At 39.2% G+C, this 550120-nt stretch overlaps 2 protein-coding genes across 11 annotated transcripts; both read left to right on the forward strand.

The window, feature by feature from the left end:
* The first annotated feature begins 1113 nt into the window (after positions 1-1113).
* SKIDA1 (SKI/DACH domain containing 1) lies at positions 1114-12981 on the forward strand. Its single transcript, XM_074834237.1, has 2 exons — positions 1114-7983; positions 8038-12981. Exons 1-2 carry the CDS (start codon positions 6679-6681, stop codon positions 9262-9264), a joined length of 2532 nt encoding a protein of 843 aa, XP_074690338.1. The 5' UTR covers positions 1114-6678; the 3' UTR covers positions 9265-12981.
* Positions 12982-98915: 85934 nt separating this feature from the next.
* Positions 98916-368940, forward strand: NEBL (nebulette). 10 transcript variants are annotated; one of them, XM_074834260.1, is made up of 29 exons: positions 226861-227010; positions 272071-272158; positions 272872-272944; positions 273040-273111; positions 279621-279725; positions 281613-281723; positions 288148-288258; positions 295940-296041; positions 297608-297709; positions 304569-304676; positions 306245-306349; positions 309161-309265; positions 310321-310428; positions 311363-311473; positions 314348-314458; positions 316699-316809; positions 317465-317575; positions 317822-317932; positions 318416-318520; positions 321667-321759; positions 326627-326719; positions 327100-327191; positions 329115-329208; positions 330962-331066; positions 332179-332350; positions 336963-337055; positions 338041-338169; positions 358312-358427; positions 364009-368940. In XM_074834260.1, exons 3-29 carry the CDS (start codon positions 272879-272881, stop codon positions 364183-364185), a joined length of 2919 nt encoding a protein of 972 aa, XP_074690361.1. In that variant the 5' UTR covers positions 226861-227010; positions 272071-272158; positions 272872-272878; the 3' UTR covers positions 364186-368940. The 10 variants fall into 10 exon arrangements, with proteins under 10 accessions (XP_074690426.1, XP_074690433.1, XP_074690361.1 ...); XM_074834269.1 differs by having other exon boundaries at positions 226862-227010; positions 272900-272944; XM_074834279.1 differs by lacking the exon at positions 272872-272944 and having other exon boundaries at positions 226862-227010.
* The last annotated feature ends 181180 nt before the right edge of the window (positions 368941-550120 follow it).

Genomic DNA, 550120 nt, shown 5'->3' on the forward strand with positions numbered 1-550120 from the left:
CTAAACTTTCAAAAGGAAAAGGGCCTGCGTCTATCTAGCAGACCTGAAAACGCACTCGGTTCCTCACTCATTTCAACAAAATGGATATAAACATTTCACCCCAGACAACTCAATGCAATACACATTTTAAAGCCTGAATGTAGAAAAGCTGTTCCCTCAGCTGAGATAAGCTAAAAGTAAACTGGCATGGAGAAAATCTACCTCAGTGTATTCCGCAGTGGGAATCGTTTCTGTCTGGAGTTTAAAACAAACAAACAAGAGCATCATATAGAAATATTAAGCGTAAAGTTTAAAAGGAAACAACCTCCCAGAGGAACGTGCTACCCAGAGTGAAATGGAGAATCACAGCTTTTTCAAGTGGCCCTTTCTGGCAAAAATTACTGCTTTTCATTTTTTCCCCCGTGTGACCAAGGCAGAGGAGAGGAACCCGTTTTCCGCTTGCTTTGTAGTCCAGTCGGTGTTTCGCACCCAGCCACACAAGCAATTCCCCCCCAAACCTTGCTTTAATCTGATTACGATGAGATTTGCTGATACAATGAATATTTGAAATGATCCTTGTGTCTTAGTGAGCGGGATGCATTTTCAGGCTCCCGTTTCCAAGGCTCCCCGCCGCAGAGGGAAGAGGAGCGGTGGGGAGACCCCGGGGCCCCGGCGGGGTGCCAGCTGCGGGGGGAGGGGGGGGGGGGGGCAGCCCCCTCCTCCGGCGCCCAAGGGCGCCAGATTCATCCAGCCCAACTCCCTCGACCGGTGGTTGGAGCGGGATCCTTAAGTGCCTTCCCTCCCCCCGCATCATCACGCCTTTGCCAATTGAAAAATAAACAAATAAATAATTTTTTTAAAAAGAAAAAAAAAAAAAAGGAGGATGCAGGCGATCCAAGTAATTGTGGGACCGGGAGTGCGTGTTGTGTCACACCCCCCCCCCCTCCTCCCCCTCCCCCCTATGTGGCCTTAATAGCAAACTGGAAGGCCGGTTTATTTCATAGGGCCATATTACAACCAACAAGGTAAATAGGGAGTCGTGGGGGGAGAGGGAGGGAGGGAGGGAGGGAAGGAGGGAAGGGGGGGGAAGAGAGGGAGGGGGGGAGAGGGAGAGAGAGAGAGAGAGGCTTTTCTTTGATAGCGTTTAATTGGAATTGAAACATTCTGGGGCTGTAAACATTCTTTATTTATTCAGCACACATAAGCGGGCATTGTTTTATCACCATCATAATTACGGTGTCCTTTAAACTGACTGATAGCAGAGGAGATAAGGGAATGCGCCTGTAGCTCCAGATCAAATCGCTGGCTCTCCCCGGGTCACCAGGATCCACACGGTCCTTGGAGATGAGGAGCGCCGGAAGATTGTGGCCTGGCCATCCCTTACGTCATGAAAGTGATTTGTACCACATTGCTAATTTGGTGCAATTCATAACCTCCCGATCTCCTACGTTTGCAACTGCTTTCCAGTTTGCAGGGTGTGTTTTTTAAAATGTAGTTCCCCAGTGTAGAAATTAAGAGCGATCACCTATGTGCAAGAGAGGATCTTATTTCCCAATGTTTGTTGCTTTACCTTTGTCTAATTAAAAATGCAAACTTTTAGGATCCTTTCAGAACAAAGCCTCACCAAATCCCCTTTACGTCCAAGGATTTGCAAATTTATAAAGGCTGCATTGAATTCAGCATGGGTCAAGGGGCAAAAAAAGGGTAGAAGGTCACTGCATTTTGATTATGGGTCAGTAAACAACATGGCATGTAGTATGTGTCCAGAAACTCCTGCTAAAAAGTATTTTAAAACTACCAGGAGTACCAAACTCAAGAAATAGTCTTAGCCCATGGTGATTATAAATGGCACAAAATTCTAGTGTGCAAGTGACACCCCAGCCCCCACGGCAAAAAACACAACTTAAAAAGCACTTAGCAGAACTCTGCATTGCTGCTTTGTTTACAAAAAAAAAAAAAAAAAAAAAAAAAAAAAGACAAGAAAAAGAAAAAAAAAAAAGAAGAAAAAGGAAGAAAAAAACCAACCCTGAAACTCCTAGGCATAAGAGTGTTAGCCAGATTATGATGATTTTTTTTTTTTTTTTTTTTTGTTCAGACTGTTGGTTGGCATTTCTTTGTCCTACACATTTAGGAGATTTAGTTATACATTCTGATTTGTTGTCATACTAGAATTCACGGCAAATTTTAGGTACTACAGTCACATTTGGCTGACTTTAAAATAGCAGAAGGATCCTATTATACTGTTCTTTGACCCTATTATATTTACGTTACTGGACTCTTTGTGATAGCCTCTAGCTGCTTTCTATCTGTGTCCTCCTTGAGCAAACTATGCCCAGCAATACCTAAAAGCAGAGTGTAGGGTCAGAAAACAAGTTCTCATTTGAAATATATATTTCTGCCCGGCGTCACGAAAGCAAAAGGTTTATTTAATGCTTGTCAATACCTGAGGACATGGTCCAGCACTTAACAAATAATAATAAATAATAATAATACTCTAATAATGTGGCAATCCTAGTGTGAAAATGCACATGACCTCTTAGGTTTTCCCGAAGATTTTCAAAAGAACTCTCCCCATTAGTACAACGGCCGGTGGACATCGCTGTTGCATTTCCCAACGAAACGTTTAAAAGACTGTAAATGGTGTGTGCATTACTTCATTGCAGAAGGAAGAGGTCAGGCTGAATTGCACTGGTATTTAAACATAATCATACTATGAAAATAAATCAAAACGTAACGTAAAGGGAGTATTTTAAATGTTGCACACGTTTTCTTTCTGGAGCGACGTGGTTAAGCACTTCCCCGCGAGCATATATATTTTAGCGCAAATTTACAAAAATGAAAGTATACGATTTCCAATAAATGGGAATAGGTCTACAGCGAGGTATGATGAATATTATTTTGCTCTTTCTTTTCTAATGAGGTTTATCCCTCGGCCAGACAGCTTCAAGACCGAAACACTACTGGCTATAGAGTGCAGATTGCAGATTGCACGCTACTCAACGTGAAAAGGAGCACGGTTGATTGATAGTCTCTGTGTGTGTGTGCGCCTATACACACAACTCTCTGTAGTTGCATGTATATGTATTTGGCAAAACCGGGCATCTCGGGGCGTCCTTATCTTAAGAAATGTGAGACAAACATCCATCCCTTTAATCATGTTCATCTTTGATCACCAGCGAGGGTGACACAGTCCACAAAATTAACAAAGAAACTCCCTCGCTTTTGAGAGAGAGCTACACACACATCTGGGGCTGCACACACACGCGCGACGTACACACGGACACACGAACACGCAGGCATACACCCCGGCTCCCCGTAAGTAAATTATTGCATAACTTTTCACGTCATTGATGCCAGACACCTCTAATTTTGCATTTTCATTCTTTTGGCCAGCTTTCACGTTAACAGTCTAAGCCATAAATGTTGGTGGCTATTGATCGCAATCCCCTGTGTGCGTGCAAATCCATTTTCAAGTCCCCTGCCTTTAATGTGCGTGTGCGTGTGCAAGGGGCCTCCGCCGGCTCTTTAGCAGGATCTGCCCCCCCAGCCTGCTCGAAGACGACCCCGGATACACAACGTGTGCCGATGGCCAAGGGAAAGCACACGCACACGCACAAAATCAAACCCACCAAGCAAACGACGGAGAAGTAGAGCGACAGAGGTCTCCGTGTGAGATGCGGAGAAAGATTTGCAACCGAAAGTGTGTGGAAGGACACGGTGGGGGTGTGCAGGCTGGGCGTCTGACATTTCCCAAGACTTCTGGTGGGTTTCTCCCTGCCGACATTTGGCTCTGCCTCGCCCCCAGGGCTCATGGCCGCACCTTTCGGGAAATCGAGGTTCGCCGGAGAGCCGCCACCAGTGTCAAACGTTTGGCAGCGCCGGAATTAAAGCAACAAAAATGATGCATTTTTCACACAGTTGCCGAATCCCGCTGCCAGCCTGTCACCGGCAGTACGTGGGTGCGGGTGCCCGTAGCGCCCTGCGTGCGAACGCACGCGTGGATTTACACGGGAATCCAAGCCAGCTGAACTACCTGGCAAATAAAGGACTTTTCAGCCCATCGGGGGTTTTGGTAGCGTCTTCGGAGCAGCTTTCTCGGAGTTTACTGTTCCTTTAGTGTTGACTCCATAGCCTTAACCTTAAAGCAGGGGGAGGAGAGCAGCGGGGAGGGGGTGGGGGTGTTGGCAGCATATAAGTACATCAGGAGGAATTTTTAAACGACCTTATTGTCTCTAGCTCTAGAAAGACTACGATGATTTCTGGTTAGCGCCAGCAGCTGTTTTCTCTCGAAACTTTGCTTGCAGCCTCAGCGTAGACCAGGGTGCCTCTCCCAGGAGCGAGGCAGAGAAAGGCGAGGCTAGGGGATCCAGATGCAAGGCGAGGGGAGGCGAACTCCGCGGATGGTCTGAGCTGTGCCGAGGCATTGTTCACTGCTGCCTCTCGGTTACGTTTAAAGGCTGAAATATCACGAGATCCACTCAATGATCCTTTTCTAATTCGAGGGACAAAATGTAATTTGCCGTAGCTCTGCTTCCTCGGATGGGAACGCTACCCCCGGGTTCCAAAGGGGAGAACTAGGCATCGCGGTTCGCACACACATGGATTAAGTTGAACAGCGGCGATTGCATCTGCGCTGGGAGAGCAACAGTAGTCCAGGGCTGACTTTTCAAACCTCAGCCCTCCGAGTTAGAGGCTCCCTTGAATAGACTTCCTCCATTCCCGGATGCACTGCTCCAAATTCCCACTCCTCTCTAGAATTCCTGCGAAATTGGGGGCTCGCCGGCATTTCGCCTTGGCACGCAAAGCTGCGCCTTCGCAGAGCGATTATGCGCTTTATTTTAGCTCTACCTGACGGGGTAACACGAACTCCACGCACCATATTGCCAATACGCGGAGTGGATATGGACGTTTGGGACTGAAGATTTTTTTGATTTTTTTTTTTCCTCTGCCGATTTTTTGCCAAGTCCCAGAAATATGAGATGTCTCATTAATCTCGCGGATATGTCTAATTCGGGCTGCGCAGTGATACAGAAAAGTGCTCGTGTTTGTATCCAGCGGAACACTGGATGCACGGCAGAGATTGGTGATTTTTTTTTTTGCAGCGCCTAACGTGCAAACCGCAAGCATCACTTTAACGTGACAAGGGAGAGGCATGCAGCTATCGCAACATTTGCGAGATCCTCGTTCCTGACGCTCGAATAATTGAACGTTCCTAAGAAGAGGTTAAACCTTCGTGCTGCTTCTTCAAATTGATTTTAAGGGGCTGCTATAAATGGAACATCAAAAAGCTGCGGCAGGGCTACTGCGAGCGGAATATGCAAACTGCGAGCCAGAAGCATCCTAGCCCGTTGCAATACCGTACGTTGTGTGTGCCAGCACTTTTTTGTTATTACGTAAAGGCTCTTGGAAGCACCTTGGATATTTTACATTCTCCTTTCTCTGCTGGAAGCAATCAGCACGCAGGAATCCTGACGTGGGCTCTGGGACTATAGGACATTCCAGCTTGTGATCCAGCACGGTTAATCGTGAAAAGTGTATACATTTCTGGCTTATCTATGCTTTGTTATGGGTCTGACGTGAGCCCACGTCCTCCTCCCCCCTCCCGCAATATTACAGGCAGAATTTCAGTTAAAAGTCTTACAGTATCACGGTGCGGGAACCCGTGGTATTCAGAAAGCAAAATAACCTTAGTCCCCGGCTGTAAAAAGCTAATTAAGCAGAAGAGGAAAATCAAGAGAAACTCGAAAATGTAAGTATTCCCTCTCGTTAACAACCGAGCATTTAACTTTGGAGCCTCAGAAAGGGAAATACCAGGCTGTTCTGCACGTTTTCGCTAAGCTTCATTTTCCACACAATGCAGAATGCCAGTTTAAAGCGGCTACGTTACCGAAGGATTTTCCATCGCTACGATCAGACTTATGTCCTTTAAATTCACAGCATGCACAAAAGAGCAACGTTTGTCCAAAACAGGCTAAAAATATACGGAACGATAGGGGAAAAAAGCATACAAATCCTTCCTCGGAAGCTAGCGACGAGGAAGTCTGAGAGGTCTGAGTGTGTTTGAGCTCGGATTGTTTAATAGAAAGATTTATATACTAACTGTATTATTTACTTTGGGAGGGGAGGTGGCAGTATAAGGGTATGCTAATTAGTGGGAGATTTTTTGGGGGAAGGGGTGGAATATCAATTTTTATTGCATCACCTGTCAGGAGTGTCCAATCAGCGTTGGCTTTAGGGGAATTAATTGATGAAGGTGTCTCCGGACGAGCTCACTTCACTCTGTCATTTTATTTGTAGCTAAAGCAGCGGCGGGAATAGCAGCTGCATTTCTTTTCTCTTCCTCCCTTCACATTCCATTATCATAGTTTCCAATGGAAAAGCAGGGAATGAAAGGGAACAGGTACTGATCTTCAGCAGCAACTTAGAGAAACACTTTGGCAAACCTGATTTTTAAGATTATATATTGATTGTAGCCTCACGGTATTTTTTTAATTTATTTTTTTAATTTTGTCTAAAGTTTGGCACTTCATTCACCAGGAATAACAGCCTTTGTTATATTTTATTAGCAGGATGCCTTGAGACAAATACAGCATCTGGCTGAGGATTGTGTGTGTGTGGCTTTTTATTTTTTTTCTTTTTTTTTTTTTTTTCATCTCTCTCTCTCTCTCTGCAAATGCTGGGAATAATTTAATTCACGAAATGGGAGACCTGAAGTCGGGTTTTGAAGAGGTGGATGGCGTGAGGCTCGGCTACCTCATCATTAAAGGAAAGCAAATGTTTGCACTCTCCCAGGTTTTTACAGACCTGCTTAAAAACATCCCGCGAACTACCGTGCACAAGCGAATGGATCATTTAAAAGTAAAAAAGCATCACTGCGACCTGGAGGAGTTGAGGAAACTCAAAGCCATCAACTCCATCGCTTTCCACGCCGCCAAATGCACCCTGATCTCCAGAGAGGACGTGGAAGCCCTTTACACATCCTGCAAAACCGAACGGGTCCTTAAGACGAAACGGAGGAAAATAAGCCGGGCGCTGTCAGCCACCGACCTCCGGCCGGAGCTCGCACCCACCGACCCCTTCTCCGGCTTCTGGAAGGAGAACAAACTTTGGCTGGGCTTGAATGACTCTCCCCGGCCCCTGCTGCCCATCAGGAGGAAAGCTCTGCGTCCGGGGGACACAGCCTTGCTACCGGCCTCTCATCTACCTCACATTTTTAGTAAATACACTGGCCACAGCTACCCAGAAATCGCTCGGGCGCCTTGCAAACCCCCCGTAAACTATGAAACGGCGCCGGCGGCGGGCGGCTGCGCGCCCCTCCGCGCCCGCCGCCCGCCCGCCGCCCGCCCCCTGCCCGCCGCCGCGGCGGCGCGGCCGCGGCTCCCGGCCGCCGGCCCCCCACCCCTGCCCGCCCGCTGCCGCCGCCGCCGCCACGGGTCGGCCGCCGCCGCCGCCGCTGCCGCCGCCGCCGGCGCGCTGGGCCCCCCCGGCGGCGCCCGCCGGCCCCTGGCCGTGCCGCGGCCCTGCCGGCCCCGCGGCGCCCCGCGGCTGCCGCTGCCGCTGCCCCGCGGCTTCGGGCCGCCGCCGCCCGCCTTCCCCGAGAGCGGCAGCAGCGACTCGGAGTCCAGCTGCTGCTCCGGCCGCGCCGCCCACGACTCGGACTGCGGCTCCAGCCTCTCCAGCTCCAGCGAGGGCAGCTCGGAGGAGGAGGAGGAGGACGAGGAGGAGGAGGAGGAGGAGGAGGACAGCGGCGCCTCGGACTCCAGCGAGGGCAGCTCGGAGGAGGAGGAGGAGGAGGAGGAGGAGGAGGAGGAAGAGGAGGAGGAGGAGGAGGAGGACAGCACCTCGGACTCCGACTCCAGCTCCGTCTCCAGCCAGGTCTCGGTGCAGAGCATCCGCTTCAGGCGCACCAGCTTCTGCAGCCCGCCCGGCGTGGTCCACGCCAACTTCTTGTACCATCTGGCGGCCGCCGCCGCTCCCCGGCCCCCGGCCCCGGCTCCAGCCCCGGCCCCGGCCCCGGCCCCCGCCCCCGCCCCGGCCCCGGCCCCGGCCCCGGCGGAGCCCGGCGGGCCGCCCGCCCTCCGCGGCCCTCCCGGCGGAGTCAAGCCGGAGCTGCCGGAGGAGTGGGGCCGCCCCGGCTGGGCTCCCGCCGCCCCGGCGCTGCGCTGCTCCGGCGGCCTGGGGAGCTGCTTCGCGGAGATAAGAGAGGATAGGGTATCCGAGATCACATTCCCACACTCTGAATTTTCCAATAATGCCAAGAGTACTGACCTAACAATTAACTGTGTTGCAAAGGGGGCCTCTTCACCTAGCCCAAAGACAAACAATGCATTTCCACAACAAAGAATACTCAGAGAGGCAAGGAAATGCCTTCAAGCAACTACTACACACCGTGCAGATAACAATACAATAGCTGCTAGGTTCTTAAATAATGATTCTTCATCAGCGGCAGCAAATTCAGAGAAAGATTCCAAAATCCCTCATTGTATTGAATTTGCCACGGATTTGCCCTCTTTACAAACTGATCCTGAGGAGGATGCTGCTTCTCCAGGGGCAGCAGCAGCAGCTGAGCTCCAGTGCACTGATACAGGCAATAAGGCATTGCCATTCCTGCACAGCATTAAAATCAAAATAGAGGACAGCAGTGCGAACGACGAGTATGAGCCCGATCTTACAACACATAAGCTAAAGTGTGAGTGCAATGATACTAAGGATGAGTTTTACGGTGTGACTGAGAGTAATAACCAGGACGCTTTATTAACAGCCAAGGAAGATTCTGCATGCACTGAGAAAGAAACCACTTCCTTAAACCCGCTGACTCAGAGTCAGGTCCTCTCATGCACTTTAGGTACTCCAAAACCTGAGGATGGGGAGTATAAATTTGGAGCAAGGGTGAGAAAAAATTACAGGACACTGGTTTTGGGAAAGCGACCTGTACTGCAGACTCCTCCAGTCAAACCAAATTTGAAATCAGCTCGAAGCCCACGTCCTACAGGTAAAATCGAGACACATGAAGGAACACTGGATGATTTTACAGTTAACAATAGACGCAAAAGGGTAGCCAGCAATGTAGCATCAGCAGTGAAAAGGCCATTTAATTTCATGGCAAATTTTCCCTGTCCACCATCACTAATTATTGGCAATGATGGGGATTTGTTGCCAGCTTATTCCTTAAACACCACTAAGGATTCCCAACCACCTCACAAGGCCCATCCTGTATGGAAATGGCAGCTGGGCGGTTCTGCAATACCTCTTCCACCTAGCCACAAATTCAGGAAATTTAATTAATAAAATAGTTTGGAAAATATTTTCTTGAACCACCTTTAACTTTCTTACGTTTTTTAAACTCTGCAGGATGGTTTGTACAAGCCCATTAATGCTATACACACTTTTGGAATCCTGTTTTATCACGTTGTGAAGACAGAAACCGGATTACTATTTTCTTTACAACAGTGGTTTTTTTGTTTGTTTTGGGTTTTTTTTGTTGTTGTTGGTTTTTTTGTGTTTTTTTTTTTTTAATTTTTTTGGTTCTGTTGCATTTGGGGTTTTTTTTGTTACATTCCACAGAGTACTTCAGGCTAAAGACTCAAGTTAAACTCAGTTATTATGGTAGAGCTGGAACACTTTACTGTTTAAATGCTAATAATGCACCAGTACCTCAATTCAACTGCTGCAAATAAATGTCAAAAGGTTGAATAATAAATATTAGAATGAGCCATTAAATTTATGCACTAGATTTCGAAAATGGAAGTCTAACTGTTAATTCAGTTAAAGTTTGTTAAGTTACATGGTTGCACAGTAAGGGTTCACTATAATTCAATGTGGCAGCAGCCTACTTTTCGGGAGCTTTGTTTTTGGGTGCAGGGGTGTCTTTTTCGAAGAGCAGTTGCACTTACTCCTTTTTCTCTGGTTTGGAAAGGCTGGGGTCCGCCTGCGACCCCAGCGCTGGGAAAAGCTGCCTCATCTGAAACCAGTAAATAAATGTGGAATTCTATTTTTGGTAAAAGGGTGTCTTTTTACTTGTACAGCCACTCTTTGCAATTGGGAAGCCTTTTTGTTTCACCCAGAGGTCTTAAATAAGGTTACTGTTACCCACTAATGTCATACTTAAGTTGTGGTCTGAACATGCCCCTTACAAACTTGCAAAGCAACTAAAATATTTGCCCGGCTAGCAGTACAATTTATGGTCCAGCCCCTCACGCTGGCTGGAGGAAATAGCAAAGCAGTAAATACAACACAGAAAGTGAAACGAGAGGCCGTAAGTGGAAAGAATACACAAAATGAGAAGACCATGTTATTCATAGCTTTTTGGCACCAAAACTCAGGCGTTTTGACCGTGTTATGCTTCCCGGTTCTACCCTCATCTCTTGAAATTTGTTGTCGTGGGGTTTTTTTTACCATGCCATCCTCTCTATGTAGCAGAAACATTTCTACTGCACGTGACAATCAGAGGCAATTATCTATATTTGCACTTAATATCGAAATAGTCGAACAGGCAGACTTCTAGAGTCTAGCCCTCGGTAAGACATGCTGGTATAATATATTGTGATGATGGAAGCAGTAAATCAAAATTATGGAAATTTGCACTGTTGAAAAGCATGCTTTAGCTTTATTTTCAATTAAAAACACTGTTAAAAAAAAAAATCCTGATTCCATACACTTTGAATTATTGCAGAGTTATCCATGGTTTCCTCTCCGTTTGTAAGTTCACTGTTTTTATTTGGAGGAAATACGCTTCAAGAGGTTAACTGTTTCCCTCCCTCCCCCCCAACCCCTCGAAAAGAAAGGGAAGGGGAAAAAAAAAAAAAAAAAAAAAAAAACAGAGAAAGGCTGGAGGCCGAGGTGGAGGCAGAGCTGAGGACGGGGGAAGGTCTCTCTTGTGGGGGGAGGACGGATATAGCAACTCGGAAAACAGCCTGAAAAGTTTGCAGCTTGAGAAAGGCGGTTATAATTGAGTTGCTGAATCAGCAGAGTTTAGGATGAATAATTGCTGGTTTCTTTCTTTGGATTAGCATTTTATTTATACTAGATCATTCCCAAATTAAATTTTAAGGATTCCACTCATCGATCAATCCCGGGAGAATAATTTATCGTAAATCAAAAAAGGAAAACAAAGCAACAATGTAATGTTTACTGTGTGACTCAAAGTCAACATTTCTGCTGGCAATCCACTGCCTGGGTTTCAATTTTTTAATTCCTGCCTTTTGTGATGCCCTCTCCCAACCCCTCGTGTCTCTAAATATTCCAAGCAGTTGCTAACTGATTTCAGCTCTGTTTACTATATCCACGCCGTAGTTTTCCTCTCATTGTAAAAGGCCTAGTCTAAGAATACCTGCAGCCAAATATATTTAGAAAGAGTAAACAATTGCCTTTCAGTGGAGTTACCCTTCCCCCCGCATGCACACGCACACACACACACACACGCACACACATCACTTTAAACTGCCAATTGCAAAAGGTGCATTGCATACTTAACCGCTCTGCTGAAATTACGATGGTCATGAAAAATCTGCTTACTGAAGTTGTTCTGAGATGAATGTTTACATTCGTATGTTTAGAGCTGCACAGATTGCAGTCTTATTTCAGAGAACTGTAAATACGTACAAAATGTACTGCTCAGGAAAGCCCCCCGCTCTGTTAGAAAGCCGTGTCTGCTTGACAAAGGTCTTTCCTTGACCAAAAAAAAAAAAAAAAGAAAAATGCAAAAAGAAAAAGAAAGAAAAAAAGAGAACCAAACCCAAATGCTAAAAGGTGCAATATGCAAACTTGAAGCCTAAAATTTCGCCTTGTCAATTAACAACATATCACTTTCAAAGTAACTCCGTCCCCTTACCCTGTTTACTTCCAATTAGAGGTATACTGATTTGGCCGGGAATTGTAAATTACAGAGGTGCCTTTTCAGGTCCCCAAAATAATCCTGGGAGGGGGGGAGGGGGAGGAATAAGCATAAATTTATACCAAATAGGCTCTGCAGAGTTGAGGATGTGAAATATGGTGCCCAGGCCTGCCAGCAGCCAGGGAGCTGCAGGCCTGGGAGTGGGAGCAGGGCAGGGAGCGCCCCAGGCCCAGCACCCACCGGGCATCCCCAGCAGGCTGCTCCGCCAGGCTCCCTGCCACGCAGGCAACATCAAAAGGCAAGAAGTTAAACAGCCAAATAATTTTCACACGTGTACACCTCAGTTTAGTGCAAGCCCCTAACAAGGACATTCGTGTTTTTACTACCGTTGGAGAAATTAGCCAGGTACAATAACTCACTGGGGACAAAAAAAAAAAAAAGGTAAAAAAAAAGGGTATTCTTTCCAATTCTGGTAGTTTGGTAACTGTTTCTGATAGCATTGTAATTATTACTGCGAGCAGAGTTCATTATCATTTCAGCCTTAATCATATAAAGTCATATCATTGAGTTATGTAAAAATAACCAATTTTCTCCCATAAAGGTAAGTTCTAGTAACGAGGAAAAACAAAGCCAGGTTACCATTTTGTTGCAATGTTTACAGGAGAGAAAATGTATTAGAATGAATCGCCACCATTTTCCAATTCCTGGTGTAGACAAAAATCAACAGAATTTTCTAGAGGAAAAAGCAATCGAGGGAAGAGCCTGTACTTTGTGGACTATACTCCATAGGTATTTGTCACAAGTCGAGTTCACTGGTAAATTTAGTGGGAAGATTTCTGCTGCCAGATGGAAGACAAAAGAAAGTTTTGGACTATTTTTAATTCTCTAGAGCATTAAAAAGGGAACACGTGTAATGCCTTCAGCAACGAGGTATACTGCCTTAAAAGATGTAACTTGCTGTTTACAATAATTTACTTTAAGAAGTGATTGTTCTATAACCTACACTTACTTGACTACAGTGGGATAATCTCTTTACCGGTTGTTTATTTAAAAAGCCACTACTAGCAATAATGCAAAATAGTGGTAGATGTTGTATGAAGATTGCTGTTCAATCAGTTCACTTGGTGATTTTTTTACATGGTCTCTGATCCTTTTTTCTCTAACAGATTTAGTTGCCAATAAATTAAAGTTTCTGCAGAATGAGAGCAATGCTATCATGTTTGTGTTTGTCACTGTTCACACGTGTGAGTGGTTGAGACAGAGAGGGGTAAAATGGCATTTTCCACACGCGGCGGTAATCTGCAGGAAAATATTCTACATATGCATTATGTTAGAGAACATGAAACATGGATAACGTTGTTAATTGTGTTTTTTATGGTTAAAAGGATTGCTGGAAAAAATACGTAATTGCTCATCCTGGGATCTATTTGGTCAGCTTGGAGGTACAAAAGGAGGGCAAGCGCATGAAAATTTAAAGCCCTGGCTAGCAAAATAAGGAGGGAGGCATTGAGATCTACCTTGCTAAAGTCATGCATGTAGACATTACCCATTCCCCTGGTATTTAGCCCTGCAACTACGCTTAAAGAAAGCGTGGTCTAACAGTGCCTGGGCCGAGCGTAGGGCTTCTGGCTGTGGGGCTGCCGGGGCTCAGGGTGAGTGCTGCAGCCTGCCCGAAAACCTTTCGGGAAGGGACTGCTAACCGGTTTTAGGCCTTCCACGTTGCATTTTTTCACTGCGCCGATATAATTATTTGCCGTGCCCTAGGCCCCTCTCTCTCCCCCTCTCCCTTTCACTCCGAGGCGGCCTCACAAGCCCCCGCTTTAAAAGGCCCGAGATGTTTTGCATGAAGCGCTCACAATAGGGGTTGAGAGAATTGACAGTTTCAAAAACAAGGCGCCCTGTCCTTTCCAGATGCCGAGGACCCCTCTCCCGGACCATCTCTCGTTTGCTCCTCGCTGCTGGTGGCTTTATCCTTAGCATTGCAAATATACGGCAACAGCTGTGTTTGTAAACAGGGGGGAGGCCGGCGGGAGCCCCACCGCCACCGCCGGCCCTGCTCCGCGCGGCGCGCTGCCTCCGCTGGCCGCCGCCGCTTCGCTGCCTCACCAGCCACCGCCTGGAAATTTAAAAAAAAAAAAAAAAAAAAAAAAAAGGAGGGGGAGAGAGAGATTAAAAAACTGAAGGGAGCGGGCCCGGGGCGCGGAGGCCTTCGACCGGCGGGCCTGCTCGGCAGTGGGGTGGCCCCTGCGCGGCGGGCCCGGGGCACAGCGCGCCTCGGGCCGCCATCTTGCCCGGCGCCACACAGCCTCCCCCTGGCACCCTGGCCCCGCTTCGCCGCTCCGGGAGCGGCTCCCCGCGGCCGGGCGGGGGCGGCGCGGCAGCCTGCGGGGCCCCCGGGGGCTCCCGCACTTCAAAGCGGCCTCTCGGCCGGGCCGCGGCTCCCACCCCGCTCCCCCCTTCGGCTCCTCCGCTGGGGCGTCCATCTTCCCCGGCTCTCCTGTGGCGCGGCCCCGGCCCTGCCGCCTCCCGCCCTGCCCTCTTCCTGCGCGGGGGGCCGCGGCCGGTGAAAAGCCGCGGGGGGAAGCCCGCGGTGGTTCCGCGGGGCCCTCGGGGCAGCTGCCGGGCGAGGGGCGGCGCGGGCGGCCCCGGGCCGCGGCGGGGAGGCGGCCAGCGAGCCGCCGGTGGGGACCGGCGCTGGGGGAGGCCTCGGGGAGCCGGGGGAGGCCTTGGAGGCTCCGGGAGAGGCCTTGGAGGCTCGGCGGAGGCCGTGTGCTCTCCGCCCCCGCGGAGCCGGCCCCGGGAGGGGACGGGGAGCGGGGTCAGCGCGGAAAGTGCAACAGGGCTGTTTGCTCTTGCGTCTAAAATGCAGTCGGGGCTGTAAAGCGTGTGAAATTACGCACTGGTCTCTTAAAGAGTGGCTAATTTATAGTAAATAGCGAGGGCTTTGTAAATGGCTTTATTATGTTGTTTCTTGTTAATTGTTGAGAAAATCCCCATTGTTGAGTGTGAATGGCTTTATGGGCTAACCCGGTCTCCGGTGCAATCCAGGGGCAGTAAATGGCCGCTCCGCTAATGTGGCCCGTAGCGAAAAGCCGGCACCAGCCGCGGTGACCTTTGGGCGGCGGTGCCGGGCTGCGCGGAGGGGCCGGGCCGGGCCGGGAGTGCGAGGCCGGGGCGGGCGGCGCGGGGGCCGGGGCCGGGGCGAGCAGCGGCCGCGCTAAAATGGACGCGCCACGGGCAGCCCCTGCGCCGGGCGCGGCGGCCTCGGTGCCCCCTCGGAGCGGGGAAGCGCCGGGACCCCGGCGCGGGGGTGACCCCCCTTCTCTCCCGGCCTGGCAGCGCGGGCAGCAGCGTTGCGGCGCGGCCCCGCGGCGGGCCGGGCCGGCTCTCCCGGCGCAGGGCCGAGCCCGCCGGGGCAGCGCACACGTGCAAGGGCCCGCTCCCGGCCTTTGTTAGCGGCCGCGCTGCCCGCCTGCCACGCAGCGTCCCGGCCGGCTGCCCGGGGTGCCCCCCGCCCCGCCGAGGGGCACGTCAGCCCGGCGAGGGGGGGCGGGGGGCGCCCCGGCAGCGCCGCGCTCCGAGGCGGCCAGCGGCCTCCCTCACCGCCGTCCCCCCTCTGGCAGATAAACAGGAGCCGGCCCCGCCAGGCCCTGCTGCCCCTGTCCCCGAGGGGCGGGGGGCCAGGGGTGTGCCGCAGGGAACTTCCCCCGGCTCCACATGGCAGGCACGCCGCTGCTCCCGGCCGTCAGAGGAACCGGGGCGCGGGGAGCCCCCCGCCGCTGGGAACATAAACGCCGTTTCGCCGGAACGCCTCCCGGGTGCACGTGCCTGCGTATTATAAAATACAAATCGCGATGAAATGTAAATTCCACTCTAGAAACTTATATTGGGCTATTCTCTTTCCCGAAATCTCTCCCCCTCTGATTCCGCTATTAGGAGAAATCCCCCTGGGTTTAGAGCACTTGTTTCACGGATTTCTGCACAGCCCACATCTGTTGGCTTCCCCGCCGCGGCTCGCCCTGCTGCAGGCAGAGGACGTCGCGGGTCTCCCGGCGGGGCCGAGCCGCGGAGGGGCCGCGGCAGCCCCCGCCCTGCCCCTCGCAGCGCCAGCGATTTTCCAAACCGCCTTTCAGGATCGGGATTGAATTGCAAACGTGTGAGACGCCCGGCTCCCTCTTCCCCGGGGCTTGCGCTCGCGGTGCTTTGCCAGGCTGATTAGTAGTGTCGGAGCAGCCAGATCGGGCTGTACAGTCCATTTCCCTCAAAACAGGATGTTTCCATCAACCCGCATTTGGTTTTCCCCAAAGACCGGCGGAGAGTTTAGCTGGGAAAGACGTCCGGGCTAAACCCTCGCCGAGCTGCCACTCGGGTCACTTCACATCTTTGTATTATATTTCATCCTGTCATTCCCCTTTCTCTACCTTCCCGGGCAAAATAAATAAATAAATAAATAAATAAATAAAGTCAATCAATCAATCAATACATCAATAAACTAACAAACTGAGCCTTGGAAGAGCCGTTGCTGATGTCGAAGTGCGGGGCTGCCGCACCGTCAGCGCCCGGCGGGGCCGGCGAGCCGCCCCTCGGCGGCCGGGGCACGGCTCGGCCCGGGAACACCCTCCCGGCCTCCCGGGTTAGCTGCTCCTTGCTGTTCCCCGAGCAAAGTCCCCCTGCTCCCCGGGACCACCGAGCCGCGCCTGCCGCCCCGGGAAGCAGTGCGTTTGCCGGGATTTCCAGAGGCTTTTGTGCGATCGTGGAGATGCGGGTGAATGGGGCTGCGAGTGTTAAAACTGCCACATAACCTGTGCGAACATATGTTTTATATTTACCCGCGATGCTTTTGTATTCCCGGGATTCGGGGGTAAACTGCCCGAGACAACAGCAAACCGGGAAATATTATCTAGTAAACTGCATGAAAAGGAACGACAACAACAAAAAAACAACAAAAAAAACCCGTGGGGGTTGCTCGCTTTATGAAATGATCATTGCCATTTTCGTGGACATGACAGTTTGCGTAAGGGTAAATAGCGACAACGTGCTATTCCGTGTACAGTTTTCCAGACCATTTGAAAAACTTTACTGTATCTGCCGCGGATGTTTGAAGTAGCACATTATAAGCAGAAGAAGGATTTTCAAGTTGTTTCCCGCTATGACATAATCGTCCCCGTCAAAATCTGGCGAAGTTCGCCGGAGGGAAAAAGATGTTCATGCTAAATGATGTGGGAGAAGAAAAGAGAGAACGGCGTTTAATACGCGCTATAAAATAATGTCAGATCTCCCCGGCTGTGATCTCGCAGTCTCTCTTGCATTTTAGGGGAAGTTTATAAATGGTTACCTGGGGTTTACAAATTTTGCTAGTAAAATCTCATTAATTCCATTATGATTTCTGTATCCTTCTCCCGTAAAGGGGCCTGTAAAGTGTATTAATTCTACACAAGCCCTGCCATTCATCAAGTCCCTGAACATTTGTATTGCCCTATCTAACTGCGTAGAGGCCGATAAATAGAAAGGCTCTCCAGATAATCGCTGATATCTCTTGTCCTCCACGCAGAGCACTTGGTGGTATTTGTTCCGTCCCGGAAAAGCGAGCTTCTTGGAGAGGCTTGAAAGTAGGTGAACTTTTTAAAACACACCTGAAAGTGGGGATCTTTTTATAAGTGTTTGCGTTGCTGGTGGGGCAATAAGTCTGCGTTGCTGCTGGGGCAAGAAGGAGGATACCCGACAGCAATTTCCTCGTCAGCGGACTTAAAAGAGGCTCCTGCCTTTCCCGAGGCCTCCCTGCCTGCCTCCCTGCCTGCCCTTAGCCCCCCGCGCACAGACGCGGCCAGGCTCCCCGGGAAAGCCCCAGCCCGGAGCCCGGCTCCTCGGCCGGCGCCTGCGGGGCTGCGTTTGTTCCTCCCGTTTTCCGCAGGAGATGGGTGACATCGGGTTTAGGAAAAACCTCCGGAGGGTAACTGGGAGTTCGGCGGCCCCAACGCCGGCACAAACGGCAAGATCGTTTTGCTGCGGCTTCGTGCGAGCTGCTCTGGCTTCACAAAACCTGCAAACCCAAGCCGCCTTCCAGACAAAATTTATTGCTTGGGTTTAGTTTAGCAACGTCGACGGCGTCTGATCATTTAGAAAGACGAACTACATAAACATCTGATAGTTTGCATTAGAATCAAGCACAGTGACAATTGCACAGAGCTGGTTTTAATTTTATTCCGAAGTGTTTACACATCGACATATGGTAAATTTGTCTTCGCTGAGAAAGTTAAGAATCAATAGCGTTAATAGCTTTGCATAGACATGATAGCGATTAACATTTCTGCATCTCTACCATCCCAAGGTTCCTGAAGATAAATGCCTGGGTCCTGAAAGAAAAAGGGTTTTCCACTGCAGATAAACTGTCTCTGCCCGCAAAGGTGCTTAGAGGTTCCTCGTAGGCACCGCCGAGTTCAGCAGGACTCGCTCTCTCTCTGCTGACGGGTATGAAGAAGTAGCAGCGCCCTTGCTCCGTTTTCATCTTTATTTTCCATGCCTTTGCTCACCGGTACCTGCAAAGCTCACGACTGTGAAAAACAACCGGCTTCTTCCCGGCGGGGAGAGCTGGTCTACGATCAAAGGCTGGAGCCTGGTTCCCCCTCACTCCGACTGGAATTGACAGCGCTTTCCAGGAGCCTCTCTCGCTCCCAGGGAAGGGGGAAAAGCAAAGCTCCCGAGCCCTCTCCCTAACTCCCACTTTCTGCCAAGGTGCCGCAGATCCTTTAGCGTACTCCCCGGTTTTCCCAGGGGATGTCCAGCGACCCCCAGTCGTAGGAAGATGGGGTGGCAAAAACTCTCTTGTGCCGGGACACTTTCTAGAATCGAGGATGTGCTCTAGAAGAGATCATGAACTTATATATATATTTATGTATATTAAAAAAAACCATCCTCATACATCGAGGATACATACAGGAGTCATCGACATTTGAAAACGCTGCTAATGCAGCAATTTTCCCCAACATTGAAGGGCTATTATTTTTAATTTTCAGGTGTTGCTTTAGGAAGATCATGAAATCACATAGACACTCTAAGCCTAACCCAATCCACAGATGTCTATGCACGTCTCTAAGTCAAACAGGTCAAATATTTTTTAAACACGCATTTACCAAGAGAAAAAAAAAAAAAAAAAGGCATCTAAGCTGGAAACCTGTGGGGGCATAACAAAAGGAAAGAGGCCAGAAAGAAATATCCCACAGTGGATTACAAGGTTATGGGACAGGTCACTATAGGAAAGTTAAACAAAAAATGAAGGGTACATTATATAAACCTCACATAATTAAAAAATAGTTAGTTCCAATGTTGTAGTTATACCCTTAGATATTTGTTGAGTTTGTTGATCAAGTGTCTGTGAATTTATTGGGAGTTTATTCTGCTAATATACCTTTATTTACCCGGCGTTTGATTTTTCACATAATTAGAAAACTGACCGCAGCCTTTAATGACTGTGTATTTAATGAAGACTATCATTATTTTACACCGCAGACAAATGTACAGAATGAGCTATTATAGGAGGGGACGTAGGCAGACAAGAAATAAACCCAGTCTTACAGAGAGAAGACTCTAAGACAGTAATATATTGAATATTGCAGCGATCGATTTCAATACCCTGAGTGGACACGGGAATAAAAATTCACCCCCAAGATGAAATGGTTAGGAATTCTTTGTTGGGAGGGAAAAAAAAAAAAAAAAAGCGGTGTCGTGTCCCCCCCCCGCCCCCCGATCCTTTTTGTTCAGGTTAGAAGAGGGCCGGGCAAGCATCTTTCAAGCTCGCGGGGTCCCGGCTTGGGATATAACCCTAAAGGTTAGCCGCATCTCAATGGCGTTTCTCCTGGTAAAAAGATGGGTCTTTGTCCGAAGGGAGCCGGATTAAATATCAAGCCCGGCTCCGGTGCGCGGGACGGGGCAGCCCCCCCGGCCGCGGCCCCGCGGAGCGGCTGCCCCCCGCGGCAGGGCTGCGCACCGGGGCGCCTGGCGGGGGGCAGCGGGGGGTTCCCGCAGCCGGGACCCCGGGCCGGGCGGCGAGGGCCGGCCCTCGCCTCGGCCGCCGCGGCGGGGGGAGGGACGGGGGACACGGGGAGGCCGTCCCCGGTGCCGGCGCTGAAGGGGAGCGGGGGCGCCCCCCGGCAGCCCCCCCGTAGCCAGGACAATTACAACGGCACACAAAGCTGCGCCCCGCCACCCTCCGCTCCCACCGCTGCCCACAGCCCTCTTTTCCCCGCACCGCCCCCCGCCCCCCCCTACCGCCCCGGCCCTTCTCGGCTTTAATTAATAATTAAAAGGCGGAATGAAAATTAAAGAGGGGGTAGAGGAGGAGCGAGGCGTTTCCGCGCCCCGCGGGAGCCCGCCTGGGCGCTGGGGATGGGGGCGAAGGTGGCCGGGCGTTTTGCGGGGCTGCCGGTCTGGGGTCCCCCCGCATCCTCCGGGCCATCTCCCTCGTCCTCCTCGTCCTCGTCCTCCTCCTCCTGCCCCTGCCCCTGCCCGGGGGTGCCGGGGCGGCCGCCCTGCCCAAAGCTGTTGCCGGTAGCCGGGGCTGAGGTTCAGCGGGGCAGTGGCCGGGGGCTCGGGTTTGCTCCACTCCCGCTCGGCTGCAGGGGAGAGGAATTACAGCCCGGCAAATGTGAACCTGTTGACTGCCACATCCCGAGTGAAAGGGCCGGTAGTCTTTTACATTCTCAAACCTATGAAGTTGGGATGCCATCGCTGGGCCCCTGGATTCACCTGTCACTGCAATCATTGCCCCCGAGCACTGACAAATATTCACAATAAAAGAGTGAAAGGGTCTCTTAAGGTTCACTGATTTGTGTGTAGAACTTTGGAAAACTGCAAACAAGCGAGAAAAATTGTCCATTCTTGTGAAGGGAAATACAAGTTTGCACTTAACCGTTCAGCGACAAAACCCACGGACTGGCCAAAGAGCCGGTGACATACACTGTAATCTCCATAACAATTTCATTTCCTCTCTTCCCTCGCTCCCTCTTTACTGGTTAGCAAAGGGGAAAATCTGAGGGTTTAATCCCGAGGAAGGCTTTCCATTTATTCCCACTGCAGGGAGAAGGGGATATAGAGAAAAGCCAACAGATCCCCAACAAAATGGAGAGGGAAGTCCTCGGGCTCCGCGCTGGGAGAGGCGGCTTGGGAGCATCCAGCCAGAAGACACATGCGAGTCAGAGTGAAATAGAAACTGGCGCTATTAAATTTCCTTTTAAGTGTGCCTTTGGATTAGTTGTACACGGAATCTAGTAATTAAGGCCCTTCTCTTTAGAGAAAACCTTTTCGGTTTCGTGTTCCAGCGTCGGGCGTGATTGCTGCGTGCTTGAGAGAAAAAAATAAAGGACCAGTTTTTCCTTTGAGCGCAAAAAGTTGCTGCCGCATAAGTGGTTTTTACTAAAGAGGACATTAAATTGTAGGGTATTAGCAATAATCACCGAGGGATCTGTTTTATACCGTCTCAGGCCTCAGAATCTGCTGTTTCCATCTTGCTGGGACCAGGGAAAAGCGCTTCCCGATTAAATTCTGCATTAATAGAACTTGGCAACCGGCAACAAAAACCTTGCTTAAGTGAAATGAAGAGACAAAAGGCACTTTAAATGCTGAGGCCGGGGGCTGGGGAGCTTATGCCACTTAATTTTAAAGGAAGACGACGTTCATGCCTCGCAAGCAGTGGAGAGCCCGTGCTCGGGCTGGCCGAGGGGTAGCACTGAGCCTCCTCCCTCGCCTCCCGGGGACGCACCGTTTGCATCCGAGACCTGGATGATCCGCGGAGAGAAACCGCTCGGCTCCCGGGAGGAGCTGCCTCTGCCTCATCTGGCCCGGCCACGAAGAGGAAGGGACCTGGGCTCTGCCGGCCGCCGGGAGCCCCCGGCGCCGGCGGGAGGTGGTGGTGGGGGGTGTCCCCACGCAACCGCCCAGGAGAGGCGTCCGAAACGGGGCACCTCCACCACCTGCTCCGGGGAAGGTTGCTTCACCCCCCTTTGAGACGCGGGTGTCGTTTCCCACGGGGACACGCGACCTCAGAAGCCCCTTCCCGATACCCATGTGATGCTCGGGGGCGGGGGAGCTCCCACGCGTGTCCGCGGGCCGGCGCAGCGGGACGCCCGGCACCGCGGCGGTGGGACGGAGCCCCCTCCGGCGGGGTCTGCGCGGAGCGGCGCTGCGCGGGGTCTGCGCGGGGTCTGCGCGGAGCGGGGTGGCAGCCCGTGCCGGGGCCGGCTCTGGACGCGGCAATAGAAATGTAACATCTCTCCAGACAAATTAATTTTTGACGGATTTATGGCACGGTTTGCTTTCAAGATATTCATTGGCTCCTCCGAGCTGTAATAAAGTCCAGGGTGCAGAAGTATAAACACGCACCGTCTGCTCGGCGGAAACCCTCGAACAGTATCTGCCAGCGAAAGATCAAGACACTTTGTGCATTTTCCACAGATAATGCCCATATTCCGAATGAGTGATCAGAGAACTCCGGTATTGTTAAGTAAAATGAGAGGAAGGCGAGTGACGTGGGAGTCGAACAATGGCATTTCTGAATCAGTTTGGTTGATTGACATTTGGGGGCTTCATGACCCGAGGGAATAGGACTCATTACCGTGAATACACCAAAACATCAACCGAGATTAGAACTCTGGATCTTTTAAAAATCCTATTTCATTCTAAATTATAGTGGGAAAATACCAATTCTAAGAAAAAAGAGAGAGAGAGGGAAGAAATTACTCCTTTATGCTCCTTTAATTGCTCAAAGCCCCCAAATAGAGTAAGAAATAGCGTTAAGGTTTTAGGCAGCATTTAAGAGGAGAAAATTAACTTTACAAACTAAAAATCTTGTCGCTGACAGAACACTGAATACGAGGAAAGATATATTTCTGCAGATCTTACGCCGAGCTGAGATGGGAATAGGCGCACGATGCAGGAATAACTTAATAAGAAGGATATCTGACAGATTGATATGAATAACTAATTAGATATTATTCCATTTTCCTTTGCTACGTATTTTACATCTCGGATCCTCGGGAAAAGGACAAGTAAGCGTGAGGGGGGAATAAATAGAAGGGAAAATAAAAGGGTGAGGAAAAATGTGTCCAAACCAGCCTGGAGAGTCAGGAGAGGCAACGCGAGGGGTGCCATGGGATTCTTTTTGGAAGACCGGCTGGCTCTGAACAAAGTCTGTTTCTCACAAAATTGAGAGGAAAAAAAATAGTAAGGTGTGTGGCAGAGGAGGGCAAAATCTCTGAGGTTTGACCGTCCTTCCCGGTCAGAGCAGCCCCAGCCGGAGTCAATGGCCGTCAGGATTTGCCCATCTTCAAAACTATCTCCGGGTCCTGAAACCGAAAACACAGTCCCTGGGTCCAGCACAGGGCCAACGTGTTTTAAATACAGTCGTATTTGCTCCCTCCTATCTTGAGGGAATTAAATGCTCACGGGGTTCCTGACACAGGATGAAGCGTTTAACCAACGACATTACGAATGGGGCTGTAAGAGAAGGTTGCCCTGTTATCAGATTTTCGATCAGTTATCAAAGCCGAGGATTGCTTAGGAGCCATTGCTTTGCACAATAGAAACAAGGACGGTTTTATTTATTCGGCGGCCAGAAATACAAATAATTAGGACCCTGGCAATCCTGCCAAATAAATTCAGTGCTTTCAGGTTAAAACACAGGCGCACGAATAAACCCGATGATTATCTAAATGTTCAATTACGCATTTACTAATACGGCCAGTGAGTCAAAGCCTCCGCACGTCTAGATATCATCTTCATACGGAGACATCTTGGTTTTAATTAATGACTGCTTTATTCTCATTATTCTCAAGGAAAATAGGGGTCGCGTCACCTCAAAATTAAGATTATTTTAATTTATTTAGGCTCTTAAGCAAAAATCAGTCTAATTACGTTTCGAATTGCGAGGGAGAGGCGATGGAACTCGCTGCAGAGTTCGAACAAAGGCACGCCGCCGGTAACGCACCGCGCGGGGCTCGGCGGGGAAGGAGCGACCCGGCCGGTCCCCGCCAGCCCTCTCGGTGCCATCTGCAGGGGGGAGCGGGACAACGCGGTCGGGCGGCACCGCGCCGGTCACCCGCGGACCCCGCACGCCCCAGCCCCAGCCCCGGCCGAGCCCCGCTCGTTGCCGGAGACCGGCCGGCACCGCCACTCGGGCCGTAGAAGTTAAACCCGCGGCGCTCCCGCCCGCCTGCCCATCCCCGGGCACGGCGGGGAGACGCCGCCCGTCGCTCCCGGGAGCGTGCCCGGAGTGGGGGGGCACTGCGGGGCGCGGCGGGGCACACTCCGCTCCACCGGGAGGCGGTGGCGGCGGCCCCGGCCCCACACCTGCGCGGGGGCTCCGCGGGGAGCTCTCGGGGGAGGGCAGCGCCCCCCTGGCCGCCGGGGGAACAAAGACAGCGGCGCGGGGGGCGCCCGCTCGGCCGCGGCGGCGGGTGCCGGGCGAGGCGAGGCGAGGCCGCCGGCGGAGGGGCCGCCCCGCCCCGCCCCGGTGCCGCCGCCACCGCCGCCGAGGCCGCGGCCCCCGCCCGCTGGCGGCGGCGCCAAACGCGGGCCGGCAGCGCCCCCTGCGGGGCGGCGGCGGCGCGGCGGCGGCCCCGCCCCTTAAAGGGGCAGGCGCTCTTAAGGTGGAACGGGCGGGGAGCGGCGGCGGCCCCTCCGCGCCGCGGCTGGGCGCGGGGAGGCCGCGTCCCCCCCCGACGGCAGCACTGCCGCGGACCGAGGTCCTGCAATACCGTCGATGCTGCCGCCGTCTCCGCCCTCGGCCCCCGCTTTCCCTTGAAGGCGTCGGCGGTTTTGCGGAGCATGTCAGCGAAGCGCGGAGTGCTCCCACGGGCGTGATTTTCCACGCGGGAGCCACGGGCCGTACCGCGCCGGCTGGATGAGTCGGGGGCAGCGAAACCCCCGCCGCCAGCTCCAGGGAGGTGCCCGGGCCGAACCGGCCCCTCCGGCGGCCGCGGCGTCGCTAACGGGCTCCGACCTTCGGCGCTTGGCGCTTCGCTTCATGGCGGGGACCACCCCGCTCGCTCTCGGGGTACGGGCAGCCCCCCTCGCCCACGCACCGTTCCCCGGGACCGGCGGCCGCATCGGGTTCCCCGCCCGCCTGGGAGCACTGGCCCCGGGTGGGGGATGGAAGAGAAAAAGAGGGGAAAGGGGAGTAAAAGAAGTGACGCCCCTTCAAGCGGCCCTGCCCCAGGGGCGAGGCGCGCCGTGCCGGCCGCTCCGCTCCGTGCCGCTCCCCACCGCGCAGAGCTCCTGCCAGCCCCGGGCAGCTTCAGCCCGGGGTCCGGCCGGCTGCGCGGGCAGACGCTCTCCCACGTCCCCGTGTTCCCCCCGCTCACACGAGCACGGAGGCAGCTCCGTTTCGGGGGCCGCGCGGGGCGCCGGGGCCGCGGGCCGAGCCTCCGCAGCTGCGGGCCGGGTCGTTCTCAGGCAGACTCCTGCCGCGGAGCATCCTCCCCCTGCCCGGCGCCACTGGCCCCTAGAGCAAACCAAATAAAGTGCATTAAGAAAAAATGAAAAGGGCGAGGGGACAATCCCCCCTACACGGGTCTTTGCAGCTGCCCGAGAAGGGCCGTGCCGCCCCCTCCCGCCCTCCCCGGGGCAGCTGGGGTCGGAGCCGCCGCCGTGCGCGCTCCTCCGTGGTCCCCTCCCCACCCGTCAGTCCCGCCGAGGAAAGATTTTATTCTGGCTCTCGGGGTTAGCGGGAAGGCGCTAGTTAGTGTGACAGCACAGAGGGTCCCCCACTGAAAAGCGCCGGCGCTGAGCCCCCGGGAGGCTGCAGCGCGCAGGGAGCCGGTGTCCGCGGCCGCGCAGCTCCCCGCACCGGCTCCCCGGCCGCGGCGGCGGGACGGGCGGACACCGGCCAACCTCGCCAAGGACACCCGTGGCTGCACCGCTTTCACCCTCAAAAACGAAGCCGAGAAGGCTGAGGATGTCTCTCGGTTGCGCAAGGGTGCTACCGTTGCCCTGAAAATTCAGGGCCGAATTTCTCATGTTTCTAGACTGGGGACAGGGTTTGCTTTTGTTTTTGTTTTTTTTTGGGGGGGGCGGATTCGTAATTAATGAAGACAAATATGCATTACAGCTACTCCACACAGGCCATTAAGCACGACGAGGTTTCCCTCTCGTGTTTTTAAGTGGTGATTTGTGGGCGCCGTGTATGGGGGTAGCCGCGGGGGGGTCCTACCGCGCAGTGCCGCGCAGCGCCCGCGCCCTCGCGGTGGCTGGCGAGCTCCGAGCCCCCACCGAGCTGGCCGAAACAACAGCGAAATATTTTCAAAATCAAACCCGTTTTCTGCGCCCCCCCCCCCCCCCCGCGCAGCAGAGAAGAATGATGACGAGTGGCATGGCGCTGCGCGGCTCTGAGCGGCGCTGCGCGGAGCGGTCCCCCACCGGCTCCGCCGGCTGATTTAAGTGAAATAGCTCAGTGAAGCTCTGAAACACGGCGAGGAAGGAAGGGCCGTGTCCTCCGCGCATCGCCGCCTCATTTTTTGTTTTCCGCTTGAAGTTTCTGCGAAGTAGCCAAGAAATTAGCGCTGGGTTTCTCTCGGCCAGAGAAGGTCCCCGAAATTTGGCATTTATGTATTTCGCTTGCTAGTAGGCTTTCACGGGCAGTAAAGCTGGAAGCTTAGAAAAGTAGACAAAAATCTGAACCCTGCCAGATTACCCAGGAGACACAAATGCTGGAGGGGGGAACCGATGATTCACCCCGGGCTTCATACACGAGAGAATTAAAAGTAGTATGCAGTGATTTGTTGATGAATCTAATGTTTGAGGGGAAGGCTCTAAAATCTTGAAGGGGCAAGCTGTGCCATGAGAAAGCAACAATCCCATAGACTTCAGCAGACCGTGTCACAACAAACCATAGTCGCGATTAAAGCAGCAGCAGCAAATCAGGTACCTTATCTCCTCTTTTTATGTAAAGCATCAGAATATTCTGTCTTCCCTTGACAAAGGAGCCCTCATCCAAAGCATTTTGTTCCTCTTGCCAGAATGAAACACATTTTCCTCCCCAAAGTAAACATAATGCATGTAACTAAAACACTGGCAGGGCCAACAGCAGGGAATTTAACTTTTAAAGAAACCGATCTCTGTCCGTGATTGATGCTGTGTCGCTCTGACAACAGAGAGTGTGTAGCTAATTGCCTCTATAAACGAAAAAGATATTGCCCTCATTTTATCAAACACATTCTTTGTCCGGGGCTAAAACAAGTGTCACAGTAAATGAACATGACTGTAGAGATTAATAGTTCCCCAGCAGTGAAATCTGAGTAAGAACCCCACGTTGGCAACCAGTGTCTGGTTTAAACTGGGAAGGAGGTTTGTATTAATTTTCCAGGAGCAGTTCCCCTTCCAAGGATCCACCTATGCAGCCATGATCACCTGGGTGCTGCTGGTTGGGATAACCCACAGCTCCTGTCACCAGGACCTCGAGGACCTCCCGGAGGCCCTTGGGACCCCCCCAGCCTTGGGGGCCTCTCGGGCCCTTGGAACTTCTCCGGGCAGAGCTTTGGCCAGCGTTTGGCTTCCCAGGCAGGCTGGTCTGCAGGGTGCAGCTCTCCCACCCCCCCTCCACAAGGCATCATGGAGAAGGAACTGCAAGGAACTGCAAGAGGTTTCCTTTGGGTCTCTCTAAAAGACAGGGTGATCCTGACTTTTTCTTCCAGAGGAGCTTCAGATGTTTTCTCTGTTCTTTAAGAATGATGTTTTCTTTGTATCTTGAATGTCAACAGCCAGTATTAGGAAGAAAAAGAGAAAGCTTTACAGCAATATTTATTCAAACAGGTAACAGCAAATTCTGTGTGACCACCTAACAGAGGAAAATTCATCTTCAGCCAACACCAAAATGTGGCTTCTGGGATCTCTCACAACTGCTCAGTTTATACTTTTACTTCCATCCTTCCCCTCACAAGGCATTCCCTCAGCTTTCTATCCAGGCAGGGTAACAACGCCCTGTCGTACTCTCAGTTTGTTTCGAAGGGATACTGAAATTTTGAAGAGCGTGGAGAAGAGACCCTCCCCTCCCACACTTCTGTTTTGAAACCCACAAGTGTAGTACAAGGTGCTCTCGGAGTGTATCCTGTCTTAAGGGACTGGATTACAACACGAAATACCCTCAAGAGACGGATATGTGAGGTGTAAAAGGTCTCTTTAACCTAGTGGGGAAAGGAATAGCTTGAACAAATAGCTGGAAACTATAGCCGGACAAATTCGCGTGTGAAGGAAAGCACTCATTTGTAGGACACTGCCCAGGGAAGTGGCTAATTCACTGTTATTTGCTGGTTTTAAGCCTTCCTAGAAATTATGCTTTTGTCAGACACAATACTGGGTGGGGTGGATAAGATCTAATGGCCGATGTTAAACAAAATGTGATATTGTTGTAGATTCATAGAATTTAACACTGAGGGTCACAGTTTCTTCTTCTGCTTAGTCCAAACGCAGTGACACTGGTCCAGAAGCACGGGAAGAACCTGAAGCGCAGGTACCTTCCCCTGAAACTGCCGTTGGGTAGTTTTTCATTTTCCTTCAGTTTATCTAGAGTTGCTATTGACAAAGTACCTCCGGAGTAAAGCATCTTTGCATAATTATTTACGCTTTGGGTTTAAACTCTCAATCCATTCCCTTGTCTTTTTTTTTTTTTTTTTTTTTTTTTCCCCCCCTCTAGGATTTTGCCCCTTACTCCATGGAATAACAAGCACATTCTTGGTGCTGATATTTTCCCTGCTGAACCTGCCTTACAGATAGCATGAGCAGTGCAGTTATGCCTATTAGTCACAGTGCTCGGCCCTGGTGTTAGACTAATTTGGAAAGACTTCCTGCATAGCAAGAAACAGCAGGATTTGATCACAGTCAGAGATCCATTACAACGTGCAGCAAGGCTCTTTAAGGAGCCCTTATCACCTGGGACATTTAAACACTGCGCTCCATGAGGCATCGGCAAAAAAACCCATGAAGAAACATTGCAGTCAAAGGAAGACGGGTCGCTCGAGCTGCTAGATCTTTTCCATCGCTGAATTCTAGGACAGTGATTTAATTAAATAGTAATAGTAAAAAAATCTGACAAAAGAGGGAGAGAATGGGCAGCGAATATTGACTCTTTAACCGCACTATTTTGTGGAATATTAATGTTCCCACATTATGTCCAGGCATCAATCCTGATCTCCCTGGAGTCAATGGTGACATTCGATTGCCTCCCGTGGAAGAGGGTTATTTATCTGTGGGCATCTTGATCAAAATAAACACAAGGAAATAGATTGTACTTGAAAATATTTTGAACTTCCTTTTGCTTGATTTGAACAATTGCTTTGGTCCTAGGTTATTAAATCTTGACTTTACCCCAAGAGAGGTTGCTGTTGTATTGCTATCCTCTTTCCTTTGCTGCAGGGATAATCAAACATTTCAATAGCTTTCTGTTGACTGTGAGAGTATAGTTACTTTTAACCCTTTTTCAGCCTAGTCAAACAAAAATGTTAATGAAAACATCTCCAGGCAGCGCTTGGTCAATCTAAATATCAATTAGACTTTGAAAAAAAACCCCAAAACCGAGTGCCCTATCAACTGTTAAAAAGCAGGTAGTTTACAGAGAGGGAAATATATTGATGCACTTTGTACTGAAAAGGAAATCACCTTGTGAAATTTGAGGGCCGGTGCTAGGCAAATATATGGATTTTGATGACATCTTCTGTTTTAAAACACTACCCTAGAGCTCACAGCTCACATCTTGGGCTCACAGCAACTGGCATATTCTCCTCTTTTAACAAAGTAAAACATGCTGATCTGTGAAGGAGTGCTACACGGAAAAAAAAATGCACCTCTTCTGGTTTACATTAGACAGCCTTTCTGCTGCCTTCTTGTAACCCCCCCCCTTTTTTTTTTCCCCATGAAAACATCCCCACAATAAGATTCACAGCTGTTTACATGAATGTCTAACTCTATTAGCTGCAAAGGGGGAGAGCTATAAACTTAGCCAGTTATTCTTTGGTTTTAACTAATGTAGCTGTCACTGAATTTTTCCCTTGGTTCCCAGGACAAAAATAAGTAGTACTGGGAATACGTGGTTGGTTTTCCAAATGTCTTTTCGTAGGATCCTCTTAAATAATAGTGCTCAGAAGCATGCAAGGTATGAGCCCCGTTATATTATGTGACCTCTTAGGTATTAACAACGTGGATTTCTATTGTCTTATTTAAGCAGCCAAGATACAAATAAATACAGACCAACACCACAAACTCAGAGCAAGAATTTACCATCAGTAAGAAATTACCTCAGCACGAAAACCTTGCCCAATGAGCGGATAATTTACTTGCCTCATTGCGCAATATAACTCAGCCGGACAATTAGAGGCCCTGGTATTTTAATAAAGTTGGGGGGGGGGCCGGAGGAGGCAGGGAAGGGTTAAGCGGCGCGGCCTCGCCTGCCTCCCAGCCCCAGGGCGGTGGGGGGGTGCGGGAAGGAGCGCGGCCTTCATCTAAGGACAGAGAGGTGCGAAGGGAAAGCCCACCGGCTGGGTCGGCTGGTTGGGCAGGGGAAAAAGCTTTGTTTGGTGTTACTTTGTGTATTAATGAACCATGCCTTAAGGAAAGGGCCTACAAGAGATTTGGGAGTCTCCCGGGCGGGATGCAGAGCAGGCGGGGACACGATCCTGTAGCCGTCGTTCGGCAGCACGAGTTGTCCCGTCAGGACTCCCCTCACGCGTTTCCTTCGCCAGCCCAGGCTCCTTGCGAGCCGGTCCAGCGGCGGCTCCATCCCAGCCCCCCGGCCCCCGCTCAGCCCCCCGCGGGGCGGCTGGGGAGGGGAGGGGAGTGTGTGTGTGTGTGTGTGTGTGTGCGCGCACCGCCTCCCCCCCCCCCCCCCCCCCCGGGGCAGCCCACCCGGCTCGGGCAGGAACTTCGTGTCTTTACGGTGGCGGGTCCCGTTTCGGCAGGACGGAGCGGCCCACGCGTGGGAGCGAGGCGGGCGGCGCGGCTGCGCGTGTATTCTCGTTTCCTGCGGAAAACCGGGCTGGAAAGGCAACCGCCGGCTTCAGAGGCCGCTCGGGAGCATCTTCTGCTGCTTCTGCGGGGGCCACGCCGCCGGTTTCACCCACGGGCTTAAAAACAGACAAGCGGGGACTTTCCGCCCCATCCCCCGCCTGTCCCGGAGCAGCCGGGGTTTCCTAAATGGCTGCTTGGGCGCCGTTGTTTGGCCTTCCCGCGGGAGCTGGTGCAGGTCGAACCCGTCACCCCCACACCCCCCAGCCGCCCCCCACCCGCGGGTGGGTGCCTCTCCCTCCGCCTTGCTCTTTTCTGTAATATGCGGACCCTGCCCGAACTCCCCCCCCCCCGCCCTTCTGTGCCTCTTGTGCTGTGATTGCAGTAAATGAATCAGTACGACCTGGGCTCTGGTACTGCCCAGGAGTTCAAAAAACTCCTTTTGGGAAGCTAAGGATGATAGAAAACTGGGAGTTACCTATCCACAACCAAATTCTCCTCCAGAGTTAAAGATGCTGAAACATATTTCATGCTGAGTCTCAATGACATAAATATTTCCCTAAAAATAACCTCATTCATTACACAAACCTGCTTAATGCTTTATGTCTGTAGCTGTTTATTGACTACTGAATCAAGCCTTGTGGAAAAAAACCCTAACCAACAACTCCTAATAATATATGATTGTGTAATTAAAGACTGTCTTATAATGTGTGCACAAAAGGGACTAAATTAAAACCACACAAGCAGCCATATGCCAGCATCCTAACTCTTTGGTACCTTTGTAGGCCGGGTTTTCTAAAGGTGAAAGCAATCTCTCTTCCCCTGCCCCCCGCGCCCCCTCCAATGTGGAATTCCCAGCAAGGGCAGCAGCATTCCTCGTTAGCAGGGTCTGAAACCTGAACCTTCAGCCGGGCACCACAGCTTGAGTTACAGGGTAACTGCGCTGGTCCCATCCAGGATAATAGCATTATTTTGGGTGTGGAAAATGGGTTCCTGGGGTCACGGCAGGAGTGGCGGAGTGGGCAGTGGGCTGTGCACCCCTCTGCTCCCCCCTTTCACCGCCACTGCTTGCCTTCAGCCTCCCGTGCAGGGGGTGCTACAGCTGCTCCCATAGTAGTATCTTGGCCTGGCCTTTGGTTGAAATGTGCATGCTCGGTTATTTTTGGTGCGTCGCCACCATTTTTGTTGAGAATGTAACTGAAAGGAATGTTTGTAGCTTTATATCTTGGCCAAATCGTAAGACAAAGTCATGGGACAGAGAAAAGGCTCTTTTCTGGTACTGGGTCTTTCCTCTTGCTAAAATTCCAAAATCTCCTGAAAGCAAGTTGAAGGTATTATAAATTCCCTAGTATGTTCCAAAAGTTTTTTATAAAGGAAAGTGTTTTGTAGCATAAATACCAGGGTAACCCCTTACTTTACCAATATTTTAATTCAGTTATGCAAATTCCAAGGCATGATTGACAAGGTGTTAGTTGCTTGTGGGCTTCATCCTCATTTTAAAATTGTTAACACTTCTGTCATGACAAAGGGCTGATTTTATTATTGTTGTCTGTGTCTACATGGGAAAATTTATCACTAGATGGATTATTTTTTAGAGTAGTACATAGGGAAGACTGTTTCTATGCTCTCTTTGCAAGAGGTCTACTTATTCCTGTCAGATTTCTGCAGGCCACTGCTGATTTTACTAAAACTGAAATGCTTACTTTGACTTTGCATTGTGCATTATTTTAACAGCAGAAGATGGCAGATAAACACCTTTTATCTACTTTCCCTCCTACTGGGCTTTTAACATCAAAGATCATCCCATTCATCTTTGTTTCAAGGCGGGCTGTAAGTTTTCACATGACAGGATTGTTGAAAATCAAACTGACTATACTTGATCACAGTGGGATCTGCATGAAAATCCATCTACAAGTTGAGCTGTAATACTTACCTGTCTAGGTCAATTTGAGAACAACAAGAATGATAAGCACATAAAGCTGAAATAGTGTTGTTTCACAGTAGGGCTGTTGCACTGCCAGTATAGCGGAAAAGGCTGATTTAAGTAAATGTGGAGCGGCATGCAAAGCTGCATGATTTTATCACAGAGGTTATTAGATGCAAGTCTTTGTGATAATTTGTCTTTCTACTTGCCCTGACTTCATATGCCATATTGCCTGGGGATTATCCCAGCCGAAGAAGGAGGATTAAGGTATGTGAAGGAATGTAGTGGAAGTGTCAATAGAGGTTTCCTGTTGAACAGGGGAAGAGCAAAAAAATCCATGCATATGCTTTGGTGTCGTGGAAGAAAAAATGCTGGTTTCCAGTGGGGCTCAAGTTGTCACTGGAAAGCTTATGGCGTGCAGGGCACAGCCACAGCCGGCATGAGCTGGAGGTTCAGCTGCAGCCTATTGCGGGGGAGCCCTGTGTGTCCATGGCTTATTGTCGGTGTAGTTTCAGCATTGCTAACGAAAACAGATCCAGCAGCAGATCATATATTTATTTATACCCTGTCATTCTATCAATTATACAATTTATATATACAGAAAAAGTGGAAAAATGAGAAAAACCCTCTCCTCTTTCAAAATCAGATGACAGTATGCTATGATGTTCTGGCACTTTTGTGCAGTCTCATATATCAAATAATCTAACTATATTAATCAAAAAAGTAGACAAAACACTATTTTTTTTTCCTGAGCGTTAGCCTTGCTTAAAAAAAAATGGTTTTTTTGACTTAGATATACTGGCTCTGCATGGACATGTGTAACGTTAAAGAAGCTACGCCCATAAGTGAGTCTTGGACATCATGTATTTATTTGGAAATTCAGTCATTAGCTGTGTATCTTCCCGTAATTTGAGCAAGTTCACCAGATATATGAGTGTTTATATGTGTATTAATGGTTGAGCTAGCCATATTGCCTATAACTAAAGCTTTCTGACTCTTTCCATTATCATTTCCATTATAACGCAGCCAAACTTTAACTACTGAGACTGAAACTTTGCAAAGAAATATTGAGCCTGAGGCAGAACTTGCAATGGAAAATTTCAACTAAAAGACTTCAGGTTTCACTAAAAACAAGAGCAAGAAAATTGCTTTGTTTGGCTCATGTTAACAAAATAAAAAAATAAAATCCCAAACCTTACAGAAAAGCTGTAGTGTTTTCTGTAACGGTGTCATGATCCAGTATTTGGGGGAGCAACAGTATTTGGAAAGACACTTCTAGCTGCTCCTGGGAAAATGTGTGGGAGTTTGGTTGAGCCATGATCCTCAGGGCAGTTACGGTTTGAGCATGTTTGGGTTTTTGTGCTCAAGTCGACCAAGGATTTGACCTGACTTGGACCCCTTGTTTCTCCCGGCCTTGAAGACTGCCATGGGGCTGAGCTCTCTGGAGGGGCTGGGGCAGCACCCCAGAGCATCCCATGCTTTTAGGCCAGGCGGGCTGTGGGGAGAGGGACTGTGGGGTGCTGCCTATCCTTTCCACAAAGGAAATTTCCAGTAGGAAAATATTTACAAAAATAAGCGGAGGTTGTGAAGTCAAGTGCTCAGGAATTAGGAAATGCCAGAGTGACGTTTCCTGTGCTGTCTTCCCTCTTTGTCCCCCTTCTGTGTAGCCGTTATGATGCAACCTTTGAGTGCTCAAACTGTTTTTACAGCTTTCTCCTTAAAGGAATTTATTTTCTTGTGATAACAAATAATTATTTTTTTTAATTGCTTAGCAGGAATAGCTGGATAGCCGTGCATATTACAGAGCAAAAATGGATTTTTCTTCATGAGCCAAGTGTTTTTTTAATCAAATTTTGATGCTATTGAAGCTGAGTGTTCTGTGACCCTAATGGAGATAGACGTCCGCAAATGAATTGGATCTGTCAGAGCTGTTGTCTCTCTTCCTTGTCTTCTGCTTGTCGCTGTCTTGTAATTTTTGACTGTTCTCAGTCCTTATCTTAACACTGTAACAAGGAGATCGGTATTCAGCCAAGCAAAAACGCTCTGGCTAAACCAGAGCAGTTCATGTTGCCCTAAAGAGGAAGGAAGGATGCCTCTTCCTGCCTAACCGACGGCGTGTTCTGCAAGGCGTTACTTATTGCTCTGCTTTCCCCTGCCTGTTTCCTGGAGGAGGTGGAAAGCAAAATAATAAACGTCTTTGGCTGAAGCTTGCACAAATTAGGTTACAGAGACAAATTACTTCCCAGATCTTCTTATTGTACATCCCTGGCAGGTTTTGTCTAAAATTAAAAATAAGTATTCTGTGTATTCCTGCTCCATTATTGCCTGCAAATACATACATTAAACATATCACAGGAGGATAGACTCTAATAGTGTCAGATAGAAGTTGTACTTTTTTCCAGAAAGAAAGAAGTCTAAGGAAGATATAACAGCAGTGGTGAAGTTCTTACTTTCATACTGACTCAAATCTGATATTTGTCTTCTAGCATTTAAACAAATTTTTACATCTGTCCATAGAAAGCAGTGAGCTTTTGGTAACATAATATATAAAAACTTCATCAGTTAATATAAAACCAGAGATCAGCTGAACGCCATAGAAGATGGGGTTCTAGATTTCTACTCTTGGTAGAAAACCTAAATGTATTATGCCCCCCCTGAAGTTTAATAAGCAATTGCAGAAATTACATTGCAATTGTGACTTGCAGGGGTGTGGGCAGCCTTCCCCCCTGTTGCTGATGCCAGCCTACCTGCCCAGCCCTGCAGGGAGGGGTTGCTGCTCTGCTCGGGGGGGTGGCTGGGCGCAGGCAGGGCTCATGGATCCCCTCCAGCCCCCTAGCCCCCTGGCTGGCCACATGGGCCCTTTGCCACACACCACCATCTCAGGGATGGGGGCATGCCAGCTGCTCCTTGGGTGCTATGAGTCCTCTCCTGTCAGGAGAAATAAGATGCTTCTGGAATTTTATCAAATTCCCTTTAACACCTGTCTGGAAGAGATGCCGTGGTTGTTTTTTTTAGTATTTGATTTTTCCAGTCTTTCACTGAATCTGCATATGTTTTGTTAACATATTGCAAGGTGTAATGTACTGGCTTTTTGTATCAGCAGGCACAGGTTGTTTAGTTCCCCAGTTAGTAAAATTCCCTTTGAAGAAATGTGCACCTGGGCTTTTTCCCCCCAGATTTTTTCCTGTTGCTCAGACCCACTGCCCCCCCTGCAAGATGAGCATCTATCCCTGCTCTCACTGCTCATCTCTGTTCTGGCACCTTCACTCCTGCTTCAAGCTCTCTTCCACCTCCTGGCACAATGTTGACCTGGAGTCACTGAAACAGGTCTCTTCCCTCCCACACACCTGTAGAGAGGTGAGATGCCGTGTCTGAAAATCGAGCTGTTTTTTGTGAGTTAAAAATAGTTCCATTGGGAGACAGACAGATAGCTGAGCCCTGACTCACTAATTGTAATTAGCTAAAGGTATCTTCCTAGCACAGTCCTGTTGTTCTTGGATGAGAACTGTGAGCATGAAGCCAGTAGGATGATCACTTTTCATTCCTTTCACAAACGACCTTATAACATCCTTAGTTTATATTATACTATATATAATGTGATCATATGATTACCTTAAGCTTTTGGCACGTGTACATCAGGTTGCCTCTCTGTATCACCATAGATGTGGCCCCGTGGGCTGAGGCACAGCATTACAGATTTCATCAACTGTCTGTAACAGTCTCAAGCTCCTTTTCATGCTTCAGCAGCTCTGCTGTTACATATTTTCAGAAGTGTCATACACAACCAGAAAGTGGTGATTTCCAGATGGTATTTTTCAGTCCCTGAAATTAATCCGTATGAACTCCAAGCAATTATTCTGTTGATACTATATTTGAACTAGGATCTCCTTTGATAGACATTTTTGTGCATTTTTGTGCATAAGAAGTAACCAGCATCCTCATGTCAGTCTTTTCCACTTTAGGGGGACCTGAAGAAACCTGTGCACACTTGTGCCCTGCAAACAGCAGTTGCATTTTCCTTTTGTTTTCTGTTGAGCTGTGAATGTTTATTTGTCTGGTTTGTGAATCCATCTCCATGGATGTCTTGGTAGGCTGTGCTTGATAAGGAGTTGCTACAGGCTGTTGTGAGCCTGTGTACACTGAATTCCTTATTGAGTAAATGTAAATGAGAGGATTTGAGGACTTCCACAACAATTGAACTCTCCAGTTCTGTAGCAACCCTCATTTAATCTGTGGGAAACTCATCAAAGACACCTACCAGCCTCACCAGTTTTGGATCTCACCAGGAGATTTTGGTGGGCAAAGTCCCACAGATTGAGGGGTGGATCTGAAATCCTGAACAAAACATGGCTCAGAAACGGTTCCTTTGTTTTACTCATCAGCTTTTCTTCTTCCATTGACTAGATAATTTGTTTCTTAAATGACGAGATAATGCTGTCGGTTCTGATAATGTGCTCAAAGCTTTTGTAGATGTGGTGTCTTCTGTGCAGCTAGCCTGTGGTTTTGCCAGTATCTTTTTGTTTTGTATGCTTTCTGGTGGTGGTCTGAAACTCTTAGCCTGTCCTCACTGACTGTATGCTCACGATGGAGCTCTTTACAGGCTGCTATTTGTTTTTTGAGGTTTAAGCCTTTAAAATTGTTGCCACTCTTCATGTGTCTTATGAAATATGCAAAGACTTCTTCAGTTCTCAGAAACAACATTTTGAACTGAACTAAAATCTCTTTAGTTCTTTAATTTAAAAAACTCTCTAGATCCTTCAGTACCTCTAAATTGTGCCTAAAGGCACTCTGAAAGACTGAAGAAATCCAAATATGCAGGTTTTTTTTTTTTTTGGTCCTTTGCTCCCATCATTACCCGAGATTATCCAAATTAAAACTGCCGAAATGTCTTGCTCCTAATATTTTATCCATGTGTTTGACCTGCCTGTGCATTACGTCTCATGCAGGCAATGCATGTTTATACATCTCTTTTGGGCTTTTGAGGGTGTGCAGGTGGGGATGGCCAGGGGTTAGGCATGTTGTCCAGTCAGGCTAACCTTCAGAATATCACTTAGCTTCACTGTTACCTGATATTCCAGGAATTCAAGCTGGGAACTGCCTGCCATGAACACTCCTTAGTTTAAGCGTGATCTGATGTTGCACTTGATCATATCTTGACAAGCTCCCCTTTATTCCTGGAGGATGCACTGGTGCAGCGTTACCGCAGCTGTGCTAATTGCTTCCTTTCGCTGCCTTCCACCAAGGCTTCTGTTAAGTCAATCCCTAACTTGTACTGGCCAGACTTCCTCACCACTTTTCATCTCTGTTGCTGTCAAGAGGTTTTGAGATCCTGTTTCCACTGTCTGATTTTTCACTAGCTGTACCTCCTGCTCAGCCTTAGCGATGGCTCCTGTGCACACCTTGTTCCTCAGTTCAACCTGTCGCATACTTCTGCTGAACAGCAGTCTTGTTCTTGCATGAGAACATGGATCTTGCCAGGTTCAGAAAGAGCTGGATTTCCACTGTTGTCTGCAGTAGGTGCTCAGCAATAGCCATTATTTTAATTTCTGTAGTCTACACTTGCTTTCCTTCCAGCATATTGGTTTGTTCAAGAACCGGAGTCACTTCAGATCTCTGAGCCATCACTGCAGTGTACTGATGTCCTCAAGCCCAAAGGTGCTTGTGCAGCTCTTTGCATGGATCATAATAGCAGGTGCTGGCAGCATCACTTGTCTGCCAGCACCTTTATTCTCTTGCATATGGTTTCCCTCTGGACAGCCTGTGCTTAGTGCTGTTGCCTGCCTAAGCGCAGCCCGTGGGCATCACCTGGCCTGGGACTCAGTGGCAAAGTTTATCTACTGTAGGTAGGAGCTTCTGGCCCATTGCCCTCTCTAATGGGATAATTGCTACACTGGCCACTATTTCTTCAAGTGCATAAAGGTTTGACAAAGGAACCTTCCTCTGGCAGAGAATTAACAGCCAATGCCCCTAAAGAAACTGCATTTCTATTTTTACACTTCTAATTCTCCAGCAGTAACCTGGACCAGGACCTGTGGCTGTAGAAAGCAGGCAGTTGCCAGGGGCTGGATACTTGCAGAACGGTCATGGATTTGCCGCCTGCTTTGCTTATGCCAAGACACAGGAAGACCAGGCTGGTTTGTCTTTCTGAGGGAAAGCACACGGGCTTGGCTTGGCAGAGGGCGGCAGCCCCTGGCAGCAGCTGTGCTGCTCACCACTCCTCTGGTTGGTACTGCTGTACTGCTGGGTATCAGTGGCAGCAGCAAGCACAGACCTGGGCTCTTCTCCTGGCTGGTCTGGTCAGCTCTGCCCCTTTCCAGTAGCCTCCTGTTGCAGCAGGATCCTTGCTCAGCTGAGCTGGGCACCTCATTCCTGGAGGGCAGACTGAGTTGTCACCTCCCTCCTGCCCAGCACTGAGCTGGCTGTGACCTTTTCCACACACTGCCCCGGCCCCCTGCCCTCCTCTGGCAGGCATGATGCAGACCCCTTGGCATGCCAGGCTCTCCTCCACGAGGGTCTCCTGCCACCCTGGGGGTGCATGGGGGGCAAGCCCCCTCCTCCTGGCCTCTCTCTGCTCCCTCGTACAGCCCAGGGATGCTGCTTGTTGCTGCCTATCAGCCGTCCTTCATCATCTGACAGGGACCAACCCCCCATTTGTCGCTGGCTATCTCAGAAGGACGCTGGTGGGTGCTAAATTGTCTGAAGCTGATAAAAAGCAGCTGGGTGGATATTTTAAACAGAACATTCGTTGCATCTGTAAATCTGTAAAAACAATTGCCAAGACAAACCTTCAGTGAGTTTATAGCCCTGTTTTGTGTTTCCAGCCCTTCAGCTTCAGCCCTTCTGGATCTGAAGAGGGGATGCTAGCAGCACAGGCATTTGTGCCCTCAGACACAGTCTTCAGCCAGTGGTCTAAAAACATGAAACATATCTTTAAAATTCCATTTCCTTTTCAGTTTGGGTGACTCTTCTTCTTCCTTGTGATTAAGAGAATATGTTTATTGTCTTTTCTCGGTGAGAAGAAATGCAACCTGTGCATCAGTGGACAACTTTGTGCCACTCCATCCACTACTGACCTTCCTGGATATATTGGGAGCACATCTATTTTGAGAGCCTGCATTACTCCAGGCCACGTCACAGTGTTGGAATGATGAGATCCCTGATGAATAACAGGGAAAAGGAAGGTTTGTCCTCATCCAGGTCATAAAATCTTTGCAACATTTTCCTCACAGCTTAGGGCTCCCAAAATACTCTTCTTCCCTTTACCCACTTTTCTTCAGCTTTCCAAAACTCTTTGCCTTAACTATGACTTCAAGTCTATTCAACATGATTTATTTTCTGCTGTCAAATGGTGTTAATTCGTAGAGGGGAATTGTTTCTTTGTTTCATGCCTAATAAACATGTTATGCTGTATTTTTGCCCAGTGAAGAAATGACAAATGTGGTCAGAGCCTTGGTTAACTGCTGGGTGGTGAACAGCTTGCAGAAGGCGCAGGGAGGGCAGTGAGCACAGGACAGGACAGAAAAAGGGTTTCTTCTCCTTTCCTTTTTCTGTTGGCTTTTTCTCCCACTGGCTGGGCCAGGAGATGGTAGGACCTTGCTCTCCCTCTTCATTGACATGGTTAATGTCTGTGTAGGGGATGGACGCAAATGCCAGGAAGGAAGAAGAGCTATTTAAGCTAACAGGCAGTGTTGGGTCAAGTGAGGTATAGACTGCCAATGAATAGATTTTGGGCAGAAACTAGTAGGTTTCCCAACATTAGAAGGGCACGGTTTGGGAGGCTTGATAGTGCTTCCTGAGGTTATGTGACATGGTATATGCTGTAATTGGGAACTCTGATTAATTTAAACAGTACCTTCAGTCTTTACTTGTAGCTATAAACTAGGACCTGTGTTTTCAGGAATTTGCAGGTTCAACAGGCTCCCTGTTTTGATGTCAGAATAACATTTTTCCTATTAGGATAAAACTGAGGAAGGATGGGTATTTTTTATGTCTTATTGGTCTGTTTTTCCACTCATACATCATTATGGCAATAAATCTGGCATAGGACACGGGTATAAATATTAAGTACATTTTATACCTTTGTAATATTTAGTGTAGTAATTACTTCGAAACTTGAAGCTGGTATCCGGCATGGATAGGAGGTTGAAGTATGATCTCTCAGATGTGAAGAGCTGGGGTTTTGATGGTAGACTGCTGAAAAAGGAGACCCAGAACCTCTGCAGGTTGAGAGCCCCCCTCTGTGCTCCTCTCTTTCACTTTAAGGTGAGAAGATGTCAGATGTCTGAAGTTGGTTTCTGTAGGTAGGCTGAGGACAGTCGACCATGAATTACAAATTGTATGGTGGGAGTCCTATAACTTCTACACTGGATCCACTTAAATACTTGGATATGTTAAGCTAATAAAGTTGCAGGCTGCCACTGAAATCCATCCCAGAGTCTGTCTTCAATAGCCTCCTTGTAGTGATTAATGACAGCAAGCCCGTTGCTGTTTGCAATGAAGACTTTGCTTGTATCTGTCTGCATTTGCAGATAGCAAAGTTTCAAATAACGGATTATAGTTCCTGTGGTTCTTTGTTGCCTAGAACATGGCACAGAAATTTTACACCCCTGTAAATTGTTGTCAAATGCTGCTATTCTGGTTTAGTAATCCACGTGTTCATTTTGCACAGTTGTAACTGAGTAGTTACAGTATAACGTTGGGAGGAGAATTTGGACCCTTGATTCCAGCAGTGTTGCCATATCAGTAGTTCAAACAGCTTTCCCCTTCCAGTTCTGGGTAGATGTATACTGGAATATTTTTATTGATGCTGGCAGCCCAGGAAAGAATAATTAGCGTGATGATGACTAGTAATTTGCCATCAATGTCTTGTTTTATTTACAAAACATCTATTCTTCTTAAGTCCTCCTCTTCTTTCCCTTTTTCATTGTGCTTATGCCCGTGACATTAAAAAAATTCTTATTTTTTTTCTCTTAAAAAACCAATTACACGAAAGTTGCTCAAGTATAACTAAAATAAACTCTAGGAATCATTAAGCTATCAAATGTTTTCTGTGTAAGTACCAATAACCATTCTCTAATTGTATTTCAGTAACAGTTGTTTAAATATTCTGCAGTTCTTGGTGGGATGAAGAGACAGAAAAGCAAAAAGAAATTCAAGTGATCAGAAGACCTGATTTCCCAAGACCATGTCTCAGCTATTGCCAAGGCTCCTGATGTCTTGAGGATGTCTTGTTTCTCATGGTCAAACCTCTGACAAAGAAATGGACTTGATGGAGTTCCTTTCTCCTGTCTTCCTGCTAGAGCTCAAAATGTTTTTTAGATTTCTTCAGTGCTTTGTGCAATAGCCTCAGGCATTAGTTAGATCTCTCACTTAGAAGCATAGCATAATGCTAAATGTTTTGACTGTCAAAAGCATCCCTGTCATTTATAATCTGGCTGTGAGGTCCAACATACATGTATATATACTTGCAAATCTGAAGTATCTTTCCATTTGGCTTGGTACCAGTCACAGTGAATATAAGTACTGCAGGTTTGATGTGTGCAGCCACAGGGCTTTTTGTTTACTTTGTTAAAGAAAATACCTCCCATTGGACTCAGGTGAGTGATTAAAAAGGAAAAATTATGCAGATTTCTGCAAACAGATGTCGTCCACTTGACTTCGAGTGTTCAAAACCCACTTACATTATGGAGATTTTCTTCATTCTATTTCTAATTTTGTGTTAGATTTATAGGTATTTTTTGCATTGTAGCCTTCACTTTAGATGCTTCTAGCATCCTTCCCATCAAAATGAATCTGAACATTTCCTTACTGGGGAAGGCAGAGAGAGACAGGAAAGCAATGGGGAAATTCCCATTCATTGGTTCAGCTGCGTTGATGGAGCTGAATGAAATCTTTCCACTCATTCAGTTTCTATGGCCTAATATTCACCACCTTGTGACTCCTTGGCTTGTGCCCATGGCACACTGAATTCCCAGATGGTCTCCGCATTGAAATGCTGGCCAGGCCTGGGACTGTTCAGCTTCCAAGACTAGGCAAAACCGGGTGTATTGAGTCTAGCATGGCGAAAGGCCAACCTGCACCTAACCATGTAATAATTTACAGATACATATGAATCCTTCATATTCTGGAAGATATTTTTCATTCAGTGTACATATATATGTCCCATTAAACTGAGTAACAGTTACGTGTGTTCTCGGAGAAGAGAATAACTTCTGTGTTTTCCTTCTTACAAGGCATATGCTGTTACGATATATATTTTTAATTGATTAAGAGGTGGGAACAGTAACAGTGTATCTGATCCAAGTTTTTAGCAAAAGACTCTTTATTGGCCTCCATACTGTAAAACATTATTCTAGGCATGATCCCAAAGGCATTTTTAATCATCAGGCTAGATGAAAAGAATATACATTTCTAAGTATCCTGGAAGTACTAGTAATTTAAATTACAAGTTTATCTTGTTAACATTTTGTTTGGTGGGCAATAAGCCACAATTCAGAACTGTAAAACAAAATTCTGTCTTTTTTATAAAAATACGTTTCAGGGCTTTGGAAGCTTCTCCCTTCTCAGTCCTTTGCTCTTTGCACGGTAACATCTCAAACACTTCTCAGAAATATTCTCTTGTTACTCCTTGCACGCCGAATTTGGGGTGGCTGCAGCACCCCAGGTTATCATCCGGCATGGGCCCATGTTTTTCCGTACCATGAGGATCCTGAGACCTATCTACCTGTCCTAGGTATTATATGATCAAAAATCTTGCCTCATGTCAAAAGTACATGGAAGGTGACTTTTCTGGTATTTTCAAGGCAAATAAGTGTCTGTGGCTGGAATTGCAGCTTTAGCTCATGATCACAGCTAGCTGTGGGGTTGCACTGTGCACGTGTAATTTATCTGCTTGGGACTGTAGCCCTCACTTAGCACTTATCCTGCCCTCTGCAGCCGGAGCGTGCCCTTGGCAGTGTTTTCTTGAAAGGTGCTCTCTTGAATTTCCTTCATTGTTGTATTTTTACATTTTAAATAATGCTCAAACAGTGTAAACATTTATATATACTTAAATAACCTAAATGAGTGTGTACAGTTTATAGACTCTTTTCTAAAAAAAAAAAAAAATCACCTTCCTTTCTTTTGTAAATGATTTATAGTATGAGATTCTATCATTATTTTCGTAAGCTCATACCATATGAAAGTGTAGCATGGACTATCTCAGAGCTATTGAAATAGGTGATGAAAACCATAAGGTTAGGAAAGTACACAATTGTGTGATAACTATTCATACGTCCGCTTTGAAATAAGAATATACCACGTAAAAGTTAAGTTTTATGAGCAGACATGTTAGCACGACCTCTTATTGAGGTCTCCTGTTAGTTTCTGCTAAAAGACTCAGTTCTCGGTTGTTTATAACTCTGCCATCTGTTATCTGCTTAGACTGAAATTTCCCTTAGCGTGAACCTGGGTTGTGCTGTATTGGTTTGGAAAACTTCAACCAGTATGGTTCATCCGGTAGGGGGAAGTGGCTTTAGCTGTGTTAAAACTCCTTTTTTAATGGTATATTAGCTTCTTGCCTTGGAAAAGGCTTCTTGATAAGGGAATGGGGAAGAAGGGTCTTGGAGTAGGATTTTTGTCTTATTCTGAAAGTGAAAACCTGGTCAATTGTGGTTTATAAAACAAAGCCATTGTGTGCAGATGCCCTGTAGAGATACTGTAGACTATAGTCTCTACTTCTGTCATGGTTTGAGCTCAGAGGGCAACTAAACACCATGCAGCCATTCATTCACTTCCTCCCCAGCACTGGGAAGGAGAAAAATGAATCGAAAGGCTCAGAAATTGAGATAAGGATAGGGAGGGGTTGCTTACCCATTAACGGTCACAGGCAAAAGACAGGCTCATTAGGGGAAGAAAAAGGATGTCACTTTAATTCAAAATGCTAATGATAATGACACTTAACAGACAGAATGGGACAGTGAGAAGGGTTACCATATCTTAAAAAGCACCCCACCTCCCCCCATCCCTCCCTTCTTCCCGGGCTCAGTTTTATCCCAGATATTTCTACCTCCTCCTCCAGCAGCACAGGAGCAGGGGATGGTGGTGCAGTCAGTCCACTACTTCTTCCTTCAAGGAGGAGGAAGCACTCTTCTGCATTCTTCCCCCTGCTCTATGTGGCGTCCCTCTCACAGGAGACAGTCCTCCACAAACTCTCTCCGCTGTGAGTCCTCCCCATGGGATGCATTCTTCTCAAGATGCTCTGGCGTGGGTCACGTCCACATGTTGCAGTCCTCCCAGTGTCAAACTACAACAGTGGGGGCTGCTTCTTCCCACAGAGTCCCGGGGGTCCTCCACAAGCTACAGGAGAATCTCTGTTCCTCTGGTGACCTCCATGGGTGGCAGGGGGGTGGCCCTGTTGCCTCATCACGGGATACACGGGGTGTCTCTGCTCTTGTGCACCTCCCCCCCTTCCTCCTCCTTCCTTCCACAGACCTCAGTGTTCACATAGGTGTCCTTTTCGTAACTCGTCCTCAAAGTCCCAACCTTCTTTTAGGTTTCCATTCTTAAATGCGTTATCACAGAGGCACAGCTAATTGGCCCGACCTTGGCCAGAGGCAGGTGTAACTCAGAGCCAGGGAAGCTTTCGAGAAGCTTCTCACAGGGGCCACCACTGTAGCTCCCTCCCCTGCTACCAAAAACCCCACCACACAAAGCCAGCACAACTTCTAATCAGAAATCCCATGCGTGTAGAGCATCTCAAGCCCCTGATAGCTCTTATGTGTGATTAGAAACCATGTTTCTGATAGCAGGAGGGTGACAGTGAGCCCCAGCTTCAGAGCATGTGTGCCTAGGGGTAGCCTTGCATGGCGGTGTTATTGCCAAGCAGGGTGGAGTTTGATGAGACAAGCACAGTCCTGCCTGGGCAACTATTTTGTGAAGGACAATGGCAGGCAATGCTGAGCATTTCAGAGAGATCACCTTATCACATTCAGTAGCAGCATTGCGACCCTGAAGTCTGTCACTGTGCTTTAACATGCTAAGACTCACAAGAGCTTCCCATCACGCCCTTCAGTGGCCACACTCCTGATGTCTTCCCAGAGCATCCAGGGAGCACAAACGGGACATCATTGCTCTGTTATGAGCCTCTTTTAGGGGACAAGCCTAAAATTTTAGCTTCCTCCCATCTCTCTCCATTAGCTGCATTTGTGTGTGTGCCAGTGTGTGTGTTTCTATTTACCAAGAATCAAGAGCTGTTGTGTGAGACATATCTGCCTCTGTAATTCTTGCTCTGCCCGGAGCGGTGAGCTAAAAGAGATGCCTGGGCAGTCCAGATGTAGCAAAGATAGGCCACGTTGCTAACAAAGGTCTGCAGTTTTCAATAAGCTGAACTGTGAGTATTAAAGTTTCCTATCTTTTGTCATTTTTTCTCCCTTCTTCTTTTATTTATCTTGACCCTAAAAATCAAAGGAATTAGTCTTTAACCATTTACACATGAATGCTGAGAGCTATTGTTTAAATATTTTTACCAACAAGGGACATTTGATACTCTTTGAGAGATTCCCAAATGAAGAAAAATGTTATAAATGGAGAAGAAGAAGGAGATTGTATAAAATTCGGCATAGCAAGTATTTGATTTGTTTTTCCCTTTTCTTTCTGTGTGTGTTCAATCAATTATCTTGGTGGGTGAAATATTACAAGTGAAACCAACTTTTTGGCAACAAAATCTCACTGCGAAACTGAATTTGCTTGGGCTGGGTAGGCAACGCAGGCTGAGCCTGTTATCCTCTGCTTAGCTTTGGTTTTCGGTTTATCTGTTCTGGCTGGGGGCTTGAACTAGATGGTGATTCCAGCTTTTGAGGGAAATATCTTTATGAAACAATCTACAGCGCTGACTGGAGATTTTCTATGCCATACCTAAAGCTTCGTGCATGACTTCAAAATAAATATTATGTTGAGCTTTTTGATGTGCAACAAAATTATTGAAGTGAGTAACGTATCGACTGAGATGAATAGTTTCAGCTAGGGTTCAGTGAAATTAACCCAAGCACTCCTTACTAGGGGACAGTAAACAGAGACACCCCCAAACAAAAGCCTAAAATATCCCTGGGAATGGATGTGACATTGGTCAAAACCCTTCTCCCTGCTGAGGAACAGAGATGCAAATGAGAAGCTTTTCTTAATGTTTGGGTGGGGAAATGAATACAGGCTACCTGAGGTTCTCCAGCCAGGGATGGTGAGAACCTGGCCTGGATGTCTGTGCCCCAACCCCAGTGGTGTGATGTTTGCTAAGAGGAAAGAATCCAATTCTGAGAATTGATATGAGGCACCAGGAGTGAAGATCTGTCCAAAAAGCTCTTCCTTTTTGGATAAAAACAGAAATAGGCATCCATGAAAGGAGGGACTTCTGGATGGCAGCTCAGACTGTGACTCGGTCTGGGCTGAAGACTTGGAGAGCTGCAGAGAAGCTAATAACCATTTGTCTGATGTGAACTTTGAATTATGCAGACACATAGAAATAAATCCAAGGAATGATGCAGCCTCAGAAAGGCAGAAGATAGTCTCTAGCTGAAAATATCTATAAGGTATTTACTGAAAGTATAGCTATAAAACAGAGCTTGTAGAGTTCTGTTAATCTGTACAGCTTGGTAAGGAGGGGTATTTCACACAGTCTAATAATTGGGCAGCAAGTCTTTAGACAGAAATGGTGAAGAAGGCTATGGTTAATGTGATTAAAATAAAAACCATCAATGGAAGCTTTCTTGCACATTAGTAAGTAAAAAAAATAATATTTAAAGATAATTACTGTAAATAGGGAATTTGTTGAATTTGAAAAATGATGTTGCACAAGAATTATTCTTTTATGAAGATTATTAAGATGCAGTTATTTCATTTATGCATCATGTTACCTTAGGTTAATTAGTATTTATTTAAAAAGAAGAATTCACTGAGATGATATTATAATCATGCAGTCAATTGTACTGATTATGCTAGGAATGATTGTATCGAATATTGATACAAGAATCATGAGAAGAATGACTATCAAATTTAAAGAAAAAAAGAAATGTATAAGAAATTAATTACTGGCGTAAAAAATGTAGCGTTATCTTTCTTGAAGCTCATCTATAAAATTTAGAATTTTCAGTCCAGCACTGGACTTCATCAAGGAAAAATGTTGTTTTCATTATATTATTTAAAATCTTATATAAAGCAGCAGTTCTTAGTGACATAAAGATTTTTTTAAAATAACTTTCTGTTACTTTGTTCTTTTAAGAGACTTCTAAATTTTTTGTGTTTATTTTGTTTATATATGTGCTATGCATTGGAAAGAAATTAAATCTCACTATAAGATTTTCTTCAGCTATTAGCCCCCAAAACCAGTCTCAAATTCTGTTTTTTGCCAATTTTGCAGTAGGGGAGTATCTAGATTTTGTGTATTTTTTTAGTGGTGGAGTAGAAGAACATCTAAGAACAAAGCTTCTCTTTTATCTGCCTTTTGCTTCTTATCCACAACATTTGATTCATGTCACAGTGAATCGAATCTGCTCCTAGCCAAGAGGTACACAATCAGTTAGCGGGGATGAAATGGAGTGATATTCCTGAAATGTCCCTTTACTTCTGCCTGAAAAACTTATCCCACGTGCTCTCATTGTGTTTCTAAATAAGTTTGAACCTGGAGCTTGTTTCCTTGTAACCTGGCTATTAGACTCTTTTTCCATTGGCACGAGACAGACAACTTGGTGTGTTTGCCCAGCTCAGGGCCCCATTTATACAGACAAATTTACTGTGCCAGAAGTTACATTAAAGCGTCATACTGCCCTAGTTGTTTTAGAACAGGATTCTGTAACATGGTAAACTTTCCTACATAAACATTTACCTATGCAGAATTTATGCCTGCACATTTTTACTTCTTTAAAAAATAAAAATCACATTTTTTATTCTTGAAGTGGTGAAGACAACTTGTACATATGTACATATTGCCTTGTCCTGTTTCCAGAGAAAAAAATATTCTCTACTATGAAGGCTAAACCTTTCCTTTAGATTTACAGCATTATCTGAACACCTACTCAGCTGCAAAGGATGAATAGGCAGGAGTCAAACAAATGGACACCGTTGGGCTTACCAGCCCAGAAGAAAAATGATGAAGGAAAGCAGCCTCAACATATTTTATTTCCCGCTAAATGATGATAAACATAACATAAATTAGCTCTCCTAATGACCCTATCTATACTAACTGTCATATGTGGGTATCTGGTACTTCAGCATGATTGCAACACAGTCTGCTAGCAATCTTTGCAGCTTCACGGCATTTTGGATATAGATGGAGAGCAATGTACATGTTGACTTAAAATATCCCAGTTTAGGGCAGGACTTTAGAAAGCTATTTAGAAAGCTTGATATGTCTACAAGTAACTGGCTATGTGCACTGAGGAAGTGGAGCAGTTCAAGCATTATTATTAGGTATAGCTAGCAAAATTTACTGAAATTAAGAATTGAATATCTAAAAGAATTTTATTCTGATTCATAGATGTGTTTGATTGCGTGATAACTTGGAAGTTATTACCTGAAAAAGTTGTGGAAACACTGTTGTTGAGAGGTTTATAATGAAAATGGATATGTTCCATATAGATTAAAACAGAATTGGTGCTGGACACACTAAGTCATTGGGAGGCCTTTCTACCTTTCACTTACTTTGCCTGCAAGTCATCACCCAAGCTATGAGAACTGCAACTTTGTTGATATTAATACGTGCTAACATCCTTTAATTGATGGAATTGTATAATGATAGTACTGTTTCTCCTTTATGGTGTTTTGACTGTATTTAATGTTGGGAAAAACCCTGGGGAATGCCTCTAGTGCCCAGATGGGTTCAGCGTGGTGGTCCTCAGGCTGCCACTGGTCCAGCACTGTGGTCCGGAGCAGCGCTGTGCAGGTTTTGGCAGGAGTCCTGGCCACAGCGTGACTGCATTAGAACAACGATGGCTGCCTCTTCCCAGGCAAATGGCTGTCCTGGTTACAGCGCTCAGAAGATGTGACTCTGCCGCTTCAGCGCCTGCAGCTAGCTTGGTTGGAGAGAGTTTAAATCTCTCTGCACCAGGCTCCACCGTGAGGCACAGAGTGGCCTTGAAAAGCCTTGGGATAATTAAGTTTTACTTTAGAAGTCTTGCCCCACTGAACTCCACGGCAAAACTGCAGTTGATTTCACAGGGATAAAACCTGTCTCTTATTCTTGCTAGATTTGGACTAGAAATCTCAGCTTCCACTAAAGCTAATGGAAGTCACATGCACGTTCCAGGAGGAGAGCAGATTTCTTTCATCTCTTGAGTACCATGCTCCTCTGTGGCACTTCCAAGGCTGCATCAGTTATCGTAGGTCCGTTTATTTTAATGATGCAGCAGGAGTGTCCTAACTTCCTATGAAGGTACTTTGTTGTAATTATCTTGTATGTCTAGGGGCACCACAAGGGGTTACATTTATTTTACTGCCAAAGAACTGTTGTTTCAGCTGCAGTTCTATGAAGAAACAATCACATCTCCAGCAGTTTGTTAGATTAATCACAGGTGTGTAATCCCAGCGCATACCCTAGAGGGTATATCCTTTGACCTGTTTCCTTTTTTAAAGGGGAAACTCTGAATTAATATCACTTGCATTACTTATCACTGTTCACATTGGGTTTCTGCAGGACGCTGCGAAAAATAAACTAAAAGCTTCTACGACCTTTATTTTACTTATGTATAAGTGAGTATTGTAATTTAACAAACCTGAATTGCTCATTGGAGCAATTCCCTGGAAATTTGGGAAATTCCTTGGAAAACTGAAAAGTTAATGATAAAAGCTTGAATGAAGAACCGGTTTGGGAACTAAGTAAAGCCCGTAGAAGGACAGAATTTGTCTACTCAACACCTAGCCATGCTTCAGTATTTTATCCCAATGGCATTAAAATAATTAGTTCATCAACTCATTATTTATTACTTTGCAGTAGGCAATAGGTAAAGGTGTCTGATCTTCTGCGATGTATGTGGCCATTGCACAGGTTTAAAATGGATTACCTTTGATTTTAGCATAGTAGTTGCTCCTTCAGGTTAACAGTACCACAAGGATGCACCATTTTCCAGCTTCATTCAATGCCTTGTGCTACACACCATCATCAAGTGAAGGTTAAGAGTCTTTAGAGACAAACCAGAAGGTTTTCTGGACTTTTACATTTCAATCATGTAACCATCTAATGTAGACACAAATAAATATCTAAGAACTAGACCTTTTGTAAACTACAGCATGTTTAAAAGCCTCATCTGGGGAAAATTCAATGAGTATATGAGAAAAGATCTGCATTTACCTCTACTATAAGTTGAATTCTTACAATAAAACAGCCTTAGGAATAAAATCTCTGTAGGGGAATGGATTTTGGTACATTAAAAAGAAATATATCTAATGATTCATAAAAATATATGAACTGTTTTACCCAGGAGTATATTTTTTAGCTAATTTTGGATGCTTAGTCCTCTGTTTTTTTTGGAAATGAGATTTTTGTTTTACCTGAAGCAGTGAACATGGTGGGTTAGTATCAGTGCTGTCTACCACAGCACACCAGAGACACGTGTGCACTGTGAGAAAGTGGAATGAAATATTAGGGCTTCAGAATAACTGTATCTGTATTTCTGAACTTCCATGCTGAGCCCTATCCTGAAACAAATTCAGACCCAAGAAAAATTGCTGAAAGATTGTTCCATACCAAGACTCAGCTCTGCATCAAAATGTAGCACTATGTGAATCAGAGAATGTGCCCCCAAATAGGTATTTAATTAAGCTGATGAATGAAAATGATGAATGACTGCTGGCATGGATTTTGCAAGAGCTTGTGCAGGAATGCAGTTCTTCCCAAGCACAGACCCCTGTGGACTGCTAGTCCATGACAGTGCAGATGTGCAGAGTTTGTAAAGCAGTGAAGAAGCCTGGTAGAAACACCATTCTGGAAGGGGTTAAACCCAAATTTTCTTGCTGTCTGTATTCTTCACTCATGCTGTCCTGGAAATCTAGAGTGAATCTTGGATATTTAGGAGCTGACATTAATATAAGTCTTTTGTATGCCCTAAGGATCTGTTACTATGCACAGTATGTCCTTAGTTTCCTGATTTATCACTAAGCACAGAAAAGCAAGCTTGCTATTGTTTTAGCAGAAGTCTCTCTAGGAAAGGAGTGGTCTGGTTGGTCTTGCAAAACAAGGCATAGCTGCAGGTCTTCAAGATATTTATATGAAATTCATCCAATGGGAATTCAGATTCTTCTGAGATTTCTTTCTTGGACAGGGTATTGCAAGTAATAACCTTTAACTGCTATTAACAATCTATTAACTCCTTTGATGGCTCTAGTGAACACAGCTGTGTGACAGGAAATCTTGTTTTGGGAGAATGGATGTACAGAGTCCACCCTGAAAAAGATATTTGTGGGAAGAAGAAAAGGGATTAAAAAAAGGAAAAAGTGCCTTGCCTCAGCCGAGTATTTGTTTCTTATATTATTGTGCTTTATAATAGCATCAACTGCAAAGCCCAATTAACACAGTATCACTGGTGAAATTGTTCACATGTCTTTTGCTAAAGACAAGGTTGTTTTCCACTAGGGCAAATTCATACGAAGGCTTTCTCAAAACAGACACGACTTGAAACTTAATTGAAAATTACAACTTATAATTCTGCAGAAAACTGCAAAAATGAACATTAATTTTTATGCTATAAGGTTTTCTTTAACGTCACTGTGATGGAGCTTCAATGCCTGCTCTGCTTCATACATGAGGCTGTTATGTTGCAGTTATAGAAGATCACAGGATCATCAAGGTTGGAAAAGACCTTGAAGATCATCTAGTTCAACCATTAACCTAACATTGACAGTTTCCAACTACACCATATCCCTCAGTGCTATGTCAACACGACTCTTAAACACCTCCAGGGATGGGGACTCCACCACCTCCCTGGGCAGCCCATTCCAACGCCTAACAACCCGTTCTGTAAAGAAATGCTTCCTAATATCTAGTCTAAACCTTCCCTGGTGCAACTTGAGGCCATTCCCTCTTGTCCTGTTGCTTGTTACTTGGTTAAAGAGACTCATCCCCATCTCTCTGCAACCTCCTTTCAGGTAGTTGTAGAGGGCAATGAGGTCTCCCCTCAGCTTCCTCTTCTCCAGACTAAACAACCCCAGTTCCCTCAGCCGCTCCTCGTACGACATGTGCTCCAGACCCTTCACCAGCTTCGTTGCCCTTCTCTGGACACGCTCGAGTAATTCAATGTCCTTTTTGTAGTGAGGGACCCAAAACTGAACACAGGAATCGAGGTGCGGCCTCACCAGTGCCGAGTACAGGGGTAAGATCACTTCCCTGTCCCTGCTGGCCACGCTATTTCTGATACAAGCCAGGATGCCATTGGCCTTCTTGGCCACCTGGGCACACTGCTGGCTCATGTTCAGCCGGCTGTCAATCAACACCCCCAGGTCCCTCTCTGACTGGCAGCTCTCCAGCCACTCCTCCCCAAGCCTGTAGCGCTGCTGGGGGTTGTTGTGGCCCAAGTGCAGCACCCGGCATTTGGCCTTATTGAAACTCCTACAGTTGGCCTTAGCCCATCGCTCCAGCCTGTCCAGGTCTCTCTGCAGAGCCTCCCTACCCTCGAGCAGATCAACACTCCCACCCAACTTGGTGTCATCTGCAAACTTACTGAGGGTGCACTCGATCAATCAAAGAAAATTACTAATACCAGAAATATAATACTTAATATTTCAGGCACTGCTAATTTGTTAAATTTGGCCTGCAATGATCCAAACTATTAACAACCATTGTGTTGCAAGTGGCGCAAGAAACCCTGTTCATTCCTATTGAATCATTTCATATGCTGGTATCTTTGCTTTAAGACTTGTTGAAATAGTACTACAGTAAGAAGGAATCGTATTAACTTTATAAAAAAAGAACAAGCCTCCCACTTTGATTGATTCCATTGAATGTTTAGCGATATAAGTTTTACCAAAGGACCACATAAGAACTGAATAAAGCCTTCAGAATTTCTCTGCGCAGTGATAACCTGGACTTGCACCAGATGTTTCTTTTGTAAAATCCTGGGAGTACTTTCACTCTGTGTAAGTCTTGGCAGGAGAAAGTCATAGCAATTGCCACCAGCAGGCTGTGGAATAAGTTTATTAGTATTTACAGAGAGAAGAAACTGAATGATCATATATCCTAGTCCAGTGGGGCATTTTATATTATTGTTGTTATTGGAATTTTAAATTGGGAAATGATAACATATGAAAACCTGATTTTACTGAAATCAAAGGGGGAAACCTGAGTGATTTTACTTAAGCAGAATTTAATCCAAGATCCTTATTTAAAGTGGGTTTTTTAAATGAGAATAGTAGATATAGTATACTTTGTAGGGGTATGGTACTGAGAAAGCCCCTCTCCCCCAGTTTCATATATGTTTCAATTAAGACTCCCAGGTCCTCTGAATGGGGAGGTAGAGCCACTCCACTTAGAAGGAATTAGATTTCTTAAACCAGGATAGAATGATGGGAAATGCATGCAAAGACTGGGCCAGATATGCCTTATTTATATATATACTTATGTATACTTTACATAAAGCTGTATACTACTTCCTGACAATCTCACTTGACTCCAGCGAATGACTTGTGGACTACTTACTGTGCGCCAACATTACTATGACTGGTAGACCATGGCTGTCTGTAGCAAAGCTATCATTAAAAGCTGGATCTCAGGGGTTAAACCCAGTGCACTATCCATAGGCAACCCTTTCTCTCATTTTCAAGGACAGCCCAATACTAGAACATATTAATGTAATAAATCTCTTCCCCCCCCCCCCCCAAATTTTAAACCCACCAGGTGTAAGGAATACTATTAAGATTTAAAGTTTTGAAATTCCATGAAACCACCTTCTGACACCCCACACCCCCGCATTTTGCAGATAACACCCCCTTGCTCAGCACACAGCTGTCACGCTGCCAGAAATGGCCAGGAGCAGGGTGAGGGAGAGGCGGCTTGGTTGGGGCATGGAGTCTGCGAAGCTGCACACGTCTGTCTCCCCGTGGGCAGCCTGCCCAGCAGGTCCCACTCGGCGCTGCTGGGAGCAGCGGGACTCAGGAGGATGGGGCTGGAGACCCCTTGGCTGATTGATGCTGGCTGGAGGCTGGCCTGGCCAGGCGCCAGCACCTCTGCCACTTTGAAAGACTTCTTTGAACCACATCTGTTTTTTTCCAGCAACTGAGGACGAGTCAGTGCTAATCCAAGGACTAGTCCTGCAAACTCTGAAGAAGTCCAAATTTGTTGTTCGCTGACAGGGTTCTGTTTTTTTTTTTATTTTAGAAGATTTCTTCATCTTAGCTGTATGCTCCAGCATGTAATGCATATCTATTTGAGAACTGACTGTGATTGTTGTATATTTGAGTGAGTACTGCTGAGTTTTTGTAGGTGCTTCTCTAAGCAGTGGAGTGTGGAAATGGAAATGATACATTTTATTCTTGCAATTAAACATAGATATGTAATGGAATGCAGTGGAAAAGGAAAGGAAAGGAAAGGAAAGGAAAGGAAAGGAAAGGAAAGGAAAGGAAAGGAAAGGAAAGGAAAGGAAAGGAAAGGAAAGGAAAGGAAAGGAAAGGAAAGGAAAGGAAAGGAAAGGAAAGGAAAGGAAAGGAAAGGAAAGGAAAGGAAAGGAAAGGAAAGGAAAGGAAAGGAAAGGAAAGGAAAGGAAAGGTTCTGTGAATATAAGATAAATTTTATCTTAAAATTAACTTTAGTATCCCAGATATGTCTGATGTTCATTTATAGTATTTGACATGCATGTGCTTATTTAATGTAACCAATGGCAATCTCTCTGAAATTAACTGTATACTAGTAACACCTGTTTGTCAGTTTTACTTTCAATTGCTCTGGGATTTAATGCTGCATAACCCTTCCTGGAAAAACAGAAATCTGCCTTCTGCTTCACCAAAGACGTAAAGTGAGAAGAAGATGTAACAGAATCGCAGAGGACATTGATTCAGTGCTCCTGTTCTGTGACATCAGGTTTCTAAAAATCCTAATCTTTTTTCCAGAGAAAGGAGAGCTTTAACTTAGAGAATGAAGACTTAATCTGTACTTTAATTCCTCATCACTCACTGAATAAAAAAAAAGTGTCCAAGTCTTTGCTGAGACACTCTATCACAAGGTCAGCACTTTATGAAAATGGTTTGTCTTCACACCACACAAATGTGTGATTTTATTATTATTATTTATACCTCAGTGTTGGAGAGATGCAGCTCAGGAACGCTGTGATAAAAACTAAGGGAACCTTTTGGAAATTCTGTGACCTGATCTTTCAGAGCATTCAGAGAACAGATAAATTTTTATGTTCAGCAGCTGACTCGGATTGACTTTGGCTGAGGGTGGGAGACTTCGGGATCCCTAAGAGTTCCCCAACCTTGGGGCATGGGCTCGGCTTGTCAGAAAAGAGGAACTTACCGTTAGTGACTGTGTGTGAACTCTTTGCGTTAGACAAGCTCTCGAAGAAGTCTGCAGCAGAAGCAGGGCTAGAATTGAAAGGCAACACTCAACTGTCTTAACCACAGCGCCGATTCTCTCCTTGCAAGTCACCAGTGGTGTCAAAACCTGTAGATTTACCACCCAGATCACTGCTGCTGCATGTAATGAAATAAATGGTTGTCACAGCAGGTTCTTGCCCTCCTTGCCCCAAGGACACTGTGCTGTGGCGGTGGGGGGTTTCCAGAGCTGTGGGAGTAGCAGCCTGGGGCACCTCACTCTGCCCTGGAGTCTTTTACTTGGGCTTTGCTTTCTTCAGCCTGTTTCACATCTATTTCACCACTCTGAATCCCCATTTCAGTGCCAGGCTTCCTGTCCCATTCTGAAGCTCCTCTCTAGGGCTCCTTATCCTGGGTGTCTCGCTCAGCCAAGGAACATAATTTTGAGGAACTTAATTTGAGTGGTTTCCTCACTTCTGCCCCTTCCCAGAATAGCAGGAGACAAAGCCTGGACACTTAGATAACTGCCTTCACAAGTTTCAAGTTCCTTACCCAGAAATACAAAGACTCTCCTGAAGCAGTTCCAGATTTTTGGATCAGTTTTCTCCTTCACTTTTCTCTTTGGATATTGCTGAGCTGTTTTCCCTGAAGTTTTCAAGTAAGTCAGGCAGAAGCAGACCCTCTGCATGAAAATTTTAGCCTGGAAGTTCAAATGAAAACAGAGTCTTGTAGTAGAAAGTGCCAGGACCACCTTCAGTTCAGCTTGAGGAATGAGTTCCAGGAAAAAAAAATCCCTAAGTATTCCAAATAACTGATTTTGAGAGAACTTTACCAGGAGAATTAATGATAGAATACAGCAAATAAGACAAATTAATTTTAAAAAAATATCATGTGGAAGATATACAATCTTATAGCAGAAAGAGAATAATCTTAATACAGGAGTTCTTACAAGTTTTTAAGAAAACTTGCAGAAGTTAAGTGGTAAGAAACACTAACAGGGAACAGGTAAATAGCCAGTTAGGGCTAAGCCTCATCCAAGTGTGGGGGTGTCCAGCCCAAGGGGCATCATTTTACCTGCGGGCAGAGGGCATTGCTTGAGCAGCATCTCAGAGGTGGAGGAATCAGCTCCAGGGCAGAGCTGGCCTTTTACTATCTAATTGTTAATATAAAGCTGCATCATTGTAAGTATGGAAAGTGGATGCACTCAGTGTATCACCTTGTTTTTGGAGAGGCTAGATCTAATGCTTAGACTGATTTTTTTTTTGTAGTTTGTTTACTCAGACCAGTCTGGTCTTGTTCTGGTAATTCCTGTGACTGTTTTTCTTACTGCTGCTGCTTCTTTTGCCTTCTCTTTTGAGCTTAGGCTAAAAGCTTAACTGACAGAAAGATAGTGAAGCTCTCACTTTTTAGGGGACCTGTGTCCCTGCTGCATTTTCTTCAATATTTCCTGCTTGTCCTTTACCTTAGAAGTGGGCTCTGAATGCTGCTTGTACCCTGCCGCATCTGGCAGAGCTGTGGTGTGGGAGCCGGGCTCCCGGGTGCTGCTCAGGGTCTGCACATGATACTGGGGACATTGCAAGTACATCTGTTTTGTCCCAGATATGCTGAAATGTTAGAGCATGCAGTAGTAACAGCTGGATAAGTACAACTGTAAAAGCTTATCACTTGTCAAAAAGATGCTGTATCATCCTCTGGACTGGGTTTTTATGAGGGGAAATGCTGCTGGCTCTTTTGAGTTGCTGAAGATTTTTTAAAATTCTTTGCTGCTTTCTTACTTGCCAGGAAGAGGAATCATGTAAATGAAAAGAGAGAAGTAAGGTTTTGGCAGTATTTCAGTTAGAGGAGGTAAAGGAGCCAGTGCTCAGTTAAGGACTGCAAGGCTTCAGGAAAACCAATTTCTCTTTACAGCTAGCTGGAAAACTGCTGCAGGCATGTTAAAACTGAAGACTGAGCTGGAATCAGATTGTGACTGTTAATTCCCAAGTGGATTTCACGGAAGTTTGGGCAGTGTTTACCTGTGGCTGATGCGGTGTTTCTGCTTTAGGCAATCTCATTCTTGTTGAAAATGGTGTTAAATAATACCTATGTCAAAAATCACTTCTGGTGACACCATACAAAAAAAGACTGAGGTATATTCTGAGATAATGACTGTTAATCACTGCTCAAATATAGTACCTAAGCTTCAATGTGTTTTTGAAACAAAATAATCAGTAATATTTACATTTGTTTTTCCACACTTAAAAAGTAGATCCATTGCCTATGTCTGTAGCCAGAATCTCTCTTGAGAAATAATTTCAGCCAGAGAGCAGCATTATGAATGCTGAATTTGAGTCCCAAACTTGCGTGTCCCAAGATTTAACTGTCATTTACTAGTTAAATAAAACTTGCTATTTGTAGTAATACCTTATAGCCATTTACAGTCATATTGCTTCTTTCAGTTACTATTTGATGTCTTGTACCTCATATTGTGATTGACTTGTGGCTGAAGAGTGAAATAAGTGGAGGTAAAAGTTTTTCTAGGGCTGATGGTTGATCAGAAGAGAGAGAAAAAAAACCCCAGGACTTTTAAGATACTAAGTAACTCTTTGGAAATAGAGCAGTTAAAATTGTGATTAAATATATTTTGATAGCTAAGTGTTGATTCAATAGTGGTTCAGCTTCAATAAATGGTTGATTACCCTCCTTGGTTTGCTCTCACTGGAAGTTACTGATCTGAGTAGTTTCATTAAGTACTTGCCTATCACTTCAAGTCACTCACAATCTGATTTTTAGCAATTAAATGTAGTCAAAGTCTGTCAGCAGGTAGTTGCCTTACCCGTTTTAGTCACTGTCAAAACATATAACAACAGGTCAGAACTTATCCTTTTCTGGACTTTGATTTTCTTTAAGAAAATAAAATGAAAACACAAAATCCACTCGCAGTCATCTCTCCAGGGCTGGCTGCTTTCCAAGGTTCGCTCAGCTCACGCCCTTGGTGCTTTTGTAATAAACAGTAATGAACATAAGAGTTCTAACATGGAGAGCCACTACTCCTTTCTTTAATGTGGCTGGGAAAGTGCTACCTGCTTTGTTGCTTTTCAAGATTTCTTTTCCCCCAGGCAAACACAGCAGCCTGAAGCCCCTTGAGTCCAGCTGGGATGAGTCATGTAGGACCATGTTTGTGGAGGGCCCCATGTGGAAGTGGTGTCTGGTCCCTTGTTTGGAGATGGATAGCGGCTGACACACACCAGCAGCTCCTTTGGGTGCAAGGAGGTGAAACCTGAGGCACTCTGTACCCTCCCCAGCAGGCGGGACCGAGGCTGTGGGTCAAGGACAGGTGTCTTCAGCCTCCTACCAAGAAAAACCTTTCTAGGTAAGGCTTTGGTAGTCAGATCAGCTTGTACCTTGTAACAGGGTAGATGGAATTGGTTTTCAGTGAATCCAGCTGAATCCAGCAGGGTTTTTCATACAAACGAAAACCATTCATATACCTGATTAAAGACAAATCTTTGCTTTTGCTGTAGTGTTAAGACATTTCAGTTTTGCTCCATTGTCATTGTTCGCCTTTGGTGATGTTCAGACAGAAGTTTACGCTCTTTTTAATTCAGACCCTTGGAGCTCTCACTTCACCTCAGGACTACTCACAAACACAAAATGAAACACAGGCAAAAGCATCTGTAGGACTGAAGCAGATGAAATATGTGTAAAATGTTGGTAGGGTTTCAGCCCAATATCACTTCAATATGATGAGCTGAAATCACAGAATGAATATGTGTCACTGTAGCCACTTAACTAGTAAAATTTCAGTGTTGCAAAGTCAGATCAAGAAGAGCTTGCTGATAGGAGATTGCATCTACAACTTCTTGCCATAATTATTAAAAAATTAAAAAGAAAAAAATATTTTTGCCATGTAACCTCTTAATTTTCAAGTTTGCTTTGGTGCAGAAACCCAACTTTCTGTCAGAGCTTTGAATCAGGATATAGTCACCCACCTTTGTTTCCAATTCTAACGCAAATTTGAGAAGATAAAAGAAGAAATTAGACAAGTGCTTTCCTTCCCCCTGGAGGCTGAAGGTGACACTTCTGAGCTATAGCTGGTCTCCTCTCAATCCTGGCCTTTGCAGCTCAAGTCTTTCAAAGAGCAAGGGTGTGTCACTGCAGCTGCTGCGTCAAACAAAGTCAAAGAGATTTGATTAATATAAACTTCAAAATCAGTGCCATCTTTCCTTCACAAAATACTTCAAACACAGCAAGAAATGTCATCTCCCAGATGACGGAGGTTAATCTACTTAATCTCCTCTTTCCCTTGCATCTGAATGCAAACTACTGGAATATACCCAATTACCTCTTGCCAGTCAGAATAAATTCCTCATTCCAACAACTTCAATCAGATTTTAAGAGGAGACTTATAGTTCTTTTGTAATATCAATCTGGCTTCTGAACCCATAAAGCAGAGTAAAGCAGGACGGACGAAACAGCAACTACAAACTCCCACTTGTCACACTGTCAGAGTGGGCGATTAAAAGATCCTGGGCTAAAATTTGGTCTTTGATTTGAAATCTCTGAGTTCAACGGATGTGGCAGGGGCTGGAGTCAGCAGGATTTGGCCAACTATCCATAGTGACAGTGTGACTCTATTATTTCAGACAGGAAATCTTCATAACACCATCAGGTTTATCATCTAGAAACTCCTAAATTTACACACAAAAGGCTTGTTTCTAGTGTTGTCACTAGTTGCTTACAGGAGTTTTCTTCAGTCAATGATTTTTAAGACTGAAGTAAATGTGTATGTCCATACCAAGCTCAAATCTTTTTCTTCACACAGTTATACTATCTACTGTTTAAAATTGCTGATACAATAGAAAGCTAAATTTAGTGCCATCCTAAGAAATTTCCTACTGTCAGTCCAAGACCACATTGCTCAGTGAGTAATACCTCGTTATGGACTAGCCAGGTTTTTTGTTTCATGTTTTCTAATGTTATTTTACACCCTTGTTTTCCTTCTGTTCATTGTTTTGAATCAGACATTCAAAATGTTTGAGTATTCAGTGAAACTGCACATATTTTTCTTAGTAGTCTGAAAATGCAGAAGTGTTAACTCTGTCCCCCAGTCCCTGTGAAACATTAAACAACCAAACACGAGAGCAGGATTCTATGTGTGTTCCAGTTCTTAATGTAATACAAGACTATAAATGAAATGTTCAATTTTAAGATTGCAAAAAAGAACAATTAAAAACCCCTTCTATGAGGTTACATAGCAAAGCAATTTAAATGAAATTGGAATGAAACAAACATTTTTTCCCCTCCTTGTACTTGCATCATGCCTGGAGAGCAGTACAGTCCGTATTCAGGGGTACACAAAAAATTCAAGTGTCACAGTGTAATATACTCACATCTTAAAATTCAGTTGATGCCATTTAAAAACTCATTGCAAGCTGATAGTCATACTAAGATAATGACTGAAAGTTTTACCTCTTGCAGAATTAATTAACTTGATGTACGTATTGGAAAAATAGAAACCAACAAATATAATTATTTAATGTTTTAGCTGGCATTTTTTTTAACTTGATGATTCATACGTTTTTTGAAACTAAACTATTTACCTCAACTTTTCTGACTATAGAAGATTTTTATGAGTCTGTCTTAAGTGGCTATTTTAGAGGAGAAAATCTAGGCTGTAATTTTCCTTAGTACTTTCCTGTATTTAAATAGCCCCTTGGAACCAGTCACAGTGAGATCACTGCCAAATTTCCAATTGCTAGTGAATAAAAACCAAATACAACAAATAGTTGACAGACAGGGCAATATTCTGATGCTTTTGGCAATAATAAATATGCATATGAAGTTTTGGTATTGGGTTAGTCAACTGTGGTGATTGGAAATGGAATTGGAGACATTTCAACCTCAGCAGTAAGCTCCCTGCTGTCCCTGCAGGCACCTCCTGGTGAGACATGATGGGAAACAATGAACTCAGAAACAAAAGGACAACTACTGAAAGAAACTACTAAGAGAAATTTTTAACTCCTGCCCATAATCCCGGGGTTTGGGATTGCCCATTTTGGCTGAAAGTTAAGAGAGGTCAGGGCAGAAGCAAACTTGGTCTCATCATACTGTCCTTTTTCAAGAAGGAAGCCAAGTGGGGGTGAAGGTTGGGCTGGCAGCAATGCTGTAGCTCTGTCCACCATGGTCCAAGCAACTGCACTGAGGGACAACGAAGAGGAACATCGATAGCAGTCCTGGCGCGGCTGGGGAACCAGCAGGTCCTGCTTCCCTGGCTCCGGGGAGCAAGGAAAGAGCTGGATGCAGACAAAGCCAGCTCTGCTCCTTACCTACTTTTCTGAACCTTACCTGTGTGATTGGATGGCACCAAGGAGGGCTCACTAAGTCCAGCGGTGACTGAAGTGGAAATACAAATGTTCGGAGTCCATACTGTGGCATGATTAGCTTACTTTGGTGAACTTTTTTACATTAGGATTTCCTGTATTTCATAACACATCCAACAGTTAATATTGACCAGTTGACAACAACCAAGGAGTGCAATGAAAAATCAACTCCCAGCATGGCAAAATTAACAGCAGAATGCTTTGAGATGCCATGCAAAACTGTCTGCTGTTTCATGTATTTGTAATCTGGAAAGAAGAGAGACAAAGGGAGAAAGAGGAATTTGAAGACAAAGCTACTATGTAGGTTAACCACTATGAAATAAAACTGTGAGGAAGTTGATTGAGGTTTAAACCAGCTAAAGAAACAAGCAAAGAGATGGTGAATTAACTTCAGTGTTGGTAAATGCAAAGAAGCATACACTGGATGGAAAAATATAGAATTTTTCTATTCCTTTGAAAGACCCTTGACTATAGCAGCATTATGGTGTTAGATTGCATATGCACAGAAAAGTGGTCAATATTGTAATACCTTTACAGAAATGAGGGTGAGCTGCCCCTTGGGAGAACAAGTACCTTCTGCTCCAAAAGGATGTTCCAGAATTAGAGCACTCAGAGGTGGGCAGGACTGAATTATCCACATCTAATCACATACATAATCTATGCTGAGGACAAGGTTCAGTTACTTAAACACAGACACTGGTTTCATTTTAGATGTAGTAGGAAATCTTCCCTGGTGTCCAGCTGCAGCCCAGAAGCACACAAATCTCATACAAGTCCTTTGCCATATATTACAGCTTCATGTACCAGTCTTGGCAATACAAAGCAATTCAAATGGCACTGTGTTTGCGTAGATTAATTTACTTTTAAACTATCTTCCTTGCTTTTTTGGGTGCTGTTTAGCTGTCAGAAATCCCACTCATGCCTAGACAAATCGCACAGTTGAAGAAAATACTTAGGATGCTATTTACTGTTCTTAATGGGGAGATGTGAAAACCAGCTTTCAGCTAATCACTCTAGTAACTCTTTACCCAGTGTTTGTATGGCCTCTGTTTGCTGGAAGACTATTAAGAGAGTTCATGATCTTGTCCTTATGGCATGTTTGAACTGTCTGTTTCATTTGACATCCCTGGCAAATAGAACATCCTTGCAGTGTAATGTCATGTGTCTGCCCAGCTGGCAACTGTGCAATGACAAAGGGTGTGGAAATTTATATAGGAAAATTATAGAAACAAGCAAGAGGCTCAGGGTTTTTTTGTTTCTTTGCATTTTTTTATTGCTAGCTGACAGTGGAATTAAGCAGGTCATTCATATAACTACAGTAGTTCACATTCAGGGAGCAATTTTCACAACTGTGAGGGCTGGATTTTCCTTTTTATCCTTAAAAGAGAGCTTAAGTTCTGATTAAATTGCTTGGGGTCACCTGTGGTGCACACGATGTTGCATTAGTTAGTAAGCATTTGTATGTTAAATATAAGCACCGTCAGCTTTGTCTGGTCCTACATTCAATCACTTGTTGAGGAACTGCACTGACCAACTTCTTCCTAATCCTTTGTATGGTTATAGTGAATTAATCCTCTCCCTTCAATGCCATTAGTGGTCTTTTCCATATTTACCTCCGGGATTTCATACTATTTATAGCACAGTAATACCCAAAATATATTAGGCAGTTTCCAGACATGTAGCCAACTATGCTCAATTAGCTGGAGAACAAACACCCTAACCATAGGTATGAGCTGACTGAGACAGTGCGAGATGATGAATTAATGAGAGACAAAGAAGTCTAACGATTGTTGTTGTACTGATTTCCCAACCTTCCCAAAATCCTTTCTGAAGTAAAGTGCCTCCTTAAATAACGTCAGTCTTCACTTGCATAGCCTCACATACACATGCTGTCTGTCCTCTCTTCTTATTCTGGTCTCCTTCACCAGCCACCAGTTTAACTGTCCCCTATGCTGGTGCCCTGCCTCACCACCCAGCCGCTTTGCACTGACAGGGATGGACACAGCCCATCTGCGAGCAGACAGCCTCCTTCCTCAGCATGACTCCTCTCCTCTTTTATGGCTCCGCTGTCAGATGTTTCCAGGCCTGCTTTTCCCATTCCCAATGGCTTTCACAGCCCAAATTGCATGAGCAGACCTCAGTCCAGGGAGCGTTCCCACGTGCCCTGGCAGGGGTACTTGCTCCCTGTATGACTGGGGAAGGACTGCTGGGATTGAGGACCCCATGGATTACTCAGTTACTGACTCTTGTTCCCTATGTTGCATACTCTCTCTGAAGGTCATGAGTTAGGAAGAGCCAACAGCTCTGGCTAGTTTGATCTCATTATCTGGCTGGCACAAACCCCACCACTACTGGCACAGTTTCTACCTTCTAGACCTTGAAAATCCAAAACTTTTCTCTTATCACCCAGTGTTTATATTTTGTAGTCTTGCAGGGTATGAAATTTTTCTTTGATGAAGCAGATGGCTCACTCTGTACTCCCCTTTGTTTATTATATCTTGACACCTGGTTATTTCATTTGTATTTATGGTGAGATGCTTTTCTTCCCTGTGAGTGTTCAGAATCCAGATTCCTTTTTTAAAATCTCAATTTATCCACTTAGAAACATGTCTGGGGAAGTTTTTTCCTTTAATTTTCTTGTTTAATGGTGAGATTTCCCCATACAGAAAAGCTGCATTATTTTCTTACATTGTGAGCTGCTACAAGACTGGAACAAGGGACTAGTTGAGCCATGGGAAAAGGTGGCAGTGTTTTTTTGTACACATACATTGACTACAAATGGTTTTAAGTGTGCTTGAATATGTCTTGGTATTTTTCAAAACTGACTATTCCTCGTATATTTCTGTGAAGCAGCAAATCACAGTAAGACTCTCATTTTAGTGGTCCAATGACACATTGACCAGTGCAACACTGAATTTAATTTGTCATCAGTTTTATTATTTGTTTTTCTTTACAGTTTATAATTTATTTATCTTCTTGTATTTTGTCTGTTTATGCTTACTTTTCTCTGCTTCCATTTCCTTTACCCAAGGTAAATAAGTTCCAAATATTTAGTTCCTGCCTGTGGCAGCCACATTAAAGGTTCATCTGGTTCAATTTAATGTCATACATCGAGGCCAGCTTCAGAGAAAGAATTAGAGGCTGCACAATTACCTTTCAGTTCCCTATAGAACCTAATCAGTCTCATTCCCTGAAGAACAAAGGTTTATAACCTCATTTTTTAAAATGAATTTTTTTCCTTCTAATTTGTGCATGATTCCTAACGAATACATGCAATACTCCTAAGCATTTTTTCAGTTCTTCTGAGTACTTTTCCTGCTCTTGTGAATGAATTCTGCAAACTAGTAATACATATTTTTCTGAGTAAAGAAGTGTTTTCTTTCATCAGATCTACATTTGTTGCTGTCACTGGCTGACTCCTTGCTCTTGTACTAAAAAATTATGCTTGTTTCCTCTGTACATTTTTCATTTCTCTCCTGTTTCCCCTCTCAATTAAACAGTCCCAACCTCTGAAAGTTTTCCCTATGCTTCTGTTCCTTTGCCATCTATCTCTAAAGCCATTCTGCAGCTCCTGTGTCTTTCCTGAGATAAGCTGACCAGAGGACATCAGTTCGAGTGCAAGTGTTGATTCATACAACGCTATTTCTACTTCTTTCTATCCATTTCTGGAGGCGCTCACACTTTGTTTGCTTGCTTGTCCACCACTGTAAGTCAAACACAGCCACAAGTACACATCAGATATCCTCAGGGACAGTAAAAAGGGATCTTTATTCTGTAGCCCAGTGGTCAGAGCACTTGTTAGGCAGTAAGTCCATTTTCTTATGCAAGAAATCTGAATCTGCACAGAAAGTGCACAAGTTGCCCAGGACCAGAATCCACATCCACTCCCTCTTGGGTGGATTTCCAAACACCAGGCTACTGACCAGTCTTGTGTGGTCTCCCGACACATGTCCATATCCATGACCCATTCCTAGATGTGCAGTAGCCCATTGATAACCGATGATGGAGGCCAAGAGCAGGCACACATCCTTTTTCCTTGCTGCCTGTTCCTGGGTGTACCCTTTCCTGGTCAGGCTGCTCTTTTGCTAGGGGGAAGGATTGGGTTTAAATCCCTTTGGCAGTGCTTGCAATCTGGTTTTCATGTATTGAGCCAGTGCTGTTACTCTGAGATGACAATAAATATGTGGGCAGCAGTATTTCTGACCAGAACTCAGAGCTGTGGTGTGTTATGCACGTCCAAACATGGGGAGAAAGCAAATAAATTCTCTTTATATATGTCTTGGGTGGCATTAATCTGACCACAGGTGGATATGTACGTCTGAGCTGGTTGTTAGGACTGCCTTCACTCTGAGTGGCAAGTGACGTGAAATGTCTCCTGTCTCCTGTGCTTGAGTGCACGTGACCTTGTGGGAAGGAAAGGGGTTGGCAGAGGCAGCCAGGTGAGCAAAGACAGCAGTGCTCTGGCCACACAAGGTAGTGCAGCTATGGAGTCCCACTGCTTTCCAAAAAACCTTCTTTGTGTGCCTGTGGTATCTCAGGTACCCCTGTTCTTACTTCAGGTCAGCAGAGTTTTTGGATAGATGTTTAGGAAGTGCCTGACTTGCATCCAAATTGCATTGTAAGTGCCTGTGTTTGCCTTTGAGACTCACTGTAGGGGCATGTCTATTCCAACCTGGGACTGCAAGCAGATCTGTCCAGGCTGGCAAAGACCAAGTGAGCTCCAGTCTGAGAAGAAGGATGATCACATCAGCACATGCGGTGCCTTGGTGAAAGAGGCAGGCTTGCTAGCATGGCTGCATGGCTGTGGTTACATCACATCTGAGAGAGTGGTGTACCACCTGCAGTGTGCATGGATGCCCTGGGAGGGAGTATGATCATCTCTATAGAAATGGCTGGGAAACAAATGCCAGCAAAGGAGAAGAGATACTTAAATTGATGGAGAATGCTGGTGTAAGAACAAATGGACATGTGTTTATGTTAGAAATGATGCAAACATGTTTAATGCTTAGAAGAATCAGTTTTTGGAACAGCCTTCCAGAATCAATGGGGACAGATATTGTTAAAATGAAACTTGATACACTTAGAAGCAGGCACTATAGACTCCTGTAATAACACAGGCCTGGACTGATGAACCCACATGGTCACTTTGAGTCCTGTGCTTTTTATTCTTAATAATTCAGGAAGTTTTCCAATACTTATAACTATCCAGTCCTGTCAGAATTTCATAATGCTCTGCCTTCATTAACCATCTGTAGCAGTAAGTTACGAAGTTTAATTATACACATTGTTTAATAGGAACGTATTTTACTGCTTTGCAGTATCCCATCATCCCAACAAATGTTCCTTTATTGTTGTATTCGATGGATAGACCAGAAATCCCATCTCTGTGCTACTCCTCAGAACCTACATCTTTTTATATTCTCTCTTTTTCATTCTCTTTGTAGGATATTTCCAAAGAAAAATTATTTGGAAATTTTTGCCCTATTTTCATGTAAGAGTTCCCTGTACCCTTGATCATTCCTGTTTCAAAAAGCAACATCAAAAGCAGCATTACTGAGAAGTGAGTACTCTTGCTGTATTTAAATGAATGAAAGGACAATTTCTTAAGTAAATATATATAAGGTATGGCTTATCCTCCTTCTGAATTACAGAAATATCAGTTGTAGAATGAAAGCTATAATCTGTTGTAAATGTGTTTCACAAAACAGTGAAAGTCAGTATTCTTTAGCAAAATGACTAAGCTACACAAATTCAAAATAAATTAAAATACAAGAGTTCCTGCCTGTTGATTTAAATTGCTTTGATTTTATTCATCCTGCTAGCAGCCTTGCTGTCCAAGAGGGAACAAAGCTCTGCAGCACTCAATGACAACTATAGTGATGGGGTGGGCTGTCAGGTGCCCAAAGTGGCAGCTCTGCTGTGCAACTCAGGACCTGTCTCCATTGGTAGGTGAACATAAGCCCAATCCAGTGTCAGATCTATGTAGCTGTCTTAGTGTGCAAAGATGCAGGAGTTGTGGCAGGACCAAGCAAGTGATGGTTATTAACATATCCCTATCCTACCTAGATGGCTTCTGGCTCCTGGCTTGTATTTGAAGAAGTAGCTGTGTGCAGCTTTTTGTCCACCCATGCAGACCTATCTTGTATAAACTGGCTATAAATACAAGATTTTCCTTGTGAGGTTAACTAAGCACTGGAGCAGCTTCCCCAGACTCCACTGCACAAATCCCTGAGCAACCTGGCCTTTTGGGCTTGTGTCTGCTTTGAGCAGGTAGTTGGACTAGAGGCAGCCCAAGGTCTCTTCCGGCCTGAATTATCCCACGATCCCATCACCTCAGTGTCTGGGGGACTCCTACAATTGCTTACCTATAGCCTCCTCCAGGAGCGCTTGCAAGGTGGAGAAGGCAGTAGCGTCATGCCTTTTCTGTGTTTCCCTGTACTTCCCTCTGGTCTCCTCCTCTTTGGAAGATGCCATGTTGAAAAAGTGATTATACTTCAGGTGAAAACAATGAGAAAAAAAGAAAGTATGACCATAAATTCTGTGTTGAAATACTTTTACATATGTCATAACTTCATACATTTGAATTTTAAGTGTTTCTTTCCTTGCATGGTGTTCTTGAAGGGATGACAGAGGTAGACAGCTACTCATGATCTGAGATATCAGCTGTGGCCAGGATATATAAGGAGTGCATGTGGCTTAGGAATCATCCAAATATATCCCCCATAGTAACATGGCTTAGGCATGAACTGAATGTGCAATGCTAATGACTAGAATACGATTATACACTTAGTGTCTGAATAAAGTAATTAACCAGTTGAGAAATGTATGATGGGCATACAATAAAAGGTAATAACTAACACGTGACACAGCATAATGGGCATAATCAAATACTTGTAAGGGGAAACCAGGGTCACAATTGAAGCCAGTTCATCATTTGGAGTGATTCAAGCCTTTGGATGGATGGGATCCTGCAAGGCATAGTTGGGGCACCAGTCCCTATGCTGTCTTCTCTACTGCTCCAGAAAGGAAGCCTGAGAGTTAAGTGTTCAGCTGAGTCTTGTGGCTGGCCAGAAGTTAGTTGAGCCTAGTGTCTGGAAAAGGTGGGTAAAAAACAAACTCTGGGGCAGCCTGGGCCCTGGACAGCCAGCAGTCCCTGAAGAGATGGACAGCCACCAAAGGGAGAAGCGGGCAAGCTACATATTTGATTTTAGATAAGAGCATGCAAGCTTTCTCAGTGTATGGCTCTGAAACTGGGAAGGCAGGTGGTGACTTCCACCTCTCTTATGTTCTGCAGGAGGACAGTGAAGTGCTGGTTCAATTTGTTTATTCTACAGTGACATTTGGAAGATTTTGCTCTTTTATTTCATCCTTAGGTGTCTTTCATCAAACTGATCTGGAGTTCACTTTCAGTACTGATTCATGTTCTACTGTAGTACATAAGTGTTGTCCTTACATTAACTTTGGGGGTTGATGGAGAACAATATGGCAAACGTGTTTAATGAACCATTGTGTTTCAGTGTTGACTAGAAGTTATCTTACATGAGGCAGAAGCATGTGCACAGGATAGGCTTAGCACACAGGCTAAAAGACTGTATAAAACTTTCCTAAGACTGAGACCTAAAAGTCTCCTCTAAAATTGCCTCTAGCCCATACAGTGTAAGGTATCCTGCATACGCTATCTTTTTAATAAATTTAATGAAATATATTCAAAGCATAAAACCATCAAGGCAGCATATACTTTTCATTTAGGCCTGGGATTGATTTCCACACCAATATGAGGAAAGAGCTAAGTGAAAGGCATGTGACTGCATGAGCAAAATGGCATCAGCACTGATATCTTAACTCATAAGGTCGTTCATCTAAAATCTTCAAACAGTTGGCTCAAAGACTAAAGAGAATATAAGTTTAGGTATAGATGAGTTGTCTGGAAATCTTTGTTGCCTCTAGCACAGATTGTGTAGATAGGGGAAAAAAAAAAAAAAAAGACGGAGTCCAGTGATATTGCTCTTTTGGACAGTGATAATTTGTATTTTCCTCCTTTGGACTGAATCCCTATAGCCAGATCTTCTTCACAACTCTCTAGCCTTTTTCTTTTGACTTTAATAGTTTTCCATGTGATTAGAAGCATTATTATGAAGTTTAAGGATAGATGGTATTTTTCAGAAATGCAAAATTCCTGTAATCAAATGATTTGTGAGAATCTCAGCTTTTTATGTCTGAAGTTTTCTGATATAATGACTGAGGAGAAAAGCTTGTGACTATAAAAGGAGAAAAAAGAGGCATAAAACCTGAACATTAACAAAAAAGAGTTTCAAATAGTAGAATTATTCTACTTTAGATTTTTCCCCCTCTCCTTGTTAGCCTACTTTGTTAACATGTACTGTAATATCCGTAATAATAATCTACCTTCAATTTAGTATCCTGTAATTCTGCAGCTCTACAGAGAGATTCCATTGAGACACATATAGAACATCACCCTCTAATTAAATATTTTAACAACATAAATCCGTATTTTGAACAACTTTAAACTATTTAACTCTCAGACTTGTAAACTGATGTAAAACATACATGGTAGCACTTGCATGAACGTAAGAGTGAAGCGGAAAGGGGCCAGAGGAATGCTTTGACATTATTTTCCCTTATTCCTGTAACAATATAGGAAGAAGTTCAGCGGCAGAAGGTCCTGCTTATGGTTACACTGGGACACTTGTGTACAAAGGCAAATCCGTCGGAGCGAGCGTAGCGGCTCCCCCGTGGGGAGCAGGGGGGGCTTTCCACGGGCGGCTCCTACTGGCTGCATCCACCAGATGGTGCCACTCTTCAGCAGAAGCCCGGCCTCCCTTTTTGGCGGGAGCCTGCATGTCTCAAGCTGGCAGAAGGAAAGGTTTTTTCCCTCTCTTTTCCTAAGACCAGAGTTCAGGTTCTCAGATGCATCTTTTAGTCTGTGACATGCCTTATTTGTGTGGCAATCTACAAATGGTTTTTGGTTTTAAACTCTTTTGGTATTTTGCCTGATTTACCCAAATCAATTGTTCTTCTGCTGTATGGAAACTGAAGGGAACAAGAGCCTTAAAAAAAAAATCACAAAGAAGCTCTGTTACACAAGCCGGCTTTGTAAGTGCTGTCTCCATCAAGCAGTTGATGCTTTATTCCACTTTCCACCTACATTTACCACCGATACAGTTTTTCACTTTAAAAATAATATGCACAACACTGGATATGCAAATGCATTCAATGCTTTTATAAAGTGCAGAAAAACTCTTCTCTTCAGTTATATGCAACACCAAGAAGTCAGGGCTGGGAGGAGGATGGCCTGTTGTAATGAACTGATACTTCCATTGTCTGTGTCAAAGAGAAAGGAACTGCTAAGACCCCAAAGAACTGAACATGGTCAATTTTTCTGGTTATTAAAACCCTATTTTTTTAATTATCTGTCTTGGCACTATAAATTTGTTGAGTACTCCAGTGCAATGTGGCTATTTGGTAAGGCACTGACAGCACAGCTCGCTGTTGTGAGTCAAGGGAAGACATTTCATTGCAAGGATGATCTTGCAGAGAGGCCCTGTGCCCCTCACACTCTGTGAGCCAGCTTATGTGACTCCCTTCCCACAGTGTTCATCCAAGGCAGGGGAGGAGAGGCTGTGTTACAGGAAAACCTATGGCTGGAGCCCCCATTGCTCTCCATCCTTCAGTGCACAGCAGTGCCTGGGACTTGTACCGCTCCGCAACCTATAGCAGGCCACAGCGCGCTCTGCAATAGCTTCAGAGCAAACTTCTGATAGCTTACATTGACTAGTGGCAGGATTAAAGCATGTTAAAGAAAAACTTTCTTCCTGACCTCTACTTCTACAAGACATTGAGTGGAACAAAATGAAACAGAACTATTTGTTTCACTTAAAAGAGAATATCATAGTTAAATATATGTGTGAACAAACACCAGATCTTTTAACTTTAATGATGTTGCAGTTTCTCTCCCCCAATAGCTCGAGGCCTGTATTACTCATACTTGCTGCAAGTAGTCAGTAAGAGAAGATTTGCTTTTGACAGTAAATAAAGTGGCATAAAAAAGCCTGCACAGGCTCTCTATGCCATGCGCCCTATTTACCAAAAGACTGAGAGAACCACAGCTGTACCTACCAGTGCTCACTGAGCTAGCTCTTTTTTATTCACAAAAAATGTCTGCCAACTAGTCTGTCTATCATCTTAATTACCTCTCTGATTAAATCTCTTTTTAAAATTCACATATAATTCCCTCCAAGTCATTTTACTGGATACCAAAGAATTTATAAGCCTTTCAAAGCTGCAGTCTGTGAATTTCCCCAAGCTGCCCATCATTGACAAGAAAATGTCGCCAGTGATTATTTCTGCGTGTTGTGACCCATCACAGTGATTCCAAGAGCCAAATATTCAGAACCAGTTACAGGTCTCCTGCAGGTGACTTCCAGCCAAACCCATCTTAAATAAGTAGTAAATGTGGATGACTTTGGAGCACATTTGTATTACCAATTATTATTAAAAGGGCAAAATTGAGAAGTAGCTATCAGTAGTGTTCAATGTAATTATATTTTATCTTATTTTTTTAGTCTTAATAAAATAATGTTGACTTTGATCAGACTCAGCCGCTGACTATACTTCTGTTCTCTTCCAAAATTTGCTGGATGTTCTGCTTTAAACACCACTGCTGTGATCTGAGGAGTAGTAGGTCATAGTTGCCTGAAGGTGCTGCTTGATCAAAGTCAGGAGACTACATGCTTACCTTTCTGTTCTACCTCCGAGTCTGGATAAGAGTGTTGACTGACTTCCGCAGAAACTCTGGGTTTGGTTTTTCTTCAAAAGGCTTACTGTTTATAATGCAGCACAATGTCATAACAAAGTACAGTATGGCATGGGATATATTTGAATATAGACATATGCCCTGGATTAATAGAAGCTATGAATTTTTCTATTTGCTTTTGAATAGCTATAATTTCCTCCTTATACATTATTTTACAAATCACTAAACGTGAGGTGTGCACACATAGTTCCTTACGCTACCTGCAGAAAAGATATAATGATGGTGGTGTTTGCTTTAGAGAAGTGGCTGAGATATTCTGCAAAAAAAAGTAACGTAACTTTTGTACTTATTTGAAATAAAACATATTTTTGGCTTCCAGTCTTACAAGCTTAGCATGTTCAAAACATTTAATTCTGATTTGTATTTGAGTTGCCACTTTCCCCAGCTATTTATCCTGATCCTCATGAGCTGTCAGGGATGAACCACTCTGCCAAGAAGCCATCCTCCTGGAGGATATAAGCAAGGTTTTTCTCTGAGCCAAGAGCTCCGGGGAATGAAGCAGGCTCTGTTCTCCCTTCGCAGACACACAATGCTCCTGGATGCTGCTGACCCGGTGAGAAAAAGTCATGAACTTGCTCCAGAGCACTGAGACACCTGGCCAGCTTCTTCAACCTTTTCAGCGAGGCCCTTTAAACTAAAGAATTTGTTTATACTAATACTTATCCCTCGCAGACATTTTCCTGGGGCGGTCTCTCTCATACTTCTGCTCATTTGATTAGTTTCCATAGTGACACTTATTTGTAGAGTTTAGAGTTGCTCATAGCAGGTTTCTGCAAATGCCAGCCTCATGCATGCCATGTTAATAAGGCAAAGTCAGTCCTATTTCTTTCCTTTTGGTGCTCTGATTTTGTTCTACAGTTGGGGGCATCCTTGGGAAAAAAAAGAAAGGGGGGGGCTCCTTTGGATTCAAGATCCAGGGGCTGTTAACTTATCATTCTGGATGGTGTTTTTGACTGGACTAGTTCTGTCTGAATTGCAGTGGCAGACTCTGAAGGACTGTCTGCGTGAGCTATTATGTAAGCCGGGGAAACCTTCCATTACAGCAAGGCCTTTAGACTGCTGCTTTATTTAAAATGCAGAATTACATGAAAAAGCAATTCACTTGAGTGGTGCCTTGTAGGTTGCCTTTTATCCCAGGTTGAAGTAAGAATTTGCTTTTCTTCTAGGGAAGTTACTGCTATTTTAAAAATAGGAAAATGCTATAATCAGATACAAACTCGTGTATGCACACACAGACACATGCATCTTACCAGCATGCTTGTCTGTGTAAGGGATAAACAAATATCTGCAGTAAGTGAATAAAAGGAGATTTCTATACTTACAAGAGCAATTTCAAGGGCATGGTTATTTACAAAAATGCTGATTCTTTGTAGCAATCACAACAAATTCATTGTATACTGTAAGAGAGTTAGGAAAAAAAGGAGTTACTATGTATGACGCACGGACATGTGTCCCCACCAGAGAGGCATCTTCACAGGAGAGCTTCTGGAATTTAGATAATAGGTCATTGCACATATTTTCTTCCACTTTTAGGAAAGAATAAGAAATAGAGGGAAAACTAGATTTGACAAGGGCTTTGTCACACTGAGATTTCTTGCAAAGACTTTGAGGCCTCTCATATTAGTTTGACATATTTCTTTCTCCAAGACACTGGAAGATTGAGCCACTGACATTTATGCATAAAAATAAATCAACAAACAATTGCAGGAGTTCCTAATAGCATCTGGCCAGAGGAAAGACAAGGAACAGCACTCCCAGGAGACCAGAAGTATGATTCTGCTTTTGTATAGTAGACAAAACAAAGAATAGACTCTGAAGCCACAGAAATTAAATTGGGGTAAATGTGATGCGAGTCCAGCTGGACTCTGGCCCTGGAGTTCATAAGCAATCTTGAATGTACTACTGAGGTGGAGCCAGAGGAAATCGGGTATGACGTGGAAGGACTGACCTACACAAGGATAAGTGCTAACCTCTGTATTTTATCCAGAAGCCTTTAACTCTCAGTAATGTAAAAGATTTTTTAATTTTATTAAGATAATCCAATAAAAGAATAATAAAAATCAATGTAAAAAACCTGTTGAATATTTAAAGAAAAGTGAAAATAAGAGACAAAACCTGTTTTCTTCAGTAGCATTTCAAGGAAAAAATGATAATTGTAGAATAATCTAAAATTTTAAAGTCTGTGTTTTCTCCCCCCCTCCATCTTTACAAAAAGTAAGTATTCAGTAGAGGGAGAGAAGAAATCAGATTTATAAAATAGTAAACCTCCTTGACTCCAGTATGGGATAATTTTTAACAGCTGGCTACTGTTTGGAAGGGTGACATCAAACTGTGAATTCCATGTGATGCAATCAGCCTTCAGGAACATTGCAAAGAGGAGAAGAAAGACCTCAAAAGCATCCCAAGCTACTGAATAGGATTAATGGGATCTACTGGGGAAGCTCTTCAGCTCTGTCTCAGTGAGCCAGATGGTGGCTGCAGGTGAAATCTTTCCAAGAAATCAAATTAAATCTCCTGTGGATATTATTATAGGTCTAAGAACAGTGCTCTCTCTATTTAGGTTGCCTAATTTCTCAATTTAAAAAGAATTCATGAATGGTTTTGTTTTGTGGAAGCCCCTAGAAATTTTGGAGGGAGAAAGTCCTGTGACTAGAGAAGTGCATTGGTTTTGCCCTGTGAAATTCCATTCACGTTTGATTGAGAGATTAAGTCTGACAGGAAGGAAATGATGATTTTTTAGTTGCATAGTCAATAAAATAATGGCAGCATGTCAAAAACAACAGGTAAAGATGTAAAACCTCATCTAAGACCGATTCTGTGCAAGCATGAAGTGGCACTGAGAAGAACAGATGGCCTCTCTGGAAGCAGGGAGGGAGAGTGAGGCCAAGCTCCTTGGACACATCCACCCTCCAGATAAGGTGTGTGTGTCCAGGTTTGTGTCAGGACCTAGTGGTAGTGGCTGTGGTGGGGCAGCAGTTGCTGTGTGGTAGCTTTGGCAGATAGGTAATGTGCTGTAGAGGAAAACACTCATTGAAATCCCAGCCCCAGCTCCAAAACAGGTTGTGTCTACAGACATTTAGCATATTTTACCCATTTGTCCTATGAAAACAGTAATGTTCTTATCCTGGGATGAAATTATACATTTGTGAGGCAGAAAGAAATGGGAGTAGTGTAAGAAAGGCCTCGAGGAAGCAAGTAACTCTGCATTAATTGCTGGTATTGGGTGGATCACTGGAAAGAAATATGCTATACTAATTAAAAGATAAAGGATAAAAATATCAAATGCCTTCCTCATTATATAAGCATCAGTCAGAGAGATAAGCGGAGGCAGCGAATAGTAATGATACACATTAGGCTGACAGTGCCTATAACCCTAGGTTATGAATCTGTCCCTGTTTACCTTGGTTTCCCAAGGAAATGAGACTTATGAGAGTGCACTGTCAGTCTGTCCATCCATCAATCTTGCTATCATTTCCCCCCAGTAACTTTTGAACTTGGCTAAATTCAATCAAATCTGACAGGAAAGCACAAGTCTCAAAGCTATGAAAATTGGTGTCTAGGCAAAAGATAGAGTCTTGATGACTGTCCTGGCTTTGGTAAGGACTGAAATGGGAACTCCAGAGCTACTTTTTCAGTGTAGTTTTCCATCTAGTCCATCAGCACATGCACTGGCTGGCCAGTCAGCATGGATGTGTCTGACACCACACATGCTGCCTCTTGGCTAGCAGGTATTTTACAGACATGAGAAAAAGATGAAATTAATGTACATGGGACATTACAGAGTATGAAGGAGAACTGGAAGAACTGCAGAGAGATCACAGTTATTTTAATGGGATCTACCGAGGCAGGACACACATCTCTGGGAGACCAGACATCATTAGATCTGGGACTGTTCACTGATTTCCAGTCAGGAGGTGCATCTATATAAAGAATACAGATTTAGGAGAAGATTTTATTGTCATTCAAAACTGAAAAGACAACATTATTCTTTTTCAAAGTATTTTGGCATGACTGATTCATGCCTATTGACTGATTCCATGGGCTAAGCCTGCATTCGCTCTACTGCAGTGGAGAGATGATTCAAATTGCTCAAATCTATCATGCTCAAATCTATCTATCAATAGCTTGTTCTTGTACGGAAACATTTACAAGTTGAAAATCTGATTCTATCTATAGATATGTAAAAATATTCCTTTATAAGTCTGATCTCATCCAGACTGAAGACAAAAGAAAGGCTTCTACTGACTTCAGGGACAGGTATCTACGTTGCTTTAGAGTAAATATACTAAATATAATAAAATATCTGACAGTAACAGAAAAAGATTTGTAAAGTCAAACTTGGAGTAGAACTCCCGTGGTTGCAGAAGAAATCACAGCCTTAATAATCTTGGCAGTAAATCTCCAGGAGCAGTAGACAGGCCACAGCTATTGGGTCTACAGGTAATGCTCTTGGTTAGGAACACTGGTGAGAAAGGCATTTTTTCCACCCTCTTTTTTTTATAGAAAAGTGTTAATGGACAAACAGAAACTCATACAATAATTATGATAGCATTCATTTATTGTGTGTTACTGATCTTACAAACATCCCTTAAAACCAGCCCGCTACCTGATATTTTTAAAATACAAATTAAATTCTGCACTGGCGCTTAGGAATGAGTCAAAACTCTTATGTTTGCAGGTCAGCTTCTGTAAGAAATATTTTAGAAACCCATCTCAGGAACCACTGTCTATTTGGGATTCTGTAAATATTCCGTATTTGTAAGGTAAGTACTGGCTTAACATTTTTGTAACATAATTGGTTTAGATAATACATTTATGTTTGAGTTATCACATTGTTTCCCTTGAAAGCAATTGGCCACTGCAGAAATGGAAAATGACTTATCTTCACATGTTCAGGCCACAGGCAGGTTGTTTACCACAAGATGAATTGGTATCCAAAAAACCAGAGTTGATTCTCACATAATTTAATTGCACCTCTCATAACAGGTCTGGAAATACCAAGGAGGTTGCAGAAGGTTTTGTCTTTGTAGTCATATCTTACCTCTTCGCATCTACCCTATACCAGTTGACTCATCTCTTGTGAGTTCTGGTTGCTTCTTATCTGCTCCTTGTGTTACAAGCATTTATACAATGATATCCTATAATGAAGTTCATCTTCCTTAATAATTAAATAGGAATTTACTTGATCACTGTGACCTGGATAAAAAATGCATTCTAATGTATTTTGGCATTCAAAATGCCATTTTGAAAGAGGAGTGAGCTGAACAGTATATTAAAACCAAACTTAGTGTTTGGCAGTGCTGCTAAGGACAGATATTGAAGGTGCTTTATAGACACTAGATAGGTCCCCAAAAAGTTTTCATCCCATGGGTTTGGACCACCAAGCCTACTGCCTCCCTCATTACCCCCAGCTGGTTTATGACCCTCTAGAGCAGAAAACAGACCGCACTGTCTCTTTTTTGAGCTTGAACTCATCAGCTGATGCAGTGCCTAATGATTTAAGTGCGGTGTAGATGTCAATACCATGCAGAGATATAAGAGCTGCCTTTGAACCAAACCTGCTGGGGTAGCAAAACTAACTATATTAAATCATCCCCCTCAGAGTGCTTTGCAGCTTTGCTTTTCCTGTCTGAATGAGCTCGCTCAGGTAAAACTGCTCTATGTTGTGATGAGTACACTGGTTACTTATCCCTCTCCACTGTCCTAGTTCATTTTGCATCTCCTGTATAGAGTCTATGCAGTTCCTTCTCTGCAGAGTATCTAAAAATCATGCACTTATTGCCATCATGGTTTCTGTGTATCTTCTGCATCTTTAGATCTCATGCCATGATTGACAACGCTGGGCCTTTTGTTTAGCATGCATTAAAATTTCAGTGTAACATTGTATAACATTTAAGAATTTTAGCTTATTTTTAATAATTTTCTTTTGTATAGGACACACAGTAATTTTCTAGGCTGCTGCTACCCTACAAAGAAAAAGAAATATCAGCATTCAAAGTATTTATTTTCCTTCTCAAAAACGTAAATTATACTTCCAGTTGTAGAATCTTCAAATCTAGATTAAGTTTTCTCCTCAGGCATTTAAATAGCGCAAACATTTTCTTCAAGGGTAAATAGCTGTTAAGCTACTTTTGGCTTATCTAGCAATTACAAAATCTGTAGTAAACCAGCCAGAGTTACAAAACAAAGGTCAGCATCTTAGAAGAGTATTGAAACAATACCAGAAACATCACCAGAAGGAAGCCCATAAGAAATGGATGTATCTGGAAAACCTTGTTATAAAGCACAGTGAGTTTTGAATATTTCTTTCTTGATTCTTCTTGAACGAAGTAATTTCTTCTCATAGTAAGCTGTTTCAGAAAAAAGCTTTATACTGATACACACAGTCCACTTATGTAATATTCATGGTGTCTGTCTGAAGTGCCCATGTCCTCTCACCTGGGCTTTAGCACACTTTGCAGTGTTTGTGCCTACAAATTTAGGCATAGGTGATAAAACCTGATGTCCAATAAAAAAGATGGCCAGGAATGACTGAAGTTGTTAATGACTCTAGATTTCATAACAATTAGAGAAAGGATTAAGGGATTAATATGTGCTAATCTTGTTATTTATGAGGTCCTGAAGCTGGAAAATTTGATATTGAGGCTAAACTGGGACAATGTGCGAGGTTGAACTCACACTTTATAATAAACTCTAGGTAATGGTAGCATAGCACTTAGTTTGTTGCCTTTATTTTAATGTTTAATTACAAATCCTTTAAATAAAAAATATACCATGCAGTGTATAACCTGAGGTATGGGTTCCTAGATCTTTATGCTGTACTGTGTATGTCTGCAGTTATTGGCTGCCATCAAGGATAGCCATATCAGAATCTGAAAACATAAATGTTAGTAAATAAGTGGATTCTCTGGAAATACGAACACTTAGAACTAAAGTTTATTTTAAATAATTCCAGAATAAGAAAGATTTATCAATACTCGATTCCAATCTTTTCTATTGCATTTATGCAATTCATATAGATGTTACCCTGTATTGCTGAATTCTTAGTATTCCAAAGTCATGAATCAGAGCATGAGATGAAGAAATACACAGGAAATATAAAAAATTGCTTATTTTTACTTTCTATATTTTTGATATCTGTAAAACACAAATATTCAACTTAGAGGACTAGAAATTAATTACAAAATTAAAAATAAATCAAACTGAAATTTGCAGTCTTACAATCTCTGGATTGCAGTGTCTGGAGTTTTAATAAAGAAGACACTAGCATGTTACTTCAAAAAATATTTTCTTGTTAAGAATAAAAGCATTACCTTTAATTTCAGCTACTTTATAGGTATTTCCCAGATGTGGACTATCCATAAGCAATTGTCTCATGTTGCAGAGGTGCTGTCGTTTCTCATGAATTTGATCTCAATTATCCTGTGAGGGAAAAACAAATGGCTGCAACCTGATCAAATGCCTAGTAAGCAGAGGCGGCATATGCAGTATTCTCAGTCCTGTTGTGAGGGCCTGCCATTGGCATGGGATGGGAAGGGGACTTTACTGAGATGAGGACAGGGACAGCAGGCATTTGAGGAGCCCTGTGAAGAATACAGTCCTCTGGCTGCAGTGGTGGCCAACGCTGGCTTTCCCATGCGTCCCAGTTCTGGGTAGGTCATGGGGGAGGAATATGGAAGTAGGGCTGCTGATTTGGAATTGGATTACCACTTTCTGCTATATTGTGTTTCTCTGTATGGACACCTGCTTTAAATTCTAAAGGTACACATTGTCCTTAGCATTTTTAAAGTATACTACACAGTGATTTGCTTGCTTCAGGGAAACTTCACCACTTACAGCTATTTTGCACAGTCAGAGCAATTCAGAGTGAACACTGATTAAAAAAGAAATCTCTTAGGTATGCTTTTTTTTCCCTCATTAGATGCATTATTTGTTATGGCAGAAATTATTAAATTTTGGAATAAATCTTTAAAATTCTTAATCTCATTTTCTGTTGATTTGACTTTAAACTAGTTTCTTTTATAAGTATATTTCACAGAAATGTCTCCTTATTCCTTTCTGGACTTTTATATCATCATGAGCTCCTGCTTCTGTTGGTCATGGTAATGTTACCAACATTTGCGAGTGAAATATGGATCCTGCATCTCATCATGTAGGAAAAAGATACATATGCTTGTTCAAATGTGATTTTTAAGTGCACTTACTTGTAAATGTTAAAGCTCACAGACAAATTTCACTGGGATGCTAAATGGTGACTGACCTCATCAGATGAAAGACGTTGATGGCTGTGGGAGCAGAGGGAACTCCCCCTACAAAACTGTGAAGCAACTCTGTGGAGAGACTATTGCAGCAATTTCTAAAGGCTACCACACTTCTGGAGGGTTTCTCTGGCTTGGTGAGAATTCCCCAGCCCTGAACCTCCCATGCCCTCTGCCTGCTGCTGGGAAAAGAGACCTGCACAGCTGGGTGATGACCTAATGATTCCCAAGATTCAGAGAACTGGAGATTCCATCTGAAACCTAACAAGGCAGGTGAAACATCTTTACAAAATCTTCTGCATTTGCCTTAAAACAAAAAATTGGAACCTTAGATTCCTGTTGAGAACTCTAATAAAAAAAAAATAATTAGTTGCACTTGGAGCCAGTTGTTAGAATTAGGTAATGGGCTCTGCTGGATCAACGGGTTACTGGTCTTTCAGCAGATCAGACCTGAAGTAACAAAGCAATGCTCTTAAAGGAATTCTAATGAATTTATTAGCATTTTCTTCAGAAAACTTCTAGATGGAGGTCTCTCAGACACGGGCCAGTGAATCATTACAAGAAGAAGCAGCTCATTCTTTAGAGAATGTGCTCCAGTTACGTAGTTTGCAGGATCTGGGACAGCTTTTCACTGCTGGAATGCAGGTTAGTTCTTCAGCCACACTGAAATATTTGAAAAGAGGCATCAGTGATAAATCTTTGTGGTTGGTTAGTGAGCTACATAACAAGCTACATGTCTTTGCTCTCCAGGGTCTTCATAGTCTACTCTTACACTACCATTTCTACCAGACTGCATATGTACCTCTGATCAATCTACTGCCTTTGTGGACCACTTGTTAATTTTTTGAAGGAAGTTTCTTTGTTCTTTATCTCTTGCTGGAATGAAGCTCACATAGATATTCACAAGGTCAACTTTTCTTTTCAAAACTTTCCTTTCCAGCAGTGTCTAAGAACTTAAGTTTGTCTGTGTGTGTGTAAATTATCACAGTTACCAACATCACCTCATTCTGTTTTTTTCTCTTATTTCTTTATCTACTTATTGTCCTTTGCCTTAGACTGCCAAGTATCTATGAAATTGAATGTCTTCTGATTTTGTATTTGTCTGTAAACTCATAAAACAGAATGTGGAAGTAAATAGCACAAATATGTACTGCAGTAACAAATGCAAGCATTTGGGGAGGTAGTCCTCTTGTGATGTGCCGCATTTTGTGAATGTGCATTTTCTGAAATTTGCTGATCTGAAGATCAGCTCAGAATTAAACCACAGTGTTTTGTTGACTTGTTTTTATTCAAACTTTCCTAATACTTATTTTAACCATAATTCTCAAGATTCTTTGTCCGTTAAAAAAATTTGCAGGCTGCCTGCAGCAGACATTTAGATCTTTCCTCAAAGGCAGAGAAATCCACTTAGACCCAATGCTTCTTCAAAATGGGGAACTAATGACCACCCACAATCCTGGATTTAATATAAACAGCTCTATCCTTGCTGAGAGATGTGTTCCCTACCTACAGCTTTCCAGACCCAAATACCTGTGCCTGCAGAGGCTCTGCCTCTGTTTTAATGGTTTTCATATTAGTATTCATATTTGTCTCCAAGTCATCTGGCTTTCTAAATTCCTCAGCCAAGTTGAGTGGCCCATGCAGAGCACTCCCTATGCCCCTGCCACCTCTGGAGGAGAATTGGGATCTATTCAAGGTCTTCATTTGAAGCAGGTGATTCAGCAATGCCCAAGCAGCTGAGTACAGCCACGAGCCCTGAATGTCTGTGATCAGCAATGGGCTGGCTACTGAGCTCAAGAACAGACTTGTGCTCTTCATATTCATGATTGTCTTGCACAATTTCTGAGAGCAGAGTAAGATAAACTTCTGGCTTTCAGTCTAGGAATAAGATTTTTTTTTTTTTCCCAGCAAAACTTTCTTTAAAAACCACTTAATAACTTGCTGTGGTAGTGTTTATGCTCAGCACAATATCTTATCAAGTCTTGATGAATACACCTGCTTCTCCACATGTTGACTACTGAGAATGCTTTACTCAATCATTGAGTGCACATATTCCGGATTTGTTAGGACTGGGCAGGATTTAGGCACTGTACCACCAGCTGGGTGTCTGTAGTTACATGTTTTTTGGAGGAGTGTCTGACATAGGAGCTCTCCCAGCATTATCAGTGACATTCTGAAAGACTGCAGCTGCTACCAAAAATGAAGCGTTTGCATTAGTTTCAGTCCAATTACTCCGAAACTAGCACTAATCCTCTCAGTCCCTCTACTTGCTGAGCACTCACCAGAGTCCTAGTGAAATGATGTGCCCTTTTGTTCAGGGGCAAATGCAACCCTGAATGGGTGATCTGAGCCCCTGTTTTGAGGCACTGCATTCATATTAGCTCACATGAAAGAGATGCTAGCAGTCAGGAGAGGAAAGAAAACACAAACATGCACATTCATCCTGCTGCAACACAACAGTGTAGCTTCCCTTCGGCCGTGTAAAAGACAGGGAGAAGCTGCAGCACTGTTCAGCACTATGGGAACCACCAGTGTTGCAGTGGGGTAGGTAAAATGGAGCCAAAGCCAGGTGCTAAGGTCTTTCCAGCCTCCCCCTGGAAATCTGTGCTTATATTTCATTCTTCAGAAAATGTACAATAGCACAAGTTATTAGGATGCAGATTAGCACAGGCACTATTATGTAAGCATGCACTGTCTTCCCTCTAACCTAAATGTCACCTACAGAGAAAATACAGAAGACTTGCAGATCCACATGAAAATAACATCCAAGTGTCTTCAGCCATCTAAGCCCCACCAGGTTTTTGTCAAACCTGTTAATGTATGAAGACCCTTGATTCCATCTTCCTTTCCCTTCTTTGGTCATTCTTTTTCTGTCCTGGTTGCTGAGACAGATCTACTCAGAAGAGATCTTATTCTGTTACAACTTCCTAGTCCTTTTCCATCAACCTTAAAGCTTCCCCTCGGGATTATTGAGATCTAAGAAATTTTTCAAATTTACCATCAACTTGACATGCAGACTCAAAAATGTGATTCTTGCTGCTCAGTCACCCCTTGTAGTCAACTTCAACTCACTGTGTAAGTAAGATAGTCCTATTCACAGTTATAAGACTTGATAATTCTGTAACATGGCTTCTGCGTGGTATGTGACAGTTCCTCTCAGCAGATCCCTGAGTCAGTCTACATGGAAACATTCAGTGATACAGAGCTTTTATAAAATCAATCAGAGTTTGCAGGCTTACATAGACAGATTTCCTGGTGTCAAAAAAATATTAAGAAAAGGATAATAATTTTTCTTATAGATCTACTCAGAGGATAATGATTTTTAACAATTGTTTCTATGAGGCAACCATTTAAATTTTATTATTTTTTCAAAGACTTCCAATAAGTATGAGAGACCATGGCAGTGGAAACCGATCACTATGAGTCTGTCTTTGAGCAGTCAATTCAGCATTCCGTTTGGAGCATGTAACACGGCAGTTTTGCACCCCTGGAGAAATGTGTTCACTAGATCACAAATAACAGGCCGGTCAATTCAAATTCTTGGATTTATTAGTTTTTTTCTATGAAAAAGCCCTTTCCCAAATTTTGTACTGTTATTTTCTTAGAACTAACCTAATTCAATAGAAGGATAGGGTCAGCTTTTTTCTTGTTTTAATTTATCAAGGAAAAGAGCTTTAAGTATCACTGTACAATCAAACAGTAAGTGAAATACAATGGCCACATATGTTCTACTAAGCAAATATTTAGCATACTTAAACATATGTATCTTTCTCAAGTTATTCAGGATATCTTATGCAGACAGCACTCATCATTTTGGGGAGAGGTAAATAAATTCATTCATGCTCCTTTATGGACCTTCTATGCAGAATAGCACTATTACTACTATTTCTACTTATATAGAGAGGATACTCAATGAATGTTCTCTTCTATCAGCATTTCCTTTGGATAAATGCTTTCTGTTTTCTGTCAAAGAGCAATCCAAAATATTAACCATCCCTGAGATGTTAAATAATAATGTTCCAATCTGTCACAAAAGTGGCAATGCTGGGCAGTAGTAAACCTGCAATTTTCAAAGTTGGATGGTGCATAGAAAAAATCCTGTGAAATCCTTAATTATAAGCAGTCATTCATTATCTTCAGTGAACCTTGGAAGCTGCTGGAGTACCATAAACATGAACCATTACAGTTAAAATGGAAAAAACAACATTTAAAGTATTTTTTTTCTGATTAAAATATTTTCATCTTTTCCTAGAAGATGTGCACTTAAAAAAGTCTCTTTATATTTAATAAAGCTTCCAGAAATGTAAATACACATTTAAAATCACCTAAGTAACTTTGCCACTGCTTCATTACAGCTAGAAAAATAGAATTAAAAAAAATACTGGATTGGAAAAAAAAGCCAGCAGCCAGTTACTCCTCTCTTCAAACAACTGATATCTTCACTGCTTCAGTGACTTGGAAAATTGTGAAGCTATCTAGCTGAACCTCTGTACGAGTTGTTTACACACCAGCTGGATTTTAGGCTCTTCTAGTATTTAGATTGAATTTCACTTGCCTTTATATCAATAGAGCCAAATACTGATGTCTTCTTAAATACTTAGATGAAGTCTTTTGAAGAGAAGACAATATTATTGTAAATTACTTTCCCATTCATTAGATAAGAGATACTTATAATCTTCATTCCAGCTTAGACCTTTTTTTGCCTGAGAAATTCCTTTTTCCAGTGTCAGAATTGCTCATTGTTAAAGGCCACGGTAAATTTTGCAAGGTAGGATCCTGATTTTGCCCAGTTTTTCTTTCCTGTGCCCTCAGACTCTTGTCCTGATGATGAGGCTCCTTGCTCTCCTCTGGTATGGTCTAGGCCCTCTGCTACCTGATTCGCAGCAGAAAGGCACATGAAATGCAAAGGAAAATCCCTCCCACATAAAGCTGGGTGGATGTTCACACACGGTTAACATGGAGAAACCACCTAATCAAATCATTGGGCTGAAAGGTACTTCAGAAGATTGACTAGCCCTAAGTTCTTGTCTCAAGGCAGGATCAGTATTATCTGTATCGTTTTCAATACTAATTTAAAACCGTAGAACAATTTAGGTTGGAATAGACCTCAAGGATCACCTCATTCAGCCTTTCACCTGACATGGGCCAATGTCAGCACTGGCTAATCTATTTTTAACACCCAGCAAAGATGGAGACTCTATCACCCACCCCCCAACAGTTTATTCCAGTGCTTTACTGTCCCCATTGTTTTAAATATTTCTTAACATCTAATCTGGATTTAATGAATTAATAAAAAAATAAAAAGTTTATGACCTTTTCTGTCTTGGTCTGAGAAAAACCTATTGACAGAAGAAGAAAAAAAATCTGTTTTCAGTGATATAAGAACAGTCAGCATCACACAACATAGCTCAAAGCTTGCCAGGCTTAGACCTTTCTTGATCTGCTGTAGTCGTGAGGGCGGGATATCAGCTGAGTTCTTGTTATCATTAGTTCTCATTATTTTGTAACAAATATGTTTGAATTTCACATATACTTTTGTGCTGGAACTTTCCATTACTCTTTATTAACAATATCGCTGTATATTTTAGCTCTGTAAGTAGTTGTTGTTGTTGTTATTATTATTATTATTATGATTATTTTGGAGATTAAGTTACCTTAAAGAAATGTGTGGTTTGTGTTTCAGGCAGTTTGGTAGGTTAGCAGAAGGTCTTGACTTACATGTGGAACAGTTTGCAGGTTAGTTGATAAGAATGGCAAAAAAGAATAAAGAGAAATTTCACATGACAGTTATTACATGTAATTATGAGGATATACTTGACAAATTTTGGTATAATTTGAAAACCTGACAGCTTGTGGGTTTTCTGATCTATCATTAGTTGAGTGGATTAATTTTACAACCATAACTCACATTGCACCTGAGTTCTTTCCATAATGATTTTTCATATTTTCTTCCTTTCCAGGATCATAAAGAACTCTCAGAGTGTTGTGTGTTAGAAAAATCATACCTAGTAAGAGAAGCATATTTGAGTTGAAAACAAATTAAATGCAACAAACTTTTGAGTACAGATCTCCTTTTTTTCCTTGTCATTATGCTTGCAGTTGAATTGGGATTTTATTTTTTCTTCTAAAAATAGGGTTATGATCTCTTACTGAGTAGGACTGCAGAATATTAAGTAATATGCTGGATCCGTCATATCAGTCACCCTCCCACTGCAGAGGCACTCAGAAGTTACAAGGGGGAGCATGAAGGCATGAGTTAAAAATACCTTATGGACTAAGTGACTGAGTTGGTACTAAGACGATCTTGATGTTAAAGCTGGCTGTACTATCTACACCAGTTTAGATATGCACAAGAACAATTTCAGTTTTACTGATGAGGAAAGTTTTCTGATAGGATATAACGTTTGATCTGCAGTGCAATCCTGCCTTATTTAACTGGATTTATGGAGAGTAGATGTACTGTAGTTATACAGAGCAGTTATCCAGAATGATACTTATACATTGACCTCAATATTTACCCCAGCTGGAATACAGGCTGAGCAAAGGAAATCAGCCAAATGCCAATCCAGAAAAGTCTACAAAATATGGCAGTCTTTTCTTTCACTTCACTTCTGAAGAGCTGGGCACAGTACACGCCGTGGTCCTAAGTATGTGGACTGAGGCACCATTTCTGAATGATAACTGGTGAGGCGTGTATTTACTATACCAAAGAAGTGTAAATGTCATGTTGACATTTTCCTCTTTAAGTAATTTGATAACATCCAAGTGGAAAAGTTTACTACTATCTGTGTTTTGTTTGAAAGTTTTCCCATAGTGCAATTTCCAGGGTGTTGCACTATTTAATAAGCTTTCTGCGAGCATGAAGCATTTGTTTTTACTAAGAACCTCTTTGAATGCTGACTTGGAGTGGATAACACGTATTTATCAGGATTTTATGGATAAACAGTTCTGAAGTTTAATTCAGTATAATAGTATCTAAAATGGCCCCCAGTAATCCAGCCTCTCTTTCATCAAAGAGTTAACTATGATGAAGAGAAAGATAAGAGCTATGCATAACATTGTCTCAGTAGCTTCCTGTTCACTTGCACCAAACAGTGCTGTGAAAGGAGCTTACGACATTTAAAATCGGTGTGTGGTGCCAGCACGTAACCAACTATACTGTTTTCTGTTTATGCTGAAACTTCTCCTTAGTGCAAATTAAATAGTCTATTGTATTTAAACTCTAATCTAGCACACAGGGATGTTAGTGGGAGTCGTTCAGTTGGTTTCAACATTTGTTGGATCAAGCCCAAACAGACTCGCAAATTACGTCAATATTTCTTTGGTCTGAAGACTTTCCTCTGGAAGGAGTCTTGGGCTGGTGTCCCCAGATATATTCAAGCTCTACATCTACATTCCTGGGCACAATAGCTATCCTACAAGCCCTCGCAGAACAGAAGGCAAGGCCCTTATAGCTCTCACCTCACTGGTTCTGATTTGTGATTTTCCATAAAGAAAGACTGAGAAAGTCCTATCTGGTATTTGTCATTATTTATTGCTATCCCTTAACAGAGGGACTGAAGGCAGAAAATCAGGTTCAGCCTGGATTAGGTGTCTGCAAGGCTCTCATCCTTCTCTAGCTCAAATTAGGAGCACACATGGGCCTGTGGTAGAGATGCGGAGGTAAATATGCCAGATGGGAACATGTGTTTAAATCAGGTTGCGGTAGGAGGAAGGAACGCTAAAAGGATTCCCTCCTGCTTGCCTCAGATGATGCCATCCTGGAAAACCTGGTGGCTCTGAACTGTGTTTCTTTGTACCACCCAGCAGACAGGAGCTTCCAAGGAAAAAATGGGATCAGGCGCACCAGCCTGTGTAGTCAGTGGAAGCAGGGCATGCCACCATGCTGTCATCCCAGGCAGACGCAGCGAGTTGTGAGGCAGATGCAAGTTGATGGCCACTGGTGGGTTTGTACCCAATTCATATTGTCAGAGCAAGGCCCTGGCTTGGGGCAGCTGGAAAACTGGGGGAGATCAGGTGCTGTAGCCATGCTGGTTAATTTGGGAAGCTCTCTTAGAAAGACTGGGGTGGTTATTTCAAGCCATGGTGCTAGACTTTCATAAGAGAGTTCTCTGCTCTGTGGCAGAGATGGGGATGCTGCTGGCTGTGACGTGCTGCCTCATACAATTGCTGCTGCTGGCACGGGTAGCTCCGGCTGCCTGATGAGTCACGCTGGCCGGGACTCTGAAAACCAAAGCCTCTGGAGTTTTCTCTCCTTCCTTTGATGGACCAAGTAGGTCACTCTCATCATAATGTGAAACGTATTCTGCTGCCAAGCCAACACGGACAGTCAGACTCTTTGGTCTGCAGAATACAGCAGGGAAGGGGCAGACACAGCAAAATCATTAAGGCTTTTATAATGCGAATTAAATAAATGTAACATTCCGTATAATGTAACTTAATAATAATTCCCTCTGTGGCACATTCCAAAACTGTATCCTTCACACTGCAACACAATCACTGCTTGCCCCGATGTAACTTTAGAACCCTTTAACAATGCTGTTTTCCTTTATTTATGGTTCAGTAGACAAAGGAAAATTAACTGGTATCTCTGCAGTGTACCAATATTTGTTCTCTGCTTAATGCTCCACATAATAATTGCCTTTTCTAAGATAACATTTAAGATAATTCACAGAAAGCTGTCAGGGAAAAATGAGAACTTCACACTGAAAATCCTCAATTACATGTTAGAATACTTAATTTATGTGAAATGTTGCTCTCCATTTACTTCTTGAGACTAATGTTAATGTTCTAGCTGTAATTCTAAAGTTAGAAGGAAAAGAAGTAGTCCCTTTTTGATGTTCCTGTTTCGTGTATGCCTTTGTACCATACCTAAAAAAATACTCCTCCAAAATGCAACATTACTGAGAATCTTACTCAAGGTCTGCAGTATTCAGACAAATTTTTAGCTGAACAATGACTATGGTTTTGTTTCTTCTCTTCTAATTTTTATTAATGAGCAAGCGTTGAGATTTGATGAAAAGAAAGGCAATTGTATCTTTTTCATGACAGTGGCATTGGGTTTGCTATTCCCTATGTTGCCTACTGCAGAGATGAAACAGAGAAAAACAATAGGTTCAGACTAAAAAGATGACACAGATTATTATAAAGTGCCTGTATGTACAACACAATTTCTATTCATTGCATAACCATAACAGTTAAAATAGTAAAGATATTTAAAAACTTGCAATGGATTTGTTAATTTTCTAATGCAGTTATATTTAAAATAAACAAATAGAAGATTAAATTGTGTATTTCACCATCCAAGATTCATGTAACCCCATATGATAGTTCTGTATTTAGGAAGATAGTTCAAATTAGACTTTGTTTGGACCCAGTAAAGAAGCCTATGAAAATACACACCAAAAGATGTTGGAGAGAGGATACTTTACTTCCAAGTTGTTATCCCTGACCTTCCAATGAAAGCAGCAGTGCACCAGGCCACATATGGTGTCCCTGAGGTCACCAGAGATCCATACAGTGGTGAGGAGGAGGGCTGGGTCTCTGCCTTGGCCTTTTGTTCCCAACCTTTCAATCCTCTGAAGCTCTATTAGTAAAACTTCTACCCAATCCAGAAGGCAGAACTCACAGTCACAGACACATCCTTAAAGTGTCTGAGCTGAGCTCAAAGTGAGATGGGCTTTGCTAAACTTACTGTTTTGCTTTTAGCAGTTTATCTCCAGGTATGTTGAGGAAGGTGAATTTTCCTCAATCCTGTCTTTTCGTGTTAACATTCTGTCAACAAGCTTCTGCAAGCTTGGGACCAGGAACGGTGCTGCAGAAGCCAATGTTGTTGTTGCTGCTGGGAGAAGACTATCACTAGTCATTGTCTTGCTGACCTAAGCCTGTAACGTATCTGAACTGTGGTTTTTTCATTTGTTTATTTGCAGATTATAATTTTAAATTTGTAAGATTTTATTTAATAGCCTTGGAGCTCATAGTCTCTATGCTCAAAACAGAAAATTTAAGTAGTAACCTAAATTAGAAAAAAGCCAACATCGAACTATGGAGAGATTTTACTTTTTACTTTCCAGAAAGGGATTTTGCTCTTATTTCCAGGAATTCCCCTGGAATCCATCCTTCTTTTCAGCAATGCAGCCACGCTGCCCTGCGGATCCTCCTCTTCCTCTCTTGCTCCCTGATGCCCCATGGTAGCTACCGCTGTTTGGCAGGCTGCGGGCTGGGCCATCCGGCTGTGCCTAGCTCGTGGGGTCAGATGGGAGAGGAGCCATGGCACAGTGTTGCAAACGAGCGTGATATGGGTCGAGCTGAAGCAGAGGTAGGCTGGGAGCTAAATGTGTGAGACTCCCTCTTGATGCATGAGATTTGACAGGTCTGTACTGCAAAGGCTACAATTTTAAAATCTTGCTAGGAGGGCTAGAAATATAGTTTCCTCTGAAGCCCAGAGTCAGGCTTGTTAATGATTCTCTATCTTTATTAAAAGAGGCTATTTCTTCTGGCAATGGAGGGAGCGTAACCCTACAATATTTCCAGGACATCTACAGAGTAAGTGTATTTAGTTACCCTGAACTGGTCACGTAACCTTTTAAAACATTAAATTCAAGAATCTGGTCCAATCACAGCCCAACCCTTCCTGTATTTCACTATGTTGTTCAGTTTAAAAAAAGAAACCTTGTTTTAAAAAGCTTTATGGACCAAGTTCCATCTACGTGAACTGTTTATTTAGGCAGGAAGTTACTCAACCACTATTTCTGGAAATAATGGGAAAGTAGTTGCATAGACAAGAGTACGAATAATGCCATTGTTGTCCTTTTATTCAAAGCTACCAGAAACCTCTCATTAGGTTTTAAAATTCAGTTTAGAACCCCAATTCTATCTCTAAATTCCTGTTTTGTTCTCAGGCTAAACATAGGGCAGTAAACAATATCCACAATTAACAAAGAATCTTTTAGTTCCATTTCATCTTCATAAGCAAAATCAAGTAGCTTTATACTTTCACTCAACACAGCAAACAAAAAGTGATAGCTGTTAAAACAGAATGAACAATTAACATTCTGTCCTTCCATAGCTGACAGTCCAGCATAGAGCCTTTTGCCTGGACTGAGTTGGATTGGTTGTCTGTGATGGTAAAGTTTTTGAAAATCTCTTTGAATTGGGATTAAGCAACTAGTTTTAATTCTTGACGCAGGGTAGTAGAGTTGACTGAAGTCAATCTTCTTCAGCTTCTCCAAGAGCTCCGATGATGGCTTTTCATTCCTGCATCAATTACTTGTTCATGAAAATTACTTATCAACTAAAATATCTAGACCTTTTTTCTCCCCTAATCCTTATTTCTTCTTGTTTTTATTCCTGCAAAACATGGTAGGAATCTCTAATTCTGACTAGAAAGGGAGGAAAAACAGAGCTGGTAAAAAAATTCCCAACACATTCAATGCAATATACATAAAATAAAAAGGTTTGCTCCATTTATGTGGCTGGAACATCCTCTGAGCTGTAACTGGATTGAAAAATTACAGACTGTAACAGAGAGAAGGGAATAAAAAAAGGTACTAATACTGTATATTTATTCTAAGCACTGTTGCTGAATATGGAAATCTGATTTGAAGGCTTCCAGATTTCAGACTACTTTCTATGCGAACACTGTTTTGGGTTCTGCCAGTTCCTCACCTTGGTCTGCAAATGACATGATAGACTGAATGGCTGAACTGAGGCACTGAGAGCAGTGTAGCTCTGGCAGCGAGGAACATGGCTCTCGCTGTGCTCTGCCTGCACCTGCTTACATTGCTCATTCCTCACCAACTGTACACATGTAAGTTTAATGTGAAGGGTGCACAGGCACCTCTGATGTTAGAATATGATACTGAACCATAAATCAGGTTGACTGTTTCTGTGTTCCCAAATCACTGAAGACACAATTTATGAAATATTGGATGTACGGTTACAGCTTCCTAGTTGCGCTCATTTGCCTCCATCTCTGGATATGCCTGCTAAAAAAGTTAACACTCAAGCATGCACTGCCAAATTCTCAAAACACCCTGTGTACTGCTATCCACAGAACTCTACCTGTTTGAGCACCTGAATTATAGAGTGTGTATGCTTCACTGATGCCAGCTGCTTTTTCTGAAACACATAGATATGCACACAGGTAGTAAGATTTGCACCCAAATGAAATTTTCAATCTGCTTTTTGCTCAAAAATCAGTTATCCTAGGTTCAAATAAAACCAAATGAGATAGGTAACAAACCTTCTGTTCAGCATAATCCAAGTGACTGGCCCATATTTACTAAGCTTTATTACAGTTACCTTTTGCCTTCAGTAAAACATAAAGACAAAGTATTTTTTTTTTAATAATTTGAAGAGAAATTATCATCCAGGTATCCCGGAAGACCAATTAATAAGGGAAAATACTGACCCCAAGCATAAAGTAACAGAAATCTCCACTGCAGCATTAATACTAAGAGAATAAAAGCCCCTTCTTCTAGACAATTCCATAGTCATGCTCTTCATTATTACTTTTCTCATATTTGTTACGCATATAGCTATTATGGGATGCAGTATTCAGTCTGCATGCTTTTCCAGTGAAGAAAGGAGATCCTAAGAACAGAAAACACTGCTGCTGATTGACTAACCATTTTTGTTCTAGTATTTCCTTACTCTATTAGATTAATCTAAGCAGCTAAAGATTGAGTAATTCTGAAAACACATATTGGGATTCCACTGCAGAGTGTTGTTTGGATTGTATTACAGAAAACAATAAAGTCTAACCATTTTTGTTTGTTTGTTTTGGTAGGAAAACATTAACTTTTGGTTTTAGCTTTTCTGTAGCTGAAGTTGAAAACATACTACCAAGGACACTTGCATACAGAGAGTAGACATTACTCTTTCACAGTAGAGAATTTAAAAGCACAGTTCTCTAACAACACCCCAGGTAGCTCTAAACAAGGTCACATTAAAGTTGCATGGTTCCTATTTGAAATGTAACTATGAAGTTTTTTCTTTTATGTGGTTAAATCTAAGTGCAGATGGTAAGGGTCAAAAATTGACTGGCAACTCATGTGCCAACCAAATACAGGTTTGATGTTTTCCCTTCCTACATAATTTAGGACAGCCAGAGAATTTCACAAAACCCTTTTCAGTATTATTTATCTGTACTGCAGTACCACTCAGAGGCTTCATCTGCAGTTCTCCACGCAGTGCCTTAACCACGAGATCATCCTTCCACGATACAATACCTATTATCTGCTGGAGCTTACACACAAACGTTATGAGCTGGTTAGAGCAATAAGATAGTATTTTATGTACATTACCTTAACTTGTCAGTTATCCCACCTTTTATACGTGTATAAAGATCAGGTATGAAAAAATCAGTGAAATATACCGAGCATTATTTTTACCACAGTCAGAGTACAAGAGCATATTGTCATATTTATTCCAGAAAAAATGACTGACTGATGAAACTGTAAGTGGGGCATCAGCTGTTAATTGGGGCATATTACATTCAGCATTTTTTTTTCACAAAATGTAGTTAAATGAACATATATCTGAATGAAAGAAAACCACATTCTTTGCTGGGAAAAAGATCACTATGCTTACATGAACTCCTGTTTTGTCCATTAGGGCTCTATACATCCATAACATTGTGAGCAGACTCCACTTGTAGAAATTTGGGTGAAAAGACAATGCCTTCATGTGATCACAGAAGGCAGTAAACACTTTCTCTGAGCTTTATGTATGGCCTGGGAAATGCATGGTGACCTGCAAGACAGAAGCCTTTTGCTTTCTTGCTATGCTTAGAAGTTCACTTGATGGCTCCAACAGGTCTTAACACCAGCCATGGGAGATGGGTTGTAAGGAGCCTATTTTGTGGGAAAGCAAGCTGAGGAAGTTCACAAGAAACATTTTAGAAGAACTAGATTTAAAACAGAGATCTCTATGACCATAGAAACAAGCCTCTATGGGTCATCTCTTCCAAGATGTTAAGTCACTTTCAGTAACATAACGTAACTTTCTAGTTTAACAGTTTTTTGAAACTTTTCTGTCTCAGGTAAAATTCATCAATGTGCGAAATCACGTATCATCATAATTTTTTTTTCCGCAGCACATACTTACATGTTCATCACCCAAACGAACTGAAAGGAGCACTGAAAACTTTCCTCTTGAATAAACAGATATAAAATGCAATTGGTGATGGCATTACCCCATAGAAACAGGAAATGTAGTAATCACCATTTTACCTAGTCATAATATTTCTAATGCTGTAACACTGCTGCCCCAGAAGGTCTTTCTTACTTGGACCACTGCAGCTATGCTGAAAAAAACATCTATTTGCAAGTGTTGCTGATTTGTATTGCTCAGTTAAACACACTTTGCAATCATCTAGCCTAGGTAAACAGCTCTGAAATGCACCAGGTAATAGCCTAAAATCTTGGGATGTCACTTTTAACTTGCCAATGCATACCAGCTGGGAATCAATGCTGCACCCTACCCAGAGGTCCACCACCTACTACAGTCTCCATGCTTGTGGCAATAGCTCTTTAGCTAAAGCGCAAGGTCTTTGCCCTTTTGTGCTTCATAGTCTTTGGTTCACATCCTCTTAGTCAGTGACATAGTGGGGTTGTTGTATTTTGCTTTGCTGGACTTTACCATTGCATCATTATCTACTCAGAAAAAGGAAAGACTAATGATGAGTAGCATTTCACTGCTTTCTCACAAACAATCATGGGTGAAGTAGGTTTTTCTCTCCCACTGGTTTGTAAAGAGCAAAAGAACCTGCTTTTCATTACAGTAGCATTACACAAAGTTGTGACTGATGACGAAAGAGCTCTGCGCTGTGGAAATGAAGACCGTGATTCAGACACTATTTTTCCTCCCTTGTGGAGAAAACTAATATAAATTAAGAAAAGGATCCTGAAATAATGATAAAGATTGGAATGCTTTCATACTGCCAAAACACCCAATTCAGATACAACTGCAGGTATTCCTATTTAGTATTCCATTTTTAGTGTTGATGTTTTGGTTAATAGACGTTTTCCCTTCCAGAATAAGGCAGAAGATTTCAATGTAGCGTTGAGACTAAGAGTAATATCCAAATTATTTTTGGCTGCATGCTGAGGAGAAGGCTCTGAATGTGATTTTAATAAACTGGAACTTCGAGGAACGAAGCCTCTACCTCAAAGATTTCATATTAGCAGTTTAGGGCCTTTAGTTATTTCTCATGAGCTACAGAGCCATTTCACCCATTAACCATTAGGCTGAATTGAAGCTAAGAAAGAATTAAACTTATTTTACATGTAAGTAACATCCACCACCCTCTATCTGAGATTAATTTAGCTGGGTCTCCATCCCAGTTCCTACTACGGACTTGCCACTCCATTGTGTAGCCTTTGCAGAACGGAGATTGCTTACCTATGTGTTGGGCCTAATTCAGCTCGGATGTGATCTTAGATGGATCCACAAATGACAGTGTCTGCAGAAAACACCGAGCTACCATGTATTCAAGTTTCCTTTACCAAATTACTCAGATGCCTAGCATTCAGAGTTCCCTCAATAAAAGCCATTGTTCACCTCCAGTCAGACCATCCAACAGAAAGTGTAAGGTGATCTGTAGAGCGCAGAAGTAGCAGATGAGACGCTGCATCAGCACTGCAGGGTGCGTATGCACCTATTTCTATCTGTGAAATCCTAGACAAAGGTAAGCTGAGGCCAAACTGGTCTTCAGGCACTTGTGAAAAATTACCGTGTTATTGTTAATGATGAACAGCAAGAAGACAAACCTTAAATTTCAAAACTAATTAACAGTAAAAAAATCTGATTCATGATTTTTGAAAACTGCAAATTGCTAGCACTGGCCCCAAAATGGACCAGCCTGCAGAATGCAGGAATGGATATCGAGCTGATCAGCAGTTTGTCTATTTGCTACTGCACTGAGACAGCCAAAGCAGAGAATAAGCATTTAGAAGACTGCGTGCAAATTTGCTTTCTTGCAGCACAGCCAGCATCTCAACATTATGAGTTTCACTGGGTGCCAGATGTTTATAATCTAGATGAGGCAGAAGAAGCTCAACAACTTCTGTCATGTAATATTTAAAGCCTGATTAGGTATTTCTCATTTAATCACATATATTATTAATTTAAATGAAATTACTGTTTCTCCTCACGCCTTTAACGAGCCAGTGCATAAAAGTTGGGTTGCTAAGGCAGAATGATAGCCAAGTATTCCAGTTTAGCTGACTGCATTCTGATTACTTAATAACGCCCAAGTATGTGCAGAATTTGTCCTTGCTGTGCGCCACACACAGTGCTGCACTACCGAAAAAAACTCAGAAAAGGCTGCACTGCGTTGGCTTAAGCGCCTTCCTCAGCGTGGCTTGTATTCCAGGTAGTCAAACAAGTCCACAGCTAAGGAAAAACGCCTGACTTTCTGCTCTACGGCTCCCACGGCACTAATGAGGGAGTCAAAAATGAACGGCAAAAGCCTGCTCTGAGGGGCTGACCGTACCGCCCTGGCTGAGCTCCGGCTGCCCCGTGGGACCGCGGCGTGCCCCGGAGAGACTCAGCCTCGGGAAGGGCAGCAACACCAAGCCTGGAAACGAACCGGGATACAAAGCCGGAGGAACGGCTACCGGGCACCGCGGGGCTGCCGGTGCGACACCGGCGTGAAGCTGAGGCCCCGCACCGCCGGGTCCCCGGCCCCCCCGCCCCACACCGGCTCCTCCCGGCGCGGCCCGGCAGGTGCCCGCCGGCGCACGGCCAGGCCTCGGGCCTAACTTCGGGGAACGGCCGAGCTCCCCCGCGGCCGCGCCGCCGTTCCCTCGCTCTCTCTCCCCCTCCCGCCGGGGGGCAAGGGGCCGGCGCCGCCTTATCGAGCCCCAGGCAGGTGCGCCCGGCAGGCGGCCGCAGCCCGGCGGCCCCCCCTCCTCTCTCCTCAGGGTGTCGGCGCGGAGCCCGCCATCTCGCCCCGCTCGGGGCTGCCCTCCCCTCCCCTCCCCTCCCTCCCGCCCCTCGGTGCGGGCCGGGCCGGGCCGGGCCGGGCCGGGCCTCGCCGCGGCGGTGGGCTTGGCTTGGCTTGCGGCTGCAGCGCGGGGCTCGGCGTGAGTCACCCAGCCGGCGGCGCGGGGAGCCGAGCGCGCAGGCACACGGAGGAGGAGGAGGCGGCGGGGGCGGGCGAGCGGGCGGCGGCGAGCGGGCGGGGGCGAGCGGCACCGGCTCCCCGCCCGCCCACTCACACATGCTGCCGAGCCGCAGTCAGCTGGAGCGCCGCTTCCTCCCCAGCCGCCGCCGATGACCTCCGCGCCCGCCGGCAGCCGCTGAGGACCCCCGGCGTCCCCGCCAGGGCAGGGGATGGTCGATCGGCCGCCCGGAGCCCCGTCCAGCCCAGCCCGCCGCACAGCAGCCCCGGCCGCCGCCGCCCGCGGGAGCCGCCGCCCGAGAGGAGCCGCAAAATGAACCCCCAGTGCGCCCGCTGTGGCAAAGTGGTCTATCCCACCGAGAAAGTCAACTGCCTGGACAAGGTGCTGGGGCGCGGGCGGGCGGGGACGGCGCCTCCCGGGCGTGCCCGCCCGGCGCCCCGCTCCCCTCGGCTCCGGCGGGGCGGGCAGGGCCGGGCCGGGCCGGGGCGGGAGCCGGCAGGTGGCAAATGCAGCGCCTCGGGGGCTGCCGCTGCGCCGGCATCCGCGCCGCCGGGCGACAACCGCCGTGTCACCGCGCTGGCGCAGGGCGGGGGGCGAGTGGGGGCCGCGGGGGGCCCGGTCCTCGCCGCCCCCCGCGGCTGCCCAGGGGATGAAGTTGTAGGCGGCCCCTGCCCGGCTGTAGTTGCCGGCGCCTCCCCGAGCTGGGGCGGCTCCGGCTGCCCCGTACGCCATGGCCGCCTCGGCGGGGCCGGTGCCCGCGGCACCGGGGTGGCGGCAGCCCCGTCCCCCGGGGGTGTCCCCCGGCGATGCCACCGAGCGCGGTCGCTCCGTAAATAACAGCAACGAGGCTGTGGCAGATGCGCCAAATTAACGTCCCCAGAAAGGCAAGGCGGTAGGAGCTACCGGAGGAAAAAACCGTATTGCGTGCTAAATTTAGTGCCTGTTCAGTGTACCAAAAAGCCAGCCGTCACATTAGTTGGCGATTTTATTCGCACAGCGTTGCGTTCGTAGCAAGCGGTCTCGTTTTTTCTTTAACGGGGCAGAATGTCAAACTCCTGCTTCAGTTATCTTTAAAATAATCTTGGCAAGGTCAGCGTCCGGAGGTCTCGGCATTCACCTTATCAGAGAATTTACATTTCCGAGAGTGTTTCAGAAGCACCTTTGCTTTCGTGTGAAAGTAATTATTTCGATTTAGTTTACAGAGATCTATAGTGCGTGGCCAAAATATTGACGTGTAATTGTGTTTTTACATTTACTGTACCCTAACATAGCTTTCAAAGCATCAGTATCGTAAGTAATTCTACTTTACGTTTCTTTACAGTACTGGCATAAAGGATGTTTCCACTGTGAAGTTTGCAAAATGGCTCTGAACATGAATAACTACAAAGGATATGAAAAGAAACCTTATTGCAATGCGTAAGTATTGTAAATGTCAAGTCTTGCAGAAATGCACATGAAAAGAAAACCTGGCTGTGGATATTGTCAAATAGATATTGTCATGCTGTAAAAACTTAATCTAGAGATGTGGCAGTGCAGTCGAGAGCAGTTTAGTATTTTTTCAGATGGCGTATTCTACATGCATTGGCGTGGTAAAGAGGAAACTATTTGATTGTGATGTGTTTAGGCAGTGTTTTAATATCAGATCTCAGAATGCAGATCTTTCCCTCCCAGAAAGTGTCGGATCTGGTGCTGACTCCTGTTAGATTCATTATTGTCCTGCTGGATTACAGTTGGCCATTATGCAGCGCTCTGTTCAGGGTTATGGACTTGATCAGCATTTTGTAATAAGAAAACAAACAAAGTGCTTCTCGGTTGTGTAGTTTACTAGAGACAATATCCTGTTATAGATTGTGACAGCCTATTTTTAAAACTGTTATGTTGTTTACATTTCTCAGATTACTGAACTAGATATTTACAAAATCCCTGCTTCTAGTGCTTCATGCTATTTTGTATTTTGCATGTCTCTTAGATTTTGATAAAACAGATTAATTTTCATTGTAGACTATAATCACATTGTATTCCAGTTTTAGATTTTGTTGTTCTGTAGATTTTGAAGAGTGCTTTGATGTTTGGCTTGCGAATGTTGCAGAAGAGCGTTTTGATACATGTAGAAAAAAAGTGCTTACTGTTCTTTGTGCCAGGCTCCTAAGATTTGCTAAGTATGTTTCAGTATGTTTTAATCTTTAGAAGCAGCTACAATGTGCTTTGTTAGAAGGATCTCTGTAAAGAATTTGGTATAAAATTTGATTTTATGTTCTACGTTATTCATGCATTGTTATTATTTTCACCTTTACCTACTTGAAACATATGTTTTAAGAGACAGAATTTGAAACTATAGGCACGTTATATTTTTTCCGGAAATATTCTGCTATACTTACCTTAAAATATTTGTTTCATGTTGAGGTAGACAGTCTATGGCTGGCCGTAACAGAATAGTTCAACAGCATATGCTCATTTTGTTCCAGGCTAAAATTGAAGCCAGTCAGTGCCTGTCTGTCTGAAATACGAGTTTTGTTATAAAAACTGCTGTGCTGCCAAAACTTGAAACACCTGTTTCAGTGTGCACAGTTGTACTTAGATTGCTTTAGGAACATATGGATTTACACATACACATTTCTAGCTTTCCTTGAAGTGCTTTACAGTGTGTGGGGGTGACATTAGACCTCTTGTAATAAGGTGTGGTTGGTTGCCAGTCTTAGTACTGTAGAGAAAGCTCTGTAGGAAGAGAGATACATGCTTCAACAGGTGGCACACTACAAGTTGAGACTAACCTAGAGGTTACTGACACTAGATGGGACTCTGCTTGTGGTACTATTTGAGTTGAAGTGTAAAAGTGCAGGCTTACATCCTTTACAGTGGTTAAAACTCTGATAACACTTTCCTGCCTTTTACCTAAATTTTTGTGGTTAAATTTCAGTGATGATACTTTGGTTGCTTGATCTTTCCTACGTAATCAGATACTTACTCGTACTTAATAATACTGTTTGTTTACAAAATCTCTTCTGTGATATATATTGGTGTTTCCATGCTGTGCATATTTAAACTCTGTTCTGGGAGAGTTTTTCATCTATGTAGTTGTGCTAAATGGTGCGTCCTTCTGTTTATGGATGAGGGGGAATAAGGGTGATGGATATGTTACGTACCATTCAGGTGCTATTCTTCCTGCTAGTTGCTTTAATGAGCTTTGTAGTAGTGATCCTTGAAAAAATAATCTCTATCTTTGAAATGTCCCTCAAACCTGATGGATGAAACGGGAAGAAACCATGTAAAACCATGAAAGAATGTTTTTTTTCTATTAAAGAAGAGACGAAATGTAATGTATAATATCAACAACGTGTATTTTGTTCTAAAGTTTCGGTAGACTTAAATAGTTGGTGGGGTTTATTTTTATTTTTTAGAGAAACTTTGATCAAATTATTAAATAATTTCAAGTGTTCTGTGGAACCACGAAGGGAAGACCAAGGTGTGCTTTGTGGTTTCAACAAACTTTAATATCCTTCAAAGGAAGGATAAGATGTTTATGCAAAACGGTGTTATGACTTAAATTATCGTATTTTGACACAGTACTTTTGCATCTCAAGGTTACTTATTTGCAAAGCAGACACCATTATAGTATTTCAAATTCTGATGTGGCTTTTCCAGTGTTCATTAGTAAGAGGCAAATCCATTTTTGTGTTAAATACTGCTTGATCAGAAAATCTGTGAAGAAAAGAATGCAAATTTACTCATACAAACACCTACAAGTACTTGACAAAGAGCAATTACTGTTAGACTGTTTATTGAGGCCATCCATCAATGAGAGTGTGATTTGAAGATAAAAGTGAAGCAGTATGCACTGATTTGAATGGGAGACTAATACCATGAAGTTGTTTAATAGATTTGAAAGCCGTAGTTAGCTTTGTGTAAGGACGAGTTGTAAAGCATGTATCTTCAGTAATTTCTGTATCTGTTTGTTGATTAACAGGTTAGATAATGCACTTGATTATATTTTGACCTTTGAACTTAAGTTATTGCACTTTTTCAGGTGCTGAAATTAATCATTTTTTCTACGTTATTGGCAGAGATCAGAAGTTACTTTAACTGTAAAATGTAATTGTGTTTCTGTTAATATCAGAAAAAGATACTGATTTGTGAACATTCAAATTACAGTTTGGTGGAGGAGAGTAAAGTCAGATGGATTAACAGGAGCTAGTGAACCAAGAAAGAATATATTGTGAAATACTTTAATCCAGTGACCATTAGAAAAGAGCAGAAATATTTGTAAATGCAGGATTCTGCTTTTTTTAAGGGCAAGTTTTTTGCTGGGCAGCTTGTCAGATTTCCAGCTAAACGGTTGTATATGTTCCTTGTGGTAAAGGTACGTTGATAGCATAAGTAATAACTGGGCTACTGACATAGTAAAACTGGTACAGGTCAAGAACCTGAGTTGCCTAGTATTGCACTTCTGTACTGCTTTTGTAAGTTGTAGATTTATGAAAGATTTTGCAATTAGGCTAGAGAGAAAACTTTGCCTACATGTCCTCGTGTATAATATGGCTTTCAAAAGAATGATCTTTAACACAGTTTTCATGAAGTTCCTTGATCTGTCTCCTTTAAACCTTTCAGTTCTCTTACTTGTAAAGATTATACAACTTTGTTCCCTCTTTTTTTATTATTTACATAATTTTTGAGCTGTTTGAGTCAGTGATAGTTGATCTCTGCTTGTTTGTGTAGTGCTTAGAATATTGCGCTTTCACCTCAGCTGGGACTTGCAAAGTAGTACAGTACTTTCATGACTTACCATATTGTGTTTCTCACTTTACTTTCATTCATGTTTCATCTGAAAGGCCTCATACACAACATTTTGAAGCTTGTAGATGCTTAGCACGTGAACACTGCTAGGTTTGCCTTAACAACTTTAGTCTTGCCTCTTATTTGCTGTCTGACTTTAGATATGTAACGTTGCCAAAGAGCTGCCTGATTTGTGAAATAATGTTGACAAGACTAAGGGCTCAGACTTGTAGTCCGATTTTGCAGTTCAGCCAGGTGCTATACATTGCCTGAAGCTGGTGAATGAGCCATTCTTTGTCTCTCTGAATGTGCATATAGGTAGTAAAAGAAAGGTTAAGACAATTAAAATGGCGTGGGTAATCCGATGATTTGTTAAATCAAGGTGGCTTTAATGCAAATCTGATCCCTAATTCCACTTTAATATCTGCAGATAGAGATTATTAAATACTTGTTTAATATAAATGGAAATGATAAGAAAAGTTGTTGTTATTATTATTATTTGCAAACTCAGAGTTGATTCTTCCCAGCTGCAAACAACCAAGATGATGCAAGGAAATGAATGGCATTTTGGCAACTAACCATCTGTGTACTAGTTCTCAAGCTTGTTAAATGATTGAATCGTGTAGGATGATTTTATGGTAACTTATTCTTACGAATATTCATATAAATACTTTTTTGACAGATTCACTAGACCAAAACATGACTACTTTTTATGCAAAACGTAGAAGCTGAAATGCGTATTTTTGGAATGTTCTCTCCGCATTAGCTATACCTGCTGATGCAAATAGACTTCCTGCATGTGTGAACACATCCGACAGAGATGTATTTTTTTAATTTCTGCAAAACCTAATAGCTTAAGCTTCTGCAGACCTGATATACCCTCTTGCCAAAGGCAAAAAACCTAACTGTTGGAATAAATTCTTCTGAAATATTTAGTATCTAAAATTTTGCTAATTGCCTGCACACAGGGTAGCTTCATTCAAGTTTTTATTTATGACAGTCACCATATGGAATGATTACGTAACTTTAAAATTTAAATCTACTGTCATCAGTCTTAGTGTGGATTATTGACATGAAGAAAAACTCATCATCACTTTATTTTTTCTAGATTTAATTTCTCTTTAACTCATGCCAGTAGGAAATAGGCATGCAAATACATTTGAAATATTGTGATGTTGTTAGAAGAATTGTACTACAGTTTCAATCTGCAAGTGCAGTCAAACTTTATATTTTAAGATACTATAGGGGAGGGATGAAAAATGTCAAAGTTATTTTATAACAGCTTGGAAATGGTAAGAACATGGTACAACTTTCTGGACAGTCGGATGGGCTGGAAAGTGGAAGCAGTTGCTTGTAATCAGTGGATGAATGTGGCCATTAAATGGAATCCATTGTCCTGAAAGTTGAACTCGTGTATAGAAGTTTGGTTTTAGCTGTGAAACATGAGTGGGTTTTCTTTCTACTGGTCAGAAAACTTCTAGAAGGTGACTAGGAGTGTGATTATATTATCCTTACTAAAAATAGTTAGCATTATCTTATTTTTCAGTATTGATTTCAGCAGGTGACTATTTCTCAGTTTAAATATGGCAGGGAGAAAGAAAATGAGTAGGTAAGGAACAGCAAGAATAATCCTTCTGAAATATGATGGAGCCACTTCTAAGAGCTGTAGTAAAGAGAGCGCACAGAGTAAACAGTTTTTTTTTTTCTAATTCTCCATCTTCAACTGTAACTTTTTTAGCGTAAGAGGATAACACTGAGATTGGGTTGGGGGGGAAGATTTTTTTTATGTCATGGTTAACCTTACAGCCAATTACGTGTTTGGTTTTTTTTCTTGTTTTGGGCTTTTCAGCTGCTTCTGATCATTAGATTTGATCAAAAGTAAGCTATTATATGGGTCAACCCAAAATGGTCATTCTTATAAAAAGAAACAACCCAGAAACTCCCATGCAAACTTTAGAAGGCAAGGATTTGCACTTTATCACTTTATTAACTTTGTGTATTGAAGACTTTCCTCTTAGGATGTAATATAAAATGAGTAATGCAAATAAATGAACCACTAGAAAAACAGCTGGTAAGGGTCTCAAGTCAGAGTCAAACACACCCCTTCATTGAAGTCCATTATTTCTTGTTCAGCATCCTGTAAGTGTGGACTCCAGTATTTGAAACCAGTTATCATGTCTCCCCTCAGCGATCTTTTCTTTAAACAAAACAGCTCTAACTCTTTCCTCGTAGATCATATTTTCTGGTAATTCTTGTTTCTCTACCTTCAGTTATCTCCAAAGGTTTTTTTTTATTTATTTATATGTATATACATATATATACACACACATACATATTTTCTTTCAGTTGCAGTGCCCACTGGAGCATTATTAGACCTGGTAGAATGGCAAGTGTGCTTGTGCAAGTCATATAATTTCTCTCCTAAATCCCACTGCAGTCTTTGCTGGTTTTTTTTGGTTGCAAAACTGAAACTATTGTTAAGTTATATTCAGATTGTTGTGGGCTACAGTTTTATCTTTCTATGCAGAATTGCAACCTCAGCAGTTGTTATTATCCATTATCTGAGCAGTTAATTGTTCTTGGCTAAGCACAGAATCTTCCACTGGGTTCTCATTGAACTAAATCTCTATTTTTCCCCAGGCTGTTTCTCCAATTTGTCAAGTTCATTTTATATTCTAATTTTGTTCTCTAATGTGCTTACAGCCCCCTTCTATCACCTATCAACCTTCCCACCAGAGAGCCTGTAAGCACATCGCAAATCTAGTATGTGTAATCTTCATTTCATCACCCAGGTTGCTTGCTGAAGGCCTGGAAGGGTATTTGGGCAGTGTGTACCTCCATGGTCTGATGCAGCCTTCCCTTCTGTAGTGAGCAGTGATGAATGAGTGAAGTACTTTATCGTCTCAACCTATTCATGGAGTGCTAGATCAAGTGTCAAGTTCTGTGTAAGAAAGAAAATAAAATTGTGAAGGAATGTAATTGTTGTGGATATTTATGCAACTTCTGCTTAAACATGAGGGACAGCTACAAGTAGAGGAAACATACATTCCTGCTGCTCGGTGCTGTGGTATCTTACTTGGTTAATTGAGTATTAAGACCAAAGCAGTATTGGTGGTATTCAGTAATGAAAAGGAAAGTAGGACAAGAAGCCGAACCTATTTGCTAGAACAATTGAAGGATCTTCTTGGGCAAAATATGTTTGTGTCCCTAAAAGGTATTTGATGCATATCTTTAAACTCTTTGAAGAAGGCACATGAAAACACGTGGTGGGTTGACTCTGACTGGATGCCGGGTGCCCATCAAAGCCACTCTGTCGTTTTCTGCCTCAGCTGGACAGGGGAGAGAAAGTATAGTGAAAGTCTTGTGGATTGAGATAAGGAGAGGGAGAGATCATTCACCAATTACTGTCACAGGCAAAACAGACTCTACTTGGGAAAATTAACTTAATTTATTGCCAATCAAATCAGAGTAGGGTAATAGGAAATAAAACAAACCTTAAAACACCTTCCACCTCACCCCTCCCTTCTTCCTGGGCTCAACTTTACTCCTGATATCTCTACTTCCTCCCCACCGGCAGTGCAGGGGGATGGGGAATGGGGGTTGTGGTCAGTTCATCACATGTTGTTTCTGCTGCTCCTTCCTCCTCAGGAGGAGGACTCCTCACACTCTTCCCCTGCTCCAGTGTGGGGTCCCACCCATGGGAGACAGTCCTCCATGAACTTCTTCAACTTGAGTCCTTCCCACAGGCTGCAGTCATTCACAAACTGCCCCAGCGTGGGTCCCTTCCAAGGGGTACAGTCCTTCAGGAACAGACTGCTCCAGCGTGGGGCCCCCATGGGGTTACAAGTCCTGCCAGCAAACCTGCTCCAGTGTGGGCTTCTCTCTCTCCGTGGGTCCACTGGTTCTGCCAGGAGCCTGCTCCAGCCTGGGCTTCTCACGGGGTCACAGCCTCCTTCAGGCACATCCCTCTGTTCTGGTGTGGGGTCCTCCAGGGGCTGTAGGTGGAGAACTGCTCCCCCGTTAACCTCCATGGGCTGCGGGGCACAGCCTGCCTCACCATGGGCTGCACCACGGGCTGCAGGGGAATCTCTGCTCTGGTGCCTGGAGCACCTCCTCCTCCCTTTCCTTCTTCACTGACCTTGGTGTCTGCAGAGTTGCTTCTCTCATATATCCTCACTCCTCTCTCCTGCTGAAGTTTCCTGTTGCGCGGTTTTTTTTCCCCTTCTTAAATATGTTATCCCAGATCTTGGAGCCGGTTGGCATTGGCTTCATCAGATATAGGGGAATCTTCTAGCAGCTTCTTACAGAAACCACCCCTGTAGCCCCCTTGCTGCCAAAACCTTGCCATGCAAACCCAGTACAGAACACTTTGTCAGAGTTGCTGAATACTGTGCATGACGAGGATGGTGGTTAGCTGCAAAGGAATTACTGAAGAATAATCATCACTGACACTTGGACCTTGGGAAGAGTTGGGCTGTGGGCTGTCTTTTGATTGCTGTGACTGTGTCGGACTAATGGGATGCAAAAACGTTTCTCAGGTTCCATTTGAACATGTTCAGTTGGCTGTGTCCTGATATGATGTTTGATCAAGACGTGCTTATGACACCTTACCTGCATGTGCTGGTGGGTGTGCAGGCAGAGGACTCTGAGCTCCAACAGGTCCCTTGGTTTGCACTGTTGCAAGTTGTGGGCAACACCATGGAGTGCTATGGCTTAGCTGCAGCCAGCCTGCTTCCCTGCTGGTGCAGAGTAGAAAACTGCCCGGAGGGAGAGGAGTTACCTTTTTTCTCTCAGAGCAGGTGAATTCTCAGACTGCGCTGAGTCAGTACTGTCACGCGTAGTACCTGATGTGTGAGTATAGGGTTTGTGTTTGGAATTCACAGGTTTTAATATTCTGCCCATTGGTGTAATTGCTCCAAAGGGACAATTACAATTTAGTGTTATTTAGGATGTTGCTGGGGCAAATACATAGGAAATATGCAAATGAATATTATACATTTTATTCTTATTTTTATTCAAGACTGCACTAAACATGACTTTCAGAGCTATTTGCAAGAAGTGGTTCTAGAAATCCGTGTGTGGAATCCTGGTCTGTTGCCAGTTTATATCTTGGCTCAAGTAAATACATGTTTTTAATTTGTATGATCATTGGTCGTTGTAGACTGCAGATAATTTTTTCAAGGAAGAACATGTGCATCTCTTCAGCACCTATAGTCATAAAATATATTGAACATATATTCTTAGGGGACTGTAGTTGCTGACACACAATTTCATCAGTAAGTGGGATTTTCTTTGCTTGCTATTATCCTAGCCACTGTTAACACTCAACATAATCTTGATTTTTCTTAATAGCTATTACTTTTCATACTCATTCCTAAAGATTGATGAAGTTTGTTTCATCATATTTACAAAAATATTTAGGCAACAAAACAATAGATGAAATTCTGTGATTCCAAATCATTTACTTATTTGCATTTCATAGTCTGAGCTTTGGAAGATGTAATAACCAGTTGTAGCAAGCCTGTGAAATCTTGATGGTGTGTTTTGTTAACAACTTTGTGATTTAACTGTTTGGCGTTTTAAATGTTCTAAGCCACAGAATTTCCTATCATATTTGCCGAAGAACTTAAGAAAAGTATTTTCACTTGGCCGAATTTTAAGTTCTGTGTAGCTCTGCTAATGTTGATGGTTGCAAGTAAACCTGCTGTCCTGATATACTCTATATACTTTATAAAGCTCTAAGAAAAATAAGTGTATGTTCCAATCTTTCATGTCACTTTGAATTTTCAGAGTCAGCGATGTCAATAGAGAATGACAACATCATGTCAGCTCAGTGTCAAGAAGCATGTTTTGCTGTTTACATATTATGTCAGTGGAAGCTTATAATAATTATCCAGACAACATACAATCTTGGATGAGTGGTCGATTAATGTTATTTTCATAATTTTGAATATTGTGGGGTGCTTACAGAAACCTTGCTAAATTTAGAGACTGTAGAAGTTACACTGAGGGCAGAGTTTGGCTGTGTGGTGTTGAGGTTCCCTGAAAAGGAGGCAGTAGGCAGGACTTGCAAGGGAAAAGTTTGCTGTAAGAAGAGGCGGGTGAAGTACTTGTTGAATAATGGGTCTGCCTGAATATAAACCAATTAATGCCACTCCTATTTATGTCATTTCACACAGCAACTTTTTGAAAAACCAAAAACCTGCAGTTAATTCTCCTTCTTGATTTACAGATCAGGCCATTTCTTCTCTCTGTGCCTCCCTCCATCTTCTGATGTTGGAGTTGATGTTGCATCAGTGTTGGCCAAGCTATTTTCCTTTTCTTTCTGTTTGTGTTGCCTGTGTAACTTCTATTTGTACCAGGTGGAAAAGTCTGGATGATGAGCAGTGCAAGATTTTTAATCTCTCACATTTCCTCTTCCACCTGTCTCTTCTGCTCCCTTCCTCTAAATCCTCCTGTTCTCGGTTGCGGTGGAATTATGTGATGGTAGCTTATCTCGTAATATCTTAATACGAGGAGGGCACAAAAATGTGTGATCAGTGTCACACTTGAGAGAAGACTACAGCAGCTTAGTTTTAAAAATGAAAGACTAATTGTAATTTGGCCAGTAATTATTTAAGCATATATTGCAAAGGCTTTTCTGGGAAGCGCGTAGTTACTCTTCAAAGAGGATTTCTTAAAATGTAGAACTATATGGAAACTGTGTAAGTTTCTTCCTTGCTTCACAGTTTCAAAAATTCACACTATTTTTTTTTTTTTTTTCCCCTTTAGGAGAGCAAATGTTTGGAGGTAGTCCATCATGTTCTGCCTCTCTAAATGGCAGCATTTTTCACACAGGTGTATTGGTGTAATGCCAGTTTCACAAATTTAAAAAGAAATTTTTGCTGCATTTTAATTTCATTATACCTCAGGTATTTTTTTGAACTTGGCAAACTAAATGGTAATGGCTGTTTTTTTTTCGTTTTGTTCCAGTTTTACGCTGGAAGAATTCAATAACTGTAATACGATTCCTCCTGACATCACAAAATATATTTCTATAACTAGAAATACTTAGGGAAAGATTTAAAAAAAAAAGATGCTGATTTTGGACTTAATTAAAATGCAAGTGGCTAAATTTGTGGAGGGGAAAAGTGGTAAGATGAAATAAATTGCCGAAATAAAAAAGCATGGACTGTTCCCGCTGAACAGTGTAGAGTGGGATACATTCAACATAGTAGGGTGTTCACATGTTGCATAGCATTGGTTGTGTGCATCTGCAAATGCAAGAGGGAAGAAATTTCTGACTGGATTGCCAGGTCATACAAAAAGAAAAGGGGCCAATATGAGGATTTCTAGCAGCAGAAGTACTCAATAGCTGGTTGATCAGGAGATGATTACCACTGGTAGAACTGGCAGCATGCTTGGTATGTTGCTGTAAGGGAGGTTGCAGTCCATGTTTTAGAGAACCTGCCTGAAAATACATATGTAGGAAAGCAAAGCTTCCTAAAGGACTCAAATTTATTTTTTTGGAACTGCTGTTTGTGTTTGATACAGTGATGCTAGTGCCTTTGTTGATGTTAGTATTTGATGGGTAGTAGAGAAGTGATACCAACGGGGGGATGAGTAAAGAGAAGGAATGCCTGTTGGAAGAAGCTTTGTTCAAAAAATAGTTGCTGAATGGCCCATCATGTAGGCACATTTGATATAAATTTTACTGTTACATAGGGAGGTCTGAAAGTTTTATTTTGAAGTAGTTGATAGGAATTTGTCAGGCTATCAGAAAACAGAGATGAAGTTTGTTAAAACAGTTATTAGCATAACTTGTTGAGACACTGTGGCATTAGCACAAAATTGTTAGGAGGAATGGGGAAAGGGAAAACCAGGCTGGAGGAAAAAATATCAAAAGATATATTTCGAAGAACAATATTTTTTGAAATAGTGAAAGGAATTGACACCTCTAGTAAATGAGACTGAGAGATAAGTATTATGGGAAACGTAACAGTGATGATGTGTCTACTTACACAAGGGAAAAAAAAGAGTATGCGTGCAAAGAAGCAAGGATAGATGGAAAAGAGAAATAATTTATAAAAATGTTGAGCTTTTCAATTTAGCAACAGCAAGCTAAATTTCTGAAATGGTCACATTTTTGGGTCTTTGATTAGGAATGGGGTACTGTCATGGTGAGTGGTCAGTAGGGATATGTCATGAGCTTTTGGCTTATTTCGATCTGAAGATCAAAAGAGAGACTAAACAGTCATTCTGAGATAACTCAGTATTTAAACTGGTATGTGGCTTACATTGTAGTTGTGTTGGAAATCTGTATTAACAAGAATGGAAGAAGCTAGAAGAAGATAAAGGAAGAGCAAATAGATGAGCTTTGGTTGAGTTAATGGTCAGTCTGCTCCATCTCGTGCTTCTCCATGCAGGCAGATCTCATGGCTGCATGGGCCGACCCAGAGTATTTTGTCAGTCTGAGTTCTGTTAATTCTGTCATTCTTTTAATAATAAATTGATATTCAGAATAGAATAAGAGATACTGTTATTATATGAAATATGATTTGGTTTATTGGCGCTGCAGGTACTGAATATTTTGTCCTGCTTTGAGGAACTTGCCGTGAGGTTTTAAAATTGTTACGAAGTTAGTCATAAGAAATATCAGGACAACTGGAAAAAAATACAATTCCTCACTTAATTTTATGCCCCCTGAAAAATATTTCTGTACACTGAAACAATAGGCTGCCAAATAGTGTCTCCAGGAAGATGAAAAGCATGAGGGGAAACTAAGAAGTATGGTGAGAATTGTGTGAAAATGAGAACAGCATATGTGATAAGTGATTTTTCTGATAGTCTAATGCAAGCAAGGGTGTATTGCAAACTTCCTTTTTTTCCAGTGAGGTGAAGATGGATATTCTTCTGAGCAGTAGTAACTTAGGTTGGTGCTGTTAATATTTTGGATTTATCAGTTATGAACAAGTCATCATAGAGAGTTATTTTTGCAGTTTGTCTTGAAATGTAAGAGATCATCTGGTTCTGTAGGCTACTAAGCTGCTTCAGTACTATGAATATTTTTGTAAAACTTGGAAAACTGGGCTTTTTTTACTTATTACTTCAGGAATTTTGGAAAGACATTCTGAAGTCTGAACACAAGCTGGTTAAGCCTTGTATTAATTCATCCCTGTGCTAAATAAAGACCTTCTTTCAGGATGACTCTTGTCTTTGTGGAGGAGAGACTTGAAAGAGTAGCATCCAATTTCTTGTACTGATTAAATGCTTAACTTTCATGACCATGCTACTGCTGTTTCAAGCCTCATTTGGGTCAGCAGCAGGACTCTCTCTTACTGCCCAAAAGGCAATGACAGATAATGTCTCCTATGCAGAATAATACTGTATATAGAATATATTAACAAAAGGAAAATTTAAGCTTGTCAAGTTGGGTGTGAATGTGAAGGAGACTGTAATGTGCTTTTAGAAGTTGAAGGAAATAAGTTAAACATGATTATTTTTCTCTAATTACCTATTTCACCCTGAGGAGAATGGCAGTTCCCCCTTTTTATAGCTTTCTCCATTCTGTCACTTCTGCTGTGCTGGAGATGTAGGCTCTGGTGGACTTAGTTTGGTGAGCAAACAGGCCCTTTTGTTTTTTTCTGCCATTTTTTGTGCTTTGGCAAAGTCACCTGGCTGTTCAGTGTCAGAATGCTCCAGTGGGTGTCTCATCTCCATCAGATGCCTCAGGTGTGACAGTAATTCAGCATCTGCTGTGACCACTGTCCGTGGTGTGAGAGGCAGGTGTGTTTCCCTTGTATTTTCCATCTGCACTGTTTGTATATGTTTTGGGTCTCGTGTAAATGTTTCAGTGTCTCTTTTTGATGTATATCTTCAAAAAGACTGCTACAGTAACGCACTACTTCACAACTGGGATAACAGATATTAATACATGCAGTTAATAGTGACTATACATCTTACACGAAGGAGATCGGAACTGGACGATCAGGAGCAGACTTACAATGGATCTTTGAAGTTGATAGTGTAGTAGATTAACAGTTCATAGTAATAATTAATACTAAGTAATTTTATTCCTGTTCTAATTTTTTTTCAGTGGAAAAATTGTCAGATGTTTTGCATGAATCTGCCAGTTTCAGTGGGTTTTTTTTCCTGTAGGAATCTGTATTTTAACTGTGTTGGTTTTATAGTAGCAGAATGCTTAATTTCAGGGACAAAATATTTAGCTTTGTCAGTTGGACTTATTTTGCTTACCTGTATTTTACCAAAACAGCTTTTATCAAAACATTAAAATATTATGTGTATTGATTATATATGTCAGTTTTATTATAGTTGTATATTACATGTAGTGTTATGATGACAATTTACAAATAAGAACCTATGAACGTGGAAGGAGATAAAATACATTATTTTCAAGAGCATGGAGTTGTAATATAGCTGGTATTCTTTACTATAGCTTGTGAAGAATAGCCATTTTAAGATAAAATGTTTTTGGAAGAAAATTTTGAATATTAAAAAAAAATTCCAGATCATAAGTCTTCTCAAGAAAATACCTGTTTTTCCCAGTCACATATAATGTTAAGAATGCTTTGCATATTCATGCAACTGGATCTGAGAAGCTCTGCTACTCCCTGAAGTGTGGGAGGAAGTTTAAAGGAAGTTTGTAGTAGTGATGGCCTTGTGGAGCACTTTAACACACAGACTTTATAGCTGTTGCAGTCTCCAGCTTTTCTTTTCTTCTTATTAGACATATGTTCTTTTAATTTTATTAGGGCTTTATTAACAACTGTGTTGTTTCTTTTTTTATATAGGCTTCAATTAACATTTCTGGTCATCCACTCCCTAGTACTTTAATATATGAAGCAGTGCATTGGAAAGACTATCCACGACAAGTATGTTGAATGTTCCCTGGAAGAGGAGTCATGAGCTCGAGTGTAGTGAACTCCAAACAATCCCAAGACTGTTAAAATGCTTACAAAGACAGTATTTCAATATAGTCCTATTTGATTTTCTTCCAAACACATAGATCTAACTTATTTCGAATTGGGTTCCGTACCTTCTATGGTTTGTGTTCCCTGTATGATCATTCTGGAAGGTTTTGGCTCAAGGTCTAAAACTGATAGTGTATCTGCTGAAGTTTCTGGTCTTGCAATGAAGTTATAGAATAAAACCTAGTCTTATAAACCAAGCAACATTTGGAACTTGATGTCTACTGCTAACATATTGCTAGAATGGAGACTATACCTTTAAACATAAAATAATTTAAAATTTGCTAATAAACATGTTTTATTCCCATGAATGATGGTTCTTTTGCTATATGTGTATCTTATTTGAGAGGAACCTTTAAGAGAAGACACACTTTCTTATTTGCACAGTTGGCTTTTCTTACCAGATACAGACTAATGTAAATTTGTATTATGTTACCAGGAACAACTATGTCCCATATATACAATGAAAAAGAAAGATACTGCTCTGAATAGTATTTTAACAGTTTTAGTTTAGACTATTAAAGTTAGGGAGACCTTACATTTCACTCCTTGTTGCTTTGTTGTTTTTCACCGTAAAACGACCTGTTGTGGTTTTGTACATTTTCCTTTGCAACATAACTGCTTAGTAATCATGAGCAAATTAAAGTTAAATTAAAGATAAAAATGATTCCTCTACTTTTCCTCAGAGCTGTATGCACACCTACTTTCACAAAAACCAATTTTTTTAAATTTTAGACTTGAAAAAATACACCTATAAGTGCTATACAAAAATATATTAATGGTATTGTTTTCCCATCCTTATTATAGTGAAGAAGCATACTGAACTATAAAATATATTACTATTTGAAAAATGTTTATTCTGGAAAGACCTATATTGGTCATTTCAGAACATATGTTGCTTGCAATTTTTATTTTGGGCAGTTATGGTCAGTAAAATGTAAAAAACCAGATTTTCTTTATGTCTTGGTGTAATTTGTGAGAATGCTTATGTTAATTTTCAAAAGTTCTTTGTCTAAAGCAAAATAAGGGAAAAGAAGTAATCTGGCACTTCCTTTAAAGAAATAAACAGGACTGGAAGCCTTCATGGCACCATTTTCATATCTGCTATATAAAGCAACTATGCTTAAAAAGTCATCTGTTTTGGTCATAGTAAATTAAGGAGTAAATGGGCAAGAGCTGGAAAAACATCAGCATCCAGAGCTCTACCAATAGTCAAGCAACTATCAATTTCCCCAAAGAAGTGATGGGATTATTTTTGACTAGGGGAAGCTTAATCACACCTTTAGTATGTGGAAGACGCTGGATATGAAACCAGTGGGTAATGTTAGAAATAGACATCTGAGCTGGAAAGATTTTCCATATGCCACAACCTTCATGAAGGCTGTGCTAAGTAGACCTTCATAAACAATTTTGTTGATGCATAGGAATTCATCTCAGCTGTGTTAGCCTTGCAACATAGACGGGTGAAAAGCAGAAAATACTTGCTGTGCCCATAAAAAAATCAGACCTTAAAATAGGAATGCACTGAACACATGAAAGGAAAAGATCCTGCAGAGTAGAATGTCATTTGTACCGTCATTTTTAAAGTGAAACACTTGAAGAGTACTACTGTCAATTATTTCATTTGTTTGCGGAGTGCCTATTATTGCCATAGTTGAATACCTTTTACCCAGGGGATGTTAGTTATAGGAAGCTGATGAGTCAATATATTATAAAACAGTACATGTCTCTGAGGTGGGGCTGGAATTCTTCATGTTCTGGAACATTATTTTGAGGACTGACTGGTAAAAGTGAGGACAATTGACTGAAACAGCCTTGTCATAAATGTAGAGTATTAAAGGAAGATCAAGAGAATTAAATACTCAAAAATACCCATGAACTGTAGTATGATGGTAGTTTTTTTTCAGACACTGCTTTGAAGAGGGTCTTTTAAAGTTAAAGGCACTTTTTGAGTGTGGTTGCAAAGTCAACTTAGAACTGTTGCTCATATCTCTTAAGCTTCTCCCATCACAGGAAAACAGTAGTGTAGATGGTGTCTCTGAGAAGTAATTGGAAAAAAATAGTTGAAGTAGGCCACTACCTACTCTACATTCTGTTTTCTCAATGGAAGGAATTAAGAAATACAGCCTTGTACTTTCTTGAGCGTTCAATTCTGTCACTCTTTTCCCAGCAGGAGGGACATGTGCTCAGTGGAATATTTTGTTATGGTTTGATTTCATTCTCGCTGTAAGCAGAGCAGCTTTTATTGGCCTTACAAGATGTACACATTATGATAGTGGAGAATGTGGTTAATTTATATTTTGACTGACATAAAATATTAAGACTTGTAACCATTTCTGTAAGGCGAGAAATATGCAAAGCAGTGGGGAAAGAAGTACGTACTGCGTGATACCACTGGCACAAAGTGGTAGTATATTAAAAGTACACTCTGGGTGAAAGAGAAGGGGAGGGGGGTACAGAAATGTTTTCCAGGAAGGCTGGGGTATGGACCAAGTTGTCACTGCAGGAGAATTCAGAATAGAAAGGGTTCTTACGTTTTTTAAATGCTTAAAACAGGCAGAAGAACTTAAAAATCATGAGTGAATAAAGCTGGCAAGTTTCCTGTTCTGCTCCATCCACACAGGTTGTTAAATGATTCTCCTTGCTGTGGTAGCAGAGAGCCTGCCAGGAGTGCATTAAGCATCGTGATTAATGTCTGTCACATGTTTATTCTCTCATCTTCTCCCCAGCAGGTGGTGTGTATATGCAGTGCGGGTTTTTTTTTTTTTTGTAGGTTTAAAGAAAACAAGACTGTTTGCAAAGATGCATGTATGTGTGAAAGGAGACAATGTCGAAGAAGTGGAATGTGTGCTTGGAGCAGCAAGGGCTTGTGGTGGCCCTGAGTTCCTGGAAACTGGGCTGAACAAGGAAGAAATTTGCCTTCAGGAAGGTTCTGTCTCCATTGCAGATGATTTCTGCTCTTGTCATAGAGACTTCTTGTGAGTCAGAAGTAGTAAAATCACAGTCTTTCTCCCTTAAATTTATGTTGCTTTTTAAAATGTTTAGTCACGTTCAGGATGAGGTCAGGTAACTCGAACTTTGAAACTCCGTGGGAAGGCAGTACTGATAGTGGCAGAAAGGTTTCATGTGCTTATGACAACCTTTTTTGCTTAGAGGGTGTTCTGGTCTACTCTGTCTGAACTGGAGTTTCCTCACATTACTTGGTAAGCCCACTAAACGTCTGAGCGCTGGAATGATGGGGACATGCATACCGAGTGCAGCGAGTTGCTGGAAAGGTGCTTATGCTTAAGTGTATTTTCAACTGGGGAAAAAGGCTTTTTTATATTGTAAGTGCAGAAAAAAAAAAAACCTGCTATATTACAGTATTATTCTTTCACACTTTATGTGAGTCTAATATTTTTTAAACAGTTTTAATGATAACTAATAATACATTATTTAAAGTAGTATTGGTTTTTGTATAGTTTGGATACCATTAAGTGGAAGAATGAAATGCATGTGATGAATAATGCAACTCATTTGAAGAGGTTTCCAGTTTTTTTATCTGAACAATATACCAGGATTGTTAGATCTTTGCATGGTTCATTGTACAGTGGAAATGCCTACAACTGATATGCACAGATTTACATTTTCTCTGTATCTAAACTATTTCAACAACCATGAAACTAAACAGACATTATCCTTTAATATGAACATGTTCAACTCTCTTTGGCTATTAATGTGAGGTTGTATTTGAGTATCGTTACCTTGGAATTTTAATCTCATTTACACAAAGTCTTGGTTACAGTTGCTTAGTAACACGCTGCGGAAACAGATTTGTTGATTTATGATAATATATCTACAATATCCTTATAATTAAAGATGTTGTAAGGAAAGCAAGTACACAGTGTGGGTGTGTATTTCAGCAGAATCTTTCTAATAACCTCCATCTTCACAGCGTGTCTTACAGTGAATGCCTTTGTATGAGCTGGTGTTTTATGTAACTCACCTGACATCTGACTCATACAGTTGTATGTGCTTTGGTGGTTGTTGTGGATAATGCTGATTTGCAATTTGTAGGTGAATTTGAAATCCTGAGGTTTAGCAGTCTATGTCCATGGGACTGCAATTCTGGTGTGGCAGTTATTTTGTAAGACTTGCGTTGATATCAGGAACAAGCTGTAAGAGAGAGAGAGAGGCTCATGGTTCATTTTTACATGGTGTTACACTTTCATTCCCAGGAGAGAGAAGTGTGTTAGAGATTAAGCATCAAGAGACTTGTAAAACATCTTTTTTTTGACAGCTAAAGGAAGTATCTAGAGAAGTGTTGGCTGTTGCGTGTTGCATGTCTTCAAGTACTTGCAATTACTGTATTTTAAGGTTTCCTGAAATCTTTAAGGTCTTTCATTTCTTTGCAAACAGGGCTCAAGATTTCTGTTTACCTCCTCTGCAATATATATATAATAATTCAGAAACAGAAATTTCCAACACCAGCATGCTTATTGTCTAAAATGTCTATGAAAGCAAAAGTTAAGCAAGCACATCTGAGACAGATGGAGTGTTATTAAAATCCTGGAGCCTGCTTTAAACACAGACCCAACCCCAGGAAAAAAATGCAAATAAATGTAACAAATTTATAAATAAAACAAACCTAAACATCCTGTATGATGAGGCCTGAATTTAGTGTGCTGTTCTATATGTATTTCAGAGCATAAAAGGCTTGTGTTCTTTAACTCAGATCATTGAAATAACTCTTAGGCCAGATACCTGGATGTTTTGTGCAGGGCCAAACATATTAGTGTTATATAATGAAATAATAGTTTTGCCTCTCTGCCTAGTATATTTACCTCAGTTTCCTTGTGAAATTAAGTTATTCAGGTTCCTATCAAATTTCCAAAGACCCACACAAATTGGTATGTCTAATTTCTTCAGATATTTTTCTGTTATGTAGTGCAAGAATGCAGAGAAAATTATTATTATTTTAAAAGTGCCATTCACATGGCTCTGTTCAGTTGAATGTTTTGCTTTCTGCTTTCAAACGCTTGTAAGCTGTTATGGTTGTTCCACTATTGTCATATCCCTTGACTGAAAAACTGTGGGTGGCATTCATCTCACCTACCTTTGACATATCCCATGCTGATGTATGAAGCTGAAATCATTGCTCTAGTCCTGTTTTTGTAGTCGCTGGAGAAATAAATGCTTTCAGATTTCAGTTCATCTGACTCATTTTATGATAGGTGAAACAGACTTTATTAATCGTTAATTATATTAACTTAATCTTCAGGGACTGACTCAGATACAGAGGTTTACCTTTCATGAAGTGGATCTTCTCCTGTGGGAGAGAGCCAGTTTATGATGGCTGTACCAGAACAGCTGTCAGAACCAAGTATCTTCATTTTCTAGAGTTCCTACCAACTCATGTTTCCAGTCCTTTGGTGTTTCATAGGCACTTGAGCAAGTTTGTGGGAGAGGAAAGTTTTCAGTTGTTCCATTACATTTTTAAGCCTACTTCTGCACTCTGGTTGGCACCTTGCTGCACACTGAGCCCTAGAAGACCGTGTCCTTGCACCACTGCTCTATGAGGAAAGACTGAAGGTCTTTTCTCCCTGGAGAAGGCTTAAGGAGGATGTCATCACAGTATTCCAGTACTTAAAGGGTGGCTTCAAAGAGGAAGGAGGCTCTCTCCTCACAAGAAGCCACATGGAGAAGACAAGGGGCAGTGGGTACAAGTTGCATCGGGAGAACATTTATCTTGACACAGGAAAGAAATTTTCTACAGTAAGAACAACCTCCTCAGGGATGTGGTAGAGTCTCTATTGCTGGAGGTTTTCAAAATGCAATTGAACAAGGTGCTAGATAATTTCACCTAGGCTCCTTATGATCTCTTGAGGTCCTTTCCAACCCGGGCTGTTCTATGATTCTATGATTGATCTGAAATTCATGGCAGTATTGTCTTACGTCTAATAACCAAGGGCAGGTGTGAATTCCTCAAGCATACCTATGAGGAAAATTAGTTGAGTTCAAACATAATTTATTTTGTATTGATGAGTTAATGGAGATTGGATTTCTTATGAGCCCTGTTAAAACTGACAATGGAGGACTTGTTAAGCTGAGATATTATTGAATTTTGAGTTACACATTGGATTGACATTTTAAAAAATGTCATTTATCCTGAGGAAGACAACGTATTTCACAGCCAATTAAAAATATTACAGAAAGTCTGAATTTAGTCATATGCCTTTCTAAAATCTTAATGGAAAATTTAGAGTAACAGCAATAAGCATCTCAGCTATTTCAAAAAATATTTTTCTAAATGAACTTTTAAAAAGAAGAATACACAGAATTGGATTGGTCTCTGAAACTACATGCAGGGGACAATGAAGTAAAAGCATTTGTGACATCCAGAAATATGCAGTGACACTGTATGGTAGGATTGCAATGAGCAGACACTTTTTCTTCCAAGACACAGGACCTCAGTCACTTGAGGCAACCCTGAAGACAAACAGCAAAGAAAGGCTATACTCTTTTAGTGTAAGATCTGGTGGGCTACTGTTCTTTTATTTTTTCTTTTTTTCCCCAGTTTACTTTTGCCCCTTCAGAATGAGTTGATTATTTTGTGTTCAATGCATGGAAACCCTTTCTATGGTATTTCATTAAAAAAAAAATCAATTTGCTAAATCCAAGTCAGCCATTTATCTCCTCTCTCCAAGCTCTCTATTTATTTTATAATCTCCTGTGTGTTTTGTCTGTCTTTTATTAAATCTTTATTTACATATAAAGGAAGGGACATAAATTCTTGGACAAGAGATCTATGCTCTGTATACCTAGTAAATCTTAAATGTATGTAATAAAGATCTGTCCTTGACTTTTTTGGATAGGAACTAGAAAAAACTGAATACTATTAAAATTTAACTTTTTCTGTTTAAAAGCTCAAGGAAACATTTTGCTTATGTTGGTGATAATTCTGTAGGCAATGAAAGCAGTATTTTTGGAATACTCTGCTAGTTAGTCATGATACTTTTTTATTTACCAGGCTCTATGGAGGTGGTAGTTGGCATTAACCATGCTTTTTAGTCAGCATTGCAACACCAGCATATTCTTTTGACCACACGTCTCATAGTGTAAAGTTGTGACTCTAGCCTTAGACTGGATTTACTTTAGAAAGAAAAGGCAAACCATGTTGTGACACCCTGCCTATAAAAGGGCCAGAATTCTCCTTTTTTTATTCAGTGGACTTTCTCTCCACAGCAGAGCACCGCACTGCCTTTCACACCATGAAATCACTCAGCTGATAATGCAGTTTCCATCAAACAAGTATCCACTTTGTTCTGCTTTTTGAAGTGTTTGCTTCCCAGTTGTGTCGAAACATGGAGGCTGCTTTCTGCCTGCTGCTTTTAGGCTTTAGCCTGGGTCTGCTGGGTGACATTCCCTTAGAACTTTTGAAGAAAAGAAGAACTGAATAGCTATTAACTATATGATATTGTTTTTTTCTGTTTTATTAGAAAAGGTGAACGATGACTGTTTTGAGGTTGAAAAAAACTTTATTAATATTACAGAAGGGCAACTCTATATGAAGGTCCTTCTTCATTCCCTTTAGATTTCCCCCTACATCTGTACAATTCATATGTGGTGTGAATAAAGTATCTTACTAAGAAACACTATTACAGAATGTTCCTTATGTTTCAGTTTGGCAGTTGATGTTAATGAACTGTCCAACTAATAACATGGATTGAGATTTAACAGAGAAGTTAACAGTTGGCCCATGTATGACTGTTGTCTGTGACTGTTTTTGTTGTCACTCACTGAGTGATTAACAAACTCTGGAAAAACCTTGAGGTGGGAGAGCACAGTGACCTATAATCTGTCACAGTGAGAGAACCCACAGAAGTGTTTTGTTTGAAAGAGGATAAAATTCTTTATTGAGAAACCTTGTTTCTTAAGAATTTAATACTTAAACTATTACATAGATATTTTAACTAATGGAAAAAAATTCCATTTGATTTATTGTTGCTTACTCTTTTTTGAGAGACCCTTCGCCTGCTCATTTACTTGTGGACTTAAATTTTCCATAAGATAGACATTTAATATTAAATTTCTGGCCTAGTTATAAATGTACCCATAATCTCATAAATATTATTCTGACATTATCTGTGAAGTGAAAGGGAAGTTATGAGTACACTTCTTGTTCTGCTTTTATAATATTTTATGTAAGAGGTATACTTCAGATTATACATAATCAGGATTTTCTTTTTTCATAGAACAGTTCCTGTATAATCAAAATTTATAGTTTTTTGACATTTAAGTTTAGTTTACTTTGAATATTGATTAGATCTTTGACAAGCAGGGATGGCTGGTGGAAATATATTAGGCCCATATTAATATTCTTTGTAAATAAAATACATGCAAAAAAATGTGAATCTGGTTAGATACTGAATGTCACATTGGTCTGACTAGGCATTAGTATAGTAAAATGTAAAACTAGAAGACAGCACCTCCCTAACCCCAAGCTTCCTTGTTGCTGATAAGACCCTATCTATCTAAAAGTATATGCTGTCTTCCATGTTTGGGTGTTCCCTTAGGTAACGACGAGAGTGAGCAAACCACGTAACTGGGGTGTTAAGTCCTTTTCTAATGCACTGCTGGAGGGGCTCTAAACTGCAGTGAGAGAAAAGAAAAATAGGGTGTGAAAGTTGGAAGGTGATGGGTGTGCTGGGTAAGGGAAATTCTGTGGAAATAGGGCTTACTGTTTTTCAAGTGTCTTTATGTTACTTAAAAAGAAAAAGAGGCCAAAGACTTGTCCTTGCTTTAGTTGGCTTATAGGAGTAGTCTAGGTAAGACACAAATTTTTGTAGCAAGCAGCATACAAGGAAGTGATGTACCTAGCATTGTGTCTGAGACTATTTCAGCTCTCCGGCATGAGTGACCAAGTATGTACCCAGTGCAGGACTGTGATAGGAAATTGTACTGAGCACATGCTGATAAGGTAATAATATCTAGAGGTAGAGAATATTATATGGTAATAATATTATATGGTAATAATATCTAGAGGTAGAGAATATTATATGGTAATAATATTATATGGTAATAATATCTAGAGGTAGAGAAGTGTCATTTTGTCTACCCTAAGTGGAAATAAATTGATATTGATGAAGACACTCATAAAAATTAAATGAGAAATCAATATAGTTATTCTAATTGTTCTGTGTGCCTTTTTGTAAATACAGAGCTAATGCATGCATTTGTCTTCGTGTAGCGCATGGAAGAGCTGAAGACCGGAAACCAACTTTAGACCATTTTAGCCCATCTTGCACTGCAGTAGGACTATGTTTACCTAAATTATTCTGAATATATGTTTGCCTAATCTGTTCTTAAAATTCAGTTTTCGTAGAGTCCTTGCTCTATTATGTCTGTAGTTTTCCTGAAATTAATCTTATTTTCTGCAGTTTTATCTTAATTCTTTTTTTTCTTTCCTAGTGGATGTGAAGAACAATTGCTAGCTCTGCTTTTTTGTAACATGTTACAAAAACTTTGTCTTTTTAAGATTGAAAAAAACTTAATTCCTTTTTCATACATTATACTTTCAGAAACTCTTACAATTCCTCCTGCTTTCTACAGGTCCTCCTAGTTTGTCTTTTCTAGAGTGACATTTACATTTTAACAACAGTGTTATAGTGCTGACTTGTATTTAGCCGGTCTTCTCTATCACTTCCAGAGGCTCTCTTCCCAATTGCTGCATAGGCAAAAATGAGCTAATTGCAAATGTGGCTCTTATGAAAATTTCTGAGACAGTAGCTAAAAGGTGGAATACACTTAAGGTGGCTGAAATAGCCATCTCCAAAGAAGAACAAGTTGCTTACTGTCTGTAGTGAGCAGATTATGTGAATGCTTCTTGTTGCATTACTGAATCCAATTAATATAACTGATGTCAGGAGAAGTTACAATCATCACTAACTGGTGATGCCACTAGGGTAGCAGGCTGTGATCGTGGTAGTGTCAGAGTGCATTAGGAAGAACCATAGCTGCTCAGGGTGGTGGTCCTGTCCAGTGGCTAGATAGTTGTCAGGGTCTGAGGAGACCTAGGGTCTGGGCAGTTCTTGGTTCTGCTGGTTCATGGGACAATGACTTTGTTTCTCTACACCTAAGTGATTTTTTAATCTGTTAAATGGGGAGACTGATATTTGCCACACTCATGAGAAGCATCGTGTAAGAACTAATTTGTATTCTGTTTGTTCTTACAAACATGTTTTGAATTTATACGGTAGGATATTGCATGTAAAAGCAAGTAAATAAAGGGCATACTCTTGAATGCATTTGCAAACTTACACAAATTTAAATATAGCTTTATTTCAAGATGGTGTGAAATGTTCTTTCTGTTATTAGGCACCTGCATCTTCTGTTTAAAATATAAATTTATTGGAGAATGATTGGAACATTGTAAGGACAGTTTTATTGCACAACTGCATAATTTGAAAAAGATGCAGTGGAAGCACCTGAAATTAAAGGATGGATTTGGGACTGTATCTGCTTCCTGTTTAGTACTGGAAAATGTTAATTTCCCCAAACATCAGAGAGAAACAGCTCAAAATGCTGGGAGGATTAAATGTTTCAGCAGCAGTCTTCTGATGAGAATTATAATTTACTTCATTTACCGAGTAATTAGGGATCAGACTGTCCGGAAGAGGTGGAATGTCAAGATGCTTTCAGTGGAGTCTGCTTCTAAGGAAGAGAAGAGAAATCTGCTGGTATTCCTGGATACCCACATTCTGGAAAGTATGCTTGAGAACTGAAGTGAGAAAATATTTTTTAATTCTTTAAACTTTCATAGCTGCAAATATAACAGCAGTTATTACCTTCAGTGTGCAGTTCACATCTATTCCAGTCATGTAACTTGCCCAGCTTGTTTCTGTTGTGTGCTGACTGGTATAGGTTGACCAGCAAAGCGTACAAGACTGCTCTTAGATTTAATTTTGATGTCATTCAAGCAGCTTTTGGATTCACTGTATCTATCAGTTTGTATACATATATAGGTATTAAATATTAATGTGCTGACATATAATGCATATGTATTAAGCATCTTTTTCTCTTTACTCTCTTTTGCCTAATACACAGAACAAATGTGCACATACTATTTGATGATTTTCCTTATGCGATAGACAAGATAGATCCCATATCTTGCTGACTACTGTGCATAAAAGTCAAGCAAAGATTATTTATCCTCAACAAGACTTCTCTCGGTAAATCTTCTAAACTAAACTAAATCCAGTAAACTCCTGCTACTGTTATGAAAACTTTCTCATCTTAATATTCTTATATGGAAATATCTTAGGTGTATTTTAAAATGTTACTTCCTCTTCTGTTAAACATAGCATCTCTTTCCATTTAATTTAGTGACAAAATAAGAGATGTTGTCAAGGTTTTTCCATGTCTGTGGTCTGCCATCAGCGTACTGGTTAGCTAGTCTTAGGGCAAAACAGAAACATGGGTATCAGGCCTTCATTTCTGGCTTCCCCTCTGGTCTTTTACTGTAGATTTGGACTTGAAAGAGACCCTGGCATTAGGGACTTTGCCTGGCTCTTTTATTCATGTATTAGAGAACTAAGTGAAGTGGTTCTCTGTGGTTGGTGTTTTGGTGACTTGGTGTGCAGAGGGTGCCAGAATGAAGGTGCGTGCTCCATCCACACTCGTCATCTAGTCTTAGGGGCTGAGCTGCTTGAAATCCTGAGGTGTGCGCCCTGACTGCCGTGATCACTCCCCAGTCCAGTAGTTTCTGCTTGTACACCTCAGGGCTTGAACATCCCCATCTCACCCACCTGCACCCAAAGGAAAAAAATGATGCCTGAGGCAGTGAATACAGTCTGAACCAGGAAGACAAAGTGAGGGAGTAATATGTGCTGTTCAGTGAGAAGACACTGCCATCTCTATGTTCATCCTCCTATCTCTTTTCCAAAATGAAGGCCTGCTGTCCTGGGGTCAGTACCTGGTATTTGTGGTTTTTAATAAGACAAGCCATCTACAGTCGGTCAAAACAGGTACAGGATCTGGGGTATGGCTCTTATACCATATATGTCTTAATATCGAGGTTGCCAGTTATACTTGAGATTTGCAAAGAACTCAGAGAGGACCTGGATGAGATCATCATAGTAGTCCCACCTAGTGCTACCACAGTGCAGATCCTGCAGCTGTAACATGCCCTGCTGTTTACCTGTCCATGTGCAGCAGTTTTGACCAGACTTAGGTTGGCTGTGATTATGTTGCTTTGCACGAAAAGGTTTACCCAGCAGGACTGTATCAGCACTGCACCCAGTGTCCAAAATACACAGGGCCTCCCCATGCTGTAGGCTTAAATCGACCTAGGAGAATATTAGATGCAGTTCGAAAGCAGCAGAGGGGCTGCCTGATTTGGTGAGCCAGTTACGAATGGTTGTTGGTTTTGGTTTTAAAGATATTTCTCTGTGACCTTGGCCAAAAAAAATTCCCTGAAAGTTCTTTAGCTGCAAAATATCACTTGTCTTCTGGATGTAGGAATACCGTAGAGGGGGCACATTAGGAAAGCTTATTCACATTTTTATTTTAAAAAAGACAATATACTCTTGCCTCTGTCCTCCTACGCACCTCCAAAAATGAACAAGACTTTGATCTTCCCGCGACTGAGTTATGCAGGCCCCTTCTTCTCTGCAAACCAGGGCATCGCATCAGCAGTGCGGAGCAGAGCTGAGTCCCGGTCCCTCGAACAGGGTGCTAAAGTGCTGCTTAGCAACACGCGCCTGCCAGTGCCAGCGGCCGCCCCAGCCCAGTGAGGCTGCCAGGGGAGACGAGTTTTCAAAGTGAGATCTTCTATTTCAATATTTCTTACAGTGTACAGATAGCTGGAAAAGAGGGCAGCAGGCAGAATGAAAGCAAAGAAACTGCGGAGGAGGAATGAGAAATAAAGGAAGGGTGTCAAGGCTCTGAGTGAGTGAGGATCCAAGGAAAGAGGACAAGAGAGTAAAATTGGAGAAGGAAAACTGCAGGATGTAAGAGGAGTTGTGATTAGAGAAATCAGCAGATATTGAGAACTAGAACTGCTAGAAGAGTGATGTCTTCATCTTCAGGATGAATGTTTGGGGACAAAATCCTACCAAAGTGAAATGAAGCTGAAATAGGATGGTACAACAGTGATGATGGGATTTCTCTATTGTTTTTCTTTCATTCACCTCTCTTTCAGAATGTATTAAGAAACAGTTAAATACAATTATACAGTAATTATACAGAATACTCTTCACAGTAAAAAGGCATAGTAGCCCTTATTAGGAGAGAATTAGAAAAAACAAATTCTGTGCAAGTTTTTATGTTCTGAAACTCACAGGGTTATTTCTCTTTGTTTAAGACAACATTGGATTAGTCTGGATCACTAGAAGTGCTTTCTGTCATTTTCTGTATAGACACAGACAAGTTAGAGTTCCATTTATTATCAGAATTTTGTGGGTATGATAAAACATAGAGTTGGCAACATTGCCCTTTTCTTTCCAGTTTCCTTAGCAGCTACAATTACCCTTTCCTCCCTTATGCTTCTGTGCTGCTTGAAAATGCTGTCTACTCTCTTATCCTTGACGTTATTGCTAATTCTCTGATAGTCTCTTCTGTGGTCTCCTTTACTCCCTGGAGATTGCACTTTAGATTTGATGACAACAGTTTTTACCTGGCCGCATCATAAGAGACCGTTTTACATTTGTAGTAGCTGGGTGTTTCTGACAACATCAGAGTCATTAATCACTCACATGGAAAATGCTTTTCTCCTTCAGGCTTCACAATGTTGGGTTTTTTCTTTCTTGCCTTTTTTTTTTTTTTTTTTTAATTTTTTCCCCCCCAAGTTTGGGCATGGGTTTTTCCAGCATTTGTGGTATCTTTTAGTGCCTTATGTGCTGTTTTATTTATGGTGTGAGGAAAGAGAACTTTCATCAGGCCACTCCTTGTCTAACTTGGTAACTCATCCGTGGGTAACCTCATCTCATTTTGGGACTTTATATGTTGGGTGTGCATAAGGGTTTAACAGATGATCTTTCCCTCCTTACCTTTCCACATGGCGTTCTGCTAATAAAATGTAAACGTGGCAAAACCTGTCCGACTCTTTTCCCCAGGCTCTTGTACTTCTGCACTTCCTTGAGGGCTACAGGCTTCACCTTCCTGTTCTGCATAAGCAAAACTGTGTTATGTAACTGTCACACCTCTTCCTTCTCCCTCAGCTTGATACCATTTCCTACTGCATTTCACTTACTGCATCTTGAATACTGTCTTCCTTGTCTCCACTGTTTTGAAACTGTTGGCTTTGATGCTTTGTTTGTCACCTTTTTGTTGTTTGAATGTTGAGATCCCCACCTCTTGCCTCTCTCCAACCTTTCTGAATGTGACCAGGAGCTGCCCCATTTTGTATCTGATTTTGACTGTACTTACTGGAGGATATGTAACTATTAATTCCTTTTTCATTCCTTTCACTTCCACCCTTGTCTTTCAGGTCTTGATTCCATTCTCATTCAAATCCCTCCTTTGTCAACAAGCATTCAAAGGGGCCTTTAAATCCGGGCTTTTCTGTTGCATCTTCACTAAGACTTACTTTAAGAAGTAAAATGACTCAGAAAATAAAGTAAGCAGGAGCTAACCCATCCTAACCTTGTATGAATACAACATCCCTGCTTTATTCTTCCAGCTGCTTTGACCTTCATTACTGCTGCTTCTTGTGTTGTCTATATAGATTATAAACAACTGTATCAAGGACTGAATTCTACCTGCAAAGTACTGGTACACTGTGGGTGTTCTATAAAGAGAAGATGGTGACAACAATTTAGCAAGTTTAGTACATTTTGAAATTTTATTTTGGTCTTTGACGGATTATTATTTTTTTAGCATTCATCTAATAGAATGACTCTTGTATTATGCACCTTGCAGTGAAACTATATGGATTTTAAGCTCTTTTTATTGTTTACAATTTTTTTTAGAAATCGTATTTTCCATTCAACTTGCTGCTAATAGCATGTTAATACGTTCTCATCCAGTCGCCTCTGTCTCCTCAGTTGTTAAACCTCACAAGCTGAATTTTCCGAAATCACATAAAGTGCAATACCTTTATTACTGAACTCTGAGATGTTCTTGGGTGCTATATAAAATAATACTTATCTTCCAGACTGTATCAAGAAAGGAAGAACTTCACAGTTAAGTTCTGCTCAGTTTGAATAGCTCTCACTAGATGTGGACAAGAGATTATAAGCAGTGTACTATGGCTGAATACTTGTGTGTGTTTCAGATGGTAATTCCTGCTGAAAAATAAGAGTGTCTGATGGTTGTGTGGAGATAGATACTGGGGAAAGGCTACTTCTACAGGAAGGACAGCAAGAAAGACTAGAATAAAGCCTGAGGAGGACCACAAAATTCAACTGGTTCATGAAGCATATGGAAGCTAATGGAGCTGATGAGAATGGGAAGGTTGATACACACATTCTCTGTAGGCATTAAAATGTGTAGAAGCAACATGTGTGTATCTGAGGTCAAGACAGCTGAAGCTAGAGATGGCTTTAAAAGAGTAGCATAGGGAAAAAACAGTTGAAAAATCAGGCAGAAATGGAGTCAGGCTGCAACGTGTGAGAATAGTTGTTTTGATCTGCAGTAAGTTGCATTGAACATACACATTTTTGTTGAATGCATGTGAAACACGTATTTTTACCTAGCCAGTAATCTGTGTGTGCGTGTTGTGACTGTGAGATGTGTACGCTTGAGAGTTATGAAGGGTTTCACTCATTCCAAAGGCAAAATCAAGATGTTGATTTAACTTTTGCTTCTATTGGTATAGGTATACCAACTCAATTTCTTTTCCAGTTTTGAATACTTTTCATGTATAAGATCCAAGTTCACCTTTAAAGTATGCAAAGAATGGAAATTTCCACTGTCAGATTCTCCTTGCAGTGAAGTATTTTGCCTCCTACACACTGTAGTAGTATTATATTCACAGTCCTACGCAGGGTATGCCTGATCTGTTTCTTCATCTTGTCATGCTCAAACAGAAGCTGAGGTGTAGTTTTAGATGTCACTGTACAAGTACATGTAGATTTGCATAATTTCTGTGGCTCTTTCAGCTGTCCACCTCAGAATAATAATGGAAATACTGTTCCAGTATCTCTATCAGAACATAACTGTGGAATGGTGGAAGACAGGTGTAGTAAGATAAAGTCCTGCAGAATTCATTCTGTGTGTAAGACTGTAAAATGTAGGGCCTACTTATTTATCTTTATAATAAATGGAAAAAAGTTCACACCCAGAGGGAAATTGCTAGTAGGTAATCAGAATCATCAGCAGTGACTCAAATAAGCCAAGACATTCAAAGTCTTGTGTTTTGCAGTTTTGTATTGTACTCCAAGGTAACATCAGCTGTTTTAAAGGTGGTAGAGAAAGCAGTTATTTCCATGACAACTACAGCAACAAGCACAGGTCTATCTGCAGTGTCTTGGGAACTTCTACGTTTGATTTTTAGTGTTCTCATTCTGAAAGTGATTTTGAGTTGACTTTGAACCTGGAATAGTATTTTCTTTTTTTCCCCAAAGTATCCTGGATTAAAGTTACCGCAGCTTGGGGAGAAGACAAAGCAAAGAAGTGCAGCCTAGTGAGGGGTTAACTCCATTTTCGAATAGGATGTTTGCATTGTAAGGTTAGATACCTTAAGAATAGATAGCCTATGTGCAGTGGAAGTTCTTGGAAAGCCTTGGCAATTGCTGAGCTGCCTTGAATGGTAAAGGTTTAGAAAATATGTCTATGTCTATAGCCAACCTGCTACGAGAAAAGCTGAAAAGCTGCTGCTCCTGCTGGGTGTCACTTACTGCTGGGTGCTCAGCAGTTGGGACAATAGGTTGTATTATTTCAGTAGGGGCAGAGCATTTGTAAAAGTTTCTAAGCCAGTCTTATTGAAATGAAAACTGAGTTCCTTTTGTTTCACTTTTGTTCTTGTAAAAATAGATGAAGACTTTTTTTTTTTTTAATAAAAAACCGCTCACTTTGAATGCTTATGACTTCAAACTCTCCCAACTTTTTGTCTGCCACACTCAGAACTTATTTCTGTGAATCTTTAGAAACTATTCTGTCTGTAATTGTAATCAGATGTATTGTTGGAAAACTTGTGTTAAACACTGCTTGCTGCATGGCTGTGATTTATGGTGACTGCTACGATTCATGGCTTGATACTGGCAGGGGGTATCAATAAGAAATTGCAAGGGTGTTATTTCACTGAGCTGCATTTGACCATCTTCCAGCTACTCTCGTTTTCAACTGATGTCAGAGCAGTACAAGGTTTCGCAGGCATGAGATAATGTTACAGCCTTGGTATAGTGACTAGACGCATGGGCCAGACTGGCTGCTGCATTTTGCCTGGGAAAAAGACGCAAAATTCTGCCATTACACATTTAACAAAAATTATGTACAAAACTGATGAAAACTGTGCATTCCTTTTTAGGGCAAATTCTGATCAGTGTAACTATTCAGTGATAGTGGTGATGAGATAGCATGATTGTTAGTGTAAAAGGAATGTGCCATCACAGTATTAAATTTAATAGGTGCAGTTTAAATGCTTGACTTGTCTCTGTATGTTTGGCACAGTTTTAATATTACAATTTCCAGCTGTTTAGAATTGAGCATCTAATTTTTGAGATTGTTAGATGCTGTAAATTAGAATGCTGTCTTTCTTATTTGAATCAGTTACAAAGGAAATTAAGTATCTCTACTGAAATGCTTATTCAGTAAGTTAATGTAATTTAACAATACATTATGCAAAAGAAGCCAAAAATCAAACTAGAGGATTATTTAACAATTAGCAAATCTTTCATGAATAGACACTGGGAGAGAGTGGAGAAAGATTAAGTGTTGTTTCCCTCTTGGATTTCTAGTAGAATGATTTTATGATGATTTAAAATACAAGATCAAATCACTTCTTAACATTAATTTTGATGAGTTTGAAAGAATGAAAAATCCAAGAAAGTTATAAAACAGTTGATGACATCCAGAAAAAGCTATGCACAAAAGGTCAGAGAAATTTTGCATGATTCAGTGGATGAATAATACATTATTTTTCAGAGAATATTTTATGAAGTGATTGTCCTTTGTTATGTTTATGTGTGAGAATTGGGTTTTGTCACCAGCAAGAAGAATTCATTTTCCTGTAGCTTTTTCTTAAATGCTAATTTATTGCTATGAAAGATGCCAAAGTGACAGATCTGAAGAATGAAGCCCTCTATTTATCTTCTGAATGGATGGAGCATGAGTAGCAGCGAAGCCTTTCTCATGCTCTTTTGCCAGTGCGCCACAATCTTTTTACCATGTCCTGAGCATATTTTTACCAGTGAGAGGTGCTTATTCATTCCATAGTTTCCCTAATGGACTACCAAGGGTATCAATTAGTGACAAGTGAACAGTAGTTTTACAGCTTGGATACCTGCCCAGTAGGAACAGAAACTACCAACTCTTTCACATAGGCCATAGGACAACCATCAGAGTAGTGAATTAGTGTCACTGCAGATAGGAACTGTTTGCAGTTGAGCAAAGGAAGGACAGAAAGATCCTGTTTTTACCACTAAATGTCTTAACGTGTAGAAAAGGCTTCCAGTTTAGCTCACTGTGCAATAATTTTTTACCTGTGACGCTAAAGTTGCAGTACTACAGATGCTGCAGTAGAGGAATAAGTAAATAATAGATGAAATATTTTTTGTGCGTTATGTTCTCTCAGTGCCCTTTTGTCTAGTCTATGTGAGCTTGGTATGAGTGGTACCAGTGCTTTTAAAAACCTAGGACTAGAAAATAGGATTATTGTGGTTTAGAACTAGCTTTTAGATTCCAATTTTATTTGCAGTGTTGTGCTTTGTTTGGTTATGGGTACTGAATTTAATTCCTTGGTCCTGCAAACATACAAATGGAAACAAGAAAAAAAAAGTATCAGAAAAGAGCATGATAAATTGGAATCTTGTGTAAAACATGCATAAGATAAAAGCAATACTTGTTTAGATTAGTCTTCTTGAGCATTCAGGTAATATAGCTTTCTTAACAGTTGTTCCTGTGCCTAACACTGTATCACGTTATTCTACAGCAGATTTGTTCCAGTGAGTCTTGTCCAGGCTTGTCCAGACTTGTACATTGCATTTGAAACTCTCCTAATTCCCTCCTGCTTCCAGCTCCCCCATTGTCAGGCTTGTGCTCTAAATGCAGGCACAATTCTGTCCCCTTGCACTGGTCCTGGTTTACAGAAAACCTGGGAGAGAAGCTTGTAGGGCCTGTGTTTCACAGCCCTGTGTAGAGTGACTGTATGGGCATGCTCAGGAAAGTGAAGTTTAATTAACAAAGGGGTGAATTTGTAACATATTAATTAAATCAGATTAAACTAGGCCACTTTACTTACAAATGAAAATGTCCACATGGGGGTTTAATATGTTTTAACCAATGTGTTTTAAACTCACACTTGAAGTCAATTTGGCTCAGTGTTCACAATTTTCCCTGTGCAGATATGGTCATAGAATTTTAAATAAGAAAAAGATTTGATGCAATTTCTAATAAAGATTCCCCCCCCCCCCCCCCCCCGAAATAGATCAGCAAGCTCTATCTATCAGTGAATGAGAATAGTAGAAGGGGTGGAGGCTAGATGCTGAACAGAGTTGGTGTGGTGCTCCTTTCTCATGCTCCTCGCAGCTTCCATTACTGACAAGAAGGATTTTGGGAACCAGGTTTCTGTTCCAAAGCAGGCTGAACTCCCATATTTCACTGCTCATGCACTCTAGATATCGGTAAGCGAGCATTTGGGATGGCATGCTCTGAGGCTTAAGCACTGTGTTTTTTCTTTTTTTGTCCTACCTCCCAAGCAAGAGTCTGAAACATCCCACTATAGACTCATTCTAACCGTTGACCTCTGGCTCAATAAATATTTAAACACTTCACAAAAAGTTAGATATCTCTGAGAAAAAAAAGATTAAAGGACAGCACTCCAGAGTATTTAGTGATGCAGCAATCAGTACAAGATGGTGTCTAATAATGCTTTGTGTCAAAGACAATTACAGATGTGAGAAGGTGAGGTAGTGTTTCTTAAAATAAAAATATTTACATTCAATTTTCTCAGAAATTATATTTAAAAAAATTGGCTCTGTAATTGAAGTGACAAAGTTTTTGCAGTCTTCAGTTTTGTTGAAGAAAGTTAATCAAATGGAAATGAAAATAACATTGCTCATAGACACAAACTGCAATCCTAACAATTATTTTTTTTTCTGTTTTAAAAATGAGACACACACACAATTTACCTATTTTATTGATTTTTTTTTTTTTTTTTTTTACTTGTAAGCATGTAAATCTGGAATAATTGTTAAATCATTATACAGTATCTGAATGAGGGTGACCTGGGGGATCTTGACTAACACTGATTTCTTATTTAATAGAAATAACTAATAAAACACTTTCATATGGTTTGTCTGTAGCGAGTATGCTTATAATAATTTTTAAAAAATCATAAAAGATGGATAAATTGTGTGAAGCTCTTAGATATGTTTTTCTAAATGTTCTTTTTCTAGTTATGAAATTACACCTTTTTTCATAGCCGCAAGTGGCCATTTTTCTCTCTTCTACAGTGTCAGAAATTTTGAAATTCCCATTCTGCTGTCTTCACCAACTCTTCCTTGATTTCACTGTTCTCAGACAAAGAAAAATGTTTTGGGGACTGATTTTCCCATTACTTCCATTTGAGTGAAGGACAATTCCATTTTAGCAAACTGGTCTAGCAACCTTGTGATTCACCTTACCTCTTGTTTAAAAGGGAAACAACTAAATCTCTTGTTGTTTAATTGTGTAGCATCTGGTTTTCCTCTTATAATTGCAAGAAAGTTGAGTTATAATAATGGGCTATCCAGACAACATCAGCTTTTGTGTATATCAGACACCACAGACCATAAGCATCTGTTCATAGTAGTTCCCAGCCAGTATCTTTATCTTTAGACTATTTAGGGGGAAGCTGTCTTGTTTTTCACAAATCTCTTCTAGATGCAAAGATTAAAATTTATAAAAATTGCTACGCGCCACATATTTTACGTTGTTTGTTCTGAAGTCATTGAGCAAATTGTTTGTAGTCTTGGCATTAGTTTGGATGTTGCTTTGTGGTCAGTTTAAGTTGAGCTCAGACTGGACTGCCATTGAAAGACTCAGTTCTGCCCTCCCTTCTGCTGCCTCCGTCACTCTCACCTTTTTGGGATCAGTACTGGTGCTCCTGGGGCTACGTGATTGGCAGTGCTGAAACTAGAGAGACATCAGATTTACATAGCAGGGTGGTGGGGGAGAGGTGGTGACGGATCCTACCTTTTGACGGTAACAGGTGTTAGGTTCTTACATTGACCTAAGCTGATTAAGAAGCTGTCCTTTTGGCCTATTTAAATTATTTGTAATTTCAGCTGAGGTGAGTGTGTGGCTTTTAGTTCCTTCCTCAAATTCAAGTGGGATAGTGGTCCATATAACTTCAGTCAAAGCGGTAGCAAATAAAAGTTCATCTGATCACTCTGTGATCTTTTTGAACCTCCTGCTATTCATTTCAATGTGCCTCTCAATGATTTCCTGCTCACAGAAAGCATGTGCTGTGTTAGCAGTGAGTAACTTTTTTTTTTTAACGTGTGTGTTTGGACACCCCACCACCTGGTGACCAGGTTTTGAATTACCATATTGCTTCTGGTTCTTTCTGAATTGTTTCCACATTAGGAGATACTGTGTGGAGTGAGCAGATGGACAGGATTTTCCGGACAACCTCAAAAGCAGCTATGGTGAAGTACACACTCTGACCATAAAGGACTATCATTTAGCCAGATCATGGGCTCTAACTACCCTGCATTCTGTAACTGATGATTCTGTGGCTTGGCTTGACCAGATGTGCATATCATAATAGCAGTAATTACAGTGGAAAACACTGAGATGATGGCACTGCTTTGAGCTGTCAAGTTAGACAGAGTCCTCCTTTCTCTTCCTCCAAATCCAATTAATTCCATCTGCATTTTCTTCTAATTCCCAGTGGTATTTATGAAATAAAATCTTAAGTTTCTAATCTAAGAACTAATTGTAAATTAATAGCACTGGTATGTAACAAAGAGAAGGATTAATGCAGGCCCACACATTCACTTTTTCTTTTTGATTACATTTCTGTATTGGATGGATCTCTCAGGAATGCTACCAAGCTGTAACATAGTCAGAAAAGTGTTTATATGGTGATGAGAGAGGTGTGGGGTTTTTTTTCATTCTCATAGCTTGGCTAGGTTTCTGATTTTTTTAAAAAATTCTGTGTTATAGTCCTGCGAACAGTCTTTTAATGGTTTTAATGAATTGCTGTATTTATTCTTGGGGGCAGGGGAATGATTTAGAGTAACTATAGATGGTTTTGCAAGAAAAATCAATGAGGTTTGTGTTTCCTGTTGTTGGTTTGTTTTTGTGTTTAAGTGCTGCCAGAATTACTTGTGGAATGGAAGGCTTAAAATTTACTGCCCTTTTACTGTTGGAACGATATTCCTGAGCTGTATTTTGAATGTCCTGAATTTGTTACCTACTATCATTTCTTGTGTCCTTTATGTTTGTATAGCTGAAGACATTTCTCTTACTAGCTTTCTAAATGTTAAAGTGCATTTGCTTGCAATGCATGAATTTGCATTCGCCTTGGAAAGGTAATGTTTTCGACTTGGAAGATGATGATTAGTGTCTCTTCTCATTAATCAGACTGTGCTGCTTTTTTCTTTGTGTATCTCTGCTTTTCATTAGTGTAAATGTTTAGTACTCTATGCAAGCTCTGTATGATGCTGGAGGAAATATCTGCAGCTCTTGTTTCCCCTTAAATCTTTTGCTCTGCTATTACTTTGGTCTTGTAGGGACTGTCCTTTATCATTTCCTGTATCATCCATATGTGTTCGACCAGCTTTGATATTAATAACAGATTAGACCTTCGCTGTCTGCCATGAGATCCACTGGGCTTAACATCCTACCAAAGAAGAAGAACAACTTCTGGGAGAGGGAGAAGGCTATTTAGAGAGCTGAAGAGTCAACAAACCAGGAAAGTGTCTCATTCAGTATCTCCACACAACAGACTTTTCAAGATAGGACTGTTTTATCTTTCAGAATCAAGTGTTTTGTTGGTATGCAACAGAATAATGCAGATGCTAAAGAACCACCTTGTATGAAATGATTTAGGCTTAAGAAAAGTAAACGCTTCCTTGAACTGGGGTGTTTAGGATTCAGTTAACTTTCTAACCTTTCTGTGTCATTGTGCTAGTTTGAGAGCCGTGCAAATAATTTTTTGACAGGAGACCTGTTAAGCCTAATAACAAAAGTTGTTAAATTTTCTCAGTGTCTATATTGTGTGTTTTCTCAAGGGAGTTGTAAAAGTGGATGTAAACACTGAAACACGTTCAGTTATCCAGTGGCTTGATTCTGACTCAGTTTATTTTTCATCGCTCCTCTGGAGCAAAGAGGTCTCAGCCTGCCTGAACTGGTGTCTGGTGGGTTTCGCTGCTGTGAAGTGGAGCTCCTGAGCGCTGGAGCATGGAGTTGTCTGCGTTGCCTCTTCCAGGCTTGGGTGGCTGAGCTATGCCCAGAGGGAGGAAGGATGGGACTTTGAATTTATTCTTTCCAATTCATTTCCAGCTACCAGACTGGCCTTTGGAGTCTCTGTGCCCTGGATTTTTAAATAGTAAGATCATGAAGGCCTGTTGGGATAGCTAGGAGGAGCCAGACAGCATTCTTTGAGGCTTCTTAAGCTGGAAGTGAACAGTCTGTCTTTATAAAATAAACTGCCTTGTTCAGTCGGAGATGCTGACTGTTCTGGAAGAGACTCATGGAAAGGGTTATGAATCAGCCTTTCCTGGGTGGAGGGAGTGCACCTTTGTCTGCAACTAGTGACTCAGCCAGATATCAAACCAGATTGATTTCCAGCTGATTAGCAGACCTTTCCTTTCTGAGTATGGTGATAGACAAGTCAGTCAATGACTGTCTTCAGACCCATCAAATTTAAGCCAGTAGCCTTGGTCCTGCCCAATTTTAGTTCAGACCCCGACTTGAGATAAAAAGACATTAGTACCATTGAACAATGCTGCTAATGAATAGTGGCCAAATGTGCAACTACCTTTCTCTGACTTGTTTAATGAATTTGATAGTTTATTTGAGATACTGATGACTCTCCTTAATGGCAGTAGCAAGGGCTTTATTTTTCTTGCAGTAGGAAAGGAGAGACTGTTCATTAATGGTTAATTTTTACTGCTAAATAACCAGACCAACAACTACTGCAGCTGTTAGGATTCAGATCATCCCTCTCTCTGGTAAGAGTTTTTGCATGATGTTGTGGCTAGGAGAGCAAGCAATTAAAATCAAATTTTTGAGAAAGGAAAAAGATATGTTGCTGTTGCTGATTTTTAAGTGCATAACAGACAAATGCTGCCTAAAAAAAAGGATAAGAAGCCCTGACATTGAATTGGTATTCAGTCCTTCAGCCCATTTAATGTGTAGTAGATGGAAGGAATGTTGCATCTTATTTATAACAAGCTTGGCACAGCAGCAGTGTGCATTAGAAGTGAACACTTTTGCTGAAATACACTAAACCATGTTAGCTATTTGAACTGAGTTGTGTTGTACCTGATAAAATTCTTAAGTATATCTAGCTGGGATTTTTTCTGTAGTACAAAGCAATCAATAAATGCCTTTGTTTATAAAGATGACACATTAACACCGCTAACAGTATAGTTGATAGTACTAAACATATATACCAGGCAGTTATCAGAATTTTTCATTTACTTTGCTGTGTTAAGTGAATATACAAAGCATTCATCTAATTTAAGGTGCAGATAACTTTCAATCTGCTGTGTCAAATTCTATTTCACTACAGGTCAGTGTCTTCTATTATTTGTGTCTTTGTATTTTGACTCCAGTTGTCAATATCTTATGCTGGATTATTGTTAGTGACTTGCACATGTAGGTGTAAATCTCTGGCATGTGCCCCAGCATGCTATTAATTGGAGATTATCAAAACATTACACAAAATGTCTTTAAAACAGAAAGTGTAATACAATTTCCAAAGGAGAAATTCCATTTCTTGACCAGCTATGCTGTTAATATTGATGCTTGGATCTTGGTATGTTTTCCTTCTGTGATTAACAGATCCTTATGATTCTCATTCAGAATGACACCCAAAATGACCATCTTAACATGGAAATTAGCCTGTCACCTCTTCTGCTTGCTGTTCCTTTGTCAGGACACAGGGCTTTTGGAACTGAGTTTATTAGAGTTGGAGTTGTGTGGTTTTGTTTGTGGCTGTTTTAAGCTTTTCAGCCCTCTTTTCTAACAGAAGCTGCTGTGCGATTCAGGGTCTTTTCGATCCATTTCCTCTCCTTCCTACATCTTGCTGATAAGGAGGCTGGAATTCCAGCCCTGTCATTTGGCCTGTTATTGCAGTTGGCATCTTCCAGGAGTGAGCTCTACGACAGCTGTTGAGAGATTTTATTTTGCTATAATAATGATATTTTATTCCCAGACTTTTTTCCTGCTTGTAGGAATTAGATATGCTCCCATTACAAAAAGACATGCCGATTTTAGAGACTGTTGTTTTGAGCAGCTATACATCTCACTTCATCAGTTAATAAAAAGGAAGAGTTTCATTTTCCTACTTAAAAGAGGCTGAGCTGCTGATTGAAGTTGCCATTCCCTTAAGAGCTCTGTTCACATGCTTCAGCTTTAGAAGGCATAATTCTAGTGGTGTACACTGTTTGTAGGGAGTAGGAAGGAAATTACGTCATTCAGGAGAGACATAATTGTGCAAAAATGTGAATTATAGCTGGCTTTAGAGCTGCAAATAATTGCTTTGATTTGTTCACTGGAAGCTCTCGGTGGCATGTTGTGTGTGTGTAAATTGACACTGTTCCGCTGCTGTTACTGTAAACAAGCAAACTCAAACCAGCTGAGGCTCTGCCCCTATATGTTTTGTGTACAATATTACTTTGTCTCATACTAAGAAAACAACTGTTTTTCTACTTGGATTTGCACAACAGTGAAAGATTTATGCTTCATTCTGTCTGAATGAAGATTTCCTCTTGTGCTCTTTCCAGAAAGGAACCTGAACAGAGTTCAAATTGCTGTGTGCCAAAGGAGTTAGATGAGTGAGCTACACTCAAAATCAAGAACATCTGTGGGAAACAGTTTGTGAAAATATCAATTATACATATTTGAATAATTTATGGCAACTGAAGGCTATATTGAAACAGCAGCCAGTATCCAGGGCTAAGGTATTAAGTCACACCAGTGCTCTTAGCTGTCCATTAGTAAAATAGAGGCTGTGTGTAGGTCCTAGCTGTATTCATTTTCTTTTGTTCACCTGTCACCTTATGCAGACTATTCATACTGTGTATCCTTTCAACACGAGTATATTTATAAATGAGAAGAATTTCTTCAAACCCTGTTTCTCAGCTCCTGTATTTCACCAAGCTCTGTTTTAAGAGTTGAGGATTATAGTCTTGCAGGGAGTAGAGAAGGGGTTGTGTTGTTACCCGGGATTCCTCTTTCCTTGGTAGCCAGTACTAAAATGTTGAGTAAAGATCATAGAAACAGCCATACGGGGTCAACCAAAGCTCCATGTAGTGTGTATCCTATTTGTAACAGTGGACTGTGACAGATGCTTGAGGAAAGAATGTCTGAATATGTCAAGAACTCGGGAGATTTCTGTCATATATTCCTAGTTTCCAGCACTCTGTGACATGGTACTTTCTTGGTTTAAGTTCTGTTTTTGTGTTGAACTGTTCTGGATGGATTTTTTTTTTTCTCGTTTGTTCAGTAATTTTTTGAACCCAACATCTGGCTTCCAATAAGAACACCTAGTGAAGATTTTGTTGTTTCTTTCCCAAGGCTTTCCAGCACTGACCCTGCATTATTAATGTGGAGTTAGCGGTCTGTATGAAATTTTTGAAAATTTGCTTCCAGGCTGTCTTTATATTTGCTTCTGGGATTCAGGGGTTGTGTGTTAGGCCTGCTCTTTTCTCTGGGCATATCCTCACTCTAATTCCTCATCTGCTTTTTAAGGATTTTGCACCCTACTGAAGCAAGAACCATTATAATAATTATTATTTTGGATAAAAAAAAAGCTGAGACTAGGTGTCTTAAAAGTGCCTAGAGGATGGATGTAGGCATCCAGCTCTCATTTAGGGAGCTGGTGCACAACTTCAAGGTGCTTATAAGAATGCAGCTCTTGGGATATGTCCCTGAGGCACAGTGCAGTGCTATGCAGAGATGCACTCAAGAGTCTCTAAACAAGGTTGTTCAAGTACTAAAAGCAATACTGCTGTGTTAGCACAAAGATCTGCCCAAGGTAATTAACCCTGCAGAGGAACTAGGTAAAATAAGTGTGGTAGAGAGCTATACTTACACTGCAGAGCAGGGTTAATAGAAAAGAACACGCTATTTGATCATTCTTGTAGAATTACATTAATGTATGCCATACAGTTATGCAGTAATAATGTAAAAATAAAATCACATAGCTAGGAATTTTATGAAATGAAGTCACGGGTAATGTCTGGTCAAGGACTGTAAGTTGCCCATCTTTCATCTAGACCCACCAGTCATGGTTTCACTCATGAAGGGAGGTTGTTGGTAAAGCAATTTTAGCCTTTCCCCGAGCATTGGACCGTGCTGTGTGTGAAGATTCCAGTCATATGACATTATTGGTATAGTTTTGCTGCACCTCTTCTGTCCCTTTCTTCTTTTCCACACTGTTCTTGTAACTAGACCCGGACATACTCTTAACTGTTTACTTTAAGGCATATTTGCTCTGTATGCAAGCAGAGTGACTCATGGTTGATAACCAGTGGCTTAACACCTACTGTATCTCTTCAGCTCTGCTGTCAGGTAAGAGTTAAATAGTGATGGGAGAAGTTTTGGGTCTGTATCTGCCAGCGGCCAAATCATGCTCACAGAAAACTGCTGAAGTGTGATTGAAGTAATTGACAATTGTTGGTCTTTTTGTCTATTCCTTGCAGAGATGCAAATAGAATTGCACAGTCCAGGCATTGAAATATGGGAAGCAGCAGATGCAAAAAATCACGGTGTTTGAAATCAATGGCACTGTACTTGCAATTAAGTGCTGCCTTGAAGTAGACCCTCAGAGTTGCATTTCATGGCTTTTGCAGCAGCTCTTCTCCACTGTGTTCTGTTCAGAGTGCCAGCGATCCTCCAGCAGGAAGGGATGGAGCCGGAGGGTGGCTGGGCAGGAGTGAGGGGGTGCAGGACAGCTTGCCATCAGCTGACTCACAGCTGCGCTGGGAAGCCAGGGGACATCTCTTTGTGGAGGGTATGAAAGCTGTGGGGAGAAGGCAGAAGGGAAAGGCTCTAATAGGAAAAAAGGAGCAGCAGAACAAAATAAAAAGTCTGTTTCATTACTGAAATATTTCAGGATCCTGAAATGGCTGAATTCTTTGATATTGCTGGCAACTGTCAGCATGTCACTGAAGTAATAAGTCTAGATAGAAGGGTCAAAACCAGAACTAGAGATAGAACAGAGTTGTATAATCTGCCTTTCAGTGAATAGAAAAAGGATAACGATCATAAAAATAAATTCTAAATTTTTTTCCTAGGGTTTACAAGCAGAGTACAGTGCATTCAAATTAGTAAGTCTTTAAAAATAAATTACTGCTGCATTGGGTTGATGCCATTATAGTGACAGATGACCTGGATTGTTTTGCTGGGAAGGAAGTACCCTTCCCTTGAGAAAAAGTCACAGCTGCTTATCTTGGCTGTGCAAAAACAAAACCTTAAATATTTATTTTTTTATGCATTTTACATGGAGAGTTCAGAGGGGAAACATAATTCTTTTTATTTACAATAACAGTGAAATAATTCAGATTTTTTTTTTTGCTTTGAGGATGTGTTATGGATACTAAAAATACCTGTGGTAACTTTGCAGTGATCATTGACAGGCCTCCTCTTTTCATAACAGAAGGTGCAGTTGATAACTTTCTGCAAATCACTAATATCAAAATAAAAATAACAAAGTGATTATAATTTCTGAGCTTTCCCTCAAAGTGCATGGTCGTTTTTCCAAACCTAGGTAATGGAAAACTGGTCATGTCTGGCTAATTTCTGTAGTGGCTAATTTTAAATTCTTTGTTCCTCTGCTTTAATCAATGACATTCAGAAAGACTGGTGTGGAAAAATGTCATTTGTTTTGAGAGCATAGGAGGCAGACAGAGAGAGCGCCTACATCTCCCTGTTCTTGGTTGCTTCTGCATGTGTGCTGGGCAGGGCTGCCATCCATGAATGCTAGAAAGTGTTTTCCTTCTTACACACCAAAGAACAATTGAGGAAATTGCTACAGAAGTGGGATTTACAATTCCCCCCCTTCAATTTAAATTTAGATACATAAAATTGTGTCTTTTGAGAAATGACTTGATTTTTTTTTTTTGTTACTAGAAGTATATCTTGTATAGGCTTGAGAAATTTTATTTTCAGTTGTGAAAGTTTGTAATATTAAACACAGAACTGCGTATCTTTAAATCTCGAAGTCCTGTCACTTTAATGTAACTTTTTGATGACATGTAATCAAGCATGTATTAATCAAAGCAGAACTGGAACATGTCAGCAACCTAAAACAAAAGCAAAATATTTTTGACTGCACACATGCAGTGATGCCATGAGAAATACAACAGTTTGCTGAAAGCACGCAAGTTGTCATGTTGGCATGGTTTTAAACAAGCAAGGCTAAATGAGGCACAATATGACATTTTGGAGTTCATGTTGGGAGTAAACATGCCACAACAATCAACTGTCTTGTCAAAGAGCTACAAAAATAATTTATTTCCCCTCCAGAGCAACTCCTAGAGAAAGAATAGTGTATTAGCTGTCTGGGAAGAAATTAATATGCAGATATGAAAGGGGAGAATGGGTCATGCGAAAAAGAAACATCAAAAGGAGATGTAGTTTGCTGAATCTATTTTTTTTGAGCACCAAAGTGAACAGCTTACCATAATTTCCATTTAAGCCTGTTCCATAATCAAGTATATCCCAGCAGCAGGATGTATGGATGAAACCACCAATTGAATATCAAATACATTCTTGACTATTTGACGAATTCTTCCAGTATTTACTTTGCCCTGTTTGATTCTAAAACATAGTAAATATGCATAAGTGTATATAAAATATTGCTATATATAACAGCAGATTTTTTTTAAATGGTAGTTTTCTATGTAGTTGTTGAAAGATCTTTAAAATAGGAACTTATATTTCTCTGTATTTTGCATTGGCATCACAGTAAATACAGTGACTTTTAATTTCCTCCTTGAATTACCGTCTGAAATCAGCAACAAGACCTACTTAGGGAAACTTCCCCATCAGAAGTGTTTGAGCAGGAAGCAGAATGCTATCAGAGCTGTAAAGGACTTTTCTGTAAATTGCAGTGATTTTGGCAGGCAGAAGTTTGGGAAGACTGCCTTTCTTGGCCAGTGATATGCTGAGGGTCTGAGTCCTTCCTTGTAGCACTCCACCATCATATTATTTTGTTCAAGGCTTTATTGTGAATCATAAAAAAGGCTTCTGTTTCATACAAAAACAGCTCTTGAATTTAAGGAATTAAAGAGAATCTGAAAATAAATCTGTAAACCTCATTCAGAGAAGTTTTTAGCAAAACTTTAGATTATGACAGTAAAGACTACGATGCTGGACATTGACATGGAGACTTCTTTTTTTACAAAGCTTTTGGGGGTCACTTAGGAAATAGACCATCTAATTTAAGGACCGACTTTGAGATGAATCTGGACTGCAAATATATGCCATACTCATGACATGTGAAGACACTGTGTTTGGTAAGAAGACTTTGCTGTTTTTTTAGCTTTTTAGCTTTAGCATTGCTCTCCCTTTGTCCAGACAAATGTGATGGCAGTCTGCTTTCCTCATTAGGCTGAGCACATGCCATGCGTCTGGTCATTTCTCAGCAACTGTTAAGCCTTTTTCCTTGGTTTCAACCAAATTTGACGGAAGGTCAAGTTAAGCTGATGGTTTTTGTGAGTTTCCCAGAAAGGCACCCAAAGAGAAGAGAGAGAGAACAGGTAAAAGCTTACCCAGATAAAAGTGGGTGATAAAGTAAGGTCATGAATTCAGTGCTTCTGGGCTATCAGGGTGTCTGCGTGCAATATTGTCTTCCAAAGTTGTATTTACAGAACCCTGAATTTCAGCTCTTCTGTACTTGTTTTCTGACACATTTCACTGTTGCTTTTCTGTTGAACTCTGGTTGTTGCCAGCTTTTCCTTTGGTTTCTTTGAAACTGAAAAACTTCATCTCAAGACTGTCGTCTAAAATACCTGCATGTTCTTCTCCTTAATTGCTGACAAAGGCCTTGGAAAAATTCAGGCTATAATAAGAGATGCTGTGGCCTTGTTTCTGAGATTTCAAGAGTTTTTTTGGCTAATTTATTCTCTTTTTGGGGAGGGTGGTGGTGTATCTTTTGTAACAGATGTTACCAAGGGGCAACGCAGATTGGTATGTATGTGGTATTGTTTGTCTTGGGGGAAGGGAGACGCATATTAACATGATTACTTGCAGGGTGAAAGATGGTGAGGTATTTAAACTGGTTCTGGCTTTAGACCAAAGTGAAAAATTAATGGGCTGTAATGTTGTTGGCTTTGTTTGATGAAGTGCTTAGTGAATGTTATTCAACTGAAGAATAAATATTCTTGATATAGTTGTTGAGAGAAAAGAAAAAACATTGCAGCACATTGTAACTTTGTGGTGTTAAGCATTCATTTAATCAGCATGTTAATCATTAGCTTTGGTTTTGGCTTTTAAGTTCTGGAGTGAGGCAGAGCTGTTCACAAAAGTACGTTTAAGAATGTGAGGTGGCCAAATCAGAGAGTCTTAATTACTGACCAGGCTTTGTTTCAGTAACTATGTGGTATATTGCAAAGGGCTAGAAACCATGAAGCTTTGCCTGACTTTTCTAAATTTAGATCTAGGTACCGTATTTCATTGCAATGCCTGCAACTTTCTGTTGCCTCTACATCAACAGGATCCCTCTGCACCCTAAGGTCATTATGGTCATTATGGTCATTAAGGGCATTTTACCATCACACAACATATGAGGGACAACGAGATGATCAGGCCCAGTCAGCATGGGTTTATGAAAGGCAGGTCCTGCTTGACAAACCTGATCTCCTTCTACGACAGGGTGACCTGCTTATTGGATGAGGGAAAGGCTGTGGATGTAGTTTACCTTGACTTCAGTAAGGCCTTTGACACCGTTTTCCACAGCATTCTCCTGGTGAAACTGGCTGCTCGAGGCTTGGATGATCGCACGCTTTACTGGGTAAAAAACTGTCTGGATGGCCGGGCCCAGAGAGTTGTGGTGAACGGAGTTAAATCCAGATGGCGGCCGGTCATGAGTGGTGTCCCCCAGGGCTCGGTTTTGGGGCCACTCCTGTTTAACATCTTTATTGATGATCTAGACGAGGGGATCGAGTGCACCCTCAGTAAGTTTGCAGACAACACCAAGTTGGGTGGGAGTGTTGATCTGCTCGAGGGTAGGAAGGCTCTGCAGAGAGACCTGGACAGGCTGGAGAGATGGGCTAAGGCCAACTGTAGGAGTTTCAATAAGGCCAAATGCCGGGTGCTGCACTTCGGCCACAACAACCCCCAGCAGCGCTACAGGCTTGGGGAGGAGTGGCTGGAGAGCTGCCAGTCAGAGAGGGGACCTGGGGGTGTTGATCGACAGCCGACTGGACATGAGCCAGCAGTGTGCCCAGGTGGCCAAGAAGGCCAATGGCATCCTGGCTTACATCAGAAATAGCGTGGCCAGCAGGGACAGGGAAGTGATCTTACCCCTGTACTCGGCACTGGTGAGGCCGCACCTCGATTCCTGTGTTCAGTTTTGGGTCCCTCACTACAAAAAGGACATTGAATTACTCGAGCGTGTCCAGAGAAGGGCAACGAAGCTGGTGAAGGGTCTGGAGCACATGTCGTACGAGGAGCGGCTGAGGGAACTGGGGTTGTTTAGTCTGGAGAAGAGGAGGCTGAGGGGAGACCTCATTGCCCTCTACAACTACCTGAAAGGAGGTTGCAGAGAGCTGGGGATGAGTCTCTTTAATGAAGTAACAAGCGATAGGACAAGAGGGAATGGCCTCAAGTTGCACCAGGGAAGGTTTAGACTGGATATTAGGAAGCATTTCTTTCCAGAACGGGTTGTTAGGTGTTGGAATGGGCTGCCCAGGGAGGAGGTGGAGTCCCCATCCCTGGAGGTGTTTAAGAGTCGGGTCGACATAGCGCTGAGGGATATGGTATAGTTGGAAACTGTCAGTGCTAGGTTAACGGTTGGACTGGATGATCTTCAAGGTCCTTTCCAACCTAGATGATTCTGTGATTCTGTGATATGGGCAGTTGTTATGGCCAGTAAGTGCAAGATAAGTGGATATGTGACTAAAGAGACATAATGAGATTAGGTACATTGAGAATATCAATAGATTAATAAATAGTTGAATAAACCTTTTATGAAGAAGTTTGTGCTGAACGCAAAGCATATAGTACAAGTAAATATATTTTTAAGCTATTGCTACAGTACTCTTCTGGGTATATTAGCAGTAATCATCCTGAGTAGCACTTTGCATGGAAGGGTATGATGGTGTGGGAGGCGTTTGTTTGCGCTTTGACATACTATTCTTGTATGCATGTAATGCAAATTTTTTGTGAGTGAGAAATATAAATTGTGATTGAAATCTGTGATAAAATATCTGGTGGATGCTTAAGGAAAAGGCATTTTAACTGTAGAATGAGGCGAAGAAACTTTGAAGAAGTGGCACATTTTTTATCTAAATGTGCGATGGTGTCTTGGATAAAATATTGAATCATAAATGCTGTTGACTTTTCTTGGTAGTTTGAAGCTTCAGCTATTGAACAATGTGTAATTCATATTTAGGGAGGTTCACTAAATTATTTTTCTGTTCTTTGTTATGTCTTGTAGGAGAGTAGTGTTGTTGGAGTTTGTAGACATCTTTCAACTACAGTGCCCTATATTATCTTTCCAATACTGAATTACTTTTATTAGGTTTTGTTATTATTTCCTTAAGGTAACACAAAATTGTTAATTAAATTTGATTATTCTGGTATGTACATACTGCATTCATTTATCTTATTTTGTGAATCAAACTTAAGAAAAAGAGACGTTAATTTGCAGTGTAAAGTGACTTGGTTACTGCAGATACGCTAGAATACTACTGATAATGTGTAACTTAAAACAGTTACAAAATAGGATAACGATGTACAGACTTTTCTCTTGATAAATATATCATTTTTTGTGGGTAATGAAAGTTAATTTTTGGTATTTTACGAAAAGGGTACCCAGTTAACATTGGCAATTAAATTTGAAAAAGGACCAGAACTGACCAATTCAATAACGGCTGGAAATGAACATCAAATCTCCTACACACGGCACAAAGTTTTTGAAGTATCTGTGTGAAGTGTTGGCAAAGATGCACTGCGTGTGCAACATGGAGCTCTTAAGGTTTTTAAGGTGAAAGCTACCTGTTAGGTTAACGTCAAAGTATTTTTATATAGAAACTGTTTAAAACACTACCTGGGATATAGATAGATATTTTAAAAGAACAGGACCAATAAAAGCCATTTGGGTGGTAGGTTTCATGATCATGAAATATTTTGTGTTGGGTAAGGAGAGTTCCCTTGTGCTGCACAACTGCACTGTTGTGCTGCAGATTTTAGACACAGTGAAGCCACAATTCCTGCAAGGGCAAAAGTCTCCTAGAAATGTGGCATGGAGAGTCACATCATTGGTATGAGAAACCCCAGTAATGCTTGGATCTTTTGGAACAGCAGTAATCTTGGAGATGATTTTTTTTAACATAAATTCTCAGAGTACTGCTGTTCTAGATATATGAAACATAAGTCCTAAAAACCTGAAAGCATAAATGAAAAGCCTGAAAACCTGAAAGCCTCACCCCGTCCCTGGTATCAGAATTGGTCCTTGTTGTATTACACTACAGTGAGCTTTAAGAACTGGAGTCCTGAGGCCAGGATGCTGTCAGCTACCCAGGCACCGTTGATTCCTATATGTTATAACCAGATAATAATAATAGAACTGAATAAAAGCCCAGCTAGCCTTTTCTTTGTTTAAAAACCTAAACAATTTATGCATAATACTTGCCTTTGATGGCAAAGTATGGATTTTTTTTTTGTGAAGCAGGAAGACTGATATGAGATTCGTTAAGATGACTGAGAGGGGCAATAGGCACACAACTGTCAAACCAAAATATTGAAATCTTTAATTAAAATTTTTTTAATTTTGCACGTCTAGATCCCATGTGAAATTCTGAGTAACTTGAGTGCATGGAAAGTTTAAAATGGTAATGACGAGCTTGTTTTAAAAACTAATGTTAATTAAAAAATTTACTGGATAATGACATTTTCATGAAAGGTCATTGTAAAATGGACACAGAGGAGAGCAGGTTCTATTAAAAATACTTCAGTTTTGTTTAGGCTAATTATCCCCATACTGAAGTGTATATACCACTGGTGGTAAGTGAATTACTTTAAATTGATATGGTGTGGCGCCAGCTGGAGCAAGGTTCCCTCCCGTGCCGCAGGGTAGTGCCACGGCAGCTCCTATGAGCAGCCCAGTGGTCCTGGCTTTCCGCCCATTCCTCTAACACCCAGAAGACAGTGGGCATGAGGCTAGAAGGGGTCAGCTGTGGAGCCCAAGGTTGGTGGCAGCAGATGTGCAGAATTTGGCATGGATGAAGGGGTCTGGTTTTGACTGGGGAGTGCTAGGGAGGAGGGTGGAGGTGGGCACCTGTCATATCCCCTATATACTGGCTGAGATAAGGGAGGACGTGGGGATAGGGTCCCAACTCAGGCGTTGAAGTACTGATACTGTGGTTGATGCCAACTGTGCTTAGGCCTGCTGATTTTGAGTTGACTTTTTTCTGTTCCAGTAGTTCATTTGTGTAATATACATTCACTGAGTAATATACAAGATACAACTCTTAACCTTTTTTTTAACCTGCGTGGCTATTCATTGTGAGTGACGCAAAACAGGATAGCATGATAATGTGAAAATGTGAACAATTTACCCAGTGTGTATGAAAGCAAGTATGTGTATGACACCAAAACACCAAGGAATGCTGAAGTAAAGGAAATTGGCCTTATCTCACGGCTTGTATTTGCGTCAGTTACCTCAGCAGCAGAGGGACTTCTGTGAAAAATAAGTTAGAAATCTCTTGTGTGCGTTATAGGTACTAGTTGCTGTTTCAGGGTTATACAAAACTGTACTGATTTTAAAGGAGAATCCTAAGGTTTTTCCCCACATGGGAAACAGATCCAGTGTGTGTTGGAAGTGATAGGAATCAAGCGCAGGCAATGTTGCTCTGAGAGTTTGCTCCCTGGAAGAATCCCTTTCCATGAGTGCGCTTCTGTTGACTCTCACTTAGTCATGGTTTCTTTTTAATCTGTGTTGTGCTGCTTGTGGAGACATGAATTTGTGGCTCTAAGAGTGGTGTTACCTTCAGGGCTTTGGATTTTTCAATCATGGGTTGGTATACAGGGCAGCAGACCTTTTGGCATTAGATGGAATGCACCTGTCCCAGAGGGGGAAGAGGATCTTGGGGCAGGAGTTAGCTGGGCTCATTGGCAGAGCTTTAAACTAGATTTGAAGGGGGAAGCGGGGGAAACATCAGCCCATCTGAAGTGCATGTATGCCAATGCACACAGCATGGGTAACAAACAGGAGGAGCTTGAAGCCATGATGAAACAGGAAAATTATGATGTTGTGGCTATTACAGAAACATGGTGGGATGTCTCCCATGACTGGAGTGCACCTGTTGAGGGCTACAAGCTCTTTAGAAGGGACAGACAAGGAAGGAGAGGTGGTGCTGTATGTTAGGGACTGTTAGGATTGCCTTGAGCACAAGTGTAGTGAAGACAGGGTAGAGTGTCTTTGCGTTAGAATCAGGGGGAAGGCCAACAGGGCAGATGTTGTAGTAAGAGTCTACTATAAGCCACCCAACCAGGACAGAGAGGTGGATGAAATATTCTATAGGTATTTAGGAGAAATCTCACGATCGCTTGCACTTGTTCTTGTGGGAGACTTTAACTTCCCAGACATCTGCTGGAAATACAACACAGCAGAGCGGGACCAGTCACGGAGATTCCTGGAACATGTGGGAAATAACTTCCTGATGCGACTGGTGAGAGAACCAACCAGAGAAGGTGCCCTGCTGGATCTCCTCTTTGTGAACAGAGAAGGACTGGTGGACGATGTGGCGGTCAGAGGATGACTATGGCACAGCGATCATGAAATTAAATAGAGTTCTCTATTCTTAGAGAGGCCAGGAGAGGGCTAAGCAGAACTGACATCCTGGACTTCCAAAGGGCTGACTTTGTCTTGTTTAGGCACCTGCTTGAAACAAGAGTCACAAGAGTCTGCCAGGCTGTGACTGTGGGCTGGACAACACCAGTGGAAAAGAAATAAGGGTACAGCCCTCCTGCTAGCTTGTTGGCAGGTTTACCCTTCTAAATGGATTCACTTTGGGTTCTGACTGTGATGGGTTTTAGGCCAATTTCTTGGACACTCAACCTGCACCTAAATACTTGTGTCCATCAGCATGGGCATTTAAAAAGAGTAATTTAGGGATAGTATTAACAGTAACAGCAGTCAAGGACAGGGTGTACAGATTGTCACTGACATCTCAGGGTTGTTGCCTTGATAAAGACACATATGGTTTTGCATGAATTTTGAAAATAAAAGGGTGTAATATACATTCTTGAAGATGAAGGCTTGGCTCATTGAGGAACAACTTTTTTTTTCTGGTAAAGAAAATGCTGATCTCTGTGTTATCTTGGAAGCTGTTAAAGAAAAACTGCAAAAAAAGTCTTGCCTTCAGTATCTGTTCATAGTCATTTCCACAAACTCTCCTGTTGAGAATTATAGCTGGAGGAAGAGCCTTTTCTCATTCATGTGGGGTGGTTACATCACTGAAGTTCACAAGAGCTTTGAGCACCATTAACTGGGATGTATCTTCATCTTGTGCTTTGGAAAGCCTCTGCAGAGATTTCTGGAAATGCTGACAAAGCAAAGGTGTTTTGGAGCCTGTGGTTTGGTTAGGAAGAAACTCAGGGAGCAAGTAAGCTGGTGCCCAGTTCAAAAGTCAAACTCTCTGGGGCTGTGTGATTTCTACCTTTTGCTCTTCTAAGGGATTGCTGTCATGTCAGTTCTGAAAGGAAGCCACTGAATAGTTTCTAATTCCTTCCATAGTTGTATTTAGTAGATGATCTTCTCCACAAATGTTAGTTTAATGTTTGTCTAGCACTTTGAGTAGGGGAGCAGTAAAATAAATGTTATCATGAAGTTCTTGGAAGCGATGGACAGCAGGCTATTTCCAAAGAGGTGTTAGAGAAATAGAGTTTAGACAGTAAACTTTGAACTTTTACATTGTAGGTATCAGTGTCATCTGAAATCTGTTTGTAGTCAATGAAGAGGAATAGTCCCTTCTAAGACGTGACTCCTCTGATCTATATTAAATATCTAGAAGTGCCTCTCTATTAATTTTTAATGAAGTCTAGATGGCTAGCCTCAGATGTAGACACATACACTGTAGATGTCTGTGTTTGATTAGGTGAATCTAATGAGATGAACCCCCTGCCTGAGGGGATAGATCCTGACAGCAAAGTCACAGCTGGAAGTTCTGAGCAGAATGGAAATTTGCTTGCAAATGCAAGTTGTGAAGAGGGAGGGAGGAAAAAGGTCCAAAGATGGAGCATTGTTGAATTGCCACAAGAAAGTGGAAGCTGCCTGCGGAGAAACTCCTGGATAGAGCCTCAGTAGTGTGGTTAGAGGGTGAGGAGGGAAAAAACTCCCAACAGCTTAGGAGATGGTTCCAAAACTGAAATCAGACAAAGTCTTAGGGATTGTAGGATGGTGCAATCAAGGGTGTTTTGATTGCTTGTTGTTGATTATGACTGAAAATCTTTGGGAAAATGTCCTCCCATTTTAGGCCGCACTCTCGTTAGATCTTCTCCTAAACAGATTAGAAAAAATACTCCCACAATTTCTTCCACACCTAGAACACATAATGGACAGTTTCAGTCACAACATCTGATTCTTTGGTTTTTGATGGAGGGTGTGAAAAATAGAAGGAAGTAGAGATATAATCACGTATTTCCAACTGGAGAAACCAGTTAAAAAATTCTATACTTCAGCCATAAAAATGAAATTGAAACTGTAGTGACCATCAAACAATCTGGTGCTAAACCAGAAGTTTTGCCAGTTTGAAAAATTTGTGATAAAGCGTGTGATGTTTGTAGAGGTACTGTGAACCTACAGACAGATGAATGTCAGTTAGTTTTAAATTTCAAGCATGTTGCACTATTGCAGGGCAGCATGGTAGGGCTTTTGAATATCCTAGGAGCTGAGACTTCATGGCTATTCTGCATACTGGAATAAGAATAAAATAATGAAGAAAAAATGGATTCACTTCTCTGTGATCTGACTCTAGGAATGTGAGAGCAATTGTCATAATTTGATGGTGCCTGTTCCTCTTTTTATCAGACTTGCAGTCAACAGAAAATGAGTTTATCAGAAAAAAAATATGGAAATAACTGAAGTGCTTCAAAAGGTGTAAGATACATGATAAGGCTTCTGTAGTTCTCTGTGTAGGAAGCAATTGTTCTGAAAAGTTTCTTTGTAATTTTTTTTTTAAAAAGAATAGCTTTATAGTTGCTTATATTTGGCATAAAAAAAAAAAGTCTTTGGAAAACTTTTGCCAGAAGTATGACAAAAGATAAAACACTGATTAGTCTTTTGATTTATTAAAAATGTCTGTATAAATAGAGATTTTTTGATTTTTTTTTTTTGAACCTGAATCCTTTGATACAAGAAAAGAAACATAAATATATTGTTACATGTACCGTAGTCCTTTGCTTTCTTGCTGATGGAGACTGTTATTTTCCCATATATGGAAAGTGGTATAGATTTTTCCAAATTAGGCAACATATGCTGTATTATGTTCTTCAGGTTTACTTTGCAACCAAAATAATATTGTGCAGCAGCATTCCTTGGTAAAAAGCAAGGATAGGTGGTAAGATCCAATGATTATTGCTTACGAAGGAGTGTCAGGGCTGATTAGTATCTCATTCAGGTTCAGTAACTGATGGGCTTCCCAGAGCTGCTTGTGTTAGATTGCTATCGACTTGAACTCCTTCCCCTGTTATTGGGGAAGGTCAGTAATAGTTTGTTGCAGCAAGTACCTTGCTTGTTTTTTCTCCTTGATGTAGAAACCTGTGCAGGGAATCTCAGTTTTATACCACCTTGCAAGTATTTGTATTATTTACGCATGTTTGTTGCACCAAAAACCGTTAATCGAAACCCAGTGCCTTTCCCTAGTTACCTAATAGTTGTTTCTAGGAAGGTATACTTGATTTAGTGCCTTTCTGGGCCTTTTTGATTTGATGTATCTTTGTCTGTTGTGAGAAGTTTTTAGAACACACTAGCATTTTATATAATCAAGATTAGTCAATTTTAAAGCATCACCCTTCCTAACAACAGTAATATTTACACTTTGTGTGTAATAGCTCTGCAGCTAGACTGTCAACAGCTATAAAAAAAATTTTTCGCTTTTAATTTTTTAAAAAATATTTCCATTTACAGCAATGCTCCAGAGTTCACTGTCACACGTGAACAAAAATTACAAAGTGAACTGGAGACATAAATATTTTTTAGCATTTACTATATTTTTCACATGTGAAATATAAATATCATTAGTGCCTAGGAATAGAGGACTCTCAAGTAGTATGAGGTTGGGGGAACTCCTCCATCTTGCTGCACTTTAATAATCTATATGCATGTGGAAATGCTGAAAATACTAAAGGATGTTTGGGTCTACTCTTTCTCAACTATATTTTTCTGTGTCTTCAACCAAGTAGTGAAAACCTGGGTGAGAGTAGTTTCAGGTTTCTTTTAGCGGTATAGTTAGTTACTCTGCTCTCAATGGTTATGAAGATTATCTCATTAACTAAATGTCCATTTCTGTCCACAAAGTAATAGTTTTCCAAGGACTCATAGTATCTTTCAGCATCTTCAATGCTCTTAATTCCTGGTTTCAAAGAGGGAAGAGGTATGCGCAGAGAGATTGGGTGAGATAAATGATGGCCCTATGACAGTGGAAGAGGAAACTGAATGGTCCTTGCAGGTTGTGGCATTACATAGGATTCCCAGGGAGTACTGCTGCTCTGCTGGGAAGTTCTCAACAAGCTGAGTGGTATCCATTGGCTGGTGTGAGCCACCCCCTTCCAAGGGATCCCATGGAGAGGTGGTGGGTTGTGGCTTTACTTCACCTTGTCTTGTATAGGCTGTTTCCAAAGGTCATTGATGAATCTTTTTTTTATATATGATGTCTTAGCTCTTACTGAATGTGATGGGTCACCATTTGGAGTTGCTTGTCATTCTCCACTGATGTTTAGTGGCAGCCTTGATGGTTATTGAAATGAGATCTCTGCTCTGAATTCCACCCCAACTGTGAGAAATTGATTGTAGTCTGTTAGTTCCTTTTTGGAGGAAAGCCTGATCTGTGTCACCTTACAACTAACTTATCCATTCCTGTTTTAGTCCACTGATATAACTTATTGTACCACTAGTGATGTTCAGGTTTTAGGTCTTGAAAACTCTTGGAAGAGGGGTATATAGCCCAAGTAAAACTGTTACCAGAAAACTGTTCAGCTGAAACTTTACCCAGTGTCAGATTTTTGGTTAGAGATTACAAAGAGAGAAACAAAACGTAAAAAAACCCAAATCTCACATACCCGTGTACTTTAGAGGTGAGGAACTTCTCTGGATGAAGAGAATTCAGTGTTAAGTTTAATTTTCTCAGCACTTGTATGTTGCCAAATTTGATAGTGAAATCCATGTGATGTTTTTGGGTGGAGCACAGCTACATTCTTGAGGCTGTATTGCAGACCAAGGGGGGAACTGTCTTCCAAACCAAAAACATGTATTGGTTGCATTTTACTAACTCAGAGAGATCCGTACATTTTTACTGAGATGTTTGTGTGATTTGTTCAGGTTTGTTCCTTTCAGCTAATGCCCTGTTGGTAATTTCACTGTGGTTCACATAGCAGGAGGCAGAATGCCAACTTCCAGGCTGGCCAGGACACTGTCTTTTTGACTGCAGACTGTGGGATCATCCCTTGAGTGGCTCAATTTGTCACAGGTGCCATCAGCAAAAGCCGTTAAGTTTTTGCTGAAGAAAGTGTAAGCAATACATATGGTTTAAGGTGGTCCTTACTCAAACATGCAGCTATTGGTGATTGTTTTAGATACCAACATGGGGGATCTGTCAGCAAAATGTTGCTTTATATAGCTGTTGGCTGTAGGCTATAGTGGTGTAAATTGTTGTTTCTTTTCATTGACTTTAAAAAGTGTTAGTGATTTATTCCATATAGTGATGTCTGGGCAGTAAACTAAGAACCCATCATGCGATGCCTCCTCTTGAGAGGAGAGATCCCATGCTTCGGCTCAGCAACAAACTGACAGTTACTATTTAATGAAGGGGCAGAACATCACTGTATTTGCAATTGGCTTCACACCTTTTAAAGAGAATAATAGGTTATCACCAGAGTAACAGCCTAAAAGTAAAAAAACACCCCCCCCACCCAAAACAAAAAAGCTCTGTATATTAATCTACTCTTTCTGTGTAGCCTCTATCCAGTGAATTATTAGTCAATAACAATTCAGACTCCTATTATGTGATCATCTGAAGATCAGCTTTTGACTTTTTTTTTTATTACCGTTTTCTCTCTTTTTTGTGCTCAGCCAACAGTCATGTGCTGACAATGACACACTTTCTTCTAGCTACTGCTTCAGCACTGGTGTTTATAATAAAGATGATGATCGTGCCCTCCTCCGTGTTTCCTTCCCAGCAAATCTTTCTGATTGCAGTCGTGAGGGAGTAATTTTCCCTGCTATGCAGTTGCTGTAGTTGTGGTTTCTATCCTAATCGATATCTCGAGAGATTTTTAAAGTTTAGCAGGCTTTGGATGGTAGGCCCACAGAATGCTGAGTCATTTTCCCTGAACTGCAATAAAATGTCACTTTTTGTTGCTTCTGCCTTCTTTTTTCCCTCACTAATTTGCGCTTTTCTATATTTTTTCCTTTGTCACTTCATATTTGTGAAACTCTGTGTATGTGTGTATGCGTATGTGTATATATATTTTATTTTCTTGGCCTGGCTGCCTCTGCCTTCTTTATTTTCTTTCCCACTTTATTTTTCTTTTTTGTTACTGAGTTCTACGGTGACACTATTTGTGTGCTGCTGGTAATGTTGTCTCTCCCTGCTGCTGGCTTTTGTGGGTTTGCTATTGCCCACCTGCAGAAGTCAGGCTCTTTATTCAGAGCTGTGAACTGTGATTAAAAAAAAACAATTAAAAATGGTAATGAAGCCTTTACGGAGCAGTGAATGGTCACCTTGTTTAGGATATTTGTCACTAAAAAATCCAGATAGAGCAAGTTTGCAATTCGACACAGGATTTTTCTGAGAATCTTTGAATAAAATGCATCTTGTTTCTATGTTATCTTCTAAATGGGAAGTTCTTTAGATCTGATTTAATGCATTTGATTTATAAAGGGCACTCTACATTCCTGAGACTCAGTTAAGGAGGAGTCTGTGGGGAACCCTCCAATTGCATAGGAACACATTGGGTCTGGTTTTGTTTGGTTTAAATATCTTTTAGCTAAATCAAACACAAAATGTAACACTTGGACACCATATGGTTTCATGATGTTTATGAGAAGAATTACAAGGGATATGAGATCCATAAATCAGGGAGTGGCTCCCATTGATCTGTAAGTGTATTCTCTTTCCCGGTGATAAAGATAAATAGTCATGTTCAGATTTTCTGACATTTCAGGGCAGATTGTATGATAGGAAGCACAAGAGACTTGCTTGTACTTTGCTTGCACTTCATGTTATGTGTTTCTAAAAGACCGTCCTGTCCTCTTTTCTTCTGGACAGAGATAGCAATGTGAAATTTCTGTTCTTCTAGCATTGTTAACCCATTTTACATCTATTTCTGTCACTGTGTCAGTTCATAGTGCATTGGCAGGAAAGAAAATAGCCTATGCCCTGTTCTCCAGCCACTCTCCTCCACTTCCCTCAGTTATGTAACACTATTTTTTTGAGACCCTTCTTTTCCTCAGCCTCTCCCTATTTTTTTTCCTGATATACAACTGTAGACTTTATCATAGTGCTAGCTTTTTTCCCCATCCAGCTTTCCTTGCATGCTGTTGATTCAGAAGGTTCTGCCTCCAAGTGAAAGGTCAGTTTTCTAGTCTATGTGAAATCTGCCTTTTAAAAACAGACCAAGCTCAAATTGAACTGATCAACTTAAATGAAACAGAAAACACAAAACTGCTTTAACTCAAAACCTGTAGCTAAGGCTAATATGGATTAGGTCACATTTGGCAAGAGTGTGAATCTCTGAGTTGCATCCATTAACTGGGTCCATGGTCTCAGACTCATTGGAAGAAATAAATAGAAAAGTAATTGGTAGAACTTAAAAGTTACAACATTGACCAAAGACAGGAGATAATTTTGTATTTGCTCTTCTGGTTGCATATACCGGTTTTACATTTGAAAGTGATGCTTTGTTTTAATTTTTAGTGCATCACTTTTTTCGGTCTGAGGAGAGGTCAATGAATACAAAGTTATGAAAATTTCCTCTTTTAATTATAAGAGGTTTGTGATCCACATTCAAAACAGAGTCTAACTGAAGAAGTTTTCCAATTAAACAGTTAATTGTTTTAACAGGTCACCATCTTAGTCTTTGCATGATTGCTTATTTCTAATATTTTGCCCTTTGCTGGCACCTTGGGTGTGTGTCACAGGGAATAAATAAGATGCTGTGCAGATATCCAGTGTTTTAGGCTGTCGGACTTTGGTACCGTGAGGTCTTTCCTCAAGCAGTAATCTACAAGGGGGACTGCAATGAGAAGTCTTAACAGGCCTTCCCTTCCTTAAGCTGAGTTTGTTAGTGGGATGCAAAGCTGTGGGAGACCATACTGTATTCCCACTGAAGTGTTTCTTGGGGCTGTTCGGGACTGCACTGTGGTCACATACAGCAGACGGTCCACTTTCATCTGCTGACCCAGTTGTTCACTTTTTTTCTGTTCCAGTGACAGCCCCTGCTGCTCTTGGGCATCAGGACCAGCTGCCTCTTAGCCTGGGTCATCTTTGCTTCCTTCAAAGGCAGTTGCAGCTCGAGTGCTTTTGGACCGGTGGGGATCTTGGTGGAGTATTTTGTAATAGATGTTTGTGCATGTGTATAACACAGCAGCGGTGTAAGAAAGGAATGTGCTATGAACAAGAACAGTATAGTTATTCAGTATTAGGGTAATAGTGACACATGAGAATACTTAGTTGCTGTAGCCTGGAAAAAATGGCCATCACTTTGTAAAGGACCTTGTAAATTTTTTCCTGTATGCCTAATTCTGTGCTCAGTCCAAGTTTTTGCCAGCCCATATGTGTGCCCTCACAAGATTCCTGCTGAGAACTACTGAGCTGGCACATGAATGCATGAGGACTCTGTAGCGCATTTACTGAACTTGTTTTTAATTACACAAAATCTATTTTGTTCAACCTCACTCTAGCAGGGAGGGTTGAAGGACATGCTTGTACACATGCTTCATGTATAAATACATACATGTATAAATTCTCACTGCTCACCTCACAAATTAAATCACAAGAAAACTGGGGTGTTGCCACCTCCTAACTTCTGCACCCTGTTCTTTGAGCTCAGAGTTGTTGTGTGCTCATCTTTTACTTTGATGAAACTCAGCGAAGACCCTGCTGAGGGCTACTGCACAGGCACGGTACATCTCCTATTCTGATATAAATTTCCTTTTCCAGTGTGCTGGGGTACTGTGCATTTTCTCCTCTTAGTTCAAGAGGAAAGACTCAGATTTTACCAAGGGTCTAAATTTCTGCTGGGTATGGACCCTGCTATCCACAATGTAAGAGCCACCCCAGTTCAGAGGTATCTGTACAGAGTCTTACAAATGTGAATGGAAGCTATCATAGGGTCATATGATAATTCAGACTGAAGGGATCTCAGGAGGTCCTGCTCAAAGTAGTCAGCTGTGACCAGTCAAGTCTTGAAAACATTCAAGGATGGAGCCTGTGTAACCTCTTTGGGTAATCTTTTCCACTACTTGACTGTTTTGATGGTGAAAGAGTTTCTTCATATATCCAGTCTGAACCTCTCTTGTTTCAATTTATGACTGTTGTCTATTGTGTTCCCACAAGGCACCACTGTGAAGAGCCTGGCTCTCTCTTCTCAATACTTCTTGCAGGAGTTCTTCAACTTGCTGCAAGTGTTGGAAGGCTGCTGTTAGGTTTTTTCAAAACCATCTCTTCCCCAGGCTGAACAAGCCCTGTTCCCTTTGTCTGTTCTCACAGGGCAAGTGCTCAAGCCACCTGACCGTCTTGGTAGCTGTTGTTGATCTCACTCCAGTTTATTGAAATTTCTGGTATTGGAAGCCCAGTGCTGGATGCAGTATTGTAGATGTGGTCTAATAAGTGCTAGGCGGAGGGGGATAATTGCTTCCCTCAGTCTTCTTGCTGTTTTCGTGTTAATACAGACCAAGGCATCTTCCTGTGTAAGGAGAAGCCATGTTGCCTCACGCAGTATGTGAGCAGAGGGCTATCTAACAAAACAAGGATGTTTTAAACCGCAACTTACATTGTCATGCAAGTAGCAGGAGGCAGATGGTTGAGCCTTCTTCTCTAGTAGTGATCAGTATGCCACCGTGGTATGTCTCTTTCTGCCTCCATCTGTTGTCAGGCTGGTGGTGGAGTAACCTATGGTGGGACATATGCAAGGCTATCGTATGCAGCACCACATAGAGAGAATTGTACACATGCTTAGCTGTACTGCTGGCCCTTTTTGCAAGAATTATTGTTGGAAACAGAACTCTCTTCTGGCGTGTCAAAGTCCTTGTTCATTTGTTGCTTCCTTCCCAACACTTTCAGCCAAGAAGCAATAGGCAGAATTTTAAGGGTAGAGATTTGAGAAGAGGCCAGTAACAGAAGAAAAGGATAAGAGGGGAAAGGCACTGAGAGTTTTAAATGTGTTTCCCTGGCCGGGTGCAGTGTTGGCCACTGGAAAGATTTCACCTTCATCCTACTACTGGTTTTACTTTGATTCTGAGCATTTGTGGCTGTGTTTTCCTCATGTACCTTACTTGGCAATTGTTGGCTTTGGGGAGAAAAAAGCTACATGATTTTGAGAGTTCTCAGTAGCAGGAAATTTACCGTTAAAGCATAGTAGTGACAAGAAACCACCAACCTTAACAAAATTTGACTTTAAATATTAAATTTATGTGGTTTTTTTTCTTTCTCATTTAAACCACTAATAGAAAGATAGGGTTTTGAAGCCTATTTTCAATTCTTATCCTGGCATCAGAGAACAAAGGTGACAGCATTTCAGAAAGTCGTGGAGCTGTGAATAGGAGGGTAGGTACCTATAGCTGTCTCTGAAAAGCACATCATTATTATGGTAATCTCTGCCATTTTATCTGTTGTTTATATGAGCAAATTGTATAGTCTCATAGCTTTTAAGTGCTTTCTTAACCTTAAGTTAAGAACAAAGAGGAATTTGTCTACCATTCCAGTCAATAGTATTGACATAAGAGATTCCAGTCAATGAGGGTGAAAAAAGAAAAACATTACCTTCTTTGGTTCTTGGAAAAGCTAGCCTCTAAGGAAAAAAAAAATTTAAAAATTTGGAAATCTTGGTATAAAGTATTTCAATGTTAATGGTTTTCATTCTGCAAGGAAGATTAGTTTTATATAGAAATTTGTAATCCGAGTTTGTGGCTGTGTAGCTCGGACTCCTTTGCTTCATCTGTACTAGCAAATTAAAAGATTGGTATGAAGCTCAGTTGACTACATGGTTAAATTGCTAAAATGGTGCCAGGCACAATACCTTTTGCCTGTGCTAGCTACTCTCTCCCAGGCAGTTCCTAGGTAAGCCTCTGTCCACGGCCTGGCTAACTTCTGCTCTTCCCAGGCAGTTTGGGTGTGATGACCCTGTTTTGGGCAGTAAGAGAGTTGAACAGTATTGATGTGGCCTGCTCCATGCCAGTTAGCCTCAGTACCAGCGACTGTTGCTAGATGTTTTTTAATTTACTAGCACAGATGTAGCCTTAAAGTCTAGGTGCCTGGATCCATAGCTGGCAACGTGAAGAAATGCATCTCTTGCCAAAGCTCTAGCTCCCATGCTTTTAGGTTCATAAGTCAACTGTATTTTCAGGGCAGGACCTCATCAATCTTTTATAACTGATAGGGAACCGGGAGACTGTGTCTGAGTCAGAAGCCCCTGGAGATTGAGCTCCTAGTATAAACTTCATTTATAAAAAATTAAAGAATCTTAAAAGACGTGAGAAGACATTAAAAGACATATTAAAAGACTTGGGGGGAAAAAAAAAGAACTTAAAAGACATAAAAATATGTCCTTTAAGTATGTCATGGGAAATACAAATGTATATATTTTAAATTCTGAACAGCAATAGTAGCTATGCTTTGTTGTTCCATTTTATTTCTTATTAGAGGAGAAATTCTGTTCTTTAAACAGCTCTGCTGACAGTATTCCCTATACCTATTCTTAGTAATATATCCAACTTCCCATCAAACCAGAACATTTAGTCTTTCACTGGTGAGCAATGCCAACCTGTATGTTTTAACAACTTTGACAAAGCGAAACTAATTCAGTATGTCCTCAAGTTAGTTTTGTTTTTTTTTTTTCCCAAAGATATCTTTTTATTACACAAAAGTTATGGCTTGTGAAAATAGGGGTTTTTTTTCAGGTACTTGTTTTGGGTTCCACCATAGCCTTTCACCATTTGGATTTCAGTGAAACTATGGATGTTCATCAGGTATGGAGTGTGGGCAACTGTCATCCAGATATTTTAGTTTTCACTTGGATAACATGCTTGGCAAACTTGGGCTGTGGTGTGCAGAGGTTTTCCCTTTGCTTTTCTTGATTGCTGCTCTGCTCTACAGATGCCTCAACTTTCTCAAGTGAGGTCTTCCTCATCTTGACTTGAGTAGAAGTGATGATGCTAAACACCTTGGAAACCTTTGTCTCTGGGTTTTGATGAAAATGCAAACAGAGCTCCATCAGCCAAAGGCTCATATTCTGATGCAGGAGGACAGACAAATGAAGGAGCATGGCACAACTGAGCTCTTCTGCAGACTTGGGCAATGTGTCCTGAGTTTTAAATGTGTTTTGAATTCTTGCAGTTTTAAGCAGATGCTCAAGAGATGCTTTAAGCACTTGGAAATGCTCTAGTTTGAATGTTGAAACTGTTTTTATTTTGAGCATTTGTTCTTGTGTTAAAAGCTATTTGTGGAAGGAACTCTATGCTCCTGTCTGGTAGTAGACTTCTATCAGCGTGTAAATATCCATATGAAGCCCCCAGGAGTAATCTCAATACAAGTAAGGAAATATAATTATATATCCAAGAGACATTTGCAGTGCAGTTCAGTTTTGGCAGAGGCTTATGGCTTGTTAGGCTTTAAAATACTATTTTTGTTTCTGAAATATACAGAAAATACAATTTTTGGAATCTAAAAGATCTTTTAGTGTAAATTACAACAGGCCTATGGAGGAAGCCATGTGCTTTACCAGTGATTTGATGCAAGTTGGCTGGCACTCAGGTGATTTTAGTCACTGAACTGCTTCAGAGGCTTCAGGCTTCTTCCTCATGAAGTTGCAAGAAATTGGTGGAAACATACTTCTCATTTCTATGAACAGACAGGGTTGGCTGGCTCATTGTGTGCATAGATCATCAGTAAATCTGTAGGAAACAAAAATAATCCAACTCCCAGTAGAAAAGTTAGTGATTCTGTGGAAATCGAGTTGAAGTTGCTTATAGATAATTAAATTATTTCCTGATTGCTTTTTCCTTCATTTCTTTAAAATAAGTATTTTATTTTTGCTTTTTCAAATGATTTTGTTAGTAATAATTTGTGTGTGATTGGAACAGTTTGGCAAGAAAGTCATTAGCACTGTAGTGAAATAGCAGAATGACAAAAAACATTTTTGTCAAAAGATAATTTACCAGCTGAAATAAACTCCATCAGTTTAAAGGAATCTCTGTGGTCTTGCAACCTTAATTTATTAACTTAAGTTGATCATTTAATGGCTTAACTTTCTTTTATGCTAGCAGGGTACTACTGATCATGTGCTTACAGTACAAATAATAGTTTTTCAACCATGAGACTAGTTTTAGGTGTTCATGTGCAAGCTTCAGCTGTTACATAGCAAGTCATTGTGAACTTTAGTATAGCAGCTACAAATAGTCTGCTTTGCATTATCTATCATCTCTCTCTTTATCTCTTACTCAAGGACACGTATTGAGTTTTATTCCCAATGTATTTAGTTGCCCTCCAAGGGCTCTGGCCATGAAGGATCTAGCTGATGTGTTTGTGGGAATGTAGTAATAGGTGTAGAAGGGGCTCAGACAGTGACATCTGAGATATTTGTGGCCTGCAGCTTTTAGGAATAAGGAGGAGAGTCAGGAGATATTTCACTTTCTTTTTTTCATGTTTATGAATACCCTCCCAGGTTTTCTGTGTTCCTGTGGTGTAAATGCTATTTAATGGTTAAGCTGTGTGATTTGAATCTTTGCACGATTAGTTCAGTGACTTCCTTTCTTCTCCATCTATCCCATAATTCAACTCTTTGCACTTGATCTAACAGTGCATCTGCTCTTACAGGCTGAATTTTTATGTAGCTCATGGAAATTACTTTTTCTTCTGCATTTTGTTGTAGTTAAAATATTTGGTTTATGCTTTAGGAAGGCTGTCTTTGTAAATTAGCTTAGGAATAGTTTGCACTCATTTTATATGTTATTCAACTAATATGGCTTTGTTTGTGAACTATTTTGCATCTTAAAGGATTTGTTAGGATATGGGCAGCTATTCATCAGTTGCTCTCCTCTGTCCAAGCCGCGAGATGGAAAACATTTCTTTGCCTTTTGATCTCAAGCTGTTGAGAGAGGTAGATGGGCAGTGAGGTCTTCAGGCTAAAGCAGTGAAAAGCTCAGGAGATGTTATCAAGGTCTGCTTGTTTGAGTAGCGTTCTCTGTGGAAACTTGTGGAAGTCACCTCAGATGACATCTGGTGCAGTTGTTTCAGTCTCTGAAACAATACTTGGGTGGAATTTAGGGTCTGTGGAATTTAGGGTCCGTGTCCGAGAAAGTGACGAGAAAGCCCGTGCTCTGTCAGTTACCTAAAGGTCATTCATTCGCCTAAGTCTTTATTGAAAATACTAAGAGCTGTGACACCAACCCCTGTACTTTAATGGGAAGATACATGGTGGTAGAATTTCAAGCAGGGAGAAAAGAGAGAAGGCGGAGAGCACAGTCTTTGTAACAATACTGATGGAGCATTTAATTAGCGATGGCAACTGCACCTGATTCTACTCAAAATAATTAACAGTCCATGAGGAGCAGAGAGCATAATGTATGCAGAAATTCTGGGGGTGTTTGCAGGGTATTAGTGAAAAAGTAACCTGGTTGTTGCTTTTTCATGGTAAATAAAAAAAAATAGATCTGTGGTTTGGTCTGATTACCATAGGCTTTAGAATTTGGTACTTACAGACCAGATCTTCTGTGAAGCATGACATCCTGCGCCACAACTGTCAGTCGTTGTGAGGGGCCTTTGAAGTGTTACATAGAACTGTATAAAATTAATAATACATTGTCTTTTGCCAAGGATTTACATTAAAAATTGCGGTGTTTGCTTTTATATTCTCTTACCCATTCAACAGCATATGCCAAAGCAGGCTTTACTGAGAGTATTCTCCATTTGCAAGCAAAAGCTGGACGTATCATCCAATAATTTTGTTTAGATAAATGTGCTGTAATATGAAATCTTATACTCTATACTAGCATAAACTATCTTTTATAAAATGCTTGCATGGTATAACATTTTTTTCTTGTTCTACTAATACTAATTTTATATGAATGGATACATTAAAGGAGAGATAGAACTGTCTTTACAGCAGCTTTAGAGATAACATAGCTGCTTAAAATTTACAATATGTGAATGAGCAACTAGAAAAATTTTGAAATTATTAGAAGTATTGTATTTAATATAAAAATACAAATCCATGCTTTCTCAAGGTATTTCTTTGTAGTATTAACTGATTTGAAACTTGTACCATACTAAAAAAAACCTGGAAACCATTCCAAAGAGGAAACAAGTTCTAAATAAAGAAAATATAAAAATGCTACTAATAACAGGTCAAATTCTTTATTTTTGAGGCTGAAAAAAGGAAATACTGAATACTTTTTACCAACTGTGAGTTTGTATACACTATTATTTGCCAATCCTGTTAGAAATGTAAAAGCAGAACTAATTCTGTCATTTTCCACTTGGCAAAAAACCAGCTTTTCCTTCTTTTTCCTCTAGCACACATGTAAACATAACTGTGTTTAATGTATTTTTTTTGCTGCTAGCTTGTAGTTGCTGATGTTGGCACAGTTTTAGAGTACAAATGCTTAACTCACTGCAATTACAGTTAAAGGGGTAGCAATATCAAGACATTGGAGATGAGTTGTTTCCATCTCCCTTCTGGTCTCCTCCCTCAATTTTTTAATAGTGTCCAAAACTTAAGTTACAATATCTGAGGTCTGCTTCTACAGTTAGTTGCAGAAACAGTCCCTCTGAAGTGATGTAGATGGCTAAACTCTTCAGGATGACACCCGTAGCTCCCGAGGAGGTCAGCCAGTCATGACTCAAGCTCAGTAGACTGATGACTTGGCAGATGCCTTTTGGCTTTTTGGGGCATTAGATTTCCCACCCTCTTGATAGCCATCTAAATAGTAGTGTTTGCGAGGTCAAGAAAACCTATGATGTCTTTCTAGCACTTATTTCTCTTTGGTCTTCCAGATGGCTTTTTAGCATCCCCTTGGTCCTATTTGCCATGTCTTTGAATGATAAGTTTGGAATTCAGAAGCACCAATGAATTGTCTAATATAGCTTGGCTTTATAGCTTTGCAAAAGAAACAAAGACAAGCATAAAGATTAAAAGCCAGTAAGCTTACAGAGAAGAGTTAAGTAGAAAACATGGAAGCTGGGAGCTAGAAGAAAATCTAGTCCATATTCAGTTTTCCAGGTTTTGGGCTGATAACTAGTTTTCTTCCTTCAGTTTTAGGAGAGTGCAGCAGCTGCACTCCAATTTCATTACAGCTGTGATCTACCAATAATGGCCTAACAGTTTTTCAAAGAGTGCCTGAGAATTTAAGTTTTTAGTAGCAAATATTCTTTCAGTCAAAACTTTCTTGGAAGACAAAGGCTTAATGCAAGCAGTAAGCAGTAGATAATCACTCTTTCTTGATCTCTGAGTAAGCAGTAGATAATCACTCTTTCTTGATCTCTGATGTTACTGTCATAGATTTTTGGCATTAAAAATTTTAGAATGAAACTTCTATTGTATTTCTTGAATTTGAAAAGCTGGCAGAGAAAAAGGTGTTACTAGGATAGATTCAAGTTTTACTTCTCTTCTGCGTGTGGATGGACTTAGTATCAGAAAGCCTTACATTTTGATGTCTGTTTAGATGTTGTGTTTAAATCCCCATACTGAGTGCTTCTGATTGCCTAGGAGCTTTTGAAGCTGCCGGATCTGGTCTTAAGTGTGTGTTTATAAGATGTGGTTACTGGCAAGATTTCCTCACCATGGCAAGATAAACAGGTGAAATTGGAGTGTTTCTTGAGTACAGTGTTGACTGTCTTGAATACCAGCCATTGGTGTGCTGCAGGGAACATTAATGCATAGAAAAAAAAAATAATTCATGAGTGAAACCATTTTCTTTATGTTCATTAGTTGAGTGGGACTCTTAATTTCAGGCAGGAATGCAAAGACTTTTGGATATTCACAAAGTAGCTTTAATTTCTGCTAATAGAAGGAGTTTAGATAGTGTTACCTGACTGGATAGATGTTTTGGCCAGAGAAGACAAGAGTTAGATGTAGAGCCCATAGCTGAGCTTGATTTACAATCTGCTTGTCAGGATTTGCAGTCACATCAGGCTGTACAAAATCCTAGACCAGGTGGGTTGTGGTGTTTACTGTACCTACAATTTTCCTTTGTAAAGACACGTATCACATTACTGAAACAGTATTTTTCCAATGTTCATATGATGAATGTAGTTTTCATCTTATGCAATTTCTTTGTTGCGCCATGATAGTTAATGTGAATAAATCTTTCAAAATCCTCCTTGATTAACATTTAAGGGAGGTCACTTTTGCATTCCTTAAAGTTCTGCTCGGGGTGGGGTCTTTAGTGTCTTCATCACTCATGAGAAAGCTTGACCTGCTGTACAAGCACAGAAGGAGTTGTTTAAGTGTGGCAGACTGAGGTATAACACTGCTCTGATGTAATGATGACTTCCTATTAAAAGTACCTTACTGTGTATGAAGGATAGGAGTAGGCTAGGTGCTCTAGGAACATCAGGGAAATAATGTTTAAGCTACACTCCTTGTAAAGATGCAGTTTAATGTGGTGTTCCTTTTGGTAAGGAAATGATTAGATAAATTATCTGTATAGTCTTCATATATAGTCTATATTTCACTGAATATAAATATATTTTATTACCTGAGGAAGACTTACAGAAATTATTTAAGTATACATACCAATGAGCAGAAATCAGGCAATGGAATTACAGTATTTGGAAGAAAGGAAACAAAACTTTCACCTGTAAACCCATCAAGATTTGATAGTCTTGAAATGTAAGATGGGAATCCCTGGAGTAATTTTTTTTGCATGTAAGTTCTTATTACTTGAAAATATTCCAGAAGGGGGGGGGGAGAAGAGGACATTTATCATATTATAAGTAAGAGCAGAATTTAGAAACTGCTTGCATAATGCAGTGTCGTGCTGCTTGAGATACTGATCCGTTGCAGGTAGAATAATTAATAGGAAATTTTAGGAAATTTGTGAGAAAATTTGCCACTGCTGTACACCCCAGTCAAACCTAGAACTTGAACAAACCTGCACTGTAGAGGTTTGATAAATATCTATACGTATATCTGTATGTAGCATGTCAGGACTATGCTGAAGTATGCAGACCAAGCATTTAGACCTGTGCACAGCATACTGTTTTTATGGTGTATCTGCGTACTCTTACTGACATCCTTAAAAGAAGACAGTAAGATGTTGAAGGCATAAAAAATATGGGCCATAGCAACTATGGGTCACACTATGGTTTTTTTTACTCTGCTAGATCTTCTGCTGTAAATCAGCAAGTGAAGATAGTGAGAAACTCAGCGTCAGTCTATTTTTTGCTGCTCATATTCATGGACTTTTGTCTTCTGGATCTTTTGAAAGAAATAATAATAATCACATCATCTGGAAGAAAACAATTTGGAAATATTGAAGCATCAGCCTTTTGTTGTGCCACTGGTGATCACTTTAAAATGTTTAAAAGCAGATTTTTCTTAAACATCTATGGGGTTTTCTGTGTCTAGGTAATGTGTAAATCCAGGTGAGCTCTGGGTAAACTCACTGGGTGATATCCTGGGAGCAGTCTAGCACTGGCAAATGGTAAGATATGTCTTCTCCCTTCTTGACTGATTTCTTGTGCTATTCAACAGATTTTGCTATTGCAGTCAGATTTTTGTTTATTGTTTTGTTTTGCCACAGTTACCTTCACCTTCCATGTCTCCCTGAACTTCCTGTGCATTTTTTGTGGATCGTCCTCCAGCAATGGCTCTCACTTTTTGATCTGTTGTCAATGCCAATTAGTGTGCTGCTGCTGGGTCACTGCACAGCTCCGGGCTACCCTGTACTTCTCAGTGTACTACCGATTCATTTTCTTTCCCCAATCATTTGCATCCCATAGCTGAGGAGTAGGTAAATTATTGAAAGCATGTGTACCTGGCTCCACTGAAAATTCTGGCAGTTCTGCTTTTGACATCCGTAGCACTTGGATTTTACTCTTTTTGATCTTTTTGCTAAATCTGGATGCCACTTGGCTGAGATCTGTATTATAAAAATTCCTTTTATTATATAAATTTCTTAAATATGAACTGTGTCCCCCTATTTTTTCAAATCTTTAAAATGAAAAGGTTTTGACCTGAATTTCTCAAGAAGCAAGACTCACCTGTCTCCTTAACAATGTATCTTTCTATGTGTAATAAACATGAAATTGCAAAAGAGAGTTAAAAGAAAAACGGAAGAAATCAGAAAATATGAGTATCACGTAAGAGATGAAGGATTTTTTCATTCTGAAACAATCTTAGGAAGGAAGTGGGAAGACAGCAATCCTTGACAATTAGAGCATGCGCCCGGCTGCCTGCATGATGCAGTGCTGGTGGTGACCTGGTGGCATTTGTCCCTCTGCCTTCAACAACCCTGCTCAGAGCAGTTTTCAGGGGAGCTGGTTGAAATCAAAATCTTAGTATGGGAGCACTGCAAATTCAGACAACCCTTTTATTTGCTGACCAATATCTGAAGATGTATTTGGAGTAGGTTTCTTGGTTATCTTGGTATTTAAGTACAAAGTAATTTAATGTTGTTGCCTCTACGCTTTTTCCCTAAAACTTATCCAATACTGGCACTTGAGGAATGTTAATGCTTTTGGATATAGGCTGTGAAAACATTGGAAATTTACAAGATTTTACTTCCTTTTCAAAATAAACTGTCTTTTAAATTCTAAAATAAATTACTGCAGGTTCCAGATCTTCTATCTAGACCTTTTTTCATAGCTGCCCCTTCTGCCAGTGATTAAAAGATTACTATGTAGTCTACTTTTCTGTGAGTTCAGGTTTTCTTCATCATATTACATACATTTGCAGAGCTAACCACTCCACTGTTTTGATACAGTAGAATTTCTGTATAGAATTTCAAATGTGAAGAGTCATGAAATTTGATATTAGCATTGGCTACTCAATTTTTACACTGTTCTCTCTAAAATGTAAACATATTTTTCTGCCTTGCTATTTTTCATTAAATGGTTCATTTTTCAGCCTCTAGCAGAGGACATTAAAGCACTAACCTGTGTCTTGGGGCCAGATACAGTCAGAATATTTAATGTGGTCCCTAACTTTAGCTTTTGAAGGGAGCCCCAGATATGGGTCTCTGCAGACAGGTATCAAGTGCAAGTCTGGTAGCACAATGATGTGCAACGTATGTCTGGTTGTATGATAGTGTGGTATGTGGCCTTTCACTTGCTCCAGGAGTGGGGATGTTATGGCTTACTCCAACAAACAAGTGGAATATCCTTGCTTGTAACATTTTTCTTCATGGATCTTACTGTTTGCAAAATCTTCTCCAAACGAATACAAATTCATCTCTCTAAGGGAATTTTCTCATAAATGGGAACTTGTGTTTAACTAGCACACGGGAGCAACTTTCTCTTTTACTTCAAGTAACAAGTACAGATGCACAAATTAAGTATCTGAAAAAGTAAGTCCCTTGAACAATAGAAGACAAAGACAGAAGAGTATTTTCCAAAGCAAACTAATTGCAGCCAGAGCATCTGTTCTTCATACAGTGAGGTAGATACCCATAGACAAAGAGAATGCTATCTTCAGACTAGTTTGTGGAGAATTGTGAAATCTTCCTTGTCCACTTCACTGCCTGAGTACTGCCATGCTGAAGCTGCATTATCCACTAGTTACATTATTCCCCCTCCAAAAGCCTTTATCATCGCATGCAAACAAGTGGTCTTACACAGAAAGTTCAAGACAAAACAGAAAACAGAGAAATCTCCTCACGGAGTTTCAGAACAGAAAGTATAATCAAGCAAGAATTTCAAAGCGAGAAGTCAGCTGTGGGCAAGATTTCCTTCCTGCTGCTGCTTTCTCTGCTGTTGCACCTCTTGCATTTCTTTCTGTGAATGTCATGGTTTCAAGGTAAGGAGTGGAAATCAGTCCCATGCCTCTTAAAACCTGGTGGTAAGCCTCCAGTTTAAACACTCACTGGCTGAGCACAACTTAATATCTTGTCACCTTTTTCCTGGGTAAATTATTTAATCTCATGTCTTTTATATGAGATTTAATTGGAGATCTCCTGTGTTTCTCCTCTGTGTTTTTGTGCTGCTTGTGGATGTGGGCTGAGGTCACGATTAACAGATTGGGCCCTTGCAAGTCCGAGATGGAGCTTTCCTACCTGTCCATCAGTTGTTGTGAGCTTGCATTGATCCAAACTGCTACATCATTATCCACTATTGTAATGGTTTAGCCCCTGCCGGGGTCTGAGACCACGCGGCCGCTGCCCCTCCCCCACAAAGGGAGTGAAATGCAAAGCCCCAAGACTGAAATAAGGAAAGGTTTAATACAACAGTGCAATAGCAACACAACAAACCACAACAATAACAATAACAGTAATAGTGATAGCAATGAACAGAGCAAAATAGCTACCAAATACAGCAGTGAGAGGAGCAGATGTACAAAACCACGAGTGCACCGTGCTCCCGCGCCAGGAAATGTGACCTGCCAGGATGTGACCTCGGCATGGTATCTGAATAACCCGGCTAGAGCTCCCCCCCTCTGCTGGGGAAACTTAACCCTATCCTGGTTAAACCAGGACAACTATTTAATTTCAGTTTGAAACTTTTGCATACACTACATTGAAGAGCTAGTTATAAAAGCATAACTAGCTTTTATAGTTTTTCATAATTCTTGTAAGATTGGTTTAACTAAATTTTGTTGTTTTTCAGGGGTTTTTTTTTGTTCCACTCTGTATTACTGCAACTGAAAATAAGTATCGTTTCTTTTTTTTTTTTTTAGCCTCCTTATCTTTTAGAGTTTGCTTTAATTAGAAGAACAGTTATTATAAACAAAAATTAGGAGAGGACAGATGTAGCCTAATGTGACAGCCACTGATGGTAATTGGTATTATGAAAAGATGTGATGGAGTTGATCCTCTGCTTAGGAGCCTAATTTTGCTTTGTGTATTTTGTGGCTGTTGTCTGATTAAAAGATACCACAAATTTTACGTTGCAGGCAGTTTACTGAATAGGTAAAGGGGAGAGATAACCCAACAGAAATCTAGTAATTCTGATAAGGGTTATAATTCTTTAACTGTGAACATTTACAGTTGGAAGATACATGCACAAAAATCTCTTAGTCGTATCTTAAATGTTGAATAAGTCAGAATGAGGTATGAGCAAGTTAATTTCAGTACATGCTTGAATTTATCTCAGGCTTTGAAGAGAGGAAGCTGAATCTTCATCTCATTATCTCTCAGAATATGGTTTTTATTCCTTCTGTTGGTTTGAAAGTGTGGAAAAGCTGATGAAAACCTTGCAGCTAAACACGTATTTGGGAAAATTTCTATGCTTAGTCATTGGAAAAGCTAGGAAACTTTCAGGTACTTTCATGAATTCTTGGAGGTTTTACTGTTACTGTTTCCAAATATGGAAAGGAAGGACTTTCCTCATATGGAGCTGGAGATTGAGTTGTGGTTTGATTTATTAATCAAGCTGTGCAGCTGAAGCAGGCAATACAGTAACCCACAGCAGAGACACCATACTGTGCATCCCAATTTGTTCTGGAACTTCTTGTATAGATCTTTATACAGGATTAATCCTAATAGCATTAGTGTGGTAAGACATATTGCTAAGTAGACTTAGACTACTAACAAAGACTGAAACAAACAAAAAATCCCTTGGATGTTGCTATTAAATAGCTATTAAATGGCATCAACCTCTTTAACCAATTCCCAGCTTTTTCTCAGACATCATCTTGGACAAAAGGGAAACCGAGCAACGGATTACCAGGAACCATGATAGCACTGTCAGTTTTGAATTAAAGGCTGTTGCCATCCAGTTACTCATCCTTACTCAGAACATTGTAATGAAACATGGTGTAGGCTTAAACTGATAGTTAAAGTCAGATTTGATCATTTTAACACTTGTGTTTCAGCCTTCTATTTCAGTCAAAAGTATCCAGTGGTACAAAGCATTTTAGATAGTTTTCAGATAATTTAATATCTTAAATACTGATGTTTTTAATGATCCTGAAGACATAACTATCAGTAAGCTTAAAACAAATGTGAATGCTGAAAATAGGACTTAAATTTAACACTAGTCTTTTTACTGTATTTGAGGCAAGAATTTCCATAAATTAGGAGGGATGTATCTAAAACTGTGTCTTTCTGGTTTGATATACCGTGTGGGTGGTTTCATAAATCAGCTGCAGTTAAAATGACAGCCCATAGTAGAATGCTCTGCTAATTTAGTTTTGCTAAATGATTCTTTTCTTAATCACCGTAATACATTGTGATTAATGGTTAATATGATCAGTTTAAAGACTGATTTAAATTTCAGCATGTTTTTTCACTTGTCGTGTACTGTTTATTCCATGGTCAAGTGGAAATACTTTTCATTGATACAATCAGTTTACACAGTAATTTCAAGCATAATAAGGCGCTGCTTGTTCAAGGCTAAACATACCTTTTTTATGTGAAGTATGAAGCTACTGCTTCTAAAATAACGATCTGAGATACATTGGTTCTTAAGTGGATTGCTCTGACCGTTGAAATACTGGTGAACTTCTGAATACTAATTGTGGAAGAAACCATTTGTTTTTCAGATGATCAGAAGTAAAAGCTAGTGTATGGTAGGGACAAGGTATATGTTCCTATGCTTCAGAATAGAGAGGAGGTTTAATATGAAAGGCCAGGTTTGCAGAGACACGTTCTCTGCTGCTTTTGCTAACAGGATCCCCAGGGGCTGTGACTGTGACACCTGCCTCAGTGCTGTCCACACGTTTCACAAGAAGACTAGGCCAAAAAATCCGTCTGAGCTGACTCCCACTCTGTGCTCTCCATGTTGAAAAGGATGAGTACAGGTGATTGCAGTGATCATAGTACCAGGGTCATGGTATGTAACCATGGTGAAAAGCAGTGCTGTGAAAGTTTATGGGAATGCTTTTGGCATAACATCATTTTTGAACTGTATGTGTGGCAGTTGATTTTTTTTTTTTTTTTTTTTTTTTTAAGGGCAGGGATTCTGTCATCTACATGAGTTATCCATGGATATCTCATGGCTGCTATCTGAAAGGCTGCTATTCTTTAAGGTGTGTATTATGCATCATTCATTACAACAATCTTCCTTCGATACCAGCAAGCCCTGGCTGTGAGGTGGTTTGTTTCCTTCCCCATTTGTCCATTGCTGCTTTCCAAACAGGGCTTATGATCTTCCTTGTGGCCAGTCTGGCGTTTGTCTTTCTCCTCTATATAGAAGAAGAAAGGGTGAGATAGAAGAGGTGAAATAAAGAAAAAAAAAAAAAAAAAAAAAAAAAAAAGCAGCAAAAAAGAGAAGCCCTTCTGGAAGTTATCTGCCTGTCCCAAGGTATTACATTGTGCTAATGCCATCTACTTCATGCAGGAGCTGGTTCCAGTTGACGTCCTCTAACCAAAGCCTAGTTCTGTCTCCCTATGCATTGCTAGAGCTGTGGCTAAGCTGTTCAGCTGCCAGGCATTGTCTGGCGGTAAGGGGGGTGGTGGTGGGGGAGCCCCAAGTTTAAAAAGGAAGACAGGCAGAAATCGCCTTAGACGTATGCAACACTCCCAGTGGTTTCAGTGGCCAAAGCTACTGCTTAGGTTGACTTGGGAGGACTTGGCTGTTATTACAAAAGAATAGGCTAGAGAGTATCATGTCTAGAAATTATTTTTTCAGTGACATGAGCTATCCTAGACAAGTAGCTAACATAATAGGTGGAAATGTATTTCACTGTAATTTTTTTAAACTTACAGCATTATTCCTCTGTCTGCCAGTATCCAACCTGGGATGGCTCTTACATTGCTGTCAGGAAAAACTTCCCTCCAGTGAGGTGCTGCATGTTTGCTCTTTTTGTGCAATTATTAGTAAGGTCTTGGGAACCTGAAATTCCCAGGTTGTCCCATATTTCTCATCTGTTTTCCCTGTGTAGTGATGCCATAAATGAGGGGTTGTTCCACAGCCTCTTGATGCGTCAGTCTACTCCATTGTGCTGCTGTGTAGATGTCTGGCAATGCAAGATCATAGAATCATAGAATGGTTTGGGTTGAAAGGGACCTTATAGATTACCCAGTTCCAACTCCCCTGCCATGGGCAGGGACACCTTCCACTAGACCAGCCCCATCCAGCCTGGCCTTGAACACTTCCAGGGAGGGGGCAGCCACAACTTCTCTGGGCAACCTGTTTCAGTGTCTCACCAACCTCACAGTAAAGAATTTCTTCCTAATATCTAATCTAAATCTACCCTCTTTCAGTTTAGAACTATTACCCCTTGTCCTATCACTACCCTCCCGGATAAGGAGGCCCTCCCCATCTTTCCTGTAGGCCCCCTTTAAGTACTGGAAGGCTAATATAAGGTCTTCCCGGAGCTTTCTCTTGACCAAACAACCCCAACTCTCTCAGCCTGTCCTCACAGGGAGGTGCTCCAGCCCCCTGGCCATCTTTGTGGCCTCCTCTGGACCCGCGTGAGCAGGTCCATGTCCTTATGTTGGGAGCCTCAGAGCTGGACACAGAACTCCAGGTGGGGTCTCACAAGAGCGGAGTAGAGGGGGAGAATCACCTCCCTTGACCTGCTGGCCACACTTCTCTTGAGGGCAGCCCAGGATACAGTTGGCGTTCTGGTCTGCGAGTGCACATTGCTGGCTCGTAGTCAGTTTTCTATCCACTACTACTCCAAAGTCCTTCTCCACAGGGCTGCTCTCAATCCACTCATTTCCCAGCCTGTATTTGTGCTTGGGATTGCCCCAACCCATGTGCAGGACCTTGCACTTGGCCTTGTTGAACTTCGTGAGGTTTGCACAGGCCCACCTCTCAAGTCTGTTAAGGTCCCTCTGGATGGCATCCCTTCCCTCAAGCGCGTTGACAGCACCAGACAGCTTGGTGTCGATGGCAAACTCGTTGAAGGTGCACTCAATCCCACTGTCCATGTCGCCAACAAAGATGTTAAACAGCGCCGGTCCCAATGCCGACCCCTGAGGAATGCTGTTTGTCACTGGTCTCCACTTGGACATTGAGCCATTGACCGCAGCTCTCTGAGTGCGACCGTTCAGCCAATTCCTTATTCACTGAGTGGTTCATCTGTCAAATCCATGTCTCTCCAATGTGAAGACAAGGATGTCGTGTGGGGCAGTGTCAAATGCTTTGCAGATGTTGTCTGATGGGGAGGGATCAGGCACATAGCAGAGAGTGGACTGTATGAAATCCAGGCAGCATTTCTCATCAAGTATTACTTTTGCATTTCTGAACAGGAAACAGTCAGCTTTTGGCTAAAAATGGAAAACTTCCTTAATTTTTATGGGTGCTTTTATTTTTTTTTTTTGATAAAAATGAACTATTTTTTACTGAAAACATACACTTCATGGAAATAAAGCTTGTAAACAGAAAATAAAACCTAAGAAAATACAGTTTTGAATGAGAATATATGTAATCTTTACAAAGCACAGAAATTTTATGAGGAGCTATATTAACTCAACCGGTTGTTGAAAGAACACATTAGAGATAGCCTGAAGTTTGAACATAGAAATGTTTAATACTGTGTATCCTTGGTCTTAAGATGCTTACTTAGTGCTTAGTCACTCTGTAGAAATTGGGCTGCAAATGTTATTGTGTCTAAAATGCTATGCCTGTTGTCTTGTACCTCTGAAATGTTAGAGGCACAAATGGGGTAGCTGGCAGACATGGGAAGCTGTGAGTGGTAACTGAAAGTGTGAGTGCCTCACATGGTCGTAAGGTGAATATTTTGGTTTGAGACTGAAGATGCTAGAAAGTAGTTAATAAGAATAATTTTCCTGATAGTGTTGCTGGCTCCTAATAATATACCTTTTTTGGAATAACCTGTTTAGTTTTGTTATTTCCCTTTTTTTTTGTGGTCTTTCCTCTAATTGAGTTTTTTGTTTGTCTGTAAAGTTGGAAGATAAATCTATGAAAATGAATAAATCATGGTTCTGAAGATGAGTAGGCTTTGGCTATTAAGGTTGTCTATAAAATGCCAAAGCAAACAGTAGGAGCATATCGTAAAGGTGTAAAATTTCAAATGAAAATGGAGATGCCTGATAGATTGCAGTTCTGAGCCGCTACAGCCTTTGGTACTAGATATTACAGCACTATATTTACACATTTACCATTAAACCACTTGACCTTTCTGTACCTGGAATATAACTGCCTTGATCCTTCTGGTTTCTGCACTAAGGGATTGATGACAGCATGGTACTCCAGCTGTACTCATTGATGCAATTTTTCAGTTTTTGTAAAGCACTTCTATTTTAAGGCCTTTTAGTTTGGTCTTTTCAGCACATGACTATACAAAGACAATGCAGTTAAACGTAGTTTTGCTCACTCTGTTGAAAACAAATCTTGGTCGGTTGGTCTCTGCAGTCAGTGGCCAGGATGAATAGGTGGGATTTAGACTCATTACAGGAACCTCTTCACGTTGCTTCTACAAGGCATGACTGACACAGTATTTTTAGAGTAAATACTTCCAACACAAATCCAGTAAACCATGAAAGAGTTCTGTACACTGTAGAAAATAGTGTTGGGATGCATTTGACTTTCTAGCATGTGTAAATATTTACCATTTGGCTTTGTGCTTCTTCTAGACATTACCCAAAGCAGTCCTTCACTACAGTGGCTGATACACCAGAAAATCTTCGCCTGAAGCAACAAAGTGAATTGCAAAGTCAGGTAAATCAAGTAATTCTTTTGTCTCATTATATTAGACTGTCAGTCCACTTCTCTGTAGTTTTTCTAAGTAGTATTAGTATTTCTTTGTACTGATATATAGTAGCACTCTAATTTATTTTTAAAAAATATTTGTACATTGGTATAACACTGCAAAACTCAGGATTTTATTTCTGATCTCACTTACACTAGTTACCATGCTATTGTAAGTCCACTGACATCACTGAAGGTATCTAAGTAGTTTTTAATGTTTGAAATGTTACAGCTCAACCCAGAGGGTTCATTTGCCTCAGACAAACTGTCATTGTTAGATTGCATCAAAATTAAATCACAAAATAGCAGTGTGATTAGCAAACAATTAATTTGTCATTAGCAAACATTTAGAAGCCTTTTAATACTTGTCGGCACCGAACTGACTGGATGATCAGTTTATGGACCTGTTACATCCTCTGTGAACTCATATATGGTGCAGTCTGTAAGCCAGTTGTGATAAATGTTACCGATCAAAATTTATGTAAATTAATAAGAAGTACCTTCAAATTAAAATGTAGAAAGAAAAGGGGAAAAAAAAAAAGAAGAAAATGGCAATGAAGACTTATGTGACCCAAACATGATGTTTGTATTCTGTTGTTACTTGGTAGTCCATAACATACAGGTCTTATTAATATTAATCCCTTAAAACCCAGACAACTCCCCACTCCCCCCAGAATCACTTTTCTATTGTTTGATTTTATGCAACACTAGAAGTTGGCCTGGCTCTGTGAGACAATTGATAATATTTGATAGCATTTTATTTTGTGAAAGGTTTTTTTGTTTTGTTTTTTTTTACTATTGAGGTTTTAGTCTTGATTTAGTTGCAATCTCTTATTATAAATTGATAATTATCATTGTCAATTAATGTAATAAAAACCTGTAGCAGAAAACAGACAATAGGCAACAAGAGCTTTCTTGTTTGGGAACCTCTCTGTAGGTTAATGGGGGAAGTCAAAGGAGTGTTAAAGAGAAATGCTAGCACAGATATTTACCATGATATAAATTTTAAAAAATCCTTTACCTTTTGACATTACAGTTACAAAACTTAGAGAAATTCTTCTATGCCAGGATTCTGCCATCTGTAAAGAGGAGAGTTTGTGAAATGTGAAATGTTTGTGAAATGTACATCTCCTCTTGACTTCAGTGGATTTTAGAGTGGATTGCTTCATTTTCTTCTAGTTCAGTGGTCCTGTGTACTATAGTTACCACTCTCTCACAGAGATAAGAGGAACTTGTAAACTATACTTTTTACAGGTCTGTTTAAAAGAATATAAACTTCAAGCCCACTATTTTTTTAGTGGTTTGATAGAAAATGTTGGGATTCGGGAGAAAAATTTTGCTCCTCTCTCTTGTCAGTTTTTCACTGGATTGTCTTGTGTATCTGCACATGCACCCACACGCGTATGGAATTAAACAAATCTCAGGCCGAAACTTACAGCCATATCAGATACATGCTTTGCCCGTGGCTATCTCTGTCTGCTTATCCTCAGGATATCCGTTACACCATGGGTGAGTTTGCCTGCTGGAACTTTATAAGGATTCAGCTACACGAATCTAATTTGGTGACAACTCTCTGGTGATGGGCAGAGTGGAAGAGAAGCCGGCTGACTTCCTCACGGCTATGTCACCTGCCTCAGGAGCGTGGGGTGAAAAAAGCTGAGACAAAGATTTCAAACCTTGGGCTCACAATTCTGTACCTTAACTCTAATGTAGATCGTAAGCCTTAATATAAAAGGCCCTCAGGGAAGCCTCCAAAGCCATATTTTTGAAAGTACTGGCAAAAACCAGATTTTCATGGGACTGATTTTTGTAAGTAGGCTTTAACTGGAGAGCTTGTTTGAAATTGGTTAAGAAAAGTATGGATGGGAGGAATCCTGTTTGGGTGTTCAGAGAGGACAGCTCTCCTGTATGAAGTTCAGGCAGATCAGAATCTCATTTAGGAAACATACCTTGTCTTGAAGCAATCTATTTTCTCTGTGGTTATTGTGATAATACCTCGTAGAGACTAGGGGCTATTGGGAATTGTCAGGGAGGTTTAGAGGTCAACTGATAGGTATCAGTTTGAGTTAAGACTGACATAGGACTGAACTAATTTCTGGTTTATGACTGTGTGCTATTCCAATACATGATGGGCTTGGTACATCTTCAGTTTAGCTAACACATTCCAAACTTGCCTGTATCAGTTGTCTGTCTTGGCTAAATGTTGACTAACCTAAGGAGTGTGATCTACTTCTAGAGCCTATAAGAGAAATGGCTTTCCCTAACCTATTTGAAACATGTTGATATGGCACTTTGGAGGTGTAAGGAAACTTGTTCTGATATTGTTCTCTATGTGGAAACAGAGGACTTGCTATTCTAGGACTGAATAAGCAATATCCACGAGAAACTTGGAGTTTGCTTGTGTATAAACTTGCTGCAACTGTTTGCAATACACTGGCATAAAACTTGGAAATGGAGAGAAACCCTTACTTTGTACAATGGGCCTTTTTTTCAAGGCAGTAAAAGATTCACAGTCGATGCAAATATAGTTCTAAATTGTAAGGGCATAAATTTACCTACTTGGAAGAAAGGCTATAATGTTTCTGATCATCATTTGTTTCCTTAGTGTTGATTCACATCAAGACTGTGTAAAGTAGCCTAGCCTGTAAATTGTTTCAGTGCTGAAATAAAGATTTCAGGGACCTTTCATAATCCAATTTAAATGTTGTCATGAAGTAAAACTGTATATTCTGATTAATTTCTGTAGTACTTTGAAGAGTACAAGAACAGAGAAATCGCCATCCTGAATCAACCTTATTGGTTGTCTAGTCCATTGTCCTGTCTTTTCAGAGAAAGTTGCAAGACTCCCAACTTGAGTTGTCGGGAGTCTCGTTTGAGGAAGAAGTACCTGAAATCTAATTTGCCATTGTTCAGGTCTCATCCTATTTCAGTGCGGTGCAGCAGAAAAAAAGTGTGTACATGACTCAGGAAAAGCCTTTCACAGGAAACCAAACTTGGCTGGATAGAACCACGTTACTACTTTGCAGTATTCATCAGAGCTGCTTGAGTCTTCTGCCAGTGCAGTCACAATTTGGGATTGATCAAATTCTGTGTTAGGTAATGTAAAAAATTATATTAACTTCTGAGTAAGGAGAAATGCTTTTCTACAGTAATAGCTGCTTTCTAGTTTCTAAGTAAACATCTTTAATGCTTTTAGTCTGAAGAGGCACAACCCTGTGCTTAACTGCAGGACTCCAAGCGTCTTTTCAAAATCTGTAGCTTTAGAGCTATTGTTTATCTTACTCAGCAAAGCGGGAGGAATTAGTAAAGGAAACACCATTAAATATCGTATAAGCTAAAAGACACTTGTTTTTGTAAATTTGTTGTTTTGATTTCCATTTAAGCAGTAGTTGACAGTGTTTTAAGTTGAAGTACTGGGTCTTTTATCAAGAATCCATTAAGGTCAGCATCAGGTGCCAGGCTGTCATGTTGTCATAACATGAGGAGCAAAACAAACAAAACCAAAATACTGTTTTCTGGAGGAGTCAATAGAAAATGAATTGCTCTTTAGAACATGTGAAAAATGATGTTGTTAAGAAGTCAAATGGCAACATTTAAAAGCTTTCCAAGGAACGCTCTCCTTCTACACAATATAATTTCAGATCTGTTCCTTCCTTTAGCCTTTTGCTTCCATGGGCTTTCATTCAACTCAGTAGTTTGAAGGAGGCACAAGCGCATTTTAGGAGAGGGTCTAAGTTTGATTTCCCATTCTGGAAAGCTCCCCATTTCAGTGTGCCTCCTGACCGAAGGAAAAAGAGTTTTAAGGGCTTTCATCCTCTAAATAAAGAGTATAGACAGGGATCCAGTGTCTTGAGCAAGATTTTTCTTTATGCCTCTCTGATGGAAAATCCCTGTCTTTGTTGGCAGTTAGCGCATTCTCTTACTCCATAACATACAATGGATACCTTCCACGTGCACTTGCCTCTCCTAGATGAACTCAACTACAGAAGTTACTGATATGCTCCTCTCAGCTGTGTTTACTTGGGAATTGCCTTCATGTACCTTAGCTACTGATCTCTCTAACTTTATATCAGTGCAAATTGCTCCATGTCCTTTAGTTCTTGTCTGTGGCAATGCTGTGTAGATCAAAAGCAGCAACTCCAGTTGAACTTGCAGAAACAAAGAGAGATGTTCTGCAGAAGTTCTTGGCAGGAAGGATATTGAAGTGTTGGATCAAAGGGAGGGCTGATGTGTAAGGTGGGTTCTCGTGCTCCAACACTTTCTGAGGAAATCTACTTTCCGGTAAGTCTTGGGGAACTTGATACAAAATCACGGGTATCATCCTACTGCCTTCTTGTCCTAATCTCTGGTGACACAGCCTGAGACTGCTGTACTTGGAAACTTCCAGTGCTCTTTTTCATATGGGAGAAAATACTTTCCTCGTACTTCTCTTACAGCGGTTTGGATAACTGAAAGTGTATGGGGTGTTTATCTGTAGGAAGAAACACACTTGCAGTTTTTCTTGTTAAATAGAGTTCATAAAATGTTGATTTTTAGAAGTACCATCTTTCCTTAGGAGACATACCCAACTGAATCAGACTATTATCCTAATAGTCTAATGTTTTAAGAGTCCTTACTTTCTCAGGAATTGCTTGTCTTTGTATCTTTATCTGCCAGCTCTCACCAGGATAATCATGGTAATATTGAGCATTTGGAAGAGAGTGAACCTCAGAAAAGGGAATAAAAAAATCCTTATAGTCAGGTGTTTGTCTCTAGAATGGCCGCATTCCTCTCTGTTCAGGTTGAAGAAGAGACAGACAGCGGTTTCCTGTGAAAGCACGAGAGATGATGGGTGTGAACTGAAATACAGAAAATTCCGTTTATACATAGGGAAAAACTGTTCCAGTGTGTGGGTGGCTGAACACTGTCACAGGTTGCCCAGAGTGGTTGTGGAGTGTCCATCCTTGGAGATTTTCAGAAGAGGACTGGACACAGACCCGAGCAGTCTGCTGTAGCTGACTGTGCTTTGAGTAGTGTGATGGACTAGATGATCTCCAGAGTTCCCTTCCAGCTTCAGCTGTTCTCAGATTCTGTGATTCCTTTCTGTCCTTTCTCAGGTTCCTCTTGACCATTTCTGTCGTCTTCTTTCTTGCTGCCTTCTCTGTGCCTCTCTGTTCCAAGAATATGCGTTAGCAAACTTCCAGGCAGATTCTTTTTATTAGCTGCTTTTCTTGATTTATTAAAAAGCTTTTTTCAGTTTATATGCTCTGCTTTTATGAAGTCTTTGGAATGAACTGCCATAGTGAATGCTATAGGGAAATGAAATGCTGGATGGATTACTAAAGCAGACATTTAATGGATTTCCTAGGGTACCCTGTGTGAACTCATTGGAAAAGTCATGGAGAAAACAGTCCTTGGAGCTAGAGGCAAAGATAAAAATATCCTCCTTCAGCTGAGGAAAAGAGGAAGAAATATGGGATAGCAAGCAGAGAGGCCTGATTATAGCTTTATGGGTGATTTTGTAAGTTGTGCCAGAGGTCCCTGGAAAAGAATTCAAAGATGGAATTTTTCCAGATAGCCATCAGATACTGATTGTTTATTGGCTCCTCTCTCCAGTTGTCCAAGGATCTGAACCCAATCTACTGTATGTGTATGAAGAGAGGGGTGGGAGAATGGAAAGAGTACAGGCTTCTCAGTCATCTTCTTGCTATTACTTGTGACTGAGAAGTCCTGGAGTAGTTGATTGGGTTTGTGCATTAAAATAAGCCCACGCTGCCTGCAGGAAGTTCTCCTTTGCTCCCCTGTGAGCCCCTGCACAGTAGCATTTTGTAAATCATGCCCACCTACTAAATGTGACTTCTTTTCAACTTGTGATTTGTTCCTTCTTCCCCTCTGAAGACTATTTAAATGACTTGTTTTATCTGTGTGAGTCAAAGGCATAAAAGTCATTCTTGATGTGATAATACAAAGCTTGAGAGGAGTGCAGGAGGCAGAATGGATTTCACTCTTCTGGGAAAATGATTGTCACCTCTCCTGATTGTTACCTTGCTGAGTACGTGTGGGACACTACATCCTGTCTGCACTGGACTGGCTCCTGTTACTGTGCTACCATGTATCTACACTGTTTCTGTTTTTTTTTGTTTTTTGTTTTTTGTTTTTCTTCTTCTTCCTGCAGTTACTAGACAGTCTGTAAGATTGAGGCTGTGACAGTAGTGCTTCCTCTCCTTTCCTGTCTGCTACTCCTCATTGTCACAGAGGCTGGACCAGCACGTGGAGATAAAAAAGTTGTAACCCTGTGGTCAGGAGACACCAGAACATGAAGCAAAGATACTAAACAGTGTGTAGTACTGTAATAATTAATAAACGGATTGCGAGGCGGAGAGGGAGTTTCTCTGTGGAATACACTGACTTATTTTTGTGTTACTGACACATTTGTAGCATCCTGAAATTCTTTGATTTTGCAGGTGGAAATAAAAATCTTCTGTTGGCACATAAGATACAATTATAGACTACTTTTTGAAATAGAAAAGAAGAATGGTTTGCTTTAGCTTTGAGTTGTTAAGACTTAAGTCTTAAATCTGATTCCTGGTACTGGCTGTGTATCCTACATTTTTTTAAAATTCTTTTTTTCATCTACTGCCACTGGCCTCTATAATTACACAGAATTTTACACTAACTTCCAATGGTAACGTGCTGGTCAGTGTAACAAAAGTTACTTGTATAAAGTGGGGAATAGTATTTTTTTGTTTGTTGGTTTTTACTTGTTTATAAAAATAACTTTTTTCTTGTAATGTTGACTGTTCTTTCCCTTATTTTCTTTTTGGGCCAGAAAACACCTTGAAAATCAGTAAGTTAAGCCGTGTCGATAAAAGCAGTACATTCTCTTCCTTTTTTCTGAACCTGTGTATCTGCATTTATAACTAAGGGCACAACTACAGGTTTCAGTGCCTGAGCAAAACAACTGCTTCAGACCATTTTTTTTCATATTATTTCTTCATTTCTCTGTAGAAAAATCTGCAAAGATGATGATGGAAGGAGCACATTGCAAAGCAAAGATGAAAGATGAATACTTGCCCAACATTCAGAGGAAACTTTAGACAGACTTGCACATGAGCATCTATGGAAAATGTCTATCTATCTAACTTTTCAGCTTTTCACTGTTGATTTGATGATACGAAAGTAAAAGTGCCAGCATTTTTTTTTGCATTAGTGCTTGTTCTGTTGTTAATATCCATAGTGATTTGAAAACCTGATGTAATTTGCTAGGGGAAAATCAGAACTGAACTACATTAAGGAAGCACAATAGCGTCTGCAGAGACTCAGAAGCAAGCAGTGCAAACTGTTCCTGCTGGTCGAAAAATTATGAAGTCTATAAAATACACAGTCTCAGGAGAAAAATCACCTCTCCCAGTGCCAAGACTCAGAAGTAGGATGCAAAATGTATGAATATAATGAGATCCATTTTTCTAGCATATGTTGATGAGAAAAAAAAATTGTACGTTTTCTCTTTCACATGTCTATTTCAGATGCACATAATGTTTAATTGTAAAAAGTGAAGGGGTAATACATTTATGTGAAATATAGGTAATTTTTGTAGTAGGATGAGGGCAGAGCAGTCATGACTATTAAATAGAGTACTTATTGAGCAAAACTATTTTTATAGACTTTCTTATGACATCGAATCAATGTACAGCAAGTAGGACATCCTTAATAGAAAATCTAGGATCAATAAAATTAAAAGTGGTTCAGACCAACTTTATCTGTACAACCACCAGTAATAGAAAGGGGACAAGAGAGCCACAGAATTCACAGCTGTTATTTGTAAGATGAGTTGTGGAATTCTTAACTGCTTACTAACTTAAAAATTAAGATGTTATCAGAATTTCTATGATTTAAAAAAATTATTAATCTCTTACATTCTAATCTTTAAAATTTTTTTTTTTTTTTTTCCTAGGCGGGGAAGGAATGGGGAACATTCACTGAGTTTGGGCCATACTAACATGTATGGTATTTTTCATGTCTTGTCAAGTTTCTCTTCTGATTGTCTTGAGCTTCTTTCTGCTGTTTATTTTTGGACTTAGATTTCTTTTAAATGGTTGCTCTGTGCAACTCTGTTGCAGGAAATTGGATGCTGTGATTCTTGTTAGTTATGTTTTTGTTGCATTACTGCACGGTGCTTAAACCCACATGAAGGAAAAATGCGTTCCGTTGTAGAGAATTGAAGAATGGGAACAGAACAATAGTCATAAGAAGTGTGGCATTCAGGGACTGCAAATCAGATGCCAAATACATATCTGTACTGCTAAGTACAAGAGGGCCAGGAAGAAATTCCTGATCCCGAAGACAAGTACTGTGTACTGGCTTATGTCCACACTGTGTATGGCTGCTCCCCTTATAATGGATATATATATTTTTCCAGTTTGCAGTGTTTGAGATAGGGTGAGGGCTGCATACCAGCCCGTCAGAGTTGCACTTGTGAAGCATGGAACTGAGAGTCCATGAAACCTGATGTCACGTGGGGAGTTTGTGAGGTCAGTGTCCTCTTGGTTGTGTGGAGTGGCTGGTCAGGTCAAAGGGAGCAGAACTGGTGCAGGCATGTCCATGCTGCTTGTCCGGAGTGCTCCCTTGACTGGAGTAGACACTGAGCTGTGCTTGGTCTTGCCTTGGGGATGGCAGTACAGCACAGCTGGGGAACATGCTCAGCCGTGTGGGCTATCGAGGTGCCAGTACTGAGTTTGTTCCCTTGCCCTCTCCTATTTAGCAGAGTATTTGTACCAAGGAAGTCTGTCAAAGCCAGAAAATGAGATCACATCACTCTTTCTTCCCTTTCTGGGCTTCAGATCTGCATCTTTCAGAGATTGACAGATTTAGTCAAACTGGGTTCATGTAGTCTCGCTTCCTATTGCTGACACTGCTGTTTTTTTCCCAAAACACTTTGTAGTTATTGTGATCAGCAAGAGGAAACTTGACTCAATGGATGACTGGTCCGATCCAGTGTGGATTATTGGTAATGTCAGCATTAAAAGGAAGGACAGTTAAGGAGCAGGCTTTTACTTATTCACCCTGGGATGTAAAAAAGGAATTTTCGGGAATGTGTTTTTAGCCAATGCACTGTATTAGCTGTTTTAGAATTTGTTTTCTTTTCTTGATGTTACCAGTGTCTTCCTCCAGGAAGTTCTTAGTCTTTGCCCTAGACTTCCATTTGTGTCATGATGGGGATAAATGATCTCTTTTTTTTCCCAGCAAATCGTAGTGGCTGGCATATTTAATAATTTGAAAGTGGCATATGAGTATTTTTGTTAATATCCTTTCATCCAAAGTAAAAGCTCAATATTTTCTTTTCCAGTGTGAGATTATAACAATGAATTCTTCCTACATCAAAGCATTGGATTAACCCATTTGGCATTTCACATTGTGACAATTAATGGCTTCCATTTAGTTCCTCATTTTAAGCTCATATCTTTTCAGAAGTACTGACCTGTGTCTTACCAAGGAACGAAGGTAGTCATCCATCTTGTTATAATGAAACCAATTTTTATGTTCATCTGTGGTAATTTCTTAACAAACTTCAGACGTTCTGGACTGAGAATTTCTAGAGGCAAGGTTAATTTTTCTCTTCATTTTTTCTTGTCCTTATTCTCATGGCCTTACATTAATGTGTTGAAAGAATATGATAAATGACTATATTTCTCCTAATTGTATTGGTTCTTTGAAAATGTTTTGAATTTGATCCTTATCCCTTTGTAAAGTTTTATTCCACAAGGATGAGCCATCTTTACTCTTTAGACATTACTTTTCTTTCCTGCTGATGCTACAAGCTAAACCTGTCAATTTTTCTAGTTCAAGGGATTCCAGAGAGTGATCATTGCTCTCAGTGTTGTGTTGATTTGCAGATATTCATGGCTCTCTTTCAAAGGAGAATGCAAATGGAAAGTTTTAACATATATTTGAGTTTACCGATAGATTGAGAGATCAAATCCTACTTTAACATCTTCTGGAGATTGCCTCAAATCCATGGTTAGTTTGTCCCATAGTTGAATATTTTTTTCCTGGCATGCAATAAACTTATTGCATATTTCTACTGTGATGGGAATGTAGAATTAGAGAACAGAATTTCTATGAGCATGATTATATTTATTTTTATTTGATGCATTAATTTTTTCATAGAATGCATGCACTATTTAGATCTATATTGAAAAAAAGGAAAATATTGATTCACCTACAGACTTCTCCCATGTGATTACCTGTGATGTAAGTCTGCTTCTGAAGAGCCTTTCTAAGTATGCATTTTGTTTAGCAGTTACTTGTATCTGCTAAAGTATTTTAAATTGTTAAAGATTTCTGTATAACAGTTGAGTGGCTGGATTTCTTTACCTTTTGGCTTTTTTTTGAGTGTAACAAAAAAAAGTCTATACAGATACATGTGTGTAAAACAGCTGTCACCACTGTGTGCATTGGCAACTGAATAGTACCCTTTAAACACGTTATTAATTCTGTTTCCAGTCAGCATTTGTTCTGGAGGTGGCCTTAACAAAATGACCAGCAAAGCTGCTTAATAGGAGAAATCCAAACCTGGTGAGAGTGTCACATTCTCTTAATTGGAAGTCTTATAAAATAGAAGCTTTAAGCAAATGAAATAGCAAAAAGAGAGCTTTAGCCTTAGTGGAGAAATTAAAAACTGAATAAACAAAATCTCTCTCATTCCCAATGTTCCCCAACAAAATGCGGTAGGCTGGCTTCTGGATTTTGAATAGCTGCAGAACAGCTTTGTCTGCTCCAGCCAGAGACACTTTTTGCACTTTGAAGTTTTGTGGATCTTTCTCTCTGCCTGTCTCTCTCTTTGACATTGTTTTTCAGTTCTTGGTAATTTCTGCCTGTCTGTGGTCTGTCCGCTTATGGTGCAAAGAGCACTTGTAATATGCTGTGTGTGACTGCGAGAAGGAAGAAGGAGAGACTGGCCTTGGCTTGCCTGGTGGTGCAAGGCCAAAACAACACATGAATCAGAAATCGCATGGTATTAGGCCTTTCAGAGTATTTGGAAGAAGAAGAAAGGCAGTAGGGTTCCTGGGCAGTCCTACCCCTTGACCCCAATAAAAGGCCATGAGTGTTCGTCAGCATTTTAGTTGGTCATTTTCCTGATGCTTAGGTTACTTATTGATGGGGCTGTTTTAGATCCAAGAAATATATTGTCCTCCTGATTTATTCTCAGATGGTGCAGGGACCATTCAGAGTTCAATGATTTCTTGTAACTGCTGCCTTGCAGGATGGATTGAGGTCTATTCAGGGTGGTAGTTTGTCAGGTAGTGCTATGCTTGCAGGAGATTATGTTGATGGGCTTTCAAGTGAAAGGGTCAGGAAAGAAAGAGAAAGGAAAAAGAGTAGGATTAGTATAATGTTTAACCTTGCCTAAAACAAAGTGGGTGGAAGAAAATACTAAATGCTTTCATTGCACCAAATGTTAGAGCTTTGAAGATAGTTGGTGGAAACTTTTTTTTTTTAACCAAAGATTTAATGTTAGAATCTGCCTGGAGCACAGTTGTGTTTTTTTCCAGTAGCTTACTAGACTGTAAATTTTGAAGGGCAAAATACATAAGCTGTTTTAATTAAGAAAGGGGAAAAAAAAAAAGACAGAGAAAAAAGCTGTTGCCTACTGTCTCTTCTGGTCCTTTGGCACTGAACAATCAAATCAGAAATTAAAAATACTAATTTGATATCAGTGACCAAAATTTAAATATTTTGTATTTATATAAACTTAAGTTCAGTTCAGTTATGTTTAAAATGTAAACATTTCTATATAAATAAATCTACATTTAGTTTATACATTTTTAATCTCTTGTGAATTAAAAATAGTTGAATTTCACTTGAAATAAAACAATTTTACTGGGGAAAATTAAGCATAAATTTCTTGTTTTAAAAATTTTTCAGGAACTATAGATAAATTGCTTTAAAGCTGTAGAAGAAAATATGCAAATGTGAAGGAAGGTACCACATATATCAAGAGCAGTGCTCATTTTTGCAATATAAGATAACTTTTTAATAGCATAATATAATTATCAGTAAATGGTTTGTTGATATAAACTTAAATGTGGAAACAAGGTCAAAAGAATGGTCCAAGTTGTTCAGCCCTGTCAAGATGGGAGTAAGAGAGATAAGTATGTTGAGGATGGGATGCTCCAGTGCCTGGGTGATAAGGCTGGAATGTGAGGACCCGTTGTAGAGGCAGGTCAAGCATGTGGTACAGAACTGTGAGAAGTGGGGAACATGGCTTGTTTTGATCAACAGAAAATGTTTGGATTACTGTATAAGAGGAGAATCAAAAAAATCAAATGATGGTATATTTGACTTCAGTAGTGGTTTTCTGCTACACTGTTGACATGTATACCCTTACGTTGTTAGTACTATGCCTTGTGAACATGGTGGCCTTTGCCACCAGCTTGAGCCCATGGTTACTCCTTACGGAATGAAATGAGCACTGGAGTCTCATGATACTGCTGCTGCTGGCTCCATCAGCTACTGCAACAGAAGCTACGCTTCCTTTTCCATCCTTTTAAATTTAACTCACTCCTTCAGTTAAATTCCATTCTTTTCCAATCTCTCATTCCATTTTACAGCCTTAAGCCCAGCTCTTGCTTTTGGCATTTGCTTTTACTTTGTCTTAGCTCTACTTTGCAGTCTGGCCTGCCAGATTCTTGTGGTAATATGTAAATTGAGTGTGCAGGAATTGGAATATTTTTAAATGAGTTACACCAATGAAAAATGGAGCTGCTGCCTTGGAAAGCTGTCAGCAGGGCACAGCGCCAGAGATGGCAGAACTCAGTGGGTCAGCAGCCACTGAGTAAAGAAGTGGAGGGGATGTGGAGAGCAGGCAAAAATGGAGGACCAATGGTAAAATACTGTGCCTAAGGCAGAGCCTCAGTTCCGGTAGAGTCCGATGTAAGGGAAGCACACGGAGAGCTGTGCTAAGCAGAGCACCTGCTGTGCTGACAGCTGTCTCTCTAGACTGCTTGTCATCTTATTTTATAGCACCCTATGGAATGTTCTAGTTCCTGGAAACATGGTGAGAGGGCTCACCAAAAACTATTGGTTCATGTTTTACCTGTGCTGCTTCCTTCTGTTCAGAAAGGAGGGGAAGAAACTTCCTGGTGACCATAAGTATTGCAGGTGTTTATTTTAAATAGAAGCATGGGATGTGCAGAAATATGCAATCTGGACACTCCCTCTTTCTGAGGGAAGTCCCACCTGCTTGTGGTGAGTTGAGGAATGGATGTTTATGTGTTCTTACCAGGATTCTCTAATTTTTTTGTTAGACTTTGTTTAATGGCAAGTGATTTGACATAAGCATCAATTCCTGCAGCATTTAAGTGTTTCTGATTCATTACTTCTGTCTGCTTTCAAGAAAATTGTGTTTTACTAGTTAAGAGTTTATGTACATTGGGGACTTCTTCATTAATTTTGTTACTATTTGTTACTGAGCTCTCTGGAACCATTCGGGTTTTATATCTCCCTGATGGAAGAAGAATCTCTAGATCTGATGTACAAAGAATACAGGAATATGATTTTTTTGTTTCGTTGATAGTGAACAAGTCTAGTGGTTAAAATTTTTATTCTATTACTCTTCTGAGAAACCAGTTTGTTTAATTTTCTGATTATGACTCTGAATGGATTTTTGTCTGTTCTTGTAAGCTTTAAATGGGTAAAAGTATGTAAGATCTACTGCAGAAGTGTTATAGAACCTAATATTAACAAAGCACAGTGTTGATTTTAAAGGTGACTACCCAGATAATCAGGAAGATGTAGGCTAAGATAAAGAAAAGATTAGGTATATCTTCAGACATATTGAGAGACTGGCAACTAATCACTGGATTTATACTTATTCAAGATCTATCTGATTGGTTGAAAGGCTGATTTGTGAATGATTAATTTTTTTGATACACCAGAAATGACAAATTCAAAATATTGTTTTGAGTGGAATTTTTTTTTTCCAAAATGTTGGCCCAGAAGTTAAAAACAGTGGAAGTTCAAAAGTTGAAAAAATGCTTTTAGAATTTGAGTACTTAATTAAAAAAAAAAAAAAAGAGGAAAAAATTTCAAGTGAAAAAATATTAAGAATTAATGTTGATGCATAAAATGTTTCTGAGTTTTAAGTTACCCTCACCCCCTTTTTAAAAAAAAAATTGTTAGCAAAAATTTATGGAAACCTTTCATTCAACTCTGTTCAAGAGACCAGGAAGGCTTACCTATTTGCCACTCACTTTGTATACGTATGACTTGAAGCCACCTTCTCTTCTCTCACTTCTTATGTCCAATAGAAATAGAGGAAAATATATATTTCAGACAGTTAAGTTCTCTCTTTTGGTGAACAAACCTCAAAGCAACAGCATTAAGAGTCCCTCCTTGAACACACTGAACCAGGTCCTCAAGTTGTGCAAAATGATTTTATCTCAAGGATTTCTCTTGTGTCCCAATTTAGGTAAAACTGATTTTTAGTATTGGAGAATGACAGCTTTTGCTGTCAGTGGGAACTGCAGTGTTTTCAGCATGGAAATTAAAATTCTTTAATAAACATATGTATTTAATTTTAAGGTCATCCATATGCTTTGTTACGGAAAATTTAGTTTTGTTCAGCAATGGGAGGAATAATAGTCTGGCAAATAGAACTTGTAGGATGCAGTCAAGCGTATAAATGAAAGTTAGTTTTCTCCACTTTTAATAATTACAGTAAAAAATAAATAAGATCATTTAGCTCATTCTTAGCAAATGTTTCTTTGACTCCATAAATCATGTAAGCCTGAAAGATGTTAGTCCATTGAGTTATTTTTAGTATCTATAAATCTTGCCTCTGATGCAGTTAAAACAGAGAAGTTTTTTGGCTAGAATGGAATGTTTCGGTAATAGATTTGTTTCTAACATATGCTGAAGGAAGCTCATACTTTATTTAAAAATAATATGGTTTTAATTTTTCATTCATTTCCCTCTGCTTCAAAACTTTGGGTGCATCACTGATGATGGAAATTAGAACTTGGAATTCTACTGAAATCAAAGGAAAATATTCCTTTGCTGAAACGAGCTGACAGTGTAAAGTCACAGCAGGAACTTCCTGTGTGTGGTGCAGTCATCTCTAGCTGCTTGGGAGCTGGATGCAGTATATCTGCTACTATAGCATGGGTCCTCAGCTAAGCGAATTTGTTCAGCTGAGTAGTTTGTATTGCAAAGACAGTTAAACAGCGGTGTTTCAGTATCTTGCATATCTTTTTATGAGGCTGTATGGAGCAATGCAGACTGGGTCTGTAAATAAATTGACTGCAAAGCCTTCACTTGGAGTCATAGTTAAGTGGCCAAAATCAAATTATCAAATAGGAACTTCTTCATATTATTGGATATTTAGTTTACTAGAGGTTTGTGGGTTTTTTTGTTTTATTTCATTTTCAGTTTTATGCTGATGTTATTACAAGTCTCTCTGAAATATGGTACCAAAGAAGTCAAGTAAATAGTCTTTGTTGTGCTAGTTGGCTATTAAATGGTAAATTAATATTGTAGTATTAGTATTGTAAGGAAAAAAAAAAGGTAGCTCTACACTGGAATAATACTTTGAGGGGAGAAAAGTTAGCAAATACAATCCCAGGGTTAAACCGGACATTTATCAATAATGTTGCTTTACAAATAAATAGACCATTTCCTTTTTGTAATCGTTGGGATGACAGCAGTAAATTATTCATCTGCAAACTGTTTCTGTACTGAATTGATGGCAGAGGTTCATTGTGCTTACCGGGCTGATTCATGTTCGCTATGTAAATGGTAGAATAGCTTGCTGCTGTTACTACCTTGGTAATGAGCTACAGCAGCGGTGGGGAGATGTTATCTGTCTAAGGGAAAAGACAGATATTTCACCTAGGAAAGGAAGGGTTGGGAAAATGTATTTCCTGTCTGGTATTTTATTTGAAAGAGCAGAACAGAAGGAAACATTGGTTTATATCAATACTATCTTCCTTTACTTACCAGTTTTTTTTTGTTTGTTTTTGTTTTTTTTTTTTGTTTTTTTTTTGTTTTTTTGAGGCATGTATTCTTTGCAGCAGCAATGAGACAAATATTAACAACTGTCCTGACCCTGATTTGGAAATAAATTACTGAAGCATATTATGTCTTAAGGGTGTTTGCTTTGTGTATATTTCAATTATTGTAAGAATGTATGCTGTTGAAAAACAGAGGTTATTGCCCTAGTTCTTTCTTACCTCACTTTCAATTAAATCTGATTTCTGTTACCATAGCATTCCTTGCTCATATGTCGTTCAGTCCAGTGCTGGTCATTTGTGCATATTTTCTATTTGACTCTGTGGCTGTTCTTACTCTTTCTGAACTAACAGTGCTTGTCCAGCATTTTTGGTCTGTGTGTGGGGTGATCAGGCAGCTGTTTTTCACAACTGATGCAATTGCTAATATGTTTCCTATGCATGAAGGCAGACTTCTATTCAGTACCCCTAGGGACTGTAAACATCATTTTTATCATGTTGAAACTACAGGCTCTGTCAGCCCAGTGAAGTTGTTCTCAATTAGTATGAGGTAGTCCAATTCAGAAGGGAATAGCTGCTCCTGTTTGAGCCCATTTTTCTTTGAGTGTTGCCTACACTGATTTCCAGCTGTTACTCTGCAGCTTTGGGGAGCTAATGGGGTTCATTGGGAACATCTATCTCAAAGGAAATGCCCGAGTCAGTGTCTAGTTGAATAATTGGGTATTTTCACACACAAAATAACAGTTAATACCCACTTAGCTAATTGTCTCTCAATGTACATGATCATCCTTTCCAGTCCAGTAATTAAAGAAAATTAAGTGGAACCTTGCTAATTTGCACTAATGTTGGGAACAACCTATTGCCAATTACTGAATTTTGTGAATTAGTGCAAATGAAAACAAGAACTTTTTACAAACTAGGGAGTAACGTGCTGAACCTTATCCAATAATGCCACATTATTATTACACTGCCAATAACTCACCTGTACGTGCAGGGGAAGTTAATAAATTGAGGACAGAATCTTTTTATGCTGGAGTTTGCCCTGTGTTAACTGTGTAAAGGTTACTATACTGAGGTCTAAAGTCATATAATGCTTCTTGAATACCATTGCCCTGTTTTCTAATAGAGTTCAATGAGATCTTTAGAGATCTCCTTACATTCTAACATCCCTTAAGTTTCTTCTCTTTTGAAGCAGCTGCAATTGTCCACATGGCTGCTGGAGCCATCACAGCATCTTGCTTTGATCCTTTTGAGCTGTTGCAAGGGGCAGAGAAGCCAGAAAAAACAGCCCTTCTGAAAATCCAGTGCAAGTGAAAGATCACTAACTGCTGTTTTTTCAAAATGTCTCTGTTACCTTTTCTCCTTGAAAGTAGTTTTGTTGACAATTCCCATGTGTTGCTGCATTACAAGCCCAGTCCTAATCTTTCTTTCAGAAGGCTCCCCCTCCAAACCTGTTTATTGTGTCAGAGCTAACCCTGTGTTTCCTGGACATCCAGTTTTATCTTAGACTTGTTTGGATAGCCCCTAGAAAGCAGGCTGCCTTTTTGCCCACATCCTTTATACTAGCTCTACCCATTGCTTTTGGCATGATCACTGTCCACATTACAATAAAATCCTAAAGGCCCTAATAACGAAATACTAAATAATTCCTGGCTAAAAAGTTAGGTGTCACTTGCAGACTTAATGATTAAGAGGCAGAAGGCTATTTTGGTACGTTTTGAGATTTCTGTACCATCCCTGTCTCACCAAATAATGGCAATCTTTTCATGTTCAGCTATAATTTATCCTAATGTTTTTGTACCTGATCTGAGACTTAGTGAGAAACAGTTGAGAGCGTGTTTCACCAGAGTTTATTAGACTTCTGTTCCCTAGTTTCAGACACCATCTTTTAATTGTTTTCTATTACTTTTCAAGATAACAACAGCAAATTGGAAGCAGGAGCACTTCTTCCTATTCATGTTCTCACCCTCTGCCTCTCTTTAGGAAGCTTCCACTTCTGAAATGAGTTAAATTTATCTCCAAAGCCAAAATGATTCCTTTGCAACTTTAGCTTTGCAGTGATCCTCTTTAATAGCTGTGCATCTTTCTACGGCCTCTCTCCATCCAGCCTGAGGTGGTATCTGGATTTCTTTTACTGGAATCTCTCCAGTCACAGTAACACAAACTGATTAAAGCCTGTATGCCTGTAACTTTCCAGAGCTCCAGCTTACAGATAGGAAGGTGAAACGCTGTATGTAGAGCAGCTGAATATGCAGTCTATGACCTAATGGCAAGACTATGACACTCTATTCAGATGACCTGCTTTTCAGCTTAGGCTACCTTTTATTTTTCTGTTGAGACACTTAGTTATAGGAAACTGCCCGTAAGCTGCAGGATCCAAATGCCTTAAGGTATTCATTTTATGTGATGTAAATGCAGGAAAATGGAAAGTGGGAAACTAATAAAGATTATGTTTCTTTGCTTGGATTCTATGAGCTGTCCTTTTTGGTAGTGGAAGAACTTCTACTGGAATAAAAATGATACTTGGTAGCCTTAAAGTTGTAAGGAATGAAACATAAGATAAGGTTTTCTTTTATCCCTTCTCTTTTACATTCTGACTTCCAAATCAGAGTCAATTCCCCCAAGTGACTAAGCCCAATTTATTTCTATTACAACTGGAACACCTGAATATTTAAATCAGTCCTAGGGACTCAAATTATTAAGTTGCTTTTTGAGTCTTCTAAGTCATGTAATAGCTTTTTGAAAAGCATATTCTGCCCTAAGGTAATAATTCAAAAATCAAAAAATCCAAGCCAATTCCATTAAGAACTGTTTTAATGGTCTCATTCCATAATTTTGATACAAGTTGGCCCCTGGATTTGGTTAATTAGAAGTAAAAAACAGTACTAAGATAACATAAAAGCCAGTGTCACTTTCTTCATAAAATCAGCTATTATGCTTGAGACAGGTGATATCTTAAAACAAATACTCTGTCCTCACTACTCTTGCTCTCTGCAATCTTCCCAGCCATATCTCTATAGAATAATGAGCTATACCAAATATTTTTTTTTTTTGACAGAAAAGCAAAGAATTGAAGCTAAAGAAGAATTCTACTGAATATGGCTATTTTTTTCTGATGTGGAAAATGTGAAGCCCACATAGTCAGTTCAGGATAAGCAAGGTTGAGAATAAACATTGGTTATTTAACAATTAAAATTTGCTTTGGTTGAACACCTAGAACAAATCCGTTAAACTTAGCCACACTTCTGAGCTATAATAGAAGCTGAAAATGGCTTATGAAAAATTATGTGATGGATCTTACGACATGACTAGTATGTTCTCTGCAGAGAGTTTTGTAACTGTTTATATACTGGTCAACATTTTTTTAGAAGGCCTGTGTTGTGCTCGGGAAAGTTGATGGCTGTATCCAAATGCTGTTCATGTACTTGGGAAGAAATATTATGAACAAGTTTCCTTATGCAAGCATTCCAGCTATATAGCCTGGGATGCAAATTTAGCTGCCGGGCTGTGTTGATTCTGGGCCTGACAATATGGATCAGATTATATGGTTTATTAAGAAAAATTGGCCCATAATGTGCTAATACACTATATGGCAAACTGTTGTTACAGTAGCAGCCTAGAAAGTAAAGATAATTGCTTTAATACGACATTATATGCGATTGTCTTGTGTGTGTTTGCGTAGTTTTATAATACCAGAGTTAATGCAGAAGCCTTTTGGTTTGTGCAGAGGTAGTGAAGTGGTATAAAGCGTTCCCTGCAAATTTTGAGCTTATTGGTGAGTGCTGAAAGATAGTTGGACTATTTCTTAGAGAGGGTTCAGTGGAAGGCCACTGTTGTGGGTTAACTCTGCTAGGCAGCTAAGCAGCACACAGTCTCAGTCCCCCGCCCCCTGGTGCCAGTGGGATAGGAAAAGAGAAGAGGAAGACTTAAAGCGAGAAAACTTGTTGGTTGAGATAAAAATAGTTTAGTAAGTGAAGGAGAAGGCAAAGAAGAAAGAAAGAAAGGAAAATAAAACAAGTAATACAGAAGCAATCTGCTCACCACCTTCCATGGGTAGACGATGCTGACAGTTCCCCCCCCAAAAGATGGCTAACCTATCTAAACACTCCTCTTGATTTTATTGCTGAGTGTGACATTAAATGGCATGGAGTATCTCTTTGGTTAGCTCAGGTCACCTGCCTGGCTGTGTCGCCTCCCAAGATCTTGCGCATCCTCAATCTATTCACTGGTGTTGCAGAATGAGAAACAGAGAAGACCTTGACGCTGTGCAAACGCTGTTCAGCAACAGTTAAGACATTAATGTCTTATCAGCATTGTTTTGGCCACAAATCTAAAACACAGCACCATACCAGCTACTGTGAAGAAAATAACTTCATCCCGGCCAGATCCCAGTTGTGGTGGTTTAGCCCCTGCCGGGGTCTGAGACCACGCGGCCGCTGCCCCTCCCCCACAAAGGGAGTGAAATACAAAGCCCCGGGGCTGAGATAAGGAAAGGTTTAATACAACAATGCAATAGCAACACAACCAACAACAACAATAACAATAACAGTAATAGTGATAGCAATGAACAGAGCAAAATAGCTACCAAATACAGCAGTTTGAAGCACGATGTACAAAACCACGAGTGCACCGCGCTCCGGGCTAAACCACCACACCAGTACAGCCACAAAGATGATAAAAGTGCTGGAGAACTTGACATCTGAAGTAGGATTGAGAGAACTGGGTTTTCTCAGCCGAAAAAAGAGAAGGCTAAGCGGAAATCTAATCACAGTCTTTGAATAACCAAAAAGATAGTTACAGACAAGGTCAAGGTTCTCTCTTTACAATGTTGCATGGTGGTAGGAGAAAAGGCAATGGGAATAGTTGCTTCAGGAGAAATTCTCTCTTGGATATAAGAAAAGCCATCTTCACCATGTGAACAATTAACCATCGGAATAAGTTTCCCAGTGAAGTGGTGAAATCTCCCTTGCTGGAAAAATTCAAGATTTGGCTTGACAGGACCCTGGATAACCTGGTCCAAGGCCATGCTTTCAACAGAAGGTTGGACCAGATGATCTGCAACCTGCTTTGCAGTGATTCTTCACGGAAACAAGGACTGTTGGTTTGGATGTATTTTAAAAATAATTTTCTGAACACAGCTGAAGAGTAATCTGTAAAATACCATTACACAGATTCAAGGGAATTTTGAAACAAATGACATTCCCACAACTGAAAAGGAAATATAATTCAGTAAACAGTTCACTTAATATGAATCAGTGTCTTTTAAGGTCTGCTCCTCATTGCTCTGGTAACTGGGTACTTAGTTTCTCCTCATGTGTTAGTTCTGTGATCTCTAAAATGAGGACAATTGTCTTATTTTAACACACTAGAAGAAAAATATCCAATAAGCACTATCTAACAATGAAAGTGGTGTTTGTGGTACTGTTTAGTCACTTTTAGCCAAGCGTTTCTGTAATTTAGCAGATATTCCTCAGGGACAGGGCCATTTTGGGATGAAATATATTGGTGTTTAAACAGTAGTGAGATTTCTTTCTGCCTTGTAAAATAGTCTAATTTTAAAGCTTAAATACGATACAAGCCCTCCTAGCACATACTGTAGGTATACATTTTTTTCTATTACTGTCTATGTAAAATTTTTGGAGCTGTTTGTAGGGAGATTGCTCAAATTATGCTTTAAAAATGGTTATTTTTGAAAGAGGCAATAAAATTATATTCCTGATATTGATAGATATTGATTTTTGTACTGCAGTTCCTCATAGCACTGTTCAAGGGACACAGATTGTGAATGCAACAAAAACCATCAGACAAATACTGTCAGGACTGGGAGGAGGAGTTCACTGGAGTTCACTGAGAGTGTCATGTGAAAAAATTCCCTTGTGTTGATCTTTTCCTTCGAAAATGATGAGCATTATTGTAGCACATATGTAAAAGTGTGGTTTTACATGCCTTAATAGGAGAAACTAAAAGCAAAAGTGTGGCACAATGGGTAGATGACAATCACATATTTGCATAAGCAATATATGCTATAAACATTTGTCATTTTGAAATATAAACTGAAGCAGGACAATAGCTCAGATTCTGTCCATCAAAAGAAGAGTGGATTAAAGCATCTGAATTAATGTGGATGCAGCACAGTAATTTTACATGGACCCTTAAAAACTAAGGGTCACAGATGTAATGTTTCAAAAAGGAAGAAAAGGAAAAAAATCCTCCAGATTAAAACAACTTCTTTTTTTTTAAAAATAGTTTTAGTGATAAAATAGAAATAAAGAACAAGGAAGAGGGGTAACTGTGCCTTCTTCCCTCCTGGAAAATATATTAGACTATATGTTTGAAAATAAGAAAACTTTCTTTCAATTCCATGGCAGCTGATGTTAGAAAACTCTTAAGATAGTGCAGTACTGACCTCCTGTGTTTCAGGATATAACAAAATAAATGTGTGAGAAAATGTCTTGCAGTTATGAAATAACACACTGATGGCTTTTTGCTGACGTATAGAAGAGAAGAGAAACCAGTAATGCTGTCTTGTAGTTCAGCATTATAAACATGCTCATTTGTGGCTTCAGATTTATCCTGCTGGTATCAGGCAGTATATGAATAGTAACTTTTGCCAGGAAACTATGTATTAGCACTTGTATTTTGATAAGGAGAGGTGAATGCATAGGTTTTAGATCTTACTTTCTTGTTTAAAACATTTACCATCTTAGTATTGCCCCTATCTTTCTTCTAGTCGGCAGGAGTGGGGTAAAAATCAAGCTGAATCACCAAATAAAAGCCCAAGTTGTGAATTAGATAAGGAAAAAGGTACTTGTAAATGAGGCTGATGCTGTGAAGGTCCTGAATGTAGTACATCTGTTATTTATTTTCTATTAAAATTTTTTGTCTTGCCACTCTGTTAATTTTTTTTCAGTTAGTTTCCTCTTGTTTGTAGTCTTCTATTAATAATCTGACCTTCATTTTTCACATTTCCCCTTTATCACGCTTTTCGGTCTCTTGACTTTTTCTCTGATCTCTTCTAAAAAGAATTTTCCACGTACTCAAATGACATAGTTGTCTGTCAAACTCATAGCTATTTCATCCCTAAAATTTTGTTCAAAAGTTCATGTTTCCTTTGTAAAACAAATAAGGAAGGCTTTATGTTGGACTCTTTTGCTCTGGAGACCCTTGGTTATGGAAAGTAATTGATTGTTATGTCAAGATGCAGTGGGATCCAGCTTGGGAAGGATTGATTATGAGCATAAAGAAAAAGGCTCCATCTCTGCTGATGGGTTAGGGGGGGAAGTGAGATGAAAAAGAGAAGAAAAATCAGGGGAGTGCGGGAGAAAGAAGAGGTTAAGAAGAAAAAACTTTAAACATTTAGACCTCTCGAAAATGGGCTTTGAAGGATTGTGGCTAACAGACCTTTTCAGAACATGTTCTGTGTTCTTGCTAATTATTGTGTGACACTTGTACACTAATGTGATAGGGGCCGGGGAAATAGCTACAATGGAGGTAAATCCACCTTGTGTTATTCACTCAGTTTCTCGCGAGTCCATGGCATAATGTTTATTAAAAATGGTCAGTAGTGTTTCTGGCTTATTGTGGAGGTTTTTGCACCCTTTGGAGTGTTACAACATTGGGTTTTGAGTGGTGAATATTTTTTATAGTTGTAATTAGTTAATGCTATAATCAGTGTTATCTGCTACGTGATAAGGGAAGACTGAGCATTATATGTGCATTTCTAACCTGTACATTTAGGACTTAGAAATGGATAAGTAAATGACAAGAAACGTTATCATTCTTAAATGTGGATTTTACACTATGTCTGTTGTTTTCGGCAAAGAAGAAAGAGTAAATAGATGGTATATCAGAATGCGTTGCAAAAGGCATCCAGGAGCAAACTCTACTCCTGCCTTCTGCTTTCTCCACATTGAGGGTCAGCTGATAATGTGAGTGATGGCTCAGCAGGGGCTTGAGAAGCCTTTCTCAACTTCATCTAGAGTCCCTGTGCATCCCAGTATGGATGGAGATAGCACATCTGGCAGTATTTGCTTTTAAGCAGGAAGTGTGAGTTTGGGATTGTGGCACCATCTCCGTTGCATTGGCTGGCAGAGCAATTTAAGCACGTGAAAAGCATACACTGCATCCATTCACAATGTGGTTGAGCATCTGTAGCCGTGTATATTCCCTTGAATTCCTGGCATAAGTTGCAGCTGAATCAGCTAGAATTGCACCTGGCATTTCCACTGTGCTATGGTAAAAGGAATGGGTTGACCTAAACTCCAGATTTATGTGGATTTAGTTATGGAACTCTCAATAAAATCAGTGCTAACTTTAAGGACTGATATCACTTTGGAGTTGATAATATATACTGCTCTCAGATATTTTTTTCATTTTTCTTGAGGCAAAAGAATAGTGTTCTGCTTACTGAGTCTTTCTTGGTTGTGAGATATGTATGTAATTACTGGAGTCATGGAAATGCTTTACTGTAAGCTGAAGGAATCATAAAAAGGTTCATGGGAAAGATGGTGTTTCTCTGGGCTCTGCTGAAGCTTTTTTGACGTTTAAAGAAGCAAGATGTGGTGTGGAGTTCACAGAGGATTTCGGCTGTAGTTAAAAGTAAGTTGGAATTTGTTTGACCTTTTTCCCTGTACATTCTTTCCAGAGCATTAGGTGGCTGAGGTCAAACTGAAATGTGTCACTGGTCAGTGTCTGAATTAAATTAGTAGGCAAGGACTTGGAGAACTCTAAAGTACAAGATGCTTGATCACCACCTACCCATTTCAAATAAAAACAGAACATGATCTATTTGTGTTTTTCTTCCACCAGCTGGTATAGTTTTCTTGAATTTGTTTGTTTCTAAATTCAAGGTTTAAATGTCAGAAACGTTACAAAAAACTGTTGTGCTACCAGGCTGGTTACTCAGCCTGGTTTGTGACATCTGCAATGGTTTATGTGGACAGTCACGACTATATATTACATTTAATAACAGAAATTATGAACATTTACTATATTTGCTGAACTGAATTCCTTACTTCCTAGTCAAAATTGGAAGCTTTGTGTTGATTTATAGATAAATCTAAGAAAAATTAAATTCACACATTTTACTCTTAAAGAGACAGAGACTGTCGTAGGTGATTATGATGAACTGTGATATAAATACCCACTGACACTTAAGCAACAATTTCAGGTATTCAAGGATGGTTTTCTTAAGTCAAAACACAGTAGTAACACTGCATCTTGGTAACAAATATGTTAGCAGTAACTCAAACATTTTTTTTCCTGCAACTTAGCCTGCCTGATTTCTTTGCATATGACCCTCAGCATTTAAAATAATGGCAGGCTTGAATAGCTCTGAGAGAATGATGTCCCCTCAGTTTGAGAACACTGTGCAAAGACTTGAATTTTTTTTACACGTAGTCTTTAATAGTTACTACATCAAAGAGAACAGAAGCAAGAAATTCTAGGAGATTAAGTGTGCATGATAGGAAGTTTTAGTAAAATAATCCAGCTTTGATATGTACTGATTATTTCCATGTTACCAAAATGACTCTCTATAAATCCTTGCCAAAATACATTTTAGATATGGCCTTTAATTCTAAGTCCTCAAATATTTACTAACAGTCATGCAGCACAGATATATGTCTAATTTTTTCCTGTAAAACTGGAAAATCTTTTATATTGACTATTAAAGAGTAATAGAAATGAAAATGAAATTTAATAGATGAGCTTGAAGTGTAGGATTATACCAATAATGTTTTCTCAGGTCATTTTCAGTTGTTTCTCTGAAGAGCTCTCTGTATCGTCACTTAGTCACATATTTTCTGTGCTTTAAATTTTAAACTCTGGACTCACTTTGCAAAGTGATGGGTAACTGAGAAAAGACAGGGTCATTAGTCTCCTGTTAACTGGTGTTTCCACAGTGTAGTTATTTTTGTCATGATATCAATAGAGTAGATAGGGTATTGAGGCTGTGGTGTTCCAATTAACACTACATTATGCATTTGGTAAAAAATGTCAGTGCAGAGTCCTCAATACCAGGTTCGAACTGGATTCCCCTCAAACACCACAGGGATGCAGCCCTGTGGCAGCACTGCTGTATTTTCAGGTTTCCTGATACTTATTGGAGGTGCTTTCTCACTCTGTGCCTGGTATGTCGTTCAGTCTCTGTTCAGCAGAGTTCTTAACAGCTTGAACTAATAACAGCCTCAGTTGTCATTTACCAGTAATTAGTAATTTCAGAGGATAAATTATTTGTCAGAAATTTAGCTGACAGGTGGAAATGGGCAAAGCAAGTTTGTCCAATACAGTGCTGGTGAAAATAAGAAGTTAATCAAAAGAAATACAAAAAAAATCATGTTACCAGTCGAGTTATCTCACAGCAGAGTCGTGTTTAATCTTCTTAGTACACGGTATGATTGCGATGGCAAGTTTCTGCACATACACCATGATAAATGGAAGCTCTTCTTTGATGGCAATGATTTCATTATACATGTTGGCATTTATGGGACATAGTTGCATTTTTTTAGAATATTCAATCTTCTCGCCATGTTTTCATCTGTTGTTTTCTCTAATGGAATAAGACCATGAAGTCAAGTGGCAGAGGCTATAAGGGTCTCTGGTTGCTGAACTGCTTCTCTGCTTCAATTTTCAAGTTAGATTTCTTTGTTATTGTTGTTATTTTTCTGTTTCTACTTGGTGGTTTATTTAATCTCTAAAATAAAAATAACAAACACTTTGCACCAAAATCTTTAAACTCGGCCTGCAAAATTGTAATTAGGTATGTTGTGGGTGTAGATTAATAATGTGCAAAAAGTAACATGTCATGTAATTGCCTACTGCATATGTGGAAATGAGGTTTTTCATGGAGGCAAATGAACCTGCAGGTTGTCTTTGCTCTCCCCCCATCTGAAAAATTAGCCTTGCATAGGCTTCATATTTTAAAGTAATGACTGATCTTAGTTTGGGATGGTAATAACCATCTTGAAGCAATGAGACTTCAGAGAATTCTTAAGTGCTTTGTGCAGTTACCACTATCTTTGACAAAAAATTCCATGTGAAATTCAAATATGGTTTCTTTTTAATTTAATTTTGAATGACAGATCAATAAATGTGGGTCTTTGGTTTGGTCCTTTGTACTCACCTACAGCTCTGGCCCCACTGCTGTTTCCCTCCTTCCTCTAGTTTTTCTCTTCTGTGTTGAGTTGCCTTTGTAATCTGAACATTTCTGGCTGTTTCTGCAGCTCTTTTACTATATAGCATGTGGAGGAGCTGGAGGGGAGGACAATGATAAACCATTAGCAAAAATAGCATAATTCATGTATAATATTACAAGCATTAAATTAACTGCTAGCTAGTTATAATTCAGGATGGCCTTGCCTTCTTTTTAAATGAGTTGCTATGTGTTTAACACTGCTGTTCATTTACTGGATCCCTTTGCTTTATGGTAGCCTTTATTTGTCTAATTATGTATGTTTTAATAGTTAACATTTCCTATTTCTGTCTCATTTGATGCTGGTGCTATTAACAAAGAGAAAACTGAGACCAGATGGTTGCCAAACAGTGAAGCCACCTGGTATTCTAGCAATGCCAAATATATTTTCCCCTCCATTTTTTTTAGACTGAGACAGGTCCAGGATTTTTTGAGGATCCCGGGAATGTTTGCATGCAACCAGACAAATATCCCAAACCCTCTTAAGTTTACCCTGTAGTTCTCTTCTGTGCTCTTCCTCTCTCTCTCTCTCGGGTAACTCCAGCTCACTGTCTCTTTCCATTGTCCCACTCCCATCTCCCATCTGAGCTCTGTGCTGCTGGCTCTCAGGCACACGGTTTGCAGACCTTGCTCCACTGAGCTGCCTCTGAGGCTGCAGGTGAAGGCCTGACCCTGACCACTGCTTTCTTCATCACCTCTGCAGCCACCAGCACTGCTGGGGTGGGATGAGATTGCAAGCAGAGTCCAACAGGGTGAACCTGCCAGGAGTCCTCCAGGAGCTTCTCCCCACCTCTTGGGCTATTACTAATGTTTAGCAAACAAGCAAAAAACCAACTCGAAGAACAGGGCGTTTGGGATGCAGCAGCCTGCGGCTTGCCATCTGATGCCTTGTTGATTGGAGGGACAATCTGAACTAAAGCTGTTGTCAGGGGTGTGACAGTGTGAGTTGGGACTGAGGATACAATAGTGCACACACAGCATACAGCTTGCTCTGAGTGGCAGGAGTTAAGATGAAGCTAACCAAAAATATTTTTTTCTCCGGTATGAACTGCATCTACGCTCTGCTCCTCATGCCAGAGCCGTATGCTGATAGGAGCTGCACCATGTGCATGGTGACAGACGAGCTGTTTAAATGTGTGCCTCTCACACATTTCAAAAGTCTGGTATAGGCAGTGCCTGTGTCAGTATTGATACATCTTTGAGACAAGCAGCGTTAACACACCATATTGACACAGGTCTGGGTCAGGGAATGAAGTATAATTCCTCACTTAGCCACTGCCAGTCCTCCTCTGCCTCTTTTCCTTCCTTCCTCTGCCTTTGTAGCTGATTTCCTGGACCCTGCTGGTCTGTAGACCCCGAATACCTTGAATGACACTGATGAGAACCCCTGGGTGCTGTGTCTCAGTGAGTGTAGGTGTTCATCTGAACACCCTGGTTGAATTCTGGCAGAGAGAATGGCTGCCACTATGTAGGCTCTTGGCAAGTGCAGTATCTAGTGGCTCTAGTCCTAGCATGCTGTGCTAGGAGCTGTACAAATTCAACACAAAAAACCAGCATCTGCCTGAAAAGAGCACTTGTAAGAGCCAAAAGAAGAGTGTAAACAGATGAGGAAATAAAAGAAATAATAAGTTTGGTATTCAACAGTGTAACAGATAGCTGTGTCTAGTGCTGTGTGTACGATACACCTGTATCTACTCATTTCTTATGATTCCTTTCCTGTGCTGTGGTGTGACAGGGGTTGTGGCAGCACTGAACTTTCTTCTTGGAGCCTTCTGTCTTGTGCTGGGCATATGGTGCCTTTATTACTTTGCTCACCATCCTCTACCTGTTTTCAGCATGTTTTGAGTGTTAAACAGCAGTCATCCATTATGTGGCAGTTGTTGAAATTCACTATTGCTCTAACAATGACTGCCTCACCGCTAATAGTGTTTCCATCCTGCAAGCCATCATGCAGTATGGTCCCCTTCAAACACTGACTCTAGCTGAAGCTGGTTCCATGTTGCTGCTGGTTACAGTAGGTTGAACACAGTCCCATTACAGCGCACAGACCAGTTCAGCAACAGGGGATCTTTTCGGGAAAGGATGTCAGAATGGCCTCTCTTCAAAACTTCCTATCTTTTTGGAAAATGTTCATGTTTAAAATATTCCCTCATATATTTCCAGTAGGTAACACTTACAATATGTGTTTAAGCTTTGTGATAGGAAAATAACATAAAAACAATGTCTTAGTGGAAATACTGCCCTTAAAGTGCCTGCCCAGAGTTACTCCTGTTTGGCCTGTTTAAGCAAAAAGGCATAATGATTCAAATGTGCTTTACAGGGACAGTTGCATGGAGTGACAAGGATGTTGCTTTTTGGGGCTTTCCATTGCTGAAGAGACAGTGTTTGTCTTCAGACTTCTTTTCTGTATTATGTTAGAACTAATTTTGCAATATTTACCATTTCTCAAAATAACGTGAATGTGTATCAAACCTGACAGGAGATCCAAGGATCAAACTTACTGCTGTGAGTAATTGCATTTCCCCGCAGCAGAAAATACTAAAAATTATTGAGGAAAAGAACAATCATTGTTTGGAATCTGGGAAGTTTGTATCTGCTATCTGTAATTCAAATAAGTATGTTAGAAAGCACATTGTGCAGTTGCCAGAAATTGTGCCTTTTCCTGTTATGCCAGTGCATGAGAGTACTGTGGGCTTTGGATGAAGTTCTCTGCAATTATTGAACATTTCGGTGCATTTAAATGGGTCTTTCTTTCAGCCTATTTGATTTGTGCAGGCTAGCTGTATTACTTGCAGAAGCCATATTTGCCTTCTGTGGAATATACCTCCCTGCAGAGGTGAATTGAACAGGGCAGACCAAAACCCCTGTTGCATCTTGTCTGTAGGATATGATGTTTCCTGAGGTATTAAAAAGGGGATAGCATGCTGGCTGAATATAGGCTGAGCCTTCTCCCTTCCAGATAAACAAATCTCCAAAAAATATGCAAACCATTTAATATCTAAGAAAATTAGCATCTTTCAGAGTTTTTTTTAACATTGTGTGCCAGTCCTCCTATTTCCTTGCATACAAATGGCACATACAATTTTATATGATTACTGTCAGACTATCCCACTACTCTCCCTCCCCTAAAATAAAAAGGTTAGGTTGTCTTGAGAGGGATAAGTTCCTGTTTATTAGAGGTGAGAAGAAAAAATACACAGTATTGAAAGTTATGACAAAGTTATTTTCATCAGCCTACTTTGTTTCACAAGTAGAAGGCTTTACAGTAATGATAAAGCTTTACAGTAATGATCTGTGTAGGTGTTTTCAAAATCTAAAAGCAGTCAGAAGGTAGGATGTATACAGATTTAGGAATGTCATTCCTCTCTTTTATATGAGGCAATGACCTCTCTCCTAGTTTTCCCTGGTCAGTAAAGAAAAAAAAAACCCAACCCAGAGCCCAAGCCTGTGGCCTTTAGTGCTTGGAACTAAAAAGTAGTTGGTTTTATTATAGATTTCTAAGGAAGTTTTGAAAAAAACAGCACAGGATAGCATTTAAATAACAAAGATCCTTCTTTAAATTCCCACCTTCTCTCCACTAACGGCCATTTAACAAAGGGAGCATTTTTACAATTGGGGTGATTTGTAACTGTTCTCCAATTTCTCTTCCCTCCCTCCACTCCTGCTCATTGTTATTAGCTAACACCTCTGATAAAAAATGCAACGTACAGCCCCTATCTGCTCCTTTGGGAGGCCTGGTCTTCCTTTTCTGAAACAGTGTATTTGGTTTTTGTGTGTGGGTTGGTTTTTTTTTTTTTTTTTTGTTTTCAGTACATTTCTGGAATAATTTCTCAAATTTGTGGACGCTTCCTTTTCTTTCTGCTTTTTTTCTGTGTGTAAACAGGCCCTGCTGCTACACCCCACTTTTTGCTCTGATCCTAGCCCAGCCAACTGTCACTTTTTAGCCTGCAGGGAACCTTCTGGTACTAACATTCCTGCCTTGTTTTTATTAGAAGGGCATCTCTCACAACATATCCCTCACTGTTTGAAGGAGAAGTCATGCGTATTCAGTAGGAATGAATAATGGATATATTTAAAGGGTACCTTGCCCTTCTTGTTCCTTTGCACATCATAAATAACTGCTCCTTTAGTTTGGTTTTACATACTGCTCTATAGGCACAGTTTGAAAAAATCTGGTGATTCAGCTCTCAATTTAAAAAACACTGTGTTGTATGCAGCTGATAGTTTCTGTGTCTGAAAACTGGTCCCACACGAAACTCAGTACTGACATCCATGTGCAGGTCTAGAATTCTGAAGATTTAGGAGACTGGTCACAAACTTACTTTGAAGCAGCTCAGAAAAATACAGCATGATGGGAGATGTATAGACAACATGATGGGGAGTGTTAGAGCTCTGGATAGAGTTCATTTCACCTGGCTTTAGATGTCTTTTTAAGATACCTAAAGATATTTTAGGTATTTTTAAGACGTATTTTTACATTTTAAGGTATTTTAAAGTTTTTAAAATATAGGTATTTTTAAGATGTTTTAAATACCTTCTTCAGGATGAGCTGAGTTGTTCTCTGAAAATGCCTGTTTCTATCCACTCACTGTAAAAGCGGGTTGGTTGGTGAGGTTGTGTGTAGGTGTCTACATTAGAGACATCTGCTTTTTGTCTGATGAGCCCATTGTTCCTGGCCAGTTATCACCATCTGAGGAGTCCTCTGGGTAATGGCTATATCAAAGGATAAACTGAAATTACTTGGAATTTTCCTATTAACTGTAACAAGCTTTAGCTGAGGCTCGCAAAGTAGATCCTGAAATCGAAGGCCAGTCTTGGAGGATGATTTAATTATCTGATCTCAGTTTAAGGATGTTAAAGTGACAGTTTGAACAGCAAATGTTTTTGATGGGGGGTGGAATGAGGAGAATGATGTATTTTTATTGCCCATTTTACTTAGATAACTGACAAATGGAATGGCCTAATTTCCCTGTTACCATCAACACTGCAAAACTTCCCCAAGGTTACCATGTTCTCACTGTAGTTCCTTCCCTTGAGCATGTGTCTAAGCTTTTTTGGTATGTATCCCTTGGGTCTGGTAGCTTCATGAGTCTAGGCCAACCTATGTCTCTCTTCCCGTGAGTTGTGGCAGGACTGGGGTACAATTCCCAATGTGCTTGAGAAAGTGTGAGCTCGAGCCAGGGCCTCTGGGGTGATGAGCCTGCATCCTCTTTGTGAATAAGGTAGATTACCTGTGTAAGCATTTTCTAGGTGTAGAGGCAAACAATTTGGAGGTATTGGAAATCATATACTCAGATGATTCAAGCATCAGAGTGGATGAAGAAAATACAGTAGAACCAGGTTGCAATGGTGAATTTATTGGTCGCCTTTGGCATCTTCTGATCTCAGTTCATGTGGCTGTAATTTTGGAATTGTATGACTTTACTGTGTTTCTATCAGTTTCACTCTGTTGTTATCATGATATTTGAGATGTTGATAATGTAAATATTAGATTTGCATTTATAGGAGGCTGCCTACATAATGAATTCTATAAGAAATTATTCCCCCTAAGTGATTCAGCAAACGGACTACTCCAAAGATTAACATCTGCAGTGATTCAGTTCTCTTCACAAACACCTGTCTTTTGATGGTTTTGGAATATTAGTTGGGACAAAACAGTATTTTCTGTGTTTTTGCCCTTTGTAGCTAAAATTTCTTAAGAATATCTGATATTCAGAGTTGAAAATAAATGAAAACTTAAACATGCAAGGCTTAACTGTCTGCTATGTATTTTCTAGTATCAAACTGCCTTTCTTAAATGTATCATTCTCCATTCACCTTCCTTTCCTTCCTGCTTGAAAATGAAGAACAAACTGGAGAATTTACAAACTCAAAACAATGGAGTTTACTATCATGTTGTAGCTGGAGTTTAGCTAAAACTAATCTGTGGGTGCCAAGCTGCAGGCATTAACCTGAAGTTGATTTTATGGACTTTCATATTTATTTTCCTTTTTACTTCCAACGTTTAGAAAAGAAGTTCCTTGTAAACCACTAGGGTACCTTCTTGGTGCCTTCAGTAACTTGGGGTTTTATCTTCATTACTGAGTGGCAGAAAGATAACTTGGAGAGCAGAAGAATTTTAAGGATTTCAGAATCTGCTTACAGTTAAATGGAAAAAATAAGTGGTCCTTCTCCCCTGTCCTTGGTTGTACAGAGACAGAGGAACTGACTGCATGAAACATCTATAACTAATTGTGGTGGTGTGCTTCCCCCTGCTCACTTTTCTGCTTAAGCAGTAACCACCAGTGGCAGTCATGGTGGCTGCATCCAGCTTAAGTTGGACTCTGGGGAGACAGATAACAACACAATAGCTCAAGGCTATAAATCTTGCTCAACAGCTGAGGGCTTGTTGAGCATGTGCCAACCAAAATATGGCTGGTATGTAAATATGGCTGTAAGTCAATCATCTTACTCCATAAGTAGTGGACAGCCCAGGGCCCATTGAGCTCTCCTATGGCAGTGGACTGCAAGCCAGGATCTCCCCTTGAGTATGGATGCCTCTCAAGGTTATTCCTTGAGGTTGAGAGAATCCTTATTGCATCAGATACTTGATAAGTGAATTGGGAATGCTGAAACTTTGTAATCTTAGTGAAGTGATATAAAGGATTGATTGTGCATATATAATTCTTTAGACATAAGCTGGTGACCAAGTCTGGGACTAAGTCTGGGTCCAGCCACACCTAGACTTCCCTCTGAGAAGGTGTTTAGAATGCAATGGGGTCCTCTCTGAACCTCGGTACTCAATGGGAGGGTCTCCCTAACAGTTTTGTCTGACCCTGTCCTCTATGCAGTAAATAATCAAGTGTACCTTGCCATGGAATCTTGTTAAAACTACTGTTGCATTTACGATTGAACTTTGTTAACTCACTATTTTATATCAATAAATTATATTGTTGCTACTCTCTTACAAGTGAAGTGCATCCTTCTCTTTCCGTGACACTAATGTGGCAAAGGGGGCACAGGGTGTGTACAACGGGCACGGATTTTGCAACCAGGGTTGCACTGCAAGCTTCCACTAGCAGTGTCCAAGAAATAACCAATAAATAACAGAATAAACAGTTGTAAGGTGATTCCATAAAAGCACCTAAAGGCAAATGATCCATTAACTCTGGAGTAAGAGATGGCATGTCCTGACCAAGGAAGTAGACAGGAAGAGCTGTAGAATAATGAGACAGAGGATAGTTACAAATGTGAGTGGTATGTAGGGTGCCCGCTACATGACATCTGAGTGACAGACATGAGAGACCCGAAGTTTGATAAGTTGTTAGCAGAGGCCAGAGGATATAATTGCACTGTGTCTCGTTATTTTCTGCAATACTTGTGTGCCTGCATGTCTGCGTTGCTCAAATCTAGATTTTTCAGATCCTTTTCCCCTGCGCTTTATTCTGGGCTGCATTCTGGTTGCTCTCAGTTGTACTAATTTCAGCCTCTTTCTTCTGCTACTGCAGTGAATGTTCCCTGATTTTTTGGCAGTTGTTCATGAAAGTTTTACAGATTCCCTGCCCCCCCCCCCCCCCCCCCCCCCCCCATCGTCCATGTCATGTGCTGGCTTCTGCTGCCTGTTAATGTTTGTTTTGGTTACCTTTTGTAATATATGACTACAACTTGCATCCTTGGTCTGTATTGCAGTTTTCTGAGGTCAGTCATCTTTATATCCCTTTAGGGGTCAATCTTCTTTACATTCCATACTGTATTTTTTAGTTCAGTTTTTGGCTTGATTCTTTGTGTGAATTTGCTATAGTCTTTGGACCAACATGGCCCTTGTGTTATTTGGAAGATTTATTAGGTAGGCTTTTTGAGGTTTTTATTTGGTGGGTTTTTGCAGGGAGGTGAATGTTTGTGGTTTCTTTTTTCCCCCCAAGAATTGCTCTTGTGGCTGCCTGTCATTTCTGTGGATGTGCATTTTTAGGTTGTATCTTTCTGGTACCCGGTGGGCAGATGCCTCTGCTAATATTACGAGCCAGCTAAAGGCTGCATGACCACAATTTGCATGGCACTGAGCCCAAGCTAACATATCCTGCCTCTCAGCAGGACTTACTAGCTCAGTCTTGATGCCCTAGTGAACCAGCAGTTACGCATTTTCTGTCCACCTTGGAGAGTAGGCAGAGCAAGCCTACATGTGCTTGTGATTTACTGTGTACTTTCTTCAGAGCACAGAACTCATGAGTTCGTAATTTTCTTGGTGGTTGCCTGACCATTCTCCTTTGCAATGGAGAGAACAGCAATACAGTGATTGTATGTTTAGTTTAGACCCTGGAGTTAAAACCATATTTCAGGGTTTAGCAAATATATACATGAGGCACTTGAATGTTGTGGTTTGTTTTTTTTTCCTTACCCCCTTTATGTCTGATAATTATCTTTCTTTTTGGAGGAGTTTTCTGTCACTAGTTTCATTATTGAGGGTATCATTAAAATTTATGGTAATTTATCAGGTTGCATTGAAATTATGTATGTCAATCTTTCATATTCTTCCTGGACATGAGATATGGTAAAGGCAGATGTATTTTTGTTGTGGCTGAGTAAGAAATCCTTCACCTCCTCAGACTTCTGTTCCTCAGAGCTAGACTAGTTCAAACACAGAATATAAGTGATAGGGAGTGCAGGAAGATCTGACAGTATTTCTCTGACATGAAGGTTGCAACTTCATCTCTTGTCAGCTGCAGTTCTGCACGGAATTTGTTTACTGCTTCTAAAATGTTGATGTAAAGTTTGTTTCACAAATGGAATGGATGATGACTGCTGGTGGAAGTGGGGGAAAACCAGCTTGATCTGCCACTGGTTTGTTCTTTATGTAGCCTTCTCTGTGTGTGCAGACTTTGGAGAACATTAGTGCTATATTTTAATGGAAAAGGGTGTGATTGACTTCCACGTTGCTCAATAGCAAAACAAGGTGCAAGGCACTTGAGCAGCATACTTAGTGGCATAAAAATAATTTCATGGGCAGAGGTACCTAAGTAGTTTCAGTGGAAATAACTTTTGATGGAGTGGAGCCCAGGTGACTTGTTTGGATGTAAGCCTGTTGGAACAGTCTCAGATAACCCACTCTTCAATTGTAATTTTACTTGGATTCCAGCTAGTTTTCACATGCTGTTGTGATACATCCAAACTGAGGACTCCATCTTTTTCTCATTCTGAAATTGTTGATCTCTCACTGCCTCCAATTTCCTGTCTCTGCACATCCCCGAGTCTGGAATGCTTTTGCCTGTGTTTTTGCTGTGAGCCACTCTCACCATCCTTAGTATAAAGAGACCACATTATAGAGACATTATCTTCAGAGTTACTATTTATACATTTTAATTTTCACCCATCCAACTTTTTAACTGTTCTGATGTGGATTCCAAGATTTTCGTTGGTTAGAAGTAGTTCCCTGGCAAAACTGTGGAGGTCCTCAGGGAATTACAGTGCAGAGATTTGCAGATGGTTGGAGACTTGCTCAGGCGTACTTTACAGGATAGCAGACTCACCCAATGTTTTGTGTAGAAAGACAGTATATTTAGTGTTAGTGATGGCACTTGAACCTTTTTACTATATATAGTTGCAAATGTTTTTCATAGTGATGGAGTGCTGGCCTTTTCAGAGTTAAAACATGTTTGAATGAGAAACTTTCTTCTCTTGGAAAGTTTCAACTATTATGATGAATGCTTCAGAGCCATGAATTGTGAAAATAACTTTTTTACTATATTAAAAGGAAAAATTTCTGTAATATGACTGTGTGCATTCTAAAGACTGTTTGGAAAAATTGCAAAATGCAGTCAAAGGGGATTTTTGCTTTGTTTTATTTTTATTTTTTATTTTCTTTTAACAGAGATTCCTTTAGCTGACTAAGAACAGTAAAACTAAGGGGATGCAATCTTTAACCTTGCAGTCCCTTGTTCCAGCAAAGCTCATTCGTCAGTGGCCTTTTAGGAGTCCATAGCTCCTTGACTTCCCTAAGGAATGCCCAACCTATAGCTTCCAGTTCATATAAAAATCCAGAGCACAGTTTAGTCTGCCCTGTGGGCCATTCCCAGTTCCTGCATTCCAGATGCGTGTTTAGATTTACCATGGAAAATAGTTCTAAGTGACAGTGAGAGGGCCATGTTTTATTGCCATTAGGAAGAGCAACGCTTGGGCAGATTGCATACCAACTGTTGTTGAGTCTTAGATGGGACTTAAATGTACCTCTAATATGAGCAGGGGATGAATGGGATTTCGAGCTATGGGCAGTGTTAGACTATGCCATGAAGACTGAAACCTAGCTTTGTCAGATAGGATAATGTTAGGGATCCTTCATAGGAGGAATTAGTCAACTGAAAGGAAGTCTTACTGAGTTTAGTCTGGAGTTGTTCTTTATGTTTGGCTTACCTCTAAACATTTTTTTTTTAGTCATGTTCATAAAAACCTAATTTACAGAGTAAATTCTTTCTCTGTCTTGCCATTAAGTTTGTAAGAAGCAAGATAAACCAAGGCAAAATCAACAGACGTAGGTGTTCTATGGAAGCAGCAGATCCAAACAAAAGCATCTTTGCCAAGATGTGCCTCTAGGACCTGTGCTGTGGAAGAGGGTTTATTGCCAGTCTGTGAAAACCAGTGTTTTAGCAGATGGTGACCTTTGGGAAGTAGTTGTGTGTGCTGGGCACAGAAGGAACAGATGGCCCAGGGCAAACCTCAAACACAACATACTGAAACAGATTCATAGATACTCAGGGTGTGGTAAAGACTGTAGGTCTATGAACATTCCTCTTGGGGCAAATGTGATGTGAGAGGTCCCATCCTCTCATTCTACCCTGCTTACTCCTTCCTTGCTGGACATCAGGCATGATCATGCCACAGTCTGTGGGGCTGTGCAGTGGATCAGAGTAAGGAAAGGGGATATTTTGGAAAGAGATTATTGGCGTAGCTACCAGTCTGTACAGGGAAGTGGAGAAGGGACTGTACAGGAAACCAGCTTTGACATTGCCTTAGCTTTTGGGGATTTAATATTTGCTTTGTAGTGGCTGAGTAGCTTTTTGAGGCAGAGGTGGAGTGAAGAGTGTTTCTGAGGTTGACATTATTCACAGTTCTCAAGTGATCATAAGAGTGTGAGGATCCACCATGTTGAATGCTTGCTCTGCTTTATTTTGTTTGGTGTTTTTGGACTCCTGTGTTGTTTGTACAACTGATATGTGCTTCTGCTATTGCAAATGAGTCTGGACTAAGGGCAGGTGCCAAAAACCCCAAGAGAATAATCAATCTTTTAGGCTTCATTTATATTTTCAGTGTATTTTTCCCAGGAAAAATTAATCTTGTTTTGCTAATAGGTGGCTTTGCTGCCAAGTACCAAGTATACCTGCAAAAAAAATGAGCAGCATTTTCTCCAGCATAAGATTTTATGTACAGACTAAGATGGATTCTGTCATTGACTGCTTCATGCTGACCTCATGAATGGGTTTACACAATCCTGTCTTTGCGCCTCTCAAAGATATCTTGCTAATGTCATGAATCTGAGAAGTTTGATTTGTTAAAGATCTGCTGGATCACTTAGTCCTTTCACTGTGGGTCTGTGCAGAATTACTTCTTATGAAGTATTTTCACTTAAAACTTTTTCATTTATGGTGATTTATTACTGTTTTATTTTTAATGTTTATGCCACACATTGTTTCTCAACGGATCAATTTTTCAGGGCAGTCACCACTGAGGGTGCTCTGCATTTGTGAGACCGCACTGAATTTTGGAGCCAAGAGGGAGGCATTATGAACAACTGGCTGGGATTTTGGTGATGAGTTGCTAAAAAGCATCTTTGTAGGAAATGACTGCATTTATGATTCAATCATTAGGGGTTATAGACATTTCCACTTCAAAACTAAATTTCAAGGTTCCAGTTTGTCACGAGTTGACCTTGGCTGGTTTCCAGGTGCCCACCAAGCTGCTCTCTCACTCCCCCTCCTCAGCAGGACAGAGGGAGAAAATACGATAAAAAAACCCTCGTGGGTCAAGTTTAATGGGAAAAAAGCAAAGGCAGCACATGGAAGCAAAGAGAAAAAAAGAAGATTTATTCTCTGCTTCCCATCAGCAGGAGATGTCCAGCCACTTCCTGGGAAGTAGGGCCTCAGTACGCATAGCGGTTGCTTCAAAAGACAAATATGTTAATAATGAATGGCCCCCTCCCTGTTAGCTTTTGTTGCTGAGTAGGGTGTTTTATGATACAGAATATCCCTTTGGCCAGTTTGGGTCAGCTGTCCTGGCTGTGTGACCTCCTAACCTCTCACCCATGCCCAGCCTACTGACCTTTGGGTGGGGTTGGGGAGACATCCTTGATGCTGTGCAAGCAGTGTTCAGCAGCAGCCAAAACACTGGTGAGTTATCAAGACTGTTGTAGCTACAAAGCACAGCACTATATGGGCTGCTATGAGGAAAGTTAACTCCATCCCAGCCAGACCCAGTATGCAGTTAAGTCATTCATTATAGTGATATTTACAGTTCCTATACAGAATATTTTTTTTCTACTATAAACTGGTTTGAAGCAATTAAATTGAATTTTAATGCCAGATTTTGTAGTAACTAAAATTTTTCTGGGTAAGAAAAACTTGAATTTTTAAATTATCTAAAATTGGAGGTCTGTCAGCCGTTGTTTTCTCCCATCTTCATTCATATGCATTCTTGATACTGAATAAGATTTTTTTTGGATCCAAGTTCTGAATGACTGATGGCATCATTATTACTTGACATTTTCTGGAAACTGAGGGCTTTTGTTCTTTTGAACTTACAGTAACTAGTGGTTTTAGTGGGCCACATTTCACTGAGCTGTAGTCTTCATGAAACATTACATTTCTTTGTGATTTTTATAACTGAAAACTACTTTTTGAAGTTAGCAAAATCCAATAATGCATATATTAACTCATACTAACTATGCATATATTAACTCATATTAATTAATATTTGAAATAATTATTTTATGGTTTCAGAGTAGTTGTTCTGAAGGATTTAGTTAACCTTACTCCTGTGAAGTGATCTATTAATAGAGAGTAGGAACCCTTTTTATCTGACTGAAAGATTAAAATAATGCAAAGTTAAAACTATGTAGTTCCCTCCTTCTCTTCTTCTTCTGTTCCTTAGTAAGATGAATAAAGGTCATTTGAAGTTAATGGCTGGTACATTTTGAACTAATAACAGGAAATGCTCATTCTAACAATAGGTAATCTCTTTTACAGGCAGGGCTGAGCCCATTTCTTATTATGTGTTCACTTGCTCATGATTCTGGTAAACTTTAAGCAGTAAGGCTGAACATTTCCATGTCAGCTGTCTGCCTCAGGCCAAATTTGGAATCTTTATGCAAAATACTCAGCTGTTTCCAAGGCTGAGACTAGGACAAACTTTTATTCCCTTATTTGAAATTCTTGATGCTTTTTTTTTGTTGTTGTTGAACAGCTCTCTTAACATTCAATGCTGAGGAGTTGAAGCTTGCTGAGATGGAAGAAAGTCTTTTGTGTTAGCACGTGTCCTTAGCCATGGAAGTCTGTCCAAATTTGGTAAAGTTTTGTACAACTTCAAATAAAGAAAGTTCACATATAAGACTTCTTCGCTCCAGACAGTCCTGGAATATTATGCCCACCCAGTGTGTTCAAGGAAGCCTCTGGGAGTCAGTGGGAAGATGGAGAGCCATTTGGTAGAAGTAGAGGGAGATAATAGGCAATGGAAAACGCATATTTGAAGTGCCGTGAATAAAGGGATTTAGCAAGAAGCCATCGAGAGATGGACCAGACTAGTTTAGAAGCTCAGAGGGAGACAAAGTGATACCTGATAATGGTGGTCAAATGGAAGGAAAGGTGCAGAGGGGTTGAATGTGGGGGAGATGAACAGAAAGGCATGGGCCACCAGCTCATGCTTTCTTCAAAAGCCTGAGAGGGAGCGCTGTTTCCTTAGTCTTGGGGTGAAGTAAAAATAATACACTTGTGTGAAGTCTACAGTCATTTGTGTATGAATTGCAGCTAGCTCTAAAGGTAGAACACAGGAAAAACGGTGGTTTGTTGCAGTGGTCATTTACTGCAGCATCTCAAGGATTTGTGTAACGGGCCTATGTGTGAACTATATACAGCAATAACTATATACGCTAAAACTGCATTTAAAGAAAAAGCAAATCTATGAATGTGCACATTGAGGATTAGGACGGGCAGGACAAACTGTATTCTGTAGCCTTGTGGAGCTTTACTTTTGTGATCTAGGGCTATTTTTTCCTGTGTATCACCATCATAACATTAAGTGCTTGCTGGTGAAATAAGACTAAGCCAACCTTAAACTAAAAGTTTGATGCATAAACTGGATGTTTTCTGGTTATCAGTTGTGTAAAGGAGAATACTGCTTTTTGTACTACTGCTCCCCCACGTGTTGCAAAATCTGGATGTGTGTAGTGAATAAAGCAGGGGACATAGGAAGTAAAAGGAAGTTGTTATGGATAAGGTAGCTGAATCCATCTGTCCCATGGGTCCCAACTCTGTTGTTGGTACAGAGTTTTGTCTGTTGCTCAACAGTGACTTAAGATTTTGCAGATTTCAACTTGTTTCTTTATGTTGAAACTGAGATCCCCAAGACTGATTTGCAGAAGTACTGGGTATTTGTACAAGTAACTTAAGTGCATAATTTGAACGTATTCAAGTGTTGGGGATATGAGGGTGAACACCCCAAAACCCCTGTATGTTTTTGGAGATTAAGGTTTTTTCACCTCAGTTTGCAGGTTGCCCTAGAAACACGGATAACGCCATTCCTATTTCCAGGGTGCATTATGAAGATTAATGACTGTGATGAGAACTATAAAAAGGCCCTGAGTAAACCAATATCTCTGCTTTGATGGTAGGATTTGAATAGTCTGGTCCAAAACCAGATACAACCATGTATGAAACCATCTCTGCTGTGTATAGAATAAAGCAGGGGGCTTTGTCAAAGGGTAATATTGAGTACCTGACAATGTCCTAATAGGTGTGTGCAAGAGGGACAAATTAAGCTTGTACAGGCAGCTATTTCCTAATTTATGAATGTTTGACTTTGCAATCTTCTAAATACTCTTCTCATGCAGCATTTTTTAGCATGTAATTTATGTTTCAACTAGGCAAAAGACTGGTAGAGTCATCATGAAGAGAGGCTGAAATGTGAAGCTGTGTTTTAGAAGACCTCCAGATTTAGTTATAGCTATTTTTTGTGTGAAAATAAGTGCTTACTTGATGCTGTGTTGGCATCTGTAGTTCTGTGGTTAGTGCTCTGAGAAAGAAGTGACCACGGAGAGCAATCCTTCCACAGTTGCAGTACTCGTGGAGGTGAGCCCATGGCACCGTTGGAGGAGGCAGTTGCTTGGGTGCTGGGGAATTTTGTCCAGTTGCTGCCTATCTCTGTTCGTGGATGAAGGCAGGCTTCTCCTTTCAGGGCTGAAAACCTTTCACAAGTGCTTTATTTACAGTAAAAAAGAATTGCTACATTGCTAGGGGCACCTTGTGGAAACTGAAAACAACCCTGTTCTGTATTTTCTATTCTGTAGGTAAAATACAAAAGAGACTTTGAAGAAAGCAAAGGAAGAGGGTTCAGTATTGTGACCGATACGCCCGAGTTACAAAGACTGAAAAGGACTCAGGAACAAATCAGTAATGTATGTGACTGCCACCTAAAGTGATTGTAGATGGAGAAATAGTGTGTCTAAGAAAAGGCGTGCTTGTTGGTGTTTCTGATGAAGTCTGTGAGAGTGAAGAATCTGATTTTGTTGACCGATTTGTGTATGTCAGATTTTGAAGTGTGTGTAACTTTATACCATGGACTTGTACAGCACATTGGCAATGTGTGTTCACCTCTCCAGCTTTCAGCAAGTATGCTCAAAGTATTTTCTATACTAAAATGATTTGACATTTTTGCTTTTTTAATAGATTTTCCAACAAGTAAGAATACTTCTGTAATTTTTTTACTTACATGTTAACTATATATAAACTATAAAGTTCTGGGTTTTTTTTAGCAGGGGCTGTCAAAATTAGCATGGAGATGGAGTTTTCTAGATGCAGATAAAATTTTGATACTTTAAAGAAAATACATGCAAGACAATGTTCAGCAATATGAGAAAGGAATGGCAAATAGCAAAACTTAACCATGTGTTTCATTAACTTAGAATGCAGAATGTTTTCAGGAGTAGGATTTTTAAAAATGGGGCTTTCCTGACGTGTTTTCACTAGGGAAGTTATTTATTTATATTGTATTCCCTTGTAGCATGTTTAACTCACTGCATGGTGGAATATTTGGGGGTATGTAGTGCAAGCTATTGTATGTGTGAAATAGGTAAGAACTAGAGGGAGCTAGAAATGATACAGAATCAATACCATTAGCTTTTCCTGGCTTCCTTCTTGATTGTCCTTCTGCTGCAAGAATTTGTCTCCATAGATTATTTTGTGAAATATTTTTTTGAATCATTTCTTGTAGTAGTAAAATAACAGCATGGCATCAGAGGCACCCAGTGTAAGTACAATGAGAAGAAAACAATGGAGTTTATTTATTTGAAAGAAAAACGTTTTTTCACGTTGGGATGTTATCGGAAAGAAAAGAGTCACTGGAAAATACTAGTTTATCACAGCAATGGAGATGTACCATTCTTGCTGAAGCATTCAGTAGTTAAGATTTTGATGTTCAGAACTGGTTTTTGAGGTGTAAAATTTGAGCTCATTTCCTGGAGCCTTGGCCAGTGGGGAGGACAGTTAATTTGAGCCATGCAAATGCTCCTATGCATAGATAATATGAGGACAAAAGCTCATATGTTATGTTAATGCTGGGGCTAACTGAAATTTCTGGTTTGTGAGAGAGAAGGGTGTATTCTTCAGAGTGGCAAAAAGCATGGCCATTAAAACTTCCATTTGGCATCTGGGAAACTTCAGCAATTCCCTGGTTTTAATCAGCTGTATTTTTTATTCAGACCAGGAACTTAAATTAGGTCCTCTCATGACCTACATAGCTTCCTTGAGCAAGAGTGATTCTTTTGTGTGTGGTAGTTCTGGAATGCATCAAGGAGATGAAACAAGCAATGCTCTGATGAATACTTAATCCCTTGCATGGGTCTGCTCTGGTAGGAGAGGTTGGGAGGAGTACCCTATAGCAGGGCTACAGTACTCAGTTTTGGCTATTGGCATGCCAAGAAATTTAATTGGATCTCCCAAGCCCAGTACTCTCAGCGTCAGAATACAGAGGTCACTTGCATACGATTTCTGTCTCTCTTGTTCAAAGCATATGGGATTTACTGTGGTGGGAAAGGGGGAAAATAAAACCAAATAGTTTTGTGAAATGGGAAAGAGTTTTCTTCCCATGTCTATTTATGAGTGGGACAAGGAAATTTTTCTTCTAGCAGAATACCTTGTTGCACAATTTATGATACTGTTTGGCTCCTGACCCAAAGGTATCTACCTGCCTTTTGAGACCCAGAAATATCTTTTCAAATGTGAAAAACGTTTTTCTGTTTTTTTCAGTTTTTTTTCTTGATGGTTGGATGTACTGTCCCTGTCTCTTCATTCCTAACCACCCAATCTTAACAATATAGATTTGTTCCATCCAGTCTTAACAATACAGAGTTGTTTTCTTTTCTTGATGTATGTAGCTGACAGAGATTCCAAGTCATGGACTCTATTAGAAATAATAAATCTTAAAGGGTAAAATGGAATTTTAAAAAGTGCACGATAAAAGAAGTTGCATCTCATTTCCACTTACACTAAAATAATAATTTGATTTATAACATTATGTTCTAGAAAGATAATTCCGCATAGGCCACAACTTGAATCTAATTAGAAAACACCTGTATTATAGAAATGCATTCCACATAGGGTAGTTTCTGTATTTATCAGATAAACAGTATACGTCATGGACTAAGGATCTAATTAAGGTTTCAAGACACTGAAAGGTAAGCACTTTAATAATTCTAAAATAATTTTACTTTTCATATATAGCACAATGGAAGAATACTAATATATATATTTAATTTTCAGTTTTGTTTTGATTTCACCTTGAAGTATTAGAAACTTCTCAAAGAGCCTATTTGAAACAAAATTGTAACAACTGCATTGAAGGGGTAAGTGAGCACAGTTAAGTGATGAAGATAAATAACAAAACAAAACTAATGACAGTAGATGTTATTTAGCAGAAATATTTGCAAAATATTGTCTTTCTGTCCTGATATTAAGTTTTGCAGCATACATGAATATTAGCACAGTGCTCTGACTTTTTAAAGAATCTCTTATGCTATCAATATAAACCTTGTGAGGAAAAAAGATAGTGGGGGAGTGGGAGGAGGGTGTGTTGACAGAGGGATTTAGATTTTGGTTGCTATTTTGCCACCAGCAATCCGGCCTCTGAAGACTTAGACCAAACTCCTGGAATTTATTTTGTGGCTTAATGGATGTATCAGGACCAGAATGGAGTTTCTTAGAAAGGAATTAAATTTACCCCAGTGTCTCATGTTTGTTAGCATTAAAAGCCTAATTCTGCAGATGTACAACATGCTCGTTAGAAAGAATCACAAAGTCTTTCTGGGACATTTAGGTTCAGCTGCCCCAACCTATGACTGTTATAGCTTCTTAGCACTGAGTTAGCTTGAAAGGTGTAAACCACACATACTAGCATGCTAGTCTAGATTGATGTAGGGAAGGCTGCGTAAACTAAGCAGCTTTTTTTACTGATTAGTTTGCAGGATTTTTAGCACCCTTTGCATGGCTGAGCAGGCATTTTAAAATTTAAAAAAAATTTACGAATTATTATGTGTGAAACTGATTATAAGTATTATAAAAGTTTATTAATATTTGTTCAATTATTCCAAATATAAAATTTCCATCACTTCTACTGCATATGCCACTGTTTCTTGACATTGAATATGTAGTTAATACCCACAAAATTTATACTGTTCACACAAATGTGTTAACTCTGTTAAAAGACCTTGGAGTGTTTTTTGTCCATCTTGAACTTTGACAGGATTTTCAATATGAATGCAAATATTCTCAAAGTGAAAAAAATACCACGTATTTTTATAAATGATTGTGCCAATAAGCTAACTGTAAACTGATTTCACAAGGAAAAAGTTAAGGTGGCAAAAGGAACAGAATAATTAAAGAAGATGGCAAAAGTCTGTTTATTGATCTATCATGACACGCGACTAAATGAAGAAGTGGGAACACAATCTAATAACATTTTCTTTGGGGAAATGGAACACTTTCAGCAGTTTGCAGCAATGAGCTGCAACTTACTGGCACTACACTTTTATGTCTAGATATGTGGTTTGAAGCATGTTTTATCCTATGTGCAATAAGTTGCTCTTTCTTAAATCTGTTCCTGGTAAATGTCTGCAAAGTATAAAGCAAAACAGGTGTCCGTACAAATTGATGGAGTGAGAAGCTTTCATTAAGATAAATGCCAGTGCTTGGATAGTGGAGGTTGCTGGCCTGGTTGTATGACTGGAAGAGGGTGCATGGGAGCTTTCACAGTGGTTGCCCTCATTACACTGAGAGCCTGTGTAAGCATTTCTGACTTCCATGTTCATGCTGTTGCAAACTTAAGTCATGTGGGAGCTAGAAGCAGTGCACATCTGTGCCCTTCTTCCCCTTGAGAGCTAGCAAAATGGAGTCATGCAGTTCATTTATATGTATGTGAGTCATTTTCCAGGAGGTTTGGATTGTGTATGAAATGAAAACTATACTTCAAGGTAAAAAAAGAAAATAAGAAAACAGATTGAATCTGGTTTACAAAGCACATTTCCAGGGTATTGTATTTGGGTGAAGACCTTAAGTTAGGAAGGACAGTAGAGTTAGTAAACAGAAGGTCACTGGATCACCCCTGGGGGATGGGGGTGTCTCCCCCTTATAGCAGGAGTTGAACTCATCACTGAAGTTGGTGAAGCCTGTATAGGATGCAGAGAAAGAGCATGACAATCTTGCAACATTCTCAAAAGCAGTATATGTGGATTTGAATGAGAAAGGCTACGTATTCATTGTCTTTCATGGAATATGGTGCACATTTCTTTTTAAGCGTCAAGGGTCCCATTCTACCTCCAGTTAAATTTATACAGTTTCAGGGGAAGCAGCAGAGGACAGGATTTCCCCCATAATTTGAAACAACTGAACACCTGTTTTCTGGAGGAAGACACTAATGATAAGGAGTTGGGTACTACCTCAGATGTGACATATAAATATGTGTTCATGTAGTAACTAAAGGAGGAAACAAATGACATTGCTACTGTACTTGTGCACATCTGCACATATGAAATTAGAAACTGTCCCTAAGAGACATTGAGCCATGGCTCTGTATTTGGAAACTGTTGGCACAGTTGTCCAACCTGTTTACTTGCTCAAACATAAAATGGTCTCTTAAATTGCCAAAACAGATTGTAGAGAAAATTGGCAGGAGAAGATGTTAACAACAAGGCCTGGAGCTCCATTTGTAGGATTCACAGCGTAAAGCCTGCAGATATTCATCTCTAAGGGCTTTTTTCCCTCCATTGAATTCAAGTGAAGAAGAGTAGCATGAAAGGAAGCAAGAAAAATTGACAGCAACATCAATGTCTACATTTCACAAAACCAACCATGGCACATCAACGAAGAGACTAGGTAAGCATGTTAAATCACATACAAAAAGAGTTTATATTGTTCTAGGCAGCTCTGGGATTTTTACTGCTTCTGAAGTGATTCTCACTTTATGTGGCTGTCTTTATATTCCTAAGCATGATTTTTTTGTTGTTGTTGTTTCGTTTGGAAAATAAGCATTTAATCATATATGACAACTGTGTCTACTAACACAGAGTAGCACTTGCTGACCATTGTATGAAGTGCTGCATGCCCACAGCAGGCATGGAAGTCTTGGTGCACCACAGTACCGACTCCCCTCTGCTCCGTTTGTTCCTCTGACAGTCTAACACGAACATAAAAAAACATTCATTATTTGGTATGCTGTAGGCTTAATTTAACAGAATTGCATTTCAAATATGCTGCATGTAACTCATGTGATTAAGCATCTGCCAGTTGTGTTCAATAGCATTTTTTTCTGGCTGGAACTAGGAGGTTGAATATGTCATTCCTATTGCTAATACAAGTATCTCTGCAAGAAGGTGGAGTTCCTATTGTGCTCCTGTGCAGTGTATGTACATCCATAGAGTCATGTCCAACCTTGTCCATTTTCTGGATTTATCTTCTAATATTGCTTTGTATAGGTACATACAAGTGGAAATTTTGAGAAAGCCCAGGTCCTCTGGCTTTCTAATAATTCTGTGTTGAAGTTTTCTGACTTACCATTTTGAGTAAGCAGAAATAATTCTGCCTTTAAATGTGGAGTCCTAATAAATGCTTTAGAAATTACTTAGAAAAAGAGTCACATTAATTTTCAGTGTATTTTTGCAGATTTTTATATAAGTTTCATATACTGTACAGCTTTCAGAAATTTGTAAAATGACTGAACACATGCTTAAGAAATGCTGAGTCTAAGGAAATGTAAGTAATATTTTAGCTAGAACTTGTGCTAAGTGAGCAACTGGAAACCTTTGAGAATGCATTTCAAACCTTGGTGTGTATTCTGCTTAAAAAAGAAGAATCTTTAATGACCATTGTCAAAGTATTATGCAAAGTTAGAAAAAGACAGTGTTAAATTAGCCCCTATGTTATGAATTCTTTATCTACACTTTCAGTAAAAAGTCTTAAATTATTTAAAGACATGCTGCTTTGTCCATTTCTTCCTACTTCGATCTCTGTGTAGAACAATGGTCACCAACCATTCAGCTTTGTAATTTTTTCTTTTATTTACTATTTATTTACTGTATGGTATGATATTCCACACACTATATAGTGTTGTAAAAACAACCTGTAACTTCTTTGTGGAGTTTTTCTCAAAGCTTCTTTCTTGCTTCTTTAACTGTATTAAATGAAATTGTTTTCAGAGTTGTCTAAGAAATGGGGAGGTATTAGAATCCCCTTTTATGTGATCCTTATTTACATGAAGAACTTGAGCACAGTGATTAAAGTATTCATGCTAATCCTGTAAGTGACACCTAGAGGAAACCATTATCTTCTATGTCAGCCTTCCATTAGAGGTAGAGGGAGGCATAACCTTTGCTGTGGAATTTTGCAGCTGTTTGTTGGGGAGGAAGAGATCACTGAGAATCCAGAGCAGTGTGTTTGTGATGCATCGGGGTGGTGCTGACTTCTTTTTCTGTCCCCATAGCTTTTTTGGATTCTCTTTGTTGGTCTCCCTTTCTTAATCCTTGTGCTATACATGACAATAGCTCCCAAGATGTGGGAAGAATCAGTATTTTTAGTCCCCAAAATACCAAGTTGGAGGATACTTTTGGAATGTCAGATACTCATTACAATTATTATGTATGAATCTGTCAGTACAGGTGGAATTGAATAATTTAGTTGACTTTAACTACTGGAAAATTTCTGCTTAGCAGGTGGACTTTCAATTTGCAGCAATGTACTGCAGTCATATTTCATGGGGGTAGTAAACCAGATATCCCTAACATGGTGATGTTCTTCACCTGATGAAGATCAGCTTCCTCATCCAGAGCGGGAAAAGCATTAGAGTCTATCAGTGACATTGTTATGAGACGACTACTTTTGTAACACAGGTGGAAGGATGCATAACTCTTCACTGGAAAGACCAGAAACATTTTACCATTGAGAAGCTGGAAAACAAACCCCTGCCCAAGAGAGGCAACTGCATTTGGAAAAACTGTTAGCATTAAAAGTAGAGATTTATAATGAGTGTTAGTGAGTTGTTTGAGCTATTATATCCCATGCTGCCCATAATAGCATTAGATGTGTAAATTCAGATAGGCATTTGATAAGTCCAGTGAAACACTAACCCCAAATCTATACTGAAGTTCTGGTAAGCTACTAATGCATGAGAGAAAAACTACATCAGCAAATGGTCTAAAATGGATGGGCTTGTCTGTCAGACACAAATCTATTTGGACTTGAATAGCATATGACCTTAGGACAGTTTCTGCTTGGGGAAGGCTGCCTTTTAACAACCCCACAGTGAGGATGGATAGGTGGCCTCAAAAGAACCCTCACAAATGTGAAGCTGAAACTGTTCTTGGAGATGTAGGGGGAAATATTTTAGGTTAAGTGAATCTCTGGTAGTCAAAGCAAGCAGATATGATGCCTACATAGCTGCCTCTTAAATGATCTTATTCCAGCTGCCTTTATTCTGTAGGCTTGGTTAGAAAAAACTCTTTTCTCTCTTTTTTTAGCAAATATGATGATATATTATTGTGGTTTATTATGTTTTTTCTGGGATTTCAGCAGTCTTTTTTGTAAGTTTATAGAAGAAATTGCTGTAACTATTGTTTATTTTCTTCTGTATCACTGCTTTCATATGAAATTAGTTGATTACAAAAGTTATAGAGCCTTTATGATGTTAAAATACATGTCAAAGTTTCAAAAAGTTTTCAGTGAAGTTCCACAGGGAATAGTATAGTCTTTCTGATTCTAATTTAAATAAATAAATTTGACAGGATGACTGTAACCTTGCTCACTATATTGACAAAATAAAATGAGTTGTGTGGTGGAAGTAAAACAAGCCATCCAGAAAAATCCCCGAAGGCATGGATTTACTGCATTGTGTAAGTGGGTCAACTCATGCATGAGAAATGAATGCTAATTGTAAACTGGTTGCAAAACTGTAGACTTTAAGTAGAATCAAATTAAGTGATAACCTAAATATTTCGATAGAGATGTCCTATCATGCTTCTCTTTAGAAAACAGCAACAAAGCTGAGCATTACAGAGAGGTAATTAAATCATGTATATGTGATACATTAGAACAGTGTCATTGAACTCCAAACTGAAAGGCATTGTATTCATTTATGTCACTGGCACTGGTAAATTTTAAGTTGAACCTGTATTTGGTTAAACCTGTGTTTGGGCTGATGGGCTGCTTTACATGAGATACACTTTAATTCAGTAAAGAATGCTCTATTTCTCAATGATCAAAACATTCAATCCAGTCTACAAAAATTCCTCATGGGCTTTTTATGCTTAAAAAAAAAAAAAAAAAAAAAATCTAGTTAGGAGGTATGAAAGAAAAAGATAGAAATTTCTGTCTTGTTTCAGCTTCTATTTGTGATATAACGTTCATATTGCAAGGCAAGGCATATGTGAAAGGCATCAGTAATTTAAGCAGCTACTACATAATCTTCAAATATATAACATAACATTTCATGGACTTAATTTTTAATCCCTGGTAATTACCATGTCTTGTCAACAGATGCATGTGTTACAGGAGTAAACTCCTGGGTCAATATGTACTTATTTAAAACTCTGAACATCCTAATTGGAGGCTGAAACAGCTATGTATGTATGTATGTGAGCAATAAATTCACAGTTATGCTATTTTCACAGTTTGCTGCAGTATTGACTGTATTGCACATGCCTCTTTGTACTGTAGTTTATGGAATGAAAAATTCCAAGCTGTAGTGAAGACAACTATAAAGTGTTTTGTGGAAATTGGTGTAAGCACCTGTCATCTGACTAAAGGACCTGAGTCTCTCTTTAAACACTAGTGACTTCAAGACTTAATCAGCTTGAAAGGTTTCTTATATTTAAATATATGGCTTTTTCTGTTGTGGTACTGAACAATTAAATCAAGACAAAAAACTCAACAACTTCTTTTTCCTGTGTCAGTTGAATGTATTTAAGCAATATCAAAATCACTCATTATTTTTAATGAGTACGTATATTTGAAGCTAGTGTTTTTTACATGTAGTAAAAAGAGAATGAAACTAAAAGCTCTTCATAGTAGCTCAACTTGGGAACTAATTAAAATTAAGCTTTTAGAAGGAGAAAAAAATTAATTAGCCAAAAAAGTTGAGAACCATGCGTTAGCACCTCCAGAGATCTTTGAGTAGTTAAATGCTTGCAAGGAAAAGGTGATTTCTAATTTCCTTGTTTTCCTATATTGTCCATTACCTGCTTATCATTTCAGGTTTTAATTCTGTCTTATCTGATGCTTTTGTACTATGCATCAGTTGCTAGGACAGCATCTTAGGCAGTAAACCTCCTGCTGAAGAACAAGATGCTCTGCTTCTTCTAAAGCTAGTACCATCTTTAATCTTGATCCCTGGAGATTTGAATGCTTCACCCCTATGACGCTCACAGACTTCACTGACCTTGACAGCAGGGGTATCTGGTCCTCTGTGACACTCAGTTATTTTTTTTGCATGTTAACACATATGCCTGTGATTTCCTTAGCCTGTCAGTAGATACATTAGTTGTGACAAAGCCAGCACTGTAGTAAGTGTAATGATTAAACTTTTTAACCATCCTAACACAGGAGGGGAAGTAGCAAAAGTTTGCATGTGGTGTTTCTGCTTGTGTCTACAACGATCTTGGAGGATAAGAGTTTACTTTTCCAAAAAGCAGATTAGAGTGACGCAAGTATTGCTTTCTAACCCTTCCTGCTCTTGGTATTATTCAAATAATTATTTAATTACAGAAATGTGTGTATACTTTTTGAAAGGTTCTTTCTCTGGCTCACACCAACATAGTCCCACTGTTAGCAACCACAATATTTTAATGGAAGACGGAAGTATTTTTATTCAGATGTGCCTTGCATTAATTTCTTTTCTGTCTTTTCTTAGTTGGTAATTAGTGATCCTGTTCAGCCCCCCATAAAGACGAGGTATAAAGGGGCAGATATTGAATATTTCACTAAGCAAGCCAGAGACAGCAAATAGAGGGAATCTGAACCTCAGTCCTTGTAGTGACTTAATACTGGACTTGGGGAAAGTCTAGTCTGAGGAAAATGTGATTTGAGAGGTGGTGGTTTTGAACTTCAAGGCTGGTTGTTTTCAGCTTTTCTGAGCTTCACTCCTGCTGCGCCCCTGCTTTATATTGGCTTCCCCCTTTCTACACTAGGGAATGATGGTGTAAAGTGAACCCCTACCCAATTTGGCCAGTCCAGCCCTTTTCCAGCCTTAAGAGGAGAAATACACTCCAGAGTGTGTGACATATGTTGCTGAGGTTAAATGATTTTTATAGGGTTTGGCATGACAGGATAGCTGTTCCCAGTTTCCAGAATAGTGAGTGTGTAAGCAGCTGAGGAGGATAGTGTGGCTGGTGTGGCTTTTGGCACAGCAGAGGTGGTCTTTGGGGGAAAAGGGGAGGATTGGCTTACGGGAAAGCTGTGGCAAGACCCAGAGTCTGCATCAGGGCAAGGTCTGGGTGTCTTCAGACTGTGCCTCAGTGTACTAATGCTGAACAGGGATCCTGCTCCCTCCTCTTCTCAGCTAGTGGGACAAAGTGACTTTGTCACCTTTCATCTTGAATGATATTGGTTACCATTTTGTTGCAGAGCTGGAGCCACTCAGTAGTGCTGCTCCTTCAGGCACCACTGATGGGAAATGAAGGATTCAGAGGATCTGGGAAGGTGCCTCCATCTCATCTCTCACGTTTTCTTGCATCCTCAGCAAGGAGACCTGCTCTGGTGTGGGCTGGGCTGCCCTTGGCTGCAGTGTTGTGAGCACAAAGGAAGTGGCCAAAGGTTTTATTTGCCTGTGCCAGGAGAGCTGTAGATATGACCAGGGCAAGGGCAGCAGGCATGGAATGAGGTCACTTGTTTGGCATTGCCTTTTGTTTGGCATTCCTTTCTGTGCAGTGCATGTTTCTGTCTCAGATAATAGCTGGCATGCTGTCTTGAATTGAGAAGTTCAGTTAGCAGTCAGGTTCCTTTTCAACAGAAATGAACTGAATGAAAAGCTCAAAAAAGCTTAGTGGTGATAGAAAATTAAATAGCATTATCAATGAAGGTGATGGCAAAAAGTTATAGAAGGCTCTGACAGTATTGAGGGACTGGAGATTAAATGATCAGCCTATATTGGAAATGGGTAGAAAAGATACTGAGAAGATAGAAATGAGGATTGAGCTTTCTGTATGGAAAAAAAGATTCAAGTGGAATAAGTCTATAAAGTCACAGGTAGCACAGAGCTGGAAAAGTGAATGTGATTATGTGCTGTTTCTTATAAGGCAAGAACTAGAACCAGGAAATGTAGCTGTCAGTCATCATACTTAAAAGAAAAACAATATGTGGAATATAATCAAACTGTAAAACTCATTAATACAGGAGACAGTGAAGTCTAGAAGTATAAAATATATTGAAAGAAGGATTAGATAAGCTTGTGCAAGTTAAATCCATCAGGAAATATTAACTGTTGTGACCCAAATCCAGTGACAGGGTCAGGACGGCTCTGGTATGTTGATAGCAGGAAACTGGAAGGATCTTATCAAAGGGAAGGCTGTGTTTCATAGGTACCCACCCTCCCTAAGCATGCATTATTGAGCAGTGACAGAGCCATGATGGTGTCATCAGTGAGACCAATGTGTCCGTCAGTGAGCTTAGTACCTTGTGCCATTTCTAGCCACAGCTGTGGCTTAACCCGACCAAGCAGTGACCAACCCATTGCTTCCTTGGTTATACATAGCTAGGTTGAATTTACAGAATTAGAGTTAAAAAGGATTATTAATTATGCACCTGACCATGGACCCTCTCTGATATCAACAGGCTTCATTCATGACATCTGATTGTCTTCCCAGCCTTTCTGAGCCTTGAATGGCAGATTTTTGAAGAGGTGACTGAGTTGCAGAGGTAACTGGGATACGACAGATACTCCTTACATATATGCAAATGTTCTTGCATGGCCATGGCAATTGACAGGTATTAGTCAAGAGTGAGATGGTTTTGGACCCGCTAACATTTTAGTGGTTTTCAAGTGAATCTCCTGATCATCCTACCACACTTTCCTTGGCATTCAAGGACTGTCTTGGTGCATACAAAGTGGATTAATTCCAGATGAAACTAACCTGAATGATGCACTCCAACCACCAAAGTGTATCCAATGTATCCAGCTAGTCCCCCCTGCTGTAAAATATGGACTTTGTGTCCTCAGAACCGTTTCATTCTAGACATCTGCTCCTATTTTGCTGCAGTACTTGCTAATGGAAATGTTGCTTATGTTATCCTGCTTAGGAACCAGTTGTTGCTTCGAAGTTGGATTCCCGTGTGTCTGGAGAGTGATACTAACTGCAACTACAGGCTTTAAAATTCAGAAAGTGGAAGGGTGGAAATAGTGGGTGCTGAAAATCAGGTTGTTGCATGACCTCTGTTTGCCCTGTCAGGAGGTCACTGAGACTTGTCTGGTGTGTGCACTAAACTTGTAATTTATGTTTGCGGAGGATGTCAGGAGGAAGATTCATGTCTGGATGTGCAGGTGCTGCATTAGGACTTACAAAGACAGGGATTGATTAGGTGGTTATTGCCACATGCAAAATAAGCCTGGTCAGAGACCCCTGACAGGGAAGCTTGGTGCATGGCCATTGAGCCAGGCTGCAACTGATAGAGCCTCAAAATGTTAACGGTAGATAACTAAGATAACTTTGCGAGCTATTGCATCTGGTATGCTGGGTATGAACTTTTGGGAATGACATACTGCATCTATCAGATGTGGGAACTGACTTTTTTTCTGATTTCTAAGTCTGGATCAGCAGAAGATGGGCACGCAGTCCCTCTGTGCGTGTGTGTGTGTATATGTATGTGCGATACAGGAGGGAAGGCAGGTAGTCAGAAATGTAGCTGTGCTGGTTGCTGTTGCTTTGGGAGCTTTATATAAATATATGCCAGATGTATAAATGAGACTTGGGAATTGAGTATATCCCACAGGTATAAATGAGACTTAGGAGTTAGCTGGTAGGCTTGTGTCTGTAAGAAAAGATATTCCTATGGTCCAGAACAGCTTGAGGAACTTGAGCAATCCAAGGAAATCTGCTCATGTTAGCAATTTGTTTATATTTTGCAACACGACCTTTTCTGACACCAACTCCAAATAAAATGAGAGGCTTGAGAGCTGAGGCACACAGTCCTTCTTTGTTAAACTAATAAAGCTGGCTGTTAAATTGTATCCTGTGGATCTGGCATTCATTCACCTGCATATCCTGCTCCATGTTTGGTTTCTGAGATGTGTACTGCACAGAGATGGGGCCATTTGTTCAGTCCTATTTCTTACTGGTTTTCAAGGACTGGCTGGACAGAAGAGAGGGGTTTCAGGAAGTATTTCCTGTTGAATGAGCACTTTGACTCACTCGAGTTAGGAACATTGCGTTGTAAGGGCCACTGAGTGAGGTCCTCAGCTGTCATCAGCACTTCCTCACAGAAATCTTGTCATGCATGTTTTGAGCCTGATCTTGACAGCCTTGCAATTTTTGGCCTTCAGTGCCTAACCAGGTGTTACCTTAGGTGTTTCTTGTTTGTCAGACAATTTCTCTTAGATACAATTGAATGCATGTATTGTCGCTGGTTTGTACTGAGACAGTACAGGTCATTACACCTGGATTTGGGAGGTCTGCTTTTCGTTCCTAACCTTGCTGATGGCATTCTTCGTTGACTCTGGCAAGCTACATCACCTCTGTTTTCCTTTCTACAAAATGGGGGTAATGGTTCTGAGGGCCTTTGACCTTTAAAGTTACAATGAAAATTATAGAACAGCTGAATGCTATGGCTGCTCGTTGTTACATATGTGTGCAAATTTTGTAAGTTGTAACTTGGGAACATAGAAAGCAGTACAAGAGGGGGTGTCTTAAGTTAGGAGCTCTAGTCCTCTCTCTTCTGCACAAGCATATCATAAAAACTTCTTCAAAGACATGTCAAGCTCCATATAAATCTAATCAGGGCTTTAACCCATTGTTTTTGAAGTTTGCCTCATAGTTTCACCTGCTGGAGGTTAAAAGCCTCATCCAATTTCCACAATAAATTTCTTCATGGCAGAGCTATGTCTGTGTGCGAGCATTGTCTTTTAATTTGCATGGCACTTCTACCTCTGTTACATGTTTAGAGAGAGATATTCTCAGACTTTTGTTATCTGATGCTGAACAAGTAGTTTCATGAGCCTGTGCAAAAGTCTCAATACTATTCCACAAAGTCCTGCCTCTACCTGTTCTGATGGTAACTCACTTTTGAGTACAAAGGACGAGAGTGTTTTTCATGCTATTGTAAGGGAGGTTTTAAAAATTCCTTGCCTGATTAATTTCAGGTTTATATTAGCTTTGCTTCAGGGCCATTTTGGTGGCCTGCAGTCACTGTGTAATTGATTCAGATGTGCAAGTACACCTCTTTCCAACTATCAGACTTCTAACTTGCAGCAGAAATCTGAAAAGCATATTTTTGCATTAAGTAATATTAAATTCCATCCTGTTACTCCAGACCTCAAACCCAGTCAGTTTTTTCATAGAGAATCTTCTTTACAGGCATACCTCGTTAATAAAATTATTTAATAAAATTAATCCCAATAAGGCCGTTAATGTAGTTCCTCTTGGGAGTCTTTCAGTTTTTCAGCATCATTCTGCTATCAGCACAGCTCACTGAATTATTTGTGCAAGCAGCTGATCTCCTACCTGTCTCTGAATTTGCAATTCTTAGATCAATCTCCGTATTTTCTAACTTAATACATAAACCTTATTATTTTGTACTTCTTCTCTGTGGTTGCCATGCATGATTTGCTATATTCTTGATAGTCATTATGACATTTGTGATTTCAGAGTGCCGGGGATTTATTCACTACTCTTGGTTAGTTATTTCCACATTCTTTCAATTTGGGCACATAAAAATCTGCATTTTAATTTAATCTCCTGTTTGGTAATTTCCTTTGCAAACTCCATTAGCTATGTATATATATTTTTTTAGTTATTATTTGTTGTCCCACCCCTCATATCATAATTCTTGCTGAAAACTGATGAAGAATATAGTTCTGAATTAACTGAATTCTTTCTGTCTTCCATCTGAAGAACAGCTGGGACTTTTTTTTTGTATTTTCTTTTTATTTACATAATTAGGGGAATTTTCAATACTTACAAAATGTATTTTGTAACACTAACCTTGTCCCTTCACTTTCTAGTCTCCAAGACGTATTTTTTAACTTTTCTCTCTTTTCCCCCCTTTGTTATTCCTAATGTCTTTTTTGAAATGGATATTTATGATGTTGGATATGGAGGCTTTCTTCTGAGACTTTTACTCTGGATGGGGGTTCTAGAAAAAAATATTTTTAATGTCTGAAGAGAAATTCTGAAGCTCTTCTAAATTCAGGTCAGTAGGCTTATCCTTTCAGCTGATTCTACTATCCAGTTTGCTTAATTTCTCATGCTGTATTCCTTTGCAAATGGAAACAAATGCAGTAGTGATATGCTTTTGTTTTTCCTTCCAGTTAGTTTAATCTGAACACACTGCTAATTATTCAGCACTTCTTGACCAGCTCTTCTTTCTCAAAATTGTCCTAAATTAAGACAAAAGAGCATTTTCTCTTTACAGTGTGGAAAAAAAAAAAAGGTTACATCTAAAATCTCTTACTCTTAGTATCTTTACTATTATTAGCATTTGTTCTCTAGGCTGTATTTTGGTAATTAAAGTTCCCTTTTAGGATTCAGTTCTTAGACCTACATACCTCCAGTAATAGGAAGGATATTTCATAAATGCAATGGTCTAGTCTTGCCAGTTTGTGGTCTTTGAATTTTATTCCTGAAATCTAATCAGTGTCTGCTTTCCTAAGTAACATGTAGAAGCAATTTGCCAGGGTATTGATACCTAACAGTGCTTAACAATTATGTGAGAATGTCCATGTAATATTATAGATGGGCTGGTGGAGTTGGAAGCTCAGTGGAACTAATTTCTGTGATAAAAGTCTTTACATTTGGCTGTAGCTTTAATGTATTCCATGTTCATGAAACTTTCTTCACTCTCATCTTTCCACTCTGCTCGGTACCAATGTGACTGATGGGTCTTTTAAATAGTGAGCTTTTGGTTCCTCTCTCTAGCAACACCGTTCCCACCAACTTTTCTACCAGCACCACTGGATCAGAACAAACTTCTCCACTGTTGCCTTCTGCAAAAGGAGGGGACAGTTTTTAGCCCTCTTTACTGGCTTACTTCCATTGCTGTCTCTTAGTGTGCTCATGCAGCACAGCCTACTGAGAAATCATTCTGTCTCTTCCTGTTTTTATCATTTCTTGCCCTACCTTTGATGATCCTTGGTTGCCTGCCTTCATAGCAGACAGCAGGAGAAATGCCGAGTTAACCCAACCAACTGCTGGTAGGGAAATTTGTAAAGCAAATATGGCAGAGAGGCAGAGAGGAAAGTAAAATATTAAATACTAGTGCATTTTGCTTCAGCCACTGCTAAATTCCGCAGGAAACAATGGACAGATTTTGAAATCCTCATAACCATGGAGTCCATAATGTGCTGACAGAGATCAATTCACAATTTCTGCAGGCTGTCTGCACACTCAGGCTTTGTTTTTAAACAGTTTTTCAGGTTCCCAGAAAAGCTAAAATATCTTTCAGTTGTTTTTGTTTTCAGATTAAACCTGTGATTTTCGGAGAATGGTTCGTGGGCAAGAAGTGAACTCTAGGAGATTCCAGGGTTTGATGTAGGATTTAGAAATGCATAATGCTTTATGGTCTATATGTATAGCACATCCACCTGTTTCCAAGAGACATTTAAAGTTGCTACTATGACCCGTAAAGTCCTAAATATCTTGGGAGCTACCACCTCCTTCACAGGTTTATAATATTAACGTGAGCAAGAGATCACTCCAGAGCTGTGCTGGAAAACTTCTGTCAGGTTTTATTCAGTGCAGTCACAAAAATCACACCTAGGACAGTGGCAAATTATATTTCCAGCATAGTTCTATGTGTTCCCCAAACATAAAAGATTATTCAAGCAGAAGGACTTCTCCTCATGTGAGTATATCTGCAGTAAGGATTTTGCTGGGAATTAAAATGCTGTAAAATATCAAACAATTAACACTTTTAGATAGCAAGACAGCACCCACATGATATTGTTCTTTGTTTAGAAGGAAGAGTATCCAGCCAGGCCACTGCTCTTTCACTTCTCTATTCCTGGTTCAAATTTCCGGAATTTAGGCATGCTGTAAAACTTGTACTAAATGGAAATTTGGGGAGCTCAGCTTCTTGTGACTGGAGTATAAATGTGCTGAAATAGGAAAACATTTTTTCAGGAATGCAAACAAGGAAAGTTCATCTACTTGTTGACTCTGTTGATTTGTTCCAATTTTCTCAGATTTTGTTTGCATTTGTGATGATTCATCAGTGAGTTTAAAGATACTAAAGATACTTTTTCAGAGATGTTTGTGCTAAAAAGACCCAAAGGAGTTCAACAGTATTGTCTCCTTTCTCATTCTGCAAGGTGGACTGATAAGGATTTTAAAGTAAGTTAAATGCATACTGATGACATTAGTCATCAGGGTACAGGAGGCCAAACCTCTTGGTAGATCTGTGTGACCAGCTCCAAATGCCATGCCAGCAGATCGTTGCATCAAGTGAAATCCCTTAGCTTGTATGCAAGCCTGAAAATGAGGTGACATCCTGCTACTCTTTTTGGTCTTGTTTTGTCACACGTGCTTTACTGCTAAACTGGATCTACATGGTTTCATCTTCTGTGTTCATTTTACAAACCATTTTTAGGGTCATATTAGGATTGTGCTTCAGCGAACCAGTAGTAGTTTAAGTCTGGGTGTGTGTACTTAGTGCTCTAAGTATGATCTAGGACAGTTTTCCAAAAATGAACTATAGAATATTGTTAATATTGTTAACATTTTTAGATTTTTCAGAAGTTTTCTTGCACTGACTCATAAGGACTGTTGCATAAGGACTGTTGCATTTATATGATACTAAAGCAGTATCAAACCTGATGAGAGAAAGCATGTTTTATTGTATTCAGATGCAGTCATGCAACCCTCATTTGTCTATAAGCAGACATATTTTTAGACCCTGAGCAGTTTGTTTATTTTATAGTCATTGCTCCAGATGACCTTGGCAATTTACAGTCCCCTGTAGCTAATGGCTTTCTGAATGCAAACAGTGAAGCCTGAACTCTGTAGGTGAATAAAGTAATGCTTTGCTGTGTGTTAAGAGGAATTTTCAAGTATGCTTTTTGCAAGTTTTAATAACAGTGCTGTATTAAAAGCTATTTAATCTTTCTTATCAACAGTTCACGCTGATGTCCCCATAGACATTCAACATTTTTTTGTTCTAATTTGGTTAGTGTGATCCCTTCTTAAGTTAGTTGCTCATTTAAAAAAAATGTTTAGTTTTCCCTTTGCTTTAATGATAGTTCTTTTTAAAAAGAAATCTGCTACTACATGGCTAGCCATAATCAGTCTTTTCCCTTCTTTCCTTTTCCTTTTTTTTTTTGGTTACATATTTCCTTGATTACATTAGTTTTTTACCTAGAAGTGGAGAGAGGAATTGCTTATTGAAATGATGGTTTATAAAGACTCCTTAGTCTTTTAAACTAAATTTCTTTTTGGTATCCTGAAAGTCTTGTTCTTGTACAAGGTTTTGCCAACATCTCTGCTTTGTCTGTGCTTTCCCACACAGATGCCTTCCACACTTCCCCCTCATACATCTGTAGCTTTGGCAGGTTGGTTAGAAATACTCTTCAGTCAGCACAAAGGAAATCAATGTTTTTAAAATACTTTTTTTTTCTTTCCTGTTTTTTCTGTCTCAGTCTTAATTCAGTAAATTTTGCTGGAATTCTATTATGGAAATGCTATGTTAGATAATAGTGATGATGAGAATTCCCTACTCCACTGCTTGACAGAATGTTAAAAAGTAGCCTTAATAAAAAGAAATTAATGCTATTGATAAAAGTGCTAATAGCCAATGCGGTGACAAGCTGTGCTGTCTTGGAAAAACAATTAAAACCCCCTTAAATAATCATTGAATTCTAGCAAGGCTTTTTTATTCTGAAGTCTATAAGCAGGTCTTAATATATATATTTGAAGAGCACAACATTACACATGAATTTTGCTTTGCAGAACCGAGAGGAGATTTCTGCCTGTAAGCTGTCCCAATCCAATATCGGGGAGGGTTCTTAAATGATCCCAAGAGCGAGAATAAGACACAAGCGAGGTCAGATGCCATACAACCTTGTGAACTTTATTTTCCGTAACAACTGATAATGGCGATAGGACAGAGAGAAAAAGAAAGGAAAAGTCAGAATCCTTAAGCAAGCAAACGGTGGAGATGTGGCAAGATTAATTACCACCACCACGAATCCAGCGATGTACCGTTGGCTCGGTCTCGGTGCAGGTACTGGTGCTCCAAGCTCCATCAAAGTCCCAGCTCCGAGGAAGAGAACAAGAGGGATAACAAGAGGGATCCCGAGAGAGGAGTACGCAGTCCTTTGATTGCCCCAGTCCCCATGATTTCTCCGAAAAGTCCGCCCATTTCCACGGAGCTCATTGTAATACGTGCCGCCCCGTGTTCCTCCATGAGCGCATGCCCAGGTGTTCACAGTGGTCGTGCCGGTGGCGGGGGGGTTGACCTGCGGCGTCTCCAGCCTCTACACATCATCTTCACCCCGATTTCCTCTCCACCCGGCTCGCACGCAGGTGCAGCTTGGTAGGCACTGCCAAGGATGTTGTTGTTTCAGCTTTGGGAGGATGTCGTGGTTTCGTTGGGGACAATTTGTCTCCTTCAGAGCATACTCCTCCACGGTGACAGGATGCTGAGGCCAGGAAGCGGTAGTGGTGCAGCAGCAATGTTGAGATAAACACAGTCCAACACAGTCCCTTACATAAGCTTCACTTTGAAAATGTGCTGTTTTTAAAATGTATGTTTTTAAAAAGCAATGCTATGGTTCATTTTTGTCTATAATAGACCCTCACATCAACATTTGCACACACAACCATTATGTAAGCTGTTTAGGTTGTTAAGCTGGATGTATGTAAGGTTGTTCAGAAAGGATGCATGAACAAAGTATCATTCATTGGTATTCCATAGTAACTATCTCCATGCTTCCTTCTGAAAGTTCTACTCTTGTTTCCTTCTTAAAGGAAGCAAGGTCATTCAAGGTAGACTAGCCCTTGATGAAAGAGGTATAAAGTATCTTACATTTTGCAGAAGTGTTACCATTTAAGAACTTTGCAGAGTACTTTTTTACTTCTAATTTTTTTATGGCCAATACTAAGAAAATACTTTAATATTAAAATATGAATACAAAGAAATATTCTTAAGATTTAAGAAAATGTTCATTAAGAAACTTCTTGGATAATTGAAAGCTATATAACTTTGGAAGCAGATTTTAGTAGCCAAATTTAACCTATGTGAGGACAATTTATAAATTTAACAGGTGACAGCTTCTTAAACCAGTCCCTCAGATAACATGGCTCACGATACCAATTTTTACTCTGATAGAAGAGAAGAATTAACTGGCAATTTAAAAATTAGCAGTTATTATGGCTGTGGTCTGATTAAAGTACTTATGTGTGAGCAGACCATGACTCCGGGCAGTACTGTGTTTACCTGGACCTTTAAAAGGCCCTATTTGCAAAGCTTAAAGCAATTTACTTGCGTTGTATAACAGTAACCAAATTGTAATATAAACACGAAATGCAAAATTACAATGCACAGGATCAGTCTTGGTTAAGAAGTGATACTCATAAAGGACCTGATAAAGGGAATAAGCAAAGAATGACACAAGTTTGTGATAGTTGTAAGATATTCAAGGTGGGGCAAGAGTAGAATGTGAAGAATTACAAAAATACTTTATAAGAATGAGTAACTGAAAAATGAAATGGAAAATGACATTAAAAATACAGATAATTGCATATGTATTGCTTATATTTATAAAATAATGGCCTCTGAACTGACCATTAACTCTCACGAACTACCTCTGTGAAGACATTGTCTCAGTGCTTAATAGCAGTCAAAAAAGTAATTCAAACATCAGAAATAAATAGGAAAGCAATGGTAAACAAAAGAAAAAAAACTTGATTATACCTCTGTGGAAATCTCTTTTACACCCATACTTTGAGTAATGTTTTTGATTCTGGTACCTCAACTTAAAAAAAAAAAAAAAAAAAAAAAAAAGGGAGTTTCTGGAAAGTCACCAAGAATGATCAAAATCTATGGGAGGAATGAATGATTCCAGACTTGTAAGTCTTCAGCCTAGATAAAAGGTGTTGTAAGGGTTTGCAAAGGTGTTGTAGAAAGATCTACGAAATCATCATAGAGAGTGTAGTCAGGGAGTGACTGCTATCCCTGTCTTCTAGTGCAAGAACTAGGAGCTAACAAATGAAGCTTGTCAGAAGCACAATCAAACCAAGCAAAAGCAGGTGCTTCTTTGTGGAAGGTATTAAATGATGGATATTTGTACTAGAAGACAATGTGAGTGCAAAAAATTTATATTAGTTCAAGGACAGGGCAAGCACTGAGAAGAAAAATCCACTGTGAAATGAGACAAACCACACCAGGCTCAGGAAATATGCCAGACTGAAAACAGTTGGAGTCGGGGAGTGTATAAGTGCGGGAGATATCCTATATGTTTACTCTGTCCATACTGCTTCCTGCTAATGCTTGTGACCATTCTTGGATAAAGAACACTAGGCCAGATGGACTTTTGGTCTAAGCCAGTACTAGAGACTCTTAAATTCTTAATATAGAAGCCGTGATAAAACATTATATAAGATATTTTTATAAAAATACAAAATTTTAAACATTTATATAATAGATGGAAAGAAATTGATGCTGAATATAAATTACTAGCTAAATACAAAGGATATAGAAAGGTAAAAGAGTATTCTAAATGGCTAACAGTTAAAAATAATAAAGCTTTTCAAATAAGGGATCATTATATGATGTAGTTTTTAGCTATAACCAAGATAACTTCTGCCAATATAATCTTATTTCAAGTCAGTGGAACCTGGTTTCTAATCTGATCCTTTCCAGTTTGTCTTAGCGTTTTGCATGTTGAATTTGTATTCGAAATCAGTAAGCTCTTATTTCACATTTGGGATTTAGTCTTTTTAAAGTTACAACTAGGAGATATAAAAAGTTACAATATTTTTGGAATGAAGCAGAAAGATGTGTCCATTCCATGTCCTCAAGAGATCTGAAGCTGGACCACTTGACTGTTTAAATAGGATTTGTTGTCTGTGATTATTGAGGCATACGTTAGATGGCTAACTGGCAGATTTCAAGATGCAGTTGCTTCCAAAGGGGTATCTCAAATGGAGATGCTTTTAGTAGTTTCCCCAGGGGCTAGTTGTTGGTCAAAGACTTGAAATATTTTTATTGGTACTCTAGGGACATGAGATGTTTGCTGGTAAATTATGCAGATACAAAGTTAAATAATACCAGAAGTAAAAGGAAACATGGTGATCTTTCAACAAGTACCACTATAGAGTGATTTCAGATTCTGGGTTAAATGGTCAAAGTCTGAAAATAGTTATTTTTAATAGTCAGGTGTAAAATAATAGGTTTATGAACCTGAAAGGCAAATGATACTTATCACAGGATGAGAGTTGGATTTGAAAAACAGAAAAATGTAGAATTCATTCCAGTTACTTGCTTCTCTTGTTGTAGCACTGGAACAAATGAACCAATATCCTTGGAGGTACAGTGAGAACAATGCTGGGTAGAAGGAGGAGAATGTACTCAGCAGAGGTTGCACAGAATCAGGACTGATACTAGAGTATTGTGTCTGGATGGTGAGGTGGATTTGGAATAATTGAGTAGAGTTCAAGGGAGGACAACAGAAATGATCCCGGGGATTGTAAAAATAATGTTAAGCTGTTGGAATGACAGCTGTTCATTCAGCTGTGAGAAAGAAATGGTTTCAGTATTGCGTATAGATATTTACCTGAGGAAAAGGTGTCAGAAAAGCTGGGACTTGACAGTGGTCCTGATAGAGGTATGATAAGGTCTTGTGGCTGTGGATTTAAATGACTTGTAGCTTCTTAAAGAAAGTTAAATGCAGTTTAAGGTTTTATTTAGAGGTGACATGGCCTGGATCAGTGCTGTTAGATACCGCAGAGAAATTATATTAAACGCAGTGCTGTTGTGCCTTGATCAGCTCAGCATCAGGCTAATCGTGCTTGCGGTCTGGAGATGTTTTCTCCTACACGTATTTGAAAGGACTTTGAATTCAGTGAAGGGTTTTGGAGTACAAAATGCAGTCTTGTCCTATGCAGAGAGATGCAAGCAAACTGCAAACAAAGCATACAGCTGTATGAGAAAGAAGCTCATGACTGCTGAATGCTAGAGTCCTGGTATTTCATCACATTTCTATGGCTATTTTGTTGTTTATTTGGTGTCTTTCAAAGGTTTTATGTATGCCTTCTCCATGGGCTCACTGTGACTTGCAATGTATAGAAAGCCAAACTTGCTCCTCTTCCCTTGCTATCACTCCTTTCGAATTAGGAAGGATTGTAATTGTTTTCTTAGAGCATCCCCAACATCTGTAGAGCATCTTGTCTTTAAACTGTCCAGCTTGCTCTTGCCAGTACTTACACTTTGCTTTCATTTGTTTATAATCTTTGCAAGGCCAGAGAGAACTGGAGAAATATATCCTATTTAGGAGGTCTTAGATATACTGTTGTTGGGTCTTTCATCACATAAATAATTGACTTCCTCTTTTGAAATTCTGCTGACAGTGTAGAAGTTCAGCAAGGTATGAAGGGCTTGCACAGAGATGAACAGTGTCCATGATGTCCAAGAAGTACAGTTTCTTAGGTCATCTTCAAGGAACCCAGCAGAACTAGAGCAACTGTGGAACCTGAAATGCGACAAAAGTTGAGAATCTGCTGTTCAAAGTGATTGCTGTGCTCAGCCTTACTGTGGTTGGTAACTGTATTTTTGCCCTTAGATCACTTTGTCTTTTGACTTCGTGATTGACTTGTAACATATTCACAGGTATTGTAAGTGTTCTCACCAGTGTACCAGCAGCTGAGCTGGAACTTGGTTATGGTTTTTGTTGCAAATGGGGAAATAGTTATTTTTTTATTAAGCAGTATTCATGGCATTCCAATGGATGCATGTTGATTATAATATGTTGCTTATAATTTATATTCTACTGTAAGGAGTGCTGAATATTGCAGAACTACTTTGAGAATATATAAATACCTGGAGTTCGTTATTATTTCCTTAGGTCCTGGGTAATCTGCTTTTGTCTTGTGATGGTTCCCTTATTATGTACTGGTAGGATTCCTTAGGTCAGTGAATATTGTATTTGTTATCTTGGCTGAGATAAATTAAAGCAAAGAAATTGTGAATAAAGAGATTCAAATCAGCTTGATATTTCTATGATGTATTCTTATATAGACGTCATACTATTTTTTCTTACATAAGCAAAGCAGGCAGATTATTGTGAAATACCACTTTCTTTTCTCATTCACTGTTACCTCTACTTTTTAATACATTTTTTAAATATTTCAGCATCTAAGTTATTAGAGCTGTCCATTTCCCTCAACAAAGTCAGTTCCTGGAACAAACAAACAAATAGAAAACCTAACAATATGATGCTTGAATGTAAGTTCGGATGTGGCTACTTCAGTAGAGGAAATAATGAAATGATATGTAAGATAGGCAACAGCTGCTTACACAGGGACCAGAAGAGTTAACACAATCTTTATAGGTATAAACCTACAGATGTCATTGTCTCTTTCTCTATTAGCATTAACATTCCTCTGTAGAAGCAGCAGTTTCAGTTCCGATGGATACACTTGAAAAGCCCAACAAACTAGAGAAGGTTTGGAGAAATGCTAAAGGATTGATCTAAAGCAAGATTTTAGTCCTTAGAGAGGGTAATCCTTTTTTTTTTTTTTTTTTTGTCGAATATAATACTGAAAATATTTCTTGATTTTGAAGGATCTGGTGAAGAAAGAGGTTATTTGATTGGAGAAAGAAAGTGTATGTGTTGAAGAAAACAAGTTCTACCATCTGGAAGATGAATTTAAGTTAGAAATTAAAGTGTATGTTTTCAAGAGGAAAGATAATTAACCGTGGGGATTACCAGAAAAGGTTCATATTTGTTATTGCTAAGGCTAAGTAATGCTTGTGTTTCTCTGAGCAAAAGCTCATCTTTTACAGCAGTTTGGGGATTCACAGCAAAAAACCTGGTCAAAATGTTACAAAGCAAGTAGATTCAAGAAGGGTTTGCCTACACTTGCCAAGAGTTAGGGATGGCAAAGAAAAAGATTTATAGAAGTGAGACACTTACTGTTCTGCAGGGGTGGTGCACACAGGGCTGATGCTTGACCGGAAGGATGCATTTCAGGCTGTGGTGTGACAGTCATCTTGACCTGATCTAACATTACGTTCCTGTTTAAAGAGATGCTATTGCTGTCTGCTGTGACAGTGCCAGGTACTTTCCCATCCATCTGTACTCGAAGTTAACACTTGTGAGTTGTGTGGCAAGATGGGGAGAGGACAGGATTTCTCTTTTAAGTGACAATGAAGTTCTGAATTGGTTTAAGAGAATTGTGAAACTTCACTCGTGCTTAATATTAGCTAGGAGGAGCTAGGAAGCTAATGGAGGTGGGTAGCAGAAGTACTTCTCATACTGCTGAAAGTCTGAACCTTCCCTGGCGCAACTTGAAGCCATTCCCTCTTGTCCTATCGCTTGTTACTTCATTAAAGAGACTCATCCCCAGCTCTCTGCAACCTCCTTTCAGGTAGCTGTAGAGGGCGATGAGGTCTCCCCTCAGCCTCCTCTTCTCCAGACTAAACAACCCCAGTTCCCTCAGCCGTTCCTCGTACGACATGTGCTCCAGACCCTTCACCAGCTTCGTTGCCCTTCTCTGGACACGCTCGAGTAATTCAGTGTCCTTTTTGTAGTGAGGGACCCAAAACTGAACACAGTAATCGAGGTGCGGCCTCACCAGTGCCGAGTACAGGGACAAGATCACTTCTCTGTCCCTGCTGGCCACGCTATTTCTGATGCAAGCCAGGATGCCATTGGCCTTCTTGGCCACCTGGGCACACTGCTGTTTTCTTTCATTCTGTTTGCAGAAAACACTTCCATTTTTCTACCTGAGTTTTTAAAACTACAGTTAGAAGAAAACGGTAAAATTTAGGCAAAAGTGTCCCTCTTTTTTTCCCCTTTTCATGAATGGTGGAAATAAGGGAAATAAAAGACAACAGAGATAGAGACTGAATGTTTTTCCATATCTTTAAGTGGTAAAAATGGAAATTTAAAAAAACTTTTCCAAAGACCGTATTTACACAGTTCCTTCTTGCACTTTTTTTTGGGTGTCATTTACAATAAAGAATAAAAATGGAAGAGTTTTAGTTTTAATTGGTCAGTTCAAAGACAATATGTGAGCTAATACTGGAACTGTATTAAACGTCTTAATTGAAAGTTACGCTGCAATTTCAGTGCATTGCACTATAGAAAAAAATTGTCCTATTATAATCTGGTTTTATGTAGATAATGGATAAAATTAATTTTGCAAAGACTTCATAACTTTGTTTTGGTATATGAAATACCACTTTGTGTATGCCTTTTGGCATTTTTCATGCAAATTACCTTTTCACCAAATGCAGTTTTTGTAGTACAAGCTCTGATTTTCAAAAGATTAACATTCAGAATAAATGGATGCATAAGTATTGAATTTGTGCAATTAAAATGTTCTCCAAGAAGAGAGAGGAAGTGGTTTAAGAGTGTGCTGAGATGCTCATTGTGCGTATAACTTTTGCAATGACAATAGATGCTTGTGTTGACCCTCTGTTACCAATTTAATTGTTCATAGGGATATAAATTTTCCCTTAAAAAGCAATAAAGACAGTGTTTTTATAGAATCAGTGGCAAACATTGAGGCATCCATTGCATTTTGTCCATAATGTAAAACATTCTCTCATAAAGATAAATAAAAATTAATTAAATTCCACATGGTAGTGGCTGGGGTTATTTGTTTCTTGTGAGCCGGAATCAGAAGTGAGCATCAGGCTTTTATTTTCTGCACAGTCAGAGGATGCCTCTTATGTCCTTGCTGGTTGGCATTCTGGGTGTTTCATGCCTAACTGTTGCAAAATGCAAGTCATTATTTTGTGAATCACGTATAACCTGCTAGTAGTTTAAATAAGTAGAATATGAGTCTTACACTTTTAGAGAGGCTGCAACCAGGTCTGTTTCTATGAATGGACCAACCTCTGGATTATTCAAAACTATAGAGACAATTTTTAGTAAGTACCAATTATAGGCATGTATTTTTTCCTTCAGATTAGATAGGTAATTTGCATTTATCGTTTCCTATTGCATACAGTTTCGAACATAGTGTTAAGCACTGCTCTTATGAGGAAATTCATATGGGTGCATGATTTTGCCTGTACTGTGAAGTCTTTAGTACTTTGGATAAAGGCAGTTCTTTACATGTGTGGAGCTCATTGCAGGACTATAGTTGTAAAGATTACATTAAAAGACCTGGAAGGTATGAAAACAGAATTCTTGTCTAATTCGTATGAGAAAATCGTATTTTGCCACCTTCTAAATATAAAGTGGTTACATGCTCTAAGTTACTCTAAAGATGTATTCTAAATACATCTGAATACATGTACTCTAAAGGCTGTATTCTGTTCCTGCATACTTGTTGATATAATTACAGTTAAGTAGAAATTCCTGTAATTAAAGGTAATTTGATCTCTGCTGATGCATACACTTCTGTATAAGAATATATACTTATACTGTACTCTACTGACAGTGGTGAAAATCCCTAGGGATGTGAAAAGTTGTTATGCAGAATTCCAAGCAGAATTAGAGCTATAAGTTTAGCTTCCTCTTCGTGAAATACTTTTTTTTCAAAGAAAATACTGGAAAATAAATTGAAATAGATTGAGATTGCTGGAAAATATGAAGACCATGCCACAAGAAGTAAATTTCTCTTGTTCTTTCCTCAAGGAAAAACTCTGTAGTAATCAAAATGGACAGAATGAATATAAATTCCTCAGCCCTAGTACTCTGTCTAGCAATGCCATGGCCCCTGTCACTGCTAGGTCAAAATTTATTAAATGATAACAAAATAAAGGTAGATTAAGGCTTTTTATTTTTAGATGTAATTACAGGAAAGTGCATTTGTGTATTTATGGTATATACTGTGATGCAGGAATTACTATATGAAATTTTGTGAGTTTTTATAGGCCAAAAGTTAAGAATACATATCCAAGAGATCTCTTGGCTGAAAATTCATGATTTCAGGTTTAGTTTCTTTTCAGTTTAACTGTAACTCTGAATATTCTATGTTTATATTTTATTTTAGGATAATTAGAACCAATTAATAACCAATAAACCTCCAATTAATTGTTGAGGTTTTTTTGCCTAATCTCCCTGAGAAATGTGGGCGAGGTACAGCCCTGGCTGTTTGTTGCTTAAGTTGTGGATGGGATACGGGAAATGCTGGGGTAGGTCCAGAGGTGCAAGGATGGTGTGGAGGTCTTTGGAGAACTGACATCGCAGATGGCGGGGATTGCATATCTGAAGAACAAAAGTCAGTGACAAATCAGACCTTATCTTTTCTGGGTCTGGTGGGGAAAAAAAAAAAAATCAGTTAACTCCTAAGTTACTGATACAAACTTTCAGTCATAACTCCAGTTTAATACAGCTCTGCCTGGGAACCTGAGGTTTTCAGTACTATGTTTTCTTCACTTTTAAGAAGTTCTACTATTCTCCTCTCCAGTTAGGCACATTGACAAGGGACTGAGAATGTCTAGTAATGTTGTTTCCTTTACCAGCTGAAGTTTCAGTAGTCAGTAGAACAGCCCCAACATAAGTATTTCTTTAATTTTATTAATGCATGTTTACAGTGTCTGTTACCTGAGCACAGGTTTAAGGCAGTTTCTTTTCTATTGCTCTTGTAGAGGTTTTCAAAACTTTGTTTAACAGCATGGTGAAAGAAAAGCAATTACTTTAAGGTGCATTTAAGCCAACTCAGAAATAAAAAAAGGAAAGTATAATTTATATTTGCCTTTTCAATAGCATTAGTGTTAATGTTTTTGTAATCTTTTGAATTACAAATGAAATGGAAGACATCTTTTGCAGTATTTAGTGACTTTATCGACCTTTCAGTTGAGTTTGGTAGTCTATGGTCACTTATTATGTCATTTTGGCATCAGTTGGCATTTGTTTAGAAAATGTCTTTACCTGTGGCTTTCTTCCCTTAGAAACATGCCTAGAGGGGAAAGTAAGCCTGCATTACAACTTAAAGAAACTACAGTGATCAATACAGAGTTCTAGTATCAGTGTGCAGTAGTGAATATTATATACGGTCCAGATTTGTTTTTCTTGGAGAAAGCTTGAAACAGGTCCTGTTACTAACGGGAAGGACTAGACTGCTTTTTGTGCAATGTGTGTTACTTATGTGTAACCGGTTCTGTGGAATATTAATAAACCTGCACCTCCTTCTTGGGTGTTCTAAAACTGCTGATATGATACTTTCTGAAATTAAACAGCACTTTTGAGACCCATAGTTTACAGATCTTCATTTTGAATTTAAGTTTTGTGACATTTCTCTGTTTGAGTTGGGAGATGGGTTTTTTTATATATACTTCATGGGGGAAAAATGTAGGGTTATATGGAATTATAAAAGAAGGAATTGGTTTCATATGCCACTGCTTGTATGGAAAAATGTTTCAAAAATGGAACCTAGTCAGCAGAGACATGAGATTTATTTTGACATTAGTACGTTAAGAGTATCTTCTTTTTGCCTTGTTTTTTCAAGGACGCCAGTAAAATGCTGAGAAGGCAGAGAGCTCACAGTCATTTTGTTTGGTCCTTTTTTTTTTTTGTTTCTTTCCATAGTCATTATAGAAATTTAGATGTGTAAAAGGAGAGTAAGTGGGGGAAATTTCTTTCAAATCCAAAGCAGAGTTAAGACAATAAATTAAAAAAAGATCCCAAACTGGTAGATAATGGGAGGCATACAGATGACTTTGTGCTCTGGGATGTTTTGAATACAGCTGTAACTTTGAATTTCATATACTGTTGACCAGAAAGAATACACTGGGAAAGAGGAAGCGCAGTCCCATGTTCAAGGACTCAAATATGTTTGCTGTTCTTCTGTGGACTTTTCTGTGACCCTGGACAACTTATAATCTTCCTAGATGAGGAAAAAAAACCCATCTGATACAGAAGCTGCTGTTCACATCTAGGAGGAGTTGGCATCCTATGACGAGGAATGCTATAGAAGTGTAAATTAATTATTATGCTTTCATGTTTATTCTTAGCAGAACCCAAATTGTGCAATACGGTTACAGAGTACAGAAGATAAACAGTGGTGGAGTTCAGGATTTGATAAAGACTGACATCAACTTGTATTTAGAATATTAGCTGTTCAGGGGGGAGGAAGTTTTGGCAACTCTTAGGATCTAGAGTAGTGGAGACCAAATTGCAGATCAGGACCACTCACCAATGCCTCAATAAAATCTGAAAGCACAGTTTGCAATTCAGCCAGATAGTATGATACCAATTAAGAAGAATATAAACATAATTAGAGAAATGGGGGTGCCAAAGTAGGAGAATTAACCATATCCAGAGATACTGTGGTGATCCGGTGACATTGAAGCATTCTTGAGTCATAGCTTTCAGACTTGATTTTTTTTTTTTAATGGACAGAAAGAAAAAGGAGAGTAGTTAATGGAAGATTCAGGGAGGAAGCGGGGAGAGAGAGCTGGAGGAAGACAAAAGCTATTGCGTTAGAATTAGATTAATGTGACTCTGGTCTCTTCCTGTCCTAATGCTGCATTTGTGTGTTGTAATATCATGTACCCAGGAAACACTAAATGTGACCAGAAGTACAATCCTAATTTTCTTTGTTTAAATTGACAACAAGCATGTGGTTAACAGGAGAAGGTACCTTCTGGGGCTCTTAAAGAGTACAGTGTGATAAATGAAATACCCCTAAATCACAGTGTCAGTCTTACTTATTATATTTTAATAACCCAGTGATGACAGGGTTTACTTTTATGCTCTCCAGGATTTCATGTGATTTACTAAAGACCTTGAATGAAGTCACTGTACATGCCAAGATTTCATTTTCATTGGAAGTAATGATGGTCACCAAAACAACATGTGTTACTGTTGGATATACTGGTCTGGATAGGAATAGACTATAGTAATTGTGTCTATAACTCAGTGAGAATTGAAGACAAATACTAATTTTATTTGTTGGTTTGTTTTACTGGATGTGATTTGTTAAGCAGTACATTTGTTCAAAACAATGGTAAACAAGTTCTCTTCTAAAGCCAACAATACAGATGAAAACAGTGTAACCCTTCAGTAGTGGTGGCTTCATACCTTTTCCATGTCAAAAGTTATTGGTAGTCTCTAATTTCTCATCTTTAGTCTAGTTTTGCTACAGTTACCTGTTTCCGTTGCTGGTAACGCTCCCTTCTTTCATTGTGTAGAGAGTTTCTTTACGAAGTACAGTAGCTTTTCAGCAGTACTTCTCAGGGAGTTCAAAGGCGAACTCTGAGGCACAGGTTTTGCTGTTAGACCTGATGGAGCTGTCTGTTGCATAGTTTGTCCAATACTTTCTATTCTAAATGCTTGTTTTTGTCTAACGTTGCACTTGGAACTGAAAACTTCCACGTCTGTTGTCATCCTGGAACAGCTCTTCCAAAGGCTAAGGAAAATATATATTACTTATGTTTTAAAAATTTATCTAATTTTTTTTTCATTGAATAACTTCATTTTTTTTTCTGCTATATTTGCTGTTATTGTCAAAAAAAAAAGAAATGAAGCAGGAGAGGAGGAGGATTTATATGATGGATGAGTGTTTGTCTGTTGATCTCTGTCTAATTTGGTTTAGGAATATAGCATAGCTAGAATTTGCTATCTTAACAGCTACTCAGGATTGCCTCTGCATTTGCTGCTGGATGTTGAACTGCTGCATATTGAACAAAGCTCAAATATCTGAAACAGGAATAGGGGATTTCTCCCTTCTGTACCATCAATGCCTCAGCAGTCTACTGGCTGCAGGTGATTCCTGTGTAAAGGAGACAGAAAACAAACTTGTGGGAAGATGTAAAGAGAATATTGAAGAAAGCTGAAAGGGAAGAGCACTGGAATTAGGACTACCTATTGTTCAATGGAAATGGAGGAAAGTAGGACAATCTGGATGAGGAAATTTGGACTATCAGGTTGGAAAGAACTATTAATGTTTGGGGAAAGATATAGCAGAAATGTGAACTTTGACAGGGAGCTATTTTGAGCCTGGCAGGACTGGCAGACTGAGATGTGTGGCAAAGGACGTGACAGTCTGTTCTTAGTTTGTCAGCTCAGGTGGCAGCGATATGATGGGTTTAAATGCTGCAACCTGTGTAGAGAACTGCATGTGTGTCGGTGCAGTGCTATCTAATAGAATTCCTGCTTTCTTAGTTTTTGGGAAAATAAACTAGAAAAGTACATACAAACTACTGTAGAAAATGGTACTGTGAATGCATTGTCAAACACTCGAAATTTCAGTTTGTCTTGGCATCCTCAGTAAAGACCCTATGTATGGTGTTACAATCCTAAATTACATAAATCAATACTTTTGTGTATAATACTTTAATGTTTTTAATAATCTAAATACTGTGTTTGCTGTATTTTCATTGTCCAACGCTTCTTGTTCCTCCCCATGATTATGCATCCAAGACTGACCTTCAATTATAAATGTGAAACATGAAGTTCATTCCGGCTTCCAACACATCTTGGCTCATCTTGGCACATCAAATGTATCTGCCATAAACTTCCTGCTCTTGAACCGTAATTGTTCCTGTGACTCCTTACCTGAAAGACTGTTTTTTCTTAATTCTTATTATTGATTTTGTGTAATTTCAGACAAACTGATTTAAAAGTTGGCCTAGACCTTTTAAAATTCTTCACAATGTATAAATTTTCTGGAGAAGTATGTTTTTTTTTTCACACTGCTTTTGTGAAGGGTTTTTTTTGTGCTAAAAGTAGAGCTCTCATCTGAGGAGTGACAATGTAAAACTGACATTTTGAGATTGAACACATCTGCTTTTTGTGTACTCACAATCATCTGTTGATTTAATTTGAAAATGAATGCTCACTGCTTCATGTCTTTCTTGATGGTGTTGACTCTGTTTTATGAGATAGAAAAGTATGAACTCATTTGAGCGCAATAGAGTGTTTTTATAAGACAGCCTGCCCTGGTCATGGTCATACATTCTTTGTAGGAATAGTTGTCTTATTGTACACGAGCATCTGCTGGTTAGGGCCAGTCTGAAAAAGGTCATTGACCAGAAACCAGTGGAATTAAGCTACCCTGGTTGACTTTGCACTGGAGCATATTTGGTATATAAAGAAATTTTAAAGATCACAGAATCACAGAATTGTCTAAGTTGGAAAAGACCTTGAAGATCATCCAGTCCAACCATTGACCTAACACTGACAGTTCCCAACTACAGCATATCCCTAAGTGCTAAGTCAACTTTACTCTTAAACACCTCCAGGGATGGGGACTCCACCACCTCCCTGGGCAGCCCATTCCATCGCCTAACAACCCGTTCTGGAAAGAAATGTTTCCTAATATCTAGTCTAAACCTTCCCTGGCACAACTTGAGGCCATTCCCTCTTGTCCTATCGCTTATTACTTGGTTAAAGAGACTCATCCCCAGCTCTCTGCAACCTCCTTTCAGGTAGTTGTAGAGGGCGATGAGGTCTCCCCTCAGCCTCCTCTTCTCCAGACTAAACAACCCCAGTTCCCTCAGCCGCTCCTCGTACAACATGTGCTCCAGACCCTTCACCAGCTTCGTTGCCCTTCTCTGGACACGCTCGAGTAATTCAATGTCCTTTTTGTAGTGAGGGGCCCAAAACTGAACACAGGAATCGAGGTGTGGCCTCACCACTGCTGAGTACAGGGGTAAGATCACTTCCCTGTCCCTGCTGGCCACGCTATTTCTGATACAAGCCAGGATGCCATTGGCCTTCTTGGCCACCTGGGCACACTGCTGGCTCATGTTCAGCCAGCTGTCAATCAACACCCCCAGGTCCCTCTCTGACTGGCAGCTCTCCAGCCACTCCTCCCCAAGCCTGTAGCGCTGCTGGGGGTTGTTGTGACCCAAGTGCAGCACCTGGCATTTGGCCTTATTGAAACTCCTACAGTTGGCCTTAGCCCATCGCTCCAGCCTGTCCAGGTCTCTCTGCAGAGCTTCCTACCCTCGAGCAGATCAACACTCCCACCCAAAATTGTAGTCTTCAAACTCTCATGTGCCCAGAGGGAGTGTGATCCAGCTCAGACGTAAGGAGACTTGCACGTGGCACCTGTGGAAGGAGGATAGCAGGAGAGCAATGGGGATGATGCAGGAACAGACGAGAGGTTAGCCTGTGGGAGCACTGGAAAACTAGTTTGTAGTTTTCACTGTGGCTGTCTTAATCTTGGCAGTTTTGTCAGATCAGACCTTTCTTCCCCTTCACCCTCTTCAGCTCCTTGTCATAGAAACCGTGTGTTAGGGCAGGCAGCATGCTCGTGATATTACCATTGTGATGTGTTGGACTAGGTCTGATTTTCACAGTATGGTGGGATACGCAGTTATGTTTTCTGTGTAGGTGGTCTCATCAAAATTACCTCTGAACTGGTGTATGGAACTGCGGTAATGTTGTCTGGGAATGGGCTAGTATGCATAGCCCGTGAGTTATGTTCAGACTAAACAGAGTTGGGGAAGGGAAGCATGAAGTTGGTGATTCTTGAGGTTCATTCAGTCTGGCCAGGAGGAACTTAGCGTTGTTTAGAGTATCCGGAGATTGGAGGCAGGATGAGAGGGCAGAGGCAGAGGAAGTGTAACAGTCACTCTGACATCTTGGATTGCTTTCGTACCACGTCCTGTGCAAAGTTGAGTATGTGGCAGCAGTCTTCCGTAAATAAGATCTGGCTGTAGGCTTTAAGTAAAAACCATTTTTAACTGCACCATACAAATGCAAGAACATGTTATTGAAAGTATCAAATGGTGCCATATTTTCACAAATGTTTTCAGCTTTAGATTTTGGAAGAAGAATGGATGTTCTGTGCTGCCAGCTTTTTCTTCTGTTTGTTTCTTCCATAAATCTGAAACGATAGTGGGGACTTTGTTAAGCCAAACACTGCTGGTGAATGGATGTTGGAAAAAAGAATGAGAAGCCACAGTGGTATGGAGGAAATCATGTGGCTACAGCTATCTGTAGGAAAAATAAACATCCTTTTTACCACTTCCCCACAAAAATGTTTTTGTATCTGGAAAAAATATGGAGCTAAGGCAGATAGAATACTGAAATGAATTAACATCTATACACAAAAGACATTGCTTCATGTAAATACAGTGTTTAGGAAACCGTTTCACCTGAGAGGAAAAATCTGTCATTACAGATGAATTTGGAAATTAAAAGAAGTTCATGGAAGGGAATATAACAATATGGTTGAAAATTAAATTTAAATTAAATTTCTTACAATATTGTGTACAGTCTAAAAAATATTTACAATAATGTGTGGAAGGTAAAAGGAGAAAGAATACATAAACTTACTGAAACAAAATTGTAAATGGTGTATGGCTGAGCTTGAGGACAGTCCCTGGTTATGAAATACTTTATTTTCTAGGTTTTTGTATCTGGCATTCTTTCTTGCTTTTATTTTTTTTTTTCTTCTTTTTATGCAATATTTTGTTTGCCATCCACAATGATCCTTGTCTTAAACTGTCTTTATTTTGTATTTTTTCAGTTGAGTTTCAAGAGTAGAGGTGCAAAGAGACATTTTCAAAATCCCAAGCGGGGGCACGGAAGACAGGTTATTTAAGCTTACCGTGTGAAAGACTTATTCAGAAGACAAAGATATGCTTTAAAAATATGTATTGTTGTAGCTGTTGTGAGCTTCTGATTCAGCAATGACATGAGTACGTCTCTCTGAGTGGAGCATTTTTTCCAAGAACATAGCATTCTGAATGAATTTTTGATGAAAGACTGAGCAGGAGTCATTAATATTCACTTGGAACAAAAGAAGAGCTTTACTAATGTCAACTCTCACTCCATTTTTCTCTTTATTCCAAACACCGTCCATCATTCTGAACACTCATTCCACTGGACTGCCCAGGGTAAATGCAGAACAAATTCTTCATGCTGATATGTTTTGAACAAACACTTCTTAGTTATTTAAAAATACAAAATATTTTTTTTAAAAAAATTATTAAATGAAAGATTAGGACACCTAGGTGTCCTGAAAGGAAGTGATGGGAAACGGAGGAACCATGTGGAAAAGCACAGGGCTGTCCATTTAAAACCAGGATATACACTCTCTTTCGTTCTTCAAACAAGTGACGTAGAAGAAGAGATTTCTGTATCTTTATGAATCTTAAATACTGGCAGACAATATTTGACATAATTTGGCTCAAAACCTATATATTCTCTTCAATAATGAGCAATGATGTGAAAACCTGTAGTCTTTTTCTGTTTAGATTTGAATCAAGAAAAATAATGCATTTTTCAGTATAGAACAGGTGATAGAGGAACGTTGTTCCATTCCAAATTATTTTTCCTATGGATGGAGAATATATGAATAGACTTTTTCCATACCAGTGAGTACATTTACTGTTTTTGGCAGGGGATAATCTGCAATTCATAGTGCAGTAAACTAAATGATACTGTGGATAACACATCCTGTAAAAGAAGGAAACTTGGGTTTTAGTTGTAAACTGAGATTTACTTACTGATTTCATCTTTATTTATACCTAATTGATTTTAAAATTTAGCTAACTTTAGCCTTTTTTCCTAATTCTCCCCAGCTCAAAAAAAAAAAAAAAAAAAAAGAAAAGAAAACAAACCCATTTTTAGACTCCAGAATACCTATATTGATTACATTGGTAATCAGTACATATCAGCTACTGTATCTCTACAGCTTGTCTGAAAAGATCCCATCTTAAGCAGTTATGAAAATAAGAATTATGTTGTTAGTGATTTCAGCAGTTTCTTGTCTCAATGCCTCATTAAAACTGAGAATTAATAAGATTATTGTAATGAATTATTGAAACAGTTATCTTCAATTCAGGACAGTCTGTAAAAGAGATCGGGTAATGTTAAACTGAGTACTGAATTTCTGCTAAACTTTAGTATTAACACTATCTTTGCATTATACAAGTAAATTTTTATGCTTTTTTCTAAAATATAGATATTGAAACACAGAAAACAAGTAGACTTGTTTCTTCAAACATAATAATGCAGATGCATAGCCAGTTACCCTATTTAACATTGCTTGGGAATAGTTACCTAGTGAGTGCTGAGCACTTGTAGTATTTTCTACTATTCGTGGATTCTGTCATTTTCATGCATGAGGGTTGTATATGACAGAGGATTTTGCATATATTTGGTCTTAAGCATGATTCTGATTTGGCAGAACTGGACCCTTGGGGATTGCGTGGTCCTTATTGATGGAAAGATAATGGCTATCTACATGGGATGAAAACTGCTGTTGGTGGTTTTTTTTAGAACAGAGAGTGTGTTTATTTTTAAACACTCCTTTTATTCTTTTGTAGCTAGAATACAAGGGATGAGTAGTGAATTAAAGTACATCATTAATTTGAGTCTCCAGCAGAATTAATTAAAATTTGCAGTGGACAGAAAAATCTATGAGGAGTGTCCATATTCTTGTATTGTCTGGAAGTCATTTTACAGTAGAAGAAAAAAACACAACAGAAATTCTGTGCTTTTCAAGTGAAAGCAGAACAACAAAGACTGATAGACTTGAGTAGGAAGTAGAGGCAAACCAAATTTTATGTAACGAAACTTGATTTTGATTAAATTGGACAAATTGCAAATTCATCTTGATTTCTACATATGGACAAAATTAACTTATCTGCTTGCATAACTTGTATCTGTACATCTATTAAGTTATAATTGGGATGAAGATGACTTTTGCAGTTAAAATGCAGATAGAAGAAGCCTTCAAAGAAAAAGCTAATGAAAGTTTATGAAGTTAAATCTTAGTATTTTGTTTGACTCAAGATGAGACAGAGAACATAATTTAGGGCCATTTAAATTTGATTAAATTAATTAAATTTGAGTGCAGACTTAAAATACTTAGTAATTTTCTCTGGTTTGCTTCTCTTTTTTTGTCTTATGTTTTTGTATTTAAGGATTTTTAAAAAATTCTATGAGATTCAGGAGTTCTGTCATTGAAGTGACCCTATGCTTCTTAGAAGTTGAATCTCAGAAATAGGAGTGTCACTTCTCTAGACTTAGTCTCAACAAAAGAGTAGTTATTTATATTCCGTTTTAAGATCGTTAACAGTTTTGTGTAGGGTGGTTTGTGTTGTCCTTTTTGAAAGTGACTAACAACTATATAAAACTTTCATTTGGCAAATAACTGCTTTTGTTTCTAAAATTTTTATCTAGCAAAGTTCATGAGCACTTAATTTATACTTCTAAAATTTTAGTCTCATAATTTGACTTCAAATGCTGCTAGTCTGGTACATGATATCTCCATCCGCCTCTACATCATTATGAAGTTATCCAAATACTGTTCAGAAAAGCTACTGGGGCTAGTCCACTGGTCCTTCATTGTAAAACTTTTGATATTAAAAAGATTCCATTTGCAGTTATGTTGTAAACTGAAGTCTGGTAATCTGTCTTCTTAAATTGAGAAGTTGAAGATTATGGCATCCACAAAAGATTTGGATGCTGAGGTGAGATGTGCACAGAATGTAATTTTCAAAACTGTCTCATGACATGTATGATCAGAGAGCAGAGTCTGCAGATATTACAGAATCATTCTGGTATTCAGCATCCTCCCTCCAAATGGTCCTTTGTCTGCCCATTACTTATATCCCATCAGAGCCCCCCATCTGAAGTCTTTAAGTCGAATTTGGAGCCTGCCTGCCACTCTGCAACTGCAGTGTATGTGTCGCAAACATGCTTGCTCAGAAACATGCCTGGGTGTTTAGAGAGGGGAAGGCTTATGACCGTTCTTCTCTTAGTTCAGGTGTGATGGCATTCTTCTAGGAAGTGATAGATACTGCTTCCAGCCCAACAAGTGTTTCAGCCCACAGTTGAGTGGCCTAATCCAGACTGTGATGGGGGTCCTGACAGTCATTTTGCTGAAGTTGCACCATGGCATAGCCAAGAACAGAATGTTCACAGGCCAGAGAAGGGTCTCAGGGGGAAGCAGGGCTCTCTGGCTGAGTCCTGTGGTTATCACGCAGTAGGAACAGGGTGGCTGGGTTCTGGCTGCTGCTCCAAAGGCTGTTTGTATGTGTAATGATGGTGAAACAATAAGATTAAACTCATTATGAGCCTTACAGCCAATATGAGATTAACATGACTTGTGTTCCAATATTAATTTTTTACCTCAGTTTGATTTTTAGCTGCAGAAAGTTCTAACATCTTAAACCCTCCCTGCGGGTAACATTAGTTAAGTACTATGCTGTCCTGGGTGTTAATATCCTAGGATTTAAATATAAGCTTGGGGAAGCTGAGTCTGACATATTTTGAATGTTTACACAGAGCATATTATAGCTGCATCTTTATCTTGCAAAGAGATGGTTTAAAATTGTTAAAAGGAAGTTAAATGTGTAGTTACTTCTGGGGCTGTAGAATAGTATCCGTGTATGCAAGATTAGGCACTTCCCGCCCCCAGGGTTTGCAGTTTTGTATTACAGATTATCATTATTGCGTACACTTTCCTGATGAGATTGAGAAATTTCTTTAGCTTTAGTGTAAAGCTGCCAAAATACATTTACCACAGACCTGAAGGCAAATATAATTCTTCCAGAGGCAGCCTCAGGCTTTGGAGGTTTTTTTGCTGAAAGGCAGGCTCAGACTTCCCATGACATCATCAGAGAGATAAAAAGACTAAAAGCTCTTCAAAGCTAGGCCTTAGGCCCTAACATAAATTCTCTTGTGATGGTTTATGTATGTAAAAAATGAATAAATATTTACAAAAATGCAATTTAAATAGAACCTTACCCAACTAGACTTGAAGTTAACTTTTTAATATCACCCATTCTTTTGAATTCAACATAAAAACATCTTAATATAACTTTAAGAAGTTCTTAATTTAAATTTAAGATTTCAGAAGTCAAGGAAGGCACGTGGTATTTTCTCTCTTTCTATATGCCAGGTTTCAGAGAGGTTATCTTGCTTGTTTCGTGCCAAATAGTTACTACCCATAACTCAATAGACATGAAAATTAATTTGCATAACAAGTAACTACACTGTTATTATAACTCTGTACTGCACGTTAACCCAGTCATGTACTAATCATAATTTAGTATAAGGTCCTAAATGAAAGACTGCTCAATGTTCTGTTCTCCTCCCACTTTTTCCTTTCTTATTTTTTAGGTTATATTAACACTAAAATTTGTTTAACAGATAGCAAAATGTTCTAGGAAAAAACCCATCTTCAATGCTGTAAGTAGAGTACATAAGCTAAGAGTTAGTTTATGCTGGGAATGAGTGAACAGAAATATCACTGAAAAAGAGCCAGGAAAAATCCTGCTGAGCAGCTCTATGATATCAGCATTAAAACTGTAGGGCTGGGAGTCAAGAAATCTTGATTCATCGCAGGCTGCCTTTCTTACTGTGGAGATGCTGCTTTACTTCATGGCCCCTTGTTCTCTACCTTGTAAAACAGAATTATAGGATGATCATATATCTTCAGGTATATAGCGAGAAGCAATTCTGTAGAGTAGTTATTTATCCTGGCCTGAATTCTCTTTACAAAATTCCAGATGTTCAAAGGAAACTTAAGACAGCTTGTTCCCTGAATCATCTGCTGCACCTCCCAAACCTCTGGCTGTACGGTGATTTTCAAGTAGCCGTGAATCAGCAATATGATCTGGAGGAGGTTTTTTGGTTGGGCTAGATTAGACCTACCAGTGGCTGGTCATACTTCAGCCTGGCTCCAGCCTAGTCATCAAATGTCTGGGCACAGGGAGAGGACTTGGCTTGCTCTGTGTCAGTATCCTCCATCAAAGACTCTAGCCCTGTATTTATAAAATTCTTTAAAATCTTATCCACAAGAAGCTGTATGACTATAAAGTAGTTCTTGTTCTTTAATGTTATTAACTGCAACAAGTAATCATGCCCAAAGGTGGTATTTCTGGATAATCTGTAGTGTACAAAACATTGCCATATTATTTCTTTTGTCTTCCTCCTCTCAGAAGGTACTTACTGCGTTATTTCATGTGGTGCAGGCATTAGCCTTCCTTGATTTGAAGAACTGTAATTCAGTGTGCTTTTAATGTGGTAATTTAGATGTACTGTGTTATATGAAGAGCACCGTAGGGCTAAATTTTATTATTAATTTATAGGAACTATTTTTTCCTATAGTAATATGTGAGAACTGGCATTTTAGTAAGTATTATGATGGTACTTTATACATTGAGAGGCATGCTGACCTAGAAGTAACTGCGAGATAACTGCAAGTTTTAATTCCACTGTTGTCATTGGAATTGCTTGTTTTCAGGGGTAACCAGGTCCCAGGAATGACTATAAAGTAGCTGGAGCAAGAAATGCCAGTTTTGTGGCCACTACTACTTTGAGAAAACAATTCAGACTAGAACTAAGACGATGCTCTAATGTGAAAGCAAGTTATGTAACTGATAAAGCAGAACTGCCTTATCATCATTTTTTATGAATGATAGAGCAAAATGAAGCCAATTTAAAAATAAGGCATTATTCTGCTGAAATCTTCACTGTTTCTTTGGGAAATGCTAGATCAGCATTTATTTGATCTATGCAAAAGAGATTTCCATGGGGGAAAAAAATCTTTAAGCTGAAATTTGCAGCTCAACTATGGACAGTGACTAAACTAAAAAGTAAATTTTTATGTAACTTGATTTAAAAGACTAAAAAAATCAGATCATGAATCATTTTAATCTGCTTCAGATATTCAATTAAATCCTTTAAAAATATGATGCACATTCCTCTGAATATAAAACATGTTACTAAATGCAAGTCGACATTTCTAAATTAAGTGCTTGCCACTTCATCAGTGATATAAGCAGAAATGTATTTTTCATTGGATGATGGAAGCAGATGTTTTTATCATCTTGTCACTGTTGTCATGGAAACTTGTGTGTATCATTGTTAAACAGAGTGTACGTAAGGATCTAACATTCCTGTGACTTATTATTGCTAGCTATTGTATTTTTAGTGTATTTTCTTCAATGCTGTAGTTAATGCTTAAGAACTTGTAAGTTGCTCTCCTGAATTACAACCATGAACTCAATTACAGCGTTAGGCTGTCCAGAGAGCCCTTAGTATAGGGCTTTTTGCTGTAAGACTCTTTTCAGTACAGGGATATTAATAGTTGTATTCCCAAATCCATTGTACCCTATTATAAGTACTTCAAAAATAATATTTACTCTATTCAATCAGAATATTTTGCCACAGCAGCTTTTTGGAAAGAATGAGCTATCCATCAGTCATTATAAACTCTCTCTCTTGAAAATTATGAATGTTTTCTGAATGTGCATTTTATATATAAAGTGCTCTGTCTTTGAATACACTGCTAAATTAATTGTACAGCTCTTGTGTATAGTTGTCTTAGCCTGCTGTTCCACGCATGATGGGTTAAGAGGGAAGCTTGACTATGGCAATCCACATTTAAACCTTCTTGGACACAAAGTATGTGCAACTTGTTTTCTTGTTTAAATCTTACGATGGGAGCAATTCACAAAGTAGAAGAAAAGGTAAACTAGTTTCTCCAAACGAGAACTATTTAAGAGTCAGTAATTTTAAGCACAATAAGGGCATTGTATGTTTTACATAATTACAGTTCTATTTTTGTCTTTTGGGATCTGAAGATATTTCAGAATACACCTTCTCCATCAATTATTTATGACTTGAAATTATTTGTCTTGATCAAAAAAATGGTTACTTGAATAAATTTTTCATCATTGAACAAGTGACTTCTGTTACTTCAAATATGTTCATTATATTTCTATTTTTATCCTGGCCTATTTAGTTTAATCTTTTCTGTTTTGGGGAGTTTTCTGAAGACTGTTCTGAAATGTAAAAGCTATGATTTTAAATAAATGTCAATGAAGAACTTAGCTTTTGTTATAGTGTTAGCTGTCCGTAGCAATTTGCTGCAAATTTAACTTACTTGAGAATCATAGTAACATGAAATGTTCCAGAACAGTAAAGTTATAAAGGGTTTTTTAAATTTGTCTGTTACTTATAGTATTACTCTCTTTAGAAGAGAGTATGAGTGAAGTTACGCTATTAGGTCTATCAAAACACAAGAAGTGCAAAAATGTGGAGATCAAAACTCTCAATTAAATACAAGTAAAATAAACCACTGTGGTTTTAGTTTCTAGAAAACTGCATTCATTAAGTAAGTGAAAGTTACAGGCTGGTGAATGTAATTACAACTGAACTTAAATTTTAGGAAAGGCCCAATTTTCTTTTCTGGCTCTGGGAGATCCTGTCAGTTCAGGCAGTTGAATTCAAAGTAATGGCACAAGAAAAATTCCTGGTAAGTACCCATGCTCAGTCTATATGGCTAAGAATACATATGCAAGAGTCTATATATAAGCCAAATATATCTTTCTGTTATTTCAGATTACAGTAAGATGTATATGAATATATAGCCACTGAAAGGAGAAGGGGAGTATCTTTAGCTTTTTCGGATTTATTGAGGCAAAACAGAACTTGTTTATTACTGGCTTCATACCTTTTACCTACGATAATTGGTAATTTTAGATGTGATTTATAACAAGGTAAAATTTCCAAATTCTTATTATATAGTCTTGGCTCTTCCTTCCTTAGGATTTAGGTTTGGATAAAATGAAAATTTTGTGAATGGAAAACTTTGATCTGTTATCTAAACTTTTCTCCATTTGAAAAGTCCTAAGAGAAAAGCTGTAACTTATCTGTTGAATCTCTCTTCTGCTGAATGGGATTTTGCTTTTATGGATCCCTCACACAGTAAACCAGGCAGCTGATAATTTCATTTTCTAGCTATCTTCTGTAGAAAAGCCTTTGTGAAATCTGAGCCACAAGTTGCAGGGTAGAGGGATAGCTTGGATGTGTCCTACTTTCCACCAGCTACAGGGGACTAGCGTGCAGGTTGCTCAACTACTAGCATACAGAACTAGCATCAGGGCTCCAGTTTTGTAGGTAATAGGAATAAATGTCTTGACTATTCATTGTTTTAATGGTACTGTTAAGAGGTGGGGAGTGCTGAAGAACCTCAGCTGCCCAGATAACACTCCAGAGCTGTTATCTCCAGTGGACTCCCATACCTAGTTGGACACTTGAGTAAGGGGAGAGGGGTTTTATGACACTTGGCAAGAAAGGGAAATGCCACAGCTATGTCAGAAAGAGTGGATTAAACAGTTGCAATGCAGCCAGACACGGCTGATTCTGGTCTCAGCTCCTGATGCATCAACTTGTGAAGAGAGCTCTAAGACTGGTAGATTTTTCAGGTGTCTGGTTAAATGGAAAATACTGTGGGGGTGTGTGTGTGGAAAGACAAAATTCCCCTGTTGTTGAGGATTTAATTTCCTGACAAATGAAAAATTAGAAAAAAACCCCAGGTGAAACTATATATCCCATTTAGGAAATACCATCTTTGAGGGTTAAAAACTATTGTGCAAATGTAGTAGGCAATTATGAATATTGTCAGAAAAATGAAGCTGAGCTTTTGTGGTTTTTTAGAATGCATTAATATCTGAAAAAGCTTTATGCTGGTTTATTTCAGTGTATTGTTGCTGATCACAGCTAAGGTTACATTGACATGGCACAATCTTGTGCTCTGATAAATACTTCTACTTCTGAATGGGTTCATTTCTCAGGATAATTAGCTGTGTGGGAAAAAGTTTGTTAACTCAGGCAGTGTCATTCTAGCATAGCTACACTGCTTCTGTAACTAGATTAGATTGGATATTATTATGTGAAACTAGTTGTACCGTATAGACATCTTAAATGCTCTGTCATCAAGATCCAGTTGGGCTAGACAAAGTCTCTGTGAGTATGTGTTTGCAAAAACTGTATTTATGTATTTTCTGGTTTTCTGGGATTCACAAATCGGTAATCTTACATCTTGTTTGTATTCATCTTTAAAAATACCATTGCTAATCTCTGCTTTACCAAAACCTTAAATAAAATAACTTTAATTGAATGAAAATTTTAACTTAGAACCATGAGATATTTGAAGGTTTTGAAGTGTTGTTGATAAATGCACTGTTAATGATCTGACAGATACAAGCTTATGGGTAAGCTTTTCTTCTAAATAGAACTCTCTCTTGAATTTTTGTTGTTAATGTTAATTGGTATTTCATGTTCAGGGGAGGTTAAAATTGGCGGGCTGGGATCCCTCACTTCCTTTCTGTTTGTGATTGTGGTGCTGATAGCCTAACTGTGAACTTCCTTGTGCAGGGCTGCTAGTAACTTTCAGTCTGATAGATGGGTATTTCTAGAAATGAGAAGTAATTGAATCTCAGCGCTTACAAATGTCTTCTGTGCTTTTTGAAAAGAGACCACCAGCTGTGTTGTGTTGAATTAATTGTACTTATTTCAGTGATGTGTGTGTCTGTCCAGTAAGAACAGAAAATAACATTTTCAATTCAGGGATGACTGTGGGTTGATTTTTAACTCATTGGAAGCAGGATAGTTAAAACACTAAAACTCTACCTCTGTTCTTACTAGGTTTTAAGTCCAGAATTGAAAGGAGTATATTCATAATGTGTATATGCCTCTCACTATAATGCTGTGCAGATTTTCCAGCCTTGGTCCATAAGTTGAAACCTATGTTCAGGTACCCCATGAGGAAGCCTGCTGAATAGGTTTGAGATTGTGACATTTCTGGTACCTTTTCTAGGACAAGCACAGTTTCTGCTCTTCTGTGGAGTGGTAAAGTTCTTTCAGCTCAACAGTACATGTGGATATTGCAGATCTCGGCTTTTGGGATTGTGCCAAAGAAGTCCAATGGCGGTATTGTTTGTTCAGTGACAGAACTGAGCACAACTGCTAAATTGTTATGTGTATCAGGGCCAAAATGAGATGAAGCCTTTTAACTTTCTGGGCTAACATCTCCCAAATGTGTATCTTAAAAGATTGATAAAGGGACAAGGAGATGGCAGGGCTTTGACCAGATGTGGACACAGCTGTGTGTGATCAAAGCAGGAAAGCTGCACAACTGTGTGCCTGAACCATTTGCATGCTGGGCCAACTTGTACTCATGGGGACTTGGGCTCCTTTATACCCCATGTTTCTTCCCCTTCTGCCTCCTCAGCAGATAGACATTTAGACCAAGTACTTGAGTAATGTTCTGTGTCAAAAAATAGTGCATTGACACAATCAAATGATTGCCCTAAGTGTTGGGAGATTCAGCTGTCTCCTTTCATAGGATAAGGCATATAGTTTGCTTCTAGAAGGCTTGTCTTATCTGTGAAAAGTTGATACACAGTGAAGATTGTGTACTGCAAATGCTGTGCTTCTGTAAACAATCTAGACAACATACAGTAATTTTGATTTTATTGCCGCTTCTTCAACAAAATAACCTCATTCTTAAAGCTAAATTTACACTGAGATGTGAAACATCCATGCAGGGTGGCTGGAAGTAGCAATGTGGAGCTGTGCAACATCCCCTTACAAAATTTGAATGAGTTCATATTGGGTACTTCCCTGAAGAATCCGTTTCTCGCCATTGCGTGCATTTTAAGATATCTATAATGCAATAATAAAATCTATTTTTTGCCCTGTATGCATACAAATATTGTGTATACACAGCTTAGCAGTCCATTACAGTGTTTTCTTAAAATTCTGTACAGTTGGATTTTGTTTAATGGGTGCTCTTTGGTGCCAGAATAAATTACTACTACATTCCATTATATACAGTAGAAAATGGTTCAGAAGTGTCAGTTTGGAGGTTTTGCACATGAAAAGTCATCTTTAATACAACATCCTTCGTAATCGCTTTGGGGGTGTAAAGCTCAGCATTTTAAATAGGTCATTATTCAGAGTAGATTTAGTATTTTTAGAGTAGTTTTTAAAATACCTGTAAAACATACAAAAACATTTGCTATGCCAAACATGCCTGCTGATCCTAGTTTATTTATTGCCTCTTATGGAAGTAACCTAAGCTTGTCCTTGACCTGCAGGCTGCTAATAGAATCATAATGTGGATGTGGATGTTGTTTACCTTGACTTCAGTAAGGCCTTTGACACCATTTCCCACAGCATTCTCCTGGTGAAACTGACTGCTCGTGGCTTGGATGGGCACACGCTTTGCTGGGTAAAAAACTGGCTGGATGGCCGGGCCCAAAGAGTTGTGGTGAATGGAGTTAAATCCAGTTGGCGGCTGGTCACGAGTGGTGTCCCCCAGGGCTTGGTTTTGGGGCCTCTCCTGTTTAACATCTTTATTGATGATCTAGACGAGGGGATCGAGTGCACCCTCAGTAAGTTTGCAGATGACACCAAGTTGGGTGGGAGTGTTGATCTGCTCGAGGGTAGGGAGGCTCTGCAGAGAGACCTGGACAGGCTGGAGCGATGGGCTAAGGCCAACTGTAGGAGTTTCAATAAGGCCAAATGCCGGGTGCTGCACTTGGGCCACAACAACCCCCAGCAGCGCTACAGGCTTGGGGAGGAGTGGCTGGAGAGCTGTCAGTCAGAGAGGGACCTGGAGGTGTTGATTGACAGCCGGCTGAACATGAGTCAGCAGTGTGCCCAGGTGGCCAAGAAGGCCAATGGCATCCTGGCTTGCATCAGAAATAGCGTGGCCAGCAGGGACAGGGAAGTGATCTTACCCCTGTACTCAGCAGTGGTGAGGCCACACCTCGATTCCTGTGTTCAGTTTTGGGCCCCTCACTACAAAAAGGACATTGAATTACTCGAGCGTGTCCAGAGAAGGGCAACGAAGCTGGTGAAGGGTCTGGAGCACATGTCGTACAAGGAGCGGCTGAGGGAACTGGGGTTGTTTAGTCTGGAGAAGAGGAGGCTGAGGGGAGACCTCATTGCCCTCTACAGCTACCTGAAAGGAGGTTGCAGAGAACTGAGGATGAGTCTCTTTAATGAAGTAACAAGCGATAGGACAAGAGGGAATGGCCTCAAGTTGCACCAGGGAAGGTTTAGACTAGATATTAGGAAACATTTCTTTACAGAATGGGTTGTTAGGCGTTGGAATGGGCTGCCCAGGGAGGTGGTGGAGTCCCCATCCCTGGAGGTGTTTAAGAGTCATGTTGACATAGCGCTGAGGGATATGGTGTAGTTGGGAATGGTCAGTGTTAGGTTAATGGTTGGATGATCTTCAAGGTCTTTTCCAACCTAGATGATTCTGTGATTCTGTGATAATACACTGCTAAGCTATGCAACTGTTAAATGGTCATAACAATTTCTTCCCTGAATCATATCTGGATATTTTTAATTTTCAGGCTTGCGTCATTGCACAATAAATGCAATCTGACAGTATTCAGTGTTTTGAGGAGGAAGAAAAAAAGTGAAGAATGTTTCTGTGTCATATAGTCTCTTGCTGCATCTGTTATGTGAAGAGTGCCATTTTGAATAACTTGTGTGTCGTTAGTTGATACTGTGATATTTTTTCCCTTGCTCCCTTTGTGCATAGTATTATATTTTTCTTTAATATGATGAGTTATAGCAGCTGTCTTGCAATCCCTGTATTAGGGAAGTTTACATGGGACATAGCATATTTGGATGCTCAGTTATGCCTGATGCAGATGATGTAAAAATGGGAAAAAATGAATTCTACCAAATCAGTTGAAGATCATGCTAAAGAGAAAGCAGATCTTTATTACGCAGAAACCATTACAGGAAAGCCACAATTAATATATAAATTCTGGTATGTCCAGCTGCTGAAAAACCACCAGATACAATGTAAGCATGTTAAAAAGCTGAACAGACCCCTCCTCTCCCCCCAAACCCGAACAGTTTTGACTTCATCATTTTGACCATATTTGCTTTCTGGTGCAAAAAATAGCAAATATTTTCCCATATTCAGCAAGCTTTGCAGCTACTAATAGCTCTTTTTTGCCCTCTGAAATATTTCTCAAGGTCTCCACTTAAAATATTTATTAAATGCAGGAAGGAAGGGGAAATTAACTGCACTGAAAGAATACAGTATTTGCAATATTATCACAAAAATCCCCAAATGAAGCCTTGGTGCTGTGTTTCTGTCTGGCACTTTTGTAGGTACTCTGTCTCCTTAACATGTGGCCCTTGAAATTATGCATGAGTCTGTTTAGGAATATATTTGCTGTGGCCATAATCTTCAAAAATGACCTGTTACTGTGAATACCCATCTTGTAAGACTAAACCATTTGTTTCCACAAGGATGAAACATATTGAGCTCCAAAAGTAGTCAGCATAAATTACAGGTAATTCTCACCTATACAAACCAGACTTCTAGTTTCAACCTGAACTTCATCAATGCCAATCCCAATCTGAACTTCAGGAGTTTATATTTGAAATAGAGGAATGAAAAATCTTGAAGCTTATTGTACTATTAGCATATAAAGGATTCTGTCTCTTGATTATTATAGACTGAAAGCAGTTTGTGCCTTTGTTCTTGATATTTTTTTTTCAAATTTTCAGACTAAGTCAAATGCTGTATCTTTCCTCTTCTTTGAAATGTTTCTTTTTCTAAGGAAATGTGTGTTTTTAAATAAGCTCTAAGGACGTGTGGTTGGCACAAGTATTTAAAATTCTTTCGAGGGTTTTTTAAGAGCACACATTCCTTATATCTTTTTCTCAATGCAAAGCTGTATAGTGGTGAATCACTTGATAGATAAAGTTCAAAATCATAACCTCTATAAAATGACAAGTATATAAGCTACAGTTTGGAAAGAAAAATAATGTTAAAATGCTGGTTTGTTGGTTTCTCCAGCTGGTCCTGTAATACCTCCTTGCTTGTTTTACAGAAGCAAACGCTGTGACACTATATCCATCGGCATAAGGATATCTTTGAGTTTCATTGCAGCTGGAGTCAATGACTTCATACTGAAAAAGGTTGGTTTTGAGACTACAGACCATGACATTTTTTAACAGTGAAGGAACATTTATGTTTGTGGAAATTCATAGCCATGTATACTTGTAAGTATACAGATGTGTTTGTATCTATGTACGCGCAGGTTTAAGCTTCAGCTGACATAATATTCAAAGCATTTAAGGAATTTTATATGCTCTCTGGAAAAGGAATGTTTCCTGAAAAATATACTGGAAAATGAGAATAGTGTGCTTTTTTAAATCAAAAAGCTCTATTATTGATATTGATCACAAACTAAAGTTCTGTGATAACTGCTTTTGGAGTTGATGATGTCTTGAATCTTAGAACTGGGCAGTTTTCCCATAACTTTTAAGCCTGTTAATTTTACTAAATTACTTATGAATTAACTGCATCACAGCATTTTAATTGTGTTCATAGTAATTTTAAAAATAGTTGACTGGGATAGGTCATTTAATTATATTTTATCTGTAAGAAAGCATTAGCTCTGCTGCAACTGATAGCTAGCAAGGCCATCTGCAATGCCTTTCAGTTCACTCACACTGAATTGCTCAGATAAAGACTGTCAAGTGCTGCCTAAATAAGGAAGGAGCCCTGGTAGAGTTAAGTGAAGTGGAAGACACAAATAAAGCATTGATTCCCAGGCATGCTGTAGGGTCTGAGCCATTTCCTACAGTGCTGAACCTTTTTAGAGTTTTCATTGTTGTTTTCTGCAAAGTATTAAAATGCGAGTGTCCGTCATTCAGGATCTCAGGGAAGATGAAAATGAGGATGGGGAAGAAGAAGAAAAGGTGAGTTACACCCCAATAGATTTGAAAAGTATGTATTTCCTTCTATTGTTACCTTTTAGGACAATAAACATGGAATGATTACCTTTCTCTTACAGGTCTTCCTCAAGCCTGTTATTGAGGACAGAAATATGGAACTGGCCCGAAAATGCAGTGAAATAATAAGTGATGTAAGTGATGGTGACTCTTTGCATCCTTACATTTGCATTTCTCTTTTCAAGTGGGTTTATATTAATGATAGATATTTTTTTCAGATATGTGCAGTGCAGCATGTACCCATCCAAGCCTCAAATATAAAAGGACAGAAAATAATAGAAAAGCACAGACTAGTCTGGTACCTTAAATTATCAGCTGCAGAAGGATGAGCTTTTCCGAGCACTTGGACGGTATGAAGCATAAGCCCTAGGCAGAAGAATGTTCCAAAAAGTGGGTCTTGTGGAGGGTGTCTCCCATGAGAACACCTTGGCCAATTTCATCAGGAAGAGGCAGTCTTTTTTCTAGTTCTAGCCTTGTCCTATGAAGTTTGATTGGCTAGAACAGAACTGGCTGCCAATATACATAGCTGTAAGGAGGGAGGATAAAAATAGAACAGATGAATTTTAAGTGTTATCTATTGGTCTCTGGTGATAGATGCTCAAAACTGCTTAGCATATTATTATTGACTTACCTTTAAAGGAATAATCCACTGAAATGATAGAATATCTTTAAAAATTATTTAACTAGCAAGTTCTTAACTTGGTTACTATATATTTTTTAAAACTGTCGATCAGATATAGACATTATATAAACATCTTAGATTGGATCCAAGACATTTTAAATTTGAGTAGATCCAACTGCTTAAATGTAACAACATCAGATTTACCTTGATGGCAGTTTAATTTCTGTGTCCCTCTGGGAAAGGGTGTCTGAAGAGTAACTTTGTCCCTTCATGTGAATGGGAGTAAAGAGTGATATTTCTCATGTGAGGATGGTGACTGGCAGCAGAGGAGACATTACTGAGAAGAGAGTGACTTGCTGTAACAAGCATTCTTCTAAAGAAACCGAAAAATTAAGTCTAGCATATGTTGTGTTGTAATCTGATACTTAGCTTTAGGATGTTATTGTTCAAGGTGAATGAGTATGTTCATTTTATGAGAATAGAACATACAGATTCTACACTTAAGGTATAAATTATTAGGGGTTATGTATCAGAAAAGAATAGGTAACTGAGAAAAACAGTATCTGGGATGTGTAGGTGTTACAGTGCTGGCTTGAAAGTGTGACTTGACAAGGTCAAAGTTTTGTGCTTGTCCATATACTGTCCGGTAATACTTCAATTTTCACAGAAAGAGTGCTGAAAATTGCATAGATCCTTAAGAGAACCTACCAAGGTGGCTCCTGTGTAATCTCAAGCTACTTCAGGAAGTAGTAGAGTTTATAATATTTTTACTGATGGTTATCTACAATGCTTGCTTTGGCAAAAGAATGGCATATGGTACAATAAGTGCCTGTCAACTCATGTAAAGGCCAAAATGGAAATGGACCTGGAGCACTTATCTGACCTAAAATACGTTTATTGCTTCCATGCAACTTGTTTCTAAACATGGTTACTGTTCTTAAAGGCAAAAACTTCTTGAAAAATGCTGAATTTCTTTAATTGAAAAGGAATTATTGCTGTGCTATGTACCCATTAGGGGTAATGTTGTCTGTGGCTGTTAATTAACTGTTAAATGGAGTGGCTGTATTTTCTCTGATTTTCTGCAACAGTTTGGGAGATAAGGTGAATAACTAAGTCAAGTCAGGTTTCCGAAGCCTGTAATAGCTCAGGAATATGGGCTTTTGCTGAAAACTTGTGATGCATTTAGCCTGCAAGAGAGTTAGATTTTCCTTGAGATAAGTAAAGCATAATGTCATTAATGCTTTCAAAGCAGTAGTAATGTGTAATGGTCCAGACCAATTTAATTTCAAAGAAGAAACTTTGTGTTTAAAAATGGCATCCAGTTTTGGGGCCTTACTCAATCTCTGCTGAAATCAATAGGTGATTCTTCATTGACTTGAATGGAATATGCATAAGGGATGAATTTTGTTTCACAATATTTTTGCTATAATTAGAATTTCTTATGACCACTGAAGTCCTTTGTGCTGGGGGGTAAGTTCCTCACCCTGCACACTTCATTGTGGAGGCCAATAAACTGCAAGGAATTTTCATTCTTGCCTTTGATTTTTGACTCATTAACGTTTAGAACTTTTTATATATTCTTTATCCTTTTTAGCATGAATCTTTACAGAAACTGCTGTTTGTGTGGATGTATCGTTGGTGTACATCTGTACATTTAATGTGCACAGTGGTTTTATGGGGCTTGCAGTTTGGCCCTAAGATGACCTTGGGACATCAGCCTGTGTCCTTGGTGACCGCGAGACTGGGTGATTGTACTTTTCTGCCGGTGGAGCTGTCAGCACAGATTCTCCGTCAGAGCGCAGCTCCAGGAGTGCTCATGACTGAGATACTAGGGTTGCCTTATGCTTGCCCTGCATTCTTTGCAGGCTGACTTTAATTTGGCAATATGGTTTTAAAAAAGTGTTATGATGGCAGCCCTTAGTGCATGCGTAACTGTCAGCCTTGAACTGTATGTAGGGGAAGTTGTGAAGTGTTTATGTGCTCCGGTTCTTGAGGAAATCCCCATTTTCATTTGAGGTTGGCAGATGTTTGTTCTGTGGCTGTGATACCCCCTGGATTGTTTCTCCCTAAAGCCATTTCATTTAATCTCCCTCCATTATTCCACAGATGTTTTCAGAACTGTCATGTGTGTTTGATTTATATGAATTACCTTCCGTTCCAGGCCTTTTATTTTCCATATTGAAGCTGAGCCTGTCCATTTGCTTGTATTACTCACATTTTGGTAGATTTCATTTCTTCTTTGTTTTGATTGTGTGGTGTGATGTTGTGAGTACTGTTATAAGCAGAGAGGGGAATTATTATATGAGTAGAATGATCATTGACCAAACTATCATAATCCTTTTTGGTAGAGAGGCAAACATTCTGCCTTCTGAAGATTCTGCTGAATTGTGGTGATGTATGGTACCAGTGCTTCTTTTCCCCTGTAGCAAAAAGTAGTACTGTTTGCCATTTAAGTGTCCTTGTATGGAGTCCAACTTTGCTTTCGCATGTCTCTGTTATAAAGCAAGGGCCAAAGAGACTGAGTCAAGTGCAGAAACAGAGTGCCTTACCACTCATACCAATAGGGTTGTGACTACATAATTCAGGGTGGACTTGTTCCTCTGGACTCACCGTTACTAGTCACAGCTTCTAATTCAGCAGGACTTTGAGGTCCAAACTGCTGTAAAATGCTGTGGGTCAATCATACTATATGCTTGCCCTGTTCTCATGATTTTTTCCTAGGTTTCTGTGACCACAGAGAGGGGATTTTGTATTAGATGGATCTGTGGTCTTACACAGCTCTTGGTCTTATGAAAGATTATAAATTAGGAAATGTAGAGTTGGAAAGGGAATCCTTAGTGGAAAAAAGTTCCCACTTGGTCTTGCATAAGAGCTAGATAAGAAGGTTCAGACCTTTTTGTGGCTTGTCTAAGTTTAAATGGGCCTTTGAGAGATGACAGTTCTATAATGGATCTTGGCATGGTGACTGTTAACATGGTTACATCATTGATGTTAAGATACTAAGAAGAGTTTATCAAGTATATTCATATTAAAGTTAGATTAATATGTGCCCCTGAATACAAAGGAAGGGTGGCTGCTTGGATTAAGCTGTTACCATCAAAGCCTTTCCTTTAGCCCCCAGTCTCCTTCTGTGTTTCCTCTCTGAGAAAGCCTGATGGCGCAGGCCATGGGCAAGATGAATTTTCTTGGCGAGCCAGCAAGCTTCAGCCTAAAGGTTGGATGCCTTTGCTTTATAAAGTTGATCTTGCCATATAACATCCATTAAGAAAAAAATGCAATTTGAAGCTTACTGTTTTGGTGGTTGTCTAGGAATTTTAATCCACTTTTACGGGATAGCTGTGCTGCTGGTCAGAGTAGTTTTATGATGAGTCAGGGAGAAGAAAAAGGGATCAGGAGAGAGCTATTAAAAATTGGGCCTTTAGTGAGCTATTGGACTTCAAAAGTGTATCAAAAGAGCAGTGGTGGCTCCAGGCCATCATTTGCAAATTTTTCCTATTATTTGTTTTTTTCACAAGGCTTACCAGATCTACTCAGCCTAAACAGTGTATTTTGTGGTGAAGGGTAACTCACTCGCAGGCAGAATTTCCTATTCAGTATTTTAGACATTTGAGTTTGTAACCCCAAACTTTGAAGAGGAATGTTAGCTTCTCTGTGTATTCCTTCCAGCCATTGGTTATGTTCAGTCATAGTCAACTTCTTAAGCATCTTGCTTACGTCATTTACAATAAATATGCTTTTTAAGTGCAGATGTCATGACTTCATTATATTTGTCCCATTTCATCTTCCAGATTTCTGATTCCAAGTGATGCAGATGCTTCTGTAGCAAAGTGGAGTGTGTTGGATCAATGTTTGACAACACATTTTGTTATATGTCCTCTCTAAATTGCTCATTTGAGCCTGCATTTTGTGGCCTCTGTGGATTACTGTCATAGACGTGAATAATAAAGGAGTAAGGAGGTAACATTAGTCCTTTACTGCTTTCGATTATTTTGAAAGCATGACTTCTACATCAGGATAGCTTTGATTGTTTCTTCTAGTCATGTCATCCCCCTGCAATTAAGAGATACCTTAGGAAGCTTTCATGTTTGATTTTTGAATGTAATTATTGCTCTATAATTAAAATGGATATAATTACAGTCAGCTCTCAAATATCTGTGGGTGATTTATCTAGGTTATGAGCAGCAAGACTCTCCATCTCCTCTACCAGAGTCTCAGCTTTACAGGAATTTCTACTGGGAATGATATCAAACCTAACCAGTAGACAGCTCCGTAGATTTCCCATGTCCCTTCTCAGCCGTTATTGTGAATGAACATAATTCTACGAAGCCTTTTTTTTAAGCTGTGCATATGCACATACATACACACACTGGCAAGTACATGCATGCATGTGTGCAGGCTGAACAGTAAGTGCCTACTCATGTTTATCATAAACCTGCCCTTTTTTGTGTATTGCTGTGTGCTTACCTAGGAGTATGGTGTCACACACAGGTTGCATAAACCATTGGATTCATGGCTCCCTGAATAAAATCATGACACCCATTGTTCACCAAACAGTTTTTGTTTAGAATAGACTGTAATCCACAAAGGCAGACAATATGGTTCGGTAATGAGACGTAGATTCCTTCAGTAGTCCAAACGTGGATGAGCTCAACAGTAACCAAAATTATTTCCTGTGTGAGGATTTTTTAGTCATCAGTTTGAGATTAATTTGGCATTATCTAAACCATTTTGTGGTGGACGAAAAGTTTGCATCAGAAAGTACAGGAGCTGATTCCATGTACTTTGCTATCCTTCTCATGAATTTTCCAGGTCCCTGTAGAGGAGCGTAGACTAGAACTTGTGATATCCATTAAGGATTCAGAGAAAGAGGAAATTAAGACTGCGTATTTCTGTAATGCTCAGATGCAGATCATATTGCTTCTGTCAGTGCTTGTCAGCAAGTCTAGAGTGCATAAATGCAAGCTGCTGTTGTGCAGAATGTGAAAATGAGGTTAGAGAAATGGTAGCAGATAATAACCATGAAAGCTTAATACTAAATAATTCAATCTGCATTGAACTAAACTATTCATGTACAAAGAAAGAAATGTCACTAAAACCATGTAAGGCTGTCCATGTAAGGTGTCTATCTTCAAAACTTATTTAGTCCATCTCATCATAATTCACCATCTTTCTTCACACAGTTTTTATGTAATAAAGGTCCCTACACATTCACCATATCCATAGACTGTATCCTTCTTACAGTCTTACTAATACAAACATTAACTCTGACTTCATCAGCTGTCGTATGGTTATTATACCTGCCTGTATTGTCTGCCTCATGGTAAGAAAAAGGTTGGTTGTCCAAAAAAAAAAAAAAAAAAAAAAAAAAAAGACTTTTTTTTGTTTTTGTGTTGGGGTGTTTTTTTTTTTTTTTTTTCAAAATATGTTCTGGTGTTTTGCTTCAAAAATGGTTTCGTTTGTGCATACACATAATTTAAAAAATGGCTTAATTTAAAATTTGGTCTTAAAGAAATTTTGTTATTAATTGCATGTCATGACTGTTGGAGTGCTTTGTAGGCAATGATGTGACAGGGGCCTTCTGCATTTGTTCATGTGAGTCTTGGATTTATAAAGAGGCACTTGATGATGTTATACAGATTCTGTGCTTGCTAGGTCTCTGTTAGAAGTTAGTTTAATAATTTTATCTTTCAGATCAAGGATCAAGGAGATCAATTATTCGATTCTCCTTTCTTTAGAGATACTAGAACATGTACAACAGTGGTGAAAATGTGCTGTAGATGTAGAGAAAAATCATATCTTTTTCATCTTTATTATTAAAGAGTACTGTGGCTTTTATGTAGCCCTGGGACTGTGCGTGAGAACTGGGTGTTTATGGCTTAATTTGATCCAGGCTCAGGTATTTGCAAGCCACCCAGCATAGTATCCATGAATAAAATAAAATAATAATAAGAATAGCCATTGTTTATTTTTATGCTCTTTTTAAAGAACAATTAAACTTCTTTTTTTTTCTCCTCTTTGTAGATACGCTATAAAGAAGAGTTTAAAAAATCTAAAGGCAAGTGCATATTTGTACCTGACACCCCTCAGCTAAAACATGTGAAAAGTCTTGGTGCTTTTATTTCTGAGGTAAGACCTAAAAGTTTGAAGAATTCTCTTTGCTTCTTATCCTTCCTAAAAATCCTTTAAAATTAATATGGTCGTTTTTAGCAGGAGAAGGGTGGCTTATTTCAAATAACAATTCTGTTTAAAGCTGAAGTTACTTAAATTGCTGTAATTAGTGTATACTGTACATGTGAGTAATATTATAATTTGGAATTATGCAGAACTTTTATTTTGGTTTTCCAAGATGTTTTATTAATGGTTCTGAGGCAGTTCTAGCTATCCCATTTTATGGGTGGATAAACTGAGGAATAGGAAAATGATTTATTTTTCCTTATCCCACAGAGATGAACTTTGCAAATTAGACTTGTGCATAGTTTCTATGCTGTGAAGAATTCACAGCCTGATAACAAAGAGAAGGAGACAAGGAAATTGTTACCATGTTATCACCCCTGTACTCCTTCAGCAAGGGGACTGGGGCAGACATCAGGTCAATGACATCTGCAGGTCGCCTGAGCACTTGCATGCATATATGTGCATACCCATGCCAGAGTATTTGCATCTTCACATACAAGCACACACATACACACAACTGTAGTGGCAAAGAAAGAATGGAAGCTTCCAAAATGCCAGGGCAGAGTTTACTGCTAGCTCTTTGTGTCTCAGGTACAAGGCATCATAGGATTGCATCTCTGATTGCTTTCCACAGGTGAGAACAGCAGCAGGAATTCTCCCTGACAGAGAGTTGCTTTGGTTAAGGAACTGCTGGTTCTGAGTGATTTTTCTGTCACTGTGGCCCTTGGAAGACTTAAATTTTTGGTGCCTCATTTTTTGTGCTACGTTTATGATTATGATAAAGAACATCCCAATATGTAATTTATATACATTCTGTATTGTGTTTCTGATATACATCAGTTTGCTGTGTGGTTACATTCAATATAAATGCATCCGATGAACATTTTTGTTATATTTATCTTCATATTTACTGAGAAAGAGTGGCATGTCCCAAGGGACATGAATGCGATGAAATTATACTTTCTAAGAGACAGGCTATTGTACTCTACAAAAGCACAATATAGAGAGATTATTTATTAAATCCATTTTCTGATTCCAAAAAAAAGCTGCTAATTATTAGCCAAAGATTTAGAGATTCAAAGATATTTCAAAATTTTAAACCCTGTATGATTCATGTTATCACACTGTTGAGCACTCTGCTTGCTTATTGCAGCGTTACCTGAGACCAGTGATGTGATGGATGGTTTATATTGTAAATTACTGACCTCTAGTGTCTCATAACCTATTTTTGCGAAACTTGAACACTGAAATTCTAAACAGCATGTCTACTGCAGTGAAGAAGAGCCCTCTGTTTTGGGAATCAGATGCTGCAGCAAATTACTGATATATATATAATACATACGTATTGATATATTGAAACATATAATACATATGCACATATAATACATATATAGAATACAAATGTATATATAATACATACATTCCTGTCCTTTCCAGTTACATTTAATTGCTACTACTTATTAATCAGTAAAATATTTTTTATGGGCCTCTCACTGCTCCTGTTATGCAAAACTTGGGAAGATGGAAAGAAAAACTAATTTTGGTTTTTGGAAATGATTTAAAAAAGGATGGAAAATAACTGCCTTGCTTATTTTATACCTCCCTCAAAATCACTGAATTTAATTAGGAGATACTTTGCGTTGCTTTGTGAATTAGACATATCCACCTAAAGTATTTTAAAGTTATTATTTAAAGATTTGGTTTTGCTTGAAAGTTCATGACAGCATTAGATTTTTCCAGTTCTGATGGTCTAGGCCATTTTATTTAATAGAAAAAATAGGTAGTATGATTACTGTGTGTTAATTTTTGCATTATATGTCACCTTTTTCTCTCCCCTAGGTGAAGTATAAAGGAGCTGCTAAGAAAGACCTTTCCAACTCTATTTATCAGCAGATGCCAGCCACAATTGACAGTGTATTTGCAAAAGAATTAACACAACTTCAGAGCAAGGTACAATTTTAGAAACACAAAATGTTTTTTAGATGAATTGTGTGACAGAACATAACCAATTTGAACAATATATTTGAACAGATACTTGATTGCCTGCTTGATTTATTTGGATGAGTTTATCATCCAGAGTTTATCACCGTAACTTTTTAACTTCATGAACTACTCACTTTTAAAATGTTCACAATAGTACTTGTTATGTTATTAAATAAAAATTTAAAACCTGCTAGTGCAGGATTCATCAATCCAATGAAATCCATTAGAAATCCGTGAATGCAATAAGGAATTATTGAATTCAGTGACATTGCACTGTGTCTGTAGAATAGATGAATCTTATATAACAACCATTTCAGTTTAGGTGTTGTGTTAGCTTTATAAAATGTTTCATGATGAAGGGAAAAAAAACCCAACTTAAATGACTTTTAAAGGCACTTACTGGTAGCAGTAAACGTATTTCTGATGGTCTACATACTACCACTCACAACAAATTTTATAGAATTAAAAATATGAACTCAAGTATATTGAACATAGAGTAAAACACGCAAACAACCAGTAAAATAGTAGATTCCAGTTCAGTTGCCTCCAGGGACTTAAAAATATAATACCCTTAATGTAGGCAGGTGACCCTTCACTTGCATTGATCTCAGTGGAATTGTGAGTGTTAAGTATGTGTAATGTGAATAAGGTTACAGATTTTCATTGTTACTCATGAGAATTACAGCTGATAGATGGTCATGGCTTTCTGTCCACCAAGCATTTCCACTTTTTTCTTGTTTTGCCTTTCTCCTGTCTTAAAGATATTAACTATATATATTTTAATACAGCCAGTCTGTGAACACACTCCTAAATCCATATTATTGATTGTATCTCAATATGCATTCTTCTAATGCACTGATTTTTTTTCAAAGAAAGGAAAATATTCATAACAGAAGTAAGCACTGAAATCTCAGGACAGCTTGTGGAGAAATGTTTTCATTTAAAACAATGTGTTATTCAAGGCTATATTAAGCAAATATCGTAACTTAAATTATATTTTAGTTTTCATAATTTGAAATGGAACATATATACACTCAAGTTAAAGCAGCACAGTAGCTGAAATGACATTAATGTGACATTTTGTTGTAAAGTGAATGATTAGAAGAATTACAGTAGAAATAAATTGGGGATTAAACCTGTATAACATTTTTAAACTGTTAACTTGATTTATAAAATATTAGTTAACTAGTTTGCCACAGATTTACTCCTGGATTCATTCCAAATGAGTACATTCTACATTAGTTTACGCAAATGAGGTTAATTAACATAAGTGATGTGGCAGAAAGATAAATAACCAAGACTAAAAATGAAACCATTTGATTCATCAAAAAAACCCTTTTAAGGAAAAGACAGACGTTTTCATCTGATATTTTTTGAAGGTTTTCTTCAATCATCCAACAGTCATAGAGAAACAAATATGCATATAAGATGAGTTATATTTAAGCAGAAACTTTTCCTCTAAAATTCATACCACCCCCTTAGGAATAGATGCATTATAAATTATAATCTACCATAAAACTTAAAGATACGCTGACACATTTTTCCAACTTGTGGTTACTGTTGCAGTGGACCTGAATTTAATGCTACTTTGAGAGAGATCCTAGGGGATTTTCTAGTGGAAAATCTTCTCTACAGTATTCAAATCTAATCCATATTGTGCCCATCACTGTGGTACCTGAGTAGCTAATACAAGAATTTCAGATTTCAGCTGAGTCCGGATACGGCAGAGGGGATTTCTGCTGCATCTATCTCACTGGGATTGTAAATTTACAGGTCATCTTTTCAGCGAAGGAGACCATGGGTATGCCGTAGGAAGGAGAGAGAACAGCACCAATTGGCCATTGTGCCAACCCTCCTGCAAAAAGGCTGTTGTAAGCACAGAACTGCAGTCTGTTTCTCAACTACAGCAAGTTGATTTTTAAATAGGTGCTGATTTCCTGAGTGGTGGAAAATATGAATATGTGTCCTCCTTCCCATCCACATTAGAACAAATTTTCACCTCTGACTCCCTTTACATGCTTCTTGGATGCAAGACTGGGCTTGAATGCCTTTGTAGCCAGATCAAGCAGGTGCTTTCTTGCTCTGTGATGCCATGTTTTTGGCAGGATCCGTAGCCTCATCTGCCAAGCAGGTGTGTCGGGACTTCCTAGTGTGGAAGAAAGAGAGCCACTGACTCTCCCTGATACTGCCTGCTGGCACAGGACTGGTATGCCTCTGCTGGGTGATCTCCTTACACAGGTGTGTCCTTGACAAATGGCCTCTCCCATGATTTGGTGTTTGATCCTGAAATGGTCCTGCTGCACTGCTGCTGCCCAGCAGCTCTGTTTTCAGCCTACCTCGATGTAGCCCAATTTATTAATTTTATACACTGTTTCAGATCACACTCATGATTTAGGAACTTGGAGGCAACTAGGGGAAATTTCCTTTTTCTCAGAAAAAATTATTCCCCATCTATAGCTGCCCTTCACTGTCCTCTGCAGAGCAAACAGACTGCCATAGCACCATTTATCACTTTGGAATGCTTTAACTGATACGTCAATTGTCATTGACTTCAGCAGAGCCAGGACCTCGTTCTGTAGGGTTCCAGCCATACAATGTCAGCACTGACAGGATCTTACTGTAATGGAGAGTACAACACCCTGACAATTGTGGTTCTCCTCCTGTGGAGCTTTCTCCCCATATTGGCTGTATTGATTCATGCTCAATACTTTCTTCAAGATACACAGGAAAGACTAAAACAAGACCACCTCTGTTGGCTTTTGCATAAAGCCCACGTTTGCTCTTTTGTGTTTTATGTAAAACTGGCATGAAGATGGAAATAAATACCTATAGAGAAGGAAATCCATCTAAAATTTTGACAAAAAAACCATGACACTGTTTATGGGAAAAAAAATGTTTCAGGAGAATGAAAACTAAGTTTCATAGCCCCCCATACTTGAGTGGCTTTTATCAATTTCATTTTTTTCCTCTACACAGAAGATTTGACTGTTGCCTTCTAAATAGCTTTCTTGAGGGTGAGCAACCAGATTTTCCTCCCTCTCTCTCTTTTGTCATAGCTGTTCCCAGGGTAATCTAGAGAGAGCAGAAGTCCCTGTCCCCACCATGTAACTTCACCCTCCTTGCCAGCCTACAAAAGCTCTCACCAATTTCCTTGTACTCTGCAATGAGAAAATAAAATTGATGACAGCACTCTAGGCAGGCAGCCTTCATTTTGATTTTCCTGAGAGGAAATGGACATTTTTGAGAAAAATTGCAATTTTCCTGTGGAAAATATTTCTGAAGGAAAATTTCTGATCATTGCTAGCTTTCTGCCAAGTCTTTTTCTTGTCTGAAGACCAGTGTACTGAATTCTTCCTTACACAGAACATTTTTTTTAATAAGGTGTCACAAACTATGATAAAGGTATTTAAAATTGCTTGAGGGGGGAACGATGTTGAAAAAAATTAGGCGTTTCATCACTTTTTTCATCACTTTATTTCTGCCATAAGAAGAGATTGCACTGTTTTTCTTCTTATCTGAAAGGAATAATCTAAAGCAAACTGAAGGCAGTTTAATTTTCTCCTTTGCACAGGGCAATATCTCAAATAGTAACTATATGTCAATGCTCAATGGTATTTTCTGTTTGTTTTTAAAGATGATGAGCCAAGTGTGAATCTTAAGCAATATTTTCAACTTCCAGAGAAAGTTTCAGAGTTTTTCTTACTTGTGGGCAGAATCCTCCTTTTACTTTCATAGATTTTTTTTTTATTATGATAAAGCTATTTTTTTTTGGTGGCTTATGGCATCATTTACAATCATATTACACATTATCAAACCGTTTTATGTAATTCTTCATGGTTTTTTTATGGTATCAAGTCTCATGTTCAAGATTTGCTCTTTTTTATGGTAGCAGGTATTAGTCTTTTCTGGACTTCTCTGGTTTTGTTTTACACAAACACATCAGATAATTTTATTCTCTATCTAGAGGTAAAATGGTGTTTTCTGTGTTCTTGGACATTTCCTCCTACAAAATCCTAGATTGTGGATTTTAAGTTCAGAGCTCAGCTTACTGGCTATAAAGAGTGATATAAAAGTAACAATTTAATGGTATTTAAAGTATTCCAAAACAGAGAGTCAGTCAGAGTTAAGTTAAAAGAGCACAAAGCCTTCCTTAATGCAGCTTCCTGTTGATGCACTGGTATACAAGAGAGATAAGAAAAATAAAAAATGAGTACTTACAAATTAGTTCAATCTGAAGTCATACCTACTTAAATAATTCACTTGTTTTTCCTGAGATAATAAATGGTGCCACTACAGAGTAGAGGTTGCGTCAGTGACCTATAATACTTGATCTTTCTGTAGAATAGTTTCATACGTAGATCTGATAAAGATAATTCAGTTTAGCTAAAACTTGAAAATTAACATGAAATGAGAAATAAATGTACAGATGCTAACATGTAAAATAATGGTTCTAAGAATATTGATGAAATAATCCTCATAAACATTTTTTCATGCTTCCTTGGAACTAATTTACAGATACGGGAATAGTTCTGCACTAACCTGTCCAAAACTAAACTAGACAGCTATTGAACTCATCTTAGCCTGTGACTGCTTCAAGGTTACTTAAGTCAGTTAATAAGAATAATGTGAAAAGATAGGAAGAACACAGCTGTCAAATAGCAAGCCAAATGATCCTGCATTAAGCTAAAGAAACAGTCATCTTTCCCCAGGATAGTGGACACTCGGGTATAATTTCTGTTAGTTTTCTCATGTTGGGAGTTGATGTGCTTTTGTTTTTTGATGTCTTGGTTACACAGCCTATTTGCCAACAGAAAAATCTAGATGTTGAACCAGCAAAGTGGCAATGTAATCAGGTATCTGTAAATTAGTAGATTTTGGAAGTAGCTGTACAGGACTGCTTTTCAGAATGGTATTAAGTGGGGAACATCTTAAAAGTGACAATGTGAAGCAGGAGAAGTAGCAAAAGAGTTTTTGTGGCATATGTGTATATATTAATTAACTTTTGCAGGGTTTCATTTGTTAGTGATGCTTCAGTGTTGTTAAAGATTAATTTGCTTTGCCAGTTGTGAGATGTAATCAGTATAGGGAGGTTATAGACATTTTTTTTGTTTCAATTTGTGTTTGTCTCTCCAGAGGCCTGATCATATTGGATTTACACTGTATAAGGAGATGGCAAATTTTAAGTTTCCTAGTTTGATACTTTCATTCATATAGTAGCAGTGCAAAAAACCCACCCCTTTTTGTCTTAATCTCTCAGCCTGTATATCATTTTGTAATCTGAGATAGTCAGGGCAGATACTAAAATATTGCCTTGGGCACCCTGATCTTGACTCAGATGCAATCTTGCTGCCTTAAACACAAACAGATACAACATTTTCTCACAGTTCTAGTGTCCTAAAAGAGTCTGAATCACCGTAGTCGAGAGTTCCCATCTCAAGACTTTCACAGTATTCTTTTATTTCTGTCGAGGGTTTTAGGTTCAAATCCTTCTCCTCCTGATCAGCTTTCAATCTTATTTAGTATTTGCTGTTTTCTTGGGGATTATTTTAATGCTTGCTCCTGAGAGCTATTAGAAAATGAATTTTCTTTCTGCTTGCTGCTTCTTCAGGCATCAAAACCTGGTGAATTTTCTTAATGTAAGCGTAAAAGCTTCTGACAAGGATAAGGGCAAGATCAGCTTTTCAGGCTTTTCTAGTATGTGAGTGTGTGTATATGTAAGTATAACACAGTACGGAGAAAGCTGGATGAATGCCCAACATTGAGCTCAGTTTCTATTAAAAAAAAAAATTGTTTATAAACTCACAATCCAATTCCTTTTTCCTTTACCATGACAACAATTGAATATAAATATTATTTTTCTTTGTGAACCTGGGGGCTGGTCAAAATGTGTATGGTGATAGTAATTTCCTAACAGTGGAAGAAATGGGCTATGAGTATTTCATGTAAACCTGTTTATTTATGAGGAACGCACAAAATTTTTTTTTTTCTCCTGAAAACAGGAGAAAAAAAAAGGAAACCTGGAATAGTTACTTAGCTGATAGATTCAGGTGTGTTTTGAGCAAAAAAAGCTTTCACTTATGTTTTTTCCTGGGCTGTCTTCTCACCTTAAGGTTAATTTTCTGTTTCTGTGTATTTCTTTTTCTTCCCCCTGTCTACTCATACCTCTGTTGCAATAACAGGCTCAGAGAAGTCTCTCCTCTGACTGTGCCTCATGTGTCTCTGTTTTGGTTGGAAGTTGCTGTCGTTTCAGGGTTCACGTTCCATTAGAGAGCTTAATTATTTATTACATTTCTTCCTGAATACAGGCATACTACAACACTAGGTTTAACCCAGCTCATATTATTATACCTGCTCTGCTGAGGTCACAAAAGTATAATGTTGCTCTTTTCAGGTTCTCTATAAACAAAAACATGATGCTGAGAAAGGAACTTCCGATTATGCACATATGATGGAGCCTCCAGATATTAAGCATGCCATGGAAGTCAGTAAATACCAGAGTGATGTAAGTACTCCTCCATCTGAAATGAATTTGTTTGGTTTGGGTAGATACATCTGTTACAGCTAACTGAAATGAATTGGGCATGGAATATTTTCATATTTCATTAGTTGGTATTTTTTATATTATTTGCTCTGAAATAATTTGGGATACGATGTGTGTATAAAATATGCTACAAGTAATGATATGTGACTTTTATTATAAATTGCAGTGGAAAGCAGTTTATTAGTATTAACTGTTATTAAGTGCTATCAGTTTAAAATAAAATTATAAACACAGGTTCTCCGAATGCATGTGTACCTACTTGTACTTTAAAAGTGTATAAAGCTCTTTATTTACATGAACACCATCATGGTTTCAGTGTCTTACACTGTCAACACTTGGATAGTTCTTCAAGGTTTCTGTATAGAGGAGAGAAGGCAGCTGTTTCTGCCCTGCTTTTGCACACTTTTATGCACATGAATAACTTTATTCCTGTCTCATGAATACATATCAAATGAGTTTCAAAAAACAATTTATGACTTACTTGACAGAATCTGAGCCATAGAGTTCAGTTTGATGCCTGGTACTAGTTTATACCATTGACCAAACTATCTGTTCTGTAGCTTTCCTTAGATAATTTACAAATAATTTAGAGTATTTAGCAATATTTTTAAAGTTGGCTGCTTTTTTTTATCCCCCAGCTGCTTGTTAACTTCTTTAAGTTCTTTAGGTTTTCACAATATAAAAGCCAAATAATAGTATTTACATTTTTTATTTATATTTATTAGTATCAAGTCAGGTTTGATTTTATAGCTAGTTTATACTAGCTCAGTGCACCATTGCTGGGGGCAGAAATGCTACCAAGATTGGTGTCTTGAATGATACAAACACAACTTTGAAGAAAAATGTATGTTATTTTTAGGTTTGGTAAAAGCTTACTTAGGAGAAAAGTAAATTTTAGGGGAAGATTGGCTAAAATAGTGAGGTCATTTTAAAGGGTGCACAAAACCAGTAAGAACAGCTGACGTAAATGCCTTTAAAGTTATGATTCATTTCCATTCTTCTTAGGTAACCAAGTCAAGTCAGGTAGGTGTGTGACCTTGTTTCTTAGATAAACGGGATATTTGTTTACTGCTAACAATGTAGAAAACAAAGCTCGGGTGTTCATTTTGAATTATTTTGAATTTACCCTATCTTCCCTACTGACAGTGTAACAAACACTCTTAGGTTATGTAGGCTGAAAACTAAATGTCAGTGTTAGATGTATGTCCGTGTGTGCAGAATCTTGACAGCTGGCTGCTGATTAAAAGGCTGCTAGAAGACTTCAGGGAAGCATTATGTTTGAAGAATAACTTTTTCTTCTGCTGGGAAATACCTGCGTTGGAACTCCCAGCAGTAATTTGCAACCTGCCTTGATTACAGAATTCCCTCTTCCTGTCAAACTCTGTCCATCTCTGCTGTTGGAAGCATCAGGATATCAGATTGACTGGTAGGAGCTGGGAATGTGAACTCTCCCCATAAGCAAGAGGTTTTTTTACCTAGCAGTAGGAATGATGGTGGACTACTAGAGAAGGAGATGGGAATCCCTCTCAGAGAAAGTGGTGGGACCAGGAGGAATAAGAGATGGATTTCTGAATTAAATTCATGATGATCTGAGGATTAGTATGCTAGCTCAAAACCCATTCCCCTTCTACATTTGTACATCACCTGCTAACAGAATTAAGGAGAGCAGGTTACAGATGTGAGAGTAAATGAAATTCAGTTGTTTCATCTTCTTTCACCCTTAAAGCAAGGAAAAAAACCGAAATGAAGGCAAACCTAGGAGGGAAGGATGTTTTGATAAAAGAACTTTTAACAGCATGTTAAAAATAATGAAAAAATATGAAGGAAATTATTTTCAGCCTGAGCAAACTTCAAAAAAATCAAACAAACCCTCCGTATCCAGCATAAAACTCTAACCAGTTAGTTTCATCTGTTTAAGAACAGATCCTTTCTGGCTGCTCATGGGGAGCTGCAGTGCAATGGGGATATATCTTTTATCACACATAAAGGAGAAAGTTGTGTAAGTCAAGTTATTGTTCAGTGGAGTTACACAGCTCCTGTGGGTAATTGTTTGGGCACCACGGTGAATAGCTGCAGATTTCTTGTTTTGTAAGTACAGGTTTAATTAAGAGCCGCGTGAGTTTTCATCTTTGAGTCAGAGTGTGGAATGGTGAGCATCCCAAATGTTGAGCATTTGTCTTTCCAAACTATTTCAGGCTATTTGTAGAATCACAGCTTTGAAAGTGTAGGGAAAAGAAGAGGGAAACTACTGGGGGAATAGAAGGACAAAGCTCTTTTATCCACCACTCAGTACAGTATACCTATGGGAGCAGAATGCGTGTTTACCTACAATACTCTGCCAACTCAATTCAACCTTTACATGCAGGGTTTGCATCTAATAGGATTAGGATGTGTTCAAGACTATTTACTCAGCCTTAAAATAAGGCTGACATTTATACTCAACTCTGTGAAATGTGCAATTTCCTTCAAAAATTAAGACTGTATTCAACTTACAATGCATTTGTGTTGACATTTTGAAACTGTCATGTGCTGCAGGCCTTCACACCACTTTGAATATCATTAACATGCTCTGTAAGTGTGGGCTGAAGCTGCGTAATAGGGAAATACTGTAAAATCTCCTGAACAATGTGATCATGTATAGGAAGAATATTTTTCTCTTCTTCATACTTAGACTGAAGAAAATTGCTCTCAAAAGAAGAAAAGTGACTTTTTTAATGATAGGGAATTTACTTGAAAAATAATTTAAATACTACGTAATACTTGAATGAAAGCGTGTTTATCCAGACTAGACTACTTTTCTCTATAAATTGCGGTTTTGTTTTGTGAAGTGAATGTTAATGATGTGACTTTGGCACACAAAGGCATTTGGGGAAGAGTGAACTAGGGACCATCAGTCTACTTTATGTCTGTGCTCAGCTGATGTCATTTAGCTCATCTGGAAGTTTCCAAACTCAGGACCAAAACTAGGTGGTGGCCCTTAGAAAACTGTCTGGTCACAAAATAGTGGTTCACCTTATGTGTAGCTGAGAATCACATGGGTAGAAGAAAGTATTTGAACAGTGAAATGACATGACAATTAAGTTTCTAAAGCAAAGGAAACACTTTCCGCATTGTGCCTGGGTAGAAGCTGCACATAGCATTTGATGAAGGTACTCAAAGCTGTGGATCACAATTTTGTCTTGTTTCATGATCGGGTCTGTCACTGGGCATTATGAATAGCAAAACAATGTTAAGTATTTGTACAGCAATTTTTATGTTCCACTTGGTTAAAATTACTGATTCTCCTCACAGCATTACATTGTATGAAATAAGGAAGTAGTGTTCTGATTTTACAACTAAGAAAACTGCAATAGATTCATCTGTGAACATTTAAAAAGCAGTTTGCAGATCTGAGGTTGGAGCCCTGGTGTCTTTTCTCTTACGCCTATGTACAAAACAGCGCTGCTTTTAAAATGTTAGTTGACAGTTGAGCAAAATTTTGATGCATATGTATGCTCTTTGCAGTCCGTATGATGTAATTTATAATGTATCACTCACCATCTGAATCTGAATATTTAAGAAGTCTATATTGTCTTAAGAGTAAGCTGCTTTTTCATGTTCAGGATATTGTGCAATCACAATCCACACAAAAAAAGTTTACAATCTTTCTGATAAGACCAAATCAGCTGCTCTTAAAGTTGATGTGCTTAAACACCATCAATAACATACTAAAATGTCCATGTTTGTTTTGATGCAGATCATGTTAAAGTCAAACTTCTCCTGGCTCTCTGTTCAGCATCTGCATTAAAAAAATCACCTTTCACTGACTAACTTTCTGCTGACAGTGGTTGTCAACAGCATGTCCCCCTGGACCACTTCCAACTGGTGCTGAAAATGATGTGTTTACTCCTGATGTAATTGGGACCAATCAATTTTCAAGCCCATTACTGGAAAGGATGACTGCATCAATCTGTAATGGGTCAGAAATGTGTTTGTCTCTTCTACACGAGCCGGGAAACAGTTTTCAACACCATTTGAGTGGGGATCAGAAAAGCTGTTGCCAATGATGATTGTCACCAACTAGCCATTTTCTTAGTGTTGATGTACCCCAAAGTGCAGATGAGAGAAAAGGGGGTAGAGACACAGCTGACAGGCCATTAGTTAGTGGACTTGCAGCTCTTAGAAAATACTAAGCCGGGACAAACAGTAAGAGACTAATGCTCTTGCAGATAGGTGTGCCCAGCTCCTTGCTGATTTGTGTGTGTGCATCTCAAGAGGGCAAAATGTGTTCACAGCTGCTTGTGCATATTTTAATAATTTATTGCCTATAGCTTGGAATAGTTTTGGAATTGGAACAGGGAAGAAGACAAAAGATTGCAGGAAAGGTCCGTGTCCTTTAAAACTAGGTGTGCTTGGGTCACCACGTAGCAGAAGTTTCCATTTGTTGATTGACAACCTGAGATGTTTTGCAGTGTTTTTAGAAATCTGTTTACTTTGCAGCATTGTAGTGCATTCCAATGCACTGGTACCATCATGAAAGGTGAAGCATCTTCAGGACCCTCAGCTGGAGTAAATAGACTGACGTGTTTATCCTCATTGGACCTTATGTCTTTTTAAATAAGAGCTGGAGGTTTGCCCCTATTAAAATTAGTATACTAATCATGAGCAAGGCCTGAATATTTTCCATGCTTTGCAAAAACTAGTGGCAATTCAGAGTATGTCATCACATTTAGGATTAAAGACAAGAAATGGCTTTTGTTCAGAATATCTTTTTTTAAAAAATACTCAACAACGTAACCACTTTTAATTGAAATTTCAAACTGGGGTAGAAAAACACTTTATTTGGTATTTGTAATTTACTATTTGCAGCTTAAAAACCAGAGATGGTACGGGTTTTTTTCCCTTTTTGCCCGGCTTATTTCTCATTTGCATTTCCCACTCGTCTGCTGTAACTCTCCATTTAGGTCTTTCAACTGCTCTTAAGTTGTCAGTATCTCCGTTACATTTTCCTATGCAAAGGCCAGTTTGAGCAGATATTTTGTAGACCCGTGGTCCTCATAAAAAGGAGCAATTCTTGAGCCTTTGGTGATGTTTTTTGGTAGACCCTGAGCAACCCTTTGAAGTGAAGGTTGAGTAAGGGTAATGCCTGGAGGTTCCAGTAAGGGTTTCAGCCTCTCGGTAAGGAGCTGAACCAACTCAGGAGAAAAGATGGCCCCTTCCTGGGGTGCTTCTGTTGTTTCCTTTCTTTTGTTGCTTGACCAGGCTTTGTTTTCTATTCCCCCTCTCGCAGTCTTCTCTATTTTCCATCTTCTTGGTGCCCATGGGTGCACACACCGAGCTGGTTGCTTTGCCCTGTCTACATCTGTTCCCCTGATCTCTTGGAATAGCTCTGGTTTTACTGTTCTACCGTAGCACTATTAAAAAAAAAAATCACTAGATGGAACAGAATAGCAGCTGTGTAATAGAGGCCAGCACACTGTCCCAATGGGAAAGGGTCAGCATCCAGGGATTGAGGTTATTCAGGAAATGGGAAACATATTTTTTCTTTCTTTGGCCTACCTCTGACAAACTACTGTTCTGCTGCATAACATTTTTATTCTCACCGGAGTATGACAAGCTGCAGAATGGAGCAAATATATATTGCAGACATTTGTAAAATGCTAGATGACTTTCCCTCAGACATAAGTAATAGGTATACTGGTTTAGGTGCAGGAAGAATAATAATTCACTCAGGAAAAGCTATAGCAATTGGCCTTGCATCTAATATAATTGGAAATGGTGAAATATAAAGGACTGTCACTGTCTTATTTCCCCCCCCTTTCCCCCTGAAATTAACCACAATCCATTATTTCATGTACTATATGATCATGTCATTTGGGAGCAATAAGTGACCACATTTCCTCAACTTTATCACCACTATTCTTGATTCTCTGTTGTTAAATTCACTCCATTCCTAATTTCTATTTTGAGCACATATGCTGGCCTTTAATTTGCAATTTACATGGATGATAGGGTGCTATTCAGAAACCTGTTTCTTGCTGCCTTTGTGGTTTTCACCTCACCTCATGTGGTCATTAGGATGAACAGCATATAATTAACTAAATTCATGTAAAGCCCTGAATTGCAAATGCTTGTCTGTACATCTAGTTTCTTAAAAAAATAGAGGAAATCTAAACCTAACCAAAACAAAACTTCTAGTGGTTTAAACGAAGTGTAAGAATCAGTTTCTGTTTTCTTGGTAGGTGATACTTTGGGCTGTATTCATCCAAACTATTTATTTATTTATTTTATCAGTGATTACACTTGTGTGTCACTCATTGTAGCTTAAAAATTATAAGATCTATTTGTGGGCAAGCAGCCAACAGTGAAGCCTATTTAGCTTGTCTACTTAGCTGAAGCCATATGGACACAAAATTACTTTCCTGTTGCCTGTAAAATATTTGCCAAAAAGTAAGATTTTTTTTTCTTTTCTTTTCACAATAAAATTATGTTTTTACAGACAAATTATGTTTGTTGTTGAGTGCTGCGGTTTGAGTTTGTTGCATTGTACCCAGAGTGAAACTTTGCATTGGAAATAGGAGCTAGATGTGGAGGTTGTAAGTGAAGCTTCAAGCTGAGGACTTTCTTGATTGTGAAATACTATCTTTAGAGATTGATTAACTTTGTTAAACAGCAGAAAAAAATCTAACAGACTGTCCAGTAAAGCAGGAATTACTCTGATACTATTTCCTGTAGACTTTTATTTTATGTTTTCTAACTTTTGCCTGAGACTTCAATTTGTCAGTGACTTTTGAATACCAGGGACGATTTTCGTAATCATTCAGAATAATTCAGTAAGACAGCTCTTGGAAATTAGTTTAGATTGGCACATGTACTACAGCAAGGGAGAGGAGAAAGTCTACAGACCCTGAAGAGGGAAAAGAAGGATAACTTGTGGTCTCGGAGCTCTGTAACGTCCCTGAGGTCTGTGCTGTTCCTGTGATTGCTTTGCTAAATGGAGAATGTTTGGACTCTCCTACCTGTGGTTTAGCCTTCTGGCCAAAGTTTTCTGAGCCCATTCATTAAGTCGTGGCTTTTGCACAAACAGAAAGATTCAGTCTTGTACTCCACATGCTGGAACACTCAGCCTTCTTGTTCCCGTGATTGTGTAAAGGAGCAGATAAGTGGAGTTGCTGGGAGTGGGGGATGCTGTGGTGGAGTTGTGTCATTGAATTACATACCAGCTACATGGCTGCCTATTACTAAGACGTTCACTGTGGTAGAATTACAGTTTCTGTTCAGCGTAGCTGCAATCTGCTAGGCTGTGGTGCTCAGTATCATAGGGGCGTTAGTTTATATTAAAAAGGGTACAGCATGGAAAAAATGCTGTACTCAGAAGTCATCTGAAATTTAATGATAAAACCTCATATTTGGGTCTTCGCAGTGTTATGCTTCTAAGCAAAACCATCTTTCATTTTAATATTGTCTTTTGTGCTTCTGAATTTCTTCCTTATCCTGTTAACCTGTGTGTGTGTGTTTTACTAAATAATCCCTGTCAAGCAGGACTATGTTGGAATAAGTCAGACAGAGTTCTATTGAATTTGATGGCTGAGTTGTTAACTCATTCAAAGCTTCAAACATTTTTGTTTACTTATTTTAAACAAAACTGTTTTTTGTTTGACAGGTATCCTATAAGAAGGATGTGCAAGATACTCATAGATACACTGAAGTGCTGAACAGGCCAGACATAAAAATAGCAACTGAGATAACAAAGATAATAAGTGATGTATGTTCTCATGTTACTTGTATTTTTTAGACATGCTGTTTTATTTATTCCAATTTCAGTCAGGTTGTTTAGAATGCTGCTGAAATTCTCAAATGTCTTGAGCAGAAAACCTGCAACCCCAAATCTGTTATGGAGGTTTGATTAAAAAAAACCCAAACAACCCCTTGCCAGGTGTGTTAGAAAGTTACAGGTTTCTTCTGTTTTGATGTTGACAGCATGACCTTTGCAACTATTGGTCATTGATCTAACGACAACATAAGGCTTACTAAAGTTGATTTTGTTTCAGCTTTATTCATGATAACCAGTCTCAAAATAAGTCATATGCTCGTACACTATACTGCGCTTCAGAAGACATACCAAGCCTTTTTTTCACCTCGGTACAAGAGAAACTCGCATCCCAGGACTCCCCTTCCTCCTCCTGTCTGAGCCGGCAGCGACAGGGAAATGCAATTCCCCACTGTCCTTCTGAGAGTGTGCAAACATGCTGCTTCTTGCATGGGGGCTCTCCTTCCCGAACACCCCTCTCAAATTCTTTGCCCTCCCACCGTGACATCTGCTAATGGATAGGTCAAGGAGCAGTTTGAGAAGCAGCAGTGTGTGATGCAATTTAATACTTTATTGTAGACAAGTCAAACAACATATATATATTAAAAGCCCTGAGCCACGATTTGAAGTAACTGCTAATAGTTTAGTGTGAGACTGACTAGGCACCTATGGAGAGACAGTTTTAAGAGACCTGAGATTCACCTTTGACTATTCCGAATTTTCTGAAAACCAAGAACTTCTACTAAGTCTCACGTTCAACACCCAAATTTACTAACTGCTGTTCAAGCCCTCTTTCAGTTAGAGCGGCTTTGGGAGTTTTATTTCTGTCAGTCAGTCTGTTGTTACAATGTGTCCTTGCTGATTCACAGTGCCTGAGCAATGCAAGAAGCCTATTTTAGGCAATTGGTAATTTAGTTTGTGATACCGCAAAGCACTATTGTTGATTCATCTGTGCTGTTTTCTAATGCATTGTGGAAAAAAATTGTAGGAATTTGCATGGGAGGCAGTTCAGCTGGAAAGATCATGTAACATCAACATTGTGGGACTAATTTCACTCTGTTACACCAATGCAACCTCACTGACACTGAGCAAGATTGCGGTGGTAAAACTGAAAGTGGAATTTGACCTTACATTTAAAAAAATCTGCTCCTCAGTCTAGTTTTGTTTCAAGACTGTTTTCAGCTGCTACAAATAATCCTGTGTAAAACTGCAGACCGTAGTAAAATGCTGAGCTACTGTAACTCATTCTGCCTTGATTGGGAGAACAATATTTCTCAGGCTTAAGCTATGTATTTGGTTAAAGTTGAATTTTGTGAATGCTGTGCATTGTGTTTTACAATAAATAAATACTATGTTGTTAAGGAGCTGAAGCCTGAGAAAGGCTTTCTTCAGAGATGATTAGAACAGTAGTGTCAATGCAGATCACTAAATGAGACTTTTTCCACTAGTTTTAATGCTTACATTTCTCTTGATAAAACAAAAGCAAACAATTTAATAGTGATTCATATTCTTTTTTTTAAGGCTGAGTACAAGAGAGGAAGGGGAGAGATGAATAAGGAGCCTGCTGTACTTGGAAGACCAGATTTTGAACATGCTAAAGGAGTTTCAAAACTGTTAAGCCAAGTAAGATTCTCTGTCATTTTACAATGACTTCATTCAGATATCTCGTTCCCAGTAATGCAAGAAAATATTTAGATTTTTAGATGATTATCTCTAATTGCATGAAGATTATGTTCTCAAACTTTTCATATAGTATTGCAGTGACTGGTAAATTTAAGATTTTTAGGAAACAGAATATACATTTTAATGCAAAAATACAATGAACTTTGACTGCTACAGCTCGTCTTTAGTGGAGATGGTGTATATTTATACAGATTATCTAGGATTTCTAAAATATTAACTGTATGTAATTTAGAGGCAAATTTTGCTACTCATTCAGTTTGAGTGGAACCTTACCCTGTGATTAATCCCACTGAAGTAACTAGGGTCTTTTGTGTAACTGCTTGCTAATGTGAGTAATGGGATCTGAATTTAGCCTGACATGTAAACCACCCGCCTTCCCTCCCCCTGAAACTGAACCTTTTATGTCCTACTTTCTGTTACATATTAACCTAAAAAAAAAAAAAAAAAAGAAAAAAAAGAAGAAAAATGGAGGGATTACTTTAGTCCATAACTAAAAGAAAGCTGAAAACACAAATATTCCCTCTTTTCCTCTTATGATCTTCTACTCATAAGATCTATGCATAAGACTCTACTACAGATCAGCCTGACATCGTGAAGAGGGATTTTTGACTGCTGACCCATTGTTTTTTTTCTTTTTTTCTTTTTTCTGGAGTAGTTCTTTAACAGTGCCTTGCATAATCCTAACTAGTAATCCTGTCAGGCTACACTTAGAGCTTTTGTAAACCCAGGAACAAATTCTGCCCTGCTGTAGGAGGAGGATAACACCCTTTGATAGGAGAAGGCCATGTTACCCTTCCCAGAACTAGAAAAAACTCCCAACTGTAGTAGTGTATATACTAGAAAAGTCTGAAAATCAGTGTTGTGTAACAAATAATTGTGATTTGGCTAGATAACAAACATCTTCCATAGGACTAGGATAGAATGGAATAATGTGTTGTAGAGAACAAGCTGCAAAACAGTCCAGTGTCTGTTTGCAAGAGGTTGAGCTCCTTCTGCTGCTACCAAACGTTGTCCTTGGATATCTGCTACATGATTTTCTGTTTCACACTGGACCGTCATTAACTTTGAAGCATTGATACTGCACAAAGGGAAAAAGAGAAAAATACATGTTTTTTTATTGCTTTGTTAACGATGTGTTCAGAATCAAAGTTAGTTTGTGTTTTCCAAATAGATTTCTTTCTTCCATTGTGTAATGGATCGTGTGCTCATTGCTTTGCTGATGAGCAAGTCTGCTAAGACGTTCTTTTGTGTTTAGCATCGTGCAGGCTTGAAAGTCAACCTGTGCTTTCTAAGAAGACCTGGGTGTCACTTATAGGAAAGGGAGCTGTCTGTCATTCAGCATACACCTTCAGTGGTTTTTGAAAGGGTTCATATCCAAATTTAGTGTGTGCTATCCTTTATTTCTACTCTGGCTGTCTATACACTTCTTTCCTTGCAGCCTGTTTCAGAATCTAGTGGGCTTGCAGCTGCTTGTCCTCACAAACGGGACCAAAGCAGATCCCTTTCCAATAGCCCTCTCCATCTCACTAAGCCTGGTACCCTTGAAGTTGTGGCCAACAGTCTCAACAATCAAAAACTACCAGCTGGATCATGGGGTCCTGCAGGCTGATGCTGAGCCAGCTGCATCATAGGCTTCCTCAATGCACTTTTTATCTCATTTTTATTAGATGTGCTTTTCCTCTTGGACAATGCATGCTGCATCTGCAAAAGCTTTATAATAGAGTTTCTTCACTGCCAGGGACTGGGATGGCAGCAGTTCTACTTGAGATCCTTCTACAGAAGAGAGCATTTGGTGTGCAATTTTAACTTCTTTAGAGAGTCCAAATAGTGCAGAAAGTGTGGCAGAAAGAGAGGAGCAGCTGACAAAACGTAGCTTGCTTACAGTTTATTTGTAAAGAAGATTCTTACTAAACCTTGGTGGTCCTAACTCTGCAGCCACCCGGCCTGGGTCCAAGTTTTGGGATCCTTCCTTCTCTTGTCTTCTCCTCAGTCTACACTGTTGTGGCTGCTTGCAGTGTGTGTGATGGTCCACGTACTTTTAGAAAGGGAGGCATTGCTTCAGTCTGACACTCTGCTGCCAGCCATCTGCATGCAGCAGCATGAAGGCTGTAAATACCAGGCTGCTTTTAGTAGTGGGGTGGTGCACTCAGCAATTCCATACATCCTCTGAAGGGAAGGCACTGGCCATGAGTTGTCTAATGTTTTTATATATTATTTGAATCATTATAACACTTAGACACACTGATCATAAATCAGGAGCACAGAAAAATGAAGATGACCCCTGTGTGCAAAGAGCAGGGTGGTGGGGCAGGATGAGGAATGCACCTGTGCTGTAGGAGAGGAAGAGCCCTAAATATGGGTCAGTCATGTCAGTCCTCTCCATGCAAGGATCATGAAGCAGGCTTGTAACAATTGCAAGATTTAAAAAATAATAAAGTTAACGATTTTTTTATTGTCTCCAGACTTTCTGTCTTTTAGGGTTTCCATTTGTTACTCAGCAAATGGGAGCATTTTAAACTTTCTGTGCTGAAAGTTGATAATCTCCCTTAATAGCATGAATCTATAAGCTGTGACATACAGAGAAATATTAGTTATTTGACCCTCACAGTAAATTTGCAAAGTTGACAATTCTGATGGATGTGATGGGAAGAGAAGATGATAACATGTTTTAATGTGGTGCATATGGGTAGGTAATTTAGGGAGTATAGAGAACAGGAGCAAGAAGAGGTCAGGCAGTGTGGGTGTAACCAAGGGAGAAAGCAATCAAGGCAAGCAGGAAGGCAAACAAAGTGAAGAAAATAGTGTTAATGTTTGACTGGCACTCCTGGCACTCAAGGCTCTACTAAATCGGTGTACCCCCTCTCCTTTTTTTTTTTTTTTTTTTTTTTTTTTTTTTTTTTTTTTTTAAATTTAACAAAGCTTTTGACAACAGCAGCAGCAAAAATAATAGCTCCCAGGACTAGTATATTTACCCACAGCACGTGGTAACCCCTTTCTGTTGATTTTAAACCAAATTTAAAACAGAAACTGTGTTAGCCCTTGTGAAAACATGAAGCTTGTCAATTTGCTGAATGTACATTGTATAATTTGGGTTATTTTTTGTATTTTTTATAAAAACAAGCTCTTGTTTATGTCTTCTTTGTGTTTTCTAATGCACTTTGTTAGCTTTTTCAAAGAGCTGCTGATATGAAGTATTCCCCTTATAGTGTTCAATAATTGGTTTTATGATGAATAATTTTGGATGTTCATATTTAATGCTGGATCTGGTGCTTATTGTTTCAGGCATAAAATTGTTAGATGTTGAACGTTTTTCAAAATGTACCTTCTCTGACATTGTCAGTAACAACACAAAGAGTCTAACATTTTCTCAGTCTTTCTTTGCTTTAAACTCTCCTAGTGCTTTCAGCAACCCATATAATAATTTAGCTATTTGTTTTTGTTGCATTTCCTTCAATAACTGTGTGCTCTCACAGGTTTTTCATTTTTTTAAAAATATGTTTTCATATGGTTATGAGGAAATGCTTTAGCTGCAAGTGTCTGCTTCATCCTGGGATCCCAGTGGTTGAATGATTCAATTTTTGTAGTTTCTTTGTAAATCTGAACAGTGGGGTGATGTCATCCACTTCTGAAACTGAACACTCCCTGTGTGAACAGCTTTGAACTACAGATTTGATTTAGGAATGTTGCTGCAAAGCTTCAAAAGACACTGCTCTGTCCAGCTGCAATTCTGACTTTTATAGGTTTTGTGCAAGGCCAATAAGAAGTTTGTTTATCCAGGCCTTATTTAATTCCAGTTTGGTTTTTCGGGGATGTTGTTGTGTTAAAAGCCTGCAAAGTCTGCTCTTTCTTCAGCAACAATTAGAGAGCAGCCTCCACACATTTCTTTTAAATTAACCCCTACTACATACTCTCTAAAAAAATAAACAGCCTTAAGACTTTAATTAAGATGGTAAATAAGTAGCCATCATTTTAAACCAATGATGAAATCTGTAGATAAGCTTCTACTAACAACTGTCATTTCTACTCCCACTTTTTGTTTGCTCTTCCACCATGTTACAGCATTGCTAAGACCTCCCCCCTTCAGATGTTTTAGAAATCACTGATGAAGTATTTTTCTTCCTTGTTTTTAATCAGAACCCTTTCTCTCAGACGTATTTTTGCTCTTTAAACTGCATTCATAACTTTCTCCTGTTGAAAAGCAGGATAAATACAGTGTGTGTTACTTCACAGTGACTCATCCATGGGCTTGCTCGTCTCTCTTCTCCCTCTCCCACCCCACACTTTCTTTCAAAAGGGAGAAAGAAACAGGAAAATACTGATAAAAGAGAAAGTGAATGCATGTGTAGCTTTCAATAAGACCAATCCCCTATGACAAGTCAGAGTTAAATTACTGCTGGAAGTGCTCTTGAGATACTGCCAGGGTCATCTGATATTATTGTGAGGCCTCAATTTTGCCCCAGAGCGACATGTGCAGTGGTGTTGGGGAGGAGAGCAAAGGCAATAGGCAGAGCAGCCAGACCAGGCAGCAGGGCCTAGAGGTACCAAGACATCCCTCACTGCAACAGGAATGTTTACAGTCAGGTTGGTGGGCGGTCTCCTTAAATTTGGGACTCTCCTGCACATTGGCATTAGGACACAGCCCTGTGAAAACTGGGTTCACTGGCTTTCCCTCTTTCCTTCAGTAGCAGTGATGTGATCTGAAGTGACACTAAAGAGGATTTATTACTGGAATCTCTAGATTGAATTGTATTGCTAAAAAACTCTTTTAAAAAAAGGCTTGAAATGACTGCAGCTGGAAGATGGCAAGCCAGTTGTGAGGAGAGGTCCCTTTGGCACTGATGCTTTCACAGTTAACAAGAATATCAGGGACCATGTTGTGCATTCTGCCTGCGTGCACAGTTTATGGCCATTTATTGGCTGGGCAGAAGACAGCCTGCAGTAGTAGGATACTTAAACTCTTGTGCACGATGTTGGTATGATGTGAGTTGATGCCCAAGGAGTAAAAGACAATTTTGCTCACCATACTGACTTGATCCCTGGTTTTGGAGGCTTTTTGAATCATGTATTCCAACACTGCCTGATTTTTATTAGAAGGCAAGTTTTGGATTCACCTTTTAAAAGAGAAAAGCCCTCTGATTTATTCCTTCACTGCTCGTACAGAATGTGGATTTGCCTTTGATAAAGGCAGTGTCTTTGTATTCAGATACATGCTTTTGCAATTGATCCAAAGCCAAGGCAAATATCAAACAATATGAACCAGATGAATCTACCAGAAGGCAGTAGATACTCTTTTCTAGAGTTAGTGTGAAAGATTATGAAGTTCATCATGTGTTCAGATAAAGTTTCTCTTTAAAAGTAACAATGTTTTAGAATTCCTTTCCTTTGAAAAGTTAACATAAGTTCTGGAATCATAATGTAGTTCTTGAGCATATATGGTTAGTTCTGTTTGGGTGGCTTAGTTTTGGTTTCTTGTTATCCTGATTAATGAGATAGCGGGCATCGTGGCTAAACATAACGAGGTTGTGTAAGCTAAACCATGTTGAGAGTCTTTTGAGGCAAGGAGGAACTAAAAAAGAAAAAGAAAATTCTTCCCACAACTAAAGCTGAGAAAAAAAAAAATTTGAAGGATATTGTTTGAGGTGGTTTAACCACTTTATGATACATTCATGGGGGAATAGAGAAAAAAGGAATAAGGAAAAAGCCGTGTATTTATTTAATGCAGAGCGTGGTAAATTATAATGGATGTTGCATAGGCTCAGATATCAGGTGTCTGACTAACATTCATGAAAGCAGCATAATTCAGAGTGAACTTTATTCTCCTCCATTATGCCCAGCTGTTGGAAAGAAGCAAGGCATGTGTGCAAAGTCTCCAGATGTTTGATGATCATGCACACCAAGGGGGGCAAAGAAGGGAGATTTACTATTTGTTCGATTTCATATTTTCAGATTCTGAATTCAGTTCTTCAGCATGTTCTGTCGAATTTTTGTGATTTATCTACTTTTAATGCCATTGCCTCAACATTTATATATTGCTTATTTCCTCTTATATGTTTTGTCATTCCCCCTTTTTCTTTTGAACAAGAAGAAAAGAGAGTGAAAATGATGGCAGACAGTCATTTAATTATGCTTTCTAACACTGTAATGAGGTGGGCACTGTCCTCAAGAACGGACTGTACTACAGAGAGATTCTTTGGGGTCTCATGGGACATTTCTGGCAGAATTAAAAATAGACTTGGGGGCTCTGGTGGCAGCCTAGCACAGTGAGAGTGACACATGGAACTGGTGGTGGTAAGATGTCCAAGTGGGAAGTTTGATTCTGACTTCCCACTTACAAGTGGTTGGAAAATTTACAAGTGATTAATTTTATAAGTTTTACAATTTATTAATCTTATAAATGTTTTTTATTAAAACATATTTTTCATCTCATATATGAATTGAATGATTCTCCGTGAGTAGATTATTATTGGTAGTCAAACAGTTCTGGTTTATTTGATTACTCAGGTGAGTCATATGGTTTTGTTTCTGTTTCCTTTTTATAAATCCTTCAGCATCAGTAATTGCATGTGACAATCTTAAAACTGTTTTTTTATTTTAGTAAAATTCAGATACATAAAAATTACTTTGAAACCAGCAAAAGACAGTCACAGGTGTGGCTAAACTGAGCTTCTTTAAACATCTTCATTGTTTAAAGATTTATGGATAAGGCAATTGCCTTTAATAAGCTCCTTTGTAGTCTGAATTCTCTGTGCCTTCTTTAAGTGCTACATGTTAATATTAGAAATGTTTGTTCTGGTGGAAGGTGAAATACAAAGAGCAGTTCAGTAAGGAAATGAAGAACCACCGGTACAATCCTCTTGACAGTGCTTCCTTCAAGCAAGCACAGATTGCATCCACCTTGGCAAGTGATGTAAGAGAATTTGCTTTGTATTTTACATGCATTTACATTCTGAAAAATCTGACATTTGTTCTCAAGCAGAATTTCTTTTTACGAATTACTCTGAGTAGCAGTCTCTGCTATACAGTGTGACTGTATAGCAGGTACAGCATGTTGTCCATTTCTTCCTCTGCTCTGATAAAGCCCTTCTCCAAGGGCTTGTAAAGTTTTTCATAACCATTTTAGATGAGATTTATCTTGCTTAACTTTGTGTGTCAAAAGGTATGACTGCTTAGTCTGAGATAATTGCTTGGTACTCGGTCCCTTTGTATTCAGGAAAGAAATAAACAGGTCTAGAGGGCAATTCTTCTGACCTGTTGTAGATGCCTGTCTTTAGAGGAGCAGAGTGCTGGCATCTCTCCAGTGGTTGTAGAAGGAGGTTGCATTAGCAGCTCAGATGTAGATGTCTGTTTTCAGACTTCACTCTGCCAGCTGATCTTCTGAATGTTTTTACAAAGTACAGCAGTCACTAGATTCAGCAGTGGGTGCCTGCTGCTGGAGCCAGATTGGATAAAAACATCTATATCGAGTGATAATACTGTTGGGATAATATATTTAACAGTGTGTCTAATGCTAAAAATGTGAGCTTTTCTTTAGGCCGTGATCCCAGATAGCCAAGAGACAAGCCTACATTCTCTAGTCCCGTGTTTCCAAAGTGTGGGGCACCACCCAACGGGAACAGGAGAGGCCGGCTCTGGGAAGGGTCCAACAGAATATGTAATTGTTTTCAAAATCTAAACGTTTAGTGAAAATTCATTGAAGTAATTATTATTTTAAGATATATGCAAATTGAATATCGTTGATTTGAAGTCCGCCTAAATCGGTGAAGAACATAATACGTATGTGGAGGTGACTAAAGGTATTGGTTTAAAAGATTTGTCATCCAAGATAGGTAAGGTGGCAGGTTTTCTTCCTGTAAAGATAGGCATCCAGCAATGAAATGTATGGAAAATGCTACTATAGGCTGATAGGAAGTTATGTTTTGCTACTTCATTAAGTGATTATCTTTTGCCTTAGGTGACTATATTACTTATCTTTGCTGAAAGCAATCTGTATTAAATAAATTGAGGAGCACTTCCCTTTAACTGTTTTATATACAACTTTTTTATTTGGACAGTTAGTGTAATTCCAGAATCAAGAGAAAAAGAGCGAGAATCAACAGTGTTTAACATGAGTAAACTCAAAGTATTGAGGAAGATATTCTTGATTTAAGATTTTTGGGGGTGGGGGAAAAAAAAAGGAAAAAAAGAAGTAATAATGGTTCCTTTCTAGTCTGAAAAGTCATACAAGGTGTGATTTTGTTGTAAGTGTCCTTTTTGAGGAGAAGTTTGAGTAGTTTCCAAATACATGCTCAGTAGAATGAATCCTTTATTGTTGTTCCTTTTGCTCCAAATAATAGTAAATGACCACCATCTAGTGGCTGGTAGAGATTGTTCAGGCAAGCACTTAATGCTTTCTGTTTCTGGACGGCCTCACTGTAATATGAAGCTGTGAATTATTTCGTTAATCTTTATTTTACATAACCTGAATTCTCTTTCCAGGTGAATTACAAGAAAGATTTGGAAAGCCTACATGATCCAGCCTCTGACCTACCAAACCTGCTATATTTAAACCATGCTTTAAATATCAGCAAAATGCATAGCAGTGTAAGTTGCCTTTGTAAGAATGATCTGAAAAATATATGTTGTAAGGAATGTAGTACGTGTAGTCACTGTAGAATGTATAAATTTTTGATACTTGCTTCATGGTTTCATATATAGTAGACTGTAGTGTTATAACCATAGTAGTTGGGGGATGTAGTGAAAAAAAAAAAGGGCTTTTAGGGAGAGATATTTCAGTTATTAGAACAACTACTATACTAGGTAAGAATCACACAGACTTCTGGTACTTGATCCATTTCTTCTTATGTGTCTGAAACCTTGTCTTTTTTTTCCTTTGTTGATCTAAGATACTTCTTTCCTTGCAAATCTCTTTTTGTCTAAGATCTTACTTATTGCTTTCATCTGCAAGTCTCTGTACAGAAGTGACTGTTATGCTAGTTTAATATTTGAACTTCTGCCATAAACAGCCTCTTGAGTGCTAGCTTCCCTTAGAGCTTCTCTGTCTAAACCTTTTTTCCCCTCCTAAATGTCTGAGGCTTCCTACACTGGATCAGGTAATGGACCCATACTCCATTCTGCCAAGTAACAAGACATGCCCTTGATGGGGCTGGTAGTCTGGCATAGGATGGTGATGGGGGTTGAAACAGGGAGGAAGAAGTAGGAAACCCCTGGCTTCTGTGTAGTGCTGGAGCTTCTTCCCTCACAGTTGAAGAGCACCTATGCTACATGCGCGGTGCTTGTAGGCTGGTTAGCTGCATTTGTCATCTTTACTCCAGAAACCACAGAAGGGCTGCACAAGTGCTGTGGAAAGGCATGAGTGGGTGGTACTGGGAAGGAAGATTGCTCATGGTTGGCAGGAGGTGAGCAGTTCACACACAAAGGGTTAGCCCTAATGACTGGGTCATCTTCTGAGTCAGTGCTTGCTTATGGAAGCTTATGTCTAAAATAAAATAATCCAGCCTTCCTGTCTTTACTTGAATTTTGTGTTGTTTCGTGAATTGAAACTTGGTTTTTATCTGTCTCATTCCGATATGTGAAGCTAACACTGACTATCCCCTGTTGTATGGGTAATAAAGGAGCTGATAGCTTTTACTTCCTGCATTCTTCATGTGCATTTTGGCCTAATTCTAGTTTCCTTCAGTGTAAGGTAAGATTAGCATTCTTTTTGCTGATTAAATGAACGCCTTTAGAATGAGCTTCATCAAGTCATGATTTTATCTGTAATGAGATAGAAACCTGGACTCTCCCTTAAGGCAGCTCACTTCCTGCAAAATTCATTTCTTTCTATTGCCCAGGAAGCATTGATTCATATTGTCTATGCCCTCTTCTGAGGACTCTGTAAATACTGTCTGTGATTTTTGCGTTGTCCAGGTGCTGGTGGATATTTTTTCTTGCTGCGAGCAGCAAGAAGAATGCTTTGCCAGTTCCCGAGGTCTCCACTAACTATTTGTCTTCTACAGAAATCCCATTTTCAAAATCCATCTCAGATTTGACCTCCCCATGTCATCTCTCTGATTTTAACATGGCTTAGTCTCTTGTCTTTCTCCATGCTTCTCCAATACCTTCTTTGTGTTCTCCTCCTTGTCTCTCCACAGCTCATACCAAATCTTCCTTGAAGTCTGCTTCCCCTGTATGAAACAGTCTTCCTGACTGTGCTGTTAACTGATTTAAGACTGATCATATGGTCTGTTTTTTTTTCCCTCTGAAACACAGAGCTTCTTGCTGATTGCCCAGTTTTGCTGTTTCCCTGTAGTATACCTTTCTCCCTCAAACTTTATGCTTCTCTTCATCTTTTGCGTAAGATAGCTACACCTGACCTGGTGTGGCACATTGGAACCTGTATGGTTAATTAAACTCATAAACTAATATGGTTGATTGAATTGATTTGCTGATTGACCTAGCACGTAAAAGTGTGTGCAACTTTATGAAAAAAATATACCGTAATACCAATGCAAAGCTGTTATACAAGTCAGCTTCCATGGGAATAAATTGCAACAGTTAAGACGAAACCTTGATGGGCATGTTTGGACACAAATAGACTGATTTTGACAGGTTGAACTCATCCTATTTTCATTATTTTTATGAAGGAGAGAGTTCACAAGGTGGAACTTTCCCTTCATATGTTATACATGTAAGTCTCTTTCTCATGAACTATGGAGACATAAAATTTCAAACTTTGATATATGTACAACAGCTGTTTTTTTGTTTTGCACACTGTAAATCTGTTCCTGTTGTAGAGACTTTGAGATGCTAATGAACTACAGACTAAAAAAAAGGGAACTTAGATGTGTTTCATTTTATGGAACAGGGTGAACAAATAGGATTTAAGAGACGGAATTTGGTGCCTGTAGTTAGTGTACTAAAAGGCTATGAGATTTACCTCATTTGATTTTATAAAATTATTTTTTAAATTTTGTTCCATTAGTTGAGGAATGGACTAAAAGTATGAAATCAGTATCTGTAGATAGTTTTCATTTGTTTCCACTACAGAAGTGATTTTGCTATGTGACATTTATAATGATTTCCACTAGGAGGCAAAGTCAGACTATCATATGTGTTCCTTTGCACTTCAAATACAAACAATAATGTTTATTTTCTAGTGAACATAAACATTTGACTTTTGAATGAGCAGGACAAGCATTTTCTCGAGGAATTTACAAACGCTATTTTTTATCATATCCTTTTTTTCATTTCATCACAATATTTTAAATTCAAATTCGACAGTAGAACTGAGTTGGGAGGCCCAAAATACAGTTTCTTTTATGCTTTCTCCCATAGTTATTTTAAATGGTATTTAAATTGCAGAACCTTCTGGATTTTGTTTGTTAAAACATTCTTGGATATTTTTTGTTTCAGTATGAATATAAGAAATCTTTTAAGCAAAGCAAGGGCTTCTATCATTTCACCTCGGATACAGCTGAACAAATCCATCACAAAGAAAATGCAGTGCTTCAAAGTCAGGTATACGCAATCATAAATACATTTTGCAAAGAGAAAAATGCAGCATTCTAACAGTGATTAAATCAGGCACAAAACTGCATGACAGATTACAGTGATGTGCAGTGCATATTCAATCAGAAGCACCCCATGAGGAGAGAGGAGAGTATTTTTGCAGGACCCAAACCTAGTGCAGAAGCCTGACAGGGAAAGAGATTTGTAACACTTTTCTCAAATACAGATATCACTATTTTTGAAGAGGCAAATAAATTAAAATGACATTACTCATTCTCTATATCATATTTTGATTTATAGCTATTTGCTTTCCTTTATGGCTTGTATAGAATATTCATCATACCCCACACTGATTGATTGAGATAAGTAATGTGTTTGCCCATCTTAATCAAAAGAGTGTGAATGAGTGAGTTCAGAAGGCTTGTCTGGGTTTCCAAACAAAGCGTATTTGCTTTTTGAATTAGCATAAAGTTATGCTTTGGTGTCTTAACCCTCTGTCCTTCAGTGTGATTTTGCTGCTAGCTTTAATGTCATGGTCACTGGCAGCTGTGAGGAGAATGTTGGTGCAAGACCACACCCTACTTGAGGCCATAGTTTTTCTTCCCTTTTCCCTGCTACAGGTACAAACAAAAGTGCATTTCACAAAGGTGCTCCTGAGCCTGAAGGAGAGATCTGTGGGGCCTGGCTGTGAAACAGATTTTGTTGTTGGTACAGTAACTGTGTTGTTTAATGGAAACATGACAGGGGATCCTATTGTAAAGCTGCCAACTGTTCAGACGTAGGTTATTCAGCCAAAATCATGCAATTAGTTTAAGAATTGTGATTGATGCGCCTGACTCCTGATGTCTTCAAAGTCCACCATTTTTAGGTCTGACATTTTGAAGCAAAGGAATAAAGACAATTTCCTTGTCTACCTGCCCTATTGCTCCAATGGGTTAAATTTGGGAGGAGTCTTCCAAGTCAAAACCTCTAAGGAGTATGGCTAAGACAGGGTTTGTCTGTCGCTGTGGCAAGCAACCAGATCTTCTCTCAGCTGTTAACAGCCTTTATTTTAATTTTCCTAGGTCAAGTACAAAGAGAATTATGAAAAATCTAAAGGCAGATCAATGCTGGAGTTTGTGGATACACCAATGTATCAAGTTTCAAAGGAGGCTCAAAAGATGCAAAGTGAGGTTAGTAAAAATGTGTGCTTGAACTAGTAAAATTTAGATCAACAGAGAAGCTAACAGGCATCTTGTGCTCAGGTTAAGAAAACATATGAAGCAGATCATAAAGGTTTTATGAATTGAGGATATGGTAGAATTAGTACTGAGTAGTTCTCTTTGCTATTCTGTAGCTCAGTTCTTCCTTCAAATTTGTTTCTCATAAGGCCATTGGTGCTAACACTAGACAGAGATTGTATGTAACGTCATTTAATTGAGAAGAAGCTCAAGAAGTCATCTAAATTGGAGATGACTAACTTTTTTACCTTTTGCCTTAATTCCATCTTTAATGAGGGAGGGTTCTCAGGTGGGAACGAGTGAAGCTGCAAAGCTTCACTGTGACTTAACTGAAATGTGTTCTTGCCCATTCAGCTTGGGGAGCTTAACAAGGGAGAACGACTGCTCCCAGGCTCCAGAACAGCACTGGCTGTCCTCTCAGCCCATATTTTTGTAACTTTTTATTAAAAGCTTCCAGTGATGGAGATTTTGTGACCTCCCAGGCAGTCTAGTTCAGTGCTTCACCATCCATCCCAAGAGAGAGTATTTCCCTGTGTCTCCCTTGCTGCAGTTTGATTCTGTTATTTTTGCTGTGTAATGAAAAACAGATTATTTAATCCTCTTGGAGAAACTTCTTTGTGTTTAAAACCATTACCTTGTGTGCCATTTGTCTTCTCTTTTCTCTACCAAGCAAACTGTTTCTTTCATAGGTCAGGTTAAACATTCTCTTTAAAATATCATACATATGTATTTTTGTCTAAATTTTATATGTCTTGTACAGATAATCTAGGTAATGAAATGAGTAATAAAGTTGCTTATTAATGTGATGACTGATTTATGGCATGGCTCATTTCTGGCTCTGTTTATAATGTTCTTGTACCACTAATTGTTGTTTTTGCTTCAATAGAAAATATATCGCAAAGATTTTGAAGAAGGGATCAAGGGAAGACCATCAATGGATTTAGACAAGACCCCAGAGTTTTTGCATATAAAACAAGTCACTAACCTTCTGAAAGAGGTAGAGGATTTTTCTTTTTTTTTTGTTAAGTTGTAAATGAGCAATAAGCAGTATCACTACAAGGTACTGAGTGTTGAACAATTTACTGTTAACTTGGTAGCTAAATACAAAAGTGACTTCATGAGTAAAAATTGCTGCATGTCATTTTATATTTTGGATAGTCCTGTAGTAAGAATTGATACTTTTTGAAGTTTCCTTATGAACATAAGGAAGTGATAGCTCAGCACACCTGAACCAGCAAAAAGGAGTTAAATGAACAAATCAGATGACTCCATAGAAAATGGTTTGTTGGCAGGACATTCCATCTGAGGGCCTCAGTTCTGGAATTCCTCCCTTGGGCTCAAATAGCCTAAATTTGGTGACCTTCCAGACTTGTTGCAAAAGACATCTGTTTGATAGGGTTTTGGAGAGGGCCTAGAGTTTTCTTTCCAGATAGATGAAGGGGTGGAAAGGAGGATTTCTGTTGGTGTCCAGATGGCAGTTCTTCCTTTTGAGTGATTATTTCAGGTTTATGATAGTCTGTTGTGATTATATGGTTGCCTTGAGCTGTGTGTAGTCACTTTTAACTAATATAGTTGAAATAATAATCTGTCATACATGTTATTGATGAAAATAAAGAAGACCAAAGTTCCATAATATAGCTATGATATTACATAGACTACTTTAAGCAAATTTTGTTAGAAGGTGCAAGTTTTCTGTATTTCCATTGTTTCTTTAAGATTTGTCCAATGTTCTTCATTTGTATGTGGCATAATTTAAATAACTTTTTTTCCATAAGTGAGAATCCTTCTATCTTTAGTCTTTTTATATTGTTACTCAAAACTGATTTTATGTTAGGTTTTGAGTACTGGTTGGTTCTATAGATTAGACTTACTATTTGTCCAAATTTAGAAGTAAATGTGTCAGCAAAATTCATAGTTAGAAATATCAGAGCTGCTTGATATCCTCCATTTGAATTTGGGAGTCAACAGTACCTTGTTTATATTTATTGTATTAAGAATTATGTTTTTTGCTGTGACCCATATGAACGAATTGAGGTTGCTAGAACTAAAACCCCTTGAGCCTTGTTTCTTTCCTTGTTCTTAAACAACTTATCCCAGTTTATGCTGGATCTCATATGGGTAAAGAAAAGATTTCCTTTTTGGATATTTCTTTATTATTCATCCTCTAATTAATAATTTATTCCAATAAGCCTGTCTGTCAGATAGAAAAGTCTCAAGCTAGGTCTAGTTTGCACAGTACCGTTCTGTTCGTGCATGTCCCATGTATGCCTACTGACTGGGGAAAAATGCAAATGCTTGCATTTCATTGAGTTAATCTTTCTGCACGCTGGATGTCCACAGAAGTAGTTAGTGCATGCATAGTTGCAGGTGTGCTGTAAATGTTAATCTTTGAAAATTTTGGTGTAACTTCCCTCCGTAATACTACATATGTCAAGATATTCCCTAATTCTTACCTCCTCAAGTTTTATAACTCATTAGTTAGGGAGTAAACCATGCTTGTAAGCCAGAGAGGAAGAATATGAGAAAATGGAAATGGTATTTTAATGCATAACTGCATGCATTTCATGTGATTTTTATATCCACATTCAAGGAACAGATTCCAAAACCAAAGATTACATAGGTCAAATTAATGATTGTCTTTCAAGATTTAGCAAAATGATGTATTTTTTCATAGTCAAGGATGTAGCTCAGTATTTTTGCATGAAGGTTCAGAATAAACTTTAGATAGATACTGCATGAAACAAGGAGAACCTGGAGTTATTAAAAAATGAATTATTCGGTGTCAGCTGTGTTCCAGCTTATTCTGTTGCCTTCCCACTGTAGAGAATTCTGCAAATACTTTGCATTTCGTAACAGTAAGAACTTTCTTCTCTGGAACCACTTTCACAACTCCTCCAGAAGAGATAGCTGAATTTAATAATTCTAAATTAATAGAAGTTGTTTCTTGCTTGTTGTAGGACATGCTGCTCATGATAAAGAGAAGTGCCTTTAAAAATGCCTGGTTTCCTTTTGTTTAAATAAAGAGCTTATACAGAGACAAAGGTGTTCACTGCTGCTTATGAAATTAGTATGTGATTAGGAGTATTAATTCATGTGTATATAAATCCTTCTAAAAAATACTTTCTTCAATTTTGTTCTAGTTTCTTTGCTTAAAAAAGTCTAACCCACACCTGGAGATGGGAAGAGCAATTAAAAATCCCTACAAAACTTAAAGATCTTGAACTTCAGTAAGCTTAGATCAGCTCTCTAGGAATTGGGAAGAGGAAAAAGAACCAAATGTCCATGGGCAGGTTCTAGTGTGCTTTTAATTTTATACCAAACATTTGAGTACTCTGGAGGCTGCAGTTGCTAAATGTTGATAGATCATATCAGTGCAGTGTCAAGGGCACAGAAGTGATATGGTAGGAATATTGCTTCTACATTATAATTTATCAACCAGTCATTTTAACAGGTCCTAGTATGGTGTTCAGGGCATCCATCCTGATTGTGATGCCATTAGTGGAACAGAGGTAAAAACTGCAGCACAGCATATATTGGTCTGTAAAAGCAAATGCTACTGCAGTTAAAATGTCTGTAGAGAGGCAGCTGAGGCCCCTAAACAATGTGCTAGCGCTGTATAGGAGAGGACTGTTTTTCAAGAGCACAACAGGAAAATACATGACTACATTAAAACCTTTTAACTTTTTCAACATTGTACCTTTTGATTTAATAATTTCCAATTCTATTTTAACTCTGAAACCTCTACTTCAGCTAATTCATATTTCATAGAAATTTCAAAGAGACCCTTCAGACATTTAATAAGTGGCATTTCTTTTCAGGATCTTGCATACAATATTAAGTGGAGAAATCTTTCTTTTTTTTTAATCCTTAGAAAGAGTATAGAAAAGATTTGGAAGAAGGGATAAAAGGAAAAGGAATGACAGTGTTTGAAGATACACCAGATTTGATTAGAGTGAAAAATGCAGCTCAGATATTAAATGAGGTATGTTATGCTAGTCAAGGTTCTTGATGTCATAGAAAGTTCACTCTCTATGTTATACTTGACTGAAAATACTTGATTTTTTTTTAAACATAATCTACAATGAAATATGTAAGTATTGAAACTAAGGCTATTTCTGTTTTGCTCTAAGAATATAGAAAAGCACTGGAAAAAAACAACTTACGACAAATATTTCAGATTTTCAGGGAATTAAAAGGTCAGTGGAAATTGTTAAGGGGGGTCATTAGGTACAGCACTTAAAACTGGGTTCATTTTTCCATCTATTTATTAGTTCAGCTAGTGTAATTAATACTGTAATGGAAAAAGAGTTAACTGTTAATGGACTTGTAAAGAAAAGTAAATTAAATAATTCTGAATTTTTTTGAATTACATACTTGCTATCTAAAAAAAAATGTTGGTAATGACTGCAAAGCACCTTGGGAAGATCTTTTATCCAAACAAACTATTCTACTTGTGAAAACCTTTTTCCAAAAGTAGAGTTGTTCCTGAAGAAATGGATTTTCTTGAGCTTGTGGTTTATCCAATGCAAACAGACAGGTGGAGGCTCCTTCCAGAGTGTATTTTTAGACCTGAGCTTTGGTATTATCTGTGTCAGTCTAAGTTGCTCTGAAGGTTATGTGGAAGCACATAAGTGTGCAACCTACTCTCATTTAAGGGCTGGGAGTGGAAGTGTAAGACTCCTTGATCTGTGTACTGTCTCTTGAAGACCACCCTGAGGAACTCGTGTGCTTGGCAAACCTGCGTGCTTAGCAGAGCTGCAAGCTGCGACACTGGCACGGCTGCAGCTCCCGTGGATGAGCTTGCACAGGCTGCCTGGGAAGCCGCAGTGGGGCTGGAGGGTGTGGGGAAGGAAGAGGGAAGGCAAAGCTCATGCTGCACTTCATGCCTTCGGGAATCATTCTTTCAGACTAATATATATTTATTTTATATATTTTATATTCATTTACTATGTATGTGTGTATGTATATATGTTTATTTGCACACATATACATACATAGCCATAAGAACCAGAGGGAATGCCATGCATAGGGCAAATCTGACCACTGTAAACAAGTGCAGAAATACATAGCTGTAACTCCCAGGATTCTTCTCCTTGGTGTTTTACACAATGTGAAGCTGGGAGGAAACATCTGCCATTCCACCTTTAGCAGAGAGGAAGTGAGGGATGATGTCTTTTCACAGGATAACTTACACTTTATGCAAAAACCTGTGGTTTGTGAAGTAGACAGTTGTTTTATCACATTTATTTCCACATCAGAGTGGGACAGAGATGGAAGACTGAAAGTCATTTTGCTCTTGTTCTTGTAAGTGATCAGAAGGATATTTTCCTTCTTTGTTCTAACTAGTGTTCAACCTAAAAAATAATTAACAAGAAAAGTAAGAAGAATTTTTAAAATTATTTGTATGTATTTGGAAAAAAAACCAGACCTGTTTTCCACAGGGAGAGATAAACTAGAATAGAAAAAGAGTGATTACTACTATAGTAGCAGAAAGAGCATTGCCTGAGAATCTTTTAATTTTGTATTAAATCAAAAAAAGTACAACTGTTGTATAGAGTATTTCAGTATTACATTTTAATATAATTTGCTGATGAACAAGAAATATATCCTTGCTTGGAAAAGCTGAAGATGAAATATTAATTTTGTTTCCTGGTTATTGGTTATTTATAATTTATGTTGTGAGAAAAAGGCAGCAATCATGGATGAGTACTGCCACTTGCCTGATGGCTGTGGTTCAGGAAAGACCTATTAAATGAATAAATTACAACTTCCTGCTCTGCAAGTTCACTGGGAACAATTCTATGTGGTATTAAATTTCTAACATGTAGTCTTTTCATAAATAAAATATCTTCTTAAAAGTAAAATGTGTTTCAGTTAGGCTGGCACCAAATACCAGCTTATTACACTGTGTTCTGCAGAGCTAAACTTCCCCTTTACTTTAGAGGATAATTGTAACAAGCTGTCTGGACTGATTTCCCCTCACCGTCTGCCAAATTAAAAATTCAGTGGTAGAGATTTGTACACTCAGTGAATATCTCCTGAAGTTTTTCTCCTGTCATTTGCTGTGTGTTTTCCTGACAAAAGAGTACCACAAGTCTTGAGAGTTGTGACTCATGAGATTTTTGATTGACTCTAAATTTTAAAATTGGATCTCTTGTGCAAAAATCTACCTGTAACTCTCTGGCTATTGTGACTATAATATATAAAGTTTTATCTTCACAGAAACAATACAAGAAAGACCTGGAAACTGAAATTAAAGGGAAGGGCATGCAAGTTGGTCCAGATACTCCTGAGATAAGACGAGCCAAGAAAGCTTCTGAAATTGCAAGCATGGTCAGTATGGTACCTGATAGAAGCTTTCCATTTGACAGAATGCAACAAATTATTGACATTGAGAATTCCAGGTGATGACCAATCTAGGCAGTAGCAATACCACAGATTTTACCAGATACTTAATCCGTTGAGATGCATAGAGTCTAAAAGGTGCATAATCAGGATATGGGGAAAAGTTAAGACTTCCCAGAACTTCGACGTTTCTGTCATCTTTTGCAGGTTGTGCTTGTTCCTCATGAACCATGCCTGGCCTGGGCTGTGTTCAGTAGCTGCGGGCCCTGCTGCTTGTAGATCTAAATAGTTGCTTGTTTAGTTAGGGAAAAACGATAAACAGAGTTAGAGAGATGCTAAAACCTTATGACCCCAATCTTGCAAAGCACAGCTGAGGGAGAAAGTCTTGTTTACACGTGTCTGCCAAAGCTGCAAAGACAGGTGGATGTGAAAGGCTACATCAGATTTTAAGTAAGCAGATTTTTAACTGGTCAGCAGCTGTAGCATAGTTATCTCATAGATAGATAGTACAAAGCTAATGCTGTTGGATCAAAAGTTATTAGGTGTTTTAAGAATGATCAGTGGAATCGCACAGGTTAAAGTAGGAACAATTTAATAATTTGGCTGTCAGACATGTGAGTATTTCCAACGCTATTCTTTTCAGAAAGAATACAAGAAAGACTTGGAGAATGAAATTAAAGGAAAGGGAATGGAAGTGGGCACAGATACACCTGATATACAACGAGCCAAAAAGGCTTCTGAAATTGTAAGCCAGGTGAGTATAGAATGAATCTCTTAAGATTACTATGGAAGTAAAACATAATGAGATTTTAAAAACATAAAATCTTCTTGAACATACTTGGGCGAAAAGAAATAAGCAGTGCACAATAAAAACATTAAATTAAAGAAATTAAAGAATTTGTTTTAAAGTCTGACCAGTGCTATCAGAATAGCTTTGAAGGTGGCATGTACAAATAACTGTAAAATTAGTTATGGTATTTTTTCCTTCTTTTTTCGTCAGAAAGAATATAAAAAGGATCTGGAGACTGAAATTATAGGAAAAGGGATGCAAGTTGGCCCATATACTCCTGAAATACAACGGGTCAAAAGGGCTTCAGAAATAGCAAGCCAGGTAGGCATAGTTCAAGGGCTGTATGTTTTAATTCTGTGTAACAATGAGTGCTTGACATACATGGCTCAAAATACTTCCTCTCTGTCTGTAGAGACTTTGATACCCATATTAAATTAATTTACATGTAGCAAAAAGTGTTACTGCCTGATTGTTATTTGTATTTAGGCCTGTCATGCCATGTAAATTGAATTTAATTGTTTACATCTACTTGAAGGTCTTTTTACATTACCTAATGAGAAGGTTTTGTATATCCTGACAGTGAAGGGAAAATATATAATATAGATGAGAATGTATATATTTAGTGTGGGACACAGTGTTCAGGTGTCTCACACAGACAATGATAACAATATCATGGAGGAGAGAGGTTGAAATAAATACTGTGCAAGGATGTTAAGACTCATCAGCAATAAGCATCTTTTGTTGCAGTTCGGATATTCTGAGCCCAGGAAAGCAGGAAATAAACATTTAAAAATTATTTTTCAGAAAATGTACAAAGATGAAGCAGAGAAGATGCTCTGTAACTATTCTGCTGTCCCAGACACTCCAGAGATGGAGAGGATAAAAAGTACTCAGAAAAACATCAGTTCAGTGAGTAATAGTCCTTCTCTCTTTGCTTGCAATTTTTCAGATATTTTTCAGTTTAAATAGGCTCTCTTGTGCTGCAGCATGAAATAGGGAACTTATGAGTAAATGTCCTTTGAACCATTTGCATAATTTTCCTGGCAAAAGCTGTATCACCCATTTCTTTCAATAAAAAAATACCCAGTTTTTCTAGGTGTGACACTGTTATTTTGAATTGCTAAACCACTTATACCACCTTGCCAAGCCACAGTTATTTTTAAATGAAGATCTTTTTTTTTTTTTTTCCCCATCAAGCCCCAGGAAGTACTTTATTTAAAAGGACAAAAAAATCTAAGTCTTGTTACTGTGCATATAAGATTTTCCATCTGCTTCCTATCATATGTACAGAACATCAAGATTTGGGTATAAAATTAGAACAGATCAGGTTTCATAAATATATATGTCTAATGATTTTATGTTATACTGGATATATTTTTAAATTTTATGCTAGATTTATGTTTCAGTTTATCCCTAAATAGAAATTATGAGCTTAGATTTCTAAAACTGCCCAGTTTGAGATGAATTCAGTTCCATTTTGTTTTTGGGCCCATTCTGCTGTTTGTAATTCTGGCTTTGCTTGTAATATAACAGAGAAGAGAGGAGTAAATAAATATAACCTCCAGAACCAAAGGCGGTCCAGTTAGTGTCTGCTTTTTATGGCAGACCAAGTAATACTAATAAAGCCAATGATCTGTGAGAAAGGAATATGCTAAATATTTTAGTACTATCTGATGCAGATGTTCTTTAACTTAGAGATATTCTCAGCTTCTCCAACTCTGTGCAAGTATAAGGTCAATTAGTTTCTCTCAGAGGCGTTTACTTGCAGCTATCCCACATCACTGCATCTTTCCTAGTTGGGTAAGAGCCTGCGGGGAGATGAGAGAAGAAAAGTCTCTGAGGCTGCTCTAGACAGTGGTCTCTCTTGTAACGTCTTCCAGCCATTACCTGCTCCTTTTCTTCCTTCAGATGAGAGCAGCTGAAAGCAACATCTTTCTAATAGGAGATATTGACAAGCCCACTGGCCCAAATTTTATTTCTTGTAATCTGTTGCCTCTTGGTTTTGAATGGTGCACTGCTGCATGGTGTGACAGTGATTAGCACTGTATCTCGTGTCACTGACATCCTAACATACTACGCTGAAACTCCGTGTAACAGAGGGAATCCAAGCTAGCCTCTACTGATCTGCTTTCTTCCCTGCTCCATTCTTTGATAGCTTTTGATGAGGTCCTCAAATAGGTCAGCGGGTCTGGCAGTGCGGACTCAGTAACAGTTAGATACCAGGCATATAATAACCTTTCACTACTTAATTAAACCCTGACAAGCCTCTGGTGCATCTCAACCTCTTGCAGCCCTGTAGGCCAGTCTGAGATTTTAGTGCCGAGGCTGACAATTATTCTCTTTGTTAGTGTGATAGATAATATAAAATAAAAATATTTTGTCTTTGAGGTGCTTTGTATTTGCTTTATTTTGTGATCATGGTTTTTCTGTTTCTGAACTGGATCCTCCAAATGTAGGAAAGCAGTTTATAGCTGCAATTGAATTATCATTTTTTTCTTTCTTTAATCTTTCAGCATTCTGTGCAATTTAGATTATAAAAATAAGTTTCTTCTTACTAAGTTAAGATATAGCTAGGAGCAGCCCCAATGTAAAAAAAAATTAATGACCCCTAATAGGCTTCTGATTTTTAGATTTTGTCTCAAATATTTTCCTGCCTTAAGGAACAAAAAAAGTGGCTAGCTCTGCAGATAAGAGCAGTGCTGCTTTTAGCTCACTAGCTCATTTGGCAGGTGATTTACAATAGGATATTTACTGCACGGTCATCTCTTTCATAGGAAAATTCCTAGCTCCCAACATTTTTTACCACTCCGACCTTGGTAGAGGAGAAAAGTATATTTTAGTTCAGTCCACTATGTAAATCTTTCTACCTTGTACTGACATGTTGGTGCATAAGAATTTTCAAGTTCTTACTCATAAACTATCTCTGTTCTCACATGGTAAAACAAAGTTCTAAATTGTTAAAGCTTTTCTGAATATTTAAAAAATGAGTTGTGGACATAAATAATTCACTCTTCTCTAGAATATTTGACAGTAGTAGTCACCCGAGGTTACAGAGGACTTCGAGGAAGTAGGAGAAATGCATCAAGAATGATGTTTTATGTTTAAGGTTTATGGATAGGAAAAAAATAATGGTTTAAGAAAGACAGAAATACTAAATGTTAAAGATTTATTTTACAAACTCCAGGATCAGGCTTGTTTTTACACTGTCAGCCTGGAAATACTTACTGGAATGGCAGCAGCTGTGACACCAAATACTGAAATTCAAATAAAACTTCTTTGGGAGTTTTGCAGAGTGAATTGGTGCTCCATGGTTATTTAAATTATAGCCACATTTGGAATTTGTGGAGCAGTTATTTACTGTCTCTTCTAGTAACTTTGAAGGACTGATTCTACTGATGCGCTTTGTGTTTTATCCTTTACTGAAGCAATTGAAATAGAGAGGAGAATATATAAACAGCATGTGTATCTTTTCAGAAGTGAGCTTTTTTTTAGATGCAGTCCTCAGCTTTCTGGCTTGAACCAGAAGTAAAAAATTGTGTGACTTGGATTGTAGTTCTGGCTGTTCTGGTTATTTGTCATGAATATGTCAATTTTCTAGTTTGCTAAATTAGAAATAATATCTGTTCACTTCTCAGAGTATTTTAAGAGCTGAAGATTAAAACCCCAATTCAAATCTTGCATGTACGTGCATGTTCAATTACATTGAAATGAATGAGGTTTCTCAAGCATAAAGTTGTGTTTGTAAACATTTATAGATTATGATCTAAATTTGAAAGGTATTTCCAAAATTAAAACTATCATTACAAATACTTAAAAATGTTTGAGAACAGTCTAAAGGATGATAATAAATTATCTGGATTACAGTTGAAAACAAACAATGTTATTATAGTTATTGATAATTAGTCTGATTTATGAAAAATTAAAGTATTTGCTTTCTTAGCAAGATTTATAGTCAGACCAATTTAGAACTTGGAAATTTGCCCAGCCTTTTTATGAGAACTTGTACTTGCATTGCTAACAATCTCATAATTACTTTTTCTTTTGGGGAAATGAAGGTGTTTTATAAGAATGAAGTAGGAGCTGGCACAGCTGTAAAAGAGACTCCAGAGATTGAAAGAGTAAAGAAAAATCAACAGAATATTAGTTCAGTAAGTGTCATTAACATTAATTATTCTTATGTGAGTAAATGGCGGTGAATTTTTTTTCCATCTTGTTTACTAAACATTCTACGTTTTCATATCACACATCCCATTCAAATACTACTACACTGGATTTTGTATATAGAACTCCATTCTAGCAGAGTTAGAGCTCCACTCTAGTCCAGTTCTGGGCCCAAAGGTAGAGTTTTAAATTGAAGCATCATGAAAAATAGGAAGAACTTTTAACTAAATATTTGAGGAAGGAGTTTTGTCTTTTAAGAGTGAGAAACATGAAATGTATTTCCTGATATTACAACTGCTGTTAAGTCTGTCATTTGCAATTTAGGAAAATATCATACCACAAAAAAGAAAATCTGTAAAGTTCCTGAAGAGTCCGCATGTATTACATAGGGGTTGGTACAGTTTTCACTTCAAGAAGAGGAAAATTATGTCCAAACTCGAGCTATGTGAAAAGGTGGAAGGTTTGTGCCTCTTTACATGCTGGTGAGAAGTTGATCTGTGGATCTGATGAGACTGGTTCTGAATTGATGCCCAATGACTTTGGACTTTAATGAGCAACTAAAAATATCAGAATGAGAGTTTACTACAAGTAGAACATGCTCTTCTGATAAATATGTGGCAAAACTTGGAAAAAAGTGGAAGTGACTGCCAACACTTGTAGCTGCATTGTTCACTTGTTTGGAATTTTTGGTGTGGAGTCGTTTGGGGCCGTTTTTATGTTTGAGACATGACTTTTCTGATGATTAGATGCTTTTTTAAAAATAAAGTTTGAAAGTAACGTATAGATGTGATACTAGATTGTGTTTAAATATTAGTTGAAATCCAGATTAGGGACTCTCGACATCTATTCTACTAGAATGTCCTTGTTTACCGAGTAGTGTTAAATACTACGTTTCCCACCAAAGTAAGGTCAGGTAGGGAATTTCCAGAAAATTTTGGAAAGCTCCTATTTTCCTTGGAATTTTTCTTTGCTCCATCCATCACTTTTCATCTTGTCATTTTGAGTCACAGTGCAATTTGAAGATTCAGTGCAAGCTATCGTGTGTCCTAAAATCGTGAAATACTGTTTCTGGTTGGGAAGCTGTAGTTTTTCTTGATTCGAGGGTGGGGTTTTTTTGTTGTTTTGGGGGTTTTTTGGTTGTTTTTTTGTACTGGTGTTCTAGAAACAAAACCTAATCTCCTGTTACCTATAGGATTTCCAGTTACCACGGACATTTGTTTTGAGAGTGGTCACACACGTGTGCCCGTGCTTATTAGGAGAAGTCTCACTCTACTGTTTTTTCTCAACACCTTTCAAAGTGAAATGAAAAGATAGTGTACAGTGCTCTTGCTGTTTTAGAAATCCTAAACAGTGGTGAAGAGGGAAATGTGGATCAGTATGCTAGTAAACACACTTGAACAAAAGCATATCAAGAGAAACACAAAATGCATTAGTGGTTTAGTGTTATGATGTAACTAGCATGGCCTTTACCTTGCTAGTCTGTGAGCAGAGTTAATATTTTACAAAAAATATTTTATTACATGTAGTGTACTTGAGATTACTTAAATCTAGTATAATATTTTTTAGAAGTGTAGAATGCCAAATTTAAAGGCAATGTGCAAGAAAGTTTTAAATTATATGTCAGTAAGAGGGAAATTATATTGTATAATTTACAGGAGTCCCACAGGAGGGGTAAATTACACCAATTTTGCCTCCATTAGATGTAAACATTTTACACATATCTTTGAATTTAGCCAGAAGAACTTAGGACAGCTTTAAAACTATTTGCTGAGTTAAATGAAACAATGGAATGTGAAGCACATCTGCAGTGCAAAAAACCCAGAACACCAAACCAAAATAACACTCATTGTGCAACCATACCATGCAAAAAAGTCCATCGCGTCATGTTCTGAAAGTGATCATATTCTTGCAGATGACACATATTGGAGACAAAGATCAGAACAGTCTGTTTTCAAATCCTAAAAAACAAAGTGGTGACAGCCAAGGGGGTTGAGCTCATCTCACCTGTTGTGATGATTGGTTTGGAAGAAGCAGCCTCCCAAACAGTTGGAGTCAAGATCTTACAGAACTTTAAAAGCAAACATCAGACCCATGGATTGTAACAGAATCTGAACCGAGAAGCTACAAATAACTAAGGATTTTTTGAAAACTTGTTTATATTGAGGGACAGGCAAGGCTGGACACAACACTAGGAAGAAGACTTTTGGGGGAATATTACAGTTTTATTTTTGTTTGTGTGAAATCCTTGAGGAAACCCCTGTGATATGTCAGTCAACACCACAAAGCTGGAGTCTGATTAAAACTCAATTAATGGACATTTTGAAGCATTTTAAGGACTAGTAGCACTGCCAATTCTTAAGCTTACCTAATAGTCTCTATTAAAAGACCCTTTTTTCCAGTGGTTTAGTACTTCTGCCAGTCCTAAACTGTCTGAACTGAAATATTCCATTCCTGGTCTGTGCTTTGGGCTTTTTTTGTTTTATTTGTTTATAAATTTCAGCCAAAGCAGCTTCCAAGTATGAGCTTAGAGAAAAACAAGTTGTTTTGTCTGTGTTAAAAAATTTGGCAATCTCCAGAAGTACTATGTCTTGGAGAAGGGAGTTGACAATTATCTACTAAGTGACATTTGGTACGGTGGATTTTGGGAAAAAAGAGGCCAGGGGTGAGGAACTGAAAGTGTAGAAGGGCTTGGTCAAAGTGGATAGGCCAAGTGTGGGGAAAGATTGGCAGAGTAATGTGCTCCTGTGCCTAGGTGCTTCCTTCCAGAAGAGCTGAAACAGAACCCAAGGTCATTTAGACTCATCACTCCCTCGCTGTCAGCGTGTATCTGAGATACCCTTGGTCAAATATTTTGTTTTCTTTAATGATGGTGCTCACGGAGGTAACAAACTACAATTGTTCTCATGGGTTTGTGCACTTAATCTAAACAAACCACAAGGGGCTTAAGATGAAGGCACGTGAAGGTACATTTGTAGTTTTTTAAATCATGAGAAATTGCTCTCCCGAGAGGTACCCTTAGGGAGTATTACTAAGATCACTAAGTCAGTACTCGAAAGCAAGAACCCAAGTTCAAGTCCCTGTGTCTAGACCTGACGATCCATTGCCAAAGTATATGATTTTATACTTTGCCATGGAGGAAAACCTGCTCTGGTTTTCCATTTTGCAAACTACAGTTCAGTGGGAATTCTCATTTGAATGCAGGTGCTGTATAATCCTGTGTTTTCTAAAATTATGTAGCCAGATTAGCTGTTACTTGTCTGTGCTCTCTAGTAAAAATAGTACTTTTCCTTGTCACAATTCCCTTTTTCCTCATTTCACAGCAAAATTAGTGAATTAATGTGTGGGAAAAACTCAGATGCTTTAGCAAGTATCAACAGAGGAAAGTTCCTGAAGAAATCAATAATTCGGTCATCAAAGCAGGATTCTTAAAGAAAAAAAATACTAGTCATGGTCAGCATGCAAACTACTCGCTAAGTAAAGGTCATTGATTATGTGTAATGAATGAGGCAGAATTCACTTGAAAAAAACAGCTTTTGGTAATAGATAAAGAAGATTATAAAACACTTAAAGAGGGAAGGAATGAAGTACTATAAAATATGTTAAAAGCTGTACATGGAGCATATTTGTACAAGGGACAAAACTAAGGTTACATTTAAGTTAATTGTGTCATTTCTGATTTTTGAGTCCTTGATTTTGCAGGCTTAAAATGTATTTAACAGAAGTTTTGTATGACACATTAACATGAAACTGTACAGATTGATTCATTGTGCTATTCCCTTGTTCTTAAAAGTACTTATCCTTCCTTGAGTCTTGCTAATGAAAAATGTTTCCAACTATTATGTATCACCATACACACAATTTTGAATGCTTTTGTTAATTTTGCTGTTTTATTACCATTGTAAAGAAAAAGAAAGCATGCCATATCACTGTTACAGATAGAATGGTCTACAAGTATTTGTTTTACAGCTGCATAAGAGATTTGAAGTTGAATGTGCTGAATACTGGACAGGTATTTAATAACAGACTGTGGAACAAAGACAATGCACAGATTTGTCCAAGATGACCCTTTTGGATAGCATATGAAAAACCAGAAAATATGATGCTTTTCTTTTTAGTACCGCATCCACTTAACTTTACAATTCTTTCTCATTAAGTTGAATCCTGTTTTTGTACATACGGTGTATAATTGAAGAAATTCTAGTTCTGTGCATCTTTCGAATTATGTAGTCTACCATATCCAAACATACTGCTGTTTAGAAGAGATTAAATGTGGCAAAAGCAACAGTAAATGCCTGACAGCATCTTCAAAGTCATCATCCATCCAAACATCTGCATTCTCCCTGATGCATCTGTGTGTGTTTTTAGAGAACTTGGATGAGACATTTGAAGTCGTCCACCCTTTTCAGAACACTTCTGTGAAATGTTTGGTTTCTGAAATGGACTGGTAGACTCCATAGCAAGATAGTAGCCAGACCAAGTCATTGTCAGAGTGATGCAGATCTCCAAGTAGTATATGCAGCATCCCAGTTATGATGAAGAGAGCCAGAATCCCACTCAGTTATGATGAAGAGAGCCACAATTCCATGTGATGTATATTCCCACTGTGAGAGTTTCAGGATACTAGGCTCGTTGTATGCACTCTCTGCTGCATTGTATCAAACAAGATGCATTGGAGACCCTAGCAGCCTGTTTCAGAAATTAAATATAACTGTTCTTTTTTAGGTCAATAGTGTTGATAAGTGTGGCCTAGCTGTGCAGTATGTGTAAGGGAGAGATTACAAAATGTTTCTTGTGTTTCAGTGCTTGTCTGTATCTTCTTTAAATTGCTAATACTTTGTAATATTTGTTGTGCAGATTAAATACAAGGAAGAAATTCAGCATGCCACAACTATTTCTGATCCACCCGAACTAAGGAGAGTTAAGGAAAACCAGAAGAATATTAGCAATGTGTGCCCCATTTTCATTGCTTGCACACTTCTCTCTGCTGTATTAAATGTGTTTGTGCCTCAGTGAATATGTCTGTGGTGTTTGCGCTTGTTCCTGTTTGTCCACAAAGACTAATTTAATCAATGATAACTCCTTAGCCTTGCACTTTGATTAATATCAATGAGAGTGAAGTATTCCTGTTGAAATATGAATTGTCTGTGTCTGAAATAGAAGAACTGCAAGAGGGTAAGTACTAAGTATCGTGTGGAAAGATGTGGGTGTTTATTAAGGAATGGTACTTTGCATCCAAATGCAGTGTGTTCTTTTAATGATGTCTAACACACTGTTGTATTTCTTTTACTTGGAAGGCTCTGTGTAATATCTTCTGCCATGTTTGCTAGGTTCAGTATAAAGAACAGCTCTGCAAAGCTACGCCTGTGAGTGTCACCCCTGAGATTGAAAGAGTCAAGAGGAATCAAGAGAATGTCAGCATGGGAAGTTGCTCTCATTTAATCCTTTGTATAATTTTTGGGTGCAGAGGATGAGTACAAAGTTCTGCCTCCAGAAGTTGTGTCTTTTCTTTAGTTAGGTGCAGGCTCAGTAATGGAATTACTTATTTGATTAAAGAAATGGCTGCAAGATTTTGAAATGTTATTCTCTGTCTTGGATATTTGCAGAATATCTTGACACTTTTTTTTTTTTTTTTACAGAATATCCTTTTCCAGCTTTTTTTTTCTTTACTTTGTAAAAAATTGGCTACAGTTGTACTCAAACTTCAGCTCTCTTACCTGTCTCTTTCTGGTACCTCAGTAACCATCCTATCAGAGTTTAGTATTTAATGGCTGACATAACCATTAAAAGGTCATACTGTTTTCAGGGGCATGGGGAAGAACGTAAGGGCTTTTGGAGCATGCTGCTGCCTTCCTGCATTGCTGAAGTTGTACCTTGTTAATAAGTCTTTGAGAGACCAGCCATTCTTCTCACTGGAAACTGCCATCAGCAGCCGTATTTCATGGGCCTACAAATAGCTCTACAGTGTTTCCCTGGGGTGTTTTCTGCCATGTTCCCCAAATTAATATAGAGTTCCAGTTTTCAAGAATCCTGTCACTGTAACTTAAGTGTATGCTATTTATTCCTGGATTTATGTTGATACATCTAGTTCTCCTAAAATGCACGCTGTTTAAACAAACCTGTTTTCCCAAGTGGTTCAAGCAAGTCTGTGTAGTTGTTCTCACATAACTGTTTACCTTTCACGAATTTTTGTGTGGTGCAAATTTCATTGGAAAGATTAAATTCTCTTTCAGTTCACTGGAATAGCTTTAGGTGAAGATTCTTTAACTTCAGATGTTTCTAGAAGCATTAAGTCTTGAATAATCATTTTATGTTTACAAATGTCAGTTTGCAAATTTAATCCATTTGATAGTTTACCATCAGTTTTATAAGGTGTTGGTTTTTCAACTGGAATATATTGATGTGTACAGATGAAAACTGTGTTGTGTGGTAAGACAATTGCTTGAATGATATGTATATTAATGCCACAGTGCACTGCAGAATTATGAGCACAATGTATCAGCACAGTTATCCTTACCACACAAACCCAAGGGCTTATTTAAAAGAAAAAGTGTTTATGGAAACATTTATTTTACATAAAACTATATGGATTGGCATAAATCATGCAAGAATCTCTAATTATTTACTAAATGTATATTATATCTAACTTCCCAGTATTTGGGGCCAGGGTTAACATTAGTGATTGGTCTGTCAATGCCACATCCTATCCTTTATCCTCTTTAGATACCGATCATGCCCCGAGTCTGCATTTGGTTAATGCATCATTGCTACAAGTGTATTTTGTTAAAAAGTGATAGAGGGGATATTCCTGCAGTACATTTAAGTAAACACATGGTGAAATTTAGTCAGTTGAATTCAATTGGCAGTTGTCTGATGTATTACACCCCCTGTGTTTAATCACCTTTGAATATATAGAGTGTAAAAGTTAAAACATGGATGGTATCCTTATGGAATCTCTATGTCTGGACAAATATACATTTACAGTGGGCACTGCTAAAACTCAGTTTTTTCATTTGCTTTGCTTGACTTTACAGCATTATTTGTGGCTTACCTCATTCCAAAGAAAAGATATTTCTCTATACTGCCAAAGACCAGTGTGGTAAATGTCAAGATGCGTGCATATGTGTGTATATATCCACAGAAATGCATTAATAAGAAGACTGTACAGAAAGAATTCAGGGTTATGCTTCAAAAATCAAGTTTTATAAGCGTTAATAAACTTCAAATGCATTTTAGCTTTTCAGTTGTTTCCTGGATGACCTTTTAAATCATACATTTTAATGTAATACAGTGTGATACTGCTTCAGCTGAAACAGTATGTGCCATTTTATTCTGTTAAATAATAGGTTCACTACAGAGAGCAGCCTGGAAAAGCTACTGCTGTGAGTGTCACTCCTGAGATAGAGAGAGTCAAGAAGAATCAAGACAATATCAGCTCGGCAAGTTGTTTGAATCTTTTTGTCATTTAGATTTTTCAGTCATTTTAGGAATATAACAAAGATATACTTTTCCATTTAGATTTGATGTGTGAAATGAATCTAACTGTATCATCCATTGAATGGATTTTTTTTTTAATCCTTTGAGTACATGCACTGCACATATGGGCAACAAAAATATTCAGACTTGCCTGATTCTGTGTAATAGTAGTGAACACTTTAGAACTGAGTGTAGGGAGGAAAAGTAAAGCAGGTTGGATTTGTCAAGGTATTTGTCTAAGGACAAAGGAACAGAATCCAACCTTGTAACTACATAGGTCTTAAGTATATTCTTAAAATGCTGATGCATATTTACCAAAGTCAATTAGTTAAAAATAAGAGGGAAACTCCCCAACAGTTCTAAACCTCAAATAATTGTTTTATTTCTGTAAATTAGCTTTTTTTTTCTAAGTGACTCCTTCACTCGTTTCTCAAGATTTACAGGGTTAAATACTCCTCTATGTTAATGAGCAGTAGATGAAAACCAAACTATGTTGGCTGTAATTATTTTGTCCAGAAAATGCCTTATATTCAAAAGCATATGGAGCAGAATATATTTGCTAAGAAAATTTATTGTTTAATTAAGAAGAGTTTGAAGCATATGCAGTACCGTATATTTCTGTGTCTCTGTACATTACTTCAAACTTATCTATGAAATGTAGACACCAAGACTCTTATTTTCATAGGTATGTTGTGCTTAGATAATATGTGGTTTTAAGGATGATTAGACAATTCCAGTATTTGGTTTCTGTCATCACAAATGCATGTTGAAATAGATTTGCACAACTGATTTGAGCGGTAACACTTTGAGTGTGAATGTATAGGTAAATCTAAAATATTTACTAACACACAGTACACAGGTTACAATGCAGTGTAGTAGAAAAATTCAACCAGCCAGAAGAAACTGTAAGAGTACTCTAGAACCAACAGGTAGGACCAACTACTTTTAGTGGTTTAGAATTTTGAGTGCGGGGGGTTTTTGCCTTTTTTTTTTTTTTTTTTTTTTAACCAGATTATTAACCTTGCATCTTTACAAGTCTGTAAAATGCCACAAAAGAAGCTAATTAGGAGGAATGTGACATGGGAGGTTCAGTACTTACAGAACAGAAAACACAGAACCCAGATGTTCTCTTTGAAAACAGCATATTCAGATTTGTCCCAGATGTGTTACTTTTGTGCTGCTAGCAAGGACTAGCTACCAAACAGGAGTAAGAAGGCTGCCACGGGACTAATCCGCTCGTAAGAGTTGAATTCCCTGGGAGCCCATGGGTTCTCATGCTAATTTCAACCTGGAAGCAGATTGAGGACAGAATCTAGGTCTATCTAGGTAATAAGAAAGTAGCTTATCATCAGCCATGCAAATATGTTTTAACGATATTCAAGGCACAGTGGTGTTTTCTTATTATTTATCTTATTTTTCAGTTGATAAATGCATTATTTCATTTGTGTCACTTAAACAGTCAAGAGTTTCAGCTTTTAGGTAAATACTTTTTTTTTTGAGTAAGTGATTGATGGAATAAATGTGTCCTTTGGCCTTACCAATATACTAGCTCACCTCTATCCTCCCTCTGAAATAAGTCACTAGAAAATGAGTGTAAAGAAATGAGCAAGAAAAATGTTGGGCATTGTGGTTTGGAAAGGATACCATTGCATGGTGTGATTCTTACCATCACCAGTAAACAAAAACTTCATGTGTGCTGTTGTTGCTGTTTTGCAGGTCAAGTACAGCAGTGATCAGAGGCAGATGAAAGGTAGACGTAGTGTGCTTCTAGACACACCTGAGCTAAGGCATGTCAAAGAAACACAAAACAACATCTCAATGGTAGGGTACTTTCTTCCTATAACTAGAGTATAGTAAGGAATGGCACTTGACTTCCACTGGATTTTGCCTCCCATTAATATAGGTAACTGATGAAACTCTCTGCTCAAGTACAGAAGGAATATTTTCTTCTTATGCCTGTTGAGGGAGTGTTTGCTAACTGCATATGACTGTAATGAACATTTTCAAAATACTAATAAACAGTTTTCTAACAGTTAAACGTGTTATTTTTTTTTCTTTAAAAAGCACACACCTCATTTGAGCATCACACAGTTTGACTGGATTAGGTGACACACTTCACCTTGTGCCTGTGCACGTTCTTGGTTTCTGCGTGACTTTTGTTTTTGGAATGAGTTGTTTTGTGTGCATTTGCTTGTGTGAGAATGTTTGTCAATATAATTCTTTGACGATTAAGACTATTTAAAAATAAATATGCATAATCAGGAATACTACTTCATAACTCTTACTAATACTGTTTTTGTTCCAACACTTGGTTATATAACACTTTCTTCCCTAATGTCCTTGTTTTTAATTTCATTTTTTTCTTTTTTTTGAAAGCAGGCTGCTTAGAATAATTGCAATTCTTTCTAAAAACCTATGTTTAAAGCCAGCTGGCATATGATAAAACAAAAGAACAAAAGAGTACCTTTTGTGTGAAACTGTGTGTAACCAAAATTCTCAGTGAATGAAAATACTTGAGTTCTTTAGAACTGTTACTGCTGGAACATTTTTTACTGACAGATGTAGTTGTCTACATCAGTAGAGAGCTAGCCTATCTCAGAGAAGAAGGGAATGGACCAGATGACCTCCTGAGGGCTTTTCCTGTCCTGTGTGACTGTAAGATGATGCTTTGCTGCTTGACTTAATGCCTAATTCAGTGGCAATGGAAAACAAATGCAAAAATGATAATAAAATATCAGGAAATCAAGTAAGAGAGATAGAAAAGACTTGGATGGCTATCCAGCCTATCTCATATGTGTAACAATTCTATTATGGTGCAAAACCCAAAGAATATAAGTGCCTCATAAAACAAACACATATGCATTCTTGCATTGAATAACTATTTGCTGTCAATTGCAGCTTGGGGAAAAATGTAATTCTTCTTGTTTTCCTAGGTAAAATACCATGAAGATTTTGAGAAGACAAAGGGCAGAGGCTTCACCCCAGTGGTAGATGATCCTGTAACAGAGCGGGTGCGGAAAAACACCCAAATTGTGAGTGATGCAGCATATAAAGGTGTGCATCCACATATTGTTGAAATGGATAGAAGACCTGGAATAATTGTTGGTAAGTTGTTAAATATTGTTGCTGTTGGAAAAACACTGTGGGGAAGATGAAAGCCTCTGCTTTGTGTTCTCCATTATAACCAAGAAAAAGTACTCCCAGGTTTAATTTTCATTTCTTTTCTCAGTATAAAACTTGTGTTGAACTACTGGATCAGTGCCAGCTTCTAGTGAAGAAATAATGGGAATGAATGGGAGATACACTGTCATTTACTCTGTAATTTTTTTTTCAAATACAGATAGTCATTGCTATTACTTTTAAGTTTAAATTTTGACTCTTCAAGAAAGGCCAAAATATCTGCAATAATTTTAATTTTGCACAGAAGAGATTATTAAAGCTGTGATTCTCTAAGATTTCAATGTTTAAATGTTGCAGATCACTGAGATTTCCTGTCAGTCAGCAATTTCTCCAGAGCTGCACGTGCTCCAATTACCTCATGTTTTAGAATTTCACACAGATTTCAAAATATCTCAAGCTGTAATTTATCAATAACTCATTAGATCTCTGGTAAGCCAAACACCAGTGTTCAGAAGTCATGGTGTAAAATGTGGTCCAAGATAAAGTATTCAGGGGATAGAATACAGATTGGTTTTGTGTGTAGAGACAGAGTATTGCATGAAGATGTCATTTGGGGTATTCATAATAAATGCCATTTCAAAATAAAAATGGATATTTGAAATATCTTTAAAGTTAGCAAGTCTGCTACAGCAAAGGAAATGGTAACCTGTCATTTTTTTTTCCTCCTTTCTTCTTTTGGTGTGTCCTTCTTCTGTTTTTCTGTGCTTTACAGCAGTGTAGACCCCAGAGAGTCTACATATGGAAAAACATGCTGAGATAGCACCCTAAAATCCTTCATACATAGTAGTAATAGCAAGGGTTGACTTTAAGTCTACCTCTCAACAATCAGAGAAATTGCAGGTCAAATGGACTAATTGGTGGGTCATACAGTCCATGCTCCTGCCTAAAACAAGGTTAACTATATCTGTATCATTCCTGGCAGATTCTTCTTCAGTCTTTTCCTTGAAGTCTCCGAATGAGTCTCTACACGTAAAAGGAAAGAAATACACTTCTTTGTATAGCCACCTTTTACATGTCTGTAGCTACAGCCTTATGTCAGAAGGGATTTCTCAAAAGTGAGAGTTTAGAGCTCTGCCTGGTGAAGGTACTGATACTTTTAAGACCATGCAAGTCTCAGAGGGTCACACGTTCTGGATCTAGGGCAAAAACTTGTTCAGAAATTCATTGTCTGTAGAGACCCAAGCACTTGAACTCACTTCCATAGCTAGATGGAAAAGCTCCTGTGAAACTACAGTTTAATATACAGTTTGCAATATGCCATTTAGCATGCACTTCAAACCTCCTACTCTGTACTGCATTGCACATGTGCTGTAGCCCTCTGTAAGAATCATGAATGCAATCCTGTGTTCAGTAACAGAAGGCTTGCTAGCACAAACAGATTAGGATTAAGAACATCCCTGAGATAAATTCTTGAGCTTTAAGTAACTGAAATATATTAATACTGTTTATCGCTTAAACTGCTCCAGTATCAAAACACACAGGAATTCTTAACTCCCCATGCCTGCCAAACAGCAAAAATAGTGCAACTATTTAAAGGAAATAGGCCATGACAAACCTGTGAGCCTAATATTCAGTGATATTTCAGCTAATGCTTTTTCAGAGTGAACTGCAATTATAATATCTGCTTGTTTAAAAAGAAGCAGTGAGCTCCCTGCTCATGGAATGTCCTTGGCAGCTAGAAAAATAAATCACAGACTGAAAAAAACAACTATGACTCTCTTGAGTTTTTTCCCAGCTGATGATTGTTCAGCCAGTTAAGAAAAGTGCCTCTATGTTACAGTCATTCTGGTTGGTTTTTAAAGTATTATCGGTGAAGCTGTAACAACTTTTTCAAATGCCTGATTGCTAAAATTAATGCCTCTGCTTTGGAAACTAGGCACTAGTTTTAACCATGCTAAAGCCATTCTAAACCCATCAAGATAAATGAATCTAACTGAGCTTTGGATCTGTGATTAAAGAGGGTCCATGATTCTTACATGAGAATAAGGATATTTTGAATTGGCAAAACTTACCAGGAAGTTAAAATTGATTGGTGCTATAAATTGCCAAGATTCTGATTCTATGTATGTTATTTCAGATTATAGGGATGGATACAATCAATACAAATCAATGGTTGCTGCATTGATGCTGCCATGAAGCCATACCTAGAATCATAGAATAGTTTGGGTGGAAGGCACCTTTAAAGGTCATCTAGTCCAACCCCCTTTGCCATGAGCAGGGACACCTTCAACTAGATCAGGTTGCTCAGAGCCCCATCCAACCTGGCCTTGAATGTTTCCAGGAAGGGGGCATCTACCACCTCTCTGGGCAACCTGTTCCAGTGTTTCACCACCCTCATTGTAAAAAATTTCTTCCTTCTATCTAATCTAAATGTACCCTCTTTCAGTTTAAAACAGTTACCCCTCGTCCTATCACTACACTCCTTGATAGAGTCCCTCCCCATCTTTCCTGTAGGCCCCCTTTAAGTATTGAAAGGTCACTATAAAGTCTCCCTGGAGCCTTCTCTTCTCCAGGCTGAACATTCCCAACTCTCTCAGCCTTTCTTCACAGGAGAGGTGTTTCATCCCTCTGATCATTTTTGTGGCCCTCTTCTGGACTCACTCCAACAGGTCTGTGTCTTTCCTGTGCTGGGGGCCCCAGAGCTGGATGCAGTACTCCAGGTGTGGCCTCACCAGAGTGGAGTAGAAGGGGAGCATCACCTCCCTTAACCTGCTGGCCACATTTCTTTTTATGAGCCCTGGATACAGTTGGCTTTCTGGGCTGGCAGCGCACATTGCTGACTCATGTCCAGCTTTTGATCCACCAGGACACCCAAGTCCTTCGCCACAGAGCTTACTATGTTTTTACTTACTAAGACATGATCAAACAGGAAAAGTTGGGCATTTACCAGTTCCCCCACCCCTCTCATGCCTGTCAGTGCTTTATGTAGTTGCATAATTTATCACCATTAGAACTAACACATAGTTTATCAAAATATTTTGCATTGGTTTTTATTCATCTTGTCAAGAGGCAATTAGCACTATGCTTCACCTTATGAGAGTTGCAGTAGATAACACATAATGTACATTCATTTAATATATTCTAAAGCCATGGGATTTATTTTATTAGCTCTGTTCTTTCCATTGCCTCTAGGTTATTAATCATTTGAAACGTGACATATTTGGTGTCCCCTCAGTCCTACTTTACCTACCAACCCATTATTTAGCTTGGTACCACTCAAATGAGCAAAAGGACCAAGTTGGGAAGACAGTTATTTTTCCCACTTCCAATGCATTGAGTAAATCTACACAGGTCTGCCCAAGAAGCAAACCACTACTAAAAATGTGTAATCTGGTAGATTTGTGCTTAAACTGGTTGTACTTTACATCAAGGTTTTATTTTAAACTGGTTTGGAGAGATTAAATAATTATTGCATTTTTAGACATAGTAGATATAAATTGTATATATTAGATTGATGTGAGTAGATCAAGAATTTACACTGTAGCTGCTTCTGCATTTGTTATAAGCTTCCTCTTAACTGGTGCAACATTGTAATTATTTGTCAAGTGTTTATTAAAACCATGGTTGAATCTGTATTCACTTTTCTGCAGTGATTATAACTTAAACTCAGATATGAAATTAATTATTTCTTACGGACTCTTTTTTCTTTTAGTATCCAGATCAGACATGTGAATTCAAGAGCTATTAATAACTTACTTGTATGAATTAAAGAAGTTGTATGAAGATCTTAAGATTGCTACTGTTATTGAATCCATATATTGAATTTCAAAAATGTTTTTCAGTAGTGAGGTAGTGGATCAACAGTAAGTCTGTGTCCCAGGAAACTTAGATATGTGGAAGACAAAGGGAATTGCTAGTTAAGATCAAGAGTGGGCTTCATTTTACCCAACTGTAGATGTCTACAATGTAGATTTCTACAGCTGAATTTGTCACCCTAGTCCATTTGTTACATTAAGAAAGATTAATACTTTTGAGTTTATATGAATTGAGCAACTTGTAGAAATTTATTTGGGATAAGATGAACTATGCTCCTGATTGTGCTTATTAGGCTGACTTGTTCTCTACTGTATACAAAAGAGGACCTATAGTGCTTCTGTCAGCTGTAGAGTTATATACTGCCAGCTGTCACCTATGGGGATATGTACTGCAGCATCTCCATGGAGTAACAATGCTGTTGGTGGACTGGGGACATAATCTTGTAGCTCTGATGATTTTGGCTCTACTAGTGGAAAGGAACTCTGGTATGTGATATTTAACTTGTTTCCTTTCATTTTGACTTAAGAAAATACTATGGTCATATTTAGAAAAGGAAAACAAAAATTGCGAGGAAAAAGACACCTTAAAATAATGTCAATTCTTAAAATGAATGCTCTAAGTTCTTTTCAGAAGGAAATTAATACTTTCAGGTGAATATCTAGATCTTTTAGTTAATTTCTAGATGAAGGAAATTGTTTTTTGATTGTTAAAACTCATCCCTCCTATGCTTTTACTTCCTTTGTTGTTTGTCTGTCTTATAATTTCTGTGCTTTGGGAAAAGATCTTAAAGTTTGGCGCACAGATCCTGGCTCCATCTTCGACATTGATCCTCTGGAGGACAATATTCAGTCTAGGAGTCTGCATATGCTTTCTGGTATTGCTTATATCCTGCCTTTTGCCAAATCAGCTTTTTAAGTTTATGAAACTAAGTTGATACAGTAAATTTTCAGGTCAATATGCCAGCCATATGTTTTATAAGTATGTTTTTATCTATCTATCTATCTATCTATCTATCTATCTATCTAGTATTTTAAAAGCAGTGTTTTATAGGAACTTCAACTGTAGTGACATGTGCAGATAAGAAATATTATCCTAAACAGTTATCCATACAGTTTACAAGTAGCCACTTAAAAAGCATTGACCTAGTTTGTCCTCACCATAAGTAGAATATTTAAATAGTTGGACCTTACAAACATTTCAGAGATAACAGAAGGAGGCCTATTTATGAAATTGATTTATTTTCTATGCACACTTTGCTTATATGGCACATGATATTATGCTTTGTGCTATTGTTTGAAACTCCAAGGTATTAATAATTTAAGGGTAGATGGAAAAGTAGAGAAGGTAATGTAATAACAGGCAGCAATGCTTTGGGTTTACAAGTTTTTGGACTTTTTCCTCCCAGAAGTGTTTGGTTTGAATGTTTAGTTTTGTACATGTATTTTCTTTGCTACTAATAGTGGAACTTTAAATATGCTTTTGAATATCATACAGCAGTTTTTCCACATGCACTTGTATGCATGCTAGTATAAAGGAACATTTTGATTTTCCACTGGAAATTTTCATATGCTTTATCTTCATCCCTTTTTTTTTTTTCCCCCAGTATCTCAATCCTACCTTCCATTTCTGCTGTTCTTTTAAAGCAGAGAACAGGCTTAGTTGTATCTGATTTTGAAGCAACCTTTTGAACTAATAGTGTTCAAGATGGATATAAAATTGTGAACAAGTCACTTTTTTACTAGTTTTAATGCCATCAGTGTATGAATATCAGTGTTAGTGGCGTTGGGATTTTTGTTGTTGCTTGTCTTTGCAGTTCTGTCATCTATTTATTGTGATATTCTTTCTTTCAACCTTTGTAGAAAGAGCAAGCCGTTACAGTAAGCAGTATTTACATTCTACCAGTTTGGGAGATTATAAATCAGATGGCTCTGACACAAACCCTACCTTTTCTTACTGCAGTGAGATAACAAGGCAATCTGACGAAGGAGGTACCCCTTATTCCCACCTTTTTTGCTAATGACACTATCACAGTGTGTTGAGACCTCACAGGCCCGTATTAACTCCATATCCTTGTATAGTCACAAATCATTAAAAACTGTATAAGCTTTTGCCTGATTGATTAAGGAAGCAAAGCAAAATCTCAAGATTGCACAGTTTCTTGCATGCTGTATTGCTTTAGCGTGATTCCTTTTCACCATTTTGGTAACACTGTCAGTCTGAAAGCCCTGCTGACTCACATTTACAGTGCTTAAGAGAAAGATGTGTTTTTGCAAAACATATATGAATGTTTTTTTTTTCTCTTGAAAGACACAATGTAACTGAAAATAAAATACACCTCTGAACTGAAAAAAATAAATTTACCCTGTGCTTTTTGGTGGGCAAATCAAGCATATAATAGTATTTCAGTGACTGAAGTACTTCTTTCCATATTGAACTATTCAGGTGCTTGTGGCTCTGTTTTCATTCTAAAAAAAAAAAAAAGTGTATCAACTGGCAACTTTCTTACAAAGGAAGGTTTTCTTACACTCTCGGCATTTTGGGAACCAGGGTTAATATTCAGCTGGGAAGCTTATATTGTCTGTTATTGTTTAACATGGATTAATATTAGAATACGTTGATGAACCTGCATTCCCAGGTACAAAACCACATCTTGCATCAGTTTGATGCCATAGATTAGAACAAAATTTATAAAAATGAATGAGGGTCTAGTCATCATCATGGCATTACAGTGTGTACTAGACTTGACTGGTGAATTGTAAATATTCAGAAACATTGCATTTTAAATATGTATTTAAAAAAATAGTGATTTCTACGTCTCAGTTGTGAAAGAAGGTGCATTTGAAAGGTTATCCAAAGGGTTACTTTTTTTTTCTTTTTTTAAGAAGGTGTTAGAGTAAAGATATTATTACCATTTAGTTGCCTGGCATCCTTGAATTACTGATGCTTTTAGAAGATTTTAAGGCATCTTAACTGTAGTCTGTGCCTGTTTATGTTCTCCCACTCACCAGAGTAATATGTTATTATAGTGGTTAGTGTTTAGGGAGTCTGCGTTGTGTTAGGTGCCATATGAATACCTACAAGCAGCTCTGATTAAGAACAGGTGAGGAAGAAAGTGTTCAGACTGAAGAACTAACTCTAAAAGAAAGAAACACATCTTTGACAGAACTATAATCCATTATATCATGGCTGTCCATCTTTATTTGATATTTTAACTGTATTCCCAACTCTTTTAATGGATGATATCAATAATGCACATCACGCTAGTTTTTATGCCTCTTCCTGTGATGATGCAAAGTGGGTTTCGTGGTCCACTGCATATTGTTTCTCTGTATCTGTTCTGATCTTTTTTGGCTCTATTCCAAGCTATTTTAACATTGCTTTGTCAGCTTGATTTGATTGTTAACAGATATATTTTATTACTTGCCATATTGAGAATAGGAAATGGGTTTTATTTTCCTGGTTGTTTTGGCACTAGCAAGCTTGCTTTTTGTGTCTCTATTTAAATCTATTGTTGTGGTGATGTGTTGAATAGATCCTTGCCAAGATCAACATATTTTAGCAGGATATTGTTTCCGCTTTTGACCCAGCTGGCTAGCCAGGGTTTGAGCACTTGCAGACAGTTCCCATTGCAGGGGAGAAATAAATGCCAGAGCTAAATAATTTGACATAATCCTAATGATTTACAAGAAAATGCCATTTCTGTGAACACACTCAGAAAAAAACAGCAGAAGATAGCATTTTTGGTCAAAAATACCAATCTTTTTCATGGCAGCATCCCATCCAAAATGTCATTTAGCACATAGCCACAAGGTGAGTTTGTCCTTGACCTTTATACAGTATTTCTTATGGCATACCACAGTAAATGAGAACCAAATCCGTTTTGCTGAGATTTCATGGCTGTTTCTCATGGATTTTGTACTTTTAGATCTAGCAGTGTTTCTCACTGGCAATCGTTTCAATCTGCGTGCCGACATGAAAGACAGTTGGAGATCTGTGACCAATTTTACAGCTTCTAAGTGTCTTTGGCCTTGTTTCATCAGCTTTCAGATATTTCTATGTTGTTCAATTACTAATTTATTCTAGATACCTTTATTGATATTTGACCCACAATTCAAGTGTTTCACTGCTACTGCTAGTGGAAGTGTTCCTTAATCGCCTCTCCCAGCCCTTAGCCGAGTCCCTTGCTTCATGATGTTAAAGGCTTATTCAGATCTAGATAACTCTCCTCTTTGGGGAATTTCAGTAACAACATCACAGGGGGGCTACTAATGTTATTCACTTGAATTACATCTTCCTATTTGATTTCCTGACCATTATTTTAGATGACAAGGTTGAGCTGAGCCAAGTGTGCTTCCCAGGGAGCTTTCCCTAAAAATCAGTAGATTTTTGCATGATGTAAGTTCAGGAAAATACCTGTTTTTGCTTTTAGACTACTGCAGGTAAAACTGGATAGGAAACAATTGTTAACACTTTCCAGAAAGCCTGATGCAGGTGATGAACTTTCATTTTGATATTCTTTTTGAAATTACTTTTCAGCTTTTTGCAGCTTCTCTCTGCTAGTGTTTTTCAAGGTTGACTTTATTACTTCATGGTATCATTGATTTTTTTTTTTGCCATACTGGACAGAAGGTGTTGCACTAGAGCTTCTCAGTCTGCCTAAATGCTTTGTAATTAATTACTGCCCTAACAAAGATTGCCTTTTTACCTGCAAGCCATTCTGTAGCACTTCTCAGAAACAGTTGGATGCCACAATAGTTCTTGCAAAATTCTCCACTGTTTTTCAAGTAGTTATTTTCAGCTTGGCTAAAGAGGAATAGAAGCTAACAATTTCTCTCTTTCAATCCTGCCTTTAATACTGGTTTTGCAACTTTGCAGACACGGAGCTGTTAATTCATTTTTGGGAGGGTTTTTCAGATTATTTTTGTCAGAAAAAGAAGTTAAGATATATGGATGTCAGATTTATTTTTGTTTATAAAGACAGACCAGACAGTTCCTTCTTCACAGAACACTGTATATATAAAAAAAAGCAACAAAAGGCAGTTTCTTTGCTTTCAATTCAGGTCTTTGTAGACAGCATTGTGTCCAAGAGATTTCTCAACTGTTTTTTGGGGGGTTTCTTTATAAATTCTTTTATGTCTGTCAGAATTTTCTGTGCAGTCTTACACACTGTTTTTCTCCCAGTTCTTTTCACGCTCACTCTCTTGCTCCTCTTCCTCCCCTACAAGCAAGATCCCATCCTGTTAGTTTGCATTCAGGCACCAGGAGAGTATGCTCTGGTTCATATGGCTCAACACATATTCCAGTCTTGCATTATTTTGGACAGTTGTATTTCAACATTCTGCTGCATGAAGGAGATGAATTGCTTTTCCATGTAACTTCCATCTAGATATAATTATGGAGTTTTTGGTGTCTGATGACAGAAAGGAACACAGGTATCACCTAACTGGACTACTTGTATTCACGGTCTCTATGGTGTTTCTCAGAAGTTGTGCTAAAGCTTGTATTTTTATAAAGGTATCTTCTCCTATTTTAAGGTCTCCATATAAAATTAAATCTACTGTCTTTTGCTAGTAACTTCAGTAAGTGAAAAGGACATTTAGATCACATGCTCATGGCTCAAGAGTGTTTTGTTTAGTTCATTCCCCCAAAAGTGAGAGTAAAAATGCTTGGAAGTAGCACAAGTTCACAATGTTGGAGACTTTTTTAAAAAGGCCTGTTATTTTAGAACACTTTCTATATATACTCTTCTCAGTAGTTCCATTTCTGGAGACTGAGATGAGGAAAGGACTTTTTAACACTAGAGCGTTGATACGTGGTGCAATGTAAGATACAGAAATTAATACGTGGTGTGTGATCCAGTGCCAATCACAGAAACCAAACTTAGTTGCTCAAAGCTCTGTGTGTGCAGCTATAGACAAAGAGTGGCAAGTTAAAGTGAAGGCTGAAAGTAAACCTTTAAGGTTAATTAATATTTTTCTTCAAGCCCATTATTTGTAGTAAGCAAAGAAACAAAATATTACAACCAGAGGAAATTCTGGTTTAGGATTAAAATGTCAAACAATTTAAGTCTTTGAGCGTGCACAGAAACTTGTCCTTAAGGGAGTTGACCTAGTGTCTGCAGGGGTCACTCAGCTACTACTGGAACAAATTTCAAGCTTTGCCATGATGGCAGGGAAGTGACTATGCACATTTATGTGCTACTAGAGCAGAGTGTCGTGATGACTGGCTAGATGAGAGCAGATGAGCCATGGCACTGCTACTAGGGCTACCATTTTTGTCACTTCTGTTTTGCATCAGTCTTTGACTCATTTTGAGGTGAAGAATTCCTCTTAGTGTGTTTGGAATGAGAAGACTCATCTGCACTAAAGAGTATCACTTATTTTAATTTCACTGTTATTTATTCATTCTCTGTGTCTTTTGTTGTGCAACAATTTGTGTGCCCATTTTGTTTTCATTATACTTCAGTGAAAGTGTTTTCTTTAGGGTTCCTCCTTTTGTTTTAGTTATCGAAGACCTTTTATACTGCTTTCCTTCAATCCTGTTTCAACTGCAGAATGTTTTCATTTCACTTTCTAATATTCTTCCTTCTCTCAGTTTTTACTTTAATTATCTTTCAATTTATTGTATCTCTGTGGGGCTTTCTGTTTAGCACTCTCCTGTTTTAATTTAAGTCAGCAGCATTTTATTTAATATTACCAAGTTTTGCTTTCAGTCTGAAGGTTTCTACTTTAAAATGATCCTGCAATAGATGAGTTTAACTTTTTTTATCCCTGATACACTCTTTTTTTATCCCTGATACACTCTTTTTTTCTTGTTAATTGAAACCTTTTAGGTTGGCTTTCTCCCCTTTTGGTTCTGACCTTCCCTTTTTTAATCTTCTATTCCCTCTTAATTTCTGGTTTAATTGGCGTGTATCAGCATATAGACATGATATATACGGTTTTTCAGTGTGTTAAAGTGTCCCTTTATTCTTTAAATTGTGTATAGGCTGTAGATGGAGGAAAGTCAGAGGTGAGTATTAGTTCCTTTCAATCATGGATATATTGTTATTCTGCTGAGAAAAAACTTGTTTTCTTTGTGATTTTCTAAGTCATCATTGTACTATCCTAAAAGCTGTATAGAAGTCAGTCTGTAGGAGACAGAAATCAGGTTCGCTGTACTCCCAAAAACTCATGTTACGTAGGAGACCTTAGTGGATATTAGGACAGAAATTTCAAGTGCCTTTTGTTGCATTTTAAAAATGAGTGCTAAAATTTCATGTATTTGGTAGGAGCCAATGTGTTACTGATTTGCTGCATGTTCACATTTATGCTTGTCTCCTTCAGCATAAGTTCTTCAGATTCAGTTCACTTGCCGCCACCAGACAAGTAGTGAGAATTAACATAAAGAGGCCTTGATCTGAGGTTTAAGGTCTTCCTTTCTTTATTCTGATGAAAAGGGTCTGCTGCTAACATTCAGGTCTCTTGCTTTGCCTCTGCCTGGGAATCTACCTTCTTTTACTCGCACTGGCGATCCAGATACACAAATTTCAACGACTCATGAATAGTCAATTTCTGTTATCCATCGTGAAAGTAACATGTGGGTTGCTATGAGAAAGATGAAAATTTGTATTAGATTCTTCATTGATACTACATACCAATTAGTCAGGTCCAGAAAAAATTAATGCAAACAACCTTTAAGGAATAAATATGGGCATGTTGGCAATTTGACTCCAAAGTCTATGAAGACTGCAGAACACATCCTACTGCAGTATCTTCCTGTGGGATATGGGTACTTAAATTTTGAAGTCTTTATATAGCTTGGAGTGGAAGTTAAGTCAATGAGAAACAGTAAGTCCTTTCATCTTTTTCCCTAGTGGCGCGTCCTCCTTGTGTGATATGAGCCTTCTGAAGAATAAAGGCTCCAAAGTAGCTGAGCCTGCTCCCCTCCCTTTCTCCAAACTCCAGGGGTTATCTTTCTCCTTTCTCACTAAGGCAGGAACGTATTGTAGGCCATTAGAAGTACTTTTGTTTGAACTGTGGTGTGAACACAGCCCTGCAAAGAGCAAATGTAGACTTTATGTATTATTGTGTATGACTGGCAACAGCCTCACACTGTGTACCAGCTCATGGAGAGGGCTTTTGTTGCTCAGCCTGGCACTGATATTTTAATCATTGATTTCAGGGATGTCTCCTTCTCTGCCCCTAGCACACACCAATATCTATGGCTCTGTATCTAAAATGTTTATTTGTAGGATTTGCCCTGAGGCTTTGACATCCACCCATATATGCCAAGAAAATCCTAGAACAAGGAACTGCTACTGCTTCTGCTCCTGGTTAGTCTGATCAAAAGGCAAATGAAATGGAGAAAACAACTCCTCATTTAAACAGGCTGGAATTGCAGAGATGCTCCCTGGTATGTGGGCCTAGGAGTCTACTTGTGTTGGGACAGTGGTAATAATCTCTTCTGCCAGTAGATGGAAGAAGAAGAGGGAAGGAAACAGGATTTGGTTCCCTTCCTTGCTCTGTTCTTCCCTTAATTTTTTATAAAAAACTCTCTGGTTTTGAAGATGGGAAAAATCACCATAGTAAAAGAAAAGTCAAAGAAAAAAAGAGGGATTAATACCTGATTGGTTTTTATATTGTAATGTAGAGATCTGTCTTCCATCTCCAGGTGCAGCTGGCAGGAATACAGGGCAGAAATCATTCACCCCTCTTCATATTCATATTCAGTTGTTAAGGTCTGTCATTTTAAGGAGGTCAAGCAGAATGACACAGCAGTTGTATTTTCTTCTCTGGCAGCCAAGGAAGAATGGTTCTTTTATGCTAGGTAGCTGAACTCTGTTTCCGTGCCGTTGTTCCCTAGAGTCCCGTAATCAAATATGGCATTTGGAGGGAGAGAAATTGTAGATTTCACAGGAAGAACTATAGGCTTTTGTGGGTTTCTTGTCCCCTTTCAAGTGTATCAGCAGGCTGTACTGCCACAGAAGGCTGAACACATCAAAACAATGCTCTGTGTACTCCCTCTTGGTGAGGGTCACGTCCACACTTCCCTTATCCACCAGACTCTTACATCTGTTTCTGAGTTTATTTATTTATTTATTTTTTTACTAGATGGTGCTTTGCTTTTGCTTCTTTTACATGCAAGCCCCCAGGAGGTTTGCCACACTGAAGGCTAATGTGTGGGGAAAAAAAGTCTTCTCCCACTCAACAGCATCATGGTAAAACTGTGCTTTCCCATCTTGGTAATCAGATGAGTTTCTGTTCTTAAGTGTATAATGTGATACAAATGCTTACAGACAAATAATGAATACAACACCCATAAACCTCTTGTAATATTTTTGAACTTGGTTAAATACTTCTCTGTGTAATATGAGGACAAGTGCATGCATATGTTTGGTCCCTATCTGATACCACAAATTAATTAGCATGAACAGTTTTTGTTGTTAGAGAGCTTACACTCCTTCAAAACTAGTGACTCCTAGTCTTCTGTTCTCAAATAGATTTTTGCCAAAATCATATAGTTTCCTTTGTAAAGGTTTGCTGTAACCACACTGTACCCCAAAAGGACAGTGCTTGTTCAGGCAGCAAGACAGAGCTCTCTCCCTTCTGAAAACTGTACCTTTCATTTGAAGATGTGTCTTGCTTTTTCAGCTTCTGCCTCCTGTTTTGCAGTGATTCCTGTTGCTCAGAAGGGCATTTTTTTTTCCCGATTAAAAATAATGACATTACAGATGAAGGATTTTTTGAAAACAGTGGGAGGTTTCCTGATGTTAGAAAGGTGATACCTTTTCACCTCTAGATTTGAGGTAAGAAGGAAAATTAGATGCAAGGTTAGTTGTGAGAGCTCAGATTTCAGTGAGAAACAGAGTGGGTGTGTTCATTGCACATGTGCTAGGTTTTGTATAAGTTTCCATGAAAAGAAGATTTCTGACTGTTTAATATATAATCTGGTCTCCTCTGAATAATCCATTTTAGCCTCTTAAACCATGTAAGTCTAGGAATCCAGAATGGCAGTGGGACCACATTTATGCACTAGCTTGAGCATTATCAAATCTATCTGTCCTAGTCTGCACTATTGGTCCTCTGCTGAGTGCTTTGTTAATGCAGAACATGAGAGAAATTAGTCCAGAAGATTAGACTTCATTCTCTTTCATTACAAAGGGGTATGAAGTATCTGTAAAATCTGATTTTTTAATGTAAAACTTGAAACTTCATAAGGCAGTCCAAGTGAGGGCTAAGTTAAGTTTGGATTAAGGTTTGATTTAGGGCTCTGGGAATAAAACTAAATATCCCACATTGGTTGTAATACATTAAGATATAAATTGTGATTCATCTGAAAGCACATTTTCATTCAGTTTATGTTCACTGAGGATGAGTTAATGTTCCAGGGAGAGCTTTACATTTCACACTTCCAAAATATTTCTGCTTAGGTTCCCTCTGCATATCTTTGATTCCCATGCTTCTCTCCTGCACCCTTGACATCTGGCAGCACCAAAAGGCAGTTCTCACACATCCAGGTGGAGGAGAATCCAGAAGACATCCCATTTTCAATTTCTGTAGTGTGGCAGCAGTTCAGAGGATCCTTCTGTTCACCCTGCCAGCTGGCTGAGTTTGATGTTCCCTTTTCCTTTAAACAGTGAGCAGAAAGTGGAAGGGAAATTTTCAAGTGACTCAACAGTTGGAAGTGTTAATGGCTCCCTTGGCAAGCAGTTCTTTCAGTTATTCAGTGTAGTCCCCTAGAGCAGCTTTTGATACACTTCAGAGGATTTTATATGCAGCAGACAATAAATATCATTAGTAAAATTATGTGCAGTCACGTACTTGATCCTGGTTGATGCTACCCTTCCACCATTGCTCAGATTGACTGTACCCACTATGCACATAAATAGCTGCACAGAAGTCAAAGCGCAGCTTCCCTGAGAAGAACTTGCAGGCTTCACTCTTTAATGCAAACGGGCAACAGTTGATGTTCAGTAAATGAGTTCAAATCATAATTGAAGGCATGTGGGTAGTGTAACATGTTAACATAACCTTCATTTTACTAACTCTTTCCATTTGTGATGAAGCCTAGAGCAAAAATCTGCCTATTCACAATTTAAGAAGGAATTGTAGCTTCCTGTGGTACACTGTGGCCCCACCAGGACCAAGGATGCCTTAGGCTGGCTTTCAGACATTTTGTGCCTTCATAAATAAAAGAATGTGATGGAGTGTGCAATGAAAGGAAAGGCATATTGTGGTCTGTTTTCTCAGCTGAGACATGCTGCAGCTTAGGTGGAATGTCAGCCAAAAAAGTCAGCTGGCGTTAAGGTTTGTTCGTCAGTGACACCAAATCCTGACTGCAATTCATATTCAGAACTCCAGAGCAGGATGGCCTGTGATTTGATTATATCCATTACAATACCAGTAGGAGAACTGGGGATATGTGTAAGTATTATGATACACCAGTTACTAATAGATACATAGGCTAAACTCTTTGGGCTGTACAGCTACCATTGAAGACTAATTCCAAAATAATATTCATAGCAGTTTCTGCTATAATCCATATAAAATGAACAGGGGCACTCCTTTTATGTTTGAACTGCTAGATCAGTTCCTAAGACATAATGTAATGTAGAACATATATGTGGAAATATATGCATTAGATGTTGTAGAGATGAGTTGAAGACCTTGTCTTTTAGAAACGATGGTAAAAAAAAATCATTTTTGCAATCCAGATAGGTCAGTGGTTCTGCCAAAGCAAAAACAACCAGCCAAGCCCCTTCCCACTCCCATAGCATCTGTATAAATTGTGCTCCAAATACACAATCTGTTCTCCTCTAGTCCTGGTTAGTAATTCTTTTGTCCTTAGGTTGCAGTAGAGTATTTAATGTATTAAATCTGCTTTTGTGAGGAAAATGAATGAACTAAACATCTAGGAAAGATTTTGTAGCTGAATATTCAAAACGTAATTTTTTGTCAATTGCACTACATTTAACTAGTTTAAAATATTCTGCGTTCATCATCATAACCCTGAAGTGACATTTTAGGATTCAAAACGGGGGACAAATAGGACTCCACTTCTAGGGTTAAAAGCCAAATAGTTGAGGTAGTTTTATTTTTACAGTGCAGTGATAAGAATTGGTCAGTGGGATATGGAAGGGGGATAAATGGTTTGTATTTTAAGTGAATGAAATTGTAAGTGAAATAGATTGTTGTAACTGCCCATAAAATTCTAAATGACAGATATTGAATTCATAGTTTTTAAAATCCCCAAAACAATTATTTGTAGAAGTTGTATAAAGACAATAATTGTTGTCATTCATTCTAAATTGTAATTTTGTGTTGTGTTCACTTCCATTTTATCCTGTTTTTTAGCAAAAACCATAAAAACATGTAAGTATGAGTGAATACTACAAACAGCCTCTTCCTATATTTTTAAAGGCTGGTAACCTTTTGAAACAGTTTACTTACTGAATTTCCTGGGATATCACTTACCACTCTATTTTATAACAAATACCTTAGCTTTTGTGTGAAAAAGCTAATGTTTTAAGGGGCTGCTATGGAATTACGTTTATCAAATCTGTTCTGAGTGTTTGTGGTCTTACAGTCCTAAATGGCCTTTCCAAAGGCAGTGTCAGGAAGCTGATGGCATTTTCTGTTCATTAAGATTGTCTGCGCTGCCAGGAGAGGACTAGCTTGGGCTCTTTGCAGGCTGTGAAGATGCCACTCACCACCTCACTGCTCCACAGTCAGGCACAGTCACAGGCAGGGACTCTGGGTTTTTTGGGATCTGACGGCTTCTCCTCTCCTGTTGGCAGAGCACAATATTACATATATTTAATACTTCACAACTCTGTGATGCTTTACAACTACAATAATGTGTTAATGATTGCAAAGGCTTTTGAGCTGTGACTCAGTATCCTCCACCTCCTGTTTCTCAGTAGAAATGATGCTCTAAGGAATATCCACAAGCACGTCTTGGCAAAAATCTTCCCTTTATTACCCTCTTTTGGTGACATCCTCTTCTTTTTAACATTGACAGTAGAAAACAGGACATCCTTGGTTTTTTCATTAGACTGATACTTAATACCTGCTTGCAGATATGACTTCTGGAGACTGTGCTAGCCTGGGCTTTCCCTGAATATAGCCCTTTTGTGCAGTTTGTCTGAAGGGGAATGAAGGCCATACTACTTTTATTTAAAGGAAAAATGTCCATGAGAGGCATTTTTTTTGCAGTAAAAAGACTTAGACCCTTTAGAGAGGCTGGAATGGACCTCAAGAAATATATTGCCCCGACAAAGAACATCATTGAATTGACTGATCCACCGTTTCTCAAAATATGGAGAGTTAAGGAGAAGGCCTGAATGACCAGACACATAGACTATGATGTACTAGAGAGGCAGTTTGCCAACTGTTCTTCCACTGGACTAGCTAGTACTTCCCAAATTCCCACTCCATCTGCTATTAGGTGTATGATGGATTTATACAACAAATACTAGTGTAACCAGTATTAATATTATTGGCTGTTCATACAAATCAGGAATTTTGCAACAGGTGAAATTTTTGTGACTGTGTTTGCTCTTTGGAATAACTGAAATACGAGATAGTCTCCCTCTATAAGGAAAACAAATTACAACTAAAATACAGGGTTTCATGTGGCATGAACAAGTTAGATGTTCTTTTTGTCATTCCTTTCAAATTTTCTTTGTTTTCTTTGATATATGCTAAACAGCTGTGTGTGATCTTCTGTGTAATTTCATTCAAAATTAAATTTTAATTTCTTACAGTGAAACTACTATTAAGAGTTATAATTGTATGATTCTGCATTTCCCACAGTAATCTACTTCAGTTTGCATGGTGGATACATATATTTAGACACTAATGAGGTTTAGTTTAAAACATTTTGTTTTATCCATTGTAAGTAATCTTGTGAGTAGCAACCTTCTGATTTTTTTTCATCATGAATAATTAATGTTATTTTAATACAAAATAAATAATTTTGTTGATCCTCCCTTGCCTCAGTTTTTTTCAAGGATTTGAAGATTGCATGGTTTATTTCTTATATCTTTATAATTTAGGTTATGGAAACTTCCTAAACTAGTAATGTTCTGAATTTGCCATTGACTCCAAGTAGTTCAGAGCTTCAATTCTAATGAGGTCAGTGAGCGTGGCAGATATTTATTAGCACCCCGTGTGAATTAGGCCATACTTCCAGGTTGTTATTTCAACAACCTAATTATATCTGGGTTTGATATTCCAATTTACTAACTAATACTGACTCCTGTAATGGATAGTATGCAGACAAACTGCTGCTTCTGACAGCACCACTGAGAGCAACAAGCCTGGTAGCTCAGACATCCATGAAAACAGCCTAACTAAGGAGTAAAGGGCAAGAAAAGAGAAGAAAGGAAAAAACCAAAAAAACAAAAAACAAAAGAAAAGAAATGAAGGGAAAGTTACTGTTACAAGAAAAAATGCCAAGATGCTTTACCGTGTTGTTCTCTACTGTTCTAAAAACAGCACTGTTCTGTATCAGGTCTCACCATCTGCAATCTTCAGGTTAGTGCTTTTTATATGCTTATGCAGTCTGACCTATTCCCAGTAAATTTGACTGTGCTATGCTACTCTTTCTGACTAGAAAATAATAAAATTCTATAATAGATAAGAGTTATAATCAGTTTAAAGTATGTGTTTCTATTTTCTAGCTTGTTTGAAAAGATAATGCTGAGCAATTTAACTTTAGAGTTGGCTGGGAATTTTTCAATATTGTTCATCGGAAGATAGCAGTTTAATGCCAAACTTCTTCGTAGGAATGCATCACTTGTGATTAATGTCTCAGTGCCAAAATCCCTAATTTTATTAAGTTTTGAGATTGTTAAGGTTATATAGCTTGACATTTTTGAAACAAAGAATCCAGCTTTATGTTGAAATATGTTTAATTTTGAAGTGTCACATAAATTATAATAAACATTGATAATCATCAAAATTAAACCTAGATATTTTGAAAATGGTTGTTATAAAAATGTTTCTTTACTTGATTTTTAAAATTTCTTTTTGCATGAACCTTTGAGATTTATTTATTTTTTTTTTAATCCCAGTTTGGGATATGAGCATTCTTGGCAATCAGTTCTGCACTGGAAAATTATTACTGATGTTTTTCTAATGTTATCTGTATCTAACGTATCTGTACTCTTCTGTTTGTCCTCTATACTCCTGTCACTCCTGTGGCTGTGACTAGCATGTTCTTTAGAGACTATCCCCTTGCTCTGTACCAGGGGGATGCTGCAGAGATCTGTACCTCATCTCAACCTCTTCACCATCTCTATGTCTGGGTAGTACTTCCACACTCATTAAAGTCTTTAAGTTCTCTTGCTGACTGCACGAGGCTTAATCTTCTCTAAACTTTCACTATTAATTTTTTCAAATACTGTGGAGATGTAGGATACAAGTAGTTGAGCACTGCATGCCACATGCTAGCACACAGGAGCATTTTGCATTATATGGGATGCAGTGTTTGGAGCTGAATGCTGGGACATCTGGAGGGAAGCATCTGTGAGAGGCTCAGCTCTTCTGTGGTTTGAACTCAGAGGGAGCTTGCACAGAAATGAGGTGCTTGGGACGGCATACCTTGGGACAGCTGAGCTGATCCAGCAGGTTGCTGCCTTCTGCTGCCTGTGGCCTTGGGTACCTGGTCCTGCCTCCTACCTTGCACTGCATCTGTTGTTGGTCTGATCCCTTGCTGAGCTGACTTAGCTCACCAAGCCAGCAGAAAAACAACCCAGCTGAGAGGAAGAGAAAGGGAGGTAGGAGTGTTAGATTGCCTCAGCCAGCTCATGGAGCATCGACCTCAGATACGCAGTGGGAATCTGGGATGGACTGCCTACATCTCTTTGAGACATATCACCTCATGACTCCTGCTGAGTTCTTTGAACACTTAAATTTAGCAGAGAATGGTAGTATTTAGCACATCATTTTTAAAAGCCTGCTGAAAGCTCATCTGTCATAGCAGTCAAGCTACTTTTCTTCTCTTTTCATGCCTTTCACAGACTATCCTTATCATACCTATCCTACCTTACTTGCTGTCAAAGTATCAAGATTCTTGTTTATGATTAACCTGCGATATGGGCCTTCTTCTTTAGAACTCTTATTAAATTCTTGGTTGACCACAGTTGTGTTCCATTTATCCCGCTGTTCATGCTTGGGCAGGATGTAAACTTCTGGAGAATTAATGCGTTAGCCTTCTTCAAATCTCTCCTTAGAATTGCTTCTCAGGATACTTGTATGGTTAACACAATGCTGTGCTGAGTTAATCTCAAAAGCTTATACAGGAATATACACAGCATGGGAAATAAACAGGAGGAATTAGAGGGTGTGTGGTTGCTCAAAGAGGTATACTGAAATCTCCATCCTGAACTGAAAATTGACTGGACAAGGCCTTAAGCAACCTAACCTAACTGCAAATTTGGCCCTGATTTTAAAAGGGAGACAAGCTATGTTACCTCTAGGGGTCTCTTCCAACCTTAATTGTTCTATCAAGACCTTTTTTTTTTTTTATTGAGTGTTCTCTTGTACTCTATTGTCTCTTGTTTTTCACTTTGTTTCCTTTCTTTGAATTCAAGCTTTTTGAAACTTTGTTACTTACATATAGTACTTTTACATATTTTATATGTAAATATATTTAAAATATAACTTTCAATACATATATAAATAAATGTTCTTTTGTCAAGCATTGAAACAGGCTACTCAGGGAAGTGGGGGAGTCACCATCCCTGGAGTTATTTAAAAGATGTGTAGATGTGGCGCTTAGGGACATGGTTTAATGGTGGACTTGGCAGTGTTAGGTTTACAGTTGGACTCGATGATCTTAAAGGTCCTTTCTAGTCTAAATGATTCTATTATTCTATGATTCATACAGTCTGCTTTTTTCTCCCCCAGATCTGTTTGGCACTCATTTTTCCTGTCCTTACTCAGGTTGATTAGTATCTTTTCATCAAAAGTCTTGCTGCAGATTTTGATGGGACAACTCCTGGAGGGGAAGTACTACTTCAGCACATAAGGGTAGCTGAATCAGACCCTGAGTGATGTCAGGTGCATTACTGTGGAAGTAATTTTGTTATTAGAAACACTGAATTCAGTTAGATTCAGGAAAGAGATGAAAACTGTTGATAGTATGCAAATATGCCAGACTTGGTAAGTGATGATAATGTACCACTTTGTTCAAGGATGTGACTGGTAATACAAATTTTAACCCAAAACACTTTAAATACTTTAATGATGGGGAGCAGCAGCCAACATCTGGAGAAAGTGGCAAAAAGCAAAAAAATAAAGTACCCACCCAGAGTTTGTAACTGAAGTTACCTCCATGACACTTTCTGGAGAAGGCTTTAAAAAGCGATCAGTTGTTATTATCCATCAGCTTCAATGCAGTAATGACAGTTTACCCTAAGGCTGTATCTCTTTAGCTATGTATTCTTGAAACTTAGACTGGGAAGTGGTCAAGGGGCTTGTGCAGTTCAAGCAGTGACCCATCCACATGAACAACATGAGGGGTGTAGCATAGTAACCCAGAAGTGTACTCTAGACCTATGCTTCCCCACTACTTTGACAGTGTTTTCTGCTGCACAGGACATAGCTGTGTAATTTCTAAGGGAAGGGCAAAAGAAAGAAGGAACTGAAAGCAGTGGGAGAGGCTTTCTAAAGTAAGACCATGAGGGCTGCTCTAGACACTGCAACCTGTGAAAAATAAGGCAGAAGCAAGGAAAAACGGGGGAAGGACTTCAGTATATGTGGAACAATGTGATTCCCATAACCAGCTTCATCTGTTTCGGGGGAGTTAGTGATAATGTCAGTAACACAGAGATGTACAATGATGCTGTATTCTGGCTCTATTGCAACTTCTGTGCTTCTCAGAAAATCTACAGCTTGATTTCTAGTGTCTTACAGACACTAGAATTAAGCACATAATAATCATTGTCTTTCTTTTTACTTCCTGCTCTCTCATGGTGGTGGTGGTGTTATAAAATGTTGCAATATTCTTTGTGAGTTTTCTGAAGACTTAGTAGTGAAATCATGAATTGAGATAACATCAAAATATGAAGAGAAGTAAATGCTTAAAACTGCATGATGTCTGTAAGAGTAAACGAAGTGATTGCTATTTTACATCTGGTGCAGTAAATAGCATGTGTTTCAGTAAATGGAAAAAGTTCAGTAGTTAGTAGTGGGGTACCATGGGTTGTCAAGGATCTGCTGTACAAAAGAATGAACAAGAGTTTAAGCATGTTTTGATAAAATATACCTTGTAACCTACCTTTTAAATGATTTTTCTTTTTAGCATAAACTTTTTTTTTTAACCTTGTAATTATACAATACCCTCTTAATTGTTCCTTTCCTGTTTTCACTGTCTGACCTTTTTCTTTCTCAGTTCTTCTCAAAGCATGTCCTGATCGGTACACACTCCGCAGACACCATTGTCTGGAGCAGCAAGTTGGTACTTGCAATCATTCTTTCAGCTTCTTTTTCTTGGAGGCTTCCTCTCTGTTTGCCTTTTATCTTGTTCATTCATTTTTCTCTCTTTTCTCTGGGGAAGCCTGTAAAGATATAGTAAGAGATATATGATAAATTTCTTCAAGTAGATAATTTAAAATGAATATCTGGCTTGCTTGGCAAGTGGGACAAGAAAAAAAAGTAAGTTTTGATACATCAGAATGCATCTGGTAAAGTCTTAATGCAACAAGAAAAAACATCCACCTGTACTTCTGGGAGCAATGGTCAGCCCTCGGCTCCCTCGCCAATAAATCTGGCTTCAGCTAAATGAATTTCATGTTCCACCACCGTGTTTTATTGTTCCCTTAGGTTAACTAAAACCATTGCTTTTGCTGCTGCTGCAGTCAATGATGTTATAGAACTTTATACCTTGGTCTGAGCCAAAAGATTGCAGTTAACTGTGGGAGATGATGATGAAGAAACATCAAACTCTTTTTCTGCATCATTTAATCTTACCTTGAATTATCTGTATGTCACCAGAAACACAGCTTAGATCGGTTGTCTCTTCACTAATCTGTTTATGATTCCCAAATAAACAACCATCTGGAGATTCAAGTAGCTTTTGTAAAAAATTGTTAAAAACTATTGATTGTTATTTGCAGCCCTACTACAGTATTCTTTTAATGAAAAAAAAGGATGGAATTATTTGATCAAGTGTCTTCCAACACTGATATGTGCTGATATATATGCTCATATATATGACACCTAAATAAAGGACTGGAAGGTAATTAGCAAAGCTAATCTTAGAAATTCCTTCTTTTTGTTTGTATAGAATCTTTTTCTAATACTTCAGCTTCTAATGCTTCCCAAAATTTCTCTTACTTTGAAAGAAATGCTTTATTTCCGTGGGCTTACGGTTTCCATTGTTGCAGGTATATTAGCAAACAGGTTTGCTGAGACAGTTTGACAGAATTCTCTCAGCTTACAAGAAGCTGATTGCAAAAGAGGAAAGCATGTCTCAGACCTGCTGCTGACAGTTGTCACAGAGGCAGAAGGCATGAGTTATCCTCCCCAAAATTAGCCTGTCAATTTGGAGCCTATAATGAAGCTGACCATCAGTAGGCTCGCTACCTTATGCTGACAAGGAATGATTGGTAGGAATTGAGAGAGATCTGTTTTGGGGATCAGGAATCAAGAGTAAAAAGTTTCTATCAGCATCTTCTCTTAGGAAGAAGAAAGGGACTCTCAGGGTGTCTGCCCCTGCCAGGGACCAGGAAGAAGCTACCAGCCCTTTGTCACTGTGGAGCGGGCAGGGTGCTGAGTGATCAGCAGCCAATGTTGGCTTAAGATACTACTTCCTATTAAGTTAAAAAGTTCAAGCTGTGCTCAGTTTTCAATGCACAAAACCAGTTCACTGCTCGTATTGCAGAGATGAGACTCCGTTGGCTTCTATGAACTTACCTACTGGTGGTAGTGAATTAGGCAAAATATATATTCATTCCATCTTGTTCGCAGAACCTTGATTAAATTATGTTTTTCTCTATTTTCTGTCAAAGGGCTACATCTGGTCATGTAGAAATAGATTGTAACAACACTGAAACAAATTATTTGATGAACTATTTAGGACTATTCACTTAATGCATGATAATCCTGTGAACATGTTAATGAGCAGCAATTCTCTGATGATTAAGCTGCTTTAAAATGTCTCATATGTCATTAGAATGAACTTGGCACTTCTGAAACATCCATTATTCATCATGTTCCAGTGTTGCATCTGACTGTGTATCACTTTAATTTCATTCACTTAGCAAAGCAATCTATTCATTACAATAGTTTGAAACATGTTTTCTAAATCAGAAAAACCCTAGTTAAATTACAGTATTATATTTACAAGTATAGTAGAGTAAAAAGTAACATCTCAAATTGTAATTACATACTTAGTGCATTTGAATATGCTAACTAAAACTAAATGGATGTTTTAAGAAGAACCTTTGTTGAAATCAGTGATTTTGTTAGCTGGGGAAGCGAGATAGGTAAAACACCTTGCTGAAAGCACAAGATTGATTTTTCTTTCTGAAATAGTTCAGCAAACATTTTCTCGGTAGTCCTTTTTCACACGCATTTATTGTCCTGATCACTTAAGCAGCAGAGAAGGACAGAGTATTATTACTGCAAATATGAATACTTCTTTTATTTTTTATGGAGGTTTCCTGCTGCTCCATATTTTTTCATTTTAGAAGTCCTGGGTCCTTCCATACATTGTGAACCCCATTAAATACTACATAAGCTTTGTTCCTTTCTGAATCTGTTTGTGATGGCTGCTCCAGAAGTCATTCTTACTTCCCAGCATGCTCAAGAGATGTATCTCAGAAAGTATCAGACTGCTGAATGACTCCATGTTCGAAGATTTTTGACTCATGAACTGCATGGGCTCCATCTTCTGTAAGCAGAAAACAGCTTTTGACAGAAGATTTAAGCAGAATACCAGCTAAATTGACCACTTGAAGAAGTATCAACAGAAATACATTTTCGTTCTGATGTAGCTAAATGAATTTCCAGTTGAACTAGTAAAATTTTGATAACAGTGGAGATGGGCTAATAACCTCCATACAAACCAGAAATCTTTATTCTCAGAGTGCATGAGAGTCTTGCAAAACATGCACAAATATGCGGTGACTAAACTTTTAATCTTTAGATTTTGAAAACAATTGCAGTCTCTTAATTTTGCTTTTAAAATTCTTATTGGGCTTGCTAGGAAAATAGTGAGTAGTCACTTATGCTGTGCTTATTTTTCTCAGATTTTTGATCAACCGTGTTTTTAACGCATTCTGTTTTGGTCTGTTGCTGAAGTAAAGTGTTTGAGCAGATATGGAAGGTTTATGAATGCTTTCATATTAAGCGATAGAGGTAGGGAGTCCTTGTTGGTTGTATTAACTCTTTCAGCAACTCTTGGTACAATAGAAGTCAGCATACTAATGATTAGCATATAGAATTGTTAAAATAATGTAAATATAATGTGTGTTGAAGAGATGGAACAATTGTGTGGTAAGACGAAGATGCTGAAGAAGGTAGACTTGAAAATATAAGTAACCATTAATCTCTCTGTGTTTGGTTAAGAATGTTGATGGAATCAGAATAAACTAAGAAACCCAACTGTGGGCTCACTTTTTTACATTTTTGTCTCTTCCTGTGAATCACAGCCCTTCTTTGTTCATAGCCCAATAAATAAGAGTTAGTTTGCAGTGAGTTAAGAATTAATTGCAGAGAATTTCTACTGAAGCATTTCAAAACTGTATTACTATATACTTTTTTTCATTAATCTTTCCTTTAAAAATGGCACTTTATGGCACATGATAATGTAGTGCGTCATCTATGGCAGTATCAAAGTTGAGTTAGTGATGTCTCAAGCTTTCGTACGCCTTTTTGTGGTCAGACTTCTTAAGGTACATTAAGCTTTTCCTTCCAACTAACCTTGATAGTGTTTGTAGATATATTGCTATAGCTTTGGCTAAATTTATGTGTAATTCAACCAATGGAAAGCCTTATGTTGTATATGGAAGTCATTCTGAACTGTTTCATACTGAGGAACTGTTACTTACAATGAAAATAATCTACAGTCTCTACAAAATTCTAGATAAGGACTTTTTAAAAACTTAATTAATGTGTCTGTATTTCTTTAACACGCAGCCCCTGTTCTCCCTGGGGCGTATCAGCAAAGCCAGTCCCAAGGATATGGATACATGCACCAGACCAGTATGTCATCCATGAGGTCCATGCATTCACAACCTCATTCAGCAGGTCTGGTGAGTATTGGATTTAAAGAATTATTTTATTTGGTAAGCAACATCATCAGCTATTGTAAAATCTCTTAAATATGAGTGAATTGGTCCCCTTGAGTTTTATAGTTGGACTATTTGACTGTCTTAGTCCTAAATGTAAGTGATAAGTCCTCATGTGTAAGAAAGATTGACTGAGGGCAGTGACAAGAATTTTTATGTCAGAATACATTAAAAAAATCATTTATGATCTCCAGAATGCAGAGAAATAACTGAATCTTCTACCTGCTTAAAACAAATAGACGCTTGGACAGCATTTCACAGGCTGAGCCCTGATGTTATGCTCTGTGATGAATTCAGGCTCCTAGCGCTGAATGAAAACCACTGATCTCTTAAGATCACCCTGTTGGTTTAAACTTGTTTCAGATTTTCTGACTTGCTGATTTTGTACTAGCAGGCTTTGTGTGTATCCATATTACTCATCTCTGCTTGTATAAAGCTAGCTCAGACTCCGTATTGGTGTGCCCTTTCTAATTCAACACAACAGTCATGTACCCACTCGTGCCTGAACCAGATCAAGTTATACTGCTGGGCGACTGAGAAGCAGCTTTATCATGAAACATGGCCACAGTCACGAAGTTCTTAATTGTGGTGGATGGGAATGTAAAGCTGGAGTAAATATTTCATTTTAGAAGTAACTGGTCATGAAAGGAGAGCTGAATGGGTGTTCAGCTGGGTTTTTTAGGAAAATGAGCTTCCTTTTTCTTTTTGAGCTCTTTACATATATAGTTCAGTTTTAATGCTTATGATATTTTTTGATATCATATCACTGCCTAGAGATTTTGTAGTTCAGATCCAGTCACCTTTTACCTTAAAAATATCTACTTGTAATTTTGAATTCTAAACTACCTTGAATAGATGTATATTTACTACCTCTGTCACCTTTTGTAGCGATGAAGAATTTAATTATGAACCAAACTTACAGCTTGATTAGGTGAAACTAGTGTTCTTTCAGACTGAAACTCCATGCCATTTTATATTGTAAAGATCATGACATTCTGTGAGGTTTGGGTGCTTCCAGACTTGCCAGTTTCTTAGCTGCTTTTGGCTGAGGGGCTAACTTGCTGGGAAGTCTGGGATCCAGGTACCTGCATCTTTGGGTGAGCCAATAACCTGAGAAACTCTTTGGGCATCTGTATGACAGCTGTGAGGCAGCTGATACTAGAATCAACCATTAATTTCCAAGGATATTGCAAGGCACTTGGGGAGCTGGCTGCTTTCCAAAAGGGCCAGAGTCCAAAAAGCGGGAGACCTGGAAGCCTCGGCTTTGCCAGCGGATTTGCTAGTCAATGGGGAGCAAAGCAAACAGCCTTCAAATCCAGCAGATAGAGAATGGAGATGCCTGGAAATCCTGAAATGTACTTAGCAGCCTTCGCAGCTATGTCGACAGGTATATGGCTACTATTTCCCTAATCTCCCAGTGACTTACCTGGTGGGCTGCCTGTTGAAACAATATAATTTCAGTTGTCTTGAGAATTACCATTTGCCTCTCCTTCCAGAATTGGGAATGTGAAGGTAATAGGAAAAGGAAGGGAGTGACATTAAAGCATTTTAAAAATAAAGGATTGACTGAGTGTCTTCTTTCAACGGGATTTCTTATCTCTTTTGTGAAGCTGTTTTCATTTGACGTTCTTTTAAGTGATAATAGCTGTTTATCATGGGGAAAAAAGGAAATAGCAAACATCATGGTTTGAACAGATCTTGTTGCTGTTAAAAACGGAGTGGGTTTCCTTGAAGACAGTAAACACCAAACATTTCCAGAGGGAGAAAATCAAGGACTGATGGCCTGGTGCTGACTGCTAACTTGCTGGTCTGGTGAGGAAGACAAAGCATGGTCTTATCACCCCCGGGGTGATGTTGCTGCTCCAGAAGAGGCATCTCAGATGCAGCTAGAAACCTGGCATGCTCCCTTGTCTTTCCCCTTCACATCAAAAGACTATCTTTTCTTTAGCCTGTGCAGTTTATTCAGGTGTGTTGGGCATGTTACACCCAGCTGTTGGGATGGTACAAGAGGGGTCTCAGTGTGTGATGGGGGAAACCCCTGGTTGTGGATGTGTTTAAATGTAGTGATTTGCACAGACTGAAGATTGATAGCAGTCTTGGAGGGCTTTTAAAAAGTGGTGTGGACATGCTGTAGGGATCTGACAAACTTACACAATGTTAGGTTCATTGCTGCCCATTCAGTTCTCGTCTTGGAGCAATACTACCAGAGATGCAGCATTGTCTGGCTAAGCCAGGCAGAGGGAAGAAAGAAATAAAAGAAAGTAAGAGAGGGAGGAGACTGGAGGAAAGAAATCCTAGCCTGAATAATGATCTTAAAGCACAAGTGGTGTTAGAGACTTAACTAAAAGCAATGAAGGTGACAAAGTTACACATCAGTGCCTGAGTTTGGCCAGGACATCTCTAGGGTGAGAGTGATTAAGATCCCATGGGTTATATCAGGGTGGAGATGATTGGAGAGTTAGCTGCTTTAGTAAAGGCTACACCATTCAGCGGGTTTGTGGCACTGTTATCAAATCAGGGTCCCCAAAAGACAGAAGTTCATTTTATAATCATGTCCACCAATTTCCTATATTGGGAAATAGAAATTTTCTAATTTCTAAATTTTCAAGTTTTGGTTTATTTAATTTTGAGCTGTGTTTTGTATCAGGCATTATCCTAACACAGTCTTGGTAGATTTTTTTTTTTTTTCTCCTGAGTTAAATTATGTTATTTTCTGATTCTTAACTTTTGTGCACTTTTCCCAAGCAGTTCTGCATAACGGACTGAATTAAATTGTTTCTCAGAGTACAGAGTGTTTTATAACAGACCCCTGCAGGCTGTTTGCCTCTTCAGAAAATAACAGAGGGTGTTCTCACGCTAAAAGTGGTAGGAAAACAAAACCTAGGTTGCAAGTTGACTTTCCTTGATAGCTCCTGTATGTGAAGGACACTGGAACAGGTACTGCTCCTTGCAAGGAGTGATGCATAGAATAAGTATAAACTGGTGGATGAAGTGGAAATATGCATCTGTCAGCTCACATCTGGCTGGGGAGCTGGGAATATGACAACTGAGCTTCAGTTCTTCATATGCACAAGACTTACTGTTCTGTCTAAGCAGTAGCTGCAAGTTAGACCTCTGAGGAGGTGGGAGATAAGTGAGTATTTGACTGTTTTGCAAAACCCCAACCTTTCTTATATACTCTTAGTACTTGCTAAACTCGCTACTGACAGAGGAATAATTCACTAAAATGCATTTTAAAAATCCCTGCTTTGAGTCCTTTAAGCATTGTAATTCTCAATTATGTAGCCCAGACTTCACTCTGAAGTGATAATTAGGCATTAAATGCTAACAGGATTATTATGGAGATTTCTCCTGACAGCCATTTAGCACCTAATTAGGTGTTAAGGCCATAAATTTAGGTTTCTCAGCAGCATTTAGGGCCCTAATAAATTTTTTTTAAGTTTGAAATTACCAGCTTGTCTTCACAACTGTGCCACCACAGTGATGTAGTCAAGCTGCCTTAAAGGAGACAGCAGTAGTATGTCCTATGCCATGATGCTCAAAGGATGAGTGAGCATCCTTCTGAGTGAGCAAAAGCTTCTCTACTTTTTTCCAATTTTATATTAGTTTAATAAAACATTTAATCTCTTCCTCCAGTCTTTGCCCACTGAAGGGAGACATATAAGCATGGCTCAGAGAAAAATCCATTCTCTGCCTTATGCCAGATATAGACTTACTACCATTTTTCTTAAATGGACCTTTTTTTGAAATAAATAGTTTAAAGGACTAACTGCTGCTGAACTTGATGTAATAGCATATTTTTCACCGTTTTTCTGGAGTTAGTTTCAAGGCTCAGTAGAGAGATCAGTTGAAATAGTTGGAAAAAAAGAAAGATTCTCAAAGGCGTGTACCATTCCTTAGGATCTTCCGACTGCTAGTTTTCTAGTTTGTGAGTCTTTAAGGAATTTTTGGTGATGATAGAACCCTCCCAATTAGTTGCTTCAATGTAGTGCATAAACAATGATGCTTTTTTTCATCACCTTTCATGAATGCTTGGAAGACATTAAGGAACCACCAAGAAACCATATACCTCTGGTTGGAAATTGCTCTTGGTCACAGCCTGTAGGGCAGCAACATTACAAGGCATGGCAGAGAACAGTTATACAGAGCAAGACTCAAATACACTTCAGAGAGGTTTGTCACGAAAGGTTAAACACTCCAGTGTTTAACCAGGAGTTGATTCCTCTGTAGTGTTTAATCTCACTACCAATGATAAAGGCAAAATCAAGACAAAAAGTGTATTTCTAGCATGAGAACAATAATAATGAGTTGCCTTATAGTGCTTGGATTAGATGATCCCACATTTCCAACAGGTGACAAATGGCCTACTGTGTGTGAAGGAATCTCCATCTTTTCTGAAAATAATTTCATTAAAAACCCACAAAAAATATATGAGATGGAATAAAACCAATGCAGAGTTGTTTTCCTCAGCTGGGAAGCAGAACAAAGTTTGCTGTCTCTTAAAAGGTTCAGACAATAGTACTATACATTAATTCAAATATTTACTGTTTTTATCTTTTTTATCTTTAAATCATTCTCTTTAAATTCAGCTAGATATGGTGACATATCAAAAATTATTGGTAAAGAAATTGAATATTATCAGTGATGCTTGAACTGCTCTTGACTTCTGTCAAGAGACAGTATAAGGAAAAGAAAGTACTCCTGGGAATTTTAAAAAGAGCTAGTTTTGTTCTGCTGTTAAGATGCAAGGGGAGACTGTTCCCTCTGATTTTGAGAATCCACATTGAATTCCAGTAAATGATAGAATTGTGTTGGTTATGAGTGGAAATAAATACTCTACTAAGAAAGAAAATGGAAATCTTGCCTTACAGTGGACAGAGTCATAGAGAAATTTGGCTTAGCTAAATGATAGGACTTTGTGTTCTGTTTAGATCAATCTTTTATGTGAATGTGCAAAAACAAGTATTCATAAAAAATATTTTTGCAGATGTTTCGAAATCTTGTCTTTTTTTTTTTTTTTTTTTTAGATAATCGATTCCTAATTCTTAATTTGGGGTAAAATCCTAATGAAGTGAAGGACATTCAGTGAGATGCCAAAGTTAATGGACCTGGATGAAGACTGTGTTTCTCTTCTGTAGTGAAGAGACAGGAGAAGCTGTTTGGGAATCATGGAGATAGGGAGCAGAAGCATAGCTAGCCATGGCTGGGTACAATGAACTGTTACTAGTGAATATATGAAAGAACAGTTGGAATATTTCAAGAGGCAGTGAATGGCTTGAAATTTGTTTGTATGAGGACTTTGGACAATGTAGGTTCACAAAAATAATTATTTTGGTACTTGGAAAAAGAGGCTATATTCACTGTATATTTGACAGGGTGGGGGGTATACCATTTCTTTTCAACAGATAACTTGTGATTTCTCTCTCTGCCTTGCTCCCTCTGTTCTTTTTTTCTGCTCTTTTAATTTTCTTTGTGCAAAGAACAGAAAGAATCTATCTCTGTTTAGGCCTGAGACTTTACAGCCTTGTTTTCTTTCCTTCAACAGAGAACATACAGAGCTATGTATGACTACAGTGCTCAAGATGAAGATGAAGTTTCCTTCAGGGATGGTGATTATATCATCAATGTTCAACCAATTGATGATGGCTGGATGTATGGTACTGTTCAGAGAACTGGGAAAACAGGAATGCTTCCAGCAAATTATATTGAGTTTGTTAACTAATTTTTGTCTCTAGTCCTTTAAGCTTTATTATGATTTACTCAAAATCTAACCTTTTAAAAAAAGTCAGAAGAATCTTTTAAGAGTACATGTTCATTACTTTATCACTGCTATAAGAGTCTGCATTCTCACTCAGAATCCAATTTAGAGTCCTTTAAAGTAAAGATAAATTATCAACAAGAAGCTCAGAGCTTTGAAAACAGCATTGCTTATAATAGTGCTCCCTCAAAATGAAAAACATATATGGAAGCCTGGTGCTGCCAATCCTATAAAGATTTCAGTCAATTAGCTGTGAAGGGGAAATACCTTTTCCCTGCACCTCAAAGACATTATTTCTCTTTATAATAACAACCATAAAATCGATTCACTTCTTATGGCACTCTGAAGTCACACTCAGTTAACACACTGAGTTTGAACACATCTTCAAATTATTAGGGAGGTGTTTAATGTTTGAGCAGTTAGCATCCTAATAAAAATAAAAATGTTGAGTAGATAATTTAGTCATTTGAAATAATGACAAGTGATATGCTAGTGGAAAAAAACAAATAAGAAATCCTACTGCCCAGCAGCCTTACAGTAAACAGGTCTGTTTCGACAGCCAAAATTTCCTGATTCTCACATACCCACATTTATTCCTGGATTACCCATTTTCTCTTATTTCCAACTGTGACCTCTTCTATCAGCTTTGCTTGCATCCCAGTCCATCAGTTAGATCCATGCCTGGTTCTTCGGTATCTTTTCCACAGAAATTTCCTTGCAAAGACTATCTAGACTATAAAACCTGTCAACTCTTCTGTTTCCTTCTAATAATACTTAGCATTTAAATAGAAACTTCCATTAGGGCAATGTACAACCAATACTTCATGTTAGTTCCTTTACCTTCACCTGTACTGCTGTAAATAAATATCCTGTGTGAGGCCCCAGTGCTGTGCAGTCACACAAAGCCTGCAGTCACATCCTTCCTTCCTACCACAGGTAACTTGCTTAATGGCTGCTTTGCTGATGAGCTAATGTACCTACCCCTGCTGCAGAAATACTTGCACCTCCATTGAAGAGTGGAGGAGAGCTCTGGTTATTGTAGTGCATTTCAGCTCAATGGCCTATTGCTTCAATTTCCTCCAGAAATTTTGGTGATCCAACAGTGGGTTGTACGCTTGCCAAATGATGAACGATGGAGAAATACTATGTTTTCTTTTACTGATCTAATCTTTCTCATAAATGACACTGAAGGAAAAACTAACCAAACAGAAGTCCAACATACTCTATGCCATCATGCTTCAGTTTAGCCATCTGTAGAAAACAGTAAAAATATTTTGCTGACAAACCTTCACATACGCTATTTGGTGTCCATTAACTTATGATCAGAACTGAGAAATCCAGGTCTCAGTCTGTGAGGCTGAGGAGAGGATCAGGTAACTGGTGACATAATGGACCTGTGAGAGGGTCTGTGTCATCAGGCTTGGGTCACAGAGAAGTTGCTTTTGCTTTAACTGGGTGCCAGGAGGGTGCCGTGTTCCCTCCCAGGGAGAAACTCTGTAAGGAAGGGCAAAAGAGTTCAAGATTCACGTGGGAACTTACTCCTGGATGCATACACATGTAAGGAAGAAAATGTTTTTGCTGATAGTATAATTTGTGGTGTTCAGCCATGTGATAGAGAATTTTAATTTTAGAGTAGCTCTCAGAATGTTGAGCCTGTGCTGGCTTTCTTCCATTTCTGAAATTTTTAAAGCAGAATTAAATACAGAGTTTATAGACAATTTTGTATTTCTCATTTCACAAAGTAAGCAAGCCTCTAATATCTAAAGAATAAAGAAGGAAGGCAGTACAGATTTGTTATGTCAACTGAAAATTGCCAATGCAAATACCGTTCTATTTTTTCATACAATTAGGAATTGGAAAGCTTATGCAATATTTTTTTAGGTGTTGCTAATACGGGGCTGATCCCAGCCGCCAAACAGGGTGGAATGACTGCATTAAAAAAAATAAATTAAAAAATGTCCATGACTCTAGAATTGCCTGTGCTTTCTTGTCAGCTGCCTGATTTCAAGGCTAAAGCTGACCAGAAGCATCTAACTACAAAAAATGTGATTTAAAACCAGGGATGCAATACTGTAAATATGCAGTCTGTATGGGCGACACTGCTGTCATTTAAAAGTCTTGAAAGTTTTGCTGCAACAAACCCTTATGCATTACTGGTGACTTTAAATTAGCAAGCTTTGTAATTCAAATAGCTTTTTCAAAAGGCTGATATGGTAAGCTGAGCTAGAAGCTAGAAGCAGTCTGCTTCTGTGTTGGTTTTCATCACTAGCCATCAACAGCAAGGAGAGGAATCCCATCTTGCGATGGCTGGCAAATTTTTCTGATTGATGCCTGAGGCAGAGCTTCTATCACTTGCTGCTGTGCTGCTTTATTAGCTGTGTAATGCTGACAACAATAAAAACAAGTTGTCAGTTTGTTAACCAGATATGAATAAAAAGAAATATAGGGAATAGATATATTGCATCAAGTTGCAATTTTTAGTGACTTATAAAAAAGAAAGTCTCCATCTATAAATTCACTAGCATTCTTCCTAAGTGAGGAGATGGCTTACAGTGTTGAACACTGTATGTATAGTGAAAAGTAAATCAGAAAATTAACGTTTGATAACGTTAGAGGACTATGTTATGCTAAACAATGGAAATAAAATTTTCTTTGAGTTTTGAATATTCATTAGCCTGGCAAAGCAGCTAAAGCAATTTGCAAAATAAAAAAGACCAAGAAAACAGAACAGTATGTGAATTGTATTTCTCTTGAGAATGGTATGTCAGCAGAATTATTAAGATCTGTTTTAAGTTACTCATTCATGTAGTCAGGTTTTTATGTTGTATATGCTTAGTAATTCGTGTTCATATGGAATGGTTCCTGCTTTTTGATGTAAAACAAACTTTAGTGTCATTATGCAGCTTTGTTCTAAGCAATGCTATCAAAGGCCCAAAATTATCAGAGTGCAATTATTAAAATGTTTTTTAAGATCTAAAATTTATAAGGTAGGGAAAGTAAGTCAGCAACTAAGTTGTGCCAGCACAGGTTTTACAAGGCATATGTTGGAGCCTGTTACATGCAGTGGGACATAGGGGTGAACAGATGTTATATGCTGTTCTGTCACCTTTAAAGTATAAATTCCTTTTTAACACAGCATGTTCCCCTCACTGTACTTTTTTCCTGTAGACAACATTTTTCTGGGGAAAGGAAAAGGCTTTTAAGGAGCCAAATTTCCCAGGATGTTCCAAAGTTCAGGTTGGAAGTTCACACATTCCATTTTAAGCATTTTAGAAATAAAGAGGATACAATGTGCTGTAATTCTTGCTAACAGAAGTATAAATGTAGAAAACAACGTAGACCATATTCATACATATATACAAGAACAAATGGGTGCCTTGCTTTTCATTACTCTTTCTTGCCTGGCTAATCTTCATTTTCTAAACAAAGCTACTTACAGATACTGCAGTTGTAATTTTTCATTATGGAACATTAGCATTTAATCTTGATGAAACAGAGTTTTCTTGATTACATTTGACATACCATAAACCACTTCAGCAGATTGGGATTTGACAGAGAATCACCTCCCATGGATTATATTTTTGACAAATGTGTCCCTACTGAGTGTTCCTTGGGGATATGGAAGGTCTCCAATACTTGGGAAAGGTAGTAATTCTAGTTTTTATTGTACAATGACTGCATGTCATCTTGTACAATGAAAAAGAAATGACAAATACAGAAGTCTTTGGCAGAAAGTAGTACAGGGTATAAAGTGTTAGATTTTAATTATGTTGATTAATACTCCATTTAAAATACAGAATATGCTTTAGTTAGTAAATGTTTAAATGATATACTGAAACAGACAAAAGATGCTGTTGAAAGAAGATCTCCAAACTGATGTGCTGGCAAATGCAAAGTACTGGTGAGCTGTAGAAGAATAAACCATTTTGCAATGCTTTAGTGATTTTCTCCAGCTTTATGCCATAGGAACCCCATCTCTCCTTTTGAAAGAAAACCTGAAAGCTATATTTCCTAAACTGCCTGCACTACAACAGTATATTCAAAGGAATTTCATATGCTTCTTGTGTCTGATAAATAGAATTTGCATATTGTACTTAAGTTGTAATCCAGTTGTTGTTGACATTTGTTTAATTATTATTATTTTAGGGGGGAAATAAGCTATACTGTAGCATTTCAATCATGTGTATTTAATATTACTATTAGAAATTGCTAGACCATTGGAAGACAGCAATGACTGTATTGACATTGATTAGCATGATGTGGAAACTCTCTCAGCTGTTGGTTTTTGCAGTGTGATATAAAAAGCAAAAATGAACCGCTGTGCAGTTTGGCTTATGTTTGCTTTAAAGTGTGTAAAGTTTTAGTTATTTTGCAAAACTGTACTGTATTTGGGAGTACACAGCTATGAAGGTAACAACTGTTTTTCAAAGGACAGATATACTTACTCTTGGATTATATGATGTATCATCTTAATTTGGCTTTTGTTATGCAGAAAGTTAACACCAGCTATTAAAATATATTTTAGTAGAAATGCTTTAATTCCTGTTTCTTCCTCTACACTGTGAATATTTAAGCCTTGGTGGACTAGAGCAACATCATGCTGCCCAAAGTACTAACCTATGCAAACTAGTTCACATTTTAGTTGATGTCACAGTGGATGTAACATAGCAATTTATTTTGCATAACATTAAACATCATTCAAATAAAATATTAAACCCAGCACTATGTATGTATTATATTCATAAACAATACTCTGCAAAGCTACCATACCCATTAATATAAGCTATGAAAGATGTATATTTTTTTAATTAAGGAAGCTTTGAGTTTTCAAACTTAAGTAGAATATTTAGCACTATTATCTTCAAACTCGATAGTTTCCTAAAACACCATTTTGTTGCAGAAGGGCCATCTCCTTAGAGGGTTAATTTGCTTTTTAAGTCTGTATTTGTAACCCTTCCATAGAACAGCGAATTACATTCCATGTCCCTTGGTTCGTTTAAATAAGCAAACGTAGTAAGTGAAGGAGATCCACTGATTTGACTGATACCGGTTTGCTGGTCTTTGAATGGGCATTTGGTTAGGTGTGCTTTCAGTGCAACACTAATGAAAACAAATTGGATTACTGGCCTCTTTAAGACAGTTTTATATACAAATGTGGTTCCTGGGTTATCTTTATTCATTTACACAAATAAATTATTTTTACAACTTTGTAAGAAAGTTTAAGTTAAAATAAAATCCAGAAGTATTTTGGGACTGCTCTGCCTGTAGTTGAAGAGATTATTATGCTTAGGGACACATGTTTTATTTATTTGAGTGTTAAGCATACAGTCCAATGGACTGCATTAGAATCTTTTAATTTTTATCAAGTGTTAGTTTGAAGAAGGCTGTTAACAATGAATGAGGTCAAATGGCAGCTACAAATGGAGCTGGTTAGTTCATTCTGTGTAAGTGATGTACAGTTGCTACCACACTAATCTTCTCCTTAAGAAATACATGTTAGCATTTCCTATGAAGTTTAATTAGTTACAGAGCTCTGATTCCATGTTCTGTGGTGTTTTTATATATTGAAATGCTGCCAGTATAGCAGAATTCAATCTTTATATATACTGTAGCAAACAGCAGTTTTCAATAAGAAAAAAGATTTAAGAGCTGCCAGAATGGACCTCAAGCACTTGAAATGTGTTTTATTTGTAAATCCCTCCATAATCTGCTAGAGTAACCAGAGTACTTGATTTTCTATTTCTATACTAAATATATATTTCAGGTGAAGGCTCTCCTCCTGAGAGACACTGATGTGAAGTTGGTAGGAGTTGTGTGTTTGGCATCTGAAGGATTGTGTCTTTACTCAATAGCAGTGTCAAATCTAACAAATGGCTGAAATGAAGAAGGCTTTCCTGTCTCTACTGACCCCATAGAGTATCATTATCAAAAGGATCTGTGTATTGGCACTTGAAAGTCCTGTGGAGACCCTTCATGCTGCATATTGGATAGGTTCAGAGTTTCTAGCTGTCACTGCTTTTAGGATGCTCTCATTTCTGCTTTGTCACAGAACTGGGCTTTTGATGTTTTGTTTTTTTTTTTTTTTTTTTTTTAATTAACAAGAGTAAGCTGATTTTACATAGAGTTCTCTGTGCTGAGGGAATAGTTGCCCAATGCATTGGCTGTGACAAGTACTGCATGCCCTCCCTCCTCTCACTCAAACCACCAAGCCCAACCATGTCTCCAATCCTGTCCTGCAGTGTACCTCTCTCTTCTTTCCATGAAGCTTCCTGAAGCTACACTGAAATGGTATCACCAAATGATCCAGATTTGTTTTTTTCTTCCAAAGGATTCCTTTTATCATTGTTCTTTTAGTTATCTAGTTTTTTGTGCAGCCTCAAAAACAGTACTATCAGCATAAGGAAAGAGGTAGTAGTATGATATAGGTGGGAAGGCATGGCCAAAGTGAAAAGCCACAGATTTCTTATTAGGTTTTGCTACAGAGGTTAGTAAAGTCAACCATATGTCTGAGAATGCTGGTTGAACAACTAAGCTGTAAGCTGAGCAATACTGTGTAGGTGTGCTTGGCCTGTCTCTGTGCTTATGTCTGTGCTGTAGTGTCAGAAGTGACCATGGGGTAGTGAGCAGATACCTGGTCCAGCTTTTGAGCAGTTAGTCTGAATCCCAACATCAGGCCATACACTGGTGTATGGCATTTGTAAGGGCAAATTTATCCTTCCGGAAAATGAAACTTCAGAGAGTACAGAGGGAACAAATTGTCAGTTGGTTTATACTGCATCTTCTTGAGCCCTGCGGTAAGGAAACCCCTTGTGTACAGTCAGAAGACTGAGCCCCATGGCACCGCAGTGAGTTCCTAACTGAACTGTGTAAGTACCAGGATGAGATGATGTGCCACCGAGCTCACCTGCCTCACAAATTTGATACTGCATGATGGACTACGTGCTGGGCACGTGTTTAACAATGACAGCAGAAACTGGAGATTCATATTTATGCACTGTGTCCTAAATAGAGTCTAAGCAATCCTTGATTTTATATATTTTAACTTTGGTTTCTTTCCCACATGCCTGCTGTTGATAAAATCTGCATATGGGGAGGCCCATTCTCATGCAGAAGACTACTGGCTTGTGGCTTTGACCACTTGTGTCTACAGAGAGAGATCTCCAGGTATTAACATCTGGCTCTTAAAATAGTATTGGCATATAAATATCAATTTTCAATGATTTCACAAACAGCTGGCAGCTTTTCTTCGTGGCAGATTGTTCTTCGATTCAAGCCATAGTTTTTCCTCCTCCTCCATCTTTCTTCTCTTGACATGCTTACAGCCTCTGGGATTGTGTTGCTTTGGACAGTGCTCAAGGCACTGAGAAGAATTTAAATTGCTTGAAAAATGCTAGTGTTATCTCCCCATTAAGCTCTCCCTCTCCCAGCAGTTGTACACTGGCTTCACTGTACATCTTAGCCTTTTGCCTCCTCTTCTTTCAGCCAGCCTCTGACATCTCTGTCACCGAACCCAATGGGCTTGGGGCCTCTCCAGTCAGGCCTTCACACCACTTACTGCCCTCTATAGTTCCTGCATGCAGAAACTATAAACTTAAGGGTGGCTCACCTACCTGTTGTCAAGACCTTTGAGCAGAACTCAAAGAATATTAACACATGCCCATGTACCTCAAGGGGTGTTACATTTCTGTTGGCTCAGCTATGATCAATTCTTTGTGAAGAGTCCTCTTGACAGTGCTTTCGCTGTCCCTCCTTGCCTCTGGGTGCTTTTGGCTTCTGAGCTCAGCTGCTGATTTCAGAAAAGAGCAAGATCACATTTTTTGCTGTCTCATCAATAATCAAATCAATTCTTGTTCATTCTCTTCCTTCAGAGGATTAGCATCTTCATTATGTTATCCCTGATCTGGGGCTGAACTCTTGATTCAGGAGTCACTTTCTCTCCATCAGTGTTAGAATGAAGGTCTCATGCCATGTAGATGTAGTGTGTTGCTCACTGTGGAAGCTGTGTTGATAGGCACTACCCTGCTTCCTGGAACCTTTCAGTTCCTAGCACTGCTTATTCTGAATTAGACACATAGGAACTCTGTAAGACACAATTATCTGTACCAAAATCCAGCCTTTCTATAAATAATTATGTCACTATAAACACTTTTCCTGACTTCTATTTGCTCTGACTCAAGATGACATTGACATCTTGCTATTTCATAGCTTTTACTGACCTTAGGAAGCATACATCTAAAATGAGTTAGATGAATTAGGCTCTAAGGAACTGTTTAGGCAGACCTTGATAACTGCAGCTATTATGTAGTGTGGATATCTCAAGTTAGATGGGATAAATGGCATATTAGGTCTTGCTGGCAAGTGGTTCAACTAAGAACTGAGTTCATGTATTTGTTTGAGTGACCCAGCTATTCAAGAGACTGTCATTTTAATTTCTACTTCAGCAGTTCAAAACAAATACAAGAATTAGATGACAAGTCTTTATTAAGCTAATTAGCTGTGCTAATTAAACAATTTCTCTATCAACATGGAAGTGGAGAAAGTGAATTGGATAGTTTTGGCAAACCACGTGCAAGGTGGAGCAAACAAGCAAGTTGAGTGTCGGCCTAGGCATTTGGGTGGACATTCAGCATGCTTGCACTTCCAACCTTTATCCTTCCTTCTTCTAACTTTTTTTAAAAAGTAATGAGAAAGCTCTGCTCCTTGCAGCATGCCTTAGTGCATTGTCAGACAAATGAATCTTTAATGAAAGAATAGATTCAAGGGCAGATGTAAGGTCTTGGAAGACAACATTTTACAGTTGTGCTTTCAAATCTTAAAGTTACTTAACTTTTACTTTAGTCCTTTGCATTTTCTTTTGGCCCTCAAAACCCACAAAAATTATTTTGCTCTGCTCTGCTTTCAACATTGCATTCCTTGTGGCAGTTACCTTTGTGAGAAGGGAGAGAAATACCAGAAACATTGGAGTAGCTCAAATAACTTTCTCTTCCTACAATTTTTTATTGCTATGCTAAATAACACCTGTGAAATAGCCTCCATTCCAAGGCTTTTTATATCACCCTCAAGCAACATATCAAAGCAAGTAACATCTTCCCTGTTCAAATGCCACTGGCCATGATGCTCTGTTGCACAGCTGTGATTATTACGAAAGGAGGACATGTGCTACAATGACAACAGCTACAATCTTGACATTAGAGCAAGCACCTAGCAAAGACTCCTGTGAGACCTTTCTCAGCTCATTACTCCTTTGAAAATATTTGCCATCACTATGGTACCAGTGCTCTGTGAGATCAGTAAAGTTGCAACTTTGCTGAGATACAGCGAGGTGTTCAGGGCTCTGAAATGTGAGTAGGGATGAATAAGTGCCTGTGCCATCCCAGGTGAGGTTCAGCTTGGAGATGGTTTTGGTCTCAGCATTTCCTACCTGCTGTCAGGAAACTCTGAAGGGGCAATATATAGCATGTAGCTCTCACTCAGTATGTCCTGTGTGGCTGGACACATGTCATGGGTCATTTTTAAATCGTGTGGTGTCGAATGAGTGGGAGAATGCTCATGTTAGCCTTCAACAGATAGAAAATCCTCAAGCAGAAATGGATCACCTGGAAAAAGTGAGGGCCAAATCCCAATTTTGTGTCCCAGCTTTGTTAAGGGTATGGGTGCTCCTCACAAAGCTCTGAGAAAGTGGGAGGTTTTGCCCCGATGAACTGGTGGTGCCTTGCCTCTGCTGGTGGCAGCAGGTCCTTGGGTGCAAACCTCCTTGGGGCAAGTCACTCCAAGTGGGTGGCCTTGCAGGTACCTTCCTCAAAACCTGCAGCTCAGCCCTGTCATTTCAGCATTGGCTCAGTACCAGCAGATTTCTGAACTCTTATTATTATCTTTTTTTTGGCAAGTTGCTCTTTCTACTTTGTTGCATATTTTTATCTTGGGCAGCAGAACATTGGCTGTGGCAGAAGGGATGTGGGGATGTGTTATCCGAAGGTGGGAGTGCAGCTATGGAGGCGGTGGAGCTGGTGTGCCGGGAGGGGATACAAACCTGGGGGAGGCAAGAGGAGTTGCAGAACTGGAGGTACCCCAGTGGGCTGCAATAGACCAAGTCTGCTGGGAACTGGGCCCCGCCACTTGCCCTGTTCATGAAGGGCAGGAAAGGGTGATGGATGTTCAAGCACCTTTTCTCCTAAGTGGATATGTGGGCACTTGTGATGATTATTTTTCAGAGTTTCCAGGCCAACTACAAAACCTGGAGGAACAGGAGGAACGTTCCTGGAGTAAAACCTATTTTTTTTGCTTCAAATCAAATTATCCTTGAAAGCACTCAATGCCTCCCTTGGCCTACTGTTTTCCAAGCATAATAGGTTTTACCATGAAAACAGCCTTTATAGTTTCTTATTTTCTTTCTTTTTGAAGTGCAGACCAAGCTTGTTCTTGTTTATTTTATTTGGGCAGTTTCCTGCTGTGATGGGAGCAAAGGTCTCTTCACCTGGTGAAGACATTCAGAAACTGTCACTGGCCACAGTCATTTGCTGTAATCCTCCTGATGTGCATACACTAGTAGCTATATACCTATCCACATTTTTCTAAATCTGCATTTTTAGAAAAAATGTCCAGGAGCTGAGATGGAGATGTACATCAATATCACTTTTCCTCTTTTCGATTGTACACCGAAAGGGAAACTGAAGAGCAAAATACCTGCATGTGAGCTTTTAAAACTGCCTTACAGCACAGGGTGAGCCGTAGTCCATTAGTCCCCTTAGCAATAAGAAAAGGCAGTCATGTAAAACTGGCACAAGGGGGCAGATGTGCACCATTAAAAAGTCTTCATATTTTAAGATTGAGATTGTGTTTATGAATGATCAGAATTAGCTGCAGGACATAGTCTGGTAACGGTCTTGTTATGTGCTTAAATGTTAATTGCGTTTTAAGTAAAATTGTACTGTATATTTAATTATAATGAAAACTCACATTTCTACATAAAATCAAAAGAGTTTAGCAATACAAACTGATTACAAAATTTGATTTCCAGGGCAGATCAATAGCAGAGATAACTAGGGAATAAAAATATGTTTAGTTAATATTTTTTACTGGATCAGATGAGATGAGCCATTCAACTATCGTAATTCAACACTTAAAATATGAACATATTGGCCCCGTATTGTTGTGGTGCTTAAAGGCATCCTAGTGGTGCTTAAAGGCATCCTAGTACTTAAAGATGTGTAGGTGCTCCCTGAACAGTGATAATTAATACTTAGAAACCTGTGGTGGTGCCTATGGTGGTGTCTTAGGAGTTCATAGAGTTAAATGTGTGTACAAAATGCTGTACATGACTGCAAGAAAAAAGCCAGTGCAGGAGTCATGATCAAGGAAAAGCTGCAGGAAGAGGTGCTACAGCAGTAGAGATTTCATTATGCTATTAAAACAAGTTAATCTGCTGTGGAGACAACTACTCATGCAGTGATGGTTTTCCTCCCCAAACCTCTCCTTGCTGTGATGTACTCTGCATCTTCATTACCTGATCTGTTCTACATTTCATCTAAAGCAAATTAATATTTTTGATACTTTTTAAAAAAAATTACAAGACAATACTCAAGTGCTAGAGATAAAAGCATTAATTTTATATCATCTGATTTCATTAAGAATGAACTTTTATTGCTGGCTGGACTTGGACTTAACATAGCACTTTTTTGCTCAAGCAACACCAACTTCAAAATTGTCTCCTATTTAGATTCACCTGAAATACTTCAATATGCAAGACACAGAGATGAAACTTTGCAAGCACAGGGATATTTCATGACAACTTCACTGTGGCTGAGTTGAAATTAATGGAATTAATACAAGAGAATAAACTATTTACATATATATATATATATACAGGGGGAGCCTGCAATTTGGGAGACTTTTTTTTTCTGTGGAAGGAAAAGGCACTCAAGACTGTTTAAAATCTCAGTGTTTTATTGTTAAAATACCATTGTGCCAGCAGATGATTAAAATTTGCCTTGAAGCAGTGGGGGCTCTGTTCAGCTGGAGACAATGCAGAGGTGAGTAGATCATGCTTCCCTGCTGCCTTTCATGTTTCCAAGCACGTTTCTGAGCCTCACTTGGATTGTTTCAGGTCAAAAAATGAGGATGTTCCTTTCCAAACTGTTGATACCTGATTGTCAGAGTCATCTCTAACTGACGTTCCCTAAATATTTGATTTCTTCATTTTACCTACTGACCTGTATTACTGACAGGATAAAGCAGTCCCTTTGCCTTTTCTTTATATAGATGCTTTCTACATGAGCATAGCTTTAATCTCTCTTCCACAGTTGCCAAATGTCTTCATATGCCAGTTGCAAATAATTTCAGTTCTCTGAATTTCCTCCATTTTCTCTTTGTTTCTCTCATTGCCTAAAATGAGCACAAGGATTAGGAAAGCTTCAGCAGAAGCACAGAAAGAAGGACTTTTACCTTGCTCTAAGAACTGAAGCCAGTTATGTAGGGCCTCGCTGAGGTCCATGATTGTGATGGAGAGAGGACCCTGGGCAGCATCTCCTCCATCAGACACTGCTAAGACTCGACTTCTGCTCCCCTTGGGTTTCTGTAGGAAATCTGCTGCTTTTATAGCTCCACTTGTTTCCTCAAATTTATTAGCTACAAAATTACATTTCCTTTACTGCTTTCTTCCACCTTGGGTGCATGTGCCTGGGCCCTCTGTGGCTTTTCCCTATACTTGGGTATCCTGGTCTTGGAGATCCAGTTGATGTGCTCCAAGCTAGAATTGGCTAACATGGCAATGTAAAAATAATGATGATCAGAGCATTTGGGATGAAAGTGAGTTCAAACTCAGGCCAATGTGGACATCTAGATGTGGCTGTGTGGCTTCACCTCTCTGAGTAGAACTGAAGACTGACTCCAGCCCCTGGGAATGGGCCTCTGGGAAGCTATGCATTGAAGGCCTCATTCTTCTGGCTTTCTATGTGGCACCATGCAGGCTCCTCTCCTTTATTTAATAAATAAACATAAATGTAGTAAAGTGACTGATAAGTGGTTAGTTGCCATGATTGCCCTTTTCCAAGCTTTGAGTCTAGACACTATGGTTACTTTTAAGGAATCTCCATGGCCTTTAATTTTCAAAAGTAATTGCTTGTGGTTCATTGAATTCCTTAGTTATGTCCCTAGCTCCTTAGCCTGGATATCACTGGGATGCATTTTTAAACATTTTTCTACACATTCTCTTTTCTAGTCACAATAACTATTTCTACATAATTTTACTAGTAAGAGTTCCAAAGCTGCTTTTAGCTTGTATTTTTGTTATGTTTTTTTCTCTACAGACAGGAGTTTAATTCATTAATTCTGACTATAGAATTGCTGCATTCCTCCACTGTGTTTTGTGAATGTAATAAAGAACAGAGCAGAAGATATGAGAGCTTAAGTTTAATTCCAGATCTTTAATTTTGTTTATAGCTAGGTCATTGCCAAGATGTTACAGAGACACTTTGATTAAGCTAAAAAAATACATTACTGAACGTGGGAAGACTGGGTACTAAAATAAAGCTATTTAGCATTTCATAATCTTTTAAATTCCAGTTACCTGCTGTGTAAACCTGGGCTAAAAGTGGTTTCATTGCAGTGTGATCCAGTCTCACATTATAAAAGTAATTTTGAACTCTGTACATTATTTACACAATATGATCAAGACCGTTTCCAACTACTTTGATGAAGATTTAATTTATGGTCTGTGAAGAGGAAATATCCGTCATTGAAACAATTCCCTTGCTTCATCTTTCAACCCTAGTTTGTTTTTTTTTTTCCCCTCAAGTTTTAGTTGTTGGTGTTTATTAACCTACATTTGAAAAGACAGCTAGTTTTAGCCAATCCATCTTGTAGGTTGATCATTTTTGTCCTGGCGTATTTAACATGTTGTTTCTGACCTCAGTCCTCCACAAACATGGAAAACAGTATTTCCTAAGTATTAGTGGAAGATTTGTGATAAACATTACTGTATTTACTGTGTGTTTGTAAAGCACCAAATTACATTCAGCTAATAACAGTTTAATACTGAAGTTCAGCACATCTCACAGCTGGACATTAGCTAATGAATAAAAGCTAGTCTAAATGTAATAGCTGTTTATCCTCTCAAGACAAAAGACCAAGTTGTATCCCAGAAAGCCTGGGTGAAGCTTTTAAACCCGGCAGTTTTACAGACATGTTGTCATTCCTCGAATTAAGAATATTTCTCCGTTGCCTGTCCATGCTGTAGGAGCTCTGTATGGTGACTCATAAAAGACCACCTTCTGTGACTGGTTTGTTCAAAGGTCCTGACACAGAGTGCTGTAGAGCAATACTCTGCCATGCATAAAATAAAGTCATTAAAGTTGTGCACATGCTCTTAAAGTACATTTTAGAACAGGATAAGTACTATTCCCTGTGTCATGACCCAATTTGTGTATGCATCATTATTTTCTATTTTCATAATTCTAATTAATTTCTGTTTTTGTAATAATTTATTGATTTCAGTGAAGAAGACACTGATTTTTTTGGTATACCATTTTGGTATACTAGATAGGGACCAGGCTGCTGCACCGGCCACCTTTTTCTGGTACAGAGTTGGGCTGTAGAGTTCCGTATTACACTAGAATTTCTGCTGGTTCCAAAGATGGCTTGTTGGTATGTTTTGTAGGCAACAAGTAATTCATAGAGAATTTTTTATGACTTTTGCTTAAATAGTTCTCCGATGATGCTGTGATTTAGAAGTCATACTATGAGAAGCTTATATATGCAATGACTAGAAAATAAGTCTGGATGAAACAATACTGGATTTCCCAGAGAAAACTTGGGCATTTGTTCTCTGAAGATTTTAGTGACTATTTCTGCTGGTTTTATATCTGTGCTTTGAAAAGCTCTTCCTGAGCAACCAGACAGGTGATCTGCTCAGTCAGCCCCAGCTTTAAACTCTGAGAAAAGTGACAGGTGGAAGAAAGGAGAGAAAACAGGACAATAGAACATGTATCTGTCTTACACAGTTGAGAAGTGCTTGTGATGTTTTTTTCCTTTTTTGCCAGATCTTCAAACATCACCTGTCAAATAATTTAGAGGAATTCATTCTGTAACCCTGGTTGACTCCGTGCAGCAGAATTCAGTGAGGATGTGACAGGTGTTTTGAAGTTGCACCACAAAGCTCATGGTTCACCTCTTGCTTCCCTGGCTGAAAACATCGTCACTGCCAAACAGCTATCAGAGGTGGTAACTAGTTTTCAGGCCCAGACCTGAAAAGAATATTATGTCCCATAGATATCTCTTCCAGTTCTTGATTCCAAATATTCAGTGCTTCGTTTTGCTCTTGGAGTGAATTTGTTGTGAAATGAATCGTACATTTACATCTCTACATTCTGACTGAGATCTTATTAGTAGCACTGTGCATCAGATGTTAAATACAGTATCTACAATGGCATAAAAAGAGAATCCATTGTATATGCTAAGGTTCATGAATCCTCAATTTCTGTCCTACATATAACAAAGAAGGTGATCTATGCTGTCCAAAATGAAACTTAATGCCAGAAAATAAAAGGCAATGCCAAAATGTGTTTAGATACCTAAGATCAGGGGTGTCTTATTATGTCTTAGAAATGTCTTATGTTAACTCTCTCTTGGAAGAAATAGTGAGAATTGGGAAAATAATCACAATTTATTAATGGCTTATTGGTGACTGAGTAGCTATTCTTGGCATTACATGTCATGGTTGCAAAACAAATTCCTCAGTGACTAATGTCTTTTAGTTCCCATTTAAAATTTTCAGGTGTTTATTACATGATTCTGTTGGAAGAATATAATGGGGTGAAGTGTTGACCCTTTTACTTTCCTTAGGTTCTTATTCCTACCAAGAATTAGTATATAAGTTGAGCAAGTTGCTTACTTTTATATAAATAGTGGAGGGTGGCTCTCAGTATTTTCACTTTTAAACAAGTCTTGTGGTAAAGATGCTGCTTTAGTTGCTACTTAGAAGCTCTCACTTCAGCTTTTTTTGAAGTGTATTCCAATATATATGTGTGTGTATATATATATACCTACCTCTCACCATTATAACAGATAAATGAAAAGCTAACTGGGACTTCACTGTTTAGAATTTAATTTTGGTTGTGTAAGACAGAGCAGAAAGCAGAGATAATTGCAGTTCTGTGGGTTGTTTTACCTGGCGTGATCTGTGTTAGTGAGAAAAGGAACCAGCCCTACTCGGCCAGCCATTTGTTCCGCCCTGTACCCTCCTCATTATTACGCCAGTAGAAGTCTCTGTACAGCCATACAGTGAACCAAATCCAGCAGCTGAGCACGACTACAGCTAACCCACAAACAAAAGAAGTTAGTTTTAACCTTGATCAATTCCTCATCCCAGGTCCTGGCATAGCTGATGAATGCAAGCTGCTACGCAGTAGTAGAGGTCAGCCAGGAAAGAGCAAAAAACCTGTCAGAGCTTATTAGTAGAAGATAAATTTCTGGGTAGAGAATCTTTCTTCAGTGACATTATAGCATTATTTTCATTGCTGTTTCCCAGAGTGTAGGATGCCTTTCTTTTTTAAAAAATAAAGAATCTAGTTAGATTTGTGTAGATTTGTTTGTTTGTTTGTTTGTTTGTTTTTGGTAAAATGTTGTTTCCCATCTCTTAGGGTATTTACAATAAAGAGCAATGCAATTTCAGTCTTGGTAAAGAACTGTAATAGAAAGAGGAATAGTAAAAACTATATATCCTACCTTGCTAACACCGGTTTAATTTCATCAGATGTAGACATACAGGAAGCTCTGGTGTGGTGTGGTGTTTCACTGGAGATTGTCACGTTGCTGTCATGGTACATTTGTCCAATGTAGATGAGGTTTGAGGCAAAGCATAGCAGCTGATTCACATAGTCCAATATCAGTAAGAATTTTAAAGTCAAATTTTGTGTGAAAGTAGAAACATTAGAATTTAAATTCTTCTGACAATGTTTTGAGCTTGTTCCTACTCTATAAGCCAAGCAGCCTGCTGTTTGAAGGGAGTTTGCTAAGATTCTTAAGCTAAATATGGGATGTTTTGCTGTGCAGCTTGGATAAATGTATTTGAGGTATGTTAAGATAGCTAGCCTGGATCCTGCCAGCTGTGAAGCCATGGTGTGAAAAGCAAAACCTGATCAAGGAGCTGGGCGAGAGCTCCAGTGCTTTGCTGTGCTGAACTCTATGCTACCATAGCTGTCAATACTGATTTAGCTACATCAAGGCTAACTTGGACATGTTTACCTGAACTGCAGGAACTCCAGCAGACATGCCCATTGTGTACTTCCAGCAAATATGAGAGAAACTGTAACAGAAAGTACTCATTAGAAGATAAACAACAATTCAGGTTCTGGCATCAGTAAAACTTAATGGGATTCATGGGGGTTAGGGAAAGTGTTGCAATTTGAGATGACAGTGTGATAGCCAAAGATAAGACTGTGGGTGGGAAGTTGTGCTTAGCTCTTTCCCTTGATTATGTCCAAGGGGAAAAATAGAAACAAAGATCTAATAAGCCCAAAAAGAAAGGTAGTCCAGGGCTTGATTTTACTTGAGCTCTATTGATGCCAAACACTTGAGAGTGAAATTCAGACACTATAAAGCTCACTGAGGAACATTAATTTCTGCCTTCAATTTGCTGAGCAGAGATGTCCTGTGTGCTTAGGAGAAGAAGACTGAAGTTTTTGGGAAAAAAAAGTCCACTTTGCTTTGCTTTCTTAAAAGGGAGAAATGTGCTGGGCTACCTGGAAAATCAGTGCTCTTTCACTTGACACTCTTAAGCTATATCTTGAGCAAACTTGTCAGGCTGTTACAGGAAACAGATGTATGTTTTATTAAGATCTGTCATTACATGTTTATTCTATATGTGGGGCTTTGCAGCAGAAAAGTGTTCTGTACCAACAATATCTGCATCTTGTTTTATATAATCCCTACAGTATTAATAGGATAACATTAGAGATATCTTTGAAAATAAGTAATGTATCATTTCATATTAGTATTCATTGCTTTCAAGGTCTATATTTAGAAAGAAGCATGTAAACCTCTTCTGCTTGGGCCAGCAGAGATAAGAACACAAGAAAATTATAAATGTTGGGTTGCATGTGTCCTGATTTCCCATGCAGATCTGAAATAATGCAAATTATAGAGCCAGCTCTTGTTATAGGCGTTGACAAACAAGTAGGGAGTTTCCTTTCTCTCTGATGACAGTTCTTTCCCTTCCTTGTTCCTAACCTGTGGGTATAAACTAATTAGCAATAATAGAGTTGTTACCTTCAGTATTTTATTTTCCTCAACAGGAATCTAAATATATTTTCTTCATCACAGAAAAGATCATGAATGAGAGTGACTACTTTATAGAGCAAGATGTTATAAAAGGAAAGGAAACCGTGTTTGAATGCCTAAGATTTCTGCAGGCAAGCCCAATTAGCAATAAAGGAGCTTTGACTTTATGGGAAAAGTATGATGGTAACCCTATTAGAATGAAAAAAGACAGACTGTTTTCAGTCTTTATTGCTTTAAAAATCTTATGGCCTTTTGCATTTTTTTTTTACTATTGAATTTCTAACCTATTCATCAAGAGACATACACTTTACATGTTAAATTATGCTTTTGTGTGTGTATATTCAATAGGTCTTTTCACTCCTGTAAATCCACTATTAGTCCTATTACAAAGTTTGCTTACGTCTTTTCTGTGTCAGGAAGCTTCTTTCTATTCAAGTCTGCATGAAGTAACAACATTTCCTAATTTCATACAGTCCTAGTATATCAGAGCAACCCACTGAGCAGTTGTCCAGCTGGTGAATTAGCTGTATGAATTCATCGGTTCTTTGCCCATTGTATGTACTCGGGCACTCGGTGCAGGAGAAGTCGCAACTTTCCCATCACAGCAACCCTGTTAGGTTCTCCCCTCCTCCTTCTGCTCAGCAAATGGACACGTAAGTAAAATGTTTTTCGCGATGATGAAGGCTCCGTTGTCTTAGTTTTAAACTTGACATACTCAGTGTAGTGGTGTAAGTTAGGCTTTGTCTATCACACATCCTGTGTCCTGGGATCCAGGAAGGCAAGACTTTTAAAAAACATTGGGTTCTTATTCTTCTCCCCATCCCTCCATCATCCCAGCAAGTAAGTGCCATGTACTCATGAATCATTTATGTATTTTTTTTTTCCAGTTAAGCTATGGCCACAAGAGCTTGGAAATACATACATTTAAATATATTTAAAGAATTTTAAAATTAACAGAACGTATACAAAGTCCCTTGAGAGGGACTGAGTGAGGCTTTCTGAGAGAGATTGCAGCTTAATAAAAGCACCAGGACTCCATAATAGATTTTATGTCTGAAATGTAAAGTTTAAAACTTACTGGGCATCCCCAGAACAACCGTATATCATCATTAAAGCTGGGCAGATAGTGAGAAATTATTTGTAAACATGACTTAATTGGATGCACACTACTGAGTTATTCTTTTCTTTTAAAGGTTTGGTGAGAAGCAGGCAGCTAAAAAGCAACTGAATGAGCTTCAAAGCCTTAATTCTGTCAGCCAGGCTTTCTCAAATGGAGAAAAGAGAATGAACATTCTGTGCCTTTGCAAACTCAAAACATGTTGTAGTAATTCCTCCAATTCATCACTCTGATATTCACCTTATATATATAAGGGGAGTCTGGCCAAAGTTAGCATCCCTTGTCCAGCTATCAGTTGCAGCATTTTGTGTTGTATCAGATGAAGTCCATTCAACATAACTGTTTGCAGGCCTTGGAGCTGGGTATTTGAATGGCTGTTAGGGGCAGTGTAAAGTTTACAGACAACTCTAAAAGTCCAGCCTTGAGTCCTGTGCAGTTTGGAAGGCTGAGGCATAGTATATGAATCACAAAAACCTCTAACCCCTTTTGCAGCAGAATGCAGCTTTTGAGAGATGTTTTAAGCAGCAGGGGGAAATAGTGGCCCGAATTTAAATTTTGTGAAGTCAAAATAATTTTCAACAGCTCTAGAAGGGCAGCATGCTTTAGTAAGATATTGGAACTATTATAATAACAATGCATTTTTAGAGACAGCAGTAGGTAATAGAGTCTGTAGAGTAAACAAGGATAGGAGATATAACAGTCTGAGATTTGTTGCTGCAGCTCACTTCAGAGAAACAGAATTTACTTAAGTTCCAAGAGCTTCGGAACCAGGCACAATCTAATGTAGAGAGCATTAAAAAAGAATAACCTCCAAATTCTGTTACTGATTTTTTAAATTTTTATTCTGCTAGCCAGCACTTTCAACTGATGGCTAAAACATTAATATTCCAGGAATAGAAGAGGAGGCCTTTTCTGGACAGCTGTTTGCATGGCTTCTGCCTCATTGCATCCTCTTTTGATAGTAAATGGAGATGGCTTTTGAAAGTGTGATAATTGGCACACTAGCTTAAACATGATAAAATAATAATAATGAATTTATTTTCAGGCAATTGGATAGTTTAAGCAGTACTGTATGATGGTCAGGTATCAGGTTTCACAATGTGCTTTGACGTACAAAAGGACCAACAGCATTATAATGAAAACAGACAAAATTACTGTATCAGCTCCTGGAAAGTAAAATCACACTGAGGATGTCACCTCAGTGTTACAACTCTGACTCCGATTTTCTGCTTGATCAGTGTGCACTAATAAGCAAAGATCTGTTTTATGTTGTCACTCTGATCCCTCAGGCAACGGAGAAGCAAAGGATTCTTTTCTCACAGGTCTTGAATATAGTGGAAATAGCTGAGTGTACATTATAAAGTATGTTAGTAGTATTACTATTACAGTTCTCGTTCTTTTCCATCTAGGTTTAGCCTGTGGTCACAGTAGGGTGACATTCTGAGGTGACAAAGTCATTGGAAACAGAATGTGATGAGGTGCCATAATTACTAGGCTGTGCTGCAGAAAATCAATTTCAACTTCTGATATCAATATTAAAATTTGTAATGATAATATTAATTACATTCACCTGACAAGTATATTAAATACAGTGGACTTTGGTTCCATTATGTAAAATTGGTCACTCTAATAATAACACTTTGCATTTTTATACATTCTTAGTGCTTTGTATCTATCAGTCAGTACAACATCCTTATGAGGTAGATGGGTAGACTGTTGTTCTCTTAGAAGAGATAAAATGAGTTGAAAGGCAAATGACTGCCCAAGGCCATGCAATGAGAGAGTTGAAGAATTGGGATTAAAGCTGTGAGGAATTTATGAACATGCTGCTTCATTGGTGATAGATGTTCTGCATAGATGACCAATAAACTAAGAGGAATGCAAAGTTCCCTGTTGATAGAGAGATGAACTGCAGATTTTTTTTAGGAGCGGAATATCTTCAGTGGAACTGTAAGTGCTTTATTTAAGTATTTTAAAAAAGCCACTCTCTAGACTGCATTACTATGCCAGCTCAATGTAAAACAAAACACATATAGAAGGAATAGAATCTAGATCATGAACCAAAGTAGACATGTTCATAAAAAATGCAGCAAGGACCTTCATCATACCTGAACCTGCATGGTGACTTTTTGTCTGCTGCCTTACATGAGGTATATTTGAGAAGATGTTGAATATATATTTTTATTGACAAGATCAAAGCATACTCCTGAACTCTTTAGTGGGGGTTGTGACTTCCTCATCCTCTGCATTTTAGTGAAAAGAAGATGGAGCCGATAACAAAACAGAGTACTTGATGAACAATCAGTGATACAGGTAGTAACTCGGTGAATGTCCTGAGAACTTTTTGATGATCCAGCCAATCTGCACCTGTAGGGTGCTGTATTTGTATACATTTTTATCTTGGTGGAATAAAGCATATCTGACTTCATAAATGAAGGAAAGACAAAAGTCGTGTGAGTAAAGGTATCCATTTGTTATAAGGTATTTTAATATAATAATTTCATTAAATCAATACATTTTTTCAGATTAGCCCCACAGAATGCTTATGTGTTGTGTCTAAAATGTTTCTAGTAGTTGAATTAACTCATTTACAGCTAATTCAGGAATCTTCCTTGGACAGGAGAGATCTTGACCTTTTGGGTCAGATTATGTTTTGCTTTCTTAAATTGAAAATTAAAGGAAGAGGGAGGTAGTGTTTTTCAAAGGGGCTCCTGGTGGAAAAACAACTGTGCTCCAGGCAGTGGCTTCAAGCATCTGTTGAATTCAGAGCACTTTACTAGCCAGGAAATAGAAGTTGATGCATAAATGCCTTTCCTAGTTGTGCTGGTTTTCGTGCTTTGGCTTGCCCACTCCTGCTGTACGCTGTTATGATCTGTAGTGAAAACATACCCTTACTTTCCCTCACTGAAAATACTTGAGTCAGATAACTTTGAAAATGTCACTTTAACTGTTTTTCTGCATACAGAGGACATGCACATGCCTTGGCACCTGTATATTACAAAAGCCACAAACAGCAACAGCTATAAAATCATTGGAAGCAGCAGTCCTGTTATCTTGCACTGTGATCCCATAAGTCCTTGTGATGACAGAAGCTGGGGAGGTAAACATCTAGGTCTTGCATGCAAAATTTGTATGGGGCATTCCCTGAGATTTACGGAAGATATATTGCTACTATTCTATTGCTACTACACAAGTCTATGGGGCTGGATGGGATCCACCGAAGGATACTGATGGATCTGGTGGAAGTGCCCACCAAGCCACTTTCAATCATTTATCAGCAGTCGTGGCTAACCTGGCAAATCTACAAGAAGGGCTGAAAGGACGATCCAGGGAACTACAGGCCTGTCAGTCTGACCTCAGTGCCAAGGAAGGTTATGGAGCAGATCATCTTGAGTGACATCATGCAGCACTTACAGGACAACCAGGTGATCAGGCCCAGTCAGCATGGATTTATGAAAGACAGGTCCTGCTTGACTAACCTGATCTCCTTCTATGACAAGGTGAACTGCTTAGTGGAGGAGGGAAAGGCTGTGGATTTTGTCTACCTGGACTTTAGTAAAGTCTTTGACACTGTTTCCCACAGCATTCCCCTGGAGAAACTGGCTGTGTCTTGGATGGGTGTACGCTTTGCTGGGTAAAAAACTGGCTGGATGGCTGGACCCAAAGAGTTGTGATGAATGGAGTTAAATCCAGGTGGCAGCTAGTCACAAGTATTGGGACCAGTTCTGTTTAATATCTTTACCAATGATGTGGACAAGGGGATCGAGTGCATCCTCAGTATGTTTGCAGATGACATCAAGTTGGGGCGTGAGTGTTGATCTGCTTGAGAGTAGGAAGGCTCTACAGAGTGATCTGGACAGGCTGGAGTGATGGGCTCAGGCCCACTGTGTGAGGTTCAATAAGGCTGAGTGCTGGGTCCTGCACTTGGGTCACAACAACCCCATGCAACGCCAGAGGCTTGGGGAAGAGTGGCTGGAAAGCTGCCTGGAAAAGGACCCAGAGGTGTTGGTCGACAGCTGGCTGAATATTATATATAAAATGATTCTATGATTTTATGATTCTATGTTTTAGTTTGAAAAAGACCTTTAAGAACATTGAGTCCAACCATTAACCTAACACTGCCAAGTCCACCACTAAACCATGTCCCTAAGCACCACATCTACAGGTCTTTTAAATACCTCCAGGGATGGTGAATCAACCACTTCCCTGGGCAGTCTCTCCAGGCTAAAAAACCCCAATTCTCCTTAGTCCTCCTTTTGTTGCTAATGTATTTATAGAAACATTTTTTACTGTCTGTTATGGCAGTAGCCAGAGTAAGTTCTAGTTGAGCTTTGGCCCTTCTAATTTTCTCCCTGCATAACCTCACAGCATTCTTGTAGTCCTGCCCCTTCTTCCAAAGGTCATAAACTCTCCCCTTTTTTCCTGAGTCCCAGCCAAAGCTCTGTTCAGCTAGCCGTCTTCTTCCCTGCTGGCTCAGCTTTTGGCACATGGGGACAGCCTGGTCCTGTGCCTTTAAGATTTCCTTCTTGAAGAATGTCCAGCCCTCCTGGACTCCTTTGCCCTTCAGGACTGCCTCCCAGAGGACTCTGTCAGCCAGTCTCCTAAACAGGCCAGTCTGCCCTCTGGAAGTCTGAGGTAGCAGTTCTGCTGACCCCCCTCCTTACTTCTCCAAGAATCAAAAACTCTATCATTTTGCGATTGCTATGTCTAAGATGGCCTCCAACCATCACATCACCCACAAGTCCTTCTCTGTTCACAAACAACAGGTCCAGCAGTCTTTATGGATGCAGTTTTGACGCAGGGCGTAGGCCGGCTTAACCTCGGTGACACCTCCCAGCTAGATGAACCATTGTTCTTGTTATTGTTTAGTTCCACTTGCAGATCCTCACACCTATTATGCAAGGGCACCTGGGAAGGTGGGGCAGTCACAGAGGAGAGGTCTGCACCAGGCAGGAACTTGTCGCCATTGCCCCCTATCCCCTAAGTCACTGTGTTTAGCCAGGCAGAGAGAGGACATGGAATCCTCCATATCATGGACCCTGTCTGCCTGCTGGGCCTCTCCAGCGAAGGTTGGTGATACTCCAGCAGTCTCTCTTTCTCTGGCGCTCCCTGATAGTCCTTGGCATACTCACCTCCTCCCGGAGCTCCGTCACTATGCGGAGGGTGTACCCTCTGTCAGCCATGCTCATTGCTGCCGGCCCGTCCTGGCGTGAGGGCAGGGCACAGCCTGCGGCCTGGCACCAGGCTGCCAGTGTGTTGCCCTCGGAGCCCTGCCTGGGCAGCTGCCTCAGTCAGGGTGGGTGCAGAGCTTAGAGAGACTGTGGCTTCCTGCCAAGTGGATACTGTTGCTGCCTGGTCGAGCTGGCAGGGCTTCAGCACCCTTCCTGCATGCCCTGTGTGCGAGCTGCCATGCCATTGGCTTGTGGACGTGCCAGGCCTCTTTGCCCACACTGTTGGCCACGCTCCTGGTCACTGGTACTCCCTAAGGGCTTATTCTATACGTGGGGGAAAGGCTTGGCCTGGCCAGGTCCCATCAGCTGCTGTTGCTGTGGGCTGCCAGCAGCTCTCTTGGCTCTCCCTGAGGTTCCCTGGTTTGGGAAACCCCCCTGTGCACCGCGCTGGAGTGCTCCACTGTGGATCATGCTGGCACCGGAGCTGCTTGCCTCGGCAATGTGATGATTCTATGATTCTATTCCATGAATTGATGCAAAACTGAGGTAAGTTGGACATGGAGCTCTGGTCTCAGGAGAGAAGGGAATAAGGTTCATTCTGCTTCAGTTTAGGACTTGATTTGGGTGCTTACACACAGCTCACATGCCCTGGAGTTTCCCACCTGGCCTCCAGCTGCCAGTGCAGCAGGGTATGAGTCTCTTAGATCCTCTGTCTTATCTATAGCCCTAAATAAATAAACTCTGCCCTAGGAATCAGCCATGCAGATGTCAGCTCCAGCTGAGTTGATCACCATAAGGCTGTTTATAGTCATTGCAAGGAGCACAGTTGTGGGGTGAGATTCATCTGATCTATTTTAAATGCCTACCTTAGGATGAGAAGAATTGCACCCTGGAGTCTATTGAGCATTAACTCATTCTCCATTGACCAAAGCAGGCTGGGAAGGCTAGCTCTGGTGTGTTTACACTGGAGACATGTGTTGTTAATCATATGAATCTCGTTGAGTGTGACTGAGCACTGAGCAGCCTGGAGCAGTTCAGGGCAGCTGATATATTACTTTGTTATTGGTTTCTTGGGACACCACTTTGCATTATGTCTGAATTAAACTGCAGAATCCCTTCTGTGCCCAAGCCCATATGCAAGGAGGAGACTTGCCACAAGATTTCCCAGGCACAGTATATTCAGCTGCTCTGTAGGAAATTTTGATTCCTTTTTGCAGATTGTAGAACCAGACCAATTTTTAAGCACAGAATTCAGGATTGAGGTAGTTCTCCTGTGTAGGTTGGCAGGAACTTATAATCAGTTCAGCTGCTGATTTCAGGCAGAATTTATCCATCTGTACCACAGATTAATATGGCTGCTCACTTAACCAATATTAACAGGCCTTGCTGAAGAGATATTATTACATTAGAAGTGATTAAAGATATATTCCAAGAAACAATGATTCTCAGAACCATACTTGTTATTGAAATGTTGACAACATTGATATCAGGATTTTAATATCCTGCTTGATAATTAAAGTTTTGCCTGGCAAATATTTCCACTGGGTCTGCTGTATGGAAACCAGATATTACTTCTGAGTTACTGAAGAAAATCATATGCATGTACTGGTCAGTGAAGGATTGCCACTAGTGCTTTTGTCTTGGTAATGTTTAACAAAGATGAGCCTAAAGTTACAAAGAACAGCTGCCAGCTGAGGAGAAAAATTCAGGTTCTCCAGCCTTTGAATCTTCCAGCTTGTCCTCAGTTTCAGGCTAACATGCTTTAGGGTACTCTGTGCTGTCAGGTTTTTATTTGACATGGGGTGGTGGTTAGGCTAAGGAAAGGATAGAAGCATTACAAAAGAAAACAACATTAAAGAATGATGAGCTCCTTGCAGATGTCAGTGTTGTACGACACATTTTATGCAAATTATTGGTGGTGTTGACTCTTCTGCTGGAGTGCAGAGAAGAATGGGCTCTGCTTCAGTTCACTGCTCAATTCTTGATTTCCCTTAAAATAAATGAAACAGAAGACAGCTTATTAAAGAGGAAGCATTTTTTGGAGGCTGCCATAGAATGATAACTGCTATTTTACTCTTTTTGTAATGGATTTCTTATTTTTTCAGACTTTTTAATTAAAATATCTTTAATGTGGCTCCCTAGGGCAAGAAGGGTTGTAGTAACATACTGCATGTCTTTGGATAGCTTTCCAATCTTCTGGGTAAGTCTGTTGACTGGTAGCAATCCAGTGTAATAAAAAGGGGAAGTGCTCTGAAGAATCATAATTTCCTGTATGGTTTAAGAAAATATACAGCCAGGCTGAAAAGACAGGCCCTGCTATATCCTTGTTGAGTGAAAGACTGCAGGTCTCTGTACCTGAAGACACAAGGTAATCCCCATGCGACAGAAAGTAGTGGCTATCTTGTTTTTTGAAAACACACCATTTGTTGCTCACACTTTGTTAGATATCAGAGGTGAAATTCATATAACCTAACTTTAAACATCTACAGTGTGGACAGCTACACCTGAGCTGTTCACACTGGAGTTTCTTTACAATCAGTGGAGAAAAATATGCGAATTGTGGCTTGTTTTGAATGTCTTTTTTAGGATAAAAAGAGTGATTTTTAATAAGGGTCTCATCAAGAGTTTCTATGAAGGTGATAACCTCCAGCAGTCAGACTGAAAGGACACAGATATGCCACAGGCATTGTCATATCTGCCAGGGATACCTCGTATATTCTAGAGCATGTCACATGGCACTAAATGCGTAGACTTGAGCATCTAAGCCAAGCCCTACCAGTCCTGAACTCAGTTAGTGCTTCCTGCAATTGTATGCATCCTCTTATGCCAGTTTCCCAACACTATGAGCACAAAATGCTTCTCCTAAATTGTTGTTTTACTTCATGTGCTTTCTGGGTGCTACCCAGAGTATCTTGGCTGAACATTTCCTCTGCCTCCCACAGTACAGCCCTTCTTCTGCCAGCAGCAAAGACCAAACTCGGTTATATAAAACTTAAAACATACTAACTCAAGTCCTATACAGAGTGCTTTTGAAGCACAATGAGCAAGGTATTGAATAACTGTCTCTAACAGACAGAACTTTATTGGAGAAGGGAGAAGAGGAAAAAAATCAAGTATAATTATGTGAATGTGAATGGCTGATGACAGGTAGGATTAGCAGAGTCTTTGCCCTTTTCCCTAACTGTGCTGGACAGCCATGTGGTTTGTTGTGCTCAGTGCTGACTGGGTTCACCCTTAATTGTGCCACCTAATGTTTCTCCTCACTAGCTTTTCCTGCCTGCACTCACTGTTAGCTGCTTGTGGAGCACTGCACGTAGCCAGCCTATGGTTTGTCAGCAGTGGCAGAAAGGAACAACTCACGGAACACAATTGTTCTCTTCCTTTACCCTCTTATCTATATACCCTCCTATCCCAGTATTACTCACCTCGAGGTCAAGCTGCACCTTCCACCCCACAAAGGCACACTAATCACTGGTTAGGTGGGTATTCTTTCCTTAACTTTATTGTAACTACTGTATATACACATATATATATATCAGAGCCATCGAAATCTGCCAGTGTAGTTCTTCTGCCAGGAGGCAAGGGAAAAAAAGTCTCGTTTTCTGTCTCCCCAGTGAAACTTGCACAGGATATGAATGTTCTGTTCTTTCTCAAACATCAGTCCACATCCAGAAATGGTACTAGATACCTTATTCCCATTGATTTCCAACTGGTTTCAGTGCAAGTTGGACACCCAGACAGAAATTAGATTCCCAAGTATCTTCATGAATGTGGATCTTCCTATTCTCACAGGACCAAGTTGAAGAGAACGGAAGAGGAGAAAGAATAATAAGTTAAGATTTTTTTGTAACATTAACTTATTTCCTTAGCTGTTTTCCAGGTTATTTTGAAATTTGCTTTGAGGCATTTTAGTGTCTGCACACAAAAAATGTCATTCTAAGTGGCTACTGAGAATTGTATTATTCCAATCACAGGTGGGAAAGGCAGTATACAAAAAATTATGCCTGTCATTATTTAAATCTTAATGTCAGGTTTCTAGGGATTTATGAGTGTGGCTGAGTTTAATCTTGAAATGGGAAGTTCTAATGTTCTGTATGTAGATGTTATAGGTAATTTATAAAGATATATATTTTTAATGGATTGCTAGATTAGGGCTTTATAGAACAGTTTTGTCATTATTGTTCAGAGTGACATTGCATAATTATATAATTTTGAATTCGGAAGGACAGTGTCTTCTTTTTCCTTTGATAATAATGTATTTAACAGGTGTATTGTAGACTATTAATTCTTCCACAAAAAATGCCTTATAGCTTTAGTAGTTTTTACATCAAGCTGAAAATGAATGGGTAAATCTTGAAAGGGGTGAAGGAGAACGATCATAATTATGGAAATGTAATTTTGCAATGAAAGAAGGAGTTTTTGCTCTCTAGTGGGGTCTGGCAAGATTTTATGTAGCAGAGGGTTAGAAGATTGTGTAGATAAATGATAATGATGCCACACCAGTATTTAAATCTGCAGCTCATCCATTTTAACAGGATCCTTTGGATAGAGGGCTCTTTTCAAACCTTTGTTTAGAGTTCAGAAAGTTGAACATCTGATTGAGCCAAGGCGTCCCACTGAGCTACAGAAAGGCCAGTTTTCTGTGGCTGACAGCACATAGAAACCAGTATGGCTATCATCACATTCAACTGCCTTTGATGCCTCAGGTCTCTTAACTTTGTATTATGTATAGCTTCATAAAGCAGGAGTTTGCTCCATCATGAGTCTGAAAGGAGGTCTGAACTCTTGCCTCTTGCTCTGTAATAAAAACAAACTGTGTTGTCACATTGATAATTTTATGTATCAGTCTTGCTTGAATAGACCATGTATGATGATGCAAACAGCCTGGAAGGTTATAAGATCTTCCCAGTGGACTTTATTAAATAATTTGACAGGATTCAAAGTTGGGATTAACTCCTCCACTTTGTTGCAAAAAGAATGCAGAAGATCAGATTCCTTGGGTTGCTCTGGCAGCTTTGCACTGTGTCAGCAACAGAAAGCAATAATAAAGCTAGTTTAACTGGCCTGTTAAACCTGGTTTACAGCTGCTTCGCATCACTGGAGTGGTACAAAGCAGCCGGCATCCACCAGTGAGTCTGTCTCTACATGCTTAGTAGTCTGCTACTGGTGCTGGTAGTGGCAAGACAGTTGTGAATGACCCCAGTGTGACTGCGTGAGTGGTTTGGTAATGTTAGGGTAGGACTGCTGGCAAGGAAAAGTTGCTAAATTTTATTCTCTAATGAGTATATGGCTAAGAGACTTTTCTGAATGGCTGTTTCTCATTTGTTTCCCTTTGAAGCCAAGAAAGGTATCAAAAGGCAGAGAAAAGCTTTTCTGGTGCTAGAGCTGAACTGACTTGCAGTGAAAATTAAGGTCACTTTTTCTCCTAATGTTTCTTATGTCCCGCTCAGTGTTTCTGTGCTTCACAGAGCTCTTTGCAAGGAAACCCTTTGGACCAAGTTTCTCTTAAAATAGACCATTTTTCAATAAAGGGGGAAAGCCTCTGTCTCTAGTGCCTCTGCCTTCTTTTCATGGCTGCTCTAGTCTGAAGTGACTAACACAGCATCACTGTGCGCATCAACCCTTACCAAAGCGCTGTTTTGTTCTTCTGTGGCATTTCCGTGACCTGAAATCACAGGCACGCTGAAGCTGTGCATGATGTGGGGGCAAATCCCTGGGTTTGACTTGTGACAAGGACAGATTGCCTTGTATACTTTCCCTGGAGATTTTTTTCTGAAAATACTTGCTTCCTAATACGAACTATGTGGTCTGTGTTTGTGAATTTTTGTGCAGTGTCCTCCTTACAGGCAGGGTTGTAGACAAAACCTTTAAGTTCATGAGGCTGAACTTCTCTCATGCCTTTGTTAAATTGCTGCTTTGTGAGCTGAAGAGACAATGTTAAATAGTGGCTTCAAAAGGCTTTCTCCAGGTGGAGGATGCTGACAGTTGGAGGCTGTGCCCCAGGCTGGAGGCTGGTAACACCTCCTTTGAAAATCTCTTGCAGGGATCTGCCAGCCCAGAATGTGCATTTGTTTGTTTAGAGGTTGGATGAAATGCAATGAACTTAACATCCACAAATGCCATCAACCTTCAGCTATTTGTGTATTCATTAACAAGCCAGCTAAAAAGTCCCTTTGGCTCTAAGAAATCATCTTTTGGCTGAGCAGTGACTGCTTCAACTAAACTGAACTAAAACGGAGAGAGAAGGCACTGGAAAACTACCTGGGACCTTGTTTCTCTTCCTCTGAAGCTCCCATTCATCAAGGCACACAGTATCTTTTTGGCCTCCCCATTAAGCTGGGGTAACTGGGAAACGTCAGTGCTTAAAATTGCCTTTTCTCACCTCCAGCTTCTCAAGAAACAGCCGGTTTTTTTGAGCAAAGAGCTATCCACAGCAAGTACTGAATGAGCACATTTGTCACAGCGAGCCATTTGTCAGCTCCAATTGGGATTACTGTATAATGCTCTTCCTGCTGGTACACAATATGGCTCAGGCTACCACAAACTCCAGTTCCCATAGTGATTGCTGGTCTCCTGGTGACTGTTTAGTGTCCTGGTTCACTCTTCAGAGCTATCAGTGCAGCAAACCTTGGTTATTTTAAAGGGTCTTTTCCAGTTTGATTTTTTAACTGTCACAGCAGACCAAGAAATAAGGACAAGGTTTATAAGTACCTGGATCAAAGTTTTCTCTGTTGAAAAAAAAAAAAAATCAGCTATGATACCAAATTTTAGAGCAGAATAGATGAATCAAATGTCCTACTGTTCTCTAGAGGTGGCTGCATAATGTTCCTCTCTCTTGCATGGTGAGAATGATGCTCTCAGCATTGGCAGCCCTTTTTATCTCAAATCAACTCAAACAAGAGAGGAAAGAAAATATGGCAAGCAAAAAAAACCAACACAAAAATCAACATACAAGGATACTCTTGACAGCATTTTGACAACGGAAACAGGAAAAGTGCTGAATGCTGCACTAAGTCATTTTGATACTTATACATAGATACAGAGTGCAAGATAATCAGACACAGTAGTGATGGACAGCAATGCAACACAATAGGTTAATAATTCTGGTGTCTCTTTTGTAATTGTCCTGTACTGCTCTCTCCTGCCTGTTAGGTAGGATGTTTGCGTGGGTATATACCTGTGTAAGAAAGAGAGAGAAACAGAGTAAAGTGAGGGACCAAATCTCTCATGTTAAAACAAGTTTGCTGACAAGGCAAAGAAATGTGTGAAAAGCCCTGCAGCAAACATTCAGTATGCTCCAGTTTACACCAGAGGACAGCTGGTAAACAGATGGCCTGGGAACAGAGGAGTAGAAAGCTGCTTTAAGCCACGGATGCTTTCCTTCATGAGTGTGTGTGCAATTTGTACCTGTAAGCAAAGTTTTCTCCTGCCATCCCAGCCCAGAGAGGGGGACAAGACAGATTGTGAGGAAGGGATTGCATTGTTGCCTAACAGTCTTCTTCACCCTCTTGGTTAATTATATCAGGTTTTGAAATATAGTATCATCTTGGAAAGTTGGCTTGGGCTATCAGCATTTCAGAAGAGCTTTGTCTTCTGCATACAGTCTTTTTGAAGCAGGTTGGAATGCAAATTTTGCTTACTATATTTTTTCTAAAAATCCAGAATGCAAAATGAATACTTCAGATGAAGAGTCCTAGCTGAATAAAACTGGGGCCGGTCCAATTCTTCAAAGATTCTTCAAAAAGAAAAGGACTGTGCTTATTTTCCTTGTCTGTAAGTGTTGCACAGGAGTCTGTGTATTGAGATTTTCTGTAGAGACCAATAATCCTGAGAGACTGCAATGAGAGGGATCAGATTTCCACATCCTACACATGTGCCAAGGATGGATAAGGCAAAACAGTCCTCTCTGTGTCTTAGGTTTTCCTGCAGGGACATAAATAACTGACTTGTAGTAAAATTTGTAGGGCAGTGTGTCCTGTTCAGTTCTAACCTTACCAGAGAATGAATGGCCTGTCTGGGTCTTTGTGTTTTCCTGATTTGCACATTTGGGAAATTTATCTTTTAATGATTAGAGGCAGTGGAGGGTGGGAGGATGGACCATCCATAGTCAAAAGGGTGCCTCTGAACAGGGATCATTGACTCAGTGTGGTAACAGGCTTTCACACCCATGAGTTAAAAGGCTCATGAATTTTACAGTGGAAAGATAGTAATGGCCAATGGTGTGATCCAGATTCCCATCATAAAATGCCAAGCTCTGTGTTTCTGATTTTGCATCATCTGTTGCTTTCTACTGGCCTCTCTATTCCAAGAAATATATACAGGCAATCCTGGCTCTAAATATAAAAGAGCTAAACTGTCATTTTCCATGTACTTAAAAAATATGAATGCAATGGCACTTGCAGTGGATAACTGCTGATTTTAATAAAATAATCTTGTATTATTGAACAGCGTGTTGGTGACACATACAAGGAACCCTAAAAAAACCCCAACCTTTACCTGAAATTCATATTTTGTTCCAAAACAGGTACAGCTGCTGCTGTGGAAAACAGATTATCTAGGATATGTTTCACAGATTTATTATCCAAGCCACAAAAGAACAATTTTTCACACTGTTGTTTGTTTATTTTTTATTTTTTTCCCAAAGACTTGTGATTTGTGCTTACTAAGGAAAAAAGTCTCTCTGTCTGATCTTAATTCTGTTTGTTTATAGTGAGTCAGGCATCACCCTGGAGATTCACAATTATTTTGATGGAAAATTTGTGGAGAACACATTATCAGTTGTGGAATTAATTCAGTGCATCTCTCTTAATTAATGTAAATAATAATTATCTTGTATTTGTCTTCCTGTCTTTCATTTTAAAGTATTCAAGAATTTTGCTCTTATTATTCCTAGTGGCCAAAGTGTACTGGAGTGACAATTCACTTTACAAGTGTTGCTTAGTGAGTGTACTGGGGAAGACTTTGGAGTGATTCATATCAACTGCTTTGTGCTTTGGAGCAGTCTTTTTGGCTCATATCTCATAGTGTATCTCTAAGGTGATAAACCACTTGATATTTAGACAGCTAAGTACATATTTGCATGTATTTTTATGTCAATTCTGTGTGAAATTATGATAAATATATTTGCCAATGTAGGCAGAAGTAATATTTCATACAAACAGAGCCCTAGTCATACCTGAATGTATCTGTGTAATATTATTTTGGCTAATGTATCTCTACCACATTTGCAGTTTTTACAGTGTATAGTACAACAGGTATCTCTTGGCTGGTTAGTGTAGTTGTGGTGATTGAAACATAAAGAAGTGAAAATGGAGCAGCTATTCTTCTTACCTTGTAAAAAAATTAACCAAAAAGAAAATAACCTGTCAGACTGCAGATTGAGAAGAAATGACTATATAATACCAAAATCACAAGCAGCTTCCCTGCTGTCTGGAATAAATTTGTAAATGGTGGTAGTTTATTTCTTCATTTTGTGCCCCAAGAATTTTAAAAGAATCTGCAGTTTTTAATTTATAGTTCACTTTCCCTTACTGAAGACAGAAGCCTTTCTCTTACTGTTGTTCTCTGCTTCTAAAGCTATAAAATCATCTATGGATACGAGATATTAGAAATGTTCCTATCACTGATTAATTTAGGCACTTTCTCTCTGCCAGAATTTTGCCAATAAAAAAAGCAGTGTGGGTATTTAAAGCTTTAAAGCAGCATCGGGGAAACTGAAGTGTTAAAATTGAATTGCAATACCTGTTTTCAATGTTCAGAGTGGAACTGCTCTTGCCTAAGTTCAGACATCTGTAGTAGAGAGGTGTGTTAGTGCTGGTGGTCAATGGAGAATAATAAGCATTTCTGAGGTGTGTTTCAACTGATCTGTTTTAGATATCTTAGGGTCTTAGATATTCATGTGGGATTAATTTCAGTCTAAATGTAGTTCCCCATAGACATGAAAAGGAGTCTGACCTGCAGGTTTGGAAGTGAATGCCAGATATTTGCATTGAACACATTTACATTTGGGGACAGGATTCCCACTCTGTGCCTCACATGTTTTCCTTCCATTCTGAATTCCCATCCTGTTGCATATTTCTGTGTTATATTGCATGAACTATGATTTTTATCTTTAATCCAGCTAGGTAGTGAGAATACTTGTCATGTTTTAGCTAAGGCTGAACATGAAGCTAAAATACCAGGGTAGATTGTTCAGGGTGGTGTACAGCCTTTTTAAAAATACTGTCATGGAAAAGATATTTCCTCAAAGAGATTTCTCCAGAAATATAGCTATATGTGTAAAATTGGCTTTTAAACTTTTGGGAAGCAAAATGTGAAGCTGTGGTTGTTTATACCTGTGGGCTATTAACCTTAGAATCAATAACACTGATTTCTCACAGGATCTGCAAAAACCAAACTCACGGCAGCAGTTTCCAAAGAAGTGTGCATTAAAAAACCCCTTAGCCTGTAGGCTGCAACATTATAACTGACTTCCAAAGAGTGGTAATCAGATATGGACATTTTTGTGTAGAATATTCCCTTTACTGTGACATCGCTCGAGATGTTCATATTAGCTTCATTAAGCTCAGCAGATACTGTTGGGTGTGACAGTTTAATGAGCCAATGAGCATTTAATTGTGGTCTACTGTCAAAGCATGCGTGATGAAGTCCACACAAATTAATAGCCGTATACATTCTTTGAATCAGTGAAGTAAAAAATATAGCAAAGGCAGATAAGCAGAATATTAAAGATTAATATCAAACTTTGGTAAGGGCAAATATGACAAAACCTGAGTTCATTTTAAATGAGTCTGAAAGTGGAATTCCTCATGTGTTTCCTCCCTCATAAGCAATGCATTCTTTTAATTCCTCTGTCACATTTCAAAATGAAATGTTCAGAAAATGTTACCTATATGCATCATTAATATCTTCCATTTCTATAAACGCTGAAACCTATGGAAACAATTCTTACATTTTTGTGATGTGTCTGGTATGTAAAAGCACTGAGCTGTCTTTTGTCAAGAAGAAACATATTATTCTTGCAAAAGTAATCCTTAAAGTTTTGCTTTCTCAAGAAAATTACAAAAGTTCTGTCCAACTAACTAGAAAGATTGTTTACTTTTTTATACTTTCCTACTTGTAGTAGATGTTTCCTCAGCAGAAAAGAGAGGGATGTGCTGGATAAGTAAGACAAATGAAGTGCATATGGAATAAAAAGCAGAAAGGTAGAAATAATTCAAAATGTTTAACACTCTAGAAAACAAAGGGACAAAATAAATATTTCAGGAAATATGAGAAAATGAGTGAAAAATGTGAGTAAACTGGAAAAGTAAAAAATTACATGACCAAAATTTATTGACCAAGCTAAAGAAGGCTGAGCTGACATGAGAAACAAGTTCCTAAGTGGCTGAGCCACGGGTTTACAACATTAACCAGTCTACAGATTTCATGTTCATATTCTTGAACATGAAACTGATGTCCAATTTAATGTTAAGTTATTCCAAGTTGTTTCATGAATTGAGGTGTTGCTCTAATAATGCTTCCATCATTATAACTTCAACTTGAATGTACAGATTTCCCAGGAATGTTTATTTACTTGATTAAGTTGCAGATCCTACCAGAAAAAGGACTATTAAACAACTATTTATTAAATGATAGCTTAAGCTGAGAAGAATAAATGTGATTGTGCATGTTTTTCTTAGACCTGATTCTCTGTTTTTATATTGTCTGTCACTAATGAATCCCAGTTTTGAAACAGGGGTACTGCTTTTAATATGGGGCAATACATAATGAATGGTAAATTCTCTCATAAGGAGGATCCGATTTATGTTGTTCTTAATTTTAATTCAGCATTAAGGTTTAATTTATAGAAGAATTTGTATTAATGTAAAAAGGTTCAGCTGTAAAAATAGAGAATATGGATGATGACAAAGAAGTGGATTTCTGCAAGACATTTATGTTGCCGAATGTAACCAAGTCCTATTGACCCTTTCCTTTCAGTGCCTGTTTAGAAAATACCATAGAATAACAGAAAAATTTGGGTTGGAAAAATCCTCTCAAGGTCATGAAGTTTGATCATGTGTCAAAGCAGGGCTAACTTTTAATCTAGATCAGAATGCTCAGGGGCCAGTGCAGTAGAGGTTTGAAAATCTCCAGGCATGGCAGTTCCACAGTCTCTCTAAGCATCCCATTCCAGTGGCTTAGCCACTCACCTGGTAAAGAGTATTTTCCTATGTATAATCAGGATTTCCCTTGTTGCAGCTTGTAACTTTTGCCTCTCATCTTTCAGATATGCACCAAAGTGGAAGTCTAAGTGTCCTCCCTGTAACACTCTTTCAGGTCATATGTAACTGCAGTTAGATTCCTCTTTTAGCCTTCTCTTCACAAGGCTTAAAACCCCCTGATTTTGTAGAAGTGTTCCAGTAATTTTGATCTAACATTTAGATACAAAACCAGGATTCAATACATGACATTAAATGGAATTCAGTTTTATATAAAGTACCTTCAGAAAAATCTGAGCATTGACCATCTGAGTCCATGGGAGTGTAGACTTTCAGTAGGCATCCTCGTTTGGCCCCAGACCTGTGCATCTGTGTTTGCCCCATGGTGCAGGTTGTGGCCAGCTGCCTTGTTCCAGAAATCAGGTAATTCACTAACTGCTCTTGTGAAGGAGGATTCTGCGGGGGGGGGGGGGGGGATGCAGTATCTTTGATTGGAGAGTCTGACAAAGGACTCCAATCCACCAGGTAATCTCTAAGCACATGTAACACTCACTTATAGGTTAGTAACTCTGAGAAAATGTAGCTGTATCACAGAGTAATCTAGGTTAGAAGGGACCTCTGGGGTCATCTGGTCCAGTGCCCTGCACAAGGCAGGCCATACCATCCTGTTAAAACCAAGCCTGATGAAGGCAGGTTGGCTTTGCCTGACAGCCCTGGGACTAGGGCACTCTGGAGACTGGAGAGTCCAGGTCTGTCCCCTCCTGCATCCAGGGTGGCTCTGACCAACAAATCTCTTCCCTGTGGACAGGTCTGTGTTGGCCAAGCTATAGGCTAAAGAGGCTATGCTGCTGGCGAAAATTAATCAACCTGCATGTTCTGTATGAGTAAATTAAACAGCTCCAGTGAATGCTGCCAGGTGGTGGGAAATCAGTGTTTACTCTTAGATCCTCTGAATGGGCAACTGTGTGGCTTTGGCTGCCTGTTTTCCCAAACAGTTCTCCTACCTGGTTTGGAAGCTAGTGCAAGCCAGGGACCTTTCCCAGCTGGCAGTTTGCATGTGGCCATCTTTGTTTGGAAGTTAGGAAAGTTTGGAGGCATGGATGTGGGTTGTTCCGTGCCACCTGACCTCAGGGCCAGCAATGGTCATGAACACATCTAGTTTACTTACAGAGACATCACTACTGGCTTAGAGAAAGGTGGTGTGTGTGAGAAGAAGCATGATTCAGTCCTGGGGCTCACTGCTGAGAACATCCTGGACTCTTGACTCTCTCTCCTGAGTGGTTCCTGCATTTTACATTAAACAGTTCGTTGCTAAACTATAGCAGTGGAAGCTGTGACCACAAATACAGATATGCCTGTTAAACTCTGGGTTACAAAATCAAACCCTTACTTGCCATTGCTTCCACTTTCTCGGATCCAGTAAATTTTCATTTTCAGCTCGATGTACATACCCAATAGGATCTGCATTCCTATTCATAAATGTTTAGAATTGACAGTTTGGGTGGCTTTCCTGGAAAGCTGTAATTGCCTGGACAGTATGAAATAGAGGTTCTTATCTCTTTAGGCAGAGAAGCTTATTGAACCCTTGCTTCACAATGCCAAGATGAGCACAGTTGCAAGAGCTTATATGAAAGCAACAAGTGGCATATCCTCTCTGGCATTTTAAAGGAAAGTAGAGGACACTATTGCAGTTTTGTGATATTGATTTATTTTTGTGTGGAGGAGGCGTGCTCTGAAAATATCTGCTAGATTGCTTATCAAAGGGACTTAAATAGGGAGATGACTGTCATCTGAATCAAATCAGGTTTAGACAATTAAGTTAGCTGCTGAGCTCTACAGGCTTGTTGGTCTGCACAAAGTTACAAGTCCAGGCAGATGGCTGGGGGTCTATTTTGTCAGCTGAATGCAGTTTTTAGGATGACAGTTTGAACATAGATACTTATGCCATTCATACCTCTGGTTCTCTGTTCTCACGTACTTCCCCAACCCACTCCTGCCAAACAAAGAGCAGAAACCCACATGTGTACCTTTTATGTTCAGGGTGGCATGGTCTCTGTCTTGCATATGACACAGCCTGCAGTGTCTAATGTTATGTCTGGAAGACTGTACAGTAATGCTGTAAGCCGTGAAGCTAGCCAGGATTTGAAATGTTAGGCTCTTAAAAAATAAGGTGGCTATATCCATATCTAGTAATTAACAGAATCAGATAGATTTTAAAGCATTTGCTTAGATTCTTGCATATGGAAATGGTTGCCTAACTCTTTTTAGGATTTTACCTTTCAAAATCTTGGCTGGAGTCCCAAATACATGTGAAGGAACAAACTGAGTCTTCTAAACATGGCAATCAGCCATTACCAGTTGCTGAAAGCCCATGCAGCAAAAGTGGTGCCAAGAACTGAGCTGTGAAACAGTTCAGCTCAGTAGCAGTCATCACCTGCAGCTGCTTGTCAACTTGTTGATTCTAATGTGATAAGAGAAATGCATTGGTCTTGACATTAAATACTTGTGCAGGCATCCAGAGAGGTGGTGTTTAGGATGTTTTGGGATCAGAAAACAGAGATGAGTGGTAGAAGCTTGTGTCCTTTGTGCTCACGGCAAACTGCAATGAAGTGTAAGGAATTGACAAGGTAATGATTGGATAACAAATGATAATGAGTCCATTTGGTATTACTGAGTTGTACAGGCTAACAAAATTAACATTTTCTTTTGAGAGGGTGATGTGGCTTCAAAAGACTGTTGAAAACTATTACTCTTTGGCATGCAGACTGAGTTGTGCTGTCAAGACGGAATCTTTTGTAATCCAGATCTAGCACACTGCCCCTAGAAAAACATGCAGCATGAGGGAACCTGTTTGAGTCCTTTTGATTTAAACCACCATCTGATCAACTAAGATGAAATGATAGAACAACCTAGACACAAGGTACCCAATTTAGGTTTTTTTCCTCGCACAGAACATTTTTCTGAATTTTGTATTTTTTGAAGTCACACCACTATGTAGTTTTCTTTGTGAATAAAGGAATTTAAATAAATTCTGTCAATGTAAGGTGATCACAGTGAAAACAAATGAAAATTATATTTTTGGTCAGAAAGCTTTGATTTGTTGTAGGATGACTAAACTGTAGCATCAAATCTCCAGATATAAATGCAGCTATTAACACTTCTGTGGTTAGTTTAAAAGGATCTGGAAAATATAATAACATTCCAAGTTTAATTTTTAAGTTTATTACAGTGAAGCAAAACCAGCTGGTACTGCACTATTTCTTCTCTTCAGGATGGTGAAAATCTTAGAAAATTTTTGTTGTGAGATTTCCAAAGATCATGCCACAAAGAGTAAGAAATCTCATAAAAATTACTAAAGAGATTTCAAGCACAGATATTATGGACTAGATTCGCTCTTGCACACACAGAAAGTTGCACACATGGCTAGCATTAACACACATCTCTGAACACCCTCCCCCACCCCTATGTGGCTGATACCTACTTCTCATAAAATTCCTGGTAAGAAGATTTCTGACATTCACATTCTAAAACTTTTCAAAATGCCATAACTCTAGACACCCGTATACACATGCTTTTAACCTCTTTATTGTGCACCAAATAGCTTTCTTTTTAAAGTCTTCAAGCCATTTCTCCTCTAAAAGCCACAGCTGTAGCTTGTTAACATCTTGAAAAGACATGGTTACAAAACACTATTTACTCTGTCTAGTCTATCCTCATTGTATTGAATTTAATTGCTTTGCGTTTATGCTAAGTAATTAATTAAGAATTAAAATTATTTAAAATTTTGTGCATTTTGTGGATGCTCTATGAATTTGCAAAACTATTAATAGATACTGCATATACTATAGGTAATAGCTTTTAGATGTTTTGTAGCTGGATTATTAGTATCAATAACATAAGTATTACTAGATAGTTTCTGGAGGCGTTCACAATACACCATTAGTTTGCAATGCAGCAGTTTCAGCTACAGCCCTTGAAAATCTCTTGGGCTCAGAAATGTTGCTAACAAGCTGCAATCCTGGCTGGTGAAAGAAAAAAAAAAAGCATGTTTGATATTTGGTGTGAGAGATAATCTGAAGCTAACAGGAAATTTATTGGCTTCTGTTCACATAGGTTCATAATCCAGAATTTCTGAATGCATTTAGGATTTAAACAAATCTCCACATGCAAACTAAAATTCCATTGGATCCACAGAGTTGTTTTTTTAAACATGCTTTCAGGTCCTCGAAGCTTTTGATCTGCGTTCATGTGAAATTTGAGCAAACTTTGACATGTGGCTTCCAAACTCAGGTGAACCTGAGTTTACATTCTGGAACCTGATAGTAGAGCTGCAGCACTATGAAAACTGGCTTAGGACTATTCACAGCATGTAAAGATAAGCATGGCTTGAAGCCAAGGTATGCTGCACTTGATTTCATTAACAAATTCTTCTATGTTTTTTAAAAACTTTTCTGTTTAGAGGTAGGAGAGCATTAAAACATTGGACTAAATGAGGTGTTTCAAAATAACCAAACTCACCAATTATCTGAAACAGGAGTTGAATAGTCAGTGTTTGGTCTACACCAGGCTGGGACTGGATAATGGTTTTGTTCATACGCACTGATTGCTACCAATAGACAAAGGAGAAAAAAATTACACCACAGGAAGAATAAAAGGGGGTTTTAAATGTAAGAAAGTGTGAAAGAAAGCAGTTTCTTAACTGCACTGTAGATATTCAGTCTACCTCCAATCCCTGTTAATTCACCCTAAATCAAGCACTAAACATATGGTATGTGCAGATGGCTCATGCAGCTGCTCATGCCTGGAATCCAGGTGGGTGTTTCTCTGCAGTTTTATCATATTTTGTTTCAAAATTGTGTTCCAATTTTTAATGAGGAAGTTTGTGAGAATGCAGTAATAAAAAATGTCTCAGGTTAAGAATGCTGGGCAATAGACAGTATCCTCATTTGGGGCTAACTTGCATTATTCTCAGGTGTCAGGCCCTTCATCTGAAATAGGGATCCTCAGGTAATTTTTCTCAATGGGTATTTCAGCATATAATTCAGGCTCTTACACATTTTCTTACTTACACATCCTGTACACAGGTGCTGAAATTCCTGTATGAGCTCACCACCACACATAGTGTGTAAAGATACATACACAAGGAGCAATACCAGATTTATTTCGCTAGAAGAGAAGATGCCAGTGATGAAATGAAGTACTCCCAACAAGGCAGGTGGCCAGTAGGAGTTCTTTGAATCAGATAAAGTTATTTAGAGATTTTGTAAATGCTGAGTGTTCATCTCAAGACTAAGAGTGATGCCTCTGGACAGTGTTCTTTTTCCCTTTGCAGAGCAACAGACTGAATCAAATATGTCTTAAGAAACACATGATCATACAGGGTCATCTTACCGTTCCTCTGTTGATAGCTCTGTTCTATTCTCAGCCGGTAAACTACTTGATATGAATTGTGGCTGTTAGGACTCTTTAGTACTGATGCCTCCTGCATCATCATCCTAACCTGATTCCTGCCTTTTCTGCAGCGCTCTCCTATTTAGAAGTGTATCTGAAGGGGGTCTGTAATTGTTCTCTTTCTAGATACTTGTATCTTGCTCATTACATTGATATTGTCTCTTTTATTACCCTTGCATGGGTTATGTGAAAGAGTCATTAGTCCTGTGCTGTCTGAACAGAGTCTCATAGAGCTGGAACAAAACCACTCTGTTTATGGTGGGCTGCAATGGACCTGCCTGGAGGGATGCTGCATCCCAGTTCACTGAGGCACTGTGATTTTAGAGTGGTGGCCGGCTAAAGGCCTCAGAAACACAGTTAGATTAAATACAATGTTTGACATTATTGTCACTGAAATGAAGTTGTAATTTTTACTGACTACGAGACTATGTCTTGTCAGATACTGCTCTTAGAATTAAAAAAGTTGAAGTCCAAAATTTCAGTCCTCAGGATCTCACTGAGCAGGTGCCTAATCCTAGAGCTGTCTGTAGTTCAGGGTCTGAACAAAATACACAGTGAAAGTCACTAGTCAACATGTGTAACAGAACTAGCCAAACACCTATTTTCACCCAACCCTCTGGACTTGAGAGTTCAGGCCTTTGAATCTTGATCAAAGGAAGGTTTCTTCCTGAACTGCAGAAAAAGATGAGCCAAGCATGGTTGATCTAATAATTTCGTGCTGTAAAAGGGGTCATCCTGCTGCTTCTCCCTTCTCCTGCTCTATGTGCATACTCCTGACCTGTACCTTGCGCTAGTTGTGGAGTTTGTCAGTGTGTTAATTCATTCCATTGAATTTGGCAGAAAACTAACTGAGCAATAAAATGAGTATTTTACTGATCTTCAGCTGATCACTGAGGGAACCAGGTAATTGTCAAAACTGGAAACAGGAAGAGGAAAAGAAAAAGGGGAGGAAGAGTAGGACCCTCATTCATGGGAGCAGTTGGCAATTAAATCTGAAGTTGGCTCAGCTGTCTCACTAAAGCTCATCTTGTGGAAATGATGCCTCAGAGATGGTTGGGATTGAGGACCTGTGCATTAGTTCAGTGTTTCTCTGTTAGCTAATTTTGATTATTTCATACTTTGTTTTTAAGGATTTAATTCTAACATGCTTTTCTCCTTCTACTTATTGATTGTGTATAGGACTGTGAATTCTGTCATGTAAGTCAATGTGAGGCAATGTGTTGCTGGTCATTGCAGTCCCTAAGTCCATCCCAGATCTGTGCCTACCTTCTCTGTGACGTGAACATTGAAATCTTCTTTGCTTTTCTCTGAGGCAAAATTCATGTAGATTAAAATTCAAGTCATGTTTTTCCTGGATCTGCAGGGGATTAGTAGAAAGAGGACAAACAAAATGAGAGAGGAGATTGCTTGGTATAAATCAGAAAACATTAGCTAAAAGCAATGGAGTTATCCACCAGCTGAGGATCTGGTCTGTTTTATTTCATCTTTGGCTCAAACCATTCAGATTGTGATTTTATTTACCTGTGTTTAAATGGGCTCATCTCTACTGTAATTTTAAACTTTTGTTTGATTGAAAACTAAAGAAGGACCTCAAGACCCAGGCTTTTGTTAATTTAATATAAGTCCTTTTAGATGAAATCGCTTCAAGATATAGTTCCTTTCTCCTCTTCGGTATAATTTAATTAAGTGGCTCAATCTAAAATACTTGTATTTCTTTCAGAGTAAACATTTTGTTTATCCCCTTCAAAATAAAACACTTCTCTAAGGAAAAGATGAAAAGATGACTTTCTGCTGATATGGTTACAGTGTAATAATATGTGAGGTGATTCCTAGACTCTTTGTAAGGCATGGCATTTTTCTGCCTGGCAGGTTTCATGTAAATACATTGTCATTGCCTGTAAAAGAAAGCCTCCCTAGTCTAACCAAGTTCAGTTCAGTCAGGAGCCAGGGGAATATGCGTTGCAGGAAATCTTCCAAACCTGGAGTCATTAGTTATGAAAGAAGTGAAAGGTAGAGGGAAGCATTTTAGGTGAAATGTTTTGCTGCAGAAGAATAGAATACAGATTCTGTTGAGAATATAGAACTATAGATTATAAGCAGTCTCATTAAACTAGAAAATAGAAGGTTTGTTGATTATTTTTACAATAATGTTGTAATGTGCCTTGGTGCAATATTAATTACAAAATTTTATCTCAAATAAATATTGTCATTATTGGTTTACTTCTATTTACATCACCTTTTTTTTTTTTTAAAGTTGAATCAACAGTTTTTCAGGAATTTGGCTACAAAAATGTGGTTGAGGCTAGGAATCTGCAGTGTGTAGGAGGCATGAGGGACATGTATGTACTAAGCATTTATGTATCCATGGTGAGATGAAAGGATACTAAAGTTATTTAGAATGTTATAGCTCAAGAACTATTTCTGATTCTTGCTTGCTCAATTTCTAATTCATGTTTTAGGATTATTAAAGAGGTAACTTTCAGTACAAGATCAATATACATTTCAGTGTCTAACATGGTGTCTGAAATAGATTCAGATTTTTCATCAGCTCTGTACAGATTTGAGGAGAAAAAAACCATAAGAGTACTAGTTCAAAGGATCACAAGTATATCCATGTGATAGTGCTTTAAGTGTGTGTTGATGAAGCACCTATGCATACTGAGTTTCAGGACAAAATATCTCAAAACATACCAATAATGAAATAAAAGCCTTCATCTAGAAAGCAAGTTCAATTCTGTTTGAGCCTTTGAGAGAGCTTGGCTGACTTCTCATTATATTTGCCTTTATATATATCTGCTCTTGTTTCAAAACAGCTGGAAGCATAAAATACAAGAATACCTTATCTCCTGAGGTTTTCAGCCCAAATTTACTCACTTCAGAGTATAACAGGGCTCTGACTTGATTTTGAAGATGAATAATAGTTTAGATGAGCAAACATATTTTTGCGTGCCTATACAAACTGAATTTCAGCTTACTTTAGGGCTCTAAACACATTTATTCATAGAGAGTATGGACAGAATATAAAGTGGTGATTGTACGAAAGCCTCGGGAATCAGTGATTCCTGGCATACCAGTGGATTTAGACTGGCTTTTTAATCTCTCAGTTCCAATTTAAAAATGAAACACAAAGAAACAATTATATATTAATTTTTAATTTTCTCTATGCTACCTAGTCATATTCTTTAAGTTAATGGTGGTTTAAAAACACTATGCAAAGCTGCAGACCTTTTGGATTTACTCTCCAGAAATCTGCAGTTATTGAGCTGAGGTGGCAGTAAATGGCTCAGCATTTTATTTTTTATAGTCAGTGAATGAAACCTGATGAAACTTTGCAAATAGGCGTACATGACAAGAGGGTGCAGAGGGACTATCAGCACTAGTGCCAAAGCTTGAATTCTGTCATATGCTTGCATAAAAGCAATGCTTGCAAGTGCTGCTATTGGCTACAGAGGAATTTCTAATCCCATCTGAAGTTCATTCCAGAACCTTGCAGTAGAATAACAAAGTAACCTGCTAGCAAAAGAGCTAATCACCTTGGGACAACAAAATGTAAACAAAGAAATGCTCTTAAAAATTATGATTGAAGCCTGTAACGTTTAATGACTTGGCAGCTAGCACAGTATTGCTTTACAAACAAACAGAAACCAATACCAATGCATCTCTTGGGCTGGGAAGTAAATGTATAATCACTCAGATTGAGCTCTTAATTTTTGATACAAATCTCAAGGCTACATAATAAACTATACTTAGACTCAAACTGCAGTGGGAACCGACAGAGCAATTTGTTGGGTCACTTTGCCATAGAGTTAATGAGCAGACAGGATGTCCTCCATGCAGAAAAATGGTTGTGTTCTTTACCTCACTAGATACTTCAGGTCCTTGATGGCTGAAAAAGTTTTAGGAAATTAGTAGAGGCATATTAAACAGCGGCACACGCTGGAGTGAAGGATAATACTGCTGAATTCCCTATTCCTGCCATGAGAGAGACATCAGTTGGGTGATTCTATAAAATTTGAAACTGTCCCTTATAAAATACACATGAGCAAGTAAGAATACTGTTTTATGGAGCAGACTATCAAATCTGATTACTTTAGGCATATGTCTGTTGATTTCCCCAGTGGAGTTAATTTTAGATCCTGTGACTGGGTGATGAGGGAAGAGAGAAAAAATTCCAGCTGAGTGCAGAGGGAAGGGTTTATGCCTGGCATCAAATGCCAAATCCCTCATTTTGGGTTGGAATCAGACATGCCTTGCACCAGGGCAGAAGCTGCAGCATGGTAGGTTTCTAAGGACAGTAGAGCTCAGGAGAGGACACTAGGGTAAGAGGTAAGGGAAAACACAGAAAAGTCAGGTTAGTGTGTGTATTAAAAGAGAATATGATAATGCTCTAGAGATATGTCCTGTGGCAAATTTGTATAGCATTGAGGATGAATGAGCCAACAGTATTTTCCAGAAGCCTAATAGAGACCTTAAGGAGTTACACAAAATACTTCGCTGAATGATTGCTCTCTTTTACAGTCTTTTAAGACTTTCATAAAAATCCTTAGCAGCAACATCAGACCAACACCTATCAAGTTAATCTGGTTAAGGTATGCTTACTTCTCAATCATGTGTAAAAGAATAATATGGCATGATGTCTAGTCACCTTTGATTCCTTAGCTCAGCAAGCCAGTGCACACTTACAGCTTGCTTGCTTGGAGGCAGCCCTCAGCAGGAATTCAGAGCACAGCTTAGACCTGTGCTGCAGGTTCTTAGTGAGAACTTTTGACCATTCTACTCCACCAATTATCTGACTTTTGAACACATAAATATAGAAAATTATATAGAAATACATTGATTACAAAGATGCATGCATATATACACATATAATCATACCATGCAGATATACACAGACTTAATCTTTTCCCAGAAGATTCTAGAGGATTTCTCTGTAAAAGGATAGCAATTTCAAATTTGCTGTCACAGTGGGCTTCAGAAAGCAGCAAAACAAATATAGGATGTACTGCATAAGGAGTAATGTGGAGCTCTGCTTCATGGAAATACTAAGCATAACATGAGCAATTAGTTATTATTAAACTCCTGTTCCAGTCTAATGATCAGGTTTGGAACAGAAAAATACATGACAGGGAACTGCTGCACTTGGGAGGGAAAAAGGCAGTAGAACAGCAGACAGCCTTCATTTTTTCAGAACGCTGTAGAGAGCAATGCTAAAACAATGTTTTGTATAAGTGACTTTGGAAAAATTGCTTTTAAAGTCAAGTCATAAACATTTTTAATCCATGAAATAAGATTGTGACCTATTTTCAGAAGTGACTTAGATGTAATTTATACTGAGGAAATACAAGTTACATGCAGAATTGCAGGATTTTTGATTTGCATCATTAAGTGGGTAAAATTCCTTAGAGAGACACTTTCATCATTAGGAGGGTACAAGTGTGACCACTTTCATATGAGCATAGCTGCATTTCTGGGTGGGAGGTGCTGGGGTGGTTGCATTTCTGGGTGGGAGGTGTTACCTCTTAGATAAGCTGAATCATTCTGATAGTTCCCATAATGTCCAGATGTGCTGGCTATCTAACAGAGGCACTACAGGTAAATGCCTAAACCAAGATGGATTATATCCAGACCTTCTTCACAGTAAGGTCCAGCCCTAGCATTTCTTTGTAGGTTTGCTAACATTTTGGTTAACATTCCTCCATAACCAGCTCCTGCTTATCATGGATGACTCTGCCAGACTACAGAAAGACAGAGATATCATATAAATATTTGACACAGAAGGTAAATGACACAGGGTCCCCTTAGAGTGTGCAAAAATTTGACTTCTATTACACTCATCTTGCTACAACTGACACCAACTACCTGTTCATTGTACCCCACGTGATTCTTTTCTGTCATGTTAGACTTTTAAGGATTGCTACAAAAGGTGAATTTTTAGAAATTGACTTGTATTAAAAGGAAACCTAGACTTTATACATTTGCTGTGTCCTCAGTGCTTATACGTTGTGGAACTCAAAGCCCAACTCTGCCCATCTCAGCTGCTTGCACACCCAGCACTTAGAAATGTGGCACTATGTGGGACAAAACTTCTGTACTAAGAGCTGAAGAAGCCGTTTGTTTCATTTTATTTAAACTGGTGATCTTATACAGGTTCCTAAAAGCTTTTCCACTTGAGGAAACTGACTGATAGATTAATGGTCTTTTATTTTTAATAAAGCTATTTTTTAATAAAATCACTTTAATCTGGAATCATATCCACATGGAGTAGGTAAACTGGGATAGTTAAGGGAAGAAAGGAGAATACATTATTCTGTTAAATTACACTGTCATTATGTCAATCAATTTCTCTAAGTAGGCATGCTCTAATGGCCTGATTCTATGTGACTGGCAATGTATCCTGCAAGTCTTATTTGCAGCAGTTCATATGGCTTTTTGTTATTTTTTAAATTGCTTTTCTAATTATTTACTTCATTGCCTGCCAGATGATAGACATTTCTGGACGTGGACAGTCATGTTCTGTGCCTGCACCTCTAATTTATGTATTCTACTCTCAAAAGCAAATTTTCCAGATAATAAAATACTGTATAAAAATTACTCTATCTGGACCTAAATTTTTTAAGCTGAATTCAGTTAAGTTATAAACCTGATAATGGAAAAGAAAGCATAGCCTTAAATTAGAAAGAACTCTGGTGAGAGGTGTGATGGCAGTGAATTATGGATCCCTTTAGAAAGGCATGAAAAAATCTTCATTTTTCTGTTATAATTAGCTGAGTGTGTGTCCCTTTGTTCTGACTGTTGCTGGATTTTGAAGGAAAAGGAGCATCTGCCTCAGTTCCTTATTAACCACAAGTCCAGAGGATGTGTTGGTGGGAAGGCAGCCACGTCCTCAGATTTATTGGACCTGGTAGTTCTTGTGTCAGTTGGAGATCAGAGGCACTGAGAGATGCTGGTGTTTGAAGCCACCCTTGTTCTCCTTCTGAAAGCTGATGTCAAATTACTGGGGAGATGTACCCCCCTTGTCCCAAATGGTTGGGACTTCCTATCTTCTGTCAGATGCAGCTGGAATTGCCCAATATTTCAAAAGCTGTGGGAGGAAGATGAGAAGGATGGGGTCTGACAGGTGGGCAAAGTGACTGACAGGCACTCCCACACAGACCCTTCATGCTCCCTTTTCGCCTGAAAGCAGGATAATGAGTGTGTTCTTCTGACGACTGGGGATGGGAAAGAGGCACTTGGCAGGGTTAGAGTCGTTCTATATAAAGTTTAAAAGAAAGCCTTCAAGAGGAATAACACTTTCTTTGCTGTGGGCTTGATGTCAGTCACTGAACCTCAGCGTCAGCTCAGACCTGTGCTTCCTCTCCTACCTCCGGCAGTGGTCAGCACGAGGTGCTCCATGCCCCGAGGGGAGATCGGTGTTAAATGCTAAACTTTAGGGGGATGTCTAATGAGTTCTGACACAAAAATTTTTGGTTTTGTAGTTTGTGTTAAAATTAATTACTGGTGCTGTGAATGTCCTGATGTACGTGTCCTGCCTGTCTATTGGCTAATAAACTTGGCTTCTCAGCAAAAGTCTTCTCAAACCTCTCTCTGAGATGGTTTCTCTCTGAGAAATGCTGTTTCTCATCTCTGGAGTATCTGCTCAGTCTCCATGAAAAAATAATTATAATAAAGTTAATTGGGTTACTATAGATTTATACACTCCTGTAGAAAATACAGTGACCTTTTTTTTCCCCCAGGTTTCACTTTTTATATTGCGGTGGGAGATGATCTTGAATCAGTTACTGATCCAGAGCACATTCATTCTATCTCCTGCCTTGCTTGTGTTTGGTGGTTCTCCTTAAAAGGAATGTTATTTTGCTATCAAAACAGAGCCAATTCAACACAATGTGGGAATGAGATATTAAAAAAAGTCACAATCAGTAAAAAAAAAAAAAATACTGTAAGTGGCATTGAAGTCACTAGTAGAAGCTTTGCTTGTTACTGTATTTATCAAAGTATCTCTGTAAGTGGCTGTGATCCCCTACCTCCTGGTAGATGGTTAGTTTGCAGAAAGGAGCTGTTTGAGATTATAAAGATAATATGTTTGTTCAGGGTTTTGTGGGTTTTTTTTCCCTTTTGTACTAGTCAACTTTATTGGACCCTATTTTATGCCCAAGAATTTGAATGATGTATAGAGTATACTCAGTTTCTATACAGTCTGATGGGAACTGAAGGTCTCTTAATGTCAGCAACTATACCATGGGTTTATATCCTGTATTTCCTTTTTTCCTCTCCCAACGGCAGTGAAGAAACCATCTGAAGTGGCTGCAGGTTTGGTGTTGCAGGCAATACAATGTCTCTAGAAGTTTCTGAAAGCACAAAAGTAAACACGATAGCTTCTGGGCATGTTCCAAGACTGAAAAACAAGCCCTTCTGTATCTGCTAAATCTCCTTCTGTTTGTAGACATGAACATTGTCAACAGTGCTTGCTTCACTTAGGGGAGCATATGCATTGCAATATGGCCTTTAATTACTCAGTCGTAGACTATTCCTCAAGTAATATGGAATTGAATCCATATTGCTCTGCAACCTCAGATGACTGTTGCTCTGCGTGTGTCAGGCAAACACAGGCCTGGAGCCCCGTGTGAGAGAAGTACGTTAAATTGCGTAGTAATATGTAGTAAAATATTTACACATGTTTGACTGCTGTCTGTAGACCATGTTAATTTTCAGCTGAAAAAGGCTCACTGTTGCAAGGCTGCTGTTTGCAGTGTATTTTTCTACCCACAAACTCAGTATGGCTTTGGTGTGTGTAGTTGGTCTTGGAGGATAGATCCTCACTGAGCCCTCAAGAGCTGCAGCAGGTACTGTGTGACCTGAGAAAGGTTCTGGGGAGCAGTAGTGAATATGAATACTTTTTTCAATCATGTTGAACTTAACACCTCATTGTGGGTTTATGTTGAGAAACTGCAAATGTTAGCTTAAGATTGACTCCTGGAATTCCTAATGATTGAAGTTTCTATTAATCTGTTGATTTTAGTGATACTGTTTGAAACATAGGCCTTAATTCTGCCATCTAGACATACTTGCACAGACCTACTTCTGTAGAAATCTTCAGGGCTCAAATGTTATGCTACAATAGGCTGTGGTTTTGTTTTTTTGTTTTTTTTTGTTTTTTTGTTTTTTCTCTTTTGCCTGCTCTGTAAGTTAAGAAAAGACACATTTAAATTATTTGAGAATCAAATGCATGACCTAAGATGTCATGTGCAGAGTGTCAAGCCATTGCAGCGTGTAATTTTAGGGATGAAAATGGGTATTGGTAAAAGGAAATGCTGATGTATCCAAAACTCTGCAGTCCCAAAGGATGCCACAGTAATGTAATTTGCTAGAGATTAAAGCAAGAGGGGAAGGGTCTCTACTGCCTGTCACTGCACTAACAACAAACACAGCACATTTTAAAATGATTAATGGTGAGAGGATAAAAAAAATATTAATTTTAACAGATGTTAATAAACAGTATTTAATAGGAAGAAGGCTGTGCAGGATGTCTGATATTTATTTATGTCTACTCAGGGGTACAAAAAGAGATGAGTATAAATTATTCCTGACATCTCGATTCTCAACAGAATTCTGTTGCATGTAGAAAAGCTATGCAATATCTTTAGTTTATTATAAGCTATGTGACCTGTGTGTGTGGTTATGACATAAAGCGTTGACAAATGCTTTCCTCTCAGCAGAAAACAGTGCTGTCAGCCTGGAAATGTGGAATTGCTGTGCTTCAGCTAGCACTAAGTCTTAGGCTCTGTTCAGTCATTTTGAGGTGAAGGCTGTAATGCAAAAAATGCAGGTTTAAAGAGAGATGCTTTTGTCAAACTTGGGAGTAGGCCACTGGAAATCCTGTGCATGGCTGAGACTAAAGAAAAGGGGTAAGAAAGGCAGGAAGGGGATGGTCATGACTTTGTCTTTCCCTCAGAACCTTTGTGCTGGAATGGAAAAGCTTTAGAAGTGGTGTCCCAAGAGAAAAGACAGTTAAATATAAAAATAAAAACATCAGGACTCTACTATACATGGACACAAGGAGGAAAGCTGTAGATGAATTGTGGTGTGAAAAAGGAGGAGAAACAAGAGCCTTAGCGATGTAAGTCAACAGAGCCCTGTGTGAATGAATGAATAAGTACTACAGGAATAAATTTAGGGAGGAAGGTGCCTGGTTGCTCAACATGCACCCAGAGTTGTGGGGCAGGGAAGGTGCTGCATGTGCTGAGGGTGTGGGTGTAGAAAGAAGGGATAGAACCAAACAAAAGCAGTTGACATGATGAAATCCCCTCTGTCCATTGCCCTGTGTGGACAAGACACTCACTGCTAGATCTTAGGAGCAGACCTGGCTGCAGAGCTGTGGGCTGGTGTCCAGCCGGTTGACTGTGCAGAGCCAGGTACTACTCAGTGGGAAGCTGGCACTGAATGGTTTAATTTTAGATGCTTTGTTCTCACCACTCTCCATGGTTGCTATAGAAGGAAGGTTTGCTTTTCTCGGCTCAGGTATCTCTTGCCAATTGACTGCTTTATTAATTTGATCTATTTGCAATAAATATCCCACTCACAATAAATATGCAATCCTTGTCTAACAACTGCCATGCTCTGTGTAAAGACATGACACTTATATTCGTGAAATGAAGAGAATAGTATGTTCAGCTATATTATTAACACCAGAACTTGCTGTTGAGTAGCAATATATTTTAAGTAGTAAAAGCAGGAACAGATTGAGATGGGGACCAAGGGAGTCCTGGGCAGGGGTCCTGGGGAGGAGAAGTCCCTGTGTAATACCAGAGGGGCTACGGAAAGTGTATTTCCCTACTACAACATAGGGAAGAAGCACCTAAGGAGGAAGATGCTCTATGTTATTTCCCACTCTTTGATTACAAAACCTTCAGCACTTCCTAACGTAGACAAAGCCCTTAGTTGTCATCCTTGTTGTCTCAAAGATCAAGTCTAACTTCCACGGTAGTCTTGCCACTACAACTCTTACACAAGCTCCTCTCAAACTCTCGCTACTCTTTTCACTCCAGGACTACCCTCTTTTCCTCAATAATCTATTTCAGAGCATCTTTTCTCCTCCTGATCCTTCCTGGTTCTCCATGGTACTCCCATTCTTCCCAAACATCCTCCTACTGAAGCCCTTTTGTCCTTCTTTCCTCAGTGCCCAGTCACAGCCTTCTCACCTCAGGCACTTTGTCACTGCCCAATGTTAACTGTATCCATTTTGGTGTCAGCACCTCCTGCTGTGATGCCTTTTGGGTTTTGGCAAAAAGGAAGAAGGAAGGACTTAAACTCCCCCTCTCCCTCCAACCCAGAAGCAGCCAGCAATTATTAAAAATTATATAGGAGAGACCTTGGGGATCTATCTAGGGAAGAGTAGACATATGGTAATGCCAGATGCAGCTGTGAAGTGCCTAGGACTTGATAAAGCACATTGAAGCCCCAGAGCAAAACAGCTTTTGGAGAGAGAAGGTGAGAGCAGGAAGGTAACTGATGTGGGACCACATCCTTACCCACTTCTCATCTCTCACTGTTAGCAGTTAAGCTTGCTAGAGTGAATCACAGTCCTGTTACCAAATTGTCAAGAGTCTAAATCTGTTAAGATATTTGGCTTGCTTATTTTTAATTGCATTTGTCAGGAAAGAGAAATCTTAGAGACTCTGTGAAGTCCAGCACTCATCCAAAGCAGCACCACATAACACTTCATTTGCTTTACTGATGCAGTCTTACAAAGTTAATTTAAGTTCCAAAAGAAGCTTTTTTTTTTTTTTTTTTTGCCTTGTCTTCTCTATCACAGGGCCAAGCCCTGGGAACATATACAATGTAGTTGACCTATTGCATGACACAATCTCTCAGTTGTTCCTCAGTTATCCATGGGAAGGAAAATAGCTGGGACCAGACTGCAGCTGCCCAAAGTAGATAGCAGGCCAGCTCATCCTTGTGGGCTGCAAGTCAACCTCAGGCTGGATATAAAATAAATTTTTACATTTAGGTTTTATTTCCTGTGGTTTAGGTCTTCAGTCCTTGGTATTGTCTCAGCCACTTCAGCTTCCAGCCTGGCTGGGTCTGTGCTGTCCCAGCGCTAACAGAGCCTGGAGAGCATGACTGTGTTGTTTTCAGATCCAGGCTGATAACGTTTACGCAACCTGGTGCTCTGTTATACACACTTCCCAAAGCCTTTTTTTGATGCAGGTTTGGAGACCTCTGTGAAAAGTTCCCTGGTACAGGCGCTCCTGAGGAATAATAGAAATGCTCTAAGTTGAGTTCTGGGACAAGGCATATGCCATTAGTCATGAGCTACATTTGTGCAGCAGAGTGTTGTAAAATTCTCTGAGAATAGCAAGGAACAGGCAATCACTACTAACCTGGGGTCAGAAATAAACTTCCTCTCCAGGGTACGTCATTATATATTTGTCTTGCATTTGCTTCTGAAGCAGGTGGTGCTACCATTGTTAGAGCAGGATATCAGATTCGACAGCCTCAGGGTGATGTGTGCTCCTTTGTTCCCCTTCTTTCTGCCTCCAAGGCAGCTGGAGGTGGAGTACCTGTTTTCCATTCTCTCCTAGAGTCCAGGAAAAGTCTGTAGCACGTAAAATATTGCTTCTCGCTGTAGTAGGGTTCCTTATTTCTGTTGCACACCAGTCTTGAATTCTTCAGTGAAAAGTGTTGTAAGAGTTTGTAGTGCAAGGTGACCACCTAAACAGGGAGACTTCAAACTATGTGAAATTACTCTTCTAAATGGTTGTGCATTGCAGCAAGGAAGAGTGGCCATGCACATGAAAGCATTTGAGACTCAGAACATTTGGGGATGGGGTTGAAAACTGTTTTAATAGGAAGAAGAAAGGCACAGCAGCCTCCCAGGTGGGAAGGACAGGCAGCAGGGAAGAAGGGACTCTGCTTCTGCACAAAGTTTGACTTGCAGACTTTCATCTTCATGCATGTCTGAACATGTGGATGATCTTCCAGTTGAATACACCTCCCATCTGCCAGAACTTGTGTGGCCATCCTCAGAGAGGCCAGAGCTGTGGTGCTATGTGCCATATCACTGGGGTTCTGTAAGGAACAAGGCCATCAGACCTGAGGTCACACACAGGTTTTGCCCAGAATTCCCTCCAGAGTGCAAACCTGCATTACTGAGCCTTAATTCTATTTTCACTTATCATCTCCAGCTGTTTCAGCCTGCAGTACTAGCTCTTTTATTAGTAACAGCTGCACCAAATTTCAGAGGCAATGCTCTTGTTAATTTTGCCTGAAGCAGATTCTGAATGGCTTGAAATGTCTGTGGTGTATTTATGTGCATTTAGTATTTGTTTTACCATTCAACAGCAAAAGTGAAGACCAGAATTATACTCAAATACAGAGAAAGAAGAAAATATTATTAAGTGGGCTACCTACAGCTTTTATCTTTCTGCTACTGTATTTGTTTTGGGGTTTATGAACATAATAAATTTCAGGGACTAAGTGGAGTCTATTCAGTCTATTAAGGTTCATTTTCTTTTAATACTCTAATCCCCTCAGGATGCCATTTGCCGTAATTGTTTCTTGAATGATCCTCCAGTGTTTAAGCTTCAGCCTCTGACTCATAAGCTATTCTGCATACACTTGTGGCTCTGTGCAAAGAAAAATGGGACACATGACATCTGTTTCAAATTTGTTTTTCTTTACTTTGCAATTATGCCCCTTGTCCTCTTATCTATCTCCCAGCAAAAAAATAGTAAGTTCATTTGGCATTAACTATACTGTTTAAGATTTTATATACCAAAATTAAATCTCCTTGGACTGCGTTTTTATAGTCTATAAAGTCAGATTTTATGGTCTCTTCTCATGCTTTTTTGTCCTTGGATCAATAGTACTGCCCTTCTTCTGAACTTTGCAAACATTACAAACATTAGGCAGGCCCATGAAGCCATGTTGGCCAGAATGATAGATTGCATTGAAGGGAAAGTGCAGCCAGACTGCACTTTTTCCAGTCACAACTGGTTTTGACTTGTGGCTTAAATTCTATATATACTTTCACATTCAGTTCTTTTAAAATTCCTTTGCATTGTTCAGATTAATCTAGTTCACAAGTATTTATTTTGTAACTGTTCAATATTTTTAGACTAGTATCTGTTATCCTCAACACTACAATTTTATTTCCATAGAAGTCTTACTGAAAAGTGATGAAAGATCTTTTAAAAAAAATCCGGTCTATGTTGGTAAAGCAACTTCTTTCTCTACATTTCCTGAGTGTTTCTAAGTGTTTTGTCCAGCCTGACTTGAAAAGTGTCCATGCTTCTCTGATTTTCTTTGGAAACTATTTTAGTCTTATAGATCTTAATATCAGGAAGGATATTTTTTGTCTGACATTTGGTCTGAATTTCCCCTTAAATTCATGGCATTGCTGATATCTGTATTTTCATGTATTGTACTAAAGGATGCCTCACAACCCTTAGCAATACCCCCTCCTCTTGCCTTTTAATAGTATGCTTAGCCAAGCTACACATACTCAGCTCTTTTAATTTGTTCATAATTCAGTCCCGCTGTGCCCTGAACATTCCTGTTTCTGCTTTCTGAGCTTTCCTCAGGCCCCCCTGGATGTGACAAAGCACCCCCAGCTGAGTGGAGTACTGCCATGCAACAGCACCAGAACTTGTCCTGCAGCCATGCCAGCTGCCAGCAGTGAAAAAGGCAATGCAGCCATCACAATTTACACTAGCTACGGATTTGCTCCCATGCCTAATCTCATGCATCCCTGCTATTGTATTGCAATATGATGCCTTCATTTAGGCATGCTAAAACTGCTCAAGTATTTTCTGTAGTTACATCTCCTTGCAAGTATGTCTTACATGTAATGCTCTATCACTCAAACTTCTGTTACAGCATTGACACTTCCCACATTTCTCACTTACATATACTATTTCACGTATAAGATTAAGTTCCTCTCAATAGCCATGTAAGAGCATGCATTTATTTTAATGTATCTGCTTGTGGAATTTTTCAAATTTATTTCTATGATTTCCAGATCTATTCAGTGATATTTCTTTACCACAGCTAGTTTTTGCTGCACTTTCCAAGCTACTATATGCAAATTTTTTACTATACAAGTCTATGCTGTACTACATATATTAAATATATATCATATCTATACTTTAAATTTATATATAAAACTATGTCTCAACCTTTATATATCCTTAACGCACATTTTTTTCCTTTTCTAGATGATTGATAAAAAATGAAAACATCAATATATGCAGAATTTTATCAAAAGAATACTTCACCTGGTTAGGAGCTGTTTTTTTTATCCCTGGTTTACATGTTTTTTGGCAAAACTTTAGTTTACAGTAGTGTTTTTATTCAAGCTGCTGATTTTAATGCAGGTAAGCCTTAACAAGACACAGTATTTACAGTAGACAAATATAGAATGCAAACTTTAAACTGTAGTTCACGCAAGACTATTTTTCTTCACCAACTTTTTAACAAGAACTTTTCTAAAATGATTGGGAAATTCCTACGCTCTAGTTTTATACTCAGTTTTTTTCCACTGAAAGAAAGGAAGAGAGAGGGAAAAGCATTAAGTGGTGAGCGGTGGAGAAAACAGTCTTTCTGTCATCAATTTATGTTTTCTTACTCAGGAAAGATAGAAAGATAGGAAAAAGGGAGAGAATTTGGAAAACTTGTATGTCTTCTCTCCTTTTTTCTTTTCCTCACTAAGAAATGAGGAAGGTAAGGGAGAGAAAATCAGAACAGTTTTATTTTTCTTTAAAAAAAGAAGTGCTTCCAATTTTTCATATTAAAATAGAAGACTTTTTAAATGGTGTTTGTTCTTACTGGTGATATTTTGAGGACAGTGTGAAAAATACTCATGAATTTTCAATAGGTCCCACTGAAGCCATATGGCAAACGGTATTTAAGAACTGGGGTGTTTATATAAAGCGTATCTGTATGGCCGAGATGTCCCTTTCTCAGGCTCTTTTCTACTCCCCACTCTCTTAAAATGTTAGTGTGATTGTTGATGGCTGTAATCCTTCATTGACATAGTTACCAACAAATGAAAAGGAGCTGTGCCTGCTTGCACAGTGAGGGCTATTCAAATGCGGTTTATCAGACTGCAAGCAGTGCAACAGTCATGGATGTATCATCAATGAAATACGCAGCAGAGAGTAAGTGGAGTGGAAAATATGGTGGTAGGTTCTGGGACATTGCTTTTGCAGCCACACAACTTAGTCTTGAATTGTTCAGTTTGCTGAGTTTATGGAGATGTCTCCAGCTTCTGGATGTATAATATTCTCCCTGCTGCTCTCAGTTGAGAAATTTCTCTGGTGGTGGGTGTATGAAACCTGATAGACTGATTGGCCTTAATGGGAATGCTCGGCTGCCTGGAGACTGCTCCTGGGCTTTCCAGCGGCTGCAGAGTCATGTTTCAACTGATCACCATACCCGGCTCTCTGTGCCTTGCCCTGCCAAAGGACAGGATTCAACCAAAGCTTATGTCTCTGCGTCCCCAAGCCTTTTTCTTTATTATACTAGAGAAAATCGATTGTTGTAGCATAAAAATGTGGGTCATGAATGTATGTCCTCTTTCCTTCTCCTTGAAATGACAAATCTAGATGATTAATCTCCATGCTATTTCCAGCTTTGGCTTCCAAACAGAGAATGTCAGAGGAAGTGGTACATATATTCTTTAAACTAAGTGATATGAGGCAGCAGCCAGATAAATAAATATCTTCCCTGTTCAGAGGTCTAAGTAATAATAACAGTATTACAATGAGAGGTATGTGAGCTCATGTGGATTAAACTATAGTGAGTAAATACAAAGCAACTGCTGTGAAAGCTTTGTGAATGATAGGAAGAGCTTGCCTAGCTGGCTCTACAAAGTGAGCAGCAGTCCTTTGGAGAGCGTATGGTACCTTTGTTACAGAGGGCTGTAGGTGAACACAGATAAAGAAAATAAGAATATACCTAAGTGGTAGGGAAAGGTGGTTTGCAAGCACTATGCTGAAGGCAAACTAGTGAAAGAAGACCAGAGAGCTGAAAAAAACCCTTTTCTTATCAAAAGGCAGTGCTCAAGGAAGGAAAACAGCAGGTAAGGGAAAGAGAGAGCAATATCACTGGTGATCAATTGTCTTTACAAAAGAGAGGTCAGCCATCGCATAGTGGGTTGTTATGAGGGGAGGATGGCTGGTGGGTGAGAACACCTCATATATATCTGGCATTTTATCCCAGCTGCTGTATAGCTTAAAAAAAAGGAAAACCCTTTGACTGTTGTTCAGTTATGCAGGGAACTTGAAACTCAAGTCCACTCAGAAGTTTTCAGAATACTCCTTTGAAATTCAATAAGAGCATAAAAGTTTCTTTTCAGAAGCAGTTTTTCCAAGACACTAATGGGATTAAATGCTCGATTCCTATTGACTTAATGTGAGTTAGGCATCTGATTTCCCTTTACGCCTTTGAAAAACTCCTTGTTAATTCTTACAGTTTACAATTTGCCCTCTGAGACTGTTCTCTCTTAAAATAAATAAGCTCTGATCCTCCTGAGAGTTTGAAGGTCTGTACATCTTGCAAATCCCCCCAGGAATGCAGCATATGTGGTGAGGGAGAATTCTTGTTCATTATTTTGCTCAGGATCTCATGCAGTTTCATGCATAAATCAGAGAGCCTGAACATCCACCAGTTCTGAGAGTAAAGGTGCAGAGCAAAGTATCTCAGTCTTGTGGTCCACTGTGGTGGTATTTGATACATGAGTAATAAAGTCTGATGTTATTTAATGGTACTACCCAGATAGAAAGTCTCCACCAAATCCTACAAACTGAACACCTGCTTGTGACTCCTGCTTAAAGAGAAACTAAGCAGAGAGATGCCCTTGCCCAAAGGTCACATACTATGAAGAACCACTTCCATTGTCTCTTTCCAGACTTTTAAAGCCACAAATGTCTCTATAGTTTTGACATAAGCTGCGCCACTTGAGCTAATGCCCTGAAAGTCTCATCTGCAAACATCTTTGCTGCTTCAGTAATTCACATTGTTTTATGTTCTCCAAGGTATATTACTCATTACTTGATTAGTGGCCATATCACATCCTGAACTACCATCATCCTTCACTAAACCATAAACAGATGTGTGTGCTCCACACCCATTTAATAGAGACTTCTCTGTTCACATTACAAATAAGAGCAAGAGCAGGTTAGAGAGGCAGTGTATGGAAGCAGAACGAGGAGCATGGAAGCACCAAGGGAGGAAAAGAGCCAGTAAAATAAATGTGTATTCCCTGTGTCGATCAAATACCAGCAGAACCAAAGGTAATTTGAACTGCTAAACTTAATGATCTCCGAAGACAGTGAAGCAAGCTTGCATAGATATTCTCTACAAAGTTTGAGTGACCTCAAAAATCAGTGAAGCCACAAGCATTCCAGATTCAGTGGCAGAAATTCAATCTGACTGTCCCGTGATTTGGCAAACCTGAACACAGCCAGACCAACTCTGAGCTGAGATTAAGGGTGCCATTTTACAAAACATAATGAAACTGATAACTGAATGGAAAGAGCAGGTGCATCTTGGAGGAAAAGAGCAATGTCTTTTCCAAAGACAGCAGACACTCAAGAAGATTCTCAGCAAGAAATAAATTCAAGTCCTCACATTTTATCTAAAATCAAACATTTATGTTTCTCTCTTTCTGAATTTAGAAACAAAAAATAGTTTACAGGGACAGGGATTGTATCAGTCACTTAGACTTATGCCGGCTTTGTGAGGGAAGGTAACTTTAGAGACAGTCCTCTTGCTGGTAGACCAGAACTGTCAGCCTCACATAGCCTGGAGTTTTTGTTGGCACCTGAAAAGTGAGTGATTCAGTGGAAGCCAAATTTAGATTTGTAAGTTGCTTTGATTTCCATGGAAATCTGGACTAAACTGATTTTGCACAGTTTTGTATAAAGATTTAGCAAGATTCCTTAACTGTGATTATTCTTCTGGATGTCATATCAAGGAAAATAACTTCAATAACACTGACCAATTTATATCATTATTTCTGTTTCTGATTAGTTTGTCGAGAATGAAGGCAAGGTTCTCTTTGCATATTTCTGAAGTTATTAATCTGTCTGAGCAGTCAGTGCTGTTTTGTTTTCGAGTGTGCGACCGAGTCCCTAGGATGATGGTTTCTCTCTTGTGTGTCTCCCAGCCTACCAACAAAAGCAATTTGTCCTCAGAAGAAGAAGAAACCGTGCATATTTAGCTAGCTATATTTAGCACAACTGTAACATTTGCAAGCCTTTTCATTATTTATTAAATAACTATTCCTGTGTCACCACTCATACATTAAAGGCTGGTTTTGGCAAACCAGATTAAAAAAATTTAGCAATATGCAGAATAGTTTAGAAGAACAGCAATAAAAAGAAAGCATAATTTTACAACTAATGAAGATTCTCACTTGAAGTGTATGTACATCTGCTGGCCTATTTCATGGTGAACCAGAACAAAAACTTAGAGCAATAATTATACCTTTGCACTGATGGCAGAAAATGTTGCTAAGTCCCATTCCAGAACACCTGAAAAGTCAAGTAGGTACTTTATTAGATTTCTCTGGAATTAAAAGATTAAAACAATGAGTTGACATTTAACACTGCTGATTTGTACTTATACTTTTTCTGGATAGCTGACTGTACATACATGTAGCACAGTGCCAAGATACTTGAGTTAGCTCTGAACTTGTTACCTGGGGCACTACAAGTTGTGTAGGTACTTCAGAACTTGGCTTTGCATGGGTTTCTCAGCAAATCTAGCTACCCTGCAAGGTGTGCTCACAGCTATGCTGCTTCTGGCAGCACAGTAACTCTATGTGTATTGGGTGGTAAGTATCCTTCTATTCCTGCACAGCTCGAGCTGGTAAGATGCGTTTACTTATCCTTATGAAACAGCATGAAACGGATGTGGTATTCTCAGTGGTAGCTGGTTTCCACTGCTGAAGCAACAATTGCTCTGCATGAGATTTGGAAAATATACAGGGATAACGGGTTCTTTCTACAGTGGTTGCCATCAAAAAATCATAATCTATTAGCAACTACCACAGAGCAAGAAGACGAGGGTGCCTGACTTGCTGTGCTACAGCAATAGTGACTGTAATAGCCACTGTACTGCATGGTTAACTTAATGTGATCTCAAGCACTGAATACATCTGAATAGCTATAAAGTTGTAGCAAACTTTGCAAAAGTGAAGAAATAGAGGAGAGTGAAGAAATATTTTGCTGCAGTGGGATACAAAAGGACAATATATGCCAGTGGAACATCTTTTGACTAATTCTTACCCTTGCTAGTTCATTTTTGTCCTTCAAGAAAACTGCTACTGATATGTTTATTTTTGCTTTAAAGGTTGCTAGGAAGTGTTAGGCTAGCTTCTCAGAGTGCCTACAGCTGCAGTTAGAACTGAGATTGAAAATCCTTTTGGTCAGAGAGGATTTTTTGCTTTCTGAGATATATGCTGAGTGTATGGTTACTAGATTACTGCAATTTAGGTTTCATATAACAGCCAGAACCAGCTATTGTACTCTCTGCCAATAGCTGTTTTCACAGGGCCCAGAGGCAGGGTTCAGATCACCACAGAGGCTTTCTTGTACCTTTCCATTTGCACAACCTTATTTTACTCCTTAATAAGGAAGACTTTCTGCTGGATTAGGGTCCCTCGTGACATATCAGAATAGTAAAGATGACTGACTTCTTATATTTATCTTCTGCTAGAAAATAAGCTTCAGCATTAGCATGATTTTGCACTCCTCTTGCACCTGGCATTGCAGCCTCCAAGCCTCAAGCTTGGGGTTATGGGTTACACAAAGAACACAAAATAATGCTGATGGGGAGTGGGAATGTACTGAAATTATCAAAGAACCATTACTACACAATTTACATAAAACATATTTTACCAAAATGAAATGCTTTCCTCATTAAAACTATTCTCTATAAATAGGGCGTATCTTTTATGGCTCTCTTGCAAACTTTTAAGAAAATGCATATACATTATTGGCCTCAGTCTAGGTGTTTGGTTAACTTTTGCATTTTATTGTGTACTAATAGAACCAATGAGGACCATTGTATCTGTTTAAGGACAAGCAGAGTAAAAGGATTAACTAAATTTTCAGCAGAGGACATATTATACTCTGTTTTACAAAATACCACACACAACTAGAAAATACTAGAAAACATAGTGTGGAGTACCATAACTGCACTGACTGTAAGTAGTTTCCAGCAATGTTTTTTGTTGAAAATCAATATGATGGCATATAAAGCTACAGTATTTTCTGTAAATTGATTATAGCAGGGCTGGCGCCAAAAATTATGACTCTTAAAAGAAAGATTGCCTGATGTAACTCAGAACTCAGCCTGTAATGGCTCTTCCATGGGCTGCAAGTAACATATCATCACTTTCCATTACAATTTCAGTTTCAAGGCTTGTAGTCCAGAGACAGATGTTTCCCTGTACTAAATATAAACTATTTCCTCCACTGGTGGACACTTACAGAGACCAACAGGGCTGAAATTCTCATCATTCCCGTTATCCAATCTACACTTCCATCTAAAATTTTCAGATTTTTTCAGGTTTGTCTCAGAAACACTCAACCCAAGCATTCTGTCAGAAGGAGAAGACCAGCAAAAGGTGAGTCCTTACACATGCTTTGACAGTAATATATATGACGATGGAGTAATTCAGCAGGAAATATTACCACAAGCTGATAAGGCACTGGTGTATCTACTGATTTCAATAAGACTGGCTCATAGAAAAATATACAACCCTAAGACAGAACTACTGTAAATTTTCATTCAAGATACTATTTCCACTTGAACATATGGATGTGAAAGTTGGAAATATTAGAGGGATAAACACGTCTAAATAGTTTGAAAGTGAACGTGTCAGGGAAGAACTAAGCAGTAAATGGAAAGAATCTACAACAAATGCTCAGATTTATTAGAAATTTCAACAATCCTTTAACACTGTTTGGAAAAGAAAATGGAAATATTTAAAATATATTAAGGCTGAAGCCAATGGCAACCTACTATTAAATGTCTGGGAAACGGGGAGGATTCAATGCAGAGAACCTGCTAAAAGTCCTAAGGAATGAAAAACTTTCAGGAACATAAGGAGAGACAAGCAGAGAGTACACAGTGATGGGACAATATAAATTTGTACAATGTGAGCTTGGGATGGGATAAGGTTTTGTTCAGGAATCTGATAGAAAAAAGAGAACATGCCATAGACTCCAAAGTAGAGCAGAAGTTCCTCAGCTCTGAATTAAAGCAGTTTGAAGGAATAAAAGGAAAAAGTGACTTGCGTTTGTTATTTATATTCTTATATAGGTCTTCTTTAGAAGGTTCTGACAAATATTTGGAGCATACAGCAGAACTCTGTAGCTCGTGGGAGGTTTTCAAAGCTGGCATTCACAAGGGGTATGTGTCTGCCAGTGCAGATGGTCTTGTCAATCTATGCCTAGAATTCATACTCAGTCAGCATAAACTCTCTGGTTCAGGGCTCTACAGGTATTTTTTATCTGGTTAAATTTGATTCATATTTTTTTTCCAAACCTTAAGTCTTCAACTTGATAAGAATGTCTAGATACCAATGTGGCATTGTATTTTTTGATTACGTACAGTACACCTATGCCTAGGAAAAGTACCACAACCACATCAAATTAAATGGAAAATGTTGAAAGAAAACCTGTTAAAAAGAAATATTTTCTTCTCTTTATGAATATGAAATACAAATAACACACTGACCAGCAGCAGTTATATCCTCTGCAAGGATTAATGCTTCTGACACTAATTATTATTTACTGTGTGCTGACACTTTAACCAGCATTACAGTGGACAAGCAGTGGGTAAGCCATCTGTCTTGGTAGCAATGGTTCTACTCACCACTTAGGGAAGTTTTCATGTTTAAGTGCTTTACAAATATAAAGTAAGCAAGCAAAACTATTTATCTGGATAGTGACTCTATGAAAATGAAACTTTGAAACTGAATATGCCTGACTTCTGGCTTTTACCTGCCTGTGTGCCCTGTTCCTCAGTACAGTTCTGCTTCTGGTTCTTTTTTTTTTTTTTTTTTTTTAAGAAGAAGAATATATAGCAAAATTATCTTCACAGCATCTTTGTTGATTTAGAATCACACACGTGAGTGTAAATATTTTATCTTCTCAGCTCAATAGAGTGAATCAAGGGAAAACATCTCATATTAACATTTGCATACAAGAGAGGAGAAAAACTCTCTGAATTTAATAGTCTGAGAGATCTTGTTTCATAGCTTAAAAATCACCCCACAAATACAGTGAATGACAGTTTCAGGTCTTATACACTTGGAACACCTGTCCAAATTATTGAGGTGTAACTTTTTCAATCATTTGAGTAAGCTTTGGATCAAGTGCTGTGTCTCTGGCCAGCCAATCCCCTTTTCAGGGAAAAAGTCATATTCTTTTGTAATGTGAGCATGTAGAGTCACAGTCATTTCTTCCCAACTCAGAGGTCTGCAGTGTACTCATCTATGTGTGAACTGCTCTCCTAAGGATCCGTTTATAGCTGATGAAGGGAAATAGGCACTTTTTTGGATGCAATTCCTCTTGCCTATTCTATGTATGTACTTAGGATAAGATGAATCATGTCTCTGCTACACTGACTAGACAGATTTCTATTGACCGTAGACAAAGCCTTGGTGATTAGCTCTTATGGATGTCTGCATTAGGCAGATGAATGCCACCTCTTAGTGTTCAAAGTTGACCCTGATAATTTCAAACAAGCTGTCAAGCACAATAGATAATCATTATTGATACAGGATTAAATTCAATTAATTTCCTAAAGGCTTGAAGATATTTATCTAATTTTTAGTAACTTGAATCAGTCAATATTCCTAATTGTTAGTTTTGGCAAGTACATCAGAATCCTTCACACTAAGCACATTACTTTAAACATCTTCTAAAATATTCTTATCTCTTTCATGGAGCACTGCAGTCCTGTTTAATGACAAGTGGCTCTTCTTGTATGTAATGTAAAAATTGATTGCTGGCACCCTGTGTTTTGTTATCTAATTTCTTCTTCCATTTGTAGACCCTGAGCTGCTGACTGACTTCCTGGCTTGACCTTGGACCCACCTCAGTGCTGGAGATGTGCCGGCGAATGCTGGACTGTGTCTGACCCTGATCACACACGTCAGTCCAGCTTTGCTTGCCCTGCTTACGCACTACAGGACCTTGCCAGTGAGGCCCCTGCCTGGCTGGTGTCTGCCTCCCCGTGCCTGTGCCGCTTGCTGCACCCTGACGTTCAGGATAGAGAAGAAAAAGTCTTCTTTGCAAGAAGACTACTTTACTTGCTTCTTTACAAGTGAAGGTAGAGTGTCTGAAGGGAAAAACTGCTGTATCAGAAACACTGTGTATGTCGTTCTCAACCCTCAACAATAATACAACTAATGATTTCATAGATAAGTAAAGGGATGCACGCTTTACTGCACTCATGCAGTATGTGTGCTTTCATTTCTTATGACACTGTCCTCACATCCCATTTTAGAACCTGCCTGCAGTCCTGTCCTTACCAAGGGCTGTGTCTATACCTTGGTTTTCCTCTTCTTGTATAAAGTTTTCTCATCCTCTCTTCCTGAGAGAAGTACTGTATACCAACTTTATATCCATGCTCATCCTCTGATGCCCCATAAGTCACCTGTTTTTCACTTTTTGGGCACTCCTTTTTCTCTGGTATTCTCTTTTTGGGTATTTCAGGGCTCCATGCCTCCCTGAGGCAGGAGTTCTCTGTGCTCCTTACAGCCCAGGGTTCAGTTGCACTGCCCATTCCTACAGTACCATTGCTTCTGTACAAATCCACAGATTATTATATCCTTGAAACAAAATTATCATATTCTGAGAGGAGATTACAAATTGATAGTGGCAATACATAGCAAAATATGGTACCATGGCAAACAGATACACGTGAGTATTGATGATAGTGAAATGACTGGGTAATAGGCCAGTTCCAGGGTTTTCACAATTAGTATAAGTATTTTGTCATCACTGAGGCCTGGCGCCCTTCAAAGCACAGGTGGCATATATACTCTGTATTGGAAGAAGGTTTTCGAAGAATGAATATCTGTTTCGTAACCTGTGCACAGACTGTATGTTGAAAATCCACCTAAAATTAATGCGCAAGTTCATCTTTCCCCAGGCAGGCTTAATTTACATGCTGGCATCTTGTAAGAATAATCTAATTCCCTTTTACAGTTAGTGTGTTTTGCATGTTCACTTGGGGAACATCTCTTATCTCTCTAATTCCACTTCAGTTGTGCTTTGTTTCTTCCTGGATTTAGTTTTTTATGAGTTGCCATGAGTTTGTTTCTGAGGAAGAAGAAAGGCTTAATGAAATTCCAGCCTTTTTAGTATTTTTGTGATGTCTTGTTTGTGACAGAAAAAGAGGTGAGATGGGAGAAAACCTCTGCTTTGGCAGATCTTACACTAGCTCTCCAAGGTTTCAAGCAACCAAATATGTTTTGCTTATGCAAGAATCATACAAATGGGAGGTCTATGTTGACCTCTTACAAAGCAAGTACATTTGCATGAATAGTTTGGTAGTTGATAGGAACTGAATGAATAAACTACTCGAAGAAAATGTATCTCTTGACCTCTTCTTTGAATGCCTTACATCAACATCTGGTTTTACTTCTCATAAAGCTTTAATTCCTGAGAGGATATTTGTTAAAGCTTCACTTTTATATCGATGATGATCTTATTGCCCAATGTGGCTGTGTCTTGGGATCTGAGGTCCCTTTGAAGGTAATAGCAATTTTGGTGAAGCTGCATCCCTAGAAGCAGAAGAGAGAGATTTTTGAGGAATATTTTTTCCCTTCCCTAACTCTGACTGTGCATGGACTGCGAAACTAAGCCATGAGATTTGTTTTCTGTTTCATTCCCGAGTTCACTTTTTTCCCTTCTCTCTCTGTTAGCAAGAGTTTGACATCTCTCTGGACTGGGGGACTTGAGTTACAGACCACATTTTGTCTACTGAATTGCTATGCCAACCTGAAGAAGTATTATGAACTACCACCACATGAGTACTGATTTTCTACTAATCTTTTCAATGTATCATGTTCCATATATTTTGAGACTTTGATTGAAAAAAACATATTACACGTTGTTATCTAGCATTCTGAGATGCAGTTCCTCCTCCATGGTCACCTCAGAAAGCCTTAGTCCCATGTGTGTGCTTTTGTTCCTTACAGTAGTGGCAGCAGTAAAGCCCAGGGGTCAGTGTGGAGTAAAACAGAAGGAAGATATTCCAGCTCAGCAGGAGCTGGATTCTGAAGCTGTCCTGCACCTGAGCTCAGCAGGCTTTGGAAGTCACTCTGGCTCTATGGCAATACCCAAAATCAGGAAGTGAGTCTAGATTAGTGTTTTAGTTTGGATAAAGAATGAACTTCTGAAATTAGTCTCCCACTGAGCCCTCTAAGGGTCCTGTGGAAATTTAGCTTCCCATAAGCTATAAGGTAGTTCAGGTGTGAGCACATCAGACCAATTTGTTCTGAGATGGTTGAAGGCTGGATGATTGGTCGATGCATGGAGGCAAGATTTTGTCCCCTTCTGGGTGTTGCGGCTTCTGTAAACTTAGAATTTTCACAGAAAAACTCACATTGGATTCTAGCAAACATTTCTAATGAAGTTTCTAATCCCTCGAAAGCTGGTATGTGTCTGTCTTAAAGTAAACAAGTGAGCAGACTAACAAAACGAAAGAAGTAAAAGCAAAATATTCTCTACATTATTGCACTTCAAGTGCTGCCAGTGACACATAGCCTTTTTTAAGCAAAGTATTGCTTATTTAGAACCAAAGACTGACTGAGAAATCATATGATAAGCCACTAATCTATCTATATGATTTCTGCCTCCTTCCAAGTCTCACTTTTTTTTAGTTCAGAGAAAGACTGTTTCTCACTACTCTTCACTCTTGTCAGCCCCTGGTCTGTTTTATTCCATCATCCCTTTCTTTTGAGCACTCTTTTTGAGTATTTTTAATGTCTCTTTCTTTGTAGGATTGTCTCTAGACTAAATTAAGAATAGGAGAGAATGCTTATAGACAAGAGCTTTAGCTATCATCTTTCAGGTTTTATCCTGATTATTTGTATCTGAGAAAGTATTAGATTATCTTCTTTTTTGCTCTTTCTAAAGCTGTCATTGAAGTAAACAATACTAAAGCATATAGGAAACATTGCGCTATAAATAATAGCTAATCAGAATTCTTCATTTATTGAATAGTAAGTAGTCCTATCTGCTACAACATTATCCTATGAAATATGAATGAAACATTTGAAAAAGGAAAAAAGATGTATAACATTTAGCTATGCTATTCAATTTTTAGCTTCTTTATTTAAAGATGCTGGATTCCACAGACAATTTGAAATGTGGATTTAATTAGTTTATAGTAATTATAGACAGTAATAGAACTTTTGTTGAATTTGCTGCAGCATAAAGCAATGACAGCTGCGCACAGTATAGAAAACAGGATGTACAGTATTCTGTTATTAGAATCCATGGTTTGTTATTCCTAACTGTATTTCCTGAGTTAATTGTATGTAGTCTTTGTAGCATAATGCATGTGCCCTGATCTTCCTTGTTTTTTTATTGAAAAGGTTTGTATTTAGACACACTTTGAGGCAAAGGCTCTGTGCCATGACACTGGAGGTGAGGCACCTGTTTCCTCGTATTACGTTCCCAGGCTGAGTGCATTTCACACAGGTGTCATAAGGTGGTTATACAGGCTTGAGTCAATCCCAGAACCACGTAGCAGGCACATTCCAGGCAGAGACTTCCCCTTCAAGATTTTAATTAAAAGCACATTTAGGAAAATGCGAACAGTGCAATAAGGAGGCATCCCTGTGAAATGACATTCTCTAGATAAGGTGACTCAGAAAAACTCGTAAGTATACCCAGGATATCCAAACCTTATCCACTCTAAGTCTGCTTTCTGGAACCTAAACCTGTTGAGATATATTTAATGAGTCATTGAAAATCTTGAAATCTTTTCTGTGTAGCATGTTTTAACTTACATGTATGCAAAGACCTGAATGTTTTATCATTGTCTTGAAATCTGGACATCTCAATTCAATTGCTGAAATGTAGGTGTCTCTAGTGTGTCCTTGAGATGTCCTAGGCATCTGAAAACTCTGTTTGTGATGAGGAGGTACCATGTCTTTTGATTACTTTCAGGGCCTATATTTGGGCAACAGGATTGAGTTCAGTGGCTATGCTGCCTGATCTCAAAGTGTAGCACTAACAGAGTCTTCTCAAAACAGCACAAACAAGCCTAGGTGGAACTGCTTAAGAAATCTGAACCTGATAGACTAGACTAGACTATTCCAGTTGGAAGGGACCTACAACAATTATCTAGTCCAACTGCCTGACCAATTCAGGGCTGACCAAGTTAAAGCATGTTATTAAGGGTGTTGTCCAAATGCCTCTTAAACACTGGCAGGCTTGGGGCATTGACCACCTCCCTAGGAAGCCTGTTTCAGTGTTTGACCACCCTCTGGGTAAAAAAATGCTTCCTCATGTCCAGTCTAAACCTGTGCTGGTGCAGCTTTGAACCATTCCCACATGTCCTATCACAGGATACCAGGGAGAAGAGCTCAGCACCTCCCTCTCCACTTCCCCTCCTCAGGAAGCTGTAGAGAGCAATGAGGTCGTCAGAGCTTCCTTTTCTCCAAACTAGACAAGCCCAAAGTACTTAGCCGCTCCTCAGGCATTCCTTCCAGCCCTTTCACCAGCTTCTTTGCCCTCCTCTGGATGCATTCAAGGACCTTCACATCCTTCTTAAATTGCGGGGCCCAGAACTGCACACAGTACTCAAGGTGAGGCTGCACCATTACTGAATATGGCGGGATAATCACCTCTTTTGGCTGGCTGGTTATACTGTGTTTGATGCACCCTAGGATGCAGTTTTCCCTCTTGGCTGACACGGCATGGCAATATAATCAAACTAACAATAAAGGAATAATCAATCACTTCCAAACAACTTCTCTCCTCAAATTCTTAGCCTTGGAACTGGAGAAGGCCAGAAGTAAAGTCAATAGCATAAGGATAATGAACATCTATTGCCCATTTAAATTCTTGCATCAACGTTATGCTTATTGACTTTTTCTTTCATTTAAGGAGGTGTATCACAGCATCCTGTCTGGAATAGTTTGGCTCTATTCATATCGCAAGGAACAGGGAATAATTCACAGAAAAAGACATATAATAAGTAACTTTACAGATCTGTAGATTCCAGGACATAATGTTATATATTGAGAAATTAAGTAGTAGCAGGTGATGCTCTGGGGCACCAGGAATCTGTTGTCCATACTGGTAAACTGTTAGCGTGATCTCATGTATGGTTGTGGGGATTCCCAAAGGTGGCTTGGATGAGGATACTCTTCTGTAGGATAGACACTTTACCTATAGCTCCAAAGCTATTCTGTTTTGACTGGCCTTGGTGCCAGAGAAAAAATGCTGACTGTCTAGTTTACTGACACAGGCATAGCCTAAGAGCTGGCAAAACACCAACTCCCAGCCCATTTTCTTGATATTATCTTTATGGCAAAAAAATATAATCCCACATTAAGTGGTAAAATTCTTTGTAGAATAGTAAAGCCTATAACCTTAAAAACATCAACAACAAGCTCCCCTTTCTCCAGGAAAAAATCTAGTAGAGTTTCACTCTGGAACTTCTTTGTTAAATCCCCATTTTTTCACAATGGCTGCTTTTGTTAGGTTTGTACCACAAAAATTTATTGCATTAAGTTGCATTTCCAATATGGGGAAAAACAAGAAAAGGGATCTCAGTTCTGGAAAAAATCAATCTTTTTCAGCACTCTTGAAGTGTTGGCAATGAAATGAATGACAGGCCCTGTGGTATCATCTTATAGAAAAGCTCTGAAGGTTGTTTTTAATATAATTTTAATTTCAAATCAGCTTAATTATAGTCATCAATATGGTTCATTAAATACCTATAATATTCCTGACCCAACAATAAATTTGGCATGCAATGTTTCATTGGTTTACCTCCACTTCTGAAACATTACATTATACATTAAATTACAGCATCATCTATACTTAACCTTATGTACACACATGTGCACATACACATATTTTGTTTGGTTAAAATAGTTTTTTGTCTCATGAAATATCATTTATAACTACCATAATTATTTCTATTTCTAGTTAATAAAAAGATACTATGGTTTTACCAAATTGATGCATCACATCAACATAAAAAACCTAATTTATTAAAAAAGAGACACACTTTATGTCAATGTTAAATTATGTTTCCCTCCATTCATTATCAGCTTATGGTTCATTTAAGCCATTACATTTTTAAACCCCAGTCCTTCCCTTACTAGTTTCAACAACAGCACTAAAATTAAATCTTCATATGAGTGTCACAGCTCTCCCTTTGAGATCAGTAGTATAATTATAAATCGTCATTTCCTGGTTATTTCTGTTACCCGGTTAATTTCCATTACACAAAATCTTTGCATTTCATTAGTGGTCTAAGCTGTAAATTTAGCAATGTCTGTTTTTAAAATTCAAGGGTAATTGCTTCAAGTAAAGCTGAGTAGTTAGGATGGTCTGTAATATTTAATTTTTAAAATCAGAAACTGGGTAAATGTTTGAGTAACCAGTTATATTGTGTTTATATGAAATAAAATAAAAAGAATGTGGCCTAATTCCAGCCATGCTAAAATGTTGCAATACAAGTACCCACAGAGTATTGAACATTTCTGCTGGCTATAACCCTGCTGTTGAAGTCTGTTAAGCTATGTCGTGACCTTCACTGCATGTGTTGGAAGTGAAGGTGACCACGATTGTGGTTGGTGTCTCTGCAAAAATTTATGTACTTTTTTGCTGAGCTTAGACATGTGGGTATTGGGTTTGGCACCTTTAGCTCAAGCATCTTAGCAGTCTCACAGAAAGCAAGTATTGATGGAAAATCTTCAACATGTATATTCTGAAGGGAAAGCTTAAAGAAAGAGCAACTCAACATGTAGGCAGGCAAAACCAAGCAAATACTTTTGTGCACTGTCACTTCAATACTTTCATAGGTTTTGTCCTTCAAAAATTGTTAAGTCACTTCCTGTCAGGCAAAAGACTTTCCCAGCTTTTAGCTAAATGATCATCTCAAGAAAAACAGCCTTTTTAGTGAAAGTGCTGCCAAAAGCTTAATTACATAATTATTAAGCCTATGCATAGCTAGTAAATGACACCACCTTTCCTAGCAGCTTTTTTTGCATGTTGTAGATAGATAATTATTAGAGCTCTCTGGTCTTATTCCAACTAGAAATACCTAGATGCCTCTAGTGCTGGTTTCTTGTTGTGTCAAGGCACTGAATGACTTGCTGTAGTTATGACAGTTATACCGTGTCCCAGACTGATAGATTTCTGCCTGGGATTTTATAAAGGAGCCAGAAATGAAAGAGGTAATCAGCTCCCTGATTTAGCTCCCATAGGCACCCCAGAATATCACATACACTGGGGATTGCCTACAAGTGCACTCAGATTAGTGAGCAGACTTCAGTGGGAATTTTGGCATGGACTCAAATCTGGCTTGGAGAAGTGGCAAAACAATGATTTACTGTCTATTATAAAAACCACCTGAAACATTATTGTGAAGAAACGGTGAAGTGCTAAGGCTTGGACAACAGGTCCAAGCCAGAGTTGACCTATAGATGAATCCTGTATATTTTATAACTGATAATCATTGTGCTAGTAGGTATTGTACTAAGTTACAACAACCTACTTATGCTGGTGTAAAAAGTGCTAAAACATTGAAATACTGCAGCCTGAACAACAGGCCCCAAGCTGGAGCTGCTAACTTAGCATGTAGTCATTAGTGAAATATGTAAACTCACTAGTGAAAGACAAAATATAATCAGTAGAGGGGAGAGAGTGTATCCCTCTTTCCTTTCGCAACCTCATTCAAGGCTGAGAACCTAAGTATTTGGCCTTGTTAGAAACTCCCTTGGTTCCCCCCCCGAGCCCTGGCCAAGCTTAGGGTGGAATCCAACAGGAGAATGAAACCAGAAACTTTCCACTCAAAACAAAGGTGCCAGCTATTCTGGCTTGTCGATCTCTGGTATATAAGGCTGGGCCCATTCGCAGCGACTTTGGATGCCTCATCTATGGGTGGACGCACCACGTAGGATTTCCCACTTGCCGGGACTGGCTCTCCAAATCCTCGCTGTAACCGGGGCTCCCCAGCGTCTGCAGATCTGGATGATGATGATTATATATGCAAGTGGTGATGTATTTCTCTTAATTACTATTCTCTCTCTCTCTCGTGTAGTAATGATTTGATGCATTACTCTGTTTGTTGCTTTAAGTGCACTATTCTGCTTCTTCTTACTGCATGTTCTCTGTATTACGCTGTTACATTACTTGGTTATCACTAGTAAAGTACGCCTACTCTTTTCACTCTGGTGTCCGAGTTTAATTGGTATCCTTAATCAGCAAAACAAACGGGAAAGGTGTAAGTTCCTGTAAAGTCCAGACTTTAGGAACACATTTGAAAATCATGTTTACTTACAATAGTACAATGTACTGGCAGCTATTGTTGTAACATAGCTACAAACACGTGCAGGGACGTGTGTGTGGTGCACAGTTAGTGAGCTCCAGGCAGTGCACATACTCCTAAAACAGATTCCTGTCACCCCTGTTAAGTAATTTCTCCTTACACGTATATCAGATAAAGGTCTTTATAATGGTTGGAGAAGAGTGACTACTAGGGGGGAAGGTTTTGTGGTGTCAAAAAAATGTGCTTCTTTTATTAAAGAGGATGCTTTGGTATAATGTCCATGACATACACAGAGCAGAGTTTTATGTATTAGACCTTAGACAGACAAAACTTGTACTACCATTGGGCAAAGATCACTCTTGTGAATGCTAAATAGTGGGAAAGGTATAAGGAGAGGGCACACTATAAACCCACTTTATTACTAACCCATGCTAGTGCTGAACTTGCAGTCATGCTGCATGTCGCTTTACCCTTTAGGCTGTAAGGGTGAGTGCAGGAAAAGTTTGTTTGGCAGTAATTAGCAACAGGTATTGAGATGTGTATGCTATGCATGGTCACCCTTCTTAGTCACCAAATCTCAGTAACAAGTGTGTATTTAGTGTCATGTGTGCTACAAAATATAGAACGTATTCACTTCTTGCTTCATTATCTATTTGGAGTGACATACCTGGTGAGAGGACCTTAATTAGGCAGTTATGCTCAGCTGAGTGTGCCTGCATGTTGCTGTCAGTATTCCTCTCAGCTTTGTTTCCTCTGATCAAATAATGTGGAGAGCTGTTTTCTTTAAAGGCTCAGTCTTCTGAGGAACACCATTTCTGATTTTAAAAAGTGTCAAACAATCAAGAGGAAACTTTAATATGAATTTCTTTAACTAGGGAAGAAAAGTATTGACCTACCTGCTAAGTATAAATGGACTAGTCATCAAAATCTTTGGGATTCCTGGCAACAGACAGAAGTGTATTTTGGCATGATGCTTGTACAGTACTCTTTCTACCTTTCCTATGAAAAGGACAGGAAAAAAGGCAAATTGCCACTTGTATTTATCTTAATCTCTGTTTACATCATACTACATATCTAGCTTCAGAAAACATATTATTCAGCAAAATAAAATGGATGAGCGCAATGAGAAAAGGAATAAAAATCACACTTATTTTTAATACAAGCTCATATTTGTTTTGTTCTGTGCCCTCTTTCATTCCTTTATTTAGAGCAAACATTAACAGGGTTATGGCTCTAATTCTCATTCTCATTATGGATGGTTTGGAGGCACTGTCTCATCCCAGCCCAGAGCTTTGACCACCTGTACACACAAATGTGCTGGGTTGGGCCAGCTACCTGGAGTATGGCATTTGATTTTGTTCTGTTCTCCTTCTGTCCTCCCTTGCATTGCCAGGGAGGACAAGACAACAGATACACGGTAGGCACAGTTTGACCAGGTGGCACAGGGAGACCTGGGATGTACAGACTGCCATTTGGTAGACAGGAGAGCATTTGGGCTCCATGCCACAGAGGCATCACATGGTCCAAAGGGTACCAGGGAAGATGTGGGGATGATGTATACTCAAGTCTCATTCTAAAAGGCAGAGAGAATATGGCAGGCCATGTGGCCAAGGACAAGGATGCCAATATGCCACAGTTCAGACACAACCCATACTTTTTATATAGTCCCATGATATTCCCACTGCTAAAGAGCAATTACTGTAGAGGTTAACTGGTTCTTCTGCTGTAGACTTTAGATGACAGAAAAGAATATCAAGTCATCTATGCTCTCAGCTGGAGAAGACTGTATGATGTGTGTGGAAATAGCTTCCTATGAGGGAGTGAAGAAATAATCCAGAGAAGTAGAATTATTAGCATTGAGGAGAACCAGTGCTATTTTAAAACTTGGTCCCACTGAACATGGATCCTGGTGTTCTAGGTAGAACAGGCTTCCCAGACTGCATTAGGCAGTGCATGCACAAGGATGCAGTGCCAGATAGTCTGAACTTATCTGTCTATCCAGTTTATGTTACTTCAATGAGTACATCTAACGTGATGAATCCTGTTTTCATTGGTCATGCAGTGTAAAACCATTCAGTTTCAGTAAGCAAGTCTAACATTTTGGATTGATGTGTGGGCTTAGGCAAAACCTGTGTCCAGTGTGCCTAAACCCTAAAAATGGCTCTAGATGGAATAAATTCCAGCTGCTTCACACCAACAGAAAACCAAAAGACTGGACAGTGCACCTCCACCAAGCTCCTGGGACATCTGGGAGTGTAATTTGTAGCAGCACTGGGAATGCTGCTTCCTGGATGAAGGTGTAGAGCTCCAAACCATGTACTACCCTGGCAGAAGAGAGGTGGGCAACTTTTTTCCCAGACAAACCAGGAGACAGTGGGCAACCAGAGGAGTGAAAGGGTTCTGAAGTGTACTGTCATTTTGTGCTGTCCTTACCCCTTCCACATGATAATGTAATCTGTGAGTAAAGTTAGGCCCAGATAGTTGTGGGGTTTTTTTGTAGCAACTAAAGTATAAGTAACTTGAAAATGTGTGAGCCTGTTTTTTGTATGTTAGAAAACGTTAAGAAACTTGATGACAAGGACACGTGAAAACAACTGGCTTAAGAAAGTGAAGAAGTGGTGAAAGACTACTTGCTATTAAAAAAGAATAAAACCAGCAGTAGTGGAAAGGACACATAAGAGCATGGAAGATTTTCAATTTAATGAGAATGGTAAGAATGTGAAACACAAGTTCAAGATGTGCAGTAGTATTTTTATACATGTGTTTTCAGAGAAGTACTAAGGGGGGATATTTGCCTGAATTCTAGTGGGAAATGTGACATTTATGCTATGAAAAGATTTAAATTTTCTACAGACACTGGGTGAATTTCACTATGAAGATTTAGCAAAAACCTTATAGGTGAAAGATTGGTTTTATTTAAAGAAAGAGCTGAGAGAAAAATGAGATTTTTCTAGCCATCTTTAACAAATCCCAAGAGCTCCTTTTCCTGTTGAATTGGTTTCTGTGGAAAAAGTGAGAAAATGTTTTGCTTAATGGTACAAGAGAACTTGAGAAGAGAGAGATGATCAACCAAGGAACAAGCTGCACTATTTGATTTGAAAAAAAGCCGACCCTTCACATTTAAAAAAGTTTCCTTTAACTTTCAGTATGTAGAAATAAAGACTCTATCTGTAAGTAGAGACAATCATTAATAAATTGTGAAAGGTAAATATTTCCATTCTTTAGGTACTTTGTGTTTATATGCTTTTTAATAAGCTTCAGTCCAAAAATGATAACAAGAGGGTCTGCTGAATATGGTAACGCTGAGAGAAAAATACTACTTTAAACATGGAGATTAGACCACTTATTTCACTTTAAGGGAACCTTTCTCCATTTGAGATAGACATGACAGGTGAACAGATTGTACTTTATATTTAAAGACTGTCTCTTAAAACAGCATGTTATACTTTCTTCTCATCATCATATTAAGTGGTAAAGGAGATTCTTTACTATGGTTACATGAATTTTAATATAAGAGAAATATGCATGTTAGGATGCTGGTTGAGTTGGAGGGAATACTTTGCACTTTGGAAACAAACAAAAAAATCCTATAAATGTTTTTCAGCAGAATACTGACTATAGTGAATTGTCTGTATTTAGAAAGATATCCTGACCATACTTGAATGAATTATTTAGGAGCCACCAAACAGCTTAGAGCCTGTTCCTTCTCACCTGTAACTGAATTGTATCCTGAAACGTGCAGGTGACTGTCTAATTGGGTTTGGGGTGGCCAAACACAATCTACAAGATCAGTACTTCAGCTCCTGAGGTGAGCTGAGACACAGCCTCTTGCTGCTTATGGGTTTCCTGAAGAGATTATTTCAGATAAAGGTCCTTAGTCTGTTCCTGAAGAGTCTCAAATACTGCTAAGGAGAAATTCGGTAAAGCACACTCCACATATTGCTTATCAACGAACAGCATCAGATAGGTTAGCAGAAAGCTTTTGCAGACACATTCAAAGGGCCCTAGGGAAAAACATAAAAAAATCAATATTCTGCCATACAGAAAATTCCAGCAAATTTATTTCTCAGATGTCATATATGAATTAGGTTTGATTTCTGGATTGTGTTTTAGCAAAACAACTAAGAAAACAGTAGAATAGATGTATTTTTAAAACCTGAGTACACATGCCTTGACAAACAAGCAAGTTCAGGAAAGCATATTTTTGAGGGGGTGTTGCAGTCCGTGTTTTCTGTAGCAGGATTAAAATGACAGATAATGAAGAAATGGGATGACTGTTTGCTCCAATATAGAAATTCCAAAAAGGGAACAGATTTGCCAGTACTGAGGATGTTTTTAGAAAGGGAAAAATGAGGTACATATATTGCCACTGACATATGAATGCAAATATTCACATTGTGATCTAGGGGACAGTAAAGATACTTCTGGACCAGGCATCTATGATTATAATGAGATATAATGCTTTACAAGTCCAATTATATAAACACCTAAAAAACCCAATTGTATATAGCTACTTCAGTGCTATTCTAGTGTGATTATATGAAGTATAAGTAGTTCATATATACATAGTGGGTAAATATAGTATACATGAAACATATAACTGCAATGGTTCTCTTTTTCACATTACCTGTATCTTTATAGGACATGACTGTTGCAAAAGGAGCCATTCTGTGAGGAAACTCTGTTACAGTGAACACCAGAGGAGAAATACTCTGCTGCCTCAAAGGGCCTGATATTTGTTCTTTCTTATCTGGCTGCTTCACTTAATCCTTAGTGAATGTTATTATGATTTATGGTATATGACATTCCCTCTGTATATGAACTGTAGCCAGTCCCACTAGCAATCTTATAAGTTAACTAGTCATTGCTTTACTCCTGAGAACTTTCTGAACCTGTAAAACCATTTTCCTTTGTGAAATAGCTGTTTTCATTTTTCATCAGGAGCCAGACACAAAGGAAACTAGAAGCATCAGTATGTCATCTCCAATTTTAAAACATGCTGAGCAGATAACATTTGATATTTATTAACCCTAGATAAAAAAAGTAGTATCTTAAACTGGAAGCTGTAAATGTCATCCTTTTGTTTTTTACCTTGAAGTGGTAGGAATTATATCTTCCAAAGCCTAACCAGAAGTTTGCAGCAGGCATACAAGTGAGGTAGAGTGCAAGGGATCTTTTGTCATTGTTATTAATGGCACCTTACATTTTCTGTAGCATCTTTTATCAGTCTCCAAGACTGATCTCTGCTATTACTGAACATGGTTTGTTTTTTTAATTCTGTTTTTGTGAAGGTTGCTTGAATATTAAGCCATGACAAACATAAATTACATTTAATAATTATGCTAAACGTGCATTCAAATCTGTCACACAACAAACAAAAGTGTCTAAGAAGCATTTTAAATCACTATGTTAATTTATTCTAAAATGTGATAATGTCTTCTATTAGGTTAAAAATGTTGTGTTGAGTGACCCTGAAGGATTTGCTAAACCAAGGAAGAAAGGTTTTTAAAATAATGAGAGTTAGAAATAAAAGAAAATTATAGCTTTGCACACCAGAATGTTGTGTACGAGATCCTTTGTAACAGGGAGATATGAGCACCAAATCATTTGATGCACCCAGCTGAAGGAAATGAGCAGTGTGATCAAATTAAAGTCTGGAAAAGTAAATATGAATATTTATGAGATATCTGGAAGTAGGAAATAGCCTTGTGATGAAAAATATCATTACTTGCTACTTTAGTGCAGCAGGTTTTGTAGGTTGCTGTCACTTCAGTGGATATCTACCTGCCTGTTGAGTGCACAGTTGTCTGGACAGGACAGATCCTCCCTGGCACAAGAACAGGAGGATGTGATGCCTTTGCACAGACATTTCTCACAGGTGAACCACACTGGTATGCTTTATGGCCACAGCTCTAAGAAGCAGAGAAAATTTGCAGACCAACAAAAGAGGGGACTAGGGAGTAGAAAGAAATGTTTTCTCTCTCATATGACACCATCAAAATTGTATCAGAATGTAAGTACAATTAATAGAAAGAGAATTATTTCTATAAATAATTAATCCTCAACAAGGGTAACTATAGCCTGAGAGGATTTTTGTCTTTGTAGCGTCATAGAAATCACTGGTGTGGAACTGGAGTCCTGCTTGCAAACACTGCTCTCTGTGACAGATCACAGATCTGTTATTCTCTGAGACAGCATTTCTTTAACCACTACTGTAAAGAACAGTGTATCTTGAAAGGCTCTTGGAGGAGTATATTTTACCAAAATTTTCATGTGTCCGCTCTCCCTTTTGGCCTTTCACACAAGAGGCACAGCCTGGCACAGCAGAGATCTGACATGGTGGTGTTAAGACTGATAGTAAGCAAGCAGGCAAAGAGATTTTTTCTATATTTAGGCATATTATTTTGGTATTAACACATGTTATAAATGTTTCCATTTTAGTCTATCAGTGTATTAAACCAGGGTCTGAGTTGTCTAAAATGTTATTCACTAGTACTGAAAATGAAATATTTTAAAATTATCTTGAGTTAGGGAAAAAAGCTTGAGCAGCGACGTACTCCAAAAGGTAATGTTTACACTGGAAGTCTTTGTTCTGAGATTTCCCCTCGAAGTTTGCAAGTATTTATTAGAACTATATGTAAGGTATTTGCTTTAGAAATCTGCTGTGGGATACTTGATGCTGACAGTGGCCTGAAGCTGGTAATTTAGAGTGGACAAGTGAAGAGCTCCACAGTCTTCACTGTGCTTATGATCTGCTCATAGCCTCATTTCAGGTCTTCTTCTCCAGTCATTATAGCATTGCCCCACAGTAGTGACCCATTGCTCTCCTGGAGGTGATAATTTACTGTCAACACCAGATGTTGCCTCACCTGAGAAGCACAAGTAACTCCAAAATTTCTGTGTATTTCTGTATTTTGTGGCTTTATAAAAGTTAATTCGATCCCTGCTCTAACAATAAGAAAATTTCTTCACTGACAAATTTTGCCTATCATGCCATTTACATTCATTTTTATAGTTGGCTGTTCAAGCCAATGCCACAAAGTAGGAAACTGAAGTAGAACATTATTTAATTTTCCTCTGGCTATTTAGATAGGTAGGTACAAACAAAGGGTAATAGCACTTTATTTGCAACACAAACAGAAAACTTAAGAGGATAATACAGAATTTCTAGATTAGAAAATTGTGACAGCAGGTTTAATGCTTCACTGATAAAATAATTCATAGTGCCACTTTAAGGATAGATCCATTGTAGGAATCCACATGGTTAGTCATACGACTGAGCTTGGTGTTAAGAAACTCCAGACCAGACTTTACTGCAGTCTGCACTGTCGTGTTTAATTAGGGTTCCAGCTTGCACTTGCATCCACATGTCTGATTGTCTACACCACCTCTCAAGCCACAGAACATAAACCTTGGGTTATTCTTTGACACAATTAGCTACTTAGTACTGATTAGAACAGCATAACAAATCCCCCCCAAAATCCCCACCAAGTGAGTCTGGTATTGTGATTTTGCCTGGGGCTGTATGTGAACAATAGTAATTTTTCTTTTCATTCTTTCTCTCTGCACACCAGTGCTTCTGATTTCTATCAAGGCAGCAAAGACTGACAGAACAGAAAAGACAAGGCTGGAATATTGTCCTGCTTAACTTCTTTAGAATGTTGATGATTATGCAGGAAGAGAAAAAACAACCCTCAAGAATGTTAAAACCAGTGTTGATTTTTTTCCAGATGTTTCTAAGATTATAACATTTGACTCTGGACAGAGCCTGAGGTTAGCAGTGTTTTTTTCATTTCAGCTAATTTCCTGTATTCCAGTAATTTTGCTTCTGATTCCAGTTAATGCCAGAGAATACTGTTGTTCAATTTACAAACATGAATTTAACTGTACTTTTTCTAACCCCACAATATCAGTCAAGAACATGAATTTTTTGTCACACAGGTCCACCCAGACTATTTTGTCCATCTCTCACTGAAAACTTAACTTTTTTCATCCTTTTTTTTTTTTTAAATTTATTTTATTTGTTGCTTTGCTATCTGCCACTGCCAAAATATTGCTCAAAAAAATATGTAATTCCTATATAATCAGGCATTTATGCATTAGAACTTACATCTCCAATTTAATCAACACCTTTTATTCCAGATTGCCATGAAATTATTGAATTTCTGGTGCACACCCTCTTATTAATATCATTATACCTTCACCCTTGCAAAACATGAGGATTGAGAGCTGCTGGAAGTGTAGTACCATTTCCAAACAATTGCTCAGTTGGAGATGTTAGCAATACAGGGTGGCAAACTGATCAGGCTACCCAGGTTTCGTATCATACTCCAAAAGAATTGAGGATTAAGAAGACTTCCACTTGCATAGTTAGTAAAAAAAGTTTTCTACAAAGATGTTTGTAAGAAATTCTCTGTACACCAACAATAAAAATATTATCAGGCAGCATGCTTTATTTTTTTCTGTATACTCTCTTAATAAGGGACTGATTCTATCCCTGGATGTAAGTAAAATGAAACAAGCTCCACACATGTGTAAGGTGTGATGAGAGATTTCTGGTTTTTAATTTAAAGCCTGTTCTCCCTGACCTTTGAACAGAAATAAATTACTCGTAATGCCTATGTGACTTCAGAGTCTAAAAATACACCTGTAGTATATATCTGAATTGCAAAATATATAGTGTCAAAGGGAATAATATTGCCCCCTTAAGACTCTATTCTGTGAATAAAAACTGGGCAATACTTTAACATGCTGGCCAGAAATCTCTGCCTTGATCAGAATTTTTTTTTCTATGAATAGTGTTTTCTCAGTGGAAAAAAAGGAATATAATTCAGTGCTCTTTAAAAAAATCACCTCTTCTAAATACTTAAAAAGTGAGTTCAGAAAAATCCTGTTACATTCCTGTATTTATCAAAATGCTTAGCTTGAGAGTGGGAGAGCGTTATCTGTTTTCACTTTCTCATCTCCTGAGAAAATGAAGAAGAGAGAAAGTAACTTCCATTTCTTAAAATTATGTTTCACAAAATTTGTTTCTCTTTAATTAAGAGAAAGCTACACATTTTTTTCCTATCTGAAAAATATTCAGAAATTGGAAAAATAAATATGCGGAATTTAATCTGAATTCTGTCTCCTTTCTTACTACTGGAAGTCAGATTTTTTTGAAAATTAGAGGACAATACACTAAAAAAAGTAAGAATGCTTGAGTTTTTTTTAAACAATATTATAATTTATTTGAACTAAAAAACCCTGGTGTGTATTTCTGTATGGAAATTTGCCATTTTCCATTCAACTTTTAAAGGTGTATACTTATATTATGACTTTAGAAATATTTTAGAAGTCACTTTACACTGAAAAAAAATTTTTTTCAAAATGATCAGATTCAAATGGGTTAAATGCAACATTAGTTCCTGTTGCAAGATTATTTCCTTCTTTGAAAAGCAGCTGAAGCTTAGTGTCAGTGAGTAGCAAGCACTGGGAATAAAACACCTGTGTTGATATCAGTTAGCTAATGTGGATTGAAAAGTTTTAGGAGATGGGGGCAGCTGTTAATGATCTGGGTAAAGTCTGTCTTGGATCTGACTGGGAGACTGAGTTTATCAATGGCGAGAGTATCTGACAATTTACTTTTATGTTGTCAGGTAAAAAAAATGGTATTTATTATTATAAAAAAAAGTCACATGGAGATCACATTGAAATTTCAAAAATTATTTTATAACTTGAAAACTTTTGTTTTTCTAGGGCTATAGTTTTCCAGAATATTTTTGAAACATTTTGAAATTGCATGAGTATTCAATCTTTCTATGGATGGTGTATTTCAATGTTATAAATTGTATTTCATTTAAATGTTAATATTTAATGCTAATGGTCTCCTTTTATCATTACACCTAAACATGAAGTGCAGCAAGTGGCTCTTGACTTCTTGCCAGTTGGCCCATTATGACTAATATACTTTGTATTCCAGACCTATTGAGCTGTTCTTGTCTATGTGTATTGTAGGTTACCTTAAAATTGTGCTTCCTATTGTGCATATTGATTTATTTAAATGTATTTAGCTAGGAGCATCCAAAAAGATAAACCACCTAATCTTATTATTTTTAAAACTAGAGTTGAAAGTGCATCTAATGCTACTTTGAATTATATCTGGTTAAAACCTGTAGAAACTAAAAATCTGTCCATGCTCTGTACAGTGAAGTTTGAAGTCTATGATTTAAACTGAGTAGCTGAGTTGAGTTTAAAGTAATAGAACTGCAGAAGTGCTAAGGATAAGTAAATCTCATTTGTTCAGCATGAAACCGAAAAACATGCCACATCAGGAGAGATGAGATAGAAGCGGGAATAAATTAAAAAATATTTTCCAGTTTAAAAAATGCCTAGCTGTTGGTTTTGTTTGGTTTGGTTCTTCTTTTCCATAAAGAGTTGTTTCTTTTTTTTTTCAAAAGATCTTACAATCTGGAAAACTAAATTTTTAGCACTTGCAATTGTTAGTAGGTCTTGAATTTTTGTACCCCATGCTCCAAAGCTGCTGCGGAAGCACCCGGGGTGAGCAGCATGGGAAGATTGCATTGGTGCATGTGAGTCCCAGCACAAAGGCAGTGCTGAGACTGCCTTTGGGATGTGCCTCGGTTTCCTTTGGGTATTGCATCTTCATTTTACTTTGTGGCATATCCCACAGGCAGCCTGGACTCCTCAGGTGAACAGTAAGGGATTGATAAAGATCAGGAGACTGGTATTTATGTAAGGAACTACAGCTAGTAACCTTGGATGTACCATTTGGACTTTCCTTCCATTTGCTTGATGCCATGGTAGGGAAAAGCACATGCTGAGGTCAATGCTTGGCTCAGCCAGGCGGAGTGACCAAAAAATTGCAGCTGGTCACATTGGTTCCCTAATTTTTTGTATAATAGACTCAAGTAGGCCTCCATGGAGACAGACTGGACATTGAGGCATGAGCTGGGCTGGAGGAGAGGAGCACAGCACCCTGCCTCTTGCCATACAAGCCTGTCATCATGTAGCAAGCACATGGTGGCCAGGAGGCACGCGAGAGGAGACTGGTTCTGTAGTCTGAGCTGTGGTCCTTGTACAGAAGCTTTTTATGGCTGTCCTGGTTCAGCTAGGATAGGGTTAAGTTTCCCCAGCAGTTGGGGGGGAAGCTCTAGCCGGGTTATTCAATACCACACTGACAGTCACCTCCGGGTGCCCAAGCACGGGAGCGCGGGACAGTCGGTAAAGGCGTGTGTTATGTGATCTCTCTGCTCTCACTGCTGTATTGGTAGATATCTTACTCTGTTCATTGTTATTACTGTTATTGTTGTTGTTTGTTGTTTTGCTGTTGCACTGTTGTATTAAACCTGTCCTTATCTCAGCTCTGGGGCTTTGTATTTCACTCCCTTTGTGGGGGAGGGGCAGCGGCCGTGTGGTCTCAGACCCCATCAGAGCCTAAACCACCACAATGGCTACTACAGTTTGCTTGTTCCCCCAGCTGTCTAGTCTCAATGTTTAGGTGAGATGAAATGCATAGGTGATGTTTTCTGTAGGGCTGGCTCAGGAGACTGTGTTGTTTCTGAGCTCCCAAGAGGAGTCAGAGCTCAGACGTGTCCTGCTGGCTAGTGCACTGGGTTTTGGGCATTCCTTGTGTCGTACCCGCTTTTCCTTGGGAATCTAAAGAAACCTCAGGTCCTGGCTTTGGGTTTCGGCTTCTCACCCCCAAACCCTGGTACTAAAAAAAACATAAAAATATACACTGCCTAAAGTCCAGACCAAGAGCTTGACAAACTCCTGAGCTTTGAATTCAGGTTGTCTTGACTTGGTACTCAAACTGCCCAGACTGTGGACATGGTGTAGCTAAGCTGTTAGAGGGTTACACAGCAAATATAATTTTACTATGAGCTACCACGGCTATAAATCACAATGACAGAAACCATTTGTTTTAAAAAAAATTGATGAAAGGGATAAAAGAAAACTTTTCACAGAGTTGCTGATTTGATTAATATCTTTGGGAGGAGAATCACTACCATATCAGCACTACAGAAGTCTCCCAAGACAGCTTGATTAATAGAAAAAATATTACCTGAATGTATAAGTGCAGAGATAAGATTTTTATAATTCTGAAGTTTTATAAAATACCAGCTAGAAGATTAGAAAGATATGGTATTAGTTTATTTTAAAAAATTCTGTACAAGGAAGATTCATAGTAAGTCAGTTCAGTTCTGAGTGAGAGCGAAAATAAGAGACTGTCATATAGTATTAGATTTGGGAAAGATAACATTTTTTAACATACATACAATGTCTTAAATATTATGTAAGTCTGTATGTAATTCAGCAGGACTTACTGATAAATTACCTTGTTTCATCAAATATATATTCTGTGACTATGATAAATTATTATTTTTGACTCATTACTTCCTGCTTAGAGAGACCACATTAAATAACAAAAAATATAGAAAGCATAGCGTGTCAGGAACTCTTCTCATATGTTTAAAGGGCAAAACTTTTCTACTGGATTTCTTGGCATATCTGGGTTTGTTTCTTTGTTAAAGGATACAAAAGACTTTTCATTAGCTAAATTTATAAGATTATGGGGCTCATCTGAATTTATTTCTATGAACAAATGGGGAAGTTGGAAATTAATTCATGATGTTCTGAAGTGGTTAATTTCTGTTCTAGGCATAAAAAGTTTTGCAACAGAACAATTAATTTTGCTTATAATAAAGAAAATAGTTACTTAGAAGCTAACTACTTTAAATATCGCCATATTCATAAAGCTGTGCATTATCAGTCTATCTTCAGATAATGAATCATGACATGATCCTGAGTACTTAGCTCCCACATCTGTTCGCTGGTACCATGGGTTGCATGCCACCTGCATATTTAGTGATTTCCAGCTCCTAAACGTAGTTTCAATATAAGATGAGGCACAAATAGACACATGTGCACTGTCAGTAGCAGCTAAGACAGATGGAAAAGCTGCACATCAAATGCTGTAAAATGCATGCATAAGTTGCTGTGAGTGTAACATTTTTGGGGAAAATGAATAAATTTATTAACTCTTTTGAGAAGCTCATCAATAAGCTGGTCAATGCACCTGGAGAAGACTAATTGGCTAACACCTGCTCCTTCTGCTGGTTATCTGAAATTATTCTGTTCATGGAAATCCTAAACCTATTAAAACTTTACCTGTCATGGATTTGGCTTGGCTTTTACAGCTGTCATGACAGATCTTGCTTTCCTGTCCCACAGCCACAGACTGTTCCAGGCATGTGCCTGATGTGACCAGAGGTTGCCTTTCTCAGTATCTTTCATGGTATGTTTGTAATCCTGCTGTGGCCTGACATTTAGTACCAAGACCCTCCTCTTGTCCCCCAGCCAAACACACATAGTCTGTGCTTGAATGGTTCTGCACAGATATTACCGTGCTAGTACAAGCTCTTGAGGAATACCAATAATTATTGAAATTAGGTTTTATAAAATTGGGTTGTATGTAGCAAGATAAATTGTGATGCATGCTACATAGCTGATACATCTATTTATTTAGCACTGTATTTTTTTTTCTGGATTGTTTTGGCACAGGACAGCTTTAATCATTTGCAAAATTTCAGGTAGGATGTTCAAGAATTTTAGGGTAATATGTATATAAAATAAGAGTCTTAAGTGGAAAGAATTTTTTTAGTCTTGCATACTGTGGCTAAAAATGGGTGGGTAGAGTTAAATTTGTAGGATGCTCTGTTCAAAACAGTCCAAACCAGTCATAATTAACTGCAAGAAGAATATGGATTTAAAGAATAAACTCTGTTTATGCTAATTTCACCCCCCTCAATCACTTTAATCTGCTGTGTGGCACCTGGGGTAGGTGTTTTTTACTGTGGACCTGCTTGCTTTTGACATAGCTGTGAAAGGGATGACAGGTGTTTCAGAAGTATGGTAGTATTTTTTTAGATAATTGAATGCATTTTCTATAATTGAAAGCATTTTTATGTACCTCTGATTTGGACACACACACACACACACACACATATAGAGGGCTTAGCATTAGTAAACAGCCTGTGAATGCAGTCTATGAGCAAAGTTCAGACTTAAGCCAACAAGAGGTCCCTGGTGAAGAAAATCATGGCTGGAGGGCAAGTGAGAAACACAAAGCACTTGCAACCTCTTTCTCTTTTGGGAACTGTGTATGTGTATCTGAAACTACAGTTTGGTCTGTTGTTTGAAAAGGTTGCTCAGGTTTAAATTCTGCTGTAAGATTTTGGCATCTGGCTCTGATTGGAGTCAATGGGAGTCCTCTGAGTGCATCTGAGGGCACAGCATGACCCTTCTGGCTTGTTTTCACTCACTGTACTTTTATGCTATGGCACCTCTGAGCAGGTAGAATCTCAACTGCTCATTCACTTTAAAGGCCATCTGTAAGGAAAGCTATTCTTGTGTTTCCTTATTCTCTGAGCAGTCCTTAGCCTTCTTTCATGCCTTCTCTCTTGTTGATTTATTAAGCTACTAATGCTCAGATCACAGTCTATAAAAATTAAAACTTCAATCTGAAAGAAAAAATAACCAAGTAGATAGCGTAACTACAAGATAATAGTACAAACAGCTACTGGCAGACAGCATATTGCATTTTCATCCACTTTCTCAAAGATAAAAACCAGTTCAATCAAATTAAAAATGTGGAGAGATTTTCCTTCAAGCCACATTGAGCAATCAAGTCTAAAAAACAATCCATACTGTGCTTCTGAAGCAGATAATAATATCAGTGATGAGGTGTTACTATTAGGAGTAAATGGGTCCTATAAAATAATAAACTGATTTAATGGGCCAAATGGTGATAAGGTACGTTTCAGGGATATGCCAGAGGCAGAAATGATTTAATCGGAATTGGAGTCCTAACCTGACATTCCTGCTGCAAAACTCAAGAAGACTTGAGGCTGATGGTAGTCTTATGATTACCATGATGGGCCCTGAAAGCTGAATGCTCCACAGCCTGTTTAAGTATTCTTTAGGGTGGGCAATGCTTAAAGTTCTGCCTTTTGTTCTGTGTTGAAGCTTGTGTGATTGCAGGATCACTGTGCTTACAACTGAGGCTACTACTGAGCAAATCTCCTTTTGACAAAAGTTATATAGACTTAGCATGTTTATAAGGATGATTCATGAAGTAATTTATGTTAAATTTAAATATTAAAAATCTTGTTTTGGTTTGGAGTTCATGACCTTTTTCCTGTAGATATAAAGAGCACAAGATCTTCTTTTCTCCCTTCCTTCCCATAGAGCCAACTACATTCTCTGGAGCCTGAGTTGTTAGTTTTTTGTCCTGTTGCCTGAATTTGTCATTCTACTTTTAAACTCCTTCTCTTGTTTTAAAGCTTTCTGAAGAGTCCCCAGTTTCAGGAGTCATAGCCACTCAAAACCTAGATTACAGATCACTCTGTAATATTAGTGATATAATATTTAAATGTGCTGTTGCCATAACAGGATCCTAGTATGATGCCAGGATTTGTTGCACAATAGAGGAAGACTGAGGCATCTTGGAAAAGTTATCTATAGGGACCATGTTGCTGTGTGCAGGTAACCTACAGGGAAAGATGAACTGAAAGGGAATATGTGCACGTCTGCCCACCTCTGTCGTTGGAGCATGCATGAACAAGCTAAGGTGCCAGGGAAGGATCTCCATACAAGAGGACAAAGAGCAAGAATGAGGAACCTTTAATGGAGAAAGGTTTTCTCTGTTCAAAATACACTGCTGCCTTGTGGACGAAGGAAGCAAGCCTTGGTGAGCTGTGAACTCTTCTTTAGTCCATTATCACTTGTTCCTGTATACACTGGATTCCTGATTTACTAGGAGGCAGGGGCCTATCTGCTCTGAAGAATCAAACCCCCATGGTGTCACCAAAATCCTGTGATTTCCCCTCAGTTCTACTGCTTGCAATCTGGAAACTGTCCTCCAGCCCCTCTCCCTGAAGAGCAGGCATCATGTCAAAGTGAGACACACAGTGCTCTGTTTTCAGGATATTGCCAGAGAATTTGTTGTGTCAATGACTGTTTGCAATGCAGATGTCCAGGTGCTGATCCCCAGCTCTGAGTGATGGGGTGGCAAGGTAGAGCTGCCACAGGAGTTTTTTGTCCTTTTGCCCAAATGGAAAATGCTCTAAATGATCTTTGCTTTAACACTTTGATGATCTGCCAGAGAGAGACACGAGAGGAAGACCCAGTTTGTAGAAGGAAGAGATGAGCAACCAGGTCTGACCTTGTAGCTGATCCTCTTTTGAAGAGGAGGTTAGACTGGAGACCTTCTGAAGTCCCTTCTAGCTTAAACTATCTGATGATTTTATGAAAACAGGACTCCAAATACCTTTTCACCTAACTGAGCCTTCAGGCAGTTGCAGTCAGTATATGGACGTTTAGAAGGAAGATTTTTTCTAAAAAGAGCTCAGATTCTCTCGTGAGTGAAATTTTTTTGGTAAAAATTTCAGTAAATAAACAGAAAGGTGCCATCTTTGCAGTGAGTTTTTTAATTATTGTAACTTACTATTATTTGCACCATACTGCTAACAGAATTCAGTTTTATTTACTCTGTCTCCTTGGAAAACGTTAATCTCTAACAGGCGGAAGCTCACACTGAAAATGTGAAAGGAATTAAGGAGTTTCATAACTGTCTGGTGCCACCTTTGTTTGGCTTTGCTTTTTCTATACAGGTGAAAGAAGAAAGTAGTCACAGTAGAAAACTTTGTTAATAATACTTTAAAGAAGACTTGGCTCCCAGGATACAGCTTGCAGATTCTAGATGACACTTTCTAATTGTTGGGTCCCCAATGTAAATGAAACGTGAAGTAGATTTTGGTTCAAAAATTACACAGTCCTCATGAGTTTTTCCTTTGCTTGGATTTGCTGGTGACCTGAATGTAACATTGATTTTAAATAAAAATATCACGTCAAAACAATTCTGATCCTAGTCTAAGAAAAAACCAAAGCACTAAATAAGCGTAAATACAGATTTTTTTCCTATGGAATTAGATTTTTTAAAATTTGGTTTTGTTTTTGTTACTTTCCAGTTGTAGAAAGGCTTTAAAACAGTTGCTAGAACCTTGATCAATATAGGGGAAAAAATGAGCATATTTATTTGGAGGAAATGCAAATATTTTAGTTGCAAAATGTTTGGTTTATGCAGAGATGTCACCAAGTTCATCAACAATTCAAATAATTTTAGTGTCCTAGGAAGTTTCATTGTGGAAATCAAAGATTCTTCTGACACTTTTTTTTATGTCCTCATATATCTTTCTTACTATAAAAGTAATGAATTTACAGAAGAAAAGGAACAGATGAAAAAATGCAGTGGAAGGACTTTGGAGGGTTCAAAATAGGTATGATGGACAAACCTGCCTTCATGTATTAGTAAGACAGCAAGAAGGACAAATTTATTTACTCTCAGTTTTCAAAACATGAGATCCAAAGCATAAAACTACAAAGAACTTAAGGAAGTATGACCTCACCTTTTGATCTTGAACTTTGTTTTCTTAGAATGACATTCTGTGACTAAAAAATTGCCCCTGAGATAGATAAAAAGCAGTTCTTGACACATTCTAACAATTTATTATCTCATGGGGGATGCACTGCATTTGCTATTAAGTTATCTTTCTCAGTTTATCTTTTTTGTTGTTTAGGTATATACATGTGGACTGGTTTCCCCAGTTTTCTGTTTTATATTTAAAAAAGATGTTCTGATGTTTCTGGCTTTTTGTTTAGGGAAACATATAACAAAGATACACATGCTCCCACAAGAATATGAAAAGTGTTGTCTGAAAAAAGCTATCAATAACATTCAGGGAGTATTATGTCATCTGAGAATACATGATGAGTGCCTTTTCAGGTTCACATTTCTGGTATGTTTCCATTAAAATTTCCTGAATGTTTTATGCAGGTTTGTGCATTTTCTGTGAGACTGGCCATGCGCAATCTATTTTCCTTTTAAATCATCTTCAAAAATCTTATCACTGGTTAGCACTTTTGTGATGGGCTCAATTGTGTCTTGCTGGCAGTGTTAAGTGTGCGTATAACATAATGTTATCATTTATCAATAAAAGCTACCTATTTAGGCAAAGGCACTAGGCAACCATCAAGAACTGTATTCTGACAAACAGCTATTCGTCTAAATGCCTCATATCCTGACAGCTGTTGGGAGTATTAAGGGAGGGGGTTAGGCACGAGAGGGCTAAGGCACGGGAGGAAGATACAGTCTCTGCTTGGTTAATCATTGCTTGGAGGAAGAGAGACTTTTTTTTTCTTTGGAGATTGCAGTGGCTGAAGGTTATGTTGTTTACTTAATCAGATTTTTGTCAAACAGATTAATGGAACAAGAGAGAAAATGCCAGTTTGGGGAACTTTTATGAAACTGAGTATATAGTTTACTGCATCTCTAGTCTGGTAAAAACCCTCCATCTGCTTTTCTCTGCATATTTGGAATACTTGATCAGTGACTGTGTTGAGCTTTCAGTCCAGAGGCATGCAGGGCTTCTGGGAGACAGTATAATAGAATCATAGAATGGTTTGGGCTGTAAGGGACCTTAAAGATCATCTAATTCCAACCCCCCTGCCATAAGCAGGGGCACTTTCCACTAGACCAGGTTTCTCAAAGCCCCGTCCAACCTGGCCTTGAACACTTCCAGGGAGGGGGCATCTACAACCTCTCTGGGCAACCTGTTCCACTGCCTCACCACCCTCACAATGAAGAATTTCTTCCTTCATCTAATGGAAATCTACCCTCTTTCAGTTGAAAACTGTTACACCTCCTCCTCTCACTACACTCCCTGACAAAGAGTCCCTCCCCATCTTTCCTGTAGGCCCCCTTTAGGTACTCAAAGGCTGCTATGAGGTCTCCCTGGAGCCTTCTCTTCTCTAGGCTGAACAACCCCAAATCTCTCAGCCTGTCCTCACAGGGGAGGTGCTCCAGCCCCTGATCATCTTTGTGGACCTCCTCTGGGCCTGCTTGACCAGATTTATGTCCTTGTGTTGGTGGTCCCAGAGCTGGACACGGCACTCCAGGTGGTGTCTCATGAGAGCAGACAGAGGGGGAGAATCCCCTCCCTCGACCTGCTGGCCACACTTCTCTTGATGCAGCCCAGGATACAGTTGGCTTTCTGGGCTGTGATTGCACATGGCTGGCTCATAGTTAGTTTTCCATCCGTTACTACTAAGTCCTTCTCCACAGGGCTGCTCTCAATCCACTCATTGCCCAGCCTGTATTTGTGCTTGGGGTTGCCTCAACCCATGTGCAGGACCTTGCACTTGGCCTTGTTGAACTTCATGAGGTTCACACAGGCCCACTTCCCAAAACTTTCAAGGTCCCTCTGGATGGCATCCCTTCCCTCCAGCGTGTTGACTGCACCACACGGCTTGGTGTCATCAATGAACTTGCTGAGGGTGGGCTCAATCCTGCTGTCCATGTCACTGACAAAGATGTTAAACAGTTTCTGAGGATTACCACTTGTCACTGGTCTCCACTTGGACATTGAGCTGTTGACCTCTTTGAGTGCGACCATCTAGCCAATTCGTTATCCACCGAGTGATCCATCCATCAAATCCATGTCTCTCCAATTTAGAGACAAGGATGTCATGTGGGACAGCATCAAATGCTTTGCACAAGTCTGGGTAATGATTCAGTTGCTCTTTCCTTATTCACCAATGCTGTAACCCAGTCATAGAAATCCACCAGTTTGCCCTTGGTGAAGCCATTTTGGCTGTCACCAGTCACCTCCTTATTGTCCATGTGCCCTAGCATAGTTTCCAGGAGGATTCGCTCCATGATCTTGCCGGGCACAGAGGTGAGACTGACTGGCCTGTAGTTCCCCGGGTCTTCCTTTTCTTCCTTTTTAAAAATAGGGGTTATTTTCCCCTTTGCCAGTCAGTGAGAACTTCACCAGACTACCATGACTTCTCAAATATGATGGATAGTGGCTTAGCCACATCATCCGCCAGTTCCCTCAGGACCTATGGACACATCTCATCAGGTCCCATGGACTTGTGCACCTTCAGGTTCCGTAGATGGTCTCAAACCTGATCTTTTCCTACAGTGGTCAGTTCTTCATTCTCCCAGTCTCTGCCTTTGCCTTCTGTGATGTGGTCAGTTTGACTGGAGCACTTGCCAGTGAAGATTGAGGCAAAAAAGTTGTTGAGTACCTCAGCCTTCTCCATATCTCAGATAACCAGGTCTCCCATTTCCTTCTGCAAAGGGCCCACATTTTCACTAGTCTTCCTTTTATCACCGACGTACCTATAGAAGCTTTTCTTGTTGCCCTTGATGTCCCTGGCCAGATTTAATGCTATATCAGGCTTTGGCCTTCCTAACCTGATCCCTGGCTGCTTGGACAATTTCTCTGTATTCCTCCCAGGCTACCTGTCCTTGCTTCCTTTTTGTGGAAATATAGCATGTGTCCTTGATGCAGAGAAATGCATTCTACCTTTAAGGTTGATACTTCAGAAGAGTCCTTGGATTCATCATGTTCACATGTGGTTGGTGGTGATTTTTCTCCCTATAATATGTCTGAGGTCTCCTGAGGGACTTATGAAGATAGATGATCTGTTATGCACTTTTACCAAGAAGTTTTTGAATTTATATAAAGGGTTTCCTTGCCCAGATCACCTGAAAAGAAAAAAAATAATTCATCCTAATAATCTCTTTTCTCTGGACACATTGCTAGCATTGCTAGAACAGCAAGTATACATTTTCATGCTGTAAATGCTTTTCCATTGATATCTACCTGTGACAGCATAACAATATATCTTCCTTTTCATGATTGCATTTTTTTTTCTTGTTCCATTGACACCGATAATAATTATCTCTGCATATATTAATGGAATTTCATAACCCTAATTAATATATCATTCATACAAATGGTATATGTTTCTAACTTTTAACATTACTTGAATTAAAAAAAGACATTTATTGTTCACAGATCTACTTAGACATCTTTCTGTGATATTTTTTCCCACTGATTCATCTCTACTATGTATTTTGAATGATACCACTTGAAGGCTTGTATTTGAAAGGCATAACTGTATTGTGATGTCTGTAGCAAATGACTACAATTCATAAATGGAAATGACATTACTTTTAGATGCCAGTGCAATGCAGTCAATCCGGATTCTTAACACAGTTAGTATTTTTTTTTTTTAACACACCCTGCCCCTTCCATGATTCTACAGATTAGCAAGTGTGCAATTATTTAATTAAGAAATTTAGAAAAGCATTCATCTAACTTTTCCTGGACACTAGTTCTTCAATCTTAGCAGTGATACTATCTATTTGTTGATCTGAATAAGAAAAGATGTGGTCTTATACAAGAGATTCATCCCAGCACATTGAAGTTAATGGGAACTCTTTCATGAATGGAAATAGGAGCAGCAGCAAGGTTGTACATCATTCACTGCATACATATTACCTAACCTGTGTTTGAAAAAGGATGAGGACAGGAAATCATCAGAAGCAGAAATGGCAGTAAGGAATGGAATTTTTACTATTAATAAAAGTTCTTCACAGGTTCCTTTCTTGGATTTGGACATGGGGGGAAAAAGTTTCCTTACACTCTGCTGTGCAGAGATGGAAGTATTGCTTTAACTGACATTGTACAATTCTCTCTTATGAGACAGTTAACAAATACTTAGAATTTTGCCAAAACATTACTCAATTAGGTTTATATATTCCATGTCAGATGTCTGCCTAAGCTAAAACACCTCTGTGTCAAGCAGCAGGGCTGACGAAGTACATTGTTTTGCAGCGTTGTCTTTGAAGTGCTCTAGCTCTGTATCCAAAACTGAACAGGAATCTAAATTCATTCTTTGTCATTACCTCCACACCTTTATATGAGAAGTAAGAGGAAGAATATATTCCTGTTGTAACTCATCCAAAGAAAATCAATACTTTTTTTTCCTCTGACCTAATGCAGTGTAGGCTGATTGTGATTTTGCTTTTATTGATATAAATAGTGAATTTCTGTGCTTCAGCCAGTAATATAGTAGTGTACTTTACAGAAATATGAATTCCTTCAGGACAGGAAAAAGATTTTTCTTTCCTAAACTTTTTTTTTTCTGATCATTGATCTGTCACTTCTTAAAAGTAAGGAAATGAAAATAAACCACAGCAGTGAAAAGCCACTCTGGGTCTATAAAAATTACAGCAATAACTTCACCCTCTAGGAAAATACTAGATGAACCACTTATTGAAGTCATCCTGCAATTGAAAGGTGGAGACTTTTTTCTTCTAGTGATTGAAAACAATGAAACTCTTGTCACTAAGTTAACTTGGTGACGCTGGCTGTGTAGGGAGGTTTCATCTCTGGGGCTGACAAGTGGCAGGATGTCAGGACCGTCATTTCCACAGTTGAAGAGCTTTGGCTCAGTAGGTTGCCAGGGAGCTAAGCTGGTGGGCTGGTAGGAAACTGTACAAGTTTCAAACAACCTTACCAAAAATCTGTCCAAACTGATTTTATTTTTTTTTTTCCCCAAACGTGCTCTGTTTTTCAACAAAAGAGCAAATTCTAAAGGAAAATGTTTTGTTGGATTTTTTTTTTTTCCCAACCAGCTCTAGAATGTGAAATTACATTATGCATGTCAGATTCAAGATGATGAGATAGTCAAGTATTCTTATTTATGTTTTAGGGGAGAATTAAGCCTTAAATATTGGAAATTATTTAAGACATTGTTGGCACTCTTCTGGTATGCAGAACCTAGTTAGCACTGGCCAGAAAGTTAACTACTTGCTCGGCCTCTTTAGATCCACAAACATGAATGAATTGGTGTCATTGTTGCTCAATGGGTTTTACAAAATTAATATTAAGAAAATGTATTGCCTTCTGTATGATTGATGCTGTGCCATGAAGAAAGGATGAGGAATGTATGGAGTAATTTTCTTTCACTTGCAGAAAAATATTGCTGCATTGAAAATCTATCAGGAGAAAATTAAAGAAAGGCCGAAGCAAGCAGCCACGTTAGTCTTCTTCAGTAGCAGTGCTGAAACTGAAAAATTGAAGGCTCTGAAAATTTGAAATGCTAATGAAAAATAGGAAAGAATAGCCAGTTTAATTTAATTTTGATACCATATATAAAATGATGTTCTGTCTTAATAGAATAGACCATGTGACACAATTTCCCTTTTCATTTGTATCGCAAGATTGCTTCTGTCCATTTTACAAAAAAGTGTTGTTTTGTTATACCTTAGCAACCATCCTTACTGAGATGCAAACATTGATCTCTATCCTGTTTCGTGTGTATTTTAGTGAATGTCATAGATTTTGCATTCAGGTCTTAATTACATCCATATGAAATATTCTGCATACAAGAAGGGGGGAAATCTGAATCTATTGCCTCAGTGATTCTGCTGCATAAATCTGCTACCATAGAAGATCTAAATAGATAGCATTTTTAATTTGCCATGAAACAAAAATGAAAACTACGTATGAAAATGATTTTTATGTATTTGGAGACTGATATTAAAAAATAGAAGCCTTCATTTCTTGTGAAAAGGTAGCGATGACTGTGTTCAGTATGAAAATGAATAGCAAATTGTTCTTCCATCAGTTTAATTATTTTTATTTAAAATTTATAAATTAACAGGCTTTATTAAGCACGTGGCAGTCTGCCTATTTCCATGCTAGAGAAAATGGATATTTAAATATGAGAGCAGAGTGCTGAATTTCTGAGAGAAGTAGGGACCAGATCCAGTTAGCCACTTGAACTGGATCTGCAGAGACTGGGGTGTGACAAGACTGAGGCTGCTTAATCCACTCTTTAGGCAACAGCTCTGGAAGTGAAAACTGCATGCTCTTCCCAGGCTCCTTTTTACAACAGTTAGGAGAATATATGTACCTCAGAATAAGAGGCAAATCCATCACCCTATTTGGGTGAGAAACTGCTGAAAACAAGGAACCATCCAGTTCCTCCAGGACTAATTAGCTGCACAAAAGACAACTACAAGCTGTAGAGAACCAGCCCTGATTGTACATCTTCTGTGTGTGTCTTGAGAACATCTGTAGATCAAGTCTCCTGAAAGATGAATGTGGGGGAGCAACTAGTCTATGCAGACATCAGACATGCCTAGTTCCAGTTCAGAAAATGAAATTTTGAGACTGAAAGTCTCTATTTTTCATGCTTTCTTTTCATTACAGGAAACCCTGTAAACTTTGGGATTGGGCTATAGGGATTTCTGGTACAAATTCTAGATAACACTATAGCTAGTTTATCAGTAAAATGTGTATTATACAAAATGTGATAACAAGGAAGGATTAGATTAGGACAAAAAATGGATGTGTATAGAATTTGTGTTATGGGCTCTTTACAAAGTGTTTATCTATTCCTATACATATCCATATGGACACACAAAAGAGCCCACTTAATTCATTGTATATACAGTCTTAGATTTATTGTAACACAATAATTCTTACAGAAAATTCTGGAGGTACTGACTATGATATATAAGGAAAAATAAGGGCAAACTGTACAAAAGTGTCTTTTGAATGACGTTTGCTATAAACAACACTGCAGTTTTGATCTCTGCTTCTTCATATTACAAAGAAGTTGTTAATGCTGCAAATAATTGTCCTTGAAATTAACTTTGCGTGAATGTGTTGTCCCATTGACATTAATGAGACGGCTTATGAACACAAAATCAAGCGCAGATATGAGTATGTGCAGAATCAGTCTCTATATAGTTGCCTTTGGTCACTTGATAATATTGATGAAGATTATTAATGAAGGTACAGCACAGCAGTGACGCAGCAGAACAAGTCTCTGTTTCATGGATGTTGTGGCATTTACCTAAGGTGTGTCTTTATTAATTGTAAACTTATATTTGGTATGAGTTGTTCTACTATTTCATATTCTCTGGTTTTCTAGCCTTACGGAGCTGTAAATGATAGTGATTGGATTTCCTTTTTCCTGCATTTGCATTTTTTTCGTGTATGAACTGAACACCTTGTGCTTTCAGCATGTCCCTTAAGTGGTACAGCAGTTATTTTGGACAAAGCAGGGAAAAACTCTCAGTAAAAAGTTCAATAATAGAATGTTTAGTAACCAAATAATAGACATTCTTGTCCCCTACCCATCACATTAAGGTATCTGCATAAACCAGGTCAGACTTTGTAACAAAACTTACCTAGAATGAGACCTTTCTTCTGATTACCTTATGGGCAGTGACTCCTAGCTCATTGTTGTTTATTTCCAGTGTTCACCAAGGAAAGTTAACTGCTCAGTGTTTGAAGCTACTGATCTAGACCTGTAGTACCAATTGACAAAGACCTCAGCTGTACCCATTTGTAAATGGACGGAAAAGAAACAATTCTACCTCTTGCAGGAGACTTGAAAAGCTTTCTCAAAGGTGCCATGTGTCAGGAAGAAACCCAAGAATGTCTTTAACTCAAGGCATCCAGTGGAGAGGTGAGGGATGGCTTTCAATACTACTTGTATCCATGCTATTTTGTGAGCTGAGCAGTAATTTGTTTATGAGAGCCAGGGAAATTTCAGCAATAAGCATACCAAGGATTTTGCGTGAATCAAATGGAGTTTGGACAATCATCCAAATCGCAGAGACCATTTGGTTCCAAAGGCATAGCTTATGTCTGAAAATTTATTTTACCCTTTGATCACTTTTGGTCCCTTTTGTATTAACTTGGAGTTTGTGTCTGGGAGATTTTTTGAGAGAATACTAATTGGTAGGAACTCAAAGTATAACAGGGACTATGCTAAAATTAAAAGGTGAGGATGATGATAGGATGATGGCTGTAGGTTTGCTTTTGACAGTTTTGTTTACTATAGAGCACAAAAGGTATTGAAGAGAAACCCAAAGCCTCAGTTGAACACTACCCCCTGCTCAAGTTTCTTTGTTATCTTGTCTCTGTTCTAAACTGATCCATGCAATACGACAGAATAGTAGGCAGACAGATTGTGTAGGTCAAGCTGATTTGTAGCATTGTTAACCACTCCTTTTCTGCTTAGCAAGAAAGTTTCTATCCAACTTGTGCAGTGAGTTCTCTTGTAGTTGAACAGATCCCGTGCAAGTGTGTTTGACAGGCATTTAGTGGTTTGGAGGACTGTGTCCTAAATGCTGAAATCCTGAAATAACATTTCTTTAATGCCAGAAACTCTAAACTTTCATCCTCACTCAAGCTCAAACCCCAAAACTACCCTTAACCATTTCAAGTCTTACCCTCCAATAAACATGATGCATTTACCGCTGCAAAGACTGTCAGTCCTATTAACTCACCATATCTTGCAGAATTTAGCAATAAACTGAATTCTGCAGCCACTTTTGTCCATGACATTACCCTAATCCTAGCCATATATTCTCTGATTAGTATTCATAACATCGTGTTAAATTTCCCAGTCCGAATCAGTTAATCAACCTGCCTGAGAGCTCATTATGAAACCCTGTAGACCGTGCTATCCGAAGTAGTATAAAGAGATTTCTATTCAGGTTCAAGAAGCATGTTCTGTCAGAAGTGAAAGACATATGTTAAGTTAGGCATGGGTCACACTTAAGCTTAGAGTTAGCTTAATCTTAGGGTGTGGGGAAGAGTCTTACTGACATTTTCTTTAATGCTTGTTTAATCTAGGAAGACTGGGGATCAGTCAGGATAGCTGGGTATGATATGAGAGGCAGAGGAGGTGTTTGGAGGAGAAGGACTGTAGAACATTACTAATTCCTAAGTTCTTCAAATCTGATGACATCAGGAAAAGGACTGTTGCTGCCAGAAGCTTAAGATCTCATTGTACTAATGGGAATGGAAAGTCCTATGTAACTAAAATGCAATGCTTACAGAAATCCATGAACAGAAATCTTCTGTTTAACTTCAGATAATGATGCTTTTGTAATGATTAAGACCATATTTAGGGTTGGCAAGAGAGTTAGGATTCAGAAAAACAGCATCTGAGGAACTGGCTTGTTGATGTTTTCTTCAGAGGTCACCAAGCTGAGGTAGCTGTGGTAGAGACAATGTTGTCCACTGAACAAGGTGGTGTATTGGGATCACTGGGTCATACTCAAACTTCAGGTTCATCAGGAAAATAGGAGCATGGGGAATTTTTTTCTTTCTAGTTCAAGGGCTCCACCACTTGTGAAGTTTTTTGGTTTTGTCCTGAATGCATTTTAGCAGAGGATGATCTGTCACTTGGAAGTCCTCTGCAGGCTGCTGCTCTTTGTAAACTCTCCCAAGGGGAATACTCCCATACAAAGTTTTGCTGTTTAAAAGTTTATGGCTTAACATGCATTAATTTATCAGTAAACTTACTCCTAATGTGGAAACAGGCACATAACTCTACTATAAATTGTCATGTCGCAAGATTATATTCAATTTCAGTGAGAACTGGAGGCACTTGGTGTCTTGCAGGATCAGTAGTTTAATATCTGTAAATGGGACAGATAGGGAGCCACAAAAAGTGTATCCTGTTCCTCAGGGGAATTTCAGCAACACTGAGCACTCTTAGGCTGAGAACTGTATTTTTCCAGAGGAATGAAGTCAGTCCTGTTGCTGAGCCATTTTACACAAGGCTAGGCAAGACCTTCCTGAGAGCAAGAATCTTGCAATGAAGGAAATGGAAAAAAGTTTCTTAGTTTTTTCCTGTCTTCTATGGAGTGAAATACTGTCTGCTGGGTAAATACATGTCTGTGACATTAGTGTATGAGATCTGTATAAGAAGGCAAGTACAGAAATGAAACTTGGCAAAGTTCTTTGGCCTGATCCTGCTATTTGTGTACGAGAAAGATTTCCAGAGTGGTATGAGTTTGTGTCTTTTGACTGAAAACTCCACTGATCCATAAATTACTTATGCAGATCTACCATTAGATTGCTTATTTAAATGGTTTTATTTACAATTAAAAAGTTGATAATACATTCATAAAGAGATTAATAATTTCATTTTTAATGAATGATTTGGGATGTTTTGTTTGGGAAAAAAAAGTGTTTCACATAAGGTCCAGAAAGTAACAAATGGGAGTTACACTGTCACTAGGTTTGTGCTCTTCCAAATTGCATATTTTGGGAGTGTGAAAAGGCTAATCTGATATGTGTTCCAGTTATTTTTAATGCATAAGTCTTTTGATATTGGAGCATTACAAATCTCTCTGAGGGAAGCCATTATCCAATATTTCTGCAAAGCTATGTGAATACTCTGTTATCCCTCTGCAAGCTTTGCTTCCTCTTGCTGGATATTATGCAGTGACAATAACCAGGCAGCACTCACTTGTGGAATTTACAGAGGGATTACGTATTCCCTAAATTGAGTGGATCACAGGCAGGGCTAGGATGCTGCTAGGGAAATAAAGACAAAGAGAGCTTTCTCTTTTGTTCCCTCACTAGTTGTTTAATATAAAATGCATTACTTCTGGTATTTAAATAAATTAACTGGCAGCTGTAAGAGATCAGTTTTGTAACATTCAGCAAGGTGTTTGATATTTGCAAACATAAAGGTCTTAGTAGAATATCCATTAAAAACATGAAAAAATGAATGCGATACTTCGCAATCTGCGTTAAGCAAGGTTCATGGGGAGATGTAAAACCTTTTAGTGGATCAGCTGATACAATTAGAAAAATCAAACCAGTTAAAAGGTATGAAAACTTTTCAACACTTTTGAAATATAAGACATCAACCTTCAAAGCTAAGTACTAGTAGAGAATAATTGCTCAGAATTTAACTTGCTTATGTTCAATTAGAGACTCTGAGAAAAAAAAATGGTTAACATCGGTAGAGCATGATGCTCCAAGGGAATATCATAGCAAGGAAAGAGCCCAGGTGGTGCTGGGAGGGGGAGCGGAAAGAATTATTTTCTGATGAACACTGAAGGATTAGTTAGAAGTTGAAAGGGGGAAAAAGAAAATCACAGTCTGACACAAAAGCAGAATCTTTTTTGTGTCTTTGACTTTTAATGTTCAGGGAAGTTACAAATTTGAGTTTCTGTGGACAATCACACTATAATACATGTTATCCTTTCTGTATTGTCCTGTGCAACACTATATATAGTTTGCCTATAGCTAAACAGAAAAAGCTGTCATCTTTGATATAGTCAAGAAAACAAGCTAAGCACAGGTCAGATTATGAACTCCCAGAGGCTATGTCCTTTCAGCATAGGCATTTCTACAGACTAGAAGAATCAGTGATACAGAGGATCACAGGGTTAAAAAAAAATCAACTGATAGTTTTATTAAAGAGCTGTGCGCTGGATGCGTGCCAGATAAAGTGTAGCTTTCCCTAGAGTCATTGAAGAAGAGTTTTTGCAAACTGTAGGTACTACCTAAAAGAGTTAGAGGCTCCTGAAAGGATTTTTTTTTTTTTTTCTTCTTTGGGTAACTCATCAATGAACCATTCCATCAGGTTTTCTATGTGATAAAAAGAATAGTCCTGTAAATAATAAAACCAAAAGTGGTCTTTGTTTCAACCCAGAAGAATTTTAACCTGAACTGAACTTTTGAACTGTTCTGTGTGACACCAGGTAAAGAAACCAATGGCTCAGACAGAATGTTATGTCAAAAAAGGCACAATGACTAGATGTGGTTTATTATTTGGTTTTTGTATTTACAATTGTGTAGACCAAAAAAAGAGAGTTTTACTGCTTATCACCTCCCCAGCTTATTTTTCCCAAGTCTACAAATTAAACAAATGTTAGCTCCTGGGTATATGTCATTGTCCATTGCAGTATTACAAAGCTGTTTGGTATCTGTGCATGCATGCATGCAAGAAAAAGGAGAAGATGTTATTTCATGTGGGAGTGGAAGAAGTTTCAGCAGAAAGCTGTGTGTTTAAAGGAAGAAAGGATCAGTCCTGAGGGACTGGCTCAGGGAGGAAGGATTTAAGCCTTAATCATGTCCACATTCTCCTCTTACAGAGCTAATATTTTGTCTGATGTATTGAAGTTAGACTTTTCAGGAGAAAGGAGCAATAGCTGAGAACTGTCTGAATTTTCATCTCAGCCTGAAAAATTCCCTCCAAGTGTCTAGGGAAGGAATGCTAAGCACAGATGGAGTGGTGATATACTGGACTGGGGAGCTGCCCAGACTGTTTGATGTTCCAAGTATTTGATTTTGTGAATAGCAATAAAGCCTTTTTCATTGACCTCTGAAGGATTAACTTCTTAATTTAGCACTCAGTGGCAAAGAAGCCTGCAGGGAAGAAAAAAAAAAAAAAAAAGGATGTATGTAAAATGAATTGCAGTGTTTATAGTTTGTATAAGGCACAAAACCCATAATCTGCTGATTGCAGTTGAATTTGAAAAGTGCTAATTCATGAGCTTTGACATTCCAATTACTTTGTTATTAATACATTCTGCATCCACCTGTACTGCTGTCTTAGCATCATCTCAATAGCCCTGCTAAACAACACTAAAGACAGACAATGGGAAATGCCATATCAGTGTGCATTTTTCTCAAGGAGGGTGTGGGAAATTTAATAAGACTTTTATTTGATTTAAGATGGCTGCTTTTCAAAGCAGAAGTACAAGGTGTTGTTAAATTGTGCTGACATAGGAAAGCAGAAAGTGAACAAAAGTTCAATTCCATTGAAATTTTAGACTTGTTCAACCAATAAGTTTTGTGCTTGACGTATTTATTGGTGGCCTGCTGCAAATGGCTTAATATTTCTTAAAAGTGTTGCATTTATTTTCAGTTATAAATTATTCTTTTTCTTTTTCTCTCTGCTGGATGGATTTAGCCACAAAGATAATTATCCAAGTCATGTTGCCCTATATTTAAAGCACATAAGAAGGGAAACAAATATAAAAGGATACAGATGATTACCTGAAAGTATTTTTCAAGGAGGAAGTTTTTCCTGGTTACAGTGAAATTATTATAGAAATGAAAAAGTGACATGACTTTGATGTTATGACATGCAGACTGTGTAATATGATAATTCCAGACCACCTTCCCTGAGTGACTAAAAAAGCCAATACATTTAAAATCAGACAGGTGTTAAGATGATGCAACTGCCTGGATTTGCATATGGTGGGGCTGTCAAAGAGAATACCTAAATTCTCTTATGTGAAACTAAAAACACTTCTGGTGATGCAATTCAGCCAATCTATCTGTCATGCTGGAGACATGATGCTGCCAGGCTCTGGGATGCTGCTCTGTGGCATTGCAGTATACCTGGAACAGGACTGCAACACATGACCCTCTTCTCATAGGCCTGCAACCCCCTTGGGCAGGATTTATTTCGATCCTGAACATGATCTCATTAAATCTAGGTTTTGTTTTCTCTGCTAGACAAACCTAGGAAGAAGAGAGATGATTTTTAAACCACTCTTAGCTTGCCCTGTTTCAGCATCAGGCATATGAAGAAAGAAATGGGAAACCAACATTATAGATCTTAATGGCAACACTGGAGCCCCTGGAGATCCAACTTTTTGCCTCTGACCAAAAACTGTAAGATATGAGCCTTTGACAACAAAGGATATGATTTTTAGTACTGCTAGTAATTCCCCTTGGTGGCATTAAAGATGCACTATTTGTGGAAATTTCTATTCTGAACACATCAGAGTACATCTCTTCAAGGTAAATACACTAACTAGCCAAGTGATAATAAGCTAAAGCATGTACTTTTGTTCTCTTCATAATCTATTTAAGCAATTTAGTGGCATTTTTAAAAGTTGTTATAAGTAATGAAACTGGGTACCTATGTTATTCCACTGACTTGTCCTTAGTGCATACAATGGTTACACAATCTTTCCTGGGACTACTTCTCAAGAAAGTTATTTGTCTTTTCTTCCGGGGTCCACATAACGTAAAGATTATTTCTTTCTAGTGATGTAGGAATGCTCATATAGACAAATATTTTCATTAACAGGGGCTCAACCCCAGACTTTTTAAAGAGCATTGCAGTGTGATTAGTGATCACTTCAGCAATTGTTCTTTTTTTTTTTTTTTTTTTTTTTCCCCCCAAACAAACGAACTCCTTTTTGAGAACTTTGTTAGTTAGTCTTTAATGCAAAAATAGTTGTCTCACTTTAGTGGAAGGAACGAACTTTTTGTCTGTGGGCATAATAACACAGTAGGAATTGAATCATTAGTATCAACATTCATGCATTTGTAACCAGCCTATCCTGCCTGTCTGTGAATGACTGTAATAACCTCTTTTCTGACGTTTATGTGCATATTATATCAGAACCACATTTCAGAATTCATTTGACTTCTTCAAGAGATGGATATGGGGAAAGTAATTTTCATAGCTCTCTGAAAACCAGCCTTTGTCTGCAACTGTTCATCTTGGGAATATTCAAGTTAACAACAATTTTAGCCCTAGTCTAAAAAAATTCAGAGCCTTACAATTAGCCAGAACTAATGTCTAATATAAAATATAGTGAAAAATTGTCATTTATAGATATTTTCTATTCACCTAAAAGTACATTTGTTTTGAGATTGGTCTAATTTTGAGTTGTGAGATTCTGTGACATTTTAAAATAAATAGAATGATGAATATTTCCCGGCTCTATTGAAATTACCTATTATTAAATATAAGGGATTAACAATTATCTGCTCTCAATTTATGAAAACCACAGTAGACATTATTATCAAGTTGTACCAATTTTGATAAGCACCATCCAAAATGAAAAAAAATAATGGAACCACTTACAACCCCACAGAACTTACAATCAATAGCAGAGGATAAGTTGATACAAATGATGATAAATCAATACTAAAAGATGCTTGTGTTCTGATGATACACTTTAGAAAATTATTGACCATTTTATGGTTAGGCAGCCCAGTTATACAGCACTGTCTATTAACCAACTTAAGTTCCCCATGCTCCCCTATCAACTGCAAAGCACTCAGCAGGTGCATTTTTTACTGTGGCCCAGCCACACCACATTGCACTGAGGTCTGATGCACTCACAGTGGGGAAAGGAAAATTGTGAATTGGCACCAGTGGTTCTCCAACACGTGAAACTAAAGGCATTTAACATGGACCAGTGTTTCTTGGGTGAGGTTGTAGCTTTCTCGCTGCTCTTTTGCTTCCGTTCCCCAGCACTTGAGAAAAAATGAGCCCTTTCTAAGAAGGTGGGGTAACTTCCAGACTTCCAGTGGACGGCATCTTAGTTAAGAATGGCACATTTTTGACAGTAAATTAGGAGTGCAATCATTTTAATCTCTTGCTATAGTCAATTACAAGAAATAGATATGTGTCTGATGACAATTTTCACCTTTGGGGCTGAATTGTCTTCTCCACTGAATAGAAGAACTTGACTTTAGAAAGGCTGGGATAAATGAGAGCTAAAGTGTTAGTTGGGTTTTATTCTGACTTTTCAGAAGGACAGTCCAGTGGGTTTAGAGTTCAAGGCATAGATAAATATTATTTGACAGACAGACATCAGTCCTTGTTGCTGTCTCTTTCACTTTGTGACAGAATTGCACAAGCTAACTAGTTAGGGAAGTTTTTTAGATCTTTTAACTGGTATGCCTTTAGCTAAGTCTGGAAATAGACCTACATACCTATTAGGATAGAGATATGCCTATCTCTGTTGTGTGGCTATGCCTATGTGGATGTGCATTTGTAAATTTGTACTTTTTTTGATTTGCAAGCAAAGTGTGTGTTCCTCTCTTGATCCAGAGGACGAGTGAATCCTGCCAGGCATAGGGGCAAGGTCACACTGGATAACAGTAACGTGGCCCTCGGTCGGGGCAGTTCCCATTGAGTTCAGAATGCTGCTGGGCATGGGAGGACCTCCCCTCTTCCTGTGAGAAGGGCTGCTGGTCCACGCTTGTCCTGGATGCTCAGGGAAAGTCAGGCGATGCTGCTCCTTATGGAAAAAGGAAGAGACCAGGGATTTGTGGGTAGTGTTCATGAAGAGGATTTACCCCTTGTAAGTTTGAGCTGCACTTGAAGCTGTAAGTGTGAAGGAATAGAGAGAGCAGCACAATGAAATGATTGGTGATAAGCTTGGAATATTTTTGATGCTATCACATGTAGCTTTTTTAGCCATTCCAAATCAACAGAGGAAGCTAGATCTGATTATCACATTGGCAGAGTAAATCTATGTACTCTACATTATGGCTCTGAGACCACGCTGTCCATAAGGAACAGTCCCAGGTTCATGACAGAAAATCAGTAAAATATCAACCAGATATCACTGCCCATTCTAGACCTGACTATAAACTCTTAAAATAATTCAAAAGCTTAAGCATTTCTCAACAGGCTGCAAGAAGCTTTAAATTAATCTGCATATAGAACCAGAAATGATAAAGAAGTAGCCTGGAGTATTGAGGAAATAAAAAAGAAGATATGTGTTTCATTAATGGGAGAAATAACAATAATAGGAAAAGACTCCAAAAACATGACTACAAAAGCTTTTTCTTGAAAGAGAAGTTAAATAAACACTTTCTTGCATATGGTAGAGAAGATGGTGGTACTTAGATGAGTTTCACATCTCCACTTATGAGTGAATAAGAAACTTATCTAAGGACTAGCACTAGAAGAAAAATGCTTTAACTGAGGCGTAATTAAGAAAAACTTTTAATTAATTCTATTAGTTCTCAAGCCTGTTAAATGCAGCTTAGAAGATGAAATAAAATATTGTCTGTTAATGTTCAAATGAAAGCATGAAATAAGTTAAAAAACTTACAAAGCATTAAAAATCACGTTAGCTAAGATAGTAATGTTTTATACATTTAAAAAGATAATTTTAAAAATATGTTGCTCAGATTCCATCCAACCTAATTCTTAGCTAGACCAAGATGTTGTGTATGTATTTTTTTTTTTAATCATGAAAATTAAGGAATGCGGTTTTATGGAAATGAAAAAAATTTAGAAAAATATACATTTATATCAAACCAGTTTCCTCTGTGGATTATGTTGTAAACTACGATTATGAGTCTCAAAGCAGCTAGATATAAAAATTCCTTTGTAAACTGGGGATTTACTCTACACTTGATAAACAACAGGCCTACAATCATCAGAGGGAAAAGATATTTTCTGGGAAAACTTTGCATTTGTTGGGTAGATTGAGACATGCAACCTTAAGCCCATGAGTTTGGCTGATGGTCCCTGGATCCCAGTTCTTCAAACAGGTTTGCCCTGCAGGAATTCCCCTGATGTCTGCAAGTCTCCTCATATGGTAAAAGCTGTACTTCAGCCTAGAGGTACTCAGGATAAAGTCTTAGTTTTCTGAAAGTCAGTGGCAAAGGTTCTACATGCTAGCTATCATGTGGCCTGGATTTCACCCAAGTCTCATTAATAAATCCTATTTTCTTCATAAAGCATCACCACCAAATATGTATGAAAATTGGGAATTTTAGTAGAAAGCAAAGAATGGGAAGGTGTTGTGTCTCCGGCAGAATGAAAGACTAAGTCAAGTACAACTTTAATATGGTTGGACAGAAGAACAGAACATATTTCAAGCTGTAGTAAGACTGACATTTTCTCTGTATTTTGTTCTTGCAGGGGGTGGGCAATTGGATTTTTACTTCTGATTTAATGGAGTCAAGATCTGCATATTCACACATATTCTTCTCTCTGCCAGAGTACCAATTAGATGACCATGAGATTCCTGTTGAGCTATGCACATTGTGGAAACACAATGTCCTTGTTTGTTAACTTGTTGAAACAGGAGGTATCTAGTATGTAAAGGGTTGGCAGGAAAAATAACAGAAGGATAAAGAAATGAAGAGACCACATATAACACAGCAGTTGTACCCGGTCCCCTGAACTGATAGGTTTCTGTCCAGTAAGTTGCAGTTCTCTTCAAACATGACTTTTTCCTTTTGAAAATATAGTCCAGAGATGGCTACTGCAAATATACTAATAACAGTGAGAGCTTGAGGTGCTGATTTTTTTTCTGTGACTTGAGATATATTTGGAGAAAACTCTTGCACAAAAAGCCCTTTGGTAGGTACTATGCTATCTTTACTCAGACTCACGGACTGAGATAAATAAGGAAATGGAGATTGACAGCATTTGCTACCAGCAGACTTGAGCCAACTCCCAGTCTCTGGAACAGAAAATCAATCTGAGGATCTGTAAGAGAAAATGAAGCAATTAACAGGGCAACTGATTCCAGCTGATCTACTTGGGAAAGTGACTATCTCTTTTTTAGGTCTGGGAAGAACTTTGTTGCTGTTGCCCACATTTTACATTGTCTGATGCCATTGACTATATTTATAAGTAATGGAAGTATGGAAATCTGATATGAAAGAATCAAAAAGAAATTTATTTTGTTTTTCTGATTTGTTATTTCTTGCATTTTTTTAAAAAAGATAGGCAAGAAATTACAACTGTCAGTGATGCAAAAATGTCTATGTACTTCCCCTAAAAAGAGGCTTACTGCATTTGTATTCTGCACTGATGTTGAACCTCACAGAAACAGCATATGATCATCTCGATGAGGAACAACTCAGTCAGGCTCCCCTTTTCAAGTAGTTTTTAAAAAGACATATTTTTGACAATTTGGGATCTAATTTCAGATGCATTTGATCTTGGTGTCCCTCTGACAGCAAGGGTTTATTTTCTTTGCTAAACTGTTTTTTCACTAAAATAAATAAATAAGCCTGATGATTTCTTGCAAATCTGCTTATGCAGAATTAAAAAGCTTTTACGGAAACTTAAAATGGGTCTCAACTGAAAATTCCTCCAAAAAAAAGGAATTTCTTGACAATTTATGTTGGCTTGTGAATGTTAGTCTTGAGACCCAGATCAGGTCCAAACTGTTTGGACTCCATAATTAAAATCCGACAGAGCCTGATGATGTTTCAGTAGTGCTGGATTATCCACTATATCTTACATGAGTTATGGTACCATTGAATCTACATGTTCACAAAGAAGATCCTACTTCATTTGCAGGAAAAAATGAACAAGAAAGCTTTATGGTTGAAAGCCAATTCATTAATCTTCCCTGCCATATATAAAAATCTGCTGCATTTAGCAATGGTAGATTTAGAAGTGAAAGTGTAGAAAACATGGCTAAAATAATCATGTATTTCATATCACGGTTAGTTATGAGTCCGCAATGTGGGAAATGGGTATCTTCACTGAGCCTGCTTATACCAGAAAAACCTGTCAAATATGTTTCAATGTGTGGGTGTGGTATTTTTTTTTTTTCTTTTTAAACTGTGGTACAGAAGGTCATTGTCGTCACATCTTTAATGCTGTAAGAATGACTACCCTTTATGTATTCTGATAGCAGTCCTGCAGTATGTGCTAAACCCGCTTAGAAAGGCTGTCAAGTATGTATGTGTACTCTTCTCTCTTTTTTTTTTTTGGTAGTGTTTTTTTTTTTTTCCTCCTTTTATTTTCCCCTGGATCAGGAATCATTGTTGCGGTCATTCCAGCTGGTGCCATCCTTGTTAAGGTAGGACTACATTCACCATGAGGGCATAGGAACCCTGTCCTCATTAATCCTGTGAGATTATGGGTTGAGTTTGATGCAGATAAGAAGTGGTGTAAACTACAGAAATGACCAATTATGAGAAGGCAAAAGCCTGTCATGTCCATGGGTGTCCTGTTCATGTGATAAACAGATGTACGTGGTTGGCTGTGCAACATCCTAAGCACCTGCATTGTGGATATAGATGGTGCTCCAGACTGGGATGTCCACAATGCCCACAATGACCTAGGAAAGCAATGAAAAGGTATGCAACCTTTTGAGTAAAGGTCCTAGATGAAAAGAAAAGAATCTGGGACCTGACATAGCCCCGGAGAAGAGAGAAGCCACAGTGTATACATTGAAGATATATCTGGTGAGAAAATTGTTCCCTGGTGAAGTGCTGCATTTTTATGAGTGTTTTCAAGGCTGGAAATGTAGAAATGGGAGGAACTTGTAAGAGATACATATTTTTCTGTGCATTATTTTTAACCAAGATCATTTAGTGAGCTTCTTTACTGTGTGACCTCTGCAAACTGCTCTGTTTGGCCATCTGTGAGGATGGAAGAGCAAAAGTAAGTTAGGGGAGTGAGAAGGCAAAAATCCCTTAACAGCTCCTTAAACCAGATTTGCTACCAAAGTCAGTACATTATGAAATTAATCTTATATTATAATTTCTATAATCTTCATTTCTGTAAGTTAAAAACTAAAAGAGTTTTGACAATATGTAACTTGTGTTTATAAACTGGGCCTGATTGATAAACAGAATTATTTTCTTCTATTGATGATAGGTACAGAATATGGTATCCTTGTCTGAAATGAGTTAAATGCTGGGAATGAAAATTTTACAAAGATGTGTTTGCAAGGTGCTGAGAGACTGCTATGGGAAGCTGTTTTGATGACTTTTCTAATTTGTATTCCCATGTTGTCTTTAATCCAGCAAAGGGGATCTGTTTTAGTTTCAAGGGGCAGGAGGGTGCAGGGTTGGAGTGTCATGTCTAAACTCGGTCAACATTCTTTTCACCTGATTTAGGGAATACCTAAGATTGCTAGTTGTCTGCCTGATGTTCAAACAGTAATAAAGATGTTTTCACAAGGGAAAATATATCCAGACTTTATTTCAAAAGGACAACAGTGGTGGTGGAGCAAGAAAATGAGCTGACATTACATATGCTGACAGTTATCCTTTTCAAAACCCATCTGTGAGAATGGGCCAGGTAACTTATGTCAGGTGCTGAACTCAAGCTCATCTGCCTCGGGGATTAAGGTGGGAAGGAGTGAAATACACCCATAGCCATCCACACACCTGTCTTGTTTGTGGATGAATATTGGGTTGATGTGCCTGGCTCCTATCAGCCCTGTTCCACACGCAGTGCACAGGGTGATGACTGGGGTGATGATGACCTTTGCTTTAGCACGTGCATGGTAAGTCTGAGACATCACACAATGATGAACTCACTGTCTAGCCGCTGTACAGTTCTTGCGCACATATTTCAGTCTCAGAAATCCCAGACAGAAATATGAACCCCCAGGGCTGTAAATCACCATTTTCTCACTGAACCCTAAGGCTGATGAGGCTTGGGTTGGCTTCAAGCCTGTACATGAACAATGGAGATGTTTGGGCTGTGGAAAGTCTGGAGGTTTTAAACCAATCTCTGAAGTCTTCAGACTGTGGAAATTTCAGGTGTGGAAAAGGGTGTGACCAAAGAGAGCTGAACAGATGATAGATTTTTATATTTTTAAGTATTTTTATATTCATATTTCTTGAATCCAGTACCATTTGCCAGATCTCAGTGTGGAGATTAAATGTTGAACTGCTAGTATTGTAGGTAGGCAATTCCTTTCCCATCTCATTTTAGCTTGGTAAATCAGGAGACATCTTTTTATTTCATCTCCAAATCACAAGTCTTCTTGATTAAGTTCTTTCTCAAGCAGAAAATTTCCCGTGTCCACATATGTGTTTCCAAATGTTGTGCCTTTCAGCCTACAAAAAAGAATAAATCAACAATTCTTTTCCACCTCAGAGGACTTTACCTTTATCAAAGTGCTTATTGCATTCTTATACTGACTAAAGATAGATGAAAGGTGCTTGGGTTGGTCTGCTTTGTTTAGTAATTTAAACCAGTCATGTAACTAAGGCTTAAAGTTGTGGGGCAAGAGAACTGGCATTTGTGTTGTTTATAAAGTGTCACAACTGTCTGTAGCTTTAAAAGGAAAATATTTATCCTTGTTCTCTTGTTCAACTCTAGCCATCGTGCCTTCTACAGATTGTGTGACACCCTCCAGTTACTTGTTCTGCCTTTGTTTAAGATTCACAATGTCATTTGCCATTGTAAGATTTTGTTTTCAGTTTCAGTTATGCTTCTGTATGTCTACATGCAGGGATATATCATATAGTCAGGTTTTCATTATAGTCTAAAAGATTAATCAAAACCAATCCAACCATTTTAGAAAAAAAGATAGATGGAAAATACTGTTAGCTTATATTAAAAGTGTTTAAATGAGAAGCATTTATTATCCGTGTCCTTCGAGCTAGAAGCTGGAAGAGTGGTTCATGATTGTTTCTCTGTTGCCAGGTGAAACTGCTTAAATATGCAAAACCTGAGTATTCAAATTTAAAATCTCCAGTAGAAGCATTTACCACATGTGACAAAACCCCCAATATTTCTCAACTTGTGGTCTGTACCAGAAAGCTAGTCATTAAATGACTGCAACTCTTCTACGATATGTACACATCCACCCACAGAAGCAAGAAAATAAACAAAATTGAAACAATATCCAATGTTAGTTAGCTGCCTTTTTTTGTTTTCTCCCCAGAAATGGTGGGTCAGACTTGATTTTGTTTCAGAATGGTTCTGGCGTTCTGGTTTTAAAAAAAAAAAAGCGAGCAAGCTTGGAAAACACTGTTATGGACAATAGTCATATCAATCACATTTATTCCTAGGATGCTCCTCCTCCTCTGCACAGAGTGAGACAGACATCCCTCAGAAGAAGAGCATGGAAGCTTGTGTTTAAAGACAGAATTCTATCTGAGGACTGAATCACAGCATGCAAATACAAATGTGCTGTGACAAACCACATGTTTCAATTCTTGATTTCTTCATTATAAGCAACTTGAGGAGGTAGTAAAACAAAGTATGCTTATATTCTCCATCATTCTACTTGGTATCTATTTTTGGAGTCTATGTTAGATTCTTCTAGAAAATATAGAGTAAGTCACAGTGTCATTTGCCCAGCTCATTTTAAATATACAGTTTTCCGTTAATATTGGATATACATATAACTCTGCTCCACTCCTGCTCCTCTTTTATGGTTCAGCATGAAATCTGTTTAATTTTAAATATTCTACCTGTCAAATTAGTTGTATTATATTACTCATAAGACACATTAAAGCGGTTAAGCTTTTTTTATTGTTCCTTAAAAATATCCCAGCATAACAGTGAATTTAATAACATTTGCTTTGGGCAGGAAGGACTAAATAACAGGAAATAATCTATATTTCATAGCTCCAAGTATCAAGCAAATAATATATTCTACTCAATTTCCCTATTGCCAATATGACTTTTTTAGGAATAACAAATTAGAAAATTAAAAATGCCTTCTTTTCTCATTCTAATATATTTTACTGACATGAAATTTGATCATGCTGGATCAGTCTTCAGGAATGGAAAAAAGAAAGATAAAAAGCTATAGCTTGGAGACAAACAGGAAGATCAAATAAGCTATTTAGTGTAGCAATACTTTGTCTCTTTAATGGTTTTCTGCTGATTGTACAACTTCATCTGGAGAACATTAATGAAATAGCAGTGTGAAATATATGTCTGGTGAGACTAAGGCAACGTAATAAGCGACTTTGTAGGTAACATTTTGTGACTTTTAAAGAGTATCTTTTGTTTGTTATTGCCTTAAGCTTGTTCAATGTGCTCAATTTACATTTGACTTTTTTCTCAGATGTGCCTCTTATGATATGGGTTCTTTCAAACAGAAAATAGTGAAGATGCCAAAGCTTATAATAAAGGAGTGTTTAGAAACAAAGTTTTAACCTGAGACAGGCAAATTAAGGTCCTGGCTTTTTCCAGCACTGAATACCAAATGATTCCTGCTCATTTCAAGGTCTAAGAATAACAGTGACTTGTTCCTCTGCCATGGGGTAGTTACAGTTTTGTGCTATAACTGTCCTAGTTGTCTGTACCTAACCTGGCACTCTGGGAGGACAGCTGGGCCACAAGCGCTGGCAGTCCAATTTCGTGGATGGTGGTGTCACTACCACAGGACTAGACAACTGGCCAGTACCAGACACAAGATGTTTTCAAGCAGCTTTACTTTTGAATGCATTTATATTTGCTGCTACTCCTTACAAACAGGTCTTTTCACTCCATTTCCATTGCTTCTCAATCTTTCTCCTGTCCATGTAATGCTATCCATGTAACCCTGCAGGATGAGGCAAGGTTCAGATATTCAGGGCTGGTGTTTACCACATCTTCATCATCTGGCTCAGCACAGGGCTCCTGTCTTGCTCTTTGTGGATGTAGAGGGTGAAGAAATGGGGATAAGTTCCTTGCAGCATTTCTCCCCAGCAAGACCATGCAAGATATTCATATGTATTCCCTCATGAAAGAGAAGGGGTATTCTCATTCATAAAACTTTCCCCAGCTTCATTCCAGGAAGCATCATATAGCGCAATGCTAGACAGAGCTCATTTTAGTGGTCTGTAATATATATGCACTTAAACCGCAGCCTTAGAGCTCTATTTCACTGAGCACATTTCCTCTAGCAGGAAGACCCATGGAATTTTGTTTGCACTTTGTCAGTGGGGAAATCACATGAGAATCAAACATTCCTCACTTCTGGGTTTGAATTACACTGTTATCCTGCTGTCTGCTGTGAAGAGCTTTCAAGTGGAGTGTTTGCCATTAGAGCCTCTCCATGTGAATTATTTATTATTGACAGCGGTAGCTAGTAGGGAACATTTCTGTGGGATATGGATTTATAATTACACTGTTAGTTTAAGGATTAAAGCTTTTTTTGGTGGCTTGGAGAGAGGTTTGTTTTGGTTTTGAAACCATAGGATATGTATGAGAAATCCGAACTATTGTGTTGTCCCTGGCTCAGTAGAGGGAATATGGAATGAATAAGAGTAATAATAAAAATAAGGCAAAGAATTATTTTCTCTAAAAACACTTTAATCTGATTCCAGGGACAGATGGCCAAAGCAGAAATTGTGTTATTTTGAAAGGTTTATATGGCTGCCTGGAAGCTATTGTCCCGGCAGCAGGACAGGCAGAGTGAGCTGAGCAAATTCTCCTGGTGAGCTTCTCTGAGAAGTCAGCCAGATTCAATCAGGAGCCAAAGAACAATAACTTAAAAGTGCGGCAAAAATAACATCAGCATGTATGTTTCCATGCCACCCTGGATTTACTGTGTATGTACTGTATGGTGTTGTCTGCACATGCTCTAGACCAGGAACGTAAGGATGGCTGCTGTGCCAAAGGCATGGCTGCGCAGGGGTCCTCATGTAGCATGTCCATCGGACCTGGGCCAGGACGAAGGGCGCTGGTGGGGTGGAGGTTTGTCTGCTCAGCTGGGAAGCAGTGCTGCCATGGTGCTGTGCTCAGTTTCTTCACTGGAGAGGCTTTGCATTCAGCTGGCTCTGGGTATGATCAGAGAAGCATTTGCCTAGAGTGCATGTCAATATAGATCTATCCCACGTTAAACTTTTATAAAAAGCTTTGCTCTAACCTTGGGTGTTAGTATCCAAGTGAAAGATATGAATAGGGTAGGTCTTATTTAGTGACCACAGAAGGAAGATTTCAAATATACAACTACATTAGGTCCTGCTAATTTTATTCCCTCTAAAAGGTGTAATACTTGTAAAGGATAGGTTTTTTTATATTCATTTGATAAATTATGACAATACGACAAAGTTCAAAATAACCTTAGAAAGACAGCCTAAGAATACCATCCAGCACAAAGTGGATACGCTTCCTTAAAAAATCAGTCTGAAAGTGATTGGCTTCTAATAGTGAAAAAAATTGGCTAATCTCTGAATGAAAGTACGAATCATAACTAATTTCTAGATTATGTTGTAACTGAAGTAGCAAAGGGTAATCAGTACAAATATAGTTTTCCAATTAGACAATTACAATTGTCCTTGCTTTTGGAAGCCAGCACAACTGTCATAAAAAGAATTTCAGAAAACCACAGTCCAAAAAATGTAAAATTGCCTCAGGAGAAGAGAAGTGTGCCAGAAATACATTACATTAACTTACAAACGAGTTCCTAGTGATTATAATGAAAACCACTGACTGTTTCTAGCCATCTTACAAGCGATGTAATGCAGCCACCGATGATACAGCCTGGCAGTGACGGTGCACTGCTGAGAGTGAAGCGCTGCTCATGGCTCAGGTGAAGCACTTGCTGGAACAGCTGCCACGTGCCAGTTGCTAACCCATAGCTAACACGGCTGTTAACTTTTCCAGTCTATAGTATTTTTCCCAGATATGGTAAAATGGTTCTGACGAATGCCAGACTGAAATCTCAGAAAAATTCTGTTCTTCTGCGAGACTTACTATTCAAAGTGACATAAAATAACGGAGTTCCTCTGTTTTTGTGTAAATGGCTAAAACCTGTGTCATCAAACTGTTGAGTGAATTTTAAGTACATCCATTTTTAACATTGCATTTATTTTACAATAGCTTTCACAGCGAGCTCACTGACAACACCATATGAAATGGGTTTTTATAATATTCAGAAAAATCAAAAGCCATTCTTCTAGGATGTCGTCTCAGGGCAGAAAGAAATATGACAACTGAATTATAAACCCTTGAGAGTCATTTACAGTAAAAACGCTGATAAAGCAGGAACTGTAATGCTGTAACCAATATTGCTAAAATATAAATATTCTTTCCTGTTTTATTTTGCTTTTTCTCTTCAACAGCTTGTTGTGAGCTTTAACTAGTAAATTTGAAATAAGTCACAATCATCTCTTGCTCTTCCAGAAAGAGAATTCCACAGACACAATGAAAACTTACTAATCAAAACAAAGTTATGAACTGAGAACATAATCTCAAGATTGTCACAAACACTGCTTAACTCTGTTCTGGTAAGATTACGTCTGATTTTAGGCTTGAGCTTTCATTGGGTCTAAACTTTGTTTCATTGAGATGCTCACAGTCTAAAAGCCTGAATTTTCTTCAGCATGAGTTAATAATTATAAAATTATATAATAATAATTATATAAATACATAGAATTATAGAAAATCTATAAGAAGTATGATTTCATAGAATGAATATATAATGTTCAGAATAGTTATAATTACCTGATAGTGAGACTCTGTGTACAGAAGAATAAACTCATAGAAGAAAGGACCAGATTTGATTAATCCTAGTTTATGACAGTTATTATTGTTTTGAGAAGGCCCCAAAACACACTAGATGTTCTAGAAACATGGCTGGAAAGGACATAAGACCTCTGCTTTGGATGGGGTCTGGGTGTGCACAAGTGAGAGCCACATCCTGGGCAGAGGGAATAAGCATAAGAAATCTAACAACCGGGTCTTAAATGTGAGATTTGAAAGATGTGAACTGGTGGCTTGCAGAGATGTTACACCACTTAATTCTGAACAAATGAATACTTAGACGTTCATCTCTGTATATTAGAAAGATGGAGTAGTTGTTTGTCATCCTAAAATAAATTAGTGCCGTTACAGAAACAAGTCTTTCAGTTTCAAGATCACGCAAAAATGGATCTTGAATGTGTTCTCTTAAGAAATATACTTGTTAAGACAGATGAGGCTGAAGTCACAACTTGAACAATAAGTTGCCCAAATACAATAGGCCTGTCTGCCTTAGAGGCCCTTGTGATCTTTTGTCTGAATTTACTGGGTATTCACAGAATTTTCTGGAGGTATGAAGAGTCTACTTATAAAGAGTAAAAGATGCCCAAAAAGGTACCAGAGAAAAAACATTGATGAGCAATTTTGTGTTTATAATATGCCATGAACCAGAAATGTGAAGTGGATGATTTTTACTGGGTGAACACAATGAGGATTACAATATCTACATAGTATATCAACAACATCAGACTCGAGCTATCCCAGGATCCTGGATTCCTTTTTATGTATGAAATCCTACCAAGGGACTGAGTAGATTTTTCCATATTTCAGGGAAAATTCTAATTTGAGGTGGTTATTGGTGATCTAATTTTGAGGTTGCTGGTGCTGCCTTGCCAGCAAATTTACAGAGAATGAATTCTGTAGGGTCTTCATGCTAATAGAGGAGCCCACTACCATTATGCACAGTGTCTTTTCCTGATGCAAATACTCAGATGTGGAAAATACTACAAGGGACAACTGCCTCTGTTGTGGAAAAAAATTCACAATGCCTTGATGTAGAAAGTCTTGAAGTTCCTACAGCTCGTCTCAAAAAACCTGCAATCTAATACTTCAGGCTGGAAAACCACTGCCTGCAGGATGGACAGCATTTTCTCAAAGGATGAGATAATGCAGCTATTGGGATAAAGTGATGGAGAAAATTATGGCTGTGCTGATGAAACTTGGAATACTACAGTTCACCCAAACTGCCTCTGCAGAGACCTGGGAACTGTTAACGGGGATCTGCTGAGCCACTCACCAGGATACTGGGCAGCCTGCCTATTCTGCAGCTACTAGGGAAGTAAAAAGAGTAGAAAGTGCTGAGGGCTTAATGACTGGAGTATTAATCAGTGAAAATAGGTGATGCAGAGAAACTTCTTTGCATATAATTAACTGGCATTCAGGTCACTGTCTCTATGGGATTAGTTTTAGACTCCATTGATGCAGCTGAGCTGGGCATGTTAATTCAGCACAGTTGCATGTAGAGATAGTAGCTCTCAGATGCTGGCTTGAGTCCTGAGATCAGTACAACAGTGTTGGCTATAAATAACACAGCAGGGAATATGCAGGCAATGCTGTTACTCATGTTAATCTATTACAAGTTTGCTTTGGTATCTCTCCCTGACACAGCGTTATGCTGCTTAGACTTACCCTTCATGTGCAAGCAGTGAAGCTCACTGGTTTTCCTGTGCTTAGGCAATATGTAGCTCTGTGGTCACAGCTGTACTCTGGGAGGGGGAAGGACAGATGTGTTGAAGGTGAGCATGCCATGTTCAATATGTCAATTAAAGGAAAATCTTATGCTTCTTGTTGAGGGATAAAAATCCAAAGAAGGAAAGTCTTCGGTTTATTTTGGTTCAGATGATCATATGAAAATAAAGACTGAGTCATGGTTTCACTGAAAGACTGTGGAAGGAAAATGCTGGAAATGAACAACAGAGAGGCACAGAGAACTTTGAAATACTGTAAAAACTTTTTCTCTTGATAGTATTGGAGAAAGAACAGCCAATCTTCAGGTTACAGACACACTGTGTTCTTTCAGACATCTGCCCATGACCTGGAGGAGCCTTGACTGTGCTTGGAGAAATGAACCCTGCAGGGTCTTCTAACAGTGTTCTAACTCCAATGGCAGGTGAGTGACTGAACACAGGGCTAGCAAACACCTACACTGTGCCCCTTATAATTGCCACAATAATAAAACCCTGCTACTGTTCTCAGATTTCTCATAAACTACAAACAAGAAGGTCACAGTGATACCAACAGGGACAATTTCTGAATATCTTTATTTTATTGTCTGTTTTATATTATGTTGTGTCTGATTTGTGGGACTCAGAGTGAGGTAAGTCACAGGTAAGTACATGCATACCCATGTGCCCACATATATCGAAGTTGTTCCTTACAGTTGGTCAAAAATCCCCTGATTTCTATAAAATGTATTATGATAAAATGTAAAAGGCAATACCTTTTCCTAATTTTATGCACAGTGCAAGAAGCGATGAAGGTGGCAACACTAATGTATGAGGAAGAATGAAGCTTTAAAGAATAAGACTGTAATACAAATTAGTTTGATCAGGCACACATATTTCACTAGAATTGTCAAACTAATTTTTTCCCTTCTCAGCCACATGTTAAAAATCACTTACTTCTTCTCAGAAGTCTCTTTGCAGTCAGTAATGTCTTGTGGGAACTGGTGTAATATCAGGGAAGTTTGATGCTTGAGGAAAAGGGGTGGCAGAAGTAGAGAGGTCTGCAGGTTTCCAGGCTGCCTATGAGCTTTGCTGGGAGCAGGTGGAATGCTCCTCAGCTTGGAGGAAATCACAGAGTTGTCTCCTAAGGCTATAGGGTCAGTAACTCTGTGTATGCCTCTTTCTTAATCCATCTGCATATTAAGCTTTTCCTTTTTCATATGAATCTTTTTGAAAGTGTTTCTGATCTATATTTGCATATGGATGACAGATGATGATGCATTAGGTGTTCAAGCTGAACTGAGCATAAAACCATGCTCAAATGAACCAGGGAAATATTACTGTGTCAAAGCCACAGATAATATTCCAGATGCAAAATTTACCCAGCAAGTTGCTGGAAAAGAGCTATCTCTTGAGTCTTGCAGCAATAAGATTAGCATTTAACTAAAACAGCAAAATTTTTCATTGACAAGGAGTACATAAGAAAGTAATAGGCTAGGTCTTTAAAAGGACCTAAAATCTATCTAGCACTGGAAATCAGTTATGCAATGGATTTTGACTAAAACTAAGTTATAACTATTATCTGATAAGTCTATTTAGAAAAAAGAAATGCTTGAACATGTAATTCGCATTGCTTCTCAAGTCACCTGAGACTTAAAGATTAGGAGTATGTTATGCATGCCTTCTGATGATAATATAATGCACATGATGTGCCACATTTGAGTCAGTTGTATCTGGCCATGCTTGAAGAGCTATTTCTAAAGTGTGTTTTATCACTTCCAGTACACAGCATTGCTCTAAGCATTGGTGTGTGATGGCTCAGATGACGGTGTGCTACAAACGGGATTTCCATTATTACAGGTGCCAAATAAGACTTATCTGAAAAGTCTCTGCTTCCTGACTCTGCAAGATTTTCTGTAATAATTACAATAATAGATGCACAGTTTTTGGATTCTTCACAGAGAGAAATGAGAGCACGAGGGGTGTCTCTATTTTCAAATAGAAAGTTTGAAATTTTCTCTATCTTTGACATTTCATTCTGTGAACTCTGATTTAGCAACAGACAGCTCCACTGTCTTGACAACTTGAGTGCTAGAGACAGCAGGTACTTTTTTCCTTATGAGGGACCAAACTTCTGTTTTAAGTATTAGTGAAATTACAGGATGTCAGCAAAATGTATGGAGTTGGGCTGCTCCTCAGATCTTGGCTCTGCAAGTGTACTCCTCTTGCTTTCAATGCCTCTCTGTTCCAAATTCAAAGCAGAAGACCTCAGGACATGGAAAAAGTTAAGTAGGTGTAATTTTTATATGTTCTTCCACTAATGACTCAGTACAATTTTTGTACCATGAAGTTTGCATTGGGTTTTACATTCTTTCCTTGGGCCTGCATATTTCTCTTTTCTATGTGAGATGTTTTGCTTCGTAAACGTATGCTTACTGGAGCTAAAACATATTTAAATTGCTGCAGTGTTGTAAATGAACGACACTTACTTTCTCCTAAATGACTTTTTCACCCTTACATAACAACTACCTGAAAGTCAAAGCTGTGTCTTTTCCCAAGGACATAGTTTCAAATTTACTAGCCAAAGTCGTCACCTGCAATTGTTATACAAGGAAAGGAACTAATGAGATAGGTAGTGCTCATCATTTGATTTCATACTGTGCAACAAGCTTTAAGCACAGGAAACCTATGTCAGATTTATTTCATTGCTTACTCAGATCTTTACTTACAGGATAAAGAGGAATGTCTACAAAGGGATCTTTGAATTCTTACTTTTAATTTCCTGCAAGAAAGTATACCGGAAAGGTTTGTAGCACTCCATGTATTTCATTCTTATATATACCCGAGGGATACTTCTGATCAAAGATGTATCTTAAAAAGAAGGCTAGTGAAGATCCTTTAAATAAATGCAAACTTCCTTGCCCAAGGGCTGGAGAGGAGCAGGACTAAGTCTACAAAGAGGCAACTAGGCAGTATTATTAGTAGAAGTGCCTTGCAGCCAATAAAAATTGTTCCAAAAAGGCCTGTTTCCTCAATGGAAAAGGGCTTTGTTTCAATAATCCAATGCAGAATTTAATAAAGCTTGGGGAAATGTCTTCATTTTCAGATATTGCTGTGACAAACATCACCAGCTAGCATGGTTATAGATGAAGTTTCCTCTGTTCTGTTTTTTAAGACACTGGCAAATTTTGTGGTGTTTGCGAAGTCTCTACTGTGTTAGCTCTTAATAGTATCTGAGAACTGGAAGCTGGTCCTGAGCTTAGCTTCCCAGGAACAGGAATTATCCTGCATGCTGATTGGTTGTCTGATTTCATAATTTATATGTATATATATCATGCTGATATAATAAAATTATTTTCAAATTCAGTGTCATTAATATCCTCTTTCCTTCATGAGAAGCCAATCCATTGCCACTTGACAGGAGGTGGCCTCGTATGAGGTAATAATAACACATACTGTGATCTACCTTGGTATATATCAGTATCTTCTAATAATATAGCCAAAGATTCTCCTTAACAATAATTTTTCCTCATTTATTTCCTTGTAGTTTGAATTGTATAGATACATATCTTAAACTGTTTATTGTCAGAAATTGCATGTGAATGGATTTAGGTACTTTTGAGTAGTCTTGATCCATAAAAGTGGTGTCATTCAGCACTTAAGACAGATGTAAAATGTACAATGTTCCAGAAGAACATACATCAGACACAGGTAGTTGTGTTCTGCTTGAAAAGCAAAACATTACAACAGCACTTTCTTCAAATACTATTTTCATTGACACTTTGTGTGAAGAAGGCCTTTGGCATAGACATTTGATTATTCAAATGAGCATTGAAGCAATGTGTATTAAAAGTTGCAGGTAAGTCCAAAGCCTTGAGTTTTGTTCCTATTTGCTTCATATATAACCCAGTTTCTTCTCATTAGAAAGAGCTTGGGAATCACCAACTTGTCTCCTTGAAGTGGCATTAGGCATTGCTTTGAAGTGAATCTGGAAGCAGATTTTTGGATCATCTGTATAAATGTGACATCACTCCTGGGGGGTCTATTCTGGAGTCAACCAACCAGCCAGCTTCCAACAGAGCAAAGCCCAGGATGGCTGCAGGGACCCCTTCATCTAGGCAGAATGAATGACACCACACCAAGCTGGGCTCACAGGTACCCTGCACAGCTGCCCAGTGCTAGCACAGTTAACTCTCCACCTTTGCATGTCTTCATGCTACACAGTGTGTCAGGACCCAAAAAGGGCCTTAATATTTTATTGCAGAACCATCATTCCTCCCTTGCAACATCAACCAGTAAATGCTAATGACTGAATCTTACCACTAAGGGGATCTTCCTGCTGCTTTGAAGAAAGCAGAACATTAGTATCCATATACACTGAAATGCCCCAAAGACAGAAATGTTTTGCCTCTGTCTGGACCAGATGTCATCCAGTGCTTCTGAACTGATAGAGAGCTGACTGAATGCCCACCCATCTGTCTCATAGTCTTTATAGAGATTAGGTCTCTATGGGATAGACAAAAGAAAATGACTTTTTTTTTTTTCTTCTCCCCCCCTCCCCTGGTTTTCAGCTAATTTTTATGACAGAAAAGCTATAAAGTAGAATGGTTTTCTCTGAATTCTCTGTCGGCAGTGCTAGTCCTAAAGCACTACAAATTTAGTCTTGTCTGGGTATCTTTTTAAAATGAAGTTTCTTGCAACATGTTGGAATGTTCAAGCTGTTTCAATGTTTTGTATGTATATCTTATGAAAACTTTTGAGTTATAGAGGACTGCAGAGACATCCAGAGGCTCCAATTTGGAAGAGCATTTAATGCATTCAGGAAGTCAACAGAGCAAGAGTTTTGGTTCCACTGAAGCTAGGGAACCTGAAGTATACCCTTAAATAAACTCTAGCTTTTGAAATAAAGAATACATCAGATTGCAGATGCAGAGCTGTTAAATTGTCTTGATATACCTTCTGTTTCAGGAGATCATCCTGAAGAATTATTCAATGTTTTCCAGCCAAAACAGTCTCAAATTGAGCAATGCATTATATGTGCAAGGTTTTAGGGTGATAGTATTTTTTAGTAGAAGAATTAGCATAGTTCAGAGCTTGATAGATCCAAAACATAGCCTTTTCCCCCAACTTTATCAGTCAGGTTAATAAAATACACCATTTCTTCCTCTAAACTCTGCCTGTTTCAACATAATAATCCTTGGGTAGGAAATGATAGTTTTTGCAACTTTTTCCTTTTCCATTTAGACAAGACACTGTCTGATATTACAGCAGAAGAATATATGGAGAGAGACCTTGGCATTTACAGAAGCAAGAAAATTCTCAGCTGGACATAACATGAAGGTCACCTGAATGTCCCTTAGCCCTCTTAAATCCCTTGATACACAAAGAGGTGGAGCACCACAGAACAATTATACAAAAGACTGGAGAAAAAAAGAATGAAGTATCTAATTGTATGAAAACATGTTTGTTAGATAAGCACCTCTAGTTTCTTGACCATCAGAGCCTATTTTCCCCTGACATCTCATGCCCTAAATCCTGGGCATGTTCTCACACAGAAGCAGACTTTCTGTGGGCTGTATTTTAAGTGACAGTGAATGGTGCCTTCACATTGCCAACGAGACATATTCAAGACCAGAAGATACCCAAGCTATCACCTAGGTAAAGTAATCTTTAAACTATATGGGCATACATTTTCATTGGTGGGAAGTTATAGGCAATGGTAGAATAATATACCATAGAGAACAGATATTGTGTTTATGCTGTTATCAGAAGACAGTTAAATGAAAAGTCAGAGAATATGTACAAATTCTGTTGGCCTTGCTCCTCTCAGGATCATGGGATATATGATGGAAAAAGAAATATGAACTAAATGGAAAAATATTTTCCCCAAAATTTATGCTGTCAGAATACTTTGTTCATTGTGTATTATTGTTTATTTACTGTTACAGTTTCTAAATATTAGATACTATGCTGCCTCCTTTTACAGTATGGAGATATTGTATCCAGACAATATATAAATTGGGAAGATTATAGTTAGGAACGAAAGGCTAATAAGAACTCTGTTATTCTTCCTCTGCCTTCAGACAGCGGTTGTATAAGGAAATACAGCTTACGTAAAAAAAATGCAAAGAAGTGTTTAAGAGGTAGGGTAATGATTGGTTAACAAGCAGTTAAAGAAACTATAGCAAGGTGCCTATGAACAGATTTCTTTAATTTTTCTACTTTTTAACTAAAGTGCTTTACTTTCCAGATTTGAAAAAAAACATTTTTAGCATCCTCCAATAACTTTTTAAAAATGCACCTCTTACTAATTTAAAATTAAATGAGAAAACAGAAATACTGTCTGTTGGAATGACACACAACAAACCCTTGTGTTTTCATTTAGGGGAACTGATGGGAATAATAATGTTAGCCTTCATGCCACTTTATCTTTAGAGGGAAGGAAAAGAAACATTTTAATAGTGGGTTATGCTGAGTTTCACTAGAAAGAGGTGGGATGAGCCCTGGAAATGCTGAATCCAGTGCCAGGATCTGAGGAAAGGTATGCTGTCACCATCTGACTCCCTCACCTTTTTCTGCTTTGCTCTTCCAAATGATCTCATTACCTGTTTTTCTTCTTCATTTTTTGTTTGTTTGTTTGTTTGGGTTTTTTTATCAACATGGTTTTGATGTTTGTTCACCTTTCTTTCTTTTCCTTCTACTAGAAAACTCTTTTTTCGGTCTCCTGTTCTTTTCCTGAAGTCTTTTTAAGTCCATCTTGATCTTTTTCCCTCTTACTATTTGCACTGGAGCTAGAACTACAGTGCTTGGGAGAGTAGGAGGAGGGATTAGGGAAGTGTGGATAGGGAAAAGAGGCAGGGAAGGCATAAGGGTTTCTAGGAGCTGAGTGAGAGGTACAGCAGGGCTGCAGTGTAAGGGTAAACATCCTGGAGATCAACTCTTGCTCCCAGCAGGGCAGAGGGAAGGGAAAAGGACTAAAAAGCAGCATTTGTAGAAAACCATACAAAGGGATTCTGCAGTTTGAATGATGTTTGCTGATGTAACAGATGAGATCTCTCTTCTGCGTAGGTGAATTGAGCACCCTGCAGCCCTAGCAGCCAGCCTGTGACCCCAGGCAGGCTTTCCTTTGTCTAAAGCTGTTTGTACCACTCTTGGTCACATTTTCTTTGCTAAGAGTTTCTGCTTCTTGCCCCTCTCCAGGGTTGGTGTTTTTATTTTTCCCTGATGCATGGATGCAGCAGGGAGTCTGTGCCATTGTCCACTGCTCGACACCTAGGTGTGAGGAATTGAAGGATGGGTAACCACAGAGCTAAAGATACTCTGTCAGTTTGTGAACATTCAGTGGTGGTGTGATCTCCAGATAATTTAGTGGACAGCCAATATCTCCTTTATGATTTATCATACACGGTTTTTTAGTGAAGTATGGTTACACCGTGGTAAGTCAGGTCCCTGAGATGAGTATAACCATATTCCTTGATCTGAAATCTCTGATCAAGACCATTTCAAACATTCTACACACTCTTCCAAATATACTGAAACATCAATGTTTTTCAGTAATTTCTTCTTTTCCTGTCCCAGAGCAAATAACGTATCAGTTTCATATCAACTTTTTGTCTATGTTAAAATGGAATCCACAACCTATTTCTTTGTTCTTGTTCGTTCATGAACCATTTCCACTACTGCAGTTTTTCTAGAATGCCTGCAATATTTTACATTTTTCCTTTCCTTTGAATTTTCTATGTTGTCTAGATTTTTGTTCATGTGTAGTGTTTAAAAATAGAGGCCTTGTTCAGTATATGTAGTAGACATATAGTCCCAGATACAGTAAAATGATCAAGTTATAAAAGCACCTTTTGTGTATGCTAGAAAGAGATTTGCCTTTTTTGAAGAAGCATTGTGATTTACAGTATCCTTCTAATCCTTCCCTAAAGTAGTTTTTAACTATTTACTTCATATTTTGCATTTTTGCATTCAGCCTTTTCCATTCTTATGTGGTGTACTTCATATGTAAAACATCATATATCGATTTCTTTCTTTCAGATGATTTCTCAAAGTTTTTGAGATAATTTTAAATTTTAAGTCTCTTTTACAGAGAGCTTTCTATTTGGTGTCATCTGTTAATTTTGCCAATATATTCCCTGTATGATTTTTCACCTTAATGAAAATATTGAAGAATTCATGACATAGGACATATCTCTGTAAGAATCCATTTAATCTCTTTTTGGTAGGAAGCAGACTTTGAACTATTCTTTATTCAACCTTCTGTACAGCAGTTGTACCTAGAATATATTTTGATTATGAGGATGTCATGTCGGTCTGTGTCAAAAGCCGTAATAAAATCAAGATATGTCACATTTCATGCTTCCCACTCACCCACTTAGCCAATTATTTTGTCAAAGAGGGAAATTGTATTGCATGAGCACACTTTGTTTTTGACAAATACATGTTAAATTGTTCTTATTACCCTCTTGCTGTTAACGAACTGATAGATTTGATAATTTATTCCACTATCCTTTGGGGTACTAAAGTTAGGTTGAATAGTCACTAATTCCTTAGAGACATCTTTTTCCTCTTTGAGAATGATTTTCTCTTTGACCTTTTCCAGTCCTTTGGGATCTCACTGTCTTCTAAACATCTTCAGAAATCAGTGTGAATCATTCTGAGATTGCTCTGGCTACTGCTGTGAGTACTCAGGGCCACACTTTGTCAGGCCCTGCTGACTTCAGTATCTCTAACACCTCAATAATCTTCCATGCTTCTAGTTTATCTCTCTTTCCCTTGTTACTAATTACACAATAATTTTGGTATGATTTACCAAGTGCTTGAACCAGTAGGTACTTTGCTTTGAAATAGCTGCAGTTCACTGAGTGACTCCCCATAAAGCCTAAGTGTTCACCAGGGATCCACATCTATGGCCACGATTGGAAGCTCTAGGTTAGATCCATGTCCTACTTGCCTTTGCTGTCCTGGGAAGAGAAGTGTCAAGTTTTCCTCTGACATCCACACGTATCTTAGGCTTCAAGACCACTGAGTTCATACAAGGCCTGGTTCAAATCCAGTCTGTCTTATCTCTCAGAAGAGTGATGGAGACTTCAGTTTTACTTTAAAGCAAAGCCAATCCAACAGCTGGCATCCAGAGGTGAAGTCCTGGTGCCCATGCTCTCCCTGGCCCTGAGGCACCTATCACTCCCTTATGAGAGCCAGTGCCATGCCAGGGACACCCTGGGAGTGCACAGGAGGAAGGCAGAAAAGACAGGTCTGAAGAAGGAGTGAGCCTTGTGCTGCTCTACTGGTATGTAGGAAGAGAAAAAGTTAAGCTGTGGTCTCTGCTCCGATGATTATTGCTACTTCTTTTGAACAAAGAACTGTTAAAGTTTAAGAAAGTTGTTTGTGGTAGAAAACATTGGCAAATTTTATTAAAAACTAATTTTCCAAAGAAGATGTGTTACATTTAAAAGAATGTTTTAAATAAATAATTTGGCTATCCAGTAGCAAGTACTCATTGTGTCATATTTGTCATGCATTCTGGCATAACAAATTTAGCATTTAGTGCAAGACACATTGGTTGCTGTCACAGGAGGTAGTGAAATTGATTTAAAAGAGAGACAACATATGGAAAAAGTATAACTTTGGCAAAGAACTAATGCTACAGTAATTAATAAAAGAAGAAAATAATCTTCTTCTACAGAGAAATCTAATACATTTAAAGTACATCCCTGGAGCAGTTTGCTGTGCTTCCAAGCCTAGGTGAATTCTAGGTGCAGTAAACTTCCAGTGTAATTTACTTTATCAGGACTATGGCAAGCAGAAACACATAGCATAGAATGTATAATAAACTAGAACCTTCCTCTCCTGCTGAAATCTGACATTTTGACTTGATGGACGTTTGTACAAAAACGTCTTTACAGAATGGGTTGTTAGGCATTGGAATGGGCTGCCCAGGGAGGTGGTGGAGTCCCCATCCCTGGAGGTGTTTAAGAGTTGAGTTGACATAGCACTTAGGGATATGGTGTAGTTGGGAACTGTCAATGTCAGGTTAATGGTTGGACTGGATGATCTTCAAGGTCTTTTCCAACCTTGATGATTCTGTGATTCTGTGATTTTGTAAAAGTCTTTCTTCCTTTCAAAAGAAAGCAGTATATATACTTAAGCTGGACTGTCAGACTTCCTCCTTGCTGCTGCATCACAGTGAAATAAAATTTTTGATTTCAAGATTGGATGGAATCTAATGGCATGTGTTGACTTCTCTGGCTTGCCTAGAACTAGAGCTGGTGTTGGGAGGCCACTGAAAAATTACTGCTCTTTGATCAGGGAAGGGGAAAAAAACCCAACGTACATGGATTCAATAAAAAGGTGGCTAAAACTTCAGTCTCTAGAAGGTGGGGTGGCTGTTGCAAGTCCACTTAGATGGTTATTCTCAAAGTTATAGCAATGAAAACACAAAGCAAAGACTCTTGAAGAGGTGTGTATTCCCTATTTTTCCAGAAGATAGAGAGGTTAACTCGGTTCTAGAAGAGAAGGAAGCTGACCTGCAAAATCTTTGTTTTTAAGGACTTTTACTCTTTAGAGAACAAGAAAGGGGATAGGATAGGAGTGGATATTTCACTTTGTAAAGCTATGAAGAGTGGGTTTGACATATTGCAAACAAGTGAGAAGTACATCCCTGGAGCAGTTTGCTGGAAGGCAAAAGAGCTCTCTCAGGCAGTAAATAGTTTGTAAAGTGAGAGGCTCAAATAGCCTAATCTGTGCTGATTTCCATGGACAAGCTGCAGTGCCTCCTTCAGAAACCTTTACATCACATTGTGCAAGGTCATGTCATGCATATAGCATCAGCTACAGGTGCACAGAACAAAATGCACCTACAAAGTCATACCAACTGAGGAACGTAGAAAAGGTCATATGCAAAACTATGCAAGTCATCTGTAGCTCCTCAGCTTCACACCACGGATTCCTCTTGAGATTGTTCTGCAGGGAAATGGAAGGTTATTAAAAAAAAGAAGAAACCAAACCAAAAAGCAACAAAAAAATCCTTCTGAGAAGTTAAAAACATAATAAACTTTTTTAAAAGGAGGGTTCTATCTAAGGGATGTGACGTTTTACTGATATGGTTAGACTACCTGTGGGTTTTCTCCTAAAAATACCCGTAGAAATGAGGTGCACAAACCTGGGAGCAACTTATCTCTTCCTGACATAAATGTCCTCTTAATTTTCCAAGCACTCAATTTTTCAACAGTTTCTCTGAAATACTGATAAGATTTTTAAGAAGAGATTGGGGAAGTGAAAAATGATAACTGTATGAAAACGTATTTTCTTTCTGCTTCATAGAAAATAACATAAAGCAATGTAAGAGAGAATTCTTGTTTATTAGACTGTAATAATAAGAATCTGTTCTCTCAGTTTATTAGTCATGTTCCGGCCAGCCTGATAAATAGACATACAACATTTGCACTTTATGCATAGTACTCAGACAAATGAAAATATAATTTATTCTCCTTTATAACATTCATATGAAATATTATTTTTTGAGATTTGAAAACCTGCTAGAATTTTTAAATGATTTTATTTATAGAGTGTTGTTTTGCTTGTTTCCCACTTTGTAATAACAGAATAGTGACTTCATCCTCCAAACAATATTTCTTTTGACTTAAGCATTTTTAGAAGCAAAGATCTCATCAAGCTTCTTGCAAAAACAAATAAGCCATCAGGAGCTCAAAAGAACTTGGTTGTTTCTAGCTGCCCAGTATTAAAAAGCAAAACCCGCAGACAGCCCTGCTCTGCATAGCAAACAGTCAGTCTAGCAGGAATAACCACTAACTAATACGTAAGAGCACAGAGAAGGACCCAGTATAATGGAAATGAAGGGATTTTAATACATGTCTGCTAAAACATGCATATCAGTTTGTACCAATCACATCTCATTGATGCCTTAAAGCATAAACTGGCAACAGAGAGTGGAATCAAGTTTGTAAAGACTTGGTATTTACATCTTCTTGCTTTTCAAGAGAGAGATGCAACATACAGCTGGGCACAGACCAAAGAATGACTGACCTCTTTTGTATATACTGTCCTTAAATATCTGCTAGCAGAGTAAGACAAATCTGGGTGAACTCTCACCAGAATGAAGAAATCGAATTACTAGCAGGGAGCCTTAATAACAATATATTTTCCTCATTATTAATAGTTAGTATTTTTTTCCCCTCTCAGAATCAAAAGCTCGGAATGAGACACCACAGATGCTCTTTTAAACATCTCTCAGAGGACCATTTCCATGCCAGTCAGATGATGGAGTCTGTTCAAGGGTGCTGTACCTAGAGTCATGACAGTGTTACAGCTGAAAGTTGCTGGAAAGCTCAACTTGTTGCCACGACTTCCTACTGCTACAAACTGCCAGAACATCCAGGGTAAGGAGAAGATTGTTGAGGAGTTACGCTGGCCATGTAGGAATATAACTGAACAGAACAACATGAGAAAGATCTTTGGTTTGATCCACAAACACTGCTCTTTTAGTAGGTATGTAATAGGGGGTATGTGTGTAAATAATGCAAAAGTGTATTTCATATAACCACAGCTAACTTGCAGGCTTGAAGACAGTGGAAAAGCACACATTATTAGGAAGATTTCCTCTGGCAGATAATTCAGATTCATTTTTTGCATCTGGGTTTGGAGGAAATGTTCCTGCCCTTTGTGCAGCCCAGCGATAACTGCAAAGCATTCTGAATATTTGGCTATGCACAGCAATATTTTGTGTCATAAATCATGGATCACATTAGCCAGGCCATCCATAAACTTACTAAGTAATGATAAATGGAAAGTCAAGTTTGGCTTTCAGTTGCGCTGGTGTAAATCTGTAGTAGCTTTAAAATCTACAGAACACTCAGTTTTAGAAGAAACTTTATTTTCAATATTCTCAGACCTGAAAATCGAAGGGCCACTTTCAGATCACTTAAGAGCAGCATATCAATTAAGATAAAAGTTTAAGAAATCCAGAGACTTTGTAAAAAAACCCCATTTTCTAAATTTGATTGTTCCAATAAATGTTGTCATAGTTAAATAAAGAGTGACAAATGTTCTGATTAACAAATCTGAAATCTGAAGAGGCCACAGAAGGCAATAAACAGAAGCAGCATAGGAATTACATTCTTTTGGATGCATTCTGAGCTCAGGTTATGTGGATATACCTCCTCGTGTCCCTGCTCAGGGCAGCAGGAAGGCTCTGGTTCATTTTTCAGCTGTGTTGCATCCTGTGAGCAGAAGAAAATTCTTCCTGACTTCAGCTGGGAGGATGTAGTAGTTAATGCTCCAGACTCTACCTGAAGACCCAGTTCTGGTTAAGCATTTCTCCTTGTTCCTATAGTAATAGGTCTGGTTGTTGCTCTTTAATTAATGGGAATCTGCTTATTATGCTGCTAGCTGGCAGTTGTTGAAGATGTGGAGACTAAGGATGACTAAAATGAGATGGAGAAGAAGGTGGTATTGTTCTAGGTAAACAGGAAATAGAACAAAGACAATACCTCCCTCATCCCTCAGTCCTGAGATGCCAGAATTGTGGCAGCTTTTGCCATTGTGCTCTGTGAGAGGGCAGGAGGGCCAGAACTCTATCTGATGTTTTTCCAGGCGCAGGTCTAAGTTGTCAGGATCTGAGGTTTCAAGAATTATGTCTTAGGTTATACCTCCATTGACAGAGGTTTCCTTGTGAGGGTCTGTACACATGGGTCTTGGAGGCCTTTGTGCATGGAAACACATATGCTCAGAGGAGTAATTTGGAGTTCATCTGAATGAACGAGAAGTACAACTGGCAAAACACCAGTGGGACAGAAAAGGAGTAGCAGTTGGACATCAAATGTATCAGATGTTACTTTGATGTAAAACAAGTCTGTGCAGAGATATGCATGATGACTTTGTAGTGCTTTTGGTATGAATGTGGAACATGGGTGTCTAAACTCCCTTCAATTGTGGATTATTGACTCTGTTGACTAATTCATGAGGGACTGACAGTGCAAAGATGCAGGTGCCTATAACTACCTCTTTACTAAGAGGTCTACAAGGTCTGCTCTAATACTGCACAGTTTTGAGAGAAGAGTAGACATTGGACTATCCTGATTTAATACATCTTCTAAGATCACGTGCATGCTTCCTTTAGTGTGTGAATATCTCTAAGAGGCAGTGCCTCCATATTGGTCTGTGTATCAGGTAGGGGTGAAATTGTCCAACTCCAGGTGTAAGCAGCAAAGCTGCTTGACTTAAGGGGTACTTGGCTCCGGAGCAGGGGAGAAGTAGAGAGGTATTTAAGTTAGGCCTGCTGCTAATCTGTATCAACAAAAAATCACTGCAAGGTATTTTTATTATTCGCTTGCTTTTTGCTAATGCTTCACTAGTCAGAAAAAAAACAGTGCTATTTTGAAGGTTTAAATTTCTTTGCATCTGTTCTGCAGCCTCACAAGTAGTGAGGAGCACATGCTTAGAATATTATCAGTCCAGGTGTTGTATACATTCATCTAATTGAAGCCCACCTCATTGCCTGAATGAATTCCTATTAACTAGAGTTGGTTGAACTGTTACCACTGTTTGTTTCCTCTCCTGCCACTAGATTAAATGGAAAAAGAACAATCTCTCAGATAGTCAGTCACCTAGAACTTTTTATGTTGGAATTGAGCAGCAATGCAGCCTGTCAGTTGTTACCCGATTCCTTGTGTGAACTGATAGTAGTAGTAGTAGTAATAATAATAATAATAATAATAATAATAATAAAGATACTCAACATTTACATCCTCATAACACTTGTCCTCTACAGAGCCCAAACCACTCATCATCTCCAATTTGGTCAGCTGCAAATGAAAGATTAATGATTTGATCAAGGCAACATGAGTAATCACATAATTTTTTCCCCTGCATTTTCAGTATTACAATTAATCATCTGACATACTGCCTTTTTTAGATGATACGAGAAGTCTATTCAATTTGATTCTAGCATAGTGATACAAAGTAATATTTGGCCAAAATGTTCAAGTTCAAAGCAAAAGCCACAAACTTTCAGACACATCTACATTGTGTATTCTGACTGTAAAATAACAGGAACATCCCAGATGTTTTTGATAATGTGTGGGGAGCAAACTGAGCAGGCACATTCAAGAGAAAAACTGAAAGCCTTTATGAAGCTAAGAGTATATGAGATTTAGAAAACTTGTATTGGATCTCTACATTTGAACAAAATGTTTTGATCCTGCAGAATTTGAATTCTGCTGGCAGTACTCTCAGAGCTTCATAAAAATACATGTTGTCGTATCAGAAAAATATCTGACCCAGATATCTGAATTTATAAGTGTTTATTAAATCAGAACCAGAGAAACATTCACACGGAACCACATGGTGACAGTTATTTGCAGCAGAAAAGGAAAATGAGTTGAAATACTCAGAAAAGGAAAAAGCTGAGCCAGAAAGGGGAATAGAGAAATGAAATAATAGAACAGTAATGAGTGGCTGTAACACAGGTGGGTTATGAGATCAGCTTTGACTGGTCTTATAAGGTATACAAAAACGTCCTTTCCTCCAGCTTTTTCCTGTTCAAACTTATTCATCACACTATTTCTATTTTTCTGGTCTCAGATAAATTTCATCTAAAGACTGCTTCAAAAGATTTGTAGGAATCCCCTCTGGTGAGGTCTTGAAACATGTATGTTTTTTTTCCTGGAAAAGGCTATTCTGCCCTGCTGGCAGGTCTGCCTTCTTTCCTGAGGCTCTATTTCTCTGATACAGGAACTCATTTGCCAGAAATTATCAAGGGTAGTGTGACCTGTTTTTAGCTGCCAAGTAAGCCTTTTTACTACATGGGCTAATGCAGGTCCATTCCAAAGGGATAGGCAATATGTTATGACATCCCTGTGTTGTGTACATTCTCTAGGAGCATCAAACTCACATGTAAGCCTGTTCTAGTGTAACACATTTTTCATCTTTTTAATTAATTGAATCCTTCCTGCCATTATTTTGCTAAATACGTCCTTTCTTAGCTTCTCATACATGTATTTTGAATTGAGGGTACTAGTTTGTAAAGCTTGTTAGCTGATGATCAGTGATTCTGTTCTTTTCCCTGGTGCTTTCCAATTAGGTAATTTTCTCAATCTTCTTTGAACTTCCTCTTTTGCGATTTGCAGTTCACTTTGATGAATCACATCACTCCATTCACGTGTTCTATTTTCAATCTACTTTGCCAAAGGGTTATATGATGCCTCCCATTCCCATTGTTCTTTCCAGAAATCCGTCATGCTTAGTTCATTTGTCACTGTATTCTTCTCATCTCTCTGCCTGACAGTTTGAAAGATTTCCTCTGGTCATCTCCACTTTGCTGATAATGGTGTTGTTTGTGTGTATTCCGTTAGTTCTCTTGTCTATATCAGTAAGTTCTTCTTCAATTCCACTTCAACTTCTGCAGTGTTATGATATGAGATTAAGATTTTTTTTCTCTCTCTGTGATTGCATTAGTATTGATCCACTTTTCAATTTCCCCTTATTCATGTCACCCCAAGTAAAGCTGCTGTCATTACAATGTTCCTGTAGACACAGTGGGACAAGTAAAGGGTGGATAGGAAATGGAGCCATGCCTATAAATCAGTAAGTGTAATTTTATACACAAAGATTTGAAAATGTAGACCGTGCAGCACCATGCCTATTTAGATCTGCTTCTTATGGCTACGTCTTTTAAAGTAACACTGTACTATAGGAATCTTTCCTGATTCTTTATCAATTCCCTCAGGAATTTTCATCCCCTCCCAGGTGGAATACTTACTGTATAAATGTATATATAATGCTATATTTCACACTAAAAGTGAGTAATTTAGACACAAAATTCTACAGTATGTTTTGCTGGGACTGTTTAGTTTGAAGAAGAGAAGGCTGAGGGGAGACCTCATCACTCTCTACACCTACCTGAAAGGACATTGTAGAGAGGTTGGTGCTGGTCTCTTCTCACAGGTGATTAGTGACAGAACAAGAAGGAATGACTTTAAACTGCAATAGGGGAGGTTCAGCCTGGACATTAGGAAAAAATTTTTCACAGAAGGAGTGGTCAGACAGTGGAATAGGCTGCCCAGGGAGGTGGTGGAGTCACCATCCCTGGATGTGTTTAAGGGTCATTTAGATGAGATGTTGGGGGATATGGTGTAGGGTAGAACTTTGTAGAGTCAGGCTGATGGTTGGACTCGCTGATCCCAAGGGTCTTTTCCAACCTGAATGATTCTGTGATTCTGTGATTTCTCTCTCTGTCTCTCCCCTGCTATCCTAATGGATGAAATAGGAAATAAACATGGCAGAATTCCTATGGCTTTTCCTTCATGAGTTCTGTGTCAGCTGGAAGCTGAGGTTTCTCAGCGTGAACATTATCATCCTGTCTGAAGAAAAGTTTTAGAATTTGAAGAATAAATGATGTAGTGTTTGGGTTTCCCCTCTTCTGGACATCAGAAGACCTTTTTTATTTGGAAAAATCAGTATTTTCATTGTGCTTTGTTTCTGAACTAGATAATAAAACTTAGAAACTATTGTAGTGAGTGACTGACCATGTGGTTTATGACAGGGTTGCCAACATTATGGTCTATCACATGTCAGGGAACCAGTTATACTAAATCTACTTATTTGTGGTAAATCAGTCAGAGAGAGAACTGTGTGAGTTCTTTTAACACTGTGAGTTTCTATGCTTTTTGATAAGTGCTACCCCTATCTGCATGATGATAAAGGACCTATTTTACTTTTAAGTGGTCACTCACAACTCACCGTAAGTAAAATGTGTTTTCTGAGACCTGTGCCTTGATAGAAAGCATGGGAGCATGTTCTTCCTGTGAAAAAAGTAGTTGACTTGCATGCGACATAAAGACACTAATTTAAATTTTAAATCTGCTTACTGGAGTGAAGAATGGGTTTTGAAGCTACAGTTTCATAATTTGGATCTAGCTAGAGCATCTGTTCTTTTGCAGATAAAGTGCAAGTGTAGTCTGAATCAAATTACATGAAACATTATTTTATCTCTGTGTTGTTGGTATCCTTGCACTTATCCTCATCACTTTTGTCTAAACTTTTAAACATTGGAAGTGACTTGGTGAGAAATATTTTATTCCCAGTTTAGTATTTAATTTATTGTCTACCATTTATTTTACATTCTTTCTTCTTCCCATTGTTATGCTATCTTTGTCAGCTCTTTTGAAAGCGTATATTGTGAAACACATAATTAAATAGAATAATTCTACAAAGTACCAACCCTTCAGAAGAAAACTCTGTTAACACACTCTTATTTTCCCTCCTTCTGTACTGCTTTCTTCCTCTATGCATTAACTCTGTACATGGAGGCATACAAAAGTCATAGCAGTTGCTGCATTTAAAACTTCTACTTTATGGAACCTAAGAAGCACTGCATATAAGAAAAGAGCACATCCACATCACAGTAATTCTTTGATCTTGTAGGGTCAGTACAAACCTCTCCTATGAATTCTTGTCCATTACAATTAAGGAGTGCCAAAATCTTTCTCTCGTGTGCTCTCTAAACACCCTTTCTCTTAGGCTAGGAATCTTTGCTGCATAAATACAGATTGGTTAGTGGTGTCTAGACTAGCTTTAATACTGCACAGCTGCTAGCAATGAAGTAAAACTTTGGCAGCACCCTTGTCAGTCCCCTTATTATGTTCTCAGGGATTTTAACCACCAAACTGATTATTTTTGGGTAGATAAAGTAACAGAATTTAGCTAAATCTTTTATAGTCACTGGGTATGCCCACTGGTTTCAAAAGCTTAGTATGAATAGTTCCACACATAAAATATCAAGCTGAATAGCAGTCAGCCATGGGAAGCAAACTACAGCTGGATAGTTTAGTGGGTAATATACTTGTGAAGAGCTTAGAGCTAGTCTTGGCTGTGCAGTTATTTCTTAAATTTCTTTAAGAAACAGAGTAAACTTTCTCTCTGGCTCAGTTCTTTCAGTGTAAAATGGGATTTCTAGTGCTTCCTGATCGTGTGTGTGTGTGTGTGTACTACACATGCTCACATATGTGTACACGAGGACATGTCCATCATTGTTACTGTTGTGAAGAGGATGGTAAAGCTCTTAAATATTTAACACCCCTGAATAAAAGTGGGATTAATCTCACACAGTGACAGTCTTCTAAAAATTTAGACATCTAGGATCTCCCAATAATTGAGAGTGAAAGCCTCCATCTTGCCTGCCTTGGACACCTATCAACAGATGGAATGAATCACTGCTCTGAAGGTGCATATGTCTCCCCAGAGATGACAGAGGTTACCAGATTAAACTATAATTCCTACTTTTAGAGGCTATATTTGATTGAGGTTCATATTCTAAATTGAAATCTCTATTATGACTGTAAGTAGAAAATACTGTTTATTACCTTAGAATGAACCTGGCATGATTGGAGATGATGATATACCAGGAAACAGTCCCATCAGAAACTTCTAAATGCATAGATTTTCTAAACTTGGAGAGAAAAAAAAAGTATCTTTAGAAACTGAAGTTAAAGGAAAAGAAAATAACTGAGTGAAGTTCATTTTTATTTCTGTTCTTGGTCTTTCTGTGTTTTCATGCTTTCTGGGATGTGATAGCATTCCAGAGAAATCTTGCCAAATATTTTATTATTGACAGCATTTAAATTCAGGGTGATGAAATCTCTAAGTATCCTGCCAAATCTAGGAGAGGAGGCAAGTCTGTTCTCCACATCATTTTATCTTCTTTTCCCTAAGGGTTTCCAGCTACAAAAATTCCTGAGAGATCTGCAGCAACTGCTGGTGACATCTGGGGGACAAAAATGTTCAGATGGAGAAGCTTGAAGCATAAAGAAACTGCTAGCCAGATTTGGTGTTGACTCCTCTTTCCTACCTGTTAGCTTTGGTGTGCATTGTGTGTTATTACCGCTTCTACACAGCATCAATAGGAAATCCTGACCACTATGAGTCTGAAGTAGCCATTACTGAGTAGCTGTGAATGTAAAATGAGTATCAGTCACATTATACTACTTTAAATACCTACTTCTATGTAACAGAGAGTATGGAGAAGCTGTGGCTCCACCTCAGGTTACCACTCGAATCTTCAAGCACACATTTATTCAGCAAAAGCATGGCTAAAATTTTGCAAACCAAATGTGGCATGTAGACACTCATCTTTCACTCAGATTAGAGAAAATCCTTTGCATTACTGTCAGCTTTTTGCTTCTTTATGTGTTACTCTGGAGAGCTAAAAGCTGTTAGGTGAATAGTTAGGGGCATATTTTGACTAAGATATGCAAGAACAGAGCTTCAGCTTTTTCAAAATCTTGCATTGGTGCTCAGCACAGTCTCTGAACATGCTTGGAAATCTGAATAAAATGCATAAACAATAGGTAATGCAAAAGGAAAAGGCTTTGTGACTAACTTGATTCCAAGTTGTGTCTGCAATTGTGGCACTATTTGTCAATTTAAATGATGGTTTTGTCACTTAAAACTAAATGTATAGAGAAAGCTACTTGGTTCAGTCCTGCATATGCTAAAGTCTTGACTATGAAATAATTGAAAAATATTCTGTCCACATGTGCTGAATTGTATTCTCTTTAAAAGTTTACTTTCTTAAAGGTTATTCACTATTGCCTGCACTGGATAAATAACAGACTATGAGGATTCATTTATCATAAGAAAAGGCATTGTGTGAAAGAACAGGGTGGCAGCATTCCCTTTCAAAACGTGCTGTGACACCTTGTTTCTATGTAAATTATTGGTAGGGTATCTGAGAAAAGAAACTGTAATGATGAGAGATCCAAAGAGACAAAGAGACTGACTTTGTAGAGAAGATGAAGAGCCACGCATACATATGTGTCCTGGTTTCGGCTGGGATAAAGTTAATTTTCTTGAGCTGGGAGAGAGCATAGATGGAGTGCCTGACCTGGATTTAGGCCAGAATAGAGTTAACTTTCTTTGAGCTGGGAGGAGGAACAGCTGGAGTGCTGGGCCCGGACTGGCCATTGGAGCATTCCATATCATGTGACGTTATGCTCGGTATATAAAGGAGGTGGGTTCTCTCTCACTTCAGGTCCTTCTGCACGGCGGGATCTTCATTGTGCATTACCCATTTGGACTTTTCATTATTGTTTTGTTACATTGGAATCACTAAACTTTTAAAATTTTTTTATTTTAACCTTCAAGTTTCTTTTTCCTTTTTCTCCCTCCCCTGTTTCCTTGGACGGGGTGAGCGACAAGATGCGTGGTGGTTGGCTGCCGGCTGTGTTCAAACCATGACAATATGGTAGCTTGGACAAGTGATTAATGGCTACCGGAACTATGACAGAGGTCTTCCAATATTTAATGGACACGAACACAGAGAAGTGACAGAACTTTTTAGCATAAGAAAAGGATAAATCTTTTGGGATAGGAAACTGTTGTGTAGGAGCTAGTCTATTAGCTCTGTTGAAATAATCACTGCCAGTATAGCATTGTCCTAGTTTTGGTTTGTAATTTTTACATGACTGCTAGAAATTTGCTTTAATAACAATAAGGAGAAATAAGCCAAAGTAACAAGGAAAGCAAATCTCCATTTTGAGAGGAAAATCTTCCTGACTTTGTGGAGCTCTAGAACTTTCTGAAATGTAGTAAAACCATGTCTCTTGGGACCTTAGTAGGAGAATGGGAAAGACACAGCAAATGCATAATAGCAAGCACTTTTAGACTGACAAAGAGGAAAATTAGATTTGCTAGGGTTTATCCATTTTAAATTTCAATGATAATCAAAGCCTTTAACTTTTTAAAAGCACATTTCCCTTTGGTGCATCTATAATTCAGAAGAGACTCGAAAAGTCAAGCAAAAGAAATAAGAAAGAGGTCCTACGGTGTTGAGGCACCTCTCCTGCTTCTCTTTCTTCTTCTGAGAACTGTGCCCCAGAGGGAGCAATGGAGTGAGTATCATTTAAATTCATTCTGGAATATAAACATCTTCACCAGGACTGGCATGTACTTACGTTGCTTTACCTACCAGCATAGGATGGCAAACTTCAGCAATTTTTCTCATCCACTTAAACATTTGCAGCATGACTGGGACCAGTGAGACATAAGACGCAGCATGTCGGAAGCTCACTCCTAGGAAGCGTGGTGCAGTTGCTGATGCCACCAAGACTGGGAAGGGCACCCAGAGGGTGATGCCAGGGTGCTTGGGCCATGCATACTGGTACTTTCCTTTTTGCCTGGGGAAGTAATCTACCTCCCCCATCTATCTTCCCGACTGCAGAGACATGTTCAACTCCTGCCCGTTGATAAGAAGCATGTTCGGTTTATTGTCCTGCTCTGACTGTGGTGATCAAGTACAGGGCTGCTTGACAGGTGCCCCTGAACAGCACCGGTTGCATACCTTATTACCCCTTTTTTGTTCTTTCTTTCTCCACTCTTGCACCTTACAGTTCTCTGGCCCAGTTTTCTCTCAGATAGACAACCAATCCCTGACTACTTTTTCCCCATTTGTGTCAGTTTTGGGATGTTCATACCCATTTTTGGTATTTCTGTTACCATTGCTTAGGTAATCTTAACCTTATATGGTATTATTGATCTGGTCATCCAGGCACTGTTGACCTTGCAAGACTTGACTACCCCAGAAGCTGCCTGCGCTCCTCTCTAGTTATCTGTGAAGTTCATCCATCTCACACATAACTTTTCCTTAAGCACCCGTGAATTTCAGACCTCTCCTACAGTGCGCTCTGTAACTTTTGACAGCATCTCAGTTATATGTCACATCCAAGGACTTGTAATGGCTAGTTCATCTGGTGGGTTTTTTTGTGCCCTGTCCAGCTTAGCCTCACCAGGGCTCAGTCCAGTAGCCCTGGCACCTGCCTACAGCCCACTTTGTCTGTGCTCTCTCTGTCTTTCTCTTATTTAATTCTGCTTGGCATATTTTACTCTTTATGAGGTTTGTTTCCTTCCCTACTTTTCAGTTTCCTTCCACTTTGAAAAAAAAAATTTCCATAAATAACCATAAATAAAACTTCAAAAGAGCAATGTGTTGTGGTCTTAACCTTTATCTGGCTATAACCACTGAAAGAAAGAGTGAGTCAAGAGTTTGGAGTGCCCTGCATGAGCTCTGATGTCACATGTGATTTCATATTACAGTATGATGAAGGAAATTGGGTCACAGCTTGAATTTCCTTGTCTTGGTGAAGAAATCTATGACCCCTGAACTATTACATTGTTACCGTGACTCATCCAGCTAGAAGGGTCCCAGCTCTAAAAGATGAAACGTAGAACCAGATCCCTGATGTTTGTAAGTACAGAAGGATTGAGGGTTTCGGATATTTGGATTAATAAAATTGCTAATATGTATATAACATAGATCAATGTGTTTAATACATTACCAGTGTCCTTATTATCTTACAGATGTGTTTCTGAGTTGCCTTCTGGAGGACTCATGATAGATTAGTCTACTCTTAAATTCCCAAAAAAGCCTGCAGCTCCTTAGGTCTCCTGAAATAAAAGTTTCTATCACTCTTAAAACATGAGTCCAGTGCTTGAGTTCTTGCCCCTGAAAAACTGGGTCTGCACTCAGTCATAAGTTATTGTTTCATAGACCATCACATAGGTTAAAAATCAGCCCAGTTTTTGTCAGAAGAATCTCTAAGCCTTTTAATGCTCATAAGAATATCTCAGGGAGACATTTAAGTGCCTGCACATATCTCTCCTTTCCCTCTCCCTAAAGAAAAGGAATGTCACAGTCAGTGAGAGTTAATGCTTGCAAATTGCACTATTTCATACAATTTCTATCAGTATTGCCAAATGTATTTTAAATTTTAAAGCTTTCTTTTAGAAAATACCCCCCCTCCCCTTGTTTTCTCTTATTAAAAAAATATAATTAACTAGTATATGTGCGTGTGTGTGCATGCCACCTTCTATTCAACAAAAACCTGCCATCAGGACAACCTAGCCATTTACTGAGCAGACGTAAGATGGATTTTAACCTTATCATTTAGATATCATTTGCCAGTTGGGTGTGTTTAACACACACTGTATGTTGAGGACAAATTTGGCACTGTTTTTTGACCTCAACTGCAAAAAGACTTTCTGCAATAGAGCTGACTTCCAATTTATATAATACTGATGTTATCCTTATGACAAAAATCCCAGTGCACTAGAAATGACTGGTGTTCCATTTCTGCTTTCCACCCCACATATTTTCTCCAATTCTTATAATTGCTGATTGTTGCTGTTCAATGTTTTCTGTACTTTCCAGAGGATCTCTTTCTTTGCTGTTGCCACATCTGGTCTTTTTAATATATTCCAATTTCTTTAATAGTAAAGTTAGAAAAATTTGGTAACACTTTTTCATTTCTTACTTTCTACATATTTGTGTCTTATGAAGATAACATTCCTTTCTTACTTCCTGCAAATTACTGACAACTTTCTAATGTAGTAATTTATACTAATCTCAAGACAGTTAGATGTATCAACTGAAATGTGATTTACAGTTAATGAGGCCAGGTCACACATTTTATTGTTTGAATTTGCATTTTCCCTATCATCTGTCTTCTCTCTTTGCACTAACATATCTTATGCAAATGACCTATTTTGAACAGTCATAGTTAAAACTTCAAGCTGTTCTGTCCCTCCTTTGTCAGGTCACTTTCGCTTGTAATTTTCAATTTTAATCAATGAGATTCTGTAAAAGATACTCCATGTGGGTTTTTTTCACCTCTTTCTGCTTGGGTATCTCTTCCTGTTGTCTAATGACTTATTGTCAGAAGTAGTATATTCCTGATAGTTTTGGTTTTGATCCAGTAAGTCCATCTCTCATAGTTTCCTGTCATTACTCATTGTGTTCCCCGACATCCTTCACTGATCTCATCTTTTCTTCTGTACACTTCATGCCAACATAAAGTCACTTCAGGTCAGAGTTCATACAGTGCTAACTTCCTCCTGCTGCTCCTGTCAGATTCCCTTAAATCCACTTTTCATCAAGGCACTAATGCCAGGCATATGATCTAATTGGGTGGTATGTTGCAGCTCCTCAAGTAAGCCTAAGCATTACTCAATTTCCCTTAAAAATACTCTTTGTTTTCTTTGTTTCCTCATCATAATTCTCTTCTCTTGAACTCCTGTATAAAGCTGTTTATATCACAGCCCATGCATCTTCCCTGTGGCATTTGTGCAATTCCTTTCAGTATCACAGACACTGTTAATTTAAATATTATCTTTCAAATCTTAGAAAGTTTTAACTGAGGAATTAATATCAAGGAAAACCTGTGAATTTTCATGTGGAGCATATGAAAATAAATAAAGCATATTCATATAAAGCATATGGAAATTGTTCTTTTCTTTTAGTTTTCCAGTAGCATTTCCTATACATTTCAATATCTGCAACTTAAAAAAACCCCAAGAAGATAAGCAAGAGCCAGTTAGGCCTTTCCTAAACTCTTTCCTTCTGTTGTCAATACATTCTTTTCTCCATGCAGCCTATTTTAAATTCTAATAACAGATACAATTAAAAGATTCGAACATATTATTGCAAATTTCTGTCAGCGTGATACGATTGTATACTGCAGTATAATTTACTCAACTAAATCGCAGGCTTTTCCTCATTTGTTAGGCAAAGCTTTCCTCTCCATGTCACTTGTGTCTGCTATCCTACGCTCTTTACAACCTGAAACTGTGGCATCCTTCTTGTTCTTGAGGAATCCTACCATTATTTTCAACGTTTGACAATATTTTTGCTATTAATACAGTTAATGAAGTTAATCTACACCCAAATCTTGGGAAAACAGTATATAGACTTTATATTTTAGCTGGAACATTATACTTTGTAACAATATTTTTTCATTAACAAAATTTTTCTTGAGACCATTCTGTTAAATGCATCTTTTCCTGACTCTTTGCACACATTTTCTGTACAGGAGATTTATGTTTGCAAAATCCTTAACTTATGGTTTTAGATTCCCTTCACTCATTAGGGTGAACATCTTCATCTAAGATCTGCACTTTATTTTGAGTAACCACACCATGTTATTCACACTTTGTTTTTAATATCCACTTCTCAAGGAAGTCTTTGTTTTCCTTCAATCAAGAAATCAAGCATACTTTTTCTTCAGTAGTTGTTGTATTCTTCTTATCTTTGTTTCAATCATCTGCCTGATTTCCTCTTTTCATTTACGAACAGCTTTTTTGGTGGAATCATCAACATTATAAGCAAAGTCAGTATCAATCTGGAACGTTGTCCCATATTTAAGCTACAATAAATATTACTGACTTTAAGTATGCCCTTCTTCAGAATAAATTCCATTCTTTAAATTTGATTTTGAGATGAAAGCTCTGTGGTAAGAAAACCATAAATCAATTTTGAATTGGGAATGATAAGGACTCCCCAAACTGATTACCAAGTAATGATTTATCCAAGTTTATACAGAAAGTGCCTTCTGTCATTGTTTGTGAACACAATAAATATACATCAAAGGTGAATTTTTTCTATTGGTACTGTTTAAAAGAAGACACACACAAAAAAAAAAAAAATTCAAGGATTTCTTTCTTCAAGTAAAGGTATATGAGAGCCTTGCAGGCTCTGGGTGTTGGAAAGATTTGCTCCTCTGCCAGACTCACAATTGCCAAAGAAAAGGATGGGTTGCCATCCTACTGTGTTAGTACAGAAAACACCTACATGACCTGCTAGCATGCCTGACTGCTTTTGCTTACTGAAAAAAGTAGTCTGGCAAGAAGCCCTAGATAAAGTTACCATCTGCTGGGCCTTTGCATTTTCTCAACAAGTCTCCTGTCCTCCATAGCTAAGTCTCTGTAGAGAAATCAGCATTGGACAACGCCATGCTTTGGCTTTCTGTGTTGGTGTTGCAAAATGGGACCACTGACAACAAGGAAAGGAATTGGGATTTTGGCAACTACGTAGGAGCGCATGATGCTTGGCACTGAAGGATGTGATGAGGAGCACATAATTCAACAGAAAACCTCTTAGTAATGTAATAATTGGCCCAGAATCTGCTGACTGCTTGTTAATTATTGAACAATCCCAAACTGTCTGACCAAAAACCTACCCTATGTCTCCTCAGCTGCTTGCCCCAGATGACTAATAGCATCTGTTTTTGAAAGGGGTCCAGGAATGTCTTTGTAGTGCCTTTACTTTTCCAAAGCTCTAGCCAAGTGTCTATGTACCAAGAACCCTGAAACTCTGAGCCAAAACCTCTCCCTCCTGGTACTTCTTCCATAAACAAGTTCTCTGTTAGTTTCAAATAGAGCTGACACTGAAATATGCCAAAAAAGAAGCTTGAACAGAAGGATTCTTTGATTAGAAATTTCTCAACATCTTAAAAAAATATGGCTTCTTTGTTGTTACCATTAGTGAAAGTAACATAGAGAGGAAGGGGAAAATACAGACCATGAACTCCTTAGACAAGCAACAGGAACTAATAATCTCTAAATTCAGCTGTGAATAACAATAAAAAGGGTGTTTTGTACACAAGGTATCTGTTCCTGTATCTCTCTAAGTTTCCAGAGGAATCTGGGGAACAGAAGCTAGATATTATCTTCTGACCTAAATTTTTAAATGTGACACCTCTAAAAATTTCTTTTTAAAATGCTTTTCTTTAGAAATTTGTACTTACTTTTGGCAAATAAGAAAAAAGTGGTTAGTTTTACAAAATCAGCTACAACTGAAAGGGAAGCCACAACATAAGTTCATTTTCTGAGCAGGTATCTGTCTTATTTCTGTCATACTTTGCAAATGCTATGTTGTGAGGTTTGTAAAAGGAGAGCAGGATTATTCCTTGGTCAACAACGCCCTGATCCACTACTGTCTGAAGAACTTGTCAAATAAGATCCATGACTAGTTTAATCAGAATTTTACTCCTCAAATATTGTTTGAGCACAGGCTTTATTCATATTCTAAGTTTTAACAATACTATGTACTAACCCTCACAATACAATTCAGAGATTGTTTATCTTTAAGAAAAGCTCTTCTTTCTTCCTTCTGTGATATGGTCACATCTATTACTTAAGCCAAAGGAAAAAGAAATATTTAAAATCCTTGTCTTCAGCAGAATAGAAATTAATATAGTTTGTCCCTTTTCTGTCCTTAAAGTCCCAGGAAGGTGTCCATAGAGGTGACTAAAAAGCACTGCAATAGTCTTTCTTGCTATGTCCTACATACTTAGGTGTCTGTCAGGCTGGTAAAGCAATTTAATTTGCTTTTCCCATTTCTCTCTATGGAAATATTGCCATTTCTCCTTTAACTGTTGATTTATTCTTTGCTTGGGAATTTGACCTGTAAATAGCTTAGACTTTTAACAAGCACTTTTATGCCACTGTATATCCTCTTAGTCTCTGCAGACGGCTTCGTTAAAATCTTGACACCTTCAGGTGGAACATTTGAATATGTAGAAACCAGCAATTTTTTCTGTTTTATACGTAGCAACATGCCTTTCTCATAATCTCTCTCTTTAGGTTGGTTATTTGCCACTTAAACATGTATTATTGCTCTATCTACTAAAATATGTATGCTAATCTATCCTTTGTCTCCTTGGTCTTCATATTCATACTAAATCAGAAACAGTGAGAGTCAGCAGCAAACAAAAAGTTATGATCCTCTCCATGTCTCACTCCAGTCTCTTAAATCTTCTACCTGGGATCACATCAGAGAGCATTTCTTTGGCTCAGTTCCTAGGGAAGAATCCAGAACTGTGGGTTAGATGGGAAGGTGCCTCCTACAGTTTAGAGAAAAATTAGAGACATCAGGATGGGACTGAAAACGACCAATGGAGTGATCCATCTAGTGCAAGTCAATGGGAAATAGTGAGGATGGGAGTTCTCTGATTTTTTTTCTTAGGCATTTTCAGGGCTGTGACTTTTGACAGGGATTTATCTTCACAGCCTTGGGTCCCGTCCTGGTAACAGTCCCAAATAATGGTTCTTCCCATGAACTGAGCAGTGTTTATTCTTTTTCTTTACAGGAAGATGGTGTCTTCCAGAAAATACTACCCATTTTCTGTAGTAAAGTGTAGTATAGACATTCCGAAAAATGGAAGAAAATTCAGTGCAGACAGGCTGCTGCAAGTTCTTTATATTGCAGTTTGAACAGTTATGTAAATTATCTGTCTGTTACAAAAAAAAATTATCTGCATCTATCCTGAAGACAAGTCAGTGTTATAAAACTATATTTTTTTAAATTGTCATTATATTGATGAGAAAGTTGGAATTAAATTAGTTATCTGTGATATTTGATTGAAAAGTTATTGCTTACTTGAGTTGGAAAATGTAATTTGTATTTATTTGTTAAATAAGCTATCTTTAGCACTGATAATTAATGGATTTCTGGAATGTGTGAACTCTAACCTGCATCAGGAAGGCTATGAAGAGAAAAAGAGGAAAGGTCAAATAGCTATACTGCAATTTGTATATCAGAGTTATGTTTATACCAGGGTTTCCAAGAACAAGAATAATATTCCTGTGCTAGAATTCAGACAGTATATCTGGGTTCTTAGAATTGTGCTGCATTTTGATTAATATTCTCATCACAAAGCTTGATTTTTTCATAGGGCAGCAATTATGTAACCATTAGGCAAGTATTAAGAGGTACACATACTGTGAGACAGTGGAGGAAAAGGTCCTAAAAATACCAGCAGTGAGCTAAACACTTTTCCCTGAGCATACCCTCTCCTATTCAGTTTGTGGTACATAATGCAAAATGTAACCTGGAAGGGAGAAGTAATTTTGCAACAGGCGTTTGCAGAATGACTGTCCTTAAATCCCCATTTGCTCTCTTTTGATGACTATGAACACAAACAAAACCCAAGCACTCAGCCAAATAAGTTTCCATCTATGGTATGCTTTGGTAGTAGGATGAAGGGAGAAGCAAGTCCAAACCAGCTTTGGCTTTGCAAAATTAAACCTCTTATGGTATGAGGTTTTGAAAGACCAAAACCAAAATCTAATTAATTTGTCTTGGCACAGTTAACTTCACCAAGGTAAGTCTGAACAAAGTTGTACATACCAGGATCTTAGCTTATCAGCTGCCTTAATATCTTTCTTCATCTCTTGTCTCTCTTTTCAGTACAACAGTTCCCTCTTTGACCTCAGATTCCGTTCCAGTTGTAACCTTCAAGTCTGACCTTCTTCATCTTCCTCCCCTACAACTCATTCCACACAGACTTTCTGACCATGCTATTGAAATAATATTCCTTACAAGGGATAGTCCAAAACACACTCTTTAGTAGGCCAAGGAATACACTGTGTGGCTGTTTCTCTGGTATTTTGTTTATATCTTCTCTCTGTGCATGAAGAAGTGGTTACAGATTCTTCCCCAGGCTTTGCTTTTGGAGCCTATGACATGTCCATGATTGTGTCTACTCTTAAAGTGATGGTAATCCAGTGCTGGCTGCCAATGGCAGCCAGACCTCTGGATCAGGAACAGATCTTTGTGCTTGGGCCCCCTGCCAATATTTATCATTAATAATATTAGTTAGAGAACTAATAGTTCTCTAACCTTAGTTTTTTACAGTATGATTTGATCTAGGAAGACCAACTGTGCTGATTTTAGAGATTTAAGTGCTAAGATCTGCATCATTTATAAAAATGAGCTAAAAAGCTGTGATGATATTAAAAAAAAATCCAGACATGTCCTGTCTTTTTTTTTTTTTTTTTTTATGGGAATCCAGTCTCTTATCTCAATAGTTTCTTTGTTTTTGTGTCACCACATATTAATGAGTGGTTGAAAGGCCAATAATGTTACTTGGAGATTATTCAGTGACTAAAAACTGTGTAGTTATCATGCAAATTGAATCTGCAAAATGAACCTGAACTTTTCTAAATGTAACTCTGTTAAGACTAGTCTATTGATTAGATACTGTGCTTTGAGCTAGCTAGACACATCTTGTCTGCTTCCCAAAGCGGATGAAAGGCTGCCATGATGCTGCACCCACACAAGGTATGGCTGTCTCGTCTGGGGCTGGCAAAATGGTCACTAACAGTATGAGTTTAATGTACACAGGTGTCTTCACAGACCAGAGTGAGGTGCCAGCCAGGATTTTTTTTCAGTGTATTGAACAGGCTAGGCACCACATACTTGGCAGTTGCAAAGGATGGTGGACCTCTAACTCACGTTGAAAAACCAAGCAAGCATATTTATCACCTAAATATTTCTGAATAGCTACTTTATAATGACCAGAAGTTGTTTGTCCTTTTGTTCAGTATAGGTAATACTGACTCTATTTAATAAGATATTTTTATGTGCCATTTTTTCTTTTATATTCTGTATCTGTAAGCCTTCATTTAATCAATAAAAACATGTTGATTTTGTACATTTTTAATGTACTTCTAGTTTCCACCAGAATACAGAGTGGCACAAATCCCAATTAAGAAAAACACCTTTGGCATGCCAATAAGTAATGCAGCATATGTTGTTTTTGAACAAAATGGAAAAAATGCAAAACTTAAGAAGCTGGCTATTTTGGATTAGGATGACTCACCCTTTGGAAGTGTGTGTCTTGTGCAACTAGCTAGAGTGAATTTAACTTGAATTAGGTGCTAAGTTTCTAGATGTCTAAAGTTAAGTTACATGAATCCCACCTTCTCTGGATGGTCTATAACTGCAAATTAAGCAAAACAAAATTTCCTTTAATAACTGACGGGGATTCACTGTTTTGGGGGAAATGATGTACAAACACAGAACTTGACAAAAGTAAATATTTTAAAAAACCTTTCTTATCAGTTTAAGTCATAACTAAAGAAAGATTTTAAATTTCTTGGCATTAAAAAAATTCACTACAATGATAACAGATAATAAAAATAACAGTTTAGCTTTCCAAGCTACTGGAAAACTTGAAAAGAGATGAAATGTAGAAAACACTACGTGGTTGCTCCTTTGATTTGAAGCAGGGTGTCAAAGATATGAACTACATGGCCATGTTTTAATAAGAACTTGAAGTATCTATTGTGGGAAGAAAATATTTTTTAAAATGATTTGTGAGTAGGCAACAGTGAAATCTAGGATTGGGTACAAGTATTCTGTGCAACACACAAAATTCCTGTGTACGTGTGTGTTGTCACTGCTCATTTTTAGGCTTTCATTGATTTCATTGAATATTGTGATTCAAAATATTTTTCAACCACATTTCTTCATGTAACACTTAGAAATGAGCAAATATTTAGATACTTTCTCTTTTTGGTTCTCTGCAGTCAGTTCAAATGGGAGAGGTCTGATGGAAGAGGCCAGTCATCTGGGATTTATTACCTCTGGGTGCTAGAAACTGGGGCAGCTCAGAGAACTGTCCACATTTTCAGATGTTTATTTGAATTCTCCAAATAAGCTAATAACCTCACAAAGTTCGTGTGTCCTTATGCATTTCAATGAGCAGGTAGTATAAGCAATATTTTGTTTCCCATCATTGTAGATGTATTTCAGAAACTGAGCATGCCAATTTTATGATGTCTAGACCTAAAAATGAAAACAACTGAGAGTTTCCATTAAAGAAGGAAGACAGTTAACACACTCTGATAAAAGGATGTAAATATACAGAAAAAAAATAAGTTTAGCCATGTGTGCCATCAAAGTTGAGATTAAGTGTCCAAACAGAAGCTTATATAAAAAATGGCAATAAGAATTATTTCACAGACTCCAGATGGATTTGGCACACTGAATCAGTTTATAAACTCTAAGGACCCACCAGTAAAAAAGGATACTTCAAAATGCATAAAAGCACTGAACTGAATATTAATGTTTATAATACTACTATGACTAAGTAGAATGCAGATTGGAATGTGTTTGGTCCAGTTTATACATGTATAATTTACAGTTGTCATTTTCTCTTGGGCCATAGTTTTCTGCTATGTCACTTTCTCTACCCTTTGCCCAATTCTTTCTTTTAGTGAAGAACATGTCTCTGAAGATAAAGTGCATGTTGCTTCTCCAGATTGTTTCAGTTTAAGCACGCAAGACACATTAAACATTAATCAGTGTCATCTAATTTTGATATAGGCAGAGCTATGTTAGAGATTAAAGATTTCCAGTGCACACATGGCTGTATATTTTACTCTGCTAATCTTTCCAGTGTTCAGTGGGTTGGAGAGAAACTCTATACATTTGATATTTCTTTCAAGGTAACTGAAAAAGAAATAAATGAAAGAAATGCAAGTAAGTGGCACTGACCTTCCCCCCCTCTTTCTTTTTGGATCGTTCCATAAATCTGCTCACATAAAGCCCTTTGGTTCTGACGTTTCAGCTGTTTGCTGCAGTAAAAAAGAACACCTCATAGGTGAGCAAAACCTAAATTTTCAGACTGAGAGTGATTCTCTCCAAATAGGTGCTAATGAGCAATCTGAACAGGTTCTGAAAGCATGGTCTTGCTCAGCTGTACCTCACTTTACAAACAAGCCCTCGAAAGAGTAAAGCCACTTGTTTACTTACATCATTGGCTTCAGATGGTGTTTTATATGTTTCTAGTAATACTATTTTCAATCCCACAGAACAGAGGAAAAAATACAGCCTCTGCTAATATTTGATTTTTTTTTCCTTAAAGAAACCTTTACTACTTACTGGCTTCAGAAGAAGATACATTGGTTTTCACAAGAAAAGAAGGGAATGTTTTGAAGACGTTTGGTCATGGAGCAAAAATCAAGTTATTCCATTCCTTCATGTTATTTTATTCTTCACTATATCCAGTACTGTACCAGAAGCACATCCTTAGCATACTTTCAAAGTAGTGTGACAGTTTCTGAATCCTCATTTGTAATATCACTCTACTCTAAGAGGAGGAATTGTGTATAACTGGAAAGCAATGCAGATTAAACTAACTAAATTATTTAAAGTCATACATTGGCTACACAATATCAAAACATCCACTTTCTTCCTATTACATTTCCCAGAACACTGCACATACAAAGAGGATTTGTAGCTCCCATCTGATGTTCAGTAGGTGCTAAGTTCTCAGATCCAAACTCAGCAGTACACTGCTGATAAACAGTATGCAGACTGCAGGAATCTATATGTATGTTGTTAGCCATTTAAATATATATACAAAAATAAATCCCAAAGTTAATAAGTTATTCATGAGTATAGACCTTTTACAAATATCCTTCTTTTCTCAAGTTTCAAACTAGGACTTTATTCTAAGCAAAAAAAAAAAATCAGTATCAGAAGTTACTGTGATATTTAACCTGTGACTATCACAAATTGCAAGAGGGAAATGCTCCTAGATGCTTGCTTGCTCCTAGATTTCTTTTTAATGAATCACATTTCCTTTCTGTGAAAATAAAATCTTATACATCAATGCCCAGTTGATTGTGAATAAAATAAATAGAAAATCTGAAATATGATCTCAAACTCAGAATAGCATGAAGTAGCTTTTATGTTTATTTCAGAGCACAGAACAATGTAATTGAAAGAACATAGCATTTTAGAGTTTAAAAATATGCAATTTCTCTGTCCAGTTGGTAAGTTTCCAGCTATTTGTACATGAACCTCTGTATCTAAATGAAAACGCCAACAGCATGTTTGTGTCATTTTCTCAAATAATAATATTCTACATGATAGAATTATATATTTGTCCTTGATGGTAGAAATAGGCTTCAATTTGGGCATGTAACTATTTGCGCAGTTAATTCAGGACATCGAACTGTCCCATCAGGACTGCAGGCTAGCTTACAACCACTTATTTCAAACAAACACCTGTATTCCTCCTAATATTGTCTACTGCCTTGATTGAAGAACGAGTCACATCTCTCCTCAGTAAACAGAAGTTATGAAGTTTGGAAAGGCTCTTCCTCTTCCCTTGTGTAGATTTGATAGGTGACTTTTTCTGGCTGTGAGTTTTTGGAAGTAATAAAACTCTCTCTTCCCCAGCCTTTCAGTGGGATCTGTAGATGCTCATGACCCAGGCATATCAGTGTCCATAGCCACCCTCAGTTTATACCTCTGTGTAAGCCAAAACTGTCATCTATCACAAGTTATTACAGCTCTCCCAGTGATCTTTAGTAATTGGTTTTAGACAACAGGCCCTTCTGAAGCAGACAGCCAAGAGCAAGAAACAAGAACATCATTTCGTCAATTCATCTCTTGCTTTCGTTTTGTTCTCTTCCTAAACTTTGCATCCCAGAATGATGAGCTAGATGTCAAAGACACATGGACATTGCACTGTCACCTCCAGGGGAGCACATCAGCAGGGCTCCTTCCTCAGCCAGCCCTAGTGTGGCTCCTGAGTGCTATCCACAGAGCTCTATCTGCAAGCTGAGGGCAGAGCAATGCCTTAGGGCAGAACAAGGCCTTGCTAGCTGATTTGAAGCCATGGTTAAGATTTCAGATCTAAAATTTAGCTTTGCAGTGAAATAAGGAAAACCAGAAGGGAACAGTTGGTGAAGAAAGAGTCTGACACGCCAGTCTAATAGATAATCTCAAGAGTTTTGGTTACCTTTGCTCAGATTCAGAGGTTGAGATCCTGGTATGAATCAGCAGAATCACCTAGGTAAAAAGGATAATACTGATTTCTCCAGTGAACAATCTGATCTGCAATATATTTCCTTTCTCTTCCCTCTCAAAGTTTATTGAACTAAACTCACTTAGAGGAGAACTAGAGAAAAAGAACTAGAAACCTTCTCCACCTTCACCTTCAATCTAACAGAACAAAACCTTGGAGTTTTCTTCTCCATGGTGTTATGGTCTGAGAAGTGTCTTCTGGGATGCTGCCCTACAGCTTGATAGTACAAACTTTGAATAACTCCTTTCTAAAACCAGCTGGTGTATCTGGCCTTGCTACTGACCTATCTGTTTGAAGCGTGTGCATATTAGCTGAGGCTAAACTTTCATTTGCAGTCAATTAGCACAGGTCAGAGAGAAATCTCATGCTATTTTTGTGACCCAGAGCTGCATTCCGATGAGAAAGAAATTTCACTATTTCCTGGAAGCTAACATCTATCTTTCACCTTATTACTACCATCATTTGTATTGCTATTCTTGCAAAATAATTAATTGATTTTTGCTTTCTTTTGTAGGATCTTTTATGGAGACTTATGACCTCAATTACATCTTCTTTAGATTTATAACACATTTGACTTAAATACCTTTTGAATTGTGACACTTGTTCAAATTAACTATATCACTGGGAGTTTTTCTCATGCTCGTGAGTAACTTTGTCACTTTCACCCATATAGCTGATGTCAGGCTAACTCTGCCTTAAATGTAATGGATTCTAACAGTAGATCAGAAAATAGTAACAGCACAAGAGATGAAAGATGCGAATGTGCTTGTGCTTCTCTCCAGCAATAAAATGAAATGAATGATTAGAGTCAAAAGTGCATCATGGACAGTGGATATCCTAAGAACATTCAGCCTTGACTGGCATCTCTCTGTACCCTCTCTCTTTCTTGGAGAAAACGTTTTGCTGATGGAAAGCGACAGCTTATAGTTTACCTTGGTGGGGGGGTATCCTCTGTTGATACAGAGTTGCTATCTCATGCACCCCCTAGTTCCTAGAAAGCTGATCTCTCCAGGGCTTGGCTAGGATCAGAAAATCACCACTACTCTCCAGCAGTGTCTATGTAGTTCAGTTGCCCAATAGAGCAACAGATCTGCTTTTGGTGCACCCTGATAATGCATCAGCAGTTACGGACCTGGTCATGAGAAATTCTGACCTGCTCCATCAGTGAGAGCCTATAAATAAAATTACCAGTCCACAGCCTCTGCCAAGACTGACAGCCAGTTGACAGCTAATGCCTGTTGTGATATATTTGCCTGGCGACACCTGTACACAGAAAGAAGCCAGTGGTCATCACTTAATTGTTCTCATCCTCAGTTACAATCCCCCCGTCACCTATTCTTTTAAAACAGACTGTATTAAATATGAACAAACACATCTTCTGGATAAGCAGTTATGAGAAAACAGAATTTTGCAGTAGGTGTTTATAATTTTATTTGAGAAATATAATGTAGCAATGATAAATGTAGTTGTCTAAACAATTTTTTTCAAATGAACTGATAGTTTAGATTATTTTTATGGCATTAACTTTGGTAAATACTGAAATTACAGAAGTTGTTTGGCAAGTCAGTCTAAGGTTTTCTTTATTTACAATGATCACAAGAAAAACATCTGCTGCTACTGTTATCGTTCTTTATATGTTCGCTTCTATGAAGCATATTTTTTCTGCTATGTGCAGAAACACAGACTATGCAGAAGACCATAAAACATCTTAATTGCTGTGTTGATGCTTTCTTGGATCCCATTGACTTTCTTGGGCAGCCTATGAGCCCAATCAGAATGTAGAAATTTGGCATACCATAGGTGTGTGAAATATTTAGGGACAGAGAGGACAGGAGAAACATGTGGAGCTAATGAAACAGAGAAGAATCAATTCACCAGCTTGAAGGCAAAGTAGATACATTAACTGACAATAGTTAAAGTGCTTTGTAAATAGTTTTAAGTAATAGTTTTAAGTTTAAGTTTTAAGTAATAGTTTTAATAGTTTTAAGTAATTCAAATAACAGCCAAATAAATAAACAAACCTTAGTATTAATAAATGCTGAGGGAGCATTTTTTTGGTAGTAAGGGATGGGTAAGTGTACCAAAATGTGGAGAGGGGTAGAAGAGGGGTGACTTCCATCCCCCCACTTTTGCTTTGGATTCTTGTCTGATTTTCTTCTACAGACACTAGAAAGTACCATTGGCTGAGAGAAACAGAGAAAACAGAGGAAAATAGTTTCTATTGTAATAGCGAGAAATTCAAGACTGAGCTTCCAGAGAAATCACTGCTTTTCACAGGTGGTTGAAGCTGCTTGGCTTGCAGCCCTCAAGTGTTACACCACCATCCAGGGAGCTATGGCTGCCTACAAACACACTGCCAGTCTTATCTTCTGGCTTTGTTATAGCTTGGGTTTGTTAACTTATCTTTTTTTAAAAAATTTATTTTTTAATTTATTTAGCATTCCCTGTATTTGGAATGATGGATAATGAAAAGTAGGATATCAGTGTGTTAAATCCATTTGTTAAATTACTACAAATATTTTTTAAACTCTGCACTATTTACCAATGTTCCTTAGATGATATTTACAAATAATGATATGGGCAATGTAGTTTGTTCTCTCTTGGAGTTTGTTTTAGCAAAAACTAAAAGTATTTGAAAGATGCTTGGAACTACATTGGTTTGATTAATATAGGGTTGGTACATTTTCAAATTCACTGTCTTAAGATAGTGCTAGATAAAGAAAACTAAAGGTGTACTCAGTAAATTGGTAGTATTGCACTTACAGCTATCACTGATTTTGTTTGAGAGTATCAAAATTATCAGATGTGTAAACATTCTGATAGTAAATGACCCTAAGGGAGCTAAAATTCTGAAGAATTTTTTAGAGAAAACAATTCAAAGCTTGTGTTGACCCTGTCACAACCATTTTGCTGCATAGTACTTTAATTTCTAGATGGATGTTTTTCTTGGAAAAACAAGAGAAAATACATTTAGGTTAAAAAAATCCTATTCCTATAAGCACAATGAAGGAAAAGAAAATATGTTTTAACTGGGAATGAACAGCTCAAGGGTTTATTTCATGTGAAAGCTTTTGAAATTTTATAGGAATAAATTCCTAAATTATTAGGAATATGTATATGAAATGAGGCAGACTTTTTACAATTACTGACCATAATTTTAATGCTGCACATAGTCAAAACAGCAAGGTCACTGCTATTCCATCCAAAGACAGATATGTTTCCATATTCTCTCATGAATTGTTTCCCAATACTACATTAATTTAGGCTTATGTGCTCCTGAAGGGGATCCACCAAAGGATATAATATATATCGTTAGCAGTGTTTGTCAATTATCTTTCCTCATGAACTATATCATTTTTTGTTAAGGGAAATAGCTCTCTCAGGAACAATAAACATTGTCTATAAAGGATATGGTGAAAATCTTATCTTTTTGGCATCTCGGCCTTGGAATAGCAACCTAGATAGCTTGAGGGACTTATGGGTTGAGATAAGAAAATACAAAAACACTGCACCCCTAGTAGTGAGTTGGATTAGCATTAGCATGGCTCTAAAAGGTAAGTGTCTTCTGTCTCTCAAGTAACCTACGTACTTCTGTGATTTCTCTGTCCAAAGAGGGCACAGGAATTTATAGGTTGAGTGGTGAGATTGATGTGGTCACTGAAGCTGACTTCAAAGTGCAGTGAGCATCCTTGGGGTCACAAGTAAGCACACAATGAATTTTCCCCAGCTCCAACGTTAAACACTAGCTTAAGGTAGTTGGATGTTATTATGGTTGGGGAGGTAGGAATTTCCACTTTGAATTTATGCATCTACAGGTTACTTAAAATCTCACCTATGTAAGCATCTGATTTCTTTTTAGGATAGACTTCATAGTGAATATCTAGAGGCTTTGGCTCTCCTTTGTAAAAGGAAGACTCTTAGGCACAACTGAAGGGATGGATGTTGATGATTCCATCCTCAGCTTCTCTCAGACTTAACTGTCTGAGACCTGAGCATGGAATTATTTTGCCCATTGCATGTAATAATATTTTGATAGTCACAATAAAACAGCTCAAATGACATAAAAATTTATAGGGTAATTGTGCTGCAGCGTCTGTAATCCGTAGTGTTTAAACAGAAGCCTGTGATTCACCATGCCATGCACAATATATACCCCTTGTAATCAAATCATAAGACCGCACCAAAAGTCTCAACAAACCCAGAAATTCCTGTTTCACCATTATGAGCAAACATACTGTGAAGTGTTAGGAGCAGTTACACACTGCTTCCCTGGCTTATCATAAAAACCAGGGGGTTGCTCTTTGAAATAATCTGGTTTTAACAAGAATTATTTTTATTTTTCCATTTATGATGAACCTATTGAGATATTTCAGCATACATCCAGTCCCATTGTCTTCTAAAGTCCTTCAGTGTTTTGGGTCTGTTTTTCTTGGAAGAGGATTGTCTGCATATTCCATGAGGGCTGTCATGTGGGGGGAGCGGCCTACTGCTGAGCAGAGGAAGAGCAATATGGACTTCCAGACTGTCCTGCAGAGTCAGCTGCCTTGTCAAAAAAATCCTGGGGATTCAGAGCACAAAACTTGCACAGAATAGGCTAGAAAAAGTAATAATGAAATCTGTTTGGCAGTATTTCAGGCCTCTATTGCACCTCTCATGAATGTCCTGGAGGGAACAGCAGTGTCACCCAACACCCAAAGGAGAACTTCTGAGACCTTCCAGGGACTGGCACTTCTAGATATCCCTTTTCTGCCTACTTCTGTGCTTTGTCTGTTCTGTATCCTTCTCCCCATAGGGGCAGGGAGCATCTTGGGAGCAAAACATTATCCTTAGAGAAAGAGACTTTTCACTCTCACAAGTTATTACATTCCTAGATGCTGATCATGAAAAATCTGGCCCCCAAAATTGCTGATTCTTTCAAATAAAGTACGTATTTAACATGCAGGAAGTGTTGGTACATATTAAATCCTAACACAGCAGTTCTTTCATCATTCTTTCAATAAAAATTTATCAGAGGCAAGAGTTATCTTTGCTAACATTCACCATTATTCCTAATTTTCTCAAAAATAACAATATTTAACACAATACTGCTAAATACTGTTCCAACACTTTCCCAAAGACAAACTGGAGGTGCACATTTGACTTAAAGATTTCCATGTTCATGAAAACCACTAAAAAAAAATTCTACTTTTATAGGGATCAGAAGCAATAACTTCAAGTGGGAGTGTAAAACTGCAAACATTGGTTCATGGGACTAAAATATAAAGTGTAATATCCAATGCTGTAGTTCTGTAGTTCCCTCAGGAAAAAAAAAAAAAATCAGCTGAGGGCACAAAGTTTTCCAGTAAAAATATTTCATACTTCATGTACAGACCAAAACTTAAGCACAACTTCGGTCAGAAAGAAAGCACTTTACTATGCAAAAGATAGTTGTTACCAGCCATGTTTTTGTATTTTTTTTGAAAAAATATAATAATATCATCAGGCACATTGATCTTCCACATTGTGTGTCCTGAGGACAACAAGATTATCCAGATAAGCTGGGTAGTAGTCATCCCACTTAACTGCAAAAAGATGGGCTTCTAACTAGGCTAATAACTTCAGGTCCCTCTAGAGTAAGTGGTGAGAGATAGATGACTCCAGAATTTGTTTCAGTTTATTCTAAGGTAGATAAGGAAAATCTGTCTCTGGAAGTGCTAGTTTCTGTTCGCTAGCTGTACTTTGGCCCTAGATAGCTAATAGAAAGACATACTCCCATACTTTCAGACAGCAAAGAATGGCATGAGGTAAATCTTGCCCTTTGTATCTAGCCTTTGCTTTAGGCATGGGTATGGTCATTCACTCATAAATGAGGTTTTTTTTTCATTTTAAGATCATCTGAAGTGGTAATTTAGTGGGTACATGCCCTAATCCTTCTCCACTAACAGGCAAAGGAAATTAAGACACCTCTGTGTTTTTACAATATTGTAAAATACGAAATTTCAGTTTTCAATAGTTTGAAAAATCAAGCAAATGGATTAAACTTGTAGTAAGACCTTTTATGTGATTACATCTGCTGCACTAGGAGGAATAGTACCTTATCTCACTGAAGCAGATGACCTGCAGGACCTCTTTCACTTGTGAGCTCGCTGAGACCTGTGTGTTATATCGCTTGTAAAAATCCTGCGGAGGAAGATTTCATTTCCCTTGCTGTCGAACTGTTAACTTATCTATTCATTCACTTCAAATTCATCATGAACACAGGGAATTCAAACATGTTGGAGAAAACATGCAGCCCACAATTTAAGTGATGTTTAGTGCTATTAAGAAGTGCCCAGTTTAGAGAGATTTGTCTTCATAGGTTACCCTCTCTTTATCCATACATTTGCAATTCCTATATTGCCAATAGAAGACAAATCATAATGGTAAAAAAAAGGCAGTGCCTGTCAGGGCTACTAGTTTTATATTATGCTAGATTGCATATTTGAATATTCTTATTTACTAAGAACACATTGTGATCATATAGCAAGTCCATGATTTTTCGATCTGTCTATGAATATATATTTTCCAGAGAGTTGCACTAGCATTTTTGCCAACATGGTGATTTTCACCCACAGGTACATGTTTTGAAATCATCAGAGGGGAGAGTGTCTGAATCTCACCTACAGCAAGAAAATAATGGTTAATCATTAGTTAGATTTGATTACTGTACACAGGGTACAACTGAAAAATAACCTCTTTTCTGAACATTGCAGAATTCTGTCACGGTTGACAACAGTGACTCTTAAATGCAGTTTCTGGCTCATTCCATCTAAGCTTCATGCAGTCAGCTGGACCATTCATTGGCAAGGCTTAAATGGGGGTCCAACACTCCCTCTATAACTTTACCCTTGTGGCAGGTCTGGGATCTTATGTAAATTCTGTCTGAAAGGAATCACAATTGATACTACTAACTAATGAAGTAATGCTAATGTATGAATGTGTCTCTGTGTGAGCCAGCTAGCCAGTAAACAATAGAGTTGTGAAGACTCTCTTTGGACTTTCTTCAAAGATGCCAAGGTTTCCTGCAGCCCAGAGAACAAAGTGAGGACCTAGTATTTCTAACCTGAAAGGGAGAAAATGCATTAAAAAAAAAGGTCCAATTACTTTGAAAGATAAATCCTTGAATACAGTTTATAAACTATAAATAAGCATTAAAGAATGGAAAATGGATCTCCTGCTTTGTAGGTCACCTTTAAGACTTCAGCTCTTAAAGAGAATTTTGCCTTAAGAAATCAAAAATCTACTGCTTTTTAATGGCTTGTTTTCACACAAAAGAATTTTTCATTTTGATACCAGTTGGAATGCATTGGCAAGTTTGTTACTGGACAAAACATCAAGCAGTAACAGTATTTAACAAAGTTATGTGCTGAAGGAAGATACTCAAAGGGTGGTTTAAGTACATCAGGGAAGATGAGAGGGTTTAAATCTCTAAGTTTCTTTTTCCTGTCAGGTGTATGCCCAGAACTGTATTAGGGGTACTGCCAAAATGGGATGTTTCAGACATGCTTCTCTCCTCAACTTCCCGAGTGTGAAGTTTAAGCCTTGCTTCCACTCTGCCTGTTATGGATCAAAGTGTTGGGTGCCAGTGTACATGCACGTAAGGCACTATGGACAAGCTGGGATATTTCACAGTGGTTGGTGAACCCCCTTTCCTAAAGCAAGCTCCTAGAGTTAAGGTGCTGCTGTCATCACAGCATGGCAAGGACAGCATTTCTTTGTCCTAGAACGCCCTTGCTAGTCAGGGGCACAGTGATTTGCCCAGGACCATGGAGGAGGAAGCAGGTGGGTAATCAGGGAATTGGGTAGAAATCTCCCAGATCTGTAGTGGCCACTAAATGTACTTCTTGTCATCTGACTATTTTTATCAGCTATGTGTGACTCTCCAGGGTAAAAACCACCATGTTAATCATGTTATCAGCACTGACAAAAGTAAAGGATAACCTTCCAGACAATTCCTGTTCTTTTTAAAACAAAGACAAGTCCCTCTTTGCCTTGTGCAAAAGCAGCTGATAAATTTGTCTTTTTCTTCTCTTTCACTCTGCTTATTCAGAAACATGTAGGCACTGAACTGATGTCTATCTGCAGTGTTTTAATATAACTGTTGAGGGCAAGGAGTAAAAAGAACAAGGACAAAAAAAGCTTTTCCTTCAGTTGCCCGTAACAGCGCCGATGGCAAGTTCTGCTTTAATGGCAAAAGGAGCACTGCTGCTGCCTGTTGAAGCAGAAAGAATATATCGCTGAAGAAAAAAAAAAAACAGTGTAAATTATTTTAAATGTCCTGCATTATATTACTGTAAGTCAGGCATAACAGATGAAAACAATGCTGTACGTGATGGAGAAAAGATGTAGCTAAATACAGAAAGGCATGAATTATTTAAAGGCTAATGGATGACAGAAACAATTCAACACAGATGCAGATGACTTATGATCTGAGAATTTGCCTTACAAGTTTATATTACATAAAGAAGAGAAGAAGTTGGGAACTAATGAAGCAAGGTGATGTGAAATGATAATTAGAAGAAAAAGAAAAGCAAGTGAGAAACCAACATATGTGCACTGGGGTAAAGGATGTGCCTCTAGCAAGCCATTTTTGCCACAACCTCTTGAGCAGGAGGCACTGATAGGTCCCAAACTGTGGGCCTCTGAGGCCATACTGAGCCTGAGCAATATATCCCGTGGGGCTCTGTGGTCCAAGGATGCCTACTTGATAGAGGGCTTTTCAGCTGCAGTGTAGTGCTGGGCTCTCCCCCTCCTGTGTGGTCCGCAGTCCTTCCCCATCAACTCTCTGGCCATGCGAGATGCCATGGTCAAGTGGAGACACCTTTGTAATCAGCTGTAGCTTTGTTCTGTCACGGAGGATGAGGACCAGAGCTGCTTCGCTCCATAACACACAGAAATGTTATTGCTGTTGAATGACTTCTTAGCAGCCTTAAGCTACCTGGGACCGTTTCTGTCAGGATGTTGCAGCCAGCACATCCAGCAGGTCTAGTGAACTGAAAAAATTACTGCCATTATAAGGTACCCATAAAGCTGTTGCAAAATCACTCACATAGCAGTTTCTGGAGGTATGGGACCCTCCCCACTGCCCCCAAAGCATGCCTTCAAAACTACATAAGCCCTTCAGAGGGTTGTGGGGCAATGGAAACCTGTTGAACATTTATAAAAATTTCCTTATGTTTACCAATTTACAACTGACTGCAGTACACCTGCTTAAACAACATGCAGTCTAACTGACGATGCTGGTTTTATTATATCTTAGTGTGCAAATAATCAATTATTTTTAATACATGGAAGCTTAAACAGTCATGTGTAAGTTAGTATGAGTGGTGTTACAGCATAGCAATTTTAAAACTATCAGATTAACTAAAACAAATATCATCAGGCAGATCAGAGAAGATTAATTAGAAAGGAGTATCTGTGCCATATGTCTAACTAATGAAAGAAAGAGGAGGAAAAAAAAGTAAAAAAGACAGTAATATGGCCCAAGGTTGCCCTACGCAGCAAGCCTATCACCTGTGCAAAAGCTGTAAATAAGAATGAAATTTGCCTAGTAACATGCATTTTCATGTATGTTTGGTTTTGATAGTTCTGTTTGTCAAGTGGAATAGCCTGAGGAAAGCATCTGTAAAAAGTACATAAAGCAAGTCACTGACTATATTTGTAATGATAAAAGCTAGTTTGAGTGCCAGCTGTACTCTACACTTTAAAAGTGTTACTAGATATAAGCAGCAGGACAAATAGTCAGCTACAGTCTGATTTTTCTAACAGAAAAAAAGAAGTTCTTCTGGATACCCTGTTATCAATGACATTTTCATATGCAGCAATGCCAGCCTTGCCATATCAAAGCTATAGTTATTTCCAGAATGGCTTTCCATTAGTGAAAATTTTTCTCTTTTCTTCCTGAACTAATTAATGACCTTCCTGACAGAACAGACATCTATAGTATGGCCTTTTAATGTGAGATTTTGCCATGCATTACACTGCTGTTCAGTCTGGTATATTTAGTCTAGTTTAGGGTAATCACATCCATTACTATTGTCCATCCTGTCTCCTAAGACTGTGTTTTCTTTTTTCGTCTGATTTCTTGGTAGTCACTTGCCAAAACTTTGATGAGAAATTTCCCCATTGATTTTCTCTTTTGTTGATACTTTCAGGTAGGTTTTTTTTTTCATTTTTTACTTTTTATCCTGACAAATAATATATGTGTGTAATACAAAATTGGTTTTTACTTAGCATGTAAGTTGTGCAGGAATCATTCTTTTGCTATTTAAGTACGGCCAGTCATGAAAAAATAAAATGAGAACACATAGTACTGAAGCTTATTAATGTTTGAAGAGATTTGCCAATGTATTGCATAATTTCACTGTTACCTGAAGTCTTCAGATCAGTATTGAAGTCCTGCTGAAGGTACAGTCTAACTCAACCTGAAACTTTGACATACAGTAATCATTTGGTAAGCTACTTGCTCACTTGTTAGTCAGCAATCAGACTAGACTATCATAACAGCTTCTTGGCTATAAAAGGTTGCAAACTCCTTCACATCAACAGCTTCCGAAACAGCTTAAGTTATGAAGAAATAATTGAAGCTGAAGAATGTGTAGGCTGTGCCTAACTGCCTAGTCTAGATTTTAAGTCATGTCACAGTTAAAGTTTTTACTTGGAAAATTTCTTGGTGATCTTTAAACTCCACAGACAACATCTCAGTTTTGTCATACGATGCTTGCAGTTGAATATATCTCTGACCCCATGTGGTAAATATTAGTGTTTGACATATGTGAACTCTCTGCTTAGGAACCAAAATGTCATGAGGAAAGAATACTCCAAAAACTTTACATACATTTCCTCCATGTGGACGCAGAATGGTGCAAAAGGGTAAGGAACTAAAAATAAGCTTCCACTGCTCTGTGCTCACAGTGTCACACTTTCTGAACTCACTAGACAGCTCTTGAAAAAACATATAATCAGGTCTCTTTTTCCTAATGGAAAGCTGGGATGGAAGAAGTGAAAATTGATGTATTTGTATTGAATAAAAAAAAGGATGAACATGAAATAGATAGAGGACAAAAAGAGAAGTGTGCATAAAGACACATGCCACACATGCTCATATGGAGAGTGGCATCTGAACTGTGATGAAACATCAACACTTGCTGAAATTAAAAAAAAAAAAAAGACTATCTGGAAAACAATAGGAAGGACCAAACTGCAATTTTCATAAACTACAAAAAGAATTGAGGAAGCTGCAGGGCTGCCAAAAGAATAGGGAACTTTGGGTTTTATCATTGGACTAGCCACTGAAATTTGAGATCTCACTGTAGTTTTTATTTTTTTAACAGAGAAATATCTGAGTTGATTCTCACTATGTGTGACTCCAGAATTTATTGTTATCCTATGTGATTGACGGAGGTAAATGAAAAATAAAATAGCTCTTTGACAGAATAAATTAATGCATGACAATTTATCACTTAACCTTAGATATAATTATATGATTCAGAATTTTTAAAAAACTACATCTTCTGTTTTATGTTCTAAGTTTTCCAAGGTGAATGCATCAGACCAAATTAATTCCTAGTTCAATCCACAGGTTTTCACTGGTTTATACCAGATATGAATTAGCTTGGGGTCAGTTTAAAGTCTTCCAGTTTCACAGGCTAAAGAAAATTTCCTGTCTCAAGATTTTCTTGTACTCTCAGCCTTAGAGTGGAAACTTCAATTTGGTGTTGAAGTGGCATATAGTTAGGGATGGTGAGCTGTGAAAGGTCAGTGGGAATTCTGGTAGGATGAGAAGGAAATAGGAAGGGCCAATAGGGCCCAGTGGGATTGAGGGTAAATATTCAAGGTCAACCAGTGTTTTGGCGTGGTTAGGGTGAGGAAGTGTATTTCTTTCTTTTCCACAACCAGCCTGCTCTTTGGACATGTGAGAAACTCTGCATATCTACTCCTGCTTTCTTGCCCCAGGTCAGGGTCCCCACCCACAGTCCACCTTCAGCCTGCAACCTAATGCCTCCACTCCTTCACCAACCTCTCTCCAACCTTTTTGTGGAAGCAGAGACCAGCAGTGTGTGCATCACAGTTTGTTGTTGCACAAATGGGTCTGAGAAAGGCAGTGGGAAAGGGGTTGGGGTGGAGATATGACAGGGGCTGGTTTGAGGTATGGCTGCTTCAGGAAAGGTAAGATAGAAAAGGGGAAGGCAGGGCTTGGGGGCTGGATGCTTCTTTGGATGCCATGGCTTCTGCAGCTGAGGAAAGTCTACTTTCAGCGGTAGCTACCACTCCACTCATCATAACCCCTCCTTCTGAGGCAGCAACCCTGATACCTAGTTAAGGCCAAGGTGCTTGCTGCCCCAGCAGTCTGCAGTGTTGCCTTTGAGAAGATTTAAGGATAATATGGCTTTACAGAATCATAGAATTTTTTTGATAAAGGATATACAGATCCTTTACCACCTATGTTCCTATAGTTTCTTACATGTCATTGTAATTCTTTAGTTTTGGAAGGAACTTCTCACACTATAATCAAGTGTCTTATAAAATTCTATGAATAGCAATTGAAATCCCAAGATACAAATTGCATCTGTACAAAAAATCCCATTCAGTGTTCTTGAAAATTTTAAACTCACAAGCTTGAAAGAATAATGGTATTTCAGAGAAAATGGATATCTTGCCTACCTTGATATGTTCTCTTCTAGGTGAGTTTACTGAAAGTACAAAACTGACAGCTATGGATAAAGAATTTCCCTATTTCACCCAGACAGTGGGGTGAGCACAAGCTGAACAAGTTATGTCTGGTGAGATAGCACAGCTCAAATAACCACTTCAAATGATAAAATGCAGTTTGGTCTTTAGGAAGTAAGACATGTAGGTCCTACCTTTAATATCTCATAAACAAAACGTAACATATTGCATTAGAAACCTAAACTTTCTTAAAGGTCTCAGTTTCAAGTTTTCTCTCTTGGGCACCTGAAGCCTTTGCAAGGTCCCACCTTGAGCTTTGAGAAATGCATCTGGAGTAGTGGGTTTCAATTGCGAGAGTATTTTGGCTGCTGTGAAACAAAGAAAACAAAGGAACAAAGAAAAGAATACTGACTGGTAATGCTACAAGAGATTGAAGAAATATATTTCCCCTCTTTCAATACAACCTGTAAGAGAGGATGTTCTGGTGGTTGTTGCTCTGACTTTTGAACTCAGTTTTAGACAAGAAGATGAGTTTTCAAATGCCTTAGTGATGTGCCCTAGTAGTTCACTTGGTTATTTTTCCCTGCCTATTTTATTCAGTTGTTCAGAACGCTAGGGCAGATGGGTCCTCCGTCATCTGCTGGCTTTCACAGATCAAGCGCTGCCACTGATTGTTGCAGTACAATTAAAGTCAACATCTCACCCTCAACTTGAACAACGTGGCTCAGATTTTACTCTGAGGGACTTTGTGCAATGGTTGACGTTTAACTTGTAAGTCTCCTTATCTTGTTTTTCATAAGTAAATTGCTTGAGCAAGTAAATCCTTAACTGTGGCTTAGATCCAGAAGGCCTGGACCATTAAAATCCATCATCGTTAAAAGCCAGAGCCATATACCCATTGCCTCTAGTACTGACGAAACAGGATCTTCTACGTAAGATGAGACTCAAAAGTTGTATTCGGGCTTCTAAGGGAGATTTTCCCTTAGCTATATGTAAAATCTTCAGTTTTGTGTAATAGATATTTCAGATTTCCCTTTCAAGTAGGTACCAAGCATTAATAATCAGCTATAATCAGGTATCAGTTTTTCTCTACCAGCCTTCGTAATGCATCCATTAATGTTCTTTATTTCAATAAGAAAGCCTATTGCCACTCCTTTTTAGCAGGTAAACAACAGTACTCTGTGCAATATGTTCTTTTGGCTGAAATCAATATTCAAATGAATTAAGTATTTAACAGGAATAAAGGTTGAATAAAATATTATGATTTAAATCTAAAGGCTTCCCAGGGATTTTAGATGCTGTTAATGTAATTTCATTGTGGGAGGAAATAGGAAGAAAAGGCTCCACAAATTTTTTTTATTTGGCAAAACTGGAAGGTAAGTTTATGAATAGCCGAAACTTTTCTATGGAAGAATGCTGGAAAATGCTACAGAGAAGTGGTAAGTTTTATGTGTAATAGGAGGTATTGAAGTTCCACCTTGTTTTTTAATGCAGGCTCAAAGTCACTAATTCTAAAGAAAATGTGAGCTCTCACTGGCTCTAGACAATATGCTGCCATTGAAAAGGTTTCCACTGCCTGTCAAAAAAAGTTTTGTTGCTGCAACTCTATCAGAACTGAGTACTCAGTACCACTTAGTTCACCCATGTTCAAGTCAATTGAGGTCATACTATTTTCTGCAATAATTTTCTTCAAGCTTTATTCAAGCCCTTTTTGGTTTTTAGGAGAGTACAAAAGCTGTAGTTGAGGCAATATAACTTTTTAGTTTGCCCCCAAGTATAACTAAAATTGAAAAGATTTGGTTTATTTCTGTCTAAAGCAGTGGCCTTAATCAGAGATCATAGGTAATATGCAATGTATTGCTCAATGAGGTTTGCCACCATGACTCAGCTGTAGGAAGTTGTCCTTGTTCTAGACCATTTTGATAGGGAGAATGTGATGTTTCCTACACCTATCTATCTACTTTGTTGCTCAGGGATTACTAAAGGTGAGGGACAGCTATCTTGAGAATTACACTGATTTGGTTTGAGCTGTTTTCTTCTTCTAAGATGTACACAGTTCTTAATTTCATGTTAAATCATCAAGCATTTGGCTGTAACAGACATTTATACCAAGGTATACCTGTCCTATCAGCAATCACATTGATTGGAATGTAATAGCAGTAATCTGGACAGGATATAAACAAGGCTAAGTGTGTGCACATTTCAGATCATTACCCACACACCCTGGTTTTGCTTTCTGTGCAAGAAGTGACTGATTGCACTTTTTGGACTTCTCTGGAAATTCAGCATACATTAGGATGTATGAATGTGTGGAGCACCTGAGGGGGAAGAAAGGAGCAACACTGCAGTGCAAAGAAAATCCCCTGACATTCTGGAGGAATTGTAAATATGTGTGTGAAGGACATTTGGAAATAAAATAACCTTGGCTACCATTTTCACACTCATGTAGGTATTTCCAGAAGAAGAATAGTGATGAATATGGGAACAATGATGAGCTAGAATGACAAAGTGTCAATAAACCTCTCAAATTTGGCTCTTTAAAGGTCAAAAACTTTTTAACATTAGATCACTGAAGGACTGGAAAATAGTATAGCACATGCTATAAATCTTCTAGTAGAAGCCTGCAGAAAGCTATAAAAAAATCAGTGTTACAACATACATATGATTGAATTTCAATGTATCATCATTTTATAGTGGCCATGATGTGAAATCTCCATCTTCCTCTGAAAGTGAAGGTTAAGAGTGATACACTATTTTACATTGTCCTGATTTTTATACAGAATTCTGAAAACAGCATTAAGGAAAGCAGAAAACCCACCTTAAATTAGTACTTTCCTTCACTCCATTAGTGTAACAATCAAGACTGCCTTGCTTTGGGAGCTGTAGCTTTATAGATAACATACCTAAACAACATATCCAAAGTTTTTAGAGCTAGAAGTAATTTTGATTTCATTTTTTAAGTGATTAGCTCAAGCTTTGATTTCATCCTGCAATTGATTGGTTCACAATATGGCACCAAGACTTTAAACACAATTCTGGGAAACTCAAAAGAAACTTAATGAAGACTCATGGTTCTATGAGTTTTAACATCTTCTGGCTGGAGATATAACTGGTCATCTAGCAACAGTGCTAAACTTTCCTACATCAGGAATTTTCACATACCAGTTGACTTCTATTTTGACTCTGACAGATCAATAGTCATACGTATTGACACATATTAATAATACTCCCATGGGACTGGTAACTGGCTCTCACAATATAATGGAGGCTGATCCTACTGTAAATAACAATAGTTACATGCAGTGTATGAGATATGTAATATGCATTATAGGCCTAATTTAGGAAGTGACTATTTTTTGAACAAAATAAAAAATTAATTGCACCATTTGGCTACAAAAAAAAGTTTAATAAATTTATGAAAGATAAATCCATTACATTCATAGCACAGGAGAGTGAAGGGAGAAAGGATTATTACATTACTGGCCTCTTAGAATGGAATTTAGGGACTACGGTCCATTTTCTGATTTTAACGCTGACTTCTGATGTCACCTGGGACAACTTCTTGTAATCTCGGTGCCTAGCATCCTTTCTTGTCTCCCAAAGATGTTTCGCATCAAGCTATATTGACATATTTTTAGGGGCTCATTTCTAACATTTTAAAGGTATTTTGGTGCTCAGGGTAACAAGAACTACATAAGTACATAGAGCAGGCAGAATAATATTAATATTAATATTAACATTAATATTAATATTAATAACAACAACAACAACAACAGTAATAAAAAAACAGTGTCAAAAAATCTGCACTGTCTCCTCTTGATACCATGACCCAGATGACAATAGATGATCTGGTAGGTATGTGAATGTAAACTTTGTATGTGAATAGAATATCAAAACCTCTATGTTCTGAGAGGATGTTTGCCCTAAAACTGATAACACAAACAGGAAACTAACAATGACAAAGTTTGCTTAAGGCTCCCTTACCCTGATTAAATAATAACCTGGGCATTATGAAGAGATTGTCCAGAAAAAAAAAAAAGTCAGTTTGAAAAGAAGCATGGACAGTACTGGGTGCAAAAGGGAGGGACTTACACCATGGCGATTAGCTATATTAGTGTTAGAAATGTGGTGGTCATTAACATTTTGTGTATGTCTGGTGTTTATCTGTTTATTGCTGAAACTGTATCCTGAATGTGTAGTTCAGGATAACTACACATTTGCTGGGTAATTATGTGTCACTAGTAAATCAATAAACTGCTTCCATCCCACTTCCTACTGCTTCCCTGTATCATACCCAGTGTTATCTATGTTCTTGACCCTTACAACTAAAAAAATGGGAAGAGACACAGTAGGCTCAACCAAAAGAATAAAAAAGCTTAAAAATCAAAATGCAAGGGGCAAGATTTCTTCTGTAAGTTGTAATTAATTGCACGTGCACTGTTAAGATATGCTGTTGACAAAGATTAGTCTAAAACTCCTTTTTGATAGCTGAGATATGCTATCAGCTAGCAGTCAGAAGAGCAAAAGACCTGTCTTGCATCTCATGTAGAATTTTTATGCCAATTTAGTTTCTTAGAGTGTGAACCAGTGATAGAGGAAAATCAACTAAGTAGTAACTGATATAGTGTTTCTATGGAACTTTTTGTCTGAAATGCTTTTGTTTCATTGTACTAGTTCTGTAAACACAAAAGCAAAAAGGCACTTCCTTGAGCAAGACGCTCTGTGCTGGGCTTTTTGCACCTGACGCATAGAACTCGCACATGCCTGGGATGAAGAGTGCTGTGATGGTTTGGATTCTGCCCTGAGTTTGGTCTGCCCTCAGGTCTGAATTTAACATGAGTATGCATGCTGTGGCTGTCTCTCTGACATTCAGTATGGGCTATAGTATTGCCTGGAGTTCCTTATACAAGAGCTCTGCTTTCCAACTGCAGTTGGAAACCTGTACATTCATGGTGATGTTTGGGACAGTACCTGGGGTTCTTGAGGCACAATTGCTCCACTGTGGGGAAGCCTTCTCATTGGCAACAGGATCTGGTAGAGTTGTACGGCTTTGGGAGTGTAGTTTCTCTATGCGATACTTTGCCACACAATAGACATACCAGTTCAGAGGGTGTTGCATTGATGGTCTCTGTCACCATAATCCCAAGGTGTGCAATGCCTTCAAAGTGCACTGTATCCTTCAATTATCAAAAAGAAAATTTCATGTTAAGATGGGATACCTAAGAGAAAAATATGGTTTAGTGATAACCATTACAGATTTTGGACACACTAATGTGACTGGGCTCACTTGAAGGTAAGTGCTTGTTGCATATTGGCCACAGATATGCAAGAGGTGCACCAGCTAGTTTAGTGTTCCTTTGTGGTTTCAAACTTGATGTGATGGTGAGAACAAACATGGATAGCATAAATCACCGACATAAGTATCTTGGTTTCACTGGGTGTGAAATTGAGTCAAAACCAAAAAATATGAGGGTTTTTTTTTCACTCTCAAGATTTAGCAAGAGCTTTTGAAAATTGTTCCATAAAATAATAGGAATTAGGGGCATTTCTAGCATAGCAATTACAAATTCTGTCTTTTCTGGACAAGCTGATGTTTTGATTTTGTTTGAGGGGAGCTGGAATGAGTGAAGGCCTATGGTAGGAAGAATAACTAAAAATTACCAATATGTCTGCAATAGCTCAATCAGAGTAACCATGAAATAATCTTGAGAGAAAAGCCAAATTTCCTGAGATGAATAATCTATAGCAATCACAAAAAGGCCTGCTATGCCCCAAGCTTAATCACAGCTAGTGATAATAGCAAGAAGGACTGAGAGTGTTTGTGTCCACTAATGGATATGGCTACAAAAAATGCATCGTAGTAGAGCTGAAAGGTGTGCATGGGGGCAAATATCACGCAGTACATGTACATTGTAACTGTGTCCCTCTCATTCTCTTTTGTATTGGAAGGAGAAAAACAGATGACAACTTTTGTTTTATACCAAGACCAAATTCTACATTGATACACATGTATATTATTTTTTACCTACCGGTAAACCCAATGCTGTGAAGAGCTTAGCACCTATTGGGCAGTATGTGTGGGAATCTGGGGTACTCAACTCATCATACCTTCTGGGCCTCATATTGTTCAAGTAAGTAGTATGCCTTTTATTACAGGCTAGTTATAGCAAACCTGGCAGTTTTAAAACACATGACACTAAAGACCCCACAACTTTAGTCACCTGAGAATTGTAATATATAATCACCATGAAATGTTCAACCTGAAATATCTGCTTATAATAAAAGTGAGTAGATAAAAAGAAGTTATAGTTCCTCACATTTATTAGACTTTATAGATGCAAGTGGTGAATTTTATGAATCAGATCATCATGACATTCCAGTTACTTCTTGTCTGAAAATCTTATTAACAGTATATAATGCTTTTCCTGTCACTTTTATTGTTTTAAGTAAGGCTGGATCATGATAAGGTCCTGTGTAAAAATGACCCCTTCTTATTCAATAGATTTGTTTTCCTGTTTAGCTCATCTATGTATTAATACATATGGTTAAGTAGGATGGGTTTCCAATAATCCGTTTGCTCCAGGCAGCACAGATTGCCAAGGCAGTAAAAGTGAGTGAGCTGGATTATACCCCTGCTCACACCTCATCAGCAGATTGTTTCCTGCAGCCCAGTTCCTGGAAAAGTGTTAGATGTGAGCAAATCCACCGAGAGCAGTCAAAATGCACAGGTATTATTCAAAGCAGAAAAGGAAAACAGTCTGCCTGCCCAGACCTCTGACATTAGTGTTTAGCCTTATGCGACCTATATCACTGGAGCTGATATATAGAGAGGAAAACAGTCATATCAACCTTCAAGGACCAGCAATGATTTTTCCAGGCTAATACTTAGTCAAAGATACAATTAGGTTCATATCCTATAAAACAAAATAATTATGTTTGGAATTACCAGGGACGAAAGATATGGCTACTCACAGTGACACTTTTACCAGACGTTTTGCATTATGATTCTATATTAGTTCAGGATGATAATTTCTAAAGACATTTTTATTTATTTTTTTCTTGTCAAGTTACTGGTTCAGAGCCTCAGCTGTGTGGTTCACCACATCTCATTTGAATTTGGCAACATAACTGATGGTCATATTCATCCATGGTGTGAGCTTACTATGAATATGAATTTGGCCTGGTATGTTGCTGCACTTTTTTTGGGAAATAGTTTAGGATATACCTCGAAGGTTTCCATCACAAAACAAAGTAATCCCAGGCTGGGAGTCCACAAAGTCTTAGAGGGTATTTTGGTGCTTTCCTTTTACAAGTAACCAGCACTAGCGAGAAACAAAGATATGGAATTTTATGTATCATATATTAGTTTAATATAGGATTAAAAAAAAGGGAGACTAATTCATAACACTTTCCGCAGCCTTGGTGTAAAATGGAAAAAAAAATCAGAAATTAAATGTACAGAAGAATATAAATGCAGCACTGCTTTATTCATATAGGGAGGAAAAAAACATTTCTGGTATGATGACTGGCCTCTGTCCAAAGATGAAAGGATTTATTATAATATGTAACAAAGTAGGTATAATTTTTATTCATGTATTTTAAATTAGTAGACTTAGAAGTTCTTTTTGTTTTTTTCTTACAGAAGCTTTTAGAGAGCTCAAGAACTTACACTGAATTCCTCCCAGATAATTTCTTCCCTTGTGTTCCATTTAACTGAAGTGAGAGATTCCATTTTATGGTAAACTATCTAACTTAGAAATTTATTTAGCTATCTGTAAGTCCATACATGAACCTAGCATTTTCTTTGCCCTATTTCTTATTAATCTATATGCCAGATGCATTATCTCACTTCCAGTTCCATTGAAATGAGAAAGAGGATTACTTTTTTAAATTTCCATTTGTCATCAGTGCAGCAGTCCTGGAGCATTAGAAGTCCATCTCTCCATTTAGTATTTCTAGTCTGATTATTGCCGACTCTTTGGAAACAACTTCTGCAATACCCAGGTCTGCAATATGGATCCCCATTCAGGTATTAACTATCCTATCTTGGGACTCAATTAGCGTTTTTAACAACATTAAGTTGTCAATGTTGAGTTTTGAATTTCATTTGAAACTGGTGGAAATAAAGTGACTTTTGCTGCTCAGTACTAGGAAAATCTTACAAGGAAAGACTAGCTCTTTTTTGTGTTGAGATAAAAGACTAACCCTTGGATTACAATGTTTGGAAACAGAGTTGCTTGAGTTATTAACAATAAAATGCATTGCAAATGGGTCTTGAAAACCTGTCTCTGTTTGTAGCCAGTACTTCAGGATTCCTCCAAGGGTTGTTGTCCTGTACAGAGATCTCATTACTTTCTGGCACATCTGCAAGGATGGAAGTGGAGAATGCTCAGATTTGCTGTGGCTGTTCAAATTAAACTTGAATTTTTGAGTCTGATATTGAATCAGACACTGCTTTCTCCTGGTGTTTCTACCCACATTTCTCTTGTGTGCATTTACCTGCCTGTATTCTCACTTTGACTTGCTCACCCCCTGCAAGGAAAATAAAACTTCTAAAGCCTGGGAGCTCTTAGTGCTCCAGAAATCAGGTTGTACTTTGCAGTTTGTAGTGTTATCCCCATAAAAGCGGAGGAGAGAAGATAAACTGGAGCACTGGAAAGCTCAGGCTTTGCAGCAGGAATCTTATAACTATAAAGGATTTGGTTTCAGCTTCTCCATGGTAACAGGTGAGCACATCGGAGCTTCTTTTGCCCATGTTTCAATTCAGATAGACATGAGCTAGTCGGGTATGTGATGCAGGGTACCTGTAATATTACCAGGCTGAGGTTGTGCTGACTTGATTTAGGAGATCATTTGTCTAACATCTGTATAATGACACAGAGTTTGACCTCTCCTTAAGAGGAGCTACAGGGCCCCCACTACAATTCAAGTTTAAGAATAAGGATTTTTAAAATAAATGATAGGTTTTTTATGTGTACATTTTAAAATGTTTTCTGGAGGTTTTGAAGTACTTCAGGCACAGAAACTACTTGTAATTTTGGCTTCACTTGTGTTGTTGATCACTCAGCCCTGCTAAGAAGGCTAAGGGTACGTATACTTTAATTTTGGGAATTTTATGAAATTGAACTTTTTTGTGCTGGTTAGCATTGAAACAAGAGTTAGAGAAAAGAAACTGTGAGTAGGCAGGAAATTCATTTCCACCTTTTTCTACAGGAAAAGCCACATATTGTTGAGCTTTCTTTGTGTATGGTTGCTTTGCTTCCTATTGGTCTCTTTTTCCACTGCTATGCCAATAAGGTTGATAACTGGAAACACGCTTCAGAGATCCAAGTCTTGCCAAGGTCAATCCTGACTGTTAGCATCAGGAACTGGAGTTTACATGGCGATTTAGCATTGGGTTTCTGGGGCCAGTGATGAAGTGGGAAGTGCTTAATTTCCACCAGTAAAACCACCAGCACCACCCCACGGCGTGTGGGAAGAGCACATTTTATGTCTTCTGGGATTCTGTCTCTGCTGCAACAAGAACAGAGGTGGCTAATGGCCTCAGGAGTGCAGTATCCTTGAGGCAGGTGAGCTGGTAGCACATGTCCCTTCCTCCTGAAGCCCAGCCTTTTGCCTTTGCCCATGCCAGTGACCAGCTGTCAGCTGCTTCCCCGGCCGGGCTCCCAGCGAACAATTCACCAACTGGCTGTCATTGTGAGGATGCGCTCATTTCCACAACAACCTGCTCCCCCATTGATGTCTGTGTGGGCAGGCATCAGACCAGAAAATTCTGTGTTTCAGTGCAGGAATCTTTATTGGTTGCCAGCAATATTTTCCTGTAAGGGATTGTGTCTCTGCCAAAGTCATATATGAGCATGACAAAAATTATCATCCCGAGTAAAGTTATGTATTGTGTTACATAACCCCTTGAAAGAAAAAAAGAGCAACAGCTAAAGAAGCACTTATATTTATGAGCGGTATTTCATGGCATTAGTTCCATTTAGGCTATAATGCTTCTCTGACACAGATGCTTAATCTGCTCTTTATTTTCAAGAATGCCATGCTAATGTCATCCAACAGTTCTCATTTCAAACCTACCAACATACCCTCCCCCAGCCCTTTGGCTAATCACTGTGTTAAAGATTTTTTCATAAATCTTTCCTTTCAAGCGCTGTAATGAATTAGCTGAGTTTTTTTGGTTATGTTTCGGTTGGGAGTTTTTTGAAAGTGGTGGGCTACAGCAGGACTGGCTGCTCTGTAGTGGCAGAGTGGAAGCCATCCTGCAGGTTACAATAGTCAATGCATCTGCTCTAAAGGAAGAAAGCAGGAAATAACACAGGGTCTAAGCTGATCTGGGTATTCACAAGTTTCAGTATGGTGGCTGGACATACCATTAAGCTCTCCTCTTTCTCTGCAGGTATGGATCCCTTCGCCTCCCTAGGAGGTGCCAGTCAGATGAAGCACCCTATTTTTGGACACTTTTGTAACTGATGACTCTTAATGGTTTCCATATTCCAATTTAATGTCAGTAGGAGGTAACTAAAGCTTTGCCATAGAAATAGCCATTTTCAGACCTAGCTTTTCCAGCATGCTCTTCATTCGGTCACTGAGGTCAGTGGGATGGTTAAGCAAGAAAGATGCTTGTCAGTGTATTTACATATCACTCCCTAAAAACTAATAAGTTTTTATTAGTACTTACATGCCACTGCTAAATGTGTGTTTATACTCCTTTCAATATTTGAAATATTTGCAGTGGTTTTAGTGTTGATGTCTAAGATTAACTAAATATAGAAAATTAATTTCAAAACATCTGAAAGGCTTTTATTGATAATACACAGCACATTAGGCTAGCATCCTACATGTAATCAGCAAAGAAAAAAACACTAATGCTATCAATCCATGCAGGCATTCATATTTTTAAACCTAATGAAAAAGATTTGCCTTTTATTTGTATTTTGGGCTGCTGGTTATGATTATAACGTCATGGAAAATGAAAGAAATCTTCTCCTTTATTTAAATCAAATGTACTACTGTCTATTTAACACTCAGAATCATTCCACAACAATCTGTGTGAAAATATCTGAGTGTTCGTAGATATGGCGAGGAGTATTGTTTGTCTGAGTGTGATTTTACTCATTATTTTCCCATTACCATGTGTAGCATTTGACATTTGTAGTACTTCAGCTGAGCTCTCTACATGCTGTACAACTATTAATATCTACTGCAGGGAGAAAGAAGGAGAAAAACCACAGGGCTCAGTGCCTCTCTCAAAGCCAAATTGCTTATTCAATACAGCTGACAGAACTTTTACTAAATAACTATGTCTTTAAACCTCAGTTTTGTGTATACACTATCTTAGAAGTAGAAAAGCTGACATATTTCCAATCCGCAATAGGCAGTGGCTGGAGAGAAGACATAGAGCAGACAAAGAGCAGACAAATAAAAGCTCCATACATCATTTAGTTCCCAAAGTACAAGGTGACTGTGCATTAGAATAGATGGTGGCTAGACTAGCATCCACACAGCACTTCACTTCTGCAGTGAAGGGTTCATCTGATATCATTAGTGTTTTGCTCAGGATTTCCTGTTGTGCAGCAGAGAGAAGAGCTTGGCTTTTCTTTTTGTGTGTGTGTGTGTCTGGATGTATCTGTGCGTTCTTTATTCCTAGTGATGCTCATCACTGATATTTCAGCATCCTGCAGTAATGCTTTACCCGTCCTCACTCCTAAGGCACCTAGCAAGTCACAGAACAGCATACAGTGATGCAGAGCATTTCCATATCAGCTCCAGGAATTAAATTTCCAAGCAAGTGTTCCCAAGCTAATGTATACCTAGATCTAAATATTGGAGGGCTGGATTCCTGAGGATGAGGCTGATGAAAAACGACATGACATACAAGGTAAGGGTGTTTTATGCCTAGGCTGTTGCAAGTAAAATAGCAGTGTATGTCTGAAAATATATCTTACTGATTTGGGGAGTCCAGCATCCCTGATCTGAGCTTATATTTGAGTCAGAGCCACAACCTGAAACTGCTTCCTATTTCTACAAGTTGAAATGCTACCTCTAGACCAGAATCCAGGACCCATCACACCCCTTGTCCCTTGGCACAGACCTTTTACAGTTGGGCACTGACTAATCCCATCCCATGCTCATTTGCTCTTTTGGGGCCAAAGAATCTTGCATCTTTTCTGCACCAGGCGGGGGGCAGCTTCTGTTGAAAGGGGTTGGGGAAGCTTAATGTGTATGCCATTAGTTGGGGTGTTCTCCTGGGTAATGAGACTTCACGCACCTCCCAGGCAGACCACTGCATTTATCACCTCCTGGTCAAATGATCTAATTGCTAGGCTTAGAAAGAGGAGTCAGACATCACCATTAGCACTGAGTGTAGGTGGAGATGGTTGCCAAGCTCTCTGCTATGATCCTTGCTCTTGGCAAGTTTTAAAGATATGCCGTGTGCTCCTCATAGCTCTTGCCCTTAAGGTCACTGCTGTGTAGGATAATTCAGCCGTAGCTGAAATTTGAGATGTTAGGTCTTTTCTAAAAGATTGATTGTCAGCTCCTGCCAGGCTCCTTGTCATCTCTGGTTACCTCTAGGCAGTAGCCTGCAGGCCAAGTCAAGCCCTGAGCACTTGCCACCTTTCACTGACATGCTCACCTCAGGCAAGGAGGAAAAATGTACTGGGAGGAAATCTGTCAGGTCCTCACAGCAGGAGGCACATTGGTGCAGTGGGAGATACAGAGTGAAATAGAGTGAAATGACTTTGTGTCATATTTTACGGCGACAGAGTGCTCTTGCTTTTGTATTATCCACATTGTTCACTACTCTAGGCCCTGCACTGAGAAAATGCTTGAAACCCAAAATGTATTGCTGATAGCAGCTGGAAGAAGTCAGTGAGTGTGAGGGCATGCAAGCGTGCATGTGCATGGCTGCGCTGCTGCCTGTCTCACCCTATGGTGCTTTCCTCACCAGGCTGCTGAGAAGACATTTGCTCATCCTCACTGTTGACAAGGCAGGTGGTGGTATGAGGTCACCCTCATTTTCTGGAGAGTTGAAATCTTTGTGGGGCACCCACTGCCTCTTTGTTCTCAGGGCAGGAATGGCACCTGCAGTCCTCCAAGCACCTCCTGCCCTGCCTTCTCCCCAGCCCACAGCCCATGTGGGAGAGGGGCTGTAGCTGGGGTGATGCCCCAGCCTGGAAGCTCATGAGCACTGGAGGTAATTTCATCCAGTGACACTGCAGCTGCATATGGTTTATGTTTTACAGAGTTAGTTATTTTCAATCACACTGTTTGTAACCTAGACTACCAGACTCATCTCTCTAGGAACAGGGTTCCTTCTGGAAACTGGCCACTGTGAAAATATCCATGTCTATGAACACAGGTTTCCTTTGCAAAGCTGCATTTTGTCACTAAAATGAGGGTGTGTGGTGTGATCCTGACATCCTCGCAGGCAAGGCAGAGCTGAAAACCTTTAAGCTTAAAGGGACACCACTGCTGATGTGTATGTAGTCAAACGTGACAATTAGATCACAGTATCATTTGTTATCTCCCAAAACAAAATTTAATGACTCTCATTGACATTGAAAAAAAAATGACCTGGTAATAAAACCATCAGTCCAAACAAAGCTAGGCAGGGACTAGTGGTAGTTATTACTAACAGCTTCTAGGTGTCTGAGAAAACATTGTGCCACCCAAGCAGTCAATAAATTAAGTCTCTTTCAAACTAACATTAGCAATTAATAAAACAGCCTTTTTGTTTTTCAAATATTTCTGAAGGAAATAACGCAAACTGTATGGGAAGAGTTTAATTAATATCCCTAAACAATATCTTCCCAGAGAGACAACAGAGAAGCAGGCATCTATATTAATTAATTGGGCAAAAATATCTGCTTAGTTAAATGGATGTAATTAAAAGTATTGTCTTGAGGCCTGCTTTTAAAGTCCTTTTGCTGCTTTAAAAAGTTATCTGGGACAAGTTTTCCACTGAAGAGACCAGTAGTTTGCTTGACCAAAATGTCTAAACAAAAAGTTACCAAGAGATTCAGACTTCAGCTTGCTAACTCCCATGGAAAGAATTCAGTCAATAACAAGAATATCTACCTTCAGATAGTTGTTTTAACCAGACCCACACATAGAAGAAAAATCAAGTGGAGCTTTCTTCAGATTGAAGCTTGTTTTGAGTGACACTGAAAGTGGTCATTTTGGCATGTAATTCAGGGCTTAGAGGAGTGTGAGAAAGCAAAGTAACGAGAAAGCAGAGTTAGATCAGAGGTGGAGCAGAACCAAAAACAAGAATATGAAAGTGAGGCAGGAAATAGGTATTGGAAAATCTTGCAAGAGACATACACTGAACATGCACTGAAAAGCATGGAATGTCCTGAAAAAGACCCTGGAGTCAGCATGAGACCTGTTGAAATGAGTTGTGCACAGGGGAGCACCTACTCTGGTTGGAAGAGAACTGTGTCAGGAAATGAGACTCTCTTCCTATCAGAAAGATACTTTATTCAATAGGGCATTATCAACTGTTTTAATCTCCATAAAAAATTAAAAATCAAGAAACCCTCCCAAGATTTGACAATAAGCTCATCATTAAAGGCCAGCTCTAAGATTATGATATTGTCTACTTCAGGTTGAATCAGCCCACAAACTTGAATATTTTATCAGTGCTCCAGCCATAAAGATAATGGCTGTTCTGGATAAAATTAATCTCATTTGTCCCTTCCAGCTTTATGCAAGCTGCATCCTGCTTTATCACATTTAGCTTCTGGTAAAGTACTACTGGCACACTGTTCCATCTCAAAATGCTGCTTGCGGTTCAAGCTTTCTTCCGGTAAGGAGTGACATAAGCCCTCCATCAGATGAAATACGGACTTCTGCAGATTTATACAGAAGCTAGTGGTTCTGGTGACATTTCTGATTTTTAAATGATGGAGCTGGACATGAAGAAAGACCTCATGTGTTCTCACTCAGTGCCACTGGCACATGGTACTGATGCTTTCAAGGCTGTACATAATGTTTCTTGCCCTGCCTCTAGAACATCTGGGAATACTGACACCTCTCCCCTCCCCTCCTGCATTTTTCCCTTTTCTTCCTCTTGCTCCAAAAAAAATCCAAACCCCAAAACCCAACATTCAAACCTAACTTACCATTACATCCATAAAGAAAAACAGTAGCAGCTATCAGTCTCAGCAGCTGAAGTCTCAGCCTAAAACATGCTACCTTATTGCTCAGTAGCATTTAATCCTGGAGTTTTTTAGGCTTCAAGCTTCATGTAGTTCTCTGCAAGAAGATGCACATTTATAAGGAATCCAATGCTCTTACTCTGGAAAACAGTTCTTGCTGCAATTCTTTCTCCTCACTGGAAGCAAAAAATTCCCTGAGAGCAAAAATGTTGATCTGAGCCAAATTTGTGCTCTATTCCAGTACTCCTAATGGCTAATACTATTGCTGTAGGTACTGTGATTTTGTGCAGCTAAGAAACCTTCTAGGTGGATGCCAAATCTTGTCTCTATACAAAGATTCATTGCTGTTGTCAGAAAATAGTAACATTGCCATTGCTTCAGCCACTGTATTCACTCTAAGTGGAATATTCCTTTGATGGTCTGTGAGCTAGAACACGAACCAACATGGAGTACTCTGCATGCCCCAGTCACCCACCTACTATGTGAAATACCGACAGCTCATGACAACTGCTTGCAGAGTCTTGTTTAGAGATTCTCTACAAATAAAAAAGATGGATGTTGCCATTTACAGTTTCTTTTGCTTATCCAAGAGGTGCCCTCACAGAATACAGAAATAGTCTCATGCTTTTCTTTGGAAGCCTTTTTACTCTTCTGTAAAGAAAATCTCTTCCCTGCTCACTGGCAAACTGGCTCCTCACTTCCTTTTCCATTGCTATCCACACTTGGATGGCAAACTAGTGATTCAACTATCCATTTGGCTCAGATACTTGGTAGTGAGCTTTATGGTTTGAACTGTGTTGACCAAGGAAAAATGGTGAAGTCAAATATTCTGTTCAACTTGTGAAAATTTAATTTGGCTCCCACGATTTTTCAAAATACAGTGATGAACTATGTTTTTCCCCAGAATTCCATCACATACATTATTTGTAGAAAATGAACTTGATCTGAAGCTAAATTATAATGGTGCAATGAAGGAGGTTGTTACTTACAAGACATCTATGGCATTTGCAGCTGAAGCTACTGAGGACAAGGAAGGCAATTATTAGACAAGGAAGAACAGTTTCACATTGGTCTTCTCTGGAAAATTCTCTACCTTCACAGGAATGCTCAGAACACAAGTGTATCAAGGTGTATGTATCCCTCAAGTATAATAATGATGGCTAATGAAAAGAAGTCCATGAAAAAAAAAAAAAGTCTTCTGAGTAGGATTTGGACAGTATGAGCAAGGAGGAGAAAAATATGGAATAGCTTCTTCTTACAAACAGCCTGCATTCTCTACGTCCAAGGTGTCATAGGGTGCACTGAGAAACATGGCAGGCAATTAAATAAGACATCATCATTATATGTATGCACGTGGGACTGAGATTAAAATTCCACTTCTTCTGCAGTTCCAGAATTTTGCAATGTCTAAATACAATTTTGCAAATTTAAGGGTCTTTTTTCAACAATCTCTGTGCGTGATACACGTATCTGATTTATTG

The sequence above is a fragment of the Strix aluco genome, chromosome 1 (genome assembly GCF_031877795.1).
Source record: "Strix aluco isolate bStrAlu1 chromosome 1, bStrAlu1.hap1, whole genome shotgun sequence".
Classification (NCBI taxonomy): Eukaryota; Metazoa; Chordata; class Aves; order Strigiformes; family Strigidae; genus Strix; species Strix aluco.

Excerpts from the sequence above, each read along its gene's own strand:
- SKIDA1 (XM_074834237.1), top strand. The coding sequence starts at position 6,679 with ATGGGAGACCTGAAGTCGGGTTTTGAAGAGGTGGATGGCGTGAGGCTC. Across the intron at positions 7,984-8,037 it reads CGGCCCCGGCTCCAGCCCCG|CCCGGCGGGCCGCCCGCCCT; the intron begins GCCCCGGCCCCG and ends GCCCCGGCGGAG.
- NEBL (XM_074834260.1), top strand. The coding sequence starts at position 272,879 with ATGCGAGTGTCCGTCATTCAGGATCTCAGGGAAGATGAAAATGAGGAT. Across the intron at positions 281,724-288,147 it reads TAACACAACTTCAGAGCAAG|GTTCTCTATAAACAAAAACA; the intron begins GTACAATTTTAG and ends TGCTCTTTTCAG. Across the intron at positions 327,192-329,114 it reads AATCAAGAGAATGTCAGCAT|GGTTCACTACAGAGAGCAGC; the intron begins GGGAAGTTGCTC and ends TGTTAAATAATA.